This window comes from Microcebus murinus, chromosome 17, assembly GCF_040939455.1.
Source record: "Microcebus murinus isolate Inina chromosome 17, M.murinus_Inina_mat1.0, whole genome shotgun sequence".
Lineage (NCBI taxonomy): Eukaryota > Metazoa > Chordata > Mammalia > Primates > Cheirogaleidae > Microcebus > Microcebus murinus.
The window spans coordinates 22,875,232-23,451,947 of NC_134120.1; the positions used below are offsets into that span (position 1 = coordinate 22,875,232).

General features: G+C 41.8%; 5 protein-coding genes, 4 non-coding genes and 2 pseudogenes across 15 annotated transcripts; 10 read left to right on the forward strand and 1 right to left on the reverse strand.

Annotated features, from left to right (window-relative positions):
- Positions 1-11,710: 11,710 nt before the first annotated feature.
- Positions 11,711-41,935, reverse strand: LIPG (lipase G, endothelial type). The gene is made up of 10 exons (XM_012769889.3): positions 41,559-41,935; positions 37,435-37,619; positions 35,603-35,782; positions 34,172-34,283; positions 26,107-26,328; positions 22,263-22,505; positions 21,526-21,646; positions 20,272-20,490; positions 17,051-17,155; positions 11,711-14,640 (listed from the first exon to the last, which is right to left on the reverse strand). Exons 1-10 carry the CDS (start codon positions 41,653-41,655, stop codon positions 14,619-14,621), a joined length of 1,506 nt encoding a protein of 501 aa, XP_012625343.1. The 5' UTR covers positions 41,656-41,935; the 3' UTR covers positions 11,711-14,618.
- LOC105874247 (high mobility group protein B1 pseudogene) lies at positions 23,444-24,240 on the forward strand (annotated as a pseudogene).
- Positions 41,936-44,297: 2,362 nt separating the features above from the next.
- On the forward strand, positions 44,298-44,361 carry LOC142861777 (U7 small nuclear RNA). Its single transcript, XR_012912928.1, has one exon. It is a non-coding gene; the product is annotated as a U7 small nuclear RNA (small nuclear RNA).
- A 17,358-nt stretch (positions 44,362-61,719) lies between these two features.
- On the forward strand, positions 61,720-65,470 carry RPL17 (ribosomal protein L17). Of its 2 annotated transcripts, XM_012769901.2 has the most exons (7): positions 61,720-61,796; positions 62,669-62,721; positions 62,812-62,852; positions 63,464-63,598; positions 63,833-63,931; positions 64,810-65,001; positions 65,388-65,470. In XM_012769901.2, the coding sequence occupies exons 2-7, from the start codon at positions 62,682-62,684 to the stop codon at positions 65,433-65,435; spliced, it is 555 nt and encodes a 184-aa protein (XP_012625355.2). In that variant the 5' UTR covers positions 61,720-61,796; positions 62,669-62,681; the 3' UTR covers positions 65,436-65,470. The 2 variants fall into 2 exon arrangements, with proteins under 2 accessions (XP_012625355.2, XP_075850002.1); XM_075993887.1 differs by lacking the exons at positions 61,720-61,796; positions 62,669-62,721; positions 62,812-62,852 and adding an exon at positions 63,307-63,325.
- On the forward strand, positions 62,519-62,584 carry LOC142861782 (small nucleolar RNA SNORD58). Its single transcript, XR_012912932.1, has one exon. It is a non-coding gene; the product is annotated as a small nucleolar RNA SNORD58 (small nucleolar RNA).
- LOC142861779 (small nucleolar RNA SNORD58) lies at positions 62,924-62,988 on the forward strand. Its single transcript, XR_012912930.1, has one exon. It is a non-coding gene; the product is annotated as a small nucleolar RNA SNORD58 (small nucleolar RNA).
- Positions 65,056-65,119, forward strand: LOC142861781 (small nucleolar RNA SNORD58). Its single transcript, XR_012912931.1, has one exon. It is a non-coding gene; the product is annotated as a small nucleolar RNA SNORD58 (small nucleolar RNA).
- A 1,576-nt stretch (positions 65,471-67,046) lies between the features above and the next one.
- C17H18orf32 (chromosome 17 C18orf32 homolog) lies at positions 67,047-71,838 on the forward strand. 4 transcript variants are annotated; one of them, XM_075993889.1, is made up of 4 exons: positions 67,047-67,136; positions 67,572-67,717; positions 70,017-70,202; positions 71,110-71,838. In XM_075993889.1, exons 3-4 carry the CDS (start codon positions 70,038-70,040, stop codon positions 71,173-71,175), a joined length of 231 nt encoding a protein of 76 aa, XP_075850004.1. In that variant the 5' UTR covers positions 67,047-67,136; positions 67,572-67,717; positions 70,017-70,037; the 3' UTR covers positions 71,176-71,838. The 4 variants fall into 4 exon arrangements, with proteins under 4 accessions (XP_075850004.1, XP_012625345.1, XP_075850003.1 ...); XM_075993888.1 differs by having other exon boundaries at positions 67,083-67,313; XM_012769890.3 differs by having other exon boundaries at positions 67,083-67,313; positions 67,611-67,717.
- Positions 71,839-100,017: 28,179 nt separating this feature from the next.
- DYM (dymeclin) lies at positions 100,018-451,431 on the forward strand. Of its 2 annotated transcripts, XM_075993890.1 has the most exons (18): positions 100,018-100,328; positions 122,965-123,156; positions 151,119-151,171; positions 160,701-160,794; positions 162,153-162,286; positions 176,103-176,175; positions 193,526-193,651; positions 195,346-195,488; positions 228,873-229,055; positions 231,916-232,094; positions 238,232-238,357; positions 249,565-249,678; positions 250,650-250,744; positions 290,026-290,190; positions 334,099-334,201; positions 378,560-378,742; positions 397,142-397,255; positions 451,039-451,431. In XM_075993890.1, the coding sequence occupies exons 2-18, from the start codon at positions 123,017-123,019 to the stop codon at positions 451,186-451,188; spliced, it is 2,175 nt and encodes a 724-aa protein (XP_075850005.1). In that variant the 5' UTR covers positions 100,018-100,328; positions 122,965-123,016; the 3' UTR covers positions 451,189-451,431. The 2 variants fall into 2 exon arrangements, with proteins under 2 accessions (XP_075850005.1, XP_012625349.1); XM_012769895.3 differs by lacking the exon at positions 290,026-290,190 and having other exon boundaries at positions 100,020-100,328.
- An 8,328-nt stretch (positions 451,432-459,759) lies between these two features.
- On the forward strand, positions 459,760-460,284 carry LOC142861658 (glycine cleavage system H protein, mitochondrial pseudogene; annotated as a pseudogene).
- Positions 460,285-525,246: 64,962 nt separating this feature from the next.
- Positions 525,247-553,845, forward strand: SMAD7 (SMAD family member 7). 2 transcript variants are annotated; one of them, XM_012769898.2, is made up of 4 exons: positions 525,247-526,266; positions 527,570-527,623; positions 533,026-533,100; positions 551,745-553,845. In XM_012769898.2, the coding sequence occupies exons 1-4, from the start codon at positions 525,657-525,659 to the stop codon at positions 552,281-552,283; spliced, it is 1,278 nt and encodes a 425-aa protein (XP_012625352.1). In that variant the 5' UTR covers positions 525,247-525,656; the 3' UTR covers positions 552,284-553,845. The 2 variants fall into 2 exon arrangements, with proteins under 2 accessions (XP_012625352.1, XP_012625353.1); XM_012769899.2 differs by having other exon boundaries at positions 533,029-533,100.
- Positions 553,846-576,716: the final 22,871 nt, after the last annotated feature.

Here is a 576,716-nt window from a genome sequence, read left to right on the forward strand (position 1 = left end):
CCATAGAGGTTGTACTCATCTGCAGTTCCACCAACAGTGTGTGAGTGTTCTGTTCTCCTTGCATTCACACCAGCATCTATTGTTTTGGGCTTTTTAATAGAAAGCCATTCTAGCTGCAGTTAGGTGATATCTCACTGTAGTTTTAATTTGCATTTCCCTGATTAGTGACGTTGAGCATTTTTTTTTATATGTTTATTGGCCATTTGTCTTTCTTCTTTCGAGAAGCTTCTGTTCATGTCTTTTGCCTGCTTTTTAATAGGTTGTCATGTAGGGGCCAGAAGAAAACTTCCCCTTCATCCTCTGAATATTCACTAAAAATCAATTGACAAGAGGCACATTAATAGGAGAAAACCTACAAACTTACTCTATCATAGTTTTTACATGACACAGGAGCCTTCAGAATGAAGATCCAAAGATACAGGGGAAACTGCCCATTTTTATGCTTAGGTTCAACAAAGTATGGGCAGCCATGTAGAAATATGATTGAACAAAAGGGGCATGATCTAATGCTATTAGGCTGAGTGGGGAGACCCGGTAGGGTCTGTCTGTCTAGCTTCTTCTCCTCTGCCTCACTGTGCAGCATTCCTTCCCTCTGGGGGTGGGGCAGGGCCCTCTCTGGAATGGGGGTCTTACGACCTACAATCAAACAAGATAGGTTAGATAATTTCTTTATCCTCAGTTTTTACACAGAAACGCAGGGAGAAAGTTCAGGTAACATATTTATGATTTATGTCAGGCTTTGTGGTTTTCTGATTTCTATGACCCGCCTTGGGGAAGAGGGATTCTAGTTTATGAAACTATCCTCAGGAAAGGATGAAGGGCCGGAGACAGAAGAGCAGGAGGGCAGAGAGAGCTGCCTCTGAGGCCTGTATCTTAGAGTACCATTTCCTGAGACCCTACATTTGCATCCACACATGCAGATGTGGCCCGACCACATGGGAACCAGTGGCAGAGCCTGGGGACCAGACCTCGGCACTACAACCTCCCTGGCACGGTCATTTACTCAGGGGCCAAACTGCTCGTGCTTGTGAGGGATTCTGTGGTGGGTGGGTCGAGGTGGAAAAGGAGACATCTCCCAACAGTAAACTCAGGTAAGCACAGAGCAGCCCTGTCTGCCTCAAGAGGAGGGAGGAGGGAGGTATTAATACTCGACTTTATCTGCTCAGTGAAGTGTCCACGTGGGATCCTGCCCCCACCATCAGCCCTTCCCCCTCTCACTAAGTAAATGTTGAGGAAATATTTTAAATATGGGTCTGACAGTATGCGATACAATTCATTATCTTGCCTTACTCTATATTTAATACAACACAGTAATTTAAAACAACAGATTTGGACTCAGAGAAACCTGGGCTCAGATCCCAACCACCATGATAGTGCTGACCTTTGGCCTTTCAGTCTCTCAGAGCCTCAGTTTCCCATTTGAAATAAAGAGAGGGAAAACTCATCTCACACCAGCACAGTGAGGATTAAATGTGACAGGTCTGGAAAGGGCCTGCTTTCATGCTGGACTCTCCGTTACTTCTGGAACCTTCTGGGCCTGCCTAACTGGTAATTGGGGCGTGTCCAAAACTCACCTCATAGATTCCTCCTGTTACCACATCTGCTCCTCTCCTCAGGCAGCGTCCCCTGCCACCACACGAGGTGGTTCTTCTGGTAAAACACCTCTAGCCCATCCTTCAGGAATGTGGGTAGTCCTGGGTAGCGCAAGCAAGCCAGTTGGGCAAGTTTGGAAATCTTGATGACTGCCAATTTCCCACTCACCTGGCACACAGGAGATTATTTCTCCACTGTCCATTTTCTTGTGAGAAAGTCTTAAAAAGGAGAAAATCTTGAAATGGATGTTCTCCCAAAGAAAGCTGGCGGCCCCCACCTCAAACAGGTGAACGCTCAGATTTATAGAGGACCAACAGACTCTCTGTAGGAGTATTCTGAAAGGTAAATTATTCTAAGGCTTTTAAGGGGAAAAAAAAGCACAGGCTTTAGTATCTGTAAACCTGAGTTTAAATCTAAGTTTATCTACTTCCTGAGAGGCCTTGTACCAGCCACTTACGTCTGTGAACTTCAGTTTTCTCCTCTGCCCAGGAGAATTACCTACCCCATGGATTATTGTAAAGGCCAAATGAGGGAACACGGGTGAAAGTCATTAGTCATTTTATAATTATAGTTACAAAAATATACAAGTATGTCTGTTGTAGAAAGCGAAGCTCACTGATATGAGGCAGCCCAAGGCTGTTTGAAAAGGCACTATTCTAGGCTAAAAAATGTGGGGAGATTCTGCGAGGCATGTATTTCTGGGACAGAGGAGGACAAGATTCACCTCAAGGTGGAAGACTGCCTGTTGACAAATGTCTGTGGCAAAGAAGAGCTCTTAGGAAAAACGTCCGTTAGATGCTGTGTGCCCACCTCTTGGTTCTGATCACTTAGGGTTTTATCAGCATCAACAGGTGAATAAACTTGTGAGAATGTCACAGTGTTTATGGTAATTTTGGTACCGTTTCCTCCTACTTCCCATCTCACAGTCTTGCCCCATTGGACAGGAACGGGGGAAAGCTGCAGAGTGGGTCTCCATCTTCCTCATCCGGGCTCCCTCCACTCTGTGAGCCTGTTCCCAGCAGGTGAGCCTCTGCTGTGCTTCCCTTGGCCCCTGCAGAAGGTCTCCCTCCCTCCCTCCCTTTCTCTCCCCATTGCATCATCCAGGTCCCTGCCACCATTGTTGGGGTTCACACAAAGTGATGTGATGCGTGAAAGGGAAAGCATGAGGCAAGTGACTTTGAACATCAGCAAACAGGCATCACCGGCCGCTGATAAACTGGCTTTCTGTTTTCCCCGAGTCTCATGCCTGAGCCTGTGGGGCTAGTCTTTTAAGTCCTTGCATGGTGTGCAAGCCGATTAGGAAATAACCATCTGTCTTAGGTTGGATTTACTGGGAAACTGCGTCTGAGATGGAGATTTGCAGAAGTTTACTAGGCAAGCTCTCAGGACCAGCACCTGGTGGGGAGAGAGAGAGGTCAGAAAGCCAGCAGGATTGGGCAGGGGAAGAGATGACTGTGACGCTGCAAAGGCCTCCACTGATGCCACCAGGAGCTCTGCACTTAGTACGCCCTGCAGAGTCTTCCTGTCTCAAATCATTGAATGTGTTTTGCCCCTGGGAAGGGGCTGTGATCTTGAGCCCTTTGATGACTGAGGGCAATTCCTGGAGAGAGACTGAGACGAGAGCCCTCTACAGGCAACACTCCCAGCAGCGGAGGGAGTGAGGCCTCGGGACTAAAGGGGCATCTGACAGCCCTGCCCCGTGGCATCCACACACCGTCTAAAGTAGCATCTTGACGTTCCTGAAGGTTCACATTTTTAATTAAAAAAAAATAAAAAGGCTATTGCTGAAAACTTCTCTAGCCAAGAATACTTATATATTCAGAAAGAGTGAGCCACAGCTCCCTGAAGAAATAATATTAGCAGAAAGCCAAGCTGTAAAATACCAACTTTAGTGTAAAAAGTGTTCCAATTCAAATCAAGAACTGGTGAAAATGAGTTGTAATATCATTAAGATACCAATTCTCACCCATACTGATCTATAAATTCAGCAAAAATCTACCAAAAACCCAGCAGCCTTTGATTTGTAGAAATTTATAAGCTGACTTTGAAGTTTGTGTGAAAATGCAAAGGACCTAGATGAAACAACTTTGGAAAAAAATTAAAGTTGGAGGACTACCTGTACCAGATTTCAGGACTTATTATAAAGCTATAGTAATCAAAACAGTGTGGTATTGGCATCAAAATAGATGCATAGAACAACAAAACAGAGTTCAGAAATAAACCCACAGACACTTGGACAATTAATTTTTGACAGAGGTGCTAAGGCAGTTCTTTGGAGAAAGGAGAGTCTTTTCAACAAATAGTGCTGGAAAAATTAAATATCCATACCAAAAAACTAATTAATGATTAACACTTTGCACCATGCACAAAAGATTTACTTAATATGAATCACCAATCTAAATGTAAAACCTAAATGTATGGAACTCCCAGAAGAAGACATAAGAGAAAATATTCATGAACTTAAGTTAGATAAAGATTTCTTCTGTACTAAAAGCAACATCCATAAAAGAATAAATTGATAAATTATATTTCATCAAAATTTAAAACTTCCGCTCTTCAAAAGACACTGTAAAGAGAATAAAAAGACAAACAACAGATTGGGAGATAACATTTGTAAATCATATATCTAATAAAGTACTTACATCCAGAATTCATAAAGAACTCCCAACACTCACTAAGAAAACAATCTTACCCCCTCAATCTGGGCAAAAGATTTGAACAGACACTTCCGCAGAGAAAATGTATGTATGGCAAGTAACTACATGAAAACATGCTCAACGGCATTTGTCATTAGGTAGCACCTGGATTCGTTTGGGCTGAGATAATTAGCACCGGTCCAGGTAACTCTGCCCCCTGCTGCCCCAGCTAGCCTCTGGACATGAGCGCTGGCTTACTCAGACCTGTCCTGGCTTCCAGGCTCTTCCACAGCCCTTTCCCACTGCAGCACATACATGTGCTGGCATGACACAAGGAAAGTCAAGGGCGAATGGTACTAATAACAGAGTTTAGAAAAACAAGCGACTTGAACCCTGATTTCTATTTGTTTTACTCTTATTCCTTTTATTTATGTATTAATCTTTTTTAGGAGTGGTCATGCTCAATTCATAGATAACCCACAGTCACAGAAGAGGGTGTTGATACCCTTCTCTACCCCTCCTTGGCAACTGCTGCTGCCATGGAAACCACTGGGGAGACAAGGGGAGGGACAAATACTGGTGCTTACTTAAAGGATCTGTAAGTTCAGGAGGGACAGAATGAAATCAACTGTGAAATCCAGTATTTTAGAGGACTTGACTAGAGGAAATATTTCCAAGCAGAACTAGCCTGTATGGAAGGTGACTATCCTACTCCAATATTTTTCTACTCTAACAGGAAACTTTCCTTTTGATCTGTTCTGCTGCCTCAATGCAAATCAAAGACTAATTTGGCTTAACAAGCATGTTCTTTAAACAACGCAAGTAACTCTGGACCAGTTAAAGGTCTACTAGCCACTGACATATGAGCATGACTTAGTTCAGTTAAAAGCTTCCAAAGGTTGGGGGGGGGCAATCAACTACCCTGAAAAAGGAGAGCTTGGGCTGAGGGCGAAGGAAGTCAAATCAATTTGGAAAATGGAGCACTTGGGGGGTGTGGGGTGGGGAAATGCCTGGAGCAATATGAAAATAAGTGAGGAGGCACCAGGAGACAAGAAGGGACAGAAAAGGAATGTGGAGCTGGCAGCCAGCAACAGAGAAAAGGCTGAGAAAAAGATGGTTGTCCACCTGTATGGAAATTTCTGTGTCCATTTAAAAATTGACCATTAAGCTCCATTGCAATAAGGGAAATACTCATCATATTAATAAAATGTAGAGTGAAGGAAGCAAGAGGCATAGGAAAGAAATGTCAGAGATTGACAAGTACGAACTTCACCTAATTAAATATTTTAACTAGAGTTGGCCTTAGAAGTCTTCCTTCTTTTCCTTCTCCTTTCCACAGATTCCTCTTCCCAGGTGAGTCCTATTACTACCCTATTTCAGCTACAGGATGCACGGAACAGCCTTCTGTGGTCTAGCAAACACTAGGAATATAACTGCAATTTATAGCATTGTCCCCACTGAGGAAGCTTGAACATTCTCAACATCCAGATTTTAAAATGTACTTATGTTTATAGATTGGAGATTGCCTATAATTCTTGTAGTATTTTGCTAATTTATATTGCTATTTTAATAAAGAGGTTCGTTCTTTTAGACATAGCAGTGTTGGCCAGATTATGTGGTTTGTCTCCCCCTCTGTCTACTCCTGGAGGGGACCCAGCTCCGGGTCCCTCCAGGGCACTCCCAGTCCCCTCTAGCAAACTGCACCTGTGCTCAGCCTCCACACGACCTACCCTGCGTTTCCAACAGACTTTTGTGGAAAACTGGTGCTTCCAGAAAAGACACTGTGGAGACAGAGGGCCAGGGGTCTCACGTCCTGTCTCAGGACCTGCTCTGCGAGAGCTTAGGATCGTCCTAGGTGACTGACGACAGGGAATGAGCAAGCAAGCGGCAGTGCCAAGGAATTTAGTTCCTGTTTTAGTTGTTTTACTTTATTTTCTATTTTGTTTTTGGACCTCAGCTTCAGAGAGTTGAATTATCTGTTCTCCTCAGTTCATGGCATTCTATCATCCCAAAAGTCTCTCTGGTTTCACTTTTACTTTCTGCCTCCTACTTAATCTCAGCTTTCATTTTTGTTCTTTTCCACCGTGGACACCCACTGTAACACATTTGATAGAAAGTCTTATAAAATATATAGTGTTATTTTTCCTGTACTATAGATATCATTTTTTTTGCCTATTTTTTTTATTAACAATTTTCAAGACCGATTCGATTTGCATCTAGTTCAGGGTTTCTATTTTATGTTATAGTATATACCCTAGAATGGACCCACCATGTTTTACTCACCCAGACCCCCAGGGAAGGACACTGGGGTGGTAGGCAGATTCTAAGATGGTTCCCAAGAGTCCCACCCTCTGGCGGATGTGTCCCCACCCCTTAGGTGTGGGCAGAACTAGTGACTGTGATGGGATATCATCACTCCCATGATTAGGTTACCAACAAGTTGACTTTGAGTTAATCAAAGGAGAGACTTAATCAAGTGAGCCCTTTAAAAGAAGGTGAAGCACAAGAGTAACGTTTATCCTGCTGGCCTCATGAAGATGGAAGCTGCCAAGAGCGCTACAGCTACACGGAACTGGATTTTGCCAACAACCTGAACGAGCTTGGAAAAAGATCCTGAGCGTCAGATGAGACAACAGCCCCAGCTGACACCCTGATTGCCTATATGTGAGACCCTAACAGAGGACCCAGCTAACCTGTGCCTGGACTCCTGAGCCACAGAAACCATGCAGTAATAAAAGGGTGTTTTCTTAAGCCTTAAATTTGTGATAACTTGTTACACAATAATAGAAACCTAATACATCCAGGTTGCCCCAACACTTCACTGTAACAAAGGTATAAATACCCTTATATATATATATCCCATTAGGAACCTATATATATATACAGGGAGAGAAAAAATATATACATATAGGAGTGGGAATGGCTAGGTCATAAAGTATATACATATTTAAATTCACTAAGGAGAGCTGGATTATTCTCCAGAATGGTGGTATGTACCAGCTAGTGCACAAGGGTTCTATTACTGAGCATCTTTACTAACACTTGATATTCTTTAATTTTTGCCATTCAGGAGATATAAAATGGCAATTTACATTTATTTGATTTCTATGAGTTTAAGTATTTCTTCATATACTTCTTAAACATTTTTTTCACATCTTTCCCCCATTTTTCTATTGGAATCTTGTTGATTTGCAGAGGCTAGTTGTATACTAGGATTGTTGGGAAAGTAAACAGCCAGGTAACCATTCTTATTTTATTGACAATGGCTGAATACTTTCCAGACAGGTGTCATATGCTAGATATCCATCTCATCAGTTTTATATGTCACAAATATCTTCTCCCAGTCTGCCATCTGTCTATTAATTTTATCTGGCTCCTATGCCATAGAATTAAGCACACAGGATTTGGGGCCAGACTGCCTGGTCAAATGCTGACTCTGTCACTTACTAGCTGTGTAACCTTGGGCAAGTGGCTTAACCTCTCTGTGCCTCCATTTCCTCATTTGTAAAAAGGGATTATAGTAATACTTAGCTTTTTAGGGTTGTTATAAAAACCAAGTAAGTTAATGCACATAAACCTTTTAAAACAGTACCTGGCACATAGTAAGTTCTCAATAAATATTGGTTATTATTAATTAATGTAATTGTTGTTAAACAGAGGTCCTTAATATTCATATCCATTTTCAATCTTATGATTTAACAAACCTTTCCTGTTCTAAGACTCAAAGATATTTTCATTATATTTTATTTAATTATCGTTATAGTTTTACTTTCCACTTTTAAGTTTCTAACCCATCTGCAATCTGCCTTTTTCACTGGTAGAAGATAGGGACCCAGCTTTGCTTTTCTCCATATATTAGGCCAGTTCTCCCAACACCACCTACTAAATAAGATTCTTCCCTCATTGCTTTGTGCTGCTACATTTGTCATAAAACAAGTCTCCCCATAAACACATATGTTTGCTTTTGACCTCTCTGTTACATCCATTAACCTATTTGACTGACTATGTGCCAATAATAAACTGTTTTTATTACTATGGCTTTATAGCATGTCTTAGCTGTTAGGAAAATATTTGTATTTTGCTCTTCCTTTTCAAAGTTAAATTATATGTTTGAGGACTATACCCTTCCATATGTATTTTAGAATAAAATTTTCAGTTCTCAAAAAATACTGCTGGAATTTTGATTGGGATTGCATTGAATTTGTGGAATAATTTGATATCTCTATAGTGTAACACCACCTCACCCATTAAAGGTATATTTATTCAGCTCTACATATAAGAATAGTTTCTAGGTCGGGTGCCGTGTATTAGCCGGGCATGGAGGCGCATGCCTGTAGTCCCAGCTACTTGGGAGGCCGAGGCAGTAGGATCGCTTGAGCCCAGGAGTTTGAGGTTGCTGTGAGCTAGGCTGACACCACAGCATCTAGCCCGGGCAACAGAGTGAAACTCTGTCTAAAAAAAAAAAGAATACTTGGGAGGCTGAGGCAAGAGGATTGCTTCAGCCCAGGAGTTAGAGGTTACAGTGAGCTATGATCAAACCACTGCACTCCAGCCTGGGTGACAGAGCAAGATCTTGTATCAAAAGAAAATAAAAGTCCTATCTACAAATAAAGTCACATCCTGAGCCACTGGGGCTTAGGGCTTCAATATATGAATTTTAGGAGGACACAATTCAGCCCATAAGAGGAGTTAATATTTTGAACTTTCACATTTATGTACACAAGCAAGTTTGGCCTGCAATTTTTTTTTTGTAAATGAATTGGGAAGATTTAGAAAGATTTCTCTTCTATTCTATTATGTGTAACTACTTGTGTAAGTTAGGGATTATATGCTCCTTGAAATATTGCTAGAATTTTTATAGAGGCAAAAACCTCTATAACTAGGAAGTTTTTTGAACACATGAGATAAAGGAAAATGTTTTATTAGTACTTTAATTTCTTTCATATTTGTTGATCTATTTAAGTTTTCTATTTCTTATTGTCCTAATTGTGCCATTTTATATTTTTTCGGTTTTTATACAGGTTTCAAATTTATATTTTATAATATCCATTAGCATTATGACTTCCACATTTATACCTTTTACTCAAGTGGAATTCAGCTTTGTATATGGGTTAAAATAGGGATCTAATTTTGTTTCTCTTTTTTATGAGCCTACTTTTCCCACATCATCTATTAACCATCCATTCCTTCCTCAATGATTAATAGACCCCCTTATCATACACAAAATTTCCACACATATAAGGAAAGATTTTATTTTTATTTTATCTTTATCTCACACTGTCATTTTTCCAATTCAAATGTTTACAAAACACTAATTTTTTTAACCATATATATTTAACATTCCCAACAACCCTGCGGGATATTGTCTCTGTTTCTTAAATGAGCAGATGGAGACTCAGAAAGGTTATATTTAGCCCAAACCTCACATAGTACTGAATGATATGTCAGGACTTCTGGCTCCAAATTAATTGCTCTTTTCCCAGCTCACCTACTGCCTGTTTAAGCAGCTGGCTTCTTGTACCTAATTCCAGCTAGTCATTGAAATACTCATTAAATACTTGCTATGTACAAGACACTATTCTAGGTTCTAGGACAATGGCAGAAAACAAGACAGATAAAAATCTCTGCCCTCATACAACTCACATGGCAGAAGGTTCAGGGCAACTCTGAACACAGAGGGGACAGTTAAGAAACACCACATTTGATGACAGTGACTGTTCTGGTGCCTACATGATATCCATCCTTCCAAGGAGGTTGGTGCTTCAGCTTATTTGGAGAGTCGAAGGCAGGCCGGAGGAAGTTCCCCTGACTCTGGCAACAGAAACTCCAAGTCAAACAAGACTCTCTGGAGTTACCCAGCTGTGCCTCTACCTTTGGGCAATTTCAAAAAAAATTTCCTTTAATCTACTAGAGACATCATTTCCCCCATTCCTCTGACACCAGAATGAACGGAGAATATACCTCTTACTGTCTAACCTAATCCCTACTACCATTATTAAGCCTGGTTTCAGAACGTCCCTGGCAGAGATGGAGAGCAGCCAGTTTCCCCCTTCCAGAAAGCTTTCTTTGTATTTTAAAATGTTTTAACATTTAAGACTAGAAATAAAGTCAAATTTATGTTATTCATCATAGCGATAGATCAGTTTAAGATTACTAAAAATTGACTACAAAAATTGAATCATTCAAAGGGTCCCTTTGTCTATCTCCCTGGTTCTAAGGGATAAAAATTAATTCCTAATAAACACATGGTAATCTCCAATCAGTAGGGTGAAGAGGGGATAGGGAGAGATTTATTAAAGGATACAAAATTACAGCTAGAAGGAAGAATAAGTTCTAGTGAGCTATAGCACTGTAGGATGACTACATGTCATATAGTTTCAAACAGCAAGAAGGAGGATAGTGAATGTTCCCAAAACAAAGAAATTATAAATGTTTGAGATGATGGATATGCTAATTACCCTGATCTGATCACTTACATTATAGGTACCAAAACATCATTGTGTACCCCATAAATATGTATAATTATTATATGTCAATTTAAAAAATATTATGTAAGGCCAAGCACAGCGGCTCATGTCTGTAGTCTTAGCACTTTGGGAGGCCAAGGTGGGAGGATCACTGGCAGCCAGGAGTTCAAGACCAGCCTGAGCAACATAGCAAGACCCTGTCTCTACAAAAAATTTAAAAAGTATCCAAGCGTGGTGGTGCACACCTATAGTCCCAGCTATTCTGGAAACTGAAGAGGGAGGATCTCTTGAGCCCAGGTGTTTGAGGTTGCAGTGAGCTATGATGATGCCACTGCACTCCAGCCTGGGCAACAGAGAAAGACCCTGTCTCCAAAAATAATTTTTAAAAATAAATTTTTAAAAGTAATAATTGAGTTTTCAGCTGGGCCCATGGGCATCCTGGTAATATTTCCCAGCCTTTCACGTGACCATATGCTTGATTTCTGGCCAGTAGATTGTGGGCAACTTCTCAGTCGTGCCATTAAGAGAAGACTGTCCTCCCCTTTCCCTTTCTTCCTTCCCACTGGCTGGAAGGGGACTTATTGGGGGACACCTTGGGCTGTGAGGATGAGAACACCCTATGGATGGCACAGTGAAAATGAATAGCCTGTACCCCTCTTGGCCTATAGACCAGAATCTCATACCAGCTGGGACTTTAATGCCATAGAGAAGTCAGCTTCTCTCTGGTTTAAGTCCCTGTTCTCTGGGTCCCATGAAACCAAGCCTATATCCTCAGTAATGTTCCCAAATGTCCAGCCACCCTCCCTGTCCTTTCTAAAGTCTATCTTCAGAACTTCCTGCTCCACTTGAAATAATTTTTCTTGTTATTCTTTAGTGAAAGGTGTTGCTATCCACTCCTGATAACCATGAGTATTAAATAAAGAATACATCTCATATTAAAGTGATTTTTTTTTCAAACCCTAGGCTTGGACATCTATAATTCTTTCAAATTTTAAGAATTGAGTTGCCAGACCATTAAGAATTTTGCAGTTTTTTATTATTCTACTATTAAAAAATTTTAATCTTACAGTAAAAACTAACCATATATTTGTTTTCATACATTATATACATTTGAGAAATAAATAGTGTTCTAAGTAGCATTTTTAAAAAAGCATCATTATATACAATCAAGGCTTCAAACCAAATGTATTATATAAATACACAACACAGTGAGGAGTTAATTCCCAAAGCTTCCATTAGTAAACACAGAAGTCAAAAGTAACCAGGAGGCACGGCCAATAATACAGGCAGAGTGTCCTTAAGCCAAAACTCCAAAGTCCAAAATGCTCCAAAATCCAAAACATTTTGAGCGCTGACAGGATGCCACAAGTGGAAAATTCCACATATGAGTGCTTAACATAAACTTTGATTTATGCATGAAATTATTTAAAATATTCTGTAAAATGACCTTCAGGCTATGTGTCTAAGCTGTATGTGAAACATAAATGGATTTTGTGTTTAGACTTGTGTTCCATCCCCAAAATATCTCATTATGTATATGCAAATGTTCTAAAATCTGAAAAAAAAATCTAAAACACTTCTGGTCCCAAACATTTGGGATATGGGATACTCAACCTGTACAAGCTTCACTTTGGTTAGAAAGCATCACAGGAGCAAGCGAAGCACACAGCTGGATAGAGAACATACCTTAAATGAGACTCAACTGGTCATGTCTTCAGACATTTGGCATTAAACAGTGATACAGCTTTGGCACGATATGGATTAAACCAATGTCCTTAAAAACCTAAGTAGAAAGAAAATCACTCCTTCTCCCCCACTGGATGTCACACCTCCTCCTATATCTCACCCATAAAAAAGCCCAACCCTTTGGCATAGGTATTCTCCTGGTTATATATTAATAAAAGAGTTTAGGGTTTTATGGATGGCTCTGAAAAAAAGTCCTTCTTTGTCTCGCATCTGGAGTATATTTGTGGGAAATGGCTGTAGAAGTCTTCGAGAAGTTTCAGAGACGATTTGCCCCATGGACTTTGCCTCCAGAAAATCTGGGCCCTCAGTTTGGCTGCACCAGCAACTTGGCATATAATTCTAGGCATGTGGCTCAACCTCGCTAAGCCTCAATTTTGTTGAATAGAGACAATAATAGCTGCCCTGCTCATCTCACTCTAATTAGGTGATACACATGCAAACTTTTGAAAAATATGAAAGCCTGTCTCAGATATCAGATATATTAATTCAAATCAAGACCTAGACATGAGAAACCAAGAAGTGGGGAGGGTGGGTGTGGGATAAAAACTGACCCCTGCCCGTCCTTTTAAAAATGTGAAAAATAGGCCGGGCATGGTGGCTCACGCCTATAATCCTAGCACTCTGGGAGGCCAAGGCGGGAGGATTGCTCAAGGTCAGAAGTTCGAGACCAGCCTGAGCAAGACCCTGTCTCCACTAAAAATAGAAAGAGATTAATTGGCCAACTAAAAATATATAGAAAAAATTAGCCGGGCATGGTGGCGCATGCCTGTAGTCCCAGCTACTCGGGAGGCTGAGGCAGGAGGATCACTTGAGCCCAGGAGTTTGAGGTTGCTGTGAGCTAGGTTGATGCCATAGCACTCTAGTCCGGACAACAGCGTGAGACTCTGACTCAAAAAAAAAAACCTTACCTATTGGGTACAATGAACACTGTTCTGGGGAAGGGCACACCAAAAACCTTGACTGAAACATTATATGAGATATCCATGTTAAAAAAAAAAAAAAATCACTTGTACCCCCTTAATCAATATTTTGAAAATAAACAAACAAACAAACAAAAAAGATCTAGAATTGGAGGCTTTTCCAAGACAGAAAAGGCACTGGTATTAAAGCAAGATATTTCAAAAAGGAAAAAGCACTGTATTAAATGTTAGAGCCAGCTCTCCCTGGCGCATGCTGGTTCTGGATAAACAGACTTGTATTACAAATGGAATACCTTCTATCTCCCTGAGCAGAAGAGGTTTTGCTCCTAAGCAGTCATATCCAGCAACCGCCGGCCATTCTGGCCCCAGCAGGTAAGATACTCTGCTTGCTATTCTGCTAGTGACCAAACGCGTCACTCTTGGGGGACACGACACATGTTAACTACCAAGAAATAGGTAGAAACCACCGAAGGCCTTGGGATCCCTAACTCTTACATCCCGTAGCCCCTGCCAATGCCCCTCATGCCTTCCACCACATTTATACCCCAACGGGAAGGGGTTCTAGAAATCCCAGCCCCACTGGGGTTAGTAATGCATCTTAGCAATGCGTCTACTGCCACGTGCTAATGAATCTTAAGTGCCCAATAAATGCTTGTTCAACCAAATAATGAACAAGGGAAAAATAAGAAAGCCAGTGATGTGTGCTTCAGAGGGTAATTTGAGGAACAAGACGGAATGTCAGTACAGCCACGAGAACCCCCACAGCAACCTCCACAGAGTCGGCACCAGCCCAGGTGTGCTGTCCTCTCTCGGGGTGGACAAGGCAACAGGCCTGCCATCTGACCTGAGTCAGCTCCCAGTGGAAAGACCTCCCACGAAGGCTCAAGTCGGGCCAAGCAGCTGCCAGCCTTCCCCGCAGAGCCACTGCAGAGCCCGTGGTCCCTGGCAGGCAAAGCATGGGCTGGTGCAGCTGCTGAGAACCTGACCCCGGGCTCTGCCACTCACACGCACATCTGGGCTCGGTGCCTAGAGGTGTCGCCCCAGGTGTGGAGTTAGAGCTAGCCTAGCAACAACAGGAGCTTCGGCAGTGCAGTCCCCTCCAGCCAGAAGTCCCAGCCGTCACAGGAGACGAGTTGTTCCTGATGCTCAGGGTCCAGGCCGAGAGGGGCCCTTCCATCGGTGGGTCCTCGGCGGTAACTTTCCTCCATGTGCTTGGGCGGCAGGGGTCCTTGCTGGCAAGATGTCCCCGGGTGCCCTCAGGGAAGCTCCACGGTGGGACTGGAAGGAACCATGTGACAGGGGCACACGTCAGCTCACGTCCCAGCAAATATGCCAACCTGTACTGGGACTTGCTCTCCACACCCCAAGACCAAGCTTTCTGACACACCTGTGGGCTGTTTTACTTGCTTTCCTTTCAGAAGAAATGGACAAGATCGTGAAGGGCTTCCTTCTCCCCCTAACCCGACAAGCCACAAATTCACTCTGAGAAACACCACACCGCAGCGCTTCCCGGGCCCCTTGTTGCATACAGCACAGTCTCCGCATTTGCATATTTAGTACAATACCCACCCCGAAGCGTGCGCGCACACACACACATACACACACATGCGCACGTGGGGAAAATTATCAAAGTGTCCTCTTCCCCTCCATCTCGAAATACAAGAGAAACTGGATTACGCCAGGAAGGGGCAAGACTGAGTCCAGAGACCTGGTGATTCTAGTCTCACCTACACAACCATGCCATTGAACCTCTATGAACCTCAGTCTCCTAATCGGTGAACAGGTGAACAGAACCCATGACAGGAGGGGGAATACTGAAGGTGTCACATATATGTCTAGGGCTGCCATGACTTACTAGGGCTAACTTATTACTCGGGCTCCTATGGTTTTCTGTTCCTTTGAGGGAAAGGGAAGGGGTGGCTTGTTTTCTAAAACAAGTAGTGTGAGGGGAGCCATAGTTCTCAACAATTATGAAGTTCTGGAGCAGAAAAGGAGAATAAAATATCTTATCCCTTATCATAAGAATAACCATCCTTCCTGGGTGTGTCCAATCTACATGGCTCTTCTAAAGATCAATGAAGTTTAAATATACATATATATATATATATATATATAAACATTTTGAAAGGCATAAATTCAAATGCAAACATAAAGAATTTAAATTGCTGTGATAGCAGAAAATCCCATGAGCCTACGCTAGACTGAGTCCCTTAATTAGACGGGTAGTTCTCAGTCCCCACAAGGCCTGTGATCACTGTGCTTGTGGTTGTGCTGATGCTCCTGAACAGGAGACAGAGAAGCTGGGGTGCAGCCCAGCCTCAAGGCTGGCGGATGGTTAATCACAGGGGACCCCAGAGCACGGGCTCAGCTGCCGGATAATTGAGACCCAGCCCCAGGTGAGGTGGCTCATCGCAGCTAGGGGAACCTCCGTGCTCAGGAGCACGGGCTTTAGAGCAGACCAACCCACTTCGCAATGTCCCTCTGCCATCACTGGGGATGTTGGGGGAGCGACTTCATCTCCTGGAGCCCCAGATCTCATCTATACACAGGGATAACAACACCCGCCTCATGGGGTCGATGATAAACTTGAGTGATTATGTAAATCGCTGGAGGGAGGGTGGGCCCACACTCAGTGCCCAGTGTGCAGCAGCAGTAGTATTATCTAGAACCCTGGTTAGGGCAAGGGGCGGGGGCAGGAATAGGTGGAGAGACAGTCTCCCTGCTCTCCAGCAGGTGCTTAGACTCAGAGAGCGAGATGGGCCTTCCTCAGCCGGAAGAACGGGATTCCAGCATGGAAACATGACAACCTCTCTGTCTGACTCAGATTCACGTACATGAGCATTCCTGTTGCTCAAAAAGGGGGAGAAGGCCAGACACGGTGGCTCATGTTTGTAATCCTAAGCACTCTGGGAGGCCAAGGCGGGAAGATCGCTTGAGCTCAGGAGTTCAAGACAAGCCTGAGCAAAAGCAAGACCCCATCTCTATAGAAAAAAAATTAGCTGGGCAACTAAAAATAGAAAAAAATTATCTGGGCATGGTGACATGTGCCTGTAGTCCCAGCTACTCAGGAGGCTGAGGCAGGAGGATCGCTTGAGCCCAGGAGTTTGAGGTTGCTGTGAGCTAGGCTGACACCATGGCACTCTAGCCCGGGCAACAGAGTGAGACTCTGTCTCAAAAAAAAATAAAAATAAAAGAGGGATAATTAGGCCCACTAATATCCATTCACACCAACCTGGGTTCCAGAAAGCCAAGAAAGTGGGGAAATATGCTTTGTGTCTCTCCTTTACCTCCCACTCCATTCTCCACTCTGACCTGGTGCCCAAAAGGCAGCTAGAAACCCTGGAACCTTCCCACAACCCTGGTCACTACAGAGAAGGCATCAATCAAAGGTGGCAGGGTACAGGCACCAAGCTGGGGACTTAGTTACTGAGGAGAGCTTAGGCCAAAGGGCCATGTGCAATGCACGTCTAAAGAGAGGCAGAAGGGATGTCCACACCCTCCAACATGCTATATATGACATGTCCCTTATCTCTCTATGTCCTTCTAGCAGAAGGTCAGCTTCCTAAAGGAAGGGATTATTTTCTGTTTTTGTTCCTGCTGCATCCCAAGCACACAGATCCGTACTCAGCACATGCCAGGCGATCAGTCAACATGTGCTGAGTGGAACAAATGAGAAAGTCCTGGTTACCTGGTTTCATTTTTCATTCTCCAGCCATCCCGACACTTGTGAAACCAGAGCTCTCGGCCAGGGGATATGCTGGTGTTCTCAGGGTCCTCTGCACAAAATGTCAGTCTGGGAGGAAAAAGAAACCATAGATGTAGCCGAAATTCTAGAGAGAATTCACACTGTGCCTTATGGACCCGAGGTGGATGGAGTGGGGTTGGGGACAGTTTCATCATGGCACGCCCGGACTCAAGAGCCCCCAGAACTCCCATCGCTACTACAAGGACTCTACACTTCCGTGATTGGGCCTCATGCAGCCTCAGCCACCCTTCTCCCACCTTCTTCCCTCTGTCTGTCCAAAAGGCCACCTGCCATTCGAGGCCATCACCTCTTGGAAGCCCCCCTGATTGTCCAAGCCCTCATTAACCTACCCCTCCCTTGACCATTCAACATTTGGGGAAAAGTGCATCCTTATATGAATTTGGCTTTTGTACATTACTTCTTCTAGCATGGAGTTAAAAATGAATGCTTTCTTCTATTTTAAAATGTTATACCCTGCTTGGAATTGCTTGTGGATTCCTCTATCTATGGCTGACTTCTCCACTAGACTGTAAGCTCCTTGAATGGAGAAATTCAAGGTACCCCCAGTCCGGTGCTCCAGAAACATCCATTGACAACAACACCTGGAACTTGGCGGCAAGTCAAAATCAGATTTAGCAAATGGACAGCCAAGATCACAAGAAAGAATCAGGAGTCCGATAACCATTTCCCTATAACAGGAATGCCCAGCCTCGGTGGTGTGTGATTAGCATGACCACGTGACCGATAAACATGTGGTGCGCCTGACCTGACGCTGTGGCAGGACAGAAGCCACATTCAGAACAGTTTAAGAACCTTCCTCAGGAAGCTCTAAAAACCTTAGGACCTACAGGTTTACAAACATGAAAAGATGACATCCCTTGCTCACAATCAGGACGTGCAGAGGACCCATTCACCCCTAACAGAAAGGCAAGCGTGCCCCACCAAATGTTGGGGGGGGGGAGGCAGGGAAAAAGGAAATCGTATTCTATGGCTAAGATTTAAAATTAGTCCAACCCCTTTGGAGAGGGATTTAATAACATCTGGGCAGGCTGGAGAATGTACATACTATCACCCAGCAATTCCGCTTTGTAATACACATGTGGAAAGAAACCCTCCTATATGTGGTGCAAGGAAAATATACAAGGATATTTGTATATTTATATATACATATATATATACATATACAAGGATATTTGTATATTTATATATACATATATATACATATACATATTTGTATATGTATATATCTCAGCACTATTTGTAACTATTAATACAAAAAGGTAACAACTTAAATATTTTAGCAGAGCAACAGTAAAAACTATTGTTTGTACAGTGGCAATTTACACACAGTAGTTAAAGGCAAATAGACTAGAACTGTATGTATTGGATACACTTTACAAATAATGTTTGAATGAAAAAAAAGCAACTTGTAAAATAATAAGTCTGCTCATGTCAAATTCAGAAGCATGCAAAATAATTCTATACATTGTTTATGGATACAAACAAGTACTAATGGTATAAAAATGCCAGAAAATGGCTGGGCGAGGTGGCTCACGCCTGTAATCCCAGCACTCTGGGAGGCCGAGGCGGGCGGATTGCTCAAGGTCAGGAGTTCGAAACCAGCCTGAGCAAGAGCGAGACCTCATCTCTACCATAAATAGAAAGAAATTAATTGGCCAACTAACATATATATAGAAAAAATTAGCCGGGCATGGTGGCACATGCCTGTAGTCCCAGCTACTCGGGAGGCTGAGGCAGTAGGATTGCTTGAGCCCAGGAGTTTGAAGTTGCTGTGAGCTAGTCTGATGCCACGGCACTCACTCTAGCCTGGGCAACAAAGCAAGACTCTGTCTCAAAAAATAATAATAAAAATTTAAAAAAAAAAATAAAAATGCAAGAAAAGGAAATACACTAACATTAGTTAGTGAATGTTGAAATATTAGTTGTATTTGGTTTGAAAGGAAAGGAATAGGGCAGGGGAGGGCACCAAAAGGCTCCAACTACATCTATTATGTTTAACATTTTAAAAATCTTATATCTGAAACCAATATGGAAAACTGTTTATATTTGTTAAGTCTTACCAATATTGATTTTATTTGAAATATTTTATTTTGAAAACATATCATCTTGAAGCTATCACACCCCTAGGCCTATGCACTTCCAAGATCCCAGAGAAGTAAAAAGATGCACAATTATCTAGATCACAAGTTGGCACCGATAGCTGGCAGGTGTCTAGACCAGAATCACTCAGCCAAGGGCCCCTAATCTCTACTTCTCTTCCTCCACTGCCATGCTGGGCCATAGCCGGTGAACGTAAACGAGACATGTGAAGAATTGCAATGGAGAAAATGCCAGAGGAGGGACAAGGCAGCTTCCTCCCATGCTGAGGCTGGCAGCGGCCTCTCCAAAGATCGGCTGAAGGACTGGGTTCCCGAAACCCTCCTCTCCTGACAAAGGTCTCCCGGCTTCCCTGGCATTGAGCCCTCCCTGGCTTCTGTTTAGAAAGAAGCCTGCTCAGAGGCTCGAGGCGCGGTGTCAGGGGCCGATACAAAGGTCTGGATCCTTCGTGCGAGGCGTGGGCTTAAGAGAAATGGGGAAGGTGCCAGCTGGCGTGGCACAGAGGATTCTCTGTTACTCGAAGTCGGGACCCCAGCCCCAGGCCCTTGACCCAGAGCCTCTGAAGGAGAGGTGCAATAATGCTCTGTAAATAGGGTGCTGGGGAAAGCCAGCTCCTCCCACAGACCTCTCCCATGGGGGCTCCCTGGGTGGATACTCTGGTTTGCTCGGGATGGAAGCAAGCAAAGCCCTTTGGCTGCATAGACCCCACGGTAACGGATCAACAAGGCAGCGCGCCTAAAGAGCCCCCTCCAGGAGAAGCTCCCCTTTCTCCCGACCAACACCGGGCTTGGCAGATAGAACAGGGTTGAATTCCAGCCTGCACTCACCCTCCCCTCTCAGCCAAGGGCCTGTGATGGGGACATGAGACAGGCAACGGTTGACAGAAGCCCTGATCTGAGAGTCACCTTTCCTTGCGAGGTGCCTGGGGTTTTGCCTGCGTGCTCTGGCTATGGAGGGCCCAAGGGTGCATGCCTGGCAAAGGAGGGGTTGCCGCGGAGGCACAAGTCCGCTCGCCCTCCCTCGGGGCAGAGGGACAGGGCACTCACTTGCGCTGGGTTTCCCCAGACTTGACCCGGATGCGCCTGATGTTGAGCTCCCGCGCTGGGTTGCCAGGCTGGGACAGGTAGCTGCGCAGCTCCTTCCACAGGTTGTACCAAGACTGAGATGTGCCCTCCCAGGTGAGTTTGATCTTCAAGAGGTCCCCCAAGTCCTCCTCGGTGTAGACCAGGAAGGTGTTGGTGGCGTTCAGCCCGATCTGCTCCACTCTGCAAGGTGAGAGAGAAACTGACCTCACTGCCCTGCCATCTGGAAAACTGCTGCATTGTGCAGGGTGACAGCACCCACCCAGCACCGGCTGGAGAGAAATGGGTGTGAGGGCCCTCCCCTGCCGCTGGCCTCCACGTCCCACCAACAGGACAAAAGTGGAGGCTCAGTTGTGTGCACATGCACACTCAGTTGTGCTCCACATTACCAGAGAGATAACTATGCCCACTGCACCCCAACTTCTTATCCAAAGCATCCTGAGCATCTCCCCATGTGTGCTACTTCCTAGGGACACAGGACCAAGACAGAGCAGAAATGAGGAAACACAAGGATGTCCCAGCCCCGTCCCCACTCAACAATGTCCCGTTCCTTAAAGCCCACGAGTATCTGTCTCCCTCCGAACCCCTAGCTGCTTCCTGCCTGTCCCTCTCATGTGGCTCTTAGCATGGCCTGCCTCGCCCCACCTGTGCATAAGCGTGAGTGTCTGTACAGACCTGGTCTTCCAGCTAGACCCTGAGCCCTGAGAAGCGAGTTATTTATTGTCGTTTGTTCACATTCCCAGCATTACTTGACATGGCAGGTTGTCCCTGGTGGAACAACTGTTTGTGGTGCTCCACAAAGACATACAGATTGCTACGTGCCCCTCCCACAGCCAGATCATTAAGAAAGATCCAGAGATGACGTTTATGAAGTTACAGATTGCCTAAAGCCTCGGGTGTCAGGCGTTGCCTGGGATGAAACAGCAGTTTCTGTCCAGCTGATCCAGCGGCTAATCTCCAGCTTCTCACGCTGCTGATTCATCCAGGGAGCTGGGATGTTTCCCTCCCAGAAACAGTCTGAGTCAAGGGCTTGCTGGGAAAGGCACAGCCAGAGAGAGGACTGCAGAGGCCAGCAGGACCACCCAGCCCCTCCTGCTAGCAGTCTACAGACTACACTCTCCTGCACCCCGCACGGGTTTGCAAGCTCCCTTGTGCTCTCTTATTCTCAAACCAACTTGTTCTCTGTCCTGAACCCAGCAGAGAAAACTTGCAACTTACATTTCCAAAGGCAGAATCTGGGAATCTGCATCAGTGCCATAAAGGGTGACATAAAAGGTGGGCTCGATTTCTCCCATGTTCTTGTAACTGAAGACATGGATTTTCATCTGATAATGGTACACTGTGGAGACAGCAGAACAAAGACACTTGTGAGCCCAGCCTTTCTTGTCATGGCAGTGCACCCCTGACCCAGTCACCCAGCACAGTGAGTTTTTAGGGATTAACATCTTTTCAGTCTATCCCAGCCCCTAGCCTCCCTCTTTGGTCTTGTTCTGCCCAATGGCATAAGAGGCCACTGCAGCCTGGAAGAAAAAGCCCTGAACTTGGGGGTTGGGAGACCTTTTGGGGATTTGGCCTAGCTACTTTCTAGCTATGTGACCCTGGGTTAAGGACCAAAGTATTAACCTCTCTGGGCCTCACCATACCCACAATACCCGCAAAGCCTATGGATTTATAACATGTTATAAAAATGTTAAGATGTTATTTTATTCCCCTGCTCATCCTACCTCAGATTTGTTGTCATAATCAAATGAGAACAAATATGAAAACAAATGTGAAACAGCTTTGAAAGTTAAATGCAAGATGGAAATTTAAGATATTGATATCTTAAATCTGTGATGGGAGTTAGCTGCGCTGGCCGCATCTCCTAAGCTGGAACGTGCCCTGTTCTGCAGCGCGGTGTTAAGAGAGGGGTGTTCAGGGCCTTCCTGGGGGGGACTTCAGGGACTTTAGGTTACCTTTGAAAGGCATGCCTGCCCGAGTTTTGAGGTACATCTTGCTGTTCCTCTTCTTCAGCATTTTCTTGGCATTGTAGCCGATGCTATTGCAGCGGTTCTTCCGGCAGCTGAGACAGATCCCCTTTTTGAAGCGGTTGGAGTCGGTGCACTGGAAGGCAAAGCTCGGCTTGTCCTGATTGACCAGGGAGTCCACGAAGAGGTGGACAGCCCTCTCGTGCTCACATTTCACCACCTCTGTGATCGCTGGGGACGGGACAGACAGAGAGCATGTAAGGTGAGCCCTTCTCGATGGTTAGACCACTCAGTAAGTCCTGCACACCTCATCACTGATAGCTGTTTATTGTTGCTGTTAGTATTTTTGTTTGTGTTATTCTTAATTCATGTCCCGTGATGTGCTGGGTTTCTGTTAGGATGTAGAAGAATTTAAGGCCATTCTGCTGCCTAACTGTTTACATTCTCTTGATGGGAAGACAGCACTAATACACACAAAGCAATAAAGAGCAAGGGCATGCATATAAGGGCTAAATAGGATAACACACACCCATTGTGCAGTATGAGTCACTAACTCCTAACAGAGTTGTAGTCACAAAATGCTGAAAATGGATCAAATACTAACATCACCTAATCCAGAGCTCAGCAAAATACAGCTGGTAGGCTATCTTTTGTTTTGTTTTTGTTTTTATAGAGACAGGGTTTCACTATGTTGCCCAGGCTGGCCTCAAACTCTTAGGCTCAAGTGATCCTCCTACCTTAGCCTTCCAAGTAGCTAGGACTACAGGCATGCACCACCATGTCTGGCTGGCTATCTGTTTTTGTAAATAAAGTTGTGTTGGAACATAGTCACACTCATTTGTTTACATGTTGTCTGTGGTTGCTTTTGTGCTACAATAGCAGATTACAGTAGTTGAAGCGGACACTATATGGCCTGCAAAGCCTGGAAGATTTACTAGCTGACTCTTTAAGATGTTTACCAACCTTATTTTAGTCCAATTCTTTCAATTATATATTATGACCAAAAGGCCCAAAGAGGTGACATAACTTGCTTAGGGTCATACAGACAGTTGGTTGCTAAGTTAGGAGTATAGGCAGTACATTGAGCTCCACAGAGACAGCGCCGGGGCAAGTGAGAGCCGGATGGGCACTGGACAACTCTGCGCCTCACTGAGGAAAAATAGCTAACCATGCGCAAAGGAGATGCTAAGAAGCCGAGAGGCAAAATGTCATCGTACGCATTCCTCGTGCAAACTTGCCGGGAGGAGCACAAGCAGCAGCACCCAGACGCTTCAGCCAACTTCTCAGAGTTTTCTAAGAAGTGCTCAGAGAGGTGGAAGACCACGTCTGCTAAACAGAAAGGAAAGTTTGAAGATATGGCAAAGGCGGACAAGGCCTGTTATGAAAGAGAAATGAAAACCTATATCCCTCTTAAAGGGGAAACAAAAAAGAAGTTCAAGGATCCCAATGCACCCAAGAGGCCTCCTTTGGCCTTTTTCTTGTTCTGTTCTGAGTATCGCCCTGAAATCAAAGGAGAACACCCTGGCCTGTCCACTGGTGGTGTTGCAAAGGAACTGGGAGAGATGCGGAAAGACACTGCTGCAGGTGACAAGCTGCCTTATGAAAAGAAGGCTGCGAAGCTGAAGGAAAAGTACGAAAGGATATTGCTGCACACCGAGCTAAAGGAAAGCCTGATGCAGCAAAAAAGGGAGTCGTCAAGGCTGAAAAAAGCAAGAAAAAGAAGGAAGAGGAGGAAGATGAAGAGGAGGAGGAAAATGAAGAAAATGAAGAAGAAGAAGATGATGATGATGATGAGTTGGTTCTAGCACAGTTTTTTTTTCTTGTCTATAAAGCATTTAACCCCCCTGTACACAACTCACTCCTTTTAAAGAAAAAAATAGAAATGTAAAAAGAAAAAAAAAGTTAGGAGTATAATTTGGAGTTTCTGGCCCATAATATATCATTATTTCTTGTAACCAGAGGCTAAAGCCAATAATTTAAGTAACTCCTGGGACCTTAAAAAAATTTCACAAACTGACCCCCAACCCTGCCTCACTGGCACCACCAGCCTTAAGAAATGCCATCACCCCATGGCCTGGGGCAGGGGTGAACTCCCCTTGCACGGCCACCCAAGGCCTGCGGGGCTACTTGGATAGTAATCACACTGGGAGAGGGAGAATGAGGGACAGCGTGGAACACCCAGAGGGCAGCGCATCAGAGTGGGGAGAGCTGACGGGGGCCAAGGCAGCAGACACTGCCAGCATCCAAGGTAGTAAGAGGATGGGAAACCCAGAAAGGGACTGTCACTGCACTATATGTCAGTTTCTGCAGATTCTGAACTGAATCTGAACAGTCAGATTCAGTTCATCCCAAGTCTGCTAAGAATGTGCCCAGGCATTCAGGAGATAAATTTTAAGTGAATAGAGAAAGCCTCTTGGTTTTGCTTTTTTCAAATGTTACTAAAAACTGGGACGTGCGCGGTGGCTCACGCCTGTAATCCTACCACCCTGGGAGGCCGAGGTGGGCGGATTGCTCAAGGTCAGGAGTTTGAGATCAGCCGGAGCAAGAGTGAGACCCCATCTCTACTAAAAATAGAAAGAAATTAATTGGCCAACTAAAAATATATAGAAAAAATTAGCCAGGCATGGTGGCGCATGCCTGTAGTCCCAGCTACTCAGGAGGCTGAGGCAGGAGGATCGCTTGAGCCCAGGAGTTTGAGGTTGCTCTGAGCTAGGCTGATACCAGGGCACTCAAATAGCCTGGGCAACAAAGTGAGACTCTGTCTCAAAAAAAAAAAAAGCAAATCAAATGTTACCAAAAATTAAAATATAGTATATCCATGCTATGGAATATTATACAGTCTATAAAAAGAATAAGGTTAGTAAATATATGTGCTCTCATGTTTAAGAATATCCATAACATATTATAACTGAAAAAAGAAAGTTGCAGAACCAGACGATTTTGAAAAAAAATACTTACACTCATATAAACTTGCAAAAAGATAAGCCTGAAAGGATACACACAAAAATGTCCATACTGGCTATGTCTGAAGAGTGGAAGTAGGGTGGCAGTGGGAGTGAGGGGAGATTTTAATTTTTGCTTTATGCAAGTCCATACTGCTCAATTTTTTCCAATAAACATGCATGTATTCTTTTTGTCATAAAAAGAAATTAATCTGGCTGGGTGAGGTGGCTCACGTCTATAATTCTAGTAGTCTGGGAGGCCAAGGGGGAGGAACACTTGAGCCCAAGAGTTTGAGACCAGCCTGGGCAAGAGTAAGACCCCATCTCTACAAAAAACAGAAAAATTAGCCAGGCATGGTGGCACCCACCCATAGCCTCAGCTACTTGGGAGGCTGAGGCAGGAGGATCACTTGAGCTTAGGAGTTTGAGGTTGCTGTGAGCTATGGTGACACCACTACCCTCATGCCTGGGCAACAAACTGAGACCCTGTTTCAAAAAAGAAGAAAGAAGAAGAAGACGGAGGAGAAGGAGAAGAGGAGGAGGAGGAAGAGGAGGGGGAGGCAGAGGAGGAAGAGGAAGAGGAAGAGGAAGAGGAAGAAGAAGAAGAAGAAGAAGAAGAAGAAGAAGAAGAAGAAGAGGAAGAAGAGAAATTAATCAATAACAACTGTGATCTTGAAGCAAGAGAACACATAGCAGGGACCACTGGATGGCTATTAACAGCTTGTGGGATGATAAGAAACATTAAACACAGGTTAGAGGGCCCTGGTGGAGGGAGGTGGGAATAATGAAATGAACGGTGCTGGGAACACTAACAGCTCTGGCTGATTTAGAAGGAGCTAGGTCTCCGTTTATACGGAGTCAAACATGAAGCAGAAAACAAAGGAACTCACTTCCATATGCAATCGATCCCAAGACATCATTGAATCCACAGCCTGGCTGGAAGTCACCCCCATTGGGGTAGATGTCGATGTGGCCCACAGGCCTCTGAATCCCAATGCTCAGGCCAAAGGAACGCGTGTAGGTGTGGAGGACGTCCACAAAGTCTGCATCGTCGGGGGACAGCCTCTTGTGGATGTCCACCCCTTCAAACATGGGCCCAGCAGGATCCAAACCTGTAAGAAAAGGAGGGGGGCAAGACAGACAACATCAGATGCACCAAGTCAAGGAGTCATGATTTAAAGTGAAGTCCAGGCCAGGCGCGGTGGCTCACACCTGTAATCAATCCTAGCACTCTGGGAGGCCAAGGTGGGTGGATTGCTCGAGGTCAGGAGTTCCAAACCAGCCTGAGCAAGAGCAAGACCCCGTCTCTACTATAAATAGCAAGGAATTAATTGACCAACCACTAAATATATATAGAAAAAATTAGCCGGGCATGGTGGCACATGCCTGTAGTCCCAGCTACTCCGGAGGCTGAGGCAGAAAGATCGCCTGAGCCCAGGCATTTGAGGTTGCTGTGAGCTAGGCAGATGCCACGGCACTCTAGTCCGGGCAACAGAGTGAGACTCTGACTCAAAAAAATAAATAAATAAAAATAAAGTGAAGTCCAAGTGTGCAGAGTGAAGATACCTTCTGAGCCTGGCCCCATGAATCAAGAATGGAAGGCATGGCAGAAACTAAGGAACCCATTTCCAAATTTGGGGGAAATTATTAATAAATCCTACTGTTTTGGAACTCACATTTTCTCCTGAAGCCTGCACCTGTCCTGATACCTCAGGTGACCCAGTAAGCTAGCCACAAAGCTCACCTGCCACGCAGCTCTGACGAACCATAGACTGTTAGAACTGGAGCAGTTCTAGAAAGACCCCTGGCTGCCTGAAAGTAAGCCATTTTTCCCATTCATTCTTCCTCTGAGAGCCCTTCAAAGCCTTAAATTCAGCAGAATTTTTACAGAATAACTAAGCTGCCTACATCCTTCTGGAAGGAGAACTCAGTCTCCCCAAACTGAGCTATTTGTATGTGGACTTACTCTTCCCCTTCCTTTAGGTATGAGTCAAGCCCAGGGTCAGTGGTGAGAGAGGAGGCTGCCCCCAGTGCACTGGAATCCATACACTAAGCCTCTAGAACTCCTGTTTCGCAGTCACAATGAGAAAATCCTGGTGCCTCCAAACTTTCTGTATTGAGCAGGCAAGTAGCACTGGTTCTCACATTTGAAACTGCACAGATAGCACTGGGTAGCTTGTTAAAAATTTAGATTCCACGTGTAACTATAAAAAAATCTCTGGAAGGACACACAATCAATTAGCTGCCTGTGCGTATATGCGCTGAGGGAGGGGGTGAGGAAGGGGGCTGTGCAGGTGGCTGCAACGGTGAGAGAGACTCCCCACCATCTTTTCATTTTAGAACCACAGGTATGCAAAGAACCACTCAAAGAAAAGAACTTACAAAGCATAAAATGCAGATTCCCAGGCCCCTGAACTCTTAGAGATTCTGATCAGTAGGTGTGGCATGGAGCTCAGAAATACAGATCGATTCCCCAGGGGGTCCTAAAAGTAGGTGGTCTGTGGACCAAATATTGAAAACTTCCCTGTGTTTCAGTATCATCTATAAACTGGAAACTGAATGCCTTAATTCATACAGTTCATGTGAGATATCAACGGAGTAAGTGCTTGTTGATATTAGCTGCTGTTACCAAGCCCAAGTGATTATAAGAACCAGATTCAGGCCGGGCGCGGTGGCTCACGCCTGTAATCCTAGCACTCTGGGAGGCCGAGGCGGGTGGATTGCTTGAGGTCAGGAGTTCAAAACCAGCCTGAGCAAGAGCGAGACCCCGTCTCTATTATAAATAGAAAGAAATTAATTGGCCAACTAATATATATAGAAAAAATTAGCCGGGCATGGTGGCGCATGCCTGTAGTCCCAGCTACTCGGGAGGCTGAAGCAGCAGGATTGCGTGAGCCCAGGAGATTGAGGTTGCTGTGAGCTAGGCTGATGCCACGGCACTCACTCTAGCCTGGGCAACAAAGCAAGACTCTGTCTCAAAAAAAAAAAAAAAACCAGATTCATCCCAACAAGGAGGGCTCGTTGTCCCATAGACACACAGGGAGGACCTGGAGAAAGCTAAGAAACAAGATGTGCTTCAGGGTAGGGGCTTCTAGAACAGCGGCTCACCATGGGGATGATTCTGCCCCACAAGGGACATCTAGCATTGTCTAGGGACCTGTTTGTTGTGGCAGGGAGAGCCACTAGCATCTAGTGGGGACAGGGCAGGGATGTAGCTAAATACCCTACAATGTACAAGACAACCCCCCCACACACACACAACAAAGCTCCAAGTCAACAGTGGTAGGCTGGGAAACGCTGGTCTAGAAACACGGAGGCTGGGGGTGGGGGGGCGGGGATGTGGCCAAGAACAGAGTACTGAAAGGAGGCCCCGGGTGACAGCACCGTGTTCGCCAGAGCCCAGTACAGCAGCAACAGGGAGCACATCAGGAGACTCGAAAGGTAATTCTAGCATAAACAAAAGGGCGGAGCTCTTGCCTAGCGTGGACGGTCAACTCGTGGAACTCATCACTCATGACAGCTGGTAGAGGCTGAAACTCTTAAATAGTTTCCAGAAGTAGTTCAGATAAATGTATGCATGACCGAGGCAGAAGGAGAGCCCCGACTGCTTGGGGGCTCATCCCACGCCCCTGACCCAAAAGAAAGTTGACACACAAGCAGTGTCCTCCCAGAATAGCCCGAGATGACCCACTGTAGAGGCTGCAAGGACCGCAGTACTGACACAGGTGGCCTCTCCCCACCATGCCCCCTGGAAGGAAAAAAAAAAAAAGAAAGAAAGGGACATTCTGCTTTGCCACCAATACAAGAGAGGCTCTTTGCTCGGTGCGAACAAAGGTCCCCACCAGACGGTCAGTGCCATGGAAACCAGGCTGTGCTGGAGGAATGCAGGCGGCTGACGGGGCTTCGCGGCCCGCTGGCGGGCAGGCCGGGCCGTCACCTACCCAGACTGAGCCGGCCTGCCCTGCTCCGACTGTCCCTGACTCGTATTCTGTGGCCCACAGACTCAGGGGAAAAGTGGCACAATATAAGGGTTTTTTTGTTTTTTGGGTTTTTTTTTTTTTGAGACAGAGTCTCGCTTTGTTGCCCAAGCTAGAGTGAGTGCCATGGCATCAGCCTAGCTCACAGCAACCTCAAACTCCTGGCTCAAGCAATCCTCCTGTCTCAGCCGAGTAGCTGGGACTACAAGCATGCGCCACCATGCCCGGCTAATTTTTTCTATATATATTAGTTGGCCAATTAATTTCTTTCTATTTATAGTAGAGACGGGGTCTCGCTCTTGCTCAGGCTGGTTTCGAACTCCTGACCTCGAGCAATCCTCCCGCCTCAGACTCCCAGAGTGCTAGGATTACAGGCGTGAGCCACCGCGCCCGGACTACAATATAAGTTTTTAACTGGGAATGAAAAGGAGAGCTACCCCCTCCAAAAACAGGGAAGATGAAGATGAAGAACCCGCACTTCTTCCATTCGTAGATTCTCCCAGACATGTTCTGTCCAGCACAAGGCACACACACACACACACACACACACACACAATTAGGAGAACCTCTGGGGCTGTGGATTCTGGACTAGCAGGGCAGAGCCTGTGGCACTTCAACAGCTACTTTCTCTCTCCCTACAGAAGAGAGGCGGCATGGCAGCGTGGATGGGTGCAGGCTGTGGACTCTGACAGCCTGGGTTCAAATCCTAGCTCTGCTACTTACAGGGTGCAAGATATCGGGCCCATTACTCATCACCGAGTCCTGGTTTCCCCCCCTGTGAAACGTGCAGGGTGCTATGTGGCTCAGAGAGAGCATAAAGCACTTGTCACACACGAGGTACGTGACATTAGCTAGCATCTAGCTTATGTTAGTTTTTTTTAAATTCATATTTCTTAAATGAATTAATCTGCTTGCTTATTTATTTATGACTAAGTAGACACAGGTTCAATTAGCAATACATGTCCTCTTCCCTGCTATATCACAGACTCTTCTCAGAAGCCTCAGAGAGTAAAACTCAACAAAGCCTCAGTCCACACCCTTTGGCCCAAGCAAGACTGGGGTTCGGGTATCCCCTTGCAGGCCCCAGGCTAAGGACCGCCTGGTGGCCTCTGGACAGTGGCATCACTGCCTCCAGACCCCATGCAAGCTGCAATCTCTTTCCTCTTACCAGCCGGGACCACCTGGTCGACTGGCCCATGGGAAATCTACCAACTAAGGGGAGATGGCAGGCATGTCAGGTGAGCCAAATACCCCCCAAGCAGCTGCTTGGCCACTGGACAGAGACCAGGCCCCTGCTCCACAAAGAAAGGCCAGAGGGAAGGGGCTGTGCTCAGGGCCCCGTGCTCGACGTAGACGTCCCTGAGCACTGATTAGCATTCTGCCTGGCTCCCCTGCCCACCATGGGAGAAGCCCTCCTCCTGGCAGCTGCCACTCAAACAGGCAGGGGGAAAGAATTGGGAAGTTCTCCCACCAGTCCCATCTCATTTCAGATTTAGAAATAGGGAAAGGCAGGATCTATAGTGTGTCCTTGTTGCCAACAGCAGTCTGGGCCCTGGCTCTGCTGTGCGCTCCAGTTGGCCAGGATCTGAAACATCAAGCCTGTCATTTAGGGGCTAGGAAGAGGTGCTCAGACAGTAGAACCCAGAGTGGCTTCTGGTCAAACTGCTCTGCATCAGCAGCGGGTTAATGAGCAGTCAAGAGTTGGCCACACAATCACAGCCCACTTTGGACAGCTCAGGCCCCCCAGTCTTGGAAATCAAAATAATGCTCTCAAGCTATGGTAAATCAAATTGTTGGATCTGAAGGGATATGTATGCATCTGTGTTTGTGTGTGTGCATGTACATATTAGACTTAAGCCCAGGGACAGTGATTGAGGAGGTCCAATAATACCTCACGAATGTTCTTTTATAAAATCTACCATGCCAGGCTGGGTGTGGTGGCTCATGCCTGTAATCCTAGCACTCTGGGAGGCCGAGGAGGGAGGATTGCGTGAGGCTAGGAATTTGAGACCAGCCTGAGCAAGAGTGAGAGCCCATCTCTATCAAAAACAGAAAAACAGGCCGGGCGAGGTGGCTCACACCTGTAATCCTAGCACTCTGGGAGGCCGAGGCGGGCGGATTGTTTGAGCTTAGTAGTTCGGAACCAGCCTGAGCAAGAGCTAGACCCCGTCTCTACTAAAAATAGAAACAAATTAATTGGTCAACTAAAAATATATAGAAAAAATTAGCCGGGCATGGTGGCGCATGCCTGTAGTCCCAGCTACTCAGGAGGCTGAGGCAGGAGGATTGCTTGAGCCCAGGAGTTTGAGGTTGCTGTGAGCTAGGCTGATGCCATGGCACTCACTCTAGCCTGGACAACAAAGTGAGACTCTGTCTCAAAAAAAAAAAAAAAAAAAAAAAAAACTAGCCAGGTGTGGTGTCATGTGTCTATAGTCCCAGCTACTTGGGAGGGTGAGGCAGGAGCCCAGGAGTTGGAGGCTGCAATGAGCTAGGATGAAGCCACTGCAGTCTACCTGGGCAACAGAGCGAGACTCTCAAAAAACAAAACAAAACAAAACTACCATACCACCTTGTCACTGAAACCTGAAATTCTACCTTTACTAAAAATCATTGTTTTGTTTTGGGTTTTTTTTTAGACAGAGTCTTGCTTTGTTTCCCAGGCTAGAGTGAGTGCTGTGGCGTCAGCCTAGCTCACAGCAACCTCAAACACCTGGGCTCAAGCAATCCTCCTACCTCAGCCTCCCTAGATGCTGGGATTACAGGCATGCGCCACCATGCCCAGCTAATTTTTTCTATATATTTTTAGTTGACCAATTAATTTGTTTCTATTTTTAGTAGAGACGGGGTCTGGCTCTTGCTCAGGCTGGTTCCGAACTACTAAGCTCAAACAATCCGCCCGCCTCGGCCTCCCAGAGTGCTAGGATTACAGGTGTGAGCCACCTCGCCCGGCCTGTTTTTCTGTTTTTGATAGAGATGGGCTCTCACTCTTGCTCAGGCTGGTCTCAAATTCCTAGCCTCACGCAATCCTCCCTCCTCGGCCTCCCAGAGTGCTAGGATCACGGGCGTGAGCCACCACGCCTGGCCTTAAAAATCATTCTTTAGGCCAGGCGCGGTGGCTCAAGCCTGTAATCCTAGCACTCTGGGAGGCCGAGGCGGGCAGATTGCTCGAGGTCAGGAGTTCGAAACCAGCCTGAGCAAGAGCCAGACCCCGTCTCTACTATAAATAGAAAGAAATTAATTGGCCAACTAATATATATATATAAAATTAGCCGGGTGTGGTGGCGCATGCCTGTAGTCCCAGCTACTCGGGAGGCTGAGGCAGAAGGATTGCTTGAGCCCAGGAGTTTGAGGTTGCTGTGAGCTAGGCTGACACCACGGCACTCACTCTAGCCTGTGCAACAAGGCGAGACTCTGTCTCAAAAAAAAAAAAAAAAAAAATCATTCTTTAGCTCAGAACTCTCTTCCACCTAAGTCCTGTTTTAAAATGAAAACTCTACAGGGAAAGAAATTGTTCAAATTTTTCCTTCTAGGCGACCACCCTGACTATCTTAGAGGAGAGGGGAAGCTGGAGTGAATACAAATAAAACAATGCTAGAAGAAGGATAAAAGTGCAGGCCAACAAATTTGCCATTAATGTTAGCGTAGAGGAAGCTCTGTGTACATATTTTAGGGGGCCAAAATGAGAAAGACAACCTTTCACACTTTTCATAACCATTAAATGATTTAATCCAACTCTCGAATTAACAGCTCACTAAGGGCCGGGCATGGTGGCTCACACCTGTAATCCCAGCACTTTGGGAGGCGAAAGTGGGAAGATCTCTTGAGGTCAGGCATTCAAGACAAGCCTGGGCAACATAGCCAGAACCTGTCTCTACAAAATACTTTAACATTTAGCTGAACATGGTAGTGCACACCTGTAGTCCCAGCTACTTGGGAGGCTGAGGCAGTAGGATTGCTTGAGCCCAGAAATTCAAGGTTGCAGTGAGCTATGATTGGGCCATTACTCTCCAGCCTGTGACAGAGCAAGGCCCTGTCTGTAAAAATAAATAAAAATAAAAAGCTGACTAAGGTACAGTGTTCAAGACAGATAGAAAACTCGATTTTCTATGGACCACCTGGGTATCGATTTCAGAAAGCTCTCTTTAATTACAAAGTTTAAGTACCCATTCTAAATATGTAGCTATGATTAGCCATCATTAATAAATATAACACCTTAACAGCGGTAAGAGGCTATTGGTAGATTAAATAAAAATCAAGGCAAAATTCAACCTAAATTTTTGGAGGTTTTTTTAAAATTTGTTTCATGGTTTTGTTTTCTTTTGTTTTAGAGACAGGGTCTAGCTCTGGCAGGCAGGCTGGAGTGCAGTGGTGTCATCATAGCTCACAGCAACCTCAAACTCCTAGGCTCAAGCGATCCTCCTGCCTCAGCCGTCCCAGTAGCTGGGCCTACAGGTGCACACGGGGAAACTAGAATCTACTCTTCGTTCTTTCCCCTTGAGTCCCTGGAGCATCATGGGTGGAGACCTGAAGGGAACAGCCAAAAGGCTGGGGCCAGGGCTCCGTCCAGCTTCTGCTCTTGAGTCGTTAGCTGTTTGCCCGTGAGCAAGTTGCCTCATCTCTCTGCTTCCTCACCTGTTGGACTAGACCATGGGTTTTCAAACGGCGTGCCCTGATGCTCTGAGATCCTGGGATTCCGCCAAGGAAGGGGAAGGCCCGCATTGCAAGGCTAACACTACCATCTCTCTGTCTCATAAATTGGGGCCCCAGGCAAGTTCCATTTGAAACAAAGTCTCTATGACTAGAAAGAACATTTGAAAAGCTCTGGATGAGATGTTCTCCAGTTTCCTCCTAAAGCTAATCCTCTATGACTCACTCCAGCTACCTCATTAAGGAGCACCCTGGTTCGGAAAAACCAGGTTGGTGGCATAGCCGAGGGAGCTCGGGATTGGCCACTGTTGGGGGGTGGCACAGGGCTTACCTGTGATTCTGCCCACTGTTCCTTTCACGAAGTTGCCAGCGTACCCAGCCACGTGCGCTCCCAGGCTATAGCCGATCAAATGGACGTTTCCGAGAGAAAAATCATCCTTCTCCTGCAGGATGGCACCAAAGCGTGTGAGCTGAGTGGAGAGTGAGGTTCTGCGCCCCCAGAGTCACCAGCGATTCAACAACTCAGTCACAACGAAGGAGAAAATGCAGGGCCGTGGGCACAGAGACTCCCTGGGGCCTTGCTGGCATGGACCGCAATGCAACATGTGTGGATCACAGCCAGGTAAAGGCAGGCCAAAAGGACTTGGTGACACTTCACATGCCAAGTGCTGGGGGGCAGGGTGGAGGGTGTGACTAGAGTCTGCATACCTGGCTGTTCCCTACACCTTTTCTGTTCTTTCTAAGGTAGGGAGGGGTGGTGGGGTGGTGGTCAAAGCCACCGTCCTCTTTGGAGACTGAAGTGCCAGCCACAGTCCCTGCAGCAGAACGCTCCCTGCCCTCCCTTCCAGGCCCAGGAGCTGCCACCTCCCCACCACAAGCCTGCCTGGGACCCAGAGTTGAAGCGTCACCCCCTGACAGGACACTCAGCTAGTGGGAGTTAGAAGGTAACCCCAAGGCTTGGGGACCGTACTCTATAATGTAAACACTCTATAAAACAACTAAGGCAGGCTGGTCCGAAGGTAGTGAGTTATCTCACGTGATTGTTCACAGTCAGTTACAGATTGAACTCCTTGTTCTACTACTTTCCCCCCTCCTCACTACTGCACTTGACTAGTCTAAAAAAAAAAAAAAAAAAAAAAAACAACTAAGGCAGAGGTCAGAGGGACTGCTCAAGAATCCTGATCAGAGTTCGTCAGATTCTAGGGGTGCAAGGAAGGTCAGGCCGGAATTGCCCTAATGTACCCCTGCCCTGCCTGGCCCCCCCCACCCCCCGCCAAGCCCGCTGATCTCAGCCAAATCATTAACCTACAAAGAGTAAATGCAAGACCTCAAGATCTGTTTTCCATACTTATTATTTTAAACGAGGTATTCGGCTGCAGTTTTTGAACCTACCCCCTCCCCACGCTTAGCACAGCCACGCTTCAGAGGCAAGAGCAGGCTTCAGTAGGTATTTAAGATTACAAGCCTGTCCAACCGACCTCGTTTATAAGATCAGGAAGTAAAACCCATAAGGCCAATTTTGTTACAGCAAATAAAGTAACATGACAAATTCAGAGATCTATGAAGAATTAAAAGTCTCTCTGAAAGCCCCAGCTTTCAAGTATTTCAAGCAATCCTTAAGTCAGTAAACCTTTCAACCCCAAGAATTTTGATCAGCCTCTGGAATTTCACAACCACACACATCCACTCTCTATTTCTCAGGAGGCTTCAGGTCTGAGATCCCACTGGTGGAAGGAGATGAGTCCCTTTCGTCCCTCGTTACCTGCAGCCAGTCGAGCATGCGTGCGATGCTGTGTCCCACCACCCTGGTGTTATTGACCGCGTCCGTGTAAAGCTGGTGGGCCAGCGGGAGCCAGTCAACCACCACCACGTTGGCGTCCCTCTCTCTTGTCTGCAGGGCTGACACCAGTTTGTACAGCCAATTCTCAAGCATGCCACTCATCTGCAGAGAAAACGGGAAACTTTTTAAAAATTCTTTTTCTGCGTTTCTGAAATTCCTAATCCATCTGGAATTCCATTCCATGACCTTCTCCCCAGCCGATTTTAGAACCTATACGTTCGCTGCTCAGGGACCGATTATTTGCACGTGAGCAGGGCCAGCCGTGGGCAGAATTGCCGCATGGGTGTTTGGCTCGCGTCTTTCTTTACTGCTCCAGTTTGTCCCATCAAAACATTCCCAGCTGGTGCCCCCGGCTGTTGCCCCCACTGTCTGATAGGGCCGCTGGGAGATATGTGTTGGTGGTGATACTGACATGAGGTTAGTCTGAGGTTAGTCCGTGTCGCAGGCAGGCAAGTGGCCTGGTCCACCCTTCAAAGGCAGCTGGGGAGGGTTGCCCTGGAGAATTAGCTTCTCTCTTAGAGATGCAGGGAGATGCTGTCTCCTAGGCAAACGCAGAGTTCACAAATGACCCCTTCCCACAACCCATCTCTGCCATCCCTCTTGACCCCAGAGAAGGGAAAATCTGTCCCTGGAATCCCAACTTAAAACTCAGAACACACTTTCCCACAGAAACAGATTTATAAATGGTGACTAGGTCCAGTTGTAAACCTATCCACAAGTACATTATCAAATAAATAGATTTTCTGTGCCTAGCCTGGGAACCCAAACACCATTTACAATCTCACTTCTATGGGAAACTGCTGTTCCAAGCTCCAAGCAGATTACAAAAGAACTTTCTGGAATGCAATCTATTTGTAAGTCACAGGCAGTTTGTATTTGCATTTTGACAGGGGGCCTTAAAAAGTTTCAAATGCATGATTTCAATTGCAGGCTGTGGGATGAGGATGGATGGACAGGTCCTCAATTGTCTCTCCATCCATGCTAGGTAGGTGGGCACCTAACCTCCCCCTGCCCACAACCACAATCGTGGATGATAGACCGAAAGATCCAGAAAACATGTCACAGATATGAATTTCTCATCATTAAGAGGAGGAATGTCCCCTCCCAATTAGCCCAGGCACAAATCTGCTCCCTTAATAGTGCCATTTTCCTGCAGACTGTCATTATATGAATGAATGAATCCCTGGCTGGTCAAAAGCTTCTGAAGCTGAGCATTGAAGCCCTTTTTTGTTGCAGTTTGTCATGGGCCTTTCAATGGGAATTGCTCAGCTAGGGCACATAAAGAGCCCAGTGCCTTTAAACGGGGCTATCTCTATGCAAACAGGAGGGCACCATGCCAAGGGCGACCAGCAATCCGGCCAGCTGGCTCCTCATAGATTCTCAGAGCCAGTCAAGTTGCTTCACGCAGCTCGGCTCTCACGGCGGGACAGCCCCCTCACGGCAGCGGTTGACCAGTGTAATTAAGTGTAATTAGAGAGGTCCTTAAGAGCCAGTGGAGGGGGCCGCTGCCCTCAGGAGAGCCGCTTTCTGAAAGCCTGTTGTGTGCCAGCATTTAATACCACCCTGCTGGAGTCCAGATTGCCCCCTCAGCGAATGCCCATTACATGCTTCACAGCTGTCTGAAATACAAGCAACCCACAAGGAAAGGGGGGAAGAGGGTTTGGAGTCTGGAAGCACCAGTATTCTTTTTAATTGACCAAAACAAAGGGAACCCGATCTCTTAGAAAGCTGCAGCGCTCCCTCCCCCGGCTCACCGTCCATCCGTGAATGATGAAAAAGGTTTTGGCTGTCATGTTGAAGCCGCAGTCTTCCAAGGGCTGGCTGTGGCCAAGGGTGAGGTAGCATCCTTCGTGCTCTGGATCCTTAGCGGTGCGGAGGCTAAACCTCACCTCAGAGGATTTGGCTGAAGGCTGGACGACCCTGGATTTGCTGGGCTCATCTGGGAAGAAAGAACAGAGCGTGGGTGCATCTAGCGACCTAGGTAGTGAGATCGAGGGTCTAGCTCTAGTTCAATCTAGAAAATTAAGCTATCTGGGTTTCAGTATGCATACCAGCTGAATGAATGTTCCCTCTTCACCTTCCAGAAGAAATGTAAAGATATTGTAAAATGGACATCTTATCTATACTTAATGAATTATTAATCAGTCATTAGTATTAATTACAGTGATTCTAAAATAAATAATTATTTTTCTGGCTTTTCTTTCTTCTTCCTTATCAAAGTGAGTTCTTTCTTCCCTCAAGTTTCTACTTTTAGAGTATGGGTCCTCAACTCTTTTCCTGAAATGCTTGGGAGCTTCAGAATTCAGGTGAGTTTCAGAATTCAGAAATTTTCAGAGTTTAGAAAGGTATCATGGAACACACACTATGTATTATATAACACTCCCAGTGGCATCTCCCATGAATCAAACACACATACTTCTACAGAGAAATACATGACCACTCATACTTGAGGGCAAAAATGAAGATTATTAATTTTTTTTTTGAGACAGCTCACTCTGTTACCCAGGCTAGAGTGTCATGGTGTCAGCCTAGCTCACAGCAACCTCAAATTCCTGGGCTCAAGTGATCCTCCTGCCTCAGCATCCCAAGTAGCTGGGACTACAGGCATGCACCACCATGCCCAGTTAATACATATATATATATATATATATAATATATTAGCTGTCTAGCTAATTTCTTTCTATTTTTTTAGTAGAGATGGGGTCTTGCTCTTGCTCAGGCTGGTCTTGTTGAACTACTGAGCTCAAATGATCTGCACACCTCGGCCTCCCAGAGTGCTAGAATTACAGGCACGGGCCACCACACCTGGCCTATAGAGATTATAAAGATAGCTCCTGTCAACTCAGGTCAGATTTTGCCACCTAATGAATTCAGATCAGGGAAGGCCAGGTCCTGCTGCCCAGTGAGTTACCAAACAAATTTTCCAATTTTGAGAGACTTGGGGGTTTGGAACTGGAGGAGAGAGGTTGCTGGCCTGTGTGCAGTGGGCTTCCCCAAGTGTTCACATCTTGATTCCAGCACTTACTCCAAAGGCGTTGGGCATCCTCAGTGCAACATGTGGTGGTGGACATGTGCCAGGCATTCATCCAATTTGTTAATACATGACTAAAGCCCTGGAGCAACTTCTAAGAACAGCAAAACTGCCCTTCCAGCTCAACTGCTCACACACACTGCTCACCTAGGAGGTGGCCCTGCTCCCAAAGTGCAGCCCATGTCCCCAGTGGTCTATGGCCTTTTTTTTTTTTTTTTTTTTGAGACAGAGTCTCGCTTTGTTGCCTAGGCTAGAGTGAGTGCCGTGGCATCAGCCTCACTCACAGCAACCTCAAACTCCTGGGCTCAAGCGATCCTCCTGCCTCAGCCTCCCAAGTAGCTGGGACTACAGGCATGAGCCACCATGCCCGGCTAATTTTTTCTATATATATTAGTTGGCCAATTAGTTTCCTTCTATTTATAGTAGAGACGGGGTCTCGCTCTTGCTCAGGCTGGTTTCGAACTCCTGACCTCGAGCAATCCGCCCGCCTCGGCCTCCCAGAGAGCTAGGATTACAGGCATGAGCCACCGCGCCCGGCTGGTCTATGGCCTTTTAACACTAAGTAGGGGCTGTAGTTGCCATACTACGTCAATAAGACAGTCATAAATGGCCATTTCCGGTGCACTTTCAGAACCCTACAAAACTGGGTGACAGAATAGTATCAGACTCTCTTGTCACCCAGCAATCATCAGGGAAAGATATCAAATGACCATGCCAGGAGCTTAATTTATTCCAGAGTTAAGAAGCAACAGGAATTGTGGAAAGAGAGACCATAGTGGTGGAGAGGGTGGTTGGAGGGGAGAAGAGAGGGAAAATGCACCAGATGTAAGAGGGATAAGGTTCCAGAAAATGCAGCTAAATACACATGAGCAGAACTCGGGTTAACTCTCAGGAAAGTAATGAATAAAAAGCCCCCACCAACAGAAATTTGAACCTTGGACATAACTAGTTTGACAGCTCCCTAACTTCTACCCAGATAGCCACTCACACAGAGACCAGATGGGGTCGTCTAGGAGCAAAGGAGTGTGCTAGATTCCTTCCACGTACGGACAAAGAAGCTTCCCCTTGGCATCTGGCTTGCTCTGACTCTATGGTTCTCCAGCTTCTGTCCTACTACTTTTGGCCGGGGTCACTTCAGCCTTTGGGACTTCATGATTCCTCTTCACCGAGATGTCCTCATGGCTCATTCTCTCACCTCCTTCAGCTCTTTGCTCAATGGTCAACTCAGGAAGGCCTTCTCTGACCACATGATAAACTTGCACCATCTTCCCCCATCAGCACGCCATGCCTCTCTCCTCTGCTCTCTTTTTCTCCATAACACTGAGCACTATTTTTATTTTAATGAGTTTACTGTCTGCCTTCCCACCACCAAAGTGTAAGCTCCATGAGGGCAGGGATAGTCATCCGTTTTGTTCACTGCTAACACTCCTTTTCCCAGAAGAGTGCCCGGCACTAAGATTGCATTGATGCATGCAATCCATACCTTTTGGAATGGATGGAATGACTCACGAATACTCAGAAGCACAGAACACAGAAGTCGGAAGGAACTTCAGCATTTTACAGGAGAGGAACTAGAGATGTGACTTATCCCAGGTAATGCTTCTAGTTAGCACTAGGGTTGGAAACATGTTCAACAGAGCCAGGCTTTCCATTCATTCAGGTTAACCCTCGCACACGTACAGAAGCTGACATGGACCAACATTAACTGGCCCATCCTCAGAAGATTAGTAGAAGATGAAATGATGGGGTTTGGTTTAGAGGCTCTCCAGTCCTTCACTACTTAACCAGCTGACTTGGTACTTGGTCTGGATGACCTGACTCTCACACCAGAACAGGCTGCCTCCATTGGAAGAGACTGCCATAAAGAACCCAAGGAGGCCGGGCACGGTGGCTCAGGCCTGTAATCCTAGCACTCTGGGAGGCCGAGGTGGGAGAATTGCTTGAGGTCAGGAGTTCGAAACCAGCCTGAGCAAGAGCGAGACCCCATCTCTACTATAAATAGAAAGAAATTAATTGGCCAACTAATATATATAGAAAAAAAAATAATCCGGGCATGGTGGCGCATGCCTGTAGTCCCAGCTACTTGGGAGGCTGAGGCAGCAGGATTGCTTGAGCCCAGGAGTTTGAGGTTGCTATGAGCTAGGCTGACGCCATGGCACTCACTCTAGCCTGGGCAACAAAGTGAGACTCTGTCTTAAAAAAAAAAAAAGAACCCAAGGAAGAAAAGGTAAAAGGTAGAAAATAGGAGGAGGAAGGGGAAGAGGAAGGGTTGTGGGTGGAAAGAGTGTTGGGGAGGAAGAGGCTGGCAACCTGGAGGAATAAGCCTGGCAGCTTCTTGGCACAAGAGGCCCACCAGATAGACACTCCCTTCAAGTACTAATCAAACCAAAGCCAGCCACCCCGCCACCTTCACTTTCATGGCATCCACACGGAGATTAAATGGAGGGGCACCAGGAGACAGCTCTTTCTAACAACCTTCTTGCCTTGCAAACCTCCAGGTTCGAAGATGAAGACAAGGTTTCAGAGCTGCTGGCAGGCACCCCGGCAGGCTGGACAGCACCCATTAACGGCCCCTATAATGGAAGAGGTTGGGGGCAGGAGAGAGGGCCCGAGCCAGTGCACCTTCCTGCCTGGTGGCTCTGGCATGACTGGCCGGGGGATGCCCTCATCAGAAGCCTCGAGAAACAAGCGGACTCCAAGGCGGATTAGGGGGAGAAAGTGGCCAGCACAGTGGGAAAGGAAGGAGGATTTCCTGGAAACAAGGACGGACTGAAGAAGAGCACGCAAGACAGAGGGGGCCCCAGCACAGAAAAGAAGTGGGGGGTAATACAAATAAATGCACGTTACCTTCCAGCTGTCCCTCTGGACCAAGGGGTGCGGGGCTTCCCGCGGCAAAGCAACAATAGGCGCTCCAGAAACAGAGCAGAGGAACACAGTTTCTCATCCTTCCCAGCCACACCCCCTCCCCTGGAACAGGAATTTTAAAAAAACAAAAAATAAACCCTCTTGGTGTTTCCAGCAATCCGAGCCGGTAGGACCAGCAGTGGGCAGCCCTCGCTGGGCCGGAGCGTGCTGGGCTGGACAGATGAGGAGGAGAAGGTGGAAGCTGAGAACCCGGCTGCGCCGAGCCGCGGGCGGTGGGAGGGGGCGAGTGGGACCGGGCTTGGGCCGGAACCAGGTCTGCCCTCGCCGCGCGCCTCCGGGAAGCCAGCGCTCGCCGCTGTCACACCGCGAGCTCCCGGCGAAGTAGTTTTTGAAAGTATTGGAGTCATCTGACCCATCGCCAGATGGTGATTTGCATAATTTATTCCCGTCTCCGGAATCTGATTGGTCACACCTTCGCTGTCGTCTGAACCCAGACTGCCCAAAGTTTGAATGAAAGCGCCGCACAGTCACCGCGTGGACCCGCACGCTCAGCCGCGCGTTCCCAGCCTGCTGTCCCGCGGCCGCGACTCCGGCCACCTCCGCTTCCTCCCAGGGCCCTGCCCTGGACCCCCAGATCCTCAAGGGGCACTTCCCCGAAACTCTGCGTCCCCCGGGACCAGATTCCTGGAGAGGGGAGGTCACCCTCTCCGAGGTGCAAAGCTACCCTCGCTCCAAGAATGGGCTCTCCGCGCCCGGGGCGGCTCGGGGAAAGCCACCCGGTCATCCTCTTGGTCCTTCTCTTCTCGCTCCCTTCTTGCCCAGCGAGGACAGCAACAGGTGCCGTCAGGGCGACTGGACAATAACCCGGCGGAGCTGAGAGGCTGGGGGCTGTGGCCGGCGCCACAGGGTCGCACAGACCCGCTCGTAGTCCTCGCTCCGCAGCTAGCTGCAAAACTCCGGGCGAGCCCCCCAATTTCTCCAGGGCCGTTCCCCCGACCGCATGCGTCGGTGATAACAGTCCCCGCCGCTTAGGGATGTTGGAAAAATTAAGAGTTCAGGCAGTGCGGCTCCCGGCACGTGGCGAGCGTCCTCCCACTGTGGGGTGGAGGACTGAGGGGAACGGGCGACCCTCCCCAAAGGGAACGGTGGGCGAGCTTGGGGGGCTAAGACCGTGGCCCGTGCCCAGTCTCGGCCGACGCGCGGTAACTACGGGGTGAGCGGAATCAAGCACCTTCCCCCTCGCTTCTCTCCATCACTTCCCCCTCCTGTCCTTCCCTCTATTGATCCAGGTCGCGGGGCAGAAAGCGGCGAGCGCACGAGGCCTTGGCCCGGCCTGCGTCTGGCGCTGGGGAGCTGGGGCTGAGCCCGGGACAGCGGCGGGGCGGCTGCGCCAGCAGCCAGTGGGGACGCTGGGCCCGCGGGAGAGGTGGGACGCGCCACGCAGGGCTGCACACCGCCATCCAGCCTCGCTCCAGCCGGGAGAGCTGGCTCCGCAAGGCGGCAACCTTGACCGCGAGTAACCCCGCGGTCGCCGGGAACAGGTCCTGCTCTTGCCTCGCTAGGGAAACCCCAGCAGCAGGCCCGCGCCCCTTCCTCCCTAGTGTCGGGGCTCCGGCTTGAGAGACCTGAGAAATCGATCAGGAGCCAGCAAGTCGGGTTCCAACCTACCTTGTTACTTTTGTTACTGCCGCTGCCGGCGCAGCGCGCTTTCTCCCTCCTGTGTGCTGTCAGTCATTCGCGAGAGGCAGACTGGCTTTATATTTTAGTATAAAACTCAGTGCTCTGGGATGGTAAATGTCACACCCAGAAATGTTGCTGCTGTCCCCCTCTCGCTCTCCCTCTTCCCTGGCAAACTATACAGACAAGTCAGGTAGTATCCCCATTTTACAGATGGGAAAACAGTCGTGGGGACAGGCTGCATGTTTGAAGAAAGTCTCACAACAGGTCTCCCGCTTCTGCTCTAGGTTTAATTTGGCCACTTGACCTCTAAATATAAGCCCTTGGCAACCTTGTCTCCATCTCCTTAGTGGCTGAAGCAGGGAGTAAGCTGAGATTTAAAAGAAAAAATCCCATTCCCTGCCTGAGTGTTGTGGCTCCTAGCACTTTGGGAGGCCAAGGCGGGAGGATCGCTTGAGGACAGGAGTTTGAGCTCAGCCTGAGCAACATAGTCAGACACCCCATCTCTAAAAAAATCAAAAAGTTAGCCTGGTGTCCTTATAAGCGCCTGTAGTCCCAGTTACTTGGGAGTCTGAGGCTGGAGGCTTGCCTGAGCCTGGGAGTTTGAGGCTGCAGTGAGCTAGGATGATGCCACTGCACTCCAGCCTGGGTGACAGAGCAAGACCCTGTCTCAAAAAAAAAAAAAAAATCCACTTGCCTGTTCTGAGGAGTTGCTCACAGCCATGGTTCCTAGAACATTAACTGGACAATGTGGAGGGTGTGTCTTGGGAACCTTTGTCACCAGTGAGATGGCTAGGGTGGGTAGGGTATTTTGCAGGTTATCTTTATATGATATTCCTGCAAAATTGGTTATCCTGCTTTAAAAAATATAAAAACAGGTTCAATAAAATCAACATCCATTTTGTAACTGCCAAGGCTATGAAACCATTGAACTTTGATTGCTAGGTGGTTAGAGTGCCCTCCTGTGTCTTCATATTAAAATGTCATGTGAGAACTTTCAAAGGACATAATGAAATTATAATCATGCATTAGAATGTATAACATTAGAATTATGGTTCTTTTAGAATTTGTCTAGCAGGTTTTCTGGTGACATCACCAAAAAATTTAAACTTAAATTAAAAAAATTTTAATTAAAAAATTATAGCATCAATTGTTCTGCTTCATACTTCCCAGAAGAATAACAAAGAGATCCGAGGAGCCTCCTGTGTGGAGGAATTCCAGCTGAGGAGTCTCAGTGGAAACTTCTGTTGTATTACAGTCAAAATTTCAAGGTCTCCAGCTACCATAGTAAAGAACTCTAGTCGTACTTTTTGTCAGCACAGCATCTAAACACCCTTCCTGTGTTAAAGGAATGAATCTCTCTCTTATGATAAGAGCCCACTTTCTACTACCCAAGCGCAAAAGCAAACACTTTCCCAGCTTCCCTTGCAGCTAGCATTCACAATTTAAACTCAGTCAATCACCCCTGGTGCAGTGGTTTATGCCAGTAATTCCAGCACTTTGGGAGGCCAAGGCAGAGGTTCACTTGAGGCCATGAGTTCAAATCTATCCTGGGCAACATAGTGAGATATCCTCCCTCCCCATCCCTACGAAAAAAATTAGCTGGATGTGGTGGCACTCACCAATAGTCCTCGCCTACTAGGAAACTGAAGTAGGATCTCCCTGAGTCCAGGAGCTACAGTCCAAGGTTACAGTGAGCTATGATTGTATCACAGTACTCCAGCCTGGGCGACAGAGGGAGACCTTGTCTCAAAAATAAATAAATATTAGGCGTCAGTAACACCATGGAGAAAAGTAATAATAAATAAATAAACAAGCAAATCTAGTCAATCAAACTCTGAACTGGAAGCTAGGGAGGCTACCCACACATACACACTCTGCCAATGGGCAGCCAGCTCTGGTGCGCTGGGGCAGAATGGCGTAGTCTCCAGCAGACTAGTGTGCAGTGAGATTTGGGGCATTGCTGTCTGCCTGAGTGTGCCCTCCAAGCATGGTTCTTCAGTCCTGCAGAGATTCCAGCTGCTATCCAACATCTTCTTAGTATTGCTTACAACTAAGAAAATGACTTAATCACCAGATGCTTATTGAGTAGCTACCAGAGGGAAAACAGTGGGCCGAACACCCCCAAGGAATGTTCTGGAGGCCATCCCTGCACACTCATAGACACAATATAGAAAGTTAAAAGTGCCAAAAGGCTGGTATATAGGAGTTCCCAGATATCTATTGAAATAGAAATGTATTGAAATCTGCAATTTCTATGATGAGAATAGCCTCCCCTATATGTTAGACAATACACAACCTGCACAACCATTAACAACATCTACATTCTAGACTTAGATAATAGTAAACAAAAGTTTTCACTTACATGAACATCCACCAGGATTAAAACATTGTGTTGGGCTGGGCACAGTGCCTCACACCTGTAATCCTAGCACTCTGGGAGGCCAAGGTGGGTGGATTGCTCAAGGTCAGGAGTTCAAAACCAGCCTGAGAAAGAGCAAGACCCCATCTCTACTAAAAATAGAAAGAAATTAATTGACCAACTAAAAATATATAGAAAAATTAGCCAGTCATGGTGGCACATGCCTATAGTCCCAGCTACTCTGGAGGCTGTGGCAGAAGGATCGCTTGAGCCCAGGAGTTTGAGGTTGCTGTGAACTAGGCTGACGCCATGGCACTCACTCTAGCCTGGGCAACAAAGTGAGACTCTGTCTTAAAAAAAAGATAATGTAGAAATATGATTAAAATACAAGTGAAAACCAGAGGCCAGTTTCGAGTTTTTCCATTACTACTTCTCTGTTACTTTTTTTTGGTTTTTTTTGAGACAGAGTCTCACTTTGTTGCCTGGGCTAGAGTGTCATGGCTTCAGCCTAGCTCACAGCAACCTCAAACTCCTGGGCTCAAGCAATCCTGCTGCCTCAGCCTCCGGAGTAGCTGGGACTACAGGCATGCGCCACCATGCCTGGCTAAATTTTTCTAGATAGTTTTAGTTGTCCAGCTAATTTCTTTCTATTTTTAGTAGAGATGAGATCTCACTCTTGCTCAGGCTGGTTTCGAATTCCTGACCTTGAGTGATCTGCCCGCCTGGGCCTCCCAGAGTGCTAGGATTATAGGCATGAGCCAACATGCCAGACCCCTCTGTTACTTGTTTACGTGTTCTTTTATCTTTTGAAAAAAGCATGCAAGTGGTAGAAAGCACAGAAACTTTAAGAGAAATTAAGGCTTTTCTGGAAGCCTAAAATAAGTTCAAAATAAAAGGTGTTTAAAAATACTAAACTCCAAATAAGTTCTGTAGTTTCATTAATAGTTTTGTACTTATGCGGAACTTCTAGTTTTGTTCTTCATACAGTAGTTATGTAGGCTGTTAACATCAGGGGAAGCCAGTGAAGGGTATACAGAGCTCGCTGTACTATTTTTGCAATTTTTCTGTAAGGCAAAAGTTAATTCAAAATTTTAGATTAAAAAAATTTACGGGAGGGGCTGGGTGTGGTGGATCACACCTGTAATCATAGCACTCTGGGAGGCTGAGGCAGGCAGATTGTTTGAGCTCAGGAGTTTGAGACCAGCCTGAGCAAGAGAGCAAGACTGCCCCCTCTATTTTTTTTTAATAAATAAATAAAAATTTATTAAAGAGCGATGAGGATGTCCACCAGCCTTGTGATAGGATTTGCAGTCAATGAAACCCTCCACCAGGCAAGAGGATTGTGAGACCTGTCTGGCTACAATTTATGCTACTTGGTCACTTTGACTGCAGCCAAGTGTCAGGAGAAATTTGAATTTGAATGCCGCTGCCTCCGAAATAAGCTTAGAAAAATACACAGGCTATCTGTAACAATGAGTGGGCCCAGCTGAATTTGAAGAACCATGATTGAGGTGGGATAAAGACACACAGGCAACACTGTCTGGGTTGGGGCGAGTCTTGGAAAACCAGAGGGAGATGAATTACTTACAGGAGGGAGCACGTTAGCCTGCAAGAGAGGGAGTCACTAGGCATAGAAAGGTCGAATGAAGGCAAGAGTGACCTGGAGAGGCCAGGCGAGGTGGCTCACGCCTGTAATCCTAGCATTCTGGGAGGCCTAGGCAGGATGATTGCTTGAGCTCAGGAGTTCAAGACCAGCCTGAGCAAGAGAGAGACCCTGTCTCTACTATAAACAGAAAGAAATTAGCCAAACAACTAAAAATAGAAAAAATTAGCCAGGAACGGTGGCACATGCCTATAGTCCCAGCTACTCAGGAGACTGAGGCAGTAGGATTGCTTGAGCCAAGGAGTAGGAGGTTGCTGTGAGCTAGGCTGATGCCATAGCACTCTAGCCTGGGCAACAGAGTGAGACTCTGTCTCAAAAAAAAAAAAAAAAAGAGTGACCTGGAGGGAAAGAGAATAAGTCAGAAAAATATCAGTGAGCTCATCTGAAGGATGCATTCGGGAAGTTATGGGTGTATGCAAGAAAAAGGCCGCTGTAACACCAGACGTGTAAGCACATTCGTTGCAGCGAGGTTCACAGGAGCAGCAGGTTGGAGACAACCTGGCACTGCATCACTAGGACAATGCTTAAACACACTGGGCAACATCACCGGGCCATTAAAAAGAATGTGGTAGATTAACATAGGCTGTTATAGGAAAAACTCTTAATGTTTCTTGCTAAGTAAAAAAGAAAAAGTGAGGTATAGAAAAGCACATGAAGGCCGGGCGAGGTGGCTCACGCCTGTAATCCTAGCTCTCTGGGAGGCCGAGGCGGGCGGATTTGCTCGAGGTCAGGAGTTCAAAATCAGCCTCAGCAAGAGTGAGACCCCATCTCTACTATAAATAGAAAGAAATTAATTGGCCAAATAATACATATAGAAAAAATTAGCCGGGCATGGTGGCGCATGCTAGTCCCAGCTACTCGGGAGGCTGAGGCAGGAGGCTCGCTTGAGCCCAGGAGTTTGAGGTTGCTGTCAGCTAGGCTGATGCCACGGCACTCTAGCCTGGGCAGCAAAGCGAGACTCTGTCTCAAAAAAAAAAAAAGAAAAGAAAAGCACATGAAGCATGTGTGGAGTTTGTTACCCTTTAAGCTTTTAGAGGGAAAATGCTTATAGATTGCTATACTATCTCTGAAAGAATTCCCAAGAAACAGGTTAGGAGTGGGAGGGAGACTCACTTTTCACTGTATGCCTTTCTAGACCTTTTGAGCTGTTTTCTATGTGCCTGTATTCCTGTTTGAAAGTATAAATAAATAAATAATGTTACAAAGGCAGAAGGAGGGGGAAGCAGTAGCCGCTGCCCTCCCTCCAATATCAGCTCTGCCATGGAGCCATCTTCCCTTCCCAGGTGCAATTGTTAATTTTGTAGGTCAACTTGGCTGGGCTACGGTACTCAGACAGTTGATCAAACAGTATTCTAGGCTGTGTCTGGGAAGGTATTTTTTGGATGAGATTAACATTCAAATCAGCAGACTTTGAGTAAAGCAGATGACTCTGCATAGTGTGGGTGGGCTGCATCCAATCAGTTGAAGGCCTAATGGAAAAAAGGTTGGCCCCCTCAGGAAATGAGGGACTTCTGCCACCAGACTGTCTCTGGACGGGAACTGCAACTCTCCCCTGGGTCTCCAGGCTGCCAGCCCTACCCTGCAAGATTTTGGATTGACCAGCCTCCACGATCATGGGAGCCAACACCTTAAAATGAAACTCTCTCACTGCAGCTACACATTTTGGTGGTTCTGTGTCTCTGGAGAACTAACAAACACACCAGGGTTCAAGGGAGTCTCTGAGCCCAGGCTTGTGCAAAGGCAGAGTTGAGGGGAACTCGGCTACCTGCTGGGGAAAGGGTGGGAAGTAGACACGACCCCACTCTGGAGGAAGAGCTGGGAGAACAGGAGAGGCTGGCGGGTCCTCCCCAGCAGGTGACGAGAGGTCACCTGCTCATGGTCCTGCCATGGGCACTTTGAATACCCCCAGCCATTGCTGCTTCCTCCTGGCCCTTACTCACCATCTTTCTTTCCTTTTCCCCTCTCCTCTCTAAGTCCTTTCTCGTCCTTGTTTCTTTGTGAGCAAGGTTACACTAATAAGGCAAAAATAAAGATGCTGTTACGTTGCTGTTTCCTACCGGGGTATGATCCCATTTGCCTCAGTGCCGTTACTGGTTGTGCCTTCCGGGGCCAGCAAATTCTGCTGAGCAGAACAGACAAGTCAATCATCTCGTTACTTTGTCTCAAAGACCCAAATAATAAGTTTGACCATTTCCCCAGCTTTCATTGTGCAACCAAATAAAACCAGGCGATTCAAGTCAAGATGATTGGAAATGACATGTATAGATACCCTCTTGTTCTCCCCTTTTCCAACTCATGACACACTGAATTATTCATTTGGACTGTGTTATTCATTCTTCATTCCACCATGAAAGAGGGCATAACATGATCTCAAACCTAAGGTCCTTGCATTGGGTGGTCCCTTTAGACTAAGTCTCCTTCCATGTGTCCCAGCTTCAATTAAGCAATCATCCCACAAAGACATACGGATTCCAGTTGCGATGGAGGCAGCGCACTAGCCATTGAAAGAATTCTAAAGGGCAGAAAAAGAGCTGATGGACAAGAAGAGTGGATAGAGCACAATATTAAAATAGATCATGAATAAACAAAGCAGCAAAAGGCTAAAGAAGTGACAAATCAGAGGGGAGTAGTGGCCGTTTGTTGGAGTATCTCAGAAGGCTCTGGCCTGGGCACTAAAGAGAGAGAGAAGTGGAAAAAGAATCTTGTCTTAACTTCTGTTAATGTCACTTAATCTCTCCAGCTACCCAGCAGGGTGGTGGTTCAGGCAGATCTTCCCATGGTTCAAGTGGGTTCAGTTGGAGCCAACAAATATTTCCTGCCACACATCAGGAATGGGTGCTCAAAGAGGCCAGTTGCTTAGAACAGTATTACCCCAGTACGTCAAGGCCAAAGTCAGGGCTGGAGCCAGGTGTCCCCACTCCTAGTGGGTGTTCTGTTCATTAAATGAGAAAAATGGACAAGGCTTTCCAGGCCATAGTATCAACAGACAGAAAGGCCCAGAGGCACAAGGGAGAGAGTGAACAAACCAGGCTGGCTGGTACAGTGGCAGAAAAGACAAGAAAGTGAGGGCCCAATCTCAATTTCCATAGGACATGCATACGCACGCACACACACACTCTCTCTCCCCGTTTCCCTCAAATTCCATTTCTGCCCGGGAGCATACAAACAAGTAGCAAAGCATTAAGCATGCATCAGCCAAACTGGGATTCAGAAGGACAGCTTTGACCTCTAGGCCCTTGCCTTCCACAGGACTCCAGCTCCAAATGCATTCAGCAGGATTAATATGACGACACAGAAGCTTGCACTTGGGTCTGTCTGACTTTAAGTCAGAAACTCATGGAAAAAAACAATAGTAATTCAATTCAGCCAAATAAATAAATAAATAGAGCTTTCTCATCCATGCAAAGTCACACACGCTGTCCCAGAACTGATAAAGTTTCATCTACGCACAAAAGAATTATCGGCGAGACAAGGAATTTGTTCTAGGGGCAGTAAATAGTGGGGTGAGGCGTTCACTTCAGCTCATTGGTCTGGGGCCTCCAAATGGACATGGCTCCACCATCGGGTGACCAGCTCGGATACATTATAACCGGGAGCTGTTGCAACCCAGCTGATGTGAGCAGGAAAGAATTGACTGTGACTTGCCAAGAGATACCGGGCAGTGGCCACCGCTTTCTCTACCCGGGTTGGTCAGCCTCCTTATCTGCACAGTCAGGATAATAAAACTTTAAGAAAAGTTTCTTTGGAGCCCTCAGAGGGCACTTCCACGTAGGAATAACTGCTGCCATCACCTTGAACTTTACTACTCAGCAGACTCACAGTGGCAAAAAGGGGAGAATTCTGGGGGCCTCTCTAGAGGGGCTTCAGGCCTGGATAGATTCCCAAGTAGGGTGAAATTCAACTTCCTCCAGGATATTTCCTGTACTTGGCTGATGGGTTTTGCGATGCCCTTCCTAAATATCCTCTAAGAAACACAGACTCTTGGCCGGGCCTGTAATCCTAGCACTCTGGGAGGCCAAGGCAGGCAGATTGCTCAAGGTCAGGAGTTCGAAACCAGCCTGAGCAAGAGCGAGACCCCGTCTCTACTATAAATAGAAAGAAATTAATTGGCCAACTAACATATATATAGAAAAAATTAGCCAGGCATGGTGGCACATGCCTGTAGTCCCAGCTACTCGGGAGGCTGAGGCAGCAGGATTGCTTGAGCCCAGGAGTTTGAGGTTGCTGTGAGCTAGGCTGATGCCATGGCACTCACTCTAGCCTGGGCAACAAAGTGGGACTCTGTTAAAAAAAAAAAAAGAAAGAAAGAAAGAAACACGGACTCTCTATTTCTGAGAAGATCCTAAATCCAGCAGATCCAGGGGTGGAATCCCCACCAGTGTCCTGGGTGGGGGTCATCCCACCATGGATGCCAGTTGAACCCATGTGATAAAGGAACTGACCACTTCAGGAGGCAGATAGCTCATTCTATTCAGGTCCCTGTAAATGCCAGAAATCCTTTATTTGAAGTTAAATCTACTCCTGATAATGCCCACCTAAATTTAGTTCTGCACCCTCACCCACGGGATGATCCAAGTTCCAGAAGACCATCTCCTCTGCTCCTGGCCAAACACCCCAGTTTACCGCAATGTAACGCAGTGCTTATGAGCTTCAAATATGGCACGCCGGGTCTGGAATCCTTTCTCTACCCCTTTATACCCAAGTGCCCTCAGGCAATTACTTAATCTTGCTAATCTGCATTTTCCTCGCCTGTATAATAAGAACAGAAATGCCCACTTCAGAGATGCGGTGGCCGAAAGACCCTGAGATGATCTCTGTGGTACCCGCCTGCTGGGACTCTTCCTCATTTGCCACCCTGGGAAGCAAGGACAGGAAGCCACGTGCACCCTTTACCCACAAAATGATGGAGAAAAGCTTCTCCTGGTGCCATCTAGTGGCGTATGGTGTCACTGAGCCACCCCACACCAGGAATGTGTCCTTCAAATGAAGTGTTTTGTAAATAGGATTAGTGTATCCTTCTGGTCTAGCCCTTGGCAATATCCAAGACAAATTTTCCCATAATTTGAGTATGCTCTTTCTGGAATCTTCCATCATGACAGGCAGGCCCAATGCAACTTAGCCCTACATGGAAGGCAACCTCGCCAACCTATTGGCAGTAGGACCATGAGTGTCATCTACCTTACAAAGCTGTTGTGTGGAATACGTGGGAGGAAGCACACATGGCACTCAGGATACAAGCAGGTGCTCGCTGAATGTTAGTTCCAGTCTCATCTCTTCCCCTTTGTCACGGGCCCGGCTTATCTTCTCTCAGACTCCAGACGTAGAAGGAGGCAACTCTAACGTAGTTGGTCGGTGGTGGAATTTTAGACACGGAGGTAGATATCCAGGCACAAATTGTATCTTATTGCATTGCCAACTCTACAAAGGCACGTTGATCCTAGTCTCATACTCCTCTTTATGTTTTCGGAAGAGCATTTGTCACTGGGTATGTAAAACAAATCAACTCTTTAATACATGCTAATATAATGGAGTTAATATGATGTTGAAAGGAAATTGAACTAGTGTGCAGAAGAGAAGGCTGGGAAGTGGGTGACTGCACATTTAAGATGATGCTCATGGGGCTGAACTTTGATTTGTTGCTGGGGCTTGGGGGTCACTCCTGACCCTATCCGTCATTTGGGATCCCAGCCGGAAACAGAATTCTCCCCAGATGGTTCAAATAAAAAAAGTCTTAATGAAGGGTGTCCTGGCAGAGGCATAGAGATAGTTAAGGGATCAAACAAACAAGTGTGGGTTACCTCCCCTTGCATAGAGACAGAAAGGAGGAAATGAGGCTACCAGAGCTTAGTGAGACCTGAAATCACAGAGTGGGGGACCGCCCATCAGAGCTGTGGTCATGGAGAAATGCGGTTAGTGCCAGGGGTTCCCTACAGCAAGCCTGGGATTTTTGTCCATAGAATTCTCCCTTGTGTATATCATTGATTCAACAAATACTTATTGAGCACTATATTATGAACAAGGAATTATTCTAGAATATTATTCTAGGAGTTTCTGGAGACTGGGTGGCAGAGGTGGTCTGAGGACTCCTGGAAGGGGCCCACAGGTGATGATCAAACTGCAAATCATGTCAGGCATGGGTAATTGCAAGGGCAAAGGCGTCAAGGCACAAATACGTTCCTTATATCCCTGAAGCAGCAAGGAACCCATGTGGCTAGAGCAAAGTCGGTGGGGACAAAAATGGCAGGAAATGAAGACTGGGGCTAGGTCACCCTTGCATGTCACAGTAAAGAGATTGGGCTTTATTCTGAGAGAAAAGGGAGATCTTTCAAGGATTTTAACCTGGGAGGTGCTTTCAAGGGAAGAGGGGAGTGTTATAGAATGTAATTTATATATTTTAAAGATTACATTTATCCTGCCATTTTAGAAACTGTATTTTGGAAAACAAAATAGCCCTAGTTGATGAGAGAAAGCTCTTTTTACAAACAGCGCCAAATTGTTCCTGACTAAAGAATAGACTCGACAACTAAATAATAAGTCTGATTCTGAGTTTGGTTCATGGTCCAAAAAAAATTTTATAAAAGGTGTTATTGGGATAATTGGTGGAAGTAAAATATGGTCTGTAGATTAGATAAGAGTATTACAGCAAATGTTAAATTTCCTGATTTTGATAACTATGATTATGAAAGGGAATTACCCTGTTCTTAGGAAATACACACTAAACTTTTTTTTTTTTTTTCCCTGAGACAGGGTCTTACTCTGTTGCCAAGGCTGCAGTGTGGTGGCCCAACCATAGCTCACAGCAACCTCAAACTCCTGGGCTCAAGTGATCCTCCTGCCTCAGCCACCTGAGCAGCTGGGACTACAGGCGCACCACCACCACACCCAGCTAACTTTTTTTTTTTTTTTTTTTTTTTTTTATTTTATTTTTTTTTTTTTTTTTTTTTATTTTTTTTTTTAATTTGGACGAGGTTCTGGGGCCCCAAGAGAGGGGGGCCCCAGAAGTCGCCCCCAGCTAACTTTTTAATGTTTTGTAGGATATGGTCTTCCTATGTTGCTCAGGGTGGTCTTAAACTCTTGGCATCAAGTGATCCTCCTCCCTCAACCTCCCAAAGTGCTAGGATTACAGGCGTGAGCCATCATGCCTGTAAACTATTTAGACACAAAGAGGATAATGTCTGCAACTTACTATAAAATGATTCATATAAAACTAATATATATATATTTAGGCATATATAATGTGTGAATATACATAAATATACACACATAATATATATGTACATATTTCTCATATTACATGAGAAATATGGCAAAATGATAAAAACTGGTGAATCTAAGTAACGAGCGTACTGGAGTTCATTGTATTCTCACAACTTTTCTGTAAGTTTGAAATTATTTCAAAGTATAAACTGTTTTTCATCAAGGTCCATCTTCCCTGAAAAAAAAGTTTTTCTATTTATTTATTTTGAGACAGAGTCTCACTTCTGTTGCCCAGGCTATAGTACCATGGCATCAGCCTAGCTCACAGCAACCACAACTCCTTGGCTCAAACTACCCTGCCTCAGTCTCCCAAGTAGCTGGGACTACAGGCATGTGCCACCATGCCTGGCTAATTTTTTCTATATATTTTTAGTTGTCTAGCTAATTTCTTTCTATTTTTAGTAGAGACAGGGTCTCACTCTTGCTCAGGCTAGTCTCCAATTCCTTGAGCTCCAGCAATCCACTTTGGGCCTCCCAAAGTGCTAGGATTACAGGTATGAGCCACCACGCCTGGCCCCTGCTTATGTGTTATATCTAATTGCTACAAAACACATACAAAGCTTTTGTAATAATTTAAACATTTGAAACAAATAAACTACTCTAGCTGCTTTGGATGAATTGTACAGGGGAATCAGGAGGGAAGTATTAATATGTTGACCAGTTGATCAGCAAGATGCTTTTTAGCATCTATTCTCCGAGTCTAAGTGCAAGACAGTGTCTCTCTGGAAATGAAGCTTCTCCTTCATGAGAACTACACATACATGGCCAAAGATCTTATGGCTGGGAGCACAGACTGGGTATCTTAAAGATCTTGATATTCTCTGGGGTCTTTGTTACCCAACATAGGAGGGTAGAGATCTGTGTGGGTCCCAGGGGCTGACAAGCAGAGGGAGGATCCAGAGGGCTGCTATAAAGTAGCCTAAAGGTAAGACATCAGCTCTCTGTGAAATTATACAACCACCCTGCCAGGAAAATCACATACACACCCCCAATACCAGTTAATGGCAAGATGAAAATGTCCTTTTAAATTTGACCTTAAAAAAAATCACATCTCGTAAAAATTATGCCTAATAAGTAGAGCTATAATCATAAAAGCAAACTTTGCATCATGAGGAATTAAAATGTCTCAGGAAAATGAACAGAATGGGATCCCTTAGGAAAGCCTAGTGAAGAAAAATAATGCTAGATATCCCCCCAGCTCTGGGAGGTAAGGGAAAGACAGGCCTGGCAACAGAAAGGAGAGGCAGCCACACACCATCCTGAGAAGCAAACAAAGGGACTGCAGCCCCCGGAGTAAGGGATTACATTTTCCTTATTGTTGCAAAAAGAATTCCCTTTTCCTGGCTACTAAGGCCAATTTCTCAGTGAAGCTCAAAGCAGCATTGTATGGGAGGCTGAGCAAAGTAAATCCCTACCCGGGGATTAAGACTTTCCTCCCCGGCTCTCCTGGAGGCCCAGGAGCCATCCCTCTAAGAGTGTTCTACAAGGGGCAAGGGAGGTGGATGCTAATGCTCAAAGACAGAGCATTGAATATTCACTCATCTGAAAATCCCCAGAGACATTCTTTTCTAAGAAGATGGTCAAATTCATTCACACTGGCCAACTGATTTAATATGGCAGGCTGACAAACTCTTTCCTAAGAATTTATGGCCTCAACTAAAAATGGTTGTTTGGACAAACTGTCAAACTCCTGCAGGGCTCACTTGACATCTGTCTTTGTCAGGTCATGGAGGAGAACAGCTACTTTGAAAAGGGTAAGGGTTTGCCGTTTCCTGCTGTTCCCTGGGAGACCTGCATAGTAAGTCGCCATTAAGAACCAAACAGGCAGTGTCAGAAGGGCTGTACTTAAACACATCCAGCACTCGCTATTCCATTCCCACCTTCTTCACCCTTGTAAAGCTCTTACTAACTCTTGCCTGGATTTCCGATGTGGCTTTTCTGGTGCTCTGCTGGAACCCAGACAATCCGGACACACCAAGGTCAAGTTCCTCAGGACACCCCGTTTGGGGCCAAGACCTACCTGCATTACTTGCTACCAGTGGTTTGGTTTTTTGTTTGTTTGTTTTTGTTTTTTTTGTTTTTTGGGTTTTTTTTTTTTTTTTTTTTTTTGCTTATTGTCTGCTCTGTGGTGTAAAGATATTGAAAGGTAAAGAAAACACTGAAAGATGAAAAATTTTGGCCGAGCGTGGTGGCTCACACCTGTAATCCTAGCACTGTGAGAGGCCGAGACAGGCAGATCCTTTGAGCCCAGGAGTTCAAGACCAGCCTGAGCAAGAGTGACACCTCATCTCTACCAAAAATAGAAAAAATCAGCCAGGCATGGTGGCACATGCCTATAGTCCCAGCTACTCAAGAGGCTGAGGCAGAAGGATCGCTTGAGCCCAGGAGTTTGAGGTTGCTGTGAGCGAGGCTGACGCCATGGCACTCTAGCTGGGTCAACAGAGTGAGACTCTGTCTCAACAACAAAAAAATTCTTTTTTACAAAGTCCAATATAAAATATGCTGATTTCTCCTACAGTATTTATCGCAGAAAAGAAAAAATGCGGCCAGGCGTGGTGGCTCACACCTGTATCCTAGCACTCTGGGAGGCCGAGGCGGGCAGATCGCTCGAGGTCAGGAGTTCGAAACCAGCCTGAGCGAGACCCTATCTCTACTAAAAATAGAAATAAATTAATTGACCAACTAAAAATATATATACAAAAAAAATTAGCTGGACATGGTGGCACATGCCTACAGTCCCAGCTACTCGGGAGGCCGAGGCAGTAGGAACACTTGAGCCCAGGAGATTGAGGTTGCTGTGAGCTAGGCTGACACCATGGCACTCACTCTATCCTGGGCAACAAAGTGAAGACTGTCTCAAAAAAGAAAAAATGCTGACAGAATAATATATAGAAAAAAGTCACTGTTTTTCAACACCTGATGAAATAACGGATCTAGGCAATGAACTTCAGTAGCTACTAAAGCCATTAGATGAAAAGCTGATGTGGAACTTTAAAATAAAGGGATCACACTGCCAAGTCCAGAACTGGCTTGCCCATCTTGATATCCGTACAAATGAGACAATCAGATGACATTATGTACATCCTTGTTGACTTAAAAAGAAAAAACTGAGGCGAAATTAGTGTAAGTGGAGAGTTTATTTGCACCAAGTTTGAGGGCTGCAACCCAGGATCAAAGATTCAAGTTGTCCCGAATATACACTTCAGTTAGTAGCAGTTATAAGTGGGTTTTTTGTTTTTGTTTTTGAGGAGGAGTATTATTAATTTGCTGGCAAAAGAGGAGGGTGGAGACTCACAAGTAGGTTTTTAAAGGAAGAAAAAATAGGCAGTTCCTAAATTGTATAGCAAGAATTTACGTTAAAATAACAAGAATTTACAAGAAATTGTATACCAAGAATTTACGTTAAAATAAGCTGTTGATTGGCTCTACATTGTTCTTTGTACCCAAATTCCAGTGCAGAGAAGATACTAGGTGATGGAATTCAACTGCTATGGTAACTGTGAGGCAAAACAAACAAACAAACAAAAAAGATGATAGATGAGGCAGCTAGTCAGAAAACTACAGCTACAGCAAAGAGAACAAAAGGTTTTTAAACAATGCCCCCTAGGCATAGGTGGGGGAGGGGGGACAAGAATGAAGTCCCTGACTCACCTCTCTGGGCTAGATAAATTTTGCTTACTTCATACAGCTTAGACTGCTCTGAGTGTTTCTTTTGTCATCTTGGCAGGATGCGATAGGAAATACACAGTGCCACCTATTAAGTTGATTTTTTTTTTGCCAAAAAAATTAAACTGAATCTGATCAAGCTTTAAGATATATTTCCAGGAAACTTGAAGGATAGCGGAAAAGGTTGAATGTCACTGTAAGGATGCCATTAGCCAAATCCTGAAATGTGTGAATTCTGCATGACAAATGATCCAATCTCTTCCACAAATGTTGGCATGGGTGGTGGGTAGGAACGTTACAAGCAGAGTATCAGGAGAAACAGTTACAGATTTAAAATGAGATGACAGACCTATCTAAGAAATAGGATATTTGGATCTTACCTGGATCCTAATTTGAACAAATTATAAGGGAATTTTTGAGACTGAGAAAATTGATCACAAACTAGGATATGAGCTATATTAAGGCATTGTTGTTGGTGTTATTATTGTTTTAGGTATGATAATGCTATAGTGTTTATGGAAGGAGGAAAGAAGGGGAGGGGGAGAGTGAAGGAGGAAAAGGGAAGAGGAAGAAGAACAGGAAGGAGAGGAAATCCTTATCCAATAGAGATATATATTGAAGTACTTACAAATGAAATGATTAGGATTTGCTTAAAAGTACTTATGCAAAAAAGTGGGGGATGGAGAGATGGGGCAGGGAAGGTGATGGGAGCTGGGTAGGGAGGAAAGGACAGATGAAACAAAAAGACAAAACGTTGACTACTGTGAAGATTAGTATGGGCACCTGTAGGTTCATTCAGTTATTCTCCCTCTACTTCTGTGTGTTTCAAAATTTTATAAATTAAAATTTTTTAGAAAGTTTTATATGCCCACACAGAGGGCTCTTTGTTGCCCCCTAGGCTCAAGGCAACAACCTAGGAGCCATCCCGGATTACTGTAGTTCCCTCACGTGTCCTATCCAATCCACCTCGAAGTTCCATTGGCTCTACCTCCAAGAGATCCCCTGAATCTGTCTCCTTGTCGCCATCTCCACTGTGACCAGCCTGGTCCAAGCTATCACTACCTTTTGCAAGAACCTTGGCGGACCTCTCCAGTTCCCCTCTTTCCTCTCCGCAGTCAAGGACATTTGTTTAGTTTAAAGTGTAAATCTCAGCCAGGCGCGGTGGCTCACGCCTGTAATCCTAGTACTCTGGGAGGCTGAGGCGGGAGGATTGCTTGAGGTCAGGAGTTCGAAACCAGCCTGAGCAAGAGCAAGACCCCCGTCCCTACTATAAATAGAAAGAAATTAATTGGCCAACTAATATACATATAAAATTAGCTGGGCATGGTGGCGCATGCCTGTAGTCCCAGCTACTCGGGAGGCTGAGGCAGAAGGATTGCTTGAGCCCAGGAGATTGAGGTTGCTGTGAGCTAGGCTGACGCCACGGCACTCACTCTAGCCTGGTCAACAAGCGAGACTCTATCTCAAAAAAAATAAAATAAAATAAAATAAAGTGTAAATCTCATCATGTCCCTTTCCTGCCTAAAGCCATTCAATGGTTTTCCACGCAGATTATAATAAATTCCAAGGGCCTCATTAAGCCTACATACTCTAAAGAGCCCTACTCGAGGTTCTGGCCTACCTCCTTGTTCTCTGAAGATGGTCTCTGAGAGAATTAGGGGTCTCCTGCTCTCACCTAGATGGCCTGATTCTGCTTTCAACAGTGGTGTCATCTGAGGTCGGCAGGAAAGGTCCTCTTCTAGCACGACTCTGAACCCTAACACCTCCTCAACTGCTTATGTGGGAAATTCTTCTTATAGCAAATTTCCTTCTTCTTTTCCTTTCCATCTAATTTGCTTTTCCTTTCCATGCAGTAAAAAAGTGCCTCTCTGGGAGGCGTCATCCATCAAGCTAATTTTCCTTTGCTCTAAAAGAGGCAGGAGAAGATGTGCTACCAGTTCAACAAGGAGACCTGGGCAGCCTGGTCCCCGAGAAGAGTCGCAGAAAGGGGAGGTGAAGTTGCACAGCTACCAACCTTTACGACTTACAATCATGAAATCCTGTTACTTTTCCTAAAGACTTTTGAATTCATCCACCCCTCTAAATTTAAAGTTAACTGAATCTTACCAGTCAGGCCACCACCCTCTTTTGCGTTCTCTGGTCTTGCCCTTGTGGCATCCAAATGCCTCTGGGCAGAATGATCCTTCAAAAGTGAATCTGATCAAGACACCAACATTCCCACCCCCATCCCTCAAAGGCTCAAACCCTTTCTAAATTCTCTCATTAACCTTAGAAGAAATTTAAAACTATTTAAAACTTTTTTTTTTTTTTTTTTTTTTAGTATCCCTCAAGGTTAGATTCCCCTCTCACCCTTATCTGCCCCCACAGGTACCCAAAAAGGAATCTGAACACCTTCAATCCCCATAATGGAACTTTCCTGCAGGCAAGAATAATCATTACCCCACCCGTTATTGCTGTGGTCAGCTAACTCCTTCTGGTCATTCCTGGCCCAGCTGCTATGCACCTTCTCAAGGAGGCTTTTCTACCCTAAGGTTAGGAGAAGTTTCCCCTTTAAATGCCTCTAATATGATCCTCAATGTTCATGCCCACTTTAGCAGTTTCATACTTGTATTCTAATTAACTGTTTATCCCCTGGTCCCCTATCCCTCCATCCCTACCATCACCCCAAGACTACAGGCTCCCGAGTTTAGGGACTCTCCTAGTGCCTGTTATAGCCCATCAGCTAGAACAATGGAAGGCATAAATAAGTGTTCCATAAATATTCATTGAGTAGATGAATGAACAATAAACTGCTTGCTAAAGATTAACTCTATTAGTAGCTCAATGTTGTGTTAGTTAATATAATAAATATTGTAAACAATAAGTACAAAATTTAAACAAAAAATAAACATATTGAAGGGAATATTATATCTATACATATAATACATTTAAACAGTCCACGGAGAGTTTGAGCTGCCTATGGTGATGGCACATTGAAAGAGAATACCTAAAGCTAAGTGCTAAAACCACTACTGACTGCCAGGAGTAGATGAAATGGGTAAAGAAGAAACAAAAGAGAATGCCAAAGGGTTTTTTCTACCAGATGAAGAAGATCTAAAAAATGGCAATGGGAAATAAGGAGCATATTGAACAGACCCTTCACCTTCAATTGATAGGGTGAAATTCTCATCCTGAGAATTTCCTGATTAACATAATTACATCCCATCCTTTCATCTTTTCAACAGCCCCTTTACAAACCACTTTCAGGGGTTTCTGATTACATAATCTCACGAATGTTGTCGATTAAATAAAATATCTCCATATCTAATAATACGTGGCCCTCTCCTAGAAGTACAAGCCTGCTTTTAATTTTTTAATCGACTGGTATATAAAATCCATAACTTTATTTTTGGATTAAAAAAAGAATTTTGAGACAGTCTCTAAGGAGGCAATTCGTTTCCAGACGTTCTTGAAACATATTCCACACTCCCTTTCTCCTCCGCCCTCCTCCCTTCCTCAGATCTCGTTTCTTGGGCTGGAATTCTCGCGAGAGATCGAGTTCTCATGAATTCTCCCAGAAGCCACCGCTCTTCCTCTTCCCCTCAAGCGGCCTGAGGTGAGTGTGTCTCTTCGTCGTTACTCTGAGCGCTCAATCGTCCGTTCATCTCTGCCATCGAGGCCTGAGGGGCACCGATTTCGAGGTCCCCGGGAGGAGAACTCCCACGGCTACTGATTCCTCGCTAGAGGCGGTGTTTTCTTTAGTAGAGGGATGTGGCGGACGCCCGATTTCATGCCGCGGCCTGCAGGCCTCTACGTCCCTCAGAGCGACGCGATGGGCGGGAGTGGGGTCAGCAGGGCTCCCCTGGCGGGTGCACGGGCGGCCTGTTTTCTTGCTGACTCCGACTCCGGAGGTCCAGCGTCTCGCGGTGAGTGGTAGCCGAGTACGCGGCACGTTTGTGGCAGCAACGGGAAAAAGTTTTGGGGGGAATAAAGTAAAGATGGATCGAGGCTTTACTCATTTCAACAAAAGTGCTGCATATTCGATGTTTCTTAACGTGGGCAATAGCGCAGAAGTCTATCGTGTGGAAAGGCTGCATTGCTTGTCTAGTTGCGTGAGTAAAGTGGGTTTCTGTAGCGATGGAGCGTGTTTAGAGGGTTGTAGTTGAGTTTGCCATGCTAATGCGTCGTCATTTTACGCCTGGAGGATCCGGGGTTGGATGGTATACTTCCAAAGGGAGGAGAAAGGGCTTGAAGACGTGCTGCTAGTTGTGTGTAAGCACTGCTTGTAGTTCTGGTAGGTGCAAAGGGAAAGGAAACATTTGGTTGGGAAAAGGATGGCTGCGATGATGGTATTTCTTAGGACACCTTTGGATTAATCATGAAAACAACTACTCTCTGAGCAGCTGTGGGTGGCATTCTTAATTTAAACTGCATTGATGATTATAAATATATTATTGACATAATTATGCTCTGCTCCCTCCATTCCAGGTGATTCGTGAAAATGGTTCGCTATTCACTTGACCCAGAAAATCCCACAAAATGTAAGTGAACAGGAGATAAATACGTATTTCCTATTTGGGAGTAGGCATAATAAAAAACCCAAAATTAACCAAAACGTATTTATTTTCTAGCATGCAAGTCAAGAGGTTCAAATCTTCGTGTTCACTTCAAGGTGTGTGAATCATAGTTATGATCTAAATGAGTCTACAATGTTCAGTATTTCTTACCATTCTACAAAGCTAGCTGCAGTGATGTCTTTCTTAGGACACCTTTGGATTTACCATGAAAATTAATGAATTCTGAGCAGCTACCTCTTTTTAGACACTAATTATTGATAATAATGAGCTCTTTGATTTAGGATTTGTGGAATTGAGTAAAACTACCAGAGAACTATTTGAGAACCTATTTGTGCAGATACAGGACACAAAATTGTAATTACAAGATGGTGAAATTACACCATTTATTTAGTGAATAGAGATGTAGGATTAATCTTATTGAGCCTCAAATGAAGTCACCCTGGTTCTTAGATTTTATCATCTCATCTCTCAAATACAGAAAGGGCACAGTGACTCACAGCACTTGGGGAGACCTAGGTGGGAAGGAGGGTTTCTTGAGGCCGAGTTCAAGACCAGCCTGGGTGACATGGTGAGATCCTTGTCTCTATAAAAAACAATAGGAGGTTTTAACTGATAGGTATTTTGAAGATCTTAAAACTTAATGTTTACATTTTAGATAATAAAACTTTGGCATGGCTAACCAGCACTTTTTATTGTTCATACTTAGAACACTCGTGAAACTGCCCAGGCCATCAAGGGTATGCATATACGAAAAGCCACCAAGTATCTGAAAGATGTCACTTTAAAGAAACAATGTGTACCATTCCGACGTTACAATGGTGGAGTTGGTAGGTGTGCCCAGGTGAGACTTTTTAATTGCCATTTGAAAAGACAGATTGTGTGGAGAAGTGGTTGATAGGGTAAGAATGGCTAAGATCTGCCTTTATTAGGTTCTTTCTGGTTGTTAGGATGACAGTCTGAGGACACTTTTGGATTAACCATGAAAGACACCTTGATGTTGGATAAAATATATTGATCTTTGTTCTAATGTTAATTAAGTCAGAGAAAATGACTAATTACCTCCCTTCTCTTTCAGGCCAAACAGTGGGGCTGGACACAGGGTCGGTGGCCCAAGAAGAGTGCTGAATTTTTGCTGCACATGCTTAAAAATGCAGAGAGTAATGCTGAACTTAAGGTACCCAAACCATTAACATCCTTAATTGCACGACTTGGATGGTTAATTAATGTTGCTGTTTAGATTTATATCCTAGATTGTCTTGCTCTCTTAGTAGTTAGCTCTCATTTGAAAAATTGTTTTTTGCATTTCTTCCTGCGGTCTCCATGGAACCAAATTTTGTCTGTAGATTTCCAGAAGTATGGCCTATAGTCTGTTTAACACCAATGCTTAGTGTTTCCCTTATCCCCCCAGAGCTTTAAAAAGTTTTTTTTCTCCTTTTTACCCCAAGGGTTTGTAGCCTTTCTTGGGCCATGCACCTTTTTGGTTGTATGGTTAATTATGAAAATGATTGCTTTAGCCGTGGTTAATGTGGTTTATTGCCTATATTCCTTGTGGAGAGATGTTATATTTTCGGATATAGGTTAAAATGATGATGTAATTAACAAAACAAGTGCTTTTCCTTTTGGAGTATTAGCCATTATTTTTGCATTTGAAGATCTGGGCCAGAACTGGAATTAGTTTTTGTCTGTCTGGCTCCAAACTTCTGCCTTCTAAGCCATGCTGCCATAATCTATTGATCATCAGAATTCATTCCAAACTCAATCTTGGAATTTGGCTCTTCCTTGCTCCTCAATTCTTCACCCCTCTTTAATGACCTTCAGGAAGGCCACTCGTAAACAACATGATTTAGCACACTGAGTTTGGTGGTGATTTAGACACTTAAAGGTGAAAGCAGACAACTGCTTGAACAAATAAGCTGTTCTAAGTCTTAAAGGATTGCTTTCCAAAAATGATTCATTAGGGCAAGGTTAGGAATAGTATTTACCAATGGTAGTTTGTGGTGTTAAGATAATTCAAGGTGTTATTTGATTTTGTTCTCCCTCCCCTCTTATCAGGGTTTGGATGTAGATTCTCTGGTCATTGAGCATATCCAGGTGAACAAAGCACCCAAGATGCGTCGCCGAACTTACAGAGCTCATGGTCGGATTAATCCATACATGAGTTCCCCCTGCCACATCGAGATGATCCTCACTGAAAAGGAACAAATTGTTCCAAAACCAGAAGAGGAGGTTGCACAGAAGAAAAAGGTAAATTCGTAGTTGCTTGGTTTTGTTTGTGTGTGGTATTAGAAAGATTGGTGGTTGCTATGATGACTATCTTAGGACACCTTTGGAATAACCATGAAAGAAAACTATTCTGAGCAACCTGGCCCCACCTAGATGTACATAGCCAATTCATACGTCCCCCAAATGAGCCCTCCTCCCCTATCCCAAAATCTGATGATTAATATTCTCTTCTTACCAAATGAGTTTAGCTTCTCCTTTTATCATTTAAGTATTTATTTTCTGTCCTTTTTCTGCCTTGGTCCTTTACAACTGGGCTTCCTGTGCCCAGTCTTCCACATAAACTATCTTGAAGATGTAGTGTGGATTTTTGTAAGACGCTTAATCTTTTTATTTTTGTTTTTCCCCAGATATCCCAGAAGAAACTCAAGAAACAAAAACTTATGGCACGGGAATAGATGTAACATAAAATAAATGAAAATAACAGTAAAAAGATGTTGATTGTCTTTATTAGCAAACTTTTTTGACATGTCTTCACAAGATGGATCGAATGAGTTTTCTTAGAGGCGCAGATTACTTTGCCATTAAAAAACATTGGGCCAGGCCGGGCGCGGTGGCTCACGCCTGTAATCCTAGCACTCTGGGAGGCCAAGGAAGGCAGATTGCTCGAGGTTGGGAGTTCGAAACCATCCTGAGCGAGACCCCGTCTCTACTAAAAATAGAAAGAAATTAATTGACCAACTAAAAATATATATACAAAAAATTAGCCGGGCATGGTGGCACATGCCTGTAGTCCCAGCTACTTGGGAGGCTGAGGCAGGAGGATCACTTGAGCCCAGGAGTTTGAGGTTGCTGTGAGCTAGGCTGACGCCACGGCACTCACTCTAGCCTGGGCAACAAAAGTGAGACTCTGTCTCAAAAAAAAAAAAAAACATTGGGCTGGGTACGGTGGCTCACCTGTAATCCTATCACTCTCGGAGGCTGAGGCCAGAGAATCATTTGAGCTCAGGCAAGACCAGCCTGAGCAAGAGTGAGACTCCCTCTCTACTAAAAATAGAAATTAGCCGGACAACTAAAAATAAATAGAAAAAATGAGCTGGGCATGGTGGCACATGCCTGTAGTCCCAGCTACTCGGGAGGCTGAGGCAGGAGGATTGCTGTGAGCTAAGCTGATGCCTTGGCACTCTAGCCTGGGCAACAGAATTAGACTTTTTGATTGCAGAATAATCTAGTGTATTGAAATGTGGGTTGAGCACCCTGAATCTGTAATGCTCCAATGAGTGTCGTGTCCGTGCTTAAAAAGTTACAGATTTTGGAGTTTCTTGGATTAATGATGTTCAGACTGTCAGTTTATCAATTGGTGAACTAAAGAGTTTGGTTTTTAGTATTACAAAAGCAGAAGCTGTGAGCCTTTGTGTAAAAACGTTTTCATTTTTCTTTGGTATATATTCCGGTGAAATTGCTATTTCATGTGGTAGTTTCAGTAAACGTGGGGGACTGTCAGACATTATTAAAGAGGCTGCACAATTTAAGTTTCCACCTGTAGTGTATGAGGGCTCCGATTTATACACGACCTTGGCAATGCTTTCCAATTTCCATCTACAGGGTGTCCCAAAAGTCCCCATACATAAGGGATATGGGAAGTTGTAGCTAAATGTACGCTTACAAAATATTCATTAGTTTTTTCTTTATGGAAACACCCTGTATATGTCTATAGCTTTTATGCACTGATGTCTACGGCTGACTTTAGTTTCTTCTACTGTTGGATTTAAGATATTTATAACGGAGCGAATAGCTTAACCACAACTGCATCTGAGGACAGTCTATCGCGCCAGTGGTGTATGCTTTCCCGCGGGTGGTGAGCCTTCCGCACAGCCCTCTAAAGAATGCTAAGCTCCGCGCTCTAGGCCTGGGCGTAGCTCGGATTTTCTTCTCGGAGCTGGTCTTAGAGGCGGGTGCCTGGGAAACGTGAATCCCCGCGGGCCGCGGCGCCGGAAACCCCTCCCCCCGGCCCTCCCGGGCGTCGCCCTACGTGCCGTGCGACCTCGGGCTGACGCAGGCGTGCCTTTGTCACTCTGTGCGGGCGCCTATTGGCCCAGCTGTGGCTCGTCCCTCCCTCCGGAAGTGCGGACGTTGTCATTTGTGCTTCGCAGTCGCCGGTGAGCGGGGCTGGGGTGGGCCCGGGCTAGGGGCCGGGAGTGGGCTCTGGCCTCGGCGCTCCCGCGGCGCTTTGTAGCTGCTCGGCAGCCTCCAGGCCGGCGCGGTTGTCCGCTCTGCCCTGCTGGGCGCGTCGCGGCCGCCTGCACTCTCCGGGGACGCCCGGCTCGGCTCTCACGGTACACCCCGCTCCCAAACGCGTGCCTCCACCGGCCTCCCTCGCCCTTTCCCGGACCCCGTCCTTCGTCCACCTGCCCTCGGCACCTCCGCTCCGCCGCTCCTCTCCTTTATGTCCGTTCTTTCCCTTGGCCTCGTATTGTCGGTTTCACTCCCTTTTGTGATCCTCACCTTGGGACCTTATCTACGTTTTCTTTGCCTCAACCTGTCCCCGCTCCCTGTGTCTCCACTGACATGATCGGCTGAACTGGGTTACCTAGAGAGGCGGCCCTCCTGCTTACCTGCCCTATCTCGGATAGAGCCTCTAGCGTGTTCCTCGTTCCATTGTCTCGGACTGAATCGAGTGAAAGAAGATTCCTCAGCAACAATTTTTATCCATTTTCCTCGATTTGCTGGCTTGGAGAAGGTAACTAAAATAATGAATCTCTCCTAGCCACCTTCTGGACTTTTCTAACACAATTTCTACGTATATGAAGTAAAGTATCTTATCAAAAAGTCAGGATGAAGCGATAAAATACAAGTAGCTTCATTCTGAAGAGAGCTAAAAAGCTTTCTAGCAGCCATAATTGTGGCATAAGTAATTAGTATTTGTTCTTGAGAGTTTTATTTACAACATAATTTCTATGAACTTACTGAAAACACAACGATTATCTTTATGATGGAGAGATTGCCAGTCACCAACTTAACCTAGTACTGGTTAGTATTGCCCACTTGTTTTGAAGGTGTTTAGTTGGTTTTGAAGAGGAAAAGTCTACAGCATTGAGCTAGAAAACGAACTGGGAATAATGTAGTTACTTAGTTACCTATGTGTGAACTTTGAACAGGTCACAACTTTTGGATTTTTCCCCCTATGTAATATTTATATAGGACTTTATATGAAGACACTGTACACTACATCCTAATGAGATAGATACTATTATTGTCTTAATTTTACACATGAGGAAATTAAGGTACAGTCTGATTAAATACCTTTCCCAAAAACACCATTAAGAAAGTGTGAAAGCAAGTCTCAAATCCAGGTAACTGGTAGCTCCCAGCCAAACTCAGCTTAACTGCTGTGAGGGTGCAGGACCTCTACCTAATCACCTCTGAACTCTCTTCAGATCAGATTGTAAACATCTGTAGCCAAAAATAATGATAACTCGAAAAATACTGAAAACGACTCACTGCTTATTTGGCTTATTTTAATTGGAGAATATGTTCTTTAACTTTTTGGGACCAATTATTTCAGTGAATTCTTAGATTGTTATTGTAATTTAACCAGGGGTTGTGTCAGAGTCCAATTATGAATCCTTTGCAAAATAGCTGGCTTGATGTAAATTTACATTTTTATTTGTTTATAGTTCTTGTTTGTAATTCGTTTCAAAGCCACATTCAGATTGAGTTCACTCATATTGTGAATTACATAAAAATTGCCTTAGTGTAGTAATGGTGCTGACTCATTTGCCAACAAATACTACTTAATTTACAATATTTTAAAAATAAGAAATTTTAACATCCTGGATTATGCCTTATGCACTGTTCTATAGTTTCTTTTTAAGGCCTTCCATCCTACTTTTTAAGAGATTAAAACTTCTTTTAAATTTAAAAGGCCTTTTGGCATAATAATTTCTAATCATCAAAGAAATTAGAGGCGTTAATTTTTTGAAATGGATGATTTACTTGTACGATAATGTTAAATAAAATTTTTATTACTCCGCACACCTTTAATTATGCCCTTAAAAATAAAAGCAAAGTATAGCAAAGGACAGTTGTTGCCTGGGAAACATCAGCTGGGTCAGCTGATTTGCAGCCTAGAGGCCTTCCAAAGTAATATATTGGTAAGTTTCATATTTTGGATTTGCCTTCAGCATTGTAGGTTTGGCTAATTGATATTGTCAGTCCCTGAAGATTGGGACTTGGGAGTTAACTTACACTAAGTCTGCTCCACACTTTAAATGGAGTGTAAGTTGTAATATTAAGTTTAAAGTTTTTGTGCCTTTGTTTTTTTTTTTTGTTTGTTTTTTGTTTTTTTTTTTTGAGACAGAGTCTCGCTTTGTTGTCCAGGCTAGAGTGAGTGCCGTGGCGTCAGCCTAGCTCACAGCAACCTCAAACTCCTGGGCTCAAGCAATCCTTCTGCCTCAGCCTCCCGAGTAGCTGGGACTACAGGCATGTGCCACCATGCCCGGCTAATTTTTCTATATATATATATATATATCAGTTGGCCAATTAATTTCTTTCTATTTATTGTAGAGACGGGGTCTCACTCTTGCTCAGGCTGGTTTTGAACTCCTGACCTTGAGCAATCCGCCCGCCTCAGCCTCCCAGAGTGCTAGGATTACAGGCGTGAGCCACCTCGCCAGGCGTTTTTTAAATCTGTAAATGGAAATAGCAAAGGCACCCAGCCTCACTGGGTGTTTTGAGAATTAAATGAATTGATAAGTGTAAACTGCCTAGCACCTACCAAGTGTTGGTGTCTTTCTAGTATCATCACATTTATTTATAATTAGGGAGCAGTGATTGGAAAGGTTTGGAAGCAGGCACTTCACTATTATTTCTACCTATTATGTTTTTACCTCACAGATAGCATTTTTATTTAATAAACTCTTGCTTTTAGCAAATGATATGTTTTAAGTTTTTCCTTCACTGTAAAAATTGGTCCTTTTAGATATCTTAATCTAGGTAAATTCATTACTTTGTGATGAACTAATTTTTTTCTTTAACAGTAGGAGCTCAAGCCTGGGACAATGGTGTGCATTCCTTGTATTGTCATTCCAGTTCTGCTCTGGGTCTACAAAAAATTCCTGGAGCCATACATATACCCTCTGATTTCCCCTTTTGTTAGTCGTATATGGCCTGGAAAAGCTGTACAAGAATCCAGTGATAAAAATAAAGGCAAAGTAGACTGTAAGGTAAGAACATTCAAATACCTTGAATAAGGGTGGGGAAAGGGGTAGTTCTCAGGTAAAACACTTGGATTTTGAAAAGGCAAGTTTTTGAAACAAGAAGCTTCAGTAATTTGTCTCAATCTAAGTAATTAACATTTGGCTTAAACTATGGTTTTAAACTAGGCCTGTGATTAATACATTAGTTCCCTGCCTTATGCCAAGATATGATAACCAGTATTTCCTGGCTGGTAAGCATAATAGTAGGTAGTTAATGGATGAGAGAGATGGTATACATATAAGCCAGTTTCACTGATTGATAACTTTGTTAAGAGATTTAATTGGAAGGATCACAGAATTTTTTTTTTTTTTTTTTTTTTTGAGACAGTCTCGCTTTGTTGCCCAGGCTAGAGTGAGTGCCTTGGTGTCAGCCTAGCTCACAGCAACCTCAAACTCCTGGGCTCAAGCAATCCTCCTGCCCCAGCTGGGCAGGAGGAGTAGCTGGGACTACAGGCATGCACCACCATGGACAGCTCATTTTTTCTATATATATATTAGTTGGCCAATTAATTTCTTTCTATTTATAGTAGAGACGGGGTCTCACTCTTGCTCAGGCTGGTTTCGAACTCCTGACCTGGAGCAATCCGCCCATCTCGGCCTCCCAGAGTGCTAGGATTACAGGCGTGAGCCACCGCGCCTGGCCAGGATCACAGAATTTTTTTAAAAAAACAAAATGATTTTTTTAAATGGATATTTACACAACTCTGTAGATATTGGTGCTTGTTAGATTCAACTTTGCACTAATTTAGCAATCCTGCACATTTCTCGAAGCAAAGTTTTTTCACTCTGGTTTGTTGTCTATTTGTAAAAGAGTATGTCTCTTATAATGAGTCTTTTTGTTGTAATAATTCCTAAAATGCTTTTTTCATTTTAGGGTGGAGACATAAATGGAGTACCAACAAGAGGACCAACAGAAATCTCTGATAAAAAGAAAGACTAAAGCAATTTTCCCAAAGAATCTTGTTTTAAAAATGGACCTGAAAATATGAAGCACCTTCTTTGTAATTGTCTCTGACCTTTTTCACTGAGACCAGAATTCGGGATAGTTAGGTTAGATATTTACCTGATACTAATCAGGAAATATATGGTATCTGTATTTAAAATGTAGTTAGTTATATTTAATGATCTAATTCCTGAGTTCCTTTTTCACTAATGTAGCTTTCATTCCTATTATTGCCGTTTTAACAATATGAATAAATAGAAGGTTTGTGCCAGTAGATACTCAGTTACTAAATCAGTACTTAAAAACCTTTGGTCTTTCATGCACATGCATTGGGCTGCTGTTTACTCTCAATTCTTGGGCTCCTCAAATTTGAGTGGATCACAGTTTTACTTTGAAACAGTTAAGTGAGACTGTGCCATGAAATGAAGAGTAGAATTGTTGGGCGATGATGATGATGATGTAAAAAAAAGATCCCCTACTATCCAACACAGTGAAGCAGTTTGTCTGTGAAAGTAGGAATTACTATTTATTGCTCTGAGAAGATAGGAAATACAAGAAAACGGAAAACCTCTTTTACATAAATATCTAATGTATATTATAAAATTCTAATCCTTGTTGCATTCCTTCTATTCCTACAGATGTATTAAACATACAGTTTAACTTGTGGTTCTTTTTTTTTTTTTTTAAGTCTATTTAAATCTTTAAAAGGGAAATTTTTTTTACCATATCAGAAAGCAGAATTTTAATATTTTGATAGTATGTGGATAGTGATGGGACAAAAGTGACCTCCAAAATTTAGATAGTACAAAATTTAGTGGTTTTCAGCAATAGTGACTTGACTGGGTAGTTTGCTGGTCTGGGCTTGCTCATATGGCTGGGGTCCTGGGTCTCCATGTGGCCTTTCCTCTTGGCTTCTTCACTTCAGTGTAGGGATCTCTAAATATTCAAAGATGATGAGATGTATCTTTATATCATATTTCTCTAAATCAGGGAGAGATTAGAAGAGACTCTTGCTATTAGGTCCCCAGTGAAGTCCTGGGTCCTAACTGAGACTCTGGTAAGCCCTGTTTCTGGCCAAGTCATTGGTCCATTCTGGACTTTATTTGATGTTAATCAGTAGGTCCCAACTTCTATGCTCCAACCCACCTGAGAAATAAGATAAATTCAGCTGTGCACGGTGGCTCATGCCTATAATCTAAGTACTTTGGGAAGCTGAGGTAAGAGGGTTGCTTGAGGCCACAAGTTCAAGACCAGCCTGGGCAGCATGTCTACACACACACAAATTTTTTTTTTTGAGACAGAGTCTGACTCTGTTGCCTGGGCTAGAGTGCCGTGGCGTCAGCCTACCTCACAGCAACCTCAAACTCCTGGGCTCTAATGATCTTTCTGCCTCAGCCTCCCGAGTAGCTTGGACTACAGGCATGCACCACCATACCCGGCTAATTTTTTCTATATGTATTTTTAGTTGTCCAGCTAATTTCTTTCTATTTTTAATAGAGATGAGGTCTTGGTCTTATTCAGGCTGGTCTCGAACTCCTGACCTTAAGCCATCCTCCCGCCCTGGCCTCCCAGAGTGCTAGGATTATAGGCGTGAGCCACCACGCCTGGGCAACACAAAATTTTTAAAAGATAAATTCCCAACTAAATTCAGTTAATGCGTTCATTTTTTTAAGGTATAAAAGCTACATTATAAAGACAGCAGATGTTCATAGTAAAACAATGCAAGAGCATATTAAAAGTTGATGTTCTTTCTCTGATTCCCTTATTCTGTCTTCATGGATGTAACCACATGGTTTCTTGTGTAGTCTTCTAGCAACTGACTTTCTCTTTTTTTACTGCCCCGACCTCCCAACTAGTAACTTTCTTAAAATTAATTTGTCTTTATTAAACATACATATCATTTTTAATTTTATTGTTTTGAGACAGGATCTTACTCTGTCACTTAGACTGGAGTGCAGTAGCATGATCATGGCTCACTGCAGCCCCAAACTCTTGGGCTCAAGGCATCCTCCCACCTCAGCCTGCTGAGTGCTAGGACTACAGGTGCATACCAGCACACTCAACTAACTACTTTTTGTAGAGATGGGATCTTGTTATGTTGCCTAGGCTGGTCTCAAATTCCTGGCCTCAAGAGACCCTCCAGCCTCAGCCTCTGATAGTGCTAGGATTATAGGCATAAGCACCTACACCCGGCCTTTCATTTTTAAAAACTCAAACAGGTGGGGAGCAGTGCTTCTGCTCACAGGCCAAGCGTGGTGGCTCACGCCTGTAATCCTAGCACTCTGGGAGGCCGAGGGGGGAGGATCCCTCAAGGTCAGAAGTTCGAAACCAGCCTGAGCAAGAGTGAGACCCCGTCTCTACTAAAAAAAAAATAGAAAGAAATGAATTGGCCAACTAAAAATATCTAGAAAAAATTAGCCAGGCATGGTGGCGCATGCCTGTAGTCTCAGCTACTTGGGAGGCTGGGGCAGGAGGATTGCTTAAGCCCAGGAGTTTGAGGTTGCCGTGAGCTAGACTGACACCAGGGCACTCACTCTAGCCTGGGCAACAAAGTTGAGACTCTGTCTCAAAAAAAACAATGTTGCAAGGTTTATAATGTCCCTGCTCCCTTAATTCCCAAGGGCTTTACCTATTAAGCTATTGCTTTTAGTATTTATCTCTAAATATTATTATTTATTTAATAGTACACATATATGTGTACTATTTCTAAATAGTACACATATATTGTGATTTTTTTGAGCTATCAACTTTAGACATTATTGACTTCCCGCCATGGTTGAGATAAAGCTGTCTTACACTCTACTCCCACACATCCTCCCAATATGCTTTTGGAAATTCTGCTTGTCGTTAGTGTTTATAGCATTATTAGTTTTCCAGGTGCCTTCTATTGGCCCATCTAAATCTCCGCCCCTTTCATTTTGCTTTTCTGCCCAAGAAAGCTGTATGGACTGCACCAACAGGCTTCCCAGGCTCTGGGTTCTGCTGAGTTTGACCAGCAGGAGGTGGAGGGAGAATGAGGGTAGGGTGTTTTTTATTCCTTGGCTCCCTTCCTGTGGGGGTCTCTTCAGGCCAACTGTGCTTCAGGCTGAAGTTACTATGCCTCAAGACAGCCAACTCCATGTCACTCCTTTCAGTTGCCCCTAACCCCTCCTTCTCACCCTTTTGGGCCTGGGGGTGGTATTATTTCTGTTACTGCTGGCACCGGGTTACTGCTTCCTGTCAGTGCCATCTGCTTGCTGCCGCCCTGACTGATAGAATGAGAGCATGTCATACTGCTCCCTGCAGATCATAAGAGTGTGCTGGGACTGCATTTCCCTTCGCATACAAATGGTGTTTCCTAGAGTCGCTAATTACCTTTTTCTCCCCACGCATTTCTCTTGCCACTGGAATTTGCTGGCCACCTTCCTGTGTTGGGGTTCTTGTTTCCTAGATCCCACAGCTTCGTCTTTCTTGGTTTATTCCCATTTTTTTTTTCTGTAGCCCATCAGTTTCAAATTCAATATATGAAAAATATTTTATTTTTATGAAAAATTTATTGTTTTGTCCATTTTTTATTTTAATAGCTAGCTCTTGAAAGCTTTTATCAGTTCCCCACAGGCAGAGTAGCCGCTGTTCTATACCACACAAGTATTCCTTTGCCCCAAAATACTGATATCAGTCGATCTATAGATCAGGGCTTCCTTTCTAGTAAGAGCTGCCATTGTTAAACACATTGTACCTGGCACTGTGCAGGGGTATTTCACACACATGAACATATCTGATCTTTATAAGACTGAAATACAGTCAAGAAAATGGGATCGTAGAATTTAGATATGTTAAGTGGGAATCTAGGATTTCACCGTCATAGTCCTAACTTGCTTTGTCTAAGAAGCTACTAATGCCTTAATTGTTAGGAATACCTTACTGGGAATAATCAGGCAGAAATGGAGAGGGGGAGTTTGGATTAATCAGTATTTGTGAACTCATTTTAAAGTTTTTATTTTGCTGAACCTGCAGCATGACTTTTTAATTTTAGCTTTTTTTCTTTTAAAAATAAAATTTCTTCCTTCTTTTACTTTCTTCTTTGACCTTCTTTTGGAGATATAATTTACCTAGTTTTTAATAACTTATTTTTGCCTCGTTAATTTTAACCACACTTTGTGTCTCTTCTGGTGAGTCAGGCTCATTTTCTCAGGTAATTGTACACGGCTCCCCAAAAGGCTCTTGGGCTTTGTCACATTTTCATCACTGAACTGCCTTCCTAGATAATACAGGTGAGTCAGCACTTCCTCAAAATGCCCATCACTGGCATGCTGAGCCATTAGGCGGACTGGTGGGACTGAAAAGAACTTTTAACGCTGAATGCTGTAAGACTAAGTATTCTGGGTTCACTGTCAAGCAAAAAGGAAGCAGAGGGAAGATGCCTCGTGGTTTCCTCCCCAGGGAGCTACTGGCTTTTTCCATCCTCAAAACTATATTTATTGACATGGCAACAGCTTCTTAACGAAGAAGCAAAGACTATGGCTGCTAAGGTTTGAATGTCCCCTCAAAACTCATGTTGAAACTTAGTCCCCAATGTGGCAGTATTGAGAGGTGGAGCCTTTAAGAGGCGACTGGGTCATGAGGGCTCTGCCTTAATGAATGGATTAATGGGTTATCTTGAGAGTGGACTGGTGGCTTTATAAGAGGAAGAGAGACCTGAGTTGGCACACTCAGCCCCCTCACCATGTGATACCCACCTTGGGACTCTGCAGAGGTTCTCACCAGATGCTGTCCCCCAACCTTGGACTTCTCAGCCTCCATAACTGTAAGAAATAAATTTGCTTTCTTATAAATTACCCAATTTTAGGTATTCAGTTATTGTCCCAACCCGAGGGACCTTCTGTTACTCTCGGGGGTCAAGGGGGACCGTGCCTGAAAGAGATGGGCGAGAGAAAGGAACGAGACCAAGCAAAGGGTTGTCAAGGTCTGCTTTACTAGGTTTTTCGTTGGTTTTATAAGCATACAGAAACAAGTAGGGAGGGGCAGTGGGGGGTTAGGGTTGATCTGTCAAAAACAGTTTAGGGTCAATCAGTTACAAACATCCTAGGGTTTATCAATCACAGATAGCCTCTGGTGCCAGCCTGGAGGGTTTATCAGTCACAAACAGCCTCTGGCGCCAAGCCTGGGATATCTTGCGATCTTTCTCAGAACGGCCATAAAGCACCTTTTGACAGCTCAGAGTATTTATGGGTTAAGACCCTCAAAGTCCTCGGTTCCTAACATCTCCCCCTCTCTTTATTAATATGAGGGAGATTTGTATAAGTTGGTGGAAAGCCTGTCTTAGGCTACTCGATGGGCTTCTGCGACCAGCACCCCAAATATAAGATTGGACGATCAATGTGAAGGTGAGGCCTCTGTCTTAGGCTATGTAGGTGGCATCCAGCTCTGGCACTTTTGATTATGAAGTGTGAGCCGGGGCATGGACCTACAATATTCCCGTCATGGAGTTACCTCACTGCTGGCGGGGCGTGCACCTGATACGCGGCATCGCGATAATCCCGTCATGGGCGTCTCCACAGCCTTTGGAACCAACTGCGTTCCATGTCTGAGGCAAGGTTTGAAAAATTTAGACTCTCTGTGGCTGTATGGGGAGACTCTGTATGGAGGTCTTCTCTGGAGCCTCTTTGTTCTAGCCGTTGGTAAAACACAGAGACCGATTTTTGTGTGACTGCGTCCACCTGTGACTTTACAAAGTCAGTTAGTTTTTTGAATGCCCAAGGCCCAAAGGTGAGGAGCAACAGAAATCCTACAAGCGGCCCTAAGACACTGGGAAGCAATGTGGATAGCCAGGGGGATGTGGAAAACCAATTTTGATACCATGCTTCACTCTGTTCCCTCGGGCTTTGTCTAACTCTTTCAATGCTATCTTCTACCAGGCCTGTTTTGTCTGCGTAGAAGCAACATTCTTCTTTAAGTGCTGCACACAAACCTCCCTCTTGGAGGAACACTAAGTCTAGGCCCCTTCTATTTTGCAACACTACCTCAGAAAGCGAAGCGAGGGACTCTTTAAGATACTTTAGCAGCTACAGCTACTGCTGTAGCTCTTGGAGATCATTGTTGATGGCAGCAGAGAGCTGCAGGTACTGCTGGTTGGAGGTGACCAGAGAGGCTATGCCTGTTCCAGCCCCTGCGGCACCAAGGCCTAGGACAACTGCGAGTGTTATGGCCGTGATGGGCTCTCTCTTTCTCCGGGGCATTGTGGTGCCACGTTCCCAAAGTCTGAGCAATTCGTCAGCAGGATGTATAGTGAGTCTGGGGAGGAGCGTGACTAACACACAATATTCTCTATGCTCAAGAAACGTTGCAGTGACTACATACGGGGTAAGACCGGAGGAACAAGCAAAATAAGAGGTGTCAGGTGCCTGAATATACTGAAAGGTGGAGTCGACAGTAATTGACTGATTACATATTTTTTCTAAGGGTGCGGGGGGAAGCATTTTTGGGCTAAGAAGGCAAAGGCCTAGGCCTGTGACTTGGCTGAGTGTTAGGCCATCATGGGTCTCCAGGCCCCATCTGAGTTTGCTGGTGTCGTTAGTAAATAATAGTTTACCAAATGTAGCAACACCCTCATAGAAGGGAGGCCGGGGGGAGTAGCATACCCAATATTCCTGATATTTTGAATTGTTGGCCTCTCGGATGGTCCTGACAGAGGCGTTGACTAAGGTGAGAATTAGTTTTGCAGAGGAGGGGGGCCCCTCGGGTAGGGTAGGTTGGTATAGGGGGGTGCTAAATGGAAAAGGGGACACAGCTGGGGAGGAGGGTAGGCCCCTGGAGGGACCATGAGGTCGAGGTGGGTGTAGGTCATGGTTAGGACCTATTGCAACCGTAGGACCTCTGGGGAGGCTTTTAATTAATTTGATTTTGAATGTGAGACCAGTGTCTTTTCTAGATATGTGAAGTCTAAGCCCCCACTCAAATCCCCTGGACTGATCCCAAGAAGCCTTTTTTCCAGCTTCGGTGAATGAAATTAACAGGGGGTTGCACCACTGGTTGTTACACTGAGGATCAGTGGGTGGTTGTGGGGCGTAAGGGGATGAAGGAGCTCAACGGGGAAACTGCTTTCTGACGGTGATATAATCCCAGGAAGAGGAGGGATTCCAGTAGGCATCACCGGTGGTCTCACAGCCCCAGGAAGCACAAAAGAAGTCAGGGGTGTAACCACATTGGTAGTTGTTGGTACGAGGTCGATGGGCCCCTGGGCAAACATAAAGGTCTTTATATCTCGTTGCAGAGCTTCCAGCTCCCGAGGAGCAAAAGCCTGGGGAGGAGTCAGTCGTTGGAGGAGCTGGCTGAGGGGCGAAAAGTGCGGGAAGGCCCCACGCAGGGTCTCTAGCCCCAAGAGCTAATACGCATAGGTCAATTTTTAATGGATCCCATGGTATAATGGCGGAGAGACATGAGGAGGAATTAACAACGTCTCCTGTCTCATTAATTACCTGCCATGTATAGTTGTAGATCTGATGGATGTTGGTTGCGATGGTGCTCTTGGTCACGACTAGAATCAGGCATAGGAGAGGCAGCGCCTTTTCTCGGGGAGTCATTGTATTTCTGGAAGAGAACAGAATTAAGAATTCTTCTCAGGGGATTCCCTGGGTGGGTTATATAACTTAATCGCTCTCTCTGGTAGCCATTTGGCGTTTCCTGCCTGGGTATCGTAGACGCAGGCATGTCCTTTTCCCCATATGAGGACAGGGTCAGGCCCCAGCCATTTGCCTGTAAGCGGCTCCTTCCATAAGGCCTGTGCATAAGTATCTGTGGTGGATGGGTGCCAAAGGCGGTCGGCGGCTGTCCTACCGGCGGTGTCAAAGGTGAGAAAATTTAAAATGAACAGGGCGTGATTAAGCAGGGTTTTGGAATTACCTGTCAAAGGGTACAAAATTCTTCTTCCCGATTGTAGTTTGGAGAGCGTATTTTTTAACGTCTGATGAGCTCTCTCTACAATACCTTGGCCCTGAGGGTTGTATGGAATGCCTGTAACATGCTTAATGCCTAGCTGAGCACAAAAGCTTTTGAAGTTGGAGCTGACATATTCCGGGCCATTGTCAGTCTTAATAACTTTAGGCTGAGGGAGGGAGGTGAGACAGGCTATAATATGACTAATAACGTGGCGGGTGGCTTTGCCTGTTTGTAGGGAAGCAAAGATAAATCTACTGCAAGTGTCTACAGAGACATGTACATATTTAAGCTTTTTGAAAGGGGGGTAATGAGTGACATCCATTTGCCAGAGCTCCCCAGGGATTAGGCCGCAAGGGTTGACTCCTAGGTGTGGCTCAGGGAGAAGGGTAAAACAAGCCCTGCATTGGCGGACGATTTCTCTGGCTTGTTCTCTAGTAATGGAGAATTTAAGCCTGAGGGTATGGGCATTGAGATGGTGTAAATCATGAGCCTGGCGTGCAGCGCAGACAGGATCAACAGTGATAGTGTGGACTGCACCTGCAACGCGGGTTGCCTGATTAACAAGATTATTTCCAGTGACTAGCGGCCCAGGAAGGCCACTGTGGGCACGAATATGGCCTATGAAAAAGGGCGCGGAACGGGAGTGAATGAGTCCTTGTAGTTGCTGGAACATTTGAGTGGTATTGTTGGAGGGCCGAATATGAGGCACAGTTTCTAAGGTGACGACAGCATGAGCAACATAAGAACTATCAGGATACAAGTTAAATGGCAACTGATTTACGTTTTTGAAGACTTTGACTAAGGGTGCTAACTCAACGAGTTGAGCAGAGGAGAATCTGGTGGGAAAACTGTGAACCTGGCCATTAATGCTATAGGCCGCGGTGCCCGAGGAGGATCCGTCGGTAAAGACTAAGACGGCTCTGGGAATGGGGGACACTTTTGGTTTTTTGGGAAATATTACAGGTGTCCGATAGAGGAACTGAATTAGTTTATCAGGGGGGTAGTGATTATCTAGTTTGCCCTGGAAAGACGTAGTTAACTGCCCAGTCATTGTCATTTTGTATCAGCCACTGAATTTGAGAAGCATTATAAGGGAGTATTATGACATCTGGATCTTTTTTAAAGAGCTTAAGGGAGTTTTCTCGCCCCAAGCGAATAATCTTAGCTACTAAGTAAGGGTAGGTGGGAAGGACTTTAGGGGAGGAAGCTGATAGGTGAACCCAAAAAAGAGGCTTGCCCTGCCAAAAGAGTCCCGTGGGCGAAAAAGGGGTGGGGAGGACAATGAAGTACAAGGGGGAATTGGGGGAGAAGTAGCCAATGGCCTGGGCATTTATGGCCTGCTCGACTAAATTAAGCGCTTGCTGCGCTTTTTTAGTTAGGGAGTGGGAAGAGGTTGGATTGGCATCTCCCTGCAGGATGTCAAATAGGGGTTTTAACTGTCTTGTGGTGAGTTTTAAATATGGGCGAAGCCAATTAATGTAGCCTAGAAGGCGCTGAAAATCATTAAGGCATTGAAGAGAGTCCTTTCTGATTTCCACCTTTTGGGAGAGGACCTTATTGGGGAACAATTTAAAGCCTAGGAACAGGTGAGGGGGGCAAACCTGAATTTTTTCAGGGGACAAGCGGAAGCCTCGAGCTTGTAAGGCCGAGACAACCTGCATGGTAATTTGATGTAAGGTTGCCTCGTCGGCTCCGGCAAAAAGAATGTCATCCATATAATGAATTATATATATTTGAGGATGTTGAGTTCTAAAAGAATCAATTGTCTGAGCCACATATTTTTGGCAAAGGGTGGGGCTGTTGGCCAGGCCTTGAGGCAATACTCGCCATTGGAAGCGCGGGGAGGGGCCTATACAGTTTACTACCGGGAGACTGAACACGAAGCGTTTGCAGTCATCCGGGTGCAATGGTATGGAGAAAAAGCAGTCTTTCAGGTCAATGACTATCTTATAGTAGCCTCTGGGGATAGCTACGGGCGAAGGCAAACCAGGCTGGAGTGCCCCCATGGGAACCATTGTTTGATTAACAGCCTGTAAATCTTGTAGCAGCCGCCACTTGCCAGTCTTTTTTTGAATGACAAAAATGGGGGTGTTCCATGGTGAAGTAGAGGGCTCTATGTGTCTGGCAGCTAATTGTTCCTGCACTAACGCTGTAGCTGCGGCTAGTTTGTTAGACGGGAGGGGCCACTGATCGATCCAGACAGGGGAGTCACTCTTCTAAGTGATTTTATTTGCCTGAAGTGCAGGGGGATCAATGGCCCTTACGAAAAATGGTCTTTGAACCCTAGTCCTGACCTGTCTGACTTAGGGAGGGTGGTTAGGGATGCTCTTAGTCCCTGACCCTCTTTGCCTAAACCCTGTCCTGGGAGGAATCCCTGTTTAAGCATTTGGCTGGTCACAACTTTATTAGGGCTGCACATAATGACATCCATTTGTGCAAGACTATCACGCCCCCATAAGTTAAGGGTAGGTTTGGGACTACAAAGGGTTGAGTGGTGCCTTTGTTTCTCTCAGGGTCTTCCCACGTCAAAATTTTTGAGCTCTGGAGAGTATTATTAGACTGCCCTATACCTTGCAAGTGCGTAAGGGAGGGCTGCAGTGGCCATGAATCGGGCCAGGCGTCTTGGACAATAACCGTGGAATCAGCACCTGAATCAAGAAGGCCTTTAAAAAGGCCTTTAGCCACAGGGTGGGCCGTTCCTTGGTGATAGCTTGGACCCAATAGAGATCAGAAGAGCCAGGGCAAGAAGCACCTCGCTTAGCGGCGATGGCTGGGAAGGATGTATTAAGGGGCAAGGGTAATGCCTGAGCTAAGCGCTGTCCCTTAGAGACATACACAGGGCCGGTAAGCGCACTGGCTAAGATGTTAATTTCTCTGGTAAAGTCACTATCTACTATGGAAGGGTGGACTATGAGCCCTGCAAGAGTGGAGGAGGCTCGGCCCAGAATAAAAAAAAACATGTTGGGGGGGGGGCAAACTTCCCTTGTCCGCTAAGCTTTTCAAGGGTCCAAGATGCAGAATTGGGGTTTTTTAAATTATTAGCAGCCGTAGTCTGACAGCGGTTGAGAAAGTCGGCCTTCCATGAGAGGAACTTCCCGCTAGAAAGGACCACCTGTACTAGCTTGATCCATTCTCCGGGGAGCAGGTAGCCGCCCCCTGAGGCTGCCTCTAGGAGGGAATAGGTAAAGGGTGCATTGGGCCCATACGTCCTAACAGCAGAATTTAATTCTTTTAAAGTCTTAAGTTTTAGTCTGCGGAACTCAGTGGGCTCTGCAGTGGACCCTGGGACTGTCTCCCCCGGGGGGTCATCACTTTCACTTTCCCTTTCTCTCTCTTCTGTATCCTCATTATCTGAATCTTGGGGCGGGGACTGGCTTGAAGAAGGGGCGGGAAGGCCTTTCTGGCTACCAGACCGGGTAACTACCGGGAATGCTAGGGCTTTATGAGAGGACTTTAAGGATGTTTTATTTAAGGTGGCATATGATTGGGCGTTCTCATGACGTGGGTGGCTAATGAAGACCGAATCTTTAAGCGTATCTTGGAGGGAGGACAAGTCTTTGGAAAGCTGGGCAAACTCTTTATGAAGTTGTAAGACATCCTTTAATTGCGTAACCCTTTGACTTAAGTCTTCTTTGGCACGCAAAAGCAAGGGCATTGTAAGGGGAGGCATTAATGAAGGTGCGCAAAGCTGAGGCGCGTTAGGAGGAGGTCTATGGGGTGCCGCGGCAAGAGGCGGTCATTTGGGATTGTGATATCGGGCTGCTTCCTCCTCGAGGGTTGCTTTCTCTGCAGTGTCGAGGGACTCTCGGAGGGGTTGTTTCTTGAATACCGGGTAGTTGAATGCATGAGGGGCAGTACCCTCGGGTAAGGGAGGGTAGAGGGTCTTGGTGTTTGGCCCACTAATCGGGGGCTCGTCTCTAGATGTCTGGAGCTCAACCGATGGGTCTGGAGGGGGCATATTAATACAAACTGAGGGGCAAGGGGAAGGGCATGTTAGTCTCTCAGGGTTATTAGGGGGAGTCGACTCTTTGGCCGCCTCTAACGACGTTCTCGAAGCGGACCGTGACACGGGTCGGAGGCAAAATTCCGCTACGGAGAGCAGCTGCTTCTTATTGGGGTCTGAATCTGCCCCTTCAACAATATCTCTGATTAGTCCCCAGTACGAGAAAACATATACAGGGACGGCATCTGGGCCTTGATTCAGAAGTAAATTGTTTAAATCTCTACCTACCTTTTGCCACTTGTGTGGGTGAATTTCAGGTCCATCAACTATGAACCATGGACAAGCTCGGTCAGTGAATACAAAAAACTTTACTAAGTCCTTTTTCTTAACTCTAATTCCTCTCTCTCTGAGTGAGGCCTTGAGATCCTTAGTAAAAACGGCCTCTTTAGACAATGAATGGCCCATCTCGATGGGATGACAATGTAAAAAATCTACTCACCAGACCGTCGATTCTGTGAGCGGCAGAACGGAGGTCTCTCTAAGGGTTTCTCGGCCGAGAAGCTTGCACTGGCGTCATCTGACAAAGGTCCGTACCTCGAGCCCCACGTTGGGCGCCACTTGTCCCGACCCGAGGGACCTTCTGTTACTCTCGGGGGTCAAGGGGGACCGTGCCTGAAAGAGATGGGCGAGAGAAAGGAACGAGACCAAGCAAAGAGTTGTCAAGGTCTGCTTTACTAGGTTTTTCGTTGGTTTTATAAGCATACAGAAACAAAGAAGTAGGGAGGGGCAGTGGGGGGTTAGAGTTGATCTGTCAAAAACAGTTTAGGGTCAATCAGTTACAAACATCCTAGGGTTTATCAATCACAGATAGCCTCTGGCGCCAAGCCTGGAGGGTTTATCAGTCACAAACAGCCTCTGGCGCCAAGCCTGGGATATCTTGCGATCTTTCTCCAAACGGCCATAAAGCACCTTTTGACAGCTCAGGGTATTTATGGGTTAAGACCCTCAAAGGCCTCGGTTCCTAACAAGTTATAACAACAGAAAATAGACTAGGGACAATAGGCAAATTTGTTCTTAAGAAATGACAGCTTGGAAGGTTTTAGGAACAAGAATGGAAGGCATTTGGGGAGGAATTGGATAGGAGTAAGTTTCAATTGAAGGTGTAAAGAAATTTCAGATTTTTCAAGTGAAGGGAGAGGTTGAAATTGAGCAGGTAGGAACAATAGGTGTGGGTGTGGTGGCATGCATAAGTTGTCCCAAATACTAGGAAGACTGAGGATTGAGCCCAGGTGTTTGCAGCTGCAGTGAGCTGACTGTCAGGCATGGTGGCGCATGCCTGTAGTCCCAGCTATTAGGCAGGCTAAGGCAGAAGGATTGCTTGAGCCCAGGAATTTGAGGTTGCTGTAAGCTACGCTGACGCTATGGCACTCACTGTAGCTCGTGCAACAGAGTGAGACTCTGTCTCAAAAAAGAAATGCTACATTCCTATAGAAATCTTCTTTCAATAATTCACATTCCTGATTCTGTTCATAAAATTTAAATATCTGTTTTGTTTTTTGTGTTTTTTTTAAGACAGAGTCTCACTTTGTTGCCCAGGGTAGAGTGAGTGCCGTGGTGTCAGCCTCGCTCACAGCAACCTCAAACTCCTGGGTTTAAGCAATCCTACTGCCTCAGCCTCCCGAGTAGCTGGGACTACAGGCATGTGCCACCATGCCCGGCTAATTTTTTCTATATATATTAGCTGGCCAATTAATTTCTTTCTATTTATAGTAGAGATGGGGTCTTTGCTCTTGCTCAGGCTGGTTTCAAACTCCTGACCTCGAGCGATCCACCTGCCTCGGCCTCCCAGAGTGCTAGAATTATAGGCCTGAGCCACCGCGCCCAGCCTGTTCTTGAAGAGATAAAATTTTGGTTAATACCTGTCCCTGCCATCGCCAAAGCACTTTAGAATGATATGGCAAATCCACAATGAATATTTCATAGTTCAACTTTAGCTTTAGCACAGAGATTTTGCTGATGCAAGATACAATGAAAAGAAATGAGAGCAACTGGATCTGTTAGTAATTTTTTTAAATCTCTGCAATAAACCCTTCATGTTTTCCTGTCATGGAAGGTGTACCATCTGTACATACAATCACTAAATTCACCAAATTCAGTCCAACTTCACGACATTTATCTTGAAAGTTGAAGAAGATATCTATTCCTTGTGTTCTGTTCCCAAGAGTTCCCAAAGTGAGTAACTCTTTGTAGCAAAGAAAATCTTCTGTTATGACCTGAATGAAGTATAAAATCTGCACCAGGTCAGTAGTACCAGTTTATTCATCCAAAGTGATTGAATATTGGATTGTTTTGGATTTTGTGAAGTATTGCTGCCAATCAGTTATGGTTCTCCTTAAAAGAGGCAGTTGTTTGTATTTTGAAACATTATTGGGTTCTAAGCATCCTACAACTTTGACACTGCATCACTCACTGGCTTCCTTCTTTACCCAAGTATAAAGCTACTTTATAAGTTGCTTCAGTGGCATTATTTCCAGGTCTTGAAAGAATTGTCTTTGCTTTTGCTTTCCATCTTTTAATTTCTGTACTAAAACCTTTCATGCCTCTCCCTCTAATTTAAAATATTTGTAATCCTTATGAGTGTTATAATCCTGATGAGCATTGAATGTATTTAATGTTGATATTGCAGTATCACAAAGCAAGCAAATCATCTTATCTTTAGTAGAAAAAAGATAATATAAAAATCTGTTTTCTTCCTTTAGCATTCTCGTGCTCTTATTTGACATGATGGGCTGTTAAGAAGTAGAATTTAGGCCGGGCACGGTGGCTCACGCCTGTAATCCTAGCACTCTGGGAGGCCGAGGCGGGCGGATTGCTCAAGGTCAGGTGTTCGAAACCAGCCTGAGCAAGAGCAAGACCCCATCTCTACTATAAATAGAAAGAAATTAATTGGCCAACTAATATATATAGAAAAAATTAGCCGGGCATGGTGGTGCATGCCTGTAGTCCCAGCTACTCGGGAGGCTGAGGCAGGAGGATCGCTTGAGCCCAGGAGTTTGAGGTTGCTGTGAGCTAGGCTGACGCCACGGCACTCACTCTAGCCTGGGCTAGGTCTGTGGCTCTCATCTGGGCTTAGGGTCCTCTTCCAAGCTCACTGGATGTCAGCAGAATTAATTTCCTTGTGGTTGCAGGGCAGCAGTCCCTGCTTTCTTTCTACTCAGCAAGGACTCGAAGTTCCTTGGCACATGGCCACCATAGTCAGATGCCAACATCAATGTTCACTTTCTTCCAGCCCATCCAGAGTATGCCTCTCTGCCTTCTCATCTTCTAATCTCCTGGGACCAACTAGAAAATGTTCTGCCTTTAAAGGGCTTGTGCGATTACATCAGGCCTGTCCGGGTTATCTCCCAATTTTAAGGTCAACTAATTTGGGACTTTAATTGTACAGTATCTGCAAAATCCCTTCACGGCACCACTTCAGTTAGTGTTTGATTGGGAGAAGGTGTGTGTACCCCAGGAATCTAGAGGCCTGTTGTGAAACCTGCCTACTACGCCTGGCCCCTTTCCTTACTATTGATTTTCGTCCTTCAATTACTTGGGAACCAACCGAGGATCTGAAGCCTATGGTCCCCGTCTATCAGTGGCTCCAGACTTCACTGATTTTAAACTCTGGAGAATTTATAATGGTGACATTTAAGGAGACACTCAGCATAGTCTTTTCTGATCCCACATTGCATGGCTAGAAATCATTTCAGATGGAGGGGCTGTGAGGAAGACAGTTAAAGAAAGAGTGTATTTCACAGAAGAGGAAAGAGGTCAGCCCCATAAATATGAAAACACAGGTTTCTTCAGGAAAATGCAAATTAGAACCATGATGAGAAACAACCAGAATGGTTAAAATGAAAGATCGAATGTGGTGAGGGTTAAGAGTAAAGGAGGCTCCCACGTATTGCTGGTGGCGTTGCAAACTGGCAGGACTGCTTTGTCGGCACTATCTGCTAACGTTGAACACACACATACACTATGACTCAGCCATTCCATTCCTAGAGTCTAGATCCCAGAGGAAACAGTGTACTTGTATGCCAATTATTCTTGGAATAGTTGTTTATATAGTAGCACAAACAAAACAAACCCTCACAAAAAGTCCATCTAGAATAGGAAGGATAAATAAATAGGTGTAATAAAACTGTTACAATGCTTTAAGTGGGTTTCAAAAAGTGCCATTGTGTAAACTGTAGAATCATATAATTTTGGGTTAATTAAATGATAGGGGCAAACTTGTTTGGCTCACTTTACCCAGGGATCCAAGAGCCAATCATCATTCACTTTATGTCCAAATACACAAAATATGCTCATACTGGAATACTAGGCAGCAATGAAAAATGAATGTACAGGAAACTAATCTATATTGCTTGAGGTATGAATATTGGTTACTTCTCAGGGATATTAATTGGAAAGGAGAGCAAATGACTTTTCTAGGAAATCTTTTTTTTTGTTTGTTTTGAGACAGAGTCTTGCTCTGTTGCCCTGGCTAGACTACAATGGCATCATAACAGCTCACTGCAACTTCCAACTCCTGGGCTCAAGCGATCCTCCTACCTCAGCCTCCCAAGTAGCTGGGACTACAGGCATGCACCACAATTCCTGGCTAATTTCTCTATTTTTTGTAGAGATGGGAGTATCACTCTTGCTCAGGCTGGTCTGGAATTCCTGAGCTCAAGCAATCCTTCCGCCTCAATCAATCCAGAGTGCTAAGATTACAGGCGTGAGCTACCACGCCCAGTCTGTAACTGGGTTTTATTTGCAATTCTAGAATTGGGCTGAGCATTGGTTTAATAGAAAAGGGCTAAGAAAAGCAGAGACAAAAAAAAAAAAAAAGCAGATTGATTGTTTCAAAGTTCTTTTCTTTTTTTTTATCCCTTTTTTTTCACCCTCAAGTTACTTTCTTTGTAAAGGTTAAAGCAGAGGGGACTTCCTTATACAGGCTAAAACTGGCTTTTTGGGAATTTGGCTATCATCTGTCATTCCTGATTTCTCAGAAAGTTACATACACAACTTAGTTTCAGCTTGGTGACACAGCACTTCAGTATCAGGGACTCCAGTTGGGTTTGGTCTGTTGGTTCTAGTGCAGGAGCTCAGTCTAAACCAATGGGCCCTTGTAAATTTTATTTAACACAGCTTATTTGGAAATAGGGTCATTGCAGATAGAATTAGGTTAAAATCAGGTCACTAGCATGGGCCCTAATCTAACATGACTGGTGTCCTTATAAAAAGGGAAAATTTGGACACAAAGACATACACAGGGAGAAGGCCACGTGAAGATGAAGGCAGAGTTTGGGGTGATCTTTCCGCAAGCCAAGATAGCTAGGCGGAAGGATTGCTTGAGCTCAGGAATTCCAGACCAGCCTGAGCAAGAGTGAGACTCCCATCTCTACAAAAAATAGAACACCGGAGATCGCTAGCATGGAACGGACTTTTCTTCACAGCCTCAGAAGGCACCAGTCTTGCCGATGCCCTGATTTCAGACCTCTGGCCTCCATGCCTAGGAGACAATAGATGTCTGTTGTTTCAGTCACCCAGGCTGTGGTACTTTGGTATAGCACCCGAGCAAACCAGTATACCCAGGCATTACAGTCAGGTATCACAGTCCGATTTACTTGGGAAGGCAAACTGACTCCAAGGAAGCCCAGTGTGAGTCCTCAGAGATTGGTGGTGTTGGCAAAAAGAGCGTTTTCCAGTGAGTAAGAGTGTGGGCTCCACAGCCAGACTGCCCGGGTGCAAATCACGACTTGGCAGCTTCGTGACGTTGGGAAGTGTATTTAACTTCTTGGGGCTGTAAAATGGGAAACAATAAATACGTATCTTGTCTTCGTCCTTTGGGGCTGCTGTAACGAAATACCACAGGCTGGGTAATTTATAAAGAACAGAAATTTATTTCTCACAGTTATGGAGGCTGGGAAGTCCAGGATCGAGGCACCAGCAGACCTGGTGTCTGGCGAGAGCCTTCTTGCTGTGTCCTCACATGGCAGAAGGGCAAGAGGGCCTACTTGGTTCTCTCAAAGTTCCCTCAAGCCCTTTTATTTATTTATTTATTTTTTTTTCTTGTGTCATAGATGGCAACCTGAAGCCCTTTTAAAAGGGTCGTAATCCCACTTATGAGAGAGGAGCCATTATGACTCAATCACCTCCCCAAAGACCCCATCTCTTAATACCATCGCCCTGGGGGTTAAGTTCCAACATATGAATTTAGAGGGACGCATATGGTCAAACCATAGCATAACTGTTCTGAAGGGCACTAATGGCTATTAAGTGAGTTAATATATCTAAAACTTTTAGAACAGGGCCTGCTGTGGGTAAGTGTTGATACATCATTAATGTTTATTAGTTTGTGACTCTTCCTAATTTGTCCCTGCCAGAAAGGAGGCAGTGACAGCTGCACTGTGCCCCCTCCTCCAGCATTCCTGTGCTGGACAGCTCCTTTCACCCCAGTGCAGGCTCAGGCTCGGGAAAAGGCAGGATGAAAGGGGGCTCAGCAGAGTGCAGCTGGGCTCTCCTGCAGGGGGGAGGCTTATAGAACTAACGGTCTGTAGCCAGCCACACGCTGGAAAGTCGGTGACACTGCCCGCCCTTTTAAAAAAGTGAAAAATAGGCCGGGTGCGGTGCCTCACATCTGTAATCCTAGCACTCTGGGAGGCTGAGGTGGGAGGATTGCTCAAGCTCAGGAGTTCGAGACCAGCCTGAGCAAGAGCGAGACCCCGTCTCTACTAAAAAAATAGAAATGAGTTGGACAACTAAAAACAAACAAACAAATATATATATATATATATATATATATATATAATTAGCCAGGCATGGTGGCCATGCTTATAGTCCCAGCTACTCGGGAGGCTGAGGCAGGAGGATCACTTGAGCCCAGGAGTTTGAAGTTGCAGTGAGCTAGGCTGATGCCATAACACTCTTGCCCAGGCAACAGAGTGAGACTCTGTCTCAAAAATAAATAAATAAAATAAAATAAAAATAAAAAAAGAACTAATTATGTAGCCTCTCACCCTGTCAGGCTGGCAACAGCTGGCATCGCTGGAGTCACTGCCTTTTTTTTTTTTTTAATTTATTTTATTTTTTATTTTTATTTCGGCATATTATGGGGGTACAGATTTTAAGGTTTCAATAAATGCCCTTCCCCCCTCCCCCCACAAGTCTGAGTCTCCAGCATGACCATCCCTCAGATGGTGCGCATATCACTCGTTATGTATGTATATACCCGCCCCCTCTCCCCCCCTCCCCAATACCGTATTACTGTAGTACCTATGTGTCCACTTAGGTGCTACTCAGTTAATACCAGTTTGCTGGAGAATATATCTGGTGCTTGTTTTTCCATTCTTGGGAAACTTCACTTAGTAATATAGGTTCCAGCTCTAACCAGGAAAATATAAGATGTGCTATATCACCGTTGTTTCTTAGAACTGAATAGTACTCCATGGTATACATATACCACATTTTATTAATCCATTCTTGGATTGATGGGCACTTGGGCTGTTTCCACAGCCTTGCGATTATGAATTGTGCTGCTATAAACATTGGAGTGCAGCTGTCTTTTTTGTAGAGTGTCATTGGATCATTTGGGTAGATGCCCAGCAATGGGATTGCTGGATCAAATGGTAGATTCACTTGTATCGCTTTAAGGTATCTCCATATTGCTTTCCACAGAGGTTGAACTAGTTTGCAGTCCCACCAGCAGTGTAGGAGTGTTCCTCTCTCTCCGCAACCACGCCAGCATTTGTTATTTGGAGACTTTTTTTTTTTTTTTTTTGAGACAGAGTCTCGCTTTCTTGCCTAGGCTAGAGTGAGTGCCGTGGCGTCAGCCTAGCTCACAGCAACCTCAAACTCCTGGGCTCAAGCGATCCTCCTGCCTCAGCCTCCCAAGTAGCTGGGACTACAGGCACAAGCCACCATGCTCGGCTGATTTATATATATATATATTAGTTGGCCAATTAATTTCTTTCTATTTTTATGGTAGAGACGGGGTCTCGCTCAGGCTGGTTTTGAACTCCTGACCTTGAACAATCCGCCCGCCTCGGCCTCCCAGAGTGCTAAGATTACAGGCGTGAGCCACCGCGCCCGGCCTTATTTGGAGACTTTTTGATAAAGGCCATTCTCACTGGAGTTAAGTGATATCTCATTGTAGTTTTGATTTGCATTTCCCTGATGATTAGGGATGGTGAGCATTTTTTCATACGTTTGTTGGCTATTCTTCTGTCTTCTTTAGAAAAGTTTCTGTTCAAGTTCTTTGCCCACTTTTTAATGGGGTTATTTGATTTTTTCTTGCTGATTTTCGTGAGTTCTAAGTATATTCTAGTTATCAGCTCTTTATCGGATACGTAGCACAAATTGGGAGGTATTAATATGCCAGATATCAAACTATACTACAAAGCTGTTGTAATTAAAACAATCTGGTATTGGCACAAAAATAGGATTATTGACCAGTGGAATAGATGTGAGAATCCTGATATAAAACCATCCTCATATAGCCATCTAATCTTTGACAAAGCAGACAAAAACATACGCTGGGGAAAAGAATCCCTTTTCAATAAATGGTGCTGGGAAAACTGGATAGCCACTTGTGGAAGGTTAAAACAGGACCCACACCTTTCACCTCTCACAAAAATTAACTCACGCTGGATAACAGACTTAAATCTCAGGTATGAAACCATTAGAATTCTAGAGGAAAATGTTGGAAACACTCTCCTAGACATCGGCCTAGCCAAAGAGTTTATGAAGAAATCTCCAAGGGCAATCAAAGCAGCAACAAAAATAAATAAATGGAACATGATGAAACTACAAAGCTTCTGCACAGCCAAAGAAACAGTCATGAAAGTAAACAGACAACCTACAGAATGGGAGAAAATTTTTGCATCCTACATATCCGATAAAGAGTCACTGCCTTTTGAGCACTCAAACTATCTGCAGCAATACAAGCTCTGGCTGCTAACAGCTGGCCCTGCAGGGAACTCATTACCACAGCAGTGAGGCCTCAGGGGATATTAGTTCAGGAGCCTACTCAGTCATTTGCACAACTTACTGGCTGTGTGTCCTTGTCCAAATCCTCTCAGGTCTCTATTCCTCAGTTCCTCCTCTCTAAAATGAAGGGACTTGGTTAATCACGAAGAGTCCCTACACTGTTGTAACTTTATTTGACTCCCTGTTCAGCCAGTCTCTGCTTGAACACATGTAGTGATGGGGACGTCGTTTCTGTTCCAGATAAACCACTTCACTACTACTAGTAAGCTTCATTTCACTTAACCGCCTATGGTGGAGTGTTTTCCCAGTCATTAAATATTAATAACTTTCTTTCTTTTTTTTTAATTTAATTTATTTTTTTTAGTAGGGGGGGGGTCTCACTCTTGCTCAGGCTGGTCTCGAACTCCTGACCTCAAGCAATCAGCCCGCCTTGGTCCAAGCCTCCCAGAGTGCTAGGATTACAGGCGTGAGCCACCGAACCTGGCCAAATATTAAGAACTTTCTGTAACAACTCTTTCTCCTAGGGTTGTTTGGAGATTTAAACAAGATAACAGTGTACAGCTCACATAAAACAACCCATAATGTGAAATGTTAATTATTGTGACTGATTGTTGTCACAAAGTTCTAGAGTTAAAATCTGCATCCAGTAACTTCAAAACTTTGGTCCTAATTTGGTTGATTGGCACCACAAAAAAACCAGTGAGATGATGTCCCCTGGGAACAGTCACATTTATCACAAGTCTGCCCTTAGTCTTGTTGCTCATTCTTGGTTCCCTCTGCCTTCCTCGTCGGACATGATTTCCAGACCTCCATCCTCACTGCTCTTCCCAGGACAGGTTCTGGTTGATCTACACCTCTCCTTGGAGGAGTGAGTGTCTGGGAGCGGGCAACTACAACGTGTGAGCTGACTACCATCTGGATCATGCAACTGATATTACCAAAGACATGCATTTTTACATGCATTTTTAAATTTAATTCTCACAGCACCTTTATAACGAGAAAACAGGCTCAGAATGGTAGGTCTCCCCAAATTATTCAGCTCATGAATTCTAGAACCAGAATTCAGCCCCAGGCCTGCCTGACTCCAAAGTCCGCTCTTCTTTCTCTGGGGAGTGGAAATCTGAGCGCTGTTCTTGGAACAGGCTCCAGACAATAATCTGGGGACAGTCTTGGTGCTGCTTGTGGAGTGTCCTTCTGTTAGGTATAGGTCCTTTCTGGCCCTTTAGCTTCTAAAAAGAGAGTCAGCCCCTCTTCAGCTCTATAGACACTCGCAACACAGAAAAGCTGCACTCCAGACTTTGCAAACCAGCCTAGGAGATTTTGAAGGACACGTTGTCTAACTGTTTGGCTCCATTTTACCTCCCTGCCTGTCTTTTCCTACTGTTTTTAATGTTTCAGTTTTGTGTATTTTGTGTTTATTTATTTGCAAGTTTTCTTAAGTGCTTTTAGGAAGAAAGGTATAAACAAACTAACAAATGAATAAATAGTTCCTGCTTTTTCCCTTTCACTACATCTGAACTGACTTTCCAGAATACAAGCAAACTCTTTTAGCTGCCTGCCCTACTTACTGAGTTCACAGTCATCTAATACCTCCTAGGATCTTTTCAGTTTGAACCACACCCTATCTGCTGTGTGGTTTTTTTTTTTTTTTTTTTTTTTTTTAAGTTTGGAGTCTGAAGCATTTAACATTTTTAAATTGTACTTATGTTTTGAATAGATGCTATGTTCACTAGGTACAAAATTTGCAAGGCACAAGAGTGCACACAAAAATTTCTCCTTCCCACGCTGGTTTCCAGGCACCCAGTTACCATCCTAGGAGGAAATCAAGGTCACCAGTTTCTTCTTTATCTTCCAGAGATATTCTATTCGTGGACAAGCAAATACATGCACATGTATGTATTTTATGTTCTCTTTTTTTAGAGAAATATGCACTGTTTGCTTTTCATTTTTCAATAAAATATGTATCTTAAAAACACTTACAGTCATACATTGGAGATATTGCAAGTTCAGTTTCAGACCACTGCTGCAATAAAGTGAATAGCATAATAAAACAAGTCACATGAATTTTTAGGTTTCCCAATACATGTAAAAGTTATGCTTTATAGTATATGATAGTCTATTAAGTATGAAATAGCATTATGTCTAAAAAAACAATGTACATACCTTAATTTAAAAATACTTGCTAAAAAATGTTAACGATCATCTGAGCCTTCAGCAAATTGTCATCTTTTTGCTGGTGGAGGCTTTCACCTTAATGTTGATGGCTGCTGACTGATCAGGGTGGTGACTGCTAAAGGCTGGGGTGCTGTGGCAATTTCTTAAAATAAGATAACAATGAAGTTTGCTGCATAGATTGACACTTCCTGTCATGAGAGATTTCTCTATAACATGAGATGCTATTTGATAGCATTTTATCCAAAGCAGAACTTCTTTCAAAATGGCAATCTTGGCTGGGCGAGTTAGCTCAGGCCTGTAATCCTAGCACTCTGGGAGGCCGAGGCGGGCGGATTGGTCAAGGTCAGGAGTTCAAAACCAGCCTGAGCAAGAGCAAGACCCCGTCTCTACTATAAATAGAAAGAAATCAATTGGCCAACTAATATATATAGACAAAATTAGCTGGGCATGGTGGCGCATGCCTGTAGTCCCAGCTACTCGGGAGGCTGAAGCAGTAGGATTGCTTGAGTGTGAGGTTGCTGTGAGCTAGGCTGATGCCATGGCACTCACTTTAGCCTGAGCAACAAAGCAAGACTGTCTCAAAAAACAAAAACAAAAACAAAACAAAATTGTAATCTTTCAAACTCTGCTGCTCCTTTATCAACCCCATTTATATAATATTCTAAATCCTTTGCTGTCATTTCAACAATGTTCATAGCATCTTCACAGGAGTAGATTCCGTCTGAAGAAACTACTTTCTTTGCTCATTCTTAAGCAGCAACTCCTCATCCATTCAAGTTTTATCACAAGATTGCAGCAATTCAGTCATATCTTCAGGCTCCATTTCTGTTATCTTTTTATTTTTCAAATACAAGAGTTTCAGGAAAATTCAGGCTCCATTTCTAATTGTAATTCTCTTGGTATTTCTATCACATCTGCAATTAGTTCCCTCACTAAAGTCTTTTTTTTTCTTTTTTAACCTTTCTTAAATTTTTTTTTTTTTTTTTTTTGAGACAGAGTCTCACTTTGTTGCCCAGGCTAGAGTGAGTGCCGTGGCGTCAGCCTAGCTCACAGCAACCTCAAACTCCTGGGCTCGAGTGATCCTTCTGCCTCAGCCTCCCGGGTAGCTGGGACTACAGGCATGCGCCACCATGCCCGGCTAATTTTTTTTATATATATATCAGTTGGCCAATTAATTTCTTTCTATTTATAGTAGAGACGGGGTCTCGCTCTTGCTCAGGCTGGTTTTGAACTCCTGACCTTGAGCAATCCGCCCGCCTCGGCCTCCCAAGAGCTAGGATTACAGGCGTGAGCCACAGCGCCCGGCCTAAATTTTTTTTTTTATTTTGGCATATTATGGGGGTACAGATTTTAAGGTTTCAATAAATGCCCTTTCCCCGCTCCCCCCACAAGTCTGAGTCTCCATCATGACCATCCCCCAGATGGTGCACATCTCACTCATTATATATGTATATACCCGCCCCCCTCCCCCCTGCCCAATACCCTATTACTGTAGTACCTATTTGTCCACTTAGGTGCTGCTCAGTTAATACCAGTTTGCTGGTGAGTATATGTGGTGCTTGTTTTTCCATTCTTGGGAAACTTCACTTAGTAGTATGGGTTCCAGCTCTAACCAGGAAAATATAAGATGTGCTATATCACCGTTGTTTCTTAGAACTGAATAGTACTCCATGGCATACATATACCACATTTTATTAATCCATTCTTGGATTGATAGGCACTTGGGCTGTTTCCACAGCCTTGCAATTATGAATTGTGCTGCTATAAACATTGGAGTGCAGGTGTCTTTTTTGTAGAGTGTCATTGGATCTTTTGGGTAGATGCCCAGCAATGGGATTGCTGGATCAAATGGTAGATTCACTTGTATCGCTTTAAGGTATCTCCATATTGCTTTCCACAGAGGTTGAACTAGTTTGCAGTCCCACCAGCAGTGTAGGACCTCACTAAATCTTGAACCCCTCCAAATCATCCATAAGGGTTGCAATCAAATTTTTCCAAATCCCTGTTAATGTTGATTTTTTAAATTTAATTTTCTTTTTTTTTCTTTCTTTTGCTTTCCAAGGTAACATTTCCTATGCGGATGTTGATTTTTAACTTAATTTTTTTTTTTTTTAGAAATGAGATGGGGTCGTGCTATGTTGCCCAGGCTGGTCTTGAACTCCTGGCCTTAAGCAATCCTCCTGCCTCAAGCTTCTGAGTTCGGATTATAGGCATAAGCCACCATGCTCAGCTTAATGTTGATATTTTGACCTCTTCCCATGAATCACTAATGTTCTTACCAGCATCTAGAATGGTGAACCTTTTCCAGAAGGTTTTCCATTTACTTTGCCCTGATCCATCAGTGGAATCACTAACTATGGCAGTTACCGCTTTAAGAAATATATTTCTTAGTAGGACTAGAAAGTCAAAATTACTCTTAAATTCTTGTTCTACAGAATGGATGTTGTGTTAGCAGGCATGAAAACAACATTAATCTCCTTGTACACCTCCAATAGAACTCTTGGGTGACCAGGTGAACTGTCAATGAGTACTAATATTTTGAAAGAAATATTTTTTTCTGAGCAATATGTCTAAACAGTGGGGTTAAAATATTCAGTACACCATGCTGTAAACAGATGTGTTGTCATCCAAGCTTTCTTGTTCCATTTATAGAATACAGGCAGAAACATTTTATTTATTTATTTACTTATTTATTTTAGAGGCAGGATCTCACAATGTTGCCCAGTCTGATCGTGAACTCTTGGCTTCAAGCAGTCCTCTGGCCTTAGCCTCCTGCATGGCTGGGATTACAGGCTCAAACAACCAAGGAAAATTCAAATTTTGTAGAAATTAAATACACACTCTTAAAAATCCAGTAGATCAAATAAGAAATCACAATTCATTAGGACTTGTGATATAAGGACACTAGTCATATTGGATTGGGGGCTACCCAAGTGACCTTATTTTAACTTGGTAACCTCTGTAGAGACCCTATCTCCAAATAAGGTCACATTCTGAGATACTAGGGGTTAGGACTTCATTCAACAGATAAACTTTTTTTTTGGTGGGGGACATAATTTAACCCATAACTCCTAATGAAAGGGTTGAATATTTAATTCAAAAAAATGCTTGCTAAGTGCTCACTGTGAACCTTGGGCTATGACAATGAACCAAAGTCCCTGCCTCATGGAGCTTACATTCCAGATAGTTATATAATGTGTCAGGAGGTGATTAAATTTCATATGGGAATATCAAGGATGCAAAAAGAATGAGAGTGCTGGAGCCATAGAAAGGAGGAGAGGGTTGGGAGGTATTGCTATTTTACATAGGGTAAATAAGAAAAGGCTCTTTGATAATGTCACATTTGACCAGAGTCTTAGAGGAGATAAGGAAGAAAGTCTTAACAGTGGTCTAAGTGCCTTAATTATAATGTTTGTTTATTTCCTTGTCATCTCCCACCAGAATATAAGCTCCTTGAAAGCAACAAATAATTCAGTTGATCTGTAACATCCCAGTGCCTAGAGTGATGTCTGGTATTTGGCATGCAATAAATACAATGTTAACTATTTAAAAAAGGAAAAGAAAGGTTCAAGCAGAGGCAACAGCAGGTGTTTAAAAAGCTCAGAGCTGGGAGCATGCCTGGTATATTCAAGCAACTGCTAGGAACCATTCCACTCCTGTCTTCTTTCCTGACAGGTCTAATTGGAATGGCTGGGATAGGGATAATCTCCCTATTTTAAGGTCAGCTGATTAGCAATCTTAACGCCATCTGCAGCCTTAATTTCCCTTTGCCATGTAACCCAAAATATTCACAGGTTCCGGGGATTAAGATGTAGGCATCTGTAGGGAGGCCCATTATCTTGCCTACCACATGGAATAATTTTAGATTTACAGAAGAGTTTCAAGGTATAGAGAGTTACTGTATATCCTTCCCCCAGCTTCCTTTAATATTAACATCTTACATATGTTAATATGCACATTTAAATATGGCACATTTATCAAAACTAAGAAATTAGCATTGGTACAATACCCTTATCTAAACTCCATACTTCATTTGGATTTCATCAGTTTTCCCACTATTGGCTGTTTTGGTTCCAGGATCCAATCCAGGATACCTCATTTCATTTAGAAGGATTTCATGGCTTTCTTATTGGTGTTTTTGCACTAATTAGACCCTGTAGTTGAGTTAGTAACAGTTATCATGATACTTCTGTAGGCAGTTTGAAAGTTGATGACCAAGGATAATACTTCACACATTACATGTACAGTAAAGTTACTGAAGGACTGCTACTCCAAATTATGCTTTCCTAAATTGTAAAAACCATTCCTAATTGTACCTTTGATTTGTGACGTTTGCCTAGCTTCTTGGCCTACAAAGCCAGTTTTAAAGAGATGCTCATAACTGTTGCTGGGTTAATTTCCGGGGAGTAGAGTGTACACTAGGCAAAATTACAAAATGCTTTGAGTTTGGTTTTGATGCTTGATTCTCTTTTTGCTACAATTTATAAGTGAAACTATAGGCTGCTCACGCCTGTAATCCTAACACTCTGGGAGGCTGAGGCAGGAGGATCGCTCCAAGTCAGGAGTTCAAGACTAGCCTGAGCAAGAGCAAGACCCCATCTCTACTAAAATTAGAAAGAAATTAGCTGGACAACTAAAAATATATAGAAAAAATTAGCCAGGCATGGTGGCACATGCTTGTAGTCCTAGCTACTCGGGAGGCTGAGGCAGGAGGATCACTTGAACCCAGGAGTTTGAGGTTGCTGTGAGCTAGACTGATGCCACAGCACGCTAGGCCGGGCAACGGAGTGAGACTCTGTCTCAAAAAAAAAAGTAAAATTATACATGCAGTTCAGATTCCTTGCATGAAAAGTAGAAAACACATAGGGAAAAACTAATTTTAGTCACACATGATCTCATTACCCAAAGTTGTAATATTGTTAGTATTCTTTTAGTCTTTTTTTCTCCCTGGGCACATATGAAAATTGGGTAATACTATATATACTGTTTCCACTCAACATATCATGTTTTCCAGTAAATATGCATCCATAGAATTTTTTACAATGGCTATCAAATACTTCCCATCTCTTTTTAGCTAGGTACCTTGCGTTTTAATGTTTTCTTGTTATAATTCTGCAAGCTTAGTGAACTTATTGGCAGTCAATGCTGGAAAGGAACAATATTTGTGTAGTACTTTAAAGAGTACATTAGCACATAATGGCTATATAATGGAAATAAAGATAACTGTTCTATACGGTTATTTTGAGAAATAAACAAGATAATATTGCACAGCAAATATAAAACCTATACTGTGAATTATTAATTATTACTGCCGTAATGTCAACAATCATGGAGGGCAGACTCATTCTCATGTACATATTTCTCATGTGCATATTTTAGATAAGGACACTAGCTGGGAGAGGTTAAATAATTTGCTCGAGGATGTCAACCTGGTAATCTCAGCTCATTTGACTTCAAATTCCATACTTTTGGCACTACATCATATTGATATTCTTTCCTGTGGGACTTGTCCTTTCTGACAATATCGCAGGCTGCTGCCTCCATCAAAAATTATTTTCCTATTTCTCAATTCTTCAGAGCCCCACAAGAAACTGCTTGACTTTGGGATGGTTGTTTAGTTGAAATTAACAGGGGTCTCGCTTAAGAGAGGTAAGCCGCCAGAACAAATGGTGCAGGGTAAGCGAGCCAGCACGCTGGCCACGTGGCTTTGTGGCTGCCCGGGAGGCGTTAGGAGGGTGGAGGAGTCAGGGACGCCCGAGGGACTACGTTTCCCAGAGGCACCCGCGCGTCGCGTGCCACGTGACCGCCCGGCTGGCGCGCGCCCGGCCGTTCGCTCCCTAGCCGCGTTCACGGTTGCTTCCCTCTTCTGTCGCCGTCTCCCGGCCTCCTCACCGAAGCGGCCCGGGCTGGACCCAAGCCGGAGCCGAGCCACAGCCGGAACCGGAGCCGGACCTGCAGAGACGTGGAAACATGGAGGCCTGAGCCGGCGTGCGCCACCCCGGGCTGCGGCGGCGACCGCGGCTTCTACTGATCCCCTCTGCCACCCGCCCGTCCGTCGGTCTGTGGAGCTGGAAGCAGATCTCCCCGCCGGCTGAGACAGGTGGGCTGTGGCGCCGCCCCCGGCAGCGCGGCCCTGTCTGGAAACCCGGCGGGCCACCCCCGCCCCCTCTCTCCCGCCCCCTCTCTCCCGCCCCCTGTCAGAGCGGGTTAGGGGACACCTCCGCTCCCCGTCGGCGCCGGGACGTGAGGGGGCTCCGCTGGCGCGGGGGAGGAGGGGCCCTTCCCACCGGTGGGGGCCCGGGCCACCCCGCGGGTCTGTGTCTGAGCTGCGAGAGCGGGCCGGCAGCCCCCGCCCCGCCGAGCGCTGAGGGGTGTGTTAATGGAGAGTGGGAGGGACCTCGGTCCAGCCTGGTGTTGGGAGTTGGGGGGTTACCGTAGGGCAAGTCGATGCTTCCGGAGATGGGGCGATGTTGGCCTGACAAATGGGCGTGTGATGGACAGGGTGAGCAGTAGTTGTTTTTCTTTTTTACGTACACATTTTATTGATATAATTCACATACCGTAAAGTTCACCCTTTAAAAGTACAATGAAGTGGTTTTAGTATATTCACGGGATTGTGCAGCCGTCACCACCATCTAACTTCAGAACATTTTTATCACCCCCAAAAGAAGCCCGTACCCATTTAGCAATCACGCCTCATTGCCCCTTTCCCCACCTCCTGCAACTGCCAGTCTACTTTCTGTCCCATGGATGTGCCTGAGCAATTAATTGTGTTTTAACTGAAGGATGAAAGGGTGGGTGTTTGTGAACTGGGGGCAGTAGTGGGGTTTGAAGGTAGTAGGGTGATAAAGATGATTAGATCAAAGTACTGAAAAAGGGGTAGAGAAGAGGTGGATGATTGTAATAATGTTAGCAAAGGGGGTACCCAGAATAGACTGCCTAGGGGGGCAGATAGAGTGAGAGCCATCAAAGAGGATGTGGGATTGGAGAGAGGGGTGTGTAGAGAGGGTGCTGTGCTGAAAGATGAACACTTGGGGAGTGGAGGTGGTGGAGAGGAGTCTAACTTTACCAGAGGAACCCAGGTGCTTGGGTTGATGAGGGCTCAAGAGAGGAACTGGAGGTGGAAGGGAAGAAGATCTATAGGATGAAATATGTGATTATGTGGGTTTCTAGAATGATTATCTTACTTTGCAGTTTTTATTTCAGATAATCCTCTCAGCAGCTCAAAGATAGACTGGGCAAGTGCGAATATTCCCATTCTGCAAATAAAGAACCAGTCTTTTAGAAGTTAGGTGACTTGCTTTAGCTCATAAAGTTAATAAATAGGGCAAAATGAATTGGGATTAAAGAATAATTGGTTGGGTGCGGTGGTTCACATCTGTATTCCTAGCACTCTGGGAGGCTGAGGTGGGAGGATTGCTTGAGCATCGTTCAAGACCATTCTCAGTAGGAAGGAGACCCTGTCTCTACTAAAAATAGAAAAATTAGCTGGGCATCTGGGCAGGAGCCTGTAGTCCTAGCAACTTGGGAGGCTGAGGCAGGAGGATCACTTGAGCCTAGGAGTTTGAGGTTGCAATTAGCTATGATGATGCCACTGCATTCTACCCAGGGCAACTGAGCTAGGACTCTGTCTCAAAAAAAAAAAAGGAATAATTGATGAGGGTATCAGTTGCCAGTGGTTTAAGTGGCAGAGAATTGAGGTGGGGCAATGTGAATAGGAAAGAGATTCAGGCCTGGCGCGGTGGCTCACGCCTATAGTCCTAGAACTCTGGGAGGCCGGGGTGGGCGGATTGTTGGAGCTCAGGAGTTCAAGACCAGCCTGAGCAAGAGCGAGGCCCCATCTCTACTAAAAATAAAGAGAAATTAGCTGGACAACTATAAATATGCAGGAAAAAAATTAGCTGGCCATCGTGGCGCATGCCTGTAGTCCTAGCTACTTGGGAGGCTAAGGCAGGAGGATTGCTTGAGCCCAGGAGTTTGAGGTTGGTGTGAGCTAGGCTGATGCCACAGGCTCGGGCAACAGAGTGAGACTCTCTCTCTCAAAAAAAAATAAATAAAAAAGGAAAGAGATTCAGCTGATATGAAGTCTGTGTTATGACAGGTAGGTCAAGGACTTTTTTCGGCCAGGCACGGTGGCTCATGCCTGTAGTCCTAGCACTCTGAGAGGCCTAGGCAGGCGGATTGCTCGAGATCAGGAGTTCGAAACCAGCCTGAGCAAGAGCAAGACTCCCATCTCTACTATAAATAGAAAGAAATTAATTGGCCAACTGATAGATATAGAAAAAATTAGCCGGGCATGGTGGTGCATGCCTGTAGTCCCAGCTACTCGGGAGGTTGAGGCAGCAGGATTGCTTGAGACCAAGAATTTGAGGTTGCTGTGAGCTAGGCTGACGCCACCGCACTCACTCTAGCCTGGGCAACAAAGTGAGACTCTGTCTCAAAAAAAAAAAAAGGACAGTTTTTTGCACCTTGTGCAAGGACATTGTTCTTGCACCTTTTAAATATAGAAAAGTTCAGACAGTGGCCGGGTGTGGTGGCTCACGCCTGTAATCCTAGCACTCTGGGAGGCTGAGGCGGGCGGATTGCTTGAGGTCAGGAGTTTGAAACCAGCCTGAGCAAGAGCGAGACCCCGTCTCTACTATAAATAGAAAGAAATTAATTGGCTAACTAATATATATATAGAAAAAATTAGCTGGGCCTGGTGGCGCATGCCTGTAGTCCCAGCTACTCGGGAGGCTGAGGCAGCAGGATCGCTTGAGCCCAGGAGATTGAGGTTACTGTGAGCTAGGCTGATGCCAGGGCATTCACTCTAGCCTCGGCAACAAAGCAAGACTCTGTCTTAAAAAAAAAAAAAGTTCAGACAGTGACATAATATAATATACTCCCACATACACATTACCCAGCTCCAATAAATATTAGCTCATGCAAATTTAGTTTCATCTATATCCCTATCCATTCCTGTCCCCACTCCCAGTTATTTTAAAGGAAATCATAGGCATACCATTTCATCTGTAAATATTTTAGTATATATATTTGTAGAAGATTGAGTTGTTTTCTGTTTTTAATATGGCCACAATATCATTACACTTATAGAAAATAATAGTAAGCTCTTAATATCATCAATATCTAGAAAGACTTACTGTATTTTTATTTTTAAATTTATTTTATTTTTTAGAGACAGGATCTCACTTTCGTGATCTGCACTTGCCCAGGCTGGAGTGCGGTGGTCTCAAACTCCTGGCTTCAAGTGGTCCTCCTGTCTTGGCCTCCTAAAGAGCTGGGATTACAGGTGTGAGCCACTGTGCTGGGCTCTGATTGTTCCCTTTTTTTTGATTAATATGGATCATTCTACAAAAAGTTTGAAGAATTGTCACTTTGGCTGGCTTTTTAATGAGTAGAACTTTGTGAGAACAGGAGACAAATAAAAATGAAACATACAGCAACATGTACAAATCACTTTCTTGTATTGCTCTAAATATTTAGGCAATTTGATTATGCTTTTCTCCTCTAGATAATTTCACACATTGTGAGAAGTTGTTTAATATGTGTGGATTGGTTTTCCATGACTGCTGTAACAAATTACAAATTTAGTGCCTTAAAACAACACATTTATTATTTTGTAGTTCTGTAGGTTAGAAGTCTGAAATGTTTTTCACCAGGCTAAAATCAGTGTGTCAGCAAGGCTGTGTTCTTGGCCAAGGTTTCTAGGGGAGCATCTATTTCCTTGCCTCTTCCAGCTCCTAGAGGCTGCCACTCTCCTTGGCTTGTGGCCCTCTTTCTCGATCTTTAAAGCCACCAGTGTTGCATTTCTCTGATCATTCTTCTGTAGGCTCCTCTGTGACCACAGCTGGGAAAAGTTCTGTTTTTAAGGACCAGTGTTATTATATCAGATCCGCTTGGGTAATTAAGGATAATTTACCCATGTCAAGGTCTTTAGTAAGACTTACAAAGTCCCCTTTGCAGGTAACACGGTCACAGGTTCCACGGATTAGGATGTGGACATCTTTGGAGGTTATGTATTCTGCCAATTGCAAAGTGTTTTGGAATATTTTGCTGAGGTTTAGGAAAGTAGATGATTTCTTTTGCTGCTATATATACAATGAGATGCCCATCTTTTGCTTAGAATTATAGATGATGGGCCTGGCATGGTGGCTCACACCTACAATCCTAGCACTCTGGGAGGCCCAGCCGGGTGGATTGCTTGAGCTCAGGAGTTTGAGACCAGTTTGAGCAAGAGTGAGACCCCCATCTCTACTGAAAAAAAATAGAGAGAAATTAGCTGGACAACTAAAAAAAGAAAATACACACACACACACACACATGCACACACACATATATAAATAAAATTAGCTGGGCATGGTGGCACATGCTGTAGTTCCAGCTATTTGGGAGGCTGAGGCAGGAGGATTGCTTGAGCCCAGGAGTTGGAAGTTGCTGTGAACTAGGCTGACGCCACAACAACAGAGTGAGACTCTGTCTCAAAAAAGAAAAAAAAGAATTGTAGATGATGGGAATGGTTAGAGCTAGAGAGGACTATTCCATTTTTATTTTTAGTGACTACAAACAAATATATGGAAATAGCTGTGACCCTTAGCGTGTAAGCTTTGGTAAAATGAGACCTTTAAAAATGATTAAGTATAGGCCGGGCGCTATGGCTCACGCCTGTAATCCTAGCTCTTGGGAGGCCGAGGCGGGCGGATTGCTCAAGGTCAGGAGTTCAAAACCAGCCTGAGCAAGAGCGAGACCCCGTCTCTACTATAAATAGAAAGAAATTAATTGGCCAACTGATATATATATATAAAATTAGCCGGGCATAGTGGCGCATGCCTGTAGTCCCAGCTACCTGGGAGGCTGAGGCAGAAGGATCACTCGAGCCCAGGAGTTTGAGGTTGCTGTGAGCTAGGCTGACGCCACGGCACTCACTCTAGCCTGGACAACAAAGCGAGACTCTGTCTCAAAAAAAAAAAAAAAAAAAAAAAAAAAAAATGATTAAGTATAAAAACATGATAATGCCATGTAAAGTTTTTCTATATTTCCTTTTGGTCTTTTTTTTCATATTCATGGATAAAAAGTATTGTATGCTTGTAATCTGAATGTGTGCATGTGTGTGTGTAGACACACATATATTTAAAATGCTAAACTGATACTTAAAAACATAGGACTCTGCAGCCATGATGGTTCTCTTGCCCATGGTGAGAGGGCAGGGACTCTCTGTCCCAATGGTAGATAAAAGCACCCCAAATTTTTTTTTTTTTTTTTTTTTTTTGAGACAGAGTCTCTCTTTGTTGTCCAGGCTAGAGTGAGTGCCGTGGCGTCAGCCTAGCTCACAGCAACCTCAAACTCCTGGGCTCAAGCGATCCTCCTGCCTCAGCCTCCCGAGTAGCTGGGACTACAGGCATGCACCACCATGCCCGGCTAATTTTTTTTATATATATATATCAGTTGGCCAATTAATTTCTTTCTATTTATAGTAGAGACGGGGTCTCGCTCTTGCTCAGGCTGGTTTTGAACTCCTGACCTTGAGCAATCCGCCCGCCTCGGCCTCCCAAGAGCTAGGATTACAGGCGTGAGCCACAGCGCCCGGCCAAGCACCCCAAATTTTGCAGAAGAGAAGACTCTTAATGATAGCGAGAGAAAATTTTCAGGCAGAGTGAGCTACTGTGAGATACGGACTTGAAGTCAGTCCCTTCTCAAGTTCTTCTGTGACTCAGCTGGGCATAGTTGAGTGCTGTGAGCTTGAAAACCAGAGTGGTAGCATAGTCATTGCTGTTCTTCCTTTCCTAGGGACCGAGAGAAAAGACTAATTTTAGAGGTGGAAAGGATTTCCTGAATCCCTGTATTTTGTTATCCTGCTTCCTGGGGGGAGTTCCACTTTTCTACTTAGCTGTTGAAGTCTTGACTGTCTCTAGATGTGAAGGTCTTGGCTGTCTGACAGTGGTGTGTTTTAGTGTTCCACTTATCGGGAAGTGCAATGGGAGTTATTAAATATCTGCTCCTGTCTTTAAGGTTATTTTTCCTAGTAAAGTTTTTAGTGGTGTTTAATGCTCTGCTTTTAAACAGTTTGTAAGTTATTCTCATAACTTATTTCTAGACAAACTGGTGGAGTTGGGAACAACTTCTAGGTCTTATTTACTAAAAGGCTTTATTTTCTTCATTCCTTTAAGGAAGTTTGGTTAGTACTTTTTGATATCTTCTCTAATTTTTATCACATTCTTTAAAAATATGGACACCAAAAATGGCTGAAACTCCAATAAGGACATTGGAAGAATTATTTTTTAAAAATATTTTGTATTTCATATGACTGGTAATAAATTTCTTTGTTAGAGTCAGTCATTGAATCTTGACAATTCTTCCTTTAAAATAGCTCATGCATCCCTTAGAATAGTTTCAAGGTCTTTCCTGTCACTTAGGATTAGGTTTGGTTATGAGTAACAGAGACCTGAAAAATCATAGCTTAAACATGTTATTAGTTTGTTCTCATGTAAAGGAAGTCCAGAGGTAGACAATTCAAGGCTGGTATGGCAGCTCCACTGTCATCAGGGACCCAGCCTCTTTGCATTTCTTATTTTGTCATCCCTAGGATGTGGCCCTTGATTTCTGGGTACAGGATGGATGTAGGAGTTCTAGCTGAAACATCTGTGTTCCAGGCAGTAGGATGGAGGAAGGGACAAAGAAGTAGCTATCCACTCATAAAGAGACTTAAGTATATCCTTTAGCTGGACAGGAATGTGCCTAGCCAGAAAAATCAGAGTCTGTTAATTAAAAGGAAGAAAGGACTAGATTGGATAGGTGATTAGCTTTTTCTGTCATACTTCATAATTAGTTTCTCTGTCTGTGGACTCCAGACTAACCCTGTATACTTCCTAAAACTCTAGGTTTGAATTCTACTTCTGTCATTTGGTTGGTTACTCAACCTTTTTGAATTTCAGTTTTCTTATCTGTAAAATGGGCCTAATATTTCCTATTTCCTAATATTTCCTAAAAACTTTACTAGGAAAAATAACCTTATATGCTTGTTAGAGAATTAAATGAAAATACCTCTTTTTTTTTTAAGAGACAGGATCTTGCTTTGTTGCCCAGGATGGAGTGTAGTGGCATGATCATTGCTTATTGTAGCCTCAAATTCCTGGCCTTAAGCGATTCTTCTGCCTCTCAAGTAGCTGGCACTATAGGTGCACATCACCATGTCTGGCCAGTTTTTAAATTTTTTATAGAGATGGGGGTCTCGCTATGTTGCCCAGGCTGGTCTTGAACTCCTGGCCTGAAGCCATCCTCTCACCTTGGCCTCCCAGAATGCTGAGATTATAGATGTGAGCCACTGTGCCCAGCCTATGGTTTTAATAGAGCATATTCGTTGCTTGGGAAGCATTTACAGAATTCTGTTGGATTCTTTTCTTGATACTTACCTTTTAGCAAATCATTACTTTGCATACTAATCACTTCCAATTAAGGGTTAGGTGGAAGCTTCTAATTGCACAGTTAAGTGGTTTTTGAAATGTGGAATATTCTTTTGTAGTTGCATTGAGGTCTGAAAAATGCTGCTGAAACTCTTACTATGATTTTGGAAAATATATTTCCTGCATATTTGTGTGGGAATGGAGATCTTGTTTTAATTTTTCACAGCATTGGAATTCCATAAAGCAGGTTGACATTACTTGTAATTCAAGCAATATCATCTTTTCTTGAAATGACTTTACCTAACTATAGGTTTTGCATGTAGGTACTGTTGGCCTTTTAGTTTTAGGTTGAATTCATTACAAAATACTATCAAGTCTGCAGCAAAAACTAATTTCCACAGCCTTTCAGTCTTTGATAATATAATAGTAGTTGAGAGATATTCTTTTTATTCAGAAAAATTTCAGTCTCAACCCTGAGCTTGAAAAATTTCAATAAAACTCTGCTACTGCTAAGCCATTGCTTGCTTGCTTGCTTGCTTTCTTGCTTTCTTGCTTTCTTGCTTCCTTGCTTTCTTGCTTTCTTGCTTTCTTGCTTTCTTGCTTTTCTTCTTTCTTTCTTTCTTTTTTTTTTTTTTTTTTGAGACAGAGTCATGCTTTGTTGCCCAGGCTAGAGTGAGTGCTGTGGCATCAGCCTAGCTCACAGCAACTTCAAACTCCTGGGCTCAAGCAATCCTGCTGCCTCAGCCTCCCGAGTAGCTGGGACTACAGGCATATGCTACCATGCCCAGCTAATTTTTTCTATATCTATCAGTTGGCCAATTAATTTCTTTCTATTTATACTAGAGACGGGGTCTCACTCTTGCTCAGGCTGGTTTCGAACTCCTGATCTCGAGCAATCCGCCTGCCTGGGCCTCCCAGAGTGCTAGGATTACAGGCGTGAACCACTGCGCCTGGCCAGCCATTGCATTCTTATGTGATAGGACATGTCAAGATGTTTGGCTTTAGTTTTTAATTTTTTTTTTTTTTTTGAATCTCTGTTGCCCAGTCTAGAGTACAGTGGTATCATCATAGCTCACTGCCTCGAGTACCTGGGACTACATGTGCATGCTGCCATGCCCAGCTAATTTTTAATTTTTTTATAGAGATGGGGTCTTGCTTCTTTGCCCAGGCTGGTCTCAAACTCCTGGCTTCAAGTATTCCTCTAGTCTTGGACTCCCAAAGTGTTAGGCATACAGGCGTGAGCCACCATACCTGGCCAAGATGTTCACTTTATATTTCTGACAAAAATTTCATGAAGTTGGTGATAGTTAAGTTCATAAGAGGGAATAAAGTTTACTTTTGATGCTCCAGTTTCAAAATACACAATAGATTCAAATATTTTCTACATAGTACTTGCTGATAGATGATACAATGAATAACCATAGGCTTTAAATACCTTGCATTTTCAGAATTTATTTATTTATTTATATTTTAGCATATTATGGGGGTACAAGTGTTAAGGTTCATTTTCAGAATTTTTAAGGTTGTCCAGCTAAGCTTTTTTTCAGCTGCACAACACATTTTTACCACTGTCAGTTGTTATGCATCTTAGCAGATTCTACTTCATGTTGTACTGAATTAGTATTTTCTTAACTTGTTTGGACATATTCATGGCTATAATTGCTCCATACAGACTGTTTTTTGAGCAGCTGTTTTCACTGAAAGTCTAAGATGTTCAATATGTTTATTTTCTTTGGACACATTTCTTTGGCTGCTGTAATCAAACACAATTTAATTAACTTACCATTGATAAATGCCTTTCTTTGCTTGGTTAACAAATGAGCCATTTGAAAATTTACTTTTGTTGCAGTCTTCATTTTCAGTTTTTAATTTTTGTGAAGACATTCTGCTATGAAGAGATACTTCATTATAAAATTTCTAATTTTCCTGATCATTGCTCTCATGAGTTGAGAGTAAGTGCTGTGAGGTAGGGCGTGTCAGGATATCGTGGTGAGTGCTTAGTCTGGTAATGCTTCCTATATTGTATTCTTCTGGCACAGCTCTGGTGCTATTACATAATAAACAAAATGCTTTTACATCTAATTAGATAAAAAAAGAAATCTATACTCCACTGTGACTTAAAAGTGTGACCTCAAGGTCTACTTATTTTCTTGTTTTGACATGATAGATATTCATTGGTAATTTAAAAAAGTCATAGTATGGCAATATGCATGACACTTGAAATGCTGTTGAGTTATAACTGTGTCATTGAGATTTGTGGTGCCCTTGGTATAAAGGGATCAGGGCACCACATGTGGTCTCTGTAGCAGCCACTCAGCTCTGCTGATATATCAGAAAAACAGCCATAGACAATATGGAAACAAATGAACATGACTGTGTTTTAATAAGGCTTAATGGATACTGAAATTTTAATTTGTATAATTTCCACATGTTACAAAATATTCTTTTGATTTTTTTTCAACCATTTAAAACTGTACAAATCATTCTGAAGGCAGCAGGGTGGATTTGGCCCTTGGGCTGTAATTTGCCAACTTATGATCTAGGCAATGAGAAAAATAAAAGTACTACCTCATAGGTTGTGGTGAGCATTAAATGAGTCAGTGTGTAAAACACTTAGAATAGTGCCTGGGGGCATAGTATATTTTATTTTTAAATTTTTTCTTAGAATCATCTGTTTTCTATGATTCTTTTCTTAGGTTTGTTTTGGTTTCTGTATTTCATGTTAGAGGCTTTCCTCAGAAGTTTAATAATTGTTGGCTGTCCATTCTTATTTAAGAATTGATTGGAAGCTCCAAAAATTGATTAGAAGCTCTTGGTGTAAGTGAGTTTTGTTGAGTGGTGGGCATTGCTGTAAGGTGGCAATCAGTTTTTTAAATGGGTGTTGGGGGATCTTAAATGTCCGTATCTTTTCCATGGTCCCCATTGAGTTTCTCTTGACAATTTTCCTGTCTCCTGCCTTAGAGGCTGAGCCATGTGTAACTGTGTGGCGAGTTGACTTTCTCTTCATTCTCCTGTTTCATCCACCATGTCATTACCCTCCCCAATCTTGGCATCAGAGTCCGAGGTCTCTCCAGACAGGTTCCCTTGGAGAGCACACATAATGGTCTCCACCAGGGGAAAGAGACCCAAGACTTTAGCCCTGCTCCTTGCCCCATCTTGCCTGTGCCTCTGTTTAGCCTTCCCAGTGTTCCATGGAGTGAAGTGCTTTCCTTCTTGTTAATGTCCTCTTTGATGGTATGCACTTATGTTGGCGCTTCCTTAGCTCTGCTGGTTCAGTTCCACTCCTCTGTCAACTTTTCATCTTCCTCACCTTCCCTGTTCTTACCTATGTGTGTTTATATCTTTTTATTTTCATTGCTTCCATTTTGCTGGAGTGGAATACCCAGCTGTACTTAATATAGCACTTAGAACATAGTTGCCTTTCAGAGAATGTTCCATTACTTGATGGACTTCTGGCACCTGTGGCATTTAATATGTCCTTTGGCTGGTGACCACTGGCCCTTATTTTTCTGGTCTCCTGTTTCAACTATGAGGTTTCTCTCTAAAGTGTCTTAAGTACAATGGGGCATGTTTGTGCGTGTGAGTGTGTATGTATTTTCTTTTTTTAGGAGACAGGTGACTCTGGAGTATAGTTTAGGATTTGTGGACTCTCAACCTGAGATGAGATGAAGTGCACTAGGATGTCATTTACATATTTTGAGGATGTTAGAACAGAATTTGGTTACCCAGAATTTTCAGATCTACTAAAGGCACACTAAATCAAGAGATAGTGAATCAATAGACATAACAGAGGAGATTTAATTTTATGTATATATTGAATATTTCACAAATGAAATACACAATATTGAGCATATAATTTCTTGTTCAAAGAATTGTTTTTGCTCACGATGGTAAAATTGACTTAAAAATAACTGATCTGGGCCGGGCGCGGTGGCTCACGCCTGTAATCCTAGCACTCTGGGAGGCCGAGGCGGGCGGATTGCTCGAGGTTGGGAGTTTGAAACCATCCTGAGCGAGACCCCGTCTCTACTAAAAATAGAAAGAAATTAATTGACCAACTAAAAATATATATACAAAAAATTAGCCGGGCATGGTGGTGCATGCCTGTAGTCCCAGCTACTCGGGAGGCTGAGGCAGAAGGATTGCTTGAGCCCAGGAGTTTGAGGTTGCTGTGAGCTAGGCTGACGCCACGGCACTCACTCTAGCCAGGGCAACAAAAGTGAGACTCTGTCTCAAAAAAAAAAAAAAAAACTGATCTGGAAAGTTAAATAAGAACCAGACAGCTAAGGCAAAGCATTTTAGAAGGGTAGTTAAATTCCAAATGAGTAGCTGGGCGAGGTGGCTCAAGCCTGTAGTCCTAGCACTCTGGGAGGCCGAGGCAGGCGGATTGCTCGACATCAGGAGTTCGAAACCAGCCTGAGCAAGAGTGAGACCCTGTTTCTACTATAAATAGAAAGAAATTAATTGGCCAACTAATATATATAAAATTAGCCGGGCATGGTGGCACATGCCTGTAGTCCCAGCTACTCGGGAGGCTGAGACAGGAGGATTGCTTGAGCCCAGGAGTTTGAGGTTGCTGTGAGCTAGGCTGATGCCACGGCACTCACTTTAGCCTGGGCAACAAAGTGAGACTCTGTCTCAAAAAAAAAAAAAAAAAAAAAAAAAAAAAATTCCAAATGAGTGGTGAAGATAATGAATGCTCTAGGATTACAGAGGAAAATAGAGATCCCACTCTGACGAAGTGCATAGGATTTAAGGTGTGTGGGCCAGATGTGATGCTGAAAGGTAGATGTGATTGGCAGGAGCAGAGCATGCTAGACATTGAGAAGACACTTTGCCCCAACTTTTTTTATGGTGCTTATTTGCAAATTGAGGTTCACGGACCACTTATATCAGAATCACTGTGGATGTTATTGAAAAAATGTAGATGCCCATGCCCCCTACCCTGACATTCTGAATTTTTGGTTCCAAGAATTTGTATTTTTAACCACATACTCCTCAGATGTTTGTTTATTCACATTTACATTTGAGACCCAACCACAGGTTTGGGGGTGGTTGGAAAATGAGCTTTCAGACTGGAGGGCCTTGAATGTCAATATTCTGTTTTTTCAGGTAATCAAGAATCATTGAAAGTGTTTGAGCTAAGAAATGATGGAACTGGTAATTTTACTAATATTAAAAATAAATCATATTAAACCTTTTATTTGCCTAAGCTTACTCTGTGCCAGGTTGTTTACTAAGTGCTTTGCTTGCATCATCTTGCTTCATCTTCAGAAAATCTTGTAAGTACTGTTGTTTTCTCCCATCCTGCAGTGGATGTTTATAAGTGGTAAAATGGTGATTCAGACTGACTCTATATATTCCGTAGCCTGTGGCTGTGAAAAGTAAAAACAAACTAACTCTATACAGACTTAGCAGGGTCACACTAGAAACTTTGGTCTTAATTGCTATGCTGGACTGAATTTCCTGAATTATAAGGATTAATTTTGCAGTGGAATGTGAAAAGTGAATCAAAGTCGAGAGATTAGAAGGAAAGAAATCAGGATACCGTTGCACTTAGTCATATGAGGTTATAGAAGCCTGGTCTAGCATGGAGGAAATAGTACAAAGGAAGAGATGGATTTAAAAGATAATATGGGTCAACTATTCAACATGGAGGCGGAGGTCGATAAGCTGGAACTGATGCTGACACCAGTGACTGAAGAAGAGAAAACTGCAGCAGAGCAATTAAAATCTCATATGCCAGACTTATGAAGAAATGGACTTCCAATAGGGAACTCTAATTGAGAAGAAATCAATTCCATGGCTTACATAGTTTTAGAAAATTGTTGCTGCCCACTACTTCTAAGTCCAAATGCCTGCTATTGAATAATTTCTTTCTAGATTGTTAATGATTCTCTACATGTGCACTCTAGGTTAAGTATAAGAAGTAATTGCTTGCAATAAACAGAAAGGAAAAATTAAATTCAAATTAAGAATTTGATGTACGTCCTTGGTCTCACACCTTCAATAATGCATTCTTTACACATCTCTTCTGGAAGGAAAATTGTAGAAAGCAGATCCCCATTATAGGAAAGCTGAATATAGCTGATACCATTTTGCCCTTTCAATAAGTCCATGGCTACAGCTCAACTCAAGTGGCAAGAAATGAAGGATGGGGTGTGGGTCTGACATCTTCACAGTCTGTGGGGCCCATCTTTTTTTTTTTTTTAAATCTTTTAATAAAAATATTTACTTGTAAAAAAAAAAAAATAAAAGATAATATGTAGAATTATAGATGTTATAGAAGAACCTATAGAACTGGTTGATGGGAGAGTCAGCATAGTAAAGAGGTAAAGACCAGGGACTCTGGAATTGGATTGCCTGGGTTCAAATTCTGGTTTTGCCACATACTATCTCTGGGACCTTGCTTAAGCCCTGTGTGAATTAGTTTCCTCAATCTGTAAGTTGAAACAATAGTAGTACCCCCCTCTTAGGGTTGTTATGGGGACTAAGTGAGTCAATAATTGTAAAGCACTTAAAGTTTCGATAGATAATGCCAAATATCCACACACTAATGGTGAGAGTGCCTGTTTCCTTATTACCCTTACACTGTTACTAATATAAAGGTTTTTTTTAACCATTACTGGTTTGATGGGTTAAAATGATACCTCATTGTTTTAATAGCGAATTTGACTCAGAATTTAGGCTGAAGTTCTTTTCACCTATTTATTAGCTGTGGGACCTTGCCTATTTTAGCAAGTATTTTTTGATTAATTTCTTTTTAGCAGTGTGCTGGAGGTTAATTAGGGATAAGGAAGAAATATGGAACCTGATTCACACCTCTCAGGATAATCTACCTGGGGAGATGTATTATATGTACTATGGAAAAATAGCATTTCAAGGCATTTTTATATAATGGGAGCTTTAGGGGAGTTGTGAGGGGTAACTGGTTTTGGGAGGGATGACTGACTCAGTTTTGCACATTTTAAGATTGAGTTCTTGACTACATGGTATTAATATTATAGATAGGTCCTTTGGGCTGGTGTGGTAATCCCAGTGCTTTGGGAGGCTGAGGCAAGAGGATTGCTTGAGCCCAGGTATTTGAGTCTGCAGTGAGTTATGATTGTTCTACTGCACTTCAGCCTGGGGAACAGGGTGGGACCTTGTTTCAAAAGAAAAAAAAAGGTCCTTTGAAAGATTTACTATTAGAAGCATCAGCAATAGCACACTTCTTATTTCTAGCACAGATTTATGTAAGCATCATTATTAACAAAATTACTGATTTTATTATGATCAGTATAATATATTGAATTTGAAAAAAATCTTAAGTACTTTAGGGGTATTGATAGAACTGGCCTTCTGGTCAGAGATTGGGGCTAGGAGAGATTTGAAAGTAATATCCTGGAAGCCACATGTGAAATCAGGAAATAGGATTGATTAGGTACTGATAGATTTAGAGAAAGAAGAGCTGAAAGCCAGGTGAGTCTAATTTAGATGCACAGTGAGACGGTAAAGGCAATAGGACTCTTGGAGGTGATTGAATAGTGGGCTTTCCATGTTCCAACTTATTCTGGTTATCATTGGTAAGGGTCTTGAGAGTTCCAAATAAATTGGGAACAGGTGTGTGTGTGTGTGTGTGTGTGTGTGTGTGTGTGTGTGTGTGTGTGTGTGTGTGTGTGTGTGTCTGTGTGTGTGTGTGTGTGTGTGTGTGTGTGTGTGTGTGTGTGTGTGTGTGTGGAATCCTTGGCAGGAATCATTGCAGAAGAGATGCCCCTGGGTCTCAGTTTTCTACTGTGCTTTCTGTGGGAAGCAAGTGGAATTTTCTGGCAAGAGTACTTCAGTGTCTACTTGTCTTCTTATGGCTGAACTTGTTCCTCCTGGTGTTTCAGCTGCTTTGGCCATCGTCTTCACTCTGTTCTCAGCAGATGGCACCATGTTGTTGCCACCTAGGAGAGTGAGGGCTTGGGCAGGGGTGACTGCTCAGGGTGCCTTAGCTAAGCCTGTCTTAGTTGCCCCTGGGCTCTGGCCTTGTTCTGGCCTTTCTGCCTTTGGGTTGGAGTTGCTGTTCACACTCTTTGTGATGGTGCCCTTAAAGGCTCTTGCACCTGCTCTGGCATGCTATTTCCCTTTTTAGCCCATCTCCAGCTGTTTTCTGTGTATTATGGGGATTCTTCACAGCTTCTGGTCCCCTGTGAATTTTTGAGCATGGCTGTGTAATCATTGACTATTTAAAAGATCTCTTTTACATTATTTCTAGGGTTTGGTGAGAAAAAAAGGGGAAAGGAGGCACTGCATTATGTACTCAATTGGCTGTCTTGGTTTTCCTAGTTAGTTCTGTGCAGTTCCTCCTAATAAGCTTGTACACTTTATTCATATTGTTGGGAAAGATTTCATCGTGGCCGTGGACTGAGCAGTTATTTGATTTAAAACTTAACTTTGTGGTCTGTCCTAACAGTTTTGAAAATTAAGTTTGTTTCCTATATGTCAATAGAAAATAGGCAAAAGATATGAGTAGATAATGGTAAGTTATTCACAGTAAGAGAATTGCAAATTAAAATCTTATTGAAAAATGATTTTTTTTTTACCTTTCAGTTGACAAGGACCAAAAAGTACAATTAAACTGGCAGCTATCAAGTGGAGAAATAGGCATTGCTGGTGGGGTGCAAGTTGGTACAACCTCTATAAAAGGCAACCAGGCAGTATCTACCCAAATTAGAAATGCACGTACCCTTCAACCCAGCAATTCTATTTTTCTGGATTTATTATACCTATATACTCATACATGTATGAAACATTTTACATACTAATATAAGTAGTAATATAAGATATAAATAATATCTCATATATGTTTATATCTCTTAATGGAGAATGATTTATAATGGCAAAAGACTAAACTACCTAAATATGTCCATCAATACGGGATTTATTACCTTATAAAATGGAATATTACACATATGTAAAAAGGGATGAAGTGCTTCATATATGGATATGTAATGATTTCTAATAGATGTCGATAAGTGGAAATAGCAGAGTAAGGAGGCATATATCATATACTATGGTTTGTGTAAAAAAGGGAAGAATATATATTTGTATGTACGCTGAGTATCTGTGGAATGGTACCCAGAGAAACTTGTAAGATTTTCTCTGAGTTGAGAAACTAGATGGTTAGAAGACAGGATGGGAGGGAGACTTTTCATTATATATTCTTTGAACTCTTTGTATTTTGTATCGTATGTTACTGATTCAAAAAATAAAATAAAAATGAAAACATCTGACTTAAGTTTTATTATTAGGCTTTGTGATAATATTGTTTCTCATTGTTGCTTTGTCTGGGGAGGGGAGAGGGTTGATTCCAAAGTGAAATTTTGCTCTTTTTGAAAATTATGCATTCATGTACCTAATTAAACCACTAAAGTAAACTGTGTTAATTGATTACTTTTAAGGTACCATGAAAAAAGTAAAATACCGGTCTGCTTAATTGAGAACAAATTGTACTGATTCTTATTTCTTTTGATATGGTATCATTTTTATACCATTGATTTTAATGAAGCATAGCGAAGGAACATTTAGTCCATGGTTGAGCAAGGAGAACTCATAACTTAAATTGCTCATGCCAGTAGACACTCTCTCAACTAACCCATTTTGATCCACACACTTAGAGGTGTTTGTCCAGTACACTAATATTAGGCCTATAATCCTAACTGCGGATTAGCCTGAGTCCCCTGGTAAATAGTAAACTCTAAACAAGTTTTCAAGGTCTTTTTATTTGTTTTCTAAAAAACATTTTGTTGAGGCATATTCAGGGGTCACAGGACAGGCATTGTTGGACTAATAAAAGAATTTATAAGGTTTGGTGAAAAGAAAATAGCAGTACCCTTAAGTATTAATAGGTAGTAAAGGACAAAGTCTGTTGTATACTCCTCAGAGTTATGAATTTAATGTGGAATCCCCCAAAGACCCAGATATACTACTTATTTTGCGTTTATTGAAGAAGACAGTTCAGTTTTGAATAAGATTTGAAAGTTTTATTTGAGGAAACTAGTTTAAATGAAAGACCATTCTAAGATACCAAGTAATTAGAATGTTTTATCCTAATATCTCATCATGGAATAATATAGTTGATGAAGTAATTTAATATGTAAAAGTAATGTTAGTGGTTGTGAAAGTGCCTGTTATATGATTTGTTGGCGCCTTTCTGGGACACGTAGATTAGATTTTTGGGATTGAATTTTTTAGTTGATTTTTTAAGAATTTTTTATTTTGAAATAATTACAGACTCATAAGTTATAAAAATAGTACAGATAAGTCTGTGTAACTTTCACCTTGCTTCCCCCTTTGTTAATATGACTATAGTACATTATCAGAACCAGAAAATTGACACTGGCACAATGTAATAAATTGGAGACCATACTTGGATTTCTCAGCTTTTTACATGCACTTATTTTTTTCTTGTGTATGTGGCTTTTTCTTCTTCCAGTCTGTGACTTGTCTTTTCCTCCTCCTAATAGGATCTTTCATAGACCAAAAGTTTTGTAATTTTGATGAAGCTCAGATTATCAACTTTCTTTTATATATTGTGCTTTTTTATCATGTCCATGAATTCTACTAATCTTAGGCCACAATGATTTTCTTCTATGAGTTTTATAATTTTATGTTTTACATTTAAATCTACGGTCCATTTTGAGTTAATTTTTTGTATAAGGTATAAGGTTTATTTAGGTCAAGGTACATTTTTTTTTTTTTGGCCCATTTTTTGCCTATCCTGTTCTAGCACCACTTGTTGAAAAGACTGTTCACTGTCTATTGAATTGCTTTTGCACTGTTGACAAAAATCAGTTGGCTATACTTTTGTAAGTCCATTTCTGGATTTTCTATTTTGTTTTATTGATCTGTGCCTGCCACTAGCGTGGGTTTGAATTAATTCCTCTTTTCTGACTAAGCCCTGACTGTTGCTTGTTAATAACCTCATATAATGATGAAAATTTGAAATTTAGATTTTAGAAGCTAACCTAAATTGTTTATATTATGATGTTAAACTATATCAGACATAGATTTTCTTGTTTGCTAGTTATGTGCCTCAGTAAAGAATAATTCACATTTTTGTCACCATTATTTTAGTTATGATGGTATTCAGTTTTTTATGTATCTTAGAATCTAGAGCCAGGCACAGTTGCAGGCACCTGTAGTCCTAGCTACTCAGGAGGCTGAGGGTGGAGGATTGCTTGAGGCCAGGAGTTTTGAGGTTGTACTGATATACAGTCATGCCTGTAAGTAGCCACTTGCATTCCAGCCTGGGCATCATAGTGAGACCTCCATCTCTCTCTCTCTCTCTCTCTCTCTTTTTTTGAGACAGAGTCTTGCTCTGGGCTAGAGTGCCGTGGCATTAGCCTAGCTCACAGCAACCTCAAACTCCTGGGCTCAAGCAATCCTTATGCCTCAGCCTCCCTAGTAGCTGGGACTACAGGCATACACCACCATGCCTGGCTAATTTTTTCCATATATTTTTTGTTGTCCATCTAATTTCTTTCTATTTTCCATCTAATTTCTTTCTCGCTCTTGCTCAGGCTGGTCTCGATCTCCTGAGCTCAAGCGATCTTCCTGCCTCGGCCTCCCAAAGTGCTAGGATTACAGGTGTGAGCCATCGCGCCTGGCCAGACCTCCATCTCTTAAAAAAAATTAAGTCTGGATAAGAAATGGAATAGTGAAGGAGATTAAAAAATTCTTTGTTTTTAATCAAGGTAATATATGTATATGGTTTTAAAAATCAAATGATATTATGGGCTTAAAATAAAAACTGTGCTGCCCCTTTTTCCACTCTAGAGTCCTTTTCCTTAGTGGTGGCCACTTTCAAATCTATTAGCTGTTGTTCCTCACTGTTTACCTCTTTATTTTTAACTAAAAAGCTTTTACTGTTATTTTTGATATAATGATTTTTAGATATTTTCTACTGACTCCCTATTTTTTTAAATTTATTATTTTAAATTATTTAATTTTAATTTTATCTTACTTTTTTTTACCAATGAGCATTTAGAACCAAACTCCCTACCTGTTATAGAAGATGAATATTTAGTACTCTTAGGCCACCATTCTCACTTCTCTTTCTAGAATATTCTCAGTATAGTTACCTCACAATTTTTGGCTAAATCTTTATTTAGTATTTATATCATAATGATTATCTAAATATTGATGACTAATTGAATTGAGTCATATATTATGATTGTATGACCTTTAATAATTTTTGTTTAGTATATAGTCTTTAAAAAATCATTTACTTTGTTTTCTATGTAACTATTATTCATTACTTCCAAATTCTATAGTATTGTAACACTCCACAGAATAAGGTCAAACGCATCAAGTGACCTCTCAGTTCTATTTTTTATCCTTCTGGAGATCCCGGAGCTGTTTTGACTCTTGTCCCAGCCTGCTGCATGGCTCTTAACCTGTGACTTCTCTTCTCCACTGCCCTGTATTGAATCCTGTTTCCTGAATTCCATGTCTTCCTATTTCTTGGCTTATTCCCTCCTGCAGAATCCCTCCTCTTCCCCTAGCTTCCAGAAAATGGGTGTTTGGGAGGTTTTTTGAATCTTGGCAAGTCAGAAAACGTCTTTATAATACCTTCATACTTAATTGGTAGTTTGGCTAGCTATAGAATTCTAATTAAATTAGTTGCTCTTAAGATTTTAAATGCATTGCTTCCCTGTCAACTAGCTTCCAGTATTGCTCTTGAGAGGTTAAGAAACTCTTCTTTTCTCCTTTTTAAAAAATACTCTCAGCAGAATTCTTTTCCTTTTAAAAATTAATATATAAAACAGGAATGAAGAGTAATATAACAAAAGCTCATGCATGTACTGTTCATTTCAACAAATCCAAACATTTGCTATTTGTACTTCATCTCACTTGCCTTCTATTCTTTCTCTTTTCTGTTTAAGAAGGTACTTATTTATCCTGCTGAAACCCCTCTCTGCCCTTTCTGATATTGTTAGAATTTGCTATTTATTTATTTATTTTTAAGACAGAGTCTCGCTTTGTTGTCCAGGCTAGAGTGAGTGCCGTGGCATCAGCCTAGCACAGCAACCTCAAACTCCTGGGCTCAAGTGATCCTGCTGCCTCAGCCTCCTGAGTAGCTGGAACTACAGGCATGTGCCACCATGCCCGGCTGATTTTTTTCTATATATATTAGTTGGCCAATTAATTTCTTTCTATTTATGGTAGAGATGGGGGTCTCGGTCTTGCTCAAGCTGATTTCGAACTCCTGACCTCGAGCAATCTGCCCGCCTCAGCCTCCCAGAGAGCTAGGATTATAGGCGTGAGCCACCGCGCCCGGCCTGCTATTTATTTTGTTTTATTTTTATTTGTTTATTTGTTCAGGTTGGCTGGTATTTGGGGGAGTCTTTTTAATTTTTTTTTTGAGACAGGATCTTGCTTTGATGTCCAGGTTGGAGTGCAGTAGTGTGATCATAGCTCACTGCAACCTCAAACTCCTGGGCTTAAGTGATCTTCCTGCCTCAGCCTCCTGAGTAACTGGGATTACAGGTGCTTGCCACCATGCCTGCCTAATTTTTATATTTTTTTTGTAGAAATGGGGTCTTGTTATGTTGCTCAGGCTGGTCTTGAAATCCTGGCTTCAAGTAGTTCTCCTGCCTTCAAGCAGTCCTCCTGCCTCAGCCTCCCCAAATGCTGAGATTACAGGCATGAGCCACTGCGCCTGCCCTTGTTTTAATACTTGTACTAGATATGATAAATCCATAATATCATTTGCATGTTATAAAACCTTATATATGAAACCATACCATGGATATTATTCTGTATTTTTTAAAAAATTATATTTTTGAGATGTATTTATTTTGGTGTAATTATGGCTCTTGTTTATTCATTTTTTTCACTAATGTATCCTATTGTAAGACTATATTAAAAAAATTAATTTTAAATAGCTTAAAATATAAAGTAGCTTTGGAATAGAGTATGATAAGTAAGGGATTTGGAATGGAGTATGGTAAGTAAGGGATTTATGTATTTCAGAATATTTCTTTATAGCAATTTTTAATTGGTCTTAATAATTTCTGTTTTGAGAATTTAAACCTTAGGATTAGTTGACTTGATATAGAAGTATAATTGAAATCAGCTATTATTGGGGTCCCTGTCCCTGTGACTAGGGAGGATGAAAGTAGTGGGTGGCCTTGAGTTCAAGGGCAGGTGATCAGGAGCCAGGTGTATTTCTCACTCATATTCGGAAGACCTGGCTGACCATATGCATTGGGGAAGCTTCATTCCCTCAGATAAGCGGTTCAGTCCAGTTTCAAAGAGAACATGGAAGGCATACTTTTAAATTCTGACCTTGGCTTTAACCTTAATGCCTTTGTGGGATGAGGAGGGACATAAGTAAGAAAGTTAGTCACTTAACTGATATAAATTCTCATCTGACCTAAGCTTTCTTTGGATACTCAGCCCACATAGTTTCCTTTCCCTGTGATGGTAATATTAAAATAGTATAATTTATTATTCGTCTCCTCACCATTTTATTATTCAGTGAGAGACTTTTTCTGAACAAATATAAAACATGATCTAGAATTATGTTAAATATGATGATGTAAGAAAGACAGTGATTCATATTTGTAACTAAATTTAATTTTCCCCTTTAATGACCAAGAACGACAAATACTGAGGAGCTGTGGGGATACTAGTTCTTCATTTACTGACTTGTTCTTTCCCCATACTGTTTAAGGAATGCCTATCACATTCTAGTCTAGACATTGGGGATGGAAAGATGAATAAGATAATTCTGTTGTCAAAGATATTCATGGTTTAGGAGAAGATGCATGCCAACAAATACTATATGTGCCCTACAACAGAATGTGAGAAACATTAAATGTGACTTCTTTGGAATTGTAAGCTCTTTCACTTGAAGCAGGTGATGAAGATCTGCCCCTATTACCTCCATAAGTGTAGGTAGTGCATGGTAATTACTTGAGCCACTTTCTCCCCTTCTTTGCACATTCAAGCCATCTAGTCTCTTTATACTTTATCATCACTGTTTTAGTTGTAAAGAGCTTTATTTTCAGACTATTTTTAAAATAAGTTATTATTATGAATTTTCTTTGAGATACTTTGTTGGACAAAGGTATGCCTATCCTAAGATCTATGATACCAGTACTGAATCTATTAGGATTTTTGTGTTTTATGTTCGCTAAGCCATATTTTAGCCCCATTTCCCCCCATGTAACTTTGTATCTGATGTCTAATACATTTAAAAATAAAGAGAATTGTGATTTCTTTTAGTTAAGTTCATAGTTTTTTACATGTAGAAAAAGTATGATGACTGTTTTGAACAAGTTTGAAGATATTTTTCATTTTTGATAGGTTGTCTTGTGGAAATGCAGGTTTAAGGACAAGTTATCTACCATATTAGAAGATGGGATCAAACAGCAGCAGAATTGGTGATCTTCCTAAAAATGAGTACTTAAAGAAGTTATCGGGAACAGAATCTGTCTCTGAGAATGACCCGTTCTGGAATCAGCTTCTCTCGTTTTCTTTCCCTGCACCAACTAGCAGGTAAGAGATTACCTGGAGATTGAAAATTTGTGTAGAGGGCCATGTGAACATTTGTGGTATGCTGAGTTTTAAAAAATACTTTTTTAATATTCTATGTGACTGTCTATCTATCTGTCATATATGTAGAAAACCCAAAAGATAAGAAAAGGAGAATAAGCTTTTCTATTCTCTTTCTCCCATTTAGCCACTTCTCTCTCCAGAGGATTCTTTTGAATCCTTCTGGATATAGTACAAAGTTACTTAAGCATATATTCCATGTAGTTTTATAAAATGTAGCATACTACACATACTATTCTGTCCCTTGTTTTTTTCCATAGTTAAGTAAAATATATCTTCTATATGTAGCACATATGCAACTGCCTTATTCTTTTTTAATGGCTACAGAGTATCCATAGAATATATGTAATCAGTTTTCTATTGATAGATATTTAGATTATTTCCAGTCTTTTGTTATGACAGATAATGCTGCATATGTCATTTCTCATGTGTACAAATGTAACTAGTATAAATTCCTTGAAGTAGAACTGCTGGGTCAAAGTGCATGTATGTTTGTAATTTTGGTAGATATGCCATGGAAATTGTACCAGTTTACACTCTTACCAGCAATGTTTGAGACAGTCTGTTTCTCCACACCTTTATCAGTTTGATACAGTTTTAGACTTTTGACCTTTGCCAACTTGATAGGTGAAAAATGATATCTCATTTTAAACTATTATAAAAACTGACAGAATAGAATAACTAGAATATTGAATTTCCATGTACCTAAAAACTAGATTTAAATTTTTTTTTTTAATTTCTTAATAATTTTATTGTGATAGACAGTATAGCAGTTCCCCAAAAGATGTCTATGTCCTGGTCCACAGAATCTGTGAATATGTTACATGGCAAAGGGGAATTAAGGTAGCAATGGAATTAAGGTGGCTAGTCAGCTGACCTTAAAATAGGGAGATTATCTGATTATCTAGGTGGGCCCAATGTAACTGCTAGGGTTCTTGGAAGTGGAAGAGGGAGGTAGAAGAGCAAATAGGAGTGCCGTGAGTGATATGATTGATGTGAGGTGAGGTGAGGTGAGGTGAGGTGAGGAAGACTCAACCTGCTGTTGCTGGCTTTGAAGATGGAAGAAGGGAATCAAGAGTTAAGACATGTGAGCAGCTCGTAGAAGCTGAAAGAGGTGAGGAAAGAGATCTCCGCCTAGAGCCTCCAGAAAGGAATGTAGCCCTGCTGACATCATTTTGTTTGTTTGTTTCAAAATATTAAGGGGGTACAAATATTTTTGTTACATGGATACCTTGTATAAGATGAAGCTTTAAGATATGCTTAAAATGAAGCTTTTAGTGTGCCTTTCACCAGAATAGTGTTCACTGTACCCAATAGGTAAGTTTTTACCCCTCACCTGTCTACCCGCCCTCCTCACTTCTTAGTTTCCAATAACCTTTACATCTCTTTGTGCCTGTTTGTAGCTATGGTTTGGCTCCCAGTTATTAGTGAGTACACGTGGTATTTGTTTTTCCATTTCTGAGATGCTGTCATTAGGATAATGGTCTCCAGTTCCATCCAAGTTGCTGTAAAAGATATTTTATTCCTTTTCACAACTGAGTAGTACTCCATGATATATATATACCACAGTTTTTTTTTTTTTTTTTTTTTTTTTTTTTTTTTTTGAGACAGAGTCTTGCTTTGTTGCCCAGGCTAGAGTGAGTGCCGTGGTGTCAGCCTAGCTCACAGCAACCTCAAACTCCTGGGCTCGAGTGATCCTTCTGCCTCAGCCTCCCGGGTAGCTGGGACTACAGGCATGCGCCACCATGCCCGGCTAATTTTTTATATATATATCAGTTGGCCAATTAATTTCTTTCTATTTATAGTAGAGACGGGGTCTCGCTCTTGCTCAGGCTGGTTTTGAACTCCTGACCTTGAGCAATCCGCCCGCCTCGGCCTCCCAAGAGCTAGGATTACAGGCGTGAGCCACAGCGCCCGGCCCAACAGTTTCTTAATATACTCATGAATTGATGGGCACTTATGTTGATTCCACATCTTTGCAGTTGTAAACTGTGCAGGCGCACATTTGAGTGTGCCTGTCTTTTTGACAAAATGACTTCTTTTCTGTTGGGTAGTGACACAGTAGTGGGATTGCTGGATCAAATGGTAAGTCTACCTTTATTCTCTGAGGAATCTCTGTACTGTTTTCCATAGAGGTTGTACTAATTTGCAGTCCCACCAACAGTGTATAAGTGTTCCTTTCTTTCTGCATCCATGCCAGCATCTATTATTTTGACTTTTTAATAATTGCCATTCTGACAGAGATAAGGTGATATCTCATTGTGGTTTTAATTTACATTTCCTTGATGATTAGTGACATTGAGCATTTTTTCATATGTTTATTGGCCATTTGTCTTTCTTCTTTTGAGAAGCTTCTGTTCATGTCTTTTGCCCACTTTTTAATAGAGTTGTTTGTTTTTTTCTTGCTGATTTGCTTGAGTTCTTATAAATTCTGGTTATTAGCCAGAATCTGGTTATCAGATGAGTAGCTTGCAAATATTTTCTCCTGTTCTGTAGGTTGTCTGTTTGCTCTGTTGTTTCCTTAGCAGTGCAGAAGCTTTTTAGTTTAATCAAATCCCATTTATTAATTTTTGTGTTGTTTTACACCACTAAATTTGTGGTAACTTTTATAGCAGCAATAGAAAACTAATACATGTTATTGATATATATATTACATTAGGATATTGAAAAAGTGTGGTTTTATACCAGTTATTATGCTAAGATCGATCAGAGGTTTGAGTGTGTTTTAGCATTCATTGATTTTTGTCTGAATCACTTATTTCATAAGAGATTACAAAATGGTGATATTTCTAATTTTGTTATTACTTCCACACTTATTAACTGGAATTCGTCTGTAAAGAAGAACTTTTCTTCATCAGTTAGGTCATGTAAAATATATTTCCCACTATATTATATTACTAAATAAGGGTAAACACTTCATTCTTTTCCAGTTTTCAGGAAGAGATTAGTGTAATGGTGACAAGTAAGACCATACTTCTGTCCCCTGACCCCAGAGGTAGAGGGGTGATTTCTCTGTCTTTTGATGGTGAATTAAAACACACACAGGCACATACATATTTTCAGTATGACCAATTGCAGTCATTTTCCTTTTGATACCCAGTTGAATGAGCTTTGGATAGTGGCCCTTATGATTTTATTTGCCTTGTTTTTTTTTTTTTTGAGACAGAGTCTTGCTCTGTCACCTGAGGTAGAGTGCTGTGGTGTCAGCCTAGCTCACAGCAACCTCGAACTCCTGGGCTCTAGTGACCCTCCTGCTTCAGCCTCCCAAGTAGCTGGGACTACAGGTGCTTACCACCACACCCGGCTAATTTTTTGTTTCTACTTTTAGTTGGCCAGCTGATTTTTTCTATTTTTAGTAGAGATGGGGGTCTCACTCTTAGGCTGATCTTGAACTCCTGCCTTCAGGCGATTCTCTTGCCTCGGGCCTCCTAGAGTGCTAGGATTACAATTATGAGCCATCTCACCTGGCCAGTATATGGTTTTTATACTGAAAGATATTGAATAAGCCTTAACTAGACGTATATACTGTGTGTAAAGAGTAGACAACTATCATAAAAATGTCAGTTCTTCCCAAATTGACTTACAGATTCAAGGCAATTCCAGTTAAAGTCCTAATAGCTTTGTTTTGGGAGATTGGGGATTTTGATAAGCTGATTCTAAAATTTGTATGGAAGATAGAAAAACTAAGAATAGCTAAAGTGCTTAAGAAGAATATGAGTGTGTGAGTGCACGTGTGCATGATTTATGCAGAGCTGGCCCTTTAGAGCAGTAGGGAAAAGATGAAGTTCTCTAGAAATAGTGATGAGAATAATTTGTTAGCCATTTTTGTCTATTTTTTAACCTCTAGGTTTGTCATAGTTGTGCCAGTGCCTCATGGTTTGAGTTATTATGGCTTTACAGTTAGTTTTGTTAATTACTGCTTTACTCAAAGATCCTTTGCTGTTTTCATGTGCGTATTCTTTCTGATGTCTTTTTCTTTTCTTAATTAATTCACCCTGCTTTATAGAGAAAGGTATAAAGGAATCTTAGAAGGGCATGCCTCCAATCCTGGCTTGGGTGAGGCAAAGTCATAATATGTAACCAAAATGTTTGTACTTCCATAATATCCTGAAATTAAAAAAAAAAAAAAAAAGAAGCTGTAAAGTGAATAAACTGCACATATAGGTCTGTGGTGGGTAATATTTACAGAGGCTTCATTTGTGGTGTTGCATATCCTTTTGGCCTCTCTGTCACTTTCTCTTGAGACTGTTCTGCTCTTCAGCGATGGTATTTGATGTGTGACCTTGAGATTGAGAAGGCTTTGAGGTAGTAGGTGCTCCCTCCTTGACAGAGATTAGGGACTGGCATTCCCTAGTTTATGAATTATTCAGGAATAAGATTATCTCTCTAGGGAAGACTCTGAATCCAGATATTTCTGAGATTGTTCACTCCTGGATTTCCTTGGATCCTTAATGTGCTACCTTTGAGTATAGCCTATTTTTGTAACCGAAAATTGATGTCTGCTGATTTTTAGAAACACTATAAGACCTTTAGGACTAATCTAATCCTTCCTTACTATTAACTGTTTTTAGCACCAGAATAATCAGATTTTGTTAACATTTACAGGCATGGTTGCAAATCTTAGATGCTTCAATAGTTTTTAATTTTTCACTGTATTAAAATTACTTGTCAAGGAATTTGTCAAGCAAATAAAATGAAGGGATAATTTAAGAGTACAGTTTAAGTGATATACTGTTTATTTTTCTAAAGTATATTTAAACTACTTACATGACTGATTTTATACATGTTTCTAAATTACTATATATTATAATCTCAGGTTTACAAAAAGATAAACCTGTGCTTATTATCTTTTTGGTTCAGAGGCATCTGAGTGTCCCCACTGAGGGTGTGGTGAGTGTGAACATGTTCATGATATATGCCATGCTTATCATTGAGACCTGCTGGACCAGATAACCTTTCACTGTGTATCAAACTATTATTTATTCATTTGTTTCTCAGGCTAAAATGGTGAGCTAGATAGATGATGTCTCTTGTCCTCAAAAGGCTTGTAATCTTATCTGTAACTCAGTAAGCGAGTCTGGTGAAGTGTGATGAAGTTTATTAAAGAAGTAGTGCAGGGGAGCACAAACACAACAGGAACATCTCACAGCAGGGTGAGTCAGATTTCTGGGAAGAAGTGGCATGCCTTTATTTGTGTTTTGAAAGGTAATTCATTCTCATAGTTTGAATCTCATAGCATACCAAAGAGTATTTGATGAAAATTATTCTTCCCATCCCTGGCCCTCAGTCACTCCAGTACTCCTTTCTGAAGGATGTCAAAGATGCCCTTTAAACTGATACCTGAGCCAGAGGAAAGGGGGTGGGTGCAGGGGACACCCACTAGGTAGAGAGAATTGCAAGAGAAAAGCTCAGTGGAGAGGAGGAACATGTCAGCTTTGGGAAATTGAAGAGGTGTGCTGAAGAGAGAAGGTTTAGGAGATTGGAGGGTTCTTACAAAACCGTTAAGGAGTCTTAATTTTGTCCTAATATCATTAGAAACCATTGAAGGATTGTAATCAGAAAGGACATGATCAGGTTTTCATTTTATTTGATATTCTAATTGCATCACTTTGTGATAGTCACTCTGTCCTACAGAAACTTACTTCTGAACTACAAAGTTTTTGTTTTTCTGAAAAATAATTTAGTCATAAGATCAAATATGCATGTTCCAAACAAGTAGAAAGTTAGTACATGGATGCTATGTGGGATGGTCTTGGAATCAACAGGATTCCAGAAAGTATTTTATAGGTATTAGAATGTAAACAGAGCCCAAAGGAGGTAGATGATTTAGAGCAAGAGTGAGAGAATTCTCACACTTTCTAAAAGAACATAACCAGTGGTGTTGAGGCAGGACATTGCTCTTGCTGTGGGTGTGGACCAGTGAGATACTAGCTTGCCTAAGGGAAAATGTTGATCACAGAGCCTGTTCTGTGGCCTGGAGCCCTCCTTAGCATTGGTGATGGTATAAAGAGATGAAGGGGCTATGGTGTCTGTAGATGGAATTTAAAAAACTGTACTTTTTAAAAATTTTTGCTTGAAAAGATAATTCATTTTTGTGGTTTAAAATCCAAAGGATATAGAGATTACAGAAGTGGAAAGTCTCTCTTGGTTTCTTACCCCTACCTTCTCCTCTCTTCCCACCCTAATCCCCAAGCCTAATTGTCTTTCCCAGAAGCAACTAGTGATTTTTGAATATACATTCAAAAGATATTTTCAATATGCAAACAGATATGCAGATATATCTTCCCTCTTTTGAGATAAATAATAGCATGTGTATTATACACACTTCTTTACTTTGTGCTTTTTTCATTGATTATATCTTGGAGAACAGGCTCATGCCTATAATCCCAGCACTTTGGGAGGCCAAGAGGGGAGGATCACTTGAGCCCAGGAGTTCGAGACCAGCCTGAGCAACATAGCGAGACTCTGTCTGTACAAAAAAATACAAAAATTAGCCACTTGTGGTGATGCACACCTGTAGTCCCAGCTACTCAGGAGGCTGAGGCAGGAGGATTGCTCGAGCCCAGGAGTTTGAGGTTGCAGTAAGCTATGATGATGCCACTACATTCTAGTCTGGGCAACAGAGTGAGACCCTGTCTCAAATAATAAAAAAAAAATATATATATATATATACACATACATACATACATATATATATATTTTATGTGTGTGTGTATATATATATTGGAGAACCTTTTATATATTTGCTTCCTCATTCTTTTTGATGGAGGCATAGCATGTCATCGCTGAATGTACCAAAATTAATATAACCATTTACTCTTACCATTTGGATCACTTCCTGTGTTTTGTTTAATGTAGCAAGGGATAGATAACCTTATACATATGGGTAAATGTGATTTCTTGTACTGTGAAGGAAGTGTGACCAAATGACTTCTCTTAATTCTTCCAGTTTGTGTTGGGAGGACACAAGAAGTAATTGTAATAGGTTGGGAACAGATTTTAGGGAGTATTGAAAGTGCTTCCCAACATAATTCATGTTATTTCAGGATAAATTGATAGGGCTGCTTAAGTCTAGTGGCCTGGGGGCTCTCGGGTTGGGGTTCTGGCCACAGAAGACTGAATGGGAAAATGAAGATCAGTCTACCTGTTGCCTGTTTTTGGTACACTTGTTAGAAGGTTGAGGATTAGAAGTAGGGTCCTTGCCTTTTCAATTCCTCAGAGCTTTGTAGGCTCTGGTTGAATGGATTTGGTGAAAGCATTGTTTTAGTGAGATTATTTTTTACATAGAGTGATCAGTAAATTGGAAAGAGCAGAAAGGAAAACTAGGGCAGGAAAACCAAATCTGAAGCATGTGCAATAATGTAGCCGTGATGTGATGAAGGTCTGAATTTCTGTTCCCATAGAGGAAATGGAAAGTCCTACATCCCTATAAAAACTGATGTAACCAGCTAACAATATTATATGGAATAATGTATTTTAAAAGCCCTTTTATTTTAAAAGCATTCATACTTAACGAACTTAGAGTTCTAGATTTGAGAGTAGTGCTAAGCAATAGAGCAACAGTTTGTGTACTCTCCTTACAGGGAATCATTTTGCTAAAAAGGGGCAGTGACTTTGGGTGCAGTGCAAAGAATGGAGGCTGGTAAGCATGGTAGGAGGCGCATAATTCAGGAGCCAGACTGACCTTGCCTTGCAGCTCAGCTCTGCTACTTACTGGCTTTGTGAACTCAGGCAAGCTGCTCAATCTCACTGAGCCTGTTGCTTCTTTTGTAAAATAGTAATAATAATCCTTAACATGTAGATCTGTAGAGATGGTAAAACACCATAGTGCATGTATAGTGCCTGACCTTCCTCTGCTTTCAAAGAGTAATACCTTTAGTTTAAAAAAGAGCAAGGGCTCTGTCTTGAGAGTCTAAAATATTTGAGAAGTGAAGATAAACAGTAGAAATTTAACCGATTTCCTGATGACTGCTTTATGCTGATCATTGAAAGTCCTGTGACCTTTATGAATTAATGTTTAGCTGTTTTAAAAATTAGGCCAGACAGTGAGTTTAGTAATATTTGTCTTTGTGCTTAAACAATATAGTTTTTATAAAGGCTACTTTTCAGAAACCTTTACCGTGTTATGAAAATTGTATTATGTATACTGAGCACTAGATGGTGCTCATACAAGGCAAAAAGATAGCTTTTGGCACAGTCAAATATTTAAAACTCATTTTTCTAAGTACTAAAGTAGTACATGTTCATTTTTAATATTTTTAAATACAGAAAAGAACAAGGAAGGCACAAAAGATAAAAATAATAAGCAGGAGTAACTATTGTTAACATTTTGTTCTGTCTCATTTAAAAATGTATTCATCATATTCTACACATTGTTTCTTTAACTCACATTTCCCTTATGTTAGTGTTTTCCTATAACATAATTTTAAATGGTTGTAGAGTAGCCTAGCTTATAAATATCCATACTTTATTTAACTAATGTTATTGAACATTTTGGTTATTTCTTATTTTTATGATTATATATGAAAATATGATGAATTTTCTTGTAGCCAAATCTTTGTGCATATCCTTGTTATGTAAGTAGAGTGAGTTCTCTATATTTAATTTGCTGGTAAAATAATCTTTTTTACCCCCTTAGCCCCCCCCCCCAACCAAAATAATCTTCTTTAAAAAATTACATAATTAATCTTTTGTTGTAGAAAAGTCAGAAAATACAGAAACAAAGGGAAAAATAGTCATGTTTTCTCGTCACACAGAGATAACCATGGTTGATATTTTGGTATATAGTCTTTCATACTTAAAAAAATATGTATTTATATGTTTTTACAAAAATGGGATTATATTGTATTACTGTTATGTAACTTTTAAAAATTAACATAATGTTTTATTTTTAATAAATGTGGATTCTTACATAAAAAGTAGTTATTGAATGCCTCCTATTTGCCAAGCACTGTTTATAAGAGCTGAAAACATGAGAGATAAGGTCCCTGTCTCGTGCAGCTTATATGTTAGTGGAGGAGATGGTCAGTAAACAAGTAAACAAGTAAAAATATAAGGTCATTTCTGGAAGTGCCAAGTATAGTGAAGAAAAATAAAGCAGAGCGAAGTCTTGGAGAGTGACAGAATGGGAGCAAGTACAAGCAGGAGACTGCTTTGGATAGAGGGTCTCTGGGGAGTGAGCCATGCCACCTGTGGGGAGAGTGTTCCAGGTAGAGGGAACAGCAAGGGTAAGGAACCTGAAGCAAGAATAAGTTCTGCAAGTTAGAGGAGTAGCAAAAAGGCCAGTGCAGCAAAACAGTGAGCAAGGAAATGAATTATGTAGGGACTTCTGGCCATATGCAAGTTTTTTATGTTACATGGTATTTTAGAGATGAGCATGTTTTAATGTTGGTACTCGGGAATAGAGCCTAGTCTGCTATAATTTACTCTTACTTATAATATGGAAGGATTTTACATAATGTTTTTTATTGTGGTAAAATACATAGAACATAAAATTGACCTTTTAAACCATTTTAAAATGTACAAGTCAGTGACATTAAATACATTTACAGTGTTGTACAAGCTTATCCACTGTCCGTTTCCAGAACCTTTCATCACCCCAAACAAAACACTATTAAACAGTAACTTTGCTTTCCCTCCTCCTCTCAGTCCCTGGTAACATCTATTCTACTTTCTGTCTCTCTGAATTTGACTACTCCGGGTATCTCATATAAGTGGAATCATACAGTATTTGTCCTTTTCTGACTGGCTTATTTCACGTAGTGTAATGTTTTCAAGGTTCATCTATGTTGTGATGTGTCAGAATTTTCTTCTTTAAGGCTGAATAATACTGTGTTTCCCCAAAAACAAGACAGGGTCTTATATTTATTTTTCCTCAAGAAGATACCCTAGGGCTTATTTTCAGGGGATGTGTTATTTTTTTTAAGTACAGTACAACAATCTACATTTATTCAAATATAGTTACGTCATCTTCTTCTGGAACATCATCATAACTCTCCAAACCCCGAATTCCATCCTGAATTTCTTTCAACTCTATTTCCTTTAGAGCCATTGGCCCCAATCTCTCATGTCGAGCAATAGAGCTCTCATGGGGCAGATGAGAAGGGCTGCTCGTCTTCTTTACCGCTCCTTGAGGAAATGCATGGGTTGTGCAGATAGGCTGCGTAGCCACGCCCATCACTAGGTCTTATTTTCGGGGTAGGGCTTATATTGCACAAATGCTTATAAATCCTGCTAGGTCTTTTGTTATGGGTAGGTCTTATTTTTGGGGAAACACGGTTTCCATTGTAGGTATATAGCACATGTTATATAATGTTTTTAAAATTTTGGTCTGTTGTATTCATAAATTCTTTTAACCAGTTCAGTATGGCGCTCACCGGCCTTGAAACCTTGCCCACAGCCGGCACTCACAGTCCGCACTATATTTTGTGCTGTGCATTGACGACGAATCCGTTTTGTTCTTGTGTGATGAGAAAAGCTTTAAAGCACTGAAAGCTTGTTTTACTTTACAGGCAGCTTTACTTGTAATATAAATCAGAATAGGTAACATATACATATATGTTTTCGTTATGTTATTTTTAAATGTTCACAATTTTATTTTGATAAATGAAAAATTAGAAAAGTCATATCACGGCTGTCGGCTAACGTTGACGCTCGGCTGTGTGGGTTCATCTGTGGCTGTCGACTATAGTGGACGCTCGTACTGAAGTGGTTAAAGGGCCTCCGTTTCTCTGTAGCATTGTTAGGTTTCAGTTACCACTTTGATTTTTCTTTCAGGGATTTTTCTTGCATTATAAAAAAATTTAGTTCTACTAAGATAAATGATATAATGATAAAAGTATCATTCTGGGCTGGGTACAGTGGCTCATGGCTGTGATCCCAGCAGTTTGGGAGGCCCAGGTGGGAGGATTGCTTGAGCCTGGGAGTTTAAGACCAGCCTGGGCAGCATAGTGAGACCAGCCTGTCTCTTAAAAAGAGATAGGCCTGTCTCTTAAAAAAAAAAAAAAAATTAGCCAAGCATGGTGTCACATGCCTATAGTTCTAGCTGCTTGGGTGGCTGAGGTGGAAGGATGGCTTGAGCCCAGGAGTTTGACATTGCATTGAGCTATGATCACGCCACTGCACTCTAACCTGAGCGACAGAGTGAGACCCTGTCTCCAAAAAAAAAAAAAAAGTCATTCTGCTAAGAGTAGTTTTGCTAGTGTAAACCTTATCATTGATTTACCAGTTACTGGTTCAGCATTTATTGTGTGTCAGGTGCTGGGCTCCTTGCCTTAGGTGTATCTCTTTGTTTAGTTCTGTTATTATTATTCAAGTCTGTTATTATTACCATATATGAGAAAACTGAGCCCTAGGGAGGTTGTCCAGAATCACACAGTGAGTAGCTAGTAAGAACCAGATTTAAACCAGGTTTATTTGTATAACTCTAAAGAAGAATTCTGTTGACCGTTGTGCTACACTATCTCCTTTTGGAAACAGACTAATCACAGACCAAGCTTCAAATAATGACTAAAGAGCTGCAACATTAAATTATATGGTCATCTTTGAGAAAAGAATCACCAGATTATATATTCACATTTTCAAGCACTTTCAAAGCACAGGTACCTTATGTTTGAGTCATAATCACAGGTACTTTTATGTTTGAGTGCCATTATTTACAATAATGCACAGAAGCTGATGAGTAACCTGTTTAGTATTTTAACCTTGCCTTGGGTGGAGTGTATCTTCTTTCTGTTTAAGGGGAGCTACCTAAAGAAATGATTCTTTCTCAAAGCTTCTTAATGTGTTAGTTACCTCCATTGAAAACCAGGAAAAGAGACCTTTATTGAATTAGGTCACAAGTTTTTACCTGACAGAAACAATTAAGTGATTGTAAAATTATTTTTTTTCTTTGAATCTTTGATGGCTGTGTCTCTTTTTATATTTTTGTTCTCTTTGGCACACTTTGTATACAATTATTTTAGAACTTTTCAAGTTGAAAACATGTACTGTCATTGAAATGGACCTGGGATAGCTACTAAACGGTCTTCTAAATTCTTTTCTAATTCTTTCATTAAAGGTTTACTTGGATGGTGACCAAAATAATGTACTAGGTTATTTTACTAAGGGAATGAATAATTTGAACTTTTCTTGACATCTTATTTTCTCAAATTGAGGGACCCCAAGAAGTTCAGTTTTTATATCTTGAGTCAAAACCTTTATTTCCTGTCCATTCATTTATACCTTTCTATGCAAATTCATTTTGGAAGATGCTTGAATTTGCCCAGGATTACTCCCTTAAACCAAGAGTTTAAATGAGGAGAAAAATATACTTTGTTGAACACGTTAAAGTATGGGAGCAAGTATGTTTTACTCCAAGTGCATCCCTGATTTATTTTCTCACTGTGTTGTTTGCAATATGATTTTTTTTTTTTTTTTTTTGAGACAGAGTCTCACTTTGTTGTCCAGGCTAGAGTGAGTGCCGTGGCGTTAGCCTAGCTCACAGCAACCTCAAACTCCTGGGCTTGAGTGATCCTTCTGCCTCAGCCTCCCGAGTAGCTGGGACTACAGGCATGCGCCACCATGCCCGGCTAATTTTTTATATATATATCAGTTGGCCAATTAATTTCTTTCTATTTATGGTAGAGACGGGGTCTCGCTCTTGCTCAGGCTGGTTTTGAACTCCTGACCTTGAGCAATCCACCCGCCTCGGCCTCCCAAGAGCTAGGATTACAGGCGTGAGCCACAGCGCCCGGCCTGCAATATGATTTTTTAAAGTTATTTTTTTCTTTTACTTTCTTGAAAAAATAAATACTGCATTATCTAGCATGGTAGTTGCTGAAATTTTGACATTTTTAATAGTTCTAGTTCTTTTCATTTTGGCAGTTGAATGACAGCATATAGGATTGTCTGTGAATCACATGAATATAAACACCTTTTTGGTTCTGCGTAGTGCATTAAAAAGTGCTATAATAAATTTATATATAGTCTTTATCCTTTGACTTTTTCCTATGAATAGGCCCTTTTAAAACATTAACCTTCCCACAGTTTAACCACTGAATGGGCTGATTCTTGTTAGTTTTGTGAATGATTTCTATAATTCTCTTTGCTAAGGTTAGGGGGAAAATGTCTTCAGAAATGCTTCTATACCTTTCTGAATGGTTACTTGTTGATTTACTCAGGTCATAGCTTAAACTGACAAATGTTATATATTTGTCAGAATATGTATGTTCTGGGCTGAAAATGACATCATTAATATACAATGTCAATTTTGAAATAGTTGTATGACAGAATTTTCAGTGAAAGGGACTTGAACATTTTCAGCATTTATTTTATGAACCTTACAGTTGGGCAGAATCTATGTTCAGAAGTCTATTACAACTTTACCTCCAACGACTTTTTGCCTATTTGCTTTTCTTTAAAAGATTTGAACTATTAAATTTTTCATCTTTCATTAATTGAGATTCATATATCAGACTGATGTACCTAAAAGTAAAATAAAACCAGTCTAGATTACTGAAAGCTGTGAATTGAGAAATATGTAATTTAAAATTTTAGCTCCCTGACCAAACTATGGTTTATGGTTTCATATCATAGCAGTTACAAAAAGTCATCTATTGTCCTTTCTTATTACATTAAAAAATTTGTTTTCTTTCAGTTCTTTATCATTTATATAATTTTTACATGATTATAATTATAACATAGATATAATTTTTTTTTCTTTTTTGAGACAGAGTCTCGCTTCATTGCCCAGGCTAGAGTGAGTGCCGTGGCGTCAGCCTAGCTCACAGCACCCTTAAACTCCTGGGCTCAAGGGATCCTCCTGCCTCAGCCTCCCAAGTAGCTGGGACTATAGGCATGCACCACCATGCCCGGCTAATTTTTTGTCTATATATATATATTAGTTGGCCAATTAATTTCTTTCTATTTTTAATAGAGACGGGCTCTTGCTCTTGCTCAGGCTGGTTTTGAACTCCTGACCTCAAGCAATCCGCCTGCCTTGGCCTCCCAGAGTGCTAGGATTACAGGCATGAGCCACCGCACCTGGCCAATTTTTATAACAAATAATTCTTACATGTATGAGAAAACTTCTTTTAATTATATATAGAAATTCCAAGCAGTTGGTGGAGTGTTTCTAGATTGGTATTATGTGGATTTGCTTGAATAAAAATGATCTAAATTAATATTATACATATTAAAAGATATTAAACTAGAGGTTAGAGGTGTTTATTCTTATATTGTAACCTTGAACATGTTACTTAGCTTCTTTATTTCTGTCACTTGTAAAATGAGGATACTTCTATTTCTTCAGTAAGCTTCTCAGGGTAAGCTTCTTCAGTAAGCTTTTCTTAGGTTAAAAGAAATCAAATGAGATAATCAAGGTGAAAGAACTTTGAATAGTGTATATAGGACTATAAAAAATGCAGGCTATTTCAGCAAATTTATTTGCATGTCAACAATAATATGTTAACATCTTTAAACACATTTGTTTTGTAGAAGGTAAAATAATAGTTTTTCTAAATCTCCTCTTGTTGAAATACTTTCTTTAAAGTATAGCACAATTGCTTCTCGGTCTTTTGGCTAAGATCAAGTGTGAATTATAACACAAAGATCAGTTTCAACTCAGTTTTAGCCAGAGTCCAAATTTCTGAATTAGTGGAGTTCAAATCAATAAAGTCCTGCTAAGTGTGTACTTAGTTGCAATTTTAGTTTTTTTTTTTTAAATAAGTTTTCTCTATTGCATAAAAAATTTTAAAGATCTAATTTTATGTGGGGACCAAATTACTTCTTTGAGAATATGGTAAGACTTTTTAGGTTGCAGTGTTACTCTACAACCAATTGGTAAGCTTCTTTTAAAAAACGATATATTATTCAACCTCTTATTTCTTTCTTTTTTATTTCAATAGATTTAGGGGATACAAGTGGGTTTTTTTTTTTTTGTTGTTACATGGATGAATTGTATAGTGTCAACCTCTTATTTCTTTTTTTTTTTTGAGACAGAGTCTGGCTCTTGCCTGGGCTAGAGTGCCATGGCATCAGCCTAGCTCACAGCAACCTCAAACTCCTGGGTGCAAGCAATCCTTTTGCCTCAGCCTCCTGAGTAGCTGGGACTACAGGCATGCACCACCATGCCCGGCTACTTTTCTCTGTATATTTTTAGTTGTCAAGCTAATTTCTTTCTATTTTTTAGTAGAGACGGGGTCTCACTCTTGGTTAGGCTGGTCTTGAACTCCTGACCTTGAGCGATCCTCCCGCCTCAGCCTCCCAGAGTGCTAGGATTACAGGTGTGAGGCACCACGCCTGGCTCTGTTATTTCTTTAATCACTGTGGACCAGCACATGGCCTGGCAATGTCCACTGTTACTTCTTATGTTACTTAAAAATCCAGTGTAGACAGATGAAGAAAGAGGCAGATGGGTTGGTAGAAACAGAGAGAGTTGTCAAAGGCAGAAGGAATTGGATGGTAGAAACCACTAAAGGGGCACAAACCATTCTTTCAGACTGCATTTTGGCTCCATGATATAGGTTACAGAGCATCAGTTATCAGCTTAAGTGTATTGTGAGTAGTTTACTTGCAAACTGTAGCCTGACTGACCTGCTGTGCCAATTGATGACAATACTCTAAGTAACTCTTGTGTATTTTCATATGTGACAATTATCAGGAATAGATATTTGGTTTATTAGATGACCCACGTTATGTATTTATTTTGGTTGTGGAAAATTGAATTCTTTTTTTTTTGAGACAAGAGTATAGCTCTGTTGCCCGGGTTAGAGTGCTGTGGCTGTCAGCCTAGCTCACAGGAACCTCAAACTCCTGGGCTCAAGCGATCCTCCTGCCTCAGCCTCCCAAGTAGCTGAGGCTGCAGGTATGCACCACCATGCCCAGCTAAGTTTCTCTCTCTCTTTTTTTTTTTTTTTTTGAGACAGAGTCTCACTTTGTTGCCCAGGCTAGAGTGAGTGCCATGGCGTCAGCCTAGCTCACAGCAACCTCAAACTCCTGGGCTCAAGCGATCCTCCTGCCTCAGCCTCCCTAGTAGCTGGGACTACAGGCATGTGCCACCATGCCCGGCTAATTTTTTTCTCTATATATTAGTTGGCCAATTAATATGTTTCTATTTATAGTAGAGACGGGGTCTCGCTCTTGCTCAGGCTGGTTTCGAACACCTGACCTTGAGCAATCTGCCTTCCTTGGCCTCCCAGAGTGCTAGGATTATAGGCGTGAGCCACCGCGCCCGGCCTAAGTTTTTCTCTCTATATTTTTAGTTGTCCAGATAATTTCTTTCTATTTTTAGTAGAGATGAGGTCTCGCTCTTGCTTAGGCTGGTCTTGAACTCCTGAGCTTCCCTCCTCGGCCTCCCAGAGTGCTAAGATTACAGGCGTGAGCCTCCGAGCCTGGCCGTGTATTGAATTCTTGAACTACAAGTTTTATATGAATGTAGCTTTTTCCCCCTAGCAGCAAATGTTCTTTCTTATTTGTCAGGCTGGGAAAGCTGCTTGACATCTAACAGTGGTATCTGTTGATTACGAAAGGGATGCATGCTTGAGCACCACGCTCTGGACTTTTTATTCTTTCATTCATGAACTAATGGGGGCATCTCCCCTGAGGTTGTGGTGGAGAATAGGTCTACCCATCAAGGCCAGGGTTGTTTCTCTTCTGTCACCTCCTGAATTATGGCTGATGACATTTGGATGCATTTTCTACTTAAGTGACAGTATATTCAATCTATCTTTATAATGAAAAAAATCTACAATTTTTTACTTAATATTTGGAAAATTTTTACTTTTTCTGTCACATCTGAACATTTTGGTATCCTGTTCACTAGACCATTCTTAAGATAAGGCCAGAGGTGTTTGTCATGTTGTCACTTTAAGTCCAAAAAGGTTGTAAACTCTGTACAATATTGATGTGCCCTGGCCCCATGTTATTTTGCCTAGTACAGCTAAAGAATTTAGGTGGTGTTGAATGGAGTTCATTCTAAATTTATAGTGGCATGGTAATAATTTGCTAGTTAGACTCATATGCTTTATGAATTCCTCTCTGTAGGCCATTTTTTGAGGAGAAAAGTCTGTGTTTATAATAAAACTTCTTATGCTTGCTTACTGTCATCACATACTTATCTGAGTATAAAGATCATTGGATTTGGTGTCAAAAGGTCCGAGTTTGTAATTTTGCAACTTTAGCAATATGTGGGAGAGTATAAGCCACAGTTATGCACTATTGGAGGGTAATTGGCTAAATCTTTCTGGAATGTAATTTGCAATATTCATCAAAACAGAAGTATTCATTGACTTAGCAATTGCACACCTATATTTTATGTTAAGGAGATAATTGAACAAGTTCAGAAATATATATAGAAAGACATATGTAAAGACATTCAGAGTATAGCTGGGCATGGTGGGACGTGCCTGTAGTTGCAGCTACTCTGGAGGCTGAGGCAGGAGAATTGCTTGAGCCCAGGAATTTGAGGTTGCAGTGAGCTACGATGATGCCACTGCACTCTAGCCAGGGTGACAGAGCGAGACCCTGTCTCAAGGAAAAAAAAAAAGTTCATAGCAATGTTTATGATAGCAGAAAATTATGAACAAATGTCCACTAGTAAGGAGATTAGATAAATAAGCAAATAAAAATGGATGCATCTGCATTCTGGAACAAAATATAGCTATTATAGTTATGGAAAAGGATCTAAAGTTAGTTATAAAATCATTTGTATAGCATAATCTTCTTCATGCAAAATTGTATAAGTGTGTATTTTTAAAATGTGTATATTTATTTAAATTTTTTATATGATTTTTTTATGGTTCAGTTTTTTATTTTTATTTTTATCTTTTTTAGAGATAAAGTCTTGCTCTGTCACCCAGGCTGGAGTGCAGTGGCATGATCATAGCTCACTGCAGCTTCAAACTCCTGGGCTCAACTGATCCTCCTACCTCAGCCTCCCAAGTAGCTGAGACTGTAGACATGTGCCACCCTGCCTGGCTAATTTTTCTTATGTTTTGTGGAGACTGGGTCTTGCTGTGTTGCCCAGGCTGGTCTTGAACTCCTAGGCTCAAATGATCATCCTTCCTCAGCCTACCAAAGTGCTGGGATTACTGGTTCGGTTTTTAAAATTTATTATGAAATAATTTCATTCACAAGAGGTTGTAAAAAATGTACAGGGAGGTCCCTAGCATCCTTTACCGAGTTTCCCAGAACATAACACCTTATATAACGATAGTATAGTATCAAAACCAGGAAATTGACATTGGTACAATCCCCAGAATTCATTGAGATTTCAGCAGTTATTTATACAGGCATTCATTTGTGTGTATATATATAGCTTTATACAATTTTTTCATATGTATAGATTATATCACACTTAAGATACAGTGCTAGCTGGGCACAGTGAGTCATGCCTGCAGTCTTAGCTACTCTGGAGGCTAAGGTGGGAGAACTGCTTGAGCCCAGGAGTTCAAGGCTGCAGTGAGTTGTGATTATGCCACTGTGCTCCAGTCTGGATTGACAAAGTGAGACTCTGTCTCCTAAAAAAAAAAAAAAAAAGATACAGTGCTTTCCTTTTATAGTCCCTTATAGCCACATCTGTCCTCTCTTTTCTGCCTCCATCCCTAACCCCTGGCAGCCACTAATCAATTTTACATCTCCCTATTTTTATTTCAAGAATGTTATGTAAATGGAATTATATAATATGTAACATTTTGGCATTGGCTCTTTTCACTCAGCATAGTGTCCTTGAGATCCTTTGAATTTGTGTTTCAATAGTTCATTCCTTTTTAATTGCTACATATTATTCTGTATTGTGGATGTACCATAGTTTGTTTAAACAATCACCCGTTGAAGGATATTTGGATTGTTTCCACTTTTTGGCTATGATGAATAAAGCTGCCATGAACATTTATGTACAAGTTTTTGAGTTAATAAGTTTTCATTTCTTTGAGGTAAATGCCTGAGAGTACAGTTGCTGAGTTGTATGGTAAGTGCATATTTAGTTTTATATGAAACTGCCAAATCATTTTCTAGAGTGGCCATATCATCCCAGCAGCAATGTATGAGAGATCCAATTTTCCTGCCTCCTTGTTGGCATTTGATGTTGTCAGTTTTTTATTTTTGTGATTCTGATAGGTGTGTAGTCTTAACCTCATTGTGGTTTTAGCATGGTTCAGCTTTACAATAATAAAAAACAAAAGCCATTTTCTTTTAAAAAGTAAAAATTTCTTAGATTTAAGTCTCTGTTATATCATTTACTATCAGTATTTTCTTTTTTTTTTTTTGTTCAGTGTGCATGTATTTTCTTTTTAATGCCATTATCTCATCTATAGAATAGAAATACTATCTTCTGTTTCTTTTTCACAAGATGGTTGTGAGGATCAAATGTTGTAATGTATGCAGAACCACTTTGTAAACTATAAAGCATCATATAAATATAAGCTACTTAATACTGAGAAATTTTTCTAGGTAACTACGAAATATTGATATCTTTTGTAATTCACTAGGGCTATACTTCCAATAAAATATTAATGTAAAGAGAATCAAAGCAGATCACCCATAGTTGTTTGATGCAGCTGCCTTGGTACTATTTCAAAATGTGTAACCACTTCAAAATTCCTAAATGATGTTTTATATTAATACTTCCTTCCTTCTCAACTGGGTGAAGACTGGAAAAAGTTGGTAAATTACTTCTAAGTGTGTTAAGGAATAAATATATGCAAATTTTACAGTTTAATACTTGTTTTTTGTTGTTGGGGGATTAGGGAACTCACATTTATTGAGCTGGGCACTTTTCTTCACACACTGGCACATAGTCCTTACAACTACCCTATGAGATGGTGGTGTTCTTACCTCCATTTTACAGATGAGGGATTAGAGGTTCTCAAAGTAATGTGATTAGGTTATACCAATAGGAAATGAGGAAGCTGGAAAAAATATGCAGCTTCAAAAACTGTACTCTTTCCATTATAGTGGGGACATACATTGTTTTCAGCAATGGGTAACATGATTGGAAATCCATGTGAGCCATGTACATGAGTTTTGCTGATTGATGGTGGTTAAATTGAGAGGTAATACACGTGGGTATATGTTTTGCAAATGTCCAGCCTATGAATCCAGTGAGTGCAGAGACATTCTGTATTCTTGATGTTGGAATTCCTTCCTGTTGTTTCAATTTGGTATATAATGTTAGTGGAATTAAACTAAAAATTTTAAAGATGTTGTATTTGACTGTGAACAGTGGTTCATCCAACTCTGCTGGCCTGACACTTGGCAGCAGTGGTGATTAATTATATAATGATTCTTGTGAGCACATGGTTAGGCTTTATCATATGCACTAGTAGAGGCATTATTAGTATTTTGTTGGTCTAATTATCTTTTTTTTTTTTTTGCTAAAAATCTCAGGGTGGTTGTAGCCAGGGCCCGATATTTAACTATCTGGGGCACTTTGTTGCTGCTACATGTGTAGTGTGTATTTTTGATTTTGTGCTTAATGACTCCCCCATTATATGTAGGATAAAATCCAAACTCCTTAACATGGTATTAAGATTCTTCACTGCTTTGCTCTGTTTTACCTTGCCAGTCTTCTCTGCTACCTACACCCCTCAGCAACTTAACTTTGGCATGATGTGTGTTGGCAGACCCAGCAGAGGTGGCATAGAATACATTTATTATTTGAGATGTAACTTGGAAATAACTTGGCTGGACTATTGGTATTCATTGTTTGAATTTTGTAGTGGAAGTGTGTGGAAGGTGTGAGGTTGAGGTTGATGACAGCTCTCTCTCTCTAGGGAGATTCTCTTCATGAAAGCAAAGTAAGGAAGCGAGTAGACTTAGAACGTAGCCCAGACATGGCAGTGGTAATGGCTAAGATCGTCCCTATGGTTGTGGGAATTTTAATAACCACTTTCCTTGCTGAATTATCTTCAGTGTAGACCAAAGAAATTTACTTCAGTGTAGACCAAAGAAATTTCTTAAAACCATAGGAAAATCCTTAGACCTGTTTTACATTTTCTTGAGGGGTATGGGTGTGTGTGTGTGTATGTGAGATTCTTGGGCATACCTCTCCAGTCTTTAGGTTTCATTGCTCATTGGGATTTTACCAGTAAAACTGATGCAAAGACATGATAAATGTTTGAGGTGATGGAAATCTAAATTACTCTGATTTGATCATTGCACATTGTATACGTGTATCAAAGTATCACATATACCCCATAATATGTACAATTATTATGTATCAATAAAAAAATAAAACTGAGATTCCTACTCTGTGTTTACATTGCTGCCAGAATGACAGTGTGGCCATGCTCTGAGAAGATATCTGTAAGGATTGCTTCAGATAGTCACATTTGGTCATTGGCTCTATATGGTTATCTAGTTTGATTTGTTTAGCAAGTTTGCTTAAGAGAATACTAGTTTTAAGTATTTATTTCTAATCTCTCATTATTGACAGTTTTCCAATTGACCTGGAGGTATGGAATTTCTTTGTACATAACTTTGAAGTACGCCATGTGTACTGATTTATGTAATCTGAATGAATATGAATATTTGACTCCTGCCTTTTTGCCCTCTTTTTGCATGTTTTGATTGCCCCAAATCTGCCTTCAGAAACATTTGGTTTCTAATTGTATTGTCTTGGAAACATTGGCATATTTTTGCAGTTCCATATTACTTTTATTTACTGCAAATGATGATTTGTTAGTTGCCTGCCGCCAGAACATCTGAGCTCATTTGTTTAACTAAAACAGTACTGTGCATAGATGCCTATAACAGGCAGCAACAGTTACCAGCCACCCTAGTTGCTTACCACCTCATTATAGTTCTAAATCAAAAATGGGAAAGCATATTATTCTCAAAATGTTCCAAGAAGTTTAGAAAATTGGAGGATGGAGGGACGAGAGGAAAGGAATTCTATTATAACAATCAATGTGTTGCTTTTGGCAGGGATGTGCCTGGCTGATTTCCTTTGTAGAAATAAGTAACACTTCAGAGTGTAGAAATTGCAGGCATACTGCAACAAACAGAGCTCTATGACTCCTTTATTTAATAGATAATTACCAAGTGTTCTTCTTCTGGCTGCACTGCTGTACCAGGCATAGTTGGGAATGTATGAGTGAATGAGATTTTCCCTATTCTCATGGAGCTTATTATCTGGGCACTGGAGAGGCTTCTCCCTCACAGCGGTGACCCTTGAAGGAAGTGGTGGCAATGGTGCTGTTTCAGATCGTGGCCATGTGTAGGGGGACCCGGGCCTGGTGGGCCTAATCACAGAATGGCAGGTGCCGACTGGCTTAACACAAGGGGGAGCTTTCCAAGTGCAATGGGATAATTCTGACAAAGAAATCAGATGAGGCCGGGCGCTGTGGCTCACGCCTGTAATCCTAGCTCTTGGGAGGCCGAGGCAGGCGGATTGCTCAAGGTCAGGAGTTCAAAACCAGCCTGAGCAAGAGCGAGACCCCGTCTCTACTATAAATAGAAAGAAATTAATTGGCCAACTGATATATATATAAAAAATTAGCCGGGCATGGTGGCGCATGCCTGTAGTCCCAGCTACTCGGGAGGCTGAGGCAGAAGGATCACTCAAGCCCAGGAGTTTGAGGTTGCTGTGAGCTAGGCTGACGCCACGGCACTCACTCTAGCCTGGACAGCAAAGTGAGACTCTGTCTCAAAAAAAAAAAAAAAAAAAAAAAAAGAAATCAGATGGCTTCAAAAAGATGTGCTCTTTTACATTTGAAAACAAATGTCTCAGATACCATTTCCCATGTTAAAAAAAAAAAAAAAAAGAAAACAAATGTCTTTTTAAAAAGTATTTTAATAACAATTTAAACTTGAGAGGCAGACCTTGCCTTGAGGGCTGGAAACTGGGAAGTGTTCCTTAAAGAGCAAGGGGAAGTAATTTTGTCCTTTAGTAATGAAGTGTCTGACAGTGACATTTATTCATTCAGTATATTTTTATTATTAATAGCTACCTGCTTTGAACCAGCCTGGGACACTGTGATGAAGAAGGAGCCCACAATCTAGTGGGGGCCACTGGCAAGTCACTGGGCAGTCTCAGTACCCCGTGCTCAGTTGTATGATTAGGTGCTGTGGGGCAGAGACTAAGTTTCTTACCTTTGATCATCATCTTAGGTGATCAAAGAAGGCTTCCTGGAAAAAGTGATATTCAGAGCACCCTCACCATTGTATGTTGGGATTAATCCCGTTTCCAGCTAATACTGTATTACATACAAGTCAGAGCCCTGTTTTTGTTTTTGTTTTGTGAGTACCCAGTACCTTTCTGTTGAAAGTTGAGAGACTGAACTCCTGTGTTGATGGCTGTCCATGACTGCCATGCCTCTGCCTACCCAGTCTTCCCAACACCATTTTTTGAAGAGACTGTCCTTTCACTAATGTGCGTTCTTGATGCCTTTGTTGAAATTCAGTTGACTGTAAATGTGTGGATTTATTTCTGGATTTTCTATTCTGTTGAACTATTTGAAAAAGAAATCAAGAAAGCAATCCCATTTATAGTTAGCTACAAAAAAAGTAAAATACCTAGAAATAAATTTAACCAAGAATGTAAAAGATCTCTGTGATGAAAACTATAAAATTTTGAGGAAATAAATTGAAGAGGACACAAATAAATGAAAAGACATCATGCGTTTGTCGATTTTTTTTTTTTTTTTTTTTTTGAGACAGTCTCACTTTGTTGCCCAGGCTAGAGTGAGTGCCGTGGTGTCAGCCTAACTCATGGCAACCTCAAACTCCTAGGCTCAAGCGATCCTACTGCCTCAGCCTCCCGAGTAGCTGGGACTACAGGCATGCGCCACCATGCTTGGCTAATTTTTTTAATGTATATTAGCTGGCTAATTAATTTCTTTCTATTTATAGTAGAGATGGGGTCTTGCTCTTGCTCAGGCTGGTTTCAAACTCCTGACCTCAAGCAATCTGCCCAACTCGGCCTCCCAGAGTGCTAGGGTTACAGGCGTGAGCCACCTTGCCCAGCCAGAATCAGTATTTTTTGAATGTCCATACTACCCAAAGCAATCTACAGATTCAGTGCAAAATCTATCAAAATACCAATGAAAATTTTCACAGAATTAGAAAAACAATCCTGAAATTTGTATGGAATCACAAAAGACCCAAATACCTAAAGCAATCCTGACCAAAAAGATAAAAAGCTGGAGGCATCACAATACCTGACTTCAAATATATTACAAAGCAATAGTAATGAAAACAGCATGGTGTTGATGTAAAAAGAGACATATGGACCAACGTAAAGGAATGGAGAACCCAGAAGCAAATCTGACAGAATAGCTATCACTTCTTGAGGGCTTACTTTGTGCCAGGCACTGTTCTAAACACTTTACATATATTATATGGTTTAATCATAATAACAATCTTATAAAGGTACTGTTATCTCTGTTTTATATATGAGGAAACTAAGATATACAGTTAAGAAGGGAGCCCAAAGTCATGTATCCATTAAGTAGTTGAACTAGAGTTGGAATGTACCTTTAAAAACATTGCAGTGAAATACATATGACATAAAGTTTCTAATTTTAACTGTTTTTATTTACTTTTATTTATTTATTTTTTTGAGACAGAGTCTTGCTCTGTTGCCTGGGATAGAGTGCCGTGGTGTCAGCCTAGTTCACAGCAACCTCAAACTCCTGGGCTCAAGCAATCCTCCTGCCTCAGCCTCCTGAGTAGCTGGGACTAGGCATGTCCACCATGCCTGGCTAATTTTTTCTATATATTTTTTTTTTTTTTTTTTTTGAGACAGAGTCTCGCTTTGTTGCCCAGGCTAGAGTGAGTGCCGTGGCGTCAGCCTAGCTCACAGCAACCTCAAACTCCTGGGCTCGAGCGATCCTTCTGCCTCAGCCTCCCTGGTAGCTGGGACTACAGGCATGTGCCACCATGCCCGGCTAATTTTTTATATATATATCAGTTGGCCAATTGATTTCTTTCTATTTATAGTAGAGACGGGGTCTCGCTCTTGCTCAGGCTGGTTTTGAACTCCTGACCTTGAGCAATCCGCCCGCCTCAGCCTCCCAAGAGCTAGGGTTACAGGCGTGAGCCACAGCGCCCGGCCAGAGAATTTTTTTTTTTTTTTGAGACAGAGTCTCGCTTTGTTGCCTAGGCCTGAGTGAGTGCCGTGGCGTTAGCCTAGCTCACAGCAACCTCAAACTCCTGGGCTCAAGCAATCCTTCTGCCTCAGCCTCCCAAGTAGCTGGGACTACAGGCATGCGCCACCATGCCTGGCTCATTTTCCTTTATATATTAGTTGGCCAATTAATTTCTTTCTATTTACAGTAGAGACGGGGGTCTGGCTCTTGCTCAGGCTGGTTTCGAACTCCTGACCTCGAGCAATCCGCCCGCCTCAGCCTCCCAGAGAGCTAGGATTACAGGCTTGAGCCACCGCGCCGGCCTTCTATATATTTTTAGTTGTCCAGCTAATTTCTTTCTATTTTTAGTAGAGATGAGATCTCACTCTTGCTCAGGTTGGTCTTGAACTCCTGACCTTGAGCGATTCTCCCGCCTTGGCCTTCCAGAGTGCTAGGATTACAGGTGTGAGCTACCACGCCCAGCCAAATTTTAACCATTTTTAAATGCACTGTTCTATAGTATGAAGTACATTCACATATTTGTGCAACCATCACCACCATCCATCTCTAGAACTGTTTCGTTTTGACCAACTGAAACTCTGTACTGACTAAACACTTAGTCCTCATTCTTCTTTTCCTGGCCCCTGGCACCCACCATTCTGCTTTCTGTCTCTATGTATTTGACTACTCCAGGAATCTCATATAAAAGGAATCATACAATATTTATCTTTTTGTTGCTGGCTTATTTCACTTAACATAATGTCTTCAGGGTTTATCCAAATTGCAGCATATGTCCAAATTTCCTTTTTAAAGGCTAAATAATATTCCACTGTATGTATGTATTACATTTTGTTTATCAGTTCATCTGTTGATAGACAATTGGGTTACTTCCACGCTTGGCTATTGACAATAGTGCTGCTATGAACACAAGTGTACAAATATCTCTACAAGGCTGGATGTGGTGGCGCATGGTCTATAATCTCAGCACTTTGGGAGGCTGAGGTGGGAGGATCGCTTGAGGCCCAGTAGTTCGAGACCAGCTTGGGCAACATAGGTGAGAACCTGTCTCTACAAAAACATTTTAAAAAATTAGCTGGGCCTGGTGGCACATGCCTGTAATCTTAGCTACTCAGGAAGCTGAAGTGGGAGGATCACTTGAACCCAGGAATTTGAGGCTGCAGTGAGCTATGACTGTGTTCTGCCCTCCAGCCTGGGTGCCAGAGTGACCCCTGTCTCTCAAAAAAAAAAAAAACAAAACTCTTCAAGACTCTGCTTTCACTTCTTTTGGGCATATACCCAGAAGTGGAATTGCTGGATCATATGGTATGATAATTTTGTGTTTAATTTTTTTAAATTTTTTTTTAGACAGAGTCTTACTCTGTTGCCCAGGCTAGAGTGCTGCGGCGTCAGCCTAGCTCACAGCAACCTCAAACTCCTGGGCTCAAACAATCCTTCTGCCTCAGCCTCCTGAGTAGCTGGGACTACAGGCATGCGCCACCATGCCTGGCTCATTTTTTTTTTTCCTATATATTTTTAGTTGGCCAATTTATTTCTTTCTATTTATAGTAGAGACGGCGTCTCACTCTTGCTCAGGCTGGTTTTGAACTCCGGACCTTGGGCGATCCACCTGCCTCGGCCTCCCAGAGTGCTAGGATTACAGGCGTGAGCCACCGCGCCCGGCCTTGTGTTTAATTTTCTGAGGAACTGCCGTATTTTTTTCCACAGCAGCTTTACCGTTTTATATGCCCACCAGCAATGTATAAGTGTCCCAATTTTTCCACATCCTTCCCAACACTTGGTATTTTCTACTTTTGGGCTCCCCCCACCTGTTTTTGGATAGTAGCCATCCTAATGGGTGTGAAGTGGTATATCACTCCAGTTTTAATTTGCATTTCTCTAATGACTAGTGTTGTTGAGCATCTTTTCATGTGCTTAGTGTCCATTTCTGTATCCTCTTTGGAGAAATGGCTATTTAAAGTCCTTTGCCCATTTTTAAATTGGGTTGTCTGGGTTTTTTCATTGAGTTGTAGGAGTTTTTAAATTATATTCTGGATATCAATCCCTTATCAGATATATGTTTTGAAATATTTTCTTTCATTCTTTGGGTTGACTTTTCACTCTGTTGATAGTATACTTTGATGCACAGAAGTTTTAAATTTTGATAAAGCCCACCATATCTATTTATCTTTTGATGCCTGTGCTTTTGCTATTATATCTAAGAAATGATTGTCAAAGCCAATATCATGAAGGATGTTCTCTTCCATGTTTTCTTTCTTTCTCTGTGCATCCTCTCCGTGTGTCAGTTTGTGTCTGTCCTGTCTCTCTGTTTCTGTATGTTTGTATATGTCTGTTTGTGTTTTTGTCTACATATTTGTAAACCACTGAAGCTTATATATGTATTATCTCTTATTTTTTGTCTTATTCCTTTTTTCTTTTCCTTTTTTTGTTGAAAATACTATTTGAAACTTATTAAAGACATAATGCATCTCCTAGAAATAATGGCATTTTTCTAAATAACCATAATCACTACTGCCTTTAGAATTGGGCATGTAGAGCTCCTGCCTTGTGCTGTCTACCTTGGAGTGCCTTTCTTGAATTTTCTCCTCCCTGACCAAATACTTGAAAGGTAGGATACCTCCAGCTCTTCTCTTTTAGGCATCTCTTTTTTAGAATTATAATAAATTTTCTAATTACATTGAAAATTGAAGCTTAACTTTATTTTGCTGATTTTATTGTTTACTACTGTATACCATGTTTTTCTTCTAAATTATTTTTCTCTTATTTTACATATTTCTTTAACTGGTTAATGTGTATTTTTTAGTGTTATAGTTATTAATTACCTTTCTTCTGTCTCTCTAGTACCGAGTTGAAACTCTTGGAGGAGGCAACCATTTCAGTCTGCAGGTCTTTAGGTAAGGGGGGAATATGCGTGTGTGTATGTGTATAGGGGCATTTTTTTTCAAATTTTCTGTTATAATATTTGAAAGTATAATATGAATTGAATTAATGAAGTGATTCTTCTTCTTTGATGATGATAACAACAGTAATAATAATTATTTGTATTCATGATACTTACTGGTGCTATTAGAAGGTACCATTCAGTCAATGGTAATAACACACATAGTTGGCTATCTCTATTTATAGTAGTGATAATGGACTCTGCTAAGCCATAGACACTCTTTCAGCCTGTTCTTTTAGTGAATTTTGCAAAAAAAGCGAAGTATTAAGTTAGTTTTGTAGTTGTGTGGACAGTTCTCATCGTCAATATAGGACCGTTTGTCCTGCAATTTTCCCTGGCTGTATATGCTGTTACTGGCTATGTTAACCAGAATAATTATTACTCCTTAAAACACATTAGGGGTATATATTAGGAAGCGTCTCTGAAACAACTTGATGTTATGGTGAAGAGCATGGGATGTGGAATCATTTTATGATTTTAATTTCAGCTGTGCCATTTATTAGCTCAGCCTTAATTTCTTAATCTAAATTGAGGGTAAGACCAACTATTTTACAAGATTTTTGTAAAGAAAAAATTAGAACATTAATATCCAGCATAATGTGTAGCATCTATTTACCATTTATATCAACAAAAATGTTATCTTTTTCAGGCCTTTTCCTCAAATGCTTTAATTTCAAATTGGTAGCAATTGGAAAGGAATGTATATGCTTTAAAAAAATGCAGATAATTGGCCAGGTGTAGCTGACGCTTATAATGCTAGCATTCTGGGAGGCTGAGGCAGGAGCTTTGCTTGAGCCTCAGTGAGCTATGATGATGAAGTTGCAGTGAGCTATCTATGATGATGCCACTACACTCTAGCCTGAGGGACAGAGCAAGACTCTGTCTCAAAAAAAAAAAAAGCAGATACTTATACTTACATTGCATTGTTGCTTTGAAAATTGAAGATAACGTGTTTGTAAACTTAAGTTATAATACTCTTTGTATTATATTGCTCAGATTGGTCTTGAACTCCTGACCTTGAGTGATTCTCCCGCCTTGGCCTTCCAGAGTGCTAGGATTACAGGTGTGAGCTACCACGCTCAGCCAAATTTTAACCATTTTTAAATGCACTGTTCTATAGTATGAAGTACATTCACATATTTGTGCAACCATCACCACCATCCATCTCTAGAACTGTTTCGTTTTGACCAACTGAAACTCTGTACTGACTAAACACTTAGTCCTCATTCTTCTTTTCCTGGCCCCTGGCACCCACCATTCTGCTTTCTGTCTCTATGTATTTGACTACTCCAGGAATCTCATATAAAAGGAATCATACAATATTTATCTTTTTGTTGCTGGCTTATTTCACTTAACATAATGTCTTCAGGGTTTATCCAAATTGCAGCATATGTCCAAATTTCCTTTTTAAAGGCTAAATAATATTCCACTGTATGTATGTATTACATTTTGTTTATCAGTTCATCTGTTGATAGACAATTGGGTTACTTCCACGTTTGGCTATTGACAATAGTGCTGCTATTGTCAATAGTGCTGCTATTTGAACACAAGTGTACAAATATCTCTACAAGGCTGGATGTGGTGGCTCATAGTCTATAATCTCAGCACTTTGGGAGTTTTTAAGTCAAGCTATCTGGATAAGCTCCATATAACCTATATGGATAATTCCCATATAAGTTTACTTTGCCAGAAACAATCTTTGATGAAATATTTTTGTTTTTAAAAACAAATTATGTTGATAATGATAGAGATGTTATTATAGTAGTTACCTTGAATTACTGTAGCTTAGAAATTTTGTGCTAAATAGAACTGGCTTTCAAAAGCCCTATGGAGTTTAATGCTGAAAATTAAGGAATTTTATGTAACAGTGATATCACTGCAGTTATTGTGATGATGGCTTTTAAGGTGACCCTAGGTTTTTGTCAAAATTTATAAAACTTTTACAAAAATAGAAAAACTTAAATAAGAAAAACAAAGAAAAAGGTAAAATAATTCACTTGATCTTAGCCAGTAGGCTGAGGAATGAGTAAAATATAACAAAATGACACATTTAAAGAAATGAAAAAATAAAAAAAAATTTATTTTAAAAATTGGAATACTTACTATATGTAATGTGGAAAACATACTCAAATGTAAAAAAGGTGGTAATTGCTCATAATTCTACAGCCCTAACAAAGCCATTGTTAATATTTTTATATATTGCCTTCTATTTATTCTATGGGTATAAATTTACATATATGTTATCTACCATATATATGTGTGTGTGTATATATATATATATATATATATGAGCCCTTGCACACAACTATTTTAATCTATATTTTTCACTTGATATTATATCAGGAGTATATTATATATTTAAAAATACTTGTGGGAACAGCAAAAGAAAAAAAAAAAAAGATATTTATTGCCCAAAATTCCAACAGTATGGAGGTATGGCTAAAGTAAAAATCATTCCATATTAAACAACACAGATGTAATCACTGGTAATCTTTTATGACAAGATTTTTTTCAGAGTATTCTATGTATATTGAATTATATACATAATTTTATATAGATATTGTTTAATGTCATTTTCACTTGGTATGTCATGAACCTCCTTTGAGACATCAATGAATATAAATGTATGTCAACATTAAGGACTATGTGGATATGCTTAGTTTCCTTTAAAAAAATTTTTTTTTAAAAGTGCTAGTTGGCTGGCAACACATCTCTTGGGTTTTTGGGTTTTTTGGCCTAAAAATGTTTTTCTTTTTCCTTCGCTTTTGAAGGATATGTTTGTTGGGAATAGAATTCTAGGTTGGCATTACTTTCCTTTCCATACTTTAAAGGTGGTGTTCTGTTGTTTTCTGGCTTTTTTTGTTGAAAAGAAAACTGTCAATCTATTGTTGCTTCTTTGAAAACAATGGAATTTTTTTCTTCTGGCTTCTGTTAAGGTTTCTTCTTTGTCCTTTAGTTTTTAGCAGTTTTAGATGTACTGAGCAGAGGTTTTCTTTGTTTTTTTGCTGCTTGAGGTCTGTAGAGCTTCTTTTTTTTTTTTTTTATTATTTTATTTTCTTAATTTTTTTTACTTTTTATTTTCGATTTTCAGATCAGCATTAGACGTAGAGCTTCTTAAATCAGCGATTTGGCGTCTTTGATCACTACTGGAAAATTTTCAGCCATTATCTGTTTATATGTTGTTTTTGGCCTGTCTCTCCTCTTCTTTTGGGACCTTTGTTACACGTTTGTTAAACATTTTCATCGTGTCCTATATGTTTGTTAGGCTCTTTTTTTTGTTGTTGTTGTTTTTACATTCTTTTTTTTATCTCTGTCAATAGGATATTTTCTATTAACCTATCTTTAGTTTACTTATCTTTTCTTCTGGTATGTCCCATCAGCTATTAAACCCATCTACTGAGATTTTTATTTTATTTTATTTTATTTTATTTTTTGAGACAGAGTCTCACTTTCTTATCCCAGTTAGAGTACGGTGGCATCAGCCTAGCTCACAGCAACCTCAAATTCCTGGGCTCAACCAATCCTCCTGCCTCTGCCTCCCAAGTAGCTGGGACTACAGGCATGTGCCACTATGCCCGGCTAATTTTTTCTATGTATTTTTAGTTGTCCAGTTAATTTCTTTCTATTTTTAGTAGAGACGGGGTCTCACTCTTGCTCAGGCTCGTTTCAACGTTTCAAACTCCTGACCTTGAGCTATCCACTGGCCTTGGCCTCACAAAGTGCTAGGATTACAGGCATGAGCCACCACGCCTGGCCCTACTGAGATTTTTAAATCAAACTTTTAAATTTACCATATCTGTAGATTTACAGAAATGTTGCAACCCCGGTAGGGGTGGGGAACCTGCGGCCTTCTGATTTCAAGATTGTTCTTTTTTAAGCACCAAAGGAGTCAAGAAAAGCTTCATATTTCTCTGCTGCACCCTTTTAATAAAAGGATTTTTTTCTGTAAAATTTGGATTCATTCAAAAAGCTGCACTTAAAGACCTAGAAGGCCACATGTGGCCGTAGGGCTGCAGGTTCTCCACCTCTGCATGGTACATTTATCTCAACTAAGGAGGCATACCTTGGAGATATTGTGGATTTCATTCCAGACCACTGAAATAAAGTCAGTATTGCAATAAAGCTAATCACGAATTTTTTGGTTTCCCATATAAAAGTTATGTAACATGAACCTTCAATTTGTAAAAAATACTTTATTGCTAACAAATGTTAATGTTATCTGAGCCTTCAACAAGTTGTAATCTTTTTGCTGGTGACAATAGCAACATCAAAGATCACTGATCATAGATCATTATAACACTTGTAATAATAATGCAAAAGTTTAAAATATTGTGAAAATTACCAGAATATGACACAGAGACACATAGAACTCATACTGTTGGAAAAATGGCACCTATCGACTTGCTCAACACAGGGTTGCTGCAAACCTTCAATTTGTAAAAAATGGAATATCTGCAAAGTACAGTAAAGCACAGTGCAATTCAAGGTTTGCCTGTGTATTATTTAATACTATTAACTAAACTCCACAATTTAGTCAGATTTTTACTAGCTTTTCCATAATTTTCCTTTTCTGTTCCATATCCCAGCTAGGATGTAGCATGACATTCAGTTGTCTTGTTTCCTTAGCCTTCTATGGTCTATCACACTTTCTCAGATTTTCTGCATTTTTGATGACTTTTAGAACTTTGAAAAGCACTAGTAGGATATTTTCCTGAATGTCCCTCAGTTTGAGTTTGTCTGATGTTTTCTTCATGGTTACACTGGGTTATAGGTTTTTGGGAGGAAGACCATGGAGGTGAAGTGCTCCATATGATGTGTTCTCAACACATCATATCAGGGGTATATCATATTAACATGACTTATCACTGATAATGTTGATTTTTTTTTTTTTTTTTGAGACAGAGTCTCGCTTTGTTGCCCAGGCTAGAGTGAGTGCCATGGCGTCAGCCTCGCTCACAGCAACCTCAAACTAACTCCTGGGCTCAAGCAATCCTCCTGCCTCAGCCTCACGAGTAGCTGGGACTACAGGCATGCGCCACCATGCCAGGCTAATTTTTTCTATATATATGTTAGTTGGCCAATTAATATGTTTCTATTTATAGTAGAGACAGGGTCTCGCTCTTGCTTAGGGTGGTTTCGAACTCCTGACCTTGAGCAATCCGCCCGCCTCGGCCTCCCAGAGTGCTAGGATTACAGGCATGAGCCACCGCACCCGGCCATAATGTTGATATTGATCACTGGGCTACGGTAGTGTTTGTTACGTTTCTCCACTGTAAAGTCCCTCCAAACTCCATTGGCTTCATTTTTTGGGATATGGAATTCATGGTTAACATTTTTTTTTTTTTTTTTTTTTTTTTTTGAGACAGAGTCTCGCTTTGTTGCCCAGGCTAGAGTGAGTGCCGTGGCATCAGCCTAGCTCACAGCAACCTCAAACTCCTGGGCTCGAGTGATCCTTCTGCCTCAGCCTCCCGGGTAGCTGGGACTACAGGCATGCGCCACCATGCCCGGCTAATTTTTTCTATATATATCAGTTGGCCAATTAATTTCTTTCTATTTATAGTAGAGACGGGGTCTCGCTCTTGCTCAGGCTGGTTTTGAACTCCTGACCTTGAGCAATCCGCCCGCCTCGGCCTCCCAAGAGCTAGGATTACAGGCGTGAGCCACAGCGCCCGGCCCAACATTTTTTTTTTCTTATAGTGCTGCCCCCCACTTCTTTATTAAAGTAACTGGGTAGTAGAGGTTCCCTCAGTACAGATTTTGTTCATTGTATCCCCATGTATTGTTAACTTGTCCTCTATCCTTTATATTTTCTGCACATTGGTTGTTGCATCTTAGGGCTCATGGGTATTTTAGTGAGGTATTGGAAGGTTTGTTTCAGGGCTCGGAAGCAAGTTTAATCTCGAATCCCAAATGGAAATCCCCTTTATAATAATACCTTTATCTGAGTGTTACCAAGATTTTACTCTAGAGATGGGACATTTCATTCTTTATGAAACTATTTTAGTTAATAGACAGCTACAAATTCAAGCTCTGGAGTCAGATAAGTTAGCTTTTTATTACTTAACCACTACTGTTATCTCAATTTTACAGATAAGGAAACAGACATGGGGAGGTTAAGCAGGTTGCCAAATGCCATACAGCTGGTCATCGGTGGAGATGGTATTTGAACCTTGCCAGATTCTGCAGTCTAGTCCCATTACACTTTTCTGCTTTCCTGTCTGATCCCCTCTGTTGCTCTGACTCCTGAAGCTCATTCAACTTCAACATAGCATGTTTGTATCTATTAATGTGATCCTATTAAATTCCTTTGTTCCTACCATTGAGATACTTTGGAATCTTGAGTCTATTATGGAGTATTATTTAAAATCATTGAGTGTATTTAATTTTGTTAATTTATTGGTCCAATTTCCATCTTATTAAAAAGAGTAGTGTGGAAACTGTCTTGGTATATAAGCTCCATGAGACAGGGAGCTCCATTTGCAGGTCCCTCCTAAGTGCCCGAAACAGGGTGGGCACATATGAGCAGCTCAGTAAATACGGGGTGCATGAATGAATGAATGAAAAAGGTACAAAAAGATTTAATAACATTAATCTAGTATTCTGGTTGCTTTTTCCAACATCATAGAGTTATTTGTTTGTTTCTTTGTTTTTTAAATAGCTAACCATTTATAAATTCAAATGACTACTTACAAAGTCATTCAGTAATAAAGGGGCTGTTGAATGAACAAAGATTTTGAAGTTGGGATTCTGAATGACAGTCGTAGTCATATCAGCCTCAGTTTAGTTTGTTTCCATATTTGGTTTTGATTTACAATAGCTAGATAATGTTAAGTACCATATAGATATACTTGCAAAGGTTAACTTTTTTTTTTTTCTAAACAGTTTATCCTGAAATCTCAGGGTATTCTTTCATTAAACTAAACCCAAAGCTTGAAATAGGAATAGTGGAACTCTAACAATATCTAATATCCGATCACATATCTATTCTTGATTATGAAGGCTGGACAAAAACTCCCTAACTTGAACAAATGTTGCACCTTGTTACTCACAGTGGGGTTCTCTAACCAACAGCAGTGAGCAGTACCTGGGAGACAGGTTAGAGCTGCAGAATTTCAGTTTATGCTTCACACATGTACAGTCAGAATTTGCATTTTAATAAGAATGCCCTGTCATTTAAATGCACATTGAACTTTGAGAAGCACTGTCAACTTCAGTGGGTGTAGGGTAGATCTGTGATTTTGGAATTCCAGGAAGCTACCAGATAATGCTATTGCTGCTAGTCTGTGAACCACACTTGGATGAGCAAGGGTGCTACAACATTTTATCACAATGAGAAAGTTCAGCGGTTTCTTGCAGACTTGAAGCTGTGACAGGAACACATATCCAGCAGATAGAGCTAGTTAACTTAGCAGTTATTAAGCACAAAAGCCAGTATGCTGTAAAGGTATACTTATTCCCATGTAATTTTGGGTTTTTTTTGAGACAGAGTCTTGCTCTGTCACCCCAGGTAGAGTACAGTGGCATCATCATAGCTCACTGCAACCTCAAACTCCTGGACTCCAGTGATCCTCCTGCTTCATCCTCCTGAGTAGCTGGGACTATAGGCATATGCCACCACACCTAGCTAATTTTTTCCATTTTTGGAGAGATGGGGTCTCACTCGTGCTCAGGCTGGTCTTAAACCCCTTACCTCAAGTGATCCTCCTGCCTCGGCCTCCCAGGGTATTAATATTACAGGTGTCCTATGTACAATTTTTAAAAATATGTATGTGTAGACCTGGATTAAAAAAATATTCTGGAGAACTCCATCTTTTCAGATTTTTGACACATATCAAAAAGTTCAGTTATACTTAATTTCCAAGTCTGCATAAAAATGAATTCTCCTGGCAGGACAGGCCAGTATGTGTGAGTGTTTGCATTTCTGTTTTTCAAAATAGTTAAAAGTATACTTCAAAAGAGAAAAATATCTGAGCCTCTGGAATCTCAAATTTTAAAAATCATTGGTAAAGGAAAAAGACTGTGCACTTGCTACTAACATATTGATTTTGGGCCCATTTCTTTGCCTCTTTAATCATTAGTAACATTAAAAGTTCTGACTAAATAGTCTCTCCCTTCTGGTCAATTTTTAGCTTCTGTGACTTGCTATGCAACCTAATAGAACTTTATAGCTTCATTAAGCCCAGTCTCTTGATTTTAGGGGTTTGGTATAACTTAGCAGTTTAGAGTGAAGGATTTGAGCCAGTACATAAGGATGTGTCCTTGAGCATGTGAGGATCTGTGAAATGGAAGTATTCATAATACTGGTGTTCAACCTGGAGATTTGTCCTGGAGGGTCAAAAAAATTTTACGACCAGGCATGGTGGCTCACACATGTAATCCTAGCATCTTGGGAGGATTGCTTTAGCCTAGGAGTTCAAGACCAGCCTGGACAACATAGCAAAACCACATGTCTACAAAAATTAGAAAACTTAACTGGTGTGGTGGTGCATGCCTATAGTCTCAGGAGGCTAAGGTAGGAGGGTGGCTTGAGCCTGGGGGTTTGATGTTGCAGTGAACCTTAATGATGCCACTGCACTCTAGCCTGGCAACAGAGCAATACCCTGTCTCAAATATATATATATATATATATATTTATACATATATATATTTTTAAACAAATTCTTTAAAATTTTGTCTGATCAGATAACCTCCTCTCTAGCCACATTGCTTTATGTGTCTATTTTTCATTAGAATGATTTGTGATGATCTGAACAGAATTTTACTTTCACATTTTATTATATTCTATATCCTGGGGATACAGATGATCAGTTTTTGAGCTTTTTAATTGTATTATTTAATTTAATCTGTTTTTTAGAGATGAAGTCTCACTCTATCACCCAGGCTGGAGTACAGTAGCATGATTATAGGTCACTGCAATCTTGAACACATGGGCTCATGTGATCCTGCTGCCTCAGTCTCCCGAGTAGCTAGGACTATGGGGACACACCACCACGCTCGGCTAATTTTTAAATTTTTTGTAGAGATGGGGTCTCACTATAATGCCCAGGATAGTCTTGAACTCCTGGCCTCAAGTGATCCTCTTGCCTCAGCCTCCCAAAGTGTTGGGATTTCAGGGATGAACCATTGTGCCTGGCCTTGAGTTTTATTAAATGTCTACTTTTCTAAAGAGAGAGGAGTATGAGTATAAATTGAATTTATCTATTAATTATTATGTCTTTCCTTTATAATTTTGGATTCTGAAATGAGATGGCTACTTCTTTTATTTCTATTATTTTCATTTAGGAAATGATTTTTTGATGTTCAGAATTAAGACCAAGAGTAGCAGTTTCTTTCATTGCTTATTTGCCTGATTAGGTGTGAAATTGGCAATAAGGTTGGTCAATGAGCAATTTCAACTTGACATTTGGTTTAATAAATGTTATGATTTCACTTTGATTTCAATTCTTAGTTTTAACTTTTTAAAACCTTTTCTTCTCTTGCAGTTGAAAACAACCCTCGAACAGGAAATCTTGGTGCACTAATTAAGGTCTTCCTTTCTAGAACCAAAGAACTAAAACTTTCAGCAGAATGTCAGAAGTAAGCTGTCTAAAATCATGTTCACTTTATATTTAATAATATGAATTTTATTTTTCATTTACTGGTAGAAATAAATTATGGTCTTTTAAAAACCCCTGTGAAGGAATTCTCATTAAGGGAAAAAGGCAAAAGAGAGATGTCTTAACTTAGTGTCTAAGTTACAGGAGTGAAATTATAAATTCTAGAATCTGTTTGACTCTAGCATTTTAGACAATCTTTTTTTTTTTTTTTTTGAGACAGAGTCTCACTCTGTTGCCCAGGCTAGAATGCCGTGGCGTCAGCCTAGCTCACAGCAACCTCAAACTCGTGGGCTTAAGCGATCCTCCTGCCTCAGTCTCCCCAGTAGCTGGGACTACAGGCATGTGCCACTATGCCCGGCTAATTTTTTCTATATATTTTTAGTTGTGCAATTAATTTCTTTCTATTTTTAGTAGAGACGGGGTCTCGCTCTTGCTCAGGCTGGTTTTGAACTCCTGACCTTGAGCAGTCTTCCCCCCTCGGCCTCCCAGAATGCTAGGAGCCTGAGCCACCATGTCCGGCCTAGACAATCTTTTTTTCTTTTTATTTTTTTTTTTGGTTCATTCTCATACCTTATTGGCCTAGACAATCTTTAAAAATATATTTTTTAAATAAGATCAGTAGTGATGTAATTATTATTTAAAAAGGTAATTTTCTTCTGTTATCACTGCTGATCATACCTAGTTTAAATAAGACTTAGTTTGAGTATTAGTTCATTCTTTGTCCCTTACCTTTATTTGTTTCATGTTAGACTCAGTGGAAAGTTAACTTTTTGTGTAGTCAAGCATTTTTTAAAACCATTTTTAAACGACAGTCTCTTAAAAGGTTGTTTATTACCTTGTTTCTACACAAATTATATTTAATACAATTTTTACTTGTGAGTTTACAGTCATTAATACAAAACACCAAGTATTGTACTCTGTTGCTGGTGATGCCTCATTTAAAATTTTGACTACATATTTGCATATAGTCTTTTTATTACTGTAATTTTGGGGAGTTTTTAGCTTTCTTTTAATTGCTTTTATGTGGTACCACTATAAAGAACAGAGCAGTCATGTCTACAGACATCTATAAAGATTTTTATCAAGTAGACTCACTATGTAAAATTACATGGAATGAAATATGAAGTAAAATATAGTACCTATCAATGGCCCAGTGTAATAAATCATGAGCCATTAAAAGATATGGACATTGTTCTCATATTGCAAATAGGATGGACAAAATGGTTGACAAAATCGTGAGGACATGACAAATCATGAGGAAATCATGAACTAGAAATAAATGAATCATGCTTATGATTAAATATTGATTCTTGTGTGATTTTGGTGTTTCCTTTCTAGCCACATCTTCATTTGGCAAACACACAATGCTTTATTTATTATTTGCTGTTTGCTGAAGGTGTTCATCAGTGAGATGTCAGAGGAAGAATTACAACTTCATTTTATATATGAAGAAAAATCTCCTGGCAGTTACAGTAAGTATTGCCTTTGAAGATGTTCTGGATATATCATGTATAACATTACAAAGATAAACTTGGCCAGGTAAGGTGGCTCACACCTGTAATCCCAGCACTTTCGGAGGCTGAGGTGGGAAGTTGCTTGAGATCAGGTATTTGAGACCAGCTTGGGCAACATAGTGAAACCCTGTCTCTACAAAAAATTGAAAAATTAGCTGGGCATGGTGGCATGCACCTGTAGCCCTAGCTACTTCACCTGTAGCCTTGGAAGGCTACTTGGAAGGCTGAGGCAGGAGGATCACTTGAATCCAGGAGTTTAAGATTGCAGTAAGCTATGATCACACCATGGTACTCTAGCCTGAGTGACAGAAGAAGATCCTGTCTAAAGAAAAACCCTACAAAACCATTTTTAGATGGCAAAAATCTTACACAAACTCTGGTTATTATCATGTAAATTGGGAATTATGTTACATTTTGAATAAATCAGAAGCCATGGCATAGCAAAATAATAGTTTACTACAGTACTTTTAACTCAGAGTGGTAGAGAGACCATGTGTATTTATCTTTTTTCACTTCTGAGACACCTGATAGTAGAGGAATTTCCTACAATTACTATTGAACAACTTAGGACAGTCAGTTAGTTCATCTTTTTTTTGGCTCCTTATGGCTTCTTTTAAGATTATGAAACAGTTTTGGAAAAATAAAATATAAATTTCTGTTTTACTGTACTCTTTTTCTTCATTCTCATCCTCAGTGTATTTCCAGCTTACAGAAGGATATCCTTCATGATCCATACTTTGAAAATGTGATTTTATGGTCTTCTAATATTTTTTTTTTTGAGACAGAGTCTCACTTTGTTGCCCAGGCTAGAGTGAGTGCCGTGGCGTCAGCCTGGCTCACAGCAACCTCAATCTCCGGGGCTCAGCGATCCTACTGCCTCAGCCTCCCGAGTAGCTGGGACTACAGGCATGTGCCACCATGCCCGGCTAATTTTTTGTATATATATTTTTAGTTGGTCAATTAATTTCTTTCTATTTTTGGTAGAGACGGGGTCTCGCTCAGGCTGGTTTCGAACTCCTGACCTTGAGCGATCCGCCCGCCTCGGCCTCCCAAAGTGCTAGGATTACAGGCGTTAGCCACCACGCCCGGCCGTCTTCTAATATTTTAACATCTGTTCTGTGGCTGAGCACCGTGATAGCCATTTTGTGGGTTCATATCTGAGGAGGCTGTTTCCTTGTTTCTGTACAGTCAAAACTCACTAAGCTCTTCTGTAGGTTTTGAGGAAACTGAAAGTGGCAAATATCACAGGGAATGAAATCACTTTCTTATATTAATAGCAACACTGTGTACAAGGTGTGCATAACATTTAGCAGGCAAGAGCTTTTCATTTTGTTTGGTAAGAAGTTTGTATACTGAACCCTTTGCATTTGCTTGCTTTTTTCTTGATTTCTTTATTCTACTCAGGATTTAATTTTTTAAATACCCCAGATTTTACAAAGCGCGGCAGTAGAATAAAAAACTGTAGTTTCTTTTCATACAAGCTTATTTATTTGGATTTTTTTATATTTCAAATTATTGATATATTCAAAGAGTAATTTTAATCTCTATAATTTTTGCTAACCATGTCGAGTCACACTTGACATCCGAGTGCAAAGGGTGAATGGTATTTGCTGGAATTTACATGTGCGTTGTCTCCCCAATATGCAAGATAGATGAGCAAAATCTAGTTTGTGTTTGAACAAGATAACAATCTTTTGCTTTATGTTTTCTTTTTAATTTACATAGAAATTCTTTTTCTCTAACGATACTGGGCAAATATGGGTTGGGTTTGTTTTTATTCAATTTTCTTCCCTGAGAATGCAATTAAAAATTATAAAATTAAGTAGGTTTCTTAAGTACTCTAAAGTTTCTTTCTGAACAAATGATGTAGTTGGCTGGTTGCAGGGAATCTAAATCATATGTTTTACTTTTCTTTTAAAGCTATTATTCCTCATTTCATAGCTAAAATGTGATATTAGCTACTAACTATGTGATAGCTATTAACTTTGATATTATTATTGAATAAAGCAAGCATTATCAATATCAGTTTTAGCCGTTTTACTTGCTGTCATTTTTTATTGCCCCCTCTGTTCTAGAAGACCCATTCCATGGAAAATCACTCAGTGTTTTGCCTAGTTTGAGTTAGTATGAATTGCTACCTCATTAACTTTGGGTTAATGCGGGGAGGAGAGGAAGGAAAAGAGATGTAGATTCTTAAATCTCTTTGCTGTTAAAAAACAATTTTAAATTTCAAATGCTATGTATGCCATGTTATAATTTATCAAGTGAAGAATAAGTTCCTGTAAAGGGTGAATAAAATGATAATAAGCAGAAATAATTTTTTTTAAAGGCAAAGGCAAGTATAGATAAGGAAGAGAGAGAGAGAATATCTTTTCCTCCTTCCCATTTTATAACTGCGAGACTGGTATTTGGGTCCTTGGATGAAAATGTTTGCCTGATCTTCTCAGGGGAAGCAACTCTCCAGTTCATTGTAGATCAGATGTTTCTTCCTTGAATTCTATGCTGTCTACCCTTGAGTAATTGCTGCACCTTTGAGATTCTGCTCTAAGGAAGACAGGCAGCCAACTTTTGTGGAGACTACTTTTTATTAAGCTACCTTAGAAAAGGGAGGCAAAGCACTAGAAGCAAATTGAACCCTTCCGTGTTTTTAGAGATTGAGCATTTGTCATTTCATCAAAACTTATTTCAATAATAAAAGGCCCTTTTGACTCCACATTTGATTAGTGGTACTGAAAAAAACAGATTTCTTCTTCTTCTTTTTTCCCCCCAAATCTGGTCATAGGCAAAATACATTTTCTCTTTCTCTCTCACTGACTAAGAAGGAATGGAACATAATAAAGTCAAGACCTTCTAAATTACTTCTGAATATAGCGAGATTTTTTGCTTTTCTTGATTCTCTTTCTGAACCAACTATTATGTTCTCTGACATACCACATAACTAACTGTATGTTATCGTCATGGACTTAATCAAAGATTTTGTGAAAATTAACCAAGTTAGTGTGTGAGAAATTCTGATGTTTTGAATGTTATGTACTTTGTTTATTCTAGGAGGGAATGTTTGTGAGAATTCTGTAGAATCAACTTAATTTAATGTAACTGTTTGCATCATCTTTTATAATTACTGTTTATCATTCACCATTGATTTTCTTTTCTTTCATTTGTTTCTTTTTTGAGACAGAGTCTCACTTTGTTGCCCAGGCTAGAGTGAGTGCCATGGCGTCAGCCTAGCTCACAGCAACCTCAGACTCCTGGGCTCAAGCAGTCCTACTGCCTCAGCCTCCCAAGTAGCTGGAACTACAGGCACACACCACCATGCACAGCTAATTTTTTCTATATATATGTTAGTTGACCAAATAATTTCTTTCTATTTATAGTAGAGACAGGGTCTCGCTCTTGCTCAGGCTGGTTTCAAACTCCTGACCTTGAGCAATCCTCCCGCCTTGGCCTCCCAGAGTGCTAGGATTACAGGCGTGAGCCACCGTGCCCAACCACCATTGATTTTCAAAGCTTGTGCTTTATACATTGATTTTTAGTTTTAAGAGATAAATATGTTTAATTCACTGCTTTGATAATTTGCCTTCTATATTTGCTAAATATATACTGATATCTAAACAGAGCTCTTAATTAGAATTGTGTCATGTATGTGTTAGTTTTGTTAATGCTAGTCTTCATGTTTGTGGTGCCAACAGTACCAAAAACATAGTTCTACTTGGTGAGTTGCAGACCTTCCACAAAATCCAAGCCGCACGAATGGAGTGAATGTTTATACCCACAGGACTTAAGACCATAGTCCAACCAATACTTGCAAACCCAACATTTTGTTTTATATTGTGCCCTAAAAATTATGCATATTTTATATTTTATTTAACACTATCATTTTTATTTTAATATAAAATTATTTTTATTATACACCATTGAGTAAATTGATACACTTGAGAGATATAATGTATTTATTTTGGGGCCAAACATCTTCCCAGAGTATTCTCTTTGCCCCTGCATCCTCAGCTGTTCTCCAAGCTTGAGAAGCATTTTTGTTTATCCTTGGTAACTTAATGTTGGGGTGGTGGCAAAACAATACTTTGTCAACCATAGGCCACATTATCAAGGTGATTGTCTCACTGAAGGAGTCATCTCTGGTCTGATGATTGCTGATTCTGTGTACTGACAGACTGTCCCCTTCTTTTATGTGGAGTTAACAATTCAGGATTTTATACATGCTCTTTAATGTTGTATTTTGTTTATAATGGAGCCCACTCTTGGTCCACCAACTTGAATCCAGTGAATATCTTTTTAAGGCTAAAAACTTTCTGTTTTTGGCATATGTAATTATTTTCATCTTAGTCTTACATGTTGTTAGTTTGAGATTTCTACTTTAGCCCTTTTTATATTTTCCAACAATTTCTTTTTATAATTTATAAAAGAACAGTACAATTAAATTATTACTGCTGAATGGGAAAAAATGGAACCTCACTATGCAGTAGCTGATAAAAGATCTATTTATCATACCCCCACAATATGCCGAAATAAAATAAATAAATAAATAAAAAGATCTATTTATCAGCTGATATATGAATGTCTAGATTGGGTGTGTGGAAAGACTCTTTGGAGTAGGTAAGATACAGTGGCACAGGTTGTTTGAAGGTTGAATTTATAAAAGTAGAGGACCATCTGCAAACAATTGAGCAAAATCAACTGAGGCATGTTAGGTATGTTGGCTTATTTTACATACAGCATGTTTTTCTTTATCCCAGGCCATTGTAATAGTGCTGTGATCACATGGATATTGCTGGCATTTTCAGTGAAACAGTCTTTATGAGAGTAAAATGTGACTATCACTAAGCTTCCAGTTTGTAATCTAAATTTGTGAGGATTTTGTAGTTGAACATTTTCCCATAGGCTATGTATGATGTGGTAGCAGGTTATTAGAATTTGTATCATTATATGAGGATAGTTCTTTCCATTATTCCATGCCTTTGAGAGTTAGTCAAAGGGGACAAAGCTAACCCTAGGCAAAACTATAAAGTACTACAAATTGTTTCCATTTTCCTTTTGCCTTCAATGTGAGTTTTCCTTTCTTCTGTCTTGGTACTATGCCCCATACTGGCCAAGGTAATACTGATATTTATTTTACATTTCGTGTTTCATAGATCCACTATTTTAAGTCCTTAGGGGCCTAAATCTGTTATTTATTTCTGCAAACTCTTCTGATGGCTTGTTTGCTTATGTATTTGATGATGTTGATTGTATTTGTTTGATCTTAAACTGAGGCCCCAGTTAAGGGAGGATTTACTTTTGCTTCTAAAGGGAGCCAGGGTCTGTACCACCTGATGCCACTCTAGCCTCCTTCAACAGGTCTTAATGGTTTTCAGGTTCAGGTTCCCTTCCTTGACACTGATTGCAGGCTTAGTCTCCCAAGAGTGGGCTTCCCTGCATTGGCATTTGTCTTCAGGGTTACACTGCCTTAGAGTTTGTTTACTACTCACTGGTTTACACTAATTTGTGTTCACTTATTTGCTTGTGGTTGCTCTTTTTGATTATGGTGTTGGGGTCTTTGGAGATTTTGTTTACTTTATCGAGCCCATCAGTGCACTAAGAAGTGTTATTTTAGCCAAAAACTAAGTTTTGTACAGGACAGCTCATTGGCATAACTACTACACCACACTACTGCTAGTGGAAGCCAATTATAGTTTCTTTACAAGTATTTTTTATTTTTGTAAAATGAGGAAAGAAGTCTTTGGAGACTGAGAGACTGAAGATAGAAGCAACAAAGGGAAAAACAAAAAGCTGACAGGAAAGTTCAGGGAAATAGGAGGTGCTAGGATGAAGAGAAGTGAAGGAGTGTGGGTTTGCTTTGAAATAGAGTACCACCCGTGCCCGAGAGGCAGCCCCGTGGGTGCTGAGGGGTAGGAGGAGGCAGGTCATCTGCCAAGAGTTGAGGACAGCAAGGTATGTGGGCCCAAGGGGCTTGATAATTGTCAGTGCAGCTGTGTGGGGAGTAGAAAAGAGTCCAGGGACTTGACAAGGCCAAGTGAAAGTCTTACTTAACTGCATTTCCTTGGTGTAAAATAGCTCAAGGTAAATTTATTTTAAAAAGTTATTTTGTAGGACTTGCTCTCAACCATAGTGATTTAGGAATGTGTGTTTAGCCTTGCTTTCTTCTGGAACTATAATAAAATGTCAGTAATGGGACTTTGAAAAAGTCATGAATTTATTAGGTGAAAGAGAAGAAAGGGGAACACAATGTTAGTAACATTTTGCAAGTTGGAAGATTGAGTAATGATGAGCTTAAACAATCAGTGAAAGCTAAATACCTTCAGAGTTGGAGAACTCCAGAAAAAAAGCCAAGTCCTGCTCCAAAACCCTGGAAAGGTTAGGAATTGGAAGTGCCAGGTAGGTGTCTCTGAAGGCAGACAACCAAGATTGATTGGAAGCAGCAGTTAAATGCTGGGATTCTCTCCTTTGCCATGCAGTTGGGAGAACCCCGCTTCCTAGTTTACTACTAGAGATGTGTTTTCGGTAGAGACTGAACCCAGAGGGCCTCCCTGAGCAAGCTCTCAGGCACAGCGGAGGGCTGGTCCACTGAGAGCAGGGCTAAGTGAACAGGCCATGCATGGAAGGGTGAGGTGTCTTGACTTGGCAGCTAGGATACTGGCACTGGCACTTTACCCACTCCATTCCTTTTTCTGTCGGAAGATAGATACTCTTCTAGAGAAAATGAACCAAAACAAGAAAGAGACGACTTACATGTGGGTGTCCCTCAATGAAGCACCCCAAAACCGTCCGGTGGGAACCACCACTTTGCAGGTACGCACACTAGGCATTTGCTGTACTCTGACGGGTAAAGGGTGAACCAAGGATACCGAACAGTCGAACACAGAGGCCAACTTGTAAGAGATCAAAACGACAACCAAAAAACTGATATAAGCAGAAATTTGTGGAAGTAGATTTCAAAATTGCTAATTTGTACCTTTCTAACACAGCCAATTTCCTTTCCATTCTCCCCTGGCTTAAAACCTTTTTGACATTCTTTTCTTTGGAATTACCTTAAAAACCCATGGTATATCCATTTTGCAAAACTTGGTGGTGGTAAAGCTCTCTGTTGAAACTGGCGTTGACTTTTCTAGGTGGCTCAGATGCTTTGGCTTCTGTGGCAGCAGGTTTCATTGCTCTCATTTATCTGCTTGAACTGGCCCCTAGAGACTGGGGCAGACAGTAGCTCAAGAGGTAAGCCTGAAATCCTATAGTGTGTAGTTGAATGGTTTTTGCTCTGCTTATTTTTCATTTTCATATAAAATTTAATAATTTAACTTCATTAGTTATGGGTAAGCAATGCAAAAAATAAACCAATAATGGAAAAATGTGATTCACAATAAAAAAGAAAGCATGGATTTATTCCTTTAAAATATTTAACATATAAGACTTATAGTCTGTCTTTGCAGAAAACAGAAGTGCCTCTAGGAGGTCCTGCATTGTTCATTGTTCACATAGTATGTGCTATCGTTTTGTAATATTTTGCTCTCTTCTTTTTTTTCTTTATGTTATACTTCACTAACAGACATTTTATAATCAAACCTGGTAGACTATATTGTGCTTTAGGATAGTTAGAAACATTTCTGTTTGACCACAATAATAGCAGTCAACCAGAATTATTACTGATTTTATTGGAATATGCTATAGGACACAGGCTTATAAACATTGTAGTGCAATGAAATGTAGATCAATTTTATTTTTAGAAGAGTCCATTTGTTTTTCCTCTTTGTAATTCCTTTACAGAGACATTTTTGATTTTGCTAATTAGAAGTTTATATCTGAATTTTAATATTTTAGAATAACTTTGATATTAGCTTCACTATTAAAACTGGCAACAACATAGACTCTACCATGGTTTTCTGAATGTAAGTTTATTATAGATATAATCTAGTTATGTGTCTGTCATTGTAAGGAAGTCAGTTTTGTTCTGAACTTTCTAGGTACTCTGTTAACCTATTTTTGGAGTACAGCTCTGTTTGATTAAGTACTTTTAAAGTACTTTTTAGTACTTGTTTTTGGCATAATGTGGTTTTGGGCAGCATTGAGAAACTGGCAGTTTGATTTTCTGAGTGCAAAGGAAACAACAACAATTAGCTCTCTGTCTTTTAACATTCCATTTGTATGTGTGACCTGATTGATTAAGTGATCCATACGTTTCTTTTTTTCTGGTTGCTGCTTTGTTTTCCAGTGATCAGTGAGTGCTTTTTTTTATTCTTCTTTTCTCTCTCTCTTACTTTCCCCTCCAACTCTGATCGAAGGCATTTGAGTAGGATAGTATTTTATTGTTCTCTGCTTCTCTCCCTAAAGACATAATAAGAGCGGTAGCTCAGCATGTGGTACTGAATGAGTGCTGAATAGAATGACCAAACAGGACTGCAGCTTAGTGTTTTAGAGATATAAGGGACCTTCGATATCTTCTGTCTTTACCCCTTCCTCTGGTTAAGCTCACAGGCACCAGAGAAGTAGGGTTAGGGCTTTAGTGGTGGAACCCTAGGGATAGGGCTGGGATTTCAGTGACCTTGTTCTACATAATACTGATAATAATAACTTATATTTATTCATTGTTTTAGAATAAATATCCATAACATAAATAATAAATATCGAAAACATAATAAATATGTTTTAGAATAAATATGTACAACAATATCCATTGTTGTACATTGGATATTGAAGAAGCCAGGGACTTCTAGTCTGTGTTGATGAATGCCTAGTATCATCATATTGATGTGTAAACTAATGTATTACTTCCGATATCTCTCTCCTAACCTGGCTCATAGTACTCATTTACCAGAGAATTTGTATTTAGGGTGTTTGGTGGAATATGGATGACTGCATTCCACCCCACCCCCCCAACTTTGTATAGAAATAGGGCTTTAAAAATAGTTTGTAAGGTTTTTTTTTTCCTTTTTCTTTTTTCCCTTGAGAGTCTTGATTTGGGGTCAAAGCTGGGCTCTGCCCCCTACTCTAGTAAAGTAGCCTCTCTGAACCTTGATTTCTTCATCTATAAAATGATGATCATAACCATAACTACTCTTTAAGTAGTTGACACTGGGAACCAAGAACTGGGGAATACTGAGATAGGCCTAACTTGTGACGAAACCCAGGAAGGAAATATCCTGCAAACTCTGGTAAGAAGCCACTTATTCATTTGTAAAAAACCTTGCACGGGCCCCTGTCATCCTCCTTCTATGTGGTCATGGACATTGATGGATGCCCTACCAAAGAAGTCAGATTTCAAGGGATGAGGAGCTGCATACACATCTCAAGAATCAAACTGGTGAATGCCTAGGCGGGACCCAGAAACAAATGAAGGTGCTGAAACAATAGACATGTATGTGAGTCAGCTGAAGGGCTGAGACTTCTAAGAAGGTTCCAATAGTTCTATATGAAACTTATGTTGGCCCAAGGATTCCACCCTGAACCAGGACAAGAGTCCACACACCTACTCCACGGATGCCCCTGGAGCCACTTGACCTCACTATACATACCTTCCACCTATGACCCTTTTCATTGGGGCCATGGAGCCTGAGAAACACATCATTCCTGTTCAGCTCGAAGTAGCCAAGTAAGACGGACTCTCATCCCTAACCACTGAAGATTTTTTGACTCCATGTCTCTTGGGGAAATGTTAGGTAGGGATCAAATCTACAGGTGGTGGGGGTAGGCCAGGAGGGTGGGTCCTAGGGGTGGAGAAGGGGGTGAGCTGGGAGGGGGACCAATCAGGGGAAGGGAATACAGGAAACTGCAAAACACCTGATAATCATTTGGTAGTATCCCATACCTCCTGCAAGCCCTGCCACAGACCAGATCAATAAAAGAAAACCACCTGGTAGTCCTCAAAAAAATTAACGTGAGATAGAGTATGAAGTACTCAGCATAATGCCTGTCAAAGCATTGAGTACTCGGTAAATGTTAGCTATTAATATTATCTCACAGAAGCTAAGATTTGAAATATTAAATATATGGAGCTAGGGAGGTAATTTAAAACTTTTTAACAGAGAAGTCTTTTTTTAAGAGATGGGGTCTTGCTATGCTGCCCAGGCTGGCCTTGAATTCATGGGCTCAAGGGATCCTACTACCTCAGCATCCTGAGTAGCTGGTACCTTAGGCGAGTACCTACCATTGAGAGAGAATTCTTAAGAGAAATGTTCTTTCCTAAAGAGAGAGAAACTCTAGGTTATAAAACTTCACAATACAATAAACACATTCAATCTCTGCAAAGTCCTTTGCTCAAAGAACCTCAATTTACTTTGACATTGACTTACAAATTTCAAGGACTTTTAAGATTCTCTTTATGAAATGCATGAATATATTACTATAGTTTTTGGTAGATGAGTTTATATTTATCTGTTTTTATTGGAACTAAGGAAGGTATTTGGCCTTATGCGAAAGCTAAGGTGATATAAATGCTACTTGGAAAATAATGCAATATGAATGACTTGTTTAACATCAAACCAGGTAAGCAATCAAATCTTGTCACTATTAAAATACAATTATTTACTTCTAGATTAGCCTAGAAACAAGAATATAGAATTCCGAGGCTTTTTTTTTCTTTTTTTAGTAAGTGGGAATCTTCAGAGATTTCCACTGGAAATTGCTTATTCTTGTCTTCTGTTAGAGCTTTGACCTTGAAATGTTGCATTTTACTTGCATCAAATGTATTTACCATTAACTTCATTATTGATAACAAAGCTGTGAATATACTCCTTAATTGATTCACCTGTAAACTTGGCTGAGGTCAGAATTTGGATGGCACATAGAACTGAATAGAGAATCCTCGTCACCAGTTTAAAATTTAAAAATTAGATGTGTGAACACCCCTACAAGTATAAAATAATCCAGTCATGCACCATCTGTGGTTCTTGAGTGCTTGTTCCCTCACCTTCTGTAATTAAACAACTATGCTGGCTGCTTGGCTGAACAGGGATATGTTTTTAGACTGGCATTTGGTCTGAAACATTCTTTAGGGAATCAGTGAGTGATTTTAAATGTTCTTTCTTAGTTGGGTCTGGGACACACATTCTGTAGAATGAGCCAAGGAGTGTGACAGTTCAGCAAACATGTATTAATATGTGTTATGTGCCAACAAATCAACGTATTGGGATATGTTGTTAACTCACTTTGGTTATGTTGGGCAGCCTTGGGGACGAGAGGGGTTTTAGTTAGATCTATACTTCTTATCATGTAGCCTCAGAGACAAATGTTACTTAGTCCTTTATTTTCTTCACTAGTTGAGCCAAGCTCACTGCTGCTTGGAGTGAGATTTAATGTGGTTGTTGAACTTGAGTCTTGCTGTGTATCCTTTTTAACACTGACTGGTGTGTCCAGTATGATTTAATATTATCTTTAAGATTTGTACTCACCTCTCAGAGGGTTGCTGTGTCAGTTCTATTTGTGGCAAGGCAGGAAGAAATTTCTTTATAATTTCTGAATACCAGGTGGTATTGTGTCTAGAAAAATATTACTTACTTTTATTTGAGACTCCAAGTGCCTCGATGCTTTGGAAATAACTGCTGGATTTGTCTGTAGACACTTGAGTTCAGTTCAGCAAACTGTACTGAACATATATTATGAGCAAGCTCCTTGTGAGTCATCACCCTCAATAAGTATAGAGTCCAATAGAGGCCTGCCTGTATGTAGACAGAAAATGATGATATAATGTAACCAACATATGCAATGAAAGACTTATGCATGAAGCATAGATACTTTATAGAAGATTATTTTTATTCAGGGTGAGGCAAGAGAGTTGAGTTTTATGGTGGAGATGTAGACTGAGGATGGTTCAGATGGATAAAGATGGGCTTTTTTATTTCTTTTTTTTGAGACAAAGTCTCACTCTGTTGCCCCTGCTTGAGTGCCGTGATGTCAGCCGAGCTCACAGCAACCTCAAACTCCTGGGCTCAAGCAATCCTTCTGCCTCAGCCTCCTGAGTAGCTCAGACTACGGGCATGGGCCACTATGTCTGGCTAATTTTTTCTATTTTTGGTTGAGACGGGGTCTTGCTCTTGCTCAGGCTGGTCTCGAACTCCTGAGCTCAAAGGATCCACCCGCCTTGGCCTCCCAGAGTGCTAGGATTACAGACATGAGCCACCGTGCCCGGCCAAAGATGAGCTTTTAAAAAATTTGGTTTTTATTGTTGGAGGGTAATCCAGGCAGAGGAAATGTTACCTAGGTGTAAAGTGGCATGTAGCAGAGATCTAGGTATTGCTGGAATGTATATTGTGAAGGGAGTGATAGAAGGAGATAAAAGTAGAAAGGGTTGCAGGACCTGTATCTTGAAGGGTCTGGCCTGCTGTACTTTGGAGCTTGGAATTTTTTCTAAATACCTAGTAATCAGCTTCAGGTAACTGAAGAGATCTCAACCAGGAGAGTGAAAAGGCAGAGTTTAGTTAGTGCCCTCAGATAGCCATCTGGAGTTTGAATTGGAGAGGAGTAAAATTGGGGTTACAAATACTAACTAGGAAGGTTTAAAGGAGTCCAGGGATAAGTTTTAATTTAGTAAACTTGTGTAACTGAACTGCAATGTTGAGACAATGACAGGGAATGAAGAAGAGAGGAAATAGCAGAGAGTTGGATTGTGTAATCGAGAGGACTTATAGAGATGGATTGGTTATAGAAGGATGCGTGAGAGAGCAGTCTGGGTTTTGGTTTTAGTCACCAAAAAAGGAGAGTGAAGAAATAAGCATTCAGAGTGTTGGGAGAGATCAGTTCAGTTTTGAACATGTTGAGTTTAAGGTACTGTGATGTGTCTAGGTGTGGAGATAGCCAGTTGGCAATTGGATCTAAAGATACGATATTCAGTGGAGAGGTGAAGAGGGAAACTGTAGATTTAGGAACCACCAGCATGTAAGTGGTGATTAAGGAAGGAGACCATAGTAAGAAGGAAGGAAGCCAGTGGTAGAACTCGGGGAACATACAAGTAGTTGAAAGATATTCCAAAGAAGCAACTGGGAAGAAATAGGAAAAGAAGTTGGTTAGAAATAAGATGTTATAAGAACTGAGGAAAGAAGGAATTTCATGAAGGAGTAGGTGTCAGTGGTGTCCAAAACCACATAAAATATTGATTGGCTTTGGAAGTTTGGAGGTCCCTTAGCTATAACAGTTTGGGATAGAGGAACATTTCCATCAGAATGGTAATTTGCGTCCTGCCGTTGATGCTTATTTATTCTGTGTCTTGGGAAAGCCTTTTTACCTTTGGCTCCTTGTCTGTAAAGAGGTGGTTGGCCTCTGTAGCAGGTTTTAGCCTGTGGTCCATGGAGTCCCAGGGGTAAATAAAAGGTGCCTTGAGGCCCACCACAGAGATCAAGGGTAAGGTCAGATATTTATAGAGGCAGGTCAGATATTTATAGAGGCAGATATTTATAAGTCCTATCCTGCTTCAAACAAGGCCACTAGAGAAGCTTGATTTTTATCTGTTTTATATATTTGACTTTAGTATAAAATTTCACTGAAAGAAACATAGTGCAGTATAAAAAATTTGAAAACTACCTTCCTGTAGAAGCCTTAAGTACCTTCAGGCTTTGAAAACTATCTTGTTACTAGCTGATGTTGAAAGTTCCTATTCTAGATAAAGATCATAATAGATGCCAACTTGCTCATGATTTGGATTTTATTCAGAGGTCAATGTTAGTGTCTGAGTTTATGTAATGATAACTTTTAATTCTCAATAAGAATGAAAATGTAACTTCTAAACAACTCCATTCTACTGTATATTTTGTTAAAAACTTTTTATGTGTCTTGCCAGGTTCTGACTCAGAAGATCTATTGGAAGAATTGCTCTGCTGTTTGATGCAGTTAATCACTGATATTCCACTCTTGTAAGTTCTGGCTAAGCCAGGATTTGTTATATCTTTCTTATATATTGGAGATAATAATTTATCATGTCGAAGAGTTTGTAGGTTCTGGTGTAATACTTTCATGTGTGTCTTTTAAGAATTATATATCCATGTTTTCTTTGTCTTGCCTAATAACATTTAGACTCTGCCTATCTATCATCAAAACAAAATATTATGTTAAGGGAAAAATAAACTCTTTAGCAGTATTATTAAGTGTATGGTAGGCACAGAATTAGAATAATCCCTAATAAGAGGTCTTACAGCTCTCTGGAAAGAAGAGTTTGAGAAGTAATTTCAATCTACTCTATATGTGGTAGACATAGCTAATTGATCACCTAATATTTGTTCCTCCTTTCTTCTTGATTTCCTTATTTTATTTCTGGCCTCCTTTTGGAGAGGCCAGATTTCCATTTCCAGCCTTCCTTGAAGCTAGATAGGGTCAGTAAGATGTAGGGGAAGGTGCTCTAATGAGACTTCCCGGTAAAGCTCTTTAAAGGGAACTGATTCAGCTAGGAGGCACATTTTTGCATTCTCAATAGTCCTTTTTCCTGCTGTCTGGAATGTGGACAAGGTCTTTTGAGTTGTGTGGCCATCTTGGCACCATGAACCATGAGACTCACAGAAAATTCTGCTTTGACGTCTTTGAGGTGCTGAACCAAAGTCAACAACTACCTATCCCCCTCCCTCACCCAGACTGCTCATGTGACAAAAATAGATCCTTATTTGTCTATACTACTGTAACTGGGCTTCTGTCACTGCAGCTCATTGCAACTCTTATGTGATTCAAAATGTTCATCTCATTTGTTATTTTTAATGGAGTGATTCTCAACTTTTAAAAAAAAATTGTCTCCCTGAGAAGCCTTGTTAGACATTTCTTTCATACTTGCCTCTCCTCCCCCAATGGAATTTAAATACCCCTGACCCACTGAATATCTGTTGATATACTGTGGGCCTTTAGAGGGCCACAAACCCTTATAACATCTATGGATTTTTTTTTCACTCCCTGAAGAACCAGTTTTCATCCCCTGTTGAGAATGCCTATTTCATCCCCTGTTGAGAATGCCTATTTAGAAGGAATTATTTTTGAAATAAAGAAGTAGATTTTGAAGTTTATCATCACAGAATTTCAATCTACATGGGCATGTGGTTGGAAATATGCTATTTACTTATGGCCTCAAAAAGAAAGATGGGTATTTGTGAGAAAATGGGTTCCTGACTTCTATTGTACATGAATGCTGCATCCAGAATTTTAATGTAGATTTAGAAGTGAGACCCAGTAACCCCTGTTGTGATTTGGTCTGGTGGTGTGCAGCCTTGAAAGTAGGGCTGAGACAACTGAGGAGTCACCTGATAGGGAAGGGCATGGGGACAATTTCCCATTCAAATTGAACTCTTGTGACAGACACAGCTATTTACACACTCAATATCCTTTCTCCCCCTCCTTTCTAATGGAACTACAGTATTGTTCGGGGGTGGCACTGTGTGCCCAGCTTAGTTCTCAGATATCTTGGCACCTACATGTGGCCAGATGACATAGTTTGGGTCAATTTTATGGAAGCAGAAGTCATGAACTTGCAGAGTATGCCCCCTTCAGCCTTTTGCTTATTGCTCGCTTTATTCCTTCTTGGAATGTGGAGACAATGCTTGGGCCATCTTGAAACTGTCATGAGTGCCACATGCAAAGAATAATGTCCCAGGAGCATGGGATATTGACGACATTGTGAAACTATATACTCACCCTGCATCCCATATCTTTGGATTTTTTTCTTACATGGGAAAAATAAACACCTATCTTGGTTAAGCCACTATGGTTAGGTTTATTTAAACATATGGTCAGATGAGGGAGGGGGGAACACATATAACATGTATTGCCTTCTTGTCATGGTATGTGAGGTGCTTCATATGTTCCTGATTTAATTTTAGAAATAGCACCACCTCTAGTTACATTTTTTTCATTACCAAATACTAGCAATTTAGTATATATCCTAAATGAGAGAGAGTGTGTGTGTGTATTTTTTTTTTTTTTTGCCTCTATTGATATTATGTTTCAGTGATGTTAAAGGGGATGGAAATAATAAATACTTTTAGATGGTAAATAAGCCATGAACAGAAGGAATAGAGCAGACATTTAACACTCTCAAGGAGCAGGCAGATAGTGTAATATATCAAACATTTCAGTGTTTTAATGTGTTTATACCTTTTAAATTAACTGAAAATGCACAGACAGCCAGCTGTCTTGTATTATGTACAGTCAGCTTTAACCAGCTGCTGAAACAATTTCTTATGATTTAATGTTCTTGGAACTCCAGCCTACAAGAAGGTTTGTTTTGGTAACAGTTTCCATGTGAAACCAAACTACTCTTTAAGTGTTTCATTTACTCTAACCATAGTGCAGTATAAAGGGGGTCAGCTTACGATTTAAGACGGAATATGAATATATGAAGGCGGTGCTTTCACACCTGAACATCTTCAGCCTTTGCTGAATTCACAGGTGAATGACAAGAGAAATCTAATTTTAATGGCCCTTGAAGGTAATTCAAAACTAGCTTGAATGTTTCTTACAAGATTTTTGTTAAATCGTTAATGTATTTTCTTTCTTTTTTAAAATTTATTTTTAAAGCTTTAGAAGGTACAAGTGCAGTTTTGTTCCGTGGATATATTTCACAGTGGTGAAGTCTGGGCTTTTAGTGTACCCAGCATGCAAATAGTACACATTGTTCCTAATGTGTAGTTTTTCACCCCTCACTTCCTTCCCACCTCTTGGAGCAGTAGTCCCCATTCCTTTTGGCACCAGGGACCAGTTTCATGGAAGACAATTTTTCCACGGACCAGGGGTTGGGGGTGGTGGGGAGGCGGAGCTCAGGCAGTGATATGAACGATGGGGAGTGGCTGTAAATACAGATGAAGCTACGAAGCTTCACCTCTCAACCACACCCCCCACCCAGTTCCTAACTTTCATGGAAGACGATTTTTCATTGGAGGGTAGGGAGCCAATGGAGCTCTATGGCCTGGGGGTTAGGGACAACTTTCATGGAAGACGATTTTTCATTGGAGGGTAGGGAGCCAATGGAGCTCTATGGCCTGGGGGTTAGGGACCGACCTCAGTTTTGGAGTCTGCAGTGTCTGTTATTCCACTCTGTGTGTCCATGTGTACCCATTGTTCCCACTTATAAGTGAGAACATGTGGTATTTGATTTTCTGTTCCTGAGTGTAATAGAAAGAACATGTGTAGGTAGACCAGAGGTGGCAGTTGGAAGCCCAGTTTTGAATTTGTGACACTGTATTGGTTCTTGCAGTGTTACTGTAAGGGTTGAATGTGACTTCTGTGAATCAACCCAGTGCTGGAGTTTGGGTGGGGCCACAGGGCCATAGCAGCAGAAGCGGTGGTGTGTTGTGTAGACCCAATACTTATACTTTGGGGACTGCTTGTGATGCTGTTTTATTATGAAATAGAAATTATTTTGAGGTCTCAAGGTAGATTTTTTTCCTTTTTATGTTTTTGTTGCTATTGTTTTTTGGTGCAGCTAGTTATTATATATGATGTATATGATATATCACATTGTTAGCTGTGTGTGATGATGTCAATGTCAAGTACAGACCCCAACCCATCTCTCTAGTGCTGCCAGTCTGGACAGGTCTATGTGAAGTCTACTCAGAGTGGGCCTTTGTATTGCCCCCTGGCTTGATACACAACTTCTTTCTCTGAGATCCATTTATGTGTTCTGTCTTATGAACCTGTGAACTCATCAATGACTAGAACTATCTAATTTTTAGCCTGGCCCTGATTTGTAGATTTATCAATTATAATTTAATATAAGAAAACATTTTATAGGTTTTTATAAGTTATATATTGATAGAGATGAGATTTTCATAATCGATTGCCTTCACTGCCTTTTTTAGTGAGTGTATATCTATTCGTGTAATGTGACTTAATCTACTTGTGTTCAGGGAGTATCTGATGTTATTTGCTAAGCTCCACCTCACTCCTCCTGCTTCGGCTTCACTGGTATCCTCGCCCATGTGGAAAATGCCAGCCCATTTTGTCTGCAGGGCCTTTGCCCTTTTTCCTCCCACAGTCACTGTCCCTTCAGGTATTTGCCTGGCTCGTGCTCTGCCCTCCTCCTTGCTTCCTGCTCTGAGGTCTGTGTTTTAGAAATGACTGCTCTGACTACCCTAAAATAGCTCCCCTCTCATTCTGTGTCCTTTGATCATGCTTTTTTTGTCTTACCACTTTTCACTACTTTTGATATTATCTGTTAGCTCTGTTGGTCATATTTCTCCAATAAAATTAGAATGAAATCTCCCTGAAAACAAGGGCTCTTCTTGTGCCAGGACTTGGTATGCTCACTGCTGTATCTCTGGTATTCAAGTTAGCCTGGCACGTGGTAGAATCTCAAATAATTTAATCACTGAGTAAATTAGTAGGAGTATAACCTATTCCGTGTGCTTAAAGCATTTTGTATGTTTCTTAGCATCTAGTCTATACAGAAACAGGATTGTGCTAAGACATATTCCATTGCAAATGTAGTGGCTCAAAGCTCTTTGTAATTGGCACATTATAACAACTAGGTGTCTTACTGACATTTGTAGTAGAAAGGGGCTACTAGAAGAGGAAACACTAAGAAATAATACTTGACAACTTAAAAAAAAAAAAAAGACATGATCTCACTCTGTCGCCCAGGCCGGAGTATAGTGACATGAATATAGCTCACTGTAACTTCTAACTCCTTGCTCAAGCAATCTTCCTGGTTCAGCCTCCTGAGTAGCTAGGACTGTAGGTGCATGCCACCACCCAGCTAATATTTTTATTTTTTTGTAGAGATGGGGGTCTCACTGTGTTGCTTGGGCTGGTCTCAATCTGCCCTCCAGTGATCCTCCTGCCTTGGCCTCCCAAAGTGCTGGGATTACAGGCATGAGCTGGCTGGCTGATATCTGACAATTTTTAAGGAAATAGTAGATTAATTAGTTATGAATGCTGAGTAGTCTGGGGCCATTCAGTTTAGGGACAATTGGCTTTAAATCTCAGTAGACCCTAGATTATAATACAGCATAATAATTTATATATTTCTTACATATATAAAAATTCATAGTATAATTTATTTTTAATTAAATTCATCCTCTAAAACATATTTGGAATATACTATGTGTATTCACTGTCATGGCCCTGGCCACAGAAAGACATGGCTGTTGAAGAGCTTAGAACCAGATAGATAGACAGAAAGATAGCCCAGTGAGAGGAACAGTTGGTAAATGCCACAGTCATTTGGAGCCGAGTGATTAGCAGTGGCTAGGACATTGAAGAGGCAGAAAGGAGCTAGATAGGGACCTCTTTGGTGTGAATAATGTGTTTGGAGAATCACAAGCACAGCTGTTTGAGTAGAGCAGAGGGTTTGTGGAAGATTAGGGATGGGGAAGCTATGTTGTGTGAGAGAACAAAGACTTTGAATGTTAGAGGACTGAAGATCTGATTATGTTTAGGGTTCTCTGTTTATTAAGACATAAAAGGATATAATTTTTAAAGGCATTTCTTTAAAATCCACATTGGAAATATGAAACTAAGGATGAAACTAAGGATGAAACTAAGAATGAAACTAAGAATCATATTTATAAATTCAGTTTATTCATAGAGTTTCTGAATTGTAATAACATTATATAAAATATACATTTATTCAACCCATAGACTAATGGAACTGGCTTAGATGTTTTATTGTGGAAAATTTGATTGTTGACAACGTTTGGTGCTACCAGTGAGTAGGTGGTTCAAGAGCCTGAAGAGTCATAAATGATTTTTTAAATGAAGTCTCCAAGTGGTTGGAAGAGAGTTGAAAGGAGGGACCCATAGTTGGCAATCACAATGAGAAGAATCTTGACAAAATTAAGTCTTCCTATCCATGAACATGGAATATCTTTCCATTTATTTAGTTCTTTAATGTCTTTAAACTGAGTTTTATAGTTTTCCTCATAGATATTATACATATTTTGTCAGACTTATACCTAAGTATTTCATTTTTTGTGTGCTAATGTAAATGTGTACCACTGCTTTTTGATTCATTATTTATTGATGTCTGGTCAGATTGTCTCTTTCTGCCTACTTGCACATTTCCCCTTGCTATATTTTTTTACTATATTTAAATTACTGTTTTTAGTTTTTCTGTATAATATACTTTTTTGTTTGTTCATTGATAAGCAGTAACACTTGACTCTCCCTTTGTAAGTTGAAGATATCAGTGCCCACACCATTCAGTTCTCTTCCCTTTCTTCCCTCTCTTAACTTGTATTATCTGTACTTTTATGTCTACTTTTTTTCCATGACAAGTTTACTTAAGATTGTTCTTTGTAAGAAGTGCGCACAAGGAAACTAATGGGAAGGGATTAGTTAAGTTCAGTAAAAATAACGGGAAGGCAGAACTTTGTGTTTCTTAAATATTTACTACATCTTTCCTCTTGTTTTAAAATATTACTAATTTCCTAAATCAGAAAATAGGCATATCTCCCTTACAACCTCATTGGAGCTAAGTTAGCTGATGGATAGTCTAAATGGCAAAATTGATTTGGAAATGTGTGTGTATGTTAAATTTTCTCTTAGTATATCTATTATTTTCAGAACTAATTTTTAAACAGAACAAAACCAAGCCACTCTATGAAGAACTGACAAGGGAAGAGTTTGGAAGCTTTTTTGTTTTTTACATTGTGGACCTATTTAATTCCCTCTTGACAGTCTTTCAGGGTGAGAGAAAATGATAGAATTTAAAGAGGAACCCACTCCTGTGGAACACATTGAGCTGTGCATTGGCAGTATTATATACTTTTTTTTTTTTTTGAGACAGAGTCTCACTGTGTTGCCCAGACTAGAGTGAGTGCCGTGGCGTCAGCCTGGCTCATAGCAACCTCAAACTCCTGGGCTCCAGTGATCCTTCTGCCTCAGCCTCCAGAGTACCTGGGACTACAGGCATGCGCCACCATGCCCGGCTGATTTTTTTCTATATATATTAGTTGGCCAATTAATTTCTTTCTATTTATAGTAGAAACCGGGTCTGTCTCTTGTTCAGGTTGGTTTCGAACTCCTGACCTCGAGCAATCTGCCTGCCTCAGCCTCCCAGAGAGCTAGGATTATAGGCGCGAGCCACTGTGCCTGGCCTATACTTTTCTATAGATATATTTGACTTCAATAAAAAGTACTAAAAAGCTTTTAAAAAAATTAGACCCAATCTGTTTAGGCATGGGGGAGTTTAACAAAGTAAATTACTAAAAGCTGTTAATTATTTGGGCCTCAAACTGTGCTAAGGAATCCATAGGTCCTTGGGAGTCACCTTTAACTATAAAAATCCACTCCAATGACACAGGATTTTTAAAAAAATAATTTTTAAAGTTAAGTGTATCAAGGTATAATTTACCTATAGCAAAATTCATCTCTTCTGTTGTTGTATGCATTTTGACAAATGGGTACAGTTGTGTATGTGCACTGAAATCATGATATAGAACAATTCAATCATATCTCCCCTCCCCACAAATTTCCTTATTCTTCTTGTAGTCAGTCCCTTCCCCAGTTCCCAATCCCTGTCAACCGCTAATGTATTTTCTTTCCCTGTGGTGTTGCCTAGTAGGTTTGTTGGGTTGTATGATAAGTGTATATCTAAGGAACTATCAAACCATGGACAGTGGAGGCTCAGAAGGGTTAGGAGGTGGGAGGGTGGTTGATTAGAAATTACTTAATGTTATTCCAGTGATGGATACTCTAAAAGCCCTGACTTCACTTCTATGCAATATATCCATGTAACAAAATTATATCCCATAAATTTATACAAATAATTAAAAAAACCCTCCTCCCCAAAATCCTTAATAAATTGTTTTCTAAAGTGCTTCACCATTTGGGATTTCCTTTAGCAGTGTATGAGAGTTCTAGTTGCTTCACATTCTTGCCAATATTGGATATTGTCAGTTTTTTTTTTTTTAATTTTTAGCAATTCTAATAGGTATTCTACATTATTAAGTTGACAATATTTACAATCTGTCTTTTTGTCTATAGGTTCATCTTAGAAGTTGAAATTCATTAAATAGTACTTACATTATTGGGAATATATTAGGAATATATAATTTTGTTCACCCTAAAGTCAAGAAGTATGGTGTGACCTATAATATAAAATTTTTTCTTGGAATTTAAAGGTATATCTTAGTTTTTGTGTGTGTTTCCCTTTGTTTTAGCCTCACTTTTAAAGATAAAGCTTTATTGAGGTAGCATTCACATACCACATAATTTACCCTTTTGTATTGTGCACGTAACTTATTTTAGTATATTCACAAAATTGTGCAACTATCTATTAATAATTCCAGAACATTTTCACCACCCCAAGAAGAAACCCTGTGCAGTTACTCCATTCTCAGCCCCTGGCAACCACTGATCTGCTTTGTGTTTCTATGGGATTTGCATATTTGGGGCATTTCATATACATGGTATCATATTGTATGTGGCATTTTGTGTTTGGGTTCTTAGTGTTTTTCATGGCTCATCCTAGTGGTAGCATGGATCAGTACTTCATTCCTTTTTATTAATTTAGCCTCATTTTTTAAAGCTTTACATCTAGTCTTGGGACTGTCATCATCAGAGTCCTCAGTCCCCTTGCTTCGATCTAGACTGGTTGCTTTCTAACTAAGCCTGTCACATAGTTGTGTCATCTGAGATTTTGCTTCACTATTTTCTTGGGTTGCTTCCACTTTTTCTTGGATAATTTTTATAACCTTTTTTGGTTTATTCCCTTATTTTTTATGGAGCACATCTTCATGTAGCTTTCTAAGAAACTGTTAGTCTTTGCATGTCTGTATTTGAATAATAGGTAGGCTGGGTATAAATTTCTGATTGAGAATCATTATTCCTTAGAGTTTTGAAGACATTCCTTTATTTTCTTTCTAACATTACTAGTATCGTTAAAGGGAATTCTAACATCTGATTATCATTGTCTTGTAGGTTTTTACCCTTTTCCTCTGTACAAGATTTTAGAATCTTGGTTTTATCTTTAGAATTCTGAAATATGATGTGTTTGGGTATGGGTGATATTTTTTCATTTATAGATTGCTTATTTGGTTAAAAAATCTATATTCTTCAGCAGTGAGGAGTTTTTTGTTATTTTTTAATTTCTTTTTCCTTTTTTTTAACTCTCTAAAGTTCAAGTTAGATATTAGACTTTACAGATTTAACTTCTCTCTTACCTCAACTTTTTACATCTTTAAAAATTATAATTTGGAAGTTTTATTTTTATCTTTTGACCTGTCTTATTAAAATTTCTGTACTAAAATATTTGATTTATTTTAGAATAGATTATGTGTGTGCATGGAAAAAAATCAGATAATTAAAAGGGTATACAATGAAAAGTAAGTCTCCTTCTCACTTTAGATTCTTAGTCCCTAATCTTTTAGTGCCTCTCCCAGTGGCAGTGATATCATGTAAAAAGTTTTTAAACAATAATGGTTTCATATCATACAGACTTTTTCAATTTTTTTTTTTTTTTTGAGATAGGGTCTAGCCCTGTTGCTGGAACTATAGTTGCCTTATCATAGCTCACTGCAACCTCAAACTCATGGGCTCAAGCAATCTTCCTGCCTCAGCCTCCTGAGTAGCTGGGACTATAGGCCTGTGCCACCAAACCCAGCTACTTTTTTAACTTTTGTAGATATGTACTCTTGCTATTGCCCAGGCTGGTCTCGAACTCCTGGCCTCAAGTGATCCTCCTGCCTCAGCCTCCCAAAGTGCTAGGATTATAGGAATGAGCCACTGTGCTTGCCCCTTCTTTGATTGTTTTTTTTTTTTTTAAAGCTACATATGAATTGTATGACTATATCATAATTTATTTAATGAGCCCCTCATAAATTGTTTAGTTTATTTCTAATCTTGTACTATTATAAGCAATCCTCAAATGAACATTTATGTACATAAATTCACTTCACTAATGTATATAGATATAGCCATAATGTGTATCTTTTTTTTTTTTTTCTTTTGGAGCTTCTAGTTCAGGATCCTTTTTTTTTTTAAATTTATTTTTCCATTATGTGTATCTTAAAGTTGGTATTAATTGTGCACATTTAAAATTTTGATAAAGTTGTGCTACAGTAAAAATTTATCCCCTAATGAGATTATACCAATTGTAGTTCCACCAAAATCTTCTAACAGAGCCTTGCCAATATTGTATCTTATAAAATTTTTTGTAAGTTAAAAATCAAAATTATATTGTGATTCTATAATGCATTTTCTCATAAGTGAGGTTGAACCTCTTCATATATTTAAAAGCCATTTCTAACTTTCAATGAAGTTTTAGCAATTATTTTTAGTTCCTGAGAGCTTTTCCTCTGATTATTTCATGTTTATGAATACAACATTTTGAGTTGGCATAACTGCACATTGGATACCCACTATAGATTCTATAATTATTACAATTTTGGAATATTTGCTTCATCATTATGTATCCATTTTATCAATCTTCCTGTCAATTTATCTTTTAAGAATCTTTTTAAGAAGCTGTTTTTTGTGTTGAACTTTCACTTATTTCAAGATCTCTGGTTGTATTTTAAACATTTGATGCATTTTTTACATAAACAGTATAGTATTGGTTTTTCATAAACTATATAAACATGGAATGGATATTTGAGTTTCTGTGGTCCACCCCGTTAGTTTTTATATATGATGAAGTTGACAGGTAAGGTGGTTCATAGAGTGTCTGTTTGGAGACTAGAATCCAGATTTCTTAACTTCTAACCTCTAAGTCCTCTCTTCTAGTGTTAAGACTTTTATAAATGAGGAGTATTATCATGTCTTTCTTTGATTTGTTAACTTTTTAAAGTAGCCATCCTACTTAACATACTATTATTGACAGTATTTGTAATATATGATACTATGTTTTAGCCTTTCCTCATATTTGACTTTTAGAATCTCGATGTTGGCATGACATTGATATTTCAAAAGTTTGGTCTCAATCCTTTGAACTCATCAGTTGTTTTTATTAAACTTATGTTCCGTTTACAGTACCATCAGGTTTCTTATCCAGTAGTAAGTCAAAGGAGGTTTTTTTCGTCTGTATTCATTGAATTTGTCCTTAGCCAACACTAACACCCATTTCATGAAGGCTTTTGTCTTTATCCAAGTGTTCCACTGTGCCCTAGCAGAGCAGTGCAAGGTCATGGCGCCTGTCTTTTTTTCTTCACATGAAATTAATAACTTGCTCCAACAGTAGTTTGTTCTAGGACATTTCCAGAACAGATGGTGGAAAGTTCTTGGGATAATATGGCAGCCAAGGCAATATTTTGGCTTTTTAAAGTTGACTTTGTTTTGGTGATTGTGTAATGAAAATCTTATGAAGATTATACAAGGACATTAAAACAAGAAAGATCTGTTGGCTTAAAACATTTTTCATCTTTTATAAACCACCACACTCAGCATGGTAGAATTTTGGTTTCTTTCAAGTATTGGCTTCTCTGGCTCTTTTCCCTGATTATTTGGCACTTAAGATATCTCAATTAATAATATATTTTTAATTTTGTTTTCACAAGAATCTAACATTGCCTTGAATTCCTTTTTTTGAGCATTATAGAAAATTATAGTGGGAATTGACATTAGAGATCATCTTGCCCAATGGTACTTATTTACAAATAAGAAAACTGACACGAGAGAAGTTATTTGTTGAACAGACTGAGTTAATAGAGAACTCAGAAGCAGATCCCGACTTTCCTAATTTTGAATCAGTGACTCCTACAGCATACCATAATGCAATTTGGGTGACTTAGATTTTTGTTTGCTCTTATTTCCGTATGTCATCAGATTTTTTTTTTTTTTTTTTTTTTTGAGACAGAGTCTCGCTTTGTTGCCCAGGCTAGAATGAGTGCCATGGCGTCAGCCTGGCTCACAGCAACCTCAAACTCCTGGGCTCAGCAATCCTGCTGCCTCAGCCTCCCGAGTAGCTGGGACTACAGGCATACGCCACCATCCAAAGCTAATTTTTTCTATATATATTAATTGGCCAATTTCTTTCTATTTATAGTAGAGACAGGGTCTCACTCTTGCTCAGGCTGGTTTTGAACTCCTGACCGTGAGCAATCTGCCTGTCTCAGCCTCCCAGAGTGCTAGAATTACAGGTGTGAGCCACTGCGCCTGGCCTGTCATCAGATTTTAATTGATAAAAGTTCAGCTTTTAAAATTTGTGGCAATCCTCTATTTTTAGGTCTTGATTAATTTAGTTTTTGTATAGGCGGTACATTTATATTGTTCAAAACCCAACACATAAAAGTGCATGTGAACAGTCTCCCTTCTCATCTTTGTCTCCATATTGCCAGTCCTCCCCTTTGCCTCTGTAATTAACTGCTATTCTTGATTTCTTATGCATGTGCTTAAAATTTTTTACAAATACACAGATGGTCCCCAACTTAACAATGATTCAAGTTAAGATTTTTGACTTTATAGTGATGTGAAAGTGTTACACATTCAGTACAAACTGTATTTCAAGTAGCTGTATAGCCATTCTGTTTTTTACTTTCTGTACAGTAGTCAATAAATTACATGAGATATTCAACATTTCATTATAAAATAGGCATTGCGTTAGATGATTTTTGCCCAACTATAGGCTAATGTAAGTGTTTAGCATGTTTAAGGTAGGCTATGTTAAGCTATTATTGTCTGTTAGGTTAGATGTATTAGATGAATTTTTGATTTGTGATATTTTCAACTTATGATGGGCTTATTGACATGTAGTCCCATCGTAAGTCAAGGAGCATCTGTATATTCAATTATGAATATAGTCTTATTTCACCCTGTTTTCACACAGAAGGCAGGAAATTCTACATATTGTTTTGAACTTTGGTCTTTTTCCTGTTAAGTCTATCCTGGCAGTCATTTTACACAAGCATTTAGAGAGCTTTCCCATTTTTCTTTTTTAAATAATGACTTTATCGAGATATATTTCAAATACCAAAAAATTCACCCTTTCAAAGTATACAATTGAGTGGTTTGGGGTACATTCACAGAGTTGTGAAGCCAATACCCCTGTCTAATTCTAGAACATTTTATTACTCCAAAGAGAAACTCCATGCTCATTAGCAGTCACTCCTCATTTGTTCCTCCTGTCTACCCCTGGCAACCACTAATCTGCTTTTAGTCTTATGCATTTGCCTATTCTGGACGTTTTATATAAATGAAATCATACTATATGTGGCTTTTGTGTCTGGCTTCTTTTACTTCATTTAATGTGTTCATGTTAACAGCATTTATCAGTATATCATTCCTTTTCATTGCTGATAAGTATTTCATTGTATCTATCACATTTTGTTTATCCATTCATCATTTGATAGACATGTCTGCTTTTTGGCCAGTATTAATAATGCTACGATGAGCGTTCATATACAAGTTTTTGTGTGAACATACGTTTTCAGTTTGTTTTGGTATATATCTAGGAGTAGAATTGCTAGATGACATGGTAAACTCTGTGTTTAACAGTTTGGGTTAACTGCCAGACTTTTCTATAGTGGCTTCACCATTTTACATTCCTGCCAGCTGTGTGTGAAGGTTTCAATTTCTCTACATCTTTACTCATTCTTCCTGAAAACTACAAATACTCTGTTGTAGATCAATATCAAAATGTATTTAATCACTCCTCTATTGATAGACATTAGGGCTATTAACCTTTATTTATTTTTTTGCTCATATCCTTTGCTCATTTTCGTATTGGAACCTCTATTGTATCTAAGACCCTTTTTGCATTAGCCCTTGTGACATGAATTTAAAGTATATATTTTTTTTCACTTTGCCTTTTAACTTATTTGCTTATAGCATATTTTTGTTTATGAAATGATGAAATTTTAAAAATGAATTTGAATTTATCAATCTTTCATAGTATTTAGGCTTTAGGATCTATAAACTGGCTTCTTATTACTTTTTTACTGGCTTGTTACATTTTTGACCTTATCTCTTACTATTCTCCTTCTTACACATTCTATTCTAGCCTCACTGATCTCTTTGCTGTTCCCTAATATACTATGCATGTTCTTACCTCAGGGCCCTTGCGTGTGCTGGTCCTTCTGCCTGGAAGACTCTCCCTTGCCCCCATACTTCTTTCAAGTCTTTACTCAGATGTCAACTTCATATGAGGTCATCTTACTTAAAATTGTAACACACCTGTCATAGATTGTCAGTAGTCCCCCAAATTCCTTATCCTCTTCTTTGCTATTTTAATATTAAGAGTTCAGCTGGGCAATGGCTATCCTGGTAGAGATAGCATTTCTCAGGCTTCCTTGTAGCTAAGTGTTGGTATACCAGAAGAAGTGATACATACAACTTTTACATTATTTAAAAAGAAATAGCCAGGTGTGGTGGCTCACACCTGTAATTCCAGCACTTTGGGAGGCCGAGGTGGGAGGGTAGCATGAGGCTAGGAGGTTGAGACCAACCCAGGCAATATGTCTTGCCTCTACAAAAACCAAAATTAGCTGAGCATGGTGTCATGCACCTATAGTCATAGCTACTTGGGAGACTGAGGCAAGAGGATCACGTGAACCCAGGAGTTTGAGGCTGCAGTGAGCTATGATAGTGCCACTACACTCAAGCCTGGACAACAGAGTGAGACGCTATCTCAAACAAAACAAAACAAAACCTCAAAAACACTTGCCTTGGAGTGCATTTTTCTCACTTTTCTGTGGCGGGAAATTATGACAACTGGAACAAACTTAGAAGCATGAGGAAAGGGTAACAGAGATTTACTCCCGGCATGGGCCTTATGGGTGATGTTACTAAGTAGAACCTGCTTGTTCTGGATTGTTATAGATTACCAGGGCTTGAACCCTTGGACTCCAGCCTCCAGCTTTTGTCCCCCAGACTCTCAACCCTGTCAAAAGCTCTACTCAGATTTCTAGCTACCTCTTATGGGTCAGTAAATATGCCCTGGGCCACAGCAATTCCAGATGTCAGGCTGAGCTTTAGATTTTCCTAGTGCCTTAAATCTTGGCCTTATAATCCTTCAATATTTTGTTAGATCTTTGATGCTTTTAGAAAGTGCCCTTTCTGCTCCCCTCTGCCCCCTAGTGGTTTTTGATGACTTCATCAGGAAAGTTCTTAAGAATTTCCTGTCCATTACTGCTGAAAATGAAAGTAACCCCAACCCGTGTGTTTTCTTTAAATATTTTATTGTTCTACAAGTTAATATTTAAGCTGTGCTTTGTTATATTTTTCATTTATTTTCTAATATCAGTGATATTTTTTAATTCAACATGTTTATTTTCTTATATGATATAGACTACAGAGTATAAAAAGCATCATAATAATGGTGTTTAAAGTATATATACAATAGGAACACCATTAACCTGCCTGGTCGGTCAGGGAAGGTTTTCTGGAAGAGGTGAAGCTAGTCTACAGTCTTGAATGATGACTATGAGTTAGCCAAGTGGTTTGGGCACAGAATGGGAAGTTGGAGCCATCACATAGTCTTGGGAGATGTGAGGGAACATAGTAACTAGGAAGTAGCAATTGATGAAATTGATGAATAATTGCATTATACCCATGTGTATCTTTAAAATGTATTTCTTAAATGGCTATTTCACAGGTTTTTCTTTTTATATAATTTTTTTTTCTTCAGATAGGCAGAACTCAAATTTGGGTTTCTTATTTTGAAGCTGACTTTTAAAAAAATGTCAGTCATCTTCAATACAATTTATGATACAAAATTTCATCATAGGAAAGGATGATCCAAAGGATTAACACTTTTTCTGTTCTCCCACTTTTGTGATTCTGTTTGGCCCAATTCATTTTGGAAGAGAGCAACCCTCTGTTCTGAACACACACTCTTTCCCCAAGGTTATTAGACATAGTATTTAATAGTCATAGTTTTTACTTTAAACAAACTAAAACAATTTGTTTTTGGATCTGGAATGTAAGCTGTTAAATTGTAAACAACTGCAGCTGAATATTGGTTATTGATGCAATGACTGAATACATTTGCAAATGTATTGGAGTTAGTCATCTATCTACCTACCTTAACTGTGGCAAGGTATTTGGTAATTCAGGATTTGACTTGAAACTCTGACCCCACTGGAAAGCCTAGCCAATTGACTAGAGTATGGATTCCTGACAGACACAGGCTATATGAATGCATGATTATTATAATACATAATCTTTTTGGGTTCCAAGCACTGAAATCATCATTGATGAATCATGACATGAAACATCAAGTTTGTCTTTTATTCAGTTCATGAATAAGAGCAAATACAAGAATTGCTTTTTATGTAGTTACTATTTCAACAGTAATACAAATTTCAGGAAAGAGAATTGTTCTATAATACTTTAAAAGTCAGATTTCTTAGTAGAACAGATTTATTCATTATGCAACAAGGTCAATTGAATGGGCCTCTTCTTGTGTTTTGTATACTTTGTTTTTTAAATATATCTCTGTCACTAATAATTCCTTACAATATCTGGTAGAATTTAAGCTTGTCCAGTTCTTGAACCAAGTCATTTTTAATTTGCTTAATGAGCCTTCATTTAAACAGGGTCTAAGTACTTTTCTTTGAACTTTTCATGAATATTTCAGTTTTATAAAAATATTTTGATATTCTTTTGGAGTTGTTGCTTTCTTTGTTGTATTGTTGAGGTTTCTGCTTTCCTCGTCTTTAACATGTTCTGCTTTGTATTATAATTCAGTTTAAACTTTTGCAGTGACTGAAAATTCTTGGATGACATTTATTCCTGTTTGTGCTTTTTGCTCAGCTGAAACTTTTCCTTTTTATTTGATATAAGATTTGTTTCTAAAAGGGATTAATGATATGGGCAGGACAGGGTAGTTTATCATAATAGGAATATGCTTAATAAAATAGGAATAATTTATTTATTATTAATATTTTGCTGAACATGCAAAGTTGGCCTTCAGAAAGTGGACCCTACAGACACAAGACATGTAGGGTCTATCATTGTTCAGATTATAAAGTGATTGTTAGTACTAAATGGCATTGTTTTCTTCCCTACACTGTGAGGTCTCTTCAGTTGTATAATCTTTGAGTATTTGTTTCTGTATTGTTACTAAACAGATGAACATAAAGGTCTAGAGTGGATCTTCAAAGCAGAACACTTGTCATTTAGTAGGAGACGGGAAATGGAAAATGGGGAAATAATAGATACCTGACCCAAATAAAAGAGCTAATGACTGGGGAAGAGTTTTGGTGTTTGCTTTATTTGATTTTTATGTTATTTTTTAATAACCTGAAAATGTTTAATATTTAAATTTGAGTTTTTTCAAGGGCAGTTTATTTAGAAAAGAATAATATCTTAATCTTGCGAAGTGATCATTATTCTGTTTTCTTCCCATTTCTTCAGAGATATTACATATGAAATATCAGTAGAAGCGATATCAACAATGGTGGTTTTCCTTTCCTGCCAACTCTTCCACAAGGAAGTTTTGCGACAGAGCATCAGCCACAAATATTTGATGCGAGGTCCATGGTATGTTTCTATTTTAAATATGTCAAGTTTTTTAATTGTGTAAGTCTGTATTTCTAGTCTTGTCCTCTTATCCGAGCATTAATGTTTCCTCTGGTTGTTCTGCTGTTTCGTCAAGTCCGATGCATGAGGACTCAAATCCTGCGTTCCTGTCCAATGTACCCATCCCCGCTGTCCCTCCTGTTCCCCAGCTTCGTTCCCTACCTTCTCTAGCTGTTGCATTGCAGAATTGAAACACTAAATCCTCTATCTTTTTCTTCCTTTTCCTTCGTTCTCTATGTGTCTAAGCCAGGCGTCCTCAAACTATGGCCCGAGGGCCACATGCAGGTGTTTTTGCCTGTTTGTTTTTTTACTTCAAAATAAGATATGTGCAGTGTGCATAGGAATTTGTTCATAGTTTTTTTAAAACTATATAGTCCAGCCCTCCAACGGTCTGAGGGTCAGTGAACTGGCTCCCTGCTTAAAAAGTTTGAGGACCTCTGGTCTAAGCAGTCAAATCATACTTGTTTACACATTATTTTTGTGTCTTCCCCTTCTCACCAGTCCCTTTAAAACTGCTGTACTGTAATCTGTGTCCCATCACCACGTGTTTGGACTACTCCAGCAGCCTCTTCACTGTGTGCTGACCGTGTGCCAGGCATGTGTTGGCCTATGGGGCTATGCTCCTGAGCAGAATTTTACAATCATCTAGGGGGCAGGGGTGGGAATAGAAAAATACTAAATAATACACATGCACACATCCTACCTTGTATTGACATAATCTTCACAAAACTTTAAATGTAAAACGAATCCAAATAAAGTACCTTAAAGTTCTTAGGTACTGGGGGAACTTTGTCGTCTCCACATCCGTCTTGCTACCCTGTTATCATACCTGTAGCATGTATGTTCTTTGAACATATTTGAAAATCACTGGTAAGAGGGAAAGGGCCTGCGGTTTGGAGTTGGAAGGTTTGCATCTGAACCCTCTGACACTCAAAATGACCTTGGTTTGAAGTAGTGCTTGGCATTGTGGGGCTGTGTGCACCTTCCTGTTCCTTACAATGCTGGAAGTGTTGAAGTTGCCTTTTTAATAGACATAGAGAATGTTAGTGTTCTTATTTTCAAAGTAAGGTTTTTATAGTATCACTGTGATGCCAAATATTTAAACCGTAATATATTCTTTACTGATGTTTGTCATTCACCTTGGAAGCTATATCTAAAAAGCTCAATAGTACATTCAAGAGTAGTAAAAAGTTTACTGTAGATTGCAGGAATTGGTTTATCACCAGTTGAGTAATTGAATAAATTAAATAATTTCATACTGAAAAAATGTAGTCTTTTATTATTTTTTAGTTCTTGCTTTTCCTACTGATTTCGTATTACTACCTTTCTTCAGGTGCCATGTAATGTATTATGCACAAAATTTATAATATATCACCATGTTATAGAGAATACAAACAAAGTAACCGAAGCTCAAGAGTTTGTGATCTGACCAATGTCTTATGGTGTGGTAAGAGGCAAAGTCAGAATACGCCTGAAAATTGATCTTAAAGCCCATGGTCTTTGCTGTTATGTGACAGTGCTAGATTTCTTTGAATTGTGCTATCAACTCTTTTATATTAATAGATATTATTAATGGCAGAATTATTTATGTGTCATTATGCAGAATTAGATGACCCCTGTATCTAATGTGAAGTTTTTTTTTTCTTTTTGTGTAGTCTTCCATATACCAGCAAACTTGTGAAAACCTTATTGTATAACTTTATCAGACAAGAAAAGCCACCTCCTCCGGGAGCCCATGTTTTTTCTCAGCAGTCGGATGGGGGAGGACTACTTTATGGACTTGCATCAGGAGTAGCAAGTGAGTTTTACCAGATTTTTTCAGTTCCTTGGTGTACATAAATTTTGTCTAATTAGGCATAGTAAATTCTGTTCACTTGGCTGTTGCCATTAATAGTTATATTGAATCTGCGCAGCTGGCTAAATGTAAAAATGAAAAGTAATTAAAATACTAATCTTTCCATTCTATGCAGTGATTTATGTTAAATATATGCAATAATGAATAAATTATTTACCTACAAAACACTGTTTTTCAGGAAGAATGTTTACACATAAATATGCATGTCGCACAATTTCTGGTTATATAGTAAAATTAAAATTAAGCCTTTAGAAACTTTTTTCTGTTTGTGTTATAAGAGGAAAGCTTTTTATTTTAGGTTATTTTAGACTATTTTTTGGTTAGGATTTTATATCACTAAGTGTAGTTTTTGTGTTGTTCTCAGTGCTTTTTTCAGTGACAAATTAGCACATTTTGAAGAGTTTTGTAATAAACTCTGAAGCGGCACAAACTTGAGTTTTTCTGATTGGGTGCAAATTTTGTAACTGAAGAAAGCCTTTCCCTACCTTACAATAAGTCATCATTTCTGGTTCACAATTTTCAGACCTAAAGATAATAGAAGTGCAAACTTGAGTTTTTCTGATTGGGTGCAAATTTCGTAACTGAAGAAAACCCTTCCCTACCTTACAATAAGTCGTCATTTTTGGTTCACAATTTTCAGACCTAAAGATAATAGAATTGCAAGAGCACCTCTAGTTCTCCCTGTTGTTAGCGTGGAGGGCCTTGGTCACTTGAGGTTATATACTGGAACTTTTGCTTTATTCTGAAGAAGACACAAAAACTAGAGTGACACCTCTGCATTTGTGAGGTCTGCCTGGGTGGTCCGTACTCTTACCCTCTGCTTAACCACGTAGGGCAGGGTTCAGGCAGAGCTGATTCTGGCAGTGAATTATGGGTGTGGCATGCCCTCCACACTCCGCTGAGGCATCAGTTTGCTGTGCAATGGCAGCACTATGGGATAACCTATTAGATAATAAGGCTTGGGAACTTCTTTGGATTCAAAGAGCTCTTAAAAAAATAGTAGACTTGTTCTGTTGATTTAAGGAATTGATCAGTAAACCACTCTCTTAAATTTATCTTCCTTTGATTTCTTTTAATATGAATTGAATCACATTTGTCATCTCTCACTCATTTTGTCTCGAGCAGCCTATGTAGAATGCCATACCTGCGTAAGGTCCTTTGAGTTATTCGTATCCAGCGCTCTCATTATTTTGGGTGAAGAATGACTTTGTATGTCCCATGGGAAGGTTTAATTAATCTGATAGTGTTTTCTTTTTTTGATTATTAAAATGGTATAAGTATTTAAAACTGAGTATTTTCCAATACTCTGGTATGGTTAGAAGTTTTTTGGGGGGAGGCAGTTTAAGTTCATAATTGCTTTCTTCAAAGCAATGGCAGCACTTGGCAGTTTTTGTTTTTTTAAAGGAAACAGATTTGTGCATAGTTTTTGATTTTTCTTTCAGTTATGTGTCATATCAAAAGGAAGCCCAGTATTGAATGTGGTGTCATTAGTGTTTCAGATGCCAAAAAACCTGAATTTAAATTTTAGACCTGTCCCTAACTAGATAGCAGCATATTATAAGGAATTTCTTTAATTTTCCTAGCTTTTAGTTTCCATGTCTATCTAATGATAAGGTTGATTGGGATGGATGATCTCTGAGATTATTTCCACATAACTTTCTATAATGTTTTTTCTCACCATTTTAAAATTTAGTATTCAGTGAAGCATATCAAAATAGATTTATGGTTTTTAGTGTACTATAGTCACAAGATATTTTACTTAGCTTTCTTCCTAAATCTTTATAAAACTATTCATGTAAAAGTATAAATCAAAAAGGAGTAATTATGGATTCATTATTTCACAGTAGTGACTCAAAGGATTATAAAAAACAATAAAAGGACACTCTTGTAAAAAGTGTGGCTATGTACCGTGGGCAAAGTGAAATGTAAAAATGATCATAGTCATGTAATTTTAAATTAAACTACATTCCAGGAAAGTCAGTCAAGCTGCCAAAAATTGACTTTAGTTGTGTGATCACTTTTGATGATCTTTTGGTTGGTAGTTAAGGAATTTTCTTTAGTATTGGCTTGAGAAAAATATGACTTGGAAGTTCCTCATTGAAAAAATTTACATTCCAAAGCCAAATGTAAATTATAAACTCTTTTGGATTATATTCATTTTTATTGGGATTGAATTTTTCCTGGATATAGCAAGCATTTCCTTTTATAGCAGTATGTACTTTGTATGTTTTGCTTAAATTATTTCCTTTGAAACAGAGTGCTTTATTTAAAAAAGTTCTCAGTTTTGGACAGTTAAGTTTTATTGGCACTGTTAGGAGAAGAGAAGAATCCTTGCAGTAGAACTGGAGTCCGGATGACTAGTGAGCCACATGCCTGGACACTCCTAAGAGTCAGGCAAGGCCTTCTCCAATTTCTCCTCACTTTTACAGATGTATTTTTGGTTATTGTACTGTTTGTTTTCCCATACTCTAGGAAAGATTCTATTGCTTTGTTGCATCCTGACACTCTCCCTGTTCATGCCTTTGCTTGGATTGTTTCATAACCTCAAGTCCTACTTCCTCCTCTCTCTGTCTCCTGATTTTCTCCCCATGCATCCATTCAGATCCTTCTTGAGGGCTGCCTTCTCCGTAAGGACTTCCTTCACCCCTCTAGTGATCTTCTCCTGCGACACTTAACGCTCTGTGTTGTTACTTATGTACTCACATCATTCTCCCCACGTTGGCTCTACGTACAATACAATGAAAGCTAATGTTTATGTAACACGAGCTTAGAGAGCAACTTTTTGAGCATCTCACTTTTTTTTCATACCAAGCTCATCTATCTGAAGTAGAAGGTTTTACTCTTAATAGGATAGATGAAGAGATGTTCCTAGTTATTGCATTATTTTATCTAAGATTACATAGGAAAGAGATGATGTTGGCTTGTATTTGAGCTCAGTTCTTTGACTCCTGAGCTTTTGCTGATTTGCCTTTCGTGGTCATGATCACTTGAGTCTCGAATGTTGTAAGCTGCTTCTTGACTTGCGTGGGTGTCCACTGCAATGTCGAGGAGAGCACCCTACATCTGTGGACTGTCAGTAAATACTTGAGTAAAATTAAATACCAAAAGTGAATACTTATCTATACTTAAGATAGATGTGAACTCAGTTATAACAATAGTGTCATTTACTGAATGTCTTCTATTTGCCAGACACTGTAGTAGCCACTTTACATACATGATTTCATCCACTTCTTATTTTTCTTCTCTGATGTTTTATTATGGAAAACTCCAAAGATGTACAGAGTAGAGTGGAAGAATGAACCCCATCTTCAAGAATGATCAACATTCTTTTTCCCCTGTTTATCTCCACTCTTATACTTTCTACAAAGCTTTTCATTTTGAAATAAGCACATATATAGAAAAGTTCTAAAAATAAAAATATTATAAAAAACTCTATATACCTTTATCCAGATTTATTTTTAACATTTTATCCCATGTTTTGTCATTTACATTTTCTCACTCTCTGTCTCTCATTCTACACACACGTATGCACACATGATTTTTTTTTTAATCACTTGAGGGTAAGTTACCTACATCACATCCTTTTACTCCTAAGTACTTCAATGTATATTTTCTAAGAGGGGATATCTCTTACATAACCACAGTGCAGTTAACCAACTTCAATAAATTTAACATTCAACTACCCTTAAAACAAATGAGGTAGGAATTTGTTTCTACCTCAGTAAAAATAAGGAAATGGAGGTTTTCTTCTGTATTTTAAAATTTCCTTATTAAGTATAGCATCATATGTGCTTCACTTAAGTTGTATTTTTTCAATTAGGTTTTTTTGTAACTACTCTATCAGAAGGTCCATGGTGGAGAACACACCTTTATTATTGGCATTGCAGTACACAGTAAGTGTTTGAATGGCATTCAGTCATAATATAATATAAATAATTGGAGGAACTATTAATACCTTTTAATTACCACTAGTAAGTTTTTTTTTTTTTGAGACAGAGTCTCGCTTTGTTGCCCAGGCTAGAGTGAGTGCCATGGCGTCAGCCTAGCTCACAGCAACCTCAAAATCCTGGGCTCAAGCAATCCTCCTGCCTCAGCCTCCCCAGTAGCTGGGACTACAGGTATGCGCCACCATGCCCGGCTAATTTTTTCTATATATATTAGTTGGCCAATTAATTTGTTTCTATTTATAGTAGAGACGGGGTCTCGCTCTTGCTCAGGGTGGTTTCGAACTCCTGACCTTGAGTAATCTGCCCGCCTCGGCCTCCCAGAGTGCTAGGATTACAGGCGTGAGCCACCGCGCCGGGCCCACTAGTAAGTTTTTAAAATGAGAGTAATGAAAATTGTATAGATTTTATTCTTTTAAACCTTTTCAAGTGTGTCAAGTATGATTTATTTCTTTCACTAGAATGAATTATATATTAATACATTATTTTGTAAGATCTATAATACATACAAACCTGTAGTCATAATTTTGCAGTATTTTGTAGAAAAATTGTTTCCATTCTCTTTGTAGTTTAGTTTAGATATTCCTCTAATATGCTGACAAAATGGAAAGAGTCAATTCTATATCATTTTACTATTTAGAAAAGAGTTTACTATTTAATTAATGTGGTATTTTTAATGAATTTTTAAATGAACTTTTTAATGAATGATAGAATTCCAGAACCACTTTACTTTTACTTTCCAGAACCACCATACTTTTAAAAAATACATATGCATAGTAGTTAGACCTTGGAATTCCTAATTGATTAGATATGAGGTTGGACTCAGCAACACACATTTTCAGTAAGCATTCTAGATGATTCTGTTACAGCTAGTCCATTTTGGAACCATTAATGTGGTACGACTCCCTTTCCAGGGCTTGAATCTCTTCTACTGTGAGCCCTTCATGGCATGTGGTTGAGCCATGCCGTGGTGTCAGCCTAGCTCACAGCAACCTCCAACTCCTGGGCTCAAGCAATCCTCCTGCCTCAGCCTCCTGAGTACCTGGGACTATAGGCATGTGCCACCATGCCCAGCTACTTTTTTCTATATATTTTTGGTTGGCCAATTAATTTCTTTCTATTTATAGTAGAGACAGGGTCTCACTCTTACTCAGGCTGGTTTTGGACTCCTGACCTTGAGCAATCTGCCCGCCTTGTTCTCCCAGAGTGCTGGGATTGCAGGCATGAGCCAGTGGTCCTGGCTACCTTTTCTTATCTCTCATTGCTGGAAGTCATGGTGGATAAGGGTGGAATTTTAGAGCATGAAGATAAGAATTAGAAGATTTGGGATGTAGTCACAGCTCAGCGTGACTTTAGACAAGTTCTTCAACTTTTAAAATCTCATTACCTAATTTACAGAGCTGATAAATATAAGACCCTTTTATATGGGGTTACTGTGAGGAATAAATGTGAGATACTGTATACAAAATCACTTCTAAAACTATATAACATCTATCCTTATGTAAATAACTACTTTTGCTTTCTGCAGTGAAGCTCTGCTGGTGCTTGTTAGTTTAAATTTCTTTTCTTTCAAATTATTTTAATTTTATTAGAATAACAGCTAGTGATCAGAAAATCCTGGACAAATTTACGTAAGACAATTTAAAAATTTAAGAACTTCATATCATTGTGGTCTGCTCAAACTTTCAAATTTATATTAAAAATGTTGTGAAAACTGACTAAATTGCACATAGCTGCCATGATTTTGCTTTTTCTCCAACTGGCCTTTCAGTTTATGTGGTGTAAAATTTGGCCAATGACAGTTAAAAAAGGAAAATTTGATTGTTAAATAGATATTGCCCACAAGAAATTTCTCCTCCTTAAATGAACTTGCCTTGACAATAATCACTATAGTACCATTTCTTACTAATTTATGTGAAAAGCTATTATATTTGCTTTTTGACAGTTTATTTATAAAATTAGCCAATTAAAGATTTTAATAAAGAAAAGATTTTATGCTGACCCAACCTGAATTATATTTCAAATGTTTCAAACTAATCAAAGATATCAGTAGTATTGGTAGTCTTTGGTATAGTCAGTAAGGCAATTAATAGTTAATTCTTACTTTAATCTGCAAGCATATCACCCTACCCTGTTAAAGATGTTTGATAAAGCAAATTACCAAAAACCTTTACCACCATGATTTTTTATGTGATGAAGCAAGATTTAAGGTGGTAAGGTATTGTCTTCGCTTGGGCTGCTGTAACAAAATGTCATAGATTGGGCAGCTTGAACAACAGATATTTATTTATCACAGCTCTGAAGGCTTGGGAAGTCCAAGATCAAGGTGCCAGAAGATTTGGTTCTTGGTGTGGACTCTCTTTCTGGCTTGCAGCTGACCACTACTTTGCTGTGTCCTCACCTGGCAAAGAAGGGAAGCTCTGGTGTCTTTTCCTTTTCTTATAAGGGCACTGATTCTATCATGGGGTCTCCACCCTCTTGACTTCATTTAATCCTAATCAACTCCCAAGGCCCCATGTCCTCATACTCTCATTTAAAAATACTTCAACATAAGAATTTTTGGGATGACACAAAAATTCAGTCCATGCTAGATATTAGGTAATGTTGGAACGTCCCTCACTGGAATTCTCCATTTGAGAGTCCACCAGTCTCTTTTGTATGTTGATGGCTAAGGCACCTTCCAGCTCCAGCCATTGTTTTAAATCACAACCCTGCTTAGTGGTGATGGTGAGGGTTATGTCCATGTAGATCACTCACTACTCATTCTAACCGCACTAGTTTGTTTTTTAAAAAAAGTCAAACCAAAATGTGTAAGGAGCCCCTCAAAACACAATTCTATGGTTGAAACAGATTATTTCCTTTCCTCGTACTGGGGACTCCCACTTCTATTGACCTTTGTAAGACCTGGCTCTGCATGACGATAATTTGGTATTATGGAAGAGGAGTAAGTATTAGACTCTAGATAGTGATATTACTAGGCATAGAATTGAACACCAGACCTTTCATTTACTGGGTGTTCTTCAGCTATTTACTTAACCTCTGGATAACTTAAATTCCTCATGGTCAAATGAAGATAATACATTCCTTTGTTGGGCTGCTGGGATCAAATGAACAAATGTACAGGAAAGATACTGGCACCCTGTATGTGCACAATAAATGGTAACTATTAGTAACAGATATTACATAATAATATTTAGAATATTACTTTTATTTTTAAAATGCTGGAAAAAATGACTTTGAGTTAGCAGCTCAGATTTTTAGCATAAGTAAATTATGAAAATATCAGATATATGGTATATATAGTGTATGTATTATAAATTACTGTATATAATGTACATATTACAGTGTATGTAATATATATATGTATAAAATAGAGACTTCAGATAGTTACTAAAAGATTTGATATTGTGAGGAGAAATAAGTTATTTGGTTTATTTGTTTTTTCATTTGATTCTATTCTTCTTTGACCTTGTATTTTAATATATTTTTCTCTAATGTCTAAAAAGGGTGAAGCAAAGAAGGGTTGAAATTTCTTCTGTGTCTTAAGTTATAAGACAAAACTGTAATGTAATTATAACTGAGTATTTAATATTTTAAAGAGCCAAGACTAATTAAATGTGTTCTGCCAAACCATGCTTTCCATCACAAGTACTGAATTTTTACACAATAACCTCTGATATATGGTTTTCCATTTGAATGAGCCATCAAAAATGTTTTTTTTCCCTTTTGCTTGCAGTGGTGGGTGTGCAAGCCAAATTATGAAGCCAAAGTAGTGATTATTTGTTTAGGCAAATGCTATGATTGAGAAATTAATAAAGTAGAACATGCAGATGAAAACTCTTATTTCTTCCAGTTGCTGTTACTGAGAAAGTTATTGAATTCATTATGATTGGTATGGTATGCAGTAGTTATACTTTATTTTACATAATGGTTATTTTTTTTCTTAAGTTTTGGCATTTTCTGGGGTGACTCATTGAGAGAAAGAAAAACTATAGTAAGAGAAAAAGTATGTGGCACTGAGAAACAGGCATAGTTATGAAAATAACTGATTTCTATTAAAACACTTTGAACTTTCAGAAAAAGAAAGTGCTTTATAAACAAAGATTACATTCTCATTTCATTTTTATTTGGAATGATTTGGTAGGTTTTATATACCAAGGGAAAGCATGATTTTTTTTCTTTTCCTTTTTCAGGATTGAACTTATTTTGTGACTTATAAAATATACTGACTATCAGCTTTCTGTTTCTTTGGGGTGGTTCCTTACAGGGATATATTGAGGATTTAGAATAGTATCTATAATGCAAAAGGACTGTATTTAGTTGCAGAGTAGTATAATATAAGTTATTTTGCTTGTAATTGTTCTTTGACAAAGGTATTGTTTCAGATTTTCAATTTTTAAAAAAGTGTTTATTAAATGATATTCATTGGAAGTAATACAGTTTTTTTTTTTTTTTTTTTGAGACAGAGTCTCACTTTGTTGCCCAGGCTAGAGTGAGTGCCGTGGCGTCAGCCTGGCTCACAGCAACCTCAATCTCCGGGGCTCAGCGATCCTACTGCCTCAGCCTCCCGAGTAGCTGGGACTACAGGCATGCGCCACCATGCCCGGCTAATTTTTTGTATATATATTTTTAGTTGGTCAATTAATTTCTTTCTATTTTTGGTAGAGACGGGGTCTCACTCAGGCTGGTTTCGAACTCCTGACCTTGAGCAATCCGCCCGCCTCGGCCTCCCAAAGTGCTAGGATTACAGGCGTGAGCCACCACGCCTGGCCTGGAAGTAATACAGTTTTGACTTATCTTTTGTCCTTGTAATTTGGTGACAATCACTTAGAAAATAGTTTTCAGAATTGGCTTTGAAAGTCAATATGCCAGCCCTCTGCTCCCATCTCCTTCTTGACAGATTTGAAGGGAAGAATAATGGCCTCTTTCATGCCACGTATAGTTGGGGAATGAATTCATTTGTACTTACCAGGAAGAATATAGAATAAGATAATCAATTTCAGATGAAATGCTGGAATAAGTTTCTAAGGCTTGCTACAAGTACCGTTTATTTGGTACTAATGATTTAATCTGTTTTTGAGACTCTGTAATGTAAATTATTGTGAAATTTAAAAATAATATTGAAATTAATATCAAATTATAATTTTTTGAGAATATAAATCTTTGAAAAATGAAGTGGTTAAAATTGATTTGCTTTAAAACTGTTAAATTCTATCCCAATCAAGTGAATGTAACTTTTATTAAACAGCTGTTTTAATTTACATTAATTTCAGCATGGGTGTTTGGAGTAAATTCTAAGGTTACTTGCTGACAGAAGTTGTGAATGATAGTAAAAACCCTCATAAACTATAGCTGGTGTAGTTTTGAGACCACTTTTTACATGAATAAGTAATTTTTTAGAAGTCCAATGTTGAGAGTTATTCAAAACTTTACATTTAAAATAGAATCAGCTGTATTTCTGCATCTTACTTTGAAATGCATTAATAAAATAAGCTACGTTGATGAATGAAAACAGGAATGTATACGTGGATAGAGATGTTATTACAAATATAGCAAAATGTAAATGTAAAATTTAGGTGATACGTATAAGGGCATTCATTATAGAATTGTTTTGACTTTTCTGTTTTTGACATTTTTCCTAATAAAATGTTGGGGGAAAATGGAATCCTATGAGCATGAGTTACTGTTGTAAATTTCAGTTTATCTATTGAAAAGATATATTTTAATCCTTAATCCTTTTAGAAATGCTAGGTAAGATAGCTTCTGAAGAACATGGGGTCTAATCAGATCTGACTGCATGCTAATTAGCTCTGTAACCTTGGGAAAATTTTGTAACCTCTAAGCTTTTCCTCATCTTTAAAAAAGGAATGATGATTCCTTGTAGGATTACAGTAAATGTCAGCTTTATTTTCCTCCTCTTGTACTTGTTCATAATCTTTGTGAGACTATAGTCTTTAAAGGCCCATCAAATCCAGTGAGATCAGTGGTGGCGAGAGAGTGAGGTTGCACGCACTGGTGCTTAGCAGTCTGCACACTCACTCTGCAAGGCTGTAATTGACAGAGGCTAGGCACGAGGAAGAGGGTGGGGGGGCGCAGCTGGACATCCTCACCAGCTGATTGGCAAGTTGGAAGAGAATGAGGCTTTTGGCATCAGGAAAGTCTGAGCTGGAAACCAGGCCCTGCTCTTTACAAGTTGTGTCACCTTGAGCAAGTTGCTTAACTTCACTGAACCCTAGAGTCCTCATTTTTAAAATGGAATTTAGAATATCTTTGTCTGTGGGCTTTCATTACATGTAAATAACATGTGACAAGTCGTGAATAAGTGTCTAGAACATAATGCTGAAAACAAATACTTGTTACCATTTACCTGCCTTATCTTTAACCCCATCTGTGTTTATTCTTTAGTTTTCCAAACACCATAAATCTTTGTCTTTTCTGTTTCATGGTCCTTTAGTCTTTCTGCTTGCAAAATTACCTATAAAACTAAGGTAATTTCCCCTTTTTCCAGATGATTAAAAGGATGATAAATACAGTTTCAACAGCAGCCTCTATAGCATCCTTCTCCATAACTTCATCAAATTGGGAAGCCTTACTAGCTGTCAATACCATTTTTCAGGCCTATTAACATTTTTTAGGACTATTAACTATAGATACAGTTTATTTTAGAAAATGTAGACAGACTAACAGATACTAGCTTTAAGAAAGTACTTATTTTCATTAGTAATTGTTCTAAAGTATAAAGCTTTGCAGGAATATTTCCAAAAGTAAAAATAATTTTACCTATTTACACATCTATATTGCTCAAGATATGATGCTGTGTAAGTAAATAAAAATTGTGGCGCTATCACTTATTTTTAAAGATCATTTCCAGACCTGTCCTAGTTTGTTCTCAGTTTCCTATTCTCCCTTCCCTCCCATATTGTTCAGAGCCTTCTTCATTGCTCTTGGCTTAATAGCCACTGCATTTCCTGCTTTAGTTTGCTGCTGGATGTAGGCCTGCTGTGACAATTGCTTCCATTTCTGGGTTGCCTCTGCTGGAAGCAATGGTGGCTCCAGAAGAAATACTGTGGTCATGAGTTTGTGAACCTTGGGGCAAGGGTCTAGGGTGGTAAGTGTGGGCTTGGGGCACACTCAAATAGAGTGGAGAATTAGAATTAAGCAGAGAGAGGGTGGAATCTGTGTAGAACCATCTCTTTTCCTAGGCAGCCCTGGGTTCTGAACTGGTCTAGCCTGCTCTGTTACCTGCCTACCTACTATCCCCTGCTAGAATGTGAACAAGGTCTTATGAGCAGGAATTGCTTATTGTTCATACCTATAATCTCAGCACATTAGCAGAGAGCCTGGGTTGTGGAAGGTGCTAAATATTTGTTGAAGAATGTCATCTAGCCTTTGTGAAATGATATGACCACGCTAAAAAAATCTAGATGGCTAAGAATGAGGGAAGTATCATTATATAAGAAGTGTTTTGCCTGAAGATTTTGACCGATCTCCATTTTCGGCCCTGCCTCTTATTCCTGCTGCATTTCATATGCCTTCTCTACTTCTAGACCCTTGCCAAAGATTCTGCTGAGACAGATAGCCTCTCTCCTTTGATTATAGCCCCTTCTGTGAGAATTTGTCTGTCTCTTCTTCTACTGCATTCACTATTACCTTTCTACCAGAAATTTGTTAAAATCTTTCATCCACATATGGCCCCATTCTCATTCTCTTTATTGTTGTGGATTTATACTTTTAATTTTTCCTTTATATTTCATTAAAAGATTATAGACTTTTCTTTTCTTTTTTTTTTTTTTTAGCTGTTTTAGGTTTACAGAAGAATGAACAAGACAGTAAACAGAGTTCTGGTATACACCCTGCCTCCCCACGTTTCCCCTGTTCTACAATGTAATATCTTCCATTGGTGTGATACATTTGTTACAATTGATGAGCCAATACCGATATATTATTATCAACTAAAGTCCATAGTTTACATTAGGTTTCACTTTCTATTGTACAGTTTTATGAGTTTTGACAAATGCACAATTGTCCTAAATTGGAAGCAACCAAGATGTCCTTCAATAGGTGAAATAGACTGTGGTACATTCATATAATGGAATATTATTTAGCAATGAAAAGAAATGAGTTATCAAGCCAGGAAAAGATATAGAGGAACCTTAAGTGCATACAGCTAAAGGAAAGCCAGTCTAAAAAGGTGATATACTGTATGATTCCAACCATATGATAATCTGGAAAATGTAAAACAAAAAATTAAAATAGACAATGAAAAGATCAGCAGTAGCCGGGGGTTCGGAGGAGGAGAAGAGGGACAAGTAAGATAGAGCGCAGAGCCTTTTTAGGGCAGTGAAACTATTCTGTATGATACTATAATGATATATCCTATTTGTTAGCTGTTTATCATATTTCTCATATTGCTATAAGCTTTCATAAATATTTTTATTGTCTTTATTCTGTGTAGATCAACCATAATTTATTTAAATTGTATCTTATTGTAATTTATATGGTTATAAATTTTCGCTCTTGCAAGTATTGTGGCAGTGAACATCTTTATAGCTGATGTTTTATAATTTGGATGATTTCTTTCAGAATTCTGGGGCATTTTGATTGGGGCCTTTAGGTTTTACAAAATAAGCCAGTGAAAACTTGCATTCATTTTCTTTCTTTTGGATTTTTGTAAAATATGTCTGTATTTAACTTTACAAGCTATTCATGAGTTTATTTTTTAAACTATATATTTTTAGCAAACTCTAGAGTAGTTTGTTTTAGCACTTCCATTATATTTTTAATAGAAAATACTTGTTTCAGATTTTTCTCCAATAGACTGGTTTCTTCCAATTCAGTAACAAAGTGTTGACATGTAGGATTCCAATTACATGGTTACAATTGAGAGATATTTTCAAATGATTATATGGGCATTTTGGTATGACAAAATGATATGCTTTTAAGAGTGGCAAGCTCTACTAGCTGAGCTATCTGGGCATTCCTCCATTTGCTTTTAAATTTTATTTGTATGTTTTATTTAAAATTCTGGCAGAATTAGAAAATAATTGAGCTGGTTATTTGAAATGTATTTATTTTAAAAAATTAAAACATGTTTTTCAATCTTTCATGTAGTCAGTGTGACAGCAACGTAATTTAATCAGATTGTAAATGTTGATGGTGTTTCACAGTGGGCAAAGACGAGTGGACAGTGAGAGAATTCTCTGAAAAGAATCATTGCTGTGTCTGAAGCTTGTGATATCATACATAATTTCATCATAAATGAAATTCAGTATTTAAGAAATACATTTTCTTGGCCAGGTGTGGTGGCTCATGCCTGTAATCTTAGCACTCCGGGAGGCCGAGGCGGGAGGATCGCTCAAGGTCAGGAGTTCAAGACCAGCCTGAGCAAGAGCGAGACCCCATCTCTACTAAAAATAGAAAGAAATTAGCGGGACAACTAAAAATATATAGAAAAAATTAGCTGGGCGTGGTGGCACATGCCTATAGTCCCAGCTATTCGAGGCAGGAGGATTGCTTGAACCCAGGAGTTTGAGGTTGCTGTGAGCTAGGCTGATGCCACGGCACTCTAGCCCAGGCAACAGAGAAAGAAAGAAAAAAATCTGTAACCCTGTATTTAGATTCAGCCAGTTTCCTTATACTATACTTTATACTGTTGGATTTTTTTTTTTTTATTTCGGCATATTATGGGGGTACAGATTTTAAGGTTTCAATAAATGCCCTTTCCCTCTCTCCCCCCACAAGTCTGAGTTTCCAGCATGACCATTCCCTAGATGGTGCACATCTCACTCATTATGTATGTATATACCTGCCCCCCTCACCCCTCCCACCTGCCCAATACCCTGTTACTGTAGTACCTATGTGTCCACTTAGGTGCTGCTCCGTTAATACCAGTTTGCTGGTGAATATATGTGGTGCTTGTTTTTCCATTCTTGGGATACTTCACTTAGTAGTATGGGTTCCAGCTCTAACCAGGAAAATATAAGATGTGCTATATCACCGTTGTTTCTTAGAGCTGAATAGTACTCCATAGTATACATATACCACATTTTATTAATCCATTCTTGGATTGATGGGCACTTGGGTTGTTTCCACAGCCTTGCAATTATGAATTATGCTGCTATAAACATTCGAGTGCAGGTGTCTTTTTTGTAGAGTGTCATTGGATCTTTTGGGTAGATGCCCAGTAATGGGATTGCTGGATCAAATGGTAGATCCACTTGTATCGCTTTAAGGTATCTCCATATTGCTTTCCACAGAGGTTGAACTAGTTTACAGTCCCACCAGCAGTGTAGGAGTGTTCCTCTCTCTCCGCATCCATGCCAGCATTTATTGTTTGGAGACTTTTTTTTTTTTTTTTTTGAGACAGAGTCTCGCTTTCTTGCCTAGGCTAGAGTGAGTGCCGTGGCGTCAGCCTAGCTCACAGCAACCTCAAACTCCTGGGCTCAAGCGATCCTCCTGCCTCAGCCTCCCAAGTAGCTGGGACTACAGGCACGAGCCACCATGCTCGGCTGATTTTTATATATATATATTAGTTGGCCAATTAATTTCTTTCTATTTTTATGGTAGAGACGGGGTCTCGCTCAGGCTGGTTTTGAACTCCTGACCTTGAGCAATCCGCCCGCCTCGGCCTCCCAGAGTGCTAGGATTACAGGCGTGAGCCACCGCGCCCGGCCTGTTTGGAGACTTTTTGATAAAGGCCATTCTCACTGGAGTTAAGTGATATCTCATTGTGATTTTGATTTGCATTTCCCTGATGATTAGAAATGTTGAGCATTTTTTCATATGTTTGTTGGCCATTCTTCTGTCTTCTTTAGAAAAGTTTCTGTTCAAGTCCTTTGCCCACTTTTTAATAGGGTAAATAACCCTATTTAGATTTAGTAAATAGATTTAGATTTAGTAAATAACCCAAATAGTTTTTTTCTTTCTGATTTTTGTGAGTTCTAAGTATATTCTAGTTATCAGCCCCTTATCAAATTGGATTGTATTTTTGATTCATGTTCTTTCTTTTGGGCTTGGACATAACTCTGATAATTATTGAAATGATATCAAATCTAACTGCATTTTTTTATGCCCTTGTCTGGCTCTACAGTAACAACACTAACATGATGCTAATGACAATATGGTTTTTAAAATCCTGTCTTCTTTCTGTACCATTATGTTCTGTTTTCTAGCCTATTAACATTTCTTCATAAATATAATTTTAATGGTATATCATATGAATCCACCCAAATTTATTTCATCTTCAACTTATGGTTAGTTATTTTGGTGGTTGTCAATATTTTGCTATTCCAAGTAATACTTTGGTGTACATCTTTCTAAGTTACATTGCAGTAGAACCTACTGGGTCCACTATCATCGGAGCCTTACTACCTGAGCAAGAAGCCATTGGAAACATGGTTTCATCTGCCAGAGATCCCACCAGAAACAAAAAGAAAAATGGTTTCTCTATTCTTTTCCCCTTCCGGTCTCCTGCCAGTGTCTTCCATTGTCAGAGCCTAACCTGAAGCCAGCAAACGAAGATGTTTGGGAAGTATAGTTTGCAGGTTTCTAGATGCCTGTGATACAAATCATAGATGGGAGGGTTTAAAATGAAAGCAACAGATATTAAATGGCTAGGATCGTGATCCTTATTTTAGAGATGTTACATAATTTTCTTGAAGTCACACAACTAGTAGATGGATGATAGGACTGAACTTAAAAATCATATGTGGAGGCCGGGCGCTGTGGCTCACGCCTGTAATCCTAGCTCTTGGGAGGCCGAGGCGGGCGGATTGCTCAAGGTCAGGAGTTCAAAACCAGCCTGAGCAAGAGCGAGACCCCATCTCTACTATAAACAGAAAGAAATTAATTGGCCAATTGATATATATATATATATAAAATTAGCCGGGCATAGTGGCACATGCCTGTAGTCCCAGCTACTCGGGAGGCTGAGGCAGAAGGATCACTCGAGCCCAGGAGTTTGAGGTTGCTGTGAGCTAGGCTGACGCCACGGCACTCACTCTAGCCTGGACAACAAAGTGAGACTCTGTCTCAAAAAAAAAAAAAAAATCATATGTGGCTTCAAAGCCAATGATGTTTTCATGATACCACCTATCTCTGTTTCCATACAATATGCCATATGTGTGTAAGATATATATATATATATGACTGTATGAGTGTCTCTTTCTAATATTTTGAAACATTGCATAAAGAGCATTAGAAATTATGAAAATTAAAAAGGTTAGCTACCACTGTATAAAAGCCAACTGTTTTCATTCTTTCTCATTCGTTTCCAGCTTTTGTCTCTATGTGTATAAATATATTTTTAGCAAATTAAGTATTTTAGTAGTTTCAAATGTTAAGTAATATCAAATATTATCTTATTAGAATATATTAAGGGTAAATATATAAATAAAATAGCTTATTACTATATATTTGAAAAGTTTGAGTTCTAATGAAGAAAGGGAAGTTTAAATTTAAGTCGTCACTTATTAATTTTAGTTGCTGACTTGGTCACTTCAGGAAAGCAGGCAAATTCTTGCTGCAAGTCAGCTGAAGTTATTTTCCTTCTTTTGGCCCCATGATTAATAGCACATGTTTTGAGGCATCCTGTTATTCGTATTCAAAGGGAGGATGTTATGGTACTTCTGACAGTTCTCATGTTGTTAATAAAGCTCACTGGTTTATCTGGGTGCAGTTGTTTCCCCTGAGCTAAGTTAAAGGACATGAAGGATAGGGTATGGAAGGTGAACTATCTGTTCTACCATCTCAAATGAAAGGGCATATTTTTGGAACACTGCAAAGTTTTGAGACATTTCAATGTGGTATGGCAGTGACTGCCGGTTGCTCCCCTGCCCCATTTTAGCTGACTTACATGGGTACCAAGAATAGACCATATTTCTCAGTCTTCTTTGCAACCAGGTATGGTCCATGTTTTGGCCTATGGAATGTAAGCAGAAGTGGTGTGGGAAAACTTGCAGGTGGAATTCTTAAAAGGGAGTACATGTACCCATCTCTTTCCTGCTGACTTGAATGAAAATGTGATGGCTGGAGCTGGTTTAGCCTTGTTGGATCATGAGTAACCTTAGGAATGGAGACAATACACAGTGAAGCAACAAGAGAAAAAGAGCCTGGCTTTTGACCATCATTAAGGCACGTGGGCACTCCGCTGCATCTACCTTTGAACTTTTGTTGAAGCCATTCCCTGATTTATACACTTGGGTGATGATAACATCATAGAATGGGTTATTTGTAGAAGTTATTATCGGAACCTCATAGCAAGCAGAGTGGAATGAGAGAGAGCCCTGTGATTCTCCCTCTCCAGGTACCAGTTTTTCTTCTCAGTCTCCCTATGTGTTTCATACTCTTCACAAAATAAAACATTTAAAGAGCAAAAGAAGCAACAAAAACATAGTGAATTACATGAAGAATCTTTTTTATTGTTAAACAGACTTTGAATTCTGAGAATCATAGTAATTCACACATTGTTGAGAAAGCCATTAGAGCCTTTTACAGTGCTCTTTAAGCTTAGCCTCAAGGGCTGAGGCACATGAGAGCATAACCTTAGGATCTAGGAATTTTGTCAGAAGCCACTTAGCGCATGCTTGGGTTTCATATTTTATCTTATAAATTAATGCACATTTTAAGTTACAACATGTGCAGTAAGGGAAAAATTTTGATTGTACAACTTGATGCAGCCATAAGTGAGCAATTGAATAAGGTGAGAACATATAATTACCTGTTGGATCTGATAAAATGGAAGTTGTTGGTTACTTTGTCATGAATTATTTAGTTGGGGTGGTGTTTAGGAAGCTAGGGTGTGTTGAGGGGAGACTGGGAGTTAGATAGAAAAATAAGGCAGCAAATGGAAGGGGACATGGATTCTAGGAAGGTTTTTTGTGTTTGGTTGGAAAATTGCATAACATGTTTGCATACTGTAATAGGAATAATTTAGTTCAATTCAAGAAATTAAATTTAAATTTTTTAAAATGCCTGCATTACATAGAGCTTATTCTACATTTAATTAGTGACAGAGAAATCGACATTCCTAAAGATAGAGAAGAGATATTTTTACCGATTTATAGCAGAAGTGAAGGCAGCATATGTACAAGTTGATGCAGATAAAATAATGTAGATTTCTAGGTGGAAAGACAAGGTAGTTCTCTTCTGACTGATTCTATTTTTCAGTTATAGAAAAAGATGAGAGCCAGCTGAACATGAAGATTGAGGATTGGTATGGAAGTTTAAAGAGAACAGGAAAGTCAGTTTTCTTAGGCACCTAGGGACATGTAGTAGAATTGCTGGGCAGAGCTGGGGCCCACTTGAGATTTGTGGTGATGAACTTAAAGTGAGAGCAAGTGGAATGGTTGTTATGTTATTCTTTACTATGTATGAGTGCTTTGGGATGTGGAGAGTTGCATTTAATCAACGTTGGGGTTTGGCCAGGCAAATGTGATAGAGGGAAGACTGAAGGAGTTAGGAAGGAACATGCAAGGAAGTGATTCTGATGCTGATACATAGAATGCTAGCTGGGCAAGGAAGGAAGTAAAGACATGAAGGTGATAATGGCCAATGAGAAAAGTAGTGAAGGTAACTGACTGAGTTAAAAATTGTTTGCATTGGCACTAAAGGATATGACCTGAAAGCTGGAAGGTGACACCCAGGGAGTAGAATGCATGAATTCAAAGTTTTAATGGCAATGCAATTACTAGTAAAAAGAATGCCCAGGAAGATTGGCTGAGGTAGAATAGAGGAGTGGGCACACAGATCAGGGACTTGGAGGCCATATTGTTGGGTGGCTTCTCTGCAAGTGTGTTGAAATTTAAAAAATGAAGACAGGAGTAGTGTGGCGGGAAAGACAACGAGCCAGGTGCTCCACTTAGCAGAAAATGAGCAGGAGTGATGGAGGTGTCTGTGGATGACTCTAGCAAGGAGGGTTGATGGGTGTAATAGTCTGATGGGCTGTTTCAAGGTAGCTGGGTATGTGAGGAGAAATGGTTTGGAAGCTGTAAAGAAGAGCCAACTCTGTGGCACATGGGTCATGGAGAGAGAAGAAACAGGTCACCGCTTGAAAAGCCTTATTTTTTTTTGAGACAGAGCCTTGCTTTGTAGCCCAGGCTAGAGTGAGTGCCATGGCGTCAGCCTAGATCACAGCAACCTCAAACTCCTGGGCTCAAGCAATCCTTCTGCCTCAGCCTCCCGAGTAGCTGGGACTACAGGCATGCGCCACCATGCCTGGCTAATTTTTTCTATATATATTAGTGGGACAATTAATTTCTTTCTATTTATAGTAGAGGTAGTATAGTAGGGGTAGTATAGTAGGGGTCTCGTTCTTGATCAGGCTGGTCTCGAACTCCTGACCTCGAGCAATCCGCCCACCTCAGCCTCCCAGAGTGCTAGGATTACAGGCGTGAGCCACCACTCCCAGCCTTGAAAAGCCTTCTAAGAAAGAACTATCCTGAGGGGACACCAGGTTTCTGTTAGGTCATGGATATTCAAAGAGGCTGAGATTGAAAATACTGATAGTTTTTTCTGATGCAAGATGTATATGTCACAGGGCATAGTTTAAAGGCTTGTGGGATGAGGGGTCAGTTTAGTGGATATTTGAAACTGTACGACTCTAATCCCAAGTGTGATGCAGCTTTAGACCTCATTACTGCTGGAGGTAAACAGGGCCAGAAGGCATAATATAATAGTCTTGATCTTTTAGGGGAAGGTAGGTAATGAGTTCTTTTTTTTTTTTTTTCTCGCTTTGTTGCCCAGGCTAGAGTGAGTGCTGTGGCATCATAGCTCACAGCAACCTCAAACTCTTGGGCTCAAGCAATCCTACTGCCTCATCCTACTGAATAGCTGGGACTACAGGCATGTGCCACCATGCCCAGCTTAGTTTTTCTATATATATTAGTTGGCCAATTAATTTCTTTCTATTTATCGTAAAGACGGGGTCTTGCTCTTGCTCAGGCTGGTTTCGAACTCCTGACCTTGAGCAATCTGCCCGCCTCAGCCTCCCAGAGTGCTAGGGTTATAGGCGTGAGCCACCGCGCCCGACCTAAATTGGGTTTTATGCGAGTCAATTTAGTTAAACCTAGATAATATGATTAAGCACACTAAACCACAGTATATCTTATCATGCTGAAAGAGAAGGAAAAAGAGAGTGCTCCTGTCATCTGTTGCATGGCAAGGCTCCATTCTCCACTCTCAGGATACCTGGGACACCACACACGACCATAATTCCTGACAGATGGGCTGAGTGCAGGTGCCAGAGTCAGTCTGGATCATGCACACTGCTAAAGCTTAGCTTCTGTATATTTCTTAGATGAAAAAAACAAAGCACTAATGATTCCTTTCCTCACCTGCTTTGGAGCCTACTAGTGTTAGTGTGTGTTTATTAACTGCTTATTAAATTGAATGTTTTGGGGCTATTTTTTCAGTTTCATAAATACTTTCAGACATTCCTATCTTTCGTGCATATTTTACATTTACTACATGTGACCTTGTTTTGCTGATTACTTATATTTTGGGAACTTTCTTGATTCATTAATTCGAAATCATCTTTTTCAGATATTTATATGTGCGCTGTCATTTCAAAGATTCTAGTTTTCTAGTGGCTAACCATCTTACCCTTTGGTAGATGACATTGCTATTGCTGCTTTTAAGGTTTGAGACAATATATCCTTTATAACTTAGGGTTTCTTCTAGATATTCTTAATAAAATTGAAAGGGTCAGAGTTCTAGGAAGCAACTTTCCATCTTTCCTTGAATGTGACTTTCAACCAGGGAGCAGTAGTTACTCCCTGGTCCACAATGATTTTGCATGGAACCAATTCTTAATTCTCATAAAACTAACAGCTAGAGACCTAGATGGAAAAAATAACTTAATTAAGGTAGGAATAATTCTATACGGTATACTTTATTATGTCTGCAGTCATTTGGTTTGTATTTACTCGTTCATATGTGGAACTTGAATGATAATGTAAATAATCAGCCTAAGATTTTACTATGTAGAAACTTTTATTTGTAGGTTCCATATGAATTCTTTTTGGTCACTGTTATTATTAAAGTTAATAAGTTTTATTCTTTATGTTTTCCAGTATGTGAAAGTAGTGTTAATCTAGGTAGGGTCTGACAAAATCACATATATAATTCAGACATCAATCTTGATTCTTATTTGGAGAAAGTAAAGAATTTCATATGAATATTTTTACATGAAACAAATCAATCTGCAGAAATGCAATATTAAAATACATATTATTTCCTCATATAATGTAATACAAAAATTGTGCTTGATCCTAGGGGACAAAGGAATCAAACCACGGTGAGGAAGGGAAGGCCTTCTCTCAGGGAACCCACAGTTTAGCAGGGAACACAGTCTTGCATGGGGCAGCCATGGGAGAAAGGGGGAGAGGTTTGTTTAACAGTAACAACAAAGTTTCTAGACACTGTAATTTTCTCAGGTTTGATACATTGCAATTGAATACATTTGTATTTCCTCAGCTGAAGAATGAGTGAATGGCTGTATTGGGTTGAAGCTTGTTAACTGTGTTTCTTTTTTGCCACTAACAAATCTAAAGTTTCATGTTTGTTGAGGCACTTTGCTGTTAGTAGATAGAAGTGTGCCCAGTTGTTGGAAGGTTAAAGATCATGGATCATGGAAGAAATGTTGTAGGGACAGGGCTTATTGTGTTTCAAGAGGGAGTCACTTGTGGTGGTATACACTGTCAGATCTTTACAGACTTGTTTCTTTTCCTGTAAGTGGTATTTCTAGAACTGCAACCATATCCATACAATTGCCATGATTTTGTCTTATATGAGTACAACTTGAATTCCAGTTTATTTGGTTCACTTTAGAATGATTTACTTTTTAAAAGTTTTCAGCATATTATTTACTTTATTCTGATACTAGGTGATTAAGTCCTTAAAAATTCTGAGATTAATATGCTAGGTGTATCTATTCCTAATATACATAACTACTAAAGGTTTTAAAAAAGTTTTCCTGGGCTTCACTTAACCATCCCACACGGTATCACTGGTCCATGTACCATTTGGAGAACACTACTTTAGGGGAGGACATTGGGACATATGCAAGGAAGTTACTGGGAATCACATGTGGGCCAGTTTAAAGGAGGGGCTGGCTGGCCTCTGAGCTCACTGTGCCCTTTACTATTTCATGGATCATAGTTAATTTGTTTATTGTTTTTGTATGTGCTTGAGAGATTAGGGTTTATCTCTGAGAACACAAGGTTTTTTATTTATTTTGTTTTCTTTTATGCTTACATTTTAATATATTGCTTGGCTCATCAAAGATTTTCAAAAATGTTTACTTTAGGGATATATGAATGTACAGTTTTACTGAGACAAATTAATTCTATTATCTTTCATTGTTTTTCTTTCTTTTTTTTTTTTTTTTCATCCACAGGGACTGATTTCATGTTTTTCATTTTTTAATACAAATATCAGTCTTCATAATTATTGAATTATTTCAGTGGATTTTTTCAACTTTTCCTTAACAGTTCCATTCTCTATTCTTAAACTTTTAAAAAGTTCCATATGGCTTATGTTATGCTGATAATAAGTCAGAGATTCTGATAGATTTCAAACTACAAAGGTAGATAAAATGTTTTACTGTGCTGTGACTTTTTAAAAACATTTTCCTTTTTTTAATTATATATACTTTTTTTTCTTTTTTGGAATGGTCAAAGCATTCCTTTTGGGAGACAGGATATCTGTAGTAATGTGTTGTTTTGTGTTAGGAAAATTGAATTTGACTGAAAATTGTTTTAGGAACTATCAGTCGCCAGATAGTTTGAGAGTGCTTTAAATGTAAACACATGTAAAATAGTGAAACTAATAGTGACCACTCTTCCCCTTTCCTAGCATTACAGTATGATTGACCATACTTCAAGATTGTGCATGTTACTGTTTTACATTCATTTTAAGCTGGCAAAAATACTTGTTGAAGATTGTATTTTCTAAAATTATAAGTTGATTATGTAGAAAAAGAGGTATTGGAGGACTTTGGCCTTTAATAAAGATATAACATTAAGCATGATTTTGTTTTCTGATTAAACTAACACTTTCTTTTAAGAAACATTGTTGTTCTAAGTATATCCTATTAACTTTTTTTAAATTAAATTTTTTTTCTGTATGTCCATTTTAGAAATCACAGCATTCTAATGAGGACAAAAAAGCCCCCTTTAGTTCCGGTATACAAACATAACCACTTTGAGCATTGTGGTAGACACCTGTCATCATCATTATCATCATTTTATAGAAAGAGATGTATACTGTTGTTTTTTCTTAGTGATAAACATTTTTATTTAAGTGTAACATATGGAAAAGCTCACAGATTATTGTGTATAGCTCAATTAATTATCAAAAAGTGAACATGTGTTTGAGCTTAGGAGTTCGAGACCAGCCTGAGCAAGAGCAAGACCCCGTCTCTACTATAAATAGAAAGAAATTAATTGGCCAGCTAATATATATAGAAAAAATTAGCCGGGCATGGTGGCGCATGCCTGTAGTCCCAGCTACTTGGGAGGCTGAGGCAGCAGGATTGCTTGAGCCCAGGAGTTTGAGTTTGCTGTGAGCTAGGCTGACGCCATGGCACTCACTCTAGCTTGGGTAATAAAGTGAGACTCTGTCTCAAAAAAAAAAAAAGTGAACATGTATAGTCAGGTGAAATAATTCCAGCACCCCAGAAACCTGTCTCACACATTCTTCTAATCACTCTTCCCTCCCAACTGCTAAGGATACCACTATCCCAGCTTCTAACACTGTAGATTAGTTTTACCTGGTTTTGTATTTTATATTAATAAAATCATATTGTATATATTATTTTTTGTTTGTCATCTTGTGTTTAATTTTGAAATTCATCATTGTTTTTGCTTGAAGCATAGTTTGTTCATTTTCATTACTATATTCCATTTTAAGACATCTCACATTTTATTTGTCCTTTATGCTGTAGTATGTATTTGGCTTATTTCAAACTTTTGACTGTTAAAATACTGTTGCTATGTACCTTCTCATATATATCTTTGCTTACATGTAAGCATTATATGGGGTTAATAATTATTAGTAGACTTGCTGGATTCTAAGTATGCATCATTCAGTTTTAGTAAGGAGAAAGATAGAATCAAGGTTATTGAGGTATAATTTATATACAGTAAAATTTACCCTTTTTAGTGTATTGTTCTATTCGTTTTGACCAGTGTGTATGGTTATGCAATAGCCACCATAATCAAGATATTGAACATTTCCATTACCCTAAAAAGCCCCCTTGTGTCCCTCTGTAGTCAAACTCTAACAACCCACCCACCATTGTTATACAGTGCAGGCACTTCCCATTCAACTTCAGTCATCCATTCATGAAAATCAGTCATTCCATTAAAAATGTTAATCTGGAACTTATTTTCCTTTATTTTTAATTTTAAAATGTATATAATAACACCAAAGAGCTAGTTTTCTAAAATACACTAAGAAGCCTATTTCTAAGTAACTGTCATTTTTTATGTAAAATGCTTAAAACATGGCTTCTTAATCAAGTAATGATTAATGAACAGTTGTTTTGTAAGTAGTAAAATACTCTCTTCCATCTAGTCATTTTTCTTCCCCACTCATTTTGCTTCCCTTGCCAGAATTTTCTTTAACACTTTCTCCGCTTTTCCTCTTAATACACTAAGTAACACTCAGCAAAATCGAAGGGCTCAATGTGAAAGGTCTTACAGAACCATGTGTAGTATGTGTGCCCAGTGGTGGAGAATGGTTCACATGGGATGTGACTCTGTGATGCTCTCTTAGTGCCAGCATAGAGACATCTATGAATACTTTGTTTACATGCAGTTCAGTTTCTACAATGTCAACAATTCTTTCATACCAATTATCTTTGTATAATCAATGAAACTTGATTTTTTTCCTCCCATATATTATTTTATTCAAAATATTTCGTTGAGTTTTGGAGATATAAATATGAAATACTATTTTATAAACATTGGTTGAATATTTGGTATATTCTAGGAAGTTTGGATATTAAAAAATAGGTGACATTCTACTGGGAAAATGTTAACCATGTTGATGTTCTGCATGACAGCGTGGGTTTCTAACCATGGGCATGGTTTTTTATTGTGTTGATGAGTGTGTATGTCACCATTAACCAGTTCCCTCTTATTAGATATTTTAAGTACACCTTTATATTTTTGCTGTGAGTTAAGATGAACAGCCTTTTAATTTGATCTTTGCACTCATTTTTTAGGATAATTGTAAAATTGGATTTGTTAGGCCCAACTAGCATTTTAAAAAGTGCTTTTGATGCGTATTACTTTTGATGCGTATTGCCTTTGATCCATATTGTCCTTCAAAAAGATTGTGCCTATGTATAGTTCTACCAATAGTGTCTAAAAGTTCCTATCTGCTAGTGCTCTTATCAGCAAGTATTACAATTTAAAATATAGGATGTAAGCCTATTTTTAAGCCTTTTAAAATATCCTTCAGTAAGAATGATACTTTGCAAGGGAACAATTTAAGTTTATAAGTTGGTGGCCTCTAAGGCTGCAGTCCCAAATCCCTGGGCTGTGGACTGGTACCAGTCCAGCCTGTTAGGGACATCCCCCCTTCAACATCCCACCCCCAACCCGGGTCCCTGGAAAAATTGTGGAAGGGTAAGTTGAGAAGCAGGCAAGGGATTGAAGCTTCATCTGTATTTACAGCTGCTCCCCATTACTCGCATCACTGCCTGAGCTCCATCCCTCCCCTCGTCTGTGGAAAAATTGTCTTCCATTAAACTGGTCCCTGGTGCCAAAAAGGCTGGGGAACACTGCTCTAAGGTGTATAAAACATGAGAAAGAAGTAGCTCTTTCCCATCAAGGAGTCCACAGGAAGACTTGTGCATATGTAACATACCTAAGTATAATACAAGTCAGGTAGTGGTGTAAGTGATAATACAATAAATAGAAGGAGATGTAACCCTAATGCTATGAGAGCAGAGAGGAAAGAATGGTTACTTTTTGCTTCATGTATTAGAACAAATGGCTGCAATTTAAACCTAGAAGTATTTTCTAAGCAAGAAAAAAAAAAAAAGAAAATTTTAAAGAGGGAGGAAGTGGAATGGCATTCTTGGTTGAACTGTAAGTATGTAAAATTCATAAACCAATGGCGAGTTGTATTTACTGGTAGGTTTCTGAACTATTTCTTTTCCCAATGGTCATGACATTTAGGTAACATTCTCCCCCCTTCCCCCAACAAACTCACTGCAGTTTATTTATTTGCTTTTCTCTGTATCATTTCAGTTTCTCCTTTAGACTGTAAGCCCCATGGATAGAGCATTATTGTCTTTTTGGTTCATCAGTGTCTAATCCAGTTTCTTGCAATTTGCTCCATCTATAGCAAACCCTTAATAAATGTTGAACACACACTATGTAAGTGTGTAGACGGTAAGCATATATTTGGGAACACCAAGACAGCAAGCTTACTGTGTGCTACAGTATAGATTGGTTGAGATTCTTGAAAGAAATCAACTTAAGGCCAGGCGCGGTGGCTCACGCCTGTAATCGTAGCACTCTGGGAGGCCGAAGTGGGGGGGGAATTGCTCAAGGTCAGGAGTTCGAAACCAGCCTGAGCAAGAGCCAGACCCCGTCTCTACTGTAAATAGAAAGAAATTAATTGGCCAACTAATATATATAGAAAAAATTAACTGGGCATGGTGGCGCATGCCTGTAGTCCCAGCTACTCGGGAGGCTGAGGTACAAGGATCGCTTGAGCCCAGGGGTTTGAGGTTGCTATGAGCTAGGCTGATGCCACAGCACTCTAGCCCGGGGAACAGAGTGAGACTCTGTCTCAAAAAAAAAAAAAAAAGAAATCAACTTAAAAGAAGTTAAGTGGTCATCAGACAAATATTTTTTCTATGTGAATTCTCCTGGCTGTTATCAATGTCAGTATCCTGCTGGTGATACTGTATTACAGTTTTATAAGATGTTACCATTAGAGAAAACTGAGTAAAGGGCACATGGGATCCATCTGTGTTATTTCTTACAAGAAAGTGAATCTACAGTTATCTAAAACAGAAAGTTTTTAAAAATTATGATGGGGCTGGGCGTGGTGGCTCACACCTGTAATCCTAGCACCCTGGGAAGCCGAGGTGGGAGGATGATTGTTCAAGGTCAGGAATTTGAAACCATCCTGAGCAAGAGCTAGACCCCATCTCTACTAAAAATAGAAAGAAATTAATTGGCCATCTAAAATATATAGAAAAACTTAGCTGGGCATGGTGGTGCATGCCTTTAGTCCCAGCTACGTGGGAGGCTGAGGCAAGAGGATTGCCTGAGCCCAGGAGTTTGAGGTTGCTGTGAGCTAGGCTGATGCCACGGCGCTATAGCCCGGGTGACAGAGCAAGACTCTGTCTCAAAAAAAAAAAAAAAATTATGATGGGCAAAGATTTTTTTTTTAAACTTATCTAAGCAATGATATTCTGGAACTTTATGATACATAACTGCGTTAGTTATGATATTGATTTGGCTTTTAGTAGAGACCAGATACCAGTGACTTAAATAAGATAGAGAGCTTACATTTCTCTCATATAAAAGTCTAAGTTAGTCTAGGTTTATGGGCATGCTTGCTTCCTAAGGTCACCCAGGGACCAGAGTTTCTCCATTCCTTGTGCAGTGTCCTCATGCACAAAGTCTGGCTTCCCACCACTGTGCTTGGGTTCTAGCCATTGGAAAGGATGAGAATGTGAAGAGGAAATAGCTCCCTTTTAAGGATATGACCTAAAACTTGCATGTGCTACTCCCATTCATATTCCACTGGTTGAAATTTAGTCATATGGATATAATTTGTTGTAGGAAAGACTGGGAAATGTAATCCTGCCCAGCTGAAAATCCTAGTGTATTCTGTTTATCAAAAAGAAGAAAGGGAACAAGATATTGGTGTCAGGTAGCTCTGCCACAGTGTTTGTTCTGGAATGTATATCCAATAACTTTTTTGGTGAAACTTTCTTACTATTTTACTATGCTTATATAGGAAAGGCACGGATGTCTCAACAGTTAGTTGCATTTGTTGGATTGTTATGGCAATTAAAGTTGGTTTGTATGTGGTTATTCTAATGCTTATCTCCCTGTTACCCTGTTCACTTTCTCAGTGGCAGAGTATGATTGTGAACTTTCCTTCTTTGTATTTTTGGTTCCTGGTATAGGCCCTAATCCTAATAGGAACTCATTATATATTTATGGACTAATTATTCTTTTATAGTTGTTGATTGAACATTTCTAGCAGAATTTTCATACATCTCTAACAGCTGACCTTCCTTGTCTTTATTTCTTTCATGGTATCTGGTTTGTTTTAATTATAGGTTTAAAATATATGAATATGACCCTATTAGCAGATTTTTATAGCTATGACTCAATATGTAGTATAATCTATTTTTTGTATGTTCTGATTGAGTAGTGTTTTGTAGTATCTTTGTTAGATGTAAGAAATCAATTATAGTTTAGGAAGTAGCGTGTTTAGTAATATGAAAAAGTGGTAATTTACTTCTATTTTGTTAAATCTTAATAAAATAACATTTGTTTTTGAGTTCAACATTTTAAAAAATGAGAGCTCTTTTCTGCTTGATTATTTTATTCATGTTTCAGTTTGTCATACTTTGTATCTTCCTCACATTTTGACTGTTCAAGAATAAATACTCTTCAGTCAATACTTTTAAAAAACTTGAATCAACACCAGATTTGTTCTTTTAGTTAATTTCAGTACTTTTTACTTTCAGTTAGCTGGATTTTAAGTTTATTTTGAGGACCCGAGGGATACAATTAAAGAACTTTGGGAACTATCCTTCATTTAGTTTTTGGAACAGAAGGAAATATACTGTAACTTTCCCTTATTTTTCTGGTGGAGAGGTTCCCCCCACCCCAACAGGAAAATGCAATTCCACTAAGATTCTTGGGTCATAGATCAGAGGCTTGGACCAGCATAGAGAAATGAGCTTTTGGAAGAATTCTCATTCAATATTATGGGCCAGTTTAAACTATACTGTAGGCAATGACAGGCCGCTTCATCTTTCCCTGTAAGGAAAGGCAACATTGCAGTACTGTTTACCAGAAAAAGGAAGGAGGGCTATTTGTGTGTGGGGGGTGGTGGGGGTGATGGGGTGGTGGGAGACGAGGGGAGCTCAGGGAAAGATGAAGGAGTTTACTCAAAAATGTTAGTTTATCTAACAGTACAAGCAGCTTCTCAGCTCTCTTGGAAAATCTTGGAAGAAAGGAAAGTGACGCTATGCTGAAAGAGAATCAGAATTTTGTTAGTGAAATTTGTCCAGTGGTAGTCAAATCTCATTTCTGCCAACAATGAAGATGAGCAGCTGTGAAGAGAATCCAAGAAAACACTTACATTTGACCTTGGAGAGCATTTTGTGATTATTTTTGTTTCAGATTAAATGTTGTGTGTATGTGTGTGTGTTTGTTTTGGCTCATAATACTCTTGAGTAGAAGGAATCGGCTTAAAATTTTTAAAAATGTTACAGATAACAAACCAGTCCCAAAACAATTAATACTTGGCTCCTGGCTGTATTCTTTTATATAATTTGATTTTCTAATTAAATGTCATCTCAAGTGTTTCAACTATGTCAAGAACATTGTTTTGAATAAATATAAATTTATGATATATAATTATCAGTTATTGGTAATTTTTATCCAAGTTTTCCTAATGGAAAGGAGGGAGCACACTACGTAACAGAATCTTTCCTGTCTTTTTCAATCATCTTAAAATCCTTTTGTAAAAGAGTGAAGCTATAGGGTAATATTACACTGAACAAAATCTAAGACTCTCTTCCAGCACCTTCATTCCCACTCTGCTCCATGACCAGAAGTGGCCACTGTCAACAGTGGACTCCACCAGGCCCTGTAGTTGGACTTACATGCATCAATATGTATATTTATAAGTTTTTAAAACAAATAGAGCATATCATTTGTATATGTGTACTGTTTTGTGATTTGACTTTTTTACCTAATGCTATACTGATGAGGTTTTTCCATATCCCACATGATGATATACCAGTGGCATGTATGTTATTGTTATTTTAATTTTATTCTTGTACATTTATTTTAAATGGTGTCAATGAATATATTATTATTGCAAAAAATTTAAGCTATACAAATAAAACAAAAATCCTCTTTGAATTCCATGCAACCTCATATCATTCTCCAGAGGTAATTCTCTGTTACTAGTATTATGTATGTATATTTTGTCCTTCTAGGTTTTTTTGATGTATTTATATACATCTATATATTTACAGGTATATGTGTATATCTCTCTTAAAGATAATACCTTGGTACATAGACATCTACCTCTTTATATTCCATGGTATGGGTTAACCATAATTTATTACCATTGTTACTGGTGAACATTTACATTGTTTCCATTATTTGACCGTTATAAACATTGTTACAGTAAACATTCCTATACATGTACACATCTTTGTGTACTTATTCAAGTTTTCCCTAGTAGAGAAAAAAGAATTGCTGGATTGATGGGGATGTGCATTTTAGTGTCAGTGAGAACTGCCAAATATCCTCCTGAAAGCCTTATACCACTTTTGTCTCTTACTATTGGTAAATTTTCTATACCTTTACCAATAGTACTGTTATCATTTTTTCAAAAAAATTTTCTGTTCTCATAGATCTCATCATTTTAATTTTTTCTTTTTCTTTTTATTATTTGAACTTTTATTGCCTATTTTTATTTTGGGTTACTTTCTTTTACTGATTTGTAGATTTTTTTAAAAGTCCTTCTGTTATATATATTGCAAATGTTTTCTCCTTCTATGTTACTTGTAACTTTATGATATATTTTATCACATAAAAGTATTTAATTTTTAAGTGGTCAAATGACTGTTATTCATATCTGCTTGAATTTTGTTTCTTTTCTTTTTTTTTTTGAGACAGAGTCTCGCTTTGTTGCCCAGGCTAGAGTGAGTGCCATGGTGGCAGCCTAGCTCACAGCAACCTCAGTCTCCTGGGCTCAAGCAATCCTGTTGCCTCCGTCTCCCGAGTAGCTGGGACTACAGGCATGCGCCACCATGCCTGGCTAATTTTTTCTATATATATTAGTTGGCCAATTAATTTCTTTCTATTTATAGAAGGGACGGGGTCTCGCTCTTGCTCAGGCTGGTTTTGAACTCCTGACCTCGAGCAATCCGCCTGCCTTGGCCTCCCAGAGTGCTAGGATTACAGGCGTTGAATTTTGTTTCTTACGTAAGAAAAAGGCTTCCTTATACTCATATTTTTATAGTTAAATGGTAAAAAAAGATCAAATATTATTATCTCTGGGGCATTTATAGAATTTTTTTTCTTTTACTGATTTGGAATTCTACTTTTTTTTTTTTTTTTTAGGGGAGTTAATACAGTTGTATGGAATTCTACCTTTATCATAAATTTAGTTCTCAAATACATGTAGTTCTGTTCTGAACTCATTTTACTTCTATTGACCTATTTGTCTACTGTACTGCCAAATCACATCTTTAGAAGACTAAAAATTTATAAATTTATAAAAAGTTTGCTACATCAGTGAGAGCATATCTCCCCATGTCAGTCTCAGGAATTTTTTCTTCTGTGTTTTTTCATCTAGCAATGTTTTATTTATACTGTATTACAAAATATCACATAAATTCCTGTTGGTATTTTGATGGTTATTATACTGAATTTTCGATCACTCAGGGATAGATTTGACATTTTTGTATTACTGAATCTTTTGTCTGGGAAATGTGCCTTTACATTAATTCAGAGCTCATGTGGCCTTTGGTTAAGATTGGTGGTAGTTAACCTAAAGGTCTTAGATATTTTAGGTTTATTTCTGAATAAAACTAAATCTAATATTTTATTTGATTTGTTACTATTATAATTGGCATTAAATATGTTTTCTCATTTATTCATGTATAAGGCTTTTGATTTGTTGTTGTTGTTGATATTATAGCCAAAGAACTATATCAGCAGCCATTAGTTCTAATGATGTGTCAGTAATGGAATATCAGTTTATTTATTTGCTTTTTTTAATGTTCTAGAGTACCACTGTCCAACAGAAATATAATACAAGCATACATGTAATTGTAATTTAAATTTCCTAGTAGTCATATTAAAAAAGTAAAAAGAAACAGATGAAAGTAATTTCAATGATATACTTTACATAGGATATCAAAAATATTATTTCAGCATGTAATTAGTATAAAATATTATCGAGATACTTTACTTTTTTTTGGTATTAAGTCTTCAACGTTCAGTATATATTTTATACATGCAATTTTGACTACAGTAGTTACATTTCAAATGCTCAATAACCATAAGTGGCTAATAGCTACTGTATTCAACAGTACAGTTCTAAGTGGACCAAGAAATTGCTTGCAAACAATGAAGAGTTTTTCCTATTTTTTCTCTTTTTTTCTTGCTTTAATGTTTTTGCTTGAAGCACCATTAGTACAGTGCTGATATTGATGATATTAATGGAAGTATTTACAATGTTTTTGTTTGTTTGTTTTTCCACCAGAAAAATTTGATTATTTCACTTTGATTTACATGTCATTTAATACTTACAATGTTTGACCACTATGGATTTCTGGATAGATGGACTTGAGAAACCAAAGAGGTTTCCTTCCTTTTCTAGTTCGTAAGAATTTTTAAAAAATTAGAAATAGGTTTTAAGTTTTATTTTAAAAAGTGATGTCTATTGAGATGACCATATTTTTCTCCATTTTTTTAAATGAAGAGAAATAAATTAATACTTTTAAAATGGTGAACAATTCTTGTCTTTTAAAGACAAAGTCTCTTGATCATGGTTTTTATTTTTTTAAGAGACAGAGTCTTGCTCTGTTGCCCAGGCTAGAGTGCAGTGGTGTGATCATAGCTCACCTATGAGCCTTGAACTCCAGGACCAAGTGATCCTCCTGCCTCAGCCTCCTGTGTAGCTGGGACTACAGGTGTGCATTGCCCATGCCTGGCTAATTTTTCATATTTTTTGTAAGGATGGGGGGTCTTGCCTTATTGCTCAGGCTGGTCTGCAACTCGTGGCCTCAAGTGATCCTCCCACCTCAGCCTCCCAAAGTGCTGAAATTACAGGTGTGAGCCACCATGCCCAGTCCCATTTATTCTTTTAACAAATTTATCTACTGGATTTCATTTGCTTTTGTTTGATCTAGGGTACCTAAAAATAAAAATCCATATTTATTTCTCTGTTTTCTTTTAAATGCAGTCAGTCCTTGTCCAGTTTTTATATCCAGGAGGATTTTTCTGGCCTTATCAAATGTGTTTTAGAGATATAAGTCTTGTTCTGTACTTTGGAACTGCTTATTATAATATATGAAACAGAATATTGTAGAGATTTACATTCATCATATTGGTGGTAGCACATCCTCACTGTGTGTTTTCTTCTCCAGCTGGGCTCTGGACTGTCTTCACGCTGGGCGGCGTGGGCAGCAAAGCAGCCACTCCTCCAGAGCTCTCTTCCCCTCTGGCCAACCAGAGTCTGCTGCTTCTGCTGGTGCTGGCCAACCTAACAGACGCTCCCGATGCTCCAAACCCCTACAGGCAGGCCATCATATCTTTTAAGAACACACAAGGTTTGTGACATTTTCCCCTAATGATCCTTCTAATGAGGAGAGTATTGTTTACTCCATATCGTTTATTGTCTTACAGTTTTGGAGATGAGTGTCTATTGTATATTTTCATATTGGCTAAAAATGAGAAAAGCTTATGAGTTTTCTGACAATATCCTCAGGAAGGTCAAACATATCTCAGAGAGGGCTGTGATCCTTAATATCAATTTAAATAAACCTTTCTTTCAGAGATAGCCAAACCAGCATGTGCTTTATGTGGACTGGCTTGTCCTACTTTTAGGGATAGGAATTATCCTGGAAAACTTCTGATACGATGTTTTAAATTTTAATTTAAAGTCTATAATCTAGTTAGAGTTTTATCAAACTAAAAATTAAGATATAAATCAGCAAAGTTTTTTTCTGTGAAGGGGTGGTGGCTTTGTGGCAACATATGTTCTCTACCCCTGCCATTGTAGCACGAAAGCAGCCATGGATAATTCATAAATGAGTGAGCATGGTTGTGCTTCAGGAAATCTTTGTTTCCAAAACAGGTGGTGGGCTGCCTGTGGGCTGTGTTTTGGTACTATAAAAAATGTGTTTTGGTACTATAAGAAATAGTAATCTCTTGTCAAAACATTACACTTTTAAAAGCCACATTACTATAGTCATGTGTTGCTTAACAATGGAGCTGTGCTGTGTGGAATGTGTTGGTAGGCGATTTTGTCACGTGAACATCATAGCATGTACTTACATAAACCTAGATGGTGTAGCCTACTACACACCTAGGCTATACAGTATAGTCTATTGCTCCTAGGCTATGAACCTCTACAGTGTATTACTGTACTGAGTATTGTAGGCATTTATAACACAATGGTAAGTATTTGTGTATCTAAAACATGTATCTAAATGTAGAAAAGATAGTGAAAACACGGTATTATAATCTTATGGGACCACCTTTTATGATACATGGTCCGTCATTGAGTGAAATATTGTTATATGGTGCACGACTGTAGTTAGATTTTCTAGATGTTTCTAACAGTCATATAATTAAGATGGGTGGAGAAGTATAGTTATTGGATAGGAAACATTGTAAAGGCTTCTGATGCCCTGTGCCATGTTCCTTCCAGATCTGTTCTAATACATGTTTCATGTAGACAGTGGCTGAGTGTTAGCTGTGCCATTGACAATTTTGGCACCATCATTTACAGAGTGTCTTAGTCCACTTGTGCTGCCACAACAAAATACTTGAGACTGGCTAATTTATAAAGAACAGCAATTTATTTCTAAGAGTTCTGGAGGCTGAGAAGTCAGTCCAAAGTCAAGGTGCCTGCAGGTTTGGTGTCTGGTCTCTGCTTCCAAGGTAGCACCTTCTAACTGTGTCCTCATGTGGTGGAAGGGACTGAAGGGCAAAAAGGGCTGAATGCTGTGTGAAACCTCATTTATAAAGGCCTTAATCCATTCATTGGGGAGGAAACTCATGACCTAATTACCTCTTCAAGGCCGCACATCTTAGTATTAATATTATTGCCTTGGAGATTAAGTTTCAACATGAATTTTGGAGGGGACACAAACATTCAAGCCATAGCACAGGGCAATAGGGAGTCAATAACAATTTGATGGTTTAAAAAATGAAAATTCCTGTATCTGGTAGTAATTTTTTATTCCCATCATGCTTTTTAATGCATTAAAATATCAGTTCTTTGTGTTGTCATGTTCCAGTGTTTTATTAGATTTGATTTTGATTTTCTGTGAATTTATCACTTGAATTTATCTTTATCTCCTTTTTTTACTTCCTAACCTTGCTTGCTTCAATTCCTATGCAAATCTAGTTAAGAGTTGGAAAGAGGCTATGTCAGTTTTGGAATATCAAGAATTTTCCCAGTATGGGCTGTGATTTTTGCTTTTCATTATTCCAGTGATTATTCTTTTCAAAAAAAGTTTCTTAGCAGTTGTAGTCAATTAGGTTTAAGTTTTCCCTTAAACAAAAAAGTTATAAAAGTTTCCTGGTAGTTGTCTTAGGCTTGGTATGTTCTATTCATTATAGAAGCTAATGTTGAGCACAGATGGTCCCTGATTTACAATGGCTTGACTTACAGTTTTTTGACTTTATGATGGGGTGAAAGCCGTATATGCTCAGTACTATATTCAGAAAATTCCATGAGATATTGTTATAAAATAGGCTCTGTACAGGGGAACTGTACATGTTCTGAGAACATTTAAGGTAGGCTAGGCTAAGCTATGATACTTTGTAGTTTAGGTATATTAGATGCATTTTCAACTTAGGATATTTTCAATTTATAGTGGATTTATGAGAATGTAGCTCCATTATAAATTGAGGAGCACTTGCACTGATTTTGATATTATTTTAAAACTAGCTAAATTATATGTTCTGGCCATTTTCTTAATAAATGGATTAATAACATTGGTGAGTACTTCAGCCATGATTTATTCATTTGGAAGAAATTAATCTAATTTCAAGGCTGTTTTTTCTTTTTGACTCTATTTTACAAGAGGACTTTCTGCCTTATATAGAAACTATATCCTTCATCTCTAGATGTCTCTAGGATTGATGGCCATTTAGCTCTCAGTGTCCTGGTTAAATTGTAGCTATTAGAGAGCCCTTTGCCTAGCACATAGTTCTGTTTATTTAAGTTCATTTTCTTATGTCAGCTATATTAATGGGAAAATAATATCGAGGTCACACTATGTGACTTAGTTATTTTTAAAATAACGTTTAAACTATAAATTGAAAGTTTGACTCTGAAATGTAGTGATTTTAAGAAAATTAATGGGAATTAAGTTGTACACATTACTTTAACAATATTTATTATTTATATAAAGCACAATCCAGAAAATATTGATATACTATTTTTCTGTATTCCAGATAGCAGTCCTTTTCCGTCATCAATTCCACACACCTTCCAGATCAACTTTAATAGTTTGTACACAGCTCTGTGTGAACAGCAGACCTCTGATCAAGCGACTCTCCTCTTGTATACATTGCTCCATCAGAACAGTAATATTAGAACATACATGTTGGCCCGTACAGATATGGAAAATCTTGTAAGTATCTTATGAAACAGTCCATGCTTTTCTTATTTTATAATATTTTGAAGACTAGTTTTCCAAGAGGATCAGTCTGTTTGCCTGATTACCACAGTGGTGATGGTCAGGAGATAGGGACATGTAATCAGATACAGGCAAAGGGTATGAGTTTCTCTGGTGAATGAGATAGCTACTGTTGAGATTGCCTTACAGGGCAGAAACAGCAGAGTCCCCAGCTGGCTTGACAAAGTTTTCTTTTTTTTTTTTTTTTTTTTTTTTTTTTCTTTTCTTTTAACTTTGGGGCAATAGAAAGTATACAAAGTTTTCTTGTCCTTGAGGTCTTTAACAGCCACCCATTGCCCATATTTCAGCCTGATTAAGTCCTCTGAGAAGCACCCTCTGCAATTCTCAAGGAGATTTTTATATCCTCTTAGTCTCTTCTAGTTGCTAAGTGCCTGCCCCATTAGCTTCATGTAATTAGTCACACTTGCAGCATATTCTTGATGAGAATAGCTGAAAGGAAGGGCAATTTTTCAACTGAGGTACCCAAGTGCCCCATCGTTTCTGACAGGCTTAGACTTTAGAGGTATCTGCACTCAGTTCCTGGAGTGTTACAGTTATTTTAAGGTACCTTTGCCAGACATCACTTAAATGTAAGTAAAATTAGTTTCCAAAGTTTTGCTCATAGACAAAAGCTTCTATAAGCAATCATTGATTTCCTTTAGAACTAATGTATAAACATGAATATTTATTTAAGGGGAAAAGTAAACTGCCTCACCAAGATGCTAATATTGTTTCAAATATATAGTATACAGATAACTCTGGACCTTTCATGTGTTCTTAAAAATGTGAACATTCCTGAAATAGGCAGCAGCTAACTGACAGCAGCAGAATGTCCCTTCTGCACCAGTTTTTATGGGTTTGTGGCAGGATTCTCTAGGTATCTGGTTACTGTTTTTTTAGTGTTAAATCTAAAATACTGTGCAAATAGTGAGGAAACATGAATTAGAATTCATTAAGCATATTCTACATCAAATTGACACTAAGAACAAAAATGTGATGAAAGAACCTGTGTCCACACTGGCTATATATAGGAAACATTGGATTAAATAGCAAAATTGAGAGTAAAGGTATACTGCTCATGTGAATAAAAACTTCTAAAGAGAAGGCTGGTTTCCTGATGGGTGTGTGCATAAGCCACTGTGCCTGGCCTTGTGTAGACTACTTTGATAATTTCTTAATTTATGTCCCATCTGTCCTTTTGTCTTTCTTCTATAATGTTACTGAAGCTTTGGTTAGAAACTCTGTTATCAGCAGGAAATTTTACTGTACTGTTCTTATTATTGCTAACAATTCTTTTATTCTACAATCTTTGATATTAAGATGGTAATGTTTGACACAGTGTTTCTAAGACTAGTGTATTGTGTGTAAGTCCCTGTAAGGCTGGAAGCAGACCTGCATCTATTCAGGATCACGTGTTGATGGTCTGACTCACTGCTGTTTGACTTGACTTGTTTTAACTCAAGACTATTTATTAATCTAGTATAACTTCTTGTGATGGATTTTTAATTGGCATCTATTAGGATAACAATACAAGGACTCCTAAATTTCTTTTTCTGTTTATGAATAGTGTGTAGGGGGAGAATTCAAATACCTGACTATTAAGAACAGGATTTAAAAGAGCATTCTTTTTAGAAAAGCCAATTGTGGATATGATTTTTATTATTTTATTATCACTAGCAAAGTGTTTCCCAAGAAAAGTATATAGACATTTGAAATAGTCATAATTCTTTTAGCTGTAAGTAACAAACCCACTTATGCTTAGCTTAAGCAAAAAGGAATTTATATGCACAAATTAAAAACTTGCAAGTTTTTTGGCTTCAGTTATGGCTGCTTCTAGGGTCTTAGTGGTATTGTCCAGTCTCGGTCTCTCTATCCCATGTCTCTGTTTCCACAGCTTTGGCCTTATTTTCAGGCATAGACTCTCCAAATGGAAAGATAGATGGCTACCAGCAGCTCTGGGCATATGTCCATTTTATAACTCCTGAGCCTAAAAAGAAGAATAATTATACATTTATTCATCCATAAAAAATTTCATTAAAGTCTCTAGTAGTGTCTTCGTGGGTTGTGCCCACTTCTTTGATCAGTCGTTATGGGAAGGGGCCTAATGTAAGCCACCATAGCCCCAAGGTTAAAGGGGAGTTCCTTATACTCTGAAAACTATAAAATCTTGTTGAAAGAAATGGAAAAACATACCATGTTCATTGATCACAACACTTAACACTATTATATTAGTATTAGTGTTAACACTTAACATTATTATATTAATAATATAACAATACTCCCCAAACTGACCTATACATTTAACATAATACCAATGAAAATCCCAGCTGATTTCTTTATATAAATCAACAAGGTGATTCTGAAATTCATATGAAATTGCAAGGGACCCAGAGTAGCCAAAGCAATCCTGAAAAAGAATAAAGTAGTTAGACTTACATTTTCTGATTTCAAAACTTACTACAAAGCAACAATAATCTATATAGTGTGGTACTGGCACAAGGATAGGCATAATAGATTAATGGAATTGAATTGAGAGTCCCAATATAAACGACCATATAGCTATGGTCAACTGACTTTTAGTTAGGGTGCCAAGACCAGTGTGGAAAGAATAGTCTTTTTAATAGATGGTCTGGTGTAACTGTATAGCCACTTGCAAAATAATAAAGTTGGGCCTTTACTTCACTCCATGTACAAAATTAATTCAAAGTGGATCAAAGACCTAAAAAGAGCTAAAACTATAAAACTGTTAGAAGAAGATATGTGAGTAAATCTTCACAACCTTGGATTTGACAAATGATTCTTGGATATAACAACAAAGGCATGAGCAACAAAAGAAAAAAAACATAAATTGCACTACATCAAAATAAAAAGCTTTTGTGCTTCCAAGGACACCATCAAGAAAGTGAAAAGACAGCCTAGAGAATGGGAGAAAATATTTGCAAATCATTTATCTGAGAAGGGACTGTGTCTAGAATAAAGATCTTTAATAACTCAGTAATAAAAGGACAACCCAATTAAAAAATAGGTGAAAGATCTGAATAAACATTTCTCCAAGAAAGATATATAATGGCTAATAATAACACATGAGAAAAAATACATGACATCATTAATCATCAGATAAATACAAATCAAAACTGCAATGAGATACAACTTTATACCCACCATGATGGCTGTAATAAAAAAGTTAGATGATAGCAAATATTGGTGAGATGTGGAGAAATCTGATTTCTCCTACATTGTTGGTGGGATTATAAAATGGTGCAACTACTTTGGAAAAATCTGACAGTTCCTGAAACAATTAAGTAGTTACCATATGACCCAGCAGTTCTGCTAGGTATCTACCTAAGATAAATGAAAACACATCTGCAGAAGGACTTGCACTTGAATATTTATAGCAACATTGTTTATAATAGCCAAAAAGTGGTAACAGTCCAAATGCCCATCAACAAAAGAATGGATAAATGACATGTAGTATATCTATACAGTAGAATATTATTTGGCATAGAAAGGCATGAGATCCTGATATATGCTACACATGGATTAGCCTTGGTAACATGCTCAGTGAAAGAAGGCAGTCACAAAAGTCTACATATTATGATTCCATTTATATGAAAGCCCAGGATAGGGAAATCTGTAGTTGGAAAGTATTAATAGTTCCTTTGAATGTTTGGGGGTGGGGAGAAATAGTGTATTGGGAAAGGTGATAGCTAAAAGGTATGGGTTTCTTTTTGAAGTCATGAAATGTTCTAAAATTGACTGTGGTGAGAGTGACATATTTGTGAATATACTGAAAAGCATTGATTTATATGCTTTAAATGGATGAGTTGTATGATACTTAAATTATCTTAATACAGATATTTAAAAGAAATAATTGAAGGGCTATTCTGACATAGTCCATTGGATCCATTAATCTTATTATTTATTTCTTTGACTATACCATTTACTAGTCTACTTTGTCCAGTAAAGTACATGGTCTTGAGAACATTTTTTTGGTGTTATATAGGTATTATGTACTATAGTCAAGATGTGTTTCCTACAGGCTTTGCCAGAAAAATAACAACATGATATAAAATATACAGTCATGTGTCGGTTAGTAACAGGGATATATTCTGAGAAATGTGTCATTAGGTGATTTTGTCATTGTATAGACATCGTACTTAAACCCAGATGGTATAGCCTACTACACACTGAGGCTATATGGTATAGCCTATTGGTCCTAGGCTACAAACCTGTGCAGGGTATTACTATAATGAATACCGTAGGCATGTGTAACACAATGGTAAGTATTAATATTTGTGTATCAGACATATGTAAATCTAGAAAAAGTACAGTAAAAAATACAGTATTATAATCTTGTAAGACAGCCGTTGTATATGTGGTGTGTCATTGACTGAAATGTCATTGTATGGCACATTACTGTGTATTGAAAACTGCAGAATCAGAATGAATGAAGGTTGAGTTAAATGCCTATAAAATTAAACTATGTTATCTAGGTAATGTTGAGTGTGAGTACAGTGTATTATGTTTGACATAATGTCAGAAGTTCGTTCGTTCGTTCTTTCTTTCTTTCTTTCTTTCTTTCTTTCTTTCTTTCTTTCTTTCTTTCTTTCTTTCTTTCTTTCTTTCTGTCTGTCTTTCTTTCTTTTCTGTCTTTCTTTCTCTTTTCTTTCTTTTCTTTGCTTCCTCCCTTCTCCCCTTCCCCCTTCCCCTTGCCTCCTTCCTCCTCCCCCTACCCCCTCCTCTTTTTTTTTTTTTTTTTTTGGAGACAGTCTCACTCTGTTGCCCGGGCTAGAGTGCTATGACATCAGCTTAGCTCACAGCAACCTCAAACTCCTGGGCTCAGGTGATCCTCCTGTCTCAGCCTGCCAAGTAGCTGGGACTACAGGCATGCACCACCATGCCTGACTAATTTTTTTTATTTTTTGGTAGAGATGGGGTTTCACACTTGCTCAGGCTGGTCTAGAACTCCTGACCTTGAACGATCCTCCCACCTTGGCCTCCCGGAGTGCTAGGATTACAGGCGTGAGCCACTGTGCCCCAGCGAGAAGTACTTTCAAAAGGCCATGGCTAGAATGTATAAAGAAAAAAGAACAGTGGCTATTTTGGTAACTGTGGTACGCTTAGTTCCTGGAATTTAGTAATGCTCATGTACCGAACTTCATAACATAGAGAAGTTTTAGTTACAACTTATAAAAGAATAACACACTCACGGCCACACTTTAAAGTTCCCTACAATAGGTGTGCCTCCCACAAGGTATGGTATGCCCCAGTGTGCGGTATACTTTCCTGTTGTTGTGGGCTTTGTATGCTAGCCTGTGTTTTAGAGACTTGTGTATATGAACAATTTACTCATTACAGGTGTCATCTAACTTAGATTATAGATTTTTTTTGCTTATTTTCTAGCACTCAGTTGATAATGTTCATGGTAGTTTCATGTAAGATATAACATGTAGCTAGTGTGCCCATATTTAAGAGATACTTTAATGTATTTACTTTAGTAAAGAATGAACAAACTGAAGGTGTCACAGTAATGATTTGAAATAAGCTAAATTGGTCTGTGTGTAAACAGGATTTAAAACGTAATGTTTGACAGATAAACCGAAGAGCAAATCTTGACATGTATGTTGAGAAAATGCACCTTGGATTGCAATACTCTGTTTAATTATATGTGTATTTGAAATATATTTTTTTATTTATTAACACTACAACACAAGTGATGCTAAGCACATAAGTTCAAATGTTAATTTATGAGCAGCTGTTTGCTCCTCCTTTAATGGTTAAGTCGGAGGAAAGTGAGGAATGTGACTTTTTAAAAATTTTGAAACAAACCATGAGTCTAAATGGTATCTGCAAAACCCACCTTTATGTTGGTTAGCCCTTCAGAGACCTTTACAGAGCTAGTGATGATTTTTCTGTACTGGTATCTTAGCTATACATACGGAAAGTTCATTAAATCAAAAGTGGGTTTGTATTTTTTTATAGAAAAAATATAACTATGATATTAAAGCAAAAGGTATAATAGTATACAGGTTTAAAACATTTGGACTTACAATAAAGTATTGAAATAGTAAATTATGATTTTTATTCCCCAGGTTTTACCAATTCTTGAGATTCTGTATCATGTTGAAGAAAGAAATTCACACCATGTGTATATGGCCCTTATAATACTATTGATCCTTACAGAAGATGATGGCTTCAATAGATCCATTCATGAAGTGGTAAGCTACCATTACTTATATTAGAGTTAGAGTTACAGCATAGACATGTCCCTCCATAAGATTTACTACAGTCTTAGCATTTCTTGTCTTTTTTTTTCCTGGTAGATGTTTCTTTGAGAACCTGGATTAGAAATGGTATGTCTTTCTTCAGATTTATGAAGTGGTGCTTTTTTCCCCGACTATTAGTCACTATTACAAATTCTCAGCATGGTTCCTTAGTAATTGATGCAAATGTTTTTGCTGCTACTGGGTTCATTTTTCTTCAACATTTCATTTCCATTTTTTAATGCACCATACATTGTTAAGCAGGTTTGCTCCTTGCATACAGGATGAGAGAAGGAATAGAGAACAAAAGGGAGAAGATTGAAAAATTGTATTATATATATTGTATTATATATATATTTTAAAAGAGTTTAACATAATTTAACTCTTTAAATTTTGGTTCTGTTGGAGAGTTTCATTCCCAAACTGGTTTTATTTTTCTCTTTGACATTTTCTTTGTGTCAGCGTAATACATGTATATAGTTCAAAAACTTACATAGAAGTATGAGGTTTTAATGAAAAATAGGAGATCTATGTTCACCCTATTCCTGATGCCTACTCCCCAACGACTAATGCTTTCAGCTCTGTCCAAGTTTAGTAACATGCTTATATTGTTATTTCTTGAGTTTTTAGATGTAGCTAATGACTTATTTTCTCAGATGGAAAATAAGTCATTAGCTTTCCTTCCTGCCCACTGCATGTGTTCCCACTGGGTTCCCTGTGCACCTGCCAGCACATAGACTTTTTTCTTTTTCCATCTCATTGCCATTTTTGGTTAACTCAGCTTTTACATTATTGTGGTTATCTCAGCTATTACTCTTAGTTCAGCTATGTAGTATAGGAGAATTGCATTTCTTGTACATGTATTACTAATTTCTGTGGCACATCATTGCCTTGTTTTTTTATTTGTGTACCAATCACTAATTCACCCACCAGTACTTCAACAGAACTAAGAATCCCTCTATTCAGAAACATATTTCTTGGGTTTTCTTTTTGGATTCTTGTTGTCAGCCACACTGCAGACTTTCCTCAAGAATCTGGTGGTTCTGGCTGATGTGTTCATCTGTAGGAGTAAGCACTAAAGAGTTGATTGGAAATTCTGTGTGTGGGCAGGGCTTAGATACTGTATCTAGTTCTATATACTGGGACTCTTACCCTGTAAGACTCTTCTTTTAGGTGGATTGGTTCTCAGAGGATTCTTCCAATCTCCTCGCTTGGCCAGGGAGTGGTGGGATCTATAGAAGAAGAAAACAGGGCTTTCACGCTTCATAGGGCAGAGATACCTCACTTTCTTCTTGTTTTTAGTAGGGCTTTTATGTTACCTTTACTCTAATGTTCCTTTAAACTTTTTTTGCCTCTTACATAGTATGATCATAAATTATAGTATGACCATAATTTCAACTAAGACTCAAGGAATCTTGACCATTGGGGAAAGAGTACAAAACATACAAATTTCTTTTTTTATTATATACAACATGGTATTTTGATATACACAAACATAGTGAAATAGCTGCTATAGTCAAGTAAATTAACATATCCATTATCTCATGTAGTCAGCCACCTTTTTTGTGGCAAGATCACCTATAATCATTTAGCAAAAGTCCTGAATATAAGGCAATATTATTAACCATGGTCCTCATGTTATACATTAGATCTCTAGTTTTCTTCATCCTACACATCTGCAACTTTGACTTATGTCTCCCCATTTCCCTCCCTCCCCCCCTTCTCCGTAACCGCCATAATTTTCTCTCTCTCCGTGTATTTGACTTTTTAAAAAGGATTCTGCGTAGAAATGAGATCATGCAGTATTTTTCTTTCTCTGTCTGGCTTATTTCACTTGGCATAATGTCCCCAGGTTCATCTGTGTTGTGGTAAATGGCAGGATCTCTTTTTTAAAGCTGAATGATATTCCATTGTGTATACAGTCACATATTAACAACAGGGGTACATTCTGAGAAATGCGTTGTTAGGTGATTTCATCACTATAAAAATCTCAGAGTGTAGTTACACAAACCTAGATTGTACACACCCATGCTATGTGGTATAGCCTGTTGTTCCTAGTCTATAAACCTATACAGCATATTACTGTATTAAATACTGTAGACAATTGTAACATAATGGTAAGTATTTGTGTATCTAAAATATCTAAACATTGAAAAGCTACTGTAAACATATAGTATAAAAGCTCCCACATCTCTTTATACTATTCTTTAGAAGAAGAAACAAGTAAAGAGACCCACTAAACTTGTTTTTCTCTCTATATTTGGGGGTTTTGGTGAGAATTTTCAGGATTTTGTCAATTTTTCTGAGGGACTGCTACAAGGTAAGATAGGATTTAGAGTCAAGATGTGTCTCTCAGCCCTGCCCTAGTATTTTTCTCCCTTATTAGTTAAAGACCCCAATACACCTACACTTTATATGCCCAGGCTTTCATTAGAATTTTTTACCACTACTTTTACCATTTGGTTAGCCTGAGATTTAGAATACATGTATTGTTTAATGAAATTGTTTAAAGGACTGTGTAGTTACTTTGTCTTCTCAAAAGAAAGTATCTGTTTAATTACACTATGGGACCAAGACCAGCATGCTATTGGTATAAACTCAGTAAGCATTTAGTGAGCATATACTGTTATACTGTGGTAACAGTGAAATGAATTTTAAGACACAGCCACTTTTTAAGTCTAGCTTCTAGTTTTTATTTGCCAGATGAGTCATGTGCTTTTATGCTATTCTCTAAATCATAGAGGTGTGGTAGAGTTTGAGGAGATTAAATTTGGGCTTTAATCTATTTGTTCATGTACTACTCTTCTAAGTGAAAACTTTAAAATTGTGATTTCACAATTTATACTCTTTTTATGCCTGGAGTTGTGACACATGCATTCCTTTTGATATTTCCTTTTCTTTGCTAGCCCTCTTCCTTTCAACCATAGAAGTGTTTATGCCTCACACAAAGTAGTCAATAGAAAAATGGGGAAAATAATAGAAAATTAGAATACCTGAATGATCAATAAGCATTTCAAAAGGGTGTTCAACCTGATGTTTCATGATGATCATGCTAATTAAAGTAACTGAAATACTTTGTGACCATCAGAGTGGCAAAAATTATGAAATCTGGTATTTCAAGAGTTGGTGAAGATAATAGAGAAAAAAAGACTCATGTGCTAGTAGTGAGAGTATAAATGGTGGAACCACTTTTGAGAGGAATTTGGCCTGTTAAATAAATAGTCCACCTCCCAGCAATTCTGTTTCAGGGTTTACATCTTAGGAAGAACTTCTGTATAGATTCACAAGAGCATATTTCAAAGAATTTTCATTGTAGCATTATTTGTTGTATTTGCAAATTATAATCTAAATCTCCATTAACAAGAGAGTAGATAATATAAATGAAGCACTGTAAAGCAGCTAGAATCAATGGAGCTATGTGTATTGATAATAATAAATTTTTAAAAATACCCAATTCAGGATAGTGGCTGTCTCTGGGGAGGGAGGTTAGGGAATAGGATCAGGGTAGAATAGGTAGGGAGCTTCAGAGACGTTAGCAACATAATTAAACCCCTATTGCTAAAAAAGATAAAATAAAATCATTTTAATTTAAATACCCATCTGTGGATAGTGCTACTGTGTTGGACACTGCTGCTATATGCTTTTTAGTATGTTAAAATAGTTAATAGTTACCAAAATATATATTTATTTTAAAAAAGGAGATTGTCAATGATTTAGCAATTCTGCTTCTTGGCAAACTGTTACAGATGTACTTTTTAAGTCACGTACAGCTATTTTTGTTTTCAAAAACTATGTGATTCCTGAACTTAGGTAATTAAAGTCCAGATTTTAAGAGTATGGAGAGCAAGTAATCCTTGGTTTCTGGGTTTTGTATGGTAAGATTTGGGATAATAAGGGTAAAGATCTATATTGTAACATTGTTTTTAATAGATAAACAACTAGAAATAACCTAAAGTTTGATTAATAGAAGAATGAATTTAAAATGAGGCCTACTGGTATAATACTCTACAGTGGTTATGTGGAATGAAGTAGACTTGCTTGCAGCAGTGATATTCGAATGATTTAACCAGTATGGCACAAACATCAGACAATAAGAATAGGTGTGGACCATAGTCCTTTGTTCTCTGCTATGTATTACCTAGGGGAGTGGCTTGAGGGTTAGGGTTAGTATTCCTTCTAAATTAGTATTCCTTCTAAAATAACTAGTACTATCAGACTATGGCATACTTGGTGAATATTCTTTTTATATGTATCAATATAGATGAGTTACACAAACATGTTGAGTGAAAAAAAATAAGATGTAAATAAACACTATGTGTGTTAGTTTCCTAGAAGTGCTGTAACTGAGTACCACAAGCTGGGTGACTTGAAACAACAGAAATTTATCATGTTCTGGAGCCTGAAAGTCCAAATTCAAGATGTCAGGAGGACCATGCTCTCTCTGAAGGCTCTAGGGGAAGACCCTGTCTTTTCTCTTCCTAGCTTCTGATAGTTGTGGGGAATCCTTGATGTTATTGGCTTGCTGATTTCATTACTCCAGTCTCTGCATCTGTCATCACATGGCAATCTCTGATGTAGGTGTCCGTCTCTGTCTCTCTCTTCCAGTTCTTATAAGGTCACCAGTCATTCTGGATTTAGAGTCCACTTTAATCTAGTACAATCTCAACTTGATTACATTTGTAAAGACCCTATATCAAAATAAGGTCACATTCATAGGTTTTGGATTAAATAAATTTGGGGGAGATTATTCATCCTAATACATTATGTTACTATTTATGTATGCTAGAAAACACTCAAAGCATTGCTTGGGTTTTGGTTTTTGTGTATGTATATATATATTAATATGTATATATGCAGGTAAAGTAATTGAAATGGACTGGAAAGATATATACTAAACCCAACTGAGTGGTTGTCCCTCTGTAGGGGAATAAAATGGGATTTATATTTAAAAAAATAAAATCTTAAAAGTTATTAATGTGAATTGTGGGAGTATAGATGTTAATTATTGTACTTTCCCATATATATTTAAATTTTCAAAAAGTTGATATTACATAATGTTACCATATAATACTCTTAAGTATATAACATATGGAATAGGATAATCAATAGAAGCAAATCATATGGGAGAACAAAGCTAAAAAAATTTGACCTAGAACTAAAAAGCATTCTCATATACTTCCTTTTTTTTCTTTTTGGGACAAGGTCTAGCTCTGTCTCCCAGGGTGGAGTACAGTGGCCTGATCATAGCTCTTTGTAATCTTGATCTCCAGGGCTCAAGTGATCCTTCCTGCCGCAGCATCCTAAGTAGCTAGACTACAGGTGCATGCCACTGTGCCTGGCTAAATTTTTTTATTTTTTATCATTTATTTTGTGGAGGTGGGTCTCACTGTTGCCCAGGCTGGTCTGGAACTCCTGAGCTCAAGTGATCCTCCTGCCTCGACCTCCCAAAGTGCTGGGATTACAGGCCTCAGCCACTGTGCTCAGCCTCTCATATACTTTTTGAGAAGGAAGGCATTTTTAGATTTTTGAGGAGCTTCCTTCTATACACTATTTAGTTATTTTAAGCATAAAGTGATAAAAAAACACTATTTTAGTTATTTTAAACATAAAGTGATAAAAACTATAAACATAATGGATAAGCAAGGTGATAACAGTCCACAGCTATTAAGCTATGAACACTGAATGGGGTAAGTGAGGAATTGTTTTTTTTTTTTTTTTTTTTTTGAGACAGAGTCTCGCTTTGTTGTCCAGGCTAGAGTGAGTGCCGTGGCGTCAGCCTAGCTCACAGCAACCTCAAACTCCTGGGCTTGAGTGATCCTTCTGCCTCAGCCTCCCGAGTAGCTGGGACTACAGGCATGCGCCACCATGCCCGGCTAATTTTTTGTATATATTAGTTGGCCAATTAATTTCTTTCTATTTATAGTAGAGACGGGGTCTCGCTCTTGCTCAGGCTGGTTTCGAACTCCTGACCTTGAGCAATCCCCCCGCCTCGGCCTCCCAAGAGCTAGGATTACAGGCGTGAGCCACAGCGCCCGGCCAGGAATTGTTTTTATAAGAACCAAATAAATAGGTCAAGGACTACAACTAGGTTACCAAGAAAAAATTTTTATGCTGCCTATTAATTACATGTTAATGTCCCATGGGAATATATGTGAGCTGTATAATGGGTTATTTATAATTTTTTTAAAAACATCACCCAGAATTTCTAGATAATGATATATTTTTCATAGGAAAAAAAGACAAACCTTTGTGTAAATGCTAAATTGGATTTCTAATTTGCATAGTAACCACTGTAAGTTTACCATATGGATACTCATTAACTATTTGTTGAATGTTAAATGACTTTGTTCAAAACACTTTCTCAATCCAGTTGTACAGTTGACATTATACAAGCATACATTAAGACCTAATGACCTCCATTCCAAATACAGATGACTTGTGATAATTTCTTTCTAAGTAAAGGAGCCAAGAAAGGAGAAACAGAATATATTAAAGTGTGTGTCCTTTTAAAAAACAGAGACTCCTTCACTAGTAAAGTTGCCTGATGAGTGTCCCTGGTAGTCTTCCCTTGTGGACTTAGAACAGTGATTTTCAAACTTTTTGGTCTTTACGCTTAAAAATTATTAAGGACAGCAAAGACCTGTTTTATGTGGGTTATAGTTCTCCACATTAGAAAGTTGGTCCTTATAAAATAATAATAATAATAAAAATCCCATTACATGTTAGCATTGATAACATTTTTTACAAAAATTACTATTTTCCACAAAGATTTAGTGAGAAGAGTGACATTTTTTTGTATTTTTGCAAATGATTTGCCTTAACAGAAGACAAGTAGATTCTCATGTCTGCTTCTGTATTCAGTTTGTTATTCTATCATATAGCCTGTGGAAAGCTCCACTTAGAATGAGAGTAGAAAATAACGTCTTAGTATTATTATGAAAATAATTTTGACTTTGAGAATTCTTCAGAAATGTCTCAGGAACCTGTTTATCCCAGGATCACATATTGAGAACTACTGCCTTATGGAATAGAATACATCAGAAGGATTGAACACTTCATGTATTATAAAAATTCAGCTGGCAAAAATCATTGCTTTGAATTTTTTCAGCTACCACTATTTTACATGTAGGTTATCTCTTCTACTTGATTAATTGCACAGTTTTTTTTTTTTTTTTTTTTTTTTTGAGACAGAGTCTCGCTTTGTTGCCCAGGCTAGAGTGAGTGCCGTGGCGTCAGCCTAGCTCACAGCAACCTCAAACTCCTGGGCTCGAGTGATCCTTCTGCCTCAGCCTCCCGGGTAGCTGGGACTACAGGCATGCGCCACCATGCCCGGCTAATTTTTTATATATATATCAGTTGGCCAATTAATTTCTTTCTATTTATAGTAGAGACGGGGTCTCACTCTTGCTCAGGCTGGTTTCGAACTCCTGACCTTGAGCAATCCGCTCGCCTCGGCCTCCCAAGAGCTAGGATTACAGGCGTGAGCCACAGCGCCCGGCCCAATTGCACAGTTTTTACTTTTCACTTCACAAGCAATATTCAGCCACCATGTAGTGGGTGTTTGTTATGTGCCAGCCTGAGTGGACACTGCAGGACAGACAGGTCAGGGTGGGGTTATTTGTAATGGGGCTGCTGCCTGAGGCCTGCCAGAGAGCTGAGCTTAGTAAAAATCTGTGAAGGGAAGGCACCTGTGCATACTTGCACTTTCAAATATATTGATAAGAAATTCAACATGGTATTCCTTTACTTTTTTATTCTTTTTATCTGTTTCTTTACTTCCTTCTAATTTCTAATATTGTCCGGAATTTTTTTCATCAGACTTGCCAGAGAAATATCTATTTTATGGGTCTCTTAGAAGAACTAAGGTGCAACCATATTATTTATACTTACTTATATTTTCCTGATTTCATGGATTAGCCCTGTGTTTGTTGTTGTTGTTGTTTGTAGTCCATATTCTCCTTCTCTGGAATTCTTCTGGATCTGTTACATTGCTGAGGAGGGGTGCTACATGCTTTTATGTGTGGTGGTGGTTTTTTTCCTAGAAATGGTGCGTGGATGGTTCGTGCTGTGTTTTGGATACTTAAGTCTTTATTTTTCAAAATACTTGTGTGGTAGTTTTTCTAGGTGTAGAATTCTAGAATCATAATCTATTTCCTCAAAAATCTGTAGACAATGTTTTATTTTCCTTCATATATATAGTGTTCAAGAAGAAAACTCTAATGTTAGTCTGCTTCTCTTTCTTTTGGTGATAACATGTTTCTTCTTTCTAGAAGCCAATAGAATTTTCTCATATACTGTGAATCACAGATCTTACCAGAATGTTTTGATTGTTTTTCAGTATTTCTGCTTGGAATGTTGAAATTTTTTTCCTCTCAGAAATTTTCTCATATGACAAATTTTTCTGTTTTTTTTTCTAGTCTGTTCCTTCCTTCTGGAACTCTTAAGTGGATATTAGATCTCCACTTTTCCTGATAGCTTTCTGTAGAGAACTTCTCAATCTGGTCTTTCAAATCACAAATTTAATTTTTCTTACTGCTTCTTTCTCCTAAAATATCCACTGTTAACAGTTTGCTTTATTCTTCTCATTTGTTTTCTGTATATATAGTAAAGGATATATAAAGGAGTTTCTCAAATATAGTTGATCACTCACATCAAAATAACCTGGGGTTAGTATTTTAAAAAAGCAGATTTCCTGCCTCTGCCCTCTGAATATTCTCATTCCATAGGGTGGGAGTCAGGTCCCAAATCTGCCCTTTTCCCAAGCATTGCTGGTGATTTTTCTGTGTGCTAATGGCTAAGAATCTGTTGCACAGTGCTTAAGAGTATATGTGCTTTAGAACAGAACAGGTCCAAACAGATCCTGTCTCCTATAAGCTGGGAGACATTGAGTGCATTACTTGACCCTGCTGAATCTTAATTTCTTCAGCTGTTAAATTAAGATAAAAATAGCATCTACATCACAGAGTTATTGTAAGAATTAAATATAATATATGTAAATCATAATGTAGGATAATGTATTACACATGTAAGCACTGAATAAATGTAATGAAAGCCAACAAGTATAATGTTTACTGTATTCCAGGCACAGTTTTATGGACTTTGCATAGATTAGTACATTTGATGCTGGAATTTAATCTCTCCTTGTGGAGACATTTAAACTTCACATCTGAGAAAAAGAGGAGTGAGAGGTGGCTGATGGATATGCCATTGTGTAGAAGGAAAAAAACAATGATGCGGAAAATAGAAGGTGGAAAATCTGCCAGAACCATGTTTTTGATAATGGCAGAGGATGGCACTTAGGGCAAAAACAGCTAGGACTATGGGCAGTCACACCTGGTGGTGGGATGGACACGAGGCAGTAGATGGGCTCTTGGAAGTGAAAGTTCTCTTCCAAGTGCTTCTCTTCCCTGATGGAAGTTGGAAACCACGTCATCAGCTGATAGTGAGGATGTTGTGAAGTTTATAAAGAAAGGAGAAAAGGAGAATATAGGAAATTGTTGTCTATAATGGTGGGAGAGTGAAGGGACTAAGGAAACGCATGATTTCTTGGCACCCCTAAGTGCCAACTTGAGACTAGTCTGGAATTTTAATTGAGACCACTCGGCATAGCCAAGGAAACTATAAGATTCAGCAGGGTTGAGTAATATGCCCAAGGTTTCACAGCTTGTAAGTGATGGGGCCTGTTTAATTCTAAAGCACATTCAGCCTCAGGTGCAGGCACTGAGTAGGTGTGGAATAGGATGTAACCAAGATTGGGGTTCTGCTCAGGGAGAATGATAGAGGGAGTTGAGCATAGAAACAGGGGAGTGGGTATAATGATTGACCATTGGATTTAAGCTGGATCTGGAGGGTGAAGAACAGTGAAAAGATAGTGAGATAGAAGCACTGTATGTCCAGGTGAGGGTCTAAGGATTGCTGGAGTCCCAATAAGAGGGATCCAGCTGGAAAGATAGGAGGCAGAAGTTAAAGGATGAAGTCATGCTTAGGCTTTTCTAGTCACAGTTATTGGTAATGACAAGAGTTAAGCTCTGATCAAGGGGGAGAGTAGTTGAGGTAGGTTGGAGGACGGAATTATTGGAAAAGAGGAGGTCAGGGAATGGAGAAGCCAGGCATTCCAGACGTTTTTGATGTCCGATCACATCCTCTTGACCTACTTCTGATTTCAGCAGCAGCTATAGTGAGCATTCCATGGAAGTTCAGACTCCTCCTGATAGCTTCCCACCTGAAAAGAGGACCTCTCCTTTCTGCCTTCACCTCAGGGTCTTCTCTGAAGGCCCAGGAGCCTGCTAGGTGCCCAGGCAAGTGCAACACAAGTACAAGGAAGATGCTTCAGGGAAAAACTCTCACACAGGAGGGTCAGAAGCCAGTGGACAAGTGCCTCAGCCTCTGGTCCGTTGGTAAACAATTTTGTGGGGCTCTCAGGATGGTTCCCAGAGGTCTCGTTGGACTTGAATCTCCTTTGTTAATGGTAGTGACCTTGATGGCATACCTTTGCAGAGGCTTTTCCTCCTTCCCTGTCTTACTCTCCCTACTGCCTTATTCCTGCTTCCTGGGTTATCTTCTAAATAAATCACTTGTATCTACTCCCCACCCCACACACACACAAAAGAGTTAGCCCAGAAGTCTCTTCCTTTTTTGTGCATAGATAGAGAAGAATATGGCACATCGACTCTCCTGGAGTCAAGGAGAAAGGACATCAGGACTAACCTTAATGAGAGGAAACATTAGGGAGTTTTAGTGTTCAGGTGAACTTGTTGGTTTTAGTTTTTGTTTTGTTCTGGCATTTTACCTCCTGCTTTGTGGCAGCTCCAATTTGGCTGCTGTGCTACCCAATTTTTGTGTCTGTCACTCCCTCTCTCTCTCTCTCTATCCCCAGCCCCCCTCTGATAGATACCATGTTACAAATGTACTGTGAAAATGTCTCAACTTGATTTGGAAAATAGTTCAGGTGTGCACCAGTGCTGCCTGCTCTGCATAGCCATAGCAGAACACTGGCATGTCTCTTCTGGAAGATCCAGGCTCATTCACGCTCTTAGCCTCTCTCTGTACTGCTTAACTTATCTTCAGAGCAAGGCCATGGCTTATCAAAAATTGTGGACGTGGAGTAAGTCCTTTTTCATTAAAGCAGTCATTTTTACTTAAACTTTTCTTCCCCTTTACAGATATTAAAAAATATTACTTGGTATTCGGAACGAGTTTTAACTGAAATTTCCTTGGGGAGTCTCCTGATACTGGTCGTAATAAGAACCATTCAGTACAACATGACAAGGACGAGAGTAAGTATTTCATAGCTATTTTTCTGTGTTTTTGCATACAGTACAATTAAGACTGTAGTTTAAAGTAATCCCAATATTTAGGCTAAAATTCTCATAAAATATAGTGGAAAAACACAGATGAACAGATAGTCATTGTATTTCATGATCCTAGTGAAATGGAATATCTGTTCTTGATAATTTAATGGATTGTATGATCAGAATTGTTTTACATGAAATAGAAAACAAGCAATGTGGCACATTTAGATAAAAGCTATTGTATACTTTGCCAGACCAATAACACTGATTTGCCTTTTAAAAGCAGCAAACAACCAAGTATAACAAGATATGAGTTAGGAAAATATGAATACAAATGAGAAAAGTAGAAGAGAGAGAATACTTTAGGAAAAAATTCTACTGGATTCTGTTCACAGTACCTGGGAATAAATTTCAGTTCTGTTCAATAGAAATGTTATTTTCAAAGAGAAACAATGTACAGAATTCATAGCTAAGAGAAATGATCAAGTTTACTGAATTGTTTTCAGTTATTTCCTTCTGTAGGGCTAATATATATGTCTGTATTTTTTATCTGAAACCCTAGGAGCCAGATGTGTTTTAGAATGGAGAATTTTTTGGATTTTAGAAAGATAATTATAGTTTATATGCTATACTACACATAACCATTAGGGTCCAAAGCAGCATACTGTAATTAAATGTAAATGTTTCTATAGCACCAGATATTCTAGCATACACCATGGTGGGAATAATGGAGAACATCAATAACATCATAATTTTTTTGTGTTGCTTCCAAATAAGTTGTAAAAAAAAAATAACTTTGTATTTTCAGTGCTTTGTGGATTTGAGAATTAGAGAAAAGGGATTGTGGGTCTGAACTTGTTAAAATGAATGACAATTGAATTTACATTTGCTTCTAGTTAGCCTTGCTTAAAATACAGAGAAGACTTGATGTGTGTTTTAAACTTGCCTTCTGACAGGACAAGTATCTGCACACCAACTGTTTAGCAGCGTTAGCAAATATGTCTGCTCAGTTCCGCTCGCTCCATCAGTACGCTGCCCAGAGGATCATCAGGTAAATGGGAACTTTAAAAGAAACACTGATTTTTGCCTTTTTAGATGTTATCCATGAAGAATATCAAATTTTCCTACTTAATTTTTATCACCTTCTTGTTTGGTTAAAAATAGCTTTCTCTGTTTTGTTTTCTAACCCAATTTTTGGATCAAAGTTAATTGTATTTCCTTTTAATCTTTTTTAAAATGTAGTTTTAAGTGTTGTGTTGTTAGCATTTTACAGAGGAGCAGGTATATTTTTTAGTAATGCAAACTAAATCGTAATATATTTGATGAACATTTTATAGAGCATCACATTACACTTTTAAGGATTTATCTGTTTGTTTTAGAGAATTATTTTCATAGCAGTTTACCCTTATGTTAGTTTCCTGTTCCTGCTGTAACAAATGACCACACATTAGTGGCTAACGACAATGCAGACTGGTTACCTTACAATTCTGTATGTCCAACACGGGTCTCACTAGGCTAAAATCAACATGTCAGCGGAGCTACACTTCTTTCTGGAGGCTGTAAAGGAAAAGCTGTTTCCTTGCCTTTTCTAGCTGTCAGAGGCTTGCCTGTGTTCCTTGGCTCACGGCCTCTTCCTCCATTTCCAAAGCTGACAATAGTAGGTTGTTGAGTCCTTCTCACATCTCATCACGCTGACCTTCTCTTGTGGTTCCCTCTTCCACTCTGAGGACCATTGTGATTTCTTTGGCCCTATCTGAAAATCCAGGATAATCTCATCTCAAAGTCAGAATCACAACTGCAAAGTTTCCTTTGCCATGCAAGGTAACGATTCCGAGTTTAGTGGGTTAGAATGTGGACATTTTAGGGGGAGCCATTATTCTGTCTGCCAGAAACCATTGTCTCTTCCACACCATTTGCCAAAGGCATGGCCTTTAAGGATAGGAAAGCTGATTAATCAGTCATGAATAAATATCATTTACAGGGATCTTTAACCTATAGGGGTGCTTTTTTTGTCTTCTGATGGGATGCTTGATATTGTCCAAACAGCTCTTGGGTAGAATATTTGTTATATAAGTCAGAGAAGTCATATTGTTTCCTTTAATTCTTACTTTTAGAGCAGTGTAGTTTTGACCATTAATTTTTGTTTTCCAGTCATAGAGGATCACAACTCTGTATCACTTCTAAGCTCTGATCTCACATTCTGTCCACTCGTTAGATGTTTATTGACTGGGCTCATTGTTAACAGTTACTTAAAATTAAATTATGTTCTTTATCTGTTTGTTTATCTTCAGAATTTAGTAGAGGATATTTTGCATTGACTCACAATTAAATTTATGTCTGGTCTTAATACATTCTATTGGATTGTATTTTGGGTTTGTACTTGAAGGATTGTCCAGTTGGCTGACAAACTTCATGATTTAAAATAAACATAGCAGTTCCCTCATACCTTGGGCTCTCCTAGGTATTCTGAAGAGCCTTTAGTTTCCAAAAGTTAACTTGTGTCGCTGTGCTTTATTTCAGCATGACCAATTTAATGATTTCTGTGCTGCTTTCTAGTCTATTTTTCTGTTTATGTGGAGTTTTATAATGGTTTTATGAAGATTTCATTATCAGATTAATTTTTCTCAATTGATCAATGAACATTTGGCCTGTTCAGTATGAAAATAAATGGCTCATAATTTTAGTTCTGATAAAATGTATTAAACAAAATAAAAATTTTCCGATTTGAGAGTTGGGGGAAAATACAAATAGAGCACTGTGCTTAATTTTTTGTGTGGTGACAAACATAGAACATGAACTAATCATATTTGAAGAAATAAGAAACAATTTAGATTTGTGATGTGGGAATATTTAGACTAAATTTATTATCATCAATAGTGAGTAGTGCTTTACTTTATTATAATATTTAATAGATTTCTATTTAGCATTACTTGAGTGAAGAACTATGTTAAGCAATGCAAAGAATATCAAATAATAAAGAAAGATTCCTGCCTTCAAGTAGCTCATAACTGAGTAGCAAGGATAAGACAAGGACCCAACCTTGTATATAAGATACAAGGATCTTGTATACAGCAGAATATGGTAAATATTATAATGAAAGAAAATCTCTGTGGTGAGAGTGGTTGGTTCCCAGAAAGGTGAGATCACATTTCACTGAGAGATTAGACGAGCTGACCAGAGAGGAATAGCAATGCAGACTAGCTTTTCCTAAAGTATCAACTATGACAAACCAAAGCAAAACATGAAGGGGGTGTGGTAAGAGAGGATGTTTTATATGCAGAAAATAACCAGTCCTATTTAATTGGCATGTTGTGGACCTATATAAGGCATCTAGGTAAGAAGGCTGAAAGAACCAGCTGGAGTCCTATTATGGAGGGGCTTAAATGTTAGACTCATGGTTTAGAATCATGGAAGGAATAGAAATAAGATCTAATCTTCAATAACAACAAAAAAGAAAATGTGAATGAATGAGTTATAAGTAGATTTTTTTGAGATGGTGTCTTACTGTGTTGCCCAGTCTGCTCTCAAACTCCTGAGCTCAAACAGTCCTCCTGCCTCAGCCTCCCAAGCATAAGTGGATTTTAAAGAAAAGAATTTAAGGTAAATTTCTAAGGGCAGCAGATGCTATTACTATGTTCAGTTTGTCATACTGATGGAAGTACAGGTCTAAGGTTTCTAAGTGCTGCTAATGCTTCTTGCCTAAGACCACATTTGAATAGGCAGTATGGATCAGAAAGAACATCATGTCATCCAGGAAGGGAGCTTGTTAAAAATGCAGAGTGTAGGTCCAGCTTCAAATCCACTGGATCGGAGGCTTCTTTTTAACAAGATCCCCAAATGATTTGTATGCATATTAAAGTTTAGAAAATGCTTCCAGTTTTGGCCTGGAAATCATGATGTATTTCCTGAGAAAACACTTGTTTTGAATTGGAAATGGGGGCTAGCCTTTTTGTATTTTGAGGAAACTCATTTTTTACTCAATGTTTGTGTTGAGGGTGTAGAATTGTAGAGTATGATAAGGAATGCATAACAAAAACTGTTTAGACACCCAGAGGCGTTATTATAGTAGTACGGCTCGAGATTCACCAGCTGCTCTAGTAACTCCTTCTTGTGAAAAGTAATCAGTTTTTCACATACATGTTTCCTAAATCCTCCTTAGGAAGACACTAAGCATTTTATATCTGTTCATTGCAGAACTCAGAAGAGCCAATATTTCATGTGATTTTCAACAAAATATTTTAAAAAAAGTCACATGTTACATTGCTGGGATAGGATTTGAATAAGGCTTTTAAAAACCTTCTTAGCTGAATGTAAATATAAGGATCGATTTCTTATGGTACCTAGGCTATTGTTCACATTTAATGACAGTATATCTTCCACAAACTCTTGGTGTCCTAGAAAAATCACAGATATGATTTGAATTTTACTCAACGTTATAAAGTCTTTTGAATATACTATAGGCATAGATGTTTGATATGTTCATTATTTGGGATTATGAGATTATTAATTCATTTTAAAAACATTTATAAAGAGCAGATTATATGCAAGGGATTGCTGTGGGTTACCAAGATATTATTTATTTCTTGCCTTTAAGATTTTCCCTTAAAGTCTCTTGCATCCCTCTGCTGGCTCTTTCCTCTGGTTCCTCCTTCCCCCTTAGCTTAACAGATAGTCTTCTCTAGTATTCATTCTGTCTTGTTTTTTTCTTTTGTCTTTACACATTTTCCCTGGGAGATCACATGTATGCCTATAACTTCACCTACTGTCAATTTGTATACTGAAAACCACCCATATCTAAGTTCATAATCTGGGTCTTTCTCTCTCACTGGACTGACAGGCAATAGAATTTTGAGGGTCAGGGCACGGACTCCGGAGCCAGACTGCTAGGGTTTGGGATCTCAACTACAAAACAACTAGCTGTGGAATCTTGGAGACCTGAAATAATTTCTCTATCAGCAGTTTCCCCATCTGTAAGGTGGACGTGACAGTAGTTGCTTTCTCAGGGGATTAAGGTGAAAATTAAGTGAGTTAATATTTGTAAAGGGCCTGGCACATTGAACTGTATATGTGTTTAGCTAGCTGAGCACCAGCTGTACTAGGTTCACTACCCCAATATCCCACCCGTACTGCAAATTTGATTATGTTTAAAATGAACACATTTTTCAACTTGCTTTTTCTTTTAAATTCCCTATCCTAGGCAATGGGCCTCACCACTGCCACCTAAATTTCCAACCAGTTCTATAACGTTTCTCCCCCCACCCCTCTAATTCTGTATCTTATTGGGCCCTGAAGTTGAACGTAACTCTGCCACAGTAACTTGCATTCATGCCCTCTTTTCTGTCATCCTTGTTATCTTGGTTCACTTGTTCATCATCTTCACCCCAACTGTGTCAGTAGTTTGCATGGTCTTTTTGCCTCCCTGTTCACCCCTCTACACTGTTGCATCCATTTGAAAAACAAATCTGATCTTACTGCTTCCTTTGCTTAAAATCAATAATGGCTTCCCATTGCCAGCAGGTTAAAAATCCAACCTGCACTCTCCACTAGGGTGATTTTGTGCCTCCCCCACTATCCCCTGACATTTAACAATATCTGGAGTTTTTTGTTTGTTGGTTGGTTGGTTGCCATAACTGGGGAGGAGGTTGCTCTTGACATCTAGTGAGTAGAGACCAGAGATGTTGCTACACATCCTACCAACGCACAGGGCAGCACCCACCGCAAAGAATTACCTACCCCAGAATGTCAACAGCAGCAAGGCTGAGGAACATCATCTTAGGCACATGGTCTGGGTCCTGCCCTGCTATTTGGCATATACCTGCTGCTACAGCCTTCCTCAATCATTACAGTTCCCTGCTTATTCACAGCCACATTCCTAAATCTGGATACATGTGGTCTGGAACTAGAAAAAAGTTGAGGCAGTTCCTAGTATCATCTCTTCTTTCTGTAGATCTTTTTAAACCAACTTCCCACCTCTCTATCCTGTTCATTTTATCTCGAACCTACAATGGCTTCTTCAGCTTGCTGTAAGACCTCCCCAGCTCGGCTCCTAGGCCTTTTGACTTTGGACCCAGTTGTAGCCAGCACACTTACTTCTGATTATAGAGAGGAAAAGCTCAGTTGGCCCTGTTCATCTCATTGTAGCAGCCCATAGGTCACTGTCATTTTCTGGTCCAGGCACTAATTACTTGGGCAGGAGCAGGGATTGGAAAGGCCCGGAAAAGGAGAAAGTTGGGAAATCTGGCTGTGATTACCTGGCTTCTCTCAGAAGTGTGGGTGGGATAGATTGAACTTCAGAGTCTTGATCTCTCCCAAGTAGGCTCTTAGGAAACACTGGCCTGGCCTCAAGTTGCAAGTCATGTCGCTTAAGCAGAGTAATAATTACTGGAGATAAAAGGTGATTTTTCAAACTTCTTGAGAATAAATTAATAGAAAAATATAGATCAGGTTTTTAGTTAAAACAATTTATTTTATAAGAGTGATACCGTTATTTTTGGCAAAATCTAATTATATAATTTAAAAGTTTGAAAATTCTTAAATCCATGGTTTCTACTTTCACTTTTTCTCACAGTTATCTATCAGCTGTGAACTCAGACACTTCAGATTTTAATTAAGTTTATGGCTGTGCCGCTTTCCTGTAGTCTCTAGATGGCATTTTGCGTGAGCCGCCTTTTCCTGCTCTGCACATTTGATGATGCATATTTGAGTCACTCGCATTTTTTTGAAGACTAAAAAACGCAAGTTGGTTATTTAACTCTGCAGTTAGCTCCTCTGTTTTGGGCAAATATAGACCTTTTCAAGCCCATGGAATCAAAGAAAGATAGACAATTTGTTTAAAAGTCTGGAGCTCTACATTGAGGGTGTTAGCTCTACATAGCTGGTAAGTGGCTGTCCCAGGTTTGTCCAGATCAAAAGCCCATACTCACTCCAAGAGTGGCAGAATATTCCTTCTAAGAGTGATTCACCCACCATGGGACCATGAATCCAAACTCGTACGGGTTATCTGAAACAAATGGTTCTCTGCAATCTAAGGTAGCCAAAGCCCTTGTTATCATTCCATTTGCTGTTCCCCACCCAGTTCGCATCCCAACTGCTTTGCAGTAGAGTACCTAAAGTTACAGTAGTAAAGACAATAAGGTCTTTTTAGTATTTTTTAAACTGAATATTTGAGATAGGTATGGATGTGTTCAGGTATTACAGTACATGGTGTATGGAAATCCTGGGAAATAAACATGGAACAGAGGATAAGAACTATATATCTTTTAGCCTGACAGTCTAATATTTTCTTCTACTCCTTGATATTAGATGTAAGAAACTTTTATTTTTAATTCAATAACTACTTACTGAGTTTCTACTGTGTGCTTCCCGCTGCTAAAGTCCTGTTGTTTAATTTGAGGTTTCTTAAATTTTTATTTTAGGCTAATGCCATTTGTTGTATTTAGAAATTAAGTGTTAATAGTTTGTTTTATTTTTAAAAACTCTAATTCAATTTAAGCCTCACATCATTATCTGATATCATTATAGTCAGGAAATTGTTTCTTTAGGGAAGGAATTATCTGATACTAAGAGTTATAGCAAATAGTTCAGTTTTGTTTCCAAAATCTTGATAAGTTATTTGTCTTCCATCTCTAAAAGATGATATGATACCTACTTCGTGTGAGCGTTGTAAAAGTTAACAATGGCATGTGAAGTCTTTTGCATCTCTGTTTTCTCTATTATAGTATTATAACATTTTTGAAATAGTTTAAATCTAAAAATAAATCTGGATAAATCTGGATAAATCTAAAAATAAATCTGGATAACAAAAGAATTTCTTGTTCTCTGTTACTATTCCTAGATTCTGATTCTCTGCCCAATGGATCATCAAATTGCGTGTATTTCCCAAATATTTTTCTAAAGAAAGAAAATGAAGATGTCTAGATAGAGGTTTATAATGATATGTCTTATTTTAGATTGGTAGATCTGAGCAATGGCTTGCAATATAAATCTCTTAAACGTATGTGATTTCATTTTTTCAAGATAGAATTAACTTGCTCTTGCCCAATACCTAGGAAATAAAGAGTTTCCAGTTTCTCCATCCCTTTGGTCTGTGCTGATCCTTGTTTGATCTTGGTGTAGCAGTAGCCAAGAAAGGAAGGAGGAATGTTTGCCTTAAAAATCTGGCTTCCTGTACTTCCTACAGCCAGTGTTACTTTGAAGGCAGCTAAATTTTTGGGAGAAATCTGGCATGGTTTGCTTTTTAAGTAGTCCCTTCTTAAGAAGTTACATTGAGAACATTTAGACAGCTCCCAGTTGAAAATTTATAAGTTTCCAATTGACAATTTCTAAGCAGAGGATTTGCTAGTACCATACAACAGGGTATCTTGGCAGACCTGATGGGACATGTGAAAACTTCATAATTGGTTTAATTTCAGTTTAGACTGCTGGCACATTCAAAATGTCAGCTTTAAAGAAGCACTTCATATATTTATCACATTTTTTTATTTCTTATAAGTAAAGACCTTTGTGGACAAAATTGCCACGTGGTAAATTAAATGTTAAAATAGCTTACATGACTAGTACAACCTCTATGGAATTAAATAGCATGGAGATACCCCAAAGAACTAAAAGTAGACCTACCATTTGATCCAGCAGTCTCACTATTGGGTATTTACCCAAAGGGGAAAAAAAAAATAATTTTATCAAAAAGACACCTGCACTCAATTGCTTATTGCAGCACAAGTCACAATCACAAAGATGTGGAATCAAACCAAGTGCCCATCAGCACATGAGTAGATTAATAAAATGTGGTGTACGTATACTATAGAGTACTACTCAGCCAAACAAACAAACAAACAAATAGTGAATTAATACCTTTTGTAACAACCTGGATGGAACTGAAGACCATTCTTCTAAGTGAAGTATTTCAAGAATGGAAAAACAAATAACACATGTACTCACTATTAAATTGGAACTAATAGATCAACACCCATGTGCACATATAGTAGTAAAACTCAAGGGAAACCAAGTAGGTGGGAGGGGGGAAGACCAGATGGATAAATTCACACTGAATGCTATCTTGGTGATGAGCACACATACAACTTTGACTCAAACAGCACAAAAGCAAATCATATGACCAAAACATTTGTACCCCCGTAATATTCTGAAATAAAAAATAAAATAACTTGCATGGACCTTTATAGACTATCACTATCACATTGTAGAGGTAGCTGAGTGTGGGGGGGTGGCAGGTATGGTTCATACTTTGTCCTCTTGGCTGTGAATTATTAAACCTCCATTCCCATCTACTACTGTGAAGGATCTGAGATTTTTGCCCTACCTTCAAGCTAACAAATTAGCCTGTCACAGTTTTGTGGATCCTGGTAGGTGACTCAAGACTTCTGGTTCAGAGACATAGGATAGTTTGTTACTGTCCTTTTATTATTTATTTTATTGTAAATTATTACAGCAGTAGTAGGAGCCAGAACCATTTTCTTGTGTGATTTCCCATGCCCACAGGGCAATGTGACAAGGGACAGGGACACCTGCACATGCAGTGGGTTGCATTATAGGAGAGAAACTCTAAGCTTGGGAATTTTACATAATAGGCTTCAACAAACCTGCCAACCTTTGCTTTGGAGGGAGGCATCTTTAATATACTTAATAGCAAATAAACTGCCATCTGCTGTAGAGGGAGACACTGTATCTTCCAAGTCTGGTCACCTGCAAGCTTCCATGAAAGGATAGTCCAGAGCACAAGGCTATTAATGCCTCTGCTTTTAAGATGTGCAGAAACATGAGAGACTCATGGAGAATTGTCTCCCAACAATCTCTACCTAGTTATGCATTTCTATGGCCAATTGCAAAAAGTCTTTCATTGTTTCATTAAGGTAGCTAGTTGATAAGGTAGCTAGTTGATAGTGCTCTAGGTTTTATCTCTCAATTGCTAATGTGTTGTATTTATGTATCTCAGAAGGAGTAAAGAACTAAGTGACTTCATTAGTTTCTGCTTTGTACATGTGTCATAATGAACCTCCCTCCAGTTCGGATGTCAGCATCATTAACACAACCCTTAAAGTCTTGTTTCCTAGTGGCTTTGACAAAACCAGAATATTTTCAGTTTAAAAACAAATCATAAAATTATAGAATTAGAAGAATTTAAAGATGATCTAAGGCAAATTTGTAGATTTTACATTTGGAAATACTGAAATCTAGGATTAGTATATGACTAGTCCAAGTGAACACTATTGCAGAAGCACACCTAGAGGTAAAGTTGTCCAGCTTCTAGCCTAGGATTTTTCCCAGAACAAAAAAAGAAAAGAGATACTCTCAAGTGTGCTCTCTCTCCCTCTTTTTATATAATTGTGATCTGATATGTTACAAAATGCTAAGTCCAGATAAGAGAAATAAAGTGACTTGATAAAGTGTTTTCCTTCTTGATGAATTGGACATTTCATGTGCTTTGTACAAAATACCTTTTCCAAGACAAAGAAGCAAGTGTTAACAGGAGAAATGGGAGTAAACAGAAAGGTAAAGAGATGTAAAATGACTCATATGTCCAATATAAATACATACTGAATCACATGTACCAAAGATGATACAAACAAAGGAAGAGAGATTGTTTCCTTAGGGGAGATAAGAGAGGATGGTTGGGAAAAGGTCACTCTAAAAACGTAGGTAGATATTCCCTATCACAAATATTGTGAATTTTCTGAACATTTAACATTTGTTCACTTGTTTAATGTGCCTGTTTCCTCATTTACAAAATGAGAGTATTCTTCCAGGGCCGATGTGAAGACTAAATGAGTTAATATATGTAAAGTGCTTAGAATAGCACCTGCTGAATAGCAATCACCCAGTAATTATAAGAGGGGAAAAAATCTTCCATGTTGTAGGACACACAGCACCATGTCTTATTCATGATGGCCTAGTAGGTATTTGAATGAATGATGAAATTCTGATACTCTAACTGGACTATAATAAATGTTTAAAACCTACTGGCTATAGGTAAGGAAGAACCAGCTTACCATATAGGCTACCTTGGTTTTTTTCCCTGCACAGCTGGTATCTCCCACATGCTGCACTGGGCCTTATACAGTATGTTATTTGTGTTAGTTGGTGATATGGGTGTTGCTATTTCTGTTTTATAATGAAGAAACTAAATCTCAGAGAACTTATCTAAGGAAAGTGACAGCACTGGGATTTAAACCCGCATGTGTGCTCCATCCACAGTGCTGCACTACCTTCCATTGCCAAGTGCTTCTTAGAAATGAAGTTTTAAATTAAAAATAAGTTTGTGTGCAAGACCATTTAATATAGCACTCTGCCTTGGGTCTGCTGTAGTCAAACTTTGTAAGCATGTGATCCCCTTGTTGACATGTTTTTAAAAACCCATTGATTATCTCTTAGTTGTTGCTGACTAAGAAAATTCTAGATTGGACAGTGGGATCCCAGACACCCTGTGATACTGTAGTAGCCTTTCTGAATTGGGGTTCCGTGAGAGAGTCAAGCCCTGTGGAGAATGAGATGAGTGAGCATTTTTTTCAGTTCTCCCAAGGAGGTATTCATACATAGTGAATACCTTTCTAAACAAGTGGGAGAGAAGTTAATGACAAAATTTCATCTTCTGGCTGTGCTCAGTGGCTCACACCTGTAATCCTAGCACTCTGGGAGGCAAAGGCAGGTGGATCACTCAAGGTCAGAAGGTTGAAAGCAGCCCAAGCAAGAGCGAGACCCTGTCTCTACAAAAATAGAAAGAAAATCAATTGGCCAACTAAAATATATAGAAAAAATTAGCCAGGCATGGTGGCACATGTCTGTAGTTCCAGCTACTTGGGAGGCTGAGGCAGAAAGATCACTTGAGCCCAGGAGTCTGAGGTTGCTGTGAGCTAGGCTGACGCCATGGCACTCTAGCCCAGACAACAGAGTGAGACTCTGACTCAAAAAAAAAAAATAAAAAAAAAAAATTTCATCTTCTTAGGAACCCTGGTTTAAAAGATCTGAGAGGCCTCCTGGGTTTGAGGTCTACTGGGGTAACAAATTACTGTATAAACCCAGTGTGACACTCTTGTTATTGATGTGGGGTTTTTTAAATCTAAGATGTGACTGTTTTCTTGCTTCATTAGTCAAACATTAAGATCATATTGAAGCATGAAAACATTTGCATGTTCTTTACTTAATAAACTTTCATGGACCTATTAGTCCTGAAAATTCAAAAGTATACACAACTCTCATTATTTTCTACCTGATGTCAACATAATGGTGCCCTAGCACATAAGCTAACCAGAGACCTTCATATCGTTTAAAATTTCCTATTTAGAATAACTCAATCTTAAATACATCACTGAGATTCTAGATAAACCCTCTGAGAAACTAAAGTAACTGGTTCTAATAATATTTTCTTCATGAAGTATTTTATAACATAGTTATGATTTTTTTTAAAACCAGAGCAGGTATTTAGGGGGTCCCTTTTTGCCATTGATCTGCCAGATCTATGCTGAAAAGGATAGACAGACATCATCCACCTTATACCTGTACCCAAATTCTCAGTTTTAAATGAGTAGAATGTCTACTGCGTTCTACACAGTCTTGGATCACTTCAGTGCACTTATTCTCAAAATGTCGTCTGCGGGCACAAAGAAGGTCCATGGAGTCTCATGTCTTTTTATAAAAAGACATTTCCTGTTTTCACTGTGCTGACATTTGCACCAATAGTGCAAGGGGAAAGTTGGGGTACAACATCTGAGGATTTAGCATACATCAGGTAGCACCAAACTGTGCTGGTACTCACTATACTTTCCACAACCACACATCTTCAAGGGGGGGGGGAAAGCCATTTCACTTTTAAATCCCTGGACGAAAGCAAAAATGATTAGTTATAATAAATCGTGACCCTTGAGTACATCTTTTTAATATTTCGTGTGATAAAACTAGAAGTTCATGTAAAGCACTTTTACTCCATACTAAACTACGATGATTGTCTTGAGGAAAAGTATGTGTGTGATAGTGTTGTGAGCTGAACTAGCCACTTTTATGATGGAATACCATTTTTACATGAAAGAGCACATGACAATCTTGGCAGACATTTTCTTGAAAAGGAATAAAGTGAGCCTGTTACTTCAAAGAAAACAACTGCCAGTGTTGGTTGCCAATAATAAAATTAGAGCTTTCAAGCAAAACTTAAGAGTTTTGAAAAACTTATACCTGACATCATGAGTTTGACAGCTTCCCAGTAACTTAAAGGTGAATGTTATAATATCAATGATGATGTTAATAAATGTGGATTTTTAAAATGTGGTATGATGGAATGTGTCCACATTTGAAAGATCTACATAACTCAGTGAACCAATGTTTTTCAAATGACTGAAGAGTTTTCATTATATTATTTATGTTAACATGTAGTGTATTATTAAATTTAAATGAATTAATACATATTTTAGATTTTTCTCAGTTTTAATGTTCATCAATATAACCCACATATTAAAAAGTTATTTGGGGTCCTCAATAATTTAAGAGTCTACAGGGGCCCTGAGATAAAGTATAAGAACTACAGCTTTAATTCCCTTTCAGAGGATGAGGTAGGTAGAGTGAATGTGAGCATGTCTGTATTACAAAGTTCACTGTATATATTTTTAAATATCTACTGTTTCTGAATTAATTATACCCCTACTTCCTTCCATCAATATAATCAATATTTAGGTATATTTGTATTATTCATGCTACCACTTAATATTGAGAATATAGTCATCAGGGTTAGGAGAAAAGGGGGTATACAGTATATATAAATCATGTTTATTCTCTGTAAGAGCTCATGGTCTCTATCTTAAAAAGTCATAAGATGACAATGTTACTGTACTACATTGTTTTTTAAGTTTATTGCTCATCTTGCCTGGGTATGGCTATAAAATAAATTTGTTCCAGTTATCAATGGGTGTATAACAAACCACCCCAAAATTTAGTGGCTTAAGACAACAATTTGTAATGATCTCTCACAATGCTGTGGGTTGATTACTCAATTGAATGCTACTCACTTGAGGCCTTATGTGTGTTTGCAGTCAGATAGCCAATGTGTTGAATGTCCAGTGTGACCCCATCTCATGGCTGGCAGTTGATGCTAGCTGTCAGCTGTGAGGCCTGTGGAGGCATTGACTGAACACCTCAGTTCTTATGACCTTGCCACGAAGCGTTGCCTTCTCACAGCAATGCAGTCAGCTTTCCAAGAGGGAACTTCCCAAGAGTGGCAGAAACTGTAAAATTTCTTATGATCTAGCTCAGCTATCCCAGAACATCACTTCTCCCACATTTTATGGGTCAAAAGCAGGTCACAGAACATGTCCAGATTCAAGAGGAGAGGACCAGGGAAAGGCATAAATGCTGGGAAGCATGGTTTCTTTGTGGCCATCTTTGGATACTAGCTGCCACAAAACTATCATAAGGCCGTTGAATTACCTGTTAACAATATAAATTACGAACCAGTGTATGGGAAAATGAATGACTACTTTAATTCTTAAACCCTGGGCTTAAGATAAACATCTAGATTTCTATTTAGAATAGAAAATTAAGGTGAATCCATTCAAATGCTATTCTTTGCATTTTTCTTTTCTTTTCTTTTCTTTTTTTTTTTTTTTTAAGGCTGGTCAAGTGGAGCAGTGGGAGTGGAGAAGGAGCACGCATTTTTCTTTTCTTAATTCACATTTCACATAAATGTTCTCTCCTCTTGCCTACATTCAGTTTCTTTTGTTGAGCAGGAAATGCCCACTTTCTAGTAGAGGTGTCTTTACTTACAGCCAGAATGGAAGAGGAACAGGTGAACAGAGTTCCTGTACTCTGCATGCTCATGCAGTTGCACTTGCTGGCCACCGAGTGGTTGTTATTGACCAGATATTATCTTTTGTTTGAGAAAATGTAGATCTGTGTTATCCTGTGCCAGTGTGACTAGCAGGATGTTAACTCCCTGTCAGTGGCAGCTCTCGAAGTTATTTACAAGAGAGGCCGAGGGGTAACATTAAATTTGGAGGGTAGAGCTTGTTGAAGATTGTTTGGAAGTGCCATTGATATACCATTCACACTGTCTTGTATTCATAGTGGCTTGGAGATCTGGCTGGAGGAAATTTGATAGGGGGATGCTTTAACTAAAGCTCCCCTTGGTGGTGCTGTTGCACTATAACTTCCAAAGAAAACATCTCTTTGGTGCTGATTTTTTTTCAGCAAACATTTTATTGGACACTAAGGTGCACCAGACCCTGTGCTAGGCTTAGGGGAACTAATATGACACATTTATTGTCCTTATCATCTAATCCTGGTCTTAACTTTCTAGACATTTTCTTAAGAGTGAAGAAATAATACACAGTTAATTGAATTCAAGCCAGATCCATAGTTGCCTGTAGACACTCTGGAGGCAGTAACCAGTTTGCCTAAAGATGATGCATTCATAAAGTTCCCAATTTTAAATGTTACTTAAAAGGGTATCAGATAGCCCTTATGTTGAGTTTAAAATATGTGCTTTCACTTTAATAAGAAAAATGCAATTTTTTTTTTGAGACAGAGTCTCGCTTTGTTGCCCAGGCTAGAGTGAGTGCCGTAGCGTCAGTCTAGCTCACAGCAACCTCAAACTCCTGGACTCAAGCGATCCTACTGCCTCAGCCTCCCAAGTAGCTGGGACTACAGGCATGCGCCACCACGCCCAGCGGACTTTTTCTATATATATTAGTTGGCCAATTAATTTCTTTCTATTTATAGTAGAGACGTGGTTTCGCTCTTGCTCAGGCTGGTTTCAAACTCCTGAGCTCCAACGATACACCCGCCTCGGCCTCCCAGAGTGTTAGGATTACAGGCGTGAGCCACCACGCTTGGCCGAAAAATGCAATTTTAATCTTCACTGACATGCCATTTTCCACCTTTGAGATAGAAAAATCTGATTGCCAGAATACATGGAAACAGAGCACCTCCAAATTTATTTGCAGAGTGTAAATTGGTACAATTCCTGTGAAGAACAGTGTGGTGGTATCGATTCAAATACATTACCCTTTGACCCAATAGTCATGCCCACATTTGTGCAAAATGACAAATGTACAAGTTTATTTTGGGAATTTTTTTATAACTCAAGTATCCATTAATAGAGACATATTTAAATAAATATTGTACATTGATACAGTAGACAGTGTGTAGGTGTAAAAGAGTAAGGTACTTCAAGATTTACTATGTGAAAAAAGCAAGACATGGAACCATAATCACATATGTGATAAGTGTGGAGGGAAAACATGTTTGCATTTATCTTTGTTTACATGCAGAAACTCTGGAAGGACACGTAAGAAACTGATAAAAGTGGTTCTGGGTTGGGAGGAAAGCAAGACTTTTCACTGTATGTGTTTTTCTTCTTGTTCCTTACCATGTAAGCACCAAAGGGACAGTGATCTTTGTTTTGTTCACGAATGTACCCCAAATATCTATAACAATATGTGGCATATAAATAGTATTTTTAGAACAAGTTATTATTCAGAAATAACTCAAAAAACAAAAGCATCCTAGGCCCATTACAAAAAATATAGATGAACTTGAAGATAACTATAATACCCACTTCCAAGTAATCTTTAATGTCTTGATGTGTAACACTGCAGATAATTTTCTATTCATATGTGTGCAATATATTTTTATAAAAATAGGGTATACCATGTATGGAGTTTTACTGGCATTTTCTATAGTATATAAAAATCTATGTTGAAAGATGTATTTCTGTAACATGGCCTCAAAATATCATTGAATTTATCCAGTTAAAATTAATAATGCCATATATTTGGGCACTTAGGTTGTTTGTTTATATGCATGTGTATATACATATAGATCTGGAAAGAAAATCTTTGTGCGTACATAGCAGACTGTGTGATCATGGTTAGTAGTGCGAACATTGGAGTGAGACCCACCTCTACCTCTTGTTAACCGTGTGCTCTTGGGAAATTAAGTAACCTTTCCATATGTACAGTCCCTCATCTATAAAATGTGAATAATAATAGGCCCTACTTTGTGGGATTATTGTGAGGATTAATTCAGTAAAACTAGGAAAACCATTCAGAGTAATATTTAGTACATTTAAGTGTTAGCAAACCCTTCACCCCAAATGTGGAGCATGAGAAAAACAAAAGGCAGATTTGACTGTGATTATTACCATTCATCATTCATGAGCCCCAAACCATTCACAAGCATTTGTTTGTATCTTGTCTTTTTGGTACTGTCCCCTGCAGTGATCCCTGGGATCACAAGCAGGAGACCCTTATGCATAATTTCCATGCTAAAATTTAGCATGAAGATGCCTGGATGAGTGGCTGCAGGGGACTTCTTCCTTTCAAAGGAGATGGAGCTAGTTGCACTGCTCCCAAATGTGTGAAATATGTCTTGAGCTTCATTAAGCAGCAGGGAAAGGTATTCAGAGTCTTTCCGGGGAGAGCAAGTTCAAGATCACTGACCACTGCTTCCTCAGTTCACCTTGCTGAGTTACATTAACAAAAAAGGAGAACTATTTGGACTAATCTGACTGTACTTAGTGTGCATGTTGTGTTTATCTGCTATGTCAGAGTCAGAGAGTTCCATGTGGCTGGCTCCTATGGAGTTGCTTTTTGGGGCAGTCAGTTCATGTTTTCCCATTTGTGTTATTATTTTTTTAAAGACTTTATTTTCATTTTTCATTGTTATGTTCATTGGCTCTTACAATTCATCCCTGCCTATTTCCCTTCCTGAGTCTTGCCAATTATAAAGCAATTTCTGCTTTCTACATATTGGGTTTTCTTAAAGCAGGGAATATATGATCAAATTGAAGCAGTTGTGAAATATCCATAATATGACTGAGAATGGCTATTTATATATTTTTTCCTTTGTATATTAACAGGCATTTCACAGACCATCCTCATATAAAGAAGGAACTGGGCGTTCTTTTTACTCAGTTTTAAAAGAAGGTTTTAGTTTTTAGGTTGTCCAAAGTGACACCTGGAATATGAATAAAACATTCCAGAATAAAAAAGTTATAACTAAATTAATCATGGTGTTTTGTACAAATTTTGTTTTCCCTATGTATCTAGAAATTAAATGTCTCATGTTAAAATGAAGATTGAATTAGTTTAAAGAAATTTTGTTTGCAGAAATTTTTGATTCCTTATGAAGAAAAATGGATAGTGTGAAGATTTTATAGTATTGTTTTTATACTCATGAAAAGGAGTGAATATTGTGTGATAAATGAAAAATTGTAGGCATTTTTTTCAAGTGATAAGTTCTTTTTTTCCTTTTACAATGACATATAGTACTTGAAATTATACTTTCCTTTCCTACTATACCATTTGTACCTGTTTTGGTGATGCATGTTGATTGTCTTCATTGTATCCCATAAATAATGATCAACCCTGACTGATCCAGACACTGCTACCGTGTAATCTTATGCCATTTTTAAGAAGATTTTCTTTTTTTTTTTTTTTTTTTTTGAGACAGAGTCTCGCTTTGTTGGCCAGGCTAGAGTGAGTGCCGTGGCGTCAGCCTAGCTCACAGCAACCTCAAACTCCTGGGCTCGAGTGATCCTTCTGCCTCAGCCTCCCGGGTAGCTGGGACTACAGGCATGCGCCACCATGCCCGGCTAACTTTTATATATATATATCAGTTGGCCAATTAATTTCTTTCTATTTATAGTAGAGACGGGGTCTCGCTCTTGCTCAGGCTGGTTTTGAACTCCTGACCTTGAGCAATCCGCCCGCCTCGGCCTCCCAAGAGCTAGGATTACAGGCGTGAGCCACAGCGCCCGGCCAAGAAGATTTTCTTAAAACTGGGCCATAGACTACATGTTATTAAGTTTGAAATATCACACAATGTCTTTGTTGCAACTGAAAAAGTGAAAATAGACCTTATTAAAATCTATTATTGCTACCTCTATTTTAAAAACCTCACAACCTCAAATAGCCTTTCACTTTAGCCTGTTATTCTTTAGCTGTTGATAATGATACTGTTATGTGTTGAAAGGATTTCATCAAATGTATCAGTCAGATTTAGTTTCAACTGTGAATAACAAAAAAATCTAAAATCTGAGTATATTATAGAAGAAAGAATTTTATTTCTCTATAATTAAAAGTCCAAAGTAGTCCTTCTAAGGGTGATAAGGAGGAAGACTCCAGGAAGTCTGTGTTAGTTTCCATTTGCTGCTGTAACAAATTACTACAAACTATACTGCTTAATCAACAACATTTATTGTCTCCTAGTTCTGTAGATCAGAAATCTGGCTTGGCTCAGCTGGTTTTTCTGCTGCAGGTTTCACAAGATTGAAATCATGTTGTAGGCCTGTTGGGCTCTTCCTGGGGCAAGGGCTCTGGGAAGAACCTGCCCTCAGGCTCATTTAGGTTTTTGGCAGAATCCAGTTCCTTGTCATTGTAGGACTGAGATCCTCCTTGTCTTACTGTCGCTTATAGCTAGGGGCTGCTTTCTCTCTGGTCCTTTCATGTGGGTCTATACATCTCAGAGCCCAATGGCACATCAAATGCTTCTTCTCATACTTAGAATTCCTGACTTCTCCTGTTGCATGTCTTGGACTCCAGCCAGATAAAGTTCTCTGCTTTTAAGGACTGCTGTGATGAGATTGTGCATTATCCGGATAATCTAGGATCATCTCCCTGTTTTAAAGGTCTACAGTCTTAATTACACATATTCACAGGTTCCAGGCATCAGGGCATGGACATCTTTGGGTGGGGGGAATTTTGCTTATCACAAAATCCTCAGAGACTCAAACTCCTTTCAGCGTATCTCCACCATCCCTAGAGTCTGGTCTTCCCTCTTATGGTCCCAGTCAGCTTCTGAGTTCAAGCCACATCATAAAGGAAGAGATGGAAGAATAAAAGATGAGACGAGGCACTGGGGGATTCTTGGGGAAGGTTCCTAGTAGTTGCTAGGGGAGCTTAGATCTGGTAGGTCAGAATTTAATCATGTGACCATACTTAACAGCAGTGGAACCCGAGAATTTTAGTCTTTATTCACTATAGCCATGTGCCCAGCTAAAAAATTCTGTTAGTGTAGAAGAAAAGGAGAAATGGATCACTGGGGAAGCAGTCAACAGCCTCTGCCCCACCAAATGCATTTTTCTAATCATTGGAAACCAAGAAAGGAGAGGGAAATACAGTAGCACAACTACCACGTTGTGGGAGTGGGGCAGCAGCACCTTCATGGGCAAATTAAAGGTCTCTAGTATCAGATGGATGAGAAATTGCACTGTAACTTGATATTTTAGTGCAGTGTCCTTTTAGGTACCTGAAAGAGCATCTAGTCTTGATTTATTTTGCTATTCTTGTATACATGGCACAGTGCTTTTACAGAGTAAGTCTTAGTAATTATTTTTGAATGAATCAAAATGTTACTCATATGGCATTTTGAGTGAGAGAAGCTATTTCATAAAACTACAGTGAATGCTTTTTCATCCAACTGTTCTGTGAAAGGTACATTTTTAGATATTGTATTGAGTCTCAGCTAGACACCCCCACAGTTTATAAAGCCAGTCTATGCATTTTTTGCATTATGTGTCTCCATAATTCCTTTAACACCTAAATGTCTTATTTACTCAAAGAAAATTTGAAAGAACACTTTAGGAATAAGAAATTCAGTCTCAATCCAGTAAAATTTCTATATGATCAGCTAATATATTAATACAGAAAGTGGTAAGTGGTGCACAGTGTTATAGGAATATGGAAGGTGAGGAGAATAATTCCAACCTAGGATAAAACAGAAGACTTTATAAAGTACATATCATTTAGACAAGATCTTAAAAGATGAATAATATTTCAATAGGTAAAAGTAGGGGAATAGGAAAATCACATGTGTAACTAAAAAACATCAGGCTGGCAAGAAAAAAGAATTTTGGAAAGTATACAACTGACTATTATAAAGGAATTACTTATTTTTTTATTATATATCAATAAATGTTTACTTCTAAAATATTCTTGTTTCTAACGTCTGTTCCTTTGCCTACCAGCAGAAATAAAATCAGATACAGACACAATTTTAGGAATCATGTTGACGTGGCCTTCTTCAAGACTAGCTAGTGTTTACAGTTTGTATTTAGACTTTTTTTTTTTTTTTTTTGAGACAGAGTCTTGCTTTGTTGCCTGGGCTAGAGTGAGTGCCGTGGCATCAGGCTAGCTCACAGCAACCTCCAACTCCTGGGCTCAAGCAATCCCCCTGCCTCAGCCTCCCGAGTAGCTGGGACTACAGGCATGCGCCACCATGCCCGGCTAATTTTTTTTCTATATATATTAGTTGGCCAATTAATTTCTTTCTATTTATAGTAGAGACAGGGTCTCGCTCTTGCTCAGGCTGGTTTCGAACTCCTGACCTTGAGCAATCCGCCCACCTTGGCCTCCCAGAGAGCTAGGATTACAGGCGTGAGCCACGGCGCCCGGCCTGTATTTAGACTTTGACTAAGATTCTTCTGATAATTTTTCAGCTCCAGATGTGCTAGTATTGTATGAAGCATTTTAATGGCTGTTTATTTCACTGGAGTTGGAGCTAGACTGCCACTAACTCAGTGGAATTGATACAAATAGATCCACTCTAACCCTACTTCATTTTGCCAAGAGAACATGATGATATTAATAACTATAAAAGGGATATGGTAGCTAGTTCATATATTTCACATGTGTCTTTCACATAGAAAAGTGCAACTGTGACCCGCATTTGTACTTACCCTGAGAGAGCTAAGAGTACTTAAGCTATCCAACTGTGGCTTCATACCTTTGGAGGTACCTTAAGAGATGGATGGAAAGTTAAGTAAAGTAAGGTCTCTCCCAGTCCAAGATTTTGTGATTCTGAAACCTTTAAAGCAGTGCTTTTCAGGTTTAGTTTAGTTGTTCTCCTGTAGATTTCTTGTTTTCTTTGCTGGTGGCAACATGAACAACCAGGGCTCTCGTGTTGCTCACCTTACTTCTCCCAGAGCAGCTGTGTTATGCTTTTATCTGTTTTCCATGTTCCTCTTTCACATCAGATTTCATTGGAAGAAAGGATTCTATTGTTTTAAATACATGCACACATATCTGCCTACATACATGAATAAATAACTAAGGTGAAAATTAGAAATACTTCTTTAAGTGGAGTAACAAGGTTGATCTTAAGGTTCCTTGAACTTCTCAAAAGGCAGTGTATTATTCTGAATTATTGTATCTGTCTAAAGGATGGCTATTGTACACAATAGCATTCTTTGTGTCATTCATGAAGTCATTGGATTTTTAAAATAAATACTAGCTCTATTTGATTATTTAAACTCTGCATTTTAAAAAATTTTTGATGTGGAAACATTCTTTTTTGTCTTTTATTTCTACATATAGGTTATTTAGTTTTTCTACATGGTTCTATTATTTATTCTCTTTTGTTCTCTATCTTCTATAGAATTTTATCTGATAGCAGACAGAATGTGGATTCTTATGGAGAAAATCTGTTTTATTAATTATAAGGCATATGTCTCAGGGTACCAAACCAAGTATACTGAGTGTTTTGAATTAAATATTTAGTGCTTCATTGACTGTTTCCTCTGACTTCCATTAAGACCTCGAGAAATAATTCTTCTCTAATGAGCCTTTCATTTGTTTGGGACCAATACACAGGTTGATATAGAATGAGCCATCACTGTGGTATTCAGGGTGTGGTAAGCTTTTCTCAATAACTTATCTAATTTCAGTGTAGTTCATTTTGGGTAGGATGTTAACAAGTTTCTGTTATTGCAAGAAACACTTGATTTTGTTCCCAGATGTCTGATAGTAGTCCTGTTTTGAGAATAGTAAGAAATTTTGATACTACTCTGGAAAAGAAATGTAGAAAGTATAGAGATTATAAAGAGCTTAATATTAAAGGCTTTTACAAAAGCAAATGGCCTGTGCTTGAAGAGGACTTATTAGAACTGAGCTTAAAATTTATAATCCAATTTTCTTCTTCCATTGAATACAGTTGGTATATTTGAATAGCAAAAGCTAATGTGTAGTGGTTTTAATTTTTTAGACAGCTAAAAATTTTGTTTCATTATATATTATTTCCCTTTTTTAGCATATACTTAAGTTGACAAACACATATAGTCATGTATTTACCACCACAATCAAGATAGTTTCATCTCCCAAAAGATTGCCTTGTGCTACTTTGTAGTCAACTCCAACTACCCAAACCCCTTTCTGTCTAACAGTTTTTTCTTTTCCAGATTGTCATAAGTGAAATCATATACTTTGTAGTTTTTTGGGTCTAGAGATGTGTCCATGTTCTTGTGTGTATCATTACTTTTTATTACTGAGCAGTATTCTATTATATGGATACCACAGTTAATCCATTCAGCAGTTGAAGGGCATTTGGGGTGTTTCCATTTTGGGGTAATTATGTATGAAGCTGCTATAAATATTTGTATAAAGGATTTTGTGGGCACCTCAGTTTTCATTTCTCTTGGGTAAATACGTAGGAGTAGTGTTTCTTGTTCATATGGTAGGTGCATGTTTAACTTTATAAGAAACTGCCAAACTCTTTTCCAAAGTGCCTGTACCATTTTGCATTCCTGCCAGTGATATATGGAGAATTCCAGTTACTCCCCATCCCAACCAGCAATTAGTGTTGTCTTTTTATAAAAGCCATTCTAATAGTTATATACTGCTATCTCAGGGTTTTAATTTGCATTTTCCCATGACTACTAATGTTGAGCACCTTTTCATGTTCTTTTTCCCCATCCATTTATCTTCTTTGGTGAAATGTCTGTTCAGATCTTTTGTCCGTGAATTGGGTTTTTTATTTTGGGGTTTTGAGTGTTCTTTTTATATTTTGGATATAAGTCCTTAATAGCTATGGGTTTTGCAAAATATATTTATTTCTACCAGTTTATGGCTTGCCTTTTCTTTTAACAGTGTATTTTAAACATTTCAACCCATAATACCCACATAATACTCTTCTCCCAATACTTCTTTTTTTTAACTTTCTGCAAAATTTGTGTTTATTTTATTTTTTTGTTATTTCAGCATATTATGGGGGTACAAATGTTAAGGTTACGTATATTGGCCTTGCCTCCCCTCCCCCCTCGAGTCTGAGCATAAAGCGTGTCCATCCCCTAGATGGTACACATCGTACTCATTTTGTATATATATACTCATCCCCTTCTCCCCCTCCCACCCCAATACTTAATTCTTTATAGTCCATAATAGTTTCTTCTGTCCCTATTGCTATAGCTCTTATTGTCATAGATTTATTATTTTGTCAAATGGTAAATATAATGAATTGTTTTTATGTCTTATGTTTTCTTGTCATTTAACTTTTAGCATGTTTATTTTTTGAGTCTTCAAGTAGATTATAAGCTGATGAGTAACTATTGGTTAATTTCTTGTAGATTGCATACCAAATAGAAATGAGAAGGGAGAGTAAAGGACTAATAACTTTATTTAGATGTAAGATAACTAAGAACTTATGTCCCTTCCATCATATTATAGGTCTTCCTTGTACCAAATTTTCTCCTTCTATAAATTGTCACCGAAAAGCACTTCAGTGTGTCTTTCTATCCACAATAAACTTGCCCACCCCCCCACTTCATGATCCCTTTCAACCCATCTTGACCATTCCTTACATCCAACAGTTACAACTTTCACCTTAAAAAGGATATGTAGCCTTTCATAAGGTACCCTAGTTCTAGAGGTTGGTTGAGTATTGCTAATTTTGATCCAAAATAACCCAAAATAATTTGTAGAATGAATAAAGGGATAATTGTAATTGAATTTTTTGCATTTCTGCAAATTGGAAAAATCATGTGATTTTTTTTTTTAAGATTTAAAAAAATTAGCAATTAAGGCTATAAAGAGAAATTATTACATAAGTTCCTATTGCCAGTGATTTATAGGCCTTTGCTCATTCCTAAGGAGGGAAGTAATTTTATGTTTATGGTTATGACTCTGAATCTCAACCCAGCCTAAACTGTGACTGTTAGTATAATACAAAGGTAATTGTGATGAATAGAAACGCCTATAAACAAGACAACTTGGGGATCACTGACTATGGAACATTAATTTTTGTGAGTTTTCTCCATTTAGTAAATAGTGTGCTTTCTTATGCCAAGTAGTCTGCTAGGTACTAGGATCAGCATCTGCCCTCAAAGAGCTTATGATTGGGAGGGAGAGACAATAAAGACAATTACAAATGCATTCTATGAAGTTACATATTGGTAGTAAGCATGAGGCAGGCACAGTGGAATCCTAGAAGGGAAAGCACCAAAATGTACCTGTACAAATGAGCGGTGGGGTGGTCATAGAAGAGTCACACTTAAAGAATGGAGGAGTTAGGACTATGCCAGAAGGACAAGGAGTGTCTCCAGATAGTTGGCAGCAGGTGCAAAGACCCAGAGGCAAGGGAACGTATGGCCTGCCTTTCTCCCCCAGAAGAAGGTGCTTTGTATGGCCCTCGATGTCTGTGGCAGTCTGGCTCATACATCTGTTAGGCTGGTTAGAGCATTGAACTGGTGAGACCAGGATCAGGCTTTTTTCGCCCACACCAGTGAGCTGCAATTTCTGATGACCACATTCCTGTAACAGACAGCGCCGGCAATCCTTGCCCGCCAGCTCACAGATGTGGGTTTAGTGTGTGCCACCACACCCATGTGGGTAAAAGGGCGAGGGAGTGTGAATGTTTCAGTGTATATATATATGAGTGCAACTGAAAAATGACTCTGAGATGATCCTTTCATGATGACTTATTAGCATAATTTCTGTATATATCATGATTGCTTCATATTTTAATGACCCCAGTAGCTTTTCAACTCTTAAGATTATATAGCATTTTATCTTATGTGTATTTTTCCAGCTCTGCTACAGAAAGGATGTGACATAAATATTTAATCAGTCTCAGCAGATTTGGCATTGTTTTATGACTCCAGATTATCTAACTTATCTAATATTTGTGGCATGAATGTTGAAGAATCAAAACTTAGAACTCAAGTTTTTTAGAAGAATTTTATAATGGTTATAAATCATTTTGTCAAGAGGGAGTTTATAAAATATAATGACTTTAAAAGTGAGCAAGCTTTTTGGTGATCATAAAATGTGCTGAATATGTTTGTGAACTCAGTCTTTCCATTACATTCTTAGTGTTTATACCCCAGATTATTCAGTGTAGACAGATGTGTGTAGACTGAAGAATACTTTTGAATTTAGTGTGTAGTCATCATTAATGTCCCCCAAAGACTAGATTTTTAAGAATAGGTATCTTAATTTCTCCAGATGATGTGAAAAGGTAAATTTTAAAAATTTCAGGGCAAATTGTATGTCCTTGGTAGCTCTTTCTGTAATGAGCATGTGCTTTATGTCTTTTTTTCCCTTCAACTCCACTCCCACTGGAACCAATTTGGTGTCTGTGGGAGTAATCATTTTAATGTGTGCTCTGTCAATCCACCACTTCCCATGGTACAAGTAGGAACATAATGACATTGAAATGCTTCTTTTAAAATATATGTTATAAACAAATCTAATCAAGAAATTATTTTCAAGTAAATTTTGTTCTTTCCTTGTGAGATTTCCATTAGTGCTTCCTTCATCCTAACTCTATGTTCATGAAAAAAAATGTTAGAAGGGAATTTGGAACAAATGTCTGCATTTGTGAAGTTTTAGGCCTTGCTTATAGGCTACAAGTAGAGTAGACAATAACATACTATTAACACATTGAACTACAACTTCAAGCCATATAGCAAACTGTGCATTGCTGGGAACCAAGCCAGCTTCACATTGCTGCATGGCCATATTGCACATGTGCAGAGCAAATATCATGGAGAGCCATGACAACATTCTTTTTAAATAGTTGCTTTGTCCAAAGTCAAAGAACATTTTTTATATACATGCCATGTAGAAAGGAATGTTGGTAATAAATTGATCTTTTTATCCACACCTGTAAATGTAGATTATTACATCTGTAAAACAAGGAACAGTGATATACTTAATGAATATCATGTAAGTGTCCATCTGCTTAGTCTATTTTTTTTAAAGATACCTGGCATATATGACTCTTACTATTTACAAAACTTAAAAAAAATGTATTAAGTGCCTTGACCCCTTTGGTTTGGTAGTATATGAAAATCAATGCCTTTACTTTGTTTTCTGTGAAGAGGACAATGAGATTCTATAAACCGTGATCACATCTTCAAAGACAAGTTGAAGTTCTCAAAAATGTTCTTAGAAATAAAATTTGTCCCTCAGTTATTCCTATAGTTACTACCAAATTTATATCTGAATCTAACAAATACTTTAAAATCAGTAAGCAAGTAATTTGACAAAGACATTATGAAATTTCTATTTAAAATATTTGGCTATTTTTTAAGTTTCTAAAAATGTTTAAGTTTTAAATCTTTATACATTTTTATCAGAAAAATTTTAAATCAGAATGATTAAATTTCAAGTATCAATGATAGTATAAATTTTTATTGATTAAAAATTGTTTTATGCTGCAAATTTAGGGATTTCTTAGTCTGAATTTCTTCAGCAACTGAGATAATAAAACAACTCATAGAAAAGATGTTTTTATATTATAATGTTATATTGTTAAAGAGCTCCATTGTTATTATTATGATTTTCATTGCTTTCTAGATCTGGCAGTAAGATATTAGGTCATTTCATCCCTTTTGAGCTAGTACTGGATTGTTCCTTTCAATGTATTTTCCAGTGCTAGAGCCAGTCTGTTAATCCTTCGTACTAGAGATTCCCAGGGTATTCGTTGCTGGCAGTAGATTCAGCTCCAGGAAAAATGGCTTCTGCTGCCAGGAGTTAAATGCTTCAGGGGCTATGCTTCCACCACTGTTGTGTAGTTTCCTAACATTCTTCCCAGATTTTCCTCTGCTTATTTTCTTGGATATGTAAGTTTTATACTGTGTGTGTGCTATTTTATAAATTTTTTGGTTTGTAAAAATATCCCCTGGAAACTTAATGCATAGTTAATGTATGTAAATAAGCCAATTGGTGGGATTAAAGATATCTCAGAAGTCTTATATTCAGTTTGTGTTTTAATGAATGGTATTTTTAACATTATGAAGAAGAAGGACTGTTGGTCACTAGTGACTTCCATTTTGCCAAATCCAGTGGACATTTTCTGTCTTATTTGCTCCTCTTAGTTATGTTTGACACTGTTAACCACTCTTTCCTCAAAACAATTTCTTCTTGCTTTCCTTATCTTCTTTGTGGTTTTTTTGGTCCACTCTAAAATTCTGTAAAAGTTTATCTTCCTCTATCTAGATTTAAAGTGATCTTATGTCACTCTTAAATGTTGGCATTTCTCAGGGTCACCATGTCTTAGTTCAGGCTGCTGTAACTAAATACCATAAACTGGGTAGCTTATAAACAACAAACATTTACTTCCCACAGTTATGGAGTCTGGGAAGTTCAAAATCAGAGCGCCAGCAGAGTTGGTGTCTAGTGAGGATGTGATTCCTTGTTCATAGATGGCAGTTTTTTCTGTGTCTTCACATGGTGGGGAGAGAATGCTAGCTGTCTGGGGACTCTTACAAAGACTCTAATTGTATACATGAGGGCTCTACTCTCATGACCTCATCTAATCCTAGTTACCTCCCAAAGACCCCACTTCCTAATACCATCACCTTTGAGGTTAGGATTAAGATTTCAGTATAGAATTTGGGGGGACACACAAATATTCAGACCGTAACAACCCTCTTTTCTCTCCTGAAGGTCACAGCCACTCCCACCTGTATACAGATGATTCACAAACATATATCTGGCTAGCCCTATTCTCTGGCCTCAGACCTAAATGTCCAATCAGATACTTAACATCATCTTTTGGATTTAGCAGTCATCTCAAAGTTAGCATGTCCAAAATGGAAGTCTTGCTTTTTCCCAGCCTTCCTTGATCCTCTTTCTCTGTTCCTGCCTCAGTGAATGACACAACCTTTTATGCAAACCAGAAACCCGGGAGTCATTTTTGACACTGCCTTTCTCTCACCTGCCATATCCAATTCATTACCAAGTCTTGTCAATAACTACCTGTTAAATCCATCCATTCTCCTTTATCACTGCGCTTCGTCTCTATTGTACTGCAGTGACTTTTAAAAATCATGTCTGATATCAACTCTTGCTTCATCAGTCTGCAGCTACACTGATGATTTCAAAATGAAGATCTTGTGCTTAATATACTTCTGCTCTTCTGCTTAATATACTTCAGGTGCTTCCCATTGTTCCTAGGATAAAGACAGAATTCCTCTGTGATTCCACCTTTCTCCTCCCCCAATGTCCACTCCTCTGACACACTGTCCTTTGCTTACACATGGGGACATGTTTCCTTCCTGACCAGGTCCTTTGTCTGTGTTGTTCCTTCTGCTTGTAATTTTCCTACTTATCTTTAGTCATCCTTTAAAGCTTGGCCAGATCATTACTTTTATGACCTTCTTCTACCTCTCTGATCAGGTCAAGTCTGCCTATTTTAAGTTTCACTTGTAACACTTTGTTACCCATTGACATCAGTTTGATTATTTAATTAGTTTGTCCACCCAAGAATATTAACAATAGTTCCTTAATATCATCTGATACCAAACTCACATTCACAGTGTACCTGATTATCTTTTTAAAAATCTGTTTATAGGCCTGGCACGGTGGCTCACGCCTGTAATCCTAGTACTCTGGGAGGCTGAGGCGGGCAGATTGCTCAAGGTCAGGAGTTCAAAACCAGCCTGAGCAAGAGCGAGACCCCATCTCTACTATAAATAGAAAGAAATTAATTGGCCAACTAACATATATGCAAAAAATTAGCCGATCATGGTGGCGCATGCCTGTAGTCCCAGCTACTTGGGAGGCTGAGGCAGAAGGATTGCCTGAGCCCAGGAGTTTGAGGTTGCTGTGAGCTAGGCTGACACCACGACACTCACTCTAGCCTGGGCAACAAAGCAGGACTCTGTCTCAAAATAAATAAATAAATAAATATCTGCTTATTTTGGGTAGTTCAAATTAGGATCCATACAAAATCCTCATACCACATTTGATTAGTTATGTGTCTTAGTTTTTTTTTTTTTTCAATCTAACAGGGTTAGGTTTTTATAAATAAAGTTTTGTTAGAACATTCATTAGGGACATTCATTATGTGTGTTCTATGGCTGCTTTCTCATAGCAATTGCAGAGTGAAATAGTTGTAAGACAGTATGGACTATAAATATTTACTCTCTGTCCCTTTAAGAAAAAGGTTGCTGATCTTTTTTTACTCTTTAGCTAAACATATTTGACTAGTTGATCAAGAGGTTAGTTGTCTTACAGAATATCCCACATTCTGGATTTGTTTGCTCCTTCCCATGTCCTTTAATTTGTACCCTCTCATTGATTTCTCCTGTAAACTGAAAATTAACTTTAGAGGATAGATCATTTAGATTCAGTTTTTTTGGCAAAAAATACTTAATAAGAGTTCCTGTATATTTTATATTGCATCATAATAGGAAATATATAATATCTAATTATCCTGGGATAATAGGATACACAGTAAGATCGAACAGTGGGTTCACATGGTGATAGCCTAATCCTTTCATTCCAAATTTCACCATTGTTCTTTCATGTAATGATCTCCTCTATTAATGGTCTTTAGCTGAATTAGTTATAACAGGCTACCAAATGACAATTTTCTAATTATAATATTATGTACATATTTGTTAGGTACACTTCTTCTGTAAAAAATAATTTTCCCTGATCAATTATGATTAGTTAAAAAGACAGAAATTATGCTTAATTTTTTCCCTTCAATATTTAATTTTCAGGTCTAGAGATTGATGCCTTTGTTACCTCTAGTAGTAACCAATGCAGTTTTGGTTGTTGGTTTTTCATTTGTTAGTTGTATTTTATTTTGAGCTTCTGGATTTTTATGTATGTATTATGTTTCAGTCACTTGCCAAGTGGTTATTCTTTTTGATTTCTGAATGTTTCCTCTGTGGCCACTGGGAGGCCCTTATGTTGTCTCTTAATGTCCTTTTGATAAAACCCCATTTGTCTTTGATAGTTTCCTTGCTTTTAGGCTAACAGGATGTCTGAGGCTCATTTGTACATTTTTCTGTCTCAGTCCTAGAAACAGCCATTCTTCCAAGAAGCTCTGTTTTCTTTTAGTGGACATGATACTTAGAAACTGCAGTTTGGTTGGCAGGTGATAAGGGGGTGGATATTCATTGTTAAGGAGTTTGTAATTTTTTTTAGGTCTCTTCAATGTACAAAGCTAGGAAAATATAAATTCTGGAAAAGGAAAAAGATCGTTCATGCTTTTAATTCTGACTCAAATTTAAGATTATTATTTAACAAAAATTTTGATTTGCTTCTTTGAACATTAATGTAATATTTCTCTTTATTCTACTGTGTGTATATAAATAATTATTTCACAATAATATTAATATTTTACTAAGTCAATGAATGAAGTTTAGGATTTTTTTGTGTCTGTATTCTTAGAAAATATCCCACTGAGTATGTATAGTCAATTATATATTTTAAACTTATTCAAAATAATTCTTTGTGTAGTTTATCACCACCTGACATACAGTTCAATTCATTATTTTAATTTTCAATTTGAGGAAATTTTTTCTTTGTGGATTTACTTTATTTTTTGAATATATATATAATTGTATTAATAGACTATAATCTCAGCACTGCCCAAAACATGGCACATGTAGAGTAAGGTATTTAGTTCTTTTTGCCATATTTTAAGAATGAGCAGTGTCATATGAAGGGTGGGATGATATGAGTGGTTTACCATGGATCCAGGCAGGCAATAAGAGGATTGATTTATTGTCTCTGTGTGTAAAAAATTTCAAAACTATAATAAAACTGACAAAAAGTTGGTCTGTTTTTCTTTATCATCACCATGTACCAGCAATTATAAATACCATCAGTGAGACAGTACTCTTCCCTGCCCTGGGTATGTGCTGAGAAGCTTATTAATCAATGAGAGTATCCAAAGGAGAGTAACAAGATTGATGAAGTATCTAGAAACCATAGCCCCTGAGAGATGAAAGAACAGATGTTTAATGTCAATCAGATAAGAAAAGATTAAGAGATTCACAGATTTCTTCATATATTTAAAGGCTGTCATGTGGGAAATCATAACTTCGACTTTGTGGATCTAATTCCAGGTTTCATTCCTGGGTAGAAGTTAGGAGAACAGGATTTAGCTGTTAGGAATTTTGTAGGAAAAATTTTCTATCTGCTATATTTACTTCTCTGTGGTATGGGCTGTTTGTCAAATTAGGAGAGTTCCTTTTTGCTTAAGTATGTCTGGTAAGAGGAGTGTGAACATCTTACAGGGATAGTTAGAAAGACATTCTTCTGTGGGTAGAAGATTGAATGAGATGACCTCCTGCACCCTGCCAGCCCTGTGACTCTGAGATCACAGTGCCCATTTTCAAGAATCCTCTTTATGGTTCTGTCCACCTAAATAAATCATCATCTTATTCACATCTAAGCCCTTTACAAGTTTATTAATATCATCTCTTTCAGTAGACATGAAATATTTTTACTCAGTTATATAGTAGGGAATGCATATTAGTTGATAATGTTAGCAAATACTTGAGAAGTTGAGATTGTAGATTTAGGCATTCATTTCTCAGGTCAAATGTCATACAACTGTTAAAGACTTTCCTAACCACCCAAATTAGAAATTAGCTCCTCCACCTCCCCTCTCCTACCACCCTTTGTGATATTTTCTTTGTTTCATTAACTAAAACTATCTTGTTTTTTTTTTTTTTATTAATTCTTTCGAACTCTTGACCTCGAGTAATCAATCCGCCCACCTCAGCCTCCCAGAGTGCTAGGATTACAGGTGTGAGCCACTCGGCCTGGCCTTTTTTACTCATTCTTAATCTCCCTCTATTTAAATGTATATTGTATAAGATCAGAACCCATGTCTGTCTTTTTGTACCATTGAATCCCAAGTGTTTAGAATGATACCAGTCTTTTAATATATGCTCAGAAAATTTCAATGAGTGAGGAAAAGAATAGTAGTTGAATTCCTGTGTACATATTGACAAAATCATTCCTAGAGTCTACTTTTGTCTTTTATCTCATTGTCTTTGCCCCATATTTCACTTTTGTGTCTGGACTTAAATTGACTTGATAAACATAAATATAGAGGGACTCAAATCTTAATTCTAGATGATGGGAGGTTAGTTTTTACTGTTGTTGTTTTGCCTTTTTAAAAAAAAAAATAAAGCTAATGAGGCTACTAGAATATATTAATTTCATAGAAGGAATTACTAGATTAAAAGCAGTTCACATTTTGATGATTTAGATGTTATCTTTTTATTGATGACTTTTTTAGTTATTAAATGTTTATATAGTCACATTGATCAACCTTTTTTCTTAATGGCCACTTCTCCCACTTTCTTCTTTTTTACTCTTCTGTTTCTTTTGCGGATTCATTTTTGTTTTTACATTCAACTCTAATTCATTTGGAATTTAGTTTGAATTTCTGTGTAAGATAAACATCTCACGCTTTAAATAAATACAATCATGTGCCACTTAACAACAGGGATACATTCTGACAAATGCATCCTTAGGTGATTTTGCTGTTGTGTGGACATCATAGAATGTAGTTCCACAAATCTAGGTAGTATAGCCTTCTTTACAACCAGGCTATCTGGTATAGCCTGTTGCTCCTAGGCTATACACCTATACAGCATGTTACTGTACTAAAGACAATAGGCATTTGTAACATAGTAGTAAACATATCTAAACATAGAAAAGGTACAGTAAAAATACAGTATAAAAGATAAAAAAATAGTGCATCTATATAGGGCATTTAACATAAATGGAGCTTGTAGGATTGGAAGTTGCTCTGGGTGAGTCAGTGAGTGAGTGCTGAGTGAATGTGAAAAGCCTTGGACATTGCTATATACTACTGTAGACTATAAACATTGTACACTTAGTCTATACTAAATTTATAAAAAAATTCTTTCTTCAGTAATAAATTATCCTTAGCTTACCGTAACTTTAGTAAAGTTAAAGTTTACTAAAGTTACTTTATAAACTTTTAATTTTTTTAACTTTAGATTCTTTTGTATAAAACTTAGCTTAAAACATAAACATGTTCTACAGCAGTACAAAAATATTTTCTTTATATTCTTATTCTGTAAACTTTTTTCTATTTTTGAAGTTTATTTTTTTACTTTTTAAACTTTTTTTTGTTAAAAACTAAGACACACACACACACACACACAAAAAAAAACTAAGACATAAACACATTATTAGCCTAGGCCCACACAGGATCAGGATCATCAATATCACTGTCTTCCACCTCCACATCTTGTCCCACTGGAAGGTCTTCAGTGGCAATAACATGCACTCAGCTGTCATGTCCCATGACAACAATGCCTGCTTCTGGGATGCCTCCTGAAGGACTTGCTTGAGCCTGTGGTGCAGTTAACTTTTTTTTTTTAATAAGTAGAAGGAGTACACTCTAAAATAATGATAAAAGTATAGTATAGTAAATACATAAACCAGTAACATAGTCGTTTATTACCATTACCAAGTATTATGTACTATACATAATTGTATGTGTTACTGGAAGAGCAGTAGGTTTGTTTATACCAGCATCTCCACAGATATGTGAGTAATGCGTTGTGTTTTAATGTGACATCGCTATGTGATACAAATTTTTCAGTTCCATTATAATCTTATGGGCACTGCCATATATGTGGTGCATCACATGGCATGTCAGTAACCAGTTTTTTCACAGATACATATGGAAAATCCCACTCCCTTCCAAAGTTTATTTTTTGAGACAGAGTTTCACTCTGTCCCCAAGGCTAGAGTGTCATGGCATCAGCCAAGCTCACAACAACCTCAAACTCCTGGGCTCAAGCGATCCTCCTGCCTCAGCCTCCCAAGTAGCTGGACTACAGGCATGCACCGCCACGCCCAGATAATTTTTTCTGTTTTTAGTAGAGATGGGGGTCTCACTTTTACTCAGGCTGGTCTCAAGCTCCTAACTTCAAGCAGTCTTCCCGCCTCAGCCTCCCAGAGTGCTAGGATTACAGGTGTGAAGCTACCACACCCAGCCCTTTCCGAAGTTTACATGTAGCCTTTATTATGTACTAGATTCTGTTTGGAGTTTTCTATGCTATTATACTGATTCATGTGTCTATTCTTCTTCCTGTACCATTTACTTTAATTGTTATACATATTGTCAGATATATATATTTGAATAACATATAGTTAAACCCTTCCTTATTACACTTCTTTTTCAAAGTCTTCTTGACTCATTTTACCTATTTCTTCTGCTGTACAGGAGTCCAGTACTTGCATTTCATGAATCTGAAGCATTAGGATAATATGAATGGGCTTTAGTGGCTCCATGAATATCTTGAAATTTTATATAAAATTTGTGTATATACAACTTGGTACATTTTTCTCTAAGGGCATCCATATCTTTTAACTTTTAAAATGGTCACCTAAAAAAATTCAGGAACCACTGTTAGAATTATGTTGTCAACATCAGATATTACTATTGAGATTTGGAATCTGTGAAGGATAGTGGTATTCTTTATGATATTTTGTCTTCCCATACAGAAACGTGCTACTGTCTCTTCACTTAGTCAAGATTTCTTTTATGCCTAATAGTAAGTTATTGTAATTTTATTTATGTAGGCCCTAAACATTTATTATTAATTTAATGTCTTGGTATTTTTAAATCTCTTAATGGATCTGCTAACGAGCTTTCTCTAAGAAAGAAAGGAAACAAGAAGTGGAGGGAAGGAAGGGAGCAGGGAAAGAAGAGAAGGAAGGAAAATGAGGATTGGAAAAGGATATACAGAGTATTCTGAATAGTCTGGATGCAGTTTAACCTGCCCCTGGTAATTTCATTTTTCTTTGTAAGTTCTTTAAACATATAAATAATTAAAAATATAAGTTAGTAAAAAGTTACTATGAAAGTATGTTATGATTTTGTCAAAATACTATGAAATACATTATTGAATAACTTGATTCTAGGGTCTTTTTAAAGCATTACTCTTTTGCCTGTGGTTTTTGCCATCTTTTAGAGACTTGACTGTTGTTCTAGGATAGAACATTTTTATACTTTATTTTGGTGAAGCATAACCATATCGAGTAACATTTCAGGACTTTATGTTGCATAATCTTGGACATTTTCATATAAGAAGGCACTAAGGAAATTTTATTTTTCATGAAAGTGCAACTCTTAAGTTACAGTGAGTGTTTTTTATGGGGTAGCTCCAGACCACATTTGCTTACTTCCCACGCTCTAGTTTTTCTGATGTCCTAAGCTTTAAGTGTAGAGGTCAGAATGACATTTTAGGGCTCTAAATTTGAATCCCATAATCTTAAAATGAATATTTTTGAGTTTATCAAAAAGTCTACTTCCATTTTCATTGTTTTTGGATTTTTAAAACATTAGTTTTTTTATGTTTTAATATTTATTTTTGAAAACTTTTTATCTTGAAATTACACATTTACCAAAAATTCCAATAATTATACAAAGAATTTTTATTTACCCTTAACTCACATTCCCCAAATGTTCAGATTTTACCACATTTGCTTTATCATTGTGTTTGTCTCTCATTTTTTGAAATGTTTGAGAATAAGTTTATTAGCATGAGGTGCCTTTATACGCCATACTCCAGTGTGTATTTCTTAAAACAAGGACATTTGTCAAAATCAGGATATTAATGATAAAAATACTATTGTCTATAAGCATTTAAATTTTGCCATTTTTCCCATTAATTTTCCTTCTAGGAAAAAAAATGTCATTTTCTCTCCCTCACAGTAAGGGATCTAATACGAGAATCATACGTTATATTTAATTGTCCTCTTTCATTATCTTTAATCTGGAATGGTTCTTTGGTTTGTCTTTGTCTTTCATGGCCTTGAAAATTTAAACTGTTCAGAACATGTTTGCTCTTTTTATTTATTTATTTATTTAGTTAGTTAGTTAGTTGAGAATGCCGCTCAATTTTGGTTTGTCTGATTTTTCAGGATTAGATTTTGGCTATGCTGTGATCGTATCAGGAGATATGGTGTTTACTTGTTCCATTACTGATGACAATATTAACTGTGATCACTTCTTTAAAGTGGTGGTGGTTCACATTTTTAAAGAACACAGTTTTTTGGTGTTTTTTTTAAGAACACAGTTTTGATGTTCTCTTAAGTTTTTGCCTTCCTTTGCTGGATTGAGTCCTGGGGTCCTTTCCAGGACTCAGTAGAAATATCTATGTAAGTATATGCCTACTTTAAAAGATTTTTAAATTTTACTCTATTTTGGACATTATTAGCTTCTTAAGACTTGTTCATTTTCAGTGGGATTTTATTGTTCTCTCATAGCTGTCCTCTCCTCTAGGTTGTACACATTCCTTAAGGGTAGGGGTTGTGTGCATTTTGTCCATCCTGTCTTCAGTGCCCAGCACAGTTCCTACATGCAACAGATAGTAGATACTACCTAGCTGATTGGTTGTGGTTGGTTAGTGGTTGAATGGACAAGTGGATTATTCATTTGTGGAAATTTGCCATTTCAGATCTTCTAATATATTAGTTTTATTTTGAGTTCAACATAATTTAAAAATCACCTATCACTCTCTTGATAATTTGATATGCTTTTGGTGTGGTTCTCTAGACATGGTTTTCAAAGACTAGTAGTCTAGGCATATCACGTCCTATATGTTTAATGTTTTATTGATTCATCTTGTCAGATGGATTTTACATTTTCTTTTAAACTTGTTATTTTTAAATGGCCTGAAATGTGACATTAGCAAAATTGTTCTGACTATGATAATTATTACCACACCTCTTATTATTCTACTTGTTTGTAATAATCACTTCAAAATTTAGGAGTAATTTAAAGTTTTTATTTCTGTTTTGCTGCTTTTGCACAGAGGCTTAGAGAGATCACATACCCACTGTTAAAAAGCTGCCGAAGGGTGAGCTAGGGTTTCTAACTCCTAATTCAGTATTCCCCTCTACCATAGCATTTTCCATATTATTGTAGTCTTATTGCCTGCCCACTAGGAATTTATCGTAACACTAAATCACTTTGTTCTATCAAGGCAGATTATATGTGGTTTACTAATGACCACCTCATATTTTGAGACTCTTCTCCCTGTGAATATATCTTTTATCCTTTTTTTTTTTTTTTTTTTTTTTTTTTGAGACATTGTCTCATTCTGTTGCCCGGACTAGAGTACCGTGGTGTCAGCCTAACTCACAGCAACCTCAAACTCCTGGGCTCAAACGATACTTCTGCCTCAGCCTCCCGAGTAACTGGGACTAACAGGCATGTGCCACCATGCCTGGCTAATTTTTTCTATATATTTTTAGTTGGCTAATTAATTTCTTTCTATTTTTAGTAGGAACGAGGTCTCGCTCTTGCTCAGGCTGTTTTTGAACTCCTGACCTTGGTGATCTTGGAGGCCAACCCACCTTGGCCTCCCAGAGTGCTAGAATTACAAGTGTGAGCCACCATGCCTGGCCTCTTTTATCCTTTTAAAGACTTCTTTTTTAAAGCAGTTTGAGGTTAACAGCAAGATTGAGCAGAAAGTACAAAGAGTTCCCATATACCCCTGCTCACCCAACCTCCCTCACTACCGTGTTTCCTTGAAAATAAGACCTACCCATAAAATAAGCCCTACTAGGATTTCTAAGCATTTGTGCAATATAAACCCTACCCTGAAAATAAGACCTAATGATGGGCGTGGCTACGCAGCGTATCAGCACAACCCATGCATTTCCTCGTGGAGCGGTAAAGAAGATGAGCAGCCCTTCTCATCTGCCCCATGAGAGCTCTATTGCTCAACATGAGAGATTGGGGCCAATGGTTCTAAAGGAAATAGAGCCGCAAGAAATTCAGGATGGAATTCGGGATTTGGAGAGTTATGATGATGTTCCAGAAGAAGATGACTTAACTATATTTGAATAAATATAGATTGTTGTACCATACTTAAAAAAAAAAAAACACCCCCTGAAAATAATCCCTAGGGTGTCTTCTTGAGGAAAAATAAATATAAGACCCTGTCTTATTTTCGGGGAAACACATCATCCCATACCAGAGTGGTGCATTTTTTGTACCATTGATGAACCTACACTGACAAGCCATTATCACCCAAAGTCCATAGTTTACATTAGGGTTCACTCTTGGTGTAGTACATTTTATGGGTTTTGACAAACATATGTATCCACCATTATAGCATCATACAGGGTAGTTTCACAGCCCTAAAAACCTTCTATGCTTTGTCTGTTCATCCCTTACCCCTCCCTACCCCATGGAAATCACTCATCTTTTACTGTCTCTGTAGTTTTGCCTTTTCTAGAATGTCATATGGTTAGATCACAGAGTATATAATCTATTACAGATTGGATTTTTTCACTTAAAAATACGCATTTAGTTTCCTCCATGTCTTTATTTTTATTTTTCATTTTTGTGGAGACAGAGTCTTGCTCTTTTGCTCTGGCTAGACTACAATGGCGGCATTGTAGCTCGCTGCAACCTCACATTTTTGGGCTTAAATGATCCTCCTGTCTCAGCCTCCCAAGTAGCTGGGACTACAGGCACATAACACCACATCTGGCTAATCTTTTCTATTTTTCGTAGAAATGGGGTCTCTTGCTCAGGCTGGTCTTGAACTCCTGGCCTCAAATGATCCTCCTGCCTTGGCCTCTCGAAATGCTAGTATTACAGGTGTGAGCTATCATACCCAGCCCTTCTTTGTTTTTTCATGACTTGATAGCCCATTTCTTTTAGTAGTTAATACTATTCCATTGTCTGGATATACCACATTTTATCTGTTCACCTACTGCAGGACATCTTGGTTGCTTCTAAGTTTGGACAATTATGAATAAAGCTGCTATAACATTTGTCTGCAGGTTTTTATATGGACATAAGTTTTCACCTCCTTTGGGTAAATTCTAAGGAGTACAATGCTGGATTGTGTGATAAGAGTAAGTTTAGTTTTGTAACAAATTGCCAAACTGTCTTCCAAAGTGGCTGTGCTATTTTGCATTCCCCACCAGCAATGAATGACAGTTCCTGCTGCTCCCTATCCTTGTTAGCACTTGGTTTTATCAGCATTCTGGATGTTGACATTCTAATGGGTCAGTAGGGTGTTTCATTGCTGTTTTGATTTCTGCATTTCCCTAATGAAGTATGTTGTTGAGCATCTCTTTATGTGCTTATTTGACATATCTTTTTTGTGAAATTCAGGTCTTTTTTGTTTGGGTTGTTCATTTTCTTTTTTTTTCTTTTTTATATTCTCTTTTAAGAGTTCTTTTTTCTTTGGCACCATCTAGTGAAGATACAGAGAAAGCTTTGAGGACATAAAGAATGATTTATTTTTTCAAAGGAAAACTCCTCTCTTTCTGTTTCTCTCCTTTTACCTTTGTCTTTCAGTTATACCTGCCGCCACTTGCGGAGATATGTTTATGTGTTGGACAAACTGTGTTTCCCCCACTCTCACTGTTCTACGCTTCAGCATTGCTTCTCGACCCTCAGTGACAATGGAGAGGAACTCTTGTCTTTAACTTGCTCTCACATTCTCAGATCCTATGCTTCCAGGTTATTAACCTATGCTGTCCATTTACTGCATGCTGCATGTTGTATATGACTGATAATTGCATGTTTTAATGGGACACATGTCAATTAAATGATTAAAGAGAAACTTTATATTTGAAATGATACTAAATAATTTTTTAAAATAACAGCTGGGATTTGTTTCCTTTCAAATGTCATCTTAAGTACTTTTATATTATGTTTCATGGGAAAGAGGAAAACTTTCAACCACACAGTTGTGTAAACTTGCCAGAACTTTCCTATACCTTGTTCCATTTGGAAACCTTTTGATTTAATTTATGGTAATTGGAGTGCTCTGTCTCACTTGTATTTGAAATAGCCTGTACAATTACTGAGACATACAGATGAACATTGAGTTCTCTTTCATGCCTTGTGAGCACACCTGAGAGCTAGCTGTAGGATTTCACCCGTGTTCTAATAGAGGCACATTCAGTTGAGCAGGTTTGATTTTATAGGAAGGCAGAAATTATTATCCTATTGAGTTTTGTGTTTCTTACTCATTTTATTTACATACAGAGTAGTTATAAAGTCAGCAAGTTTCAATGTGTCATGGGTGAATGTAGATTAAACATAATGATGGTGGGAGTAATACGAAAGAGACAAGCTATCAATCTCAAATATCAGAGAAAATCAGCACCTGCTGTTTAGTGCGTATCATGCACCAAAATGGAGGGGCAGTATGACATTACTGCTTTGTACTTTGCAGTTGACATTTTTAACACACTTTTTTTTTTATAAGTCAGAGATGACTTATACCAGCACTATACTGTTAGCCAGATATGATAATTTAAGGCAATATCATCACTGCCAGATGATTTAGATGAAGAAGGAAAAAACTCCATGACAACCTTAACAAGAAAATAGAAAACATTTAGAATTAAAATAGACCTTTCCAGATGAAGAAACATACAAAAGCTTTAGACTACACATTATATCTAAGTGAAAACACTTTGATTATTAGAAAAGGAAGATGATGTGGCATATATAATGACAGATTTTCTTGGGAGCAGAAAGATTTTATAGATGGTCATGATGTTGATCAGGCTTTTATTGAGTCAATATGGGTACTTTTGAGAAATCAAAAAACCAGGAATAGAAAAGCAAGTGAAAATGGTATTAATAGAATTAACCTTTGAGTATATAATATAGAAGGATTTATCAAAGTTACCAAACTAAAGCCAGTGACTTTCCACTGACTTATGTAAAGTGACTTATGTAAAGTGAGTGAATATCAGGTAAGTGAATGATACTCTTAGTAATTGGAGACAAAGCTTTTGGGTTGCAAGGAATGTGGAGAGCTGCTACCAATCATTGAGCCTCTTAAATGGGCAGCATAATGGACCTTACCCTTATTTACTAGTGTATCAGTCAAGGTTCCCCACAAAACCAACAGGAGAGATTATGTATATGTGGGGAAACACAGATGTTTTAGGGAATTGACTGGTGATTATAGGGGTTATCTGTAGGACAGGTCAGCAGGCTGGAATTCAGGTAAGCGTTGATGCTGCAATCCTAAATCCACAGGGCAGGCCATCAGGATAGAAACTCAGGCAGGATTCTTATGTTGTGGTCTTGAGACAGAATTCCTTCTTCCCAAGGAAACCTCGGTTTTGTATGACCATCAATAATTGGATGTGTCCCACTTACATTATAGAGGGTAAGCTGCTCTCCTTAAAGTCAGCTGAGCATAAATGTTAATCACATCTGCAAATACCTTCACAGCAACAACTAGTCTCGTATTTGACTGGAGAACTGGGCACCATATAGCCCAGTCAAGTTTACATATAAAAATAATCATCACACTATGCTGCTTCTTTTTATTCTTCTGTGTATGTTATCTGTTGTATACATTTTCTTTATGTGTGTATGTTACCTGTCCTATGGTTTTGTGGAGACTGTAAGCCTCCTGGTGGTAAACACCATATTCTTATTTATTGTTACACATCCTGTAGCCTCTCATGCCTGATACATTGTTAACCCTCAGTGATGCTGCTGGCAGCAGGTTTTACTATTTGCCATTTGTGACAGAGGCCACTGTCTCCTTTCTTCTGGAGTCACACCTCTCACCTGGCAGGAGCACACAAGAGAGATAGATACACAGTCTACAGGGAAGATAAAAGGAAATGAAAGGAAAAGGAAAGAAGGAAAACAAAATAGGGAGGAACAAAAGTACTGAGGGGAAAGAGGTTGAAGACACTGTGATTCCTGAGGCCCCCTTCGCCTGATGACTACAGAGTTAAATCTACCCTCAATTTTTAAGTCGGTTTAGAATTCCCTTCATATCTTCTGTTTCCTCCTTCAGCACCTTTCCTGGAACCCTCTAATCCCTTACCCACTTGAGTTCCTTTCCCTCCTGAGTACTGTCAGCTATGGTTTTAAGGTATTAAGGCTTCAAAGGGTATTTGTTTCACAAAGCCCTCCTGAAGACTGAACAGCCTTTAGGATGCATCTGTAATGAAATGTCAGGCCCTGGATGGCCTAGGTAGGAGGAAGCTTGAGTGAGGAAACTTTATAGCTTTTGTAATGCATTTTCACATTTTGATTGTTCTCCAGCAGTCTTCCATCTTTGCTCCTTTCATTCCAGGGCTACTGTATCAGGTATGGTGTCTCTGGGCCTCCAAGTCTGCCAGTCCTGTCTGTTTTTTCTGAACAACAGAAAACTAATACAGAGTTATTACAATGTGTTGGTTAGGGACACAGGCTCTGGAGTTAAGGCCCCTCCCTCCCTAAACTCCACTGGCTTTCACTCCTGGCTCCACCACTTGGGATCTGGGACAGTACACTGGGCACAGCTCCATTTAGGACAGACCTCAGAATGGGGGTGTGATTTGCATAGAAGGAAGTATCTCATGTTATGTTCATTTGCAAGTGACTGACATCGTGGATACACAGTGACCTATGGTCAAGTATAATCTAGTTCCTGCAGTTGAGAGATGTTCTTTCAATAAAACTACATTGTATAGAAAGAAAAACCAAGCCAAATATTTGAATGGAACAATCACAGACTCACTTCACAAAATCACATAGCATTTGGGTATGCAAAATGTTTAAAATGTAAATAATTTCCTAGAGACAAATATATGCTTATTCCTTAAGAAAGAACTTTACCTTATTCTAACGTGAATTGCTGCTATAGATAGAAATCTCAGTTATTCTGCTGCAAACTTCTTCCCAATGTAAGAATTCTTTGTATAGACTCCCTGAAAGATAGTTTCTGGGTGCTTCTTAATCTCAGGAGCAGTAAAGTTCTTACTGTTTTATTTTTAGAAAGATGTTAAATCTGCCTACCAATAATTTTCATATATTAGATATAGCTCTATGCTTGGGAGAAGTACACAAATGTATAAACCGTGCTGCTGATGAGATCCCTTCATGTTTTTGAAAATGTTTTGGAAATCCTGTCATGGATTCCCCTTAATTTTTTTTTCTCTTCGGCTAAACACTTTTGTTACTACAACCATTCCTGACAACAGATGATTTTTTTATTCCATCTTCTTCTTATCTTCCTGGATGATCTATATTTGGCAGCACCCATCATAACATTTGGAATCCAGAATTGAATGTAATATTTCAGTTATACTTTATAATTTAAAATATTATAAATTAAATTATAGCTGTCAGTTTGTCCTAACACTGCACTGATTTTTGAGAACAGACACACCTTGGGTCATCTAGAATTCCCAAGTCTTTTCCCTACAAACACAAATCTTCCCTAGACTTCTTGTATATTTAATATGTATTAATTTTTTTCCCTCTCACTTAGACTTCACAAAGCTATAAGCCTTTCAGACCTGGTACTTCCTCCATTTCACCCCCAGAAGCATTGAGGTCAACTCTAAGTTATCAACCTTAAATTTGACTTCTCTAGAAATCAAATTTATAAATTTTGAATGAGCACTTGAGAATTTTTTAATTAATTGCTGGTAACTACACGAAGTCAAATGCTTTGCTTACATTTTTATGTCCATTTTAAGTTCCACTTAGCTTTCAGGGTGCAGTGTGAATAAGTGTTGAGAAATCTGTGAAGTAAGAAAATATCTATCTTCTTTTAATTGACTATTATATATTTTGCTGATGTCAAAATGTAGCTTCTAATATAATTTGAACCCAAGGCAAGGAGAAACAGAGAATGTTCAGTGTCAAGATAATTCTGTTGTAGTAGTACAATTTATTTTAAGTTATTATAACTCAGGGCTTCAGATTGTTGCTGCCTGACGCTAGAAGGCTAAGAGCATCATCAATCTTTAAAAATTATTTTCTAACACGTATTCAGTTCAAAACATGATGTTCTCTTCTTATAAAATTAAGCATGTTAACACTGAAGTCCATGGCTAGTTAATACTTTGGTTCCTAACCTTTTGGGGGTAAATTATGAACCCTTTCTTAGAAATTGAAATTTTTGCCTCTAAATTTGGAGTTAACACAAACTTGATTTAGTTAGAGTGTTAAATATAGCTGCTCTGAAAGCCTCTCCCCTTACCCCACACCAAATAACAGTAGCTTGAAGAAGAAGATAGAAGTTTATTTCTCAAGTAAAAGTCTGAGCTGGTGTGGCAGCTCTGCCCCTTAGAATTTTTAAGACGCAGAGTCCTTTTCTCTTGTTCTCCACCACCCCCAGTGTCTTGCTCTCATCGGAAAAGTCTGGAATGGCTCACCACAAGTTCTGCATTCCAGACAACAGGAGTGTGGAAGGGACTAAAGTAGGAGGTAAATTTCCATTTTAAAGGCATCACACATCCCTTTGGCCAAAAGCTAGTCATACCTGCTTGGGAAGCTGGAAATAGAGTTTTTAGCTGAGTGCCTATGTGGTCTACTAAAAATTCTCTTATTAGGTAAGAAGAGACAGGTGTGGGGACAACCAACAGTGTCTGCCACACCATTGAGAGTTCCTCTCTTGGGTAAAATAAAATTAACAAATGCTTATACAGTGATTACTCTGTGGTTAGTCCTATGCCAGGCAGTAAGAGAGGTTCATTGTGAAATCAGGAAGATAAGACAAAACCATTGGTAGAAATCATTGCCTTGTACTGTTAAATATGAAATTAGTAATGTATAAATTAGTAATATATAAAAAGAGATCTCTTCTGACAGGGATCTGAAGTGTCCTCAAACAAGTAGGATTTGAGTAGGAACTAAGGCTAGATAATGTTTGATTCGCAGAGCAGGTATGGAAAACTCAAGTGCAGAAGTTCACATATGGGAGAGCATATGATGTATTCTGGGGCAATAAATAAGGTCATTTGGCAAAAGCAGAGGTATCTGTGGGATTAATCAGTGTTTCAACTAGTTGTATTGTCTAGGACCAGACTCTTAAGAGCCTTGAATGCTAGACCAGGCCATTGCATGTTTGTTTTTAACACTTTTTTGTTTGTGTGTGGATTTCTGGAGGCACTTGAATTTTACTTAGTGTTTTTGAGCATGAATGTGATATAGTCAATGAATGCTGCTGCTTCTGATTGTCATTGTTTAAAAGAATTTGAGAGGAAAGAATCTGACGTTAGGTAATAGACTAACACAGAGACTACCTCGCTGTGGCAGTAGAGATGCAAAAAGAAGGCTTCAAATTGAGGTGAATTTTGAAAAATATGAATCGAAGAGCCATATCAAGAGAACATAATTGAACATTGAAATGGTATAGTATGAAATATAAGCAGGAACTCTTTTGTTATTTTTGTGCATGTAATTAGTTCTTATCAACATTGTAAATATTTAGTATGTATCATTTGTGTGGTTATACTTTATACCTTAAGATTGTGCTCTAGATATTCTTGTTACCAATAATTTAAAAGTTTTGTATAATCAGTTTGGTAAAAGGTTGATTCTTTTAAGAGTAAAGACTTTTTAAACTGCTCAATCATTTTGAGATTTGTTTCAGTATACTAAAGACACAGTATACTACCCAATCCTGGATTATTGTCCAATTGTAAGTTATATGTATAATATAAAGAATGGTGATTCAAGAGATCTGTCATACAAAATGGTGACAGTTGTTAACAGTGTATTGTATACGTGAAAATTGCTAAGAGTAGATTTTAAATGTTTTCACTGCAAAAAAAAGAAGTTTGCGAGGTAATGATTATTAATTCAGTTGAGTTAGTCATTTTCACAATATATACATAACATCATGTTGCACACCATAAATATACACAATTAAAAAAATTTTGAAAAGGAATGGTGAAAAATAGTGGCTTCTATAAGAAATATGCTAGAGATATCTACCAAAAAGTTATTAAAATGTTAATATCTTGGAATTTACCCTCAAGAAAGAATATAACCTGAGGAAACAGTTATATTTAGGAATAAAACAAAAGATTGGTCAAATAAACTGTATCCTATCAACTCAATTGGACTATCATGCAGCCATTGAAAATATTACAAAGAAAAATAACTAGAAATATGGAAAAGATTTGATATAATGTTAAATAAAAAAATAATAAATTATAGACCACTACTAGAACTATATAAAAATTTTTATTTATATATATATATATATATACACCAAAACTAGATAATATATAATAGTAGTAGAACACTGGCAAAATATACATGATGTTTCTTTTTAAAATAATTTCAAATTTCTTTTAAGATTTTTAAAAATTATACCAATTTAAATGATAAGCTTCTCATCTCCCTTTTCTCTGCCCTTCTTCTCATTGCCCCAAGTTACACATATGTCTTTGGCTTTTCTTTTCTTTTTTCCCCCCCTGCCAACATAATATAATGTCATTTTATTAGTTGGCAAAGAACTGCAGTGGTTTATGGGAATAGATAGGTGTTCTCCAGTCTGATCATCGAGAATTTCTCTCATGGTTTATTTTAGAATTTTTATAGATTTACGTTTTTTTGGCTTTTTTTTTTAACCAAATGGGTTTATAATTCTAAGTATAACATTAAATCATTTCTGTATCTAAACTGTAGCACTTTGAAATTTAGGAGTATTTTTACCCATTTGTCATGTCTTTTATACTGTGGTTAAAAAAAAAAATCACATCTGGTGCCATTTTATTGCTTTCAAAGGACTGCATCTTCAGTCTAAATCTTAGACAAAGTTCTAATGAGTTTCTTCAAAAGAGTTTTTAAAAATTGCTGAAATGGTCTGGTTGTAGTATGCTACTCACTAAATCTGTAATGAATAAGTATTTGAAGCCACGGTAATAATTTTTCATGCATATGATACTGTCTTAATAATTCTGTTGTGGCTGTGTGCTTTATTGATTTCTGTCCCACTTCTGTGGCATGAAATGAAATGTATTATCCCACTTAAACCATTATGGTTTCCTTTTGAATTACATATTCACTACTTGATCCTGTCATCAAGCTGCTTCCATTTTCTGTAATGTGGCGTTCAGTCCGAGATTTATGGCTTTAGTGCTCACTGCAGTCTAAGTCAAAACAGGACAAGTAAATTCAGATCAGAAAGGTTGGTAAGAAAATACAATAGACGGTTAGATTTTTAAAAAATCACTTCTCTAACTTAGTATGTTTGCTGATTTGGGGTTTTCTTTCTTCTTCTTAAGAACTGTAGGGATGAATTGTGGATGTGCATTCTTGGGAGAGAAGAGGGCAAAGCTTGAGAAACGTAGAACCTCTCTGCTTGATCTCCCAGCTGATGTGGACAGCTTCGCCCCACCCTCTTCTCAGGGCTTCTGTGACAGCATGCTCCTGGCTTTCTTCCCACCCTTTTGCCATTTCTTTTTATGTTCTTTTGTTTTAAATATTAGAATTTCTTAAAGCTTGCCCCCTAAGGCCCTCCTCTCTTTTCACTTAAACTCTTACTTTAGGCATTTTCATCAATTTCTGTGACTTAACATGCCATCCACGTGCCAGGACTTTCCAAATCAATAACTCCAGCTGAAACTCTGAGCTCTACTGTCAACTGCCTTATTGTTAACACCGCCACTCACACATCACGCTTGCCCTCTCTCCCAAGTGAACTCTTGAGCTTTCTCCATAAACCTTTTCATCTCCTCTATCTCTGTAAATGGGGCCTGCGTCAATCAAGTTGCTTATGGCTGTCACATGAGAATCATCAACATTTTCCCCTTCACCCCCTACATTTATCCTCACTATATCCATTTCAGTTCTACATTCAAAATATAAATTGACTCTGTCCTCTCTTCTCTTTCCCCACTGCCAGCCACCCTAACTCAGATAGGCCTTATCTCACACCTAGGCTCCTACCTGGTTCTCCTCCTCCAGTTCCATCACTCCCACCTCCACCCCTAATTCCTGATCTAACAAGCCTCTTCATGTATTCTAAATCAGATTGTGTCTCTTGCTCAAACCCTTCAGTGGCTTCTCTTTGCTCTTAGGATGGTACGCTCTCTAGCCATAACAATTGTCTTTTCCAGGATTTACTCACCTCTTTTTCACCTCAGGACTTTTCTCATGCCCTTTCCTGTCTTTTCCCTACTCTATTTCTTACATTTGTCACTTCTTCAGACAGGTTTCCCCTATGCCCCAACCCCCCCAATCCATTGTCATACTTAATATTACATTTTCTCTCATACACATGTTCCCCCCTCCCCCCCCCTCAGAGTAGGCTGTAAATGCCTCCAGGACAGAAAACATGTGCATGTGTAGACTTTTTAACCACTGATCCCTAGCACTTAATATGATACTTGGACATACAATAGGTGCTTCATATTTGCTGAGATTGAATAGTTTTGGTTTACTGAAATTAACTTTTTGCAGACTTGTCCGGTCTACTAATGACCACTTCAGAGATTATCTTAGCCAGGAGCAGTACAATTATTACCTGTCAACTAAAAATAAAAAGGAAAAAAAAAAAAAGAAACCGATTTTTTTGTTGTTTGTTTTTTTGCCCAGGCTAGAGTGCCATGGCATCAGCCTAGCTCACAGAAACCTCAGATTCCTGGGGTCAAGGAATCCTGCCTTAGCCTCCTGAGTAGCTGAGACTACAGACATGCGCCACCATGTCTAGCTAATTTTTTCTATATATTTTTGGTTGGCCAATTAATTTCTTTCTATTTTTTTTTCAGTAGAGACAGGGCCTCACTCTTGCTCAGGCTGGTTTCAAACTCCTGATCTTGAGCGATCCTCCCATCTCAGCCTCCTAAAGTGCTAGGATTACAGGCATGAGCCACTGTGCCTGGCCAAGAAACCAAATTTTTAAGTAACGCAAGACTTTGAGAAGACAATAAACTGAGCTCTCTATTATATCTTGTTATATAGATACAAATAAAGTGTTGGAAGATATGTATGACCATTAATTAAAGAAATCGAAAGCACTAAAAAAAAAATCACTAACATTTACTCTGGTAGGTCTAGCTAAGCTTACAGAGGGAAAAGGAAAATTATTTTAAATAAAATTTTTCCTCTTGAAATTTAAACACAACATTGGAAAACAATAATCCTAACAAGCTTTACCACCACCACCACCTACTCCACAAAAGTTTTCTTTGGCATAAATAAATTATGGAGGCTGATGGCTATAATGGTAGTAACAGAGTGAAGTTTCAGAAATATAGGTAAGACCTAAGAAAACATATCATCGTATGTATTAAAAATTCTATTGAATTCCCTTTTTAATTCAAAATCACTTAGTAGAAAAGCAACCAAACTTATACCTCATTGGAAATGTTTAGAAAAATATTTTCAGTGTGTTACTTATAAGAGTATTGGTAAGATGTATTGAAGACCAGTAGTAACATTAAAACTACACCCAAAATAAATATTATACTATCCTGCCATGGTGATCTGCACTAAAATATCACCAGATTGTATTGTATAATTTATCATTCAGAAATGGAAGAACTTGAGATTAAATCAATAACTAAAATATAACTTATTAACTTATTATAGATACCTATTAATTTAGTAAAATTTTAATCTGTGGGAAGGATATCATGAGAATTTTGGCATATGAAAACAAAGAAAGAAATGATAGAATCTTAGGAAATTATAAGATTTATATTTGATCCAAAAAATGTTAGTAGATCTTTTTTTTCCATCAAATGCCCCTAGGTATAGATCTCATTGGTAAAGGAGGCACTCAAGTCTCAGTTGATGTACCTGTGGGTATATAGGTGTGACCAGAGTTCCTGAATATGAACACTCTAAATCACAAATTAGAATTTCTCATGCAATTTAAATTATATGTATGGAAGATTTGGAGTGGGTACAAAATTCCCCAAGTTGGATGCTCTTCCCTCAGGGCTGCCATTTGCAGGGAATTTCATGTACATATTCAGACTTGCACACTTGCACAACTGCTTATTATAGAAATATTCTTGGTTACTAAATGTCTAACAGACTTAAACATACAGGGTTTCCCATATATGGAGAAAAGTGATTCCACCCACTCTCTATGCCTTGGCACGTCATGATGCCAGCCCTTACATTTATTTGACTTTCAGAATTTAAATAGACAGTGATGTAAATCAGAAGTTAATGTTTCACCTACTGGCATTAAGTAACTAAATCATCTTGCTCATGATGAAGGTAAATCCTTTTCAATTTGGCTACAGAATGGAAATGTCATTTATTCTAATCCTATCTAAGTTATATTGGCAACAAAATGATCTATTTCTATGTTATAAAAGATGAAGAAGCAGAAGAGAATACAACGAAGTTAAATGGTTTGGCAAAGATCACACAAGATGGAAGTAGAATCCAAGTCTCTCTGGAGTCCCTGTTCTGATCAAAGTTTCATCTTATTGAATGTCACAGCATTATAAAGTGAAATGTATCTCACCACACATGTGCGTAGTGAATTATTCTCAGTAGATAGCTTCTTCTATTTTTAAAACATGACATGTTTTGAGATTTTAAATTTTTAGTTTTATTCTGTTGTGTTTTTAAATCTCTTTTTTATAGATTTGAACTGCAACAGGAATTGAAGAGTTACTTTGGCATTTTTCCATGTGCATTCTTATATTGATCTTATCAAATATGTTCCAAGAGGTCACTTGTTTTGCACAACAATTCTATAAACTAGCTGTCTATAAGAGGCAGTTCATTAAAAATTAATTTTTAAATGAACTTTAGATATACTGTATAGATTTTTTTAAAGACTACATATTAGAGAAAGCATACATACAAAATATTTTCTTTGCCCAGTAGTGGTGATAATATCTAATACTTATTGAGCTCTTACTCTGTAACAGATGCTGTTCCAGTTATTGACTATTTAATTTTAATCTAAAAAATTTTATTATATATTGACAAATTGTAGTTGTATATATTTAAGGGGTACAAAGTGGTGCTATGATTTTTGAATACAGTGTGGAAAGATCAAATTAATTAACATATCCATCACCTCAAATAGTTTTTGTGATAAGAACATTAGAGATTTACTCTCACACTATTGAAATGTACAGAACTCAATTATTAGCTGTATTCACCATGTTGTGCAGCTGATGTTAAAGAAAAAATTATTCCTCCTGTCTAAATGAATCTTCATACCCTTTTACTATCATCTCCTTATTCCCACCATCCCACAGCGTCTAGTAACCACCATTTTCCTCTTTATTTCTGTGAGTTCGGGTATTTTTTTTTTTTTATTTTGGCATATTATGGGGGTACAGATTTTAAGGTTTCAATAAATGCCCATTTCCCCCCCTCCCCCCAAAAGTCTGAGTCTCCATCATGACCGTCCCCCAGATGGTGCACATCTCACTCATTATGTATGTATATACCCACCCCCCTCCCCCCTCCCACCTGCCCAATACCCTATTACTGTAGTACCTATGTGTCCCCGGGTATTTTTCAATGAAGTCCTTATCAATATTCCAGTGTCATCTGTCAGAGGTATAGGAAAACAGTCCTAAAATTCATATGGAACCACAAAATATCCCAAATAGCCAAGGCAATCATGAGCAAAAAAGAAGAAAGCCAAAGGCATCACACTACCAGATTTCAAACTGCTGTAATACTGCAAAGTGATAGTGATTAAACAGCATGGTACTGGTGTAAAAGTAGACAACATAGGCTAGTGAAATGGAATAGAGAGCCCAGAAGAGAACCCATGCATCTGTGGTCAATTGAGCTTTGACACAGGTGTCAAGAATATAATGGGAAAAGGACAGTTTTCAATGAATGGTGTTAGGAAAACTGGGTAACCATATGCAAAAGAATACAATTGAGACCATGTTTCACATCACATAGAAAAATCAATTCAAAATGGATTAAAGACTTAAACATATGATCTGAAACTGTAAAACTTCTAGAAGAAAACATAGAGGAAAAACTGCATGATATTGTGTCTGGGCAATGATTTTTTTGTAGTTATTAACTATTTTTTATTTTAATCCTCAAAGCAACTCTATAAGATATTATATTGTTATTCCTATTTTATGGATAAGGAAACTAATGCACAGAGTGATTAAATAACTTGCTAGAAGGTGGTAAAGACAGTATTGAAACTATCTGGCTCCAAAAGCCACACTTTTGACCTCATACTGCTTTCCAAGAATCCTTTTATAGTATGTCTTCATTAACACATTAACTGCCATGCAAGTTATATTTCACTCACTCAGGCTGGTTTTGAGCCCAGGGGGCCTCGTGAAGCATGTGTAACTCACGCGTCTCTTCACCTTGGGGGCTGCATGAACTATTTTCTAAGTTGCATATAACTCAAACACAGAAAATAATTTAAAAACCCCACAATTTTTATTAAATTAGAAAGGATCATTTTGTTTTCGAAGTTTTTATTCCATTTTCATAGTAAAACACAGTGGCCCCAGGGAAAAAAAAATTTTTTTCTAGTGTGGCAGTCAGTGTGTTAGGTAACTTTGCCATTGAAATGATTTCAACCCCTCTTGGAACTCACTACAAATTTGATATTATTTGATGATTATATACTTAAAAATATATTTATGACTGATTCTTGAACAACTTATATTCTCTACCCACTCACATTTTTATTTGGAAATAATTCATAAAACTGGCTAAAATTTAAAATTGAAGTTGAGACTGTAGTAACAGAAGAAACTCAAAACCATCTTTCTTAGTCCTCTAAGTTCTTTATATACCATTTAGTCTGATTTCTGCTGTCTAAAATACAGTGTCTCCTGTTTTCCAAAGCTACTGATCCTTATAAAAATTTCATAGTGTCACATCTAAAATATCTAAGTTTAGTTTTAATTTTTGATATAGGTTGAATTTATTTTCTACTACCTATAGTAGATATAGGGTATTCTCAAGTGGTTTGTAACCAGATTTCATAAAGTAAGCTTTTAAGGCAGATTTTAAGAGTAACCCAAAGGATAAGTTTTACATTTTACTTACTACTGGGAAGAGAAAAAATAAGAGCAATTAGTAACTGAATATAATTTATAATGGTGACGAGTGGTCTCATAGCTTCCTTGTCATTTCTCTTAGTGACTAACAATTGCATCATTCTTCTAACTTTAAGTAAACAAATAAGCAGAAGCTTTCTTGGAGTTTTAGAAAGTATAGTTACTCTCTAAATACAGGTGACCCTTGAATGACATGAGATTAAGGGTGCCAAACACCCTACCTCCAAGTTAAAAGTCCACATACGGCCAGGAGCAGAGTCTGACATCTGTAGTACTACCATGTTTCCTGGAAAATAAGACCTACCCATAAAATAAGCCCTACCAGGATTTCTAAGCATTTGCCCAATCTAAGCCCTACCCCGAAAATAAGACCTAGTGATGGGCGTGGCTTCATAGCGTATCTGCACAACCCATGCATTAAGTTGCAGAGCCGTAAGGAAAATGATCAGCCCTTCTCATCTGCCCCATGAGAGCTCTATTGCTCGACATGAGAGATTGGGGCCAAGGGTTCTAAAGAAAATAGAGTTGCAAGAAATTCAGGATGGAATAGGGGTTTGAAGAGTTATGATGATGTCCCAGAAGAGGACGACCTAACTATATTTGAATAAATGTAGATTGCTGCACCGTACTTAAAAAAAATAACACATCCCCTGAAAATAAGCCCTAGGGTGTCTTCTTGAGGAAAAATAAATATAAGACCCTGTCTTATTTTGGGGGAAACACGGTAGCACTTTGGGAGGCCAAGGCAGAAGGATTGCTTGAGGCCAGGAATTCTAGAGCATCCTGAGCAAGAGCAAGATCCCATCTCTACATAAAACAGAAAAAATAGTCGTGCGTGGTGGTGCATGCCTATAGTCTCAGCTCTTAGGGAGGCTGAGGCAGGATGATCACTGGACCTCAAGAGTTTGAGGTTGCAGTGAGCTATGATGACGCCACTGCACTCTAGCCCTGGAGACAGAGGGAGACTCTGAAAAAAATATCCGCATACAACTTTTGACTCTCACAAAACTTAACCTGCCTAATGGGCAATTGTTGACAGGAAGTCTCACTGAATAACATAAACAGTCAATTAACATATTTTATATATATTATATGTATTATATACTGTATTTTTACAGTAAAGTAAGGTAGAGAAAAGAAAATGTTATTCAGAAAATCATAAGAAAATATATTTACTGTTCACTAAGTGGGAATACATTGGATCATCATAAAGGTCTCCATCCTCGTCTTCACATTGAATAGGCTTAGGAGAAGGAGCAAGAGGAGGGGTTGGTCTTGCTGTTTCAGGAAATCTACATATAAGTGGACTTGTGCAGTACAAACCCACATTGTTCAAGGCTCAACTATATGTACATTTTTATACAGGTAATTTATATAGACTTAAATGTTTACTTTTAAGTTTGTTCTTATACTTCATATTGATACTATTAACTTACTTTCCTATGTGCATTTATTTTTAAGTAGCACATACTATATATGCCAATAAGAAGTTCAAGTCCCTATTATTTGAGACAGTAGAACTCTTAAGAATTTGATATATAGTCTCTGCATCCTAGCATTTTGTGGTTGTGGCATTGGGAATCTGGGCAGAGAGAGCAGTTTATGTCAGGTTAAGGTGGTTCCATTAAGTTTCATGTAATATCCTTCAGTCCTAAACCTCCAAAATCACTTTAAAAAATAGCCGTAGAGCTACGTACAATGATTTAGTGTTTTTTCTGTAAAATGTTAGAAAATAAAAGTTAGCAAATTCAAAAGCTGCAGGATAATTTATTTCTGTGTGTTCAGTAAGAAAACTCTATTTGGGGAATACTTTCCATAGTTTAGCTGATTGTACAATAGCCTCTGAATTCTTACTGTCCTTAAATGGCCAAGTCAGAGAGCATCTTTGTGGATTAAGCAAAACACAGTGGGCAATCATCTGCTCTGTGGTTATTTTATTCTTGCTATTTGCTTGTCTTACATAACACTGTATTACTATAGCAGGCACACAAATGATATGTTGTGATTCTGTAGTTTAAAGGAAGGAAAAGAGCTTCGGTTTTCATTAGTTTTTAAATATTCCTTCTGAATCACTGTCATTTAATTTCTCTGCCTGAGACTAAGCAGCAAATCCACAAGGTATCCAGGCTACCAATTTTATGTAACAGTTGATGTGACTATTGCAGGAGCTTGTGGTATTTCCTGTTACCATGGTTGTTTCATCCTCACTGTCTAGATTTCTAGTTCCTCCCTTCCTCTTGTAAATATAATATTGATAATAATAACCTGTTTATACATTGATATGTATACATATAGTAACAACCTGTGGTTCTATTGAAAAGTCATCCACTGGTAGAGTCATGGTATAAACTAAGAGACATTGGTTACCATGTTGTAAGTGTAGCTCACATAAACTTGTGACTTTTGGATTGTTTGGGTTTGTTCCTTTTTTGCTCTGTTTGCCCACGTGGATATTATTTGGTCATTACTGAACTAAGCTCATTGTTCGGCAGATAGTAAATATAGATTGGTCTTTAAACTGCTTTGGGAACAAAATATGATAACAGTACATTATCTAATGCTTCTGATCAAAACTATAAAAGCAAAGTTCTTTTGCCCTGGAAAGGGAGGAGCCATTGTGCTCATATTCTTAAGGGGAGTTTCTCACTTAAAAAACAGAGCAAGCTTAAAGGCTCACTGACCTGTTCCATTGTCACACATTACCCATTGGCAAGATGTATTAAGAATACATCTTCTTGGCCAGGCGCGGTGGCTCACGCCTGTAATCCTAGCTCTCTGGGAGGCCGAGGTGGGCGGATCGTTTGAGCTCAGGAGTTCGAAACCAACCTGAGCAAGAGCGAGACCCCCGTCTCTACGATAAATAGAAAGAAATTAATTGGTCAACTAATATATATAGAAAAAATTAGCTGGGCATGGTGGCACATGCCTGTAGTCCCAGCTACTCGGGAGGCTGAGGCAGAAGGATTGCTTGAGCCCAGGAGTTTGAGGTTGCTGTGAGCTAGGCTGATGCCACGGCACTCACTCTAGCCTGGGCAACAAAGTGAGACTCTGTCTCAAAAAAAAAAAAAAAAAAATGAATACACCTTCTTGCTACATCTTCTATGCTACACCATCTAGCTTTGGTGGGCCTAAGGAAACAAAATTGAACCAGGACTCCTCCTGTATGGAGTACCTTCACTTCCTGTCTTGTATACATCTTTTCTTTAAATAAGACCAAGTCAATTAGGCTTTGATTTGAAATGCCTTTTATACTGAAAAATGGTGGTGGTTTTGTTCTGCTGTAGTGAGAATGCTACCCCCAAACAACCAAATGAACTCTTAAAATGATTGCCTTATAGTTAGCTCAACTCTGGTGTATTTGTATTCTTGGATTAGAATTTGTTGACACATGACTTAAATCACTGCTTTTTATGTGTTAGGGAATGTACATACTTATTTGAGTAGTGCTCTTTAACTTCAAAAATGAAAAAGGATCGATAAGTTGTTTTTTTGGAGGCTAAAGTGACCTTATTGATTTACAACATGTTTGACATACCTCCCCATAATTCAAACCATAGAACTCATTTTCCCAATACATGTGAGTTTTTTTTTTTTAGCATAAAATGCTGTGTGTATTATCATGTTATTAGTATGATTCTGTAGGTGGCATTCTCTGATATGTGCTTTTAGAAAAGATGGGTTTTCCCTCTTACATGATCAAATGGCATTTCTTCTGTTGGTCTATATTTGTATAAACACAAAAATTACTTCCTAAGCTTATTAATATTTGTTCAAATATTAGAGGAGGGTTTAGTTTTCATTCCATTATTTTTAGATATATCATCTCATCAAAAAATATCTTTATGATAATGTCCTATTCAACTTTGAATTTTAATTCATTGTTTTTTGTTTTAAAACTAACCATGACCAAAAATTAGTGGTATCTAGAACTGTCTTGTTTATTGTACAATTCCATTGAAAAACATAATATACTAATGGGATTTCTAATGCATTAGCTCATCATACTAGTTCACTGAGTGTATAATCTTTGGCCTAAAAGATATGGCTTTCCATGTGTGACATTTCATTTTTCTGACTTTTCTCTATAGCATGTATTATTGCCCTTAACATCCCTCTGGCACAGAGTTGGTGTTCAGAATTAGACAAAAGTTGTAGGTAATGGGAGCAGGGCAAGACCAGATCTTCACTTCACCTACTTTCCCCATGAGATTAAGAGTGACTCTTTTTACATTGCATGCTACTCTTTTTACATTGCATGGAGTTCATGACTATGATCTCCATTGGACAATTTAATAGCCACATCTGAGTGTTTGTCTCTGTGTCCCCTGAAAGCAATGGTTGGATTTATGATTTTTAGCAAAATCCCCGTGGATTATGCAATCCTTTTGGTTAATAAGTATAGACATATCTGAAAGCGCTACTTTTAAATTGTAAACTTTGTCAGGATTCACATTTTCTTTGATGTGAGTGAATATGGTGAATCTCATAGTAGTGTAATTACAATAAAAACATTTGAAAGTTGAGCCTCAATAAGGTTGTTCTGATGGATTCAGTCCATAAATAGGACAGGTGGGTGGATGGGTAATCTTAGGTGGGTTTCACTGACTAAAGTGACTTTTAAAGAAGTGATTGGAGGAAAGACATTTGGTGGATTAGTAGGTTTGTTCCAAGCGTAGGGGGTGGCTTGAAAGAAGATACAAGCAAGAGTAGGCGAGGGAGACAAAGGATTCGTTTAGGAGAAAAGAGTGGAGAATGGGACAGGATGTGGGAGGAGAGAGATCTGACAGAAGAATTGGAAAGGAGTCATGGAGCCATTTGAAGATAAGAAAAAGTTGTGCTTTAAATGTTGAAGGCCAACATTCTGATTAGAAGAAGAGGTGTGAACTTATACCTCACAAAAGAAAGAATGCTGACAGTTATTAGTGAGTTTCATTATTTAATAAGAAAGATGGTGAATGGGCAAAGCAAAGAATGAAGTGATTTTTAAGTAGGTAATCACATAATTTATCCAAACCAGGTCATTTTAAGAGAGTAAAAGTAGATGTTATTCAATAGTTATGCTAAGACAAAATATACAAACTGGAGCTGTCCTGACCAAATGTGGACATGTAGTTATCCCATTATTGTTAAATACTTAATTTGGAATTCATTAATAGATCACAAAGACAGGAAAAATCAAAATACTGAGTTTTGAAAGTGATAATATCACACTATTCCTTTTTTAAAAAGAACCTATAAATGGGAAAGTGTTAGATTCCAATGAAGACTAGGAAGAACAATTTCTGGGGTGGATTAACAGATGTTGATGTTTTTATGGCAGTGTATACATAGCGCTTAGGTGTTGAGTCAGGTTGCCTAACCTTGAGTTCTAGTTCTGCCACTCTCCTGCTGGTAATCTTCAGCAAGGAAGATGGGGGTAGTAGAGACCTGCCTCTTTGGGTTGAGGTCAGATTTAAATGAGATAATGTGTACAAACACTTAACACAATGCCTATCACATGCTAAGCACTCAGATGGGCCTATTATTGTTTTTTCTTCTGTTACTACAATGACCACTACTATTATATTTTAGTGCTTAGCCTATTTTCAATTTAAAGGTAAATGCTTCAAGCTTTCTGATGTTGCTACTAGCCTTCTGCCTTTTATTTCTAGCAATAAGTCCATAATTAAATAAGTTTGAAAAACTAGTTTTCATTTTAGCTTGAATATAATACAGCTCATGTCACACCTTCTACCTATCTAGGCCTTTCTCGTGAGTACACAGGTTTTTCACAGTCATATAATTGAATTATCAAATACAGTAATTCTCTTTTGCATTCAAGTCTGAAAGATGTTTCTAGCAGCATTGTGTTTTTCAAATCCAATTGTTGTTGCGCAGCAGATTCTGTTATCACTGTAAATGATGGCTGAGGATTATCATTTAACTTTCTGTTCTAAAAATGATGAAACTTACTTTTGTTGGGGATGAGGGGGTGGTTCTTAGCAGATAAAAATAATTATGTGATGTAGATCTTTTCTGCTTTAAATAATTATTTAAAGAGATTCATGAGATTACCAATAATTCAACCTGAACATGTCCTGTTTTGAGTCACTTGCATTTATTGTTCTTTTTCCTTAAACACTCTTTCCCTAGATATCAGCACAGCTCACACCCTCAGTATCTTTAGGTCTTTACTTAATTGTCACCTCCTCAGCGAAGCCTTCCTTGACTACCTCATCCAAAGCCAGAGCCTCTTTCTAGCACTCTTCATTCCTTCTTTAGCTTTATTTTTATAATTTCATAAGTGATGATTATTTTAGAATCACTGTCATAGTTCTCCACACTTCTGTGCTGAGATATATACAATAGTCCCTCCATATCCTCGGTTTTGCTTTTAGTGATTTCAGTTACCTGTAGTTAGCCGCAGTCCAAAAATATTAAATGGAAAATTCCAGAAATAAACGATTCATAAGTTTTAAATTGGGTGCCATTGTATGCAGGGTAATGGATCTTGTGCCATTTAGTCCAGGACGTGAATCATCCCTTTGTCCAATGTGTCCATGCTGTATACACTACCTGCTCATTAGTCACTTAGTACCTGCCTTGGTTGTCAGGTGGAAAAAACTGAGTATATATAGGGTTTGCCAGTATCTGTGATTTCAGGCATCTGCCAGAGTTCTTAGGATGTCTCACTTGTGGATAAGGGGGACTACTGTATTGCCGGAGTAACTCTCAACTCTGACATTATATTGGAATAAAGACTTACACTTCTCTACAACCTCATTAACATAGTCCTTAGGAAATTGAGCTTTCTTTTAGAATTAGTTTGCTTGTAAGAGGGCTTATGGAATGTCTGATCTTCTTAGACTTATCTGATCTAGACTTAGTCTGATCTTCTTGGACTGAGGTGTGGTGGCTGTAGCTAAGGATGAAGTGATAACACTGTTTCAAGTATAGCCCTTTGGAGAAAAGGGAACCTCCCCTCTCCCTGCCAAAAAAAATTTTATTTTTTCCAACAGAAGCTTTTCCACTACTGGTCCTAGAAACTCAAGAGCCCTAACTTGCCTTTTAGTGGGAAAAGAAGAACTACCTCATCTTAACCACATCCCTATCTATATTGGTCGGTCTGGCAAGCATAACAAAACACCACAGACTGGGTGGCTTAAACAATAGACATTTATTTTCTCACAGTTCTGGAGACTGCAAGTCCAAGATCAACATGCCAGCCAGCAAGGTTGGTTTCTGGTGAAGGCCCTCCCCTTGGGTTGCAGATGGTCACCTTCTCACTGTGTGCTCATGTGGTCTCCTCTTTGTGTGTGAATGAAGAGCAAGCTCTCTGTTGTCTCTTCTTATAAGGACACTAATCCTATCAGATCAGGGCCCCACCCTCATGACCCCATTTAACCTTAACTATTTGCTTTCTCCAATTATAGCAACATTTGGGTTAGAGCATCAACAAATGAATTTCAGGAGGATACATACATGTAGTCCATAACACTGTGCATCCCAAATTATTTCTGAGTTCAGTTGAATTAAACAGTTTTTGAGAACCTGTTAAATGTACAGGCACTGTGCTAGGCATCAAGGAGGCAGAAATGAATTACCTGGTGCTCAAGAACTTAATATTTTAGTGAGGGAAATAAACATGGATACAATTAACTAGAGATTGTGGTAAATGTTTTTCTAAGCTAGACTGTGAAGGGTGAGTTGAAATTTTATAGGCAGATTTGTACGGGGAAGGGAAGTATAGGCCGAGAGGTTGACATGAGCAGCAGAATGGAATGCTCAGGAAATGACAAGCAGACCACTGTGGGTAGCATGTGGAAGGAAGCAGGGAGTGTTGGACATGAGCCTAGAAATGTAAAACTCCTTTGTGGTGTTTGTCTTTCCTGCTGGCACCACAACATTTTTCTGAAAAAGTAGAGAGTACCTAATATGTTGATTTCCACAATGAAGCATAATAAGTTTTAAAAGGCTAGCAATGACTGACATTTACAATCTGCAAGAGACTAATTGTGCAAATAAAATACAATGATACAAAGCACATAATTAGAAGGATTAAGAGAATAATATTTCCATATAAATTAAAAGAAATATATATTTAGTGTTACATTTGAAAAACCAAAAAAAAATAAAAATTAAAGAAAAATCCGTGGTGAAATTTAAAATACTGTGGTTATCAGAGATGGGAAAAAGTGTACAGTCACCATTTCAAGTACAGAAAAATATTAGATTAAAAATCTTTGGTTTTCTCCAACATTCCTTAAGTTTCTATGTAAAGTTTCTAAAACTCTGTGGTTGGTTTTTTTTTTTACATAAATGTTCAGAAATCACTATTTATTTCCAATCAAGATGGAGTAACAGAGACTAGATTGACCCTTCAATCTGAAACAACAGCAGCAAAAACAGACATAATATATTAAACAGTGGCTTTCAAGACACTGGACATTAGGCAACAAATGAAACTAATCCCTGAGAGATGGTAAACAATTAAGAGCAGCCCTGTGAGCATTGTAGCTTTCTGTTTTGAGAGACTTTCCAGACCATTGTTCAGAATTATACTTAATAAGTAAAACAAGTGGAATCATAAAAATACTCAACTCAAAAGAAGGCAGGAAAAAGGAAAAAAGAATAGATGAGACAAATAGAAATGTAAGAGCAAAATGATAGACTTAAGTGTAACCATATCACTGACACTGCTCACAACAAAGCAAGAGTGACTATTTTAATAACAAAGTGATTTCAGAGCACAAATATTACCAGAATAAAATCATTTCATAACAATAAAGGAATCAGTACATCAAGCGGACTATTACAATCTTAAATGTGTACACACTGAATAAGCTTCAAAATACATGAAGCAAAAACTAATAAAATTGCAAGGAGAAAAAGACAGATCAGTCTACCATTATAGTTGGAGATTTCAGTATCTCTTAATAATAGAACAAGTAGACAAGAAGTGCACAAGAATGTAGAAGACTTAATGCTGTTGACCAACTTGATGTAATTGACATTTATAAAACACTCCAACCAAAACATCTGCACATAGGAAAGTTTACCAAGAAAGACCATATTCTATGTCATTAAACAAGTCCTCAGTAAGATTCAAGTCATAAGATTCGTGTCATGGAAAACATGTTTTCTGAACACAATGGAATTAAAACCAATGAATAGGATTGTGTTCTGGAAAATCCCCAAATATTTGGAAATTAAACAACATACTTTTGAATAACTCTGGATCAAAGGAGAAATTAAAAGGGAATTTTTAATTAAAAGGGAATTTTAAATGAAAATGAAAATAAAACATAAAAATTTGTGGGATGCCACTAAAGGAATATTTTGAGGGAAATATAACCTGAAATGCCCTATATTGGAAAGGAAGAAAGGTCTCAAATCAGTGGCTTCAGCTTCCACCTTAAGAAACCAGAGAAAGAAGGACAAATTAAGCCCAGAATAAGGAGAAGAAAGACAAAGCACAGAAAACAATGATACAGAAAACAGAAAAGCAGTAGAGAAAATCACAACCAAAAGCTCATTCTTTGAAAAGGTCAATAAATTTGATAAACCTCTAGCCAAGATTGTATGTGGAATAAATTTGGACTGTATCCTGGACATATGAATGTTATATAGGTTGAGTATCACCAATCCAAAATCTGAAATGCTCTGAAATCAAACAGAACTTTTTGAGTGCTGACATGATGCTCAAAGGAAATGATCATGGGAGCATTTAGGATTTCAGATCTTTGGATTTGGGATGTTCAGCCCAAAGGTATCATGTAGATATTCCAAAATTAAAAGAAGTCCAAAATTTGAAACACCTCTGGTCCCAAGCATTTTGGATTAGGGGTACTCAAACTGTATTGCAGAGTGTATAGATTCTATTACAAACCAACTGGTTTGTGTCTCATAGAACATTCTCTTTACTGGAGAATTAGGGCTTAAATTGAAATACAGTTATATAAAAATCAAAGATTTTAATTGGCATATAACATAGTTCTGAGCTATCTCAAAATCATGGCATGCCAAGGAAACATGCTTTTGCTTTGAATTTCTCTCATAAAATCATCTTAACCTCCACCCTTGACTTTTCCAGCCAGAGCACATCTCTTTCGTTTCGAACATCCATCTAACTCCAACACAGCTTTGAAACCAGATGGTTTCCTCAGTTTCATGACATGAGGCATTTCCAGTGGTTCTCCAAAACAGAAACTGCATACTAACAGCCTGAGGTCTGGACTCAGCCCAGAGAGGTGCTGTGTTTCGTTTGCACAGTGTTTTTAAAAAGTTAGAATTTTTTGCTAACATGTAACAAGTACAAGTTGGAATGGCTGGTAACCTAAAGCCCACATTCCTCAATGCCAGTAATCAATTGGAACTGACAGGTAGCTTTTTCTGTAGGCTCTCTAGTAAGGATTTTAACATTAAGTCTCTCAATTTAATCATAGCACTTTTTTTTTTATTTCAGGATATTATGGGGGTACAAACATTTTGGTTACATGTCATGACTTTGCTTCACCCTAGCCAGGATTAGCGGCATGCCCTCCCCCCATAGAATGCTCACTGCATTCATTTAGTTGTGAGTTTACCCACCCCCAAGCCCCAGTGAATATTACTACCATGAGAGCATTTTAGTGTTGATCAGTTAGTGCCAATTCATCATAGCACTCTTATTCAGTAGGTGCCACCATCATCATCACCACACATAAAGAAACTGAGTCTCAGAAAACTTGTGTCAAAATTCCCGTGGCTGGTAAATAGAATAGCTGGTCTTTGAACATGAGTGTGTCTGAATGATCCTAAATTCCTTTCTTCATAACATCAAAAACAAGGTTATTTTTATCTTTCATTTCAGTTGAAAAATCATTAATATCCATAAGTATTAGATGATGCTAGCTGTAGAGCCCCAGGTATCAAGTTTATCACATTGTTTAAATTGTATAAGGTTAAAATTTACATTCATTTGTCAATTACCCCTAAATTCCATGAGGCTGAGTTTACCATAGACTACTTTCTCATTTCTAGAATGTCGACATTTGTTATCTGTACTGTCTAAATAGGTTACTGGTAAATAACTGAGAAAGACGTTCATTTTAACAATATTTTCCTATTTAAATACTTTATTTAACATGATTCCTTTCCATGAAAATAACAGCTAATCACTACCAGAGAATAAGGATAGGCACTGGTATCTATAGTTTTTTGGTTTCAAAAGGAATTTAAACTTTATTTTGAATAAAAATTGTCCATGATTTAGATAACAATTTATATCTTTCATCGAGAAACAAATGTCTCTTCCCCACAAAGACAGACTTGTATATTCTGGTTTTATAAATATTTACTTTTTGTCTGAACAGATTAGATTCTTTAATCCCAGACTGTTTGTATCTATCTAAATAGCATTGTTATCAGACTAGAGCTAGGTTTTCCACACAACACACCACTTGACAATTAATTAAATATGTCTATTATACGAAAGTAAATTGGAATTAAATACTAACATTTATGGTGTAGGTCATGTAGTTTACTGTAAGAAAACATTAACCCTCTCCACTTTAGTATAAACTTTAAAAGAAATTAAACAGATTTCTACTTTGAATAAAGTATCTTTTGCCTAAAGCTTTCTTTTTTGCAGTAGGCGGGGGTGATGGTGCCAGTAGTAAGACAGCAGCTTTCACTGTTACTATCTCTGTTGATTAAAAATGAACAAAATACCAAGATTAATTTTTGCAGGAAATAGTGGAGACTTTGATGACAAACAGACCTTGGGAAATTTGCTTTCTCTCTGCTTCCTCTTCTGTAAAACAGGGATAGTAACATCCGCATTATAGATTACTACTGCCAATGGTTTCTCTAAAGACCCAATTCTATCCTTGCTATGTAATAGACATTCTATACATAGTAATGGTCACCCTCATCGTCACAAAATGACTATATATTTCACTGGCCTGAAGCTATATTGTATGGTAACCACATATTCCAAGCCAAAAATTGTGACATGATCTGTAAGCCAATGGTAGAAGTGCATTAGGAAAAATTTTAAGTACTCACTGTGTTAGGAAATTTACAATAGGTTTCTGGAATTGGGCACTGTCCAAGAAAATTAGAAGCAGGGATACTCTTTGAACCTAATATGTCTGCACTGAATATTGCTGAAATCCCCTTATCATTTGTAATTACAGTACAGTGAAAACTCTGTGTGTGACCCAAAGACATCAAGCTTCAGATTTTAAGTAACTTATAGCAAAATAAAGTTCAATAATAGTCCTTGTACATGAAGACACTGAGATTGTTATGGGACAGAAGGAGGACTAGATCAAGATTGTTGTATCTCTCAGAACACCTTGTGACCTTGGTCAGCTTATGTCACCTCTCTTGTTTTTCCTCAGCACTCAAAGGAGAGAGGTGAATTATATCTTTAAGATCCCAAATGTAATGTACCAGCCTTTCAGTATGTTGTAATGGGAGTGCCTTGTACAACAAATCTCCCAAGGATGGGCTTAACTGTGGCTATAGAGCCAGCAGAGGGAGCACAAAGCATGAATTTGTGTCATGGGTCTTAGGAAAATTTGGGGGTTTTATGCGGTTAAACATTAACCACAGATCTTAAAACGGGAGATCATTTCCTATCAGATTATGCTCAACTCGATTTCAGCTCTAATTTTGTCTCAAAATGGTGGCATTTTTACAAATACTGATAGAATTCTATCTCTGCAATATTAATATTGTAAAATCTATTTAAACTCACAAGTCTCTAAAATCCTTTTTAAGTGATACCTCATTTACCTAGCATCCTTGGGTATTGTGGAGTTCCACATATTTTCCAGATAACAAAAGTACGCTTTCCGAAAGACTACCTTAAAAATGTTTTAAAACTATTTTGGATAGAGATCTTACTATCGTAGACTTTTGTGACTTTTGAAGTATGAGACCATATACACATTTGAGTCTTTTTCTCGATATTGCAAGGTCGTTGATTTGCATTGTGCCGTTGTATTAAACTGTAATGGAATTCTGAGTTTGCTCCTTCTTTGACACTGAGGCTCCTTTCTCTCTGTTTGGTCACATTACTCTTAAATATTCCCTGTCTCCACTTATTCACATCCTGGTTTTCCCCTCTTCTTCTTTGTTGCCTTTATTATTGTAAGTTTTAGCCCAGAAAGCTAATAACTGAGCTTGTTGAGAACTATGTTAAATTAATCAGACTTTATATTAAGGCCGAAGGAGTTCAATCCATAGCCTTCCTTTGGGCGTTGATAACTGTTTTATTCATGGAAGTCTGTCTTTGTGGCTTGGGTTTATGTGTTAGAGAGTGGAAAGGAGGCTGCTCCTGTATTTCATGATAAGCCACAGTAGAGGTGGGTTTCCTATGATGTTTACTGTAAATATATGTTTGGTTTCATGGTTTCTCTAAAAAGTATCTCTAAACTTGAACTCAAAGGATATTTTATCTACCAATAATCAGTCAGTAGATTTTTTTAAAGGGAACTGGAATCATTGGCATATATAGGAGGCATTACAGAAGAGTTGAAAGAAGAAGAAAAGAGGAATGGACATCTATACTCTTGAACTTGTGTTCACAAAAGAGTTGTAATAAATATATAAGCCAAAGATAAAGGAAGATATATGTTAAAAATATATAGAGCGAGTATAAATTAATAAACATACACCCGTTGAAAGAAAGTTGAAATAAATGGATAGGGTTTTTAGATTTCTAAGATTTGTTATAGTAATGAGACTAGCAGATGTTGAAAAAAGGCATTTACCAGTAAAGACTTATAATTCCAATTAAGACTTCCTGTTCCTGTGGCCCTCCCAAAGACTAATTATGTTTGCTAAATTAAGATTAAGGGCTAAGCAAAAAAAAAAAAATCTCAGAATTCCAGTTAGGATCCCCAAATTAAGGGTCCAACACCTGGAAAATATCATCCTTATAAATAATGTAGGTGTTCTGCAGCGTTTTCTAAATAATAATCAATATCATATTTCCTGTGACTGTCTTTGTCAAATCCGACATATAGTAAACATACTTTATTTGGTAGGTTTCCCCGAGAGGAAATTTACTTACACTTACCAAGTGCTTTATGACCTATAGTAATAATAACTTCTAACCTGGCATCCTGGCCTCTCCTGTGTTCACTGTGAGATAATCCCACTTTCCAAATGAATTTTCTCATTAAATGTTATTTCGATCCCAATTATTGCCATAAGTTGGTGACATTGTGCTACAGGATTTTTTTTTTTTTAATTGGTTAGGCTTCATATCTTCTTGGCATGTAGTTTTCTCAGGGGATTAAGAAAGGGTGACAGAAAAATACAACCTAAGTTCTCTCAAATCAGAAGATCTGTTTCTGTTCTTTACAGAATATATGTTTTTTAATAGAGAAGACATCATAAAACTTCAGAAAGGTTGACATCTTTAGGATTGCATGCTAATTATAAAAAAATTACTTAAGATCTTTCACTATAGTTGAATTTTTATAAGGATATACATTTTTTAAATATATTCTCCATGAAATAGGTATAAAAGTTAAAAGTATAGTTCTTTTGAGATAAATCAAATTACCAATTTTTTAACTTTGTCATTCTTCCTAAATAGCATTTCTGACCAAATTTAGTTAAAATTGAGAAAAAATCTGCTTGAGAAAACAACCCTTTTGCATTATGTCTACTTTTTAAATATTTTTCACTGATTACTTTAAAGTTAAAAACACAAAAAATTTTGCATGAATGCCTTTGTGGAAGATAAAAGTAATTATCTTTGAGCTAATGTTCGATTCTTTTATTTCATTCATTTGTAATTTGGTATTAATAATTTAGTTACCAGATCATGTATATCCATTATTCTCAACATATTTTATGAGTAACAATTTGTATAACATTTTTAAAGTTGTTAGTCATGTTTCAATTTTTCTTCTACATCTTCCTCATTTGGATTTTAGTTACCTTAACCAAGGGAAATTCAATTCCTAAGTTTCAGCATTTTTTTTTTAAAAGAAACATTATTTAGTTGAATACTTTGCCATGTTGTATGACCAATTGTTTTGGGTTCTACATGTAATTTGGGGGTTATGCAATGATACCAGGAAGATCATGCTGAACTTTGTAACTATAATTTTTAGTTCTTGCTAAGATACCTTGCATGTTTTTATAACACTAGGATTGGATTCCCCAATTGCAATTCATAGTGTACCCTTTTGGTGGGATCATTGCTTACTAGATATTATACATACATTTCTTTGTATCTTTTGCTTTTACTTCAGAGTTTTTAAAGAAGGTGAATTTTTTAGTTTTCCTCATAGTCTTTGAAGTATAGAGCCATAGATTCTAATGGATCATGTGACATTCAGTGTACTGATGAACACATCTGTTGTCCTGCTGTCCATAAAACATTTGCATTTTAATAAGCAGTACTTAACATTCAGCAAGCTGGTGGTGCTGAGGTTTCTTATTTTGTTTTTACCTTCTAGGCTGTACAGGCAACACTATTTTAGTACTTGTCCTGGATGGAAATGAATTTGAAGCTAGTTATTATGTACCTAAAATAATATTTATGGTTATTAAGGCAATTAAATGTGAATGAATGGGCAGTTTACTCTGTCTTAGCCTTGCTTCTTTGAATAATGTCAATGTTCTTAACAAAGATAATGATGTAGTTAGCCTCTCCTTTATTTTAACTTTAGGTCCTTAAAATAAGATTTTTTTTACTAAAATTAACTAAGACCTCCTGTTTCCAATTTTGTAAGCCAGAAATACTGACATCTTCACAGTTTATTTTATTGGAGTAAGAAAGGTAGAGGAGAAAAAGAAGACAACAAATTATTAGCAGCAAACATATTTTAGACCATGTGTACAGAACACTGTCCAAAAATCTACAATTATAAGGCCTTAAATGAACTTGGCATTGGGGAAAAAAAACATATTTACAATACATTATGCATGTGTTTGGCAATTTAAGAGCAACTGTGAAACAGCATGTTGAAGCAAACAAGGTTACATAGTTTGAAAGAGAGAAAAAGTTACTGTTTTTGTTATATTCCACAGATACAAAGAGACAAGTTGCAAAAAATGAATTTGTTCAATCTTCATAGACTTTGATTTTTTTGTTTACTAATGGTGTTTTAATCTTCACATCTTGTCTACATTGTTATCGGTCCCTTTCTCCGTCTGCCTTGTCCCTCACTTCTGAATTGGTTTGATTGTCTTTGAAAAAGGCTACCTGAATCCTGTCCTTGGCAATCACTAGTCTGCTCAGCTTTCTCTGAATAAATAAATAGAAGGATTTTTCATGAGAAGCCAAAGAAGTGGAGTGAGGTAGAAAAGCATTGTATGTGAACTGAACAGTGTTTCAGAAGTAGAACTCATCATCTTAAAGTCCCTGCAATTGCGTACACCCTAATGGCCAGACTCACAGCTGCCCCTTCCCCCATTTTCCCAGTACAGTTACGAGCTAATGTTAGGTCAGATCGGTTATTTACAGGCTTTTTCTTAAACTATTGTCAGAAAAAGTCTTTATTTTTTATTTATTTTTTTTTTTTGAGACAGAGTCTCACTTTGTTGCCCAGGCTAGAGTGAGTGCCGTGGCGTCAGCCTAGCTCACAGCAACCTCAAACTCCTGGGCTCAAGCAATCCTCCTGCCTCAGCCTCCCGAGTAGCTGGGACTACAGGCATGCGCCACCATGCCCAGCTAATTTTTTCTCTTTATATATATTAGTTGGCCAATTAATTTCTATTTATAGTAGAGACGGGGTCTCGCTCTTGCTCAGGCTGGTTTCGAACTCCTGACCTCAAACAATCCGCCCGCCTCGGCCTCCCAGAGTGCTGGGATTACAGGCGTGAGCCACCGCGCCCAGCCAAAAGTCTTTATTTTAATATTTATTCTAGGATAACAATTTGGCAGTTCTGTATTTAGAGTAATTTCTCTGTGCATTTGGAAGACATTGCTCATTGTTTTGTACCCATTGGGGTACCTAATGCCACACTAATTCTTGACAATTTGAATATGGTCTCCCTCCCTCTTTTTCTCCTTTAGTTTTTAGGACCTTCTTTGTTTCCATTGTTTTGAAATTCCAGTCATATGCTATGATGTGCAGTTTTTCTTTGTTTTCTGGATTCTTGGTTGTGGGGGGATCTTTCTGGAAATTCATGTTTTTCAGTTTTGAGAATTTTTCTTTGAAATAATTCTTTAATGCCTATCTTTCTCCCCTCTAATTTCTTTCTTCTTTAAAAAAAATCTTGTATTAGACTTTGTGGACCAGTTCTCTAATTGTCATTTTTCTACTGTTTTTCCATCTCTTTGTCTTTTTTGCTCCACTTTCTGGGAAAGTTCTTCAAATTTATTTTCCAATCCTTTCATTGGATTTTTCATTTCTGCTATCATATTAATATTCTCATTTCCTGAATTCTTTTTTTATTCTCCAATATTTTTTTCTATATGGCCTCCTCCTTGTTTCATAGCTGAAATATATTTAACCTTTCTCCATTAGCTTAGTAATTGTAATGTTTTAGAAGTTTTCTTCTCATCCCTGGCTCCTTTTTCTTCTTTGCTTATCATTTTGGTGGCTCTCTCTAATGATCTTTGGCAAAGCATTTATATTTAAAAGTGAGACATTGAAGAGCTGATCAGAAAGAAGTTCTATTTAATTGGATTGGGTTTTGTTGACTGGTTGCTTCCTTTTAGGGTGTTCCAACTGGGCTGTTTTTTGGGGGAATAATTCCCAAGTGTTGGTATCTGTGGGTCATTTTTTTTTTTTTTTTTTTTTTTTTTGAGACAGAGTCTCGCTTTGTTGTCCAGGCTAGAGTGAGTGCCGTGGCGTCAGCCTAGCTCACAGCAACCTCAAACTCCTGGGCTCGAGTGATCCTTCTGCCTCAGCCTCCCGAGTAGCTGGGACTACAGGCATGCACCACCATGCCCGGCTAATTTTTTTATATATATATCAGTTGGCCAATTAATTTCTTTCTATTTATAGTAGAGACGGGGTCTCGCTCTTGCTCAGGCTGGTTTTGAACTCCTGACCTTGAGCAATCCGCCCGCCTCGGCCTCCCAAGAGCTAGGATTACAGGCGTGAGCCACAGCGCCCGGCCCTGTGGGTCATTTTTTCTTTATGCTTTTCAGTTTCTCCTGAGATTAACCCTCCAATATGTATCCTGGGTCTCTGAGCTGATTAAGGGAATGAGTCCAGAGATTCCAGTGTTGAGCATCAAGACACTTATGCCGTGCTCTCTTTCAGTGTAACACTCTCCTCCTCAGCTGTGCCTTCTAATCCCAAGGCTAGAGTCTCTCTGGCTCATCCTTTTGAGAGTGAACATCTCTATCCTTCTGCCAAGGTGGAGGAGGGCACATACTGGGCTGAGTGGGGGACTGTACCCCCGCTTTCTAATACCTGGTGCATCTCACACATACAGCTTGCTGGAGTTCTAGCGTACAAGCTCATTAGCTTCTCTTCTTCCCCCACTTCTAGCTTAGGGTCCAGCCTTTTCTGGTCTCTGAGTTTTCTGATCTATTTCTATGGCTTTAAATTCCAGTTATATACTTACAGTTCCCAAATGTGCATCTTTACCGTTAATCCAGACTCATAAATCCATGTGTCTACTTGAAACCTCCACTTGGATAATGAATGGGCATCTCAAACTTACCAGATCTGAGAGGGAGCTCCTGGTGAGCTCCCTGAAACCTCCCTGCAGTCTTTCCCACTTCAGTAAATGGTAGAAGGTTGATTTCTTCAACCTAATAATGGGCATTGATGAAAAAGTTAGAGCCAAAGTCATACTTACTGGTGAAAGACTGGATACTTTTTCACTAAGATCAGGAAAATGACAAGGATGTCCACTCTCACCTTTATTTAACCTTGTACTGTAGGTCCTAGCCAGTGCAGTAAGTTAAGAAAAAGAAATTTTAAAAATCCAGACTTTAAAAGAAGATTTAAAACTGTCTTTTTAATTCTTTTAACTATTTGCATAAGATATCATATGTTTAAAAAGTCCTAATGAAGCTACAAAAACATCTAAAAAATGAGTGTAGCAAGATCATAGGATACAAGGTCAGCATATAACAATTTTTTTATATTCTTGCTATGAACATTCAGGAGATTATAAAATAATACTATTAAGGTCATTAAATATGAAATATCTGATTTTGAATCAAAAGTTTAATTTATTATATCTCAAACAAGCAGTACAATTAATCAAAGTATATGCCTAAACTATAGACACAATTTTGCCATCTTAATGGTAGCTTGTTTATGCCAGCAGCGAAGAAGCCTGAACAGTGAGTGGTGAAGAAATCCCAAAAGGCATTTTCCACAGCTTGTTGAGAATTGAATATTTTTCCTTGCAAGACGTGGTCCAATGCCTGGAAGAAGTGGTAGTCGGTTGGTACAAGGTCTGGTGAATACAATGGATGAAAGAGTTTCCAAGTCCAGCCTCTGTAGTTAGAGCAGCGTTGTTTGTGCAACATGTAGTCGAATGTTGTCTTGCAAGAGGATTGGCCTGTCTCTATTGACCAATCTCAGCTGCTTAATTGCAAGCATCCTCATCATTTTGTCCAATACAGTAGGCATCCACTGTAATTGATTGACCAGGTTTCATGAAGCTATAGCAGATAATACCAGCAGTAGACCACCAAACAAACACCATGAGCTTTTTTTGATGAATATTCAGTTGGGAACTGTGTTTTGGCACTTATTCTTTATCCAACCATTTGCTGAATACTTCATTGTCAAAAAGAATCCATTTTTCATCACGTGTAACAATACAGTGTAGAAATGGTTCACCATTATGCCGTGACAGCAAAGTAAGGTAAGCCTCAAGATGAATTCTCTTCTGATGCTCATTTAATTCATGCACTACTTATCTATCCAGCTTCTTTACCTTGCCCATTTCAGATGGTCCAATATTGTTGGAATAGTAACGTCAAACCTTGCTGCTAATTCACAGTTAGGTTGAGATGAATTTGCTTCCACTACAGCTTTTAGTTCATCATTGTCTACCTTGTTCTCAGGTCGCCCATATGGCTCATTTTCCAGATTAATTCATTCACCAGAACAGAACTTCTCAAACCATCAACACACTATACCTTCATTAGCCACATCCTTCCCAAAAACTTTGTTGGTATTTCAAGCTATCTGCGTGCCATTGGTTCCACAATGGAACTCATTCAAAAATAACACAAATTTTTTACTTATCCATGGTTTCACAAAAATTGCTCTAAAAAATTTTGAAGGATAATAACAAGCCAAATTGTGCATTTGAAATAATGAGGATGTACCTTCACAATAAAAATAAGAAGTGTCAAAGTGAAATGTCGGAGATATCAGCTGTCAAACTTAGTACTCAATTCAGATGTTTCATACATAATCTAATATTTTCAGTAGCAAAAAATATGAAACAACTTAGGGATAAATTAAAATACATGCAAGACGTATACACTGAAAGCTATAAAACATTGCTGAAAGAAATTAAAGAAGAGCTAAATAAACAGGGTTATTTTGTACTCATCCATCAGAGACATAGTATTGTTAAGATCTTAAAATTGAACTATACATTTAACACAGTCCTAATCAAAATCTTACCAGGCTATTTGATGGAAATTGACAAGTTGATTCTAAAATTTATATGGAAATTAAATATCTATGTGCAGAAAAACAAAGCACAGAAATGTGTATTATCTCAAAAAGGGTCATAGACCCAATGTAAGAGTTAAAACTATAACACTTCTAGAAGAAATCACAGGAGAAAATCTTTGATATCTTGAGTTAGACAAAGATTTTTTAAGACACAAAAAATACAAACTGTTTAATGAATTAGACTTTATGAAATTAAAAATTCTGCTCTTTAGAAGACACAGTTAAGAAGATGAAAAGACAAACTGCCCCCACTCCCCCGCCACCAGGCCACAGACTGGGAGAAAATCCTTAGAAAACTTATACCTGATAATAAGAATTTGTATCCAGAATATATAAAGAACTCTTACAACTCAAGAAGAAGAAAAACAACCCATTTTTTAAATGGACAAAAGATTTGAATAGACATTTTCACCAAAGAAAACATAAGAGCACTGGAAAACTCATTAGAAAAATGCAAATTAAAACCACAGAGAAAATTACTTCACATCTACTAGAATGGCTAAAATTAAAAATACTTTAAAACTGGCCGGGCGCTGTGGCTCACGCCTGTAATCCTAGCTCTTGGGAGGCCGAGGCGGGCGGATTGCTCAAGGTCAGGAGTTCAAAACCAGCCTGAGCAAGAGCGAGACCCCGTCTCTACTATAAATAGAAAGAAATTAATTGGCCAACTGATATATATATAAAAAATTAGCCGGGCATGGTGGCGCATGCCTGTAGTCCCAGCTACTCGGGAGGCTGAGGCAGGAGGATCGCTTGAGCCCAGGAGTTTGAGGTTGCTGTGAGCTAGGCTGACGCCACGGCACTCACTCTGGCCTGGACAACAAAGCGAGACTCTGTCTCAAAAAAAAACAACAAAAAAAAAAATACTTTAAAACCAAATGCTAGCAAGAATATGCCACAGTGTAGCAGTTTTTTATAGAGCTAAACAAATAGCATACAATCCAGCAATCCCAATCATAGGTATTTATTCAAGAGAAATGAAAACACGTTCACAGAAAAACCTGTACAAGAATATTTATAGCATCTTTACTCATAATAGCCCAACAATAGAAACAACCTAAATGTCCATCAACTAGTAAATAAAGAAATTGAAGTATATCCATACAGTGGAAAACTACTCAACAATGAAAAGGAATGAATTACTGATATACAAAACAACACACACGCATTTGAAAAACATTGTGCTGAGTACTAGGAGGTACCGTGTTTCCTTGAAAATAAGACAAGGTCTTATATTTATTTTTCCTCAAGAAGACACCCTAGGGCTTATTTTCAGGGGATGTGTTATTTTCCCCTCAAAGCCTCAGCTTGCAGCATGCACAGGGTGGCTGGGACCTGACAGGGGGAGCTGACCTTGTTGGTGGGGCTGCCCACACCTTTCCGGTTACCTCCGGGATAGTAGCTGTCACGATGGGGCAGATGAGAAGGGCTGCTTGCTGTCTTTACCGCTCCTCGACGAAATGCATGGGTTGTCCAGATATGCTGCGCAGCCATCACTAGGTCTTATTTTCGGGGTAGGGCTTATATTGCACAAATGCTTAGAAATCCTGCTAGGGCTTATTTTATGGGTAGGTCTTATTTTTGGGGAAACACGGTAGATGCAAGAAGAGTAAATATGGTGTGATTCCATTGAAATTCTAGAAAAGACAAAACTGTAGTGACATGAAGCAGATCTGTGGTTGCCTGGAGGGTAGGCTTGGGGGGAAGGTATTGGAAGAGAAGATTGAGTATATAAAAGAGCAAGAAGGAACTTTTGGGGGTAATGAAATGTTTTATATCATTATTGTGGTGGTAGTTACATTAATGTTTACATTTTTCAAAAAAACAGTTTTATTTAAAGATTTATATAAAGACTATTCCTCAATAAAGATGATTTAAAATAATGTCACTAGTAGCATAAGACTATATTTAAGTACCAAATGGGTAGTAGAGGAGTTAGTGTGGTTCTTTTCACTATACAATGTAACTTTGACGTTGGGTTAACTACCCAACTCTCTATACCTACGTTTTTTGTCTGTAAATAGTCTATTCCATTTCTTTTGTGGAGTAAAGTTACTTCTCATTTGCCCTATGACTACTGTTATGAGTGTGTTAGAGGGAAGGACTGAGGCATGGAGAGAAGCTGATTCAAAGTTGCGAGGATTGGCAAGGCTCTTATAGGAGATGTCTGAAACTTTCAAAGAGGGACCTCCACACACCACCTCCCAGTACGTAACCTTCTTTCTGTGTTGCCTTCCCTTCAGAATATTACTCTGCTCCCAGCAACGCCTCATTTCTTTAAAGAATCTATGCCTATTTTCTATACTTTCTCAAATCGTACTTATTTCTTAACCACTGCAGTCCAGCTTCTGCCACCTCCTCCCCTCTGAAAACGGATAAGGTCACCATTGATATGTTTTCTTGTGCCAAATGCAGTGACTATGTTTCATTTTGTAAATACTACTTTACCTTTTGACAGCTTTTAACAGTCGTGATTATTCCCTCCTTGAAATAAATCTCTTGGCTTCCAAAATGTCTTTCATTTCTAGTTCTTCTCCTATTTCTTTAAGCAGCCTTTATTGGCTACCTTTGTTCTGTCCATTTTTAGCTTTGGTGTTTCTCAGAGATCTGTCCTTATAGTTCTATTGATTGATTGATTGATTGATTGACAGAGTCTCACTCTGTTGCCCGGGCTACAGTGCTGTGGCATCAGCCTAGCTCACAGCAACCTCAAAGTCCTGGGTTCAAGCGATCCTCCTGCCTCAGCCTCCCCAGTAGCTGGGCCTACAGGCCTGTACCACCACGCCCGGCTAATTTTTTCTATTTTTTTTTAGTTGTCCAGCTGATTTCTTTCTATTTTTGGTAGAGACAGGGTCTCACTCTTGCTGAGGCTGGTCTCAAACTCCTGACCTCAAGTGATCCTCCCCCCTCGGCCTCCCAGAGTGCTAAGATTACAGGCGTGAGCCACCACTATAGTTCTTTTCTTATCCTTTAGTGATAAGGATATACTTTTATAATCACAGCTGATGGAGGTAACCCTAAAATTTTTCCTCACCCCTCTGTTGAGAACCAGATTAGTATTTCTAAACTGCCCTTCTGATTATTTCTAACCATCTCCACCTGTTGTTGTTCCCAAAATCCTGTAGGTTTCCTAGAAGAATTGTTAAGAGTGCAGATTCTGGAGCCACTCCAGAATTTCAATCCTGACTCCAGCACTTAGTAACTAGATGAATTACTGTGCCTGGATGAATTATTTAACCTCTCTGTGCTTCAATTCCATCATCTCTTTAAAATAAAAAAGGAGGAGGGATGTGGAGTAGATAATAGCAGTATCTACCTTACATGATTCTTTGATGGAAAATGCCTGGTATACAGTAAGCACTATATAAGTCATGGCTGCTGCTACTGCTGCTATTAATTTCTTTGTCTTCATAAGGGTTTCCTCCTTCTCCTTCAACTCTTCTATATTCTTAGCATGTTCAAGCACTAAGTTTCCCAAGTTAGAAACCTCAGTTATCTGTGATTTTCTTCTTTGACTCTCTATGTTGTCTCTCTTGTCTGCCAAATAGCTCACACTTGCTTTAATTTAAAGACTCTCTGTCAAAGGTTGTCTCTGTTTCTCCTCTGGTTCTCCTTCTCTCCAGGGACAGAGGAATCTTTCTAAGACAAATTTAATTGTTATGCTTAGGTCAGTGGTTTTCAGACTTTGGTTCTAGGAGCCCTGGGGTTTCATGGCAGAGGAACTCTATGGCCACCATAGATGGAAGAGCATGGGGAAGAGGCTAAGGAGTAATCAGCCGTCCTTCCTGTTGTCCCTGCTTCCCACCTCTTACCTGAATGCCAAAACACAGCAGCTTTGCTTTGTCACTTTCTCAGATTGCAGTCCTGCTGTCGTAGAATACCTCTGGCTTGCAGGATGAAGTCCAAGGTCTCAGTAAGACCTAAGAGGTGTGCTGTATGAACTATCCTCACTGCTGGCCAGTCTTATCACTTTGCTGTGTACTCAACGTTTGATGTACCTGCAGGCAGTGCTGTTTCCTGCACCCACAGGATACATGTTTCTCTGCCTTAGCTTCCGCTTTTTGCTCTGCCCAAATTACCTTTATACCATCGCTTGTTTTGCTTAGCGAACTCCTAATTATTCTTTAAGATGCAGCTGAGACATCATCTCCAGAAATGATTTCCTGTTTCTACCTTCAGTTACAGTTGGGAAGCACTCACCTGTGTCCCCATAACATTCCCTGTTCACCTTCAGCCTGTTTAGGTGTATCCTTCCTGATTTGACTGCACTCTCCTGGGCAAACCAAAAACTGTATCACTTTTGCTTTCTATTGCATCTCAGACAACTTTCACAGTGCCTGGCACATAGTAGGCTGTTGGTAAATATTTGACTTACTGTCTATCTCAGTGACTTAAGATGAAATGCAAACCTTTTAGCAGCGTATGTGAGACCTTTTTTAATCTGGCCTCTACTTGTCTTGCCAGCTCCTGCCACCTCTCACCCCCACCCCCATGGGCTTTCCCCATTCTTGTAAGCTCTGGATATTTCCCTGGAGTCTCTCCATGCCTTTTTAATACACTCGTCCCCCTTTCTTAATTGTTCTTTCTCTCCTTTTACTTTTCCAAACTAGCAAACTCCCTAACCTTCCAGGCCACATTCAAGATAGATTTCCTCTGGGGAATGCACCTGACCTTCCTCTGTGCTCCCACCACACTCTGTTCAGACCCAGAGCATTCTCTGATTTCAGTACTGTAGATATTTTTTTTCTTATCCCATTAGACTTGAGTTCGTTGGGGGCAGGGAACCATGTCGCTTTCATCATTTTGTAAGACGGATGTTCCATTAGCTTTGCACTCCATACGGAATAAAGGCCAAGGCTTTTGATGTGCCATAAGTAGCCCTTCACAGCCTGGCTTCAAACTGTCTTCATCCTGGTCTCATCTCCTGCCACCATCTGTGCTCCCTACACTGCAGCCATTTTCACCAGCTTGTGATTTTCTCAGCATGTTCCAGTTTGGACTGACCACAGTTACTCTATTTACATGCTTCTTTCCTTTGTGAAATGCTATCTGCTGGCAGGGGCTCTGTTTTCTTCAGGGAAGCATGTTCTTTTTATCAGATTTTTAAAGTGTATATAATATTTCAGGCATACACAAAAAATTGTACTATAGCAGTCCCCTGTGTTTGTAGTCAGTGTTACCAGAAGAACATTTTATACATACTGTATGTGTATGTGTGCACATATGTGTATGTACATATATGTAGAGAGAGCGTGCACACACACTTACATGAAAGCTGAATCCCTTATTTCTTCCTCCCTGGTTCCATTTTCTTTCTTCCTTCCTCAGAGAATAATGACTATCCTAAATATAGGGTTTATTATTTCCATATGTATTTTATTTACTTTATATTAATGTTTTATCTATAAAATATAATATTTTCTATCTTTAAAATATATAAATAATACACCTTGTTCACATTCTATAAGGATCCTTGCTTATTTTTTGTTCAACATCACTTTTGAGTTTTATTCATATTGAAACTTATTGCTTTAGATAATTTTGAATTGCTATATAGTATTTCATATATAAACAGCTCGTAGTTTATCCATTCTATTCTTGATTAGTATTTTGGTTGTTTTCAGTTTTTCGTTGTTAAGTCAATTTCTAATGAATGTTCTTGTACAAAAAGAAAAACGAATCTCTTTCTAATTTAAAAAAAGTATCCTACCAAATATATCCTGACTAAGTGAATATTAAGCAAACTTGAAGATCAATTTCACTTATTTTTAAAGTCAGATTTCCCCATTTATATACAGACATGTGTCTCTGTTACTTACTCTTACTAGCATTAAGCTAAGTACTTTGGGTGCAAAGTTACTTTTTCCACTCAGCAATTTACAAGTCATATATCATAAAGATTTTGGTCATTTTGTCTTAAAAATGCTAAGTGAAAGCCAAATTTAGGATTAAAAAAATTTAAAAGCTCTAGTTATAAGAGCTGAGTAAAAAGCATATTAAATTATATGATAATAACTTAGAATAAGTGTGAATTCTCTGTTTTTCATTCATGATAGAGAACTGCATGTGATCTTGAATTATCTGTTCTTACAGAAAATTTCTTAAAGATAGTGAGGAGAAGTACCTCCAGCCTATTGGGGTTTACCATTTCAACATTTTATGCCCTTAATAGTCAGATTTTCCATTATGCTGAACTGAAATTCCTTATGTTTGAATTGAAGCTTACTTCCTTGTTTAATCTACTACTAGCAAAGAAAACAGATTGTTAGTGTTCTCTTTTAAAATAAATAAATAAACTAGCCTTTCTTCTCCTAAGGAAACAATTTCAAGTGTTTTTTGTTGTATTCTTAGGACTTATTTAATAACTTACTGAAACTGATGAAGAAAGTTACTATGCATTGCCTCTATTGTTCTCTGAAGATGCACTAATAGGATACATACACACACAGAATCCAAATGAATGAATATTAGAATGAGTATCTCAGGTTTGTTGAACCCATACAGCACCTCCTGAGTTCTTATTTTTTGTAAACTCAACAAAATTATGCTATTTAGCTTCACTTGTCCCCATTCTCTTATTAACACCAAGAAGCTTACTTCTTTCTAGCATATTTATTACTTTCTTCTTTTATTTGTGTATCCAGTTTCTGCCTGTGAATCTTGCCATACCCTCTGTTAGAGTTGACTACCAAAGTTGTTTTAATCTACAAAAACTTCTGAAATTCCGTTTATTCCAGAAAGTATACTGCAACCAATTAGAAGCATCTTACTAATTTTCTTCTTTATGCATTTCTATGTAAACATGCTTTATACACAATCCTATTATATTTTTTACCTTTTTCTTGTCATCTCTTGAAATATGATTTGCATATTAAAAATATGTACCCCTAATGCAATTCAGTATTATGTTCAGTTAGTCTTTTACTTAGCAGTTTTACTTAAAGGAATTTATCCTATAGATAGTCTCACTCAGGCATGCTAAAAATTATATACAAGGATATTCATTTGCAGCACTGTTTATAGTGTAAAAAACTAGAAATAATTGCAATGACTGATTAATCACGACCCAATTGAATTATGATATGTCCATATGCTTAGGTGTCAAGTAACATGCACTGAAGTATTTGTTGAATGAATGAATTATTGGGGGGGGGTTGGTTTGTTTTTTAATATATTGTTACATGGAAAAAGTGCAAAGTAAAGACAACTTATTTCATGGAACAAAAATGATGGGTGTATATATGCAATATGTGTTTATATATATGCCTTGATATGCATATAACAGTTCTGGAATCATATACAATGAACTGTTAATATTAGTTACCAGTGGGTCATGGGAATAATGGTGAATGGAAAATATGATGCTTACTTTTAATGTTAAAAAGGAAAAACAAAACAAAGCAAAACTAAACCCCGAATAGAGAAGACCCTCAAAAATAAAATGATTGGAAAAAAACTCACTTACCCTTATAGCTTGAATGTTGTTTCCTGCTTCTTTATATAGTACCTCTGCTTCAGTTTTCTCACTGTGTTACTTTTGCCTGTGTGCTTTGCTTTCTGTTTGGAAATGCTCTGTCTCTCCTCTCTTGCACAAATAAATCTTTCTTCCTTTTCAAGACTCTATCTAGGGCCTAACCACTTCATGAAACTTCACTGGACTATTCCATTTCAAAGAAATCCTTCTTTTAGACACATGCCTAGCATGAATCCAGTATCATGTAATTTCACACTTATTCATTCAGTAATTATGTAATCATTTTTTCTTTCTGTTATAAGTACAGATTTAGAGAATATTCATAACTTCTGTTTTATTTACTTTGTACAACATCTAGTGTTACCAGATAATATTTAAGGAATGTTTTCCTTGATGATGTTAGTTAAAAATTAATCTAGAAAGAATATTTAGTAGCCCTGTTTTCAGTGAATATCCTATTTAAACCATCTGGATTAATTAGAAATTTTCTCAATTGATATTCAAATAGTTTATTTAGAAGACCATCACTAAGAAATACTAGAGCATTGTTTTTGACATTAAAAAATACTACAGGTCATACCTCAAATTTATATAGAAAGTACATGAAGTACATGCAACCAGAATTATCTTTATTTTTAAGTTGCCGTCTAACCCAAAGAAGTCTTTGTTTATGAAATATAATAGATTTAATATTAGGATCATAAATTATAATATGTATGTCTGAAGTTCTATTATTAAGCACATATTTAGGATTGTTATATTTTCTTGGTGAATTGGCTTTCATTATTATAAAATCTCCCTGTTTATCTCTAGTAATGTTCTAAAGCTTACTTTATCTTTTTTTTTTTTTTTTTTTTTTTTTTTTGAGACAGAGTCTCGCTTTCTTGCCTAGGCTAGAGTGAGTGCCGTGGCGTCAGCCTAGCTCACAGCAACCTCAAACTCCTGGGCTCAAGCGATCCTCCTGCCTCAGCCTCCCGAGTAGCTGGGACTACAGGCACAAGCCACCATGCCTGGCTGATTTTTATATATATATATATTAGTTGGCCAATTAATTTCTTTCTATTTTTATGGTAGAGACGGGGTCTCGCTCAGGCTGGTTTTGAACTCCTGACCTTGAGCAATCCGCCCGCCTCGGCCTCCCAGAGTACTAGGATTACAGGCGTGAGCCACCGCGCCCGGCCTAGCTTACTTTATCTTAAATTAATATAGCCACTCCAGCTTCCTTAAGGTTAGTGCTTGCATAGTGTGTCTTTTTTGTATCCTTTTACTGTTAACTTATCTGTGTCTTTTAATTTATAAGTGTGTCTCTTTTAAATAGCACGTAGTTGGCTGGGTCTTGCTTTTTTATCCAATCTGAAAATCTCTGACATTTAACTGTAGTGTTTATAGTCCATTTACATTTAATGTAAATCAGCTTTATTTTTTGAAGATTAGTTGTTTTGCTTTGTTAGGATGCCTCTTAGAATGAAGTAATCTGTTCTAGATTAGAATAGCCCTATTCTTAAATCATGGCCTTTCTGAGAATTCAACTGAGTGCTATGTTTAAGGAGTCTATCCATCAGCTAGTTGGAGCTCTAGTATCCCTCAGTCAGTTATGGCCTCCAGAATCTCTGTTCAGTTTACAGCTCCTGGATAGTTGTTCACTACCACACTTTATGAGGCCTTGCTCTGCACAGTGCAGCTTAGTATTTGCCCATATGCTCAAGAAGACACTGCATTTCTCAACCTCCTTTCTTGTACTTCTATCCTCTCTAGTATTCTGTCCTACAGATTCCAGCTGCCGCAGCATCCTTAAATTTATACCTCTGTCTTCTCAGCCTAGTACAATACTGCTTTGTACTGTTTGGGCCCCACCTTTCTGGACCAGAGTCTAGAATGTGTTCCACCAGGCAGAAGCTCACCATTATAGGTTCATGTATATCTCCCCCTTTTTTAGGGATCATAATCCTGCACCTCAGATGTTATACAACAGTTGTTTCATATATTTTTTTTCAGTTTTTAATTGGTTACAGCAGGAGAACTAGTCCAGTACCAGTTAGTTCATCATGACCAGAACGAGAATCTTATAAAACAGATATTTAAAGTCATTGTTTTTGACACATAAAAATATAACGAATAACAGACTCTGCGTTACACTGGAGAAATATTCTAATCCAGCACACTTGTTTGAAAGATGAGAAGGTACATAAGATCAAGTGATTTGCACTAGACTGCACTGTAAGTTAATTATAAAGTTAGTATATATCCCAGGTTTTCACCACTGTTCTTTCCAGTATAGTAATCTTTTGAAAATTTCTGCTACATTTGAAGCATTTTAAACTGTCCTTTTTTTTAAAGTTTTAGAATTCCTATCATATAAACATCCTCTTCACTCCAGTTTTTTGTTATATAATGGTATTGTTAATTCTACTGTTAACATGGGCATGAAAAAATAATCATTTACAAGTATGTTTTAGAATAATTGACATGCTGTGAAACTATATAATTCCATATAAGACCTAGAAAAGGAGACACTTTGTTCTTTTAATATAATTGGGTTTTTGTTTATTTTTTTCAGTTTGTTTTCCTTGCTGTCTAAAAAACACAACAAAGTTCTGGAACAAGCCACACAGTCCTTGAGAGGTTCACTGAGTTCTAATGATGTTCCTCTACCAGATTATGTAAGTAGTTACCTTATTTCATCCATTAAATTTTTTCATTGCTAAATTTATAAATAACAATACCCCTCTATTTTCAAAACCTGTGCTTTGAGAAACCTCTAATATGCAAATAAAGGAATGACATCTCAAATTAAGGGAAAAAATTGTAGGTGATTTTTAACAAGTTCTTGAAGAAAATCAGCTGTAAACCAATGATTGTTAATAATTAGGAATCTCAATATCTGAGTCAAGAAACCCATTCAGACTAATGACACAAAAACAAAAACAAGAAGGGATTTATAGGAAGGATGCAAAGGTTTCTCATTGAACTTAAGGGAAAGAAATATAACTGGATTTCACAGAGAACTAGAACCTGAGATTGAAAAGCCATTGGGTTCAGGAATATCCTGTTTTGGGGGCCATTTAGTTTCTGATCTCTGCTCCATTTTGCTTCTGCTTTGTTCTGCTGTTGCTGTCTACCAACTAGGTTTCTCTGCTTACTTGGACCTAAAATAGCAACCCCAGCTCTTCCCCTTCTTCCCACCAACCTATAACATGTTCTTGTGAGTGTAGTGCCTTAAGCTAACCAGAGTCCTGAAATCCTAATTCTCAATTCCTGGGAAGGAGAATTTCATTGCTGTGCTGTCATCAGTCTGCAATTCTAGTCTTATCAGCCATGGTCAGAAGAAAACAGCAGGAACATGTTGCCTTTGTTCCATCCACTTTAAAGATGAAGAGCTTCTTACAACCTGCTATGGTTTGAATGTCCCCTTCAGAATGACTGTTTTCTTTTTCTTTTTTTCTTGATGAAAAAATGCATGTTGTTTTTAATCACAAACATAATTGAAAAGAACTAAGACAGTTCATTCAGCTGTTACAGGAAACACTCACATTGTTCCTGATAAAAGGAAGGCTCTTAGAATCACATGAAAGTACTGGATGAGGCCAGTCACTGCACAGTGTGGCAGAGAAACAAGCTCCCATTTAGTTGTTTTTAATGGTTTCACAACCATAGCTGTCATGCTGAATCAAGAACATACGAACATAAATGTTTAAAAATTAGACCTTACACCAGTTTCATCTATAGATTAGAGGAGTCAGAGCATCAGACAATATTCCAGACCATAACAGTCTAAATAAGTTGTCTGGTATACACATTAGGGCTTGCAGGAAAATACAAACTGCAGGTAGATCTTTGATGTACAGTTTCTGGAGAGACAACGGTAGAAAACTACACTGTTGAGATGAAAGTCAAGTAGTTGATGATGGTTCTGAGGATACTTTTGGTTAGCAAGCCAGTGAATCAGGCAAATTGGTTAAAGCAGCTACCACATAGCATATATGTATCTAGCTATCTACAAGTGCAACTAATGCCTCCTTCACTTCTGCCTTTAAAATCTCATTAAAGTTAGGCAATTGGTGAATTCTAACAAAGAACTATAAAGGGAATGGACTCTGGGAAATCTAGTTCCCAACATTACCAACATTGACATAATGCAATCCAGAGATCCAATTCCAACTGCAGATTTTATTGTTTTACCATAGGCCTGTCTTCTGAATTCAAACTCAATTATGCATATAATAACCAGAAACCATGACAAAGAGTAAAGGGCAAAAGATGAAAATAATAACTCATGTGAGACTATATGATAAACTTATATACTTATAAATTGATGCCAACTATTTATTGGCAAATAAAGTAAAATAAACTTCTCTGCCCCCAAAAAAAAAAAATCAGTTTTCCACATCAGAAATAAAAATGGAATATACTATATATATATATATATATATATAGTAAGAAATATCTAGAATCTGCCACACAAGGCCAGTAGGATTATCCCAATAATTAACAAAAGCTGTTTTCAATTTCCCATTAATCACAAAACTATTTAAAAACTACATAAAAGTTTAACTTTACATATTAGAAATATATCTCAATTCATCCATAGAGCCAACATGCTTCAATATGGAAGAAAAAATTTATTATCTATCTGACCTAAAAGAAAAACACTGTCTGTTAAATTCATGCACTGTTGCTTTAATGGTAATTATGGAATTTTATCACCTTGACATTTCTTTTCAAGAATAAGAATTAGAAATCTATACTTAATCCCCAATGTGGCAGTATTGAGAGGTGGGGCCTCTCCATTAGATCATAAGGGATCTACCCTTTTGAGTGGATTCTTGCATTCATAATGGATTAGTAGGTTAATGGATTAATGGGTTATCATAGGAGGGAAGCTGGAGGTTTTATAAGAAGAGGAAGAGAGACCTGAGTTAGCATGTTAGCACACTCAGGACCTTGCCATGTGATGCTCTACACCACCTCAGGACACTGCAGAGTCCCCACTACACTAACAAGGTAGCCCTCACCAGATGCACCTCATCATCCTGGGACTTCCCAGCCTCTATAAGTGTGAAAAATAAATCCCCCTTTTATTTTTTTTATAAATTAACCAGTTTTAGATATTCTCTTCTAAGCAACAGAAAGTGGACTAAGACAACACCTGGCCCTAGAAGATGCTGATGGAATAGAATAGAAGCAGCACAGGGCTGAGCATTATATAACACTAGGAAGGAGCATGCACTATGAGTTTTTTTTTTAGGTCAGTGCTGCTATCTGTGTGACAGTTCTTATGTTTTGGAACATGGCTTAGATGAAGATGCTAAAAGTTATTTTGCTGTAAACTAGAGGAGAAGTTCATCACGTTCTAATAAGGACCTCCCTAAATCACCAAACAACAGCATAGTGGCTTGGCATTTAGAAACTTTCTCAGAGAATTTTTAAATTCTGAGTTTGAAGTGGTGATGCATACCAGACAGCAGGAGAGTTGCTTTGCTTGTTTCCTGGGGTTTGTTTCATTTCTAACTGGTTGTGCTGATATGAGACTGTGGGAACAGCACCCAGCCCAGATATCAGTCTCTGATAAACAAAGATAGCTGTATGCAGCCACAACTTGACTGGTGCTATTTATCTTCTGTTTTATTTATTGTATGTGTATGTGTTATGTTATGATCTGTTACCCATTAAGGTATTAAGTTTATAATTCTAAAAAAGTATCTTTGAAGATTTTCCTGCTAAGCTGAATATTCAAAACTTTTTTAAAAAGTAGCATACAACCTCACTTAGTTCTATACTTGCTATGACTGTGATATGAAAAATATTTCTTTCTAATAGCTGTGTTTTGAAAACCCATCTGGGGCCAGGGTAGCAATGGGGATTTATGTTTAGTAAGAATTTGAATTTCGTTCATCTGCAAATGTTTTATTATTTTTATATAATTATGATTTGTATACTATTCCTGTGCCATTTATTCCACAAAAATATGTTGGATTTATATAGTCCTGAAGTTGCCCTAGCAGCTTTCCCCTTTAATCAGAGATCTATAAAATTGATATTTCTTTGAGGAAATAGGTCATACATTTGCCAGTCATGGGGGTGATTATGCAATGATAGAACAGTTTGAATTTGTAACAGCCATGTGAATTCTACTTTTGAACTTTACAGTTTTTAGAGTCACTGATTGACTGTTTTCTTCTTGCATGGACTTTTCACTAAGTAAAAATGAATTTCTTAAAGCATCTGCTTCCTAGAAATACTTGGAAAATTCCATTTGGAATCTGCCACCAACAGTTCTTATTTTAACCTTTGTGTGTATGAGAATTTGTAAATCACAAAATTTTTCAAATGGGTTTATGAACCTGAATTTTGGTGACTTTTGTCAGAGTTAATTGAAGAGGATGGTTAGCACTGATTCAGTAGTATTGATGACTCTGAATCACTCCTGACACAGTTCTGAAAGGTGGTTAAAGAAAACAGCAGTAACCTTAACAATAAGCATAGTATGTTCTTCTTTCATGATAACTCAATGCTTTTCTGGACATTCCTATTTCTCGAAACACTGTGTGTAAGTGATTTACACATTTGAAACCATGCTTTCTTTTAAATTAGTCATTAACTGGGAAAATGAATATGTTCCTCCCTTTTTCTTCCACAGAAGTTTTACTTGCTAAGTAAGTGTCCTTGCCAACAGCTACATAAAATTCTGTGTCCTGGACTAATACTTTAAACCACTTGTTTGTAAAAGATGGAAAAAGAAAATGAAAGAGTCTTAATGCAGCAGATTCCCAGATGTACGCTTTCTATACCAAAATTAAATGAACTGTATTAGTGAAGAGTTTGAATAAATGCTTTAGAATAAGGATATGTTTTTCTTCTCACTGTAATACATAGAGTACTTTCAGTCTACCTAGAGGTTTCTGAGTTTATTAAGAAAATGTTTACCCTGATTATACTGTATATTCACAAGTCAGTTGAGTAACAACATAGAAAGCAAATTGCAAGTTACAAAAACATTAGTATTAGTTCTTTAGTACAACGATGTTTGTCTGAACATCTCAGGGGAAACCTGAAACCTTCAACCAAGTTCTAGATAATGAGGAAACTGCCCTGGCTGCTTAAGGGGAAATAAAACAAAAATTGTTCTCAAGTCTTCTGTGGGGAGAGAGAATGCCCACTACAGAGAGTGGGGTCTCTACAGGGCCAATAAAGATGTTCAGGAAAGCAAGTAAAGTTCAGTTGACTTGGCTGTGCTTTCCTGTCTATATCATAAAATTTAATTCAATGACTAAAGGGACAGGAGAAAATTCTTAAAGGAAAAATCTTTCAATAATTTTTTAAAATCAAAATGAACCTTTCAGACTTTGATCATACACAACAGAATCTGAATGTAGAAAATGAAACAACCGGTCACGGTGGCTCACACCAGTAATCCTAGTACTCTGGGAGGCCGAGGCTAGTGGATTGCTAAAGGTCAGGAGTTCAGAACCAACCTGAGCAAGAGTGAGACCCTGTCTCTACTAAAAATAGAAAGAAATTAATTGGGCAACTAAAAATATCTAGAAAAAATTAGCCGGGTATGGTGGTGCATGCCTGTAGTCATAGATACTTGGGAGGCTGAGGCAGAAGGATTGCTTGAGCCCAGGAGTTTGAGGTTGCTGTGAGCTAGGCTGACACCATGGCACTCTAGCCTGGGCAACAGAGTGAGACTCTGTCCCAAAAACAAAAAAAAAGAAAATGAAACAAAGATAACAAATGAGTTATAGTTGCTTTTTAAACCATGGTTTTTAGGTCACGAATATTATCACAGTATCATATAAGCTTTGTTTTCCTATTATAGTTTCTAACAATCATCTTAGCAACTATTTGAGATGAGAAGAATCTAACTTTTATTCTAGGTGGAACCATAGTGAACCAAATTATATTTGCCCTCTGGTTGTCCAAGAGCTTTTGAATCATTCTGTAAGACTAATTTGACCACTTAACTCCAAACAGTAACTTTTAATATGAATCCAGAGGCACAAGCCAAAAAGACTCTGGCCAAAAAGAGCAGGGAGCCAGAATTAGAAAAATCAGTAGACAGTAGCTATGAAATTTATCACTATGAAAACAGTTTGTTTTAAATGTCATTTTTGAAATAATTACCTATTGGTTGTAGGCTTTACGTGCGTTTATTCCAGTGATGGTGACATTAATCAGAATATTGCTAGAATTTCTGTTTTGGAATTACTTTAAAAGATCTGTAACCAAACTTGTAAGATGTCAGAAGAGCAGGAGAACAACTTTCAGGAAGGAGGGGGAGGTATTGTGGTAGTATTCATTGAAAAGAGATGAAATTTGAGCTAGGTAATATTTTTAAAAAGATAGATTAAGATGGGAAAACATTACAGGGGTTAGCCTCACACCTGTAATCCTAGCACTCTGGGAGGCCGAGGTCGGAGGATTGCTTGAGTTTTGAAGTTTGAGACCAGCCTGAGCAGGAACGAGACCCCATCTCTACTATCAATAGAAAGAAATTAGCCAAACAACTAAAAATAGAAAAAGAAATTAGCCAGGCACAGTGGTGTGTGCCTGTAGACCCAGCTACTCGGGAGGCTGAGGGAAGAGGATTGCTTGAGCCCAGGAGTTGGAGGTTGCTGTGAGCTAGGCTGACGCCACGGCACTCTAACACGGGCAACAGAGTGAGACTCTGTCTCAAAAAAAAAAAAAGACAGAAAGAAAGCAGTGCTTGAAGCATTGGAAAAAAATTGTTGAATGTAATAGCAGATAGAAGTCAACTTGGCTGGCATTATGGCACAGAGGTGAATGTAGGAAAATACATTTTATATACTTCGAGCAAATTAATATTTTTAAGGAGACAAAATGTTTCTTGAGCAGTGATTTGACTTTAGAAACTGCTAAAGTGAGTTAGATATGAAGTTACATAAAGGTGTGTATTACTTTTCAGACTTCAGAGCAAAAAATGGAAATAAGCAAAATATTCATCAACAAGAGGCTTATGAAATAAAGGATAAATTTATCCAGTGCAGTATTATATAGCTATTTTTATAAAAAATGAATTCAGTCCATATGGGTTTATATGAAAAGATAGCCATGATTATAAATCACTAAAGAAACACTTTATAGTATATAGATTATACATACATGTGTGCTTGAAAATATGCATTAAAATATTCTGGAATAATGCACAAATCTCATTCAGATTTTACCAATTTTAATATTAATACTCTCGTTCTTTTCTGGGATCCCACATTAAATTTCATTGTCATGTCTCCTTAGTCTTTCTTGTCTTTCATGACCTTGACACTCTCAAGACTACTAGTCATTTTGTAGAATATCCCTTAATTTGGGTTTGGCTGGTAGTTTCTCATGATTAGATTGATGTTATGCATCATTGGGAAGGATCAGGAAGAGGTAATGTGCTCACTTCATCATGTCAGGGAATACATGATGTTGATGTGTGTTACTGGTGATATTTACCTTGATCATTTTATTAAAGTGATGCTGCCAAGATTTTTTGCTGTAAACTTGTTATTTTTCCCCCTCTGTATCTTTGAGGAAGACTTTGAGATTATGGCAATATCCTGCTTTTGCTTAAACATTTTCCCACAAATTTTGGAACCTATTGGATTGTGCCTGCAGCATATGTCACTGATTTACTAGTGATTTTCTATTTTTCTCATTCTGCAAGGAAGAATTGTCACTTCTTCCCAACGTATTTCTTTATTCAATTATTTATTTTTGCCAGTATAGATACATGGATACTTATTTTATTCTTTGTGTCATAATCCAATACTGTCAGTATTCTGTTGCTCAAGTTGTTCCAGCTTTGGCCATTGAGAGCTCTTTCATGTCGTGTCCTCCCCTTTCAGTTTACTCCCGTCTTTTTTTTTTTTTCTTTTCTTTTTTTTTTGAGGCCCTCAAGATGCTCCAGTTAATTATTTTCCCTGCTCCAACCCTGGAATCAGCCAGTTCTATAAGGAGGATCATAAAATATGGATCAAGATCTTTATAGTTACTTTCATAATGAAGAAACTGTGTAGAAAACCACATTAGAGCCCAATCTTATGAATGAGGTCGATGAACATCCCTAGCACAACTGCTTTGAACTTACATAGATCCCAACATTGACTAGGTCACAGTAAGTTTCTTCAGTGTGATTGATTTCCCCCCCAGGTTTATTGAGGTCTAATTGACAAATAAAAATTGCATATTGATGCATGATGTGATGATTTGATATACATATACATTGTGAAATGATTACCACAATCAAGTAAATTAACACAGCCATAGTCTCACACAGTTACCTTTTTTTGTGTCATGACAACACTTAAGATTCACTCTGTTAGCAGATTTCAAGTATACAGTACTGTATTATTAACTAAAGTCACCATGCAGTACATTAGATACACAGAACTTGTTCTTGTAACTAAAAGTGTGTATCCTTTGACTAACATCTCCCCCTTCCTCCACCCTCTAGTCCCTGGCAACCATTATTCTACTCTCTGCTTTTATGATTTTGACTTTTTTGGATTCCACATATAAATGAGATCATACAGTATTTGTCTTTCTGTGTCTGTGTTATTCACTTAGCATAATGTTCTCCAGGTTCATCTATGTTGTTGCAAATGGTAAGATCTCCTTTTTATGGCTGAATAATATTCCACTGTGTATATACCATATTTTGTTTAAACATTTATTTGTCATTGGGCACTTAGGTTGTCTCCATATTTTGGCCATTGTGGATAATGCTGAAATGAACATGGGAGTGTCTATATCTCTTTGACATACTGATTGCATATCTTTGGTATATATTTGGAAGTGGGATTGCTGGATCATTTGGTCATTCTATTTTTAATTTTTTATATTGTTTTTTCATAATGGCTGTACCAATACAACTGATTTTCAAATTCAGATAAAGTCTCTAGCAAGTAAGCAAGCTCCCCACCCAACCACTTTTTTCCTAATTAAAAACCAGGCCTGACTTAACCATAATAAGACTAATTTTCATGGTTGCGTTATAACTTGGCCAGGAATGAGAGTTCCAAAAATGTTCTGAGAATGATTCTTAGGGCAATTTTTAGTTGGAGGGCTCTCCTCTTGTTTTAAAAAAAACAAAAAATTCCATTCTTAAAAGCAAACCTCAACTGAGGGAAAGAATATTGCCTTTTCTTTGTTTCTGAAGAGGTAAGTTGACCTGTCCCTTTTTACAAAGTATGGTAGAATATTCTTTTTAAGGACTTTAAAAAAATTATCATTAAAAATACTTAAATAACTTTTATGTTTCTTCCTCTCTCAGGCTTATAAAAAGAAATAGGATGTGTTTGCACTGAAGTCTGGCAATGATTAACTTTCTAAGCAAAGTTTAAAGAATACAGAAAAAATAACCCATGCATATTAAATTCAGTAGTAATGTGTGATAGATTTATAAAAACCAGTGATCATGATTTCTTTTTCCACCCTTTCCATTCTAGTGAAAAAAATTTTTACCTACTGCTGTATAGAACTAATATAAAAACACCATTTCCTGAAATGTTTTCAAATTTCCTTTTACTTATTTGAGAAATCCTTCTTTTAATTTTCTGTTTGCTCACATGTTGATTGTTTTTCCTTCTCTTTCTCCCTTTCTGCCTGAGTTCGTAGTTCCTAATAGGAAGAAAAGAAGTCTACTATTTGGAATTTTCTTTGATTTATCCTTGATTTACATGGCAAATAGAAAGCAGCTGTCTATTTAAGCATCTAATTCTTGAAACCATAGTCCCCTCAAGCGTCATCTGGAAATAATGTAGCTTGTAAAACAAAGCTAAGAAGAAAAGGCAATGTTTGTTTTATGTGGGATGAATGATTTCTGTTGGGGTCCTTTAATTCAGCTATTACGAGGGTTATTAAAAAGCAGTATTACAAAAGAGGTTTAAATGAAAAGAATTTTTTTGAGCTGGTATCTTATTATTACAGTTGATTATAGTCAAAGCTGCAAATGTTTTATAAATGGCACTTTATTTTAGTTTCTCCAAATAAGACCCCCCAAACCAGTAATCTTATTCATTGTGTGAGTGGAAATTCAACCCTTTCCTTGGTTGATTTAATTTCTGAAAACAAATTGTATTTGAGAATTTAGCTGTGCCTATTTTTGTGGAAATTTTGTGGATTTCTGAAAAATTCTTAAGAATCTTTACAGGAATATTTGAGGATCACCTTATAAATGCAGAGAATGAACATGAAAAGCACCATGGTTTATCTAGAGTTAAAATATTATTAGAAAATTTAGTAAACACCAAAATTAAGCCCTAAATTGTTTCTTAATATATTCATAAATTATTTGCATTTCTGTGATATGAATTTGGAGATCTCAGTAATGGAAAGTGATATACTTTGGAAAGTAAAAAGTCCAGTTAATTTGTGCCTTGATGGTTATTAGAGGCCATTTTCTTGATTTATTTGTTAATACAACAAAACGGTTATTTTGGATATTTGACATTTAAGAACCTTAAATCCTTAAATGTACTTGAAATCACAGAAATGGAATTACGTAGCATGTTTGTTTAATAATCAGTAAGGGAGGCATGTTTATTTTCACACATCTGAGACGTACTCTCTCTCTCCTAGTATCTTCAGTGATCTCAAATTTGTATTTTGCTTGACATCATGAAGAGTGTTGCTCAGAAACCTGTCTTTTTTCCTTTAACATACAGTGCTAGCTAAGCAATTGAATTAATGATTCATCCTCTGTAGGGTTATATTGTAAGCCTATACTAGTTAGCGCAGGATGCTGTACAAAATATCATAGACTGGATGGCTCAAACAACAGAAGTCTATTTCCTTACAGTTCTTGAGGCCAGAAGTCCAAGATCAGAGAGCCAGCATAGTTGAGTTCTGGTGAGGCTTACACACTTTGAGAAAGATGACCACTTTCTCAGTGTGTGCTCATGTGGCCTGGTGTCTCTTCTTGTACAGGCACTAATCCATCAGATCAGGGCTCGGCCCTCATTACCTAAGTACTTCCCAAACAGCCCATCACCAAATACTATCATATTGTGGGTTAGGGCTTCAACATATGATTTTAGCTCCAACAAGGGATTGGGACTAAAAAGGAGACTGTCTAAATCATGTTTATAATCATCTTGAACAAATGCTTATGAGGAGTGACCCAGAAAAGTTTTAGATAGAGTGGCAACCTGAGATTTAGAAGACCTGAGTTCTACTTTTAAACTACCTTTAATTTACTGTGACTTTGAGTAACTTATTTTGCCATTCTGACCGTTGATTTTCTTGCCTTTAGAATGTATCTTAAAGTAGATTTTTGTGTGTAGTTTCTTTGGCTTTAGCATTCTATAGTTCCATCATCTCTATGAGGATATCCTCAATATATAGACAGGGATTTAGCATATTACTTCAAATCAGATCCTGGGAGGGAAGTGGGAGGAAGAAGAAGAGCTAACTATCTGATTACAGTATTACTTATAATAGGGAACCAATAGAAAATGACAATCAAAAAGGGGACTAGGAGAATTATATAAAGTTATTCATATAAAAATAACCATTAAAAATATAAACCTCCCTAAATATCAAAACATATAGTAAAAAATAAAATATAAAAAGAAAGCAAATAAAATAGACCACATATGGAAAGACTCCTTATATAAAAGATTTGGATACATATAAATATAAGAGCATTAAAACCAAACAGATTAATCTTCAACGTAAAACTCCATCAGTTAAGAACTGCTTGAATAAACTTTGGTATGCTTACACAACAGAGCACCATACAGCTATGAGAATGAATGAAAAATACCTCTATGTGGAAATGTATATCCCACCACATAGTCATCCTCAGGATAGATTGGTGATATTCATTTGTATCTATTTATATTTGAAAAATAAACAATGGAAGGACAAAATATAAAAACTTTTTTTTAAGCAATTACCTATAAAGATAGTGAAGAAATAGGGTAAAAGTGACTGGGAGGAATGACACTAGACTTCTTTGAATATTTCTTCTTTTTTGATGTAACTTAAGAGCTATATAGATATTTTACATGATTATAAAACAAAATTTAAAAGAGTAATCTCTAAAATTTAAATAAATTGAAATGAGTAAACCTAAATATGTATCTAGTTGGCGGCATAACTGAACATCTAAGTGACTCTTTATTCCTAGTAGGCTGTACCTTAAAGACATAAATGATAAAAAGGAATCAAACTGTTTTTACTAAAGATATTTGTATAGAAACCTTGGTATTGTTATTTCAAGACACACAGATGTGTGATGTGAGTTTAATAAAGCAAATGAGTAATTATGAAATATTCCAATTTTGTTTTCCCCATTGTCCCTGGGAACCTGGATTCTTAGCATGAGAATGTCATATGTGGTTGTAAAATAGAAGAGATTGAGTAAAAACCCTTTGATCTTGAATTTGAATAGGAAGTATCTGCATGGACTTACGTTTTTGTTTTTTTGTAATATCTATAGCTATGTCTAGTCATTCTACTTTTGTCCTTTGAACTCATGGAAACAGTGACCAACCCAGTCACATAGCTTTGAGCATTCATAACAACCAGGTTTCCACTAAAAGAAACCAGGAATTTATCTTGACTTTCATATAAGATGGTAACAATAGATTTAAAAAATAGTAGATAAAGGGAAGCTTCTCTTTAAAGAAGTGTTACAGGTAATAACTGAAAAAGAAATGATAGAGTATCACCATTTTGCAAACCCTAACAAATTAGTAAAGTCAAGCATTGAGCATTAGTGCCTGGAATCTTACAAAAAGAGAGAACCGTATGTTATGTTCCACCTGAAATAGAGCATACCACCATCTATAAAGTAATCTTGCTTTAAGAAAACCACAACACTAATCTGATCAAACCTCTAGCTTGAGCTACCAATTTTCAGGAAATATCCAGAACACAGAAACATTAACCCACCACCAAGATCCAGATTGCAAGAAACTATGTAGGGCAAATAACCTACTTTATTCAACTAACAAATTGTAGTGAAAAAGGGAAAAGAGAGAATGTGCCAGAGAGACACTATAGTAAAGACCAGTTGCACTGTAGAGACTTTATTTGGATCCTCATTCTAACAAATGGTCTTAAAAAATGTTTTAACCTAATTAGAAAATTGAGCATTGACTGGATATTTGATAATTTTCAGGGATTACTATTAATTTTTTTGTGTGAGAATAGTATGATGTTTATATTTTTAAAAAGAAGAATCCTTATCTTTTGGAGATACTTAACCAGTATATTCATGGCTGAAAGATATGTCTGGACTTTGCTTCAAAATAACACTTGAGGGAGGATAAGGAGCGGTATAAAAGAACAAGATTAGCCCTCAGTTGATAATTATTGAAGGTGGGTAATAGATACATGGAGGTTCCTTATACTATCCTATTTTTTTTATATATTTGAAATTTTCCAATAAAAAAGTTTAAGAGGTTATACAACAGTGTAAATATATTTAAAACTACTGAACTCTATACTTAAAAATAGTTAAGATAGTAAATTTCATATGTATTTTGCCACAAATTTTTTTGAAGTTAGAATCTGAAAGAACTAGATTTAATCTGCATGTGCCTTTGACCTTAACCCCACCGATTTTAGGGTTTTTTATCTGTTAAGTAAAAGCAATGATACCTAGCTCATGGAATTATGAGAATGAAATGAAACAATGCATAGAAAGTATTAATGTTCAGCATAATATTTGGCATAAAATAAGTGCTATGTAAATATTAGTAGCCATTACTACTACCACTGCAGCTTCTACCACTTGAAAGATAGGAAGATAGTCCTTTATTAGTCCTTAATAAAGATAGTCCTTTATTCTTCTTTCACTGAAAACCAAAGGTTATTACTGAGAGGGCTATTAGAAATTCTCTTTTCAATGCACTGTGACATAATAGACTAGGCTTATGCTGCAAGTCAGACAGACTTAATTGTCAGTTTTAGCATTTAATATCTATGCTATCTTGGTTAGTAAATATTTTGTTAATGACCTTCGAGATGTTACTATGCTCTCGTGTATAATATAAAGTGAAGACATTAACATCTACGTTGCAAAATTGGATTAAATATTAGTGATTATACATGTAATGTTCTTTGCATAATGCCTTGATCATAGCAGATTTTCAGTACGTGACAGATACGATCATACCAGAGTTCAGTCATATTCAGTCAAATATGATTATCATTGTTCAAGGATGGAAGGTAAGACAAAGTCTTTTCCCTATATCCTTCCTGGGCAAAATTTATCTGAACATGAGAACAATCTATTTCTGATTGATTATGGGATTTAGATTATATTATTAAATGATGTCTATTTTTCTCAACTTTTAAAATTTTAGCATATATCTTTATTTTACTGGGATTTTATCAATAAAGCCTTATCTTCCTATTTAAGAGGACGATGAGATGGACTGTATTGGCAATTGTAGTAGATTAAAAATAACTAGAATAGTGATGCTCAGGTTAACTTACTGTTTTGTTAGTAACCTGAAAATCCTACTCCAAAAAAGACTTATTATATACCAGATACAAATAGATAAAGTATTCTGCCTTTTCCACTGGAGGTTCAAGTACGATAGAGATGCATTCTGCATCTAACAGAAATACTCTAAAACTGAGTCTGGAAATACAGGGTGGTGACTACTCAGATCTCTTCTAGCTCTGTAGCCCATGGGTCTTTTTTTCTCTATTTTCCATCACACTGATTGCTTTATTTCTTCTCATAGAATAATTCTGCATGACATTTCTCTCTTGTAGCATCACTATTATTACTTAAGGTTATTTGGCACTATATAAAGGTTTATGGAACTTATTAGGAGACATGGCCATTGTTTTTAAGGAACCTATAAGTCAATAATATTACAGAGGGAAACTACAGAGATAAAAATAATTGTAGAAAATCTGTAATCTTAATGCATTAAGTAATAATATGCATCCTCTTTCTCAAAATAAAAGCAAATCATTCAAATTCTTATTAAGTCATTGATAAGTCACTTTATATATCTGATCTTCAGTTTCCCCATCTGAGAACAAAGACTTTGGAGTTGGAAATATCTAGGTTTGAGTCCTAGTTCTATCTCTTAATGGCTATGTGATAGTAAGGAAATTACTTAATCTTTTTAAGCTTCAATTTCTACATCTGAAAATAAGCACAACTGTTCTAATTACTAATAGTAATTAATTAGCTACAATTAATTAGCTTTTAGGGAGGGTAAAATACATAAATAGTAGATACAAAAGTAAAACAGAATAAATTCAGGGAGGGCATCATCCATAAATAGGTTTAAAACATTTATTGATCTTATTCATGTCATGTTTTGCCCCAGGCACTGAGTATATATGGTGAGGGATGACAGACACATACCCTGCCTTAAGGAGCTAGTGGAGGGGGAAAAACATTTAGCAATTATAAATAGAGCTATGGAAAATAACAGGAACTAATGCAAGAGACTCATGAGAATCCTGATTTAGATTTAGGGGCTTAGGGGATCAGGGATTTGCTGTCTGAGAAAGTGATATTTAACTGAGACCTGCTAGATGAATAAGAGTTAGCGAGATAAAGAGTGAAGATAGAATGTTATAAACAGTATGTGCAAAGACCTTGAGGCAGAACAGAGCTCTGTTTATTCAAGAAACTAGATTAGTCATAAGAAGATTCTTTTAAGGAATAATTTTTGAGTTGAAGTCTAAGAAAGAAAAGGTATGAAATGAATTATTAATATTTTCAATCTCCTATTTAGCTTTCTTACCTTAGAATTTGTCCATACCTCTGTTCTGTTTTTCAGCATGCCCAACTTTATGAAGTTCTTGTGGAGACCCATGATAATAGAGAAGCTTGTTTGAAATACATGTTTTCTATCAGTGCTTTAATAACAACTTATGATGATAAACCTCATAGTAGTTAAATATCCTGATTAATTTTTTTAAACCTATATCATACTGTAAGTTATGCTTACTTAACCAAATGAGAAATACTAAAGCCAAAATGTATTCCCATATCTCAGCTTATCGAAAGCTCCAGTGGCCTCCTCAAAGCACTGGAATTATTTCTATGAGATTGCAGGATGTATTTAAGTATCTCTTTCATTATATAATAAGCCTTTCTGTGATCACCCCATACATGGTTCAAAGGAAATACTCCTTGAAATTATGTACAAATGTGTTTTTGCTTTACAAATGTTTGTCATTTTCTTATCAAAAAATACAGAGGAAGAGGTTCTGAGAGCTGAGTACAGATGAGGAAAATGAGTGCTGCATAACAAAGGATGACAACCTCTGTGTGTGTATGTCTTCTGAACAAGCTTTAGACTGTGTTTTTCTTTTTAATCTTTTATCCTAGTGTCCTTACTATTATATTACTTATGTAGAGCCTTCTGTCCATTGAGTTCAAAGCACTTACAATCATCAAGTTATTTATTTCTTGGATTTATTGAATGGGTGCCCATTGTTCAAAAGCCTGTGGGCGTAAGTACAAAAGTATAAAAGCACACAAATTAAACGTAATAGCACAGGAGTAAGAGAGAAAGCCAGCAGGATTGCCGCTGTGCCTATTGGGAATGCCACACTCTTAAATAGAAAGAAAAGAAGAGAAAACAAAAGAGAATAAGAAAAGGAAAAAACCAACAACCTAGGATTCATTATATTCTGCGAGTTACAAAATAAATTTGTCAGTCAAAGGGAGCGACCATGGGGTGCACTTAGGGGAGGCCTAATTGAATTTAGAGAGCACTCTGGAAAATGCTCCAGCTCTCACAGACCCAGATTTTCCTCTAGTAACTAAGCATGGGAAACTATTGTTCTCTCTCCATTTTACACACAGATATTCATATATGGGAATTTGGTTAACTGCCATTGTCTCAAAGCACTATCATAAAATTTGAAGCACAATTTTATTCTCAGATTTCTGGTTCAATCTCCGTTTCATTTCTTTCAACAATTTAGCTTAGAGCAGTGGTCCCCAACCTTTTTGGCACCAGGGACCTGTTTCATGGAAGACAATGTTTCCATGGTGGGGTTGGGAGATAGTTTCAGGATGATTCAAGCACATTACATTTATTGTGCACTTTATTTCTGTAATTATTACATTGTAATAGATAATGAAATAATTATACAACTCGCCATAATGCAGAATCAGTGGGAGCCTTGAGCTTATTTTACTGCAACTAGACGGTCCCAATCTGGGGGTGATAGGAGACAGTGACATCAGAAGTGTGTTGCTTGGAGGAGGATCAAGATGGCAGATGAGAAACACCACCAGAAAGAATGTCTCTGCAGAAAAGACAGGTTCTAGCAGAAATTAGAAAAAAGAAGCAAGAAGTCGAGCATACAGCAGACGAGGGCCGGAAGGAGGCGTACCTGAGACCCCGGGAGACTCCATGGGAGGAGGCCGCGTAGGAGAACTGGAAGCTGAGACCGCTGGAGCAGCCTGGAGACCAGCGGGAAGGGTAGGTGGATAATTCACCTTTCCCCTCCCCTGCATTTGGGACTGCTGGTGGCTCCCCAGCGGGTGGAGAGACCTGCGGACACCAGCCCAGAGACGGCCGCTGCCAGCTAGCGGTGAGCCTGTAGTGGACGCGGCACCAGGCTCCTAACTCCCTTCCGGCACCTCCGTGTGCACAGACCCGAGCCGCGCAGCAGGCGCCATATTGCCTCCTCCTTCCCTCCACCGACCTTACCCGCGGCTGCCCAGAGAGACAATACAGCCACCAGCCGGAGACACCTCCGGGGAACGGGACCTTCCCTTTTGGGACCCTACAGCTGACTAAGGGGAACTCAGTCTGTCAGCTCCCTACCCGCCAGCCCTCCCAGGTACTGCTGGCACGGTGTTTCCAGGAGAACGATGCCGACTCAAAGGCTGAGGTACATAGACCCAGCTTGGGCTCCCTGTGGGTGAATTGGGACCAGAACTCCTCTCCCTGGTGGGGATACAGTTTGAACTCTGGGACCCAGAGGTCGGACCAGATCCCGTGCACTGAGGTCTAGCATTGCCCGGGGCACAGGAGGGATATACGTGAACAGCCTACTGAGGTATGTGTGCCTTCAGGGGCAGATCAGCGTCCTAGAGAGCAACCCTCCTCCCAAAAGGAGGCTGTACGCCCAGCCCAGGTGGCATTCCTGCGCAGGGAACCTCCCCGCCGGCATCACAGTCCAGGGAGGCCTGGTGGCGTGTGGTCTGGCCTGCTGACAGAGGCCAAGGAGTAGCTGCGGAGTTGGGGAGGGTGGAAAGAAGGGAGGCCCGCTCCAGACTGCGGGTCTCAGACAGCCCCACCCCCACACGCAGACTTTCTGGCTGAGCTGGACCATTCCAGCCCCGCCCTGACAGCTTTCCCTGGAAGCAGAGAACAGAACTTTGACCCTTGCTGAGGGCATTGGTGGTGCCTGAGGGCAGGCTTTCCTAACCAGCTCTGCCCAGAACAAGAGCTGATAACAGGACACAAAATCGCATAGCCTGTTCCTCCAAGCAAGCGCCACCTACTGACAGGGACAGCATCCTGCACAGCCTTTTTACGGCACCCACTGACTCATTATACAGGGAGTGGTCGAATCTCACCCACCGACACCACCTAACGGCTCAGAAACTAAACAAGGTGTGTGAACACCCAAACAAAAACCTAAAGGAAAGAAACAACAACTGATCGACATGGGAAGAAATCAGCGAAGGAACTCAGGAAATATGAAGAACCAAACGGAAAACACACCCCCAAAGAGGAGCATCAGCCCCCTAGAAACGGACACCAACCCAAATCAGGCAACCAAAATGACAGAAGAGGAATTTCGTATGTGGATCATAAGAACACTCACCGAGCTGCAACAACAACTCAATAACCAACACAAAGAAACCACAAAAAGCCTCCAGGACCTAGAACAAAAGTTCACTAAAGAAATAGACACAATGAAGAAAAGTTTAACCGAACTCCTAGAAATGAAGAATCAATTCAGGGAACTACAAAATACAGTGGAAAGTCTCAAGAACAGGGTAGATCAAACAGAAGAAAGAATCTCAGAGATTGAAGATAACACCCTCCAACTAAATAAAACCGTCACAAAGATAGAGCAGAGAAACAAGAGAAAAGAGCAAAGCCTACAAGAGCTGTGGGATTATGTGAAGAAACCTAATGTGAGGGTCATAGGGTTACCAGAAGGGGAAGAGGACAACACCCAAGGGTTGGACAAGCTATTTGAAGATATAATAGAGGAAAATTTCCCAGGCCTTGCTCAAAATCTCGATATACAAGTTCAAGAAGCTCAGAGGACCCCTGGGAGATTCAATGCAAACAGGAAGACGTCACGACATGCAGTCATCAGACTGACCAAAATATCAACTAAAGAGGCCCTTCTAAGAGCTGTAAGACGAAAGAAACAAGTGACATACAAGGGAAAGCCAATTCGAATAACACCAGACTTCTCTAATGAGACTTTACAAGCAAGGAGAGACTGGGGCCCCATTCTCACTCTTCTGAAACAAAACAATGCCCACCCTAGAATCCCATTCCCTGCAGAACTAAGCTTCATACATGAAGGAGAAATAAAGACATTCTCAGACAAGCAAAGTCTCAGAGAATTCACCAAGACAAGACCAGCCCTACAAGAAGTACTCAAAACAGTGTTAAGCCCAGAACACCGTAATAAAAACTCACGCATATAAAAACAACCAAAACCCAAAGATTAAAGGCCAGATAATACAATGGCTCAAGAGAGAAATCAAAGCAACAACATCCAACCCAACAGAATGAACAGTAATCTACCTTACCTATCAGTTCTCTCAATAAATGTGAATGGCTTAAACTCTCCACTCAAGAGACATAGGCTGGCTGAATGGATAAGAAAATACAGGCCAAGTATATGCTGTCTTCAGGAAACACATCTAACCTGCAAGGATGCATATAGACTAAAAGTAAAAGGGTGGAGATGAGTATTCCAGGCAAGTGGAAGCCAAAAGAAGGCTGGTGTGGCAGTTTTAATTTCAGATGATTTAGTTTTTAAACCAACAAAAGTAGTGAAAAACAAAGAGGGTCATTATATAATGGTGAAGGGCACACTTCAACAAGAAGAGATAACAATTTTAAATATATATGCACCCAACTTAGGGGCACCCAGTTTCTTAAAGCAAACCTTACTGGATCTAAGCAAATGGATTAATAGCAACTCCATAATCACCGGAGATTTCAACACCCCACTGACGGCACAAGACAGATCCTCCAAACAGAAAATTAATAAAGAAATAATGGACTTAAACAAAACCTTGGAACAACTGGGTCTGACTGACATCTACAGGACATTCTACCCAAAATCCACTGAATATACGTTCTTCTCATCAGCTCACGGGACATTCTCTAAGATTGACCATATCCTAGGACACAAAGTAAATCTCAAGAAATTTAAAAAAATAGAAATCATACCATGTACCTTCTCAGATCACAGTGGATTAAAAGTAGAAATCAACCCTAACAGAAACTCACATTTCTACACAAAAACATGGAAATTAAACAACCTCGTACTAAATGATTACTTCATAAGTGAAGAAATCAAGATGGAAATTTAAAAATTCTATACTCCTACACTGCTGGTGGGACTGCAAATTAGTTCAACCTCTGTGGAAAGCAATATGGAGATACCTTAAAGCGATACAAGTGGATCTACCATTTGATCCAGCCAGCAATCCCATTGCTGGGCATCTACCCAAAAGATCCAATGACACTCTACAAAAAAGACCCCTGCACTCGAATGTTTATAGCAGCACAATTCATAATTGCAAGGCTGTGGAAACAGCCCAAGTGCCCATCAATCCAAGAATGGATTAATAAAATGTGGTATATGTATACCATGGAGTACTATTGAGCTCTAAGAAACAATGGTGGTATAGCACATCTTATATTTTCCTGGTTAGAGCTGGAACCCATACTATTAATTGAGTATTGGTTCCAAGAATGGAAAAACAAGCACCACATATACTCACCAGCAAATTGGTATTAACTGAACAGCACCTAAGTAGTCACATAGGTACTGCAGTAATAGAGTATTGGGCAGGGGGGCGGGGGGTGGGGGGCGGGTATATACATATATAATGAGTGAGATGTGCACCATCTAGGGGATGGTCATGCTGGAGACTCAGACTTGTGGGGGGAGGGGGGGAAATGGGCATTTATTGAAACCTTAAAATCTGTACCCCCATAATATGTCGAAAGAAAAAAATAAAAAAAGAAAAAAATAATTACATTACCAGCACACAGGAAGAACAAACAGTTTCAGTGGTCAAATTAGTTTTGACTAGTATATACTGTTACTTCTGACCCTAAAGGCAGAATAAAAAGATACCCAGTAGTTCCACTAAAAAAAAAAAAAAAAAAAAAAAGAAGTGTGTTGCTTATTTCCAGTCTACTCCATAATCTCGTTTTGGTTGTTGTCACTGCAGAAAACTCTGCTTCACAAAGATAGCATATTGGAAATGGAAGCAGGCTTTTCAATGCTTTTGTGGCAATCTCAGGGTATTCCTCCTTGACTTGAATCCAGAACGTATGGAGATTTGAAGTTGTCTCAAATGTACTTTTAAGTCCACTGTCATTTGCAGTCTTAAGCAGTTGATCCTCTTCTAGAACAAAGTTGATTCACCTGGCTTATTCTTAAATGGGTCATGGATCCATTCCTTCCCAGTTCAGGGGTCTTTTGTGGTTGGGAAGTAATGCTCAAACTCTCTTGAAAACTGAGATAGGTGGTCATGCACCAGCTGGGAGAAAAGGCCCTGGCTCAGTCTCTTTCAAAATCTTTGCTAATGTTTAAAACATGTCAAAAATCCCAGTGTTCACTCATCATCCCCCTAATTCCAGTTTGGCTTTGAATGCAGCCACTTTACCTGCCTACTCGAACATAACTGTCATTCTCCCCTGAAGTGACTGACAGATTGAGTTCTGTCAGCAGTTGAATATGTCATACAAGTAAGCAAGTTTTTCAGTCCATTCTGTGTTACTGAAATGTGCTGCCAGTGGTGACTGTTTTTCTAAAAGAAATCTCTGGAGTGGCTCTTGTAACTCATAAACTCAGCCCAGTGATCTACCTTTAGAAAGCCATCTCACTTCTGTGTATAAGAGAAGATGTGTGTGCTCTGCGTCCATCTCCAGAGCTGCACAAACAGATGTGAGTTAAGGGCATGTACTTTAACCGTAGTTGATAATTTTAATCACATCCTGCAAAATGTTTAGTTCAGGTGACATTTTCCAGCTAGCCAGCATTTCTCTGTGGATGACACAGTACATAGACTCGCATTCAGAAATGACCTCCTTGACCCAAGTAGTGAAACCAGAAAGCCATCCAGTATGGCAGCCAATCTGTGCGTATATTGACACAAAATGACCAATTCAGTTTTCCTGATATGTAATCATTCAAAGACTTGAATAGTTCTGCAGTTGTGGAGTTGGTTGGCAACAAAAGTACACATAACATATCCTCATACACATCCTCCTGAAAAATACATTGCACAAAACCTAGCATTATTGCCTTGTTGTCCACATTGGTAGACTCTGGATTGTTGTCAACATTGGTCAACCTGGATTGTGTATCACAGTGACTCGTTAATTCTCTCTAATAACTGTGCCTCAGTATCCTCTGCTATTTCATCAATTCATCTAGTTATGGTGCTAGCCAAAAGAGGAACACGTGCCACCTTTTGAACTGCAGCCTCTCCTAAAAGTTCACAGCAAGTGTCCTTAGCCGCAGGCAGGACCAACTCTTCACCAATAGTAAAGGGCTTCTTAGCATTAGCAATGCGGTTAGCCACTAAGAATGATGCTCTCAGAGCAGACACATTTGGTGAAGTGGTGGCCTTCAATAATTACTTCTGTTCTTCGTGTTCACTTTTTTTGTTTTGAAAAACTTCAAAGGCTTGTCTTAATGCAGGGTGCTTGGTCTCCATGTGGCAAAGCAGTTTTGAAGGTTTCAAAACTGTTTGGTTAACCGGTTTGTTGGTTAGCCAGTTGTCACATACTATACAAAATGGGCTTGGAGAATGTGAATCACCTGTTGCAGTGAACCCATAATTTAACTAGGACTCTTGGTATTTTCTTTTAAATGGAGCTTTCATTTTGTTGGCAGTCTTAGAGTCTTCTGCTGTCTCATCATTGGGTCTTTGGCCCTTTTCAAAGAAGCTCTCCAGTGACATTGTTTTACTCATTTTTGCTAGGGTTAGCTTATGGGCTTACCAAAACTGTGACTGAGACAAGTGCACAATGTAGGAAGTGGTAAATAAAATAATGGGGGGGGCACACATGGACTAAAATAAGTGTCGATTCTGACTCAAAGCCTGCCATCAGATGCAGCTGGTACACTTGAAGTACATCAACTCACTTGCCACTATAAAGCCTGCCACCAGATGCAGCTTAATTGTCACTCACTGATAGGGTTTTGATATGAGTCTGCAAGCAATTGATTTGTTATGGTCTCTGTGTAGTCAAACCTCTCTGCTAATGATAATCTGTATTTGCAGCCACTCCCCAGTGCTAGCATCACCGCCCCAGCTCCACCTCAGGTCATCAGGCATTAGATTCTCATAAGAAGCATGCAACTAGGTCCCTCACATGTGCAGTTTACAGTAGAGTTCAAGCTCCTGAGACCCTAATGCCCGTGCTGATCTGACAGGTAGAACTCAGGCGGTGATGCGAGTGACGGGGAGCAGCTATAATACTGATGAGGCTTGCTGGTCCACTGCTCACCTTCTGCTGTGTGGCCCACTTTCTAACAGGCCACAGACTGGGACCAGTCCAGGGGTTGGGCTTAGAAGGATATCCATTTTGTTTTAGTTGTGTCCCTCACATGGTGGTTTAAAAAATGGATATTCTCACAGTTTGGTACCTGTCAACTTTAACAAGCTCATTTGAAAATTAATTTAGGAGAGTGCCTCCATTGTAAAAGTAAATAGATAATTGAAAATTATAAAATTAAAAATGAATAACAGCACACATGATTTCAGAATAAGAAGGCAAATGTTGGAGGAAATAGCTAAAATGGTTCAAAGTATTTGCTTGGAGTCGGTGGATATTGGGAGAAAGGAAAGGATGAGTCAGAGGACTGTTCTTTTATAAGTCTAGCAGTAGCTTTGAATTTTAAACTATACTCATTTTATTACTTTGATTAAAATTAAAACAAAAGTTTAGGGAAAACAAAAATGAGAACAGGAAAGCCATTCCTCATGTACAATAAATATAATATTTGAAATCATTTTCAAAACTGAGCTTAATATATTATTCTCTAAGTCTTAGTCTATAAAGTAACAGGCTCATCAGTACCCTCGCTCTATAAAGCATAGTCTGATTTTTGATAATTCAGGAGAGATTGGCTAAAACTGCTAATAAATTATGCATTCCACATTAGACATTTTCTCCTATTTCTGATATTCTTGTTTAATTGGAAATCTCTAATGACACTTGACTGAAACTCTTGAAGTTATTATAATATGAAGTCTTAAGTGGGATACTTCCTGTGCTACTTTATTCAAGTCTCAGTCTAAACTGTATTTATTTATCCTCCCTTTTCTCTGCCTTTATAGCATTTCCCACAATTTACAGTCCTCCCTCACTTGACTCTAAACTCCACCTAGTGCAGCCCTTGATCATAAAATCAGCCATTCAGTATTTGTTAAATGAATGACACATTTCATCTGGGAATATTGTGGTGGTTAATTGGTAGCTATTGGGAGAAATGATTAAATTTTATCAATTAGGCCAGGCGCAGTGGCTCACACCTGTAATCCTAGCACTCTGGGAAGCCGAGGCGGGCAGATTGCTCGAGGTCAGGAGTTTGAAACCAGCCTGAGCAAGAGTGAGACCCCATTTCTACTATAAATAGAAAGAAATTAATTGGCTAACTAATATATATACAAAAAATTAGTGAAACATGGTGGTGCATGCCTGTAGTCCCAGCTACTCGGGAGGCTGAGGCAGTAGGATTGCTTGAGCCCAGGAGTTTGAGGTTGCTGTGAGCTAGGCTGATGCCACAGCACTCTAGCCTGGGCAACAAAGTGAGACTCTGTCTCAAAACAAAACAAAAAAGTCATCAATTAGCCTGGTAACCTGAAGAGTTAATAAAACTTCCCCATCTGCCTAGATTATATTGAACCAAACCTATGAAGGCCAGTAAATTACAGTGAAGCACAGAATGCTAGGCAGGTGTTCGGTATCTATGTTATCAAACCTCTTAGCGCAAGGAATATTCAGACAGCAACTGTTTGGGGATCTTTGGTAAAAGGCAATTTGCAACAGTGATTTTTTGTTTGTGCAGTTAATGCATTTTAAATTCCCCCCTCCGTGTCTTTGTCTTTCAGTTTTCTTATTCTTTTTGTGATGTGTTTGTGCAGTTAATGCATTTTTAGTTCCCCCTCTGTGTCTTTGTCTGCATTTCAGTTTTCTTATTCTTTTTGCTCACCATGTCTGATTCCTCATCCAGTTTACTCAAAATTTAATTGACATAAAGTTGAAGCCATTAAGAAGGTTATAATCATTCTTTTATTTGGCTTGTTGACATACCAAAGGGTTAGAGTTAGGAGTAACTATTGGATAACAACCAGTAAATTAGTTCAAATAATATCACAACATGTTTCTTATATATAAATCATATACCTAGAAGGAGAAAAACTGCTTCCTAAAAATTTTTGCTTGGTGAGGCATTTTTAAGAAGGCAATTCAATTATTACAATTGGTTTTATACTACCATTTTCCTTTTGTGTGTTTGTGTATGTACGTGTGTGTGTGTGTATATATATATATATATATATATATATATGAGTATATGTATATATATATATAGAGAGAGAGAGAGAGTTCTTGTTCACCTAACAGTGCAATTTCTTGCTAAAACCAAGGGGTCTTCAGGAAGGTTTTAGCTGATAATTGGCTTTATGGATGAAATGTGGTAGAGACTTTTCTCTGATTGCTTCTGTGGACTTTTAGGTTCTTGCCAAAGTTAAATGAATGATGTCCCTGACAAAGACTTTCTGTTGCACCCTCTTTCTGTAATTGATGTGTAAGTGATGAAGCCTGTACAATCTGCCCTGCTTGACCTGGTGCCTAACATTGTCTCTCACCTTGCATCTTAAGGAAAGTATACTTTGCCTTTAACTAAAGAAAAACAGAAACTGCCTGTTTCTTATTGACAAACTTACAGTACAGCTGACCAAAGAGTTATGGCCACTTCCTTTATCTGATGCTAAACTATCTAACCCTGTTGCTCTTTCTTAATATTTCAAACAACACTAGAGAATGGCAGGGTTTCTAGAGTCGAAGGCAAAACTTCAGTTTTAGTTCACACAGTTGATTACACACTTCTGTAGCATTTATGGTTCACAAGCCATTTTCAAATTAGTTAATCCTCATAACTTTACAAGATAGGCAAGCATGATATTTCTATTTAACAAAAGAGATAATTCCCAGAGAGGTTAAATGAGTTGATCAAGCTTAGAAGGAACTATTTAGCACAGTCAGGTCTAGAACTGAGGTCTTTTGACTCCTTGGCCGGTGCTCTTTCCATCTCACCAGGACAGGACTGTGAAAGCATTCTGTTACTCATTACCAAGTGCCAGCCCCTGTTCTGAGTGCTTTATTTAACTCATTCAATCCTCATGGCACCACCTTGAGGTTGGTAAGGGAAGGAGATGTTTCCTTGTCGTTTCTGTCGTGGCAGAGGCCCCTCTATGACAGTTCAGCGTGTTCTGGTAATAGGAATGTTGCACACGAATATTAGTTAACAATTCACACATTGTAGAAAAAGCTGCCTCTTCATTATATTACTTCCTATATTGTCACTATGCTTTGAGAAATGCTACCAAGTGAATTTTAGCTTTGTTGCCATTGATGCTAGCATGAGTACTAAAAGTTTTCTTGTTACAGTGTATCATTGCCATAAAATGGCTTTTACTTGCATTTCTTATCTTCCTCAGAAAATCTTCTCCTTACCCCCAAATTGATACAAATAAACTAAGGAAGTGTAAGAGAAGAAAGAGGGATCACACTCCCTCTTGTCAAGTAAATTTTGACTGAGGAGGCTCCTTTAATGACCTTTTTCTGCATTTCTACATTAGTATCAACTTTTGCTTTGGCTCAAAAAGGAGGATTTCCTCATACTGTGTTAAGAGTTTGCTTTTTTTCCCCTATTTTATCTTTTCCATATTAATCGTTGTTTTTAAAAACTTCTTCCCAAGAAAAGTATCAGGAAAATAAAATTAGGCATCTATCTATCTCTCCCAAAGAAATTGGTACCATATAACAAAATGTCAGGCAGCCCCCCAGCTCATGACTTACTGCTTGCTAAAACATGATCCAGAATTGAACTGTGTTAAGTCAGACCCTTATAAATATTACACATATTAAATTACATCTCCAAACTAATTTTATATCATAAAAATACAAAAATTGATAATGTAAATGAAAAACTTGTGTTTTATAACCATATAATCACAACAACAGCTAGAAATTGGGTTGTATATAAGACATACGCTTTTGAGGCTTTGGAAATATATGTCCTTTGACATTTGTATTGAAGACATCTTATTGTAGTAACTCTTGCTATAGTATGCATTCTTCATTATTCTGAGGACCTTCAAACTGTTTTTAAAATTAGTTTCTGCCACAGGAAATAAATTGCAAGTTTAATACAGGATTACCTCCCAAAGTTTTTGAATAGTAATTGCTGAGCGATAGGCAGTTTCCATGGCAACGTCAGTGATCCCTTGCTCTAATTGTAGCAGCAAACCGAGCCACCCTCACTGCCATTGACCTTGACTGAATCATGAGCATTAGCAGTTATTTGGACAAAATGTAGGCATCGGTCCCATACATTAAGTAAACCCTGTGGTCATTATTGTGGAATACGGTTATAAAGCAGTGAGTTTCAAATCAGGCTGTCTTCAATCAGGGGTCACCTATATTTCAGCATTAGACTTGGAATATTTTTTAACATATTTATTAAGGAGATTAACCAATAACAATGGCAGTATAGGTTCCTAAAGATTTCAGATTCACAGCTTAGAGCATTTCATTGTAATGTACTTAAATATCCTAAAATTCAAATTTCAGCATGATGGAGAAACACGTCTCTGCAAGTAGACATTAAAGTCCAAGTCAGAAAACATTAGTTTCTCTTAGTGCTTCATAGCCTTAACGTACCTTCCAAGTACATCTGTATCTAATAAGAAACTTTCATTCATTATTACTATTGTTTTTACTAGTAAGAGCAATAATTCCTTGAGCTGCTACCCTGTGGTAAGCATTGGGGTAGTGTTTTATATATTCATTATCTCATTTCCATTCTTCTGTAGTAGATTTGCTGATAAACAAATCAAGGTTTACATTCTTGGCCAAGGTTACATAAGCAGTAACTAGTAGAAGAGGGATTCAGAGACAAGATGAGTTGACCACAGAGCCTGAGCAGTTAACTACTGTGTCACAGTATTTGCTCTTCTATACCCTGGCCAATTTTCCATAAAAATGGGGGAGTCTTTAATATACATAGCAATTGCTCCTGATTTGATATATGACAATGGGTTTTGGTGTTTTCAGTGACACCCTCAATTATATTTACAATATTATTTCTAAGTGAAAATAACTGATTTTTCTTTCTTTCTTTAAAAGTTAAGTTCTTTACATATCTTGAAAGAAATGTTTTTGAGATATTTCTGCCTTACAAACCTAGGCGGGATTTTATAACTCAAGGGTGAAATAAAGGACAAGGACTTCATCTTATTTTGTATTCTTGGTATCTGTTCTCAGTGCTTAGGACAATGCTGCGTGTCATGATGTTGACCCTCAGTTAATGTCTGTGAAATCATTGTCTTCTGTGGTTATTTTATATTCATTTCACTGTTTGTCTATTTCCATCAACTGAGGATCTGTTTTGTCAAATTTTGTTCAACTGTGAGGTAGATTTGCTTATTCCCATCTAGAAATAATTAAATCAAGACAGCATTAGTTTTATGTCTTATTCTAGAGGGAACTTCTTGTTTGAAAATAAAATGCCTCAAGCATAATAATTTGGTTTTTCATTAACAATTCATAAAGTGCATACTATACTATTGCTTTTTTATTTTAATTTGTTAATTATTCAAAAAATACAATGCAGTGACATTTAATGCTCTTTAAGACACAATCTTCTTATAAACCTTATGCAAAAGCTTACTTCCTACTGCTTTGCTAGAAATATCCTCACAAATACCTACATTTCCACCCAGTAAATTTGAACACCACTGAAACCCTGAAGGGAGCAGAGCTTGTAAGATCGTTGGGCTAACTGTTTTTTTCCCCCAACATTTTATTATGAAATTTTTCAACCATACAAAGAAGTTGGAAAATTTTACAGTGAATGCCCATATGCCCATTACCCAGACTCTCCAGTTAACATTTTACTGAACTTGTGTTATCACTATTTATTCATCTTGCTGTTCTTCCATCAATCCATCCTATTTTTATCCATTTAAAAGTTAGTTGCTTCTGTCAGAAGGAATTTTTTTAACCAAAAAAAAATAAATAAATAAAATTAAAAAAATAATAAAAAAAAATAAAAAATAAAAGTTAGTTGCATGATGCATCATTTTATTAGCTTCATGGTATTCCTTTGTCCAGATGTATTGTAATTTATCTAATCAGTCACCTATTATTGGACATTTGGGATTGCCCCAGGCAGAATAATGGTTCCTGAAAAGTGTCCACATCCTAGTCCCAGAACCTGTGGATATGTTAAGTTACACAGCACAAGAGACTTTGCAGATATAACTTAAGGTTATAGACTTTAAAAGAGGGTGAGTAGCTTGGTCAATCCAGCTGGGCCCAATCTAAATTTTGGGGCCCTTAAAAGCAGAGAACTTTCTCCAGCTGAAGCAGGAGAGCCATGCCAGAAGGCGACCTCAGAGAGATTCAAAGCTGAGTGGTAGCTGACACACTGTTACTGATTTGAAGATGGAAGGGCAGTGTGATAAGGAATCCAGGCACAGAGACTCCTGGCTGATAACCAACAAAAATATAGGAAGCCTGGCATGGTGGCACACTCCTGTAAGCTCAGCTACTCTGGAGGCTGAAGCTAGAGGGTTGCTTGAGCTTAGGAGTTACAGTGTTTTTTAAGAGACCATCATCTCAAAAAAAAAAAAAAGGAAACTCAGCTCTGCAGCCACAGGAACTGAATGCTGCCAACAACCTCAGTGAACTTGGAAACAGGTTCTCTCTCAGAACTTCCAGAAAAGAGCCCTTCCCAGCTGGCACCTTACTTTTGGCCTCATGAGACCCAGAGGAAAAAAACCTGCCTGAATGTCCGTAGAACCATGAGATAGTAAATTTTGTGTTGTTGTAAGCCACTAAATTTGTCGTCGTTTGTTATGGCCATTATAGAAAACTAATTCAGGGATGATCAAAATGCTTTGTTATCCAGCAAACATCCACAAGGCTAAATCCTTGGCCACAGTCTTAATTATTTCTTTAGGATAAATTTCTAACATTAGACTTGCAGGGAAAAAAAATCTTCACAGGTTATTTTAAGACTCTTTGTATATTTTATAAATTGATCTCTGAAAAAGTAGTTTCAGATGATATTTTCATCAGTATTCTGTTAAGAATGCTCATTTACTATCTTCTTTACACCACTAGGAATTACAATTATTTGTTATTTTTATAACAAAATGGTATGGCAAAGAAATGGTATAAATGTTTTTTATCTTTTGTGAATTATGCATTTGTATCCATTGTGCATTTTTCTATTGTTGTTTATTAGGAAGCCCCTTTCTCCTACTCTACCAAACAATTTTTTAAATGAGAAGTGCCGACTGACTTTTCTGTTTCCGTTTTAAAATCTATTAAGATGATTATAACTTTTTCTCCCTTGAATATTTACTGTTAGTACATCAATAGATTTGCTAATAGTGTGCTTTTCCAGAATTCTTGAAACTAGTTGGATTGTAGCATTTTTTAGTACAATACTGAATTTGACTTGCATATGCTTTATTGGGTATTTTTGTGACATTGGTTTTTACTTTTATTTTTGAACTAACTTTACCAGATTTTGAAATTATAATATGTTACCCCTGTTTAGGGAAGAACAAAATGAGAAACTATCTTTTTTTTTTTTAATTTAAAAACTTAAATGGCAGAGTAATTATATATTCTCTGAAGGCATTTACTCATAAAACCATATGAACACAATCCTCTTTTTTTATGGCATGTATCAGACATATTTTTCCCTTTTTTTCATGGTTATGATCATAGGTTAAGATGAGGAAATAATAGTTTCCTAGATAATTTTCCCTTTCATTTAAATTGTCAATTTAAAAAGTATTTTATTATGAAAAAAGTTCAAACATCACAAAAGTAGTTTTATGAATCTCCATATGCCCATTACCTAGATTCTACAATTAGATTTTGTCATATATCCTTTACTTGAACTTTTTAAATTTTTCCTTTACTAAAGCATTTTAAAATCCTGGAATTTTATTCTTTCATATTTTGGTATGCATCTCTAAAAATAATATTTTCTTTTATAATCACATATCATTATCACATCTAACGAAAGTAGCAGTATTTCCTGGGTATAATCTAATGCACAGCATAATCAAATTTCTACAGAAGTCTCAAAAATGGCTATTGGCAATATGTTAAAATCAGAATTCAAATAAAACTAACAGGTTTGCTTGTTAATCTCCAAAGTCTTAATCTAGAGCAACCCCCTCCCTTATCTCCCGTGTCCAGTATCACATTGAAGAAACGGAACCATTTGTCCCGTAGTGTCTTCCACATTCTGGTGTGTCCTTTGGTTTCTTTTTGTGTTATTTAACTCATTCTCAGTCCTTGATACTTACTGTAGGTGGCAGTTAGCTCTAAAGACTTGGATAGATTCGCGTTCTTCTTTCTTGTCAAGAATACTGCCCAGGTGGCACTGTTTGCTTCACATATCAGAGGGTATGAGGGTCTCATTGTAGTGATGCTGTTATGGACTGAAGTGTATTTCCCCCAAATTCATATGTTGAAGCCCTAACCCCCCAGGTGACTGTGTTTTGAAATAGAGCCTTAAGGAGTTAGTTAAGGTTAAATGAGGTAATGGACGTGCTGATTCAACAGGGCTGGTGTCCTTATAAGAGGCAGAGAACTGGAGCTTGCTCACTCCCCTACTTGCATGCTGTTCACAGAGGAAAGGCCACGCGAGGACACGGAGCAGGCAGCACCTGCAAGGTGGGAAGACTGAGATGTCCTCCATATCTGTAGTTGTAGTCTCCTTCTTACCTCTGAAGTTATGTCTTTGTTTTTCCTCTGTTTTCTGATTAGCATTCTGTCTAATTGTTTGGTTTTAGTAAAAACAAATGTATTTAGTCACTTATTCTGTTATGGTTTTAGCTTATTTTCTAATTTATTCATTTAGTTTTTTATTTTTAGTATTTCTCCCATCCTTTGGGAATATTTTGTTTACTGTCTAAATTTTACTTGTTTAATTAGGAATGAATATAAAGCTGTGCACTTTGAACTGTACCTTTGGCTCTGCTAGTCTGCTATTCCTGTCCCCCAGCTCCACCCCACTACAGGTACTTGCATAGCACCCTGCACTCTCAGAGGGTCTCTCTCCCCTAAATGGTAACCTGTGTGAGGGCACAAATGCGTCTGAATCACCAGTCCCTCCCAGCACCTGCCATAGTGCCCACCAAGTCATGTAATCCCTTGTACTCATGGATGATATGATTTATGTGTCTTATATTTTCTGTTGAATGCTGGACATTGTGGTAGGACAGTAGAAACTGAGGAAAAAAGTATTGTTAAACTCTTAATGTGGAGTTGAGTCATTCTAGTCAAGACTTGAGCAGAGTTTGGGTTTTATATTGTCATTGTACCACTGGCTTCAAATTACCACAATTATTACTTTAAGCTTAAAGAGTGGAATCTGTGGTGTCAGAGGGTTGTTTTGTTTTCACTGTTTCTTTACTACCCTCTGCTTTAAGCAGCCCCTGCAGTGAGGCTGGAGAGAAGGGGGTCTCTCTGTTGTCCTGGTCCAGCCTCAATCTTGGGGAGTCCCTGTGTGTGCCTGGGTCTTAGAGGTGGGGCTTTCTTGCCATTCCTGTTTCTTCTCTAGTGTTAGCAGACCTCTCCGTGGTATTGGTATAGGTATTGGATCTGGAACTCACCTGGCTTCCTGCCTCAAATCCCAGTGCTAGAAGGTTTTTGCTTTTATCCCTCCGTCAGCAAGAAGGGATCTTTGCCTGTGTCCTGGAGGTGAGAGAATTTCCTACCTCTTGTTCAGGAGCAGACAGACGGGTTGTTGCTACTGCTCCCCTAAAAGCCATGGAAATTTGTCTGTGCTCTAAGCCCAGAGGGTTTGCCACCCCCACAACTTTTGCAAAGTATGAGAGAAAGTTCAGAGGAGCAGATGAGTCTGGGCACCACCAGCCCCAGGCAGCAGCTGATCACCTTCTATAAGCTTTAGCCACGCAGAGGGCCTCTCTTTGGTCTCTTGCCCCACACCCAGCCTTCTTCGTGAGCACCTGGTCGAGGCCAGTGAAAAAGCTATTGAGTATAAACACTGCTGCCTCTGGGGCTTCAGCTTGCCAAACTGACAGATTAGGCCACACTTAGTCTTTAAGAATTTCTCAACATTTTAGCTGCTTGCTTCTTACCCTCTTCTGTGAAGACTATCTCTTCCTCCCATGGTCAGCCAGAGGTGAGTGTTTGTATTCCTGCTCTCCATAGAAGAGGAACTTGCCTTGCAGAATCACATTATGATGGGCTTAAGAAGACTTACGCTTTATTAAATTATCTGGCTTTTTGTTACCATTAGGATAAGAGAGTCATTCTTTGCCACTTTCCACATCCTACGCAGAAGCTAAAGTCAAGGTCCCTTATAATAATAATGCTTCCCTGCATCGCCCTAAAAAGCCTATTTATTTCACATTTGAAGAAACTGAGGCCCCAGACAGTGACTTGCCCAGAGCATGGCAACACGAGAAGCTAGAGCTTCTCTCTACTGACGTGCAGCCACTCTGTTTTTTCTTTTTTTATTTTACTTCAGGATTATAGCACCACTACGTGTGATCCTTAGCTGCCTTTCTTGGTATCACTGACTCTTCTTCCCAAAAAATAATGAAAAAAGAGCATCAAGCGTGATAGGTCTCGGAAGTCAACGTGAAATCCATGGCATACAAGTTCAGAGATTATTTTCCTTCTGTGTGTTAACAATATCAAAGATAAATAATATATGTTGAAAGTAGAAGAATCAGTAGGTCCCTTGGTTTAGAGAATGATTATTTTGGAACTTAGCCTTGTACATTTTCACTTTCAAAGGTTTTTGGATTTTTTTTCTCCTTCTAAAAACTAACAATGACTCTATTGAAGGTGCTGGGATAATCTAAAGTAAATTCTGAATTTCCCTGAAGTTTGAAGTTACCCTAAGTACTTTTATATATTAATGACATTTTTGGTTACTCTCATAAAACTTGCTTTCTAAATTCAGTATTTTCTAAAAACTTTATGAAGCTGGGACTTGAGTGTAGGAAGAGATTTTTAAAAATCATACAAACACTTGTTTTTGCAAATATTAATAAAAACTATAACTCAGGTGACTTAGCAAAGGTCACACGGCTAATATTTGGCAGAGCTGGGACTGACCTGGGGCTCTAGGACCTCAGATTGGGGTGAGAGGAGGCATTCAGTAGAAACTCAAAGCCACTAAAAAGATACAAACTTCCTAGAATATTATTTTACTCAGATTTCACTTTTTGTATGATGTGGAAAGGTATTTCTTTTTATAATAAAACACCAATACATCCTAAGAAGAACGAAAATGAACACTAATGCCTAAGGTAAAACATTAGATTTTAAAGAACAGAAATGTGGACCTCCAGTGTATGCTTAGTCTCTTCTGCCAGCAGGGATGCCTGGGGAAAGGCGAGAAGCTCTGTTCTGCACCCCAAGTTATACGCAGTGTGAGTGGCCTGCTATGGTAATCTGATTGTTGGGGGCTGCAATTTAGTTGGATTTCAATCAGAACATTTCTTTTTTGTAAGTTCTCTGGCTATTTTCCAGATATAGAAAAACACGTGCAGTTGGCCACGTCCCCTAGCAGCCACCATTGCCTCGCCCCTACCTCCAGTGCCTTCAAAGCAGTGTGATTTAAAGAACAACTTCCCAGGTTTCTAGTTGTGGCTGTGGGCCACATTCAAACCACGTCCAAGGAATGGAGAAAAAGACCACATAGTTTTGCATTCCCACACGAGACCAGTGCTGCCATAACTCTGCTCTCTATTCACCACCGACCCCTCCCACCACTTCATTAAGGTTACTGGTTGTCTCATTTGGTCACAGGATTTATTCTTCAGCTGTGATTTGTGTGTAACATAAAGCCACTTCTTTCTATCAGGAGCTCAATATTTTGGGACAAATCCAGTTCTGGCTAGAAATAACACGGTCACAAAGTTTCTCAGTGTGTGCGCCAGTGAATTAACTGCATAAAGATAACAAGAGTCTATCACGGAATGATTGCCTTTGAAGGCCATTGGCGCATTAACTTTAAAGAGGGCTTTGCCTGTGCATTTCCTCCCCCTGCTCCCCCCGTTGGCAAAATCCCATTAATTTTGTTGAAGGTTTTATTTTCTGCTGAAAATGCAGGAAATTTAGACAACTCTCTTGGAATCCCCCCAAAACTAATACAAACAAGATACATATGCTTCTCTTAAGGAAACTAAAAATAAATGATTTGAAACTATTTAACTGTATAAATTCCCTCTTAAAAGGAAAAGGAAGTTTATAGAATGAAAGGCAACTCTGAGTGCTGTTAACAAGGTAAAATATTCCCACAACTGCCAACTTGTCTATTTGATATTAAGTTATTACTTAACATAGAATTTCTTGGGCTTTCATTCTCAACATGTACAAACTATCAGCAACATCTGGAAATGGGATCATTTTCTTGTTTTTACATTGAAATTGTCTGCAGTAAAATAAGTATGCCCATTTTTTTGAGGAGAAAGTCTGTTTGATCTTCGATCCATTCCTGTTATAGAAACTATGTACGAGAAAGAAAATACCATGAATGAAAAAGGCAGAGTACTCTCTACATATTTTGCTGTTGTCAATAAGTCATCAGATAGTATCTCTGACAAAGCTAATTTTGACACAGTACAGAGGAAACATGGTTAATGTTCAAAAGTATGTCTTTTTCTAAAATCTTATTTTCTTCCATAAACGTAAGGCAGTTTTCCTAGACACTGTCCCCTAAAGGACCAGTTTTATAAATTAATTTTTAAAAATTACGCACTGTTTTAAGGGCTTTGCCAATGTTATCTCATTTAAGCTTCATGAAAAACATATCAAATAATATCATTTGAAATTCTGACACTAAAATAATGAGTAGATTAGATAACCTTTTAGGTCTATTTAAATACTGAGATTTGGATGATTTTGTAATTTTCAAGAAATCCTCCAGTCAAGTTTATGCTGATTTTTCATCTTTTTACAAGTGGTGATTATTAGTCAATAATGCTTTTTAAAAATGAAACATAAAGATTACGTTTGTTTATTTTTATGTATAGTAGGTACCTGCACGAGAATCTAGCCTTGGTAGCAAATTGAAGATTCAAATAACTTGGAAATTATAATTATTGGGGTAATTTTCCTTGGAAATTAGAATTAACCAAAAGTTTGTTTTTAGTAAATCTGAATCTCCTGGTACATAATTTATCCCTCTAGCCCATAATTATTCTGTGATCTACTTGATGCCTTGAAGCTGCAATTGATCTTCCAACAGGAATGGGAGAATCCACAGAGCATGGTTTCTATAAAACCACATACACAATAGGAATTCTGACTGTTCTTTAAAGGATAGTTAAACTAGTGGTGAGCAGAGAACTATTGTCTCTTTAAAATAGAAATGAATTAGTTGCAAGGATTACAAATGTATAAATACTTACTATCTTAAAGGAGGTAACTGAACATACAGAATTACGTCTATAATCAAAACAGTCCAAATGGTAGACATCTAGCAGAACTTAAGGTGATGAGAAGGCTTTAAGCCAGGTTATACTGAGAGCCAGTTTGGGTTGCTGGAGGGTTTAAGAAGGTAATGGTTGTGACAGTAGACCAAAGACCAATGAGTAGGAGTAAGGTGACGGTCTTCTGCTAAGCTGTAACAGCTTTCTGTAACTGCAAAGAACCAAAAGCCTCTCAAAAGTGTTCTATGTTCATGGATAGGCTGGTTGGCCACTTGATATGAATGTTATAAAAGAGAGTCTAGCATTAAAGGGAGTGGCTTTAGTGTCCTCTGTAACTTCTGAGTGTGTTTTATGATTTTATGATTCTTTGATCAAATTCTAAGCTTCCTAACTGGATAGATAATAAATGAATTGCTCAGAATTAAACTAATAAAATAATGTATGTAGAAATTCTTGTTACAGTTTTTAGAACACAATAAAACCAATTAATGTAGATACCCTACTTCAAGCAAACCTCAATTTATTTCTCAAGGACTAATCCTGTTTGGGTGCAGTGGCTCACGTGTGTCATTCTAGCATTTTGGGAGTCTGATGTGGGAGGATCACTTGAGGCCAGGAGTTCAAGATCAGCATGGGCAACATAGCAAGACCCCCTCTCTACAAAAAATTTCAAAAATTAGCTGGCATGGTGGTATACACCTGTAGTCCCAGCTACTTGGGAGGGTGAGGCAGGAGGATTACTTGAGCCCAGGAGTTTGAGGCTGCAGTGAGCTGTGACAGTACCACTGCATTGTGGCCTGGGTGACACAGTAAGACCCTGTGTCTTTTAAAAAAAAAAAAAAAAAAAAGTCCCATTGAGGGTACTTGTGGGAATAACTATAACAGGCATCTAGATGGTACAGGTTGGTACAGCTGTCTAGTTGTGTTCAAACTGCATCAAGTAGGACTAGCAGTGCCAATTAGTTGTTAAATATTTGGAATTTCATCCCTAGGTATAACCGGAAAGGAAACTGTCCTTATCTCATAAAAAGGGTAGTTGTGCTTGGGTTCTTTATAGTGATTTTTTAATAACCTAGATTATTTGCAATGTTAAACATTAAAGTAGATATTGACAGAAAATTATAATCAGCTATTCTTTCAGCTTATTTTAAATTTCTGAATTGCATTTAATTCCCCATTTTTGTTTTTCTGATAGTTTTATGTTAAAATACAGAAGATACTTTCTAGCATGACAATCCAAAATACACCATATAAATGTCTTTGCTAGGCCGGGCGCAGTGGCTCACGCCTGTAATCCCAGCACTCTGGGAGGCCGAGGCGGGCGGATTGCTCAAGGTCAGGAGTTCAAAACCAGCCTGAGCGAGACCCCGTCTCTACCATAAAAATAGAAAGAAATTAATTGGCCAACTAATATATATAATATAAAAATCAGCCGGGCATGGTGGTGCATGCCTGTAGTCCCAGCTACTCGGGAGGCTGAGGCAGGAGGATTGCTTGAGCCCAGGAGTTTGAGGTTGCTGTGAGCTAGGCTGACGCCACGGCACTCACTCTAGCCTAGGCAAGAAAGCGAGACTCTGTCTCAAAAAAAATAAAAAAAAATAAATGTCTTTGCTATAACTTCTCACGTTGAATTTTTAGTCAGTTTGAGTAGTGCTAGAAATAGTATGTTATTGTCATTTAATTTATGCCTGCAGCTGAATATAATCTATAAAAGGTAGCATTAGAACTTAACTTGTCACAGAAACAATATAAGAGGAATTAAGTAAAATACCCAGTAACTCCTTTAAATATAAGAGGGTTAGTATAACTCTTAAAGAACCTTCAGTCAGATTAATGCAGAGTAAAACCTAATACAGAAGTTTTTAGTTATACTTTCCCTGGCTTGGGAATAAAATAAGTAGTCAATATTTTAGCTTGAGTTTAAATGAGCAGGTGCCTATTTGGGGGTTAGATATATTACCCTGTTCATTCCAGCAAAGTACTTATTTAAACATTGAGAATAAACTCTCAATTTGTTTGAAAGCAGAAACTGTATACTATCAGCAGATAAATAATTTTGGAAATGTAAGTTTGATATATCGGGGCTTATACTTAAATGAGTATATGAAGTATATATATGAACACAAAATTCTGCAGAATGCTAATATTTTGACTGACCTATTTCTAAAGTAATCATACTCTCTCATTGGGTTGCCCTTAAATGACCTAGAGAGAGAATTCGGAAACTTGAAGTTTTCTCCTCTTCCTCTACCAATTCAAACACCAAAATGAAATGAAAATATAATTGAGAGAACTTCTGGTCAAGATTGTCTCATTAGTTCCCAATTTGAAGCTTAATCTCCTCCTCTGCTCCAAAAACATAATAATAATAGATGAACTATAACAAGAAAACATTTAAAACACATAGCCACATCCCAAAATGAGATAGCTTTTTCGTGATGGGCGAAAAACAGCGCAAGCAGTGCATGATGGGAAAGGGTGAGCTGGTAGGCTGGAAGGAGGAGGAGTGGTGGGAACTCAGCTACTGTAGGGTAAAGGGACTAAAGATCCCCGGGTGACAGGCAGGACACAAATTCCAGGTTCCCTGCTAGAAACTGGGAACTGGAATAGATCTTTTATTGAAAAGAGCCTGAATGAATGTGCTAATAATGACAGATTATATGACTAGGGAGGCAGGAGGACACAGAAACAGCCTCATAATGGGATCTTGAGACAAACTGATACTGGCTTGGTGACAGGCCTTGCCAGTACTGTCTTCAGTATGATTGCAGGACAGGAGCCCTGAGACACCAATTCTGAGACCTGGTTTCAGACTAAGGACTCTAGGGAGCTACCACATGACCTATAAATTTGGGAGGATTAAGCCACATTAGATGAATTTGCATAATAAAATTGCAAATACATGCTGAAATCTAACTTAATGTTAAGAAAGACAGCATAGTCATGATCATAAATAAGGTAGATTTATCCAAACAGAATTAAAAATTAATAGAATAATTTTGAAAATACTCTAAAATGTTTTTAGTATCCACAAAGAGAAATGAAGGAATAATACTTGTAAAGAAGAATAAATAGGCCAGGTACAATGGCTCACACCTGTAATTCCAGCATTTTGAGAAGCGGAGGTGGGAGGATTGCTTGAGACTAGGAGTTTGAGAACAGCCTGGGCAACATAGCGAGACTTTGTCTCTACAAAACTAGCTGGGTGTAGTGGCATGTGCCTGCAGTCCCAGCTACTTGAGAGCATGGGGCAGAAGGATCATTTGAGCCCAGGAGTTTGAAGTTGCAGTGGGCTATGGCAATGTCACTGTACTCTAGCCTGGGTAACAGAGCGAGATCCGGTCTCAAAAAATAAAAAATAAAAAAGATGATGATGAAGAAATAATTATGAAATAAAAACAGAGAAATGAAACAAGAATGTGACTATTAGAACTAGTTAATTAGAAAGCTTAAAAATGAAAAATACAGTCATTATAATTGAAAGCTCAAAGGATAAGATTAACGTATACTGGACGCTATCAAAGTGAGTTAATAAATTAGAAGATAGTAATTAGAAAAGATTATCCAAATTATTTTTATGGAAGAGATTAGGTTGTCAGGTCAAAAGTGCACTCTGAATATACTGAACAAGATAAAGATAAGCCAACACCTAGACACATGGTCGTGCAACTAAAAAATGTAAAGGATGCCAAAGAGGTACCAAATTAAGCCACATCCAGGTTCCTAACCCGTATAAATGTTTGTGTACTAAGAGACTGTGATTTGGGGCAATTTGTTTTCAGCAATAGGTCATTAGTACAGTACTACTACAAACCCAAACCCGGAGATTGTGGCTAAACAATAAATTTAGAGTTTCAAGTACTGCTATTAGAAAAAGGAGAAAGGCTGAAAATAAATATTGTTAAATAATGAAAATAAGGACAGGTTAATGACACAAATAAAGGAATGATGAGAAAAATTAACAAAAGCAAAAGCTAGTTCTTTGAAAAAAATAATAGTCTCTGGTAAGTTTTATCTTGGGAAAAAAAAGAAAGCAAAAGTATTATTAGCAATGAGAAGGGATATATAACTATAAACAAAGATTTTTAAAATCCTAAGAAGATTATAAATAATAAATGTGAAAACTTTGACAAAATGGGCAACTTAGTGAGTCAAGCATTACACTATTCAAAGAACTCTTAGAAATTGTTTAGGAGACAACTCCTTTTTTAAAAAAATGGGTCAAGAATGTGAAGAAACAGCTCACTCAAGAGCAGATAACTCCACATGGCAGCATATGAAAAAATACTGAAACTTGACTGCCGTTCATGGAAATGATTCCTAAGGTAGTAACACGGTATTACTTTCGGGCAGCAAATTTTAAAAAGAACAATTTTACCTCCTGTTGGTGAGAAAATGAAGGGAATGGCTTTCCTACATTTTCAGTATAAATATGTTGTCATCGCTCTTTAAACAACAATCTGGCAACGTCTACTCTATTGACATTACAAATACGGCCTTTTCAGCAATCCCTTTCCTGGAATCTATCCCAGAGAAATAAAGTCTCCTTATATAATAGGTCTACCAGGATGCTTGTCAGTCTTGTTCACAGAAACAAGGAAACTGGATATAAATTGGATGACCATCATCAGTAGGAGAATCTTGTGATATATTATTGTATATGTTATATATGTGCTGTAAACCTATAATACATTTTTACCATTTTTGCTTGAGAAATCAGTTCTCATTTGAATGATTAAAAATAAGAGAAATATCTTTCTTGTGTACCTCTGCATTTGTCTGGTTCCATATTCCTTCTGCCTGAAGAAATCCTTTTAATCGTTTGTATAGTGCAGGTGTACAGTTAATGAATTATCTCAGCTTCTTTTAGTCTGAAAAGATCTTTATTCCACCTTCAAATATGAAGGATATTTTTGCTATTTATGGAATTCTTTGCTGACTTTTTTATTTCAGTGTTTTAGTGCTATCCCTACATTTACATTGGATTGTACAATTTCTTATGAGAAGCCTGATGTGATTCTTATCTTTGTGCCTCTGTGTTTACTGTGTCGTTTTCCCCCCCACCACCTTTGGTTGCCCTCAAGATTTTATCCTTGGTTTTCAATGATTTGAATATGATATATCTAAGTGTGAGGTGTTTTTTTGTTTTTTTATTCTGGGGGTGGTGGCTTTGGGGGCATTATTCTCTGAGGTGATTGGATCTGTTGATTCTTTGATTATTTATAGAAAATGCTCAGCTATTATCTCTTCAAATATCTCTTTTGCACCATTCTTTCTCTTTTCTCCTTCTGGGAGTCAGTTACAAGTATATTAATGCAGTTCATATCTTACAACCCCTGTTTGATTCTCTTTTCTGTCTCTTTTTTCTCTTTATGAGTTTAGTTTGTGTAATTTCTATTAACCTATCTTCAAGTGGACAGTTCTTTTCCTCAGTTCTGTCCAGATTACTCTTGAACCCATCTAAGAATTCTTCACTGCTATTACCACTTTTTTTAATTTTAGCATTACCATTTGTCACTTTCTTACAGTTTTCAACTCTGCTGGCTGAAATTCCTCATCAATTCAAACAGTATGTTTTGTAGATCATAGCTCTTTTAAATTCCTCTTTGATATTTTCAGTATCTTACCTCTCTGAGTCAGATTCTGCTGATTACTTTGTCTCTTGGACATGAGTTGTTCTACTTGCTTTTTTTGTGTGTCTCATACATTTTTTTTTTTTTTTTTTGAGACAGAGTCTTACTCTGTTGCCCAGGCTAAAGTGCCGTGGTGTCAGCCTAGCTCACAGCAACCTCAAACTTCTGGCCTCAAGCAATCTTTCTGCCTCAGCCTCCTGAGTAGCTGGGACTACAGGCATGCGCCACCATGCCCAGCTAATTTTTTGTATATACTTTTAGTTAGCCGATTAATTTCTTTACATTTTTAGTAGAGGCAGGGTCTCATTCTTGCTCAGGCTGGTTTTGAACTCCTGACCTTGAGCAGTCCTCCCACCCCGGCCTCCCAGAGTGATAGGATTACAGGCGTGAGCTACCACGCCCGGCCGGTTTTGATTAAATATTGGGCATTATCTTTAGGAACATAGAGCCAGAAGTAAATTGGAAATAGCACACCTTTTTGTCTGTCTGTGGAGCAGTATAAGTAAATTTTTTCTGTAAAAAGTAAAAATACATTAAATATGTTTTACTTTGCAGGCCATATAATCTCTAAAGTGTATAATTTATCTGATATGATTAATAATACAGTTGGTCCCTGAATGTGGAACCCAAGTATATAGAGGACCAGCTGTTTGTACTTTCAGTTGTACTTTTAATTTTTTTTATTTTTATTTTTTTTTTTTTTGAGACAGAGTCTCGCTTTGTTGTCCAGGCTAGAGTGAGTGCCGTGGCATCAGCCTAGCTCACAGCAACCTCACACTCCTGGCCTCCAGCGATCCTTCTGCCTCAGCCTCCCGAGTAGCTGGGACTACAGGCATGCGCCACCATGCCCGGCTAATTTTTTATATACATATCAGTTGGCCAATTAATTTCTTTCTATTTATAGTAGAGACGGGGTCTCGCTCTTGCTCAGGCTGGTTTTGAACTCCTGACCTTGAGCAATCCGCCCACCTCGGCCTCCTAGAGAGCTAGGATTACAGGCGTGAGCCACCGCGCCCGGCCTCAATTGTACTTTTAATTCAACAGTTGGTTGAATCTGCAGATGTGGAACCCAAGAAAACAGAAGGCCAACTCTACTGTACCATTTTATATTAGGGACTTGAACATCCATGGATTTGGGGTGGCGAGAGGGTGGTCCTGGAACCAATTCCCCCCACCAAAATATGGAGGGCCAACTGTATAGCCACTCCTGCTTTCTTTTGATTTTTGTTTATATAGGTATATCTTGTCCATCCTTTTGCGTTTAACCTAACCATACTTGAAATGAACTATATTTGAAATTTCTTATAGATAGCATACTTGGGTTGTGTGTCTTTTATTCACTCTGCCAGTCTTTAGGGTTTAGTTTCTATATTTAGACAATTTGCAACTAGTGTATTGATATGTAACTGCCGTTTTACTTTCTGTTTTCTATTTGTTTCCTGTTTTTCATTTGCCTTTTTTTCCCACCTTCCTGTGGAAACATAAACATTTTTTAGAATTCCATTTTTTTTTAATAACTATTATACTTTCTTTTTTTTTTCTTTTGGCATATTATGGGGGTACAGATTTTAAGGTTTCAATAAATGCCCATTTCCCCCCTAGAATTCCATTTTGATATATCTATAGGATTTTTGTGTGTATCTCTTTGTGTAGATTTGCTCTAGATGTTACATTATACGTACATAGCTTATCACAGTCTAGTAGTGTTGACATTTTACCCATTCAAGTGACATATAGGAACCTTCCTCCTTTTAAATTCCTCTACCCACCCTTGTTTATAATATAATTGTCTTAGATATTTCTTCATATACCTTAAAGAACCATATCTATCAAACATATGAGAGAAAACTGAATAGAAGAAGGAAAGCCTATTGTAAATAAACCCATGTTTTTGTTTTTCCTATTGCTCTTGCTTCTAAGATGTTTGCTGATTGCTTACTTGGAGCTTTGCTGTCTTACAAATATTTTATGTTCAGATTCCCAAAGACTGTTAACTCTGAGGAAACAGTGACAAAACCATAGTCTATTTATCTTTAAATATAAAGATTGAAATGACAGTGTAGAGAAGTGAGGTCATTTTCTGAATCAGGCTCTTTTCTTGGAGTTGATATGACCCTACACTACTTATATTGTGGAAGCCTAACGCTTTAGGGGGATACACTGATGAGAATACAAACTAGGATCTATTTAATGATGAGCTGAGTAAGTTCCAAATTTCCCTCTAGATTGGTGGATCTATAATTTATTATGTGAAATTCATAATTATCACCTTACTAAATTCATAAGATTTTAACCCAAATCTTTTAGTAACTAATAAACCTAATCATAAAGATTCTTGATAGATACAGTCATGGAGAGCTTTTTTATATGATCTTTCCAATACTATCATAATTTTAAAGCAATTACTCTTATTTTGATTAATTCTGTTGCAAGGAGAAAAACACTGACTCTGTGTTGGGGTTTTCTTTCTTTACAAGGCACAAGACCTAAATGTCATAGAAGAAGTGATTCGAATGATGTTAGAGATCATCAATTCCTGCCTGACAAATTCACTTCACCACAACCCAAACTTGGTGTATGCACTGCTTTACAAACGGGATCTCTTTGAACAATTTCGAACTCATCCTTCATTTCAAGATATAATGCAAAATATTGATCTGGTAAGTGTGAATGGAGATATTTAATATGATTCTTTTTTAAGTATTAAAGCAGAGAAAGTTATACTTAACAAACCTTGATGAGAACTACAGAGGTTAGAGTCCCTTCTTTCAACATTAACTGTATTTGCTGTGTTTTGCTTTAACAAGTGTATTCTGTATGTGTGTATCCATTATATATACACACATACATATTTAATAGAATCGAGCTCATGCTTTATTTTACACAGTTCTGTAGTCTGCCATTTTTTTTTTTTTTTTTTTTTTTTGAGACAGAGTCTCACTTTGTTGTCCAGGCTAGAGTGAGTGCCGTGGCGTCAGCCTAGCTCACAGCAACCTCAAACTCCTGGGCTCGAGCGATCCTACTGCCTTGGCCTCCCGAGTAGCTGGGACTACAGGCATGCGCCACCATGCCCGGCAAATTTTTTTTTTTTATATACATATCAGTTGGCCAATTAATTTCTTTCTATTTATAGTAGAGACGGGGTCTCGCTCTTGCTCAGGCTGGTTTTGAACTCCTGACCTTGAACAATCTGCCCGCCTCGGCCTCCCAGAGAGCTAGGATTACAGGCGTGAGCCACCGCGCCCGGCCAAGTCTGCCATTTTTACTTAACAGATAGATCGTCAATATTTTCTGTAGTATCATCAATTCTTTGAAAATCTCACATTTTAATTTCTATCTAGCTTGTATTATAGATGTCCTAAAATATATTTAACCATATCCCATGTTTTTGTTCTTCCTATTGCTCTTGCTTCTAAGATGTTTGCTGATTGCTTACTTGGAGCTTTGCTGTCTTACAAATATTTTATGTTCAGATTCCCAAAAACTGTTAACTCTGAAGAAACAGTGACAAAACCATAGTCTATTTATCTTTAAATATAAAGATTGAAATGACAGTGTAGAGAAGTGAGGTCATTTTCTGAATCAGGCTCTTTTCTTGGAGTTGATATGACCCTATACTACTTATATTGTACACTACTTATATTGCTTACCTATTTCCCATGTTTTATATCAATTCATAATTAATGAACAGTTTATAAATCTCACCTCACATTTTTAAATTATGTTTTTGGTATAGTTTTAAAACTGGAATTTTACTAGTTTTTAATATTGGGGGTACCTTTTTCTTCTTTCACCTTTATTTTCAAGATTGAACACAGACTGCCAAATTGGTTTCTAGAAACAATACACAATTTATACATCTGTATATCATACTTCTACAAGTAACCTATGAGAGGATCTATCTCACTATACTTTTGCAGTTTTTTTTTAAAAATAAGAATGTGTGTTTGTTTATTTATTTTTCCTCTTTATTTCATCATATTATGGGGGTACAAATATTGTTAAGGTTACATATATCGCCATTCCTCCCCCCACCCCGCTGTGTCAGAGCTTCAAGTGTATCCATCCTCCAGGTGGTGCACACCGCATGCATTATGTGAGTATACACCCATCCCCTCCTCCACCTCCCACCTGCCCACCACCTGATAAACGTGTTTTTGTTTTTTTGATATTTTGGTTACATTTTATATTTTTGCCTCTGGCTAAGAAGGGTTAGAGGTAAGCCCTCCCCCTCCACATGCTCACCATATTCCTAAGATGTGGATCTCCCCCCAACCCCAGATCCCTGGTGAGCACTACCACCATTTGAGCACCACAATTTTAATCAGTCAGTACCAATTTGATGGCGAGTACATGTGGAGCCCATTTTCCTGGTCTTGTGTCACCTCACTTTGGATAATAGGCTTAAGCTTAATCCAGGATAGCATAAATGGTGCTAGCTCTCTGTTGTTTCTTAGAATTGAGTAATATTCCATTGTGAGCAAATACCAAATTTTGAATATCCACTCATGAATTACTTTTGCAGTTTTGAGCTTTATAATTATTTTAATATTTGTCTTTTTATAGCAAAAATGGTTTATTTTTTATTTTATGATTTTATTTTAATTTCTTTAATTACTGGTATGGCTGAACATTTTTCACAGGTTTGTGAACTTTTGCTTCCTGTCCTTTTTAATAATGTTTTTTGCTAAATTCCTATCACTGTCTTAGTGTTTTCTGATTCATTTTGGTTCCATAAACATTTCCCGAATAGCTATATGATTCACAGTGCTAGGAAGAGTCAACATCCTGTCCTTGTGTTACTTATATGTAGAAAGACATTCGATAATTAAATAATCACACAAACATAAATATGTAATTTTAATAATAAGTAAGCACATGTATATACCTTTCTCTGGGCTGTTTACCCAATAGTGGAATTGCTGGCTGGTGTTTGTCGTGCCAAACCATTTTCCGTAGGATGCTACCCTTTTACGCTCCAGCCAGTGGTGTATGAGAATTCCTATTGCTTTACGTCCTCATAGACACTTAGTTTTCATAGTTTTGTCAGTTTTGTAATACCATCTCACTATACTTTTAATTTGTCATTCCTTGATTTCTAATGAGGATAAGCATGTTTCATATGTTTTTTGGCCACTTTGATGTCCTTTTTGGGGAAGTGCCTATGCAAGTCTTTTGCCAGTTTTTTAATTGAGTTATTTTATCTTTTTCTTATTAATATTCTATTATTATTCTGTTATGTTCTAGATTCTAGGACTGCCTTGTTTATGTATTGCAAATACCCAGTCACTAACATGGCTACAGACTTTCTGACAGAGCTCTAAAACTCCCCTCAAAATAGTCAAACAGATCAGGTAACATTGTCAGTTACATTCTTTCCATGGAGACCCGCTTCCTACCACGCTGAGTGTGCACTGGTTCTCCTGCACAGCCGCAGTGCCTTCCCAGGACTTTCCTTCACTGCTGTCCTTTGGTGGAGCCTGGCTCCTGTGTCTTCCTCCTTCTGCTTCTCAGTTTGCTGCTTTGTGTGGATGGAGCATATACTACACACCTTTCTGGGAAGAGGGTGTAAATGAGATAGATTTTTTAATTTTTTATTTCTTACATCTGAAATTTTTTTTTTCTCCTTTTATGTATGACCTGTTCTCTCTGGAAGCTTTTCTGATCTCTTTATCCTTGTGTTCTGAAATTTCATGATCTGCTAAGTGATAATTGTATTGGGTACTTGGAGGGCTTTTTAGTCTAGAGACTCATGCCCAGTACTATCAAATATTCTTTTAAATTATTTATTCCCTGCTACTTCTCTATGAAACTCTGCTTAATTAAATGACCATTTCCTTAGGAGCCCCCTAATATCAGTATCATTAAATCTTATTTCTTAGGCTGGTCAGTGTCCTCCAGGTTTCTGCCTGGAATATATAAGCCCATCTGTCAGGGTTTGAAAACCTGAGATAGAAAGGCTGGGCCATGTTGGGGATGGGACAGAGGGTGGAGAGAGGCCTCTAAGTGAAAACCTCCTGTTTGCTTTCAGAGTGGCAGCAATACATAGATTCTGATCAAATTTCAGACATTTAAGAATGTCTCTACTCATTCTCCTGAGCCAGTTTCCCAAAATAGGTTAATGTTTTGCTTGTCCCAGTAGAGTCATTGTGTAGTTGTTAAGTACTTAGTTGAAACCGTCATTGGGTTATAACTAGCCTCCTGTTCCAGACTCTTAACACATAGGATGTGTCAACTGGTGAATACTCTGGAATCCACACAATTACATGTGAGTTTAACTACAGTTGAGTATAGTGTTGCAAATCTATTCATTGATTTGGTACATATCACTGCTGTTTCATGATTACTGGTAAACAGAAAATAATAAAACTCTTTGCTGTCAGTCTAATTAGTGTTTTCATCAGCTTTCCTTAATTGGCTTTAACTTTGTGTCTGAGGGTTGCAGCTATTACAAACTATTTTGCCATGCACACTGTTATCATTTTCCTAAACTTATACCAACATTATTTAGGTATCATTAATTGGGGAATCTGGGTATAAATTGCCATCATTACAATCCAGACAAAGATGAAACACCATTTCACTCGAGGATGTTTAATTCTTAGACTTGGCATTTTTAGGTAAATCTTTAAGTTCTTACTATTATGAACCAGAACTCCCATGTAGATTTGTTGATACTTGGGATGGGAGAGCATCCTCAAGCTGCTTTTCAAATATTTCTTCTCTGGCCCTATGTTCTTCTTGTTAATTCTGGGTTTAATAGGTATAAGCTCCTCTTAAAATTGACAAGTATTGTGTATTAATAAGAACACTAAATAAATTATTGCCCAAAGGACATCCATCACAAGTTATCTCTGTCTTCTGTGGGATAAGTGATTTTTGACAACTGGGTAGACTGTAGTTTATAGTCTAAGAATTAATGTTGTATGCTTTGATAGAAGATGAAAATGCAGAAACATCAGGCATGAAAGAATCTTTACCTCCATGAAAAAGTAGAGTCCATGGGGGTTGATCCTAGCTCTCAAACTATCCAGAACTCAGGCAGAACATTTATCTGTTCCTCTTAACAGTTATTCTTACCAGCAGTCTTAAAGATTATAATGTTGAATGGAAATTTTTTTTCCCTATGAAGGCAACTTTACAGGCTAGCTATTTACTAATTTCTAAAAAGCTACTGCTGACCATGCTATTCATGGATTTGTCCAAATTCATTTCTATTTCTTGCTAGCACCATTTTTGGAAGTAAAATACTGAGTTTAAGATTCATTATGCTTGTGAGTAAAAGTTTAACAAAACTCTCTGCCCTTTGATATGAGAAACTGACCATGAGTTACACTGCTTCTAGCTCAGTTCCCTGGCAATCTAAAGAAGGTGAAATAACAGCTGAGTTACCAAGCAACACTGCTATGATAAAATGATATGATAAAATGACATTTGATTGGTAAGCTGAGTCTGGACTGGGAGAACTACGAATGAACTATAAGTACTTACTGGGAAGCCATAGCTTTGGGATTCTCTGAGTGAGAGAACTCTCACAACCAGGCATGTCTTTTATAGGGACCTAGGAGCTGAGACTGTCACAAGGGTATTGATTTCTATTTGGGTCATGGTTTCTACGCTAGACTGGCTGTTGCCTCCACCCCCACTAGTCTCATTCTTTTGCATCTGAGTGGTCATTTGAGGGACCAAAGACTAGCCCCCAAACTACTGTAAGGATTCCCAAGGAAAACAAAAGCTTGTGGCTATGCTGTTGGCTAATTTTCCTGCCTTTTAATCCTTTTAAGTTAACTGATGCCAAGTGTGGCCTATTGTAGTTTTGAAACTCTTAATGTTTAAGTGGGCCTAAGAATAGCATCCAAAAGTGGACATTATAATGTTAAAATAGTATTTTCCCACTCATTTTAGCCTGCCCTTGTGGGACAATCCTCTATTCCGTCCATATTAACTTTTGCTCTTCTCTGGAGCTGATTCTAATTTCTTTTTTCTTCCTTCCTATCTTTCTTTTTTCTTTTTTTTTTTAAGGATAGTCACTTGAACTATGTTATATACATGTGTGATATAGTGAGGGGAAATGCTCTATAATATTTTAATAATATTAAATTGCTCTATATAATATTTATAATATAAATGTTCCATTATATTAATTTCTAGTACTTTTCATTATGATCACCTGTATTTTGTTTTTGACAAAAGTCTTAACCCAGAGGTTTTTCCCTGTGGTCATAGCTGTAATAGGTGATAGATCATCTTGATGTTATATATCATGTGGATTATTTAGCTTTAAAAAATTATTTAAACCATATCAAAAGCTATTTACTCCTTTTCTATTCGTCGCCATCCTCATCTCTAGCTTTTATTCCATGCTTGCTAAGCATTTATATGCATTATCTTACTTAATCCTCATTGAAAAATAAACTTGTGAGGTGTATTTCAGATAGATAGGTGTAATCCTAATCTTACAGATAAAGAAACCAGTTTAGAAAGATTAATTGCACAGTTACATATTCAGAAAGTAGATAGAGCCAGGGCTCAAACCCAGGCAGTTTGATGGTAAGGCAGGCCTGTAATCATCTTGCCTGACAAATGTATCCACTCACTAAATGTTTCTGCAGGTTCTCATTGGTTTGCCAATTCACTAACTGAAAACACTGATTATATCCAGAAACCTAGAGCTTTCGGGTTTACTTTCTCCTTCAAGATCACCTCTAACAATGTCAAACTGGTCTTTATTCCATCAGTGGTAAAAATGAGAAACATTCTAGCCAGGTTATTGACATCCTTAAAAATGTCTCTGAGAGACCATATTTTTTGTAAGAATACACAAGAACCATGCAAAGGATTTAAAGCACATCCCATTGAAACTCAGTGGAAGTGAAAAGCACAATGAAGATGAGGTAGTAGAAAGGCCCCCATTGCATAGCACACAGTATAGAACCATGTGGAAATAAAAGCAGGGTGTTAAATTGGATTTATATCCAGTGCTTACTTTTCTGTCATTGTCAAAAGAATGGGCTACTTATTGATACTTCAGCTGTATTCAGTGAAAACTGCATTTTCAGGCTAAACATTTGGCTATATGCTATTATGTAGTTTTTTAAACTAAAGAGGCCGGGCGTGGTGGCTCATGCCTATAATCCTAGCACTCTGGTAGGCCGAAGCAGGAGGATAATTTGAGCTCAGGAGTTCAAGACCAACCTGAGAGGGGGGGAGGGGGAGGGGGGAGGAGAGATTAAATGGATAACTAAAAATATATATATTTAAAAAAAATTAGCTGGGCATATTGGCACATGCCTGTAGTCCCAGCTACTCGAGAAGCTGAGGCAGGAGGATCTCTTGAGCCTGGGAGCTTGAGGTTGCCATGAGCTAGGCTGACGCCACGGCACTCACTCTAGCCCAGGCAACAGAGTGAGATGCTGTCTCAAAAAAAATAATAATAATAATAATAAAACTAGATAAAGAAATACTTAAACAGTTTTAGGCACACCTACTAAGTGCTAGGAATGAGGCTAAGTGCCTCGTGTCTATTATCTCTTTAACTGTACTTAAACCATGTAAATTAGGATTATTATCCCACTTTACAGATAAAACCAAGCTGCTGAGAGGTCACTCAGGTGCCATTAATACAAATGCCTGCCTAGGAATCTTTGTCTTGGGTAATGATCACATATATTTGTATAGGGCTTTATCATTGGGGATTATTTGTATATGCACTATCTCTTTGACCCTTCCCCCATCCTGGGAGGGAGACAGAGCAGGGCTAGAGGGGGGAATGGTTGGCTTGAGGTCACTTGGGTAGTAAGTTACTCAGCCATGCCTTGACTCCAGGTCTTCTCAGTCTATATCCCATGTTTTTGACATTCATTTGGACAAACCTGAGAAAGATTCAAAATGAGCAGGTTTTCCAACAACTTTTTGTTGAATGCTACCATCTAAAATAGTGCTAGGCACACTGGAAATTCATTAAAAAATATTTTAAACTCCTTTTACATATTTTGAAAAGAATGCTGTGAAAGAGATATAAATAACATCTCTACTTTTTGCCTTTTTCAGAATTTTACCTTCTTCTCTCCCCTAAGTACCCCTGAAATTTTGGCTTAAGCTAGCTTTTGCTATTTTTGTCTTTCACAGAGTTAACCTTGAAAAGTGTTGGTAGAGGAGACTAGGAATCTACTGTTATTTTTAGCTGACAGGGAATTGAGGGTTGATATTTTTCATTAAGACATTCAGCAATACTTAGTATCTGAGACAGAAGTGACTAACCTTGGAGCACTTTTAACTTCTGCAGGAGGAGTTAGACATATGTTTTTCAAGTGCCCAAAATTTTATTACGCGCTGGAACATACCCCCTCCCATCTAAAGCATAAGATGATATGATCTGGCTGAATTAAGCAGCAAGACAAAGTGGAATTACCACACTAAACAAGAGAGGACATGAAAGAAATTTCCTAGTTGCCTAAGGCAAGAAATGGCTGAATATAAGTAGAGAACAGATGCAGTGAACTATAATAGTTAAATAGTATGGCAAAGGCAAGAACCGTTTTTATCTCTGGACAATGTAAAAATTCATGTTAGAAATTCAGACCTAACTATCCTTATTGAGCTCTAACCTAGTGCATTAAGATGCTAATTTGACAGACCCACAAATATTGAATAAGATTAAATCATAATTCTTGATTTTCTCCAAAAAACAAGCACATAGTAAAACTTTTTCTTTCACAGTATTTCTTATCTCAGTAGATGGCATCAATACCTACCCAGTTGCTTAAGGCAAAAAATAAGAACCAGAGAAAGGAGAATAAGGAAGGCTAGTTGGAATGGAGCTGGGAGATTGCCAATTTAAAGAGTGTGGTCAGGAAAGACCTCTCCCAGAAGGTACCCTAGAGCCAAGACTTAAAGGAGGTAGAGAGTGAGCCATGCAGCTGTCTGGTGGCAGAGCGTTCTGGGCAAAGAGAACAATGAGTAGAATGAAGTGATGGGAAACAGGCTGGGAGGGAGAAGGAGTGAACATTTTGAGATGATGAGGGGAGAGGGTCATGGGGTATGCATATATGTCAAAGTCATTGAACAGTGCAATTAAAATGGGCGCATCCATTTTATTGTATGAAATTATACAATATTGTGGGAAAGGGAAACTGTCTCAGCCCCAGGATTCCAAGAGAGTCCCAGTCCTACCACAAGACTCACCATAGATACATGACAAAGTTTTTAGCTGCTGTGGGAAGAAAGGGAAGAAAAAACTGAGAAAACCTCATACCCTAGACCTAGGCATAAGAAAACCACTTAAGTCGGAGGTCTTAGGACAGCAGGTCCAGGACAACATAGAACACTGTACCTCCTGCCACCAGCCTAACAAATACAGAACAGCAGGCAACAGCAGTCTGTCACTAGGAATGGATCAATAGCATGGATATAGAACTTGTTGCGTTACCCAGGCACACAGAAATGACATAAAGCAGAAAATGAAGCATGAACATTGAAAAACCTATGATCCTTCAGGTTAACTAAGCGGAAGGTATCATTAGAGGATGTGGTACACTGAGGGTAGCCATAAGAGCAAAAAAAAACCCTCAAATTCAGCTCACCTTCTGAGTGAATTAGTTCAACCCTAAGCCTGACCTAAGAAGAGGTATTCCCAATTTCAGCATAAATAATATTCACCTCAGTCTCTATGCTTCTACGCATGATGTGCAGTGTTTAACCAAGCATTATGAGACACTAAAAAGCAAGAAAAAATGATATTGTGAAGAAACAACATAATCAGACTCGGTGATGACTCAGATGTTGGAACTATCAGACAAGGACTTTAATTAGGATTAATAGGTTTAAAAGATCTAGTGTGAAGGTCAACAAAGTATGACTCATAAACCAAGTCCAGCTCACAACTTGTATAGTCTACGAACTAAATTTTTTTGCATTTTTAAAGGGTTGCTTAAAAAAAAGAAGAGGAATATGTCACAGACTATATTGTGATCCACAGAGCTTAAAATATTTACTACCTAGCCTTTTACAGAAAAGTTTTTCTGACCTAGGGGAAAAGGTGACCACATGTATAAACAGAATGAGAATCTGGAGGGAGATAGGAACTGTAACAAAAAATCAAATGGGAATGCTAGAAGTAATAAACATGATATTACAGATAAAGAATTCCTGTGACTGGCTTATTAATGGGCTTGGGTATACCCAAGGAAAAAAATCTGTGATCTTGAAGATAGGTCAGTAGAAATTATGTGAACAAACACAATGAATGAGAAAAAATGTGAAACATGCAAACAGAGCATCCAAGAGCTATAGAATGTCAGATGATCCAATATACTTATAATTGGAGTCTCAGAGAAGAGAGAGAGAGGACAGAAGAAATGTTTGAAGAGATAATGGCTGAGAATTTTCCAAAAATACTGACTTCAAACCACAGATCCAGGAAGCTCAGAACCTCAATCAGGATAAACCCATTTTTTAAAAAGGCACATTATATTTAAACATATGAAAAACAAAGATAAAAGAAAAAATACAATCCTGAATGTAGCCAGAGAAAAAAGAAACATTATTATATACAGAGGAACAAATATAATAACAACAGTCTTCTTGTCAGAACCTATGCAAGTCAATGAAGTGACGTCTTTATAATGCTACAATGAAAAAAATTCTTGTCAACCCAGAATTTATACTCCACAAAAATGTCTTTAAAAACTGAAAATGGAATAAAGACATTTTCAGGCAGAAACTGAGAAAATTGATTGCTGGTGTGTACCATAGGAAATGTTAAAGGAAGTTAGTCATGCAGAAGAACTATATCATACCTGACAGAAACTCGAATCTACAAAAAGAAAGTAAGAGCTCCAGAAATGGTAAAAATTAAGGTAAACATAAAAGACTTTTTCTTATGTTGATTCACTCCATAAAATAATTGACTGTCTAAAGAAGAGGTCAATGAACTTTTACTGTAAATGGCAAGATAGTAAGTATTTTAGGCTTTATAGGCAATAGAGTCTGTCACAACTACTCAGCTCTGCTGTTGTAGTTCAGTAGCAGCCATGCACAGTATAAACAAATGGGCATGGCTATGTTCCAATAAAATCGTATTTACAAAAACAGACAACAGGCCAGGTCTAGCCCACAGGCTATAGGTTCCCAACTCCTTGTCTAAAACAAAAGTAGTAATAATGTATTGGGGGGGTTGTTACATGTATAAAAGTAAGATGTGTGTCAACAGTGGCACAAGGGATGGGCAGGGAGAATTGGAATTTGGCACATGTGTGTGTTTGGAGACAGTTCCAGAGGTCTCATGTTTCTGACATTTTGTGAGCAAAGGCACTGACTGCACTTTGCTATAGATTATCTTTTAAAGGATGTTTGTGACTCCCTGTGGAGCCAAAGACAGGCATGCTTACTGACCATTATAAGAGATGTGGGGTCTCTAAGTTTGGGGTTCTGTTCCTGTAGCAGAATATACTGCATGTTCAGGTATTATCTAGCCATTGTTGCATCACCCTGAGAAAATTGTGGGTTGCGGACCCAGTACAACAATGCACATGCTCTAATTGCTGCTATTGCCATGACTAGTAAATAGTGTCTCTGACCCATAAATCTCTGTCTTGTTCCAGGATCTGTGAGGCTGTGGACTGGCTAACTTGTTAACTCACAAGTAGAGCATTTTCAGGCTCTTCACAGTTCTTAACAATGTGAAGTGATATAATGTTATTTGAAGGTAAACTGTGATAAACTAAAGATATATACTATAAACTCTAGGGCAACCACTAAAAAAAAATAGAAATAGAGATAAAAATAGTAAGCCAAAGATGAAGATAAAATAGAATCATAATTTATACTCAGTCCAAAGGCAGGCAGGAAAAACAGAATAAATAATTAGTGGAACAAATAAAAAACAACAAGTAATATTTACATCCAGCCTTCCCAGTAATTAAATTAAATGTAAATGATCTTTAATACCTCAATTAAGAGACAGAAATTTTCAGATTAGATAAAAAATAAGGCCTAACTATGTGCTGTTTACAAGAAACCTACTTTAAATGTAAAAACATAGATAGATTAAAAGTAAAAGGATGAAAGAAGTTTTACCATGCAAGCACTAATCAAAAGAAAGTTGGGGGGACTATATTAATAGCAGACAAAGTAGACTTCAGCACAAGGAATATTACCTTAAAGAAGGACACCATGTAATGATGATGAAGAGATCAATTCACTGAAAAGACATAACCATCCTAAATGTGTATACATGTAACAAAACAGCTTCAAAACATATGAAACAAAAGCTGATGGTATTGCAACAAGAAATAGATCCATAATTATAATTGGAGAAATCAAGACTTCTTTCCCAGTAATTGGTGCAACAAATAAACAGAAAATTGGTAATGATATATTAATAGAATGATGTGGAAGGCCCAAACAATACCAACTAACTTGATTTATTAATAGTTGACATATATAGAACATTCCACCCAACACCATCAGTGCGCAAGAAACATTCATGGAAATAAACCATATTTGAGGACATAAAGCAAACCTCAACAAAGTTAAAACACTTAAAATCATATATAGTATGTTCTTTGACCACAATGAAATTAAATCAGAAATTAATAAGAAAGATAGCTGGAAAATCTGCAGATATTTGGAAATTAAACAGTACACGCATGGGTCAAAGAGAAGGTTACAAGGAAATAGAACAAATTTAAAGTGAGCAGAAATGAAAATGCAATATATCAAAATTTGTGGGACACAATTAAAGCTCAGAGGGAAATTTACAGCATTAAGTATTAATAAGTTAATATCTTCAGAGTGCCTTTGTGGTATTATATATTAAATTATATATATTATATATTAAATATATTGGTTTCATCCACAGTTCCTGAATCATAACTCCCATAGTTCTTATTATAATGTTGGGGAACTTTAGGCCTCAGGAGACAGAATCTCTCTCTCTGACCTTGTCCTGCCCTCCTTTCATCTGCCCAAGGCAGGACTCCAGTCTGATTGTGGGTAAAAAGACCCTTTTTCCAGAGAGTCTTGCCCCATATCCTGGAGGAAGGACGCTACACAGGCAGGCCAAGAAGAATATGAACAGATAGGCCTTGCTGGGTTTAGGATCATGCACTTTTTGTCCAGCCACATTTCTACAGGATTGTCAATCATGCCCATGTAACAAAGCCTCCATAAAAACCCAATAGGACTGGGTTTGGAGAGCTTCTGGATAGCTGAACACGAGGAGGTTCCTGGAGGGTGGTGCACCCAGAGAGGGCATGGAAGCACCCCTTCCCCGACACCTTGCCCTATACATCTTTTCATCTGTATCCTTTGTAATATCTGTTATAATAAATCAGGAAATGTGTTTCCCTGAGTTCTGTGAGCCACTCAGCCAAATCGATAGAACTCAAAGAGGAAGAGGGTCAGTCAGAAGCTCTGGAGGCCTGATCTTGCCACTGGTGGCAAGGTGGGGGTTGTCTTGGAGACTGAGCCCCTCACCCTGTGGGATCGGACACTGTCTTCAGTCGACAGTGTCAGAATTGAATTACAGGACACCCATCTGGTGTCCGCTGCTTGGTGTGTGGGGAAAATCCCACATTTGGTCACAGAGTCGTCTTCTGTGTTTATTGTTGTGGAGTTTAAAGGAAAGCACAGTTTGGAGGAGTGTTTTCTCCCAAAGCGGCCTTGCACGTGGTAAATGCTGACAAAATGTCAGCTACTATCATTATTGTTGGGTTTATATCAGTCCTTTCATTTACAAAATGACAAAGTTGTCACATGATCGTTATTGGTTTCTATGAAATAGATGTAGCAACGTTGTCACTTTGCAGACATTATAAAGAGCTGATATTTAAACTCAAGCAGTCTGACACCAGGTTAAGTTCTCAACCACTGCATGATGCTATATGTAAAAGAAGTTGAGTGTCTGGTAAGTCACATTGCTAATAAGTAGCAGGACCCAAATCTATGCTTTCCTTTTTTTTTTTTTTGAGACAGAGTCTTGCTTTGTTGCCCAGGCTAGAGTGAGTGCCGTGGCGTCAGCCTAGCTCACAGCAACCTCAAACTCCTGGGCTCAAGCAATCCTGCTGCCTCAGCCTCCCGAGTAGCTGGGACTACAGGCATGTGCCACCATGCCCGGCTAAATTTTTTTCTATATATATTAGTTGACCAATTAATTTCTTTCTATTTATAGTAGAGACAGGATCCTGCTCTTGCTCAGGCTGGTTTCAAACTCCTGACTTGGAGCAATCCGCCCGCCTCTGCCTTCCAGAGTGCTACGATTACAGGTGTGAGCCACTGCGCCTGGCCAATGCTTTCGGATTTTGAGTAGTTCATAGTCTACTCTATCTACCATGATGCCTAATCTATTAATTATACACGTTTGGTCTGTATCTTATCTCCCCAATTATTAATATATTGCACCTTTCTTGAAGACAGAAAACAATATCACCTATTTTCTTTGTAAATCCTCTGGAGAGCTCCTCTGATGAATAGGTTGTCAATACATGTATTGATTACAACACTAAACCTTGAAGGAAAACCCAAAAAAGTCAGTGAGGAAATCCGTATTTTACTTTCTAAGATATGTTTATCATTGTCTTAAAAAATATATATTAGTGTTCCACTTTTACCTCTTGGGAGAGTGGCCATTTAGCAAGCAAGAATGTTTGCCTGGCTAGCATACATTGGCTCCTTTTTTACTCTCCCCTACCCCAGAAAAGCTTCTCATCTCTATAAATCTGATCTAATGATCATTCACTGGTTTCATGACAGGTGGTTAAATGTGATTTTGATATTACTCAAAGGGTACAACTGATTAATCAGAACATGGCATTGGGCAATTGCTGTTCAAAGCTAACAGCATAATGGAAGCTAATGTGCTGTGCTTGTATTTCATGGGCTGCAGCCAAATCTGGTGGGTGGAAGAAAGTTGTAAAACATGAACTGTGGAGAAGTACCTTCCTTTGAAAGGTTGCCTTTGAGTTACACTAATGAAGTATTCATTCCCACTTTAGCTAAAGGATTTACTTTAAATGTTTTCTGTTATCAGTTGTGTCCTGTGCAGACATTTTCAGAGGGAAAAAAGTTCATCTGTCGTAACAGTTTTAATGGTTGTTGAGCAAGTTGACAAAAGCCATGTATCAGTTGTAGTCATCATCACTAAAGTCACTATTTCATGCTGGTAGCAGGAAATAGAAGTTCATATCTTTGAATGAATTGTTTTACATTCTTTGCTGGTGTTGCAGTCGGACTCCATCTGAAATTTTTGGTGAAACAACTTACACCTTTTATCTTAGATATTTCCTACTAAAAAAAAACTAAGCCTGTGCTCTATTTTGCTACATCAGAATTGCTGGAGACATGATAAAGTAAGCAGAAACACCCAAGTTGTAGTCCTGCTCCTGGCACTTGCCCAGGTAACCCGGGTCCAGCTTCTTGTCTCTCTGATCGTGTTTACTCTTTCTATAGAACAGAGATTTTTATCACCTTATAGGATTGTTGTGAAAATTAAACAGTATATGTACAGCACAAGGTCCATAATAAACATTCAGTAGAGGTTCATTTCCTTCCTTTTTGATATATAAATTATATTTCCCTTATAGAAGTGGTAGTTTTATCATTTTCTAAAATAGTGTGAGTTTGAATGCAAAAACAGAATGTGAGCTTTAAAACATACAAATGAGAGACAGTTGGAAAAAAAATTTTTACTTTGAAACTGAGCCTCATATATACTCTGTAGCTCTCCTGGTGAGAATGGAAATTCCTTGTGGCTTAGAGGCAAGCCACTGTAGGCACAGAGTGAACAAAACAGGACTGTCATTGCATTACTTTGTTCTTTGGTGATGTGACATAAAAGTACTCTCTTTGGTTGGTTTGTAATGTCTTTGAGTACTATATGAATACTATGAGTTCCATTTAGCTTTGATATATGCATTTTGTTATCTCGATTAGCCATCTTCAGAGTAGATGGATACACATACCGCAGAGGTTGCACCAGTGATCAGTGTGTAGGAAGAAAATATTACAGCTTTATTTATTCATCTAAAAATAAAGTAGGCTGGGCTCAGTGGCTCATGCCTGTAATCCTAGCACTTTAGAAGGCCAAGGTGGGAGGGTTGCTTGAAGTCAGGAGTTTGAAATCAGCCTAGTCAGAATAGCGAGACTCTGTCTTTACAAATACAAAAATATAAAAATTAGCTAAATGTGGTGGTGTGCGCCTGTAGTCCTAGTTACTCAGGAGGTTAAGACAGAAGGATCACTTGGGCCTAGGAGTTCGAGGTTGCAGTGAGCTATGATCGGGCCGCTGCACTCCAGCCTGGGCAAGCAAGACCTTGTCTCTAAGGAATGAATGGATGGATGGATGGTTGGATGGATGGATGGACGGACGGAACCGGACTGGACGGATGGATTTAGTTTTACTAATAGTGTCAGCATTCACAACCTGCCAGGATCTATACATCAGCTCCAGTAGTCCAGGTATCCAGAGGGAAGAGATAGGTGGGGCTTCCCAATACTTGCAGGGTTTTCAGATGTGCATTCACCTTTTCATTCACTTTAAGTTTATTGTAGTGTGTGTGTTCTTGGTTATAGCATCTAGATTTCATTAAACCCTCACAAAATATTATATTGCCCCACAGATGAACGGTAGTACAACAATATAAGCACACATGACAGAAGATAATGGTAGAGCTGACATCCTCCTCCTAGAACAAAACAAGTGTCACATTACAAGGTGAAAACAATGATGCACTAATCTGTTCTCACGATCCATAAAATTTATCAGGAAGATTGTTTACATTATGGACTTAGATCCACCACAGTGAACAGTACATCTTACCATGAATGAATATCAGACTTGCTGATACTAACATGAAGCCTTTGTGATTCGCAAAACATACAATAGCTAACTGCCCAGATTATTTTCAATAATATTTTAATGAGTACCAAAAAATGTTTTGTATCATCAGGTAAGTATTTTTAAAATCTAGTTTATTTTATCTTTATCTCATTCTTTTAAATTTCTTTTTCTATACATTTCATAATATGTAAAATATTAAGGCTATGGTATATTGCATAATTTATAGAGAAATAAAACATATATTGCAACTACATCCCCACTCTTTTTTACTTGCAAGTTACAATCAGAAAAGTTTGGAGACCTCTAGTCTAGATTCTGGTTGGCATCAAACTCACCTGGAGAGGAGAGCCCAGTGGAGCAGGTCACTGGCTGGGCCCTGAGATCAGCATTTCACAAGGCTTCCCAGCTATTTTTGATGGTCAGCCATATTTGAGAATTGCTCCTTGCAACCTTGTGTATTGCCATAGCCAGAAATCATCCAATAGTGAAATGTCAGCTTTTAATAAATATTAGAAAAAATCATTCCGTAAGCCTCAAATATCTATAAGATCTATCTTCCTACTTTTCAGTTGATATTTTTTCTTAAAATGAGTTTTTAACAGATATGCTCCTACTCTTTATTTATTTATTTATTTATTGGTCAAAGAAGAGAATTTTATGCATAGATATTAGGTTGACCCATATGCATTTGCTAATATTCAACTATATTTTACCAACAAAAATGGCAATTCATATGGTTAACCAACTTTTTCTCAGAAAAACTGTTTAAGTTTAAAACCTGCAAAGATACTTGCACAAAAAGAAAGTTTTTATTTTGTATCTTTATTGTTGCATATTTAAAAATAAGATTTTAATCTATTGCAGTGTGATTTCCTATCTGTGTTGTGTCTTTCTTCAAAGATTTATTCACTATATTATAAAAATCCGTTTACATACCTGCTGTGTCTAAACTCTGAGCAAAATTTTAATCCCAGAATCCCCAAAGGAGTTTAAAATCTGACTTGGGAAAAACAAGATACATAGGCACATATTGAAAGACCAACCTGGTCGTGGACAAAATAAGCAACTTGTAAAGGAGCTGGTGGTGGCATCAAATAAAGAAATAATTTATCTGGAGATAAATTATGATTTATGTGAAATCAACAGCAGAACCACCAGCTATCAGCTACCTTCGTTTTCACTCACTGCCACAGAGTTGTGAGGCACAGATTAGCGCTTGTTAATGGTCCTGGCTCCAACGGAGTCTCTTTACTTTGCAGTACAAATACATTTCAGTGGCATTTATGTAACATAGTGTACTTTCCACTAGAATGGTTCAAAGTTATTGTACTCTTAAACAATATTTAAGAGAGGAATTCTGAAAGAAAATGCATAAAAAATGTTTGCAAAGAATTGTTTGTAATTCATATACTTTACCTAGAAAATAGAAAACATAAAAGGAAATGTTCAACTTTTAAAAAATGCAATAAATTTTTATATTTTGCATGTTTGACTTTAAACACCTAAATGTTCTTGAATTAAAAAGGGGTCTACAGTCTTCATGATTTATTAATACTGTGGTTTTAAAAATGATTTGCTAAAAAATGATGACATTCTGTTAGTTTTTAGTGACAAATATTTAGAGACCGTGTTATTTCCAGAATGCCACTGTTAATATCTTGCCTACCTAGTTTAGGCTATGCTGTAACATGAAGCAAAAGTAATTTTAGGTTGCTGTTGATTATCCCTGGTTATCAGGGATAAGGGTGATATGGGTAAATTAAATTCATAGATAATCCCCAAAACATCATTTTAGCCATTAACTTCAAATTCCTTTCCTATTAAGCCTCTCCCCTCCTTTTTTTTTTTTTTTTTGTGAGTGCTACTATGAATATTAAGCCTTGAAATTGACAAGCTTTAAGGCTTAGATTTCTCTTCCCACTTTCTGATGGGTACTGCTTTCTAGATGAAATATAAATGCCAAGTCAGCACAAGAAAGAGCAGAATTCAGGAGGCTACTTAATTCACAGAATGAATTAATCATCCCTGAATATTCAGGAGTTGGCTCTGATTTGGACATCAAACCCAAAAGAGAAGATTGTGTTTGCAGGGGCTGGTGAATTAAAAGCCAGGTCACTCTAGAATCAGAATTATGATTGTTTGACTCCCATGTGAGAAAGGCATCTACTGAAAATACATTTTATACATCTACTGGTTTAAAAAATAACACTTTACTTTGCAGGTGATCACCTTCTTTAGCTCAAGGTTGCTACAAGCTGGAGCTGAGCTGTCAGTGGAACGTGTCCTGGAAATCATTAAGCAAGGTATTGTCGCGCTGCCCAAAGACAGACTAAAGGTAAGACGGCTAAAGAAACATTCAGTTGACACTTACCTGCTCTATTCAGAATCATAATGCTTACCCAGTTCTTACACTAGAAAGGCTCCCCTGAACTATAATGAGAAAGGTTTCTGACAGTATTTCAAAAGAAGGACTAATATCTTCATACCGCTGCATATCCTATGTGAAACCACTGCATATACTATAAGTAATTTATATACTATGAATAAAGGGTCAGGTCATTTTTTTAACACAATGAAATATATTTGGTCTTCTAAGTAACATCAAGGGTTGATGGGAAGGTGATGATGATGATGACTGTTGTAGCTAATGCATGATGTTAGTGCCATGTGGGTTCTAAATGTCTTACAAGTTATCGACTCATTTGATACTTGAGTCGGGTTGTCTTCACAATTTTTCAGATGAGAACTGATGTATAGAGAGGTTAAGAAGCTTACCCAAAGGCATGCTATTAGAAAGTGATGGAGCCTGGGGGATTCATACCCAGGAAGTCTGGCTCCAAAGTCCATGCTCATAATTGCCACACTATTTACTGTACACTTAGGATATAGGAATGGAAAGAGAAGCACTTCATGGAAACCATAGGGAAAATACTATATTTTAAGAAGTCGGTTACATCTATATGATAGATATATTCTGAAGTAATCTCATGATATAAAACTCATACTTTAAGACTAATTATCTCATAGGAGAAGATACAAAGGGGATATTTTGGGGGATGCATGAATGTATATAGCCTTGTGGCATAATTTTACTTTCCTATGACTTTTTAATTTTTTCCCCTCATTGGCTCTAATTTTTTTACAGTGCTTTCTCCTAAATTAACAACACAGGATGTCATAGTGGATATTTGGCCTTCTTCATGGTGTTTTATCATAACTAACTTCTGTTCCAATGGTACTGTTTTAGGGGCTGTGTTTTTCCACACTATCACTAAAACCACTGCTTAATGAATGCTTGAGAGATATTGTTGTCAGATATAAAAATATTTTCAGTTATAATAACAGAGTCTGTAAAATAACACCACATCAGTCATGACAGTGACTTACCGAAGTTCCTCTGTACATAAACAGCAGCGAGATTCTCACACGGTACTGAGTAAAGGCGGCAAGTGTTTCTGTTTATCAGCCAAAGTGGTACCGCCATGTGGTAATAGCTTAAAAACAAATTACAGTTCACTGGGCCTTCTAGCTTTGACATTATTCTATTCCTGACAATTTTTAAATGTAAGGCATTCATATTATTTCCATGTTTACATAAAGTAAGACATTGGCCTATTGGTTTATTTTTGGGTTTTGTGGGTTTTTTTTTTTTCTTGCACTATTTCAAATTTACTTAAACTATACCATGTGAACCAGTACAAAAATCCATGAAGATTAGAGTGGCTGTTCTCAGGAAGTGATAGATCTTGGTGGCTAAGCTGAGTCAAGAAAAAAGTAGAATATCAGCAGGCTGTCAGAAAAGGAGACTGCCAAGGAGTCGGGGGGCAGGGGATTTTGATAAGATCAAAGAACCAGCTAGGTAGAAGCAATGGAGATGGTGATGAGAGAGCAGTGTGTTAGATTTAAGATTTCAAATGTGGAGTAGATCTTGGTAATAACATGGTCTGGATTTTGCCATGAGAATAGGGGACTGAAATGGTACGGAAGTAAATGAAAATTGCTGTGGGCACAAGACTACCACCTTCTGAGAATTTATGTACCTTTCTTTCCCCATCTCTTGTGTCTTCCATGGACAGCTAATGCTGCTTCATTCTGCTGCAATACTCATGTGCTTTTCTCCTTTTGTATCCTTTCCTGATGATCAATTTTAGCTCCTTTCTTTTGGCTTATATCTCACTAATTGTGTCTTTAGCCCATTTTTTCCTACTTATTCCAGTCTCAGATTTTATTTTCTGATTAGTGAATATTCTTGTCCCAAGAGACCCTCCATGGCTACAACAGATATTGAAAATTATTCTTGTAGTTCCCTATAATACTTATATTAAAGCAAAATGAATTACAGTGTCCAGGCTGTTTGGATGTTAACATGTTGTTAATTTATTATAAAATAAAATGCCTTTTATATTTGAGACAGTGACATATAAATGAAAATATAACTTTGTTTTTCAGAATTATGGCTAAAGAGAGAAATTAACTGATCTGTGGGAGATCCCATGCAAGTTAACTATTATTTATAGCAAGATCTTATTGAGGCCAAGTTCATGAGTAAATTTCTTAAGTGGGACAGTTAATTTTGTTCTGAAACATAGCAAGAAATTGTACTTCTGATCTCAGCTTTCCAACTCACTCTATGGTTGGGTTGCAAAAGGATGAAAGATGGATGATTCAGTTAAAAAAAAAAAAAAAGAAAAACCCTACCCCCAGTACTAGAAAAGAAACTAAAATTACATTTACTCACAGATGGTGAGTCATCCTCAGTTAGTTTAAATGACAGCATATTATTATCACAGATGTTACTAGGAAAAAAGGCTGTTTATCCTTATAATCAAGCCTTATCCTCAATTATTTTAATCATCTTTTTGGATTGAGTGTTTATAATAAAACGAATCACTTAAAACCTCTAGAGTTTAATTCACAGAACACTGTGGTATCTAAAGTTGATTGAAAATTCAAACTATGTGTTGAATAATATTTTCATTATACCACATGACAGCACATTATAGTCTTTTGGGGTGGTTTACTAATACATACTGATAAAATAATTGTCAGTTATGTAATAATAGCTTTGTACATGAGATTGATTTAAAAGAGTTGGTTTGAAATTGGAAATGCTATTTTAGTTAGCTCTCTAAGAAAGTGTGGAATAATATACACTTATTGATGTGTTCTTTTTAAATATATAAATTCAGCATTAAAAAATTCAGAATCCTTTCTGACTATCTGTGGGTTGTTAAGAGGATCACAGTGCCCCTTACTCGTGAGAAATTAGCCAGCTAATGTCAGCTGAAGTAGATGAGCCAGAAATTTTTGAAGTTTCCCTTGCATTGTAGAACTGAAGCCAAATTTGTAGAAGAATTATTCTTCCAATTTTGGGCAAGTAAACATTAAGATCTGGAAGCCCATGGCACAGTAATTGACTTTCAACCAAATAAAATATTTTTCAATCAAATATTATTTGACATAGCTTTCTAAAATATTTGTGTAATATCCTATGTGGGAATATATACTCTTTGGATAAATCTGTCTATATAGTTAAACAACTTGGCTGTTCAGAGTAAATCGTATTAATATCATTCTAAACATTCTCTTCTTACTGGTATTCCATGAAGTCTGGGAAAAGCAATACCAGGTAATTATTTTTTCCAGACCCTCCTGCTTAAACAGAGACTAAAAGAACAGGCACTGAAATCCTAACTTGCTTATTTCTCCTTTAGGGTTTGGAAGGAAATAAATAAAGTTAGTATGTCCTCTGGGAGCAGAGTTAGAAGCCACAGCTCAAAGCTCTCACTGTCTGTATCCACAACAGGATATATTCCTGGCTCCCATTTCGCTTACTATGAAGCAATTGGACTGTCGTGGTGATGGGTCAGAATTCATCCCATCCGTGTGTGTTCTTATGCTACTGCCACTCCACCTCACATTTTATTACGTAAAATTCCCAAGTTCCCTCTTTTCTTTGGTTTAATGAATTTTCTGTCATTTGAGGGTAGATAAGTTTACCATATCTAGTGCTTGAAAATTAGATAATGCTTTTCAAGGTGAATTAACCAGAAGATAACTTCTCTTATAGTGTAAATATGACACTCGATAAATCATAGGAATTAAAAGTGAGAACCAGTGTCACACTAAATAATTGTTAAAGCTTTCATTTTATATCCACTTTTTAGAATACTTTCCTGGTTGTCTTAAGGTACATAAAGAGAAACAGAAAATGACACTAACCGAAATTTCAAGAGATTTTCCATAGTTTCTCAATACCAACTTGCTTAAAAACTTTCCCCTTTCTCCCATAGGGTTCTCTCCCCCTTTCCCACCCCAGTGTTTTTCAGTTTTCTGTCAATTCTCTGTCCCTAGGGCAGATTCCTGAGTGCCATACTGGTTGCCCACCTGCTCTTGGTTGGCCCCACCTTGGAGTCCTATAGGAGCAACCTCAGCGAGTCTACAGTTCTCCTGCTCTGCCTCTCTACATACCCGTGCTCCCCATGTATTTCTAGCCAGCATCCTTCCTCTACCTCAAAAGTATAGTTAGACCCTAAGTTCCATGAATTCTGATTATTTCTCAAGTCATTCCTTTCCCTCCATAATTGCCACTCTCCCCTGTTGCTTTTCCACATTTGTTTGCATCCTATGACATCCTAATTGGGGTCCCCACTTGGGCATTCTTCCTCCCCAGGCATCCCTAGCCCTGTTGCCAGAGGTATCTTCAGTGCACACCCTGCTGTAACCCTACACACAAGGCACTTTGTGGTCTAACTCCTGGCTTAGGTTTTATTCTTTTTCTCCTATGGAACCCATGCCCTGACTATGTCAGACGCTGGCAGGTCTCCAAATGTCCAGTATTCTTGAACATCTGGCCTTCGTACATGCTGTTCCTGCCTCCTTTCTCCTTTTCCTCAAGCTTCATGTCTTGTCTGCCAGAGGAGCAGATCACGCTTCAAGTCCCAACACGGACTCCCTCCATATATGAGGTCCACTCTGCTTCACCCAGGCACACATGGGCAGTTCTTCCTCCACATTCCCATGGTATGTAGGATGTCCCTCCATTATCGCAAAAATGTCCCCCAGCACACCTAGCTCAGGGCCTGGGACCGAACTTATTGAATACTTACTGGGGTAAATTCTTCACTCTGCCTCTTGATTCCTGTGTCTCTCTTTCCTCTCAGCCAGTATAATGGTTTTTCCTTGGCCTTTCAACCCTCCTTGTCCACTGCACAGCATTATGCAAAACATCAAAATTACTTACTCCTCCCCAGTGAAGAGTGAGGATGTTCTCCATGGCATGCTATCCGAAGGATGCCTCAGCCCAGGCTCTTGGTGAAGGGCAGAAGGATCTCTGACCACTAAGCTTTCCCAGCCAATTGATTTCCCTTTGTTTGGCCCTGTTTGTACCACCCTTCTCCTGCTGTCCCCACATTTGCTTCCCATAATGTGTGCATTCACCTGTTCCTATACATTAATTTGCATCATCACATGTATTACCTATAACATACAAATAATACATTATCATTTACAAGTGTGGATTGACTGTTTATTCCATCTACATGTAGTTATTTTATTACCACAGCATTTCTAAGAAGTTGTTGGAAACACAAAGTTGTATAAGACGTCAAACCTGCCCTCAAAAAAATGTGTGACCTTTCAGGAGAGAAAAGGCACACCCTTGCAAAGATGACAGAGCAGGGCGGTTTGTACCATGTGTCAAGCCAATGCTATAGAAATTAAGTTCTGGAGCAAGGAGCAGAGACACCACTGAGAAGAACTAGTCAGGGAAGGTATAAGAGAAACCTAGACTTGACTGTCTTGAAGGGATGGTGAGGTCTGCATGGGCTGCGATGGAAGGGAATCCAGGCAGAGGAAATCTTATGTGAGTGGAAGAGAAGGCCCATGGCAAGTTCAGCTTAGTGTCCAACGGGAACAGTTGGACTTGCTTACTGCCCTCTGCTGAATTAATATGACCTTTGTTATTTAATGATAGAATAAAGTCATTAGACCAGTGGTCAAAGACTTTTTTGACCACCACCCACAGTAAAAAATACATTTTACCCCATGATGCAGTACACACATTTATATACAACTGAAACAGTACTTACCCCATTAAATGTGATAGGCTCTATTTCTATTCTATTCTTTACTTTTTTTTATTGCTAGTCAGACCTATTAAATTGATTTAATGATCCTCTATTTATTTAGCAACTCAGAGTTTTAAAAATAATGCATGAAATCAGTAGTTTTCTAAGTGTGATCCTTGGACCAGCAGAATCAGTATCCCCTGGGAACTTGTTAGAAATGCAGATTCTCAGGCCCCACCCTAGACCTACTGAGTTAGAAGCTGTGGGGCTGGAACCCAGCAATTGGTGCTTTAACAAGCCTCCCTGGTAATTCTGATGCCTGCTTTTAACTCCCAGGTGATTCTTATGCCTGCTCTAGTTTGAAAAGAAGGCAGTAGACAATGCCCCTAAACACATCAGCACTCTCATCCTTAGAGCTGTGGCCTGGATTGTTCTCCCCACCCAAATACCTGCATACCTCCCTCCTGCACCTCCTTGAAGTCTTATGTCATCTTGAGCATATGAGACCTGTCTCTCAGTGAGGCCTGCCCTGACCTCCCTGTTTCAATTTCAGCATGCCCAGTCCCCCTAATCCTACTGTATTTTTCTTTTTTCCATGGCTTTTATCACCTAACATAATATATAATTATTTATTATTATCCTACCAGACAATGTAAGCTCCAGGAGGGAAGGAGTCTTTACATTTTGTCCACTGGGATTGCCCAAGCGTATCTGGCACATACTGGACACTTGCTGAATGGGAAGGAGGGAGGGAGGGAAGGAAAGGCAGAAAGAATGGGCCTGTTGACCGTGAGTGGTGGTCCAAAATGCTGCTTCAAGAAAACATTCTTTGGAGAACAGCTCTCCGTACACTCTTGAAAGGTCAACTTTTATGCCTAAATATTGTAGGAAAGCCAAGTTTAGACTGGAAGCCCTGGTCACTTTGTTGGAATAGTTACATTTTTTTTTAAGTATGTAATATTATTCCACACTCATGCATTCTTACAGTGACACAACCCTAATCTGAAGACCTCTGCTTTAGTAGTTCTCATCAATAAGTTAATTCCTGTATAAATTGGCCTGAGTAAATTTTTAATAGTTTCTCAGGGGTTCTCTTCTTGGCTATCACCTGCAGTGATTTCTTTATAGTTCAAGTAGAGTAAAATAGTCTGATTTATGTTACTAGAATAAATTTGTCCAGTGTTCTTTTTTTTTTCTATTTCTGAACCTTTCTCATAGGGTGAAGAGCATGGTAGAACTGTCAGGCTATGCAAAGGTCCGGGAAAGAGCCACTACATGCATTTTTATAGCTGATTACTTTCTCTGCTATAAGTAGAGCATGCGTGTTTCAGGTCCTGACAGAAACTAATAGGAGCCGACGCCTGTCTCCTTCTCCCTTGGAAAGTCTGGGAGCTCTAATGCCCAGCGCTTTCCACCAGCAGAACCCTTCCATATTGCCTTTATCTGGTCACACTGATTCTACATCCACCAAGGTCAGGATTTCTAGAGAATTCTCTCTCTTTTTCTTTTTTTGAGACAGGGTCTGGCTCTGTTGCCCAGGCTGTAGTGCAGTGGCACCGTCATAGCTCACTGCAGCCTCAAACTCCTGGGCTCAAAGGGATCCTCCTCCTGCCTCAGCCTCCTGAGTAGCTGGGACTACAGGTGTGCACCACCACACCTGGCTAATTTTTTAAATTTTTGTATAGAGACAGGGTCTCCCTGTGTTATCCTGGAAGGTCTCGAACTCCTGGTCTCAAGCGATCATCCCAACCCAGCCTGCCAAAGTGCTAGGATGACAGGCGTGAGCCACTGTGCCCAGCTAAGAATTCACTTAATTAATGAACACAATCACCTGGAACATTGTTTTCAAATGCAGGTTTCTGGATCCCACCTTGAAGGTTCTGATTCAGTCTGGTGATACACTTGGAAATCTGTCTTTTTTTAAACAGTTCTCTGGGTGTTCCTGATAACCTGCCAGGCTGGGAACCACTGTTTTACAGCCCAGTTTTTCCCAGTTCCCTTCCTTTACCGAAGCTAAGGAGATCACAGTGAGGATTAACCATTAGCCTTGATAGAATTCAAGCTATTTTATCTTACTCCCCTATAAAACACAGAGAACTTTCACTTCATGTTCCTTAAAATAGACTTCTGTAAGATAGAAAATCTTGGCCAGGCGCAGTGGCTCACACCTGTAATCCTAGCACTCTGGGAGGCCGAGGTGGGCGGATTGCTCGAGGTCAGGAGTTCGAAACCAGCCTGAGCAAGAGCGAGACCCCGTCTCTACTATAAATAGAAAGAAATTAATTGGTCAACTAATATATATATATATATAGAGAGAGAGAGAGAAAATTAGCCGGGCATGGTGGCGCATGCCTATAGTCCCAGCTACTTGGGAGGCTGAGGCAGGAGGATTGCTTGAGCCCAGGAGTTTGAGGTTGCTGTGAGCTAGGCTGACACCACGGCACTCACTCTAGGCAGGGCCACAAAGCGAGACTCTGTCTCAAAAAATAAATAAATAAATAAATAAATAAAATAAAAAATCTTTTACATGTAATTCAAATAAGGTCAGAATAATTTTAAAATTAAACAAATAGTCATAAATTTTCACTAATAAAGTCTATGGTCTTTTACTTGTTATATCTGCTCTTCAGTGTGACCTAAGTATTAATATCTTTTTTACTCCCTCTCCCTCTGTTGTTTACCATCCAGTTCACATATATTGAGCACTTGCTCTATACCAGGTGCTCTGCTAGGTATCTGTATACAGGTGTTCTTATTTAGTCTTCCTAGCAATTCTGTGAGATATAAGGATGATTTCCATTTTGCAAGTGAGGAAACTGAGGCTAAAGAGAAGTTAAATGGCTTCTGCAAGATTATTCTAGTTCCTTTTATCTTTGAGCCATAAATTTCAGCTTATTCCTTCTTTCAGATCTTAAATTTTTGCTTCCTCTTAACTCACATAACCCATTTGCCTATACTGCTTTGTGTAACCAAAAGCACCCACTTATCTACACCAAGATAAGTCCATGGGTTTGACAATACCTGTGCTCAGAGTTGTAGAGCAATCTTTGAAATGTATGAAAGTTGTATTCATTACTGCTTTATGGAGTATTGACAGACTGTTAGGTCTTTCTCATACATAATATTGAAGTTGCACTAAACATGCCATGGTTTAATGTCATATTTACTTTCAGGGCAGCTGTTCTTGATAAACAGTCCAACCCATGATATTCATTGTAATGTCTTACAATGAATCTGTTTAATTAAACCTATGATAGGTAGATTTGTAAGCAGTCTATAGGCAAATTTTTTCTTCTTTGCAATGGATAAGTAGATTAAGCATAGTTTTTACTTTGTAATACTAGAAAAGTTTAGTCTTTATTATCATTGCATCTTAAATGTACTAAAGAAAAACTAAAACATTTAACTGAAGAGTAGTAAAATTTCTGATAATTAGTGATAATTTTTTATAGCAATATAGTTATTGTTCAGTGTCTTCGTTTTTTCGGGCTGCTATAACAAAATACCATAAATCAGATGGCTTATAAACAACGGAAGTTTATTTTTTAAAGTTCTAGAGACTGGAATTTTTTAAGTAGAAGAGTAAGAAAACTAAACAATTGCTTTTGGTCCTTATGATTTTCCAAGGGGTATTCTTTTCTGAGTGTACAGCTCACAAGCTTCTGAAAACTTTGAAGGGGATTTAAAACTTTCAAAAGAAACCAAAGTCCAGTGTCTTAAATACTAATGAAATGTCATACAAATAGCAAAATTGGTCATCTGGGGAAACGAGTGCTTTCTTTACAATAGCTTTCATTTCTGGGACAAGCTGGAGGAGGGCAGTGACTGGCATATAAATAATCACACCAAGGATGCTGGCAAGCATCTGGCTGTGTCAGTTACAGTTTCGTGGTACTGCATTTGTTGGTTTTAGAGGCCTTGAGGCCCTGATACCTCACCTAGTTCTGTGAAGGATCTGAATACTGTTGGTATCTAAAAGTGTGGGATAGTTTAAAATAATTTGCCAATGTAAGTTTTTTTTTGTTTTCCTGACAATTGGTTACATACAGGTTCTTTACAAGATTCTTGTCTGGGAGCTCTGAGGGCAGTGGGAAGTATTTAGACACTACACACTGTAATTGATAGGAGCCTGATCCATTTTGAAAACTTTAAAAGAATGATAAGATCTTTAACCCAAGCCCAGCTTAAAATATGAATTTGGACAAACATTTCAGGGGATTTCCTAATCTCTGACTAATATGGTGTCAATTACTGGATTGTGAAAATCACTCCCAGCATGCTCCACTTTCCCCATTTAAAGAATACCCACTATACTAAAATCCCAACATTAAAAATGATAAATTATAGGCCGGGCGCGGTGGCTCAAGCCTGTAATCCTAGCACTCTGGGAGGCCGAGGCGGGCGGATTGCTCGAGGTCAGGAGTTCGAAACCAGCCTGAGCAAGAGCAAGACCCCGTCTCTACTATAAATAGAAAGAAATTAATTGGCCAACTAATATATATAGAAAAAATTAGCCGGGCATGGTGGCGCATGCCTGTAGTCCCAGCTACTCGGGAGGCTGAGGCAGAAGGATTGCTTGAGCCCAGGAGTTTGAGGTTGCTGTGAGCTAGGCTGACGCCACGGCACTCACTCTAGCCTGGGCAACAAAGCGAGACTCTGTTTCAAAAAAAAAAAAAAAAAAAAAAAATGATAAATTATAGACTGTTTGTGTCCATAAATTATCTTTGCTCATCAAATAGATTTTTTGAATTCTCTTTCAAATAGAAATTACTACATTTAAAATATGAAACAGTTTTTTTTTTTCTTTGTGGAAAAATAATCCTCTCTTTGATCTTTTACCAGTTTTTTTTTTTTTTAATTTTTTTTTTTATTTTGGCATATTATGGGGGTACAGATTTTAAGGTTTCAATAAAGGCCCATTTCCCCCCTCCCCCCAAAAGTCTGAGTCTCCATCATGACCATCCCCCAGATGGTGCACATCTCACTCATTATGTATGTATATACCCACCCCCCTCCCCCCTCCCCCCTCCCACCTGCCCAAATACCCTATTACTGTAGTACCTATGTGTCCACTTAGGTGCTACTCAGTTAATACCAGTTTTCTGGAGAATATATCTGGTGCTTGTTTTTCCATTCTTGGGATACTTCACTTAGTAGTATGGGTTCCAGCTCTAACCAGGAAAATATAAGATGTGCTATATCACCATTGTGAAACAGTTTTTAAAAAGCACTTAAAGTCAACTTTTCTTTGGCATTGGCTAAGTTAAACTTGAGATATGTTTGGTGTTAAATTATATTGCTGCTCACTAGTCTTACGGTGATATTGGAAAGAGCATGTTTTATACTCAAGTTTAGAAGTTTGTTGAGTCACAGGAATAATAATATGTTTCTGGTCATATTTCACATCTAGAACATAGTTAAGGTTTCATCTAATAAAGCCACCCCCCTTATTTTTTTTAACTATTTAAATTGAGAGAGATACCATATATACAAATGATTACATAAACTGTAGAGATACATTTTAAAAGAATAATTACAAAGTAAATATCCATGTAATCACTCTTCAGATGGAGAAATGGAACATTGCCAACAGCCCAAAAGCCCCAATATACCCTGTACTCCTAGGAATAAACACTGAGCTGACTTTGAGGATAATAGTCTTATTCTTCTTCATAATTTTACAATCTGTGTGCATATTCCCAAATAATATGATTTCCAATTCTGAACTTTTCATAAGTGGAATCATGCACTATATTTTCCTTTGCAACTTTCTTCTTTCACTCTACATTTTATGAGAGACATTTATGTTGTTACACAAAGTTTATTCCTTTACACTGATATATTAGCATTACATTATATAAGCCGTTCACAATATGTCCATTCTATTATTGGTAGACATCCAAATTATTTCCAATTTTGGCTACTAAAAAGTAGTTCCCCAAAATAAGTGATGCAAAACTTGACAGAACTGAAAAGAAGTAGAGATGATTCAAAAATAATAGATGGAGATTTTATACCCCAATAATAGAACAGCTAGCTAGATAGAAAGACAGCAAGTATATAGACTTGAATAACCATATCAACCAACTTATTTAACTGGCATCTATAGAGCACTCTACCCAGTAGCAGAATCTGTATTCATTTAAAGTGCACGTGGAACATTCTCCAAGATAGACTGCTTGCTAAGCCACAAAACAAGTCTCAAATATAAAAGATATGAAATCATACAAATATGTTTGTTTACTGACCACAACAGAATTAAGTTAGAAATCAGCAATATAAATATATTTGGGAAATCCCCAAATATTTCGAAATTTAATAACACACTTATAATGGGCACAAGAGAAATTAAACATTTTGAAGTGAATGAAAATGAAAACACACCGTATAAAAATATATAGGTTGCAGTTCAAGCATTGCTTAGAGGAAAACATATAGCTTTAAATCCTATATTAGAAAAAAAGAAATGTATCAAATAAATAATCTGAGCTTCCACCTTAAGAAACAGAAAAAGAAAAGCAAATTAAACCCAAGACAAGCAAAAGGGCAGAAATCATAATAAAGATCAGAGCACAAACCAATGAAATAGAAAAGAAAAACTATAGCTAATATCAGGGAAACCAAAAGCTAGTTATTTGAAAATATCAATAAAATGAATAAACCTTTACCTAGAATGAGCAAGAAAAAAAGAGGAGACACAGATTACCACAATGAAGAATGATAGAAAGGACATTATTATTACTGACCCAGGAAAAATTAAAAGAAATATAAAAGAATACAATATTATAAACAGCTTTTAACGGGCAAATTAAGATGAAATGAACATTTTTTAGGTAAAAATTATCAAATCTGATTTAAGAAAAACAAAATCTGAATATAGACCTATCACTAGTAAAAAAAAAAAAACAAATTAATTAAAATCTTCCCATAAAGAAGATACAGTCTCATTCATCTCCACTGGTAAATGGTTTTTGAAAACAAATAGTATGAATCCTACACAAACTCTTTTGGAAACAGAAGAAGGAATGCTTCCTAACTCATTCAGTAAGGCCAGTATTACCTTGATACCAAAACCACACAAGGACATCACAGGAAAAGTCTAGACCAATATCTCTTATGACCAGACACACAAAAATCCTTTACAAAATATTAACAAACTGACAACAGTAATGTATAAAAAGGATTGTACACCATGACCAAGTGAGCTTTATCTTAAGAATGCAAAATTACTTCAATATCCAAAAATCAAATAATGTGATATACCATATTAACCGAATAAAAGACAAAAGCCATATATCATTTCAATAGACCACAGGCCAAATCCTGCGTGCCACCTATTTTTGTAAATAAAGTTTTACTGGAACACAGCTACACCCACTCTTTCATGTATTGTCTGTGTTTGTTTTCACATTACAATAGCAAAGTTGAGTAGTTGTGGACAGTGATCATATGGCTCACAAAGCCTAAAATATTTATTACCTGGCCCTTTACAGAAAATGTTTGCTAACCCAACAATAGACACAGACAACACCTAACATCTACTCACGATAAAAACTTCTATAAAACTAGGAATCTAAGGGAACTTCCTCTTCTACTGTAGCTGGTCTAAAAAAAATAAAAAATGAGGAATTTCCTCACCTGATAATGGGCACCTGGGAAAAACCTACAGTTAACATTGTACGTAATAGTGAAAGACTGACTGCCTTTTCCTCTAGTCAGGAGCAAGGCAAGGATGTCTGTTCTCAGCCCATCTGTTTAGCATTGTGCTAGAGACCCTAGCAGAGCGTTAGGACAAGATAAATCAAATATATACAGATTGAAAGATGAAGAAATTGTCTATATTTGCAGGTGAATTTATCCTGTTTGTAGAAAATCTTCAGGAATCTACAACACAACTAATAGAACCAATAACTGAATTTAAAAGGTGCCTGGATAAAGGATCAGTGTACAAAAATCTATTGTGTTTCTTTCTTTCTTGTACTACATAATGACAATTTCAAGTTTATTTTTTTTAATTTTTTTTAATTTCAGCATATTATGGGGGTACAAATGTTAAGGTTACGTATATTGTGTTTCTTTACACTAAAAACAATGCAATATGGACAATGATATACTCAGAGGTGGGTTGTAGGATATTCGTAGGTTCGATTTCAATGTTAAACTAATACCCAAAATTTTTGCACCAATTTATATTAATACTTTCATCAACAGTGTTCAGGAGTTCTTGTTTTTCTACATACTCAAAAAAGGATATTGTCCTTTTTATTTTTTATTAATATGTTAGATGTGTTTAAGTATCTCCTTGTGGTCCTATACATTCTTTATACTTTTCTGCTTCCTAGAATAACCCTGAATACCTCTAGCTTCTGGAAATACCATCTGAAACATGAGGTTGTTCTGGGGTTCCTCACCTGCCCCTAGACAGACATTAGGGATTCCTCCTCTGTCTTTACCCCCTAAGTATAGGTGTACCTTATCATTAGATCTTTCATACTCTTGGCCATGCTGGTCCCATTTAAGTGCTCTACTCTTAACTGCACTGAGCCATGCACTCTTACCAAAGCATTACTTTTGTTTTTCTACCTCTGTGCCTTTGGATATGCTACTTCCTGTCTTCCTTTGAAATTCTACCCATGTTTCAAAAGGTACCGCCAAAACCCTCTCTTATGTCTCCAAGTTCTTCTTTACCATTTGTAGTTTTTATCCCATGCTACCTTTTTTATGAATACACATATACTTTTTTTAATCTTTCATTTCACTTTAAGTTTGTTGCTGTGTTTTCTATGTTTACATCCCCCCATAGCATCTTAGCATAATAATGCCTTGCACAGAAGAGCTACTCATTAAATATTATTGAATGAATTAATGCAGCATGGTTGAAAATCAGCTTGAAAATTAAATTTCTGCTTCTAGGTATCATAGTCTAAGACCCTATACCAAATAATACCCCCTGCAGAAAACAAGTATGAAGTCTGGACAAATAACATAAAACATAACTACCTGAAGGTGCTGGCGAGTGAATGGAAACAGACAGACTGCAGGGAGTTCATGCTCATTGAGAGGACAAGAGAATAGGAAGCTATATAAGTAAGTTCCCATTTCCATGGCTTTTAACCGAGGGCTAAGAACAGTCCATGTAGTTCATAGCATGGTGGCGAGAGGCTCACATGGGGGAAACTCTTACTATTTCTGACCTGGGAAACCACAGAAGAGAAGCTGGAAAGGCATGAATGCCAAAGAGAGTAGAGGGATCCCAGCAGAGAAGGAGCAGAGGCAGAATCCCCAAACTGTGTCTCTCCACATCTCTGCCTGAAACAGACTCAAAGCAGCTCAGCCAGAGACCAAAACTCTGAACAGAGACTAGCTCTGAAGATACAGAAGAATGAACCAATGCAGAAAGACTCTGGTGCACAGTGTATACTGTTCACTTAGAGGATGGAAAACAGCAAACTCACTTCCTGTTTCTGGTGTGTTTAGCCTCGGGCTGACTGCAGTCACAGCATCACACTGCACGTACAGCACAGGGGAGCAGGTGTGGAAAAGTTGCAGAACCTTTCTGGCCTTGAGAACCAGAAAAGAGAACCTGAGAATCCATGAACTATGAAAATAGTAGAGAAATCCCAAAAGAGAAGGAGTCCAAGAAGGGAATCCTTAACCTCTGCCTAACCATTATCTCTGACTGAACCTGAACCATACATCTGCAGAACAGACATCAAGCAGCCTGGCTAAGGACAAAAGATCTGAACAGAGACCAGAGCTGCTGCTCAAAATACAGAGTTTGCATTCAAGCCCAGACCAGAATCTCTACAACTTAATTAATATTATTCAGGATACAATCCAAAATTTCCCAACATCCAAGAAATCAAGAAAATGGAACACATTCTCTACATAAAGGAAAATCAATTGAGTCCAACCCCAAGATGAACCAGATGTTAGCACTAACAGACAAGGATTTTGACATAACTACTGTGACTTTCCTCAGTTTTATCATGGCATAAAACAGGTTTTCAATGCATGAAAATTTCAGCAGAAAGGAGATGTCTTGGCCAAGAAGTGGAAACAGTAAAAAAGAGCCAAATGGGAAAAAGACAGAAATTTGCAGTTACAAGATGCTAACGCCAAGGAAAATAAGCACAAGGAATGTCATAGCAAGGCACATTACCATCAAAACTGTTGAGAGGCAGTGATAGAGACCCATAGAAGATGGGTCTCTATAGTACAACATAGTACGTGGTTCCCTTGTATAAGGGGAATAACAATCCAGTTAACATCTCTTCTCATCAAAAGTCAGAGTCTCAAAGAGTATGAAACAAAATATTTAAAGCACTGAAAGAAAAACAATTGTCAACCAAGAATTCTATATTCAGTGAAAAGATCATTCAAGAGTGAAAGTAGTACCCCCATAATATGCCGAAATAAAAAAAATCAAAAAAAAGAGTGAAAGCAAAATAAAGATATTATCAGATAAAAGAAAAATAAGAGAATTTATTGCCAACAGACTTGCACTGTAAAAAAAGTGCTGAAGGAAGTTCTTTAGGTTGAACAGAAATGATACCAGATATTAATAGAAACTCAGATTTCAGAGAAGAATGAAGAATATTTACCATAAATGGTAAATATCTAAGTAAATGCAAAATGCCCATATTTATATTTTTATAGAAGATTTATATCTCATAGGAGATCTGATAAATACTATGACCTAACTACCTTGATTGATACTCATAGAACATTTTACCTGGCAAAGACAGAATTCATATCTTTTCAAATGTACATGGCACATTTATCAAGATAGACCATATTTTGAGCCATAGATCAAATCTCAATAAATTTAAAAGTATTAGAATCATCAAAGTTAAATGAGAGGATTAGAAAGCAATAAAATGCTAAAAGAGGCAAAATTGTGACAGCAGATCATGGCTGCCTGGGGCCAAGGGGGACAGCTCAGGGAATTGAGTGCAGAGGGGCAAGAATGGGCTTTTTGGCGCGAGGGACCTAATTTGTGTCTTGATTGTGGTGGTGGTCACACGATTGTGTACAAATAACAAGATTTATCCAATTGGACACTTAAAATTAGTGAATTTCATTGTATGATAATCTCAGTAAGCAAAAAATAGGGAAACAGTTTGGTCATTTTCACCCAACAAATGCCAGCATTCAATTTAAAAATGTAATTGGAAGCTAGAAAAACATTGCCAAGAGGAAAAAGGAGAAAAGTACTTTTGTGAAGCTCCCGTGTTGTGCAGGGTACCATGTATGCCATTCGCCACTACAGAAGAGAGCTGATTTATGGATGAGCATTTAAAGAGTTCAGCTTTTAGAAAAAGGAACGTATACAAGCTGAGCTTCTGAGGGAACTCAAGAGCATTTTTTCTTCCACATTCCTTCTCCTACAGCCTGGAACTAGTTCTTTTTTTTTTATTTCAGGAAATTATGAGAGTACAAACATTTTGGTTACATTTTATATCTTTGCCTCTCCCTAGCAAGGGTTAGAGGTATGCCTCCACAATGCTACAATGCTCATCACGTCCCTCAATTGTGAGTCTACCCCCACAATCCCCTAACTCCTGGAGAACACCACCATGTGAGCACCGTAGTGTTAATCAGTCAGTACCAATTTGATGGTGAGTACATGTGGAGCCCATTTTTCTGATCTTGTGTCATCTCACTTCAGATAATGGGCTCAAGCTCAATCCAGGACAATATAAGTGGTGCTAGATCACTGTCGTTTCTTACAATTGAGTAATATTCCACTGTATATGTATACCACCCTTAACGTGTCCGATCTCGTCTGATCTTGGAACTAGTTTTTGTAACAGAGAAGAAAAGCTATGTAATACTGACCCTGAAAAACCAAGCTGCTTTATGTTCAATAAGAAAAAGATCTTCTGCCGGGCGCTGTGGCTCACGCCTGTAATCCTAGCTCTCTGGGAGGCCGAGGCAGGTGTATCGTTTGAGCTCAGGAGTTTGAAACCAGCCTAAGCAAGAGTGATACCCCGTCTCTACTATAAATAGAAAGAAATTAATTGGCCAACTAATATATATAGAAAAAAGATTAGCCGGGCATGGTAGCGCATGCCTGTAGTTCCAGCTACTCGGGAGGCTGAGGCAGAAGGATTGCTTGAGCCCAGGAGATTGAGGTTGCTGTGAGCTAGGCTGACGCCACGGCACTCACTCTAGCCTGGGCAACAAAGTGAGACTCTGTCTCAAAAAAAAAAAAAAAAAAAAGATCTTCCATCTGAGCATATTATCTGTCAAAAAGTCATCAGGGCTGATAGCAGTGGTGTGTTCCGTGGCATCCATAGCCTCTCTGTGGCACTCCCAGGGAGAATTCTGGTAGTAACCGATACCGTACTTTTGCAGTATATTCAAGGGGTATTTTAAAGCAGAATGTACAATTCACCTCTTCCCAGGTGTCTTCAGGATGTGAACATCCTGCACTTTAAACTGTTATTACATTTTTATATGATAACTCTTTATATAAAAGTAAAATGGCTCCAGAGAAATTATTTTATGTGGCCCATAGTCTCAAAACCTAAACAACACAGTGCTCACTGTTACATTGGCATGAACTACTTGAACAATTAGAGTACTATGTTTCAGCAAAACATATTTCAGTAGTTTACTTTTGGCACAATCTCTGTAGCATGGAGAGTAAATCAAAAGTAGGAAATAATTTATAGAGTCATCTAGAAGTAGAAAAGCATGGCAGTTTTTCTTAATGTGTCTTCCAGACTCAAAGTTAAAAACATCGTAATATTTTTCGTGTCATTACGACTGTGTTCATATTTATATTTATATGTCTGTATACACACACACACACACACACAGAGAAAGATTATTCCCCCAAATGAAAATATTTACTTACTTTGAGTAATACGACGAAGGGTGAGTTGGGTTGTTTGTTTGTCTGTTTTGCTTTGCTTTTTTGAAATTTACTGTCATGCTACCACACAGCTTCTACAGTAACAGGGTGTCCCTGCTAACTCATTTCTGACATCGCCCTTCCAAAGTGGGGCATAAACATCGCCACAACCCAGCATCGGAAAATATGTGTTAGCAAACTTCTAAGTGTATGGAATTTAAATTCTTCTCATGTTATATCAGATCTTTACTGTAAACTAGCCCGAATGTTTCCCAGCAGAAAATAATAATTATGTCTTCCACTGGAAAGAGCACTTCATAAAATTCTCTTTTCTACAGAGTAAACAGTCTTTTGATCCTTCCTCTTCCCCACCTCAAAACTTAAACTGCCCTTCTTTGTTTCCAAGACTCACAGTAGTAAATATTTTGAATTCTTCCTTTTGGAAAAATTCTGACATTTTATAGTATTACCCATGACCCCCACCGTCAAAATGGGGATGGAACTTTGTATCTCCAGTTGTGCTCACAGCCAGGGCCATTTTCCCAAGTGAGAATCCAGAAATGTGTATTTTCTCTTAACCCTGCCACTGACTCCCTGTTTATCTATCACTGAATTCCTCTGTACGTGCATTGCCTTAGCTCTATCATGGACATATTTGCTCGCTTTAATTAAACAAGCATTTCTGAGTGACCCCAATCCTTGGATGAGAATCTGAAGAGAGGCGTGCAGAAGAATAGGGTAGGAGTGCAAGGACCCCACGCTGGTGTACAGGAAACAAGCCTTCAAGTTTGGTCTTCCCCCAGCCAGCCTCCCCAGGAGATGCACACTTGGCCCTCAGATGGGACTGTATTGGGACCTGTGTTGATCAACTAGAACCTGGAAGGAAGGAAAGAGGGGATGTAAAAGAGGAGACCGTATTGGGACTTGTGTTGATCGACTAGAACCTGGAAGGAAGGAAGGAGGGGATAGTGAAAGAGGAGATGTCCTTGGCTCGTCCTCGTTATAAGAACCTCAGATCCTTGTGTGTCCAGTGTCCAGACCCTAGGGTCATGGGTCCTCATTCATTGCATGTCTGTGGAAACCATGCTGTGTGTCTTCCTCTAGCAGGGAGGCAGAGGTTGAAGTTTGGTCCCTGACCTCCTGGGTTTTGGTTTGATGAGTGTTAAGGGGACCCCTGTCCTGTCTGCCTCCCCCATGGCTTATCGACAGCCCCTTTTATCAGAGCTCTGTGAGTCAGTGACGTCCAGCCTTCTCCCTAGCAGTCTCGACGTTACCACTCTTTAAGCCTTGTCCTCCTCTCTTTCCAACTGTCACCCCCATCTGGCTTCTGAATTTGAGATGATCTGAAAGCACCCACATGCAGAAGCAAACAGAACAACATTTTAGTTCTCTTGGAATCTATTATACAAGAAACTCGTGTGCTTTGCAGAATATTTACAAGAAAAGGTTCTTGAGATTAATTGGAGGTCTCAGATTTGCTTTGGGCCATTAAACTCAGTAGTCATTTGTAGCTCTGTTGTATAAAGCACTGACAATCATCCTTTAAATAACTCAATTTTCATGTTATGAAACAGACTAATTGTCCTACCACATGTAAAGAGCTCTGTTTTTAAATCAAACCTTTAATTTTTCTAGTTTTACTTATTTTCTGAATTGAAAAGTACCATGCACAATTATGATATATAGAGATAATTAAAATTTGAAATGGTCTGTAAGCACAGTACAATTGTCTCTCTGTTATCTGTGGGGGATTTGGTCCCAGGACCCTCAGCAGATACCATAATCCACGGATGTTCAAGTCCCTGATATAAAATGGTGTGGTATTTGCATATAACCTACACTCATCCTTCCGTATATTTTAAATCATCTCTAGATTATTATGATACCTGATACAATGTAAATGCTATATAAATAGTTGTCATACTGTATTGTTTAGGGAATGATGCCAAGAAAAAGGTATGTACATGTTCAGCACAGATGCAGCCCTCCATTTTTTTTTCCAAATCACGGTTGGCTGAATCCAAGGATATAGAACCCACAGAAGCAAAGAGTCAACTGTATTTAGAAATTTATTTTTGCTCTTTATTAATAAGCTGTAGACACCAAAAGAGCCTTGGTGTCAAAGTGGTTATCATTTCAATTCATGTGACTGATCAGAATCACAACTCAGATGGTTTTAAAATAACCTAGGAAAGTCCCTTTCCCTTCTGTCTTTCCTTTTTGTTATCAAATTATTTGACCTTAATAAAGCATGGTTAGTATAGTACTGCCTCCCTACGAGTGAATGCACAGACCTCTCTCCCTAACCTGGGCCTGGAGACAACCTAACTCAATGTCACCACAAATCTAAAATAGAAATCAAAGAATGCATCTCATGGTTCCAAAACCATGGAAGAAGAGAAGAGGAAGCTCAAGGGCTCATTGGCATTCATTCCCTCTTCCCCTGTTATATGCATTGTTATTATTGGTGGGTGAAATTAGCCTCTCGCTCTCTGTAGACCTCCAGCAATTGCTCATAGCTGCTGTGATGTGTGCCTGCTAGGGTGAAGCTAATCAGCTCCAGACTCCCTTACTGCCAGCCCGAGCCTGCCAGCCTCTTCAATGCTCACTAGTTTCAGATTTGGATTTTTGGGTTTTGTTTTTGTTTTTTTAATAATCGAGAGCCTAAAGCCATTATTTAAGACTTTTCCTTTCTCCTGCCTTCAAGTGTTCATTGGACTATTTTATTGAAGGGGGGAGGTAATTGTTGTGTATTTTCTAAACACACCTAAATTGGATATTTTAAATATGTCAAGTTAACCTTTGACAAAAGTTTACTTGAATTCAGTAAACACTTTTTAAGTATGTGCTTTGATGAAGTCTGAATTTAATATGAAAGTATTCTTTATTTTTTTAATTTTAAACATAAATATAGCATATATGGCTATATGTTTATGAGAATTGCCTTTTAGTTTATTTAAACATAAAGATACTCATCTCAAGCTTAAAATGTAAGTGATCTTGTGATTAATAAAGCTATTTACATTTCAGATAAACTTGTTTCAATACTTTGAGGCACTTCCCATTCATCATAATTTCCCTGTGTTTTACTTTTATTTATCTGAGTATTGTTTGTTTTTATACATTGTGTGTCCCCAACTCTAAACTGAATGCTGAGGCCATTTTAGTTTTGGTTGGATGAGGAGGTTACATTTAATGATGAAGACCATTAAGCCTGCTCTTCTGAAATAATTTTGATAGGCATCTGTGTCCAACCCTACAGGGTGAAAAGCCCAGTCTAATGGAAGGGACACAGGATTGCAATGTCATTTTTTAAAGGAACACCACATGCTTGTGAGGCCCTATCAGCTTTGCTCCAGCAAGGGCCCTAAATGGCGTCTGGCAGCGCTCCTGCTTGCGTGGGGCTGTCTGGCTCCGCCGTGATAAGCAAAGACAGCCTGGCTCCTTCAAGGAGCCTTTCAGTCAAGTCTGAGCTCTCAACAGTTCCTAAACTCACTGGCCGACTTTCCCCTGTGGACCATTCGTTTATCAGGAAATGAAATTGGTTACAGGGTTTCTCACATTGCCAGGCCTCACTGACGAAATCTGGTTTCTCCCAGAGTTCAGGAGGAAGCATTAACTCTTTCTGGTTGTTCAACACCTCTTGTCTTTGTCTGTGGGAACCCCCATCAGCACGCGAGTTTAAGGACCTCCACGGAGAAGGGGTTGGCATGGGAAGCAGGCCAGAGAGTGGGTTTGGGGGCCACTTTGATGGATAGCAAAAGATGACCTCTTTGGAGTGGGACCTTTTTTTCATATTGACGTCTTCATCTTTTCAACCCTGAAGTGTCAGTTTCACAGGCCTGATTTTTTCCACTTCAAAAAATGAAAGCCTTTAAACATGACATGAATCACCTTATTGGCAGCGTAGCCTTGCAACTTAGGCCAGAGATCATTGTTTAAACTTTGTGAAACCAGAAGGAACAAAAATAAAGAGAAGCATGTTGCATGGCACAGAAAATGTTTGGGTAAGTGAAGGTTAAATTATTACAAAAGTATATAATCTAGTTCATATGCTTAAGGAACGGAACTAGGCTAAATTATCTAAAATATTCTGACGTACTGAATCATTTCATTTTGTAAAACAAAATCTGACTAGCAGGGTATTCTGTTATAGGCCAGTCTGCTCAGCGCCGGCTACAGCTACAACCTCCTATGTTTGGAATTAGCAGGCCCAGAGGTAATACACAGCATGCATGTGGCAGTTATTATGGCCGTGGAAGTGGTTGCTGGCTAATTGATAGCAGTAGCAGCTAGAAACAGCCGGGTTTAATTCTCAATAGTCCCTGTGACAAGACGCTATAAATGGGACCCTTTGTAGTCTTCCCATTATTGTCCCTTCTCTGCCTGCCATTAAATATATGATAGTTAACGTTTACACTTGATAATATTTAGAGATGAATTCCTTAGATGTTTTTCCCCCTTTGGAGATTCTTTACATTTAACTTTTAGCCCTGAATAGTTTAGGCCTCCGAGTAAATTAGAGAATTACTGTCAGTTAGCTCTGTTACCCTTGACTGTCAAGGCTTCTATTTGCTTACAAAGTACTTGTGGTCACAAAGCCATCTCCTAGCCTATGCTGGCTGGTGGCTTTGTCATAATCTGAACCCCAGGGAGACATACTGGTTCCATAAAGGGTAAATGAATGAATCACTCTCTCTATTCATCACTGAAGATAAGCTCTTATGAACTTGAATTGCATTTAGAGCTTCATGTCCATGGTTTCAATTGTATCCCAGAATGTTACACAGACTGAAGTGGGTGGTTACTTTTTGTCAAGGGTAATTTTATTTTTCCCCATTCAGTTTTAATATGTTTATAGCAAAAGACCATATTTTTGAAAATGAATGCACAGTCTTTCGTTAAGAATGTGCATTAGAGGAATTTAACTAATGAAAGTATTCAGATAGTGTGCTTAGTTCTTTTTCTTGTTTCTAACAGCTTCTTCTGTTAAATAAATACTGGTCTTATCAAAAACATTTTTCCTGTTGATGCAGGCTTGAAAAATAATGGCAGGTAGGCACTATAAAAGATTTGCCTTCATCTCTGGCAATCTGTTTCCGAGCCTTAAACTACGGGATCCGAAAATGAAAAACCAGCGAGTATTTTAGTCTTTTGTACATGTTCTGCACATTCTGCCATATGGCCTCTCATTGTTAACAGTCTCTATTGAAGAGAAAACACCAAACCCAATATTGAGAGTTTTTCAAATCAGGACAAATGGGATACAAGGAACCATGTGGGCTCTTGATCATTATATTTATTTATGGTGTTCCCACAGTCCTTAGACCTCTGAGTCCTTGAATAAATACCTCCAGCATCCAGTGGCTAACATTCCTCTTCTTACAAAGCTACTATTTGCAATAGGGATTTTCTTGCCTTTCATTTATTTGTTCAACTAGTATTGATGGAGCAACTCCCGCCTACACAGTGCTATGCTAGCAGTTGTCCCTTGAAGAGCCTTACTGTTGAGGAGGGCACAGTTTCTAAAGCAGCATTCAAAGAAACAGCTTCTCTACTCTGTTCCTTTTCAAACACGAGGAATCCTAAGCAAACTAGAGAATGCAAATGGACAAGGGAGTTTGGGAGGCAAACGAAGGAGACTGCTCAAAGTCTGAGGGCTCTGAACTACCTTGATTTCCTTGAGTGTGAAATGAGGAGTGGCTGTGGGCAGAACACAGACCCTGAAAGCAATGCCAAAGCACAGAAGGCAGGATGCTAGAGGGTCTAGGAGTGATTCGTGGATACCCTAGTTGTATAGCCTGGTGCAAGTTATTTGACCCTCACTGTACATCAGTTTCTCACCTCAGGGACAGCCCTATCTCATCACCTTGCCTATGCCTGGAACAGTTGGGGGAACCAAAAGACACAATGCATGTCAAGTCCTTAGCACAAAGCAGTCTCTTAATAGTTGTTATACAGTGTTCATTTCTCACGTATCTATCAACCACACCTTTTTTAGAATAAAGCAAAGAAGTAGGACTGCAGATTCTGAACAGTCACATGTTGGATGATGGCTCAGAGTCCTATTCAGGCACTTTATTTTTTAATTTCTTTTTTTTGAGACAGAGTCTCACTTTGTTGCCCAGGCTAGAGTGAGTGCCGTGGCACCTAGCTCACAGCAACCCCAAACTCCTGGGTTCAAGCGATCCTCCTACCTCAGCCTCCCAAGTAGCTGGGACTACAGGCATGCGCCACCATGCCCAGCTAATTTTTTCTATATATAATAGTTGGCCAATTAATTTCTTTTATTTATAGTGGAGACGGGGTCTCGTTCTTGCTCAGATTAGTTTCGAACTCCTGAGCCCAAACGATCCACCCACCTCGGCCTCCCAGAGAGCTAGGATTACAGGCATGAGCCACCGTGCCCAGCCTTCATGCAATTTATTAAGGGGAGAGGGCTCTGAGCCCTTTGCTCACAACCTGATACTCCAGCCTGATACACAATTTTAATAGGCTTAGCCATCTGGTGCATAACTGAAGAGTAGAAGCCACAACTTAAAAGAACTTCTACAAGTTAGTCCATTAATAGTAGTGAAAATCAAGGGCCACATGTCCTGATTAGCAAGAGAAGGGACAGAAAGCAACACATATGAATCCTACTTTTCAGTGTTTCATAAGAACTTTCACATACTACTCATGAGAAGACATCTAAAAAAACTGCAAGTCTGTAGAGGTCATGACTCTGTGGAAAAGTTGGGGCAATCCCAAGACATAGGGCTGATATCATCTCTACCCTTGAGAAAATTAAAGCCCCATCTTTTTTTTTTTTTTTTTTTTTTTTGAGACAGAGTCTCACTTTGTTGCCCGGGCTAGAGTGAGTGCCGTGGCGTCAGCCTAGCTCACAGCAACCTCAAACTCCTGGGCTCGAGTGATCCTTCTGCCTCAGCCTCCCGGGTAGCTGGGACTACAGGCATGCGCCACCATGCCCGGCTAATTTTTTATATATATATATCAGTTGGCCAATTAATTTCTTTCTATTTATAGTAGAGACGGGGTCTCGCTCAGGCTGGTTTTGAACTCCTGACCTTGAGCAATCCGCCCGCCTCGGCCTCCCAAGAGCTAGGATTACAGGCGTGAGCCACAGCGCCTAGCCAGCCCCATCTTTCAGAACAGTAAATGGATGACTTATGTCCGAAGAAGGCCCAAGTTGCCAGTTTGGACTTTCAGAACAGATAAATTGCTGAATGATTTTTCTTTTGCTGGTTAGTTTCCATGTTATTTTACTTTGGAAGGAATCATAGCAAGTTATTTTAACTGCTAACTTTAAAATGTGATTTGATTTATAATAATTTAGAGTTTATTCACCCTTTTTCATGAACACATTAATAGCTTTGCCAAGCCTAAGTTATCTAATTTAACCCACACGTCACCTTGCTTAGGTAGGTAAGTATTTTACTAGTATTTCGTAAAGGTAGGCCAGGCCAGGCTAACTCCAAATAGCTCTTCTTTCCATAACCAACCTGTTAATACTTTTGTTTTGCTGACATTTTCTCAGCATATTCTATTCTCAATTTACAAAAACTAAAAACTTGGTATTATAGATTTTTCCCTGATTCCTGTGTTTTTAAAAGATGCTTTACTATGTGTGTTTATGAAAAGACATATCAATTCCATGCAGGTACACTCATGAACAATTATTTAGAATTTACCATGATTCTGAATCTCACAAATGATCCACTTTCCAGTAGAATAAAAAATATGGATTATAATCACTCCTGGAGAGGAAATAGGAAAAGCCAATTCCTTGTTTTAAATTTCCATTCTTACCCTCAGCATATGAGAGCTGTGCATGATTTTTTTTTTTAAGTTCTAACAATAAGCAGCCAGGTATTGGGGTGCTCAGTTCATTTTTTGGGTTGTTCTAGCTTGTCTTATATTTCTCACCTGTAGCATCCAGCCTAACACAAACAATGTTCAAACGATTTTAAAACCATATTTTTTGGAGTTCCCTTCATTTCTAAGGGGCAGCATCCATCTGTGCCCTTTTTCCATTAGTAAGCCTGAGGATCCGTGGGAAATGTGTAAAGAAGGATACACGCTTTATTGGAAAAAAAAAAAAAAAAAAATCTTCTGACAGCGCTTTATTGGAAAAAAAAAAAAAAAAAAAAAAAGAAGGATACAGAGGAGCCAGGCACAAGCTGCTTCGGTTCTTAAGGTATTGGATTGAGAAATATCCCTTCTCTTAGCATCAGTTGTTAGAATGGAGAGAAGAGAAGAGTTGGTTATTTTAGAAACTCTGTTTAATCCCTTTATTTTATGAATAGGGAAAATGAGGAAAATTGACTCATCTAAGGGTCACAGGCTGGTAAGGGCAGAGCCAGGCCCAGATCCCAGGTTTCCTAACTCTGGTAAGATCCCATGACTCTTCTCTGTATTCAAAGGATACTGTGACTGCCTCTCTCAAAGCAGCCTCAGAAAAGCTTGAAAGCCTAACCATGACTAGTCAGTGGCCCTGTGCTGTTCTTTGTATAAAAAGATGATGCCATGAACTTTGACTTGATATTCACCACATATTTGTGTTAATTCAAATTCTCTTTCACTAATCTGTCTCCTTTGTAACTAACGAAATGTCTTTGCAAGAGGGCCAGTTTTGAAGGGCTGGGTGGCCTATGACACAATATTCCAGATCTGTCTAGGCCTTAGAAGGACCATGTTCTCAGGCTAGGTCTCAAGGGCTCAGTGTTCTAGTTCCACACCATATATATTTTTAGAACTGTATTTCAGAATTGTGTGTGCATGCACATTTGTGATTAAATGTAATATTATTAACTGGCAAACTTAATTTTTTTATTACGTTATATATCTTATTTAACTACAAGTTACTCTTTGGCCACTTGAGAGGCAGATTCTGCCATTCTACTGCTGCATGTGACATAGATAAGTGTTTCAGGATAATGCTCACCCTTCCCTGTTCTCTAAACGTGGCATGCCTGTCCCCAGCCTCAGCCCTGTGTTTCCACAAGGGCCAGCAAAGGCCAGATCTTCTCCCCAAGATTTTCACACCTCACCCCACTCCTTCCTCTGCTGTATTTCCATAGCACTCGTTACCTGTACCAGTTACTTGCTGCTTAGTGTATACTGCTCTGGTAAGATAATTCTTTTCTATATGTCCTTTATTGCAACTCAGTTGTAACATCTTTTGTCAAGGACCTGTCATCTGACTTTTAATATCCCCAACACCCAGCCTGGGACCCTGCATATAGTAGGTGCACACTGCATGTTTCTTCATTATATGGGGTGGGGAGTTGAGAATCTGACCAAAGTACAGGAAGCCACATTGGCCAAAGTGTGTAAGTATGATGGCCACCTTGTAGGCTGGAACGTTATCCAGTGGGGGTTTGTTATGGTGCAGGATCAAGGATAAGACAAGTAATAGAGAAGGTAGGTATGATGTCGTCACTGAAAACTTTAAAAAAGTGAAAAGGAATCCAAACTGTGCAGATACTTTGGAAAACAGTTGGCTTATCTACTAAAGTTGAACAGATGCATACTCTGTTCCACTCCTGGGTATACAAGGAGACATGTATAAGAATGCCCCTACCATTATTGCTCGTAACATTCAACCCCTGGAAACAACCCAGTGTCCCTCAGTAGTAGAATTAATGAATAAATTGTGGTATATTCAGACAACAGACTATTCTATAGCAATGAAAATGAATGAGTCGCAACTAACCCCAACATGTTTGAATCTCACAAGCATAATGGTAAATGAAGGAATTCAGACACAGAAGAGGGTATATATGAATAATTCGATTAATATAAAGTGCAAAGATATGCTAAACTTACCTAAAGTGTTAGGGAATGCAGATATGGCAAAAGTATAAGGAAGAGCAAGGGAATGATCCCCGTCCAAGTCAGGATGTTGTTAATGAGGGATGCTATGAAGTGTTCTTTGGCCAGACCCAAGTGGTGGTTCCATGAGTACTTGCCTTCTACTAACTTAGTTGTTATAATTTTATGTTTGAAAACTTTTCTGTATGTGTATTATATTTCACAATAGAAAGTTTTTAAAAATGAGAGTGGGGAGTCCATGAAGACTTCTTTATTTAAGAAATGAACAAAGTGGTAGGTGATAGAAATGTTAAGGGGATTCCAATGAAGGTAAAAATATATAAAATTATCTTCCCTGTTTCCATGTACATTTAAAAATCAAATTATTTCACCCAATTTTGCTCTCCTAAAATGTGATCTCTATCCCCTCCCACAAAAAAAGGACTAGAAAGAGATATATCAAAATGTTTTACAGTCAGCTGAGACTCAGAGCGGGATTGCAGTCGTGGCTTGTTCTCGCCAAGGGGCTGAAAGAGGGGAGGATTAGCCATGTCGTCCTTGATCAGAAGCGTGATCAGCTGTCCGAGGACCTTTCACAACACCATTGCTCTAAGTGGGCCCAGTGTTTAGTCTGGAATTTTTACAGTTGATATAATAACCTCTTAATTTTTATAATTGATAGAAGCATAAGCTTGACTAAAATATCTGAAATTATCATGGAAATAGGATATAATAGGGGTAGTTGAACATGAATGAAGATTAAATAATGCATCCAGTTGCTGGTGTGTAAATTATACTTAATGTATACCCATATGACTGAATGTAGGAAAGAGATACTTCTTACATAGTTACTCAAAGGGTAGGAAAGATGAGTTATTGTTTCTGAGAAATAATCAAAAGCACACTTAATCGAACTAATGATGTGAAATATTTAGTTCTCATGTCAGATCTATGATTTTTTTAATTGAGTAAAATTAAAGTATTTAAATGTGATTGGTAGAGGTCTAGGAGAAGGAAGTGGACTAAAATTTTATATAATTAATATTTTTCTAATGGAAATAAAATAGACATGCATATTTCAAAAATGTTTTATAGGCCGGGCGCTGTGGCTCACGCCTGTAATCCTAGCTCTTGGGAGGCCGAGGCGGGCGGATTGCTCAAGGTCAGGAGTTCAAAACCAGCCTGAGCGAGACCCCGTCTCTACTATAAATAGAAAGAAATTAATTGGCCAACTGATATATATATAAAAAAAAAATTAGCCGGGCATGGTGGCGCATGCCTGTAGTCCCAGCTACTCGGGAGGCTGAGGCAGAAGGATCACTCGAGCCCAGGAGTTTGAGGTTGCTGTGAGCTAGGCTGACGCCACGGCACTCACTCTAGCCTGGGCAACAAAGCGAGACTCTGTCTCAAAAAAAAAAAAAAAAAAAAAAAAAATGTTTTATAGTTGTTATATTGAGATTGTAGAACTAATGATATTTTTTTAATGTTTTAACTTCTTCTTTAGTGAATAGGGTATCCGATTTTATAATGAATGCATAGACTTGAAATTAGTGGAGTTATTAGTTTTAAAGCGAGTGGGAATGGGAAAATAGATTATATCCCTGCTTTTTCTAAAATAAAGGCCCACGCCTTCTGTGCATATTTTAGTGATGTGCAGTGCAAAGAACCCCAAACCAAGACTTGTGATTTGTCTGTGAATACTTTCAATTTATTTTTTAGTTATTCCCTCTGATCTAGCTATGAATTAGCTAAACAGGTAGCTTTTAAGTATACCTTAAACAGTACTTTCAGAAATAAGAGCGTAGCTAATTTAAATCATACAAGTAAGTATAAAGTTTGAGAAAAGACTTTTTTAATAGCAAGCTTGGGGATAGAGCATCTGTGTTTTTAAGATGCAATATTTAGTCATGAGATGACTACAAATTAATACTAGATATATAATAAGCAACAAAGAGGTTGAATTGCAAAATAGTATTTGAAAGTAAAGAGAGAAACTACAATTTTATACATGGGAAAAATTAAATCTAGATTTATTTCAATTGCAGATTTAGAAGCCTAAAAAGGAAAAAAAATTATATATATGTGTGTGTGTGTATGTATATATACATATATATGGAACACAATGTCCCAGATGATTTATTAATAGAGCTTAATACACCCTTGCTGGAGATTTCAAATTCGTATTAGCCTCTCCACATATAAGTGCAAAGGCTAAAAATTCCCTTGCATCAGTCTAGCTAGTTTTGTGTTATTTTTAACTTTTAAATAGGGTTTAATCAAATAGATCATAGCTGAAAATTCTGAGTGGCCCTCAGAAAGTGAATGTGAAATTTCTTCCTGTTAAAAGTTTCTTTAGGGAATGTGAAATCATAGAGCTTGCTGTGGAGAGCTTCGCAAAAACAAATCTATTTTCAGAATTATGTTTGACAGAAACTTTTGCGTATTTATTTCAAAGGCATTTTCTTTATAAGTGATAAATGACTTTGGGAAAATAGAATAAAATGGTAGTTTAAAATAATTGAAATCTCAGAAGTTAATTTTTATTGACCAATGAATAGGTTTACGAAACATCTCATTTTAAAATCAGAAAATTTAAATTCTCAAGCTGGAATCTGACTAAAACTGCTACTTTTCTAGGTATGGCAGTTCTGATTAAATTTTGTATAATGTATATGGTTAGATGGTAAGTTTTATTGTAAGATTCTATGTAGGCTTATAAATTGTAAACTGTCAGTTTATTAAGAAGTAAAAAATAAAAATTCTAGTCCTTTGAGGAGTGACCAGTTTTACTGTCTCCCCTCTAAAGATTGTTATCATCAGTTTTGCATACATGACTCTGAATGTATTTTTTTCCTATATCTGAAGTGCTTCCTCCCTACCCAAACTCGCCCCTTTCTCTCCAGATTGAGAAATTATCACCACCTCAGCAAAGCCTTTCTGCACTGCTTGGCAGCCCAGCTATAAGAGCACTTCACATTTTGAATTGTCAATGTGTTGTACAGCTATGGCCTGTCCCTTTAAAGAAGTTCTTCTCTGATAGGGACTGTCCTAAACCACATTCTGTTTCTTAGCCCTCTGACGTAGTGTCCTTCATTTGCATAATTCTTTAGTTCTGTCTGCGTATTTATTTGTTTACAAAATAGAAGTTATTTCCCAAGCTTTTTAGTAAGAGGGAAATTGTTTGGCCATGGATAAGAAACATGTTTTTTCATCTTTTGTGGATAATTTAGAATCTTGCTATGTTTCACTCATCCTTCTAATGTAAATTCTCCCTGTCCAGGCCTGTGTAAGGTACGGGAAATTGGGCAGAGTATATAAGGCAGGGTTGGTGGAAGTTGTTTGTCTGCTTGTTTTTAACTTGCTGATTATGTGTGCGTTCTCTTATTTGTTCCTTTCCTAAAAACAGGTGAGCTTTAATGAAAGTTCTAATTAGTAGGATTTCAGTTAATCTAGATTTTGCCACATGAGGGAAAGGGGTAATGAGAGGTGAATGAAGAGTGATAATAGCAGAATATTCCAGGTACAGAAAGCTTCTACTTGGAGATCTTGTTGCCTTCTGCCCTCAGATTAAGACAGTTTGCCTGTGTGTCATTCCAAGTCTATTATCTCCTTCTTATCACCCACCTCCATTCCCATCCCTCAATTCTAAAGGTGAAAAGGAAAGAGGGTGGGGAGCATCCCTGGAATTAAATGTGGATGCAAATGTTTGAAGAGGAGTGAGTTTTTAAAAACTTTGTATAGAGCTTGAACTCACTGGAGGCAGTTTTTCTAAGCTGAGATCCTTAACCCTAGTGTGTCCCAAGGACTCCTAGTTCCTTTCCAAGTATCTAGGGCGGGTAGAGGGAGAACAGACAGCAAACAGCACGACCATCTCTGTGTGTTCTATGCATGGGAGACAGGGCTGGGCGATGCACCACTGGCACGAAGCACCTGGAGTCCAATCCATTTGAACTCTTGTCTCTGGGATTGTAAGGGCTTGCTGTTTTTCCAGAAGCCTATGGGAGGCAGTTTCCTGGCTTCACATTTACAACAGGAGGACTGAGTCCATCAGTCGCTGCAAGTGAGGCTCAGAGATCCCAGAGTCAAGGCCTAGGGACTGACGAGGTCCTTAATCAGCAGGTCCTAAGCTTGGGCTCGATCAGAGTGCGCTTCCTAGACTCGCATGAGAGTTGATCATTGGTGACAGCGAATCTGTCCTTGTTCCTAAGCCATTCTTATTGTTCTCTGTATTTAGAGGGCTAATGATAAAAGATTAAAATGTACAGAATTAAGTAAAACATCTTCCTTCAGAAATGTATACCGGAACCTTCTCCCAGACTCTTTTCCCTTTTTCTAACTTTTGAAGATAGAGGCAGAATTATGATTCCGAGGAGCCTCCCCAGCAGTTTGCCTAATCTAGGCTCGTCTGAGCTGCTGGCACCGGGAAATCAGCGCTGAGACCCTTTCCCAGAGGCAAAACTATCAGCAAGATAAGGACTCATTAGGATGGAGCCAGATGGAGGGTGGAAACAGAATTTTATTTGTCTGCTCCTTTGTTTCTAGGGAAAAACAAAAGGAACAAAGGTCACTGGACTCAAAACATGAAATTTGACCATAGACATAGGAGACTCTTGGATTGATTTCTGGGTCTGTTGCTTCCCAGCCCTGATCTCCTTCCCTTTCTGAGGAGACACAGCTGTGAGGAGCTGCCAAGTCTCTGCCTCTGCACCCCGGCGCCTTGGCCAGCCCTCCTCTGTTCCCACGGTCATCTCTTGGGTCCAGGCCCTCAACCCTGGCCACTTGGGCCCCCCGCTCCAGCCCCCAGCTACTTCCCCCCAGAGGCTACTCCCCCTCCAGTCCAGATCACATCGTTTCTCAAGTCTTCCAAAGCCACACTTGGGTCCTGGGTGCAGCTCTGCTCACATGCAGGAAGTGTCTCCCCTTTGCACATGGAATAACATTCTAGGCTCGGACTCAGTGGGTCTCTGTAAACCTGTCTTGCAAGTTTTTCCACGTCCCTCCTCACCCACTGTTCTCCAACAGCTGAACAATGGCTGCTCTGTGGGCCCCGTGTGCTTCTCTACTGCCACGTCCTGTGCCTGGAACACCCCCTCTCCCCCTCCATGTGCCTGTATCCTACGCCTGTTTACAGACCACCCAATGGCCACCTCCTCCTTGACGCCTTTCCTGATGCCCCCAGTTTAATTTCTTCCTTCCCTGGACCCCCATAAATTACACTTGCTTGTATATTTCATATGATATTTATCACCTCCTACCCTGGCTAATAATTATTTCTGTACATCTCTTATCTCCATGATTGGATTATAAACACCTTGGTGCAGAGGCTATGCCTGTTCTCTTTGGTATTTCCTATAGCAGTGGCTTCCTTGGGAAGCCATCAAGGATTTTTTTAAGCGCAGAGTAACATGATCAGACTGTATTATAGATGTTTTTGTTCATGCTCCCCTAACTACCCAGGAACAACTCTGAGAGGTCATTGTACGAGAGGGTTCAGACATTTTTCTTGGTTGGCCAGGCTTCTGAGTAATTCTCTTTATCTAGATTGCCTTCTCATCTATCACCTCTCCTTCGGGACTACCCTAGACTCACTAGCTTGCTAGCCTGCCCTGACTACTCTTGTTCAGAGTCTCCCTCCCCTAAGCCACCATAGCCCCAGTAGTACCATTCTTCAATCAGCAGCACCTGACCTGGAGCTGTGGGTGGCACACACACAGCCTGGCCTTCAAGTCACTTATGTCCATCAGCAAGTGGAAACCATCTGCAGACCCACACCCAGCAAGGCATCTCGCAGAAAATGTACAGCTCAATGCCAAGAGCAGGCAGGACTGAGTGCTGGGAAGGACCATGGCAAGACTCTGGAGGAGGAGGAGCTCTGGCGCCAGCTCTATGTAGGGAATGATATGGTGTGAAGGACAGCTGAGCTAGAAAGAGTAGTCTCAGGCCAGGCGCGGTGGCTCACGCCTATAATCCTAGCACTCTGGGAGGCCAAGGCGGGCGGATTGCTCGAGGTCAGGAGTTCGAAACTAGCCTGAGCAAGAGTGAGACCCCATCTCTACTATAAATAGAAAGAAACTAATTGGCCAACTAATATATATAGAAAAAATTAGCTGGGCATGGTGACGCATGCCTGTAGTCCCAGCTACTCAGGAGGCTGAGGCAGGAGGATCACTTGAACCCAGGAGATGAGATTGAGGTTGCTGTGAGCTACGCTGACTCCACAGCACTCACTCTAGCCTGGGCAACAAAGTGAGACTCTGTCTCAATCAGTCAATCAATCAATAAGTAGTAAGTCTTAGAAAAGGCGTGGCGGTAGCATTTGCCTTGAATGTGCATAGGACCTGGGACTTCCCTTTGGCAGAGGCTGATGGTCAGAGTAAAGGAGAGGAAGCCGGTGAAGCTCAGAGGTTGTGTGCGGCCAGTTACTGGCACCCCTAGAATCCATTCAAATCAGAACTGGTGATTATTGCATTGCACTTTCTAACATTAGGTTCCGTTAGAGAATTGCTTTTTAGTGGGTTTTTTTCTTTTCCCATTTGCATTTATCTTAGCTCTCTCCAAGTAAATGTTAAGATTCTTAAGGGCAGGAGCTATAGTTCATATTTTTATTAAATGTTTTTGTGGTACAAAAGGTCACCCTATAATTTATTTTCATATTGGGTTATCTTAAAGCAGAACAGAAAGTTCTTACCTACTTGATAATATATAGGTTAATATTTAGTGGTGAAATTATGTAATGTCTGAGATTGGCAGGAGGGAAATTGAGGTAGATTAAATAAGAGTGTCCATGAGTTGGCCGGGCGCTGTGGCTCACGCCTGTAATCCTAGCTCTTGGGAGGCCGAGGCGGGTGGATTGCTCAAGGTCAGAAGTTCAAAACCAGCCTGAGCAAGAGCGAGACCCCGTCTCTACTATAAATAGAAAGAAATTAATTGGCCAACTGATATATATATATAAAATTAGCCGGGCATAGTGGCGCATGCCTGTAGTCCCAGCTACTCGGGAGGCTGAGGCAGAAGGATCACTCGAGCCCAGGAGTTTGAGGTTGCTGTGAGCTAGGCTGACGCCACGGCACTCACTCTAGCCCGGGCAACAAAGCGAGACTCTGTCTCAAAAAAAAAAAAAAAAAAAGAGTGTCCATGAGTTGATGACTTATAGCTGTTGATGGGCACTCGGTTTTCACTGTACCATTCTCTCTGCTTTTGGGTATGTCCACAATGAAATATTGGGCCTTCGGTGGTACTTAGTACTCCAGTGGGACTTCAGCTTGCAGGCACATGCCCATCCCTCACAGAGTGGCCCCGTGGAGCAGTCACCTGCACTGTCTCTCACTGCACTGCCAGTTGGGCCCATTGCTACAGCCCAAGCACCACAACAGCCAGGAAAACAGCTAAGAACCAGCCATTGGGTTGGGTCCTGTTATAGTCACAACTAAATGGCGCAGACCCCTCAGCCAGATGGCAAAGAAAGCCATTATTTTGTATCTACCATTGTATTGTTAAAGCAGCAATGGTTATACTTATAATGTAAATATTAATAAAAAGGAAGGAAGGATGCATGGGTGAGCAGGTCACCTTTTGTCTTAGTGCATTGGAGCTGCTACAACAAAATACCATAGACCGGGTGGCTTATAAACAACAGAAATTTGTTTCTCACTGTCCTGGAGGCTGGAAATCCGAACTCAAGGCACAAGCAGATTTGGTGCCTGGTGAGGGCCCACTTTCTGGTTCGTAGACAGCACCCTCTAGCTGCTCCTTATGTGGTAGAAGGGACTAGCTAGCTCTCTGTGGTCTCTTCTATAAGGGCACTAATCCCTGCAAAAGGGATTTAATCAAAAGTTTTATCTTAAAACATCTTTCTTCCTCAGAAAGTGTTTTGTATGTTCACTAGGATGTAAAAAAATAAAATTTATGTTCTGCATATTCTTGCTCTAAAAGTGTTTTACTATTTGTTTTCTATATCCAAATCCTAAAGTTTAGTGTGTTGATTATTTAAATTTAGAATTTCCTTTGGAGAGATCCTTTAAAATGTTTTCTGAATATTTTCAAGGTAAATTCTAATTTTGTTTAATTTTCATGCTTATAGTGTATAACAGATTGAATTATCCATGGTTTGTCCCTGAAAGTAAATTAAGAGATAAGCAGTATATCTTTCTTTATTGAAATACATAAATTTGGGATCATTGGAGCCTGTGTTATAAAATACAAGACTCCTTGCTCTTAAACCACTGTCATGTTTTGGAAATGACTGTAGGTCTTCAAATGATTCACCTACAGATGTTTGACTTGCCTTGTAAGGTAATGGTAGAGATCAAAATAGAGAAAGGGAAGAGTCCCTCTATTTCCCTTGGCTATGACCTTCTTTCTGAGGCAGAAGATGGGCTCTTTTAGGGCCTGGCCCTCGCTGGGCTCCCAGCCCTGCGTGATCACTTCAGCACCACAGCCAGTCCCAGCAGGCCTCCTCAGCTGTGACGGTTTACAGACGAGGTCACTGAGTGTCAAGGAAGTGACATTATTTGTCTGAGCTTGTAAGTGTCAGAGGCAGGTCTAAAATTCAGACATCCTGAATTTTCTTTCTGTATACCATTCATAACCGAGATGGGAGAGGTACATAGTAGTCTTTAAAGTGTGTGCTCCCTTATCATGACATTTATTCAAATTTGAAGTGGTCAGTGTGATGGTTGCCATGGACAGCACGAAGCATCGGCTTCCTGCCTCTTGTGCCCTCCAGCCTGTTCAAGCCGGGGACAGGAAAGGGGCAGAAGTCAGGGTGGAGTGCTGGGCATAGCTTCAGCTTTTAGACTAGGAATAAAATAGGGCATGGTGGTTCCAGGGGCACCACCAGGTCCCTCGGTTAACATTCAAGATTGTGCCTCCTCTGCGCCATAGCTGCGGCATGCAGAGCCACAGCGGGGAAAATGCAGGAATGAGCATGGCTCTCGCCTTCCTGCTGGCTGCTTCTGACCATCGTCCCGCAAGTCTGCCCGTGAGAGATGGCGCCTGCGTGTCTGTGGCCTTGGCTGAGCCACACCCAAGCGGTGTCGGTGAGGGACCTGGGCTCAAGGGGCAGCCCTCTTCTGAGGGGGTGGATTCCTTCTCGGTGGCATCCTAGTCTTGACGGTTAGAGTCACTGCTTTGCCACCTCTGAACATGCTTTTCTTCTAACCTGACTGCAGGTCAGGTCCATAAAGTTATAAACTCTGAAAATGTTTTCTTCATAAGAAAATTATAGAAAAAATTCAAATGACATGGATTTATATACCAGTGCAGTTAAGTTTCTAACCTGCACTGAAGGCAGTTAAGGACTCCGTTTAGATTAAGGCAGGCAAAGTTGCAAACTAGCACACTAAGGAAGGAAACAGACTGATAAAACCTGTGCCCTGTTGTGTAGGGACAGGCAAGAGCAGGAACCATGAACGGCAAAGAACAGGCTTTTTTTTTTTTTTTGAGACAGAGTCTCGCTTTGTTGCCCAGGCTAGAGTGAGTGCCATGGCGTCAGCCTAGCTCACAGCAACCTCAAACTCCTGGGCTCGAGCGATCCTTCTGTCTCAGCCTCCCGAGTAGCTGGGACTGCAGGCATGCGCCACCATGCCCGGCTAATTTTTTTTTATATATATATCAGTTGGCCAATTAGTTTCTTTCTATTTATAGTAGAGACGGGGTCTCGCTCTTGCTCAGGCTGGTTTTGAACTCCTGACCTTGAGCAATCCGCCCGCCTCGGCCTCCCAGAGAGCTAGGATTACAAGCGTGAGCCACCACGCCCAGAACAGGCTTTTATAAATGGAAGATCCAGTCTTTGTTTCAGCTTGTAAGTATTAATATTCTCACATTCATCAGCTTTCTGGAAGTACTGTCTTCGGTGACATGCAGTCTAAGAGCCGGATCGTGTTTGCTTACTGATCAAGTCACCTGTCCCTGTTTATTGCTCTCTCTACGTTGGTTGTGGAAAGCAGAGAATTTAAAGTATTATTTTTCTGACATAATATTGACCAAAAACATATGCCCTCTCTTTAATGGGCTGTGTGGTTGCTCTGTGGCCATCCTAGAATAAAGAAGGACCCTGAACCCATTTGGTGACTCTTGAGTCTCCCTGAGTTGTCTGGATGGTCCAGCCTCTATTTCAGGAAAGTGGGCACAGAGGGTGGCAGGCAGAAAGACAGGGATGACTTCAGAAACCCCAAAGTTTCCTTCAACCTTCCACTTCCCTCCTCGTTTCTCAGTTCCCCAAGCCAGGCTCCTGTTGCTGCCAGGCTGGGAGTCCCCTTGGCCCTGTGGCAGCACCAGTGCCAGCACCATGGCCGGCCAGCGCTGGGGAGCCGTGGTTACCGGCACAGTCAGCTGTTGGCGCTTGCTCATCACCGGGTGTGAGCCTTTCCAGTCTTGAGCTCATCATAGCCTTGGCCTTCCCATTCTCACAGCAGGGAGATTCCTCCAAGAAAGGGAATCCAAGTTATTCGCCCAAAGTGCTCTGCCTGCTTAGCCTCTGCACTCTGGGAAGCTCTGCAGCTTGGCATGGAGCTGCTAAGATGGGCCGTGGTCACCCCACGCAATCTGTGTGGAACTTCAAAGAGAATCTCACTACTGTGGGTGAGGAAGAACTCTTGGCACCTTTTTTTCAGAATCTGTCTCCCATTACCATAATCTTTGAAGATAGCAGTAACAAAAATAATTGTTTGTGAAATGGTTTGCATGCTAGTGGAACTAGGAAGCTCCTAGCAAAATGTGGACCTACTAGGTTGTCTTGGAGCACCTTTTCCCGTATTCTTTCTTGCTGACCACCATCACTTGGTTCCCAGGCCCCGTGCAGACTGCTCAATCCTTTCTCCTCTGTGCCATAGGACCAGCTGAGCTATGGGTCCAAAATACTGACTTCTTGTTTGATCTCTGCCACATTTTAGCCAAGGGGCCTGAAATAAACCATTTTGTTACTGTAGGCCTCAGTTCCCCCCTATGCCACATGAGAGAGTTGGCTAGATCAGTAGTCCCCAACCTTTTTGGCCTCAGGGACCAAAATTATCTTCATGGAAGACAATTTTTCCATGGATCCAGGTAGGAAGGGTGGTTTCAGGATGATTCAAGAGCATTACGTTTATTGTGTACTTTATTTCTATAATTATTACATTGTAATATATAATGAAATAATTATACAGCTCACCATAATGCAGAATCTAATGCTGCCACTGATCTGACGGGAGGTGGAACTCAGGCGGTGATGCGAGCCATGGGGAGTGGCTGTACATACAGATGAAGCCTTGCTTGCTCACCTCCTGCTGTGCGGCCTGGTTCCCAACAGGCCATGGACAGTACCAGTCTGCAGCCTGGGGCTTGGGGCCTGCAGGGCTAAATATGGTGTAAATCTTTCCAGCTCCAGCACACAGGAATGCTTTTGCAAGTCTCTGGTCTCAGTCCTCTGATTCCTAAGGACCATGTATGTGGTTCTCCCACATGTAAGACTCCTCCTTCAAAATCCACATTCTGTTCACCTCTGGTCATTCTTTCTCTTCTGCCTTCCTGAATCACAGAATATTTAGAGCCCAAGATTTTGCATCCTAACAAGTGCCTACCCAGGCAGTGCTGATGCTACTGGTCTGTAGTCTCATTTTTCTAACATGCCTTTTGGCTGGGGAGAGAGATAGGGGTGTGGGTTGTTCAGGGAACTGTGATATCCCCCAAAAAACATCCCTATCATCACCACCACCTCCATGCCCCAGTCACTTTTAAAAAAGGCACTACCTCTCTTACCTCCTTCATTGCCCTCGCTCCTATAACAGCTGAAGAATCCAGGAAAAATCAAGTCTAATTCAGACTCTGACCCAGTGCTCCTTCATGGCCCCAGCCCCCACCACCTACCAGGACCCCCCGCCTTCCCTGCCTGCCTGCTCTCTGCCCCCAGCCCCAGAACCCCCCAGAACCCCTGTTCATCCCGCCTTGCTGTCCCTACCTAGCACAGCCTGCTCACCCCTTCTCCTGGGCTGGGTGCCACTGCCCCCACAGTGATAGATTTACCCACCCCTTCCTGCTGGAAACTTCAGTGGCTTGTTCTCCTTATCTCTCTTCTTGGTATTTAGCAGTGAAATTGTTATTTCAAAGTTCAGTCTGTACATTTATATTTTGTCTCCTGGCTGGATTTTCAGCTCCCTGAGAATAGGAACTTTGCTTTGTACCTGCCACGCCCCACCACATTTCCCACACAGTACATTGCTTAGTTGACTGACTCAAGATGGAGCAGGAAGAGAGGAGGAGGAAGCACGGTAAGTGCGGGGCCATGATGCTCTTCGTGCAGAGGGAGACGTGGGCTTAATTCTTTCAGGTACTGGGGTTATTTTGAAGCTTTTAAATCTTAAATTTTCAAAATTAAAACTTTCAAATGGTTGAATCTCAACTACTTTTTTTTTTTTTTTTATTTGAGACAGAGTCTTATTCTGTCACCCGGGCTAGAGTGCAGGAGGCATCATCATAGCTCACAGCAACCTCAAACTCCTGGGGTCGGCAATCCTCCTGCCTCAGCCTCCTGAGTACCTGAGACTACAGGCATGCGCCACCATGCCTGTCTAATTATTTTATTTTTAGTAGAAATGAGGTCTGGCTCTTGCTCGGGCTGGTCTCGAACTCCTGAGCTCCAATGATCCTCCCCCCTCGGCCTCCCAAAGTGCTAGGATTACAGGCATAAGCCGCTGCGCCTGGCTCAACTACTTTTTTTTTTTTTTTTTTTTTTTTTGAGACAGAGTCTCACTTTGTTGCCCAGGCTAGAGTGCCATGGCGTCAGCCTAGCTCACAGCAACCTCAAACTCCTGGGCTCAAGCAATCCTCCTGCCTCAGCCTCCCGAGTAGCTGGGACTACAGGCATGCGCCACCATGCCCAGCTAATTTTTTCTATATATATTAGTTGGCCAATTAATTTCTTTCTATTTATAGTAGAGACAGGGTCTCGCTCTTGCTCAGGGTGGTTTCGAACTCCTGACCTTGAGCAGGAGTGCTAGGATTACAGGCGTGAGCCACCGCGCCCAGCCTCAACTACTTTTTTTAAACTGTAATATGTATCCTGTTTTCTTTCGATGAAATATTTTATACAGATCTTTTTGGGTTGCTCCCCTGTGATTATAACATAGCAGGTATAAATTCTGAATTGTATATATCTGTGATGATCCAAATTAGAGGAAGCAATATTACGCTATTATACCATTTAATTATTTTAGCTTTATAGTTTATTTTAACATGTAGTAGGTTAGGTTTCCCTTTGTTGTTTTCTTTCTTGGCACTAGTTCGCAAATCCCACATCTCTAACATGCTGAAGTTTTTCTCATTCCCAGGCTCAGTGACTACCCATCCACTCCTGCTGCTCTGTCTTTGCTGCTGCTTATTCATATTTACCCTGAGAAAAATTGGGCAAATTTAGTTCTTCCTAAGAATTACTTCTTTCTGATGCATTCATTGCTCATCTCCTGTCTTAAGCTTTTCAACCAGTTGAATGTTTCACAATTGGTAGCCATTTTGCAAATCACAAGAGCACACTAGTATCATGCAGTATAATACATAACCCCAAGTCAAGTTTTTAAATCCATCTGATAATATGTTTAGTGACTTCAAGAGGATTAAAAACACAAGTTATTTATCATTAGCTTTTCTTTCTTTCTTTCTTTCTTTTAATGTTTAGGAAGTTCAGCTGCTTTCTCAAAGAGAACAAGCCTGAGTTTGAAGGAATTTGGGGCTAAAGTAATAGATTTGTTCACTATATTAGAGCAATTTCTTAAAAAAGTAAACTTATACGTGGTATGAATTAAACTTACACACTATATGAATTATATTATACTATGTAAACTTACACAGTAGTACAAATTCTGATTAATTTAGTGTACCTATGACTGTTAGGGATTTTGTGCTTTTAATTTGTCCATTGTATCTTGTTTTTTTTTTGTTTGTTTGTTTTTTTTGAGACAGAGTCTCACTTGTTGACCAGGCTAGAGTGAGTGCCATGGTGTCAGCCTAGCTCACAGCAACCTCAATCTCCTGGGCTCAAGCAATCCTTCTGCCTCAGCCTCCCGAGTAGCTGGGACTACAGGCATGTGCCACCATGCCCAGCTAATTTTATATATATATATTAGTTGGCCAATTAATTTATTTCTATTTATAGTAGAGACAGGGTCTCACTCTTGCTCAGGCTGGTTTCGAACTCCTGACCTCGAGCAATCCGCCCGCCTCAGCCTCCCAGAGTGCTAGGATTACAGGCGTGAGCCACTGCGCCCGGCTTGTATCTTGTTTTTTAAAGGGTAGGAATAAATCTGTTGGGATGAGGTGTTCAGTTTCTTCTAGTACTAACATTCCATGATTCCCTGATTTCTTAGAATTAAGGCTCAGGAAAGTAATATGGATTTTTCTTGCCAACCTAGACCTACTGTGTTCAAGCTGGGAGATCCCGCCCTGTAGATAGCTCACATGTATGTGATTTTGGAACTTCCCTGACATAACTGTTCTTGAGTGGAATCTAAGGTAGATTCACTCACTACTGAATTCTACTTTCCAGCAAATGGTATTATGAGGAATGTTTTAGAGCAGTCTGCTTTCATTCCCTTCCCTCTAGATTTCTTGATTGTCTTTGTCAGTCGTAACAACTGGGAAAAGGAAAACAATCACATTATGGGCTTTTAATTCATTGATGGCTCATGTTGAAATAACTGGGAGGCCAGGACTGTCACACTTGGCAGGAAAGACACAGGTCTGGCCCAGCCACTCTTGGATCGTGCTTGGGTCACTGGCAAATACAGCCTGAGAGAGTGCTAAGACTGAGCTTACTCCTGTAGATTATAAAATGCTCATCAGGATTGCGGGATTTAAGTAGGAGTTTCTACAAGTAGATTGAAGAAAGCATTATGGACTTAGCAACTATAAAACTTTTCACATAACACTTAGAGTAGATTGTTCTTTCTATAAGCAGAGAGAATAAAGTCCTCCTATGTAATGGGTACATGGGAATGTTGATTACCAGAGCCTAGTCTTTACTTCTTGCTAAGGAATACTCAAGACTTTTCTAATAATGGGTAAGGCCCCTTGAAGCCTTGAGAAACTATCACGTTTGCTTACAACTTAAATCCTACGAATGTTCAAAGAAGGTAACTCTTAAGAAATTTAAGACAACTTCTTATCTCCATATTTGTCTTAGTTGGAATTCTCTTTCCAGATATCTGTTTGACATACTGTGTCAACGTCTATGTTTCCATCTGATAGAATCTCCTGAACTCTTCTTCACTTGGGGCACATCAGTCTAGCCGCGTGCCTGTCTCTGTCTGCCCTTGTCCCCACAGTCTCTGCCTGTCATTCCACACAAAACTTTCGCATGAACATCTCGGATGTGGCAGAGATCCTTGTTTTGCCAGAATTTGTCTAAGCATGAGTCAGAATCTTCCTCTAACTCCTTGCCTCCTACTCCACTAGTTCACAAATTAGTCTAGAAAAAAAATTGGTGTAAAAAAAGATTATCACAGATACAGTAGTTAGGGCTTAACCATATTGTAGTTTTGACCAGAGTAAAATATAATGGACTTGTTAAAAATGGAACTTGTGGCCAGGTGCAGTGGCTCACGCCTATAATCCTAACACTCTGGGAGGCCAATGCGGGCAGATCGCTCAAGGTCAGGAGTTTGAAACCAGCCTGAGCAAGAGCGAGACCCCGTCTCTACTAAAAATAGAAATTAATTGGCCAACTAAAAATATATAGAAAAAATTAGCTGGGCATGGTGGTGTTTGCCTGTAGTCCCAGCTACTCGGGAGGTTGAGGCAGGAGGATTCTCGAGCCCAGGAGTTTGAGGTTGCTGTGAGCTAAGCTGACTCTATAGCAACAGAGTGAGACTCTGTCTCAAAAAAAAAAAAAAAAAAATGAACTTGCCTCAGTTTACATATTATGCATCAATCTAGTCCATAGCTATCTATAACTCATGCACATGTTAAGAAGTCCACTTAATTTTTTATAATTACACATATGTAAAATATAAAATATGGCAGTGATCATCTATATCAACATTGTCCCTTAACTGTGAGCTGGATTTTCCTAGATAAGTAAGAATAGGATAGTCGTAGGATAGCTGACAGTTTGAGAAGTAAATTAAGCTGTTGAAGATTCAAGTATTGCCCCCGAAATTCCAGTAAGACAGCTCATTTACTTCTCAAAGTACCATGGGCTGAATGTGGCTCATTTGGTCACAGATAACTGTGGGCAGTTATTCCACTAATTCACCTGGTGTGCAGGATCCAATTTTCCAAACTCTTTATTTTTTAACTCTGAGTTTGTCCACACGTAATTTTTACTCCTTTATTTGTTTGTCATTTATTCATTCAGCAAATATTAATATCAAGTTTCTGGCACTATTCTAGCACTAAAGGGTACACATGGGGGGTGGAATTCCTGCCCTCATGGAGTTTATATTCTAGTTAGAATTTTATCTCATAGTAATGCATTTATGTTCTGGGCTCTCACTCTCCCAGCCAGATATGTGGGTCTGGTCCCCAGCAAAGAGCCCCACTGCAGAAAGGCTGCAGTTCTAGTTATTTCTGACCCCCCCTCTCGCCCCCCAGCCCAGCTTGCAGCAAAAGAAGTTCTGCCAATAAAGTGTCTACATTTGCCCTCATCTCCTACTTTGGAATCAAAAGAGCCGCCTCCTCCCAGCCTCCTGACTGGGAATTGAGTTGCCTCAAAACAGGCGGTTTGACTCAATACTGCAGTTCAGTCTTTTTGAGCAGCTGACACATCTGGCAGCTTCAAGGGCCACCTCAAAGCTCATGATTTCTAGATGATAAATCTCTGTCCTCAACCTGTTCTCTCAACTCTATGCTCTGCAAATGAATGGACTTCTTGTTCCATTCCTTGAGGCCCACCTCCCTCCTACCTTTACGATCTTGTTCCCAGCTGCCAGCCTGTCTGCGCCCCGTGTGCCAGCCAGACACAGCATAGTGCGGTCAGCTTGTGTTCTCAGGGTCCCTCCAGGAACCCTGCCCACCCATCCAAGCCCCTCTCACACTCCCCCTGCAGTGGGAGGGCCTGTCCTTTCTCCTCCTCCAGCCCCCAGAAAAGAGAGAGAAATTGAAAACTAAAGACAAAGGTCTTTTCTTTCTGTGAACCCTCCAGCCTGGGTCTGTACGAGAAGGGCCTAACAGTGACATTGGCTCAAGATTCAGACTCCGCAGCCTTCAAACTCAGGCTGAGGATATGATAGTAATTTGGTAGAGAGCTCGTCACAGCATGGGTGTCAACTTTATACTGTAGCTTTCATATTTTTCTAAGAGGTTTTTTGCCCTCAGTTACAGAAGCTGTTATTGTCACTTGTAGACACTCAGAAGTAGTGAAACAATTTCCTGAGCTCAAGATTGCCTGAGCTTTCAGGATCCATGTCTGCTAACGTGGTAACTGCCCTCTTGGGTGGAAACTGACTTCCCAGAGCCCCCTGGTTGGTGTTCCTGGAAGCAAAGTGTACTGTGACTGTCTGCCTCGCCACCCTCATTATGGGCTTCTTAATTTTAGCTTTGTATTTCTTAATTTGTAGCTTCTGATTTGTGGCCCTTTATAATTTCCTATACTATGACTTTAGTTCTTCATTAATTTTAAAATTAATTCACATAAAATAGAACTACCACGCATTGGGGGCTGCTGTTATTCGTAGACCAGCACTTACCTTCTTTTGGTGATGATGTCTGATACACTTGTAACTCGTTCCATTACACAGGGAGGAGTCTGTGCTTCAGCCTTGCTCAGGCAACAGTTGAGCTGAATTGATGATGTAGATATGTTTGTTGGTTCTCTATTTCTCCCAGAGAATGCTGGTCACACCCACCTACAATCTTCTGCCCCAGTATGAGCCAGAACTGCCTGGGAGAGAGCCCCTCGTGGGGCACTGCCCCCTTTCCATCTTGTGTCATGCTCCCTGCTTGCTCTTCTTCCCCGTACTCACTCACTTTGCTTGAGGAGCCACAGTTATCCCTCCCCCTCGTCTCCCGCACCAAGCACAGTGCCTCAAAAGTAGTCGATGCCCACAAACACTGAGCTTAAGGACTCGTCGTCAAAGGACCAAAGTTCTGATAGGTCATGGGCAGGAAAGATAGGGAGATGCATAACCCCCCAATTTTGTAATCCAGCCCTGGAGTTTTGAAAATGACATAAATGGTTCCTTGGCTATCTTATGACAGGATCTTGAAACTGGTTTTCTTTTCATCTGAGCAGGACTCCCACCGCAAGCCTGCACGTGCTGTTTATAGTAACTAACCTAATCAGTCCTGACCCCCGCCATCTGCCGCGGTTACCAGGCCACCTCACAGCCAGCGATCACCCATCTATGTGTCTGTTCAGAGCCTTAGTATGGTCTTAAATTTTTTTTTAATGTGCTATGTAGCTATTTGATTTTAAATTGTATTAAACTTGCTGGAGCTATGCCAGGTGCTTGCTAGAGTTTCTGATGCTATCTGCATAATCTTTAGGTGGGAGAGGGAAAACTCCATTGAACTTTTGTGGTAAGAAAATAATTGCAGTTTTGCCCTACATCTGTTCGCTGCACTTCCTGTGGGTTTTCACCAGATCGCATGACTGACAGCAGAGACAGGCTTTAAGGCGTTTGGTCTGCTTGTTCTACCCAAGTCTCAACCACCAAATCAGACCTATGCTTTGTCTCCGAGCCGAGTGTCCGGATGTCCCACTGTGGTAGGTTGATTCACTGGAGCTGATAAAAACATTCTGGCCACACTTGGGAGTCTAGCATTACCTCTGGCTCCAAAAATCAAAACAACAGGATTGTTGTAAGTAGCTTTGGGCTGAGACCAAGTAGCAAGCTTGAGAGGTGGGTTCTCTCTCCTGGTTGAGCTGAGTCACAGGACAAGCATCTGAGAAGGAGAGGGGTGAAAGCCAGGGGCTCCCCACTGGGCAGCCAGGGCCTGAAGTGACCAGCACCCTGCCCTGTGCCAGCCGGTTCTAGACGAATTCCTGCCCTACCACGTCAATGCCCCTATCCTACCCGGGCACATCACTTGAGAGTCACTGGCTAGAGCCTAAAAGGGTCCTGGGGAGTCCCAGGGAGATGTGAGTAGAAAAGAGCTGACGATGTCAGAGCTAGGAAGGCCTGAGGATGTCCAGGTGGCCTGCAGCCTGGGCCTTAGGCCACCAAGTAGGGTATTTTTGGCCACATTAGAGATGAGGACACTCTCAAGTGAGGAAGCTGGACTTCCCTCAGCCTCACAGGATGGCATCATTGTTCTCCACAGGCTCGACAAGAAACACAAAGGAAACAGTGACTTTTCTAGGCTGTTGATTTGACATTCAGACCATGACATTTCTTGGACTGAGTCCTGACAAAAGTGTCTCCTGTGTCCTTCATGCTTAATTAAACCTTTTGTCTTTCTTTGCCTTAGCACTTCAGACTTCTAAGACAACATAGAGAAGCACATAGCTTTAAGAAGGTCTGTTTAAGTCTCAAAGTTTGTCGGTTCTCCCCATAGCTAGATGGACAGACAGGTGGATTTGGGAGCCAGGTCAAATTCAGTGCGGCCCGGGCCCAGTTAATGGTGCAGCAGCTGTAGTCACGTGCACCCAGCTTGACTAAATAGTATCTGCAAACCTTTTGTGGTTTATGCCTATTATTCACCCTTTTAAGTGTTCCTAGTACACTGGTCTTACAAACAGCTCTCTCCAGGAAAAAGGAAGCTCTCTACCTTGTGCTGGCAAATGTCAGCTTTGTGTGGCGGATCCTGAAGAACGTGCACAAACAGCAGGAAAGACAAGGACGTTACTCCCCTTTCTGAACCTTTTAAGTGCTGGGGGAAAGTTCCAAGCAAACAACCCAAGAAATAATCTCTCAATTCCCTTGTGGCTCTAGGAGAGAGGGAACAGTACCTCGGCTTTGGAGCGTGCATGGGTGCCATCTGCGCGTTCAAGCGATTTTCCAGTAATGGCAGTGCATTCATGCTGCTGTCTCTGTTTGCCCTTTCAGTTCCCCAGTGAGCAGTGGCACACGCCTGGGACCCAGCAACTTAAGAGCCCAGTCTGGGGGAGGGGTTAGGCCTTAACCAGGCAGAAGAGGCAGGGCCAAGCCAGGAACCTCAGCCCACTTAGCTGAGAGCTCTCAGGCCAGGACTGCTCAATAGAAGCTTCGTGTTTGTCTTGATTTTAAGCAGTTAGGAACCTTAGCCTTTAAAACCATCTAGTGTCAACCCCCAGGAAAGCTCAGGAAGCTTCAGATACCCTCTCCACTGTGACAGCTTGGCTAAGTAGAAATCAGTAAATACTTGCAGCTGAACCCAGGCCCAGCTCGTTCAACCCTCGCTCCAGGTCAGCCCAGCACAGCCCAGAGGCATGGCAGCGAGTACACATGTTCAGGCCGTATTGGGGTCAGCTCATAAAACCACACCCAGTCAGAACTGGAAGGAGCTCAGAGGTCCTTCATTTACACAAGTGAGAAAACTGATTCCTGAGAAATGCTATGACTTGTTCCAAATTGCCCAGCTTGCCAGGAGCCTGGGGCCACCTAGAGATCAATGACATCACTTCCCAGTGAGGAAACATGGGCACACGAGTCATATGACTTATTGGTACATTTAAATAACGTTTGAAGCTCATTATCATTACTTGAAAGAAATGGAAACCTAGTTTCCACATTAGCCATAGACATTTCCAGAAGGACCTGCCTACTCGGGTCCCTGTCAGCTCTGGGAAGGCTGCAGTGGAGAGGTCTGAGCTTCATTCAGCTTCTGGCTCCAGCACTTACTGGCATTGGCCTCTTTGGCATGTTACTTATCCTCTGAGCCTTGTTTTTCTTGTCTCTCTCCTAGAGTTCATACCCATCTCACAGGACCCTTGTGCAGATTTGGAGTCGTTTCTTAAGTGTCAGTAATATACCAGATGCCTTCTTAGAGCTGTATTCTAGTGGGGCAGACAAATGGTACACAAGTGAACAAATGAATAAACAAGATAATCACCAGTTGCACTAAGGGTTGTGAAGGCAGGACACCAGTGAGCTGAGAGATGCTACTGCCGTTCTTTCTAGGGTGTTGATTGGTCAAGCAGGAAGTGCCTGGTACATGGGCAGCTCCAGTCCAGTTCACTTCCGCCAAGCTCCCTACTGGGTTGTCTGTGTGCACTCCAAGCAGAAAGGTCAATGTCCTCGCTGCTGGTCGGCCACCCCGCCCGGTAGAGCGCAGAGGGGGAGCTGCCATGGCCCAGCTCCATCTTGGATGTTGTGGAATGTGCCACATGAGCTTACAGGAAGCTTGCAAACACCTAGGTCATGTTCCTAATGTCAAATACATTACAAAAGTGATCCTTCTGTCATCTTTATTATAGCCAAAAAACCACTCCCAGGCCAGTTCCCTCCCTTCCAGTTGAGCCTGACTCTGAAAGAGAGAAAGATGGTAATTCTTTAGAACCTGCTTTCTCTTAGTGAAATAGCTTTGTTCTTTAAAAATGGTTATGAAAATAAGCCTGTTGCTTTTAAGCCATTTATCAGCACTTATTCCTGGTTTTCATGCAGGGAGGGTCAGGTCTTTCGTGTTCCTATTATTTAGAGTCACTTGCCAAGTGAAAAGTGTCCATTTGGATGCATAAGAGAAGTGGGCTTAGGACCAGGCCAGTCCTAGTATTTCTAGTCTTTAGATTTGATTACTGAACACTATAAAAATAAGAGCATGCCTTACGTCTACTTACCACCTTAGTGTCAGGAATAATAGGCAACATTCATCGAGTGCGTGCTCTGTGTTAGGCACCGTACAGACCCCTCATGTGGCTTATCTCACGTCACTGTCTTACCACTGCAACCCTGTGAAGTGGGCAGGATAGTTGCATTCAAAATCTCAGAGTGTAGTAACCTTTGTCTTTAAAGAACCTGATCTGAAGGACTAGACTTTTGGCTCTTGAACACTGGGACCATGTGCGTCCCAGGCACGGCTATATTTTTAGTTCGGTGCTTACTACCTATTAGGCCCTCAGTAAATATTTACTGAATGACTGGGGGAAAGATGGGGCTGAATCTCAAATTATCTGTTTGCCTTTGGAGTACTTTTTAGTTGTTTCAAAGATTAAATGAGTAACTATATGTTAGATGTTTGGTCATGTTTGCCACATAATAAGTAATCAATTACATTACCTGTAAATGTTAGCTGTAATCTCAGAATTGATTATAAAGTTTTTATGGAGAAATTCAATAGAAATAATCATCGATCAGCTTGAAGAAGAACTTCATGGTAGAATTTGTACATGTCTGCCGTTGCCAAAGTTGACACTATTTTGTGTACTGGATTGTTACATATAATGCTGTAACTGGATGTTCCTGCTACTTTGGGCATAACCTTACATTGAAATTTTGTTTCCAGCATTTGAAAGCCACCATTATCACTGGTCAAATGGTTTGCTTTCAGATTAAAGGGAAGTTCTCCATAGTGTAAAGAGAGATCCTGCACCTTCGTAGAGGGTGAGATGGATTATTGTTTTGGTGTAAACTTGAAGCATTTGCACCTCTGTTTCTACCAGGTGGTGGGAAGGATAGTCATGGGGGTGCCCAGTGCTTTTCCCAGATCCACCTTTGCAAAGTTTAAGGGCAGCCTTTGACTCACGACTCCTTCTGACTAGTCATCAGAATTCCCCAAAACCACGGGGACAGGTACACTTACTGCCAGCCCGTAAACTTACTACCAGCTCTTGCCTAAGTTTCTGTAATTCAGTTGGAAGGAATTCTTATGAGAGCAGTTTAAAATTTGCTCGTTTCATTTCCCCTTGCACCCTCCTTAGATCCAGAAAGCAGGCTCCTGTAAGTCTCACCCATTCCTAAGGCCTTCGGAGGAAAACCCCCGACTGTGTCACTGGATGGAGAAAAGTTTTCACATCCTTGAGTCATTTTTATTTCTAACAAGAAGCGCCTTTTCATGGCGTAGGATGTTATTATTCCAACCAAAGAGGCAGTGTGGGGACTCTGGCCTTTTCAAACCACCGCCTCTGCACCCCACCCCTGCCCATCACTTCTGAGTCAGTGTGAGAGGTTTTCTAAGTGTGAGGCCATCCTAATGACTAGCACTTCCATCTCCATTATTATGGAGAAAAGTTCTCCAAACAGCATCCCCCATCCTCTCTTTTTTTTTTTTTTTTTTTTTTTTTGAGACAGTCTCACTTTGTTGCCCAGGCTAGAGTGAGTGCCGTGGCGTCAGCCTAGCTCACAGCAACCTCAAACTCCTGGGCTCAAGCGATCCTCCCGCCTCAGCCTCCCGAGTAGCTGGGACCACAGGCATGCGCCACCATGCCCGGCTAATTTTCTCCATATATATTAGATGGCCAATTAATTTCTTTCTATTTTTAGTAGAGACGGGGTCTCGCTCTTGCTCAGGCTGGTTTCGAACTCCTGACCTCGAGCAATCCGCCCGCCTCGGCCTCCCAGAGTGCTAGGATTACAGGCGTGAGCCACCGCGCCCGGCCCCCCCATCCTCTCTTGATCATCGACATCATTGTGGTGCTTTTTAAAGGACCAGTCGTGTTGCCGGGTTCTTTGTCATGCGGTGGAAGGGCACGCTAACCCTGAAGAGTGGCCTGGAGCCTAAGAGAATCGAATTTAAGGACAGAGCACTAGAGTGGCTAGAACTCTGATGGATCCAGCACTTAGATGGTTTAAATTATTTTAAAATTCCTATAACTGTGTGTGTAGCCCTCTACCTGCCCCTTCCCTTCCCTACATATTTTGTAAATTCACCCAACTAGTGTCATCCTAGCTCAGTCCCATTTCCCCCTGCCCCCTGCACAGTGCCGTCCTCGTCGTGCCGTGGCCTTCTTCCAGACCTCAGCGTGAGGTCCAGCACCCGTCTCGTGGCTCACGGGTCTGGCCCCTGCTCACCAGTGCTCGCCCTTCCCCTGCGCCCTCAGCACAAGGGCCTCGTGCCTCACACACACGGGCCACCGTGCAGTCCCCACCAGAGAAACACACTTCCCTCTTCACCCGGTGCTGCCACCTCCACGTCTAGCCTCCAGAGCAGCTTGTCCTTCCCCCACTTCTCCATCATAATTGTTTTGTTGGGGGGTTTTGTTGCTGTTGTTTGTCTCTCTCCCATGAGAACTGATGCTCGGTGAGCACAGGAACTGTGTGGCCGCTGCAGCCCTCTGTCCCTAGGCCCTGCCCACACGGTGCCTGCCTGGCTCCAAGCAGAGACAGTCGACAGAATGAATGAACCAGCGAACAAATGGACAGACTAGTGGCAGGAGGATTCAATAAGATGATGTACATAAAGCATCTATGTGTGTGTCTTTGACACGGCCGGCCCTCAATGTACAGTTGATCATTCCATTGATTCGTTCATTTATTAAGGGCCTGGCCAGTATCTGTGGGCATACAGCGGCCAACAAAACAGATAAAACTCCATACACGTATGGGAAATCTCCCTGCCCTCCTGGGCCATCCCTTCAAGTGTAATGTGACAGGTGTGGCTGTGGGCACATGTGTGGGTATGTGCTGCTTCCTTTCTTTCTCTTTTTGAGCCCTCTCTCTCAACTTCCCACTAGATCCCTCCTCTTAGGGCCCTGAGCACCACCACCCCCCACCTGGGACAGTGGTCACCAAGCTGCAGCCACTCTTGCCAGAGTCACCTTGGCAAGGGAAGAGGCCCAAGGGCCTTGAGTGGACTCTAGCCACTCCACGGGTGCTGAAAGCAGAATCGCTTCCTCTGCCCTGGCTGGGATAAATAGGTCAGGGGTAAAATTAGAAAATCAGAAGCCCCAAGCCTGGCAATGTGCTGAAACATAAGTGCTACCTCGGGCTGCTAAACCATGCGCTTTCTCACATACCCAAGGACGGAAGCATGCAGAGCCAGGCCTGAGGCTTGCCTCTGCCTCACCCCTGCAAAGCCATCGCTCCTGCCCTCATGGAGGGAGAGACTGTGGCAAGCCATGGCGGAGCAGGCCGCGCGCCCCAGACCCACTCTCCCCGGGGACACGTGCTGCCTCTTCAGTGCAAGGCTCAGGAACTGTGAGGGGAGAGTCCCCATCTCCAAAACACTGAGCCCTGAAGACGACGACTCTCCCACATAACAAGCCCTGAGCGCTACACGCTGGGTAACATTGGCCTGGGCCTGGTCTGCCACCCCCCGCAGGGCCCAAGTCTCGATTATGGCATTCCTCATCCTGCCTCTACCCCTGCTTGGATCCCTCCTCAGCACACTGTCAGCCAGGCTGTCGTTGGCCGACCAGGACCCATGGTGTTATTTGCTCTTCCCACGGTAACTGACATTTTAGCAGCAGCCACTGGATAGCTAAAGTATCAGGCCCTGTGACCCATGCGGGGAGGCGGCTTCCTGCACATGACCGTACCGCTAGCAAGCTGCCACTGCTTTTGCTTGCGCATGGAACTGTGAGATTATAAGATCATCTCGTTTTCATTGCAGAAATTTCCAGAATTGAAATTCAAATACGTGGAAGAGGAGCAGCCTGAGGAGTTTTTTATCCCCTACGTCTGGTCTCTCGTCTACAACTCGGCAGTGGGCCTGTACTGGAACCCCCAGGACATCCAGCTGTTCACGATGGACTCTGACTGAGGGTGGCGTGCACCCTCCCCCGCTCCCTCCAGCCTCGCAGCCCTTCCGATCACTGTGCTTCTGGGCATCAGAAGCAGACAGACGATCGCCTGGTGTGTCTTCTGCTAAAGAGGGTTGCACAAGCGCCTTTCCCTCACACACTCTGGAGAACCGGTGCCAGTTGGCAATAGATCACTCAGCTTAGATTGTAGCGCAAAAATGGGGGGAAATACACAACAATAAACGTCAAAACCTGCCATTCAATATGCAATGTTATTTCTTAAACCAAAAATCTAGACCCTTCCCAGGATCCTGATGCCTTAGGCACATAACACTTTAACAGTGCGCACTTTTTTGGTTTTTTTGGCATGTTCTGGATTTTTGTTTCAGTCTAGTGTGTGTGTATGTGAGAGAGAAAGATATTCCTTAAACATTAAAGGATGTCCCTTAAATTAATAAGGGAACGAAGTCACGTGTGTGGTTGCCTGAGAGGGCCCACGATTTCGCAAGCACCGCCTGGCGTTTGGTGATGACTTTCAGAGCCGCCCCGACTTTCCCTCAAGAATCAAAATGGCTCCTCCTCATGAAGCCCAGATTAACTTTTCTGTAGATTTGGCCTCTGAACTATAGCTGAAATTAAATTGGAGTCTAGTGCAAATTAAGCTAACCTACTCTACTCTGTATTAATCACTGGGCAAAGAAAAACCTTAATTTTGAAAGCAATCTTTTCCCTTCAATCAGACTAGTAGGAGAAAAGGGAGACCAATTTGTTAATACAGTAGTCCACGTGAGATAAAAAACATGTTTTTTTCCTTTGATTTTTTTAAAAACTTGGCCGGGCACGGTGGCTCACGCCTGTCATCCTAGCACTCTGGGAGGCCAAGACAGGAGGATCATTTGAGCTCAGGAGTTCAAGACCACAAGAGCGAGACCCCGTCTCTACTAAAAATAGAAAGAAATTAGTTGAACAACTAAAAATACATGGAAAAAATTAGCCAGGCGTGGTGGCGCATGCCTGTAGTCCCAGCTACTCGGGAGGCTGAGGCAGGAGGATCACTTGAGCCTAGGAGTTTGAGGTTGCTGTGAGCTAGGCTGACGCCATGGCACTCTAGTCCAGACAACAGAGTGAGACTCTGTCTCAAAAAAAAACAACTCTTTGGGGCCTGTGTGATCTGTGTGTTTGGTCCCTAAGCCAGAGGAAGGAACTTATCTGAGGGAACCTGCCACCCTGGCTGTGCTGAGTGGTACAGTGGGCGCGAGGGCTGGGTGAGACAGACCTTCCAGGACGTGTCCCCCCTTCAACATCTAGAGGAGGAGCCCACTTTGATTTTCAAAGAAACAAAATATTTGCTTTTCTACTTAGCACATGATCCCAGATGAGTCTATGCACCCTGTTTCAACCTGCTGTCATCTCACCTGCGTCAGGATCAGCATCTCCTGTCCCCGTGTCCCTGGGCTGGAGGCCCAAGTCATTTTGTCTATCACCATCGTCTGAGAGCCCAGAAGGAGCCCACCTCAGTCACCCCAAGCTCTGTAAGAGTGCCGACATCGAGGTGCGCCCCTGTCCCCCACAGGGACAGCCGGGCTGAGCCACCCACAGCGGGCTGTCGAGGTGCGCCGGGCTCCTCCTCCTCATCTGGGCAGGGGGCGAAACGCAAGTTCCCTGAAGCCGAGTGACTCATGGAGGGGCCTGTCCCTGGTGGGGTGGTCCAGGAGGCAGGGCAGCTTGCCCACTGCCCCTCAGTGCCTGTTCTGCCGGGCCTCTGCTGTCCTGAGGCATGGCTGGGGACTCTGGAGTTCAATTCAGATTGCGTGCACAGGGCCTTCAGGCTAGAGGTGACGCTTGTCAATGACATCTGCTCCGTCCTGCTGGGGGAGGCTCAGTCCTCTCCGCCAGAGGGGGATGCAATTATATGATACTTATTTCCTATGTGGGGAAATGATTAACGGCTTTAATTTGTTTCCAAAGCATTTTTATTTGCTTCCTTTTCCTTTAAACCAAAAAAAAAAAATTTTTTTAAGGGTTATGGGAAGCAGCTGAGCTTCTGGTAGGACCATGGACTTGTCCTCTGGGTGCCATGGGACGGTCACTGGGCCGCAGGACTGTCAGCTCTTGTGACGGGAGGCAATATTGTCTCTCAAATCCTAGCCATCTCGATAGAGGCCAGACTCCCAAGGCAGCCTTGGTGGAGGGACTCACACGACCTCTCCACCAAGGACCCAGGTCACGGAGGTGTCCCTGCCCTCTCCTTGCTTCTCAGCCATTGGTAGGAGATGTGCTCGCTGGCCTGAAAGCTCAGTGGGCAGCAGCCACTGAGGAGGCCTGGACATGGGGCTCCCGTCACCCAGTTCCTCCTCACATGCTTCCTGGCCCCAGCTCTGCAAAGCCACCACGAGTCTCTTATTTTTGTGAAAGATGTGTTACATGGCAATAAACTCAAATGTTAAACTTCAATTATGTTTCTGTTGATTTTGAGTATTAGTTTGCTTAGAAGTTTTTCCGTTTTACACAAAGTAAAAATGTGTAGAATGATACAACACAGAAGCATCATGTGTTGGGATGGAAATTAACATTGGATTTTACCCACGATATGAGGCTGTCACTGCAGTGTGTCATTTTATCAACACAGAGTGCTGCCACAATATTTATTTTTAAAAGAACGGGCCCCTTTGAATAGCACCTTCCCTATCAAGAGTTCAAGGCAGTTAGCAAAAAACCTTCAGCATTCACAGCCACCGCCGAGGCTGGTGTCACAGGATCTGTGAACAGCAACCTTGCAACGGGGCTGCCACCATTCCGCAGCGCAGGCGGCACAGCTCAAGGACAAAGTCAGATAAAGGAGAGAGGAGAAGGTCCCCGAAGGTGAAGCACACACAGCTCTCTCTGGAGGGAGATCGCAGGAGCTAGAAAAGCAAAAGATGGAAAGAGGAAAGAACACAGGACCTGAGTCAGAACACTCAAGGGCTCATTAAGCTGCAGGCACTAAATTTCTTAATATATCACTCTTTAGGCATCATATGTCACCCTTCAGGTTTGCATGAGGCGTGACAGCTGTCTGTGTAACTGAGTCACCCGTGCTGCTCTGCGGAGCCATACGTGAGAGTTTTGGTGCTCTCTGACCCTTTATAGGCTGACCTGGCAGAGTCAGCCATGCTCCGTCTCTTAGTTCTCTGCTCGGCACTATGCTGCAGTTTCAGTAGTTGCCATTCGATATTCGGGGCTGATCCTTGGGCCCTGACTCCAAATTCAGGGCTCCAGTGTCCTGCATCACTTCCTGCAGTCAAGGAGGTCAGGATTTCTATTCCCCAATGAAGACCCATGCTTTCTATGAATATGAAAAACAGATTATAGCACACGATCTGTAGCAAATAATGCATGTTTCTTTTTTAAGAATTCTATTAAAGCATAAAATTAAATCTCGTTAGGATGTAGCTATTCAGGGTCCCCACTCAAAACAAGGGAGATTCACCAGTAGACCCCACTCTCTTGGTCGAGTCATATTCCAACCCCTAATCAGACTTCACAGGGCTATCGAAATGCCAGCTCTCAGACCCAGCCTCTGGGATTAGCAAAAGCCACCAGAGGAAAAGCTGCCTGGTACAGCTGGGCAGGTAATACTTCACCATCCTGTAGGCTCTGGGATGCCTCCAGGCAAATTTTTAAAATATTTTGGACTGATTTCCAAATTGTCCTTAGCTTGGGGGGGGGGAGGGGGTTGGTGCTCCACTATTGTCATTAGACTGTCCCGAGTGGGTACTGCTCAACTTCTAAGCCGCCTCAGTACCTGAACGTGATTAAGGTGCAACTAGATGACTAGTGCCCCCAGGTGCCTAGCTGAAGCAAATGTATATTCTCTCTGAAGGATGCAAACATAACCCAGGGCCTCAAGTTATTTCTACAGTGTTACAATCCGAAATATCCAAGTATGGGGGAAGATCAGACAATGTCAATTTATTGAATTAAAAGCATTAAAGGATTAAAAAAATAAATAGAAGTACCCAGAAGGGCTCCAGATATATCAGTTACAAAATTTGAAACAGCTATGCTTACTGTGTTCAAAAAGATAAAATGTGTAATCAAGAATCATAGCAAAGAATTCGAAACTATAAAAAAAGGACCAAATGGAAATTCTAGAACTGAAAAATACTATAACTAGAATTAATAATTCAGTGGGTGGGTTTAAGAGCAGATTAGACATAATTGAGAAGACAATACATAAAATAAATCAGGCAGGGGCAGGAAGCAGAGCCAAAGTCAAAAAGACAGAAAATAGGAAATACAGTGTACAATACATGAAGGAAACAGGGAGGATGTCCGACCTAAATATAGTTGGAATCTCCAGAGAAGGGATATTTAAATAAATGGCTGAGAACGTTTCCAAAACTCATGAACGATGTTAACAAGCCATAAATTCAAGAAGCCCTCCCACAAACCCCAAGTGGGATAAATAAAAACAGATGATCCACACCTAGACACATCGTAGTAAAACTGCTGAAAAACAACAAAAATTTTAATCCTTCCTGGGGAAAGAGGAGGCTGGGGAGGGCAGGGATATAAGTATCAAAGGAGCAGTAATTAGACTGGCAGCTAAGTTCTCTGCAGAAGCAATGGAAGACAATGAAATATTGCCTTTTACAGTTCTGAAAGAAAATGACGGCCAACCTAAAATTTCTAATCAGGGAAAATAGCAAGAATGAAGAAGAAATAAAGACATTTTTAGAGAAACAGCTGGAAGAATTATTCAGCACACCTATTCTAAAGGAAAATTAAAAGGATGTTTTAAAGCCAAAAGGAAAATGATCCCAAACATAAGGACAGAGTTTCAGGAAAGATTAAAGAGCAGTGAAAATGAGAAATATGCAGGTCAATGTAAATATTGACTACATAAAACAATTATGTCTTGTGGAGTTTTAAATAATATATAGAAATAAAGTGCATGAAAGTAAAGATATTTAAGTGGAAAGATCTTAAGTGGAGTTGTAAGTGCCCTAAGACACATCATCCAAAAAGGTAAAAACCTCATTTAGTATTAGACTTTGATAAGTATTTTTTAATATTTGTGATATCAATAACTTTCGACCTTAGGTGGATTGGACTAATCCATTCAATGAACAGGTTTAAGAGTTGCAAAAGAGGATAAGAAAGACAGAAGAAGAAACAGAACAGGTAGGACAAATAGCAAGATATTTGGGATATAAATCGATTATTACATTAAATGTAAATGGACTAATGCTTAAATGTTGACAAAGATTATCAGGCTTAATTTTAAAACAACGATCATATGCTGTTTACAGGAGAGACTTTTTACAACATGAATTTAGAAATTTTGAAACAAAAAGATGGCGAAATATATACCCAGTAAATAGTAACCATGAGGAAACTGGTACAGATATATTATTTAGGGCAAAAAACATTTTTAGAAATAAGAGGGTAAATTTAATTATCAGAAAGGGGTAATAATTATAAATTTATATGTACTTCATGATTTAGTCTGAAAATATATAAAACAAAATTTGATAGAACTAGGAAATATAGGAAAAAATATGCAGAGTAAGATTTTAACATGCCTATTTTGGTAATTGATTTAAAAAACCCTAGTATACAAAAAGCAAGTTATAGAAGATTCAAGTAGTACAACTAGCAAACTTGGCCAAATGAATATATGTAGAATGCTCCTCTCAATAGTATAATTTTCAAACACAAATGGCACATACCCCAAAATGCTGGACTATAAAAAAATTCTAATTAAACTTCAAAAGAATTCAAATGAAATAGATTCTCTGATCACAATGCAATTAAGCTAAAAATCAATTACAAAAAGATAATTTATCATCCTCATATATTTGGAAATCAAATAGATTTCTAAATAACCCATCTGTCAAAAAATCACAAAGGAAATCTGAAATATTTAGAACTGAATAATAATGCAAATACTATGTATTGAAGCTAATGAAGGAAAAAAACCTGTGGTTTGCAACTATATGTTTAGAAATGTTTATCTTCAAATAAATATGTTAGAAAAGAAGAAAGATTGAAAATGAGTTATTCAAGCAACCACCTTAAAATTTGAAAATAGCAAATTAAACCCAAAATGTAAATTAAAGCCAAAATTGCTGGTATGGAACATAAATATAAAGGAAATCAAAAAAGTCAAAAGCTGGTTCTTTGGAGGAATGGAGAGGATTGATAGCCCCGTAACAAGACTGACCAAGGAAGAAAGGAGAAAGGTGGGAGGGAGAGAGGAATAGCCAATATCAGAAGGGAAAATGGGTGAATCCTCCAGATCATGAGGACTTTAAAAATATTTTCGAGAACATCATGAATACTAATAAACCTTAAACCTAGATATAAATGATCCTAATTGCAGTGATGTTTTGACATACATATGTCAAAACTAATCAAATTGTACACTTTACATATATGCAGTTTTTACATGTCGAGTGTGCCTCAGTAAAGCTGTTTTTAGACTTTGGATGAAATGAACAAATTCCTTTGGGGGGAAAAAGAACTCTCCAAAACTGACATCAAAAGATCCTGAACATTGGAATCATCCTACCTCTAGTGCACAAATTGAATCCATAATTTAAAATCTCCCCACAGGGAAACTTATAGGCCCAGATGGCTTCACCAGTGAATGCACACAAAAAATTTGAGCAATAATACCAATCTCATACAAAGTCTCCCAGAAAATAAATCCTCCAAATGTGTTTTTTCTTTTAAACACGAAGGTATTTTATTTTTAAAATAAAAATCAACTGGTCTGTATTTAGCCCTCTCACTCTTTTCCTCCCTTAACAGCATCATAGGCAGATTCTTTTCTCATAGGCAGATACAACTTTTTGCAATGTTTTTGGCAATTAGAGCAGTTTCATTCTTGTGTTCAAGAGTTAGTTCTTTATATTTCAAATGTAAATTTCATACCAATGCAAGTATTCTCCTCTTTTTTTTTTGAAACAGAGTCTCCCTCTGTTGCCAGGGTTAGAGTGCCATGGCATTGGCCTCGCTCACAGCAACCTCAAACTCCTGGGCTCAAGCGATCCTCCGGCCTCAGCCTCCCAAGTAGCTGGGACTACAGGCATGCGCCACCATGCCCGGCTAATTTTTTTTTATATATATGTTAGTTGGCCAATTAATTTCTTTCTATTTATATTAGAGACGGGGTCTCGCTCTTGCTCAGGCAAGTCTCGAACTCCTGACCTTGAGCAGTCCACCCGCCTTGGCCTCCCAGAGTGCTAGGATTACAGGTGTGAGCTACCGCGCCCGGCCTCTCCTCTCTTCTTACCTGAGCAGCTTCCTGGAGCTGTTCAGGAGGGGCTGTTGTCTGGTTCTCAGATACTTTCCTTCTCACTTCTATCTCTTCCTCCCCCCCTTGATTGGTGCTATCTCTGGGGCAGTGATGCAGGCGATGGAGAAGGAACAACTTGCCGTGCCTCAGAGTAGATTCCTTGGTGCACACACAAAGAGGCCTGTACCCTTGCCCTTAGCACTCCAATGAGGACTTGTCCTTCAGAAAGGTTTCTCCAAATTTGTTTTATGAAACCAGCACAACCTTAGATATTAAAAATCTACCAAGAATAGTATAAGAAATTAAAATTGCAGACCAGTCTTTATGAATATAGATGCAAACGGTCTAAACAACATGTTAGCAAATACAGACCAGCAATATATAGAAAACAATGCATAAAAATACATCATGATCAAATTGGTTTTATTCCCAAATCAAGGTTATTCACATTGACAGAATAAAGGAAAAGTAAGTGATCTCAATAAATGCAGAGAGAACAATTTGACAAAATTCTATAGTCTTGGGTGACATAAATGTTTAGCAAACTAGAGAAAAAGGAAACTGACTTAATCTTATAAAGATTATTTAAAGGCAAGGTGTGGTGGTTCACGCCTGTAATCCTAGCACTCTGGCAGGCCAAGGCCGGCGGATCGTTTGAGCTCAGGAGTTCAAGACCAGCCTGAGCAAGAGCAAGACCGCGTCTCTACTAAAAAAATAGAAAGAAATTAGCTGGACGCCTAAAATTATACAGAAAAAATTAGCCAGGCGCATGCCTGTAGTCCCAGCTACTTGGGAGACTGAGGCAGTAGGATTGCTTGAGCCCAGGAGTTTGAGGTTGCTGTGAGCTAGGCTGATGCCACAGCACTCTAGCCCGGGCAACAGAGTGAGACTCTGTCTCAAAAAACAAAAAAAAGAGTATTTAAAAACCTATAGAGGCCGGGCGCTGTGGCTCACGCCTGTAATCCTAGCTCTTGGGAGGCCGAGGCGGGTGGATTGCTCAAGGTCAGGAGTTCAAAACCAGCCTGAGCAAGAGCGAGACCCCGTCTCTACTATAAATAGAAAGAAATTAATTGGCCAACTGATATATATATATATAAAAAAAAAAAAAATTAGCCGGGCATGGTGGCGCATGCCTGTAGTCCCAGCTACTCGGGAGGCTGAGGCAGAAGGATCACTCAAGCCCAGGAGTTTGAGGTTGTTGTGAGCTAGGCTGACGCCACGGCACTCACTCTAGCCTGGACAACAAAGCGAGACTCTGTCTCAAAAAAAAAAAAAAAAAAAAAAAAAAACCTATAGAGAATGCGCGGCGACCCTCCAGTACCCTGTGAACATGGCGCTGCGAGCGGCGCGGAGCGTGCGACCTGTGCTCTGCAGCCTGCGCTCGGCCTCCGCGACCGCCGCGCCCTGCCCGCCGCGGCCTTGGCGGCTGGCTGCGGGCGCTGTCCGGACGCTGCGTGCGGGACCCGCTCTGCTCTCAGTGCGTAAATTTACAGAGAAACATGAATGGGTAACAACAGAAAATGGTGTTGGAACAGTGGGAATCAGCAATTTTGCACAGGAATCTTTGGGAGATGTTGTTTACTGTAGTCTGCCCGAAGTTGGGACAAAATTAAACAAACAAGGAGAAGTAACTGAAATTAATGGAGCTCTGACAGAAAACCCTGGACTTGTTAACAAATCTTATTACGAAGATGGTTGGCTGATCAAGATGACACTGAGTAATCCTTCAGAACTAGATGAACTAATGAGTGAAGAAGCATATGAGAAATACGTAAAATCTATTGAGGAGTGAAAATGGAACCCCTAAATAAACTAGTGTGAAATAACTTAACCCAGCATAGTTGTCTTAAATTAGTGGTGGACAGATGACTTAAAATAGCAACTACTCTCAAAACTGCTAATGGAAGAAAATACTCCTTAACTTTCTAATAATTTAGATAAACAAAATATGGATCTTTTTCACAATACTCTATGATTTTTAGACTAGGCTCTAGTGTTCAGAATTCACAATTATCCATGGTTGAAAACCAGTTATAAAAATCATGTAATTCAAGGGTAACATTGTTATCTTAAGCCTTATATAATACTGTAACTTGCTTACATCCATACCAGGATTTGGGCTGAAATACTTAATGGTCTTTCCATTGGAAATGATGGGGAGTGTTGAAGTTTTTTCTTGGTTGTACAGTATCAAATGAAACAATATTATCTTAATTTTGCATATACTGCATTTGCTGGTGCTATTTTTATACAGTGAGCAACAGCTTTGCAGCAAAATAATAAAATATTCAACTTCAAAAAAAAAAACCTATAGAAAACACATCATACTTAAAATATCAAAAGCTTTCATTCTGAGATCAGGAGCAAGAAAAGGATGTCTGTAATCCCTATGTCCATTCAAAATGTTACTAGGTAATGCTATGCATGCCAGAGTATTTGGAGGAGAGTGTACTGGTACCTAAAATTACTTTGAAATACATCACAAAGAGAATGGATTGATAAATGGATAGATATGTGAGAAAGTAAGTATAGTAAACTTGGTAAACTGGCATGGCAGAAGCTAGATGGTGGGTATACTATCAAAAGTACACTGTACAATTTTTTCAGTTTTTCTGTATGTCAGGGGAAAATAGCACCTGAGGTCTTAATCTAGTATGACCAAGGGTAGGAAGAAATTAAACTGTAATTATTTGCAAATGACATGATTGCATATATGGATAATCTAAAAGAATCAGCCAATAAACTAGTAAAATTAACAAGATTTCTTGATATGAAATAATAGACTGGAAAAAAAAAAACTTTCCTTATACTAGCCATAAACAACAGAAAGTAAAATTTTAAAAGTGAACCATTTACAATAGCATTTTTATAAAATATTAAATGCTAAAAACAAAAGTGAATGAAAGTAAAGATTTAAATAAGGGACCCTTCCAGGCCCATTAGATTCATGAATTAGAAGTCTCAATGTTACAGGTTCCCTCAGAATCGATCTATAGGTCCAGTGCAATCTCAATCCAAATCTATTTTTTTGGGGGGAGTGGGGAAACTTGAAAAATGTACTCTAAAATTTACATGGAAATGGAAAAAGACAAAAATGGCCCAGAAAATCTTGAAAAAGAACAAAACTCATACATCACTAGATGTCTAAGGCCTATAGATCTACTCTAATTAAGACAGTTTAGTTTTTTTTTTTTTTTTTTTTTTTTTTTTTGAGACAGAGTCTCACTTTTTTGTCCAGGCTAGAGTGAGTGCCGTGGCGTCAGCCTAGCTCACAGCAACCTCAAACTCCTAGGCTCGAGCGATCCTTCTGCCTCAGCCTCCCGAGTAGCTGGGACTACAGGCATGAGCCACCATGCCCGGCTAATTTTTTATATATCAGTTGGCCAATTAATTTCTTTCTATTTATAGTAGAGACGGGGTCTCGCTCTTGCTCAGGCTGGTTTTGAACTCCTGACCTTGAGCAATCCGCCCGCCTCGGCCTCCCAAGAGCTAGGATTACAGGCGTGAGCCACCGCGCCCGGCCAAGACAGTTTAGTTTTGATACAAGGATAGACAAAATGTATCCGTGGAGTAGAATTAAAATGTCCACGTAAATAGAGACAGTTGATTTGACAAAAGGGACACTGCTGAGCAGTGGGGAAAGGATCCCTTTTTCCTATAAATGGTGTTGGCACCGTGGGGGGAATGAATCTCGACTCCTGCTTTACTCCACGTGCAAAAGCAGTTCCCCAGGGCCTGTAAAGCTAAATGTGAAAAGATAAACCAGAGTATTGCAGAAGAAAACATAGGAGACTATCTTCCTGTCCTTTGGATAATTACTGTAAAGAAAAGATCTGATTCATCAGATTCCAATCAAATTAGGGACTCCAGTTCAACAGGAGACGTCAGTGGGAGAGTGAGACGGCAAGCCACCGGTGAAAGGCATTTGTGATACACAGAACCACAAAGGGCTCAAATATATGATAAGAACTCAATAAGATAAAAAAATAAGAAAATTGAGGAGGCCAGGCACGGTGGCTCACGCCTGTAATCCTAGCACTCTGGGAGGCCGAGGCAGGCAGATTGCTCGAGGTCAGGAGTTCAAAACCAGCCTGAGCAAGAGCGAGACCCCATCTCTACTATAAATAGAAAGAAATTAATTGGCCAACTAATATATATAGAAAAAATCAGCCAGGCATGGTGGCGCATGCCTGTAGTCCCAGCTACTCGGGAGGCTGAGACAGCAGGATTGTTTGAGCCCAGGAGTTTGAGGTTGCTGTAAGCTAGGCTGACGCCACGGCACTCACTCTAGCCTGGGCGACAAAGCGAGACTCTATCTCAAAAAAAATAAAAAGAAAGAAAGAAAAGAAAATTGGTAAAAGACATAGGGACTTCTCAGAAAATTTTCAGTTGGCCAATAACATAAAAAAGTGCTCAAAATCAAGGAAAATGCAAATTAACCCACAATGAGATACCATTGCACGCTCACCAAAATGGCTAAATTAAAAAGGCCAACAGAGGGGGGGAAATGGGCATTTATTGAAACCTTAAAATCTGTACCCCCATAATATGCCGAAATAAAAAAAAAATTAAAAAAAAAATCAAAAAAAAAAAAAAGGCCAACAACAAGTGTCAGTGAGGTGTGGAACAACGGGAATTCTCGTCTACTACATGCAGGAATGTAAATTAGTAGCATTTTGGAAAACTGTTTAGCAATATCTACCAAAGTTGCAGATACTCCTACCCTGAGACCTAGAAATCCCAGTGCTGGGAGTACACCAAAAAGAAATACATGGCTAGCCGGGCCCTGTGGCTCACGCCTGTAATCCTAGCACTCTGGGAGTCTGAGGGGGATCACTCAAGGTCAGGAGTTCAAGACCAGCCTAAGCAAGAGTGAGACCCCCGTCTCTACTAAAAATAGAAAGAAATTAATTGGCCAACTAAAAATACATATACAAAAAATTAGCCGGGCATGGTGGCACATGCCTGTACTCCCAGCTACTCGGGAGACTGAGGCAGAAGGATCGCTTGAGCCCAGGAATTTGAGGTTTCTGTGAGCTAGGCTGATGCCACAGCACTCTAGCCCAGGCAACAAAGTGAGATTCTGTCTTAAAAAGAAAAAGAAAAAAGAAAGGTAGCAGGACCAATTGTGAAGTTCAATCCAACCCCCTTGGGTCCCCCAGAAATTTTGGTTTAGGAAAATGAGTCTCAGTAGCTTCACACAGGACAATATTTAGGGGTTCCAGTTGTGTAGCAGCTGCCAAAACGGATGACGTCATTTATATTCATTAATAGATTTAGACGGCACCCAGGGCAAGGGTGGTTACAGTGCTAGTGACAAATTCAGCTTTGGTGTATCTACATGCATATTTATTTTGCCTTCATTTTTGGAGATGTTTTCACTGCTTATGGAAATCCACATTGAAGCCCTGCTCCACATGGGCTCTGCGTAGTTGGTGACGTTCGAGAAATGACTAGCAAAGTTGGGGGCTCCTTCCTCCATAGGATTTTTCCCCTCCACTTCCAGCCACACTGAGCCCCGCAAGACTGTGACTGTGACTCAGGTGAGCTGCCGAGGCCGTGGGGAAATGTGGGAGGAGGAGGGTTTTGCTCAGGGGCCCCTCCCTTTGCCTATCCAACATCTATGCACAGTCTTGTTCCCCTACAGAAAGCACATACACCCTCCCCAAAGAACATAAGCCCAGAGAAGGTCCCATCCTGTCGCTGCACCCAGCTGCATGTCTGGCTGCGGCCTCCCTTCCTAAGTACAGGAGGCAACAGTTCAACCGAATATTTTCCCACCGCATAGCGGGACGATCTCACCATCCACCTCCCCTAAGCCGATGGTGCATGTTAGGTGACGGTATTTGCAATAAACATGTACTCTACTTCAGCTGACTTAGGTAGGAAAGGATTTATTTCCGGATGTTAGGGAGCTACCCAATTCTGGGGTGAGCCTGGGGAAATGCCTAATGGCTCCAGGACTGACAGGCAGCTTGGCAGCTGCCCCACCCAGCACCCGGCTGCCATCCATGCAGCTAGATGGTCATTACACTCTGCCCACACTGGCTCGAGAGGAACCAGGTGCCACCGCTTTGCCCTAAAGCCCATGCACTTGCAGCGCCCAGGCCCCCACGCTCACTCCCCCCTTCCAAGGCTCAGCCAGGTGGCTCTGCTGGGAGAAAGCTGGGTTCCAGGCAGAACCCCAACTTCAGAAGAGCCTAGAACTCAGCCTCTAGTGTCAGGAACGTCCAGTGCATGGGGGGATGTGTGCTTCGCCAGCCAAACACTGGCATCTGTCACTTTACCTTAGGCTGTTGTCCCAATCTTAAGCCAGATGACATTTAAAGCAAGGAGACTGTAATGCTCAGGGAGCAGGGACTTATGTCTGGTTTGTGTACCTGCATCCCACACCTACAACAGTGCCTGATGTCAAGAGAGATTTGTTGGAGAATGCCAGCAGTTAGCACAGCTTCTAGAAATGTGAAGCCCTCGCGAAGTCATAGCTAGTATTATCTCGCATGATGGGAAGCCCCGGCGAGGACTAAGGCAGCCGCTTGGGCTCAGGCCCAGGCTCTGCCATCTGCAGTTCGACACCCTCTGACCGGCCCCTCACCGTCACAGGACGGCTGCCACAGTTCCTGGCATTGCGTCAGGGCATGATCTCGTCCAAAGCACGGCTTGGGAGTGGGGCGCCTCCAAGCAGCCCTCACACTCCCATGCCCCGCCTGCTCCCCACACCCATCCCTAAGCCACCAGGGCAAGGTCAGGGGCCGCTGTCGTGCAGACTCGTGGTTAGGTGGAACCGGCGGCCCAGCTGTGGGGAGGAGAGGGAACGGCTGAGCATCCACAGGCTTTCGGGGAGAAGGACGGGGAAGGCGGGTGGGCAGGAGTCCCCGTATCAGTTTGACCAGGGGCCCGGGGGAGGCCAGAGCCGGGGTGTCATGGGCACCCCTATCCTGAGCTCTCCTGAGTCCCAGCTCCCGGACCCTACAGTTGGACGCAGCTGCTCGGGAGCCAAAGGACAGTCCCCAGGACGAGGGCGAGGTGTGCCTGTGGGAGGCAGGAGGCGAGGAGGAGGAACGCGTCCACGTCCCCAGCCCGGTCCTCCCCAGCCCCCCAACACACGCACGCGGGCTGCACGGCGAAGGCGGCCTCTCCTCTCCCAGAGTCCGCTTAATAGGAAACAGCGTTTGGTGGAGCAAACAATTACGGCAACCCGAGCCCTCAAACTGGAAACATCTGTCCTTGCCAAGGCACAACCTCCCAACCCGGCCAACCCAGCCTGCTCCTGGAGGGGCCCACCCGGCCGGGCCCTGGGGACTCAAGAACCTTCCAGGGTGACACAGTGGAGCCCCCAGCCTGGGAGGGGTCTCCAGGCTCCCAGACTTCCCATGGGGGCGTTTAGGGCTGGCGGTCCCCAGGGAGCGCAGGGTCCTCTTTCTTCACTCACCCCATAGGGCCAGGGCTGGGCCTATCTTCAGCCCCCAAGACCCCCGCACCTCTCACTGCTCTGCTCGCACTGTCTGCCCCGTGACCCTTCCCTCCGGTGCCCGAGGCCAGGCCCGCACCTGTCTCTGCAGGCAGCCACCCAGGCGGGGCAGGTGCCCTTGCCCCCAGCCCTCGGCGTCCCTGTCCGGCCCCGCCCAACTCACTGGACTATGACTCCTAGCGCAGCACCACGCCGTGTGCGTCACAGACGAGCCCCATCACCGTGGTGGCATCTGCAAGGTCCCTAGGGAACATCTGGGCAGAAGTGACCAAACACACCCGGGATCAAGGAGCCCCAGCCCAGGACTGGGGCCAGCGTGGGGCCAGAGGACAGAAGCTGACTCAGGGCCACTGCTGCTGGCTTCCTAGTGGGCACCTGTGTGGCCGGGCCTCTCCGAGCCTGTTACCCCGTCTGCAGCTGGCCGCAGGGCCGCAGGAGCACAAGATAAAAGATGTGAAGCACCAGGGCAACGGGGCCTGGAGGGATGGCGGGCTTCATGGTGGCAGCGTCACCGCAGGCTGCTAGGAACATCATCCACCTGGATGACAGCCTTGCAGAGGGGCTGTGTGTGGAAGGGACGCAGGGACGAGGCGGGGAAGGAGCTCCTAGCCCCACGGGCACCGCCCAGAGCCTAGCCCTGCGGGGCCTCGTGGGTGGGGAGAGAGACCAGAAGAAATGCTGCCCAAGGCCAGGGCAGGGCAGGTGTCCCGGCCACCTCTGAGGAGGACTCACCCATCCACCCAGTTTAAATGCAGCCTCCTCCAGGAAGCCATCCGGGGCCAGCCCCAGCGTCCTGCCTTCTTGGCCCAGGGCAGGGAAAACACGGAACCAGAGTCGGCAGTGAGGGTCTGGCTCTTCTCTGTGCCTCAGTTTCCCGTCTGGGTAACGGGCACGCTGTTCCGCCCTGCAGACCTCAGGCAGGCCACGGAGGCCAGAGGGGAGGTTTGCCCACTCTGAGGCCCGGAGGAGGCTGCCACTCGGCAGGGGCCATCGGGGAGGATGGCAGAGGCTGGCGGCCAGGCTGCGTGGGGTGAGGCAGCGCTGGGCGGTCCCACCCAGTCCCCGGCTGCACTGGCACCTCGCGCTCAGGGGACCCTGGCCCAGTCAAGCCCCACCCCAGAACGGTGCTGGCAGAGCAGGGGGTGTCCAGGGTAGGCAACACCCCCAGCCAGCCACCCCTGCCAGAGAGCAGGAGGTCCCAGACCCAACCGCCCCTCAGTCTAGAGACCAGGAAACCAGATGTCGGCGAGGCGGCCATTCCAAATGCACACATCTTCAAAGCAGGGCGATTTTCCATGTCCTCTGGGCAATTTTAGAACAAGTTTGTAAAACTGGAATTTTAATGCATGACACATTCGTGCGTGTGTGTGAGTGCGTGAGTGTGAGTGCCTGCACATGGACGTGTGCGTCTGGGCACCTTTGGTGGCTGTTGCTGCGACAGCATCTTGGGAGGCAAGGGGGCTGGGGCTGCTCCTTAAAGGACACCCAGGTTCTCGCCCGGGCTCAGCGCAGGTGCACAGGCCCTTCAGGACCTGGGGAGGTGGCTGTGCTTCCCAGCCAGCCGGCAGGGCGTGCGGGCAGCCCTGAGCCTCCCTGCCTGGGCTGCGGGTGGGACGCCCCCTCTGAAGTCACCCTCCTGGGCGACACTCAGTGCCCCTTCTCCTGGCTCGCCTTGGAGCAGGTGCATTCGTGTGCTGGGGCGGCCGTGACAGAGTCCTGCGGGCTGCGCGGCTTGAACAACACACGTCTATTCTCAGCTCTGCGGGCTGGAGGCCCAGATGGAGGTGTGGGCAGGCGGGCTCCCTCTGAGGCCTCTCTTCTGGGCTTGCGGCGGCCGCCTTCTCGCTGCGTCCTCACGAGGCGGCCTCGCCGTCTGCGTCTTGCCTGTGCCCCAATCCCTTCTTCTTTTGAGAACACCACTCGTGTTGGATTAGGGCCACCATGGTGACCTCATTTTGACCTTACCTCTTTAAAGCCCCATCTCCAAATGCAGCCCCACTCTGAGATCCTGGGGTTAGGGCTTCAGCGTAGGAGTGTGGGGGGACACGATTCAGGCCACGATGCCGTGGGCTTGCCCTGCTTGGCCTGACCTTCGACTCCTGCACTTTTAACCACATCTCCTCGCTTCCCTCTGCCGGCAGGTGGCGGCCCGGCCCGGCACACCCTCGCAGCCACACTCCCACGGCCACGCTCACACCAGGACCGGAGGACCCAAAACGGCAGCTTTCCCTTCGCTGTCCCCAGCAGCGCGTGGCCCACCACCTCCACGGCGCTCCTGGGCCAGCTCGGTGCCTGTCCCCCGAGGTGCTCGGCCGTACCTGGGGAACAGCAGGGCGGGGGGTGGGGGTGGGTTTTTGGGAGCCGCAGCAAGTCCGGGGGAAGAGGCAGGGCAGAGCAGACACTGCGCTAAGGGTGTGGCCTGCCCCAGGGACATGGATTTGGGCCCTTCGTGTGGGAGATCCTGGAGGACACCCACATTCCAGGGTGATGGGCAGAAGGAGAGCCCATGAGAGAAACTGAGGCACAGACAGCAAGGGAGAGGGTCGGACTGGGAGGGAGGGAGGCGTAATGGAAGCCAAGGGCCAGGGTGTTATTAAGAAGGCCCCAGTGGTGGCCGGGAGGTGAAGAAAGTCCAGGCAGGAATGACCCCTGAATCCAGCCACCCGGAGACCCGGGCCCTGAGGAGAAAGGGGTTCTGTGCAGGGGTGGGGCGGGAGGCAGACGGCAGTGGTTCCGACTGCATAGCAACCCCAAAACTTAGCAGCTTAAAATGGCCATTTCATTTCTCCCCCAGATTCTGTGTGCCAGAGGTCAGGCAGGGCACAGGGACGGCTGGTCCCTGTCCACGGCGTCTGGCGAGACTCCAAAGCTGCGGCCAAAATGACCTAGAGGTGTCTTCCCTCCGGCTGGCTGTTGTCTGGGCCCTCAGCGGGGGCCGTGAGCTAGAACCTCTCCTACTGCCTGGGCTTCCTCACGGCATGGCCGCCCCAGGGTGGTTAGACTTGGACATTGTGGCTTAGGGCTCCAAGCAATGTCCAGCAAGCAAAGCAGGAGCTACATCCACAATTGGTTCTGGAAACTTAAAAGAGCAAAGTCAGTATAACAGAGGGGCATTAAGAACATGGACCCTGGAGATAGACTGCCTGGGTTCAAATCCCGGCTCTGGCACATGCTGGCTATGGGGCCCTCCCAGGTCCTCAGTTTCCTTATCTGTAAAATGGACATAATCATTGACCTTCATACAAAGCTATCGTGAAGATTAAGCTGTGCTATGAGGGGACTCACTCAGAGCAGTGCCCGATGCACTCACAGCCCCTGCTGTCTGGGTGTTTGTTGATACAAGTATTACCCAGAGGGGAGTGTTTAGGATGAGAGAGACGGGCGTGTTTTCAGTAGGAGGGGAAGGAGAGATTGCAGCCTCAGGAGGGGGTGGCTGGCACAAAACCTCCATGTGCAAGGTCACATTTCAGCTGTGCCTCAAAGTCCCAACGGGGGAGGTTCAGCTCAGAGAGCTTGGACGAGCAAACTCAAGAGGCAGGTCCGGAGGACAGGAAGCGGCTGCTCTCGGCCCAGCCCAGGGCCAGGCGGAGGGTCCGAGTTAGGGCTGTGAAGATCATTTTGAGTTCTGGGAACATGGGGCAGGCCCAGGAAGGAGTTTCAGGTCAGCTCTTCCATTCTACTCCCATTCCCTCTGCCTCAGTCACCCCTTTATTCTGCTGTCGCCATCTCTAAGCAGGGCCGAGGATGTGAACACATAAGGACATAGATGTGAAATCACTCTCAAGAGCACGTGTGCGTGTGAGAGAGAGAGAGAGAGGGAGAGAGAGAGAGAGAGACACACGATCCGGCCATCACACTGCCCGTGGGCAGCCAGCACTGAAAGTCTGTGTGTGGGGCGCCCCCTGGAGTTAAGCAGTGCACAACCCATGCAGCCATACTTGGCTGCCCGGAGCAGATTGTGGGCTCTGCACACACCTAGCCTCTCATCTGCCAGGTAAGCTCCCTGAGGCCAGGCCCAAAGCCCGCCTCCCAGCCCCCAGACCTGTCTGCCTGAGCTTCAGGCAGGGCTGGAACCAGGTGGGGGCTCAAGGCCTCCAGTTCGCAGGCCCCTGGTCCACAACGGCTCTCCTCTAGCCTCCTGGTGGCTGCATCTTTGTCCCTTTGGTGAGGCTGCTCCCTGGGCCAAGTGAGGGAGGCAGTGCCCTGGGGTCCCAGCCTGTACCGTCTGTGGACTCGGGGTGCAGGGTGGCGTGACCTTGGCTCTGAGACGTTGGCAGGGCCCCGCCCCTCCTACCTGAGTCATGGAATTCTCCCGGGTCGGGCAGGGCTGCTGCCTGGAGCCAGGAGCGGTGAGGTCATGGGTCGAGTCCACCCCTGGCCCTGCCAGGAGGCAGGGAAGGGCGTGTCCCCTCCCTGGGGCGTGGCAGCTGAGCTCATGTTTCCCCAGCTAGCGCCTTGACCTGGAGACCTGAACACCGAGCAAGTGGAGCTTCCTTGTCGTGGCTGCATCTCCTACTTGGGCGTGGAGCCCCCATGCAGGATAGATAAGCTGGCGTCATGGGGGGCGTAGGGAGCCAGTCAGGGCCCCTCAGGCTACTCGGCTGCAGGACAGAGGCGGGGAAGCTGTCTGCTTTGCCTGAGGGATGGGGAATTGTGGGAAAGTGGAGGGGTCGGGGGCACTGGACTCTGGAGGGGTGGACGGTGCCAGCCTTGGGGGATGTGGCTTGGCAAAAGTCACCGTGTAGCTGGATTGCTGTCGGGAGGGGTCCCGAGCCTGGGTGGGGGCCCTCGTGAGCCACGGGGCTCGCAGCAGGGTCTGTGCCAAACGCCTGGCCTGTCTTGTGTCATTCATCTGTGCTGCCCTCCGCCCCAACCCAGAGTGGGCCAGCCATGGTTGACAGAGGAGAAACCTCGGCCTCCAGTGGTCGCTCTGGGCTCAGGTCACAGGGGGACCACCAGGGCTCAACCCTGACACACATCCTGAGCCCCCTCCAGAGCCAGGTGGCCACCTCTGTGAAGGTGGGATTTGGCTCCGGGTGACCAGATGGGAAGAAAGAGGCCATGGGGACGTGGAGGGATGAAGGGACAGTTTCAGACAAGCTGAGTTTGTGGTGGCACGACACGTCCCACTGGAGACTCAGGGCTGGGCTCGGGGAGGCCAAGGTGGGGGCTTCCCCTGTCGGCTCCCCAGAGGAAGAAGGACAGCCCCAGAGCAGCTGAGCCCTGAAGTCAGGGCGTTGGCAGAGCAGGTGGCCGGGGCGGGCCACAGGGAGGGCTCTGGGGGCCGTCGGACTTCCACACCGAGCCTCAGCGAGCCGGCGCTGGGCCCCCGGCTTTGGGGCTGGGGTGACCTGCAGCGCCGGGTGTGGGCGGAAGGACACAGGTGTGGAGTGCGGTGGCAGGAGAGGGGACCTCGCAGCCTCCTCCCCAGGCCCCGCCACAGGGTCACGCACACCGACTCCCTCCCCACAGCAGCTGGGGCCGAGGGGCGGGGCCGAGGTGAGGATGTGCCACCTGGGGGCAGTGAGGGTGGCAGGGCCAGGCCCCTCCTGCCTGACCCCCCCTCCTGTGGGCACAGTCATGGTCGTCACCCCGGTTCTGCCCGGGACCAGCTCCTAGCACTCAGCAGTTGCAGGAGGCCCGGCTGGTCGGGGCGCAGGGGGGTGGTTGTCTTGGGGGATATTCGGGGCAGCTGTGTTCACTCGGGCCCAGCTCGCAGGCCGGCTGCAGCACACGCGTTCTCACGCACGCACGTAGGTGCTCGCTCACACTCACACGTGCACACGCGCACCTGCAGCCGAGATGTAAGCTCATGTCATGGGACCAGGGGACTCACAGGGGGCAGGGCAGCGGTTGGGGGGTGTCCTTGGCTGGGCGTCCTCAAGTGAAGGTTGCACGTCACAGCTGTGGCCTGTGGCTACAGAGGCTGCAGAGGGCAAGGGCTCGCCCAAGGTCAGCCAGGCTGTCAGGGGAGTCCCCCTCCCCTGACGCCCTAGGACTCCTGGCTCACTCCCCAACTGTCACCAGCCCCCTGCTCCCCTTCGGGATGACACCAACAGGCCTGGGGGACTCTGGTGTCCCCGCAGAGCCCAGGCCAGGCTGGGCCTTCTGCAGGTGCGTGCCCACTGCCGGGTGGTTACTGTGTGCTGTGGGGGCCCTGCCCAAGGCCCCACCCCAGGGGCTGGCTTCCCAACTGGCACCCTGAGCACCAGTGCCTTGGTGGGCAGCAGTGTCTCCCACTCGGCCCCCACCCCCACCGTGGCTTGGGCGGTGAGGAGCTAGACTGGGCGGTGGCAGGGCACAAGGACCCCCGGGAGAGGTGGCAGGTCCCGGGACATGGCACACACTGGCGGAGGTGCAGCTTGGGGGAGACTGCTCACATCCCTGCTTCGTCACTTTCCGGGGCGAGAATGTGGCCTCACTAGACCTCACTCCCTGTCATGAAGTCCCTAGATCGTGCCTGGAGAGGACTTTTTGGGCGCTTGCTCGGCAGTGGCGGCTCCGTGGATGAAACGGTCAACCCAAGGCCCAGGCCTGGCCCAGTGGCTTCTGTCACTTGGCCGTGCAGGCTGAGGTTGGTGGGGAGCGAGAGTGAGCCAGCTCAGGGTACCGGGAGGGACAGGCCCCAGAGACCTGGCCCAGCCCAGGGCCCTCTGTCCCCAGGGGCTAATCTGTGCCAGGTGTGAGGGGCACAAGGACAAGCCACCGGCCGCTGCTAAGGAGCTGCAGTGGATTCCTGGGGGTTGACACCCCCTACTGAAAGCCACCCCTCAGCTGGAGGCCCCGGACATAAAGTGGGACTGTCGGGGCCTGTCCTCCTTGACCCTGCGCAGGGCGGTGGGGGGAGGAGCAGCGGAGCTGCCCAAAGGCCTCTGGCCTGGTTGAGGCTGCTGGGAGGGTGAGGGGAGCTTCGGAGGCCTAGGCCAAGGCCCCTTGAGGTCAAGGGTTCAGCTCGGCTGTCCCCGCCGGCCCTGCGCACACCCCACCACTCTGTCCCTTCTCATGGCTTTGCTGGGTTCATGCCACTACTTAGACTCCCCCCGCATGCGGGCAAAGCCTCTGCCTCGGTTTCCTCCACTGCACCTGGCAGGGTGGATGCAGTGGAGGCTTCACTGGGGAGTGCACCGCGGCGACTCGCATGGGTGGGAGTGGTGTGCGTGAAGGCAGGGGTGGCCCTGCACCCAGAGGCACCCTGGAGGGGGAGGCCCCCGGGCTTTTCATTCTGGCTGCCTGCTTTTCATGGTTTGGTTTGGGGCGGGGAGTGCTCCTACTTCCTGTGACCGTCTGCTCCCTGGGGGTGCATCTGTGGTTGTACCCTCTCCCTCCTGGGCCTCAGTTTCCTCCTTCTGCAAGTCGGCACCTGCCTGGTGCACCCAGGGCTGTCCCCATGAGCACTGAGGGCATGGCCGGGAAGCCACGAGGCTGCACCGTAAATACCTCCTCGGCCTCATTACGCTCATTAGCGCCCGGGAGCCCAGGCGTGCGGAGCTGGGCAGGCGGGGCCGTGAGTCGCCCCAGAAGAATGGGGCCACCCCATCCGCCCACATGGGGGAACAGGGGCCCGGCACTGGAGACCCGGGCTGTCTGAGGCTTCTCCTCCTCCAGCCCCTCTCACTCATCCTCCGCCCCTGCCCTCCCCCAAACACTCGCGCATACACACACACACACACACGCACACACACACACGCACACACACACAGTCACACACACTCTCACACACGCACCACACATACATGTGCACACACCTCTGCCTGTAAGCCCTGGGGTAGAGCACTCACTGAGCACCTACTGGGTGCCAAAGCCAGCCGTGACAATGCCACAATGCCGCGCACACGTGCTAAGGGGCAGCAGTGGCCCCAAGGCAGGGAGGGTTTCTGCTTGTGAAGGTGCCTCCTGGGGAAGAACTCGGGGAGCAGGAGGGGCAGGGCACCGGCCAGAGGTAAGAAGGGACGAAGCAGGCTGTGACTTTACTGGGCACTCAGAGGAGGGCGGGTGAGAGAGGTGGGCGGGTGAGAGGAGGGCGGGTGAGAGAGGTGGCCGAGACACCCCTGGGCCGGGGGTGGGCCCGTGTCTGGGGCTCCTGAGGGCAGAGCGCAGTGCTCACGCCCGTGTGTCTTAGCACGAGTGTCCCACAGTGCTGGGTGCGAGAGCAGCAAGAGGACAGCCCCTTCTCTTGTCACCCACTTGTCTTGACCGTCAGCGCTTTCTGAGCTGGTGACAGGAGTCCCATGCCACCCCAGGTCAACCCCCAGCCTTCCCGCTCTTGCCAAGGTGGCCCCACAGATGTGGGTGTATCCAAGGGCAGTGCGGGACAGCTCCCCTCCCTCCATCTTCTGTCCTGTGCCCTGCCTTCCTCAGTCTGCCCGCCAGGGGCTGTGTCCCCTCCCCCCGCAGGGGCGGAGCCCATCCTAGCCCAGAAAGCCTCAGGGCTGGGATGGTTTTTCAATTTGGGGCAGGGGTACATTCATGGAGGCAGAGCTCTCCCATCCTGGGACTTGTGTGGCAACTGAGCACAGGTCAGCTGTGGGCGGGGTGGGGACAGTAGCACCGAGTCCCCGTGCAGGGAGCAAACCAGCCCGAGCAGGGGAGGGACTGGGTGCCCTCCTGCCATTGCTTAAATATTGTTATGATACTGCAATGTCTTAAAATTTCTTATGATAAAAACACTCAACAAAGTAGGTATAGAAGGGAACTCCCTCAACCCCTTAAAGGGTTTCTGTGAAAAACCCACCGCAAGACTGGGTGCTTCCCCGCTAAGATCAGGACAAGGTGGGGTGTCTGCCGTCTCCACTTCTGTTGAACGTTGTGCTGGAGGCTCCAGCCAAGGTGATTAGACAAAAAAAAAAAAAAAAAAAAAGGCAGAAAAGGCATCCAGATTGGAAAGGGAGAAATAAAACTATCTCTGTTTGCAGATGACAAGATCTTATATATAGAAAATGCTAATGAATCCATTAAAAAAACTATTAGAACTAATAAAGTTCAGCAAGTTCACAGGATCAATATACAAAAATCAATTTTGTCTTCATACACTAGGAATAAGTAATCCAAAATGCAATTAAGAAAACAATTCCATTTACAATAGCATAAAAAGGTAAAATAACAAAAGGAATAAATTTACCAAAAGAAATGTAGGTCTTGTGTTCTAAAAACTGCAAAACATGGTTAAGGGAAATTGTAAAAGGTTCAAATAAATGGAAAGGCATCCCATATTCATGGGACTTACTGTTAATATGGAAATACTCCCCAAATTGATCTAGAGATTCAACATAATCCCCAGCTCTCAAGGCTCTGAAATGTCTATTCCTGCGAACCTGGGATGGTCCCTCTCCTTGGTCATCCGTCAGGACCATCCACAGGGCTGCCCACCTTAGGGCAGTAAGTTAGTTGTAGAAGAAAAATCCAGATTCTGGGGCCAGCCGGCACTGGTATGAATTCCAGTGCTGTGTGATCTTGGGTGTGTTACTTAACCTCTCTGAACGTCTTTTTCACATCTATATGGAGGTTGATATCCCCTGTCTCACAGGGTAGTGAAAAACAAGTAATATTTGTGAAGCGCCTCCCATATGGTCCTGTACACAGGGTGCCCACCCCAGGTTAGTCCCTGCACGCGTCTTCTCTCACCACCACCACGCCCAGTGCTCCTGGGTCAGCACCAACCTCTGGATAGGCCCAGGCCCAGGAGGGGGTTGCGACCCAGGCTGATTGTGCTCTTGGACGCTGCCCGGTGGCCTGACCTGCTACAGCAGAGCTGGGCCCCCTGGGGCCCTCCGGAGCCCTTGGGATGCTCGGTCACTGGTTTAAAGTCAAGGTCACCGCCCAACCCCCACCTCAAGGCTCCATGAAGCGGTGGTTTGTGGGTGAGTGGAGGACACGCCGCCCTGGTTTCTGGGGGGCTTGCGGAGGGGCCTCAGCAGTGTGGCCGGACCCGCGCCTGGGGCTTCAGGAGTTCACCCCTGGAGCGGGCGGGGCCTCCGGGAGCCCCGAGCGAGGGATGATCGTAATGGGCAAGGTCGATTGAGCCTTAGCCTGTACCCAGCGCTGCCCTGGGCATGTAGAAACTCATTTTGTCCTGATGGCAGCCTATGAGGTCAGCAGTGTCTCCACTCGCAGTTTTACAGAGATGGTAAGTAGTGTCTTTCATCACATCTTCACAGAGGAGGAAACTGAGGCATAGAGCAGTGGCTCACCCAGCTGGTGCAGGCGGAACGTGACTGAGCCTGGCCTTTAGTCCAGGCGATCTGGCTCCAGAGCCCGCTGCCACTTCCTTATCGTCCCTCGAGGTCAGGAGCGTGAAGCTGACTCCTCGAAAACGACCACAACTGGATAGTGAGACCCACGTGGTCCTGGCCTGTGCTGGGGCTCAGAAGGCATAAAGGCTCATGGAAGGTTCTGGGCTCTCAGGGTAAATCAGATTCCGGGGCCTCTGAGCATACATCTCACAGGGGCCCACCCCCTCTCCCCAAGCATGACCAGACCAGCTCTGGGGCATGGGACATCTGTGACTGCTGTGGGTCCCTGATGTCTGTGCCTTTTAAAAGTATTCCAGGGAAGGGGGCATGGGCAATATACGTAACCTTAACACTTGTACCCCCATTATAAGCTAAAATAAAAAATAAAATAAAGTATGCCAGGGGACAAGTGGGGCCATGTCCCACTGCCATGACACCCCCCCCAACCTCGAGGCCTGTGTGCACCCCAAGGAAAAGGCCCTCCCCATTAGATTCCCAGCTTTGTCACTCACCAACTCTGTGTGACCTTGGGCAAAGTCACCTGCCTCTGTGAGCCTCAATTTGCTCATCTATAAAACAGAGCTATAATCTCCTTCCCCCGGGTGATGCAAGAGTTGCTGATAACATGCACAAAGAGCCTGCACGAATGGTTGGCCCAATAAATGCCGAGGTTTTTATTAGCCTCTTAGAATGTAGGAATGCAGCCTGAGAAACGACTTCGGGAGGAGCCCGCCATGGGACAGAGGGAGTCACAGACATGGAGGCATTCGGACTGGCCAGGATGGGGGCGTTGGAGATTCCCGTGCATGGGGAAGGGAAAGGCACGCCCGGTGCCAGGACTAGGAGCAGCGAAAGCAGGGAGGTGGGAAGGTACGAGAAGGCGAGCCAGCAGCTGTCTCTCTGGGCACCATCATAGCCAGTCTCCCAGAGAGACACTGAAGCCTGAGGGCGAGAAGGAGTCCCACCCGAGGTTACCCCCAGCCTGCCTCCCCTAGGGTGAAGTGTGGGCCCTGGGGCGGGGGTGGGGTTTGCCATGCTGGGTGGGGTCACCTGGAGCAGGCACCCTGAAGTCCTTCAATACACTAGACGCCTGACCCGCAGCAGAAAAGAGACCAAGAGGCAAAGCCACCCTGAGGGAACTGTGAGGGCCAGCAGGACAGATGACTGCAGAGTCAAGGTGGCGGCTGCCTTGTAGGGGGAGGAGACTGTGACCAGACAGGAGGGGGCCCCTGGGGACGGGGACGAGGGGTGGCTTCTGGGGTGCTGGAAATGTGGCCACAGGTGTTTTCTTTATCATCATTTATTCAGCTGTGCTTGTCTTTAGTGCACTTTTATCTGTACCTATTTCATGATAAGAAAACTTTTTGAAAAGAGAAAACCCAAACCCCACAATAGGACCAGGAAAGGGAGCACAACCGCAGATAAAAGTGCGACCTGTGCACTGTTAGAAAATATCATCTAAACATCAAAACACCTGCACATCAGGGTGATAAGGGCGCATTTTGGGAACTGAGAATGGAGCGAGGGGGTCTGATCCCTCCTACAGACCCTAGGCCTGGGTGGCACTTCCACGTGGTTCACCACTGTGACCACTGCAATTTTTGTATGTAATATTTAATTTTTTTTTTTTTTGAGACAGAGTCTCACTTTGTTGCCCAGGCTAGAGTGAGTGCCATGGCGTCAGCCTAGCTCACGGCAACCTCAAACTCCTGGGCTCAAGCGATCCTCCTGCCTCAGCCTCCTGAGTAGCTGGGACTACAGGCATGCGCCACCATACTTGGCTGATTTTTTTCTATATATATTAGTTGGCCAATTAATTTCTTTCTATTTATAGTAGAGATGGGGTCTCGCTCTTGCTCAGGCTGGTTTTGAACTCCTGACCTCGAGCAATCCGCCTGCCTCAGCCTCCCAGCGTGCTAGGATTATAGGCATGAGCCACTGTGCCCAGCCTAATATTTAATATTTTAATAATGATGAATAATCTGATTGTTTCACAGAGAAAGGGCAGCTGCAGTCACGGCTACAGAGCAGGGCTGGCCTGAAGCTGGGGAGGCTGCCCCTCTACTGACCCATTTTCCGGAGGTGCCTTCCAGAGGCCGGGAGAAAAGGCCCAAATCTCCACTGGCCTTGTGCTGCAGTCAGTAGATTTGCCTCCTGGAGCCGGAGCCCCACACCTTCCAGAAAAGGCTATTAGCATATCTGCCCTATCTGGGCTCCTGGGAGCCCTTGTTGCAAAAGATAGATCCGGCTGGGCTGGGCTGGGGGTCTGCACTGCCCTTTCCTCTCCCAGCAGGATGGCTTCTGGGGAGGAGCACAGAGCAAATCTCCGCTCAATGCTTCTGCTCACAGGCCAGGCCCAGTGGCTCACTCCTGTCATCCTAGCACTCTGAGAGGCCAAGGCGAACAGATTGCTCGAAGTCAGGAGTTTGAAACCAGCCTGACCAAGAGTGACACCCCATCTCTACTAATAATAGAAAGAAATTAATTGGCAAACTAAAAATATATAGAGAAAAAATTAGCCAAGCATGGTGGCACATGCCTGTAGTCCTAGCTACTTTGGAGAGGCTGAGGCAGGAGGCTCGCTTGAGCCCAGGAGTTTGAGGTTGCTGTGAGTTAGGCTGACACCACAGCACTGTAGCCTGGGCAACGAAATGAGACTCTGTCTCAAAAAAAAAAAAAAATGCTCCTGCTCACTCCCTTCCTGGGGGTGCCTGGGCCAGCTGGTGGGCCAGGGAGTGGGTCTGCAGCCCTGGGGAAGGCTTGGAGGCTGGGGGACACCTGGCCTGCCTCTGCGTCCCCATCATTTCTACCCTGAGGGGTAGGGTGTAGGGAGGTTCAGGACACCAGAAAGCAGAAAGGAAAATCCTTTGGCTACTTGGAAACTAAAAGGTAGAGGGGAAAGACATCATTAAAAAATTCATAGCCAAGGAGAAAATACATCCTGTGTAAAATACAAGCAGTGGTCCCCAACCTTTCTGGCATCAGGCACCATTTTCATGGAAAATGACTTTTCCATGGACTGGGTGGGGGCGGAGGTGTGATTCAAGTGCATTGCATTTATTGCACACTTTATTTCTATTGTTATGACATTGTATTATATAATGAAATAATTATACAACTCGACATAGGTTGGGCCCCCTGAAAAGGATTAGCATCCTGAATTTAACACAAGGAAAAATAATCCAGTGGAAAAACAGGAAAAAGATGGGGAGAAGAAATTCCCATAAGCACATAAAATGGTCCATAAACTTATACAAAGATGCTTATTCGCTCTAGTACAAATAGACAACAATGAAGTATTTTTTCTCTATCGGACTGGGAAAATAGTTAAAAGACTGATAATGAGCAGTGCTGGGAAGGACATGCAAATAGCTCCTGCACTGTTGGTTCGGATGTAAAACGGTGCAGCCTTTTTGGGGTTAATTTAGCAACAGCTACCCAATGTTTAACTGCACGTAACTTTCAACCTAGCAATTCCACATGTAGGAAAATTTTGCACAAAAGCACTTGTGCACGCTCATGAGGATAGTTTGGAACGATGTTCATGCAGCTTTGTCTGAACTGGTAAAAAATTAAAGGCAGCCTAAGTGCCCTTTCATAGCAGGTGGCTACAAGTTGTCAGCTTCAGTCCCCAGTCCTCAGCGGGAAGCCACCGCCTGCCCTCCACCGTGGGCCCCTTCCAGGCTGGGCTTTCTGGAATGGCCCAGCCTCCACCCTAGTCCCCCGCCGGGCTCCCTCCGCCCCTGTTCCCCATGTGGCTGAAGCCTCCTGCTGAAGCCCACCGCTGTGCAGGCCTCGGCTGGCCGTGGCTCCGGGGCCCCCTTCCCTCTCCACCAAGAGAACCCCACCCTCCCTGAAGGCGCCCGGCTGCCTTCTGGCCGTGGGCCTGCCGCTGGAGATGCCCTTGACCGCCACTTGGTCATGGCCTCAGAAGACTGGAAACAGCCTTGTTTATAAAGAAAGGGTGTTGGTGTGTGCGTGTGTGTGCATGAGTATGTGTGTGCACGTGTGAGAGGTGGCTGTGGGTCCTCTGCAGGCTCAGCCAGGGCCCCAAAGCCAGCAGTTGGTGGCCCGGGTGGTTCTCCCTTCCTGGGTGGAGAGCCCTGCCTCGGGGGCCCGGGTAGGCCAGGGAGAGGGCGAGCTGCCGTCCTCTGCTGCCCCCACTGCACTCAGCCTTCCTCACACTCATTCCCGGGACCCTGTGCTGTCCAGCGCTTCCTGTAGTTGGGAGGAGAGACCCCAGCAGTCCCCACTGGGCCCTTGGCATCCCCAGGCCCCCAAGCCCCCCCGCCAGTGCTGCAGAAGTGGGGAGGGGTGCAAGGCCATCAAAGTGGCTGCCACCCAACACCCCATATGGACCCCCTCTCTCTCCTGATCCAGTGACTGCTGATTTTCAAAAATTTTAACTGTTTAAAAAAATAGCAAAATATAATTTTTATTAATATTTTTAAAATTCGAACAATAGGCTAGGCACAGTGGCCCATGACTGTAATCCTAGCACTTTGGGAGGACAAGGCCAACCTGGGCAACATAGTGAGACCCCCATCTCTAAAAAAATTTTTGTTAGGCCAGGCACGATGGCTCACGGCTGTAATCCTAAGCACTCTAGGAGGCCAAGATGGGCGGATTGCTTGAGGTCAGGAGTTCGAAACCAGCCTGAGCAAGAGCGAGACCCCATCTCTACTATAAATAGAAAGAAATTAATTGGCCAACTAATATATATAGAAAAAATTAGCTGGGCCTGGTGGCGCATGCCTGTAGTCCCAGCTACTCGGGAGGCTGAGGCTGTAGGATTGCTTGAGCCCAGGAGTTTGAGGTTGCTGTGAGCTAGGCTGCCGCCACGGCACTCACTCTAGCCTGGGCAACAAAGCGAGACTCTGTCTCAAAAAAAAATGTTTTTTTTTAAATAAATAAATAAAAATAAAAATTCAAACAATAGGTGTGGATCTGCAGTAAAACCTGAAAAACCCTCATTCCCTCCACTACCTCTCCAGAGACCACTGCTCTTAACAGTCTAGAGCGACTCCTTCCAGACCCCCCGTGGAGTGTGTGTTTCATGCACATGCACATGGCAGCAAAATGCTTCCGCTTCCTTCCCCTCCAAAGTCAGCTTGCAGCTTTAGGTCTGGGACTCCGCATGATCGGTTGTGGCCAGCACGCCTCAGTTTATTCCTGTGCTCGCTCAACAAACATCTACCAAGCATGCGCGGCAGAGAGCCAGGCAGGTAGACGCTAGTACTCCCGGAGCCTGCGTTCTGCTGAGGGAGGCCCCAAGCCAACCGGGACACTCTGGGATGTCAGTAAGTGTCTGTTTCTCCCTTGAGTCGTCTCTGGAAGACACTGGCTGTCCCCCAACTTCGCAAATCCTCCCCGTCCCATAAGACTCAGCTCTTCCTAATTACCCCAGCCTCCCAGCCCACCAGGACCTCTCTCTTCTTCCAAACTTCTTCACTACTTTCTTTCCCTCTTTTTCTTAGCCACTTCGGTACAGCGCTCACTGGCCGCGAAACCCTGCCCCCAGCCGGCACTCACAGTCCGCACGATCGATCGTTTGTGCTGTGCATTGACGACGAATCCATTTTGCTCTTGTGCGATGAGGAAGGCTTTAAAGCACTGAAAGCTTGTTTTTCTTTACAGGCCGCTTTAGGAAAATAACTGTAATAATTCCTACTAAGGACTTGTTAAAAGGTCACAGATTCGTAGTAACTTATTAGCTGAACCTACACGCTGCAACTGCAGAGATAAAAGCTGTAAAAGTAAAAGCTTTTAGCTGTCGACTAAAGTCAACGCTCGGCTGTGCGCGTTCATCTGTGGCTGTCGACTGTAGTCCACGCTCCTACCGGAGTGGTTAAGACACAAGGTCTCGCTCTGTCACCCAGGCTGGCGTGCAGTGATATGATCATAGCAAACTGCAGCTTCAAACTCCTGGGCTCAAGCGATCCTCCTGCCTCTGCCTCCCATGTGGCTGAGACTACAGGTGTGTGCCACCATGCCAGGCTAACTTTTTCATTTTTAGTAGAGATGGGGTCTTGCTATGTTGCCCAGGCTGGTCTCGAATTCCTGGTCTCAAGTGATCTTCCTGCCCCGTCCTCCCAAAGTGCCAGGGTTACAGGTGTGAACCACCTCACCTGGCCCATCTTCACCACTTCCTAAGTTGTGCTCATTGTATTTTATTAAGTCGCCTTTGTCCTGTGAGAGTGGTAGGCACCTATGCTGTGCCAGATTCTATGCCACAACCAGTGTAAGGCCCATCGATTAAATGTCACAACCCTACAAAGTTGTTACGGACGTTTTACATGTGAGGAAACTGAGACACAGAGAACTAAAAACACTGGCTTGGCCGGGCGCGGTGGCTTACACCTGTAATCCTAGCACTCTGGGAGGCCGAGGCGGGCGGATTGCTTCAGGAGTTCGAAACCAACCTGAGCAAGAGCAAGACCCCGTCTCTACTATAAATAGAAAGAAATTAATTGGCCAACTAATATATACAGAAAAAATTAGCCGGGCATGGTGGCGCATGCCTGTAGTCCCAGCTACTCAGGAGGCTGAGGCAGTAGGATTGCTTGAGTTCAGGAGTTTGAGGTTGCTGTGAGCTAGGCTGATGCTACGGCACTCACTCTAGCCTGGGCAACAGAGCGAGACTCTTATCTCAAAATAAATCAATAAAATAAAATAAAAAGACTGGCTCAAGGTCATGCAGGATTGGAGCCCAGGTCAGCCTGACCCCTAAGCCCAGATGGTTCTGCAAACTCCACCACCAGAATCAGGTCCTGTACCTCCAAAGACAGCCACCCTGGGTGTCCCAGGGCAGCCCTGATTTCAAACCTCCTCCCAGCTTTGTCCTGAAATCGTGGTGTTCATCCCCTGAGCCTTGTGATCTTGGAGTAGTGAGGTGCAGGGAAAAGATGGCATGCGGAGTTTGTGGGTGCCCCCGCCTTGCCGTGCCATGAAGGGGGAGGAAAGGCCTGTGTGGGGGCCGCTCTGGGCTCTGCCTGAACTGACGAATCCTCCCAGCGTGTTTTGACACGTCCCGCTCCGAGGAGGGTGTAATTATGTTCAGCGAGGGTTTCCTAACGTGTCATTAATGGATCGTTTCCTGCCCGCTGCAGAAGGCGGTTGCTGAGAGACTGGGTGAAGGGGCACGTTCTCTAAATGTGCACGAGGACCCGGGGGAGGCTGGATGGTGGCCCGACCGCCACGGCGGCCCACCCCGCTCCCTGCCCCCTCCTCACCACCAGCAGACTCCGAGGAGCCAAGCGGTCCCTGCCCAGCACGCCAGTAACTGGTAACAAGAAATTCTGGAGCTTTCTTTGTGCTCTTATCCACAATGGATTGGGCCCAGCCCTCTGGGGCCTGGGTTGCCTTTCCCGTACGTTCCTCCCGCAGTGGGTTTATCCACGCCGCAGCTTACGGCTGTGCGTCACCTCCTGCTGGGGGCTCCGGTGGCCTTTTATGGGGACTGGTGGAGGAGGTTTGGGAGCGACTGGCTGGTACCAGGGAAACAGCAGAGGCGTCAACGTCAGAAAGACTCCAAACACCAACCCCTCTTGCTGGGCAACTTTTGGCAAAATGCTTCACCTCTCCGAGTCCACTCCCCTCTCTCCCGGCCACCTCCACCTTCCCTTGTCCCTCATCCCAGGACCTCTCTTGTTTCTCAAGAGCTTCATTTTTCCAGGGTCCTTTTCCGTCAAAGATAGTGACAGGGTGGCGGCACTTGCAAACTCTGGCGTGCCATTTCACCGTGGAAAAGAGCAGGACCCTCATGCTGCGTGGGAAGCCGCCAAGGGACGGTGTTAAGCGAGGAAAGGAAATCACAGAACAAGGTAACAGATACTGTGAACAGGGACATGGGTTCAGAGACGTCTACAAGGGCGGCCCAGCAGCCAGGCTGGAAAAGGAAGACGAGGACTCGCTGTGGCTGGACGTTTTCTAACCGACATGTAAAGATAGGCCAAAGAAATTTCTACATTGAAGTGGTGAGTTAGATGCAAGGAGAGTCATTAGCCCTACTTTGTAGATGGGGAAACTGAGGCCCAGGGCAGCTGAGCAAGCTAGTGAACATGCTCAGGAACATGCCTGGGGCTCTGGCCACACACCCCGCCCCCCACCTTGAGCTTGACTATTGTGTGAATAGTTACCAAGTACTGACTAAGTCTCCACCCAAGGCCTGTGTCCCCCAGGTCACCTGTGGCACTTGGCTCAAGGCTGTGGCATCTGGGCCTCCAGAGCCAGACAGGGCAGGGGAGTCACCCACTGCACAGAAGTGGAAGCTGAGGCCCAGAGAGGTGAAGTGACCTGCCGGGCTCTTGGACTCTGGAGCCTGTACCTTCACATGTCCCCAAATCACTACAATCGAAGCTGGCCCAATTGGCAGGGCCCAAAAGGCCTCAAGAAGGTGAAAGTACAAAGAAGAAAGGACAGCAGGAGGGCCTGGGTGGGCCTAAGGTACGTTCCGTTCTGCCAATGGGACTTTAGGCAGGCTGAGGGACTGGGGGGGGTGCACAGCGCAAAGAAGGTTCCCGTGGGCAGAGGCCTGTGGAGGGGCCACAGGTGCCTGGCAGCTGTGTCGCCCAGCCCTGCCTAGGAAGCCCTGTGTGCTTGAGGGCAGAGGGGCTGCCCTGAACACTCGCCCGTCCCCAGCCCAGTCTGGAGTGGTGGGCCAGGCTCCCAGGGGACTGCAAGGGGTCAGATGCAGCCCAGAAGCCCCCAGAACTCTCCTCTGGGCCCTAAGATCTGGAGCTTCTCCCCGCCCCCTGCTCCTCCCTGTAGGCCTTCACGGTGGAGCTTGCTCCTCTGCATGGTGGGGCTAGTGAGGCTCCATGCCAGGTCCTGGGAACACCCTGGGAGTAGGACCCCAATAACCAACACTTTTGTAAAAAAATTTACTACCAATTTGTAATTTTAGACTTGTTAGAATTAGTTGCTAGATGTGGTGCTGTTTTGAGTTTTATTTCAATGTTGAGGTCTGGATTTCACTGCAGGCAGTGCAATTGATTCTTTTCTCTCATTTATTGGCCAGCTCCATATCATTCTTAAAAACTAACCAATGGGGCCGGGTGCCGTGGCTCACACCTGTTATCCTAGCACTCTGGGAGGCCGAGGTGGGAGGATCCCTTGAGCTCAGGAGTTTGAGACCAGCCTGAGCAAGAGCAAGACCCCATCTCTACTAAACATAGAAAGAAATTAGGGCCGGGCGCGGTGGCTTACGCCTGTAATCCTAGCTCTCTGGGAGGCCGAGGCGGGCGGATTGCTCGAGGTCAGGAGTTCGAAACCAGCCTGAGCAAGAGCGAGACCCCGTCTCTACTATAAATAGAAAGAAATTAATTGGCCAACTAATATATACAAAAAATTAGCCGGGCATGGTGGCACATGCCTGTAGTCCCAGCTACTTGGGAGGCTGAGGCAGGAGGATCCCTTGAGCCCAGGAGTTTGAGGTTGCTGTGAGCTAGGCTGACGCCACGGCACTCACTCTAGCCTGGGCAACAAAGCGAGACTCTGTCTCAAAAAAAAAAAAAAAAAAAAAAGAAAGAAATTAATTGGCCAACTAAAAATATATAGAAAAAAGTAGCCGGGCATGGTGGTGCATGCCTGTAGTCCCAGCTACTCAGGAGGATGAGGCAGGAAGATCACTTGAGCCCAGGAGTTTAAGGTTGCTGTGAGCTAGGTTGATGTAATGACACTCTAGCCCAGGTGACAGAGCGAGACTCCATCTCAAAAAAAAAAAAAAGAAAAAACTGATAATGATCTGCACATTAAAGGAAACAATCAACAGAGTAAAAGGCAACCTATGGAATGGGAGAAAATAATTGCAAATCATATATCTGATAAATATATAAAGAACTCCTATAACTCAACAACAACAACAAAAAAAAACAAGTAACCAGATTTTTTTAAATGGTCAAAGGACCTGGAATAGACATTTTTCCAAAGAAGATATACAAGCGGCCAACAAGCACATGAGAAGATGTTCAACTTCTCTAATCATTAAAGAAAAGCAAATCAAATTACAGTGACTTATCACCTCACATCTATTAGGCTGGCTAGGATGAAAAAAGAAAAGAAAAAAGTGTTGACAAGGCTGTGGAGAAACTGGAACGCTTGTGTACTGCTGGTGGGAATGTAAAATGGCACAGGACTGTGGAAAACTGTATTGAGGTTCCTCAAAAAACCAGTAATGGAATGACCACGTGATCCAGCAATCCCACTTCTGGGTACCTATCCAAATGAGTTGAAAATAAGATCGTGAAGAGGTATCTTCACGCCCGTGTGCCTTGCAGCATTATTCACAATAGCTTAAAGTGGAAGCTACCGCATGTCCATTGATGGATAAATGGATAAAGAATGTCTGGTATGGAATATTTGGAATATTATTTAGCCTTAAAAAAGAAGGAAATCCTGTCACATGCTGCAACATGGGTGAACCTTGGAGACATGAGGTGGAGTGAATTGAGTCGCTCACAGAATGACAAATACTGAATGATGCTACTTGTATGAGGTACCTAGAGAAGTCCAAGTCATGGAAACAGAAAGGTTATGAGGGTAAATTTTATTTTATGTGTTTTTACCACAATTAAAAATAAAAAACTGACCAATGAACCAATTATAAAATCTTATTTTAGCGGCCAGCCAGTGTTTGTTTGTGAGCTTGGTGCTCTGTTTTTACCAATATACACACTGTCTTCATTATACTTCTAAAGCCCAGCAAGCAGCTCACCTCTATTCTCCTCCCGTCCCAGCCCCAGGCCAGCCTCCCACGGCCTCTGCAGGGGACTGGCCTCTTGCCCCCACTCCCACGCCCCTCCACCCCCATCCTAGAGGGACCCTGCCCAGGGGTGCCTGGCCCTGGGCAGGGCACACAGTAGGCCCACAGCAGAGACCTGGTGCTGGAGGAAAGTTGGCTCCTGGCAGGACAGGCATCTCTGCTCATGTCAGGAAAGGAATGTCAGAACCCAGAGGGTGCTCGGGGCCCCTGAGATGCTTGCCAAAAGGGAAAAAGTTCAGCAGCTGGTCGGGGAGGGGACACTGGGCAGAAGTCCCTTGGCTCCCAACCCTGGCTGCACATTAGAATCTCACGGTTACATCAGAATCCGCATTTTTTAAAGCACCCTAGGTGATTCGAGCATGGAGCCGAGGTTGAGAACCGCTGCTCTAGAGACAGATGTGCTGTCCCTAGGGGGCCAAGGAGGGGCCAGGACGCCCTCCCAGCCTCCCCTCCTGGGGCCGGTGAGAGCACCTGACCTTCATCAAGAACTGGCAGGCCTGCACCAAGGGTCCCGCCTGGAATTCCAAGGCTGTCACATGTCCCTTTCACCCCCGCCCGGGAGCCAGGGCTGTTACATCATGTTCAGGGCCCTGAGTCACCGCGGATGTCTCCCGCCATGGCCCCAGAAAGGCAAGCGCCCAGCAGGAGGGAGGAAGCCGAGAGTACAGCCAGGCTCCCACGTCCCCTCTCGGAGCAGCCCCATAAACAGGACCAAGCTATTTTAGTGGATTAAGATCAAATGTGGGGATCAGTTCCCCCAGCTACTTTTGACTCAGTGCTTAGGGCTATTTCTGTGAGGGCGCAGGCTGGTGTCACCCCGCGTCACCAAGCACTCTGGGCCTGAAATTAAATGTGTCTGCCTGGAAGAAGGAGTGTGAATTCCTATAGGATAGATGGTTGCCTAGCAACGCAGTGTCAAGGCCAAAACATGGGCCAGGGCAGGATGGGCGCGGGAGACACTCAGGTTTGCAAAGTGCCAACACAAGTCTGTGACAGTCTCAAGGGTCCCAGATACTCCAGGAGCTGATATTTGCCCAGGACGCCTGTGGGCCTTTGCCACACACGGAAGAGGACCCAGCGTGCAGCTGAGAGCCTGGCGCGTGGGGACACGTCATAGCCTGAGCCCCTGCCAGGACTTTGCACCTGATTTCGATCAGTAGTTCTGTATTCTTCTTCTTAAGGGGACTCTCTGGCAAATTGGATGAGCTTCAGGGCCCCTCAAAACCTGGAGCAGCTTTGGACCCCGTCCCATACCGAAAGGAAAAGTTCTACAGGTCAAATACCAAAGCTTTGGTCAAACACCCAGTTAAATCAGTTCCATGTAACTAACTGGAAGAGGCAGGGACCTTAAAGCCCACCCAGCTCAGCCCATTTCTAAGATGGGGAAAGTAGGCTCTGGAAGGTGAGGCGACTGTCGCCTTCCCCCCCACACTCCCCAGTGATCAGCAGAGACTCCTGTCTGTCCGCAGACGCCCTCCCTGCTCCCACCCCGAGCTGGTAAGAAGGAGAATGGACCTATGATTATTTTTGCAAATGTGCCTCAGAGGTGAAAGACGCAGAGTGCAAAGTGTCATTTTTATTATTCTTGTGATGTCATCACTTTGAAAGGCTTATCTATACACACATCTCCCCACCCCAACAACAAAGTCAGCTTCAAAAAAGAAAGCCCTGAAGCAAACTGTTTGTTTCACGAGTTGCTTAGCAAGGAGAGGCATCTGCTCTCCAGATTCTAAAACTGTAGGTGTCGTGGGCAGCAAAGGCTCCCAGGTCTCGCTGGCCCCGGCCTGCCCTTCTCGGGCCAGCCGGCCGCGGCCGTGTCTGCGGGGGAGGGGGCGGGGTGGCGCCCAGGAGGAGCAGGCTGAAGCTAAGACAAGCCTCAGAGCCTCGTCATCTCCAACCCTGCCCCTGCCTCAGTGGCTTCCAGAACCCTCTGCCGGCCACCCCACCTGTGCCTACACGTCCACTTCCTGAATTGCCACCCCTCCCTCCTACCAACGCACCTATCCTTGGAAAATGAGACCTAGAAAGGGTGGGAGGGTCGTCTAGTCCAGAGGCTTTTCAATGAGCCACATGCTAAGGACCGCTCAGGCTCCCTGCTGATTTTGGACACCCCAGTCTCCTCTTTTAAAAAGCCACTGCCCAGGGTCCTGTGCCTGTGGGGATTGGCCAGACCAGTGGCTTTTAAAATGTGGCCCCTAGACCAGCAGCATCAGCCTTACTGGGGAACTTTTTAGACAAGCAAATCTCAGGTCCCACTTCAGACACCTACCAACTCTGAACCCTGGGGCTGGGGCCCAGCAGTGCTACCCCGCTCCCAGGTGATTCCAATGCACCTGAAGTTTGGGCTCCTTTAGGCTAGAGTCCCAGGGGTCCTCAAACTGCGGCCCGTGGAGGACATTTATCCGCCCACCGGGTGTTTTTGCCACCGCTGCCTGTCCTGCTTAGCAGCCGACTCATCCAGGGCCCACAGTGCGCATGTGTGGAATGTGCACCGCACTCTCCAACGGTCTGAGGGACAGTGAACTGGCCCCCTGTTTAAAAAGTTTGAGGACCCCTGGCTAGACCATAAGCTCCGTGAAAGCGAGATCCACCTGCTTCGTCTCTGCGGGTTAAGCAAGCTCCTGGAGCAGAGTCTCTGCTTTCTACATGCTTGCGGCATGCTGCTGTTAATTTGCACTGGAGTTGGACGGCTGGCGGTAGGTCAGTGGTCTCGCCACGAACACGTGCATTGTATCAGGCCTGCCAGGGAAGTGGGTGACGCAGGGCTGCAGACACCATGGAGGGGCAGTTTCTCTGGTTGGGGGTTTGCTGGGCTCGCTGTCTGCCCGCGCCGTCTTTCCGGCCTGCTCACCAGCTCTGAGAAGCGGTGCTGGGTTCCGAAAGGGAGGCGGCGCCTGTGAGGTCTGACGGCTTCTCCTGCCGTCCTCATTCTGGGCCCGGCAGCACATGGGGTGTCCCCAAGAAGGGCCCTCGGTCAACAGCCGCAGACAGCTTTTGGCTTCCTGAACTGTGCCGGGTTAAGGCAGACCAGAGAGTGGAGCTACCTGTGCGCACTGTCACCACCTGCTCCACTCGGGTCCCCACTGGGAATATGGGGACGTTGCAGAGGCTCAAGACACAGGACTTGTACCCCGAAAAGGGTCCGAGTCTGACTGCAGAGGGCAAGCACACTCCCACAAAGTGATCTGATGGCATTTAGCGGCAGCTGGCTGAGGGCTCTGGAGAGCTAGTTCCAGGGCTGAGGGACAGGAGGGCGGCGAGGTGGGAAGTGGGCTTGGAGCTGGGACTCCTGCAGGAAGGCTATGGTAGCATGCTACGGGGGACTGTGGTGGGCTAGGGGGTTGGGTCACTTTGGGGAGGCATGACAGTTGTCCCTGCTTCCTGCCTGCTTTCAAACTCCCTGGGATTAACTGGAGAGCTCAGAGCACAATAGCTCTCCCCTGAAGATCCCCAAATCACCCACCATTTCCAAGTCCAGCTACTGGCCACGTTTTACACATAATATTCAGCACAAATGTTCCCTTTGCATTTGTCACAGCAAGGCTGTCCCTGAGTGTTCTGTAGAGTCATTACGGGGGCAGGGGGACAGTGAAGGGTTAGAGAGAAGGAAGAGAAGTGCCCTGGGAATGATTTCTATATAAATAACTTGCTATTTTAGATTCACTACTGGACTAAATGCCGAATATCAATTAAATATTTTTTGAAGAAAAAAATAGATGTCATTAGTCCCCTTTTCCTGCCTTTGTTGGCATGTCTGCCCGGCGCCGTTGGTGAGGTTGCACGTGGGGGTGCATGTCCGTGTGTGCGGGACATGCTTCTACACACAGCACATCCATGTCCAAACGACGCAGGGCCCTTCAGAAGCCACACAGCCGCTTCGCAAACCCAACCTCCCAAATGACCGGGTTTAGCATTTTTATGGGATGGGATGGCGAGGCATGTCCCCTCCACATGCCATCTCCCATGAGGACAGAAAAGAGCATCATACTTTATTTTATGACCAACAGGTCATTCGTCTATATCTGCTCTTGAAAGCCACCGAGGACATTTTGCCAATCACTAGGAGAAACTAAATAAACAGAACCAAACAGTGTCAGCTCTCCGCGGCTGAGTAATTATGAGGAATTCCTCTTTAAATAGAAGTTTAAGTAAATATAGAAAGCTCACTTTACAGAAGGCAGCTCGGGAAGAGACGGGGGCGCGGGGACACGGGCGACCCCTCCAAGCCAGGCAGGGGCGGTGGAGGCCGGGAGAGCCGGGGAGCACGGGAGCGGGCACTGCTGCTGCCACCGTCGCCTTCTCCCGGGAGGCCGGGAGCAGTGTGGGCGCCCTCTGTCCTCATCTTGGCAGCTTTCAATTTCAGGCGCTTCATTCATAAAACCGGCTTCTGTTCTGGGCCTGGGCTGAAACCCCGGCCCTTTCTGCGAGCCAGCTCGCCAGGGGCTGCCCCGGTGGCCACCGTGCGAGCTCTGGGGGACGGAGGGGGTGCGGACAACAGCTAGACCCTGGGCACTCAGCTGCACGCGCCGCAAGAAGCCACTGGTAGCAAGTGGTTGGTGACAGCGTGGTTGGTGCTGGGTGAGCAGAAAGGCCAGTGGCTGGTGGACAAGAGGAAGATGATTGTCGCGCTGGCGGGTGGCACAGTGCCGCCCACAGAGGTCTGACAAGTCCCCGCCAGCGCTCGCACCCACCACACTCCCTTAATGCAGGGGCCTGCGAACACCTCTCTCCCTGCGACTGCACATTCTGTGGCCCCTGCAGGGCTGTGAATTCCCGTGGGCACGTGGGCGTGGCAACATCGAGAGTCGTCACCTTGAAAGCCAAAGCTCCACACTGTCAAACAGCAAGACGTGCTCCCAGTCACCGCCACACACAGACTGCGAGGTCCTGGAAGGCTTCCCAGGGGAGGTTTTGAGGCATGGATAGGAGTTTGCTGAAGAAAGGGGGACAGTCATTCCAGAGCAGGAGTGATATCTCAGAGGTGTCAACCCCAGTACATTGGGAGACTCTAAGGAGACAAAAGAGCTGGAATGTGGGTGGAGGGGTGGGAGGAGGAGATGAGGGCAGGAGTGAGGATGCCCCTAAAGAGGACTTTGTCCTGAGAGCAGTGGGGAGCCATGGGAGGTGTTAGGCAGAGAGGCAGCATATCCAGGCTGCCATGTTTCAAAATTCCCAACAGTTGCCCTGAGGAGAAAGGTTTGAAGGGCACAAGAGGGGGAACAGGATATTCTGTTAAGAGGCGACTGCAGTGGTCTGGGTGACAAATGATGTGACCCAGACCAGGCTGGTGAAGGGAGGTGGAAAAGAGAGAGTGGAGACGTGGGTGCTGGGATTCCTGAGGAGCTTAGTAGCGGGAGAGGGCAGGAAGGAGTCAAGGACAAGGTTGGGGCAATTCTGTGGATGAATCTGTCATCTGTGACAGGGAAAACCAGTGGGGTGTGGCCAGCTGTCAGGTGTGTCTGCGGGACATCTTTCTGCTCACCCCGGGGAGAGGCTCGGGAGGCAGCCGGGTGCAGGGGTCTGGAATTCAGAAGGGCAGTCCAGGCTGGGGATAAGAGACAGGGCCTTGGGCACAGGTAGCGTTTGAAGCTGTGATTTGGATAAAGTCACTCCTGGGAGAAAGTGGAGTGAGGACAGGGCTGAGGGCAGCTCCCAGGGGACCTACATTTGGGACGAGTGGCAGGGGAGACTGAGGAGCCCACCTGGAGGAGAATTAGGGAAGTGAGTGGGTGTTCTAGAACCCAAGGCAGGAGCCGGTGGAGGGGACGGTCCATGGCACAGACATCACCCAGGGAGGGCCTGAAACGTGGCCACTGGTGGCAGTAAGGTGAGGCTAGAGGCCACTGTGAGGCCCGTTTAGGAGAGAAAGAGACACCCAGGCTGGCCTGGCTCAAAGAACTGGCGCCTTCCAGCAGCTTCCAGGAACATGATTGGCTGGCTCGTGCTGGGTAGGGGGCACCCTCCCGCCAGTGCTAGACAAGGGCATGGGGACCAGACCTAGGACTCCGCTCGACGTCTGACCGGAGCTGGCGGCTGTGGGGCAAGGGTGTGGTGAGCCTCTGCTTCCCGCCCGAGCAGCAGCCGCCACTTTACTATGGACCTGCCAGGCGAGGTGGCTGCCCCCGACCTGCAGGAGAGGCAGGAATGTCTTCCTGGGTCAGCCAGGGTGGGGAGGAGCCCCTCAGTACTGGCAGGCAGAGGGGGTGTGCCGGAGAGGGTGCCCTGGACCCGGAGGCAGTTAGGCCGTAAGGCAGCGGTCTCAACCCGGCTGCACCCCAGACAGTGAAATCCAAGTCTCTGCTGAGGGTCCGGGCGCCAGTGTCTGTCACAGTTCCCCAGGTGACGCAATCCCTCTAGGGCTGCACACCGTCGGCCTGTGGGCAGGGAGCCCAGGTGAGGGGCTCTGCGAGCGTTTGAGGTCGGAGCGCAGCAGCGGTGTTGAGACAACAGAACTGCGAGCAGAGGGTGGGCCAGAGGGGCAGAGGCGGCTGTGCGACAAGGCCACCTTCCTTCCCAAGGGGTTTCTTTCCTTCTCCCTCCGGCCCTCAAGGCCCTGGGCGTTGTCCTCCTCCAGGAAGGGCTGTCCCCACCCCACCCCAGCCCAGCGTCTTAGCCCACGGGGGCTCCTCCCTCCCTGCCACCGGCGAGGCCTCTGGACAACCCAGGCCTCTAGGCAGCCGCCCAGGTTGGGCTCCTGAGTGGCTTTGCCCGGGCGCTCTGTGCTGGCACGGGTCACACGCGAGGTCCTCAACCCGGAGCCCCTGTCCAGTATCACAGAGGTGGAGGACGCTCTGAGGTGTTCGGCCTAAATCTGTCCTTAGGTTAGATCAAAGCACAGAGAGAGGGCAGCCCGCGGTGTCACTGAGTTCCAAGCCTGGACTTTGCTGTGAGTGGGAGGTCCCGGCTTGGCAGGGTTGGGTCCCGGGAGAGGGACCATGGGGAGGGTCCGGGTCAGCCTTCCTTGGGGAGAGTAGAGGGAGGCCAGAGGACGCTCTTCTGCTGGGAATGAGGAATGAAGTGGTCCTGTCTGGAGACTGGATCAGAATCCTGTCCAGCCTCGGGGCAGGGTGGCCCCGGCACCCCTCCCGGAGATGACTCGCCCCTGGTGTGACCTGCTGAGCTCTCCCTGGCCTCCTTCATAACAGGTTCTGCAGAGATGGGCTACCCTAATCTCCTCGCGGAGTAGGAAATGAGAAAGATGCAGGCAGGGCCAGTGGCTCACACCTGTAATCTTAGCACTCTGGGAGGCCGAGGCGGAAGGATCTCTTGAGCTCAGGAGTTCGAGACCAGCCTTAGCCCTGAGGAAGAGCAAGACCCCATCTCTACTAAAAATAGACAAAATTAGCCAGGCATGGTGGCGCATGCCTATAGTCCCAGCTACTCAGGAGGCTGAGGCAGGAGGATTGCTTGAGCCCAGGAGTTTGAAACTGCTGTGAGCTAGGCCGACCACTGCACTCTACCTGGGGAGAATGAACAAGACTGTCTCAAAAACAAAAATGATGCAGACCCAGAGGTAGATAACTTTCACAAGGTCACAGGGCGCCTGGTGGTCAGGTCAGTTGTAGAATCCAGGGTTCCTGTGGAATGCGAATTGCACCACAATGAATCATTTAACAGTCGACAAACACTGAGCACAGCCTGTGCACCTGCCCTCCCTCTTGGAAGCTCCTTGAGGGGAGGGATGTGCGTGAGGTCTCGGCCCTTTGCCACCTGGGAGGCAGCAGTGGGCTTGTGGAGACCCCTCTTGCACATACTCGAGAAAACCACGTGCCTCGAGGCAGCAGGTCTCTGCCAAGCCTCATGGCTCAGACTGGACTGCACTGGTGTGGGTACACGTGGGGCTTGGGTGGGCAGCAAGACAGGCAGAGGGAGTGTGGGGGTTGGTGGAGGCAACGGGCATGGCCAGCAGGGAGGTGGCCAGTCACGAGGCTGAGCCCTACCGGCCTAAAGGAAGGTCCGGTTGCTGAGATGTGGGTTGGATGGAGCAGGACTGTGGGGCCAGGAAGTGGGGAGGAGGCAGGAGGCCCCTGCAGAGCGGTGGCCAAGGGCTAAGAAATCAAGTCACCTCTGAATGGGGGCTTCTCCCCAGCCCTGTCCCGGCCCCCACTGGCGTCTTAAGCTCCCAGCCCTTGGAGGCCAGCTCCGCTCTCATCCTAGTTAAAGGAGGCTGGAGCTGGGTAAGAATTTGAGGCCAGGACCTTTGGGAAGTAGAAACCGCTAATCTTATCCATTGGGCTCTGAGGAATTTGGCAGGGCCAGGAGGAAGGGGCTCCAGGGACCTGGCTGGTGGCCCCAGCCTATCTCCCCCACCCTGGCGCAGGGGGCGCGCTCATTATTAATAGCCCCACAATAAACCCTGGCGATAAGGCGGCTTCTCCTCCCACAACACAGACAGTCCTTCGAGTTCAGGACAAGGAGACAGATGAACGAACTGCCAGACCCAGCACGGCTGGGTTTTGTCCAATAGAACCCGTCTTTGGATTCATGCCACAGCCTGTGTCCCAAGAGGTCTCCCATTTGCGGGTCTGTCTGAGCTGTCCCTCTCTCCAGGGAGGCTGTCCCTCTCCCTGCCAGCAGAAAGCCAGCCCAGGCTTGCCAGCCAGTTCCAGTAATGCTCCCCCGGGACCCCGGAGCCTGAGTCCCACCCCATGCAGGGGCAGGGACACATGTTAGAGTGGTGGTCTCATTCTTTCCCCCAGTGCCTCCTCCCGTCTCCAGTTTGCAAGAGCCCAAGGTACTCCCCACTGGGACCCCAAAACACTGATCTTCTTGGAGCTATTTTATTAGTTTGCATTGTTCGTTGAGCGAATAAGTAAATGAGTGGGTCACAGAGCAAATGGGCTGGGGGCGCGGCTAGAGGCTGGGGCATCACCAGCCATGGCACCTCAGCGCCTTGGATCAGGGCCTGGCATCCTTTGTGGGCTGTGCAGGGTGGCACTGGGGAAAATGCCCCTCAGTGTTCCGGGGCTGGATCCATCGCCACCCACAGCCCCTGAGCAGCCCCAGAGGGGTGTGAGAAGCCCCTCAGGATACTGTGACATGGGCCAGCCGGGCCACAGCCTCAGGGTGCAGCCCATTTTCAGGGTCAGCTCAGCAGACACTCAGCAGCCTACTTCCTGGGGCCCCCGGGAGCACGCAGCGCCCCATCAGGGGAGCCTGGTCTGCCCCACTCTGACCTTGGCCCTGCCTGACAAGGCCTGTGACCAGGGCAAGGCCCTCAACACCCCTCCGCTGTCGGCCCCGGGAGGGAGGCTGGACCTCGGGCCTGGCAATGACCCTGCCGCCCGCCCTCAGGGCCTCGAGGCCTGGCAGGCTGCAGGGAGGCCGGGCCTTCTGGGGGTGCAGCAGGTATAAAGCAGGCCACCTCCCCCCAGTTTGGGGGTGACAAGGCGCTCCTGAGACCGACGCCAGCCACAGGTCCAGAGGGGCCGGGATGGGCGTGTTGGGCTTTTCAGAAAAACATGACTCTCTTCCTTAGTACGAGCAAATTTTGGAAAACTTTTAAACAAGGAAACCACGTGGGGAGGGTGGAAAAGGGGGAAAGAAGAGGAGGGCAGGAGAGGGCAACTTTTTTTTCCCTGAGAACACTTATTTCTCTCTGAGTAGCCAAGCAAGTCCTAATCCCAGCAGTTTTGGGGCCAGATTCAATAAAAACTCTGTCTGCTGAGGCCTGAGCAAAGCCACAGAAAATAAATACTTCGTGGCTTGTCCGGTCTCCTGCCGCCTGGAGCCCGAGGGCCGTTCTATTGACTCTGGGCCCAGTGGGATATGGACCAAGGGTGGAATTCTCTCCCCGGCCAATCAACTTCCTCTCCCTAGTTAGGACCATTTAAAAATCATAAGTAGAGTTTCCGGTGTGGAGGGGGAAAAACAGAAGAGAGCATATTTGGTTGAAGGAAGAAAAAAAGGACTGCAGAAAGGCCAATTTCTTTTCAATCAGAGCCAGAAGCTGTTGGATTGTCTTGTTTGTGAAAAATAACATTTGGGGTTAGGGCCCTCCCTGAGCCCTCATACTTCCACCTCGCATCTTCTTCACCAGGTTCCAGTCTCTGCCTGAGGACAGCCCCGTCCTGGAGTTGGGGTGCTGTGGGCTGGGCCTTCCAGGGTTCAGGAGCCGAAGCCTCCCTCCTGCCCCGAGAGTGGTGCAGGCCTGGCTGGGGGACGGCTGGGAAAAAGAGCGCTCTGGAAACCAGGCTAGAGAAATGCTCAGGGCCATAAACAAGCAGTGGGGAGCTGAGCTGGGCTGACTTTTACGACAGGGAATCTGGGAGTGGGAGGGGAAGGTACAGGATTTGGTGCTGTGGGCTTTTCCAGAAACCCATAAGGAAAGAAAGGGTAAAGTAGCACCCGATGAGTGGGCGGGTGGTCCAAAAGAAACGGGAGGCTGGCAGGAGAGCACAGTAACCCCCACCGGGGCCTAGGAAGTGAAAACTCCCAACTTTTTATGGGGTTACCGGTCAAAGTGTCTAGATAGCCATCTTGGGGTGTGAACAGTCCTAATCCCAATCCAGGCCTCAAGAATGTGACCTGTTTCCCCTTCCTGTTCATTGTCCAGACCCTCTCTCTCACTAGAGGGACCTGCTAGGCTCCAGAGGGTGTGTATATGTGTGTGGGGGGCGGATTTATGTCTCTTCCTCTCGCCCACCACATGTCCAGGAAGAAAACAGCGGTGGGTGCTTGTCTTCCCAGGCAAGAGCAAAGCCCCAGGCTGCAGGGCGCTGGGCTGCCTACTGCCCGGAGTGGCCACTGACTCAGTCTACAGACTCTCTGTGCACAATGCCCTCTCGGTACCCTGGCATGACATTCCACCCTCGGAGAGTCACTCTGTTAAGTTCAATACTGCCCCCTCACCCCCCCACCGAGTTCTTATTTTAAAATGCAGATCGTCTTGAGAGGGCTGATTCTAGAATATGTCTAGCCGAATGACCTCCTCAGGGGATTGGAGGATGGGAGCGTCCTCCTGGCCCAACTCTCATGGGGTCAGTGTTAGCGGTTCACCTGTCTGGTAGAGCCAACTGTTCCCCAAAGCTGTCCCCAGTGGCCTGCGAGTCAGGATTGGTGGCTCCTTGTACAGAAGGAGAATCTCAAAGCCCTTGTTTTGGGAGAAAGAAAAGAAGGAAAGGAAGAGCAGAAGGTGCTGCAGACAGTCTTGGGTCTGGTCCACACTTTCAAAAACAGGGCAGTCATGGGTGATTTAAAATAAGCGTCTGGGCCAGGCGCAGTGGCTCATGCCTGTGATCCTAGCACTCTGGGAGGCCGAGGTGGGTGGATTGCTTGAGGTCAGGAGTTCGAAACCAGCCTGAGCAAGAGCAAGACCCCATCTCTACTATAAATAGAAAGAAATTAATTGGCCAACTAAAAATACATAGAAAAAATTAGCCGGGCATGGTGGCGCATGCCTGTAGTCCCAGCTACTCGGGAGGCTGAGGCAGCAGGATTGCTTGAGCCCAGGAGTCTGAGGTTGCTGTGAGCTAGGCTGATGCCACAGCACTCACTCTAGCCTGGGCGACAAAGTGAGACTCTGTCTCAAAAAAATAAAATAATAAAATAAAATAAAATAAGTGTCTGGGGGCAAGGATTTAACCTCTTTAGTAACTGTATTTACAATGAGCGGTGACATGTCAACTAGTCAAAAATCCACGTGTCTAAAATACCCCACAGGACCAGGATTTAAATAGTAAAGACTTCTCAGCAGCCAAAATAGATGTCAAAAACCCCTGCTCTCAAACACAAGCTCTTTGTTTATTGGTGAGCCTTTATTATAAAGCTTTAATATGAACTGGGGCTTTACGCACAATTGTAACTGTCTGTGTGGGAGCATTTGGTACAAGGATGGGGTGGAAGGGGCTCACCTTCATGGTGCTCTGAAGTCATGGGGTATCAAAGCCCGAGGAAATAACAGGATTCACGTTGAGGCCCCAAGTCACCAAGGAAGCATTCACCTCTGCTCAGGGGAATATGTAATAGATTCAAGAAAGATTTACATTAAAAATTGAATGCAACTCTGACTCTAAAGGGACAAACACTCCTTTATTGGAGTACCAGGCTGCTCCCCCGGCTGAGCTGGGGTGGCGATTTTACTGCACACAGCTCTGCATCCAGCAGGTTCTTCAGGTCTCCTGAGCCACTGCTGGAGGTGAGAAGAGAACTGGGCCCTGTTGGGTGAACCTGCATTAGTGACCCGCACAGAACAGTGGCCCAGCGTTGCCCCTTCACTCTCCTACCTCAGTCCCTGGGCCCTTCTTGTCTCTGTATTGTCCCTTCCTATCTTCTCTCTACTCCTTCCCAGTTCTCCTCTCCATTCTACCCGCACCCACCCACCTGCTGTTGTCCAGTAGAACTGTCTGCAATGATGGAAATGTTCTATGTCTATGCTGACCAACACGGTGGCAACTAGCCACATGTGGCCACTGAGCACTTGAAATGGGGCCAGGGCAACTGAGAAACTTGATCTATAATTTTCATTCATTTTATTTTAAGTAGCGGCTGGGAGCAGTGGCTCACTCCTGTAATCCTAGCACTCTAGGAGGCTGAAGAGGGAGGAACGCTCGAGGGCAGGAGTTCAAAACCAGCCTGAGCAAGAGTGAGACCCCATCTCTACTAAAAATAGAAAGAAATTAATTGACCAACTAAAAATATATATACAAACAAATTAGCCGGGTATGGTGGTGCATGCCTATAGTCCCAGCTACTTGGGAGGCTGAGGCAGTAGGATCACTTGAGCCCAGGAGATTGAGGTTGCTGTGAGCTAGGCTGACGCCACGGCACTCACTCTAGCCTGGGCAACAAAGTGAGACTCTGTCTCAAAAATAAATAAATAAATAAATTTAAGTAGCCACATGTGGCTAGTGGCTGTGGCTTCTGGACAGCACAGTGACCCTGTAGGGGTTCTATGGGGTCCTCTCAGGCTGCGCAGAGAAGCTGCTCACTGCCCTATTGGCCTAGACTACCATAGGCATTCATTGAACATACAACAGTTATTAAGCACCTACTGTATCCCAGGCAGAAAAGGATTATCTTGTGAAATACTCTGGGGAGCTCTCAGTCCCTTCCTTGTTCTTCCTTCATCAGCGAATCCTGGTTACCTACCAAGTGCTCACTGCTGTGTGGCAATGGTCCTCAAACCATTGGGCATCAGAATCACTTCCGATACTTGTAAGAAATGCAGGACCCCCGTCCCCACGCATCAAATTGCCAGAATGTGGGCCCAGTATCAGAGGCTCCCACAAGGAATACAGAACCAATGGCAGGTGCTTTTCTACCAAAAGCTTCTAATTGAGAAGGTGCAATTAAAAAGCAAGGGCCAGTAAACAGTGAGCTCTTCTCACGAACAGCAGCTATTCCCCAAGAACTCTCTGCACATATCCCAGAGAGAGCTAATACCATCAGCCTTTTTATGGTGACATCTTTAGGGAATCCCTGCGGCAGATGTTTTTCCTGCCACGGAGGCAAACAGCAGAGTGGTTAAGAACCAGGGCTGCAGGGATACATCTGGCCTCAAGTCCCGCCTGTGCGACCTTGACAGGGCTGTTCCCTGTCTGTCAAAGGGAGATAATCTCCCTGCTTCGCTGCCACAGCAGCTCATTGTGAGTAAATCACAGAGATGGGGCAAGCTTCAGGGAGCTGAGAACTTTGAGGTTCTCAGGGTCCTCAGGGCCAGGAGGGGCTCTGACCTGCAGAAAGGGGAAAGGAAGGGGAGTCCCCAAAACAAAGGGCATTTAGGCCTTTCAAGTCTTCACTTTGGGAAACTTCCAGCTTGAAAAACATTGCTCTAATTTTATTCCAGTTCAACTGGAACGCACTTAGAAAGCACATAGATTTCGTTCCAATTCAAACTGGTTCATTGGTATTTCTTGGGTTAAAAATGGGGACTTAAGTAAGGAATCAGTAAAAAATAATAACATCTGAGTTTAGGGTTGAACATTTCAGATGGAAAGTTTTGATTCCTTGGTTTAGTTCCCGTACCTGTCACTCAAATCAATAGGCATTTATTTAGCACCTAGTTTGCTCCAAGAATAAACCAGGTGTGAGACAGTCACAAGGAAATTCTGCTCAGATGGGGAAGGAGACAACTAAACCACCATAATTCCCATAACAACTAAACAAGCCAAACCCCAGAAAACTCCAAGAGGAAGCAAGGTGTTCTGGGTGAGGCTGGCCAAGAGAGACAAAACGGAGAGGTGACGTGTGAGCTGGGTACTGAGCAGGGAGGGATGCGGGTTCCCACGCAGGAGGTGTTGGACATCAGGTAAGCCGTGACACGCACACAGGCACAGAAGGGGACAGTCTGGCCTGCGGGTGGCCCACGGCTTGGACAGGTGCTGGGGTGAGACCAGGACTCCACACTCAGCCTCTGCAGTTGCCACTCTGTCCCCATCCCAAAGACAGGACCAGGTATGGTGTGGGAGCCACACCAGCAGGATTAATCTCCAGGAGGAAAGAACCCCATTTGTATTAACTCATGTATTTAATTGCTTTATTGAAATATAATTCACATACCATACAATTCGAAGTGTATAAGAATGGTTTTTAGTATATTGACAGATGTGCGCCACTATCACCAGTCGATTCGGCCCCTGAAGAAGAAATCCCATGCCCTTTAGCTATCTTCCTCCCCCGAGCCCTGAGCAATCACTAAGCTACTTTCCGTCTGTATAGATTTCCCTATTCTAGACATTACCTTACACTATGTAGCTTTGTGCATCTAGCTTCTTTCACTTAGCATGTTTTCATCCATGTTGGGGTCTATCCGTGTTAAAGCATGCATCTGCATGTCACTCCTTTTTGTGACTGAATAATATTTCACTGTGTGGATGGATATACCACATTCTGTTTCTCCATTCATCTGTGGATGGGCAGTTGGGTGGTTACTGCCTATTGGCCATTATGAATAATGCTGCTGTGAACATTTGCGTACAAGTTTCCATATAAGTCATTATTGTTATGACTCCTATGTTACAGATGAGGATGTGTTTTCATTTCTCCTAGGTATAAACCTAGGAGTGGAAGCACTGGGTCACAGGGTAACTCTGTTTAACTCTGCAAGGAATGGCCAGACTGTTTTGTATTTATATATTTACTTTGAGGAGAAGGAAATGAATGAGAAGATAGCAGTAATAATGGAAATCTGACTGAAGCCAAGGGGAGGCTGTGTTCAGGGAAGGGAGAGGTTAGGACAGCAATCAGATCATTACATCTTCCCAGGGCCAGTGCCAACAGGGAGGAGACGGGCACGGGGCCAGCACCTCCGGCCACCCACCTATTGACCGAAGACAGCTCCCTGTCACCGCCCCACCCCTCTACAAACCAAGGCCCAAGTTGGCTGGGAGTCTCCGTGGAGCTCAGCAAACACATCTCCGCCCCAGTCTGGCATCTCAGAGACAGTTAAAGATTTCAAGGTCTGGAGGGACGAAGAGACATATCCAAGGTCATAGTCATCCTGGCCCATCTGGTGAGCCCCCACTGCGTCCCAGGGACTGCTGAGCATGTCCATACAGTCTGTATACGTAATGCCAGCTCCCCAAGGTCGAACAGTTCATGGAGATGAGGCTGAGACTTGAAGGCTGTCTGTCTGGCTCCAGCTCCCACCTCACCATGTCACCTCAACTGTTCTCTTGCAAGGACTATGTTGAAATTCTCATTTCACAGACAAGGACACTGAGGCTGAGTCTGACACCCTCTCCCAAGGCTGGGACTCAAGCCCAGTCTCTGGTTAACACCAAGGCCTCCCTTTATGGTGAGAGGGGAAGAACTCAGCATGCAGTGAGTCACAGCCCTTAGAGGGGCAGGCGTGGGGCTTCGCTTAGTGCCACCTCTTCCAGGAAGCTCTCTTGACTGCTCCTCCAGTCGAGGTTACTTGACCCCCCTCTGCCTCCCAGCACCAGGTACCCTCATCCTCTAGCACCTCTTCATCTTGCACAGGGGAGAACTCAGACTCAGATGGAGAGACCGCCTCCAAGCCTCCTCACTTCTGATACCCTAATGGCTCAGTCATTATTGAAGTTTAATCTACAAACAATAAAATGCACCATTTTTAGTGTTTGATGAGTTTAGACAATGTACACACACATCCGCCTACCACGTCCATCAAGATATAGGACATTTCCATCAACCCCAAAGGATTCCCTTGACCTCATCCCAGTCACCGCCCCCACTCCACCAATGCTTCTGGTGGCCTAAGGATTAAATTCCCCTTTTCTAGGGTTTTATATAAGCCGGGTCAGACCCTACATATTCTTTTGTGTCTGGCTTTTCGCTCAGCATAATGCGTGTGAGATCTACCCACCATTTTTTGTGTCAGCAGTTTGATCCTTTTACTCCTGCATGAGGACAGAACCCCTGAGCGGTGGCTTCAAGGTGTCTCCTTCAACAGCTGGGCCCCCCCCAACCGGCCCTGTCTTCTGCTCAGCTGTATCCCGACCCCACGGTAAGTGCTCAAGTTTGTTGCAAGCAAATCGATTAAACAGGCACTATTTGTGAAAAAACAAATTGCCACACGGAGGTGGTGAGTCATTTCATTGCTTTGCTAGCAGCCCCAGCAGAGTGGAGAGGAAGGGGTGAAATTTAAACATGATGAAGTGGAAAGGAGGGTTTAAAATAAAGAGCTTAAACCGACTTGGGAATAGTCCCTGTGTTCAATTATCCAGCATAGCTCGGCCTTCCCCGCCCCCACTAGGGATAATTAAAAGCTGGATGCCTCGGTCCCTTCCCTGGGGAGGCGGCCGTGCTCCCTGTGTGAATGGGCTCTCAGGAATGAATAGCGACACAGTGGCCTCACTGTTCGGCGGGCGGGGAAACTGAGGCCAGAGGGCGGGAGGGAGGCCGCCGGGTGACTGGAGGCTGGGTCACCGCGTGAGTCAGCGGCGCAGACAGGCAAGATTGCTGTCATTAAGGTTTACAGGTCCGCCGCCGCCACCGCGGCTGTGCGGCCCGCGCCCCGCCCGGCCTCAGTCCTCGCGCCCCGCTCGGGCCACCACGCCTCGGCGCCTGGCGGGGGCGCCCCCTCTCCCCCAAGCTGCGCCCGGAGCGCAGCCGCCGGGGCTCGGTCGCCGCGGGGGGCTCTGGGGAGGGGGCTCGAGACCGTCGCGGCTCCGCCCCGCGCCCCTCCTCCGCCAGCTCCCCGGGGCCCGCCCGCCGGCGGCGCGGAGCTCCGGGCCAGGCCGGGCGGCTGGAACCTGAGCCCTGGGGTGGCCCCCGCCCCCGCCCCGGCCTCTACCTGCACCTCCCGCGCGGCGCCCCGGGAGGCGGCGCGGGCGCTGGGAGCGCGGCGCCGGGCAGACTGCGCACGGCCGGGCCCACGTCCCCACCCGGCGCCGCTGCTGCGCGCGCGCTCCCGCCGCCCGCCCCGCCCCTCCTCGGCGGCCGCGCGCGCCCCCGCCTCCAGGTCCCGAGCGCGTGCAGAGCGAGCCCGCCCCCTCCCTCGGCCTCGCGCCGCCGCCGTCGCCGCCGCCGCCGCCACCCGGCTGAGTCACGGACCGCGCACACCCGTCGTCAGACTCGGCTCGGGCAGCTCGGGCCTCGACCCCCGCGGCCCAGAAAGGGGCGGAAGCCCCACTTCCCCATCCCCGCCCGGGAAGTCCCTTGCCGTTTTGACAGAGGAACTTCGAGCACTCCCCGCCCCCCGTAGGTCGGATCCCCACCCCCAGCCCCGAAGTTCTCGGGGAGAACCCCCTCCACGGTCTGGGCGCTTTCGCCGCCTCTGAACCCCCTTGGATAACGTGTCCCTCGCTTTCCACCCGCTCCCTCCTGTCCCGGCCGCGCAGGCTGCTAACCGCGCCCCCTGGCCGGCCGGGCAATGGCGGGCCCTGCGTCCCGTCCCTGGGCCCCTCCCCCGCTGCCGGCCTCGCGGCCCCGAGCGGGGGCGGCTGGGGGAGGGGCGGGGGTGGCGGCGGGTAGGCCGCGCCGAGCCCGCCACCCTGTGCCCGGCGGGTGGGGGCCGCGAGGACGGCGGGGTCACCCGGGCGGAGCCCGCGCGCTGACCGGCCCGCGGGGCGTGTGGGGGTGTGGGCCGCTGGGCTGGAATACGTCCTTAAAAATAATGTCGCTGTATGGAGAAGAACACTGGAAGCTTTAAGTTCCCCGTCCCCTCGCTTGAGTCGGGCTCGGCTTAGCCCTGAGTGTAACTCCAAACATACTTATTAAGAAGCTGTTGCTTTATTTTGATTCGTTTACATAAATTTTCCACTTTTGGGGAGGGATGGTGGTGGGCTTGTGGAATCCCTAAAATAACTTTTAATGGAGCGAAGCCTTCCATTATGGGAAGCGCCTAGACGCACAGAGGCGTCTGGAGGCCTCGGTTGCCGTCACAGCCCTGCCACCAACTGGCCGGGCCGCCGGGCACGCCGCTGCCTCCCTGCCCGCGTCGGGAGACCGCCCCGCCCCGACGGAGCCTGGGCGAGCTGTCCTGAGGGTAAGACGGGAGAGGCTGCGTTTCCCTGTCTTCAAAAGCTCTGATGCTATGGAGACGCAAAATGGAGGTGAGATTAAAAATAAAGAAGATGAAAGCAGTTTTCTTTCATCTTAGAATGGTGTGCTTTCTGCCTAACTCCGGTTATATTTATCCCTCAGACAAGGTCAAGGCAACCTTCACGGTCTGGCCAGTTTCATTAATTATAGAGTGTGCTATCACCATGAGGAGACCTCCCCCGAGAACTTGATTGGCCACCTCACATGGGAACCTTCAGGCCTTTGTAAGGTCCTACCCCAAAGGGACTGAGAGGGGACTTTTGGTAGAGGGAGAGAAGCATGAAGGTGAACAGGTGATGTCAACTTGGTGAGTCACATTTTGGGGAGCCATAAGCGGTTTATGGTCCTGTCCCAGGGAGGCCCTGCTGGCCCCACCACCATGGCTCCCAGGGGCTGAGTAATATGCACACCCCCACCCCGAGGCAGTGCAGCCTTGAAACTTAACTACCTGGTCCTGTGCTCCCGTACCTGTCTGGCTCCTTTCCCCCGCCCCCCAACCTCTGCTCTGCGGGTTTGGGGGCGGGGTGAGTGGGACCGAGCCCACTGTGATTCTGTGTTTCGAAAAACAAGTGTCAAGGTCCCCTTCCACTGCCCCCAGCAGCAAGATGTATTAGCATTTCTGCGATGGGCGAGAGGCAGCTGCGGGGGAGAGAAGGAAGGGGTTTAATTTAAGATGATGGAATGGTGGGAAGAATGAAAGAAGGCAATTAGTGCTCAACTTTGAAAGAGGGCTGGGGAACAATTACTTTAAAAGGTTTTAATTGGTCCTGTTCTGAAGAACTCACTCCTCCTTTGCTAAAACCCCAGGCCAGCTCAGACCTGCATTTCTGGATTGCCCAAGTGCCTCCCTGTTTTTCCCCTTTGAACAGTAACTCTCAGAGCGAATGTCTCCATTGCCCTCTCTCTGTAGCCTTCTCGCTCTTGGTATATGGCTGCCTGTGTGCCTGTGCGTGCGCAGGTGTGTGTACCTCGCTGGCTACTTACCTATCTTTATATAGTAGTTTTCCAGGCTGGCAGGTCACAGGACTTACAGGACGAGGGCCTCTCTGAATTATTCCTCAGCTCCTTGGCCTGACTCACTTGGGGCGGGTCTGCATAGCAGTCTAAGTGAAGTTAGGGAGGAAAGTGGCTTCAAGCAAACTAAAAAGCCCTTGGGAGAAGGGGCCACAGGCATGAAGGGAAGGAACCCAGCTATGTTAACCATGGAAACAACCCAAAATCTCATCTCAGGGGGAACCCCCACAAAACACCGAAGTAGATTGAAAGTTGTTAGCAAATGACTGGCTTGTGCCAGAGAATAAGGCTGGGTTATTTCCGCCCCCCACGGGGACTGCTTGCATCTTAATGGGAAAAGATGGGTCAGAACCGGCCAGTCTACTCTTTGAACAAATGGCTGATTCTAGGGCTGGGGCAGGAAACACTCCGATGAGCCCTGAGCATCTTGTAGGGCCAGGAAGTGCTCAAAGATCAAACGGATGTGAGTATGTCAAAGGGACACAGGAACCAACCTGAAAGAGCTCCTGGGAGCCAAAGCTGGAACAATCTGAACAAAAATAAATAACATGGTATTGGATTTAAATCCAAAATATAAAATACCCATGAATGAATCCATGCTGATACAAAGAAATGATTGAATAAATAAATCAATGGAGGAGCACAGACAACCTCCCAGGAAGATGATTCTGAATAATTTATGCAGATATTCTGCCCTGAAGGAAGTGCAGTTTACTTTCCCCCTCCCTTGAGGGTGGGCTGCACCTAGTGACTTCCTCTGAAGCTTGTGACTTGGAAAGGGGTGCTGGGAGAGTGACTTTTCAGTGGAGAAACCTGGCAAACACCACCGCAGCCAGCACTCAAGGTCAACATCATCGGGCAGTCACCGTGGATAAGGTGATAGCATGCACCTCTGCCTTGAGGGTATGAGTGTGGCCCTTCCCCTCTGTAAGCTCCTCCCCCAAACCCATAACCCCAGTCTAACCACGAGAAAAACATCAGACAAACCCAACCAACAGACATTCTGCAAAATACCTAACCAGTACTTCTTGAACTGTCAAGGTCATTGAAAACAAGGAAAGTCTGAGAACCTGTCACAGCCCAGAGGAGCCTAAGCAGACAAGAGGATTGAGTGTAATGTGGAATCCCGAATGGGTTCTTCAAGAGAAAAAGGATGTTAGGGAAAAATGAGTTGAACTGGAATAACGTATGGAATTTAATTGATAGCAGTATTCCAATGTTTATTTCTGGGTTATGACAAACATTCCCAGAGTGATTTAAGATGGAAATTGAATATGAGATAATATAGGAACTCTTTTGCAAGTTTTCTGCACACCTAAAACTAGTCTAAAGAAAATGTTTTTTAAAAAATCTGGTCTTGCTTGGGTCTTAGAATCATAGGATTTAGGTGTTCTAAGAAGAGGAAGGTCTAGCAATGGTGCTCAAGGGACCCTTAGAAACTAGCAAGTTGATCAGGCAGAGGAAAATCGTTTGGTTCTTTTTTGTTGTTGTTGTTGTTGTTGCCCAGGCTAGAGTGAGTGCCATGGCTGTCAGCCTAGCTCACAGCAACTTCAAACTCGTGGGCTCAAGCGATCCTCCTGCCTCAGCCTCCTGAGTACCTGGGACTACATACATGCACCACCATGCCCGGCTGATTTTTTCTATATATATTAGTTGGCCAATTAATTTCTTTCTATTTATAGTAGAGACGGGGTCTTGCTCTTGCTCAGGCTGGTTTTGAACTCCTGACTTCGAGCAATCCGCCCGCCTCGGCCTCCCAGAGAGCTAGGATTACAGGCATGAGCCACTGCGCCCAGCTAAAGCTTTTTCTTTATTATTATTTTTTAGAGCATTATAAATTCACATGCAGCTGTGAGAAAGACTGCAGAGAGATCCTGTGGACCCCAGGTTCCGCAATATCATCTTGCATTAAGGTCATCTAACCAAATCCTCTTCTTGTAAGGATGTGAAAGCTGGAGGCTCGTGGTGGCCAAGTGACTTTCCCAGGATCACATCTGGCAGGGTCTGGACCTCTCTCTGGCCTCCTGTGGCTTCCTCTACATGGTGTTTCATTTTCTGTTCCCCAAGACGTCTGGGATGAGGTCAGTTTGAAAGGTAGAGGTGGGTATACCCACCCTCTTTTTCCCCCAGTGGTACAGCAACAAAGGTTCATTTTCCACTCATGCTCTGTGTCCATCATGGGGTGGCTGGAGGGCTCTGCTCTGGTCATCCCCACCGAGGGAGGTCCCATCTCTGCCTGGGCATGACTGCCAAAGGCAGGCAAAAGGAGCAAGATGGTAGTGGCCTGGCTCTGCCACTCGCATTTAATTGGCGGAAGCAAGACACACGGCTACCCTAACTCCAAGGGGGTGGCAACATGCATTTCTACCTGTCGCCTGGGAATGGAGCCAGAAATAGTAGTTGAGCGTCACTAATGAACACCCCAATAGCTCTCTTGTCTGTCAGGAGAGATAGGACCTTTTGAGTTAGTCACTGGCAAGCTTCTTTCTTTGTATGATTAGAGTACTTGTTTCTGATTTCAACTTTTCTGTTGTATGACCACCTTTTTGGCAGGCTTGCAGGGCAGATGGGCATCAATCAGTGGGTCCTACAGCCTTATCTCCCCAGGAAAGGAGGAGATCTGGGGAGGTACCCCTGCATCCCCAAGCCAATGAGCTCTGGAAGCTCCTCTTGGAAAAGCTAATATAATCTGAGACTGTATTAACAAAAGCACAAAGGAGATGATGGTTCTCGTATATTATGGTGTCAACTGGACTCTTTTCATCCTTCCTTTTCTTCCTTCCTTCCATCTTTCCTTCCTTTGTTCCTCTTTCCTTCTTTCCTTCCCTCCCTTTCCTCACTCATGGCTAGAACATTCTGTATCCAGATATGACAATCTGGGTGCCAACTTTTAACAGAAGCCAATTAAGGTTCAACGTTAAGGGTGACCATGATGGTGAACAAATAAGGGTGACCATGATGCCAGGGGGTCTGGGAATCCTGTTCTGGGACGATTACCTGCCAGAACAGGACATGTCGAGTTTGTAGGTGAAGGTGGATGTAGGAAGAGTTTTCAAGAAGGGCTGGCAGGTGTAGGTAGATTACATGTTATGTAGCTGCTGAAGGCAGGAGCTACATCAATAGGTGGAAGTCATCCACAGGCAAATTTCAGCTCCATTTGGAGTCAGCCTTTGAACTAGAAAGTCCAGCAGGGGAAGAATAGGTTTCCTTGAAAGCAGAGAATGCACAGTCCCTGGGAAAGTCTTCAAACAGGCTGAATGACCTATCTTATTGATTATTTCTAATGTTCTTCCCAACTGTATTCACAATTTCTGAGGAAAGAGACTTTTCAGCATCTCTTATTTCAGGATCTAAAATTTCATCTTTAACTCTAAATGAAGTTCTCTATATCCTAGCATAAGAGTTGGTCTTTTCCATGTACTGGTCAATTGCATTAATAATAATAATATTCATGATTATTTTTACAGCTAACACTGATAGAGCACTACTGTGTGTTAGGTACTTTTCTAAATGCTTTATATATTTTGATAAAATTATTAATGAATTCTAAGAACAATCCTACAATGAAGGTGCCTTATCCCCCCTATTTTATAGGTGTGAATATTGAGGCACAACACTAGTAAAAGGCAGGGCCAAGATTTGAATCTAGGTAGTCTGGTTCCAAGGTTTGTGCTTCTAACCACTGCCTCTTTTGATGGTACCCAGTGGGTTTAGTGATGTATCCAACCAGGGTCACAGGGCTAGTTGAATGGTGATACTTGGTCTGGATGGAACCTAGCCTCCTGGCTACTCCAATGTGGTCAGTGTGGAAGACTTTTATCACTTGTGACCCACACATCCAATAAAGGTCCTGGAAAATATCACATTAAATGAGATGAGGCCCGGATCACATACCCCAGATCTTCCAGCAAGTTGAGGGCAGAGCTGTGATAATCCAAAGGCTTTTCTAACAGGCGAAACACTTAGCTCTATCCATTTCCCAGAACTTGAAATATTTTCCCTACTTCTTCTCTATCTATACAAGTCGTACTGATCATTCAGGACTCAGTTCTTGGCCATGAAATGTCCTGAGATCCACCCTCCTAAACTCTGACAGTGCGTAGTTTCTGTACACATTCATCCCTGGACTTGCTCTCTCATCTAACATCTATGAGCAGATTCATGGGGGTTTAGACCATGCGAAGCTTTGGGTATTTTATGTAGGTTAAATTTATTAATCTTTTAAGGCTTCTGGGTTGAAAAAAGTTTCCCTACTCTTACATTTTAGAAGAATTTCCTCTGTGGTCTTCTAATATTTTTATGGCTTTAGCTTTTACATTTAACTCTAAGATCTATCAGGAATTTCCTTTGCTACATGGATGAAGTGGATAACTTTTCTTTTTTTCCCAGGTCCCAACCAGTGCCTCTCATTGCATATCCATTTTCTTCCAACTGATTTGAAATACTATCTTTATATAAAACTAACGTCCATATATATTTGAAGCCATTCAAAGTATGTTCTCTGACCACTGTGAAATTAAGGTATAAAAGGATAGCTAGAAAAATCTCCCAAATGTCTGGAAGTTAAGCAACACACTAGACAACCCATGAGCCAAATGGAATATTTTGAATTGAAAGATAATGAAAATATAAACTATCAAAACTTGCAGGCTACAGCTATAGTTATACTGAAAGGGAAATGTATAATCTTATACGTATGTATTTTAAAAGAAGAAATGCTGAAAAATCAATGATATAAATATTTTTGATTAGGAAGGAAAATGAAGCATATTAAGCCCAAAGAAAGAAGAAAGAAAATAAAAAAGAACAGAAATGAGGCCGGGCGCTGTGGCTCACGCCTGTAATCCTAGCTCTTGGGAGGCCGAGGCGGGCGGATTGCTCAAGGTCAGGAGTTCAAAACCAGCCTGAGCAAGAGCGAGACCCCGTCTCTACTATAAATAGAAAGAAATTAATTGGCCAACTGATATATATATAAAAAATTAGCCGGGCATGGTGGCGCATGCCTGTAGTCCCAGCTACTCGGGAGGCTGAGGCAGAAGGATCACTCAAGCCCAGGAGTTTGAGGTTGCTGTGAGCTAGGCTGACGCCACGGCACTCACTCTAGCCTGGACAACAAAGTGAGACTCTGTCTCAAAAAAAAAAAAAAAAAAAAAAGAACAGAAATGAATAAAATAGAAAATAGACACAGAAAATTATCAAAGCCATAAATCGGCTCTTTGAAAAAAGCCATGCGTATTTAAACCAATGTCTAGCCTCTCCATTCTGCTGCATGGATCTCTTTATGCATGTGTCAATTAGAGACTATTTTAGTTCCTTTATAGTGTCTTTTAATATTTGGTTGGCCTAGTCTCTGTTCATCACTTTTATTGTTCAAATTTTACCTAGCATTTACCTTTCATTTAAACTTTAGGCTTAATCTTCAGCCCCACCAATCCCTTGCTTAAATTCCATGGGCATTTCTATTGGGATCAAGTTAAATTATACATTCATCTGAGGAGTGTTAACGCCTTTATGACATTGATTCTTCCTACCCAAGAACATAGTATTTGACTCTTCTTTAATATCTGGAAGTTTTCTTCATATAGATCATGCACATTTTTGAAATGTTTTCCCTAAGTATTTTATCTTTTTGGTTGCCATTGAAAATGGGAACTTTTCTTTAATTAGAGTTATCAGTTGGTCAACTTCTAATGCCTCTATTTAACATGTAATGAAGATCGTGTTCTGGACATTTTGACTAAACCCATATGAATCATACTTGTCAACCACATCCTTTTTAAATGTGAAATTCACATCCGACCTTACGTTTCTTCAGTACTTCCGACATGTAATCTTTAGGCAACTCCTATGTATATCCTAAAGTTTCAACAAAACTGCTACAGAGGCCCCAAAGCGGTATAAAGTAGTTTAGGCCACAGTCACCTAATCACAAATATTTATCACGAGCATTCACGTTGTGCCCCGGGTACTTTGCAGCCAAGCGGTGTACATCATAGATCTGATTCATCTGCAGGAGAGCTGATTGGAAGCATGTGGTGTGGAACCCTGCCTGGGTGCTAACCACTTCCTGAACATACTCAGATCCAGCTGGGATCAGGAGACACTTTCGCAAGCTTGACAGCCTTTTTAAAATTGATTTACAAAAAAAAAAAAATTTTTTTTGATTTACCATTTTTTTCCTGGTATAAAGGTAATTAATACATGCTCATCATAGAACATTAGGGTACAGATGAAAAAGAACATAAAAATGCATTACAATCCCTACCATCCAGAAATAACCACTGGTTTGTTTTCTTCTGATGGTTATTTCTTGCAGATATACCAGTATGCATGCATCCAAAATTGAGATCTCTCGGGACAAGTGGTTTTGAATTCTGTTTATCTTGAATATTTTGCCATGTCATTATATAGTCTTCGAAAGCAAGCTTTTTAATGGTTGCATGGTGTTTCCTAACACAGATAGCTTTTTCCCCCTCTGTTTCATCCATGTCGAGAAACTAACAGAGATATTCTATCATCTGTTTACTCATTCCACTATTATTTTTCCCTGAGTTGTTTGTTCACAATTTTTCCAAAATAAGACTTAAATTAACACCCTTATGAAAACATATTTGTCCTCTTCATAATCCTTTGATTAAGTCCTTTGAGTAGATTACTGGATTGGAGATTAGGAACATTTATATAAATTGTGGTAAAATGTATATGAGATAAAATTTACAATTTTAGCCATTTTAAAATGTATAGTTTAGTGGCATTAAGTTCATTCACATTGTGGAACAACCATCACCACTTTCCGTCTCTAAAACTCTTTCATCTTCAAAATTGAAACTCTATATCAGTTAAACAATAACTCCCCAGTCCCCTTTCTGCCCAGCCCACAGTATTCTATTCTTCTTTTCTATTTATTTCTATATATACTATATGTTTTACTATTCTACTTTTTGTTCTTTGAATTTGACTACCTCATATAAGTGGAATAATATAGTATTTGTCCTTTTGTGACTGGCTTATTAGACTTAGCATAATATCTTCAAGGTTCATCCATGTCAGAGTATGTGTCAGAATTTCTTGTGTTTTTTTTTTAAGGCTGAATAATATTCCCTTGTATGTATATGCCTCGTTTTGTTTATCCACAGGAACATTATTATGGCTCTCAATGCAAATTATCTACTGCTGTCTAGAAAGATCACATCAATTTACATGTCCAGCAATAATGTATGAAATTAAAATTCTGAAGTTTGTGCACCTAACTCTGTCCTTGTGGTAACTCCTAGTCTAATGTATTCATATCGCACACACAGAGTTTACTGCATTTGCAGATATGCAGTACCAAGTTACTGCATAGGGGCCATGCCCAAAAGGCCTTCTCTCCCTCCAAATGTGTGTGCGTATGTGTGTGTGTATATATAATACATATATACACACATATAAGTGAAGATGAGCATATTTAATATGTGGCAAAGGGTAAAAGAGCTTGTCTGCAGTTTGGATCAGAACTTCAGAATCTACACTCATGCCACAACTAGCATTTTTCAGATTTTGACTTTCCAGGATCCCATTCTTTTAAACCTGATTGAATTTTTGTGCCTACCAAGAAAGACACCAAAGATTTTATGGGGGAGGAAACATCTGGCATTCTTATTAAACTTTTCAAAGGGCATCACTTACATGATCTCACTTGGTTTCTACAACATTCCCAGCCCCAGGAGGCAGGAATAGTGATATTGTCAATCACATTTGTATCGACACAGGCTCAGAGAAGTGACCTTACCTGCCGGAGCTTGAGTCTGTGCCCCAGGACTCAAGCTCCTGCCCCTGGGCCCTGCGTAGGGCCTCTGTCCTCCAGCAAACTCCCAACTGTCACTGCTGCTGGAGTTTGTTGCTCCTTTACTCAGAGTGTCCACGTTTCTGGGTTGTCCAGGAATGTGCACTCTTGGAGAGGAAGGGGAATAGATATTTTAGCCACATACAACACGCTGTGCCTGCCAGACACCTAATAGGGACACTCAATAAATATTAATTAAAGAATGCAGCCACATTGGCTTACATGCTGGCCAGATCCTTTAAAGTGTCAAGAATATTCCATGAGAGATTGAGTGTTGGGTTGAAAGGCTGTGTGGAGGCAGAGAGGATAGAAAAGTCCTGGAATAATGGATCGCATTCTCTGGGAAGATGAAAATACACTCCCCCCAGGGGGCCCCTATCTGTCACTGTCACCAGGAAAGAAGGAGGAAGGGAACACACATTTGTTGAGTATTTTCTGGGACCTGGATTTTTCTAGCTGGGGTGGGATTTACTCCACTCCTTCTCTGCTTCTACTTGTCCCAGGCCAGTGCAGGACATTGGGGGACAGCTGCCTGGGGTTAACGGCCAGTGTGATTCCTGGCGTGCATGTATGTGTGTGTGCATGAGTGCATGCGTGTGCAAGAAGTGGAATGTGTGTGCCCACCCTGTCCTGATCACATCTGAAACAGCCATTCTCATGTCCACACCCCACACCCCACACCAACCCCATCCCCAGCTCCTCACCCTACTGAATGTTTTCCAAACCTCTTCAGCCTTGATCCTTGAGTGCGGCCTTTTATTAAAAGGATTTGTTCTGTAAAATTTGGATTAGGTCAAGGGGCCACATTTGGGAGTCTGGGAGGCCACACGTGGCCTCAAGGCTGCAGGTTCCCCACCCAGCCCTTCATTCATTCACAGAGCACCTACTCTGTGAAAACATTAGGCCAGCCAGACAGAGTGGGACTGTCTTTTTCTGTTTCTTTTTAGCTTTACATTTGCTGGGTTGTCGTTTAGATCTGTGGGCCAACTGTGCATTATGTAGATAGGTGTGGCAATAGGTAGGCAAAGGGATAGGTCTGTTCTGGACTGGAAGGTGCCACTAACTTTGGAGAATTCTCAGTCTCTCAGGGTCTCATTTGTTGCCTGGACATCATAGAGCCCCAGATGAGAGAATGCTCCTGAAGACCCTGGGACAGGAAAGGAAGAGGGGAGAGAGAGAAGGAGGGGACTGAGTGGGAAGTAATTGGGAGAGTTTTAATTAAGTCCCCTCAACTTTTGGGGCAACTTATTTCTCATCGGCATATTTGGAGTCCTCCATGGTCTCTCTCTACTCTGAGATTCTATCCTTGGGCTTTAAACAGCTTTGAATTGAAGGATCCCTCCATTCAATTGCTAACATTTAATTTTGCTAAGTAGATCCATAAATAAACACCACTCCATAATACCATCATTTCATAAAAGATAGGACACGTTTGATTCCTAAAACTAGGAAGGACATCATCTATGAATAAATGACTTATCCGTCATTGTCGGTCATTTACTTGGCCAACATGGGTTGAGTGCCACTCTAAACCAGTCACAGAGCTTGAGTACTGGTCCCTGCCCTCTGGGAGTTTACAGTTGGGGGATGGGGGAGGGGCAGATGTTAATCAAGGAATCCATCAGAATTAGATGTAAGATTTCAAGGGCTGTAAATGCTACAAAAGGCAGATGCACCTGGCACTCTGAGGGCTCATGATCATGGGCGTTGTGACCTAATCTTGGGAGCCTGGAGGAGGCCTAAGGGAGGAGAGAGGAGCATTTCAGGCTGGGACCCTGAGAGGGAAGGAAGAATACTGAGGTGACCAGGGAGGGAGGGAGAGGGTTCCAGTCACCAGGCATTCAGAAGCCCTAGGGAAGTACTGCAATCACATCAGCACGGAGACCAACGCCTGGCAGCAGACGGGCACTGCGTGGATTCAAGCGAGGCAAGGATGGAAGTGAGGAAGACAAGGAGGCCAAGGTGTGGCCCAGACAGATGTGCAAGGGGCTGGCACCCTGGGTGGCTGGGCCTGGATGAACCCAGACAGGTTGAGAGGCACTTTGAAGGTAGCATTGACAGGACTGGGGGACTGGTTTAGTTAAGGGGTGAGGGAGAGGTGTGCTGTCCTTGGTTTCTGGTTCTGACCACCAGCTGGCGGCAGGTGAGCTTTCTGCAGGCCGGAGCTCTGCAGGAGAAGCCAGGCTGGGAGGAAGATGACTTGTTTGGCACATGATGGGCCTTGGGTGCCTTTGAGATGTCAGGTAGGCAGGGGGATGGAGTCCTAGGCAGAGGCCTGCTCTTTAACTTGAATCACTTTCCGTGTCTCTGGCTGTAATGGTGGCCTTCTCAGAGAGGAATGGGTGGCTGGCAGCCCAGGCAGAAGGAAACTCTTTCTCCTAAACTTCTGTATTATTTGAGTCTTTTTGTTTGTTTGTTTGTTTGTTTTAGAGACAGGGTCTCACTCTGTCACCCAGGCTGGAGTGTAGTAGCACGATCATAGCTCACTGCAGCCTCAAACTCCTATGCTCAGCTGCCCTAGTAGTTAGGACAGTGTGGTAGTAGGTGCACACCACCATGCTTCAGTCTTTTTTTTTTTTATTCTGTAGAGATGAGGACTCTGTTGCCCAGTCTGGGCTTGAACTCCTGGCCTCAAACGATCCTGCAACCTCTGCCTCCCAAAGTGCTGGGATTACAGGCATGAGCTACCAAGCCTGGCCTGTATTCTTGAATTGTGTACTGTTATGCAAGTATTACCTATTCAAAAATCAACAGTATATAAAGAGCAAACTAAAATCACCAAATAGTCTAGCTTTTGGAAACATACACTACAGTGTACAAACTTGACCATGGACGACAGGTTCTGGTGTCTGTAGTGGAGACGGGGAACCTCCAGGCTACGTAACCTTTACAATCCCTGCTAGTCCATGCTCACCGCACTGCATTTCTCCCAATCTTTGTCTTATTGGTCTACCACACTCCAGCAATGCTGAATAACATCATATTCCACCACCTTGAAAGCCTGCAAAATAAACCTTTGTGGGCTGGAGAAGGGATAGAGACTGAGATGAGCAGTGCAGAATTCTGCCCCACTGGGTACCTCCTGCTGCACAAGGATGAACCCTCTTCCCACTCTTTTGCTTGTCATAATTACCAGAGGAGATATTTCTAGGAAATAGGAAAATATTTATGACTCATAGTAATACTGTAAACACTTTTCTCATTTTCTCACTTTCCTTCTTTTATTCTGACAGGGAAAAAGATTTTCCCAACGGCCGAGCACGGTGGCTCACGTCTGGGAGGCCAAGGCGGGCGGATCGCTCAAGGTCAGGAGTTCGAAACCAACCTGAGCAAGAGCAAGACTCCGTCTCTACTATAAATAGAAAGAAATTAATTGGCCAACTAATATATACAGAAAAAATTAGCCGGGCATGGTGGTGCATGCCTGTAGTCCCAGCTACTTGGGAGGCTGAGGCAGGAGGATTGCTTGAAGCCAGGAGTTTGAGGTTGCTGTGAGCTAAGCTGACGACATGGCACTCACTCTAGCCTGGGCAACAAAGTGAGACTCTGTCTCAGAAAAAAAATAAATAAAAAGAAAAAAAAAGATTTTCCCAGGTTTGTTGGTTTTTACACTCAGATGCCAGCCTTACCTCTTTGGCAGAGTTCTAACTGGTCCTTGTAAAACCCACACGAACAAAATCCTGGCTGCTAGAAAAAGAGGTTTCCTTCTTCATTACCCTATCACTTGGACAATTTCCTCCTCTAAAAATTCATTTCCTAGAATTTGGAAAGTGGAAGATTAGGCAAAATTAGCTCATGGGCAGCTCAGACCTCAGAATCCATGATAATAATGCTAATTAGCATCTGTATACCACTTGGTTTACATAGCACTTAGGTTCTCGGGGTGTCAAGGCCCTCTCCCAGCAACACCAAGGTGAGGACTTTGTTCTTTGAGCCTCACATTGAGTCTGGCATACACAAGACATTGCTAATTCAGTGTTAGCAATGAGAAAGGTAGACAGACTTCTGTAAATGGACTTCCCTTAGGCCTTGAAGCTAGTAATAGCAGAAAAGTCTATTGAACCTGCAAACTGGGCTGAGGGTCTTTTCTGCTCTCCTAGGTCCTCACCGGAAGAAATGCCTTGGCCATCACTCATGGGGCTGGGCTCCTTTGGTGGGTCCCAGGATGTGCCAGGGGCAGCATGTGTGGTCATCTATGACCCGTTTGCTCTTGCAATAATTCCCTGCTACAGACAAAACATCCTTCACCCCTCTGCAGCCTGCCAGTTCTGATTCACCATTACCAGAATGTCTCATGTCTCATCCTAACCAGCACTTACTAGGCAGAACTCAGCACCAAAGTCACCGTTTAATGATTTTTGGCAGGGGAATGAGAAAGATAAAAATAGAAAGAAAAAAATCAGAAAAGGTTAATTTGGTAGCCCAATATGATCAGGAACTTGGAGTCCATTTGAGTGTAGCTTGGGGTTGGAATGAAGTGCCTGCCTGCAGCATGGACAGTGAGACGTAACACCAGGGCTCATCAGGATACATCTGGGTTACGCTTGAAACTTATTTCCTTGCTTTGCTGTCTTGAAAATTCATTTTTTAGTGCCTATAGGAATCGGCCAAACTGTATGGTGAATAATATTTTTGTTGTCGTCGGCATCTGAAAGCGTTATCGAAGTACCCCTATGACTGAGACGTCACAGGCCAGCTTCACTGAAGGCACGTCCCTTCCACTTGCATCGAAACTGGCCTCATTTCCTGACATCAACCAGTTTGCCACAAGGGAGGCCTGCTGTTGATTTGGGGAGATCGCAGAGATTTCCCCAGTTATTTGAGGACAAACTTCCCTGTAACTATAGATGATCTAGTGTTGCTCCTACAATTTCTTTCTACAAAGAAAACTTCCTGCTGAGGGAGATATTCTCCCAGACCACCCATTGCAGGGACCTCACTTCCATCCCTGACTTCCTGCCGTTTTGGAGCATTTAGAGATAAAGTTATATTCTTACGTGATAAGCGTAGCTTGGGTTTTGAAGAGTTAGCTCAAAGTAAATGAAACTTCTTTCCTTCCTTTTATGTGTTTTCCTTTTTAATAGGACCGTTAGTACTAGAAGCACCTCTGCCTGGCTACTCCACTCAGCCAATCTAGTCTAAATTATTTCTTCCTCTGGGAAACCTTTTGAAGCCCCTTCCAGACAGAACATGTATCTTGATTTTCTGTTTTCCTGAGCTGGCGCCTCCGTTCTTGCTGCTGGGGTAGCACCGATCACATTTTGTGAGAGTTTGTTATTTTCATATTTCTAGACTGTGCACTTCTTGAGGGCAGAGGCTGTTTAATATTCACATTAATATCCCTCAGATGTCTCCCCCGGTGCCTGGCACCACATCAGCTCTGAACCAGTGCTGGCTAAATGGACTGAGGATCACGTGAATACATTTCTGTTCCAAAAAGCAAAGCTCTCATTTTCTCAGATTGGGCAGGCTCCTTCCTGTGCCTCTGTCGCCGTGGCATCAGTATTTACTAGGCTGTCTGCCCTGGGTTAGGACTTGCACCTGACTGATATCTGGAATGACTTCTGATTAGGACTGGCGTGTTTCCTCGCTGACTCCTGCCAGGGTCATGATGAGGCAGCCTCCACCCTCGTCGTCTGGGATGAGACATCGGCCTCTGTTGTCAACGGCCTTTCCTGTAGTAACTGCCCCGCAGAGCGGGAAGCTGTCTACAGCCTCACTTCCACGTGGGACCCCACCAACTTGTCCTTTTCTATACGGACAGCAGAACGGTGAATTTAGGGAAATGAGAAAAGCAAATTTTAAATCTGTTTATTTTAGAATAAGTAACACAGTCACATGGTTCAGAATTCAAAAGGTACAAAAAGTCATATACAGTGAAATTCCCCTCCCAGCTCTGTTCGTCAGCTATCCACCGCCCCCTCCTTGGAGGAAGCTGTATCTACCGTATATGTGACTCTATGCTGGAATGTCTCTGTTGTCCTTATTTTTCTAGACGTTTCTCTTGTCTCTTCCAAACAACATTCACGTCATCCTGCTCCCACCTCAACTCTGAGTGCCTAGTTGAGGGCTCTGAAAAGGCACCTTGCACATGCTATGGGTCAGCCCACAGTATGTGTATAATACAAGAATATGTGATGAGTCAGGGCTTATAGCATCTTTATTTGATAGTGAATTAGATGCATTTCCATTCACTTACATTCTTGTTATTCCAAGATAAGCCAAGAAAAGTACTCATTGTCCCAAGGGCCTGACTTGTGCTATCTTCCTTTCATAAACCATTGCTTCCACTTGTACCGTCGCCCGTTAAACATGGTTTAGGGCTCACTCACACATTTTTCAGGAGATGATTGTGCAAGAAATGTTGACATTTTCCAATAATGTTCTGGCCTCTTCAATTGTTGCTTCTTTTGGCTTGTGCAAGAAAAAAGTCTTCATCCCCGCCATCGCCCCGACCAACACACACCCATGCGTGCTTTGGGGCCTCTCTCTGCCCTTCTCTTCCAGGAAGCACTGAAAATGAGCGAAGAACTGAAAGGCAGAATCCTGTCTTCCCTCGACGGGAGTTTTTCAGCTTTTGCTTACAGTTGTTTTGAGGCGCTGAGAGTTTTGCAGATGTTCCTGTTCTGCCCTTCTGTCTGTCAAGCCGGGCCTTTGTGACAGCCGCCTCTCACCTTGGCAGGTATGGGGGAGGATTCACCTGGCTTCTCCCACCACTTCCTGTGCGCTGCTGGCCTCAGCAGCTTCCTCCTGCCCCAGCAGTCCGTCAAGCCCCCCACCGTCCTCTGGGCGTCAAGGGCCAGTGATTAAAGAGCCATGTCTTTAGCTGACTCCATCCTTGTTTGTCATAACTCTGCTGCGAGTTATTTTGGTCTTTGTGACTTGTGGCTGCACCATGATTAGGGTTTGATTACTATCACCAAAGCGACTAAAAGATGAAAATAGAAGCCACAACAGGAAATAAACAACTGCAAATGAGATATTTTATTCCATATTCCCTTGCCAGCAAATGATTAGAATCAAACTCATTCACAATAGTTGGGTGAACTCCTAAACTTTTTTTTAATGGTCAGAAGAGTCTGAAATGGTGTGCTTGTCCATCTCACTCGGGCCGCGGAAGGAAAAGAAAGGAACTCCCTTTGTAGGCATACCAGCCAGCCAGGAGTTCCTCCACCACCGGGCTTCTGGCTGGGCTTCTTTCTTGGAAAGGAAAGGAGTAAGAATGTGATGGGTGCGGCTCGCTGTCAGGAAGGTTGGGATGTTAACTGATTCAAGGGATGCCAGAGAGCTATAAAGCAGCACTGATCATTGTAGCTACTCCTGTGCATCCCCCCACCTTCTGCCTAGGGTAGCAAAATGGAGGAGGGGAGCCCTGTAGGGAGGGCAAGATGGGGGTGACGCCTGAATGAAAACACCTACAATTAGACTATGGGAACATATCTCTGCAAGTATATGCATGTTCCACCCAGAGAAGCTGTGACGTCAGAGTCAACTCCTGAAACACCCACTAAGCCTACCTGCCCTGTGTGAGCTCTGGCCTCTCATTACAGAGTGTTAGCACCACTGGCCAGATTTCTAGAGGATTCTTCAGATACTCCGTTTAGCCAAGAAGTGGAATTAGAATTATGATACTTGCTTTCTCTGTTTATTTAAGTCCTTCCTGTCACTCTCAAAAAGTGAAGATCTTCAAACCAGGCCCAGAACAGAGAGAGGGAATGGGACCCAGAGGACAGGAAGCTTGTCCAGAAAGCCTTATAAACCCTGCTGAGCGCTCCCCTAACATGAGGATCACTATTCATTAGCCCACGTTGTTTAACCAGGGAGTGGCAAAGCCCCAGCCTGGAATCAGGTTTTCTGATCTCTAGACTGGGACTCTTTCATTTCCCAGGCCCCTCAAAATCCCATTTGTCTCTTCTGTCTTTCCCTGCCTATGGGGATGGGATCACCCTTTTTCCATTCCCTCCTGGGCTTTCCTGGCTGCTGTCTTTGCAGATTGCTTCTTTAGGACATTACACACACACACACACACACACACACACACACACACACACACACACACACTGGGTTTTGGTGCCCTTTTCAATAAGCACTGTTTTAATTTATAACAAGATTATGTTTGTACAATTGCAGCCTATGTGGCCTTACTGTTCAGAATGCCAGCTTCCCTCCTGTTCTACAGGGTTCTGCATAGCTTGGCATCCCACTGTCCTTGGGACCCCTAGGAAAGATGGTCATGTAACCAGTGTTGCTGATTTCCTCTCATAGTTATATCACCAAAGGTACTCTTGGTGGGGTAGGAGAGTGGATCAAATGCCCCTGTAGTTCTACTGAATTCTAAGTGTTGAATACTAAATATTTAGTAAGCATCCACTATTGTATGTTAAAAACCTTTTAAATTGTTAGAAGGGAGAGAGCTTGAGCTCTAAAGGCCTGCCTTTTTCTTTTAAGAACATATAATTTAGCTGGAGAGATGGAAATAGTACATTTCACCTTTTCTAAAGATTCCTTAAAATCCTCAATGAGTTTCATTGCTGTCCTGATCTTACAATTCCAAATGACTTCTTTAAAAAAAAATCGTATTTCTCTGAATATTAGGTGGTTAGAGCTCCATGCCAACTAGTGGCCTAGGCAATATTGATGTGTATATATTTAAATCATTACGTTTCATTTCTCGGTACCATCGGTTTTCACACTGCAACCGCGTTCAGGTCTTCTGCCCTACCAATGCCTTGCTCATTTCCATGCGGTAACCTGCCACCTGGGCATGTCTCTCCGGAACCTGGGGTAAAGCGATAAACTCTCTGACCCTAAGCACCTTGAAAAGCTACAAGGCCCAGAAGAGCGCAGAAATAGGCCCCGCATGCAAATAAATGCCCTAGGCAGGTCTGCTCGCTGGGTAACCTTCCCGCGCCGGGAGGCAGGGTGGCGGGTGGCAGCGGTCTTCCGGGCCGGGAAGGAAACCTGCGGCGGCGCGCAGGCGAGCCCCCCCCACCGCCCCCCTCCTCCCGCCAGGATGCTGCCCCTCGCAGCTCGTCAGCCGGCCAAATGCATTCCAGAGCTATGCACAAGACACACTTCTCCAGGCAGTCCTAGAAACCGGAGCCCGGAGCGGAGAGGGCGGGAGGGAGCGCGCGGCCGCCGCTGAGGTCATATTCGCGCCGCCTCCCCGCCCTCGGCGGCCCGGCTGTTCCCTCCAGCGCACACTTCCCAGGGCCTCGGTCCAGTCCGGCGTGAATGTCTTTTAAAGCGGAGACCGCGCTCTCCTCCCCTTTCCCTCGGGCGCAGCCAAGGGATCTGCCGCCAGGGCCTTTAAAACAAAACGAATGAATGAAGCGCTGGGGCGAGCGCGCGGGGCGGCCACTGCCGCGAGCTCCGCCGGGTCTGAATCGGGCCGACCCGCTCGCTCAGCTCCAAAACTCGGCGGCCAAGCCCGCTCGCTGCTCCCGGCTCTCCCAATTTCCCCACTGCTCCAGCCGGGTCTCAGTCGACTGGGGAGCGTGTCTGCTCCCACCTTTCTTTCCCCCCCCCATGGTACCCCTCTGCAGACTTGGGAGGGGGTGGCGGTGGCTGCGGGGGGGCGGAGAAATAGCTTTTAGAAACCCGATCTGTTGTTTGCGAAACACAATCGCTTTTTTTTTTTTTAAAGCGACAGGGTGTCTAGACGGCCACGTGACTAGGCCGGAGCCGGGCGCGCCACTGCGCAGTGGAACCAGCCGAGCAGAGGGCCGGGGTGGGGGGGTGGGGGGCGGGGAGGAGGCGGCGGCGGCGGCTGGGGGCGGGGGAGGGAAGGGGGAGGGAAGGGGGCGGGGGCGGGAGGCCTTGCGGGAGGCGGCGAGCCCCGGGCACACTCGCTTGCTGCTCAGCGCACGGAGGAGCCTGTCCCCAAGCCGCGCCAGCCGAGCCAGCCGGGCGCCGTGCTCGGTCCGCTCGCCGCGCGGGAGAGAGCTGCCCGAGACAGAGCCAGCCTGCCGGCGCCGAGCCGCCGCGCGCCCGGCCCCGGAGCCCTTGAGTGCGGCGCGGCCAGCCCCTGGCGGCGGCAGAAGGACCCGAGCGCCAGGAGAGGGCGGACGGGGGACAAGGAGGCTCCCAGGCGCGACGAGGAGACTCTCGGAGGAGGAGGCGGCGAGAGGACACCGGGGCCTTCTGCCGCCGCAGCAGGGTCAGGGCGAGCAGCCCATGCGAGGAGCCCCGGCGGCCAGCCGCGGCCAGGGAAAGGGGCACCGGCGGCCCCCGCACTAGCCGGCAGCTTGTGCCCAGGGGGGCGAGAACGCGCGACCCACCAGGGGCCAGCCGCCGCCGCCGCCGCGCCGCCCTCCCCCGCGCTGTCAGCCCCGCTGGGCGCAGCCGTCGCCGCAGCATCTTCTGCCCCTGCGCCCCCGCCAGCCGCGAGGAAGTCCCCGCCGAGGACCTGGGCCCCTGGGAGCAGAGGAGGGAAGACCAGAGACTCCCCTAAACCACCCAGATGCGCAGGATTGAAGCAGTCTAGCCAAAGCTTTCTGTGGATTAAAATAATATACGGTTTTTTGGGGGGCAGAAGAAAAGGAGAAAAAACCCAGCGGGGCTCTGCAAGGAAAAAAGGGGGATGTAACTCGTGGTTACGTTTTCCACCCCTCAAACATCTTGTTCTACTTTGTAAACATTTTCTTTTTTTAAACCCCAGCTCCAGCCGGACGCCCCCAGACCTCCAAGGCTTGAGGAGGTGGTGTTTTTCATTTGGGGCTTTGCATATTTGGTTCTCAGGTTTTGAGAGAGCCTCCTTATTTCGCCAGACATCTCATGCGGGGTGAAGTCCAGTCAGCCCCCTCCCCTGAGTCTTCGTGTGCACGGAATTCGAGGAGATCCGGTTACTAAGGATATAGAGGAAAAAAATAAATCGCGTGCCTGCTTTTTTTTTTAATTGCCTGCTTTTCCCCACCCCCAAATTAAGTTGCTTAGCAAGAGGGAAAGAGGCTTTTTCCTCCCTACAGCAGCCCAGCCGAACGCCTTTCATTTTTTGCCCCCGCGGATCTTCCATGTAGGAAGCCGAGGCTGGCGAGCCCGACATTCGGGAGCCACTGCGGGGGGGCCTCTTTTTGGGGAGGCGCCGACGGGGGCAGGCTCGCCAGTCCCCAGGGAAGCGGCGGCCGCGTTCCTCCGGGGCGCGCCGGGGCCCGAGAGCCGCGCAGGGCGCGGGCCGCGCGGGGTGGGGCAGCCGGAGCGCAGGGCCCCGAGCCCCGGCGGGCGCCCCCGGGCCCCCGCGCGCGCCCCGGCCTCCGGGAGACTGGCGCATGCCACGGAGCGCCCCTCGGGCCGTCGCCGCTTCTGCCCGGGCTCCTGCTGCTGCTGCTGTCGCCTGCGCCTGCTGCCCCAACTCGGCACCCGACTTCTTCATGGTGTGCGGAGGTCATGTTCGCTCCTTAGCCGGCAAACGACTTTTCTCCTCGCCTCCTCGCCCCGCATGTTCAGGACCAAACGATCTGCGCTCGTCCGGCGTCTCTGGAGGAGCCGTGCGCCCGGCGGCGAGGACGAGGAGGAGGGCGCGGGGGGAGGCGGAGGAGGCGAGCTGCGGGGTGAGGGGGCGACGGACGGCCGGGCGCATGGGGCCGGTGGAGGCGGCGCGGGCAGGGCTGGCTGCTGCCTGGGCAAGGCGGTCCGAGGTGCCAAAGGTCACCACCATCCCCACCCCCCAGCCGCGGGCGCCGGCGCGGCCGGGGGCGCCGAGGCGGATCTGAAGGCGCTCACGCACTCGGTGCTCAAGAAACTGAAGGAGCGGCAGCTGGAGCTGCTGCTCCAGGCCGTGGAGTCCCGCGGCGGTACGCGCACCGCATGCCTCCTGCTGCCCGGCCGCCTGGACTGCAGGCTGGGCCCGGGGGCGCCCGCCAGCGCGCAGCCCGCGCAGCCGCCCTCGTCCTACTCGCTCCCCCTCCTGCTGTGCAAAGTGTTCAGGTGGCCGGATCTCAGGCATTCCTCGGAAGTCAAGAGGCTGTGTTGCTGTGAATCTTACGGGAAGATCAACCCGGAGCTGGTGTGCTGCAACCCCCATCACCTTAGCCGACTCTGCGAACTAGGTAAGAAGTTGCTCTGTGCTCATCCCGCCCCCGCCCCCGGCGCGCAAGCTCTGGAAGAAAAGCCCCCTCGGGCTGTATGTGTGCAGCCTGCTCTCCAGGGGGAGTGCACACCCCCTCCTGGGAGGAGACCGGGGGACGAAAGTCGAGAAGGGACAGGAGGAAACGCGAAGGGCATTCCCTGGGGGTTCCCTTCCAGGATTTTCCTCCTGTGTTGCCCGAGGGGGTCTATGGGCACTGTTCCTGCACACACTGTGCAGACGGGCGGTTAAAAATTAGACGCCCTCATTTCCGGATCTGCACGGGGGTGCAGAGAGGTGGGGGTCACGCCTCCCCCGCACCCGGAAAGGCGTTGAGGTGTGTGGCCGAGTTGGAGTCGGTCCAAGCCCGCCAAGGAAGGCAGGGAGAATCGAGCTGTAAAGGCTGGAAAGTCTCCACTCCTTTAGTAAATAAGGGAGTCACGTCGAGCACAAGTGGCTCAGATGCTGCCCTGGCCTCGCGGCTTTGGAGTCTTGGGGCAGAGAGGGTCAGCATGGGAGGCCGAACTGGGTATCTGCTCTCAGCTCTGCCAGCCCCAGGGTGAAAAGGAACAAACCGCCAGGAGAAGCTGGGTGCCCCCTACTTTTCCCCTTTCTTCCGCACAGGGAAGCACAGACCTGCCTATCGAATGTCCGGGCCCCAGCCGTTGTCCCTTACTGCACTGGGGCCTGAGCTTCTCGGCTGGGACCCTGAGCCTCCTTCCTTTTTATCCTCTCAAGCTTCCCCCATTGCTTCCCTTTTCTCTACTTATACGTGCACGGGGTGGGGGGTGGGGGTGCACCCGGGGCGCATCCCCCCGAGTTTACCAGCACTCTTGGGGCGCGTCTCCCGGGTGGGCTGGGAAGGGGGCGCCCGGTGTCCCCCGCACGGCGGGGGCGGGGGTGAATTGCACCCCTGCGGGACGGGCGCGGGAGAGGAGGCGGGGTGGAGGGAGCGGGGTCCGGAGTTCGGGGACTGGAAGGGGACCCCCGCCCCGTGAACTGTGAAGTGCGCGGCCCCGGCCGAGCCGGTGGTTTCCTGCGCGGCCCGCCGAGCGAGGCGGCAGCGGCCGCAGACGTGGAGGAGCTGAGCGCCGAGGCTGGCGCCAGGCGGCCTCTTTTGTTTATCTGACAGCTAAATATCAAGGCAATCACCGCCTCGCGGCCCTGCCTCCAGCCCCCACAGCTAAGACAAACAGTTGGGCTAAAAGAATGCCTCTGTTATCATAAGTTTCTATCTCTCTTTCTCATGGCTGGGCCTTTATTTTCTCTTACTTTTTTAATTCCAGAGTCTCCCCCCCCTCCTTACTCCAGATACCCGATGGATTTTCTCAAACCAACTGGTGAGTAGATGATTTTAAAAATATCCTTCTTAAGTTAGAAATGGAGCCTTTAGAACCCGGGTTTTTCTGTCTAGGCAGTGGCCTGGGGAGGTGCTAGGCTTGCTGCAAGTTGGTTGTAGGTTTCCTCTACTGGAAGTTTGGTGAATTTTTCTGTGGCTGGAGTGTTTTTTTTTTTTTTTTTTCAAAGACGTTTCCTAGATAGGCTTTACATTTTGTTCCTTTTTCGTGTGTTTGCACCCTGTGACTGAAGTTGGCTCAGCTGTGACACGTGGAAGCTTTAGTCTTGGGAGCCAAATAGGACAGGTTGATGGGAAAATTTGGAGACTTTGTAAGTGCCAGAAGAATCAGTGGGAAGAATGGAAAGGCAGTTTGAAAAGGTGCAGAGATGTTGGATTGGAGTAGACACCAGAACATTCCAGAAGTATAGACAACAAGTAAAAGGAGAGTGGGTTCTCCTTGCCCCAGTCACCTACAAGTCAGCAAAACTCCTGGGGTTTTCTCAGAATTCTTGGTAGGAGCCATCAAAGTTTTGAGCATAGCTCTCTGCCTGCCTGTTGCTTTGTCACTGGCTGGCGTGGGGCCAGGGCAGAAGCCCATTGGAGACTGGCACCAGCCTTGTTGCAGTTGTCTGCATTCTACTTCTGGCTGGCAGCACAGGGGCCCATTCTCTGGACCCAGCAGTGCCAGGGGACAGGGTCAGCAAAACAATCCTGGGGGTGACAAAGGGACAAGTCCTTCGTACAGTGGGAGATCCATTTGCTAAAAGCACAAACGCTCACGTTGGTTTTTGTGCCTGTATACTGGTGCCTGAAAAAATGTCACGCTTGTGACAGTTGTATTTTGCCAAGGCTTTGGGAGAAGAAAAAGTGAAGAGCTGGGCACCATTTAGCTCCTGGAATTATCCAGGTCCTTCCATCACATGAGTTTTGGCTGTTGGGCCTTTCCCCCCACCAATTAAAAGTTTTGCTGGGGCGTTGTCGTAAATTAAATACTTTAATGAACGTGTAACCGAAGCCCATGCTCTGCAGCCAGCCCTCCTGGGACTCCACCAGCTCCCTCAAGTTGGGAAGGCGTTCCTGCTTGCCTGGTGCCCGGCTAATAAGTGGCCTGCAGAGCATGTGATATTTTGCTTTCGATTTACAAAACACCAGATAAATGGTCATTAATGAAGAGATAACCAGCTCTCTGTATTTGTAACAAACGTTAACTGGAATTACCAAGCTGTTTTCCCAAAGAATGTAACTTGACTGGGTTTGTGGCTTAAAGAATCAAGAATTCTTTCATGAGGTTAGTTCTCCAAGGGGCCACTTCTGCCTTGTTTTGTTTTGTCTTTCATATTCTTCAAATTTGGAGGTTTCCCTTAAAACAGAGAACGGTGACCTTGGCCCCAGGGGTAAAGACTATCAGGGGTAGATATTCCTGGAAACCTCTAAAACCATGGAAAAGAAGGGCCATGTTCTCTTGGGTTTTCTGCAGAGATACTGGGATAAATCTCTTAAGCAGTCATTCTGCCGGCCGGGACCTCATTTTCAGTGAGTGGAGTGATATATTTGTTCATTAGCAAGTGTTGACATTAGGTAGCAAAATGTGTGTAAACAGAGAAGCCACAAAGACAGGAATGTGCCATTTCCAAGGGGGAGAAACGTTCTCCAGATCAGCCAATAGGAAGTGATTAACCTGCCAATCGGAAACTCAAACAGCTGGTTACTCACCCAAAACGTTTTGTTTAAAACAGAACAAAAAAAAAAGGAACGAATAAAGGCGTCGTTGTGTAAGAACATGGGAGCTGTAACCAGTGAAGAAGCCCCCATGAGGGGAATTGTCCTGACACATTGGAGGGCAGCCAGGTCTAGGCTGGAGGGGCCGGGGACAGACAGGTCTGGGGCTGGTTGTGGCCGGCCGGGGATGTTGAGGTCAGACATACGGGTGCTGCCCCAGGTCTCCCCGCCTTGTGCAGGGGAGGGGGTTTGGCCTGAGAATTTAGATCTGCTGCTTACATTCTTACGTGTCTAAGCCCTAGGTTGAATTTTTGGACTTGGGTTACTAGGTAGAACAGGCGTAAGGTTTTACAGTTGGCAATTGTTAAAATCTTAAGCAATTGCACGACAAAGGGAATCCCTCCTGTGAAGTCTTTGGCTTGGGAAGAGGTATGGGGTGGAGCTGGGGCCTGGCACCTCTGCAGCCCTTGGGGAAACTTGAGGGCTAAAAGCTGGGAGCCCCGTTTGGCTGTGGTTTAAGCCACTCCACTCTGGGGGTCCTGGACTTTGCACACCTGGGAACTGTGTGGTCCCAAACCAGCGGAGTCATGTGCAAAGAAGTGTTCCCTTGACTGAACCCAGGGGCAAGGTGGTTGTGACTTGTGGCTTTCAGAAGTGAGAAAACACCCTCCTCCCCTCCCCTAAGGAGTAAGAATTTGCTGTTCGAAACTAGATCTCAGTTTATGGAGTGGGGACGCCAGTGGCCTGTGCTTCCTGTGTCCTCTGTGTGATGGTTTGAAAGGTTTGAAGAATGGCTGGGCTGGGGTAGGGATGTTGCTGGGAGAGCTCTTCGTGCTTGGGCTGGGGAACCCTGGGGGCCAGTGCACCCCAGCAGATGCTGCTACCTCCACAGCCTAGTTAGGAAGTCTGGCATCTTGACGTGAGATCTAGCCCTGCCTTTGCCTTTTAACTGTGGTCCCTCTTAGCTTCTCCAGGCCTCTTTTTAAGTCCCATGATGAAAGAGTTAGAGTAGATAATTCATGCATTCATTTGTTGGTTCATTCATTCATTCTGTAGGCATGGTAATGAGCTTGTCTAAAAATGTGAGGATTCTAAGGCAGTACAGTGTTCTCTAAGTAGGGTCCATTTGTGTTCTGGGTCAAGTGAACTACAGGAGGCAGAGCTGGGACACTTGGGTATAATGATGGTAGGTGAGGGGTTGGGGGACACCCCAGGCTTGGATTTTTCATAGACTCTCTTGGAGCTGCTGGGAGTGAGTCTTTTTCTCCCACAGAACTTAGCACTTACTGAGTGCTTGGTAATATTTAGTGTTGGATGAGAGCCAGGAATGGCCTAGAGCTTCTGACTGTCTGTCACCCTGAGCTTTGGGGAGCAAGAGATGCAGGCAGGGGTGAGCCCATGACTTTAGAAATCTGCCTTTGCGCAGCTTTTCTGTGGGTGAGGGATGGAGGGATGGCCCCTTTCCCCTCAAGTAGCTGGATGCCAATCTGGGTGCAGAAGCCTGTCTCAGCCTGGACGCTGGCCAGGAGGGGAGGGGCGGGACTCCATGGCCTGCCTGGGGAGCAAGAGCCGTGGGATACTTGCTGGACTCTTGGGTATAGCCCTGCTCACTGGGTGGCCCCTTGAGGTAGTCAATGACGCCTCAGTTTACCTGGGTGCGTGTCAAACAGGTATACATTTGCTACTTCACAGAGGTGGTAGGGAGGCCTAATTAATGTTTGTAAATCCCTCCTGAGATCAAAGGCACGGCAGAAGGGCAGAGCACCATTTCATAAAAACGCTTGTGGTTGCCAGTGTGTAGCTGGCTTACCTTTGATGTGAGACAGGCTGACACCCTGAATGTGGTCCCAGCTCTACTCTGAGATGCCAGCCTTTTCCTTTGAAACACACCTTGCTTCTGGGATTCTGCCAGCCCAAGCTGGGGGCAGTGGCCATGGATAAGTCATCATGTTTAATGTGGGGGTGTCTTCCGTTTTGGGGGGTGGGTGGAAGAGAGGGTTGGGAAGGCTATCCCTAGAAAATGGTGAAGGCCATCAGAGTAGTTTAGAAAGTGCAGTGTATACACTGTCTGACAAGTAACTCCATTTCCTGCCTCCCCCTATTGTTTTCCATTTGATTAAGTGTGTCCTGTAAAACTGTATATTCCTGTTAGGAATTATACTTTACCCTGATAAAGTGAGATTACACACAGTCTTCTCTCTCTTCCCTGCCTGTCTCTGCCACTCCTTCTCCTCTTTTCCCCATGTTTACCAGAGATCTTGAATAGTTATTCTTCCAGCCTGGAGAATGTGGGAGAGGGAGGGACCCTGGATTAGAGAACCTCAGCGTGCAAGGGGGCAGACAGCAGAAACCCGGGGATGTTTGGGGGCTCTGATTAGTGTAGGCCCCTAGAGAACTCTCATGGGCCACTTGCCTCTGGGCTGCTCTTTGGTTTGGATTCATCCCCGCCCGCATGGCCAAGTGGTTCCAGTTGGAGGCTAGTAGTGTGGCACCCTGGGGACGTGGTCCTAGTGGCCAGGAACGGGAGGACTGGCGCCTGCACGACCCAACCTGGTGTGTTTGCTGCAGAGCTGGGAAGGGCCTCTCCTGAGCCGGGCTTACTAAAGGGACCTCAGGAAGTTTGGTGTTGGCAGTGGTGCATGAGAAGCTTACAGGGTCTTGTGTACTTGTGTTTCATGGGACTAATTAGTTGTGGTTCGTGGACATTATTTTTTGTTTTAATTGCTTGGATGGCGGTTGTAGAGTCTATTTTCTCAGCTGGGATTGTCATTATCCTCATTAACACTAAGGTCACTGCGCTGAACACCTAGGGTGACAGAGACATTGAAGAGAAACTTATAGTCTAGTTAAGGCAGATAGAATCTGAAGGTAAAAGATCAGTAAAGACAGCAGAAGGAAACTCCAGGTACTGGGTGCCAGAAAGATTTTATAGGAACTGAGGCCAGGGTGCTTTGCAGGTCTGGGGTTGCCCGGGAAGGTTTCCAGACAGAGATGGGGGGTTTGGACTAGCCTGGGAGAGGCGGAACATTTCCCCTCCGGCTCAGAGCCTTGCTGAGAATGTTCTCTGTCTTGATCTGGTGGTGGTTACACAGGTGTGTACATGAGTGAAATTCATTGAGTCTACTGGAGATTTTGTATGCTTTGCTGTACTTAAGTTATTCCTCAGAAAGACAAAAGAACCCTCCAGCCCAACACCGATCTTGAGGAAGTTCTCACGAACTCTGGGGAGTCTGTTTAAAATGATGAGAGCAAGACCTTCACCTGTGGGCATGGCAGAGAGAGGCCACAGGACCCAAGCAAGGGACTTTTGCCTTTGATGGGGGGTAGGACAGAGCCACCAGGGTTGAAAAAGTCCAACCCCAACCTCCTTTGACCTTGGCAACTACCTGGTTTCCTCAATGGGAGACTTGTAATACAAGAGAAATTCCAGCCGGTCTGATTGAGCCTGACTCGCCTAATGATTAACTGGCCGCCCGGAGCCCAGACGGGTGACAAGGTGCTGTGGTCTGTCTTATGATGGGCAGTGAAGCCTGAGCAGACCATTAATAATGAGCATCGTGGCCGCGAGTCAGCCTTTTGGAATGTGTGGTTAGTCTTTCATGCTGTTGAGGATGTGCTTAAAGATGAATCTCGGTGTTTTTATTTGTGTATTTATTTCTTTCTCCCCCCTTTTCAAATCTGCAGCAGACTGTCCAGATGCTGTGCCTTCCTCCGCTGAAACAGGGGGAACGAATTATCTGGCCCCTGGGGGGCTTTCAGGTAAGATGCCTTCTCGTACTTTCCCTGCAGTTCCAAGATTTCTTGCACTTACTGGGGACGAGAGGGATGGGGGTGGCCTCCTGCCACTCTAGCTGCTCTGGACTTCATTCTCATTTTTATGTGTCTTAACCTGGGTACATCCATGGTGACACTGTGATGCCTGTCAGCTCCTCCTCCTGTCATCCTGCAGTCCTTATACCCTCATGACACTGCGTCTGTCCCATGGGTGGGAAATGGGAGCTGGCTGGGGACTGGTTTTGTGGGTGAAGAGTTATTCTTAAGCAGCTCCAGGCTCAACTTGGTGACTTTGGTGTTGTTAACTCGTATACTTAAGCTCCTTTTTGCTCTTGTCCTTTGTGCATGGGGTGCCTTGAAGGGAATGGATGCATCTTTAGGGAACTTGCTGGAGACAGATCCCAAACCATAGGATGGGATTGCAGAGTAGGTCTGGAAGCTTCCCAGTCCAGCTTAGTGCAGGATTCTGCAGCATGTGTCTGGGGACGGGAGCACTGCAGAGAGCGGCGGCTGTGCCTATTCCCCAGCAGGGCAGGTTTTCTCAGGCCGGTGGGGCAGGCATGGCAGGCATGAGGGCCTGGAATGCCAGTGCTGGGGGATCGCAGGACTGGCAGAAGTACATTGGGTAGCCAGAGCATCATCCTCCCTGAGGAATTGAGAAGACGGTGACACTTAGAGAAACTCATTGGCAAATGTATGCGGGACACGTTTCATTTTTTTCTAAAGACATCCCATTTCTACCTGTTTTTCCCACCTGCCATGTCATCACTAGATTTTGGAAGAACTAGCTGAAGCAAGAGGGAAAGCAACCTGGGAAAAAAAGGGAGAAATTCCCAGAATTTGGGGCTTTTGGCATTTCTTGCCTTTGGGACGGTGGTATGGGATCCCAGTGTAGCAGCTCTAGAGGGAGCTGTCACACTTGTCGTGTACCCTCTTTTGTGGGGTGACCTCTTTGACTAATTGGTCAAGTGCTGCTCAGGTGCGGTTCATTCTGGATGGTTCCTCTCCTAGGCTGGCCTCTCCAGGAATTGAGCTTGCTGAGAATGTCTTTAGGGAGACCTTTGTTTGTTTTTATTTCAGTGCAGTATATACTCTGGCTGTTATCTGAGACAGAGGGTATTGTTTACTCAAAGCTTCTAATGAGAATTGAGCAGGAAAAAAAGAGGACCCAGAGAGAGGAGGGGGCTTTGGGCAGGAGGGGTGGGAGTGGAGGGAGAAAAGGCAGCAATGTGTGAACTGCATCTTTCTGCTTCCTAAAGCTGGGGCAGAGAAGGCGGAGGAGAGGCAAGGGCCTAAGCAAAATAACACACTCAGGATGTTGTTAGAATGGTTTTATTTTTTAAACCCTGAATGTGCAGGGAGGAGCCCTGGCCCCTCCAAACCACATGAAATAAGCAAGGGAAGTGGTAGCTTTTGAAAGGGGCTTTTCAGAAGGTTTGTCTTATTGATAACATCTTGTCTGTCTCCTCTGCTGGAGGAAATGACGACACCAGGCTGAGATACCAGCCTGAGCACCCGGCCCTGCAGTGTGAGGGTGCAGCCCTCCTGAGATGGGTGGGTTTTTGCCCCAGAGCTCCCCCAATCTTGAAGAGAAACTAGGAGTAAAACAGTCATTAACTACCTCCCCCCAGGTAATTGCCGCCACTTAGATTACCGAGGAGGAGGCGCGCAGTGTCGCTGGAGGGATGGCGTGGTCTAACAAAACTGCAAAAAGAAAGAAGGAGGGGGCCTCCACATGAAAGAGCATTTGTTTTGAATTTTAGCTCTTGATTTACTAATTCCCAGGGCTTCAAAGTTTGAGCTCTTTCTTCTTCCCGTCCAGAGTTGGAGCAGTGTATTAATAATGTACCGTGCAGAGATGTTCTGGAAGCTGCCTTTTTGCGTTCATGTCACTGGTTTGGGGTGTCTGGAGGGAAGAGAAAATTTAGGGCCTTACTCTTTTGTAGTGAGAATCCTTCCAAAAGGTGATTTTATTGGCCCCAATCCAGGGCAGAGGGTTTTGTAAATGGAGAAAGCACAAACCTCCTTCTTGAGCAGTTGATGGGGCCGTGGGGGGGGGGGCTGGGTGTGTCTGCCTTGCTAGAGGATGAGGCCAGTGGGGTGCAGTGGCTGCATGAGGCAGAGCCCCTTGGAAGAAGGGGTTAATATAGGATGCTGGTGGGGGGCATGCCTGTTTTGTGGGGTGGGGGGGAGCCAGGCGTCAAGGTGGGGAGCAGTGAAAATGCCCACAAGGGATTTCTGCCTCCTCCCCCTTGAAATCACCTCTCTGAGTCTCTTTCACAGGCCCTGTGTGCTGTTTTCCTTCCTGTCCTGCCCTGGCTGAGAGCGGGCTTAATGAATGGGGCTCAGTTTAGGGTGGGAGGAAGGTCGGCAGCGGGAGCCAGGGCTTGATTCTCTTGGCAAGGGAAGAAGGGAAAGAGAAAACAGCCAAATGTGAAAATGTGGTGGCTTGGAGGTGGGGGTGGGGGTGTGCTCAAAGGCACGCCCCCTCCTGAAATGCAGGGGTGACTCCAAGGCTGGCCCTTCCCTTTCCTGCATGGAGGAAGGGGCTGCAGGTTGGAATTCCAGCATTGCAGCTTTGTGGGGGGGGGCACGACAGACCCAGTCCTTTGGGACTCGCAGTGAAACAGACTCCACCCCTGCAAGTTTCCTCGGTCTGGGAAAACGGGACATTTTTAGAAGGCAGTGACTTTGTTCCAGGAGATTGTACTTTCATTTTTGACAGCTGGCTCTCCCAGACAGATGGATTGCTCGGTGCAGGCTTGTGCGTGTGTGTGCGCGGGGGTGTTGCTGCAGACGCACAGATAGACAATCCCATGCACAGACACCTGAGAGCGCGCACATGCCCGCAGGTGGGCTCTGGGATGGGCTGGGGTCCCTCTCACAGGGATTGGCTGACATTGGGGTAGCCTCTCCAGGACAGTGTGAACTTGGGGGGTGGAGGGGTGGATGGGTTCTGAATTGTGATTTGGCAGCCCAAGTTCAGCTCTTGGGGTCTGGGTGTCTTTTGAAAGGCGTGCTACTCCAGAACACGGCCTTGCTGCTGCTTTACACAAAATGTGTCACGGCCCAGAAAGACCCACCTTGGAGAGGCCCGACGTGGCTGGAGAGCCTGTAGGCTCAGCTCCGTGGTGGAAATGGAAAGGATTTTCTCCCAGGGGCTCTCCCTGTGTCACTGGTAAATCAGAGCATGTGTTAGGAGCTGTCGTCTTTGCAGCCTCCATCTGGAGTTTTTGGGGGCTTTCAGTCCACCTTTCGGCTGCCCTGCTTTGGGTGGGTTGAAGGAGCAGCACCTCCCTCGTGAGTTCTAGGTTATTCAGCTGCAGACCCATCCTCTAACCTCCTTTGCGTATTAACGTCTGGCCTGGCTGGGCCTCAGCCACGCGGACCTCCCCAGTTAGGGCAGGGCTTGGAAGCCAGCAACCACTCGCGGTTATTTAAACTTCAAAAGAGGTAGCTCCCACGGATTTCAAGGAGGGAGGTTGGAGGGAGTGGAGACAAAAGTGTTCACGTGTCTTGGGAAACTCCATCTCTTGGCTGTGCAAAGTCATGCTTTATTGGAGAGACGACACCCCTCCCTCCAACCCTCAGGGGTGGCCAACTCCTTTGCTAAGGTCTTAAGATTCATGTGAGTCCAGGGGTATGGGAGTGTCCTTGAGTCAGCATCCACTCCAAGAATGTTCCTCTCTCCTCCTCTTTTATCCCTGCTGGCATCTGACTTAGCCTCAGAAGAGAGCCTTCAAAAATACCTATATAATCTGAAAATGCGGCCCTGGCTCATTCCACGATCAACTTGGGCTCCAACCAAGTAGCTTAGGAAAGATTGCTCCATACTGTTCTAAGGAAAGTTATTCAGCTGCATGTGAACAATTATTTATGCTGTGGCTTGGAGCTGTGATGCCGAACTGGGAACCTGGGTGCCTGGGTGCCTGTTGCTGCACTCCTCACGTCCCCTCCTCCTGCCTGGGAACAGGCAGCTTATGGTGTCACTGAGGTCTCTAACGCCTTTGTGGGGGGTGGGGGTAGGGAGGATCGAGCTCACAGCCTCCCTGGCCTTTCACCCAAGCTGTTGTGAGCATGGGCTCTGGGGGGTGTCAGATGGATGGGCACACCTGACCATCAGTGTGCTCCTTCCTCCAGGCCACTGTGAGAAATGACAGTCTGGAACTCAAGGGACACCTCTGCATCTCCTTAAACACTAGCCAGGAGGATGACTCAGGGCTAGGGCGGGCTCACCTGGTACACATCCACACCCTGGAGAAGACCAGTCCTGGACCGGCCTCTTCTGCAGTGCCCGAGGTCACGCACTCACCCCTGGAGAAGGGCTTACTGATAAAACCCCTTTTGTCTTGGAAAGAATGAGGCAGTTAGGCAGGGGTTAAATACAGGATGACAGCATTTAAAGTCTCTGGAGCAAATTTGGGCTGCTCTGCCGGCCAGACTAGATGGGCTACTGCCTCATGCATCCTGTCCCCAGGCAGAACTGGGCTGGCCAGTGAGTGGGGAGGGGGCCAGGTGAAGTCCAGGTCTGGGTGGTGGAGCTTTTGGCTACAGTCTAGCACGTTGACCCCCTCACCCCAACTGGAGCCTTTTCTTAGCAAAGCCTTGCTGTAGCTGGATAGACTTCTGGACCTGTGGGACTTTCATGGCAAGTGCAGAGCCGGTGGGGCAGTGAAAAGGGAGGAAATGCCAAAGGATTCATGATCAAGTTTGGCTTCCTTTGCTTATTTATTATTGCTGTTACTGTTCCATAATATTGTTCCTTGCAGAGTTACGATGGCCAGACTGGTCTTTGTTCCCTGCAGACTAGGCCTTGAACCTGGAGCAGCACCTTCAAAGCAGGTGCCTTCACCTGGCAGAAGAACAAAAAAGTGTAGTGTGCTGGTTCCTAGACTTGCTTGTATATTAGAATCCCTTGGGATGGAGCCTCTTTTCAAATGAGATTTTTGCTTAATAGTAGAAATATATGTATATATATATATATATTTTCTTAGACAGAGCCTCACTCTGTTGCCCGGGCTAGAGTACCTGGCATCAGCCTCGCTCACAGCAACCTCCAACTCCTGAGCTCAAGCGATCCTTCTGCCTCAGCCTTGCTCCCAAGTAGCTGGGACTGCAGGCATGCGCCACCATGCCCAGCTAATTTTTTTTCTATATATTTTTAGTTGGCCAATTAATTTCTTTCTATTTTTAGTAGAGATGGGGTCTTGCTCTTGCTCAGGCTGGTTTTGAACTCCTGACCTTGAGTGATCCTCCCGCCTCGGCCTCCCAGAGTGCTAGGATTACAGGCGTGAGACACACGGTGCCCAGCCAATAGTAGAAATATTTGAGGGAAAACTGTTTTTCACTATGCACCTTCCTCTGTTTTGCTTTGTTGTCGTGAATGGCATTGTAAAAGTGACCCATGGGACCGGGTTTCCTTTTGGGGTGATGAAAACGTTCTGGAACTAGATAGTGGTGACAGTTGCTCCGTTTTGTGAACGTACTCCGTGTCACTGGTGGCTCATTTTATGCTTGGTGTATTTCACCACGATTTTTAAAAAGTGGCTCGTGGTAGCTATTAAATACATGGTATATGGATAACCAATCAAGAACGAGGATTGTGGAGCATAGAATCGGAGAGACTTCTGTTAGGTGCTTGGGACCTGCTGATGCTAGACACTCGTTTCCCTAGCTGCCCTGAGGTGTCCTGGGGCGTGGGGAGTGGGGGCACACCGATGGCTGGGGAGCAGGGGTGGGAGCCTGTCTCTCTGACGTGTCACTTGAACAGGCAGGCACATCTCCTTGTTGATCTTCCGACCTCCCCTTTTCCGCCTGGGTTGCAGAAGTGAGAGGCAGGTCATTTTCCAAGGCCCACCCTTCTGCCAGGGGGTGTGGGTGTGCTTGTTCCCACTCTGCTGTGCCCTCTCGGCCTGCCCAGCCCAGTGGCTGTGAGCCAGGGCGGTGCCAAGGCTAGCCCCCAAAGCCAGGTGTTTCCAGACCTTTCCCGGGCCGCAGGAGTCCCTGGCCTGTGCGACATCCCTGCTGAGGTTCTAGGGCTGCAAAGACAGCGAGTGAGCGGCCCGGGCACCCTCCCTTTGCGAGAGCCCTGTGAAAGGATACTACTGTAAGCACAGCCACTGGGAGGTCACCACTGGCCCTACCATCTCTCTCGCCCGGTATTGAATGGCTAGCTCTGGGGCTGGCCGCCTGCCTACTGTCACACAGAGGCTTCCTCTCGGGCTATTTTCAGCGGGAAGATATTATTAACTGCTGAGGCACAGTTCTCAATTTAGTGGTTAACACACCAAGAAAGCAACATTCACTTGATCACAGCCACTCTGCCCAAACACGTTGGCTCCTCTGGGGGCCTGGGCTGCCCTCAGCCCCTCTGCTTCCCCGTGGGGTCACCTTGGGGATCTGGGCCACCAGCTCAGTGCCTGTGGAAGCTGCCCTCGCAGATCCAATATCTGCTGTAGAGAGAGAACCAGGCTCTTGATGAAGCCAGCTCTTAAAGGTGTGGAAAATGACAGTATATTTATATTCTAAGATGGGGCTGTTTTGTGGCAGGGATGGGCACTGGCTGGGAAAAGGAGCTTTCGATGCAGCGTAGAACAGTTATTTAAAACAGGGTGATAACTTTCACCTTGTACGTTAACAGGAAATATTGGGACAAGACAGGAAATTGCATCATCCCTTTTTTGAGAAGAACTCCAGAAAAAAGTTGTTCATGGAAGGTAGTGGCTGAGAAACAGCTAGCCTGTTTTTTCTTTTTTTCTTTTCTTCATTTCCACTCCCACGAGAACTTTTAGGCCATTTTCTTTAAGAAAGAGGCTGTTTGTGAACTTTATGTTATTTTTATTATTTAAAAAAATATTTTACCAGCAGGGTCACCTTCAGTTGAAATGTTAACTGCAGCCTTATTTCCCAGTTTACTAAAGAATCTTTCATGACTTTTTCAGCTTCCTTCCCCAAATGGTGGGGCCAAGCAGCTCTTGGCTGGAAGCTAATTTTGGTTTGGCTGCGTAGTCCTTAACACTGCGCCCCACCCAGTGTCATTAGCTCAGTTTTAACTTGCAAAAAAAAAAAAAAAAGATTGTATGCTTTTGGTAGGGGGTAGGCAGGAATTACTCATGCCCCTGGCCTTTTCACCCCTGCTGCCGCCCTCCCCTAACGCAGGTGCCTGGCGTTTGGCTGCTTGAAACTCACAGCTGCCTTGGTTTTCAAGCCACTCTGTCTCCCTCCACCCCACCAGGGGTTCCTTAATTTTCCCGAGACTGTTTCCGGGGTGCTAGTGAGGAGTGGAGACGACGCGGCCCCAGAGCTGCCCTGGCCCAGCCGCGTCCAGTGACCACGCTGAGCCTCCGAGGGAGGAGGGAGGGGTAGCGCGGCCCACCTTTACCCCAGCATCTCGCAGAATAGGGGCTTGCCCCCACCCCTCAGGGGGGTGGAGAAGAAGGGCCACTCCCCTTTACTCGTCCCTGGGTTTCCAAGTCCCCCTCTTTGGCGATGTCATTGTTCTCATGACACGGGACACGGGACGGTGCCCTGACCCGTGCTGCCGAGGAGCCATCTTCAGGGTGAAGACCAGAAAGAAAGAGACCTGTGTCTGGCTGGCGTCCTCTCTGCCCGCCCCCCCCCCCCCCAGCTTTTTCCCTTAGCGTGCTTTGTTTTGTTTTCATAACACAACAAGGGCCCTGGGGTGTGTAAAAGCATTGTTGAACACTTGGTGAGGGTAACTTGTCCAAACAGAGCAGGACGCCAAAGCAGAATGCTGTGGGCAGGTGGTGTGCCCACAGAGGTTGGCGGGCCGGCGCCTGCCTTGGAAACACCTCTCGGTGGCATCCAGCCCAGGCACCTAGCCCAGGACAGGGGCTTCTCTCGTCCCACCTCCACAGGGAGTGCACAAGAGGGCTTGGAAGGCACGCTCCCCTCTCGGGTGTGAAGCTGGGTGGGCCAGCTGCCCTGGAAGATGCAGCGTGTCCCTGCAGCTTGATCATTTAGTAGATAAAAGTATGGAGCACCTACTATGTGCCAGGCTCTGTGCTGCATGGCGGAGCAGTTCCTGGGCCTCGATGGAATTAAGGTCGGCAGATGGAGTGGAGGGGGTGGGTTTGAACAGGAGTTGCCCCCATCCGGGGGCAGGCAAGGGCAGTTTCTGCAGGACAGGGGGAGCCTGGTTCCTGCATGGGGAGGTGTTGTGTGACTTGGAGGAGGTACTTTTGCTTCTGCTTTGATTATGTGGTCTGTTGGGAGTTGAGATAAAGCAAAGCTTGTGGATAAACAGAGGTCAGTCTCCGGGTTCTGGTTCCAGTCCCCTGTCTCCCCTCTCCATGTTGATGGTAGATAACAGCAGTAAGAACAGATCTGTGGTTATAATCCACCCTGCAGACCCGGGTAGTACCTGGGGGTGTAATGCTGAGTAGAAGTGACCAGCCCAGGCCCAGCTCCACAGCGAGGGGGTGGGGAAACATCTGGAATCACAGTATCTACTGTCTTGACAGCCAAAGGGGGAGCTGGATGTTTTTTAAAGCCCAGGAGTTTGACTTTCCTTTGTAACTGCCCAGGGCTTGGTTCTCCCAAAGACTATCTGGGGGAATGAAACTCTTGCATTTTAATTTTAAATCTGAAGGTCAAGCCCATTTCTGAGCCCCCCTGGCCGCCTGGGGTTCTAAGATGCAATTACCAGGGTGTTTCATTTTTATGCTCATCCTGCCCTGGCTTCTCCCCCGGGGCCAACTGATGGCTCCCAGCCCCGTGGAGTTCACTAATTTAATTACTCTCTTGCTCCTCTGAGGAGCCCCACCAGGAAGAAAGGGCCAGGAGAGCTGGTTTTGCTTGGGGTTTGATCCCGGGGCACAGAGGGAAGAACTGGTCTCAACCCCAATTTCATCCTGCAAAGTTGGGAGTTTCTGCCTCTCAGCCAGGAGAGGACACAGGTAACCAGGACTGTTGGTGGCTCCTGTGCTTGCTCGTTTCTGTGTTGCCTTTTTACTTTTTGATCTGGGACCATCGCTCAATAGGAACAAAAACAAGACACCAAGATGTGACTTGTTGGCATACTTGCCCAGTTGGCTCCCTGGGAGGTTAAGTGGTGGTCGGTCCCCAGGGCCTTTCCTGCCGTCCCTTGAGTCCCTCACTTCTAGTTGCCTAGGCCAAGGGAGGGTCACCACGCTCTGCCAGCGCTGCCTCTCCGTCGCTGATCAGTAACCAAGAGAGAAAAACAAAAGGTTGAGCTGTCACTGTGGTCTGGGTGCACAGTGCACAGCTCCTAAAAATAGACGGCCCGGCTCCAGCTCAGTGGGGCAAGATGAACGCCCGCTGGGGGGTATTTCCTGGGGAAGAGCCCCCGGAGTGTGGGGCCTGCAAAGACTGAACACCTCCCCACCCCAGGGTTTGCAGGATGCCACGTCACACTGGAGGGTGAGCATCCTTCAGGCTTCTGTCCCTGGAGCTGGCCTGTCCCTCCACTGAGGGTGGGGTCTCGGCCACCAGCTGGTCTCATGGCCTTGCAGGAGCCACCATTTTTGAATTCTGGGCCTCAGTGTTCTCATCTGTAAAATAAGGGCTTGGACTCGGCTGCCAAGTCCCTTCTGCGATTTGTGATCTTTGCAAAGTTCTTGGATTTGAGGGAGTGAGGGAATGAGGTCCCTATTGCTGAGGTGGTAGGGGTATGGGGTAGCCAATGGCCTCTTCCGTTGTAAAGTAAAATGATTAATAGTTCTTCATGGTGCATGGCTTGCAGGCTTTTCCAAGAATTGAGTGAAAGCTGAGGACTCTTTCCCCAGAAAAATGCATATACAATTTGTATACATTTCTAGAGGTCTATAGCCTTGCTGAAGCCCACCTCACCCATGGAATCCCCAGTTCAGAAACCCTGTACTCAGGAGAGCAGATTTATGGGGGCAGGCAGCGGAACATTAAAAGACTGGAGCCTTCTTTCCCTTTCCTTTTCCTTTTCCTTTTCCTTTTCCTTTTCCTTTTCCTTTTCCTTTTCCTTTTTCTCTTTTCTTTTCTTTTCTTTTCTTTTCTTTTCTTTTCTTTTCTTTTCTTTTCTTTTCTTTTCTTTCTTTTCGTGATAAATTAAGCATAACAAAAAGTCACCATATCACTAACTGTTAAGGGTACAGTTCTGTGGCATTAAGCACACTCATACAGTTGTGCTGTTATCACCACCATCCCTCTCCAGAACTTTTTCATCTTCCCAAACTGAAATTCTGCCCCATTAAACACTAACTTCTCCCCTCCCCACTCTGCTGGCCACCACCGTCCTACTTTCTGCCTGTAACTTTGGCTACTCGAGATACCTTATGCAGGTGGGCTCGTACAGCATCTGTCCTTCTGTGACTGGCTTATTTCACTTAGCAGAATGGCCTCAGGGTTCATCCAGTTGTAGCAGGCATCAGAATTTCCTTCCTTTTTAAGGCTGAATAATATTCCATTGTATGGATATTCCACAGTTTGCGGATTCATTCATCACTCCATGCACATTTGGGCTGCTGCTGCGTTGTTGGCTCTTGTGATTAATGCTGCTGCGAACATGGGTGTACAAGTGATCTCTGGGAGTCTTTGTTTTCAGTTCTTCAGGGTGTATACCCAGAAGTGGAATTGCTGGATCAGATGGTAATTCTGTGTTTAATTTTTTGAGGCACTGCCAACAGCAGAGCCTTCTGGCCTTGTGTGTCTGCACAGACTGATCACATGGGCGGGGGAGCCCTACCCACTTGGAGTGGGCTTGAGTGAGTCCTAGGGCAGAGGGAGTGAGAGAAGCGTGGAAGGGGACAGAGTTTTGTCCCTGTGCCGTGGGGGTAGCCCCGGGGCGCTGCAGTAGCACCAGGCAGATTGGAGCCCACGTCTGTGCAAGGCCCGGAATACTCTGAAGTATGGGCACACGGTGCAGAACATCCAGCCGTATGTGTTGGACTCTGGGGCCTTGTGACCACAGCCCTGGGGAGGGGCGGGGAGGAGAGGCAGAGGGAGGGCGGGCTCAGGTCTAGGAGGGCCCGGGTGCTTTGGGGGTGAAAGGGCTGGGATGGCTGAACAGTGAGTGTGTGTGCAAGCGGGAGAGATTAGATTACAGAGGCAGACAGAAGTAATGATTAACTTTTCCAGTCTGCACACTGTCTCCAGGCTGGCGTACTGTTGTTTTTCCCTGTGAGTACAGTGCGGCCCTGGCCTGGCCAGGCCCTGGTATTGGGTTGTAAAGCGAGAGATGGAATGAGGGCTGGGAGTGCACGGGGAGGGGAGCCAGGGAGGGAGCTCGCTGCAGAGGGGGGAGGCTTTTCCATCAGATCCCTCGTTGGAATTTATTGGCCAGAATGCAGTAAATGTTCAAAATGCCATCCCATCCAACAGTTTTCATAATTGTTATGGAACAAGGGGAGCTGGGGGAGGGGGAGGCATGAAAAGGACTTTTGTTCCTCACTGTATTTTTCCACGTCTTCGGACGGTTTTCCTACCCTCTAGAAAAACTGGAGTTTAGCTGGACCTGCAGGGGACGGGGTAGGGCTGGGCCAGCCTGCCTTTGGGTCCTGTAATACCTTTCAGGGATTGGGGGTCCTTGTAGCCTGGAGCTTTATTAAAATGAGGCCCACAGCAAAAGCAGCTCAGTTTCATGCACACATAGAGCCCCCAGACTTGGAAAACCAGGCAAAACCGTCCTGTACTTTGGAGTTTTTGTCCTTTTGGAAAATTGGCTTGTGATGCATCTGTTTGTATTAAGATTTTTGTCAAGCTTTAATATGTAGCCAACATAGTTACAAATGGTCAATAAAAAGAAGAAAAAAAGGGACCTTTTGGTGGTTTATGAGAAGGTTCTTTTGTTGTAGAGAGTGTGTGTGAAAGAGAAGGGAGAGAAAGAGAGAGAACCAGTGTTCAGTCTAGAGAGAATCAGTGTTCAGTACTGGCTCCCCAGCTGGGAATCCAGATAGGGAATTTGGGGGTCTCCAGCCTTTCAAGTCAGCAGATGGGTAGGTGGGTGAGGTTAGAATTTTGACTTAGATGTCCCTCTTTGGACACGGATGGATTTTCTGTTGCGTGGTTGACCCACCTCTTCTTGCCTTGTCTCTGGGGAGGTGGCCAGGGTCATTCCTAGAGAGAAGGCCAGGTAATCTGCTCAGATAATACTGTGCAGGTCTGGGTGCTCTATGTGTGCAAGTGTGTGAACCCCCTTTCAGAAGAGAGCTGCTGAGTTGTTTGGGGGTGACGTTGGGAACTTGGTTGGTGCATCATGGAGGGGAAGAGCCTGGAAATGAAACCTGAGAAATAATTAGGCTGAATGCACACTAAACAACAGGCAGAGAGGCCCATTTACTGTAAATATTATGAATGGAGCTGGCTGGGTTGGGAGTCCCCACCCTTCCTCTGGGCAGAGCTGGCCTCCTCAGAGGGCAGTGCCTGCAGGCGGCCGGGTACATGCTATAATTTGCATGGCTGAGCGCTGGGGCACAGGAAGCCGCGTCAGCCCGGCTGGCGAGACAGACGGGAGCTTTTGATTTGTGTAGCTTACCCCCCAACCCCCGCCGCCCTGTGCTACCCTCAGTTAACTTCTCTGATGACAAAAATACTGCTCTTAGAGGGACCCCTTGCCTGGGGGCTTCAGACTTGGACGCTTGGGAGGCTTTGGGAGGTGGGGGGGACCAGTTTAGGGAGCAGGGGGAGTACATTTTAGCTGTAGCAATTGACTATTCTTCATAATTTGTCTGCAAGGACAGTCACCAGTCAGTTTGTAGACCAGCAGGGTCTGCCAGCTCTGGAAGCTTGGGGGAGGGGTGGGAGGGCGGTGGTGGGGAGAAACTTGAGTGCACTTTAAAGTATGGTGGTGATGAGACCCTTTCTTAGGGACTCAGCCTCTTCCTGATGGTGATGAATGACAAGATAGAAAGTTTGTAAGTCTCTGAAATTAAAAAAAGAAGAAGTTGGTTTGGGGATGGTCGCTGCAAAACCTGACTCAAACCTCCTTTCCCTTTTGATTTTGTTTTGTTTTGTTTTATTGTTGCAAATTAAATGCAAAAATGTGCCCTGATCCTCAAAGTGGTTTCCTTACTCTCTGGAAGGCAGTAAAAATAAATGGAACCAGCGTTGTTTAATACTGATCGGGCACATTTGCGAATCACAGAGCACAGCCAGAGACCAGCCGGCCCGGAAGGGGGCCCGTTGGGGCCGTTTTCCCTCGTCCCCTTCGTTATTTATGGACAGGTCAGATTGCGACTTGGAGAGGGGGAGCCATTTGGCCAAGATCACAGAACAACTTGCTGGCGAAGACGCTGTTTCACTCCTCACTTCTTGCTGCGAGGGAGCTAGCCCGTCCTCAGCTCTGAAAGCGGACACGGCTTTTCCAGAGTGTGTTTGAGAGGCTGCTGAGTTTCCCCTCGAGGCTGTAGAGAGGCCCACTGGGGACTGGCGGCTCTAGAGGCCGGGGATGGCTCTAACTCACGCCAGGCAGTATTCTGGGCTTGAATCGCAGCTCTGCTCTTGGGCAAGTGACTTGTTCCTCGTTCTCCGCCTCTTTAAGATAGAGCATAATTGTACGCAACCTCAGAGGGTTGGCATGAGCCACTCAGAACAGCGCCTGTGTGTAATAAATGCTTATTAAGTGTAGACGTTGACCCCAAACTGTTCTCCTATGGGTTGCGGGGTGGAGGCCAAGGGGAAGATTGGTGGGAGTTTTCTGAGCAGTTGGAGAAGCCAGGAGTGGACCCTAAGAGATGAGACCAGCGTGTGCGCGGCACTCTCCCTGAGCTGGCCCCAGCCTCCATTACTTCACCATCAAGTCGTCACAGCAGCCTTAAGAGGCTGGCATTGGGAGACCCTGATTTGGGGATGAGCTGACGTCACCCGCTAAAGTAACATGGGAGTGGGCTGTCTGGCTCCATAGCTGGTCAGCTCACCTCTGAGCTGGGCATGGCTGGAACCCCCTAAGAGGCTGGGCCCAGGGACCTGGGAGAGCACCCTGGCCTTTGAAGGAGACCCTGGGGCACCCCCTGCACCCCGCCCCCGCCCCCTGTCCGGCCACCTCACCTCAACGGAGATGTTGCAAAGCTTGGGAAAAAAACCCCCAAGTTTCTCAGTTCAGCCAAAATTCATTTTCTGATCCATTGGGGTAAGGACCATGGGCTGGTGGGGTATGAGCCGCTCCAAACCCCAGAGCTGTCTGTGCTTCCTTGCAAGCTGGGGGTACCCTGGGGTCCTATTTCCGGGTCCTGGGTGAAGTGGTAAGCTTGGCGGATTAGAGCCGACCCCGGAACCCAAAGTGAGCCCAAACACTGCAGCAAGTTTTACGTGTTGGCTTAATTTTTTTTTTGGTATTTGCCTCTTGACAGCAAGAGACCAATGAGGGTCCTCATGGACTGTCATGGTTTGGGTGAAAGCAGAGGGGACGAATTAGCACTGAGCCCTCTTATCTCGGTCCTTGTCCCTGAAGTGGCCGATCAATCTCGGAACAGGGTGGGGAGCAGAGGACGGGTGCTGTTAACCTTTGAGATGTCTGATGCAGAGGGAAGGACGGGATGAAGCAACCGTCGGTGGCGCCTGGGTCCCGAGGAGGGAGGACCCTGGACCTGCCTCTGGCGGGCGCGGCGTGGCGATGTTTGCGTTCCGGGGTTGCCGGGTGCAGGCCTCCTGTGTCCACATTTCTGCCCTGCGTTTGGCCCAGACCGGCGTGGAGAGCCAGTGGGAGGCAGGCTTCCTTGCTCCCGACTTCTCTGTCCTTAGCCTTCTGCTTCGTGGGACCACCGGGCAGGGGACTCGCAGGCCGGCGGCACCAGTGGCCTTTGCCAGAGACATGTGCCTGCCAGGATGAGAGTGGGCTGAGACCCTCCTCCGTCTTCCACTCCAGCCCCTGGTGCCCGCACAGTCGGGCACCTTCAGTGGACACAGCTGCTGTCTGTGGCTCTGTCTGTCCTGGCTTCGTTTCCTAAGCTCGTCCCTGTCCTGAAAGGTTCCAGTCTCGGGGACCCCCTCCCCACCAGCAGGTCCTCTGTGTGTGTGGACACGTGCGTGCCGGTGTTCTCAGCATCCCATGGCTGTTTCAGCTTCGCAAGCTGGAGATGGGAAATGGTACCACTGCGGCACCGAACTTGCTCTTTCCTCCCTCCACCCATTTTTCTTCTTCCTCACCCCCTTCCACCTTCAAATTAAAAATTTAAAAAGGGGGAAATTCCATGATAACCTAAAATGTGGCCTTGAGGTCTGGTCACCCTCTGCCATTGAGACCCAGGGTGTGAGATTCATTCATGAGCCTCTGGTCTCCTGGAAGGGTCTGTTCATTCATGCCCAGGGTAATTAAATAACTCTTTGTAGGAGGCAGCGAGCTCCTTGCTAAGTGGTCTTCCCCGGTGCAAACACAGGCCGAAATCCTCTCCCTTCTCAACACCCTCCCCCCTTTGCTTTTAAAGCGAAGATTTTATGCTTTAAGGGAAATGGGGAAGGGGAGGGGGGAGGAAAAACACCTTAAAGGAATTTTAGGCAGATTCAGCATTTTTCTGGTATTGCTCCAAAAATTCCCTGCACTGTAATAAAAAGAAAAAATTGTGAGCAGGCATCTGATTAGTGAGCTTTTTACAACACAGCTTTTCTTCTTGGATGCTTTAAAACGAACACATACAGTTTTAAAACAAGCCCCTGTACAGTTTTCTGGGGCGGGGGAGAAGTCGAAAGTACTGGAAAAGGTTACAAAGCCTTGAGGGAAATTAACAGGGGACTGAGAGTTTTGCCTTTGGAGGTCAAGTGTCAGCGGCAGTGATAAGAAGCCAACGTGGCCAGTTGCGCCTCCTCAGTCCCTCAGTCCTTGCAGCGACCGGGATGTCTCAGCCCCTCACCACATGCCTGGGAAGCCCCCCGGAGCAGAGCGTCCACACAGGCCTTTGTGGGGAGACTGTGGGCTGTGGGCCCGGTTCAGGGAACTGGGTTTCTCTGAAGATGATGCTGAATGTTTCCCAGAAATGAGCCCAAATGGCGGGGAATTGAGGTCACAGCGGGGAATCTCTGTGCTGGCCGTGTGGGACGTTATGCTGGGTCCCCCGAAGGCGTGACGTAAACACTAAGGTGTGTGTGACCGGGGCCTTCAGCGCTGCTGCACGGGATTTCTGGGGTGCTCGGGAAGAGCCCAGGCAGGAGCGAGGGGAGTGGAGCTGCTCTGTGGGGTGGGGAGCTGGGGGCGGCACGGGCCAGAGGAGCAGCAGGCAGGGTCTTCCTAAGTGGACTTCATGGGCCCTGTTCACACACAGGGACACCCACACACGGCGGCTTTTTCCAGGGGGTGTCTGGCAGCAAATTGCCGGGAGACCTGTGGGCTGCACAGATGAAAGGGAAACCTGCCTGGCGCTACCCCCCACCCCCCACTTGGGCCCAGCCCCCACCCAGCTTCCACTGTCCCCAGGGGTCTTCCTTGGCAGGCAAGGCCCCCACCCCTTGCCAGGCCTGGCACGGAGGTGGGGGGGGCAACTCGATCCCAGTCCCCCACCCCACCCGCACCCTCTCCTCCTCCCTGCACGCGGTGCCGGGTTTCAGAGGGGCCGGGCTGCATGAAACAAAGTATTGTGAGGCTCTGCCGAGGGTCTCCTGAGCCTCCCTCCCACCCTCCCTCCCAGCGATTCTCCTTGCCAGGCCAGGTTTGCTATCCTGAGTTGAGAGCTTCTTGTATTTCAAAACACCCTCCTTGCCCCAAAAGGGCAGATGCCGTGTGCCTCCGGAAGAGGGCTTTCTCCTTCCCGGCACACTTGCACACTAGAGCGTCACCCCCCCCCCCAACGTCTTTGGTGTGTCGCCTTCAGAGCTGAACTCTGGGCAGGAAAGTTCAAAGATTGCCAGCGCTCATGCGTTTATTAGCAGTTGATGGATACTTTGCAGAAACAAGTTAATGCCTGATGAGTCACCTTCTGCTCAGAGCCCTCGTCCCTCTCTTGTTTTCCATATGTTCCAGCGCGTGTGCACTAACACACACTCGCACAACACGCGCGTATACACGTACTGACATGGAGGACTCACAGTGGACTTCATAGTTTGGGGAGGGGTGGTTTCTGGTGGTTCGGCGAGGGAAAGGAAGGCGCCCTCCGCATCCCCATCTTGTGCAGGCGTGTGGGCAGGCCAGGCCAGTGGGGTGTCTGCGGGGAGCGGCGCTCAGGGTGTGTGTTGGTGGCTGCCGTGGCAGGTCGCAGTGTGCACATTCGTACAGACTTACTGTGCGCGGGCACCTCCGTCCGAGGCAGGCTGCCGGCCGGTTCCCAGGCCCTGACGCACCTGTGGAAGGTGGGATGAGTTGCTGGGCTGCACTGGTTACCCCACTGGGGCAGCAGGACACCAGGGGCCCCCCCAAGTCCCCTGCCCCCGGGACGGGGCAGCCCATCCTTATCGACTCTCTGAGCCCAGTTGCTCCAAAAACACAAAGGCCAAACTGAAATACTTCTCACACTCACCCCCACCTTCGTGCCCCAGCCCCCCCAGAGTGAGAAGCTGGGCCTCAGGGAGGGAGGGGATGGCCGCTGGCTGATCTGGGGCTCTTCCCCTCTGCTTTTGCCCTCGCCTTTCCCCGTTTTTGTTAACAAATACAAGACTTCCGGTCTCCACCCTGCCGCCACAAACCACAGCGTTCCTGCAGTCTGGCTGGGCTGGGGAGATTTATGGCCCCAGTCTGAGGCCTGCCCACTGGCTCCAGCTTAAGGAGGAGTCGGAATGCCAGCCGCCGGGGCTCCCTTCTCCTCCGTGGGATCCCCTTATTTAGGGAAATCACCTTACCAGAGTCACCCCAATGTCCCGGGCTGCCTGCGGGAAGAGCCATGGTGTAGGAAAGTAGGGTGGGACATGCAGGGCAAGGGGGAGGGCAGGGCTCCAGATGCTTCTGTGGAAGGAAGGGGGAGAGGGGGTCACTGCTGGGGTTGGGGGTGCTGGCAGAGAAGGGGGCCAGAGCGTCAAGGGTGGTCATGTCCATTCTAGACACATCATCTTCTGTCCAGGTTGCAGGGAGCTTTGTTAAGGTAGTCTGGGCTAATACCGATCTGCGTGTTGGGATTTGGCATTGGACATGAATTCACCCTTTGTGTACAGAGCTGCTGCTGACACACAGAGTTGTTTTTCTATTAGGAAGATAGATGTTTTTGTCCCAAACCACCCTCCTTTTGATTTTTACCACATAGAGGTCCCTTATGACCAAGGCACTAATTTGGGAGCTGGATGACGAGCACCTGGGGACCGTCGAGTAGGTGGTCCTGGAGTCTGGACACCTTGGTGCGTCCTTACCTGGCACCTGAACAACAGCTTTCTGGGTCCTGGTTTTCTCGTCAGATTGTCAAGGGGCTGGAGGGGCGGTTCCATCCAGTTGAAAGATCTAGACCACTGTCGAGGCCATTTCTAGCCCTAAAACTGAGACCAGCCAAGTTACTGAGGGTCCCCTGGTGCTCTGCAGGGATGGGGCTTCTTTGGCCAGGTGGGCACAGGTGCTGGCATACTGGATTCCCTACAGGGTGGACGGTGCATCTGCTGGGAGTCCCATGCATCACCCCTGTTCCGCACTGGGAGATGACCCTGGTTACGGGTGTGTGTTTTGGAGTCAGACGCGCTGTCATTCGGCTACGAGGTCCTTGGGGGGTGTGTGTCTCGATTCCAGGAATCGCCATTCCATCCCCACCAACCGTGTCTGCCATTTTGTTTTCCAGATTCCCAACTTCTTCTGGAGCCTGGGGATCGGTCACACTGGTGCGTGGTGGCATACTGGGAGGAGAAGACGAGAGTGGGGAGGCTCTACTGTGTCCAGGAGCCCTCCCTGGATATCTTCTATGATCTACCTCAGGGGAATGGCTTTTGCCTTGGACAGCTCAATTCGGACAACAAGAGTCAGCTGGTGCAGAAAGTGCGGAGCAAGATCGGCTGTGGCATCCAGCTGACGCGGGAGGTGGACGGGGTGTGGGTGTACAACCGCAGCAGTTACCCCATCTTCATCAAGTCCGCCACACTGGACAACCCGGACTCCAGGACGCTGTTGGTACACAAGGTGTTCCCCGGTTTCTCCATCAAGGCTTTCGACTACGAGAAGGCGTACAGCCTGCAGCGGCCCAACGACCACGAGTTCATGCAGCAGCCGTGGACTGGCTTCACCGTGCAGATCAGCTTCGTGAAGGGCTGGGGCCAGTGCTACACCCGCCAGTTCATCAGCAGCTGCCCGTGCTGGCTGGAGGTCATCTTCAACAGCCGGTAGCCGCGTGGGGAGAGGACAGAGCGTGAGCCGAGCAGGCCACCATTCAAACTACTTTGCTGCTAATATTTTCCTCCTGAGTGCTTGCTTTTCATGCAAACTCTTTGGTCGTTTTTTTGTTGTTGTTTGTTTTGTTTTTTTCTTCTCGCCGTTCTTGTTTGTGTTCCGTTTTGTTTTGTTCTTTGAGAAATAGCTTATGAAATGAATTGTTGGGGTTTTTTGCCGGGGGTGGGTGGGTGGTAGGTGTGGTTGGCAGGACACCCCATAGGAAAAGGAGAAACAAAAAAATCAGAGCAGCACCAAACACAATGTGTGAATGGGAGCAGTCCCTGAACTTTTGGGTCATCATTTCACTTGTCAGGAGCGTGCGTGCGTGCGTGTGTGTGTGTGTGTGTGTGTGTGTGTGAGAGTGTGCACGCGTGTGCATGAACGACAGATGGGACAGACGATGAACTCTTTGTGTTTCTTACGGATGTCCCCGACTGAGAGGTTTGTGGTCCCACGCTGTGTCTCTCTTGCCCTTTGGACATGCTCAGTGGGGCAGAGGCAGTACCTGGGCAAGCTGGCCACGGGGGTCCCAGCAGCTGCCAGAAACACGGCTCTGCCCCCAGCCTGGGGAAGCCCCCCGCCCCGCCGCTCCCCTCCCAGGACACGGGCCTATCCACAGGCTTCTGAGCAGCAAGCCTGCTAGCAGCTGAAGCAGAACCAATCGTTCTCATCCTCGTCTTACTCCCCGCCTGCCACCCCCCCCCCCCCCCGCCATTGTAGCGTGTTTCTTTTTTGGCCATCTGCTCCTGGATCTCTCTGAGATGGGCTTCCCGAGGGCTGCCGGGGCAGCCCCGGCACAGTATTGCTCACCCGGTGTCCTTTCAGGCCCTCAGCCTCTCCCCTGCCCCGGTTACATCAGGTTTTTCCCGTACTTAGAAAACCAGCTCAGCACTTCCCCCCCTCCCAGCCTGCGTGTTGAGCTCTGCCATCAGACCAGCAGCGGGGCCACCTCTGGGAGGGACATGCTTCGCAGTCCCCTTCCCTCCAAGAAGGATTTGGTCTGTCATAACCCAAGGTACCATCCTAGGCTGACACCTAACTCTTCTTTCATTTCTTCTACAACTCATACACTCGTATGATACTTAGACACTGTTCTTAGCTCAATGAGCATGTTTAGACTTTAACATAAGCTATTTTTCTAACTACAAAGGTTTAAATGAACAAGAGAAGCATTCTCATTGGAAATTTAGCATTGTAGTACTTTGAGAGAGAAAGGACTCCTGAAAAAAAAAACCTGAGATTTATTAAAGAAAAATGTATTTTATGTTATATATAAATATATTATTACTTGTAAATATAAAGACGTTTTATAAGCATCATTATTTATGTATTGTGCAATGTGTATAAACAAGAAAAATAAAGAAAAGATGCACTTTGCTTTAATATAAATGCAAATAACAAAATGCCAAATTAAAAAAGATAAACACAAGATTGGTGTTTTTTTCTATGGGTGTTATCACCTAGCTGAATGTTTTTCTAAAGGAGTTTATGTTCCATTAAACGATTTTTAAAATGTATACTTGATTCCATGTTGTCCTCTAGCTCCTTATTCTGCTGCTTGGAGGGGAGTGGGAGGAGTGTTTATCTGAACTCAAATAGAGCTGGAGTCTTCCCAGCCCAGTGCTTGGTTGGGGAGGAGGGGGACCCAGGCCACAAAAGGGTGACACAGTACAGTCCTGGTCTTCAGGCAGCTGCTCTTTGTGATTCTGGAAAGACCTGTGGCTACCCAGACACCCCTGCTTGCTAGCCTGTTACCCTAGGGTGTAGCTGTCAGTGTCCTACATTTGCAACGGGGAGCAACCTACAGGAGCCCCGAGGGTGATAATTCAAAGCTTGTAGAACTGAGGAAAGGGAATTTCATCTAGGGTGATTGGGAAGGAAATGGGATTAGGGGACAGATGAAAAAATACAGCCCAACGAACCTGGGTCCATCTGTTTCTTGCTAACTCCTTGATTGGCATTAAATCCTGAACCTATTGCACCTCTCTCACGACAGACTGGATTCCAGGAGAGGATCCCTGGGGACTGAGGTCCTGGAGGAGTGATGAGGGAAGGGGTTGAATGTCAGTGGTATTCTGAGGGACGAAGCCACCCCTTGGTCCCTCCCAAGGACCATACTGGCCATTCAGAGAGCTAATAAACCAGAGAGGTCACGGAGTCAAAGTCCTACTCGGCAGCCTCCTTCCTTGTCTGCTGGAATTCTGCAGTGGCAGTTCCTTTACTAGTCCCCTTCCCCAGCCCTGCCCAGGTGGCACTTGCTGTCAATGTGCCTCTTTGGTGCTGTCCCTGCATCATCAACCTGGGGTTTCTGTGGATTGATCTGAACCACATTTTAGATTGAGGGCATCTTGCACAAGAAATGGGTCCAACTTGGGCACCAGAGGGCTGTGCAGGTGTCTATTTCAGGGGGGTTTTTGAATTTTGGGCTCCTTTTGAAGTGGGGGGGCAAGATTTTGGATATCAACCCTGTACAATTTCAGAAAAAACTGGAGGGCCAACGTCGGACTGCCAACTTTTTATTTTGCCAAGTGGCACACAGCACTTCAGCCTACTGGCACCACTGATTCATTAAAAGGAATGACAATACAACCGCGTAGCAAGAAATAATAATACGTGTTGATTTATGCTCCACAGCATTAATGCCAAGTGGTCATCTGGGCCAGCTTGTTCACATGAAGTGATGGGGAGCTCACCACTTCTCTAAGCAGCTTTTTGCTTTTTATCAGTTGAAATGAAACCCGCCTCCACGTAGTCTAGTTCTGTAACCCAGAATAAGTGTAAAATCCCATCTCTGGAAAACACCCAAGGAGGGTTCTAATTAACTCCAGGGTGGTAGTGGCGGAGGAGGGTGGGGAGGGGAGGTGTTAACATTAGGGAGCTGTCAAAGTCATTTTACTTTGCTCTAGCTTGCATTGGCATGCCAGGAAGCTCTTTAAGAATAATAATAGCTACCATTTACTGAATGCTTCCCTAGGTGCCAGGCACGATGTCTAGGCATTTGAGGGAATTAGCATTTAATCCTCACCGGGACCCTTTGCAAAAATGGAAGCTTTGAGAGGTTAAATGACTGGCCCAAGGTCACGAAGTAAGAGGTTGGCGAGATCAGGGTCTCGCTCTGGGTTGAGTGGTTCTTACTCCTTGGTCCATGCCCCGTAGAGATGTTTGTGTGATAGAATCCCATGTGGGCCACCACGATTCCCCCTGGCCCTGCAGCTTAAGCAAGGCCTCTGGATTTGGAGGCAAAAGCTGTGGCCTCTGGCAGAAAGAGGCTGGCGTTGGGGCGTGGGGCTGTGGATTCCGGCGGGGTGGCTGGCTCTGGGTGAGTGGGGAGAGAGGAGTGCTCAGAAGAAGTCTGGCATCTGCTGGTAACTGACATTTCCGTCTCCTTGCCAGACAGCTCGTCACCTACAGCCACCACTTGTGCACCTGTGATGTGCCCAGGCCTGGACCGCAGGTGGCCTGGAGGAAACACGCACCCAGTCTGTGCCTTCGAGTGACGCTGGAGGACAAGATGCCCACACTGAGATGCCGGTACCACGAGCACTCAGGACGAGGCTTGGTGCTTGCAGAGGAGGTGGGACTTTCAGCGTAGGTGGCATTTATACCGAGGAGGTGGGAAGGTGGGGGAGAAGGTGTCCCATTGATAGGAAGTGTTCCTGCCTCCTGCTTCCCCTGTTTCCTTACTGCCTCAGTTCACCCCTCAAATGTCAGGGCATCCTATCGAATTCTATCTTGGACTGACTTCTCAGGCTACGTCCTCTCCCTGGGCAGCAGCGTCACTCTGGTGGCCACATCTCTCTTCCCCTGTGGATGCCTCGGTCGCCCCAACCAGAAACCTGGATCGTCCCATCTCCCTTGGCCCCCTCCCCCAACACGTAATAATAAACCAAATCCCATCCACCCTGCCTCATCCGATCAATAATGACAAAATGCAAATATCTGCACATAGGTTCTTTTTCTCTACCCTCACTGGTATGACTTGGTTCAGGGCCTGCTAGCCTCTCTTGGGTCTTCCTCCCTCCAGTTTGGGGGCCCCTTCAGCAGCCGCCTCTGCCAGCCTCCCCCTGAGCCCCGACCCTGCACACGAAGAGACCGTGTGTTCCAGGCACGCAGGGCAACACGCAGTGCCGCGGACACGCCTTGCTTATACGCTCCCGTGGCAAGTGCTGTCCACCCACCTCAACTGGCCGTCTCCTCCTTGTAGCAGGATGCAATGCAGGCCACACCTCCTCCAGGAAGCCTCCCTGCTTTTAAAAATTTCTCCCCTAAAGTGAGATCGGTGGTGTAGGATTCTGTGTCTCCTACTGTACCACAAAGTCTTGGCACCCTGGGGTCCTAGCTGGAGCCTCAGTTAGGACCCCCTGCCCTACCAATTCCTGGCATGGTGCGCAGACAGGTCTGGTTCTATCAGTGAGTGAGCGAGAGGCAGCTTGGTGGGCTTCGCTTGAGCTGGGCCCATAATAATAATAATTAATAACAACAGAGCCAACGCTGACTGCTCTGACTCTGTGCTAGGCAGTTCCAATCACTTTACACTGGGATTGTCCCATATAATCCTTACAACCACCCCACAAGCAGATATCATTATTATCACCCCATGCTACAGAGAAGAAACAGTTCAAAGGATTGCCCACAGTCAGATTTCATCACCTCTGTGCTATCTAATCTCTCTGGGCAGGCCCGGGTCAAGAGGTGACTGGGTGGGGTGTATGTGTTTGCTAAAACAAGCTCTGGCTTGGAAGGGCCAAGCTGATCTGACTGCCGAGCACTAGAAACAACACCTGACATGTGTACGTGTCTATGCACACCGAGAGCCTGGCCCGGGTCATGCCACCCGTGTCCCACGCTGCAGAGGACGTGGTCAACCTTCCCTGCCTGGGGCCATGTGCCCAGGACCACCCACACACAGCCTCTGATGCAGGCTGGATTTGCACCCAAGACTTTAGCAAATGGCGACTTCCTGATGGGTCCTTTAAGCCCCAACACTCAGCCTGCAGAGGACTGTTTGTCAGTCTGTGTGCTCTCGGTGCACCCTCAGTGTGCTCCCGATTGTCACTGAGGGTGTGCTGGGGGCAGGTGGTGGTGGGGTCTGATGCACTCAGAAGCAGGGACGTGGTTCACAGTCATGGGTCTGGGAATCAGAAAGACCTGGGTTTGAGTACTCACTCAGGTTAGTGACAGCCTTTCTGAACCTCAGTTTCTGAAACATAAACAGGGCATTATACCTGCCTTATGGGGGCAAGATGGGGAATAGTGAGAAAATACATGCATAGAGCTGGCCATATGATAATTAGATTGAACCACGTGGGATTGCACATATCTGACCATGTTGATCTGCAAAAATGGCACTTCCATGTAGCTTTGCTTTTCTTTTGAGACAGAGTCTCACTCTGTTACCCCTGCTAGAGTGAAGTGGCATCATCGTAGCTCACAGCAACCTCAAAGTCCTAGGCTCAAGTGATCCTCCTGCCTCAGCCTCCCAAGTAGCTGGGACTACAGGCACTCGCCACTATGCCCGGCTAATTTTGCTATTTTTATAGATATAGGGCCTCACTCTTGCTCAGGCTGGTCTTGAACTCCTGGCCTCCAGCGATCCTCCTGCCTGGGCCTCCCAAAGTGCTAGGATTATAGGTATGAGCCTCCATGCCAGCCTAATATCATATAGTTTTATCAAGGGTCCCCAACATTTTCCCCCAGAGCTGCAGGCGAGGTGATGGAGCCCTCTGGGTGGCATGTCGTGCAGTAAGGGGGGGCTGAGAAAAGGCAGTCAAGTCAGTCCATGGATGGTGGGAGGTGGCCAGTATTGGGACACCCCTTTCTTGCTCAGAATGCCAGCAGACCGCTGAGCCCACACCAGGGCAGGAAGCAAAGGCCGTCAGCAGCCAGACTGGAGGGCTGGGGTGCCCTGGCCTCGGGAGGAGGGTGTGTGGGCCCAGGCCACTGCCTTTCTCTGTGGAGCCGGAGCCGGGAGGAGCCTGTAAAGTCCCTGGTTTCCTGGCGGCTCCGGAGCAAGAGGCCCGAACTGCCAGCTCAGCAGTTTTTCCCTAGCCAGAAGCGCCCCTCTCTCTTTCTGAAAGTAATGATTTTCTAAAAATGGATTCCCTCCCCTCCCCCAGCTGCAATTAATCTACTGAGCACAAAGTGGCCGTTGGAGGAGGCCCCTGGTGAGTTGAGACCAGTGCAAGGGCTTTGATTAATTCAGAGACGATTTACTGGCTGGGCTGGGGCCGAGGGGCTGGGCAGGGAGGCACTGCCCAGGTGGGGGCCAGGGTGGCCCATGGTGGGGCCCGTTTAGTGGCTATTGGAGCCACAGAGACCTAGGAGGGCTGGGAGCCTACACCTGCCTTCCTGGGAATTTGAGAGGCAAGGTCTGAGACCCCAGGTCCGGGGGCCTGCCAGGGACGTGTGTGCCTCGAGCCAGAGGAAGCTGATGTTCATCCTGGGACATCTTCCTGGAGCTGCCGTTTCAGTGGAAGTGTCACTTGAGAGATCGAATGCAATTGTGTCTGTCGTAAGACCAGCCCATGGATCTGACGAGGTAGAAAGCAGACTTGACCTAACTGTTGAGAAAAAACAAGATGCTTCAAGGACGGGTTGTTGCTCCTGGTAAATGCTTTAAGCAGTGACCCCAAGCTGCGGGCAGTTTCTCTTTTGCTGTGGGCACTTTGGTGGAAAAGTATGAGATGGAATCTATCCTTTGGATTTATGGAGGGGGCGGGGGCTGGGCTTGCGGAAGCCCTGGAGGCGGAAACAGAGTGTAGATGTGAGGGCTGCATTGAACCATAAAGGAAACAGATATTTCATAGACAGGCATAATGCATTAGTTCTCAATAGTGCAGCGAGCCCTTTCACGCTTTCTCCTGCTGATTCTGCATGGGAGCTCTGATTATCCCCATTTTAGAAGAAACTGAGGCTCAGAGAGATCCGTGACTTCCTGGAGTCACCCAGCCAAGAGGTGGCCAAGCCACAGCTGGCGGCACTCCTTAAGACTGACCCGGGGACTTGAACCCCCTTGCCTGCTTCTCATCTCCTATGTGGCATTCGAAGCCCCCCTCCTCCTCCCTCTTGGAACCACCCGTCTTCACAGCAGCAAGCTGCAGTTCCAGCCCAGCCAGTGCCTCTGGGCTTCCTCACTTCCAAGGAGAGACAGTCTCAGAGCAGAGCTCTGGCTCAGCCGAATGCACGGCTGGAACATGACAGCCTGCCCAGCACTTCTCCTCCTACCCGGCTCGCTCTTCATCACACCACTGTTTGGCAGTGTATCTATTCTATTATCTGCACGTGTGACATTTTACTATAGATCTGTTTGTTGGTTTGGCTATTGTCAGAGTCCCCTAGCAGAGTGTAAGCTCGGTGACAGCAGGGGCTTCAATCAGGTCCCTGCCATAACCCCAGTATCTAGACAAGTGCCCACCACGTAGAAGGTACGTGACAAATACTCCTTGGATGAATCAATGTTGAATGACTACTTCACTTTCCAACTAAAATATATAAATTCAGGTTCCAGGCGAATTCCTTTCTCCCCGGGAAAAGTGGATGTGTACTTACTTTATAAAACTTGTGAAAATAAAAAGTGCATTCTTGTATTTCTTTTTTTTCTTTTTTTTTTTTTTGAGACAGAGTCTCACTTTGTTGCTCAGGCTAGAGTGAGCGCCATGGCATCAGCCTAGCTCACAGCAACCTCAAACTCCTGGGCTCAAGCAATCCTCCTGCCTCAGCCTCCCGAGTAGCTGGGACTACAGGCATGCGCCACCATGCCCGGCTAATTTTTTCTCTATATATTAGTTGGCCAATTAATTTCTTTCTATTTATAGTAGAGACAGGGTCTCACTCTTGCTCAGGCTGGTTTCAAACTCCTGACCTCGAGCGATCCTCCCGCCTGGGCCTCCCAGAGAGCTAGGATTACAGGCTTGAGCCACTGCGCCCGGCCTGCATTCTTGTATTTGTTTTTCTCCGCAAGGCCGAATGTGAAACTCTACCTCTTGGGGTGTTGGTAACATTGACACCACCACCCCGATCATAATAATAACAACCACCAACATTTACCTGGGGCTCAGTCCCTGCCAGGCACTCTCTGCGAGGTACTGTTGTGTTGTCTTTAAGGTAAATGCTGTCATTAGCCCATTTTACAGGTGAAGGCATGGAGGCCCAGTGAGGCATTCACAGCGAGAGAGGGGTGGAGCTGAAGCCCTTGCTCTGAGCCCTCAGCCCCCAGGGGAGGATGGAGGTGCCGGGACCCCTGAGAGTGTAGTTTTCCCAGCGTCTGTTCCTCGAGGGTGAGATGCATGCTAAGGCCCAGGTCCCACCGAGGCAGCTCAGGACTCTGGGGTTTCTCTGCCGAGCGACTTGCTCTTCAGCCAGGCTGTCCCGTCCCGTCGGGGACTGTGATCTTTACTGCGTATGTGCGTCGTGTCATCAGCACCAAATCTTCCAATGTCACGCTGCAGCCAGGGAAATCACAGTGCCCGGGACACTTGTCCCAGAGGCCCTGCCCAGGGTAATTCCAGAGCAAGAGCGAATGCCGGGAAATAACAAGGAAGACAGAGTCGGGCTGCTGGCCTCAGGTAACGGAATGGCGGGGGATGGGGACGGTGGGGGCAGGGGGGGGGTCTTATTTCATTGACACAGGTTTTCTCTTGAATTGTAAAAATACCGAAAAACACACTATCATAGTAAAAATGATCCCTAAGCTCATCATTTAAAATCGTGCCTTCCAACTCCACTCCCCAGAGGTGATCACTGTGAACACCTTGGTACACCCCCTTTCGGAAGTGGGCCTCTGCTTCTGCATGAGCATGTACACGCTTTTCATGGAGTCATGTTCTAGATACTGCCTGCGACCTGCCATGTCACTTCATGATAGTCACAGATGTTTCTGGAGATTGTTCATTTTCACGGTTGTCTAGTAGCAGAGCTGAATTTAAATGCAAACATTCATTTAAAAGATACACCACTTAGTACTGAGTGTCGGTGAAAGTGTGGAGCAACTGGAACTCTCTGGTGCTAAAGGTCGGGGTGTGAACTGTTGTAACCATTATTAGAAAACTGTTTGGCAGTATCTACCAAAGCTAAAGACACTCATACCTGCATCAGAAATGCATACATCACTTGACCAACATTAAAAAAAAAAAAAAAGAAATGCATACATACATTCGCTGAAAGACATGTACGAGAATATTCATAGCAACGCTATTTGTAATAGCCCCAAACTGGAAACAACTCAAATGTCCATCATAAAAAGGATGGTTATTTATATAATACAGTGCACACCACGCAGCAATGACAACGAAACAACTGCAACTACACACAGCAACAGGGTGATTTTCACAAGCCTAATGTGCTAAAGCAGCCACATACAAAAAAGTCCACACTGTATGATTCCACTTATATGGAGTTCAAAATCAGGCAAAACAAATTGATGGTGTCGGATGTCTGGAAGGGCGCAAGGAATGAACTTCTAGGGGCTGATGCTGATCTGTTGCTTGATCTAGGGGCTGGTGAGATAGGCTGTACAGTTTGTGAAAATGGTCTGTGCACTTTTCTGTACCTGTGTTTACTTCAGTGAAAGTCTATTTTTTCTTTTTACCAACGGTGTCAATGGCATGCAACCCCCTCCAAAAACAACAGTCTTGATTCCCCTAGGTTTGCACCTTTTCTCTTTTCCTTCCAGCACCTAGTGAGCTGCACACGGGACAGTGCCTTCATTTACGATGTGACTCAGGGAGGGAATGAGAGTTGCACATTCTGATTTTGGTATCCTGGGGACCTTGTGGCCAGTCTCAGGGGAGGATTGAGGATGCACTGTCCCCGAGACTTACTTGGGGAGTCAGTGAGCAACAGGGTTGGGAGAGGAGGAGAGGGGAAGGAGGGGAAGAGTAATGCTGTTCTCATGACTGCTGAGCAGACTGACAAAGAGACTTGTGGATGGACAAGCGGACAGTTGGTGGCATTTCTGGGGCCGAGCTACTATTGCAACAACAATGCAACTGCTACCACTATACTAATAGCAGCTAACTTTTCTTGAGTGCTGATCTCGTGCCAAACGCTGTGCTAAGTGCTTTTTTTTGATACAGAGTCTCGTTTTGTTGCCCAGGCTAGAGTGAGTGCTGTGGCATCAGCCTAGCTCACAGCAACCTCAAACTCCTGGGCTCAAGAAATCCTGCTGCCGCAGCCTCCCAAGTAGCTGGGACTACAGGCATGCGCCACCATGCCCGGCTAATTTTTTTTGTTTTCTATATATATTAGTTGGCCAATTAATTTCTTTCCATTTATAGTAGAGACGGGGTCTCGCTCTTGCTCAGGCTGGTTTCGAACTCCTGACCTTGAGCGATCTGCCCGCCTCGGCCTCCCAGAGTGCTAGGATTACAGGCGTGAGCCACTGCACCCGGCCTGTGCTAAGTGCTTTACACTCATCACTCCTGTGAACCCCTTTAACACTGTGTAGTCATTAGTAGCCATTTGCACACTGGAGGCTTGCATACATGCAATAAGCCCCCTGACCATGATACCCCACAGGCCCCTGCTTAATACGGGTTGTTCAGTTGTTTATTTGAGGACCTACCATGTGCCTGTTGGGCACTGAGATATAAAAATGGATGTGAGACCGTCTATGGTGTCCGAGCAGGTTAATAACTGGGTGCTTCATCCAACCAATAGTCATTGTTTTAGTTCTTATTTTGGGGGTGATCAAAATAGGTGATCCATTTGTTTCGCTATTCACTTTTATCTCTTTAGCAAATGGTGTTCCCTATTTAAAAATTAGATACTATCCCAAGAATGGAAAAACAAGCACCAGATATATTCTCCAGCAAACTGGTATTAACTGAGTAGCACCTAAGTGGACACATAGGTGCTACAGTAATAGGGTATTGGGCAGGTGGGAGGGGGGAGGGGGGCGGGTATATATATACATACATAGTGAGTGAGATGTGCACCATCTGGGGGATGGTCATGATGGAGACTCAGACTTTTGGGGGGAGGGGGGGAAATGGGCATTTATTGAAACCTTAAAATCTGTACCCCCATAATATACCAAAATAAAAAAAATAATTAAAAAAAAATTAGATACTAAATTCACAAACACAAAGGAAAAAGAACTTTTTTAAAAAAACCACCCCTAGTCCCACCTATTACAGAGAACGTAAGGTGCGCAGCTCATTTCAGACTTTTCTTATCCATTCCTACGTGCTCACCACATAATGGGTGCTCACAAAAACTTGGTTGAATGAATATTTCAATTGTTATAAAAAGACACTATTGTGTGATTTTGGAAAGTGTTTCCTCCCTACCACATACACGCTTAACACTACAGTGAGAATGTGTTTCCGGGTCCACAAATACACAGCCACTTCTGATATCTTTGTTCATCATTGGGGGTGAATTTTGTGTGTGTGTGTCTTTTGTGAGTTTCTTGTTTATATCCTTTGTATTTTCTCTTGGTTTATTAGTCTTTGTTTCCTAATTAATTTTTTTTTTCAAAGTAATTCATACATGAAATTTAAGAAGTCAAGTACTGAAAGTCTTATAATAAAAAAACAGCAGTTCACTGTCCTTTCTATCCTTCCCTAAGTTCACTGCCCAGAAATAACCCTTTCAACGCTTCAAGCTTTTCACGTATCTGTTGAAAATGTAAAAAATAATACATATATTCATCATCAAACATTCAAAACATACTGAAGTGTGTTGAATAAAATGTTAAAACCGTTCTTAAATTTCTGCAATGCTTCTTTTCTGGGGTATTTTTTTTATTAGAAATGAGATTACAGTCATTTTCCCCCCCCCCCATCTGCAGTTTCACTTTCTACTCTTTCAGTTACCCACAGTCAACTATGCTCCAAAAATATTAAGTAGAGAATTCCAGAAATAAACAATGTATAAGTTTTTTGTTTGTTTGTTTGTTTTGAGCCAGAGTCTCACTCTGTTGCCTGGACTAGAGTGCCATGGCATCAGCCTAGCTCACAGCAACTTCAAACTCCTGGGCTCAAGCAATCCTCCTACCTCAGCCTCCCGAGTAACTGGGATTACAGGCATTCACCTCCATGCCTGGCGAATTTTTTCTATATATTTTTAGTTGGCCAATTAATTTCTTTCTATTTATAGTACAGACAGGGTCTCGCTCTTGCTCAGGCTGGTTTCGAACTCTTGACCTTGGGTGATCCTCCCGCCTCGGCCTCCCAGAGTGCTAGGATTATAGGCATGAGCCACCACGCCTGGCCAGCAATGTAATAATAAGTTTTAAATTGTAGATGTAATAAGTTTTAAATTGCATGTCATTCTGAGTAGCATGACGAAATCTCACACATGTCCCTGTGTCCAGTGTATCCACGCTGTGGACGCTCCCTGCCCGTCATCACTTTAGGAGCCACCTTGGTTAGCAGATTGACTGTAGAGGTATCACAGTGCTTGTGTTCAAGTAATCCTTATTTAATTTAACAATGGCCCAAAGCTCAAAAGTCATGATTTGGCATATTGGTTTTGTTTTGTTTTGTTTTTGTTTTTGTTTGAAACAGGGTCTGGCTCTGTTGCCCAAGCTGGAGTGCAGTGGTGCAATCAGAGCTCACTGCAGTTTCAAACTCCTGGGCTCAAGTGACCCTCCTGCCTTAGCCTCCTGAATAGCTGGGACTACAGGCATGAGCCACGCCTGGCCCTGGTATATTGTTTTAATTGTTCTGTTTTATTAGCAGTTACTACTGTTAATCTCTTAATGTGTCTAATTTATAAATTAGAATTGGCTGGGTGAGGTGGCTCACGCCCGTAATCCTAGCACTCTGGGAGGCCGAGGGGAGAGGATCGCTTGAGCTCAGGAGTTTGAGACCTGCCTGAGCAAGAGCGAGATGCGAGCTCTATTAAAAAATAAAAGAAGAGGGAAAGAAAATGAAATAAACTTTATCATAGGTATATATGGATAGGAAAAAATATAGTATATATAGGGTTCTGCACTATCTGCAAGTTCAGACATCCACTGAGGGTCTTGGAATATATCCCTCCAGGATAAGGGAGTACCATTGTATATTACTGTATTTCTAAATGATATTCTTAGTGTGATATTTCTTGATATACCTATTTTAGATATTGTCTAGTAACTTTCCAGTTGGAGATTAGCTCTCTTGAATCTTCACACTACTTCCTTTCTCATCAATAGTCAATACTTGAAAAAAAATACTTGCATTATTAGAACTATGCCAAATATTGTTCACTGTTGAGCCATGTAGTGTACTATGATTGCATCTATTTTTTTGCACAACTTTTTGGTATTCCTGGAGTTGACTTGCTTATGTTCTTTTCATTTGTTTAGAGTTCATCGTATTTTTTGCCATTGCTTTCTACACTCTCCCACCTCTCAATAGCTTTCCTCAAGGTTAAACCTATCAGATAATTTGTCAGTTAAACTTCCCCTGAAGTTTCCATCCTTCTGCTCTAATTTGGACAGGTTGTCTCATAGGCCTGATGCACAACAGTTACCCTGAAGCATACTTTTACCTCCCTATTGGGTTGGATCTCCTGTTACTTATATCCCATGATTTTACCTTTCTTGGTTCAGTTCCTCATTTTCTGCCAATTATCTTTAAATATTGTTGGTACCACATTTTCTTCCTTTTCCTCTCTCCCTCCCTTTCTCCCTCCCTTCCTTCTTTCTTCCCTCCCTCTCTCCCTGCATCCCTTCACCCTCCCTCCTTTCCCCCTCTTTCTCTTCCTCCTTTTCCTCCTTCTTTTTCTAAGCATGACCAAGGGCTTCATGGCAGAAGGAAAGTGAAGAAGGACCCACTGGTGGCTTCAGCATCTGCTCTGTTGTCTTAAGCAATTCCATCCTGGCTTTTGGAGTTGCTGAGTCTACTTGGCAAAACTAAAGACCTGCAAACAACTAGACCTCCCCATTCAGAAGGTTATTTAGGGGCCACCTGGTATTACCAGAACTTGACTCTTAGGGATTCACTCCCCACCCATTCATGCCTGAAACGACGCAGAGAACCCTCTGCAGAGGAGCACACCATCCTGTTGCTTTCTCAGTGAATTTGGTTCCATCGGGGACCCTGAACACTGAATCCAGCACCTTAAGAGCCACTTGCCCAAAAGCCAAGGCATCTTTTATCCATTCCTCTCTGCTCCTCCCCATGTGTTTTTCTCTTTCCCTGGACTGGAAATTTGTGAGTATCAAATCATTTTTGTTCCCTACCATTGCCTCAACTTAAGCACTCCTGACCATCGTCTCAGGACTCATGCTTGTCCCTGCTGGTCCAAACTCCTGGTTATGGCAGAGGGCATTTGATAACACCCAGCTCTGAGTTATTTTGTTTGAAAAAGCTATGCACTTTCACCTTTTCATACCTTTGCACAGGCCCTTTGGCATGGAATGCATTTCCCCTCCTTATCTGGTGAAATCTGTCTCTTCTTTCTATGTCCAGCTCAAATATCTATTCCTCCAAGAAGACTGCTAGTCTCTCCTGTTGGAATAAATCACATCCTATGCACTTTATAGGACACTTTCTTCTAATCACACCCTTGTCTGCCATGGGAAAGAAGAGAGAGGACTCAAGTAACCCTGGCCAGATCCTGTCACCAACTAGCTGAGCCTCGGCCACCTTATCTCAGCTCTTCCATCTGCATACTCCTCCTGCAGGAGAACTTGACTTTGCTCAACACCTATTTCATGCCATGCCCTAGGCTAAGACGTTTGCTTACATAATGCAATTACACCCCGAGCTCCAAAGCGCCTTCAGCAACACACTTGTGTGTATATGTTCATTTTGCTAGTCTGGGCAGAGAAGGGAATGAACAAGGATTTGGAGGTGAGGAATGCATTCAAGAGGACATGTGTTTTTGTGGATTTACCTACTGTCCTCTGGGCTGTCTACATGGTTTGGAGTGTTTTCCTTACTTGAGTCTTGTTGAGATGATAAAGAGCAAGACAGTTGCTTTCCTAGGTTCCCCAGCAGCCAAGTATAGGCTTGTGGCCTGGGGTTGGCCAATCAGATGTCTCCACTCTGGTCTCAGAATCGGGATCTGGGAGCAGACAAGAAGGAACGTAGGAGACTCATTCTAGTGGTAGGCAGCGGCCACATCCTGTTTCTTTGGGGACAGCAGGAACCACGGGGCCAACAGCGGAGTCCAGTGTTTGGTGTCTAGTGCTGATGTCAGTGGGGAGAGGAGTCATCTGGGGCTCCGTGGCAAGGCCAGTGTGGTTCTCAAGATGCCAGCACTGTGGTGTGGTTTTGGCAGCTATTCCTGCTCTGGAGAAGTTCTCTGGCCTGATGTGGCTTCGGTGACCGACCCAGGATCCATCCCCTCATGACTTTTCTTTTGTGCTTAACTCAGCCAGAATAATTTTCTGTATTTTGCAACTAGGAAGACTGACCATGGATAGAGGCTCAGGGGAGTGCAGGGGCATGTTGGCTGCAAAGCCGTTCCCACTGGGCCAGGAGGGCTGGAAATCTCTGTGCCTCCCAAAAGTGTTGATGACTGTGGTGTCTGTCCTCCCTGCCCATGTGGGTCACTCGGGCCCTAAGCAGGCAGAGCCCACTCAGCAGGGGCAGAGTTGTAAAGTTATATAAGCCCCTGGGAATGCTCCGGGAGGACCAAGACTCAAAATAGAAATGTCCTAGGCAGTGTCCCTCCATCATGAGAGCCATGCAGCCTGGAAAAGCAGACCAGTGCTCAGAGCAGCAGGGCTAGGGACCCATGGACAGGAGGCCTGGGCTCTGGCTTGGGCAAGTCCCTCCTTTTCTCTGGGCTGCAGTGTCTTCACCATGCGGTCTGGGGTGTGGGCAGATAGACTAGGGGACCCCTTCTAGTCCTAGAGCTTCCAGTGCAGCACCCAGAGCCTCAGGGGCCTTCTCTCCCCCCTGCCCCCGGGCCATCCCTGAATGTCCATGGCCTCTCTGACAGCAGCTCCTTGCCCTGCTCACAGCGGGTGCTCAGAAAGTGTGTGTTTCGGGACCAGGGAACGGCTGGCTTTGTTAAGGGTACAGGGCAGGTGGAGGGGGTCCTGGGACATACTTAGTGGTCTTTTCTTGGAAACTCAAGATCTGCCTTTCCTTGGTCTCTACCGAGGAGGAGAGGAGAGAGGGGAGGGAGAGCAGGGAAGGGGAGCGGCTGTCTGGGCAGTGGCCCTGAGGCAGCTTCGCAGGCACTTTCTGGGAAGCCGCCCCCGGAACTTAGCCCCACGAAGGCGAAGGCCCCAGTCTCCAGCCCGTTTCCCTTGAACTGGAGCCAGGCAGTCCTCACGCATTACTCACTGGCGGGGCGGCCCTGGCCCGGGGCCAAGGCAAACAGGCCTCCAGCCTGCCTGGGGGCTGGTCGGGCCAGGCCAGGGAGGGGAGGGAGGCACCGCTCTGCATCCCGCCGCCTGCCCCTCCTGCCAGCCCAGCCCAGCCCAGCCCAGCCCAGCCCAGCCTGTTGGAGGAGGGGTTGGGCTTCAGCCCAGCCTCCGCCAAGGTCGGCCTGAAGTCCCAGCGGAGCTGGCACTGCCTTCTTCTGCCAGTGCCCCTAGAGAGCACGTCACCAGGGTCCTCCTTGCCCCCAAGGGAGAGGCCACTGACCAGCCTCGGAGAGCAGGTGGGGGGGAGCCCCTCCCAAGCTCCAGGTCTGCGTCACGGGAGCGTCTGTCCAGAATGACTGGTGATGATGGTATGGGATGTCCATGGATACTGTGAATTGGAAGTTCAGGAAAGGGGCAGCCTGCACAGGCTAGGAAGACTTCCTGGAGGAGGTAGGGCCTGTCAGCGCCGTGGAAGATGATTTGGACAGGCTTGGTGGAGGAAGAAAGGAGGGGCTGTGCAGTGGGTGCATTTCTCACAATGTGATGGGCCTGAAGATGGGCGTGTGGGGAGGGGCCAAGGTAGGAGGGGGCAGATGGGTGAGGAGGATGAGGCCAGGTACTGGGCCCAGGCAGACCCAGTCAGCCTTTGTCTAGAACCTCTCTCTCCATCCATGCACCCACCTACCCATCCATCTACCCATCCACACACCCACACACTCATATCCATCTACCCACCCATCCATCCATCCATTCACCCATCCATCCATCCTTCCATTCATCCATTTCCTCATCCACCCATCCATCCAAACTACAAATATCTATTGAGCACCCACAGTGAGCCAAGCCCTATACTAGATATTCTCACTGACCCTTATGCATAGAGACCTGGCTCATAGTAGGCCCAGTAAATGTGTGTTTAAATATATGGAGAAGTGGTAATCAGAAGAGTTCTGTCTCTGCCCTTGAGGAGATTATCGTCTTGCGGAACAAAAAATATCAAATTACCAATTGTGATACTTGCTGTGAAGGAAAAGACCAGGATGCCAGGAGAAATAAGGAGGAGGTAAAAACTATGGGCTCTTAGACTGCTGTGTGATCCTGGGCAAGTTAACTTGACCTGTCTGTGCCTCAGCTTCTGCATCTATAAAATGAGAATAATGATAGTGCCTACCTTATAGGGTTGTCCATTAATTCGTTGCAATTATCGAAATCAGGAAGTTTTACTTTTAACACAACTTTCTAATGCACAGTCTATATTTAGTTTCAATTGTCCTAATAATGTCTTTTTCTTAACAGCTTTTTAAAGATATAGTTCACATACCATACAATTTTCCCACGTAAAGTATACAATTCAAAGGTTTTTAGTATGTTCCTAAATATGTATAATCATCACCACCGTCAACTTTAGAACATTTTCACCACCCCCAAAAGAAATCCTGTATGTTTTAGCTGTCATCTGCTTTCTTCCCACACGCCCTCCCCAACACCAGCCCTAGGCAACCACTAATATACTTTCCAACTCTGTAGACTGCCTGTTCTGGATATTTCATACAAATGGAATATGTGACTTTTGTGACTTCCTTATGTCACTTAACATAATGTTTTCAGGGTTCACCCATGTTCTAGAGCAGGTGTCCTCAAACTACAGCCCGAGGACCACATGCCACCCGCCTAGGACATTTATCCAGCCCGTCGGGTGTTTTTGCCACCGCTGCCTGTCCTGCTTAGCAGCCGACTCGTCCCGGGCCCACAGTGCGCACAATGGTCTGAGGGACAGTGAACTGGCCCCCTGTTTAAAAAGTTTGAGGACCCCTGTTCCAGAGTATATCAAGACTTCTTTCCTCTTTTGTTTTTACTTTAAAAAAAATTTTAGGTTTTTTTTTTTTTTAGTACAATTTCAGGTAGCTAAATTGAATGGCGAGGACAAAGAGTTCCCACATACCACTTCGTCTCCCTGACAGTCTTCCCAATCATCAACATTCCACATCAGTGAGGTGCATTTGCTACAATCAGTGAACCAACATTGATGTGTAATTATCAACCAAAGTTCATAGTTTACATTAGGGTTCATTCATTTTGGTTGAATAAATAAATATTCCATTGTATGGATGTACCACATTGTATTTATTCATTTGTCAGTTGACAGGCATTTGGGTTGTTTCCACCTTTTGTCTATTATGAATAATGCTGCTATAAACATTTGTGTGTAAGTTTCTGTATGACCATATGTTTTCATTTCTTTTGGGCACATACTTAGGAGAGGAATTGCTGGGTCATATGATAACTCTATGTTTAATCTTTTGAGGAATTGCCAGACTATTGTCCAATGTGACAGCACCATTTTATATTCCTACCAGCAGTGTATATGAGTTCTGATTTCTCCACATCCTCACCAACACTTGCTATTATCTAACTTTTTGAGTCTGGCCATCCTGGTGGATGTAAAGTAGTATCTCATTGTCATTCTGATTTGCATTTTCCTGAGTATTAATAATGTTGAATACTTCTTCATGGGCTTATTAGCCCTTTATGTATTTTCTTTGGAGAAATGTCTATTCATCTCCTTTGCCCATTTTTAATTGGGTTATTTGTCTTTTAGTATTGAGTTGTAAGAGTTCTTATATACTCTGAATATAAGTCTTTTCTCGGATACATAATTTGAAAATATTTTGTCCCATTCTGTGAGTTGTCTTTTTACTTTCTTAATGATGTCTTTTGAAGCACAAAAGTTTTTAATTCCTATGATGCCCAATATATATACATATTTTTTCTTTGTTGCTCATGCTTTTGGCATAGTATCTAAGAATCCTTTGTCAAATCCAAGGTCATGAATGTTTATTTCTATGTTTCTTCTAAGAGTTTTGTAGTTTTAACTTTTATGTTTAGATCTTTGATCTATTTTGAGTTAATTTTTATATGTGGTGTGAGGTAGGGGTCCAAATTTATTCTTTTGTATGTGAAATCCAGTTGTCCCAGCACTATTTGTTGAAAAGATTATTCTTTCCCCATTGGATGGTCTTGGCACCCTTGTTAAAAATCAGTTAACTGTAGCTGTATGGGCTTATTTCTTAACTCTTGTTCTTTTTTCTTTTTTTTTGAGACAGAGTCTCACTTTGTTGCCCAGGCTAGAGTGAGTGCCATGGCGTCAGCCTAGCTCACAGCAACCTCAAACTCCTGAGCTCAAGTGATCCTCCTGCCTCAGCCTCCCGAGTAGCTGGGGCTACAGGCATGCGCCACCATGCCTGGCTAATTTTTTCTCTATATATTAGTTGGCCAATTAATTTCTTTCTATTTTTAGTAGAGACGGGGTCTTGCTCTTGCACAGGCTGGTTTCGAACTCCTGACCTTGAGCAATCCTCCCGCCTCGGCCTCTCAGAGAGCTAGGATTACAGGTGTGAGCAACCGTGCCCAGCCAACTTTTGGTTCTATTCCATTAATCTGTATGTGTATTCTTATGCTAGTACCACATTGTCTTTATTACTATTGCTTTGTAGTAAGTTTTGAAATTGGGAAGTGTAAGTCTTTCTACTTTGTTCTTCTTTTTCAGGATTGTTTCAGTTATTCTTGGTCCCTTGCAATTCCTCTCTAATTTTAGAATCAGCTTGTCAATTTTTTCGATGAAGTTGGCTGGGATTCTAGTAGGGACTGCATTGAATTGGCAGGTCAGTTTGGCGAACATTCCCATCTTAATGATATTAAGTCTCTCAGCCATGAACAAAGGATATTTTTCCAAGTTTTTAGATCTTTAATTTCTTCCAATATTTTGTAGTTTTCACAATATAAGTTTCACATGATTTTTGCTAAATATATTTCTAAGTAGTTCATTCTTTTTGATGCTATTGCAAATGGGATTATTCTCTTAATTCCAATTATTTTTTAAATAATTGTTTACTGTGCTCAGCGCTTTTAAAGGTGCTGGGCTTATAGCAATGAGCATGTTGTGAGGACAAATGCAATAATATATGTAAAGTATGATCATGTACTTTTTACTGTCCCTCTTCCTGCCTCTCCCCCTTCCTTTAGACATGTCATAAGAAGGTGTCCTGCAGGGGCAGGAGGGAGCTCTTTAACTTTGAGAAGACTTGAATGTTGGTGACGTACCTCTAAGCAGCTAGAGGGCTGACCACTTACAAGGGAAGCACGGCTAGGCAACTACGAGGCCAGGGCAAGATTCCAGGAAGGCTGAGAGAGCTGCTCCTGGGAACGGGCATCCTTGGGGGACCAGGGAGGGGCCAGAGGAGGCCCTGTGCCTCCTGCTAAGAGGTTCTTGCAGGGAGCAGCCTTGCTCCCTACCCCAGGCTTGGCCGCCTCCACTATGGGCTGTCATCTTTCATCTGTGTCTTCTCCATTTCTCATCCCTTTGAGGGGCTCTTCTTGGTTTTGGCCTCTGCCTCCTCCTGCCCTCCTTCCCCCACCCCTCCATGCCCCTCTGGCAGATGGTGATGATCAGCAGCGTCTCTAGGGACTCTGAATTGTGCAGGACCTTGCCGTCAGATTGTGTGGGGAGAAGCAAGCTGCCTCCCTCCCTGCCACCTCTCCCCACAAGCAATAGGCCAGCAGGTGGGAGATTTCTCCCTGCACCAGCTGGCTCCTCAGGGGTGGTGGAGTGTGGGTGAGCACTCAGGGACCCTCTCCTCCCTCTGATGGAGAGCTGGCTTCAGGGCTAAGGGTAGGCCAACAGCTCCCTCCAGGAAGGGGGTCCTGGCCACAGGGATGAGGTCAGACTGCCACAAGGTGAGGCCGAAGAGTGCAGTGGCCAGACTGCTTGTGTTAAAACGACCTGTTGACTGCGTGACCTTGGGAAAGTCACTTAACCTCTCTGGGCCTCAGTTTTGTCAGTGGAAAGGTAGGATGGTGACCTTACCTTAGACTCTAAGGCTTAGAGCAGCAGTTTTAGCTTTGATAATATTGACATTTAGAGCCGGATGATTCTTTGTTGTGGGGCTGTCCTGTGTGTATTGTAGGATATTTAGCAGCATCCATGGCCTCTGCTTATTAGAGCGCAGTAGCAACCCCTCGTCCCCCAGTTGTGACAACCAAAATGTCTCTAGACATTGCCAAGTGTCCCCCGCGGGCAAAATTGACCCTGATTGAGAACCAGTGGCTTAGAGGGTTATGTGGGACTTAAATGAATTAATAGATGCAATGCACAGCAGCTGACCCAGAGGAAACACTCAATAATTCTTCTTATTATTATTAGCAGGTGACAGAGGCAAAAACAAGACAAAAAAAATGACAAAGACAGAAGAATGTGCCTAATATTCTTGGTAACTGGAGAGTAGAGTTTGGGAGGAAGAGGAGGAAAGACTGTATTTTTAAAAATCCCATCAATGGCTTGATGGTCTGTTAACTGTTTTGTGTGTTTGGGTTCCCCTGTGCTGGGGGGACACACAGGGAGGGGACACCCAGCCACGCCTGTCTCCCAGCAGGGGCTTAATCTTTACTCAGAAAAAAAAAAAGCTTATCCACTTTACTCCTCAAGGGTTCCAAGGACAGGGCAATCAGCTAAAGCTGGGGCCAACTGGCCAGGCATTTGTTCACTTGGCCACTCGTGCAGTTGTGCCACGCTCATCGAGTGCCTTCTACACGCCAGACCCTGTACTGGGTGTGTCATAAAAAGGTGGAATTTGAGCAGAGATTTAAAAGCTGGCCGAGTTGGAGATAGAAAGGAGGAGAAGGAATCGTGTTAACATGGGAGTGGGGGTTCGCGGGGTGGGCCCTTCAAGAAGGGCTTGGGCTTCCGGTCCTGCTCCTGCCTTGTAGTCCCCAGGCAGGTCCAAGCAGAGGGATTGCGCAGGCTGGGCCCTGCCCTGACTCATCCCCCGCCTCTGGGGGACGTTCTGCCTCAGTCTCTCTAGCTGAGAAATGGGCCGGTCTACCTGCCTCCCAGGGCTGATCACCTGGGCATAATTAGACGGTGCCTCCCATTGCTTTGAACTCTGCGGCAGTCAGACAGCTCAGCCGGAAGAACAACCTGGCGGCTCCTCTGCTAGCAGAGTAAACACCAGGCCTGACCTTCAGACACTCGGTAACTAGGAGCCCCCGGGCAGGGCCAGGGGCCCAGAGGGGCGGGGCAGGGCCAGGCGGCAGGAAGCCAGGCCTGTGTAGACACCTCCTCGCCTCCATCTTGGCCACTCTCCTCCTCCAGGGCTCTGCGCTCTTGCCTGTGGCCTGGGCGGGGCCATACCCACAGGGTTGTTAAAGCCCCCGGCCGGGTTTGGTGGTGGAGAATGAGCCCACCAAGTCACCGTCTTGTGAGGGAGCCAGGGTCAGCCTGCAGGAGCGTGTCCGGTCTGCCACGAAGCAGGGACACACGGGAGGGGGCCCGAAGTCGGCCTGAGGTTGGCCTGAGGCTGTCCAGCTCTCAGGAGTCCCGTCTGCAGAGTCACGCTGTAATCCACGGGCGCAGGCTTCCCTTCGGCTTCAAAGGGCGTTTGGAAAACATGAACCGGGCTCCTGAACCCTGTCTGCCCCTTGGCCCGGGGCCCAGGAAGCCATGGAGAGGGTGAAGGGTCGGCTGGAGCCTTGTGTGAGGCTGAATCAGGGGCCAGAATTCCAGGCCAGGGCGCAGGAGAGTCTGGGGCTCTGAACAGGGCGATGTCTGTCACCTGCCACTGTGTCACCCTGAGCAGGTTCCCCTCTTGAGCTCCTGTTTCCACTTGGGGCCAGTGGGAGTCAAGGGCCTGCCCTCCCTCCCTTCAGGGAGGTTCTGTGGATCAAGTGAGATCACGGAGATAAAAAGAATAGAAGGCAGTCAGAACACACGTACCTTCGCTCTGTTAGTAGTATTAAATAGCTTCTCGCCACGGGGGCAGGTTCTCAGCCCTGCCTGGCAGCCCTGAGGGTGCCGGGCTGCCCCGGGCCCTGCTGCGCCCAAAGCTGTCTTGGGGAGCATTTGGGCACCCAGAGCCTCCTGCGCCCAGCCTGGTCCTCCCGCCGGGGGGTGGCGGGGGGAGGGGAGAGGGGCCCGTGTGTGTGGGGTGCCTCTGGGCACTGCTGGTGTCACGTGGGGACACACACTCCCAGATTTACACACATGCTCATACCCAGACAGCAAACACACGATACACGAGCGAGCGCTCGCACACGGATCCTAATCAACACGGGCGCTGCGCACGCGCACGCGCACATGCACGCCGTCACCATTGCCTTCCCGTGGGAGGACGCCAGGCAGACGAGGGTATTAAAAGATATTATTACCTGGGTGCTTGCTGTTATTGTGATCGCCCTTGGAGAAGTCTCCACTCCACAGAAAACATCAAACAGCGGCCAGCAGCCTCAGATAGCAGAGGTGACAGGCCCTTTGGGGCCCTTTCCAGTGCAGACCTGCCTCCTCGATTGCAAAAATGACTTATTATTAATCTGCAATTGAAACTGTAATTATGCCATCACTGCGTCAACAAGCTGGAACACGGCGAGGGCTGGCAGTGCCGCCTGGAAATGCGTTCTTACTCTCCACCGTGACCACGCTGGCACCTTCCCCAGCGCGTATGCGCAGACCGGGCCGCACACGCCCCGCCGGGTCGGGCCCACCTCCCACGGGGCGCCGGGCCCACGGGCGAGCACGCGTGGATCTGTGGCTCTCTCTCGAGAGTCTGGCTGGGTGAGGTGTGGTCCAGGTTCGCTCCCCAGGTGAGAGCAGCCCTCAGAGAGCCCCAGGGAGCTCTGGGGCCCCAGCCTACGGGTCCAGCGGTTTCCAGCATCAGGGTGTGATTCGGGGAGCCGGGCACACCAGCAGGGCTCGCGGCTGCGCCTTTCTGAGCTGTTGTTGTCCCGGCGTGCCCTCCGTGGTGGGCCCTTCCCCAGCACCCTGCGCGGACACAGTGCCAGGGGCCTTCCAACCCCGCCCCTGCCTCTGGTGGGCCTGGAGGTGCGGGGCCCGGGGCCCAGTGTCGTGCTGTGCTCACCTACTGACGCCCGACCTTTATCGGCCACTTATTGTGCACCAGGTGTGGTGCATTCTTTATGTTCGTGATTGCATTTAACTTTTAAAACCATTTAAGTCCAAAATGAAGTAAAATGTTAGTATTAGCTTCACCAGTGAGGAGCCTGTGGCCAAGGGGAGTGGGCGGCCTGCCTGGGTCTCCCAGAGCCGGGGTTTGAGGCCAGGTGGTCTGACTCTGGACTGCCGGC

What these genes read in the sequence shown, in the direction of transcription:
- DYM (XM_075993890.1), top strand. Translation starts at nt 123,017, where the DNA reads ATGGGATCAAACAGCAGCAGAATTGGTGATCTTCCTAAAAATGAGTAC. An exon ending in TTCAGTCTGCAGGTCTTTAG is followed by an intron (nt 151,172 to 160,700) that starts GTAAGGGGGGAA and finishes CTTCTCTTGCAG; the next exon opens with TTGAAAACAACCCTCGAACA. An exon ending in ACAACATGACAAGGACGAGA is followed by an intron (nt 249,679 to 250,649) that starts GTAAGTATTTCA and finishes GCCTTCTGACAG; the next exon opens with GACAAGTATCTGCACACCAA.
- LIPG (XM_012769889.3), bottom strand. Translation starts at nt 41,655, where the DNA reads ATGAGAAACTGTGTTCCTCTGCTCTGTTTCTGGAGCGCCTATTGTTGC. An exon ending in TCTGGGGAAACCCAGCGCAA is followed by an intron (nt 17,156 to 20,271) that starts GTGAGTGCCCTG and finishes TTTTCCTCCCAG; the next exon opens with ACTGACATTTTGTGCAGAGG. An exon ending in AGAATGAAAAATGAAACCAG is followed by an intron (nt 14,641 to 17,050) that starts GTAACCAGGACT and finishes GGTTCCTTCCAG; the next exon opens with TCCCACCGTGGAGCTTCCCT.
- C17H18orf32 (XM_075993889.1), top strand. Translation starts at nt 70,038, where the DNA reads ATGGTGTGCATTCCTTGTATTGTCATTCCAGTTCTGCTCTGGGTCTAC. An exon ending in AAGGCAAAGTAGACTGTAAG is followed by an intron (nt 70,203 to 71,109) that starts GTAAGAACATTC and finishes TTTTCATTTTAG; the next exon opens with GGTGGAGACATAAATGGAGT.
- RPL17 (XM_012769901.2), top strand. Translation starts at nt 62,682, where the DNA reads ATGGTTCGCTATTCACTTGACCCAGAAAATCCCACAAAAT. An exon ending in ATCTTCGTGTTCACTTCAAG is followed by an intron (nt 62,853 to 63,463) that starts GTGTGTGAATCA and finishes GTTCATACTTAG; the next exon opens with AACACTCGTGAAACTGCCCA. An exon ending in AGGTTGCACAGAAGAAAAAG is followed by an intron (nt 65,002 to 65,387) that starts GTAAATTCGTAG and finishes GTTTTTCCCCAG; the next exon opens with ATATCCCAGAAGAAACTCAA.
- SMAD7 (XM_012769898.2), top strand. Translation starts at nt 525,657, where the DNA reads ATGTTCAGGACCAAACGATCTGCGCTCGTCCGGCGTCTCTGGAGGAGC. An exon ending in TAGCCGACTCTGCGAACTAG is followed by an intron (nt 526,267 to 527,569) that starts GTAAGAAGTTGC and finishes TTTTAATTCCAG; the next exon opens with AGTCTCCCCCCCCTCCTTAC. An exon ending in GGATTTTCTCAAACCAACTG is followed by an intron (nt 527,624 to 533,025) that starts GTGAGTAGATGA and finishes TCAAATCTGCAG; the next exon opens with CAGACTGTCCAGATGCTGTG.